The 576,716-nt window shown below is 39.8% G+C and overlaps 3 protein-coding genes across 6 annotated transcripts; 1 reads left to right on the top strand and 2 right to left on the bottom strand.

Annotated features, from left to right (window-relative positions):
* The first annotated feature begins 128,675 nt into the window (after window positions 1-128,675).
* On the top strand, window positions 128,676-204,811 carry slc39a10 (solute carrier family 39 member 10). Of its 3 annotated transcripts, XM_072261646.1 has the most exons (11): window positions 128,676-128,936; window positions 131,457-131,497; window positions 166,709-167,639; window positions 168,605-168,785; window positions 175,211-175,395; window positions 177,666-177,857; window positions 181,172-181,295; window positions 188,912-189,238; window positions 190,617-190,697; window positions 199,038-199,228; window positions 203,714-204,811. In XM_072261646.1, exons 3-11 carry the CDS (start codon window positions 166,725-166,727, stop codon window positions 203,858-203,860), a joined length of 2,343 nt encoding a protein of 780 aa, XP_072117747.1. In that variant the 5' UTR covers window positions 128,676-128,936; window positions 131,457-131,497; window positions 166,709-166,724; the 3' UTR covers window positions 203,861-204,811. The 3 variants fall into 3 exon arrangements, with proteins under 3 accessions (XP_072117747.1, XP_072117746.1, XP_072117748.1); XM_072261645.1 differs by lacking the exon at window positions 131,457-131,497; XM_072261647.1 differs by lacking the exon at window positions 131,457-131,497 and having other exon boundaries at window positions 128,677-128,936; window positions 175,226-175,395.
* dnah7 (dynein, axonemal, heavy chain 7) lies at window positions 192,439-501,508 on the bottom strand. 2 transcript variants are annotated; one of them, XM_072261643.1, is made up of 64 exons: window positions 501,277-501,508; window positions 497,360-497,413; window positions 496,306-496,390; window positions 489,110-489,257; window positions 487,737-487,830; window positions 484,574-484,754; window positions 483,229-483,298; window positions 479,006-479,131; window positions 477,268-477,387; window positions 476,641-476,824; window positions 471,365-471,544; window positions 464,795-465,061; window positions 464,384-464,511; window positions 461,589-461,667; window positions 460,712-460,936; window positions 460,075-460,221; window positions 454,542-455,227; window positions 450,715-450,901; window positions 439,684-439,877; window positions 438,174-438,372; window positions 436,065-436,205; window positions 435,396-435,608; window positions 423,644-423,753; window positions 420,340-420,508; window positions 420,148-420,250; window positions 401,294-401,421; window positions 399,619-399,831; window positions 399,399-399,497; window positions 393,296-393,544; window positions 390,291-390,440; window positions 378,663-378,845; window positions 377,774-377,950; window positions 373,268-373,399; window positions 365,377-365,598; window positions 359,594-359,791; window positions 357,081-357,236; window positions 356,093-356,261; window positions 346,346-346,472; window positions 343,611-343,830; window positions 325,903-326,775; window positions 320,233-320,462; window positions 315,068-315,398; window positions 313,201-313,547; window positions 312,916-313,096; window positions 310,367-310,552; window positions 308,292-308,455; window positions 298,543-298,697; window positions 294,529-294,719; window positions 292,022-292,155; window positions 287,986-288,321; window positions 282,537-282,663; window positions 278,534-278,728; window positions 274,800-274,892; window positions 265,633-265,809; window positions 263,883-264,044; window positions 260,527-260,727; window positions 259,361-259,522; window positions 257,612-257,797; window positions 257,290-257,427; window positions 240,729-240,959; window positions 238,224-238,376; window positions 220,634-220,811; window positions 205,524-205,627; window positions 204,781-205,236 (listed from the first exon to the last, which is right to left on the bottom strand). In XM_072261643.1, the coding sequence occupies exons 1-64, from the start codon at window positions 501,337-501,339 to the stop codon at window positions 205,030-205,032; spliced, it is 12,018 nt and encodes a 4,005-aa protein (XP_072117744.1). In that variant the 5' UTR covers window positions 501,340-501,508; the 3' UTR covers window positions 204,781-205,029. The 2 variants fall into 2 exon arrangements, with proteins under 2 accessions (XP_072117745.1, XP_072117744.1); XM_072261644.1 differs by lacking the exons at window positions 204,781-205,236; window positions 471,365-471,544; window positions 476,641-476,824; ... (7 more) ...; window positions 497,360-497,413; window positions 501,277-501,508 and adding an exon at window positions 192,439-192,485 and having other exon boundaries at window positions 464,795-464,941.
* A 45,392-nt stretch (window positions 501,509-546,900) lies between these two features.
* Window positions 546,901-576,421, bottom strand: LOC140199479 (serine/threonine-protein kinase 17B-like). The gene is made up of 7 exons (XM_072261641.1): window positions 575,831-576,421; window positions 571,820-572,032; window positions 567,583-567,727; window positions 563,075-563,201; window positions 557,852-557,900; window positions 555,325-555,504; window positions 546,901-548,612 (listed from the first exon to the last, which is right to left on the bottom strand). The coding sequence occupies exons 1-7, from the start codon at window positions 575,959-575,961 to the stop codon at window positions 548,318-548,320; spliced, it is 1,140 nt and encodes a 379-aa protein (XP_072117742.1). The 5' UTR covers window positions 575,962-576,421; the 3' UTR covers window positions 546,901-548,317.
* Between the last annotated feature and the right edge of the window lie 295 nt (window positions 576,422-576,716).

Below are 576,716 nucleotides of genomic sequence, written 5' to 3'. Positions count from 1 at the left end.
ATCAAGACAAAGGATGTTTGTGCTATTGAAAGTAATGTCAGTGTCAGCATCAAGCACTTCCGTATTTGCTGCAGTAGTTCAATGCACAGAATTTTCTCTATAATCTGTCTCAACCACAAGAGCGCCCTCTACTGCATTTTGTCATTTTTGGGGCACCTCACTAAAAGGCTTTGTAAGGCTGTTTAAATTTGTTGGATAGCATTGTACAGGATAGCTAACAGATTTACATGGTTAACATCAAACATATCTCCACTAAATGCATTTCCATCATTTTAATAGTTACACTGTGTATCATCTTAGTGTATGTTTTGTAGGAGAAAGAATAGTGAGGGCTAATAATCAGTAAACAGAGATGTGGAATGAAGTAACAGGGAACTGCAGACAAAGCCTCGAAGAAGAGATTTGGAATGCATAGAAATATAGAAACATAGAAAACCTACAGCACAATACAGGTCCTTTGGCCCACGAAGTTGTGCCGAACATGTCCCTACCTTAGAAATTACTAGGGTCACCCATAGCCCTCTATTTTTCTAAGCTCCATGTGCCTACCCAAAAGTCTCTTAAAAGACCCTATCATATCCGCCTCCACCACCGTTGCTGGCAGCCCATTCCACGCACTCACCACTCCCTGCATAAAAAACTTACCCCTGACATCTCCTCTGTACCTATTGCCCAGCACCTTAAACCTGTGCCCTCTGAATGCAGCAACAACAAGTCTTATGTTTTAGAAACTTCGCTAATTGTGTTTTAACACGCACTCATACTTTAATAAAGAATTCAATTTGTTGTTAGAGTTGTAGATAATCATTTTATTCCGTAATCAGGAACTAGTCTGTTACTTAGGTCTACCTGTAGCCATTACTCGGTTATCAAGATGAAGTTTTACTGCTAATCTCGTCAACTGAGAATGTAAAAGTTGAACCAAGCTCATGGTCAGGTAGATCAGCTTTGCCTGGTCTCCTGGTGCACATCAGTTTTCAATAAATGGGCCATTATTTCAAACACCTGCTCCATGTGATCTTTCAGTTTGCCCAAACTTATCTCAATTGAGGAGGACTTTGAAAGGGGAAGGGAGAGGGGACTGTGTTCTGTGACACCCAGATTCCTATGTGTTACATAGTCTCCTAATGCACAAATGATTCTGCACAATCTTCATGTGGGATCTGCTCTAGGATCCAGGTACAGTGGTTTGTTCTTGCAAAACAGGATCTAATCTAGATCTTGGTAATGTGCATTCCTTGTGTATACTTAAATGCTGGGCTAGTAGAGATAATGTCAACTTGTCTATTACCCAGATAGTACTTCAGTGCTATCACATGTGAGTTCCATTCTCCAGCCTGGCATCGTAAATTAATGCAGTCAAACACAACATTAATGGCACAACACTCCCACTAAACCCACTGCACCACAGACAAACCTTAAAGAGGTCAAATTTTCTTGCTACAGATGCACCTGTCTTTCATACTTAGCTAAAGTCTGAATAGTTCACAGGCTGATGCTCACTCTGACTAGTTGCAAAGGTGATTGATAGTGACTCAAAGCTTGTGGTGAGCTAAATTACTTCTGGACATCGGCAGCCTGAGAAAATGTCCTGTGAGAAGTTGGCATGACCTGGAGAATAATAATAGGTCTAGAAATGATCTTTCCTGAAGATGGAGGCAGAGAAAGAGGAGAACTGAATTGAATTGAATTTATTCAAATCTTACGTCCATCCCACAATGTGAGGGAGTAAAAATCTTTGTGTTATGACTCCAGTGTAATGTACAGACATGTGAATTTATAAGTCTAATGGCTTGTAGAAAGAAGCTGTCCTGTAGCCCATTGGTCCTGGCTTTTATGCTGCGGTACCATTTGCCAGACAGAAGCAGCTGAAGCAGTTTATGGTTGGGGTGACTGGTGTCCCCGGTGATCTTCCAGGCTTCTTTCTGCACCTGCAGCTATGGATGTCCTCAATGGAGGGAAGTTCACATCCACAGATGCGCTGGGCTGAGTACACTCTCTGCAGTACTCAGCAATCAAAGTTGGTGCAGTTCTCATACTAGTTGGTGATACAGACAGTAAGTGGTGCCCCTGTAGAAGATTTAAGGATTTGGGGGATCATGCCAATCTTCTTCAGTCACCTGAGGTGGAAGAGATGATGCTGTACTTTTTTTGCTACATAGCCAGTGTGTACAGTCCAAGTGAGATCTTGGGTGATGTGTATACCGAGGAATTTGAAACTACTCACCCTCTAAAATGCAGTCCCGTTGATGTTGATTGGTGCGAGCCTGAATCCGTTCCTCCTGTATTCCACAATCAGCTCTTTTGTTCTTTGGACATTGAGGGTGAGGTTGTTACCTTGGCACCACTGTGTCAGGGTGTCAGCCTCTCCTCTGTAGGCTGTTTGTCACCGCTAGAACTAAGGCCGATCAATGTCATGTCATTTGCGAATTTGTACAGAAGACTGGAGCTGTGTGTAGCAGTACAGTCATGGGTGTAAAGGGTTGGAGGATCACTGCAGTGTTTATCAGATTTCATTTGGAACAGTAAAGGCATCTCAAGCATTGTTCCTCTCTGCAACTGAGGTAAGAAAACAAACTTTTAGTAAATGGGGTCTCCTGCTAGCATCTTTTCTCCCCTTTCTCCTGCCTTGTGCAACTGTATCCTAGAGTTCCTATCAGATCGCTGACAGGTAGTAAGGATGGGCTCCCTCACCTCTGCCCCTCTGATCCTCAACACAGGTGCAGGCCAGGGTTGTGTCCTGAGTCTCCTCCTCTGTTTGATCTTTGATCAACACTAGATCCCAAGAGACTTTATGCACATTGCTATCAGTTTCATCTGACTTTCAGTGTTGTTTTACTGGGAAAAAGTTGTTCAGCCACATAAGAAGGAACTATTCACTCCCCTTCTTATAAAAAGATGACCAAACTTATTCATCTCAAGCTGGGCCTCATTATTTACCTCTCTAGTTCTATTTATTTCCTTCTTGCTCACTGTTTCCCTCTCTTCATCTTGCCTCCAACTCACAATGCATTGACACAGAATATTAAAGATGGAAAGCTTCCAAGCATGAGTGCACAAGATCTCTATTCTTGTCTGAAAATGTTACCAGTCTCTTACAGCTCTGTGTTTCACATTGTCATGAACGTGAAGCTGAAGAATGGATAACAAAGCCAAGGAGTTCCATAGGGAAGTGAACATGTGAAACTCAGAACTAAGGTCATGTGATAGTGTTCTGAAGGCAGAAGTTTAGGGACAACTATTTCCAGTTAGTTAATGACTTGATCACCTATCAACCTCAAAAGTACAATGTTAGAAACAGTTATTGTCAAAGGGTTGTCAAGAATTAAATATCAGACTGTGACAAGGGACCTTGGCGAGGATGGCTTGGACCCAAATGCTGGAGTAGCCAAAGCAAGGATCGAGACACGGTATCACCCTGGATCGAGAACTGAGCACAAAACAAATGCTAGACAAAATCACTAGTAAGGCTTATGATTAAGCACCAAACTTCAGTTTGGGTGTTCATAAATACTCAATTCTTGGCACCCAAAACAGGATTACCATTTAGTGGGACCGCCCTGAACCCTTAAAGGGGATGCACTAGCTATCCATATCCAGAGAGTTAGAGCATCTAAATCCTGGAAGCTGGCATGGATGGGAGCATCTCATTAACATCAGAACACCAGTCCATAAGACATAGAAGCAGAATTAGACCATTTGGCCTATCAAGCCTGCTCCACCATTCGATCATTTATTATCCCTCTCAACCCCATTCTCCTGCCTTTGCCTCACAACCTTTGATGCTCTTACTATTGACCAATCGACCTCCACTTTAAATATATCCAATGACTTGACCTCCATGGCTGTCTGTGGCAATTATTTCCACAGATGCACCACTCTCTGGCTAAAGAAATTCCTCCTCATCTCTGCCCTAAATGGACATCCTTCTATTCTGAGGCTACGCCCTTGGGTCCTAGATGCTCCCACCACTGGAAGCATCCTCTCCACCTCTACTGAGTCCAGGCTTTTCAGTATTCAACGTGCAAGACAGGTAAGTGTGAGATGAGATTTGCGCGCACAAGGGATAGGTACATGTAGAATGGGTGCTGAGAGTGCTGGAGTCAGGGCACCATGGGACAAGTGTCCAGAGTGGAGGAAACAGATAAGCGTGTAATGAATGTTGAGTATGTAAGAGTCATGTGAATGTGATACGACTGCTGGATGAGCAGGAGAAGAACAAATCTGGGGCGTACAGTATGATGGTGTTCAAGAGTAAAAGGAGTGTGGGATGAGAGTTGAGTGGTTGGAGTACAATCAGTGTGGGATAAACCTTAAAATGAGGATAGGTCAAGTGTTGGATGTACAGGGAGAGGCAAGTGCTTGGTGGGCAGCAGTCAGGAGAGCATGAGGCCAGTGCTAAGAGCTCATGGTACAAATACTGGGTGAGTGCTGGCCATGTTCTGGATGTGCAAGATCATTTACTGGGCATGTAAGGGTGATGTGAATGTGGCTCATGTGCAGGTTAGGTGGACACCACACCAGCGTGGAGTGAGTGTGGTCTGTGGATCAACCAGACAGCAACTGATTGCAGGTTGAATTGGTGATTCATCTCAGAAGTGGGAAACACAGCATGAAAAATCTAAAGTCTAAATTGGGACCACAGTGACTTACTGGTTAAACTTGGAGTTCCAAGAATGATGACAGGGTTGGCAAGGATCCTCTACTGTCATGTCGATTGGTTATAGGAAGATGGGAGGAAGATGTTGTAGTTAAAACTCCCTACATTGCTCCACCTCTGATAATAAATACCAATGGAAGCCAAAACATTCATAGTTGTCATTTAAATATGTCTTTTGAGCCTTGAAAACAACTCCCATTTATTCTTCAACATTAAGGTTCCAGTTTCCTGTTTACTCTTTTGATTGTTTTGGTCAAAATCATCTTTGATTTTAGTTGCTGGCTTCTATATCCTCCAAAAGAACAATTTATAATACTGTATTAACATTAGGAATAGGCTGGTCCTGGACTTATTTCCATCTGGCATAGTTTGCATATTGTTGTTTGATTGTTTGTGGTTTTGTATCGCTATATTTATGCTCTATTCTTGGTTGGTGCAGCTGTAACAAAACCCAATTTCCCTCGGGATCAATAAAGTATGTCTATGTCTATGTCTATGTCTATGTCTATGTCTATAGGAAGAAGAGCAAGTGTAATGGCCTATATGAACTCTCTATGACCATTTATTATCTGTTTCTCTGTTTACTTCTCCACACTCTTGGTTGTTTTGTTAACACTGTAGTACATTCTACTAACTGTACAAGGAATTTTTGTTCCCCTCCAGTCCCATAGTTTTCAGCCAGGAAGGATGATTACCCGCCACATCAACCCATAGATTACATTGTAATTACTTTGCTTTCTTTAACATTGAGCTCTCCTTTCTGCCTGGTGCTGTATTATTAAAGATCAGAGTGAACATTGATTCTGTCCCTGTTCCAAATCTCCTCTCAGAACAAGCTAGATGTAAAATTATTTTTGAGGTGCATCTCGACTTTATCATGCAAATCCTGTCTATTCAATACTGCTCAATTGTAAATACCCTTTTTCCTTCCCCAGTAATTGATTGTCTATTCCATACTTTCCAGTTTTGAAACTCAATCTCCTAAATTCAGATATTAATACGCAAAGCATCAGAAGGGTACATACACAAGGATAGAAAGGATAGCTTGTTTTGATCACAGTGTTATAAACTTTTGTTTGTTAATTGTTAACATTCCCAGTGTAATAATGGAGAAATGTTTGTTGCAGGTGTTTAAAATTCTTTCAGAATTATTCCCAGCTTTGAGATCTATCCTGTAACAGTGCCAAACACAAAATGGTTTAATTGTCTTAAATATTACTTGTTTTGAAGTTATTGCACACTGAAGTATTCTTAATTGAGCCATTCTTTGAAGTGGCCTCATAAAGCCAGAAAATGTGGAAAGAGGAGTATTTGGTGCTGATTAATTACTGGCATAGGGAAGAGGACAGTTGCACATAGAACTGCAATGTTACATGGATAAAAATAGTATGGCAAAAACATGTCTTAAAATGGGTTAAAATAACTAGAATTAGTAGCAAACCATACAAGAAATATCAATATTTGCACCTGATTTTCATATCACAAGATTCTAATCACAGCCAGGCTGCAACAGATGGATGGATAATTTAAAAGTGTGTCAATGTGACCTTTGCTTATTTGGTACTGACAATGGAAGGAAATCAAGTTCAATCATTATTCAACCATGCATAAGTATAGGCAAACAAAGCAGAGTTCCTCCAGGCCAAAGCGCAAAAACGCATTACCAATAGCACACAGCACACTGTGTACTGGCCTCTAGAGGCACGGTTTGCTCTGCATACAGTTTATTTTGTATGAACATCAGTCCCTCTATGTAAGCTGTTTTTCACATCATTTCCTGTGTGGGTAATTTGGAATTTGTTTTAAAGCACATGGTGGAAAGCAGACATCCCACCCTGCAAAAACTCATTTCAGGGAGGTACCACCATCAATTTGGGGGAGACTCCCAGAACATCTGGGAGAGGTGGGATGTCTGCAATAGAGTAGCTCCTTAGCAGCTAGCCAGCTAGTTTAAATAACGTTAGCTATGCTAATGAACGAATAATACCTGTTAAACTCACCTCAACATGTCTTTTACAGTCTTAACCCACCATGGGCAATAGAAAAATCACTGTTGCAAACAGTGCAGCGAGCAACACTGTCATTATTTTTGACCCCTATTAGGCAGATGTACACTTTAGTGTAGTCTGGGGTGAAGTACATTTTATATTTTCTTTTTTTGGAACACTCTGCCATGGTGCTGCCTTGCTCGCTCTCTCTCTCTCGCACTCTCTCGCTCGCCTATTCTCAAAAAAATCAATTTCCGGGCAACAGGGAGCCACTATCAATATGCGGGGATGTCTGGGAAAGACATCTATCATTACTTGCCCTTAAACCTGTGAGCCTTAAATTCTTGTTAATATTGGTAAACATTTAGTAGACGTGTTTGAAGAAAGTATTATGTTAATCATTTATCACTATTAAGATATCATTGTGCCACGAGTTCACCCTAGTCTACACGACATGGTTACGGAATGTGCGTGTGTGTATTCCTTTGGTTGACACTGTGAGAATATAATCAGACACAAAGATTCTGTATTGAATTTAATATGTATTTTACTTAGCATTCTGTGTTTCACAAGTTTATCTCATTAAAAATACTGAAGAAAACTTCCAGCTCAGGTGATTTTTGAGAAGGTGTTTAACTCCCTACCTAGTTTTGTACACATACACAGCGAGGGCAGCAGACATGGCACGTAGCACATAGCACAGATGGCACACATGGTGACGATTTCAGAAAAACAGTTGCAAAGAAAAACAATGAATATAGCCCAAGTGGTATGACTGTAGAATTATGGCAAATTTTCCACGTCCAGCTTGCTCTTCCACCAGAGAGCAGCACCGACAAGAGGGCCAGCCCCCAACCCGTACAAATTCCAGTGCACCCGGCAGAGTCTCTCTCACACCGCCTTAGCGTCTGCTCTCCTGATCGGCTGCCACAGGAAAGCCTATACTTGGGCCGAGTCATTGCCACAACCGAGGCAACACAGCTCCCCCACCATCGGTCTTACCAATAAACCAGTGAACCGGACTTGCCATATTCTATGCTACCAATGTCCAACAGGGCCTTGCAATCATCATAACACCCTTTCTTTGGACTATACACCTTCTTGGCAAAATGGTACACGACAAGTCTAGGCAACGACACAGCAACAATACACAAGAAGTCCTGCTCCATTGTTATCGAGCAACTCACTGATTGGATAGTCCTAAAGTACTTAATGTTTTCGGTATTCATCACTTATGACCATAAAAAGACATAGAAGATAGACAAATACACAAATAGACGCAGAGTGGCTGCTGCATCCGAGTGCAGTGCCATCTTACCAGGAAATGTATAGACAAATGACAGAACTTAAACAAACAGAGAGAAAAGTGAGGCTGGAACTAACGTATTTGAGGAGCATGATTTTTCATCACTTCCTCTGAGCTTTCTCCTGGCTCTGTGCAGGAGGGCACAGTAAGATGGCTGTGTGTTTGATCATCAACAAAGGGTGCTACTGTTCTTTTTAAACATATTTTTATGATCACAAGCTCCTGCTAGACATTGAGAACTTAAAGTACCTCATCAGTGAGTTGCTCGTTGGCAGAGAAACTGGACTTGGTGTGGATCGAGCTGCTGACTGTATCAGAGAGGCTTCGGAGGAGTTGGTGTGCAAAGGAGGCTTGCAATGTAATAGTGAGTGACTGCCTTAGTCACTTTTCTTGTGATCGCAAGACCACTTTGGACATTGTTAATGTGGAATGCTGGAAGTCCAATTCACTGCTTTATTGGCGGACGGCAGGGGGGCAGCGTGACCTCGGTCATAGTGAGCACGAGGCTTCAAGCCTGTTTACAGCCCCCCGGAGAGAGGCGTCTAAGCCTGTGCACTCCACCGGGGGCAGCGTGGTGTGACAGACAGGCTGGAGTCAGTGCTGTCTCTACCAACACCCCACCTCCATCCCCGCCCCCAGTATTCACTTGGCAGAGGACAAGCTGTACTGTGATCGACTGCAGACTTCTGCGGCCTTCGTGAACTCAGGATCTGGACTTTTTTTTTTGGCATGGCTGCATTTTACTGATATCTTACATGTGCTTGCTATCTTATATTTGCTATGTGTGTTTTGTGCTGTGTGTGACTGTTGGTACTGGGTTTTGTACCTTGGCCCTGGAGTAACTCTGACTCATTTGACTGTATTCTTGAGTATTCATGTATGGACCTCAATGACTTGAATTGAATTGAAAGCATTCCAACAGCGCCCACTCAGCTGTTCCTGTTCGAAAGAAAGCTCTAAGCTTATATTAAGCAAATTTATTGGATTAGATTTCTTTCTGTTGCATTCATAATTACTGTATTAGGGACACACCAAGATTGTAAATGTACTTGAATAACTACAAAGGCATTTAACTGGGCAAAATACCTCCATTCAATAGTGTTCAGCGTATCACATTCTTTTCTTTACCAAATACATTGAGGAAATTGGGGCTAAAACTGATCATTGTTGATATCAAATAAAATTATTTATTGATAATCCCTAGTATTTTTAAGGATCAGATCATAAAATTATGACCCTGTAAAGTTATTGTTTAAATGGAGACTATTACACAGTTTGGTTTAACATAGTAGGTTGACCCATAGTCCTGCCATGTGGCTGACACTTAAAACATTCAGGCTGACTCTACTGAAGGTCAAGTGGTGGAATATTATCTCTGTAATTGCAGCTCATATCTTCCAGGAACTGCTGTGATAAGAGATCTGCCCAATATTTTGCCTGGACAAGGGCATAAGAACCAAGCCAAATAGAATTACTGTGTGTAAAAGGAGGTATCAGTAGCAAGTTTGTTTTGGTTATAAAGTAAACCCTGCAATAACAAAGGTATTTTGTTTATATATTTAAATATATTTTATGAGTTTAAGTACACTTGAATAGTAAATATCTCTATCAGAGACATTTATAACTTTCAAGGAATCTTTTACAGCCTTGGTGATTCAGGAACAGTCAAAGGCTGTGTCCTGAACCCTGGGCCTCAGAATATGATACCTGATGCTTACTCACTGCTCAGTGCCTCACAGTAAGGCAGTAACAGCCTCTTAGTTGTGCACTGTCATGACACTGTATTTGTCTCTCCAGATTCGGAAAAGACAGTGTGGGAGGGCAGGGGAAGGAAGTGATGTCTGCATTGCAAAATGGGTCTGGGAAAACCCAGCCCCTTACATTTAGTTGGTGAACTGTAGGCACAGTTTCTACTGTGATATAATGTTATAGTTGCATTAACAGAAACAGCGATCAAACAAGACCATGGAGCGGATTTTTACTATTTTTGTTATTCAGAAGAGAGATATGATGAGACGAGATCAGCTAAAGATAATAGAGTTATAGAATTATAGAGAACAGAGCAACTAGTGCATGTCTTTTAAAGATTGTGTTTATATCCACTTCTACCAGATACCCACCACCCTCTGTGTGAAATACTGACAATCTGCCTTTTGCTTTAGCCTCCACAAGTTTAATAAGATCAAAAGATATACTGTAGGAGCAGAATTAGGCCATCCAACCCATTACGACTGCTCTGCCATTCCATTATGCTTGATTTTTTATCCGTCTCCATCCCATTCTCCTGCCTTTCCCCCATAACCTTTGATGCCCTGACTAATCAAGAATCTGTCAACCTCCACTTTAATAAGACAACTTCTAAGAACTGTGGGAAAAAGACACTGACCATCTATCCTCATGGTTTTAATGAGGATTGTTTAATGTCATTTCCTATACACAAGTGTAAGAAAAACAAAATAATTGTTACTTGGATCTAATACCACAAAAGATAAAGAATACAATAATAATAAAAAGCAGACAATACATATAAATACAAAAGATAGCTTCTATAAAAAAGATTGATTCTTTTTCCATAAAGGGATGCTAAGGTGTCTGACAGGAAATAATAAAGTAGTGGTGGAGTTAGTGGGTGGAGGTGTTGATCTGCCTTACTGCTAGGGGAAAGTAACTGTTTTGAGTCTGGCAGTCCTGGCATGGGTGCTACATAGCCCCCACCCTGATTGGAATGGGAAAACAGTCCATGAGCAGGGTGAGTGGGATCCTTCATGATGTTACTGGTCCTTTTCCGGCACCTTCCTGAATGTATGTCCTTGATGGTGGATAGGCTGGTGCCAGTGATTGGGCAGTTTTGACTACCCGTTGTAGAGCCTTCCTATCCACTGCACTGCAGCTTCTGTATTGAGGAGTGATGCAGCTCATTAAAATGCTCTCTCTCTACTGTGCATCTGTAGAATGACATGGGTATGGAAATCCCTTGCAACCATTTATAACTAAAGGCACAACATTCGATGCCCTCTAGTCTTGTAGTACCTTGTCCGTGGTTAACAAAAGTACCAAAAATATGTGTAAGAATACTAGCAATTTCTTCTCTTGTTTGCCACAGTATCCCATAATTCATTTGGCCAGCTCTTGGAATTCAGCCACCTCTATGTATCTCGACATCCATACTCTTATCTTTATTTTCAGTAAGATGCTGGCATGCTTAGACACAACGGCCTCTCAGGGACCAACCACAGGTGTTTTTTTTTCTGTTAAATGTATTTTTATGATCGTAAAACAATTCTGGACTCTAACAACTTCAGGTACTGCAGGTCTACCAGAGTAACTGGACTGGGTGCAGGCCATGTTGCTGCCTGCTACTCGAAGGCATTGGAGTTGGCCCGCGAAGAGAGTGTGCAGTGTAACCGTGGGGGATTGTCTTGGACATTTCTTGTGCAATCACAAGACCCTGTTGGACATTGATAATGTACGATGCCGCAGGTCTGTTTTCCTTGTTTGTTGACGCGATGGGCAGCAGGAAAGCTGCGTAGCCTTGGTTGTAGTGAGGACTAGGCCACAAGCTGTGGATTTGCTTGCTGCTACAGTCCAGGAGAAGAGGCACCAGAGGTGGCATAGCGTGGCTGGTATCCGTGCTCATTTGGAGGCTGGTCTCTCCTGTCGGTGCCACCCTCCAATGTTCATTCAGTGGAATGACAGGCCGGATTGCCAGGAACTGTGCCATCAATTTGTAGGATATGTCATTCAGGGTCCTGGGCTATATATGTGATTTTTTTGCTTGACTAAGTTTTTTTGCTCACTATTTTGAATGTGCTGTTTATGTCTTGCACCTTGGCCCCAGAACAACCCTATTTCGTTCGTCAGTCTTCATCTATGGTTGAGTGATAATTAAACTTGATTTGATTTGATTTTGATTTTAAGTCAATAAGTCCAAGCTCAGCACTGTACCCTCCCTTGAACACACTAATTTCCATAACCTTTTACACAGTAAATCAGTCAAGAAGTATTCATTTAAGATCTTGTCCACCTCTCAAAGTAGTAGTAGGTAGCCATCGATCCCAGAGGATCATGGGTTTGTGCTTCTGATGGACTGTGTCCTCTCCAGGGCGCAAGCCTGGGCAGGAAGATTTGAAGAACTGGCTGTTGCCCATGCAGCAGGTTTCCCCTCTCCATGTCACTGATGTAGTCCAAGGGAGGGGCAAGCGCCGATATAGTTTGGCACCAGTGTTGTTGCAGAGATTGCCAGAGTGAAACTGTAAACAACATCAAACTGCCTTAGGGACCCCAGCTCCGGATATCTTCCTCGGAGTTTACTCCCAAAGCCTTTCCCATGGGTGGGTATGCAGTAAGACAGCGGAGCTTTAAAATCAGAGTTTTCCTCTCCACAGATAGATGACCATACTGATCTTTAATGTAATCTATTCCCTACCTAATCACCCTTTTATTCTAAGTATACTTCTATAATCACAGAATCTTTTATGATCCTGCCTTGCCTTATCCATCAGAGATATTCTCATATCCTTTCTTTTTCCACTTAATTCCCCTTTTAATGTATGCCTACATCACTTAAACTCTTCAAAATATTTGCTTGATCCTAGCTACCTAAATATGATACATGCTATCTTTTTTTTGCTGATCTGAACCTCAATATCCCTATCAGTTAGGGTTCCCCAACACTGCCAACCATGCCCTTCACTCTAATAAAAATATATTCACCCAGAATTTTCCTGATCTCACTTTTAAAAATCTCCAATTTGTCAGACATCCCTTTGCCTACTAACAGCCTAGACAAAAAGGTTTATATTTACTGAGATTTCAGCGACTGAATTTATTTGGCATGAGCTAACATACAGACTGGGAGCTGCAACATTGCTGAGATTTTTTCAGCAGTGAGAAGGAGACATTGCAAATTCACAAATCTGTCAGCAAATTATAAAGATACAGTTAAAAATAAAGTTGCATGCAGACTGCGAGAACATATTGCATGATCTGTCACAGCAAATCTGTTTGAAGGTTATATAATTAAAACTCATATGAAATGAAAGGGAAAAAAGTGCTGGAAAGTCCTGTGAGAAGTTTGACTTTCACTTTATGATCTTCTCATTTAGAGGTACAGTATCTCGTAAAATAGAGCCACTTTGGGACAGATATTCCCTCAAATAGAGGAAGAGTTGCCAGGATAGGCATGGGCATTACTCAGAGTTGAGCCTGGGAAAACATTACCTAATGACAAAAAACAATTATCCATTACCATCCTTTGCTTCCTGCCACTGTGCCAATACAAATCTTCACTTAATTCCAAAGCTGCTATATTCTTTCCTTCCTATCGGGCATTTTGTCAAATACATTCAAGAAATCTAGATATTTAACTTCTACTGTAGCTGCTACTCTACTTGAGTCAAATAATTCAATCTTGATAGTCAGAAAAAATACATTTTTTGTTTTATAATGGTTTCCCATTGATTCTTAATAAGTATCTATACAATATTTTAGGGTACATTTTACTGTTGCTTGGTAAGTTTTCTTGTGGATTATCTTTTTCATTTCCTTCTTTCCATAATACTTTAGATTATTAAATTATTAATGGAATGTTGATTCCTACACTTGTCATCGGAGTCAAAAATCAACTGCGTTTCATGTAGGCAAGGAGACCAGAGATGTTGGAACCTACAGCAAAAAATAAACTGCTAGAAGAACTCCATATTGTCTTTTTCTTTCTTTCGCTCTCTCTCTCGCTCTCTCTCTCTCTCTCTCACACACACACACACACACACACACACACACACATCCAATGTAAGTACAGTATTCAAAGCTCAGTAACAGGAGAACAAGAAAAATGTTATTGCTGTTCACTAGGGAGGCCATAAAGACAAGTGAGGAACTCCATTCATCTCTTGCTGCCATCAGTGACACCTTTATACAAATAAATCTCATATGCTGATTATTTTTCTGATCAGAGACAGCTGCAATAACAGAGTTGGTGCTCTTTGAGGATACCTGTAGAATACCTCTTCTCAATAAAGGCTGTATTTTGGAATAATGTTTAAGGTTGAAGATACTGTTCATGGAAAGAACAGTATCCCTATCTGATTCTGACATCCACTGGTGTTTCCTCACTTATTTTCGATAAGCTGGTTCAGTCTTGCTAGATCATCCCCTTCCTAAATTAATACATTTTTTTACTGTCCATAAGTTCAGTCTAATGCTACTTCAGGATTTGTGATATTAGATTAGAAATATACATACTTGTATAAAAATACAATGGGATTGAACTCAGTTATGAAGGAATTCACTGCTCATTTTGAATCAATATACTGTAAATGACAAAGTACACGGTTCATGATCAGTTGTATCTTTTACTTATAGATCTTCTGATCTGGACTTTTCTTTCAGCAAATACAACAGGGGTATTCAAAAGGCTCTTAGATAGGCACATGAATCTGCAGAGATTGGAGAGTTATGGACCATGCGTAGAAAGAAGGCATTAGTGTAGTTGTGTGTCATTAACTTAATTAGCCTGGCACAATAACATGAGCTGAAGTGGCTGCTCCTGCGTTGTATGCTCTATGTTCTATGTACATTCTACATTAATCACATTTTTATTCTCCTAACATTCTCATCACCTTCCCACAGACACTGCCATTTATTCACATGTTGGAGACAATTTACAGAGTTTAATTAACCTGCCAAAGTGTACGTCTTTGGGATGTGGGAGGAAACCAGAAAACCAGAGGAAAGATGCATGGTCTCAGGGAGAGTGACAAACTCCTCACAGACAACATATGAGGTCTGGATTGAACCCAGGGTTTCTGGCACTGTGCCACCCTTCTCCATGACTACAGATCACATTACAAAATTTGGGTGATGGCGTGATTATAAAGTTGACGGTGTATGCAGCCAATGAGGCATGAGTGAGAGTCTTATAATGAAGCTGAAAGTGGAGTGAGGCATGGAATATAGAACATTGTAGCTCAGTCTAAACCCTCTGGCCCATGACGTTGTACTGAATTTTTCATCTACTCTAAGATCAATCTAACCCCTGCCTCCCACATAGCCCTCCATTTTCCTTTCATCCATGAGTCTTGAATGTCACCATTTCATCTGCATTTACCACCACCCCTGGCAGCGTGTTTCATGTTCCCACCACTCTCTGTTTAGAAAAACCTACTACCAACATCATTATACTTTCCTGCAATCACCTTAAAATTATGGCCCCTTGTGTTAGCTGTTTCACCCTGGGAAAATGTCTCTGGCTATCCCCTCGATCTATGCCTCTTATCACCTTGTATAAATATTATGGATGAATCCGACTGGTGGAGATGCATGGAGATTGAATGGTGGGGCTGTGCTGTTTTGAGCAGTTGCTGAGGCTGGTGGCGTGGCTAGTGAGACATGGAGTTAGAAAATATGAGCTCTGACTCCAAACACTTATGTCAGAAAGAGATAGAGAATACAAATCTTCAAGTAAAGCTAAAGTTAAGGTAGTTACAGAAAAAAATCAAAAGAATCAACGAAAGGACTCTTTAAATGCACACACCATTTGAAACTATAGTGTACATAATAATAAGTATAGTTTGATAGCAATTACAGAGACTTGCTTGTAGGATGACATCAATTAGGTTCTGAATATTGAGAGTACGTGACATTTAGAAAGGACAGGAAGCATGGAAAAGGAGAAAGATTGGCTCTATATTCACTTTCTTAAGTACACCTGTATAACTGCTCTTCAATGCAAATACCACCCAATCATGTGGCAGCAACTTAATGCATAAAGCATGCAGACATGGTCAAGAGATACACTGTTGTTCAGATCAAATATCAGTATGGGGACAAAATGTGATCTAAGTGATTTTGACCGTGGAATGATTGTTGGTGCCAGATGGGCTGGTTTCAGTATCTTAGGAACTGCTGATGTCTTGGAATTTGCACATACAGCACTTTCTAGAGTTAACAGAGAATGGTGCAAAAAATAAAAAAAAACAATGAGACGCAGTGATGTGGGCGAAAACGTCTCATTAAATGAGAGAGGTCAGAGGAGAATGGCCAGACTGGTTCAAGCTAACAGGAAGGCAACGGTAACTCAAATAACCATGTGTTACAATAGTGTGTGCAGAAGAGCATCTCTGAACACACAAAACATCAACCGTTGAAGCGGATGGGCTACATCAGCAGAAGCCCACAAACGTTATTATTTTCGAGGCCCAGCACGTAAGTGCAATACGAAGAAAGCATGGCAGTGCCTCTACTTCCTTAGGAGTTTGTAGAGATTTGACATGACATCTGAAACTTTGACAAATGTACTAAGATGTGCAGTGGAGAGTATATTGAATGGTTGCATCACAGCCTGGTATGGAAACACCAATGCCCTTGAGGAGAAAATCCTACAAAAAGTAGTGGATACAGCCCAGTCCATCACAGGTAAAGCTCTCCTCACCACTTAGCACATCCATGTTAAGTGCTGTAGCAGCACCGCGGCACTCATTATCAGGGTCCCCACCACCCAGGCCATGCTCTTTAGTCGCTACTGCCATCAGGAAAAAGATATAGGAGCCTCAGAACTCACACTACCTGGTTCAAGGATTTACTGACAACCTATGCTTCTTCTAGCTCTGCTGCAGTATAATAGACCATATCTAGTCAGATGTGCTTCTCTACATTCGCTACCAACTCTATCCCTCGGAATTAACTGACAACTTACCTGGCAAATGTGCCGCTAATTCTGGTAAAGCCACAAGAACTTAACTTAAGGCCTATCCAGAGGGAGCTAAAAAGTAACAAAGCTTTGGGACAGCACAGTGACACAACCAGTAGAACTGCTGCTTCACTAGGTCCAATGACCCAATCCAATCCTGACCTCTCATGCTGTCTTTTTGGAGTTTGCACATTCTCCTTGTGACCACGTAAATTTAGAACATGCTGAACATAGTATACTAAGTAACATAAGGACTTTGGCCCAAATATTGTGCTGACCTTTTAACCTACTCTAAGATAAATCTAACTCTTCCCTCCTACATTGTATCCCACTTTTCAATCATATATATGCATATCTAAGAGTTTCTTAAATGTTCCTACCATTACCCATGGCAACACATTCTATGTACCCGCTTAAACTTTCCTCCAATCACCTTAAAATTTTGCCCCCTCGCATTTGCCATTTCCACCCTTGCAAAAGTCTCTCCACTCAGTCTGTGCCTCTAATCATCTTGTACATCTCTATCAAGTCACCTCTCATCCTCCTTTGCTCCAGAGAGAAAATCCCTAGCTTGCTCAACCAAGCATTAATGTCTCATACAACATATTCCTTAATTCAGACAGCATCCTGGTAAATCTCCACTGCACCCGCTCTAAAGCTTCAACATCCTTCCTATAACGAGGTGACTAGAACTAAACACAATATTCCAAATGTGATTTAATCGGTATTTTATGAGCTGCAACTGCAACTCACGGCTCTGGAACTCAATCCTCTGATTAAAGAACACCAACAACCATACAACCAACAACTCTATCAACTTGCGAAGGGTTCTTCTGGGCGCTCCAGTTTCTTTCCACATGCAGAAGACATATGGGTTGGTAGGTTAATTGTCCACTGTAAATTTCCCCTATGTGCCATTGAGTGGTGGGGCATATAATCTGGGGGAGATGTTGGGAATACAATGATCATAAGACGGAGTAGGGTAACTGCATGTCTGATAGCCAATGTGGGTGAACAGCCTGCTTCTGTGCTGGACAATGCCACAAAAGGTAATGCCTCAAGCAGGCACTAGAGTGCACTGACCTGACCTTAGCCCCCACCGCCATGTTTCGCAACAGTATAATTTTCACAGCCAAGGGATTTTATTTGAACTTTTTCATCATGGGAAGCAGTCTGAGAATTGGCACAGATGTGGCCCACTGTAAATGTCACATCTATCTTATTGGCATGTTAACAAACTCCTTCATTATTTGCACATACTAATCTAAATTGTGTTTATAGATATTTCGTATCAGAAGCAAACTGCAGTTATTAAAGTCAAAAGCAGTGTCATTACTTCAGTTTACAGAGTGCAACTAATCCTTTCTTGCAAACAACCATAACTCTTGATTCATTTCTCTTTTGCCTCACCAAGTATCAGAATACTGAATAGGTTCCCTTAACAGAATGCATTGAAAAATCTGCCGGAACCACACAAATTTTATGGTGTGTTTACATCACAGGCTTGCAAAAATCAAGGTCATCCTGCACTGCTGTTGCAAGCTGTGGGTAAATGAAGTGGTTGTCAATACAACTGTTATTGTATCCATGAAACGGGCATCTGCCATCAGGAAAAGTCTTTGATTATCCTCATATAAAGAGCAAGCCTTATGGGCGTACTCTCTTAGAAACTAGAAGTCACTGCCAGAAGTGCTAAGCAGATTATGCAGCCTGTTTTCCTCCAGAAATCCCTACCTCACAGAGGCCAGACATCAGCCAATTTGATTTTCCCCAGGGATACAGAAAAGTCTATGGGCCATGAAGACATTCTGACTAAGGTATTGAAAATTAAATTAGCTTCATTAGTCAGACGTACATTGAAATGTAGAGTGAAATATGTAATATGCGTCATCAATGTGCTGGGCAGCCTGCATGTGTTACCATGCTTCTGACACCAACATAGCATGGCCTCAACTCAATAAACCTAACCTTATATCTTTGGAATGCGAGCACCCAGAGGAAATCCATGCAGTCACAGGGAGAATGTACAAAGTCCTTACCGACAGCGGCAACAATCAAACCCCAATTAGTGAACTCTGGCATTGTCAAGGGATTGTGCTAACCACTACGTTACTATTTGGACATATAACCAAGCTTTTAAAGTGTAGTCACAACATTGACATATAACCAACGTTGCCCAGGTATGCCCATACACAAGGAGAAAACATTTAGTAATTGCTATCAACCAGAAACCTGACTGAAGGTCCTGAATACCCCAGTTACAAAAGCAAGTGGATGAAAGTGCATTGCATATCCTGTGGCCAATGTCTCACCTCCTGTCTCTCCTCGAAATCACTGCACAAGCCACAGATCAGGAAGCAGTATAATTTCCGTCAAAGCACAGTAAGCTCTGTGTAATTTTAAGAGCTGAATGTAACATCGTTGTACCAATCATCAAGTGCTGACTGCCTCAAACAGCTCTACTCGATAGTTGCTTTGGGGAGAGGCAATTCTAAAGAGCCTCCAGATAGTACCTCCATGGCTTAAAAATCACGAACCACCACTCCATCCAGGTCAAAGCAGTCTGCATAAGGAATACTCTAAAAATTTACTCACTCCACCGCTGAAAGACCGTGATGCCCCTCCAAAATATCCAGCAAAAAGAACAAGGGTAGCAGGAGCACCACCACATTCCAGTTCCCTTCTAAGACTAGACTCTGAAATATATCACCAATCATTTAATGGCACTGGGACAATACTGAAATTCCTTTCCTGAATCACTGTAGAAGTACATAGACTCCAGTAGTTAGGAAGATTCTCACAGTAAAAATAGATAGAGACCAACTATAAAAATTAGTATTAGTGTCAGCAGCATCGTCCACATTGCAAGAAGCAAGTTAAAAATTACCAGCGATATTCATTGGGCAAATTTGCACAAATATATTCCTGCAAACTAGATATTCCATCTTTGATTTTTACCCAACAATATCCAGCTACCACAAGTGAAGCAAAAATTTTTCACTACAGATGACCTGCTCCCATTAAAGAGGCTAGAAATAGGAGAGATGCAACCACTTTGTTGCAGAGTGAGAAAGGAAATAAAATTTATTCAGGTTTTAAATAACCTGGGTTCTTCAGCCATTGACCTGAAACATTAATAGATATTGCCTAGCCTGCTAAGTATTTTTAGGGTTTATTATTCAAAACAGAAGATTTTGAAGAACAGGAAATTTAGGAGGATTACAACGTTTGGGGTTATTACAGAGTTTGATAAAAGCAAGGCTATGGAGGTATTTGAAAATAAGGATGTTGATTCTAAATCTTAACTAGAAACATTAACCCCCAGATCCAGATCCAAGCTATGATCTTATCAAATGAGAACAGGCATAAGTAGGTAAATGGCCTACTCCTATTTCTTATATTCTCCACTTATCATAACATTTCTGCATATAATAAACTAGGCAAAAAGTTTGCCTTTGATCCCCTCTTATTCATTAGCCATTCATTAGCTTTCTGTCAATTTTACTGCTCTCCTTAACATATCTCTTACTCTAGAGGCATCCAGTGGATGCTGACTGGGACTGAATAATCTCTCCTCCATTTCGCTCTCCGCAAATTAACCTTTGCCTTTTTGGCCAATGGGAGGTCTTTTTGACACTAAAGAACCCAAGGCTAACATAGGTTGTTGCGCAGTCAAAATCTAAATAGTTGAGATCCCGAAAGCGCTCTTGTAAAATACCTCATTCATCTTGAAGCTATTGGAGGGGGAAGGGATAAATGGGTGGAGAGCTCCACAAGAAGTGATCATGAATGGACCTCTCTGTGAATGAGACAATAGCGGTAGCAAAAACACGTAAGAGAACAAGGCCAAGGATATGGAAATTCATCTTTATATAGCAGCAGAGATTAAAGCAAGACATGTGTATGATCTGAGATAGAACATTGAGAGCAATAAAAATAATGTAACAGATCTTGTCATCTAATACTAATCTTCCTAAAAGTCAATACAATAATTTAATAGTATAATAAAGTTCCATGCATGTGCCAATTAATGTCTAAATCCCAACTCACTGCTATATTCAGAATGGCAAATATCTTTCTACATTTCACATGGAGTCCAGCAACAAACATGGTTGAAATTGCCAGTTGGAACCTGCATGAGGCAACTGTGAGGAAAGAAATAGACTCTGTTGATTTCAGTGGGATTGTAGGGCTTTGAATTTCAAAATAAAAATTATCAGTGAATTCAGGAACATGATACGAAAGTAGTGGTTCATATTGTAACATGGTCCACGTGTGCTGACAGCATTTTAGCACCACACGCAAGTGCTTTGTATAATCCAGATTGTAATCACCAAGCAACTATTCAATAGAACTACCTCAATGTAATCAACATGCTCTCAACAGGTCAAGCAGCATTTGTGGAGGCAAAGAGATGGTTGACATCTCTTTGAGACCACGCATCAGGACTCTGCTTTCCAGTCCTAACACAATGTTAATTGTTTTGTGAGCAGTTTGGGGCATCTATGACAGGATCTGCTTGCATTAGAGAGGGTCCAGAGGTGATTTATGAAAATGATCCCAGAATGAAAGGTTAACATAAGAGGAGCATTTGATGGCTCAGGGCCTGCAATCATTGGAGTTTTGAAGAATGAGGCTGGATATCATTGAAACCTACCAAAGATAGAAAGGCATAGATTGAGTGGATGTGGAGCGGATACTTCTAATGGTGGGAGAGACTAGGACCAGAGGGTAAAGCCTCAGAATAGAAGGATGACCCATTAGAAGAGAGATGAGGAGGAATTTTTTTAGCCAGAGGGTGGTGAATCTGTGAAATTCATTGCTACAGATAGCTGTGGAGGCCAAGGCACTGGAGATATTTAAAGCGGAAATTGATAGATTCTTGATTAGTAACAGTGCCAAAGGTTATGGGGAGAAGGCAAGGGAATGGGGTTGAGAGAGAAAATAAATCAACCATGATCAAATGACAGAGCAGACTCAAATGATCAACTGGCCTAATTCTGCTCCATCATAGTCATACATCACTACAGCACAGAAACAGGCCCTTTGGCCTATCTAGTTCATGCTGAAAAATTAACATGCCTAGTCCCATTGAACTGCACCTGGACCACAGCCTTCCATACCTCTCCCATACATGTATTTATTCAAGTTTCTCTTAAATGTTGAAATCGAACCTGAATCTACCACTTCTGCTGGTAGCTAATTCCACATTCTCACCATCCTCCTGTGAAGAGGTTCCCCCTCATATTCTCTTTAAACATTTCACCTTTCATCCTTAACCCATAACCTCTGGTTGGTCACACCCAACTTCAGTGGAAAAAGCCTATCTATACCCCTCATGATTTTTTATACCTCTATCAAATCATCCCCCCTATGTTCTAGGGAATGAAGTCATAACCTACTCAACCTTTCCCAACAACTCAGGTCCTCAAGTACCAGCAACATCCACGTAAATTTTCTCTGCATTCTTTCAATCTTATTTATATCTTTCCAGTAGGTAGGTGACCAAAACTGTGCACAATACTCCAAATTAGGCCTCAACAATATATTTTACAAATTCAACATAACATCTCAAATCCTGTGCTCAATACATTGATTTATGAAGGCCAATGTGCCAAAAGCTTTCTTTATGACCCTATCTATTGTGATGCCACTTTCAAAGAATTACTACCAGATCCCACTGTTCTACCACACTTCTCAGTGCCCTACCACTCACCGTCTAAGACTTGCCCTAGTTTGTCTCCCAGAATACAACACCTCTCATTTGTCTGCATTAGATTCCTTCTTCCATTTTTCAGCCCATTTTTCCAGTTGGTCCAGATCTCACTACAAGCTTATACAGTCTTTCTTGCTATCCACTACACCTCCAATCTTGGTGTCACCTGCAAATTTGCTGATCCAGTTTATCACATTATCATCAAATCATTGATATAGATAACAATTAACAATGAACCCAGCACCAATCCCTGTGATACAGCACTGGCCCCAGGCCTCCAGTCAGAGAGGCAACCATCTACTGCTACTGTCTGGCTTCTCCCAAGAAGCCAATGTCTCATCCAATTACTTACCTTATCTTGAACGCCAAGTGACTGAGCCTTCTTGATCAACCTCCTTTGCAGAGCCTTGTCAAAGACCTTGTTAAAGTCCACGTAGACAACATCCACTGTCTTTCATCACCTTTCCTAGTAAGTTCTTTAAAAAACTCTATAAAATTGGTTAGACACAACCTATCATGCACAAAGTGATACAAACTATTCCTAATCAGTCCTGATCTATCAAAATATTTTTATATCCAGACCCTTAGAATACCTTCCAATAATTTTCCCACTATTGGTAGGTTCACCAGCCTATAATTCCCTGGCTTATTCTTAAGAGCCTTTCTTACACAATGTTAGCTATCCTTCAATCCTCTGGCACATCACCCATGGCTAAGGATACAGCCATACAGGGTAACTATCTTTGCTAGGGCCTCTGCAATTACTGCACAATCCTCCCACGGGGTCTGAGGGAATACCTTGTCAGGCCCTGGGGATTTATCCACCCTGGTTTGCATCAAGACAGCAAACACCTCCTCCTCTGAAATCAGTATAGGGTCCATGAACTCAGTGCTGCTTTGCCTCACTGTCATAGGCTCTGTGTTAGTCTCCTGAGTAAATATAGATGCAAAAAATCCATTTAAGATCTCCCCCATCTCTTTCATTTCCACTCATAGTTTACCAATTTTGTCCCTTGCAATTCTTTTTCTCTTCACTTTATCGGCTAGGGTCACCTCATGCCTTCTTTGAGCCCTCCTGATTTCCTTCTTAAGAGTCTTTTTGTATTTCTTTGCTCAATGCCTCATTTGTTCCTATCTGCCTAATTACATTTTTTTCTTCTATCAAAGGACCTTCAAACTGAAATATTAACTTTGTTTCTCTTCCCACCGATTATGCCTGACATGTTGAATACTTCCATCATTTTCTATTTTATGGTGGCACACCATTGTTACATTAGTTAAGATTGACTAGCTCAGCATGACTCAGAGATTAATTGATTTACACTGATGCTGCATGATATGTATATTTAAATCTACAATAGGCTATTTCACCCCGACTGGGATTTTGGCAGCATACTTTCTGAGGTACATCTTCCCTGTTAACTTTCAGATCTGCTGGTATGTTGAGACAAAGAAGGTGCTGTAATATTGCAACTGTTATTTGCGATGGGTAAGGTTTTCACTCTATTATATTCACAGGCTTCAGATCATGTTTAGTGTTGCTACATATATTGAAACTAAAGGGGAAAAAAAGAGCCTTTACAAACATGATGATTACATTATTTAATCCAATGACAATTTGCAATATCTCCCTGAAATAATCTTCCTTCTAAAAAAAATAAGCATTTTTTTGCTGTATAATTACAGAAAAATCCTCTGATCTCATAGCATTCTCCAGAGTGTAAGATGGCTCATTTACTATTTCATGATGAAGACCCACACTTATAGCTAGATAACAGTTTCATAGCAGTAAGGGTTTCTTAATTATAATGTGTCTTCATTCACATGCTGTTGAGGTTAGTAGCCCAGATTTAATTCTAAACATTCCACAGGGGAATGTATGAGACTTTATGCTCTATTGTTATATTGGGAAATATTGGATAAAAGAATTTACTGAAATACATTTATAGATCAACTGACAAAACAACAAATCTCACAACATATGTCAGTGATGATAAATCCGATTCTGATTCTGACATATTATAACCAGAATCACAGAAGGACGCCGAAGTTATATAATGCTTTTGCTTACGGCAATTGCTTACTAGAATCATACCAAAATTAATTGCTTTGCAGACTGCTGTTTATTATAGCCCCTAATCCACATAAATCATGCAGCTTTGCCCTTTACTAGATATTCTAGATGAAATACTGCATTAAGTTGAAACAAAGTTCAGTTTCCCTGAGTCTGTACGGTTTTGATAAAACTCTAAACTGACAAATGTGAATTATGATTTACACCACAGTAATTATTGCACATCATAACCATTTCTTCATGCATAACCAAAATCCTTCTGAAATTAAGTGTGAATCACTAAAAATTGCTATTTATTTAATTTTTCTCTAGATTTCTCCCCATTTTGTAATTGAAAACCTCACGACTCAAAGAAAATAATTGGTGACATCACCTTGTAAGTCTGCATATATTGATATATCAAAAAGACTGCTGTACCCAGCAAGGTTACTTGCTTTTGATTGCTTTCTGAATAAAGGTATGTGGATTTTCCTGTGGACATTTGAACCTAGAAAAAGTTCCAGGAAGTAACAGCAGATGGGCTGACTTGGGTAGACTTAGTCCATTTGATCACCAGGAGTTCAAATTTACTCAACTACACTGGAGTGGCTCTTGGTAAAAGAACAGGGCAGTAGCTACTCAATGGTCCCTTTCTTTCTGCAGTCCTTTCAGCTCTATCTGTGTGCCTAAATATCACAGACATTTTTCTGACCAAATTAACCACGAGAAATGCCATGAAATCACGGTTTATAAACATATTTTCAGGATGTTCACATAACTAGGTCTAGCTAATTACAGTAGTGATTCTGGAATAATTTTAGCATTAACATGAGCTGCTACGTCTCAGATAACAGGGACAACCTTTTGGAGACGAATCACTAATTCATTAGAAGTGATTTATTACATACGATCCACATTTTTCTTTGGAATGTTTCAGCCATTAGACTGTGAATTCCATTAACAGATATGATTATCACTAGGTCTGCATAGGAAACTCTTTAACGGTACAACAAGAGATAGTTTTCTATTTTAAAAGCTAAAACATGTGTGAGGCTTGGTGAAAATAATTATGTTTCCTAACTTTTACTTAACTGACATTTCTTCATTGCTAAGTCTATTTCCCAGAAGAACTAACATATTAAAATATAACATTATTAAATTTTTTTATACTTTTGGTGTTAATGTGACTTAAGTACAGATATGTACAAAGTGAGCTTGATTACCACAGCCAAGAGCATTTTATCATTAATATTACAATGTGCTTTATATGGAAGATGGGACCTTTTAACCAACTCCCAATCCCAACATAAAACATTTTGGGACTATTATAATCATATTAAACCAATGACTGCCTGGAAACCAAAAAATAAAGCCTCTGTACACTGACTGTTATGCTTCAGCTGTGCAGTGCATAGTGGAGCAGAATTGACAATGACAAACACAATAGCAGAGAAATAATATCACTCAACGAATTTCTGATGGGTTCTGAGTGCAGATGTGTAGTGTGGAGGACAACTGCTTATAACTTAACAAGCAGCCATCAAAGTAAGAACAGATATATAATTATGTTATTAATAGGCATTTAAAAGGATGATTAATGGAAGAGGTAATCATGGGAAAGTTAAGAATTGCGCTTATTGCCTTTCTAAATCTCAGCACACAAAAAGGAACTTTAAAAACAACTTTTGCAGTGTAGTTCTGATGCAGTGTCTCGGCCTGAAATGCTGACCCTTCATTTCGCTCTATAGATGCTACCTCACCTGCTGAGTTCCTCCCGCATTTTGTGTGTTTTGCAGCACTGTATAACTATTTGTTGCAATTGTTGGAAAGGCAATCTATTTGCACGTAGTCAGATATCACAATCAGCAACAAAATAAAAATCAAGACCATTTGAACATACGAGGTGTAGAGCAGCTAGCACATCCCATTCACATGGAGTCGTAAAGTAATACGAGCACTTTTGCCCAACTCCTCCATGCTGACCAGAGAGCCCACCTGAATAAGTCCCATTTGCCCTCATTATTCAGCTATTCCCTGTGAACCCAAAACAAGTCCTGGAAGTGAAAACCTAAGCCAGCTAGGTGAACAAAATGGAAAAATCTCTGATGCCTTTCTATAAGTGGTGGAATAGGACTGATGGGAATACTTTGAAAGTTAGCCTAGATGGAATGGGCCAAGTGGCTCCTTCAACGTTGTAAGAAAATATGAGAATATGAGAAGTCAATACTACTAATGACATGCAGATTACTTTGCAAGTAATTTTATATTGTGAACATATAAGTAATGCCACAGCTAAAGCCTCATTCTTGGGATACACAGGCAGGAAAGTCACCATTTAATTTATATCTTGAGCTCAATTAGCTGATGAGCACCACCAATGTGGAACCAACACTGTCTCCTGTAAGAAGATGACACCAGTGAACAATGCACACAATGCGGCATCCTCATGATGTTTTTTGTCTTTGAATGGGTTCCATGGGTTTATTTGCTTCATGGTTGTCTGTGGAGAAGATGAAACTCAGGGTTGTATGCTACAAACATATTTTGATAATAAATGCACTTTGAACCTTTGAATCCCGATGCTTCTGATTGGCCCCTTCTCCAAACTGCTTTATATGTCTAGAGCATATGACATTCATTCCTGAGTCACCCTCATTACATACTGTCATAAACATAACATTATAGTACAGGCCCTTTGGTCCAAATGTTGTGCCAACCTTTTAACCTTTTCTAAGATCAATCTAACCCTTCCCTCCTACATAGACCTCCATTTTCCTTTCATCCATGTGCCTATCCAAAAATATCTTAGATGTTCCTAATGTATCTGTTTCTAACACCATACCTAGCAGGGTGTGACACTGTGTTCGGATATGGCCCACAGTGAGAGACATTGAAGCGGGTTGACAGTTCACAGACTTTAACACGAACAGAGTTAGAGGGAGAAGAAAACAATAAATGTTAAGCCAAACAGGTTCGTTAACTAAAACTCTCAAATGGAAAATGAAGCCAGCACTGCGGCTAAAAGGAATAACTAAATATAAAAGGAATACCACTAGACTTCAGAGTCAGTTGACTCGACAGTTCAATTTTTCAGGCAAGGCTGAAAGCAAGCAGGCAGCAAAACATTGCTGGGCTTTGCTCAAGTCTCGACAAGCACTATGATGAAAAGGATGGAGTTAGGTAGCATCACAATGAAATAATAATTAGCTGACATGTGCATATTCACAGAATAATTAGCTGACATGTGCATATTCACAAGTGCAATTACCGTATCTGATGTGTTGCCAAATCTGTGCTTGTGACAGGGTGTTCCAAGCACCAACCACTCTCTATGTAAAAAAACAACTTCCTCCAATCGCCTTAAAATTATGTCCACTCATATTAGCCATTTCTAGCTTGGGGAAAAGACTCTGGCTGCCCACTTGATCTCTGCCTCTTATCAACTTTTATGTCTCTATCAAGTCCTCCCTTATCCTCCTTCACTCCAAAGAGAAAGCCCTAGCTCGCTCAACCTATCCTCATAAGACATGCGCTCTGGGCTGGGCAGCATCCTGGTAAATCTCCTCTGCACCCCTCTCTAAACCTTCCACACTTTTCCTATAATGAGGTGACCAGAACTGAACGAAATATTCCAAGTGTAGTTTAATCAGGGTTTTATAGAGCTGCAACATTACCTCTTGAATTCAGTACCCTGAAGGCCAACACACCATACAATTTCTTAACAACCCTATTAACTTGTGCTGAAACTTTCAGGGGGTTGACAGATATGAATGCCAAGATCCCTCTGTCCCTACAGAGTGTTAAGATTCCTGCAATTAACCCTGTATTCTGTCTTCAAATTTGACCTTCCAAAGTGAATTACTTCACACCTTTTCAGGTTGTATTCTATCTGCCAATTCTGAGCCCAGCTCTGCATTCAATGTTCAATTGTAACCATCAACAACCTTCCATAGTATCCACAACTCCATCAAACATTCTCTGTCACCAAGGGGACAATACAATCACAGCTAATAAACTTGAAGAGTCTATCTATCCATCACCATTCATCAGTGCTGCCAAACCTCAAGCCCCTGAACCCTAATCCTTTCAAACTGCGGAACACTCCTGCATACACCGAGACAAACTTTATAATTGCTCTAATATCTTGTGCAGTTTATTGTACTCCATAACCATGCATCAGAACTTGCCAAGCCAGCATATATTGGCAGGTTTATATCTGTTTCCACTTGCCAAGTCAAATGTCTGCAGAAAGATCATGCTGAATTTTAACGTGCAGGACTGTGTTGGTCTGAGTTTAGGAGTTGGCGAGGTGATGGTGAAGAGACAGGGTTGGGGTGTTAACAGTCTGCGGTGAAGCTGCCTCCAGTCTAGCAATTACCACATTTAACTGCAGTGCATTAGACTGCAAGTAAGAAACTTCCTCAGGAGAAGTGCCATATAATATGTAATGGAACTTTGTCTGAGGAGTATTTCTTGCAATAATACCATGATTACAGGGTTGTTTGCGGCTTTTGTAATTTACTCAGACCCCTGACTTCCAAGGCTTCCTGAAACTTGCCAGTGAGCACAAGCTGAAAACACAGCTGTGATCATGGCTGGTAAGGAAATATCAGTTAGCAATAAGATACAAGAATATTTATTGCCTGCTTCACAGTACTGACCTTGCTCTGATACCTTTGTTTTGACATTGTTGGAGATTTTCTGCATCTGATCTGACTCTGGGTCTTGGTTCTACCAGAGCACATGGGTGCTGCTAATTCTGATATGTTTTGCCTCAAGTGAGAATTAAAGTGGCAGGCAATTTTAAGCTTAGCGTTGCCCATATTGGCTGAGAGAAAGCGCATTACAAAGAGGACAAAGAGGTCACCCAGTCCATGTTTGGTCTCTCCAGTGCTGGCGGGGGCGGGGGGACACCAAATACAGTACACTAGATCTAAAGAAATGCAAGTGAAGGAGCATTTGGGCCTGGATAGTGGGAAGGGAAATAATACTTGCTAGGACACACCAAGTCTGCAGACAGATGTACTGTTTCCTTTGATATGAATGAAAGGTGTAGCGGGATCTGACGTTCCTAATAATAACAGGGAATAGCCGTTGCAAAAGGTACACATGGAATAATAGTGCATCAAGAGTATCTAGACAAGATTTGGTGCAATTTTTAAAAATTCATTTACAGGGTGTGGGCGTCGCCAGCTAAGCCAGCATTTATTCCCCATCCCTATTTTTAAGAGTCAACCACATTGCTATGGGTCTGGAGTCACGTACAGGCCAGACCAGGTAAGGACGACAGGATTCTTCCCCTAACTGGCGCATCAATCATGAGTTGGAGAGCTCCGAGAGAGGAGGCAGCGCACAGGTTCAGGAGCGAAGTTTAAAAGGGGAAAGCTTTGCGGGAATTCGGCTATAACTTTAACCGGCACAACAATCTTGTGATGGAGAACAGGGAATTTTCAAGCATAAAGGGAAGACTCTGTCTAGCGGAGCAGTCATCGATGGAGTGGTCAGAGGCAGAGTGGTAGGGCATTGGCTCATTCGGGCTTCGGCGAGGTAAGTGGGTGAGTGGACTTCATTTTCTCCTTGCATTTCTTCTGAGGAAATAGCGAGCATGTCTGTGGGGTTAGTTCTTTACTCTGGGTGTCAGATATGGAAATCCTGGGAATCTTCCAGTCTCCCAGGTGGTCACATCTGTGCCAGGTGCACCGAGATGCAGCTTCTGAGAGACCGTGTTAGGGATCTGGAGCTGCAGCTTGATGACCGTCAGCTTATTAGGGAAAGTGAGCAGGAGATAGATAGGAGCTACAAGGAGTTTGTCACCCCGAGGCTGCAGGAGTTAGATAAGTGGGTGACTATCAGGGAAGAGATGGGAAGAGCTCAGATAGTACTATGGCCATCCCCCTCAGTAATCACCATCTCGTTTTGGATGCTGTTGAGGGGGGTGACCTGACAGAGGATGACCACAGCGATTGGGTCTCTGGCACTGAGCCTCGTACCGGGGTGCAGAAGGGAAAGAGGAAGATGAGGAATATGGTAATCATAGGGGATTCCATAGTGAGGGGAACAGAGAGGAGGTTCTGTCAGCTTGATAGAGATACCCACATGGTGTGTTTCCTCCCAGATGCAGATTGTCTCAGATCAGGTGCAGAAATTTCTAAAGGGAGAGGGTGAACAGCCAGAAGTCTTAGTACACATAGGTACCAATGATATAGGTAGAAAAAGGGATGAGGTCCTGAAGAGAGAATTCAAGGAGTTGGGTAGGAAGCTGAAAAGCAGCACCTCCAGGGTAGTAATCTCAGGATTGCTGCCTGTGCCATGTGCTAACAAGCATAAAAATAGCATGATCAAGCATATTAATGCGTGGCTGAGAGACTGGTGTAGGGGCAGGGCTTCGGGTTCCTGGATCATTGGGGCCTCTTCTAGGGGGAGGTACGACCTGTACAAAAAGGACGGGTTACACCTGAACCCTTAGGGAGGGTTTAAACTAATCTGGCAGGGGGATGGGAACTGGAGTGATAGGGCTGAGCAAGAGGAAAACAGAAATAAATCAAAGATAGTGTGCAACAGAAATTATAGAAAGGACAGGCAGGAGATGAGGCACAATCGCAGCCAGTGGGATGAGTCACAGGACAACAAAGGCGTGGTGCAGTTAAAACAGAAAGCAACAAGTACTGGACTGAAAGTGTTGTATTTGAATGCATGCAGCTTAAGAAATAAAATGGATGATCTTGAAATTCAGCTACAGATATGCAAGTATGATGTTGTGGCCATCTCTGAAACTTGGCTAAAGGATGGCTGCCATTGGGAGCTGAATATCCAAGGATATACGGTGTATAGAAAAGATAGGTTAGTAGACAGAGGGGATGGTGTGGACCTGTGTATAAGAAATAATATTAAATCATTAGAAAGGGATGACATAGGATTGGAAGATGTAGTCTCTATGGGTTGAGTTAAGAAATGGCAAGGGTGAAAGGACCCTAATGGCAGTTGTATACAGGCCTCCAAAAAGCAGCCAGGATGTGGATTACAAGTTACAGTGTAGCGATGTGCTACACACAGAGCTAGAAAATAACGACACGCAGTCTGTAAGTCGCACTCGAGACTAGTTTATTCAAACTTCGCAGCACTCGCTTTTAAGCAGTTCCCTTCCAGCCCTCTCCAGGCAGAAATGACGTCAGAGGTGCATTACGAAAGTCTCTCCCCGCGCACAGGCTATTTTGTGAGCCGGTTCGCTTGTGTAGAAAGTGGGTCGCGACAACAGCAGAAGATAGAAAAAGCGTGTCAGAATGGCAATGTCACAATAATCACATTTTAGCATGAAAGTGGATTGGGAAAGCCGGGCCAGTACTGGACTACAAGAGAGAGAATTTGTAGGATGTCTAAGGGATGGTTTTTTAGAACAGCTTGTTGAGTCCACTAGGGTATCGGCTGTGCTAGACTGAGTGATGTGCAATGATCCGGAGGTGCTAAGAGAGCTTAAGGTTAAGGAACAACTGTGACCACAATATGATCGAGTTCAGTTTGAAATTTGAGAAGGAGAAACTAAATTCCAACGTGTCAGTATTTCAGCAGAATAAAGGAAATTACAATGGCATGAGAGGGGAACTGACCAAAGTTGACTGGAAAGAGACACCAGCAGGAAGGACAGCAAAGCAGCAACAGCTGGAGTTTCTACAAAAATTGAGGGAAGTGCAAGACAGATATATTCCAAATAAGAAGAAATTTTCAAGTGGAAGAAGGACACTACTGTGGCAGACAAATGAAGTCAGAGCCAAAGTAAAAGCAAAAGAGAGGTTATACAAGGAAGCCAAAGCTAGTGGGAAGATAGAAGACTGGGAGCTTTTAAAAACTTCCAGAAGGAAACTAAGAAGGTCATAAGGAAGGAAAAGATGAATTATGAAAGGAAATTGGCGACTAATATCAAAGAAGATACTAAAACCTTTTTTAAGTATATAAAGCGTTAAAGAGAGTTGAGAGTAGATATAGGACCAATAGAAAATGACGCTGGAGATATTGTGATGAGAGACGCAGAGATGGCAGAGGAACTGAATGCGTATTTTGCATCAATCTTCACAGTGGAAGATGTCTGCAGTATACCAGACATTTAAGAGTGTCAGAGAAGTGAAATATGTGCATTGTACCGGATGACTGGAAAATTGCAAATATTACTCCACTATTTAAGAAGGGTGGGAAGCAGCAGAAAGGAAACTATAGACCTGTTAGCCTGACATCAGTGGTTAGGAAGTTGTTGGAATTGATTGCTAGGGATGAGATTATGGAGTACCTGGAGGCACATGACAAGATAGGCCAAAGCCAGCACAGTTTACTGAAAGGAAAATCCTGCCTGACTAACCTACTGCAATTTTTTGAGGAACTTACAAGCAGGGTAGACAAAGGAGATGCAGTAAGTGCGGTGTACTTGAATTTTCAGAAGGCCTTTGACAAGGTGCTGCACATGAGGTTTCTTAGCAGGGTAAGAGCCCATGGAATTTCAGGGAAATTACTAGCATGGGTGGAGCATTGGCTGATCAGCCGAAAACAGAGAGTGGAAATAAAGGGATCCTATTATAGCTGGTTGCTTGTTACCAGTAGAGCTCCACAGGAGTCAGTGTTGGGACCACTGCTTTTTATGATGTATGTCAATGATTTGGACGATGTGATTAATAGATTTGTGGCTAAACTTGCCAATGATACAAAGATAGATGGAGGAGCGGGTAGTGTTGAGGAAACAGAGAGTCTACAAAGAGACTTAGATAGTTTAGGGGAATGGGCAAAGAAGAGGCAAATGAAATACAATGTTTGAAAGTGTATGGTCATGCATTTGGTAGAAGAAATAAATGGACAGACAATTATTTAGATGGGAAGAGAATTCAAAATGCAGAGATGCAAAGGGACTTGGGAGTCCTTGTGCAGTATACCCTGAAGGTTAACCACCAGGTTGAGTCAGTAGTGAAGAAGGCGAATGCAATGTTGGCATTCATTTGTAGAGGTATAGAATATAAGAGCAGGGATGTGATGTTGAGGTTATATAAGGCACTCGTGAGACCCCACACTTGGAGTATTGTGTGCAGTTTTGGGCTCCTTATTTTAGAAAGGATATACTGACATTGGAGAGAGTTCAGAGAAGATTCACGAGAATAATTCCAGGAATGAAAGGGTTACCATATGAGGAACGTCTGGCAGCTCTTGGGCTGTATTCCCTGGAGTTCAGGAGAATTGGGGGGGGATCTCATGGAAATATTTTGAATGTTAAAAGTCCTGAACAGATGAGATATGGCAAAGTTATTTCCCATGGTAGGGGAGTCTAGGACGAGTGGGCACGATTTCAGGATTGAAGGACTTAAATTTAGAACAGAGATGCGGAGAAATTACTTTACTCAGAGGGTGGTTAATCTGAGGAGTTTGTTGCCATGAGTGGCTGTGGAGGCCAAGTCATTGGGTGCATTTAAGTCATTTAAGGCATAAAGGCTAATGTCAGATACTGATTCAGATCTATTTATCATGTACAACAAAACATACTGTTAAATGCATCAGTTGCATTAACAACAACAAACCCAAGGTGTCACAATGGTGTGCTGGGAACGGATCCAAATGCGAGACGCAGACACTGAAGCACAAGGAACAGGACTTGACCAGAGTAGGGACGTGACAGGATTCAGACCAGGAGCAGGGACAAGAACACAGAGTAGAGCTTGGACCCCAAGCCAGAGACTGAACAAGGACCAAGAAGCCGGGTCTTGCCTCGGGCTCAGGCCCCAGAACCAGGCATGGACATGACATGACTGCAGGACTGGAGGCTGGGGTCTTGAGGCTTGAGGCTTGGAGATAGGCTTGGGGTCTTGAGGCTTGAGGCTTGGAGACAGGCTTGGGGTCTTGAGACGAGGCTTGGAGACAGGCTTGGGGTCTTGAGGCTTGAGGCTTGGAGACAGGCTTGGGGTCTTGAGTCTTGAGGCTTGGAGACAGGCTTGGGGTCTTGGTCTTGAGGCTTGAGGTTTGGAGACAGGCTGGAGTCTTGGTCTTGAGGCTTGAGGTTTGGAGACAGGCTGGGGTCTTGGTCTTGAGTCTTGAGGCTTGGAGATAGGCTGGGGTCTTGGTCTTGAGACTTGAGGCTTGGAGACAGGCTGGGGTCTTGGAGACGGGCTGGGATCTTGGTCTTGAGGCATCAGCTTGGAGACAGGCTGGGGTCTTGGTCTTTTTTAGATTAGATTAGATTAGATTATGAGGACACGGAGTCCTCTTTTATTGTCATTTAGTAATGCATGCATTAAGAAATGATACAATATTCCTCTGGTGTGATATCGCAAAAACACAGGACAGACCAAGACTGAAAAACTAACAAAACCACATAATTATAACATATAGTTGCAACAGTGCAACAATACCATAATTTGACGAAGAACAGTCCATGGCACAGTAAAAAAAGTTCAAAGTTTCTCTAAAGTCCCACATCTTACGCAGACAGGAGAAGGAAGAAAACTCTCCCTGCCATGCCCGACCACAGTCTGACTCTGAGTTGTCCGAAAACTTCGAGCTCTGATCAGCCCTCCGACACCGAGTACCGAGCACCATCTCTATCCAAGCATTTCAACCTCAGCTTCGGTCACCAGCAGCAGGCAAAGCCAGGGATCTTGGGGCCTACCCTCCAGAGATTCTGGATCGCACAGTAACAACAGCAGCAAACCAGGCATTTCAGAAATTTCTCCAGATGTTCCTCCGCTTCTTGATTCTGTCTTCATCAAATCAGAATTGTCCATGGCCCCTATTTAACAGATATGATATCATTTCACCGGAGAGCTGCGCGCGCTGGGTCGCACTGCCATCTTCTCCTCCGTCTTGAGGCTTGAGCTTGGAGACAGGCTGGGGTCTTGGTCTTGTGGCTTGAGCTTGGAGACAGGCTGGGGTCTTGGTCTTGTGGCTTGAGCTTGGAGACAGGCTGGGGTCTTGGTCTTGAGGCCTGCAGGCTGGGGGCTGGGGTCTTGGGTCTTGGGTCTAGGGTACTTCGAGGCTTGGGTATGGACTCCGAGCCAGAGACTGGGCAAGGACCCAGAACCTGGGACTTGACTCGGGCTCGGACTCCAGAACTAGGTGAGGACAAGACGAGGCTACAGGACTGGACATGGCTTGGGTGTGGAACTCCTGGGTAGGGCGAGACACAAGGACAGGTAAAGGCACATGGACTGAACTCGGATAGGACTGGACTAGATACGGACTGGATGAGGGCCTTCAGGAGCACGGAGCCTTGGACAAGAAGAGACAGGAGCACGGAACACAGAGCTGGGACCCCTCCTTGGGAACAGGACATAGGGCCAGGACTCACACACATAACACAGAGCCGGGACCCCTCCTTGGGAATAGGACGTAGGGCCAGGACTCATACACAGAACACTGAACATGAAGAGACGGATCCCAACACAAGGTGGCAGAAAACGGCCGGACCCATCTAGCGAAGGTGTGGACACAGAGACAGATCCCAACACTAGGTGGCGGCAAACGGCCGGACCTACCTAGCGAAGGCGTGGACACAGAGAGACAATTCCACACAATGAAAGACAGTTCCTTATCTTGACCTAACAAGGCTCTGGTCTTGCTCCGGCAGTAAAACTTCAGTGGTACAGGTAGGGTATACAGGCGGGGTATCCAGGCTAGGTGAGCAGGCAGAGAGTCAGGTGAGGTATCCAGACAGAGAGTCAGGCGAGGAATCCAGGCAGAGAGTCAGGCAAAGGGGGTGGAGGGAAACAAGGAGGGGAACAGAACAGTCCAGCAGGGAATCCCTGGTTTGCAGGGGTATTTATGTCTCAGCCGCAAAACGAGAAACGTGTGTCCACAACAGAAACTGGGGAAAACCAGAAACCCCGCAACAAGGAACCATGGACCAGATCGTGAACCGGAAAACGGACTTCACGGACCAGACTTTGACACAAGGGTGTGCTGGGAGCAGCCCACACATTCTGGAACCAACATAGCACGTCCAGAATGCTCAGCAGAACATCAGAGAACAGAACATACCAAGTGACAAATCAACCGCAGCAAAACAAGTCCCATGTAAATAACAACCCATGCACATACACAGTCCTCTAACCCCAGGATAGGCCATAGTCAGCCTCCAGCCTCCAGTGGACTTGTGGATTTGCAGACAATGGACCATCGACTTCCCCAGCAGATTCGGAGAGATTCGCAGACTCTAAACTTCTGGCCGTCAGGCCTCGATTTCTAGATATTCAATCAACCTTCAGGCTCCAATCTGGACCTGATCAACATTCGGGCTTTGATCTTTGGTATCGACCCAGGATTCACTCATGACGACTGATGAGGAAGGGTGGGAACATAGTACAACCAAAAGTCTTGCAGAATGTGGAAAGTGTGCAGGTTAAATGGTTAAATGAAAGTATGGTGGTTAAATTTTGAATCCAATGCTGTTATATAGATTTAGATGTTTAATCTTGGGTTTTGATGGTTAGATGATCCAAGGTGGACCCAAGAATTCAGTTAAGCAGGTGCTCCAACCCCATGCAGCCAGTCAGTGAATCTACTTCAAAGTGTGTAGGAATCGGGGAGGATGCAGGATGAATACATCACTGCAATACCTGCGAGTTTGCTGAATGCATTTGATAAGTAATATTTGATGTTCAGGTAATTATCAGCTAGTCACACGCAGTTGATGAAGCCCTTTTCTTGGAAACCAATCCCAGGCTACGCATCCCTTGCTCAGCCGTGGTGTTGGAGCAGCACTTGCTCCTGCTGTGGTTGGCAATGCTTGGACTCATCTTCTTCAGGAGGCCAGATACTTTATTCCCAGATCCCTCTGGTCTGTTACATTCCTTGCTGCTCTACTGTTCACTGTGTAAGTCCTAACCTCCTTTGTCTTCCCAACCTGATGGCATGAACTTCTGGTAATTGCACCCCGCCCCCTTTACCAATCCCTCTCTCACCTTATTTCCTTACCTGCCTGTCACTTCCTTCTGGAGCTCCTCCCCCTTCCCTTTCTTCCATGTTCTTCCACACCCTCCTATCAGATACCCTCTTCTCCAAACCCTTATCTCTTTCACCTATCAGCTTCCCAGCTCTTTACTGCATCATTCTCCTTCTCCTGGTTTCACCCATCACCTGCCACCTTGTACTTCTTCCTCCCCACCCCCACCTTCCTGCTCTAACTTCTCATCCTTTTTTCCAGACCTGATAAAGGGTATCAGCCATTCAACCCATTGAGTCTGCTCCATTTCATCATAGCTGAACTATTTTCACTGTCAACCCCATCCACCTGTCTTCTAACCTTAACATAATATGCCCTGACTAATCAAGAACCTATCAAACTTTGCCTTAATTACACCCAATGACCTGGCCTCCACAGTTGCCTGTGGCAATGTATTCTGAAGATTTACCTCTCTCTCTAGCTAAAGATATTCCTCCTCTTCTCCATTGTAAATGGACGTCCTTCTATTCTGAGGCTGTGCCCTTTGATCCTATACTCCCCCACCAAAGGACACATCCTCTCCACATCCACTCTGTCTCGGCAACACACACAAAATTGTGGAGGAACTCAGCAGGCCAGGTAGCATCTATGGAAAACAATAAGCAGTCAACCTTTTGGGCCGAGACCCTTACATCCATTACCTTTCCATAGTTAGGTAACCAGCAGTTCTAGGACAGGTTGAACAGGTTACAATTTCATTCCTAGAGTGTAGGAGAATGAGAGGAGATTTAACAGAGGTACACAAAATCATAAGGTGTATAGATGGGATTAATGCAAGCAGGCTTTTTCCACTGAAGTTGAATGAGACTAGAACTAGAGGTCATAGTTTAAGGGTGAAAGGTGAAATACTTAAGGGTATCCTGAGGGGGATCTTCTTTACTCAGAGGGTGATGCAAGTGTGGAACTAGCTGCCAGCAGAAGTAATGGATGTGGGTTTGATTATAACATTTAAGAGAAGTTTGGATAAGTACATGGATGGGAGGGGTATGGAGGGCTGTGATCCAGATGTGGGTTGATGGGACTAAGGCAGTTTAGCATTGGCTAGATGGACCAAAAGGCTTGTTTCTCTGCTGTAGTCATCTATGATTCGATGCTCCTATGAGAGATCTGAACTCTGAGATGCAAAATTTAATGCAAATGGCTTGAAGTACTTTAGAGAATGAATGATGTTCAAGGATAATTAATATTTCAGGCAATTGATAGTTAAATTGAAATTGAAACCACTGATTACTACTTTAATGTATAAGTGAAATTATCTCTGGCATAAAAATTGAATTAAATTTAGTCAGTCGTCATAACACAATCATCTTGATCATGATGTGGTGGAAACAATTGTCCAATACCAAGGTTCAAGTACTTATTCACTTTCATCATTTTATCTGAAATGTTAAGCTCCAAAGTGATTGCATTCCACTTACTGTCAATATGTTTTTCGCTACAGGGTACACTTATACTACAAATTTTTTTAAAACTGATTCATGTTTCTCATTGATGTTAAAGTTGCTTGTATCCATCCAATATTGAGTCCTACCATAATCCGGAAAGGAGTTCTAAGAAGTACTCTGCAGGGTCCACAGCTCCATTGTTTGGGTTTTATCCTGCATTGTTTGCACAGCCCAGGATACCTTCAAAGAACTTTAAGTTCCTATGGATCAAATGGACATGAGGGAAAAAAACTACCTACTCATGTATTGTTTCAAATGATTATGCCATCCATCCACTGCCTGCTCTGCCCTGAAACATATTGTAGAACTTGTTCCCTTCCTATTTAATATTCAATAGATTTATGGAATTATACTGACCCCAAAGCATGCTCCTCTGCCCCCCACCCCACCCATAATTGTTTGATTTTCAAGCCAATCTGATATGCATGCATGAACAGTAAGTCAAAGAAAAGGGTTTAAGCACCCAAATCCCTTCTGGACTGCCGGCCACAAACAATCTCTAATAAGCCAGGGTTGTGGTTAGGAAGACCAGGAAGACAGGAATGTGGGTAGGGGGTTTGCAGTTTGTAATGAAGGTCATGCTTGATTGCTTAACTGTGGAGACAAAAGAACTTTTCAGGTCACTAATGACAGCAATGTGTCATTTGAAACTCAACTTGTGGCCAGTTGACAAGCTGAAACATAAATGAAATTTGTGAGGCAAAACTCACTGGGTTCTCTTTCACAATCCCTTAAAATCTCATTACTGAAAACAGAATATACTACAGTCTAAAAAATTACGTTGGAGTGTGAATGGCACAAAGATCCCAAAAATCTGATATCCCAGCATCACAAAAGATTTGAGGATGCTGGATAATCAGAGTTTGCCTGTATAAAAATACTTGGTATGCTAGCAATTCACATGAATCCCAAGACATCATTAACTCCTTCAAAGAAATGGACATGACATGACCCATGACACTACAGGTACCAATGAAAGGAAATGAATCTTCTGAGAGAAAACAAATGAGGCTTTCATTCAGAAGATTCTGAACTATTGATCTGAATGAACAATGAACCCTTTTATTGCTTGTTGAATTCAACAATATTTTATATCTTCAGCACATTCCAAAACACTTCAGAGGTAATAAAGTAGTGTTGAACTGCAAACTCTGCTGGGATGCGAAAATGCACAATAAGAGAAAAAAATCTTTTAAATCTCACAATAATCAGTTGCTTTGCTGAGAAAGCAGTCTCTTGACTTCTGAGGAACAGTCAGGATGTATTCAGTGCTAGACTAAAGGAGGCGTATATACATATTTTGCACTACCTCTTCATATCAAAGATTGAAACCAAACTCAGTAAGAATTAGATCTTTGAATTCAATTTTCCATGGATTTACCTCTAATCTAAAAGGAGTTCCTTATCAAGTACTTTTCAGCAGTAAGAGCTTTAAATGGCGAATATGCCTCCAAACAATCAAATATGTCAGCATCCAAGTTCAGCTCAAATATTCAACAGTTAAAATATTAAGGATTCGTAGCTCATCAATTACTGTTGTAAGAGTCTCTTGAGGGAATGTTTTATTTGATTTGATGACTATATTACCTACTTAGCTCTAAGAAATAGTAAAAGATCAGTAAGAAACCATTCCAGAAAATTTCATGTTTTGATTATCCTGAACTTAATTGTAAAGCTTCTAACTGTTCAATATTTGCATTGTTTGTCTAATTATCTGAATGGTGTAACTTTCACTCTGACTTGAATGCATTCACATCCACAAACTGAATGGTCTTCAGGTGCAGTTCTGTGGGCACAGAGAACTTCTCGTGACGTGAGATCTACCTGGCATCCATTCACAGGTCATCTTGGATGTAAACTAATCATCCATATGTAAGAAGCAGACTGAGAAATTTTCTTTAAAAACAAAGACCATGATTGTGAAAGCAAAGGAACTTTTCATGTCATTAGATAATTAAAAAGACAAAAATGTGAGATTTGGAACTAAATTTAAAGGAGTTGGGTTTAGATTTATATTAAAAGAAACTTTTTCTCTCTGCACTGCATCATATTAAAGAAATTATGGATAATTTAAGGTAGAATGAATCCTGTAGATCTTGAGGATCGACTTTTTTATGGATTGAGTTATTTATAATGATATGAATGTATTCAATGTATTTGTCTGTGCACTAGCACTAAAATAGCTTATCAATTAAAACATGATGACATTCACAAACTTCTCGATAAGGTTTATCTAATTTTCTGAAAACCTCACAGTTCCTATGTGCTAATGGTACTAAACTGATACTGAACTAATGATCCAACAGGAAAATAAAATGTGATAAATGCGCCTTTAAATAAATGGACATGCACCAATTTCAGAAAAGATACGATTCACTCAGAACGGGCACCTGCTTTCTGATCAGCTTTAAAATGGTAGTATACATGGCCTCACCAACACTGGGCAAACTAGTAAACTTGGAACTGCTAAAGTATGCTGGTGACAGTACTCTGTAATGAAGGCTGGTTGCTGAAGGTAGATGATTAGTTTAATAGCACAGAACAGAAAAGATACTGGGGAAGATAGGTGGGGAGGGATTTAAGTTAAAGCTGAGACAGCAAGTTCCACAACTTCGATGACATTTCAGAGTGAGAAAGAGAGAAAGATCGCACACGGCTTCTGAAGACAGTCACTCCCTGTCTGAATGGAGAGTGAATGCAAATGAGCTGGGCCCTTTCAGCAGTCAAGCCAGTGAACAGGAGCAAGGTCCTTGCAGTCATTCAAATAGAGACCACTCCTATACATTGATGAGAGGGCCTGTGAACCTCATGCACTAATCTTGCTGGTGCCCCTCGAAAGAGAGTTGTAGCTACCAGAGGATGAAGAGGTGAAGACAAGAAAAGTGGTTAAGCTGCAATCAGCCTGCAGGGGAAGAGCCAACAGCTGCATTTCGAAAGACTGTAGTTCAAATTGCTGGAAAAATCTCTCTGCTTAGCATTTTACAGGTAGCGATTGGGAATGTTTTTTTTATTTCAAAATATACTTTATTCAAAAATAAATATATACAATAAGCCATTCAATAACTTTTCATCCTTTACATACGTTTCCATTATACTCAGTACATATCCGTATTTATAGCCACCCACGTGGCACTCCAGTAGTTCAGCTTAGCATATCATTGTTGAGGGGTATACTCCTCGCCCACCGACCCCTCTCACTCACACGGGTGGAGAAACCTATACTATGGTCCTTCCCCACCGGGCCCTTGCGGTGGCTGCACCGAGTTTCAGTGCGTCCCTCAGCACGTACTCCTGCAGCCGAGAATGTGCCAGTCGGCAGCATTCTCCCACGGACATCTCCATGTGCTGGTAGATCATCAAGTTTCGGGCCGACCAAAGAGCGTCTTTCACCGAGTTGATGATCTGCCAACAGCACTGGATGTTGGTCTCCGTGTGCGTCCCCGGGAACAGCCCGTAGATCAGAGAGTCCTCTGTTACGCAGCTGCTGGGGATAAAACGTGACACTAGCCCGTCCATCCTCCTCCACACTCTCTTTGCGAACTGGCAGTGTGCAAAGAGGTGGGTCACAGACTCCTTCCTCCTCACTGCAGTCCTCCCGTGGGCAGTGGGGTGCGCAGACGACATTCCGGGCGTACAGGAGGGCTCTGACTGGGAGGGCCCCTCTCACCGCCAGCCAGGCGAGGTCTTGGTGCCTGTTGGTGAGATCTGGCAATGAGGCATTTTGCCAGATGAACTGGACAGTCTGCTCAGGGAACCACCCCACTGTGTCCATCACGTCCTTCTCCTGCAGTGCCTGCAGGACACTACGTGCCGACCACTGCCTGATGGCCCTGTGGTCAAAGGTGTTCCCCTGGAAGAACTTTGCTACGTAGGACAGGTATGATTGGGAATGATAGGGTAGATGGAGAGGCACATAAAATAATTGAGGGGGAATTCTGAGGCAGGGCATTTTTGTGCTGCACTATTTGAGTAGATCATCCTTTAGGTTGGCTTTCCTGATACAAATTTATTTTTGTCCAGGAGGGCCAAGGGAAGGGACCATTGAGTGATTTTTGGTTTAGGATATTAACATTTAGCAATTGACTCTGGCTACCAATCTTCATATCTGAAAATGTATTGTGGATTTAATTTGGAGTGCAGCTCTGAGCAATGGGTTCTTAAAAGCTATGAATCCCAGACCAGACAATGCTGATTAAAATTCATTTGCATGTCTGTGGTGGGGATGTGAATCAGAAGGTGTGAAGGTTGTCTGTTATTTCGAAGAAAATATCGTCCATATATTGTAAATATGGAGTTGTACTTTGATGTTTGGCATATAAAATATCAAGCCCCAAGTTGGGCCAGTGAGACCTTTCGAGTGAAAGTGTCTCCATATGATGTGCCTTGTTTTGTTGGATAAAGAAGCTGCTTCATATCTACCAGTAATTTTCTCTGGTGACTTCATTCACGCAACAACAGACCCATCATAAATTTTAGGCAATAAACACTGATAGACCAGTAAAGGTGTGTAATTTCAACTAAAATAGTTCACGTTCTCCAGACAGCAAGCCTACACTTGGAGCTCAGAGATGGAGTGTGCTCTACTGGGATTTCCAGCATTAAACTGCTTCTCCAATCCTGTTCTAATCCTGGTGTCAGATCAGAATCCCTATCCATTTGACTGGGGATTTTTAGCTTAGAAGTTAGGTGGAAAAAGACAAGACGAATTATGTTTACTATTTTTTTACAGAAACCTTCGTCATGTTTAAACATGCATGAATTTTAGAGGCACTTAAAAACTAAAATGCCTTCTGTCTGTCTCAGGAGGCGAAACAGAGCCTCCCGAGGCACAGCCTCAAAGGTATCCCAGCTGAAACCCTATTCACTACCAAGAGCTTTAAAATGTGCCTTTTAGCTGCAGTGTGTCAAATCAATTCACCTAGGCTGGGTGTGTGGGAAAGATGGACAACGGCCTCAGCTGGTTGGCCAAAGACGGCAGAACACACCAAAATCACTTTTCTAAATTGTTAGCTAAGAGTTGCTGCTCTAAGACAGTCCACCACCACACTGCTCAATGATGCAGGCCTGACAACATTTGTAACCAAATTGATGCAGCAAGAATACAACGAAAATGAAACTTATCACGTGGCATTTATACACTCAGTGGCGCTCTTTGTTCATGGCCTTCTGCTGCTGTTGTCCATCCACATCGAGGTTCAACACATCGTGCATTCAGAGACACCCTTCTGCACATTACTGTTGTAATATGTGGATATTTTAGTTACTGTCGCCTCCCTGTCAGCTTGCACCAGTCTAGTCATTCTCCACTGACCTCTCTCATTAACAAGGCATTTTCACCCACAGAACTGCTACTCACTGGATGTTTTTTTTTGATTTTCACACTGTACTCTGTAAACTCTAAAGCAGCCTTTCTCAACCTTTTTACCCTGGAGGAACCCTTGAATTAATTTTCAGGTCTCAGGGAACCCCTGCATAAAAATTACTATATCTCAGCATGTTGTCGATATAATAATAATCATAACATAATTGTCAAAGCTCTTTTGAGTAGAGAATAAATTTTTTGCCAATCTTTTTTGGAAAAAACAGGTAGTTAAGCTTAGCTTGCTTTTCTTGAAATCAATCTCGTTCTTTCTCTTTCATAAATTTTAAAAACATAAGGCAAATGTAATTTCTGTGAAAAAACTGGCTTAAGTCAAACAGGACTTAATTTTTCTAAAGGTATGCTCGGTATATTTGATTTAGATAAAAGCTGTAAATTGATTTTAATTAATGCTATTTACAATATGCAAAGTTATTGACAATGTTGAATGGAACAATAGAACCATAGAAAACTACAGCACAGAAAACAGGCCATTCGGCCCTTCTAGTCTGCGCTGAAACTTTATTCCGCTAGTCCTATTGACCTGCATCCAGTCCATAACTTTCCAGACCTCTCCCATCCATGTACCTATCCAATTTAATCTTAAAACTTAAGAGTGAGCCTGCATTTACCACGTCAGATGGCAGCTGGTTCCACACTCCCACCACTCTCTGAGTGAAGAAGTTCCCCTAAACCTTTCCCCTTTCACCCTAAAGCCATGTCCTCTCGTATTTATCTCTCCTAATCTAAGTGGAAAGAGCCTACTCACATTTACTTTGTCTATACCCCTTATAATTTTGTAAACCTCTATCAAATCCCCCCTCATTCTTCTACGCTCCAAGGAATAAAGTCCTAACCTGTTCAATCTTTCCCTGTAACTCAACTGCTGAAGACCCGGCAACATCCTAGTAAATCTTCTCTGCACTCTTTCAATCTTACTGATATCCTTCCTATAGTTAGGTGACCAGAACTGCACACAATACTCCAAATTTGGCATCACCAATCTCTTATACAATCTCACCATAACATCCCAACTCCTATACTCAATACTTTGATTTATGAATGCCAGGATGCCAAAAGCCTTCTTTACAACCCTGTCTACCTGTGACGCCACTTTCAGGGAATTATGTATCTGAACTCCCAGATCCCTTTGTTCCTCCGCACTCCTCAGTGCCCTACCATTTAGTGTGTATGTCCTACCTTGATTTGTCCTTCCAAAATGCAACATCTCACACTTGTCTGCATTAAATTCCATCTGCCATTTTCTGGCCCATTTTTCCAGTTGGTCCAGATCCCTCTGCAAGCTTGCTATCCACAACGCCTCCAATCTTAGTGTCATCAGCAAACTTGCTGATTCAATTTACCATATTATCATCGAGATCATTAATATAGACAACAAACAACAATGGTTCCAGCACGGATCCCTGAGTCACACCACTAGTCGCAGGCCTCCAGTCCGAGAAGCAATCATCCACTACCACTCTCTGTCTTCTCCCACACAGCCAATTTCAAATCCAGTTTACAACCTAGTGTTGAAACCTTCTGAACTAACCTCCCATGTTGGACCTTGTCAAAGGACTTACTAAAGTCCATGTAGACAATATCCACAGCCTTTCCTCCATCTACTTTCTTGGTAACCTCCTTGGAAAACTCTACAAGATTCATTAAACACGATCTACCGCGCACAAAGTCATGCTGACTATCCTTAATCAGCCCTTGGCTGTCCAAATACTTGTATATCCGATCTCTCAGAACACCTTCCAATAATTTACCTACTACTGATGTCAGGCTCACCGGCCTGTAATTACCTGGTTTATTTTTGGAGCCTTTTTTAAACAACGGAACAACATGAGCTACCCTCCAATTCTCCAGCACCGCACCCGTGGCTAAGGACATTTTAAATATTTCTGCCAGGGCCCCTGCAATCTCTATACTAGTCTCTCTCAAGGTCCGAGGAAATATTATGTCAGGCCCAGGGGATTTATCTACCTTTATTCGCTGTAAGGCAGCAAGCACCTCCTCCTCTTTAATCTCTATATGTTCCATGACACTAATGCTTGTTTCCCTTCCTTCTGTATGCACTATGCTGGTTTCCTTAGTAAATACTGATGCAAAAAAACTGTTTAAGATCTCCCCCATCTCAGGAGGCTCCACACATAGATGACCACTCTGATCTTCTAGGGGACCAATTTTGTCCCTTACTATCTTTCTACTCTTAATATACTTGTAGAAACCCTTCGGGTTTACCTTCGCATTATCTGCCAAAGCAACCACATGTCTTCTTTTTGCCTTCCTGATTTCCCTCTTTAGTATTTTCTTACATTTTCTATACTCTTCAAGTACCTCACTTGTTCTTTGTTGCTTATACCTGCTGTACACCTCTCTCTTTTTCTTAACCAGATCGCCAATATCCCTTGAAAACCAAGGTTCCCTATGCCTGTTAACTTTGCCTTTAATCCTGGCAGGAGCATGTAAACTCTGCGCTCTCAAAATTTCGCCTTTAGTAAAGTTACTAAAAACCATAAGCCAAAGCAACACAGTTGCTCCAAGACAGACCTTTTGTTTCCAGATATGAAGACAAAACATTAAATATATCTTGGCCTTTGCTTGTTTCAGACAGCTCTTTGCAACAGAAGTTTTCTTGAATTTCTCTATCATTTACAAATTTTACAAGTGCTACAACACGACATTTATTGGTGAAACCTGTTGACTCATCAACCTGGATAGAGAAGCTGTTGTTTTTCAGTTTATCACACAAAATCACTTCAGCATCATGTGACATGACATCAATATATTGACTTATCATACTCCTTGAGAGTGAAACTTTTTCAATTTCTTGTACTGCTTCTTCTCCTAGCATTTTACTCACTATAATTTTACATGCTGGCATCATTAGGTTCTCACCAACCATGTGACTTTTCGGGGTAATAAGTTCTGCTACCAAATAACTTGCTTCCTGAACCCTTTTACTGACCGTAACAGAAGTTGTACTCTGTTTTAGATTCCAATAGTCATTTAAAATAATCAGCATTTTTATGTGTCTTATGACTGTGATTAGTAGTTAAATGCCTTTTCAATTTTGCTGGAGTCATTGCTGTATTTGTAAGTTGGTTGCCACAGACTAGGCACAATGGAATAGCACACCTTGGATCACCAGTCCATGTAAAACCCATCGGTAAGTAGCCTTCATTATAAAGACATACTTTTTTATGTCCGTTATTGCACGAATGCAGTAAAGTGACTCAGAAAATCGCACCATCAGACATTGAACCATCAGACATGTCTGTAAAATCCAGGGGTTAATAAAATATTACAAAAAGAACAGTATAATAAATAACTAAATGAGAAAACTGCAAAAAAACACAAAAACTTCACAATGCATTTCACTTCTAACATACACAATCCTCCTTTTTCAATATTTACAACAACAGCAGGCCAGCAGCTGAATCATGGTGCACAAAAATTCCTTTAAAATAAAAATTTCCCTGCAATTTGCTACTACACCGGTAGAGTTTGTTCATTCTCATAAGTCAGTCTGCAGCACATAAGGGAAGGTTGGGGGAGGCAATTTGGCAGGGAGAGGCTGATATCATGGCTCAAGTTGGGTGAGTCAATTCTATGCTCAGAAAAGACACTTCACGCTCCTCACTGGCCTTATTGTCCTCCTTTCCATGCAATGCAGCACTCACCATCAGCCTACCATCCTCCCCTCAGTGAAATACAGCACTCACCTGTTATCAGCCTACCGTCCTCTCCTCCGTGCAATACAACACGCACCATCAGCCTACCTTCCTCCCCTCTGTGAAATACAGCATTCAGCATCAGCCTACCGTCCTCTCCTCCGTGCAATACAACACTCACCATCAGCCTACCTTCCTCCCCTCTGTGAAATACAGCACTCAGCATCAGCCTACCGTCCTCCCCTCCATGCAATACAACACTCACCATCAGCCTACCATCCTCTCCTCCGTGCAATACAGCGCTCACCAATTATCAGCCTACCGTCCTCTCCTCCGTGCAATACAGCACTCAGCAATTACCAACGGCCTCCCCTATCTCACTTCAAAAACTAAGAATGGACTCAACCAAATAAACACGGTCCTACTGTGCACTGCCATACTGGGCTAGGAGTCCTCCAATGAGATTGTTAACGGGGCTGCTCAGTCACTGTTAGCACTAGCATCGCTCAAAAAAACAATGTTTTTTTTTAATCACAATCTCTCACAGAAACTCTAGCAACCTCTCATGGAACACAAGTTGAAAAACTATGCTCTGGAGACTGTCATGCATGAAAATCTCAGGAGATAAACAGTTTCTGAGATACTTAAACCACCCTGTCTGGCACCAGCAATCAGTCCATGTCTAAAATCACTTAAATCACATTTCTTCCCCATTCTGATATTTGAGCGTAGAAGAATGAAGGGAGATCTGATAGAGTTTTACAAAATTATGAGGGGTAAAGACAGAGTAAATGTGAATAGGCTCTTTCCATTATAGGAAGGATATCAGTAAGATCGAAAGAGTGCAGAGAAGATTTACTAGGATGTTGCCAGGTCTTCAGCAGTTGAGTTACAGGGAAAGATTGAACAGGTTAGGACTTTATTCCTTGGAGCGTAGAAGTATGAGGGGGGATTTGATAGAGGTTTACAAAATTATGAGGGGTATAGACAGAGTAAATGTGAATAGGCTCTTTCCACTTAGATTAGGAGAGATAAATACGAGAGGACATGGCTTTAGGGTGAAAGGGGAAAGGTTTAGGGGAACTTCTTCACTCAGAGAGTGGTGGGAGTGTGGAACGAGCTGCCATCTGACGTGGTAAATGCAGGCTCACCCTTAAGTTTTAAGAACAAATTGGATACATACATAGAAGGGAGAGGTCTGGAAGGTTATAGACTGGATGCAGGTCAATGGGACTAGCGGAATAAAGTTTTGGCACAGACTAGAAGGGCCAAATGGCCTGTTTTCTGTGCTGTAGTGTTCTATGGTTCTACGGTCTGAAAAACAACTGAACCTCTTGACCATGTCGGCATGCTTTAATGCACTGAGTTGCCTCCACATGATTGGCTGATTAGATATTTGCATTAATGAGCAGGTGAACCTGATAAAGTGGCCACTGAGTGTATTAAGCCAATGCTTTTTTTTACCTTGTGTGCTGTTACCTACTTAAGGATAAAAATGATCGTCAAACTGTGTGGTAATAACTCAAGGTGATAGACTAAATAAGCATGAACAAATAGTTGTAATCTAGCAATTTATATCTATTCCCAATGCACTTTATCTACTTTCTTCTCCTCTTTGATCAGAGCTTCCATTTTTCAGTGGCTGCGTTTTTTCTTTGTTTCTACCTTATTTTCCAGTCACTAGTTAGTCATGTTGAACTTGTGAATTATGTGTCTTCATGTTCTTTTCGGCCTGCCACTTTTGTCCCTGTGGAGTATAAAGTGCTGGTATGGGCCAGCTGGCAGATGACAACAAGCTATGATGAACTGTGAGGAGGAGAATAATAGACTTCAAGAAGATACAGACAGGCTAGTGAAATGAGAAGACTGGTGGCAGATGAAGTGTGATGCTTAAAGGACTAAGTGTTACATTTTGATAGGAAGAATGAGAATGTGTAATATAAATCAAAGCACATCGCTCTAAGAAGAGGGTCAGAAAAATCTATGGGTATATATGCATAGTTTGTTATGAAAGTGGCAGAGCGGGTTGAGAAAATTGTTTAAAAAGTATACAGGATTTTAGAACTATAAATAGAAACATGGACTACAAGGGAAGGAAGCACATGCAAGATTTATTAAACAATTATCCACCCTACAAGGCTTCACAGAGAATGAAATTTACTGAAATGATTCCAAGGATGAGGGTCTTTAGGGATTTGGATAAACTGAAGAGCTTGGGGTATTGTCCTTGAAAAGGAAGAGATTGCAAGGGAGCAAATGCAATTATCTAATATCACCAAAGGTATATAGTAGACAGAGTGGGTAAAGGGAAACTGTTCTCATTTGACAAAGCATCAAGATAAGGGGATATAAAATGAAGCAGACTGACAAAAGAGCCAGAAGTAATAAAAAAGAAAACATTCTCTACACAACTACAATGGACTGTCAGAGTTAGAAGTGGAACAAGATTCCATTATACCCTTCAAATGGGAGCCAAACAGGTCTTCAAAAGCCAATAATTTACTGAAGTTAGGAGAGAGGGCAAGGGTGTAGGACTGATGGGTTGAATTTGTATGGAGCAAGTACAGATCAAACAGGTCATATGGTCAATTTCTGTGGCTATAACTATTCTGTAAGTTAGTTATAATTTTTTTAAATTGACACTTTAGTATAACAATGCATTTTGCTTTTGTAATGGGATTAGAAATGTAGAGGTCTGGATTTCTAATCTAGGGACATGAGCTTGAATCCTATATTAGCAACCAGGGAGTTTAATTTTGGTTAATTAAATAAATCTGGAATGAAAAGCTGATGGCTGCATTCATTGTACAAAATCACCTGGTTCACTTATGTCTTCAATGGATAAAAGTCTGCACCTCTAACCTGGAAGTTAGAAATCTATCTGTCTAAACTGGAAGGAAAATGCTTACAAAAAATGCTCTCACTTGATGGCCAAACAATGCACTTGATTCAAACTCAAAGCAGTAATGCCAACATCATTTGAATTATTGAATGAATCTAAACACCTGTCTATCTGAAATGAAATAAATGAAAACGCAGATGAAGAATATTCACTTCTTTCTTTCCCAGGTTTTGAGGTAAATTTTGGAAGGTATGACTTTGGTCGCTGGATGCCATAACCTGGTTTTGCAAAGAGAGTGCAATGTTTTCTGTAACACTGCATTAACCTTATGAAAGAGAATGGCAATGACATTTAGAAAGCTTCACAATCTACAAAGTCACCAAGGAAGAGAAGCTACCAGAAATATGAAAATGGAGGAATTAATTCGGAGCAAGAAGGCTGCAAGTGAACGGCTGATTTTCGGAGCCAAGGCAGTTTTTACCACTCGGGGTAAAAGAGAGGCAAGACTGCGCAGGCGCATGACATCAGCCAGTAAACTGCGAAAGGTTTAAAAAGAAGACTGCCATATCCAGCTGGCAGTGTTCGGAGCGGGCAGCGGAGTGAGAGGCAGCAGAGTGATAGGGCTTTGGCTCAATGGGCTTAGGCGGTAACGGGGCAAGGTAAGGTAGGTTTACCGGTGTTATTTGCGGAAAGGAGGAAGTATGTGCGTGAGGCCAGTTTTCTGTGCTCGGTGTCAGATGTGGGAGGTCATGGAGTCTCCCAGCCTCCCGGACGGCCATATCTGCACCAGGTGTGTCGAGCTGCAGCTCCTAAGGGATCGAGTTAGGGAACTGGAGATGCAGCTCAATGACCTTCGCCTGGTCAGGGAGTGCGAGGAAGTGATAGAAAGGAGTTATAGGCAGGTGGTCACACTGGGGCCACGGGAGACAGACAAGTGGGTCACAGTCAGGAGGGGGAAGGGAAGAGTCAGGTTCTAGAGTGTACCCCTGTGGCTGTACCCCTTGACAATAAGTACTCATGTTTGAGTACGGTTGGGGGAGAACAGCCTACCTGGGGGAAGCAACAGTGGCCGTGCCTCTGACACAGAGTCTGGCCCTGTGGCTCAGAAGGGTAGGGAAAGGAAGAGGAAGGCAGTAGTGATAGGGGACTCTATAGTTAGGGGATCAGACAGGCGATTCTGTGGACGCAGGAAAGAAACTCGGATGGTAGTTTGCCTCCCGGGTGCCAGGGTCCAGGATGTTTCAGATCGCGTCCAAGATATCCTGCAGTGGGAGGGAGAACAGCCAAAGGTCGTGGTATATATTGGTACCAATGACATAGGTAGGAAAAGGGAAGAGGTCCTGAATAAAGAGTACAGGGAGTTAGGAAGGAAGTTGAGAAGCAGGACTGCAAAGGTAGTAATCTCGTGATTACTGCCTGTGCCACACGACAGTGAGAATAGGAATAGAATGAGGTGGAGGATAAATGCGTGGCTGAGGGATTGGAGCAGGGGGGAGGGATTCAGATTTCTGGATCATTGGGACCTCTTTTGGGGCAGGTATGACCTGTATAAAAAGGACGGGTTGCACTTGAATCCTGGGGGACCAATATCCTGGCGGGGAGGCTTGCTAAGATTACGGGGGAGAGTTTAAACTAGAATTGTTGGGGGGTGGGAACCGAACTGAAGAGACTGGGGAAGAGGAGATTAGCTCACAAATAGAGAAAGCATGTAGACAGCGCGAGAGGGAAGATAGACAGGTGATAGAGAAGGGACGCGCTCAGACAGAAAGTTTGAGATGCGTCTATTTTAATGCAAGGAGTGTTGTGAACAAAGTGGATGAGCTTAGAGTGTGGATCAGTACTTGGAGATATGATGTGGTAGCCATTACAGAGAACTGGATGGCTCAGGGACAGGAATGGTTACTTCAAGTGCTGGGTTTTGGATGTTTCAGAAAGGACAGGGAGGGAGGCAAAAGGGGTGGGAGCATGGCACTGTTGATCAAAGATAGTGTCACGGCTGCAGAAAAGTTGGATGCCATGGAGGGATTGTCTACGGAGTCTCTGTGGGTGGAGGTTAGGAACAGGAAGGGGTCAATAACTTTACTGGGTGTTTTTATAGGCCACCCAATAGTAACAGGGATATCGAGGAGCAGATGGGGAAACAGATCCTGGAAAGGTGTAATAATAACAGAGTTGTCGTGATGGGAGATTTTAATTTCCCAAATATCGATTGGTATTTCCCAAGAGCAAGGGGTTTAGATGGGGAGGAGTTTGTTATGTGTGTTCAGGAAGCTTTCTTGACACAATATGTAGATAAGCCTACAAGAGGAGAGGCAGTACTTGATTTGGTATTGGGAAATGAACCTGGTCAGGTGTCAGATCTCTCAGTGGGAGAGCATTTTGGAGATAGTGATTCTAATTCCATCTCCTTTACAATAGCATTGGAGAGAGATAGGAACAGCCAAGTTAGAAAAGATTTAATTGGAGTAAGGGGAATTATGAGGCTATCAGGCAGGAACTTGGAAGTGTAAATTGGAAACAGATGTTCTCAGGGAAAAGTACGGAAGAAATGCAGCAAATGTTCAGGGGATATTTGTGTGGAGTTCTGCATAAGTACATTCCAATCAGACAAGGAAGTTATGGTAGGATACAGGAACCGTGGTGTACAAAGGCTGTAATAAATCTAGTCAAGAAGAAAAGCTTATGAAAGGTTCAGAGAGCTAGGTAATGTTAGAGATCTAGAAGATTATAAGGCTAATAGGAAGGAGCTTAAGAAGGAAATTAGGAGAGCCAGAAGGGGCCATGAGAAGGCCTTGGCGGACAGGATTAAGGAAAACCCCAAGGCATTCTACAAGTATATGAAGAGCAAGAGGATAAGACATGAAAGAACAGGACCTATCAAGTGTAAAAGTGGGAAAGAATGTATGGAACTAGAGGAAATAGCAGAGATACTTAATGAATACTTTACTTCAGTATTCACAATGGAAAAGGACCTTGGTGATTGTAGTGATAACTTGCAGCAGACTGAAAAGCTTGAGCATGTAGATATTAAGAAAAAGGATGTGCTGGAGCTTTTGGAAAGCATCAAGTCGGATAAGTCATCGGGACCGGATGAGATGTACCCCAGGTTACTGTGGGAGGCAAGGGAGGAGATTGCTGAGCCTCTGGCAATGATCTTTGCATCATCAATGGGGACGGGAGAGGTTCTGGAGGATTGGAAAGTTGCAGATGTTGTTCCTTTATTCAAGAAAGGGAATAGAGATAGCCCAGGAAATTATAGACTGTGAGTCTTACCTCAGTGGTTGGTAAATTGATGGAGAAGATCCTGAGAGGCAGGATTTATGAACATTTGGAGAGGTATAATATGATTAACAATAGTCAGCATGGCTTTGTCAAGGGCAGATCGTGCCTTATGAGCCTGATTGAATTTTTTGAGGATGTGACAAAACACGTTGATGAAGGAAGAGCAGTAGATGTAGTGTATATGGATTTCAGCAAGGCATTTGATAAGGTACCCCATGCAAGTCTTATTGAGAAAGTAAGGAGGCATGGGATCCAAGGGGACATTGCTTTGTGGATCCAGAACTGGCTTGCCCACAGAAAGCAAAGAGTGATTGTAGATGGGTCATATTCTGCATGGAGGTCGGTCACCAGTGGAGTGCCTCAGGGATCTGTTCTGGGAGCTTTACTCTTCATGATTTTTATAAATGACCTGGATGAGGAAGTGGAGGGATGGGTTGGTAAGTTTGCGGATGATACAAAGGTTGGGGGTGTTGTGGATAGTGTGGAGGGCTGTCAGAGGTTACAGCAGGACATTGATAGAATGCAAAACTGGGCTGAGAAGCAGCAGGTGGAGTTCAACCCAGATAAGTGTGAAGTGGTTCATTTCGGTAGGTCAAATATGATGGTAGAATATAGTATTAATGGTAAGACTCTTGGCAATGTGGACGACCAGAGGGACCTTGGGGTGCGAATCCATAGGACGCTCAAAGCAGCTGCGCAGGTTGACTCTGTGGTTAAGAAGACATACAGTGTATTGGCCTTCATCAATTGTGGAATTGAATCTAGGAGCCAAGAGGTAATGTTGCAGCTATATAGGACCCTGGTCAGACCCCACTTGGAGTATTGTACTCAGTTCTGATCACCTCACTACAGGAAGGATGTGGAAGCCATGGAAAAGTTGCAGAGGAGATTTACAAGGATGTTGCCTGGATTGAGGAGCATGCCTTATGAGAATAGGTTGAGTGAACTCAGCTTTTTCTCCTTGGAGCGACGGAGGATGAAAGGTGACCTGATAGAGGTGTATAAGATGATGAATGGCATTGATCATGTGGATACTCAGAGGTCTTTTCCCAGGGCTGAAATGGTTGCCACAAGAGGACACAGGTTTAAGGTTCTGGAGAGTAGCTACAGAGGAGATGTCAGGGGTAAGTTTTTTACTCAGAGAGTAGTGAGTGCATGGAATGGGCTGCCGGCAATGGTGGTGGAGGCGGATACGATAGGGTCTTTTAAGAGACTTTTGCATAGGTACATGGAGCTTAGAAAAATAGAGGGCTATAGGTAAGCCTAGTAATTTCTAAGGTAGGGGCATGTTCAACACAACTTTGTGGGCCGAAGGGGCCGTATTGTGCTGTAGGTTTTCTATGTTTCTATGTTTCCATGAAAGTGTATACCTTTATCTCGATCTAACACATTTCTTCTTTAAACATTTAGGGAGAACCTCTTAGTTCAGCAAAACACTCAAATGTTGAGTGAGTAAAAACTATTATTGACAATAAGATACACTGTGAAAATCAAAGCCTTAAGGACTATGCAAACTGACAAACTAGTTTGTTCCCCAATCAGATATTAAAGGCCCTTAATTTGCCAGCATGATTTTATGAGGAATCTAATTACCTAATACATTCCGTCAGGTTTATTCATTAATAGGTTATCATTGAGTTGGTCTCATAGAGAAAAGGAAGAAACTGAACCAAAAATTACTGAGTTCATCTGTGAGAAATAAAAGAAATACTTCATTTGATGGGTGGTGGTAGGGTCAGTGGGATAAGCAAAACTATTTAGCATGGAAATTCATCTACAACAGGATTGGCATTTAAACCAATGGAATGTGGCAAACATGTGCAGAGCATCAGCTTATCTGTCTCAGCATATCTCTGAACTTCAGCACACACAAACGGAAGTGTTTCTGTAGATGCTGGAAATCTTGAAAAACACACACACAATGTGCTGGAGGACCTCAGTATGCAATACAGCATCTATGGAGGGGAATAACAGCCGATGTTTCGGATCAAGACCCTTCATCAGGACTAGCAAAGAAAGAGTCGGATGGGCCAAAGGAGTGAAGAGGCCTGGAGCTGTGTGATCCTAATACCCAGCATTATTGAGGATGAGTGTGTTCTTGAAGGCTCCTCATAACGTTATCTGATTAACTGTCAATCAACATTTACAACTCTATGTGGGAGGAATGCACAATTTCAATGTGACCCATGGGTTGTTCGGGTGGAAAAACGAATTTGAGATACAAGATCAACTATAATCTCAAAAACTAGTAGAGCAAATTCAAAGGGTTGTGAAGCCCATTCAACCTTCTTCTTAAGCCTGTCACCCATACTGGGGCATAGGCCACTGACAGCAGCTTGCCAGAGTCCTCTGTCCTGGGCCAGTCTTTCATCTTACAAGGTGTAGCCTGTCAAAGATTCTTTCTCTCCCAGGGATGAGGTCTTTGGAGCTTCTGTTGGTGTTTTATAGTGCTGTTTTTTTACAGGGTGGGGTTGCTAGCCTCATGCCCAACCCTCCTCCTCTTGCAGATGGGCTTGAGGCCATCCATGGCTGAGTTATTCCTATTTCTAGTCCTTGTCATTAATTTCAGAGCTCCTTCTAACATTTTAGGTTATTATCGGCACAAAGTCAGAATTGCTTGTACCTTCTAAGACCGCAACCTGTTCTCCATAGAATCATAGAATAATGTAAAACAGAAGGAGTTCATTCAGACCATAGTGCTGCGCCAGCTCATTCAAACAGCTAGTTCCAGTTCTTTTCCCACCCACCCCCCACCTCATTCTTTTTTTTTGCTCTAGCATTTGTTAAATTTCCCTTGTAAGGGAATGTTTCTACTATCCTAGCAGGAGGTGTATTTGAAAATCTTAATGTGGTGAAAAGAAATGTTTCCTCCGTATTTTGTTTGCTTCTTTTGACAACCAGCTTGAATCTGTTTATCAACCTTCTGCTATTCAAAACCACCGTTCTTTATTTTCTCTCTCTAAACTTTTGACCTCAGTGAAACTGAACATGTGGCGATGAATACAATCAGCAACCAAAGCTCATACATATTTAACATGAGAAAAGATGGATTTCTCCCATAAAGATGCTCAGATAATTTTCATACCTTGGGAATCAGTTTACGAATTGTATTTTAGCAAATATCCAGAACCATGCAGTGTAGTTATTGAAAACCAGCCAAATGTATGGGTGGGGGTGTTGAAAAGTACTTAAGAATATCAATAATGCATAGAGTTGATGTGCCAAAGATAGCTGTTAACATTTGTTTCATTATATCTATGAACAGACATTTAGCTTTTTATTCATTTTTGTGCAGATTACAGTATTTTTATCAATAATCCACAGGCTTTCTGGTATTACACAATGGGGACAACTGCAATTGCACAGACCATTTTCTCACTGTATGATTTCTAAGCTGAGATGTTTAGTATTTTCCAAGAGAATAGCAACATAAAACTGAAACTGAGAAAATTGGCTTTACAATAGATGTAGTGAGTACCTTATAATAAAAATAGGATATCAAAAATAAACCCATGGCTATGTCCCCTATTAGGTCAGTACAACGTCTACATATTTTATGCAAAGTTTGCCAATTTCAGAAGGTCTCACTTCTGAGAATTTCCCAAATTTAGCTTTCATTATTTCTTCAGGTCAGGTGGCTTACCTTTTGTATTCCCTACTATAGAAGTTACAGAAAGGAGCAAGGTGAAAATTAAAGACAATATCTGCACAAATGTAGAGATACTAAATGCAGACAGTGGCCAGATAAAGGTATGATTGGCAATATTGTGGTAGAGGAACTTTACTGCAGTAACTGGTAAAAGAAGACGACTGCTAAACCTGGTGGACATGAAAGAGAGAGCTTTGTTTATTCTCTAAGAACCTTTCACTAAAATATGGTGGAAAAGACAATTAAATGGTTTCTATCATGACCAACAATCTGCATTCTCATTTATACACCCAGTAAATAACTCGAAAATGCAACCCGCTATCATAAGCAGCAGTAATCCCTTCCTCTGCCCAGCAGATTCTACATTGAAATACCTCCAACAGATAAAGACACAGAGACAGATAAAAGACACACAAGATCATATATATCTTGGGTACTCTGAAAAAAATTTGTGCACTACAGCTTAGCTCAAATATAAAGACTTTGGAAGAACTGAATTAAACAAATGAAGACTAGCAGGTTTTGCACTAAGTACATTGAAAAACATTTTGAATTAACAACAAATGTTCGCTGTAAAGTAGGGAAAGTGGCAGCAAGTTTGTGTTTAGCAGTCAGCAGAGATAATGACTAGAGTGTCAGTGATAATTCAAATAGGAACACTAAAAATAATCGGCAGGCAATGCCACATCTGTCAGGAAAAGAAACAGAGCTTCTGACTCAAAATATTAGCTTTGTTTCTCTCTGTCACTGACATGATCAACATTTACTCATTTTCTGTTTTTACTTTGGATATCTAATCTCTGCAGTTTCTTGCTCTTGAGCTATCAATCATGTTGCTTGACCAACAAATTCTGGCCTTCCAACCACCATAATTTTTTCCACCCTCCTTAATGTGGAATAGTGCAGATTTACCAGAAACTTAGAACCTTGAATTACAGAAAGAAATTGCAAAAATCATTTTTAAAGTTAAAAAAAGATTTGAGTGAAGGTTTAAAGAACCTAAGATATTAGTTGGATAGAGAAATCTAATGAAGCTAAGTGAGGAGTCTGGGACTAGCAGCCATGATTTAAAAATTAAAGTGAAGCTTTTCAAAGAGCAGTTAACTAACAGCTGTTGGCAAGTGTTGGAATAAAGGTGGCTTATTCTGCTCAACTGCCGGTGACTAGTGGTGTTCTGCAGTGGTCTGTAGAGAAACTCCTTCTTTTCATGTTACAGGTCAAAGATCTGGATGACAGACTTGATGGCTTTACAAGTTTGTGGACGGTAGAGGGGCAGGTAGTGTTGAGGAAGCAGGGAGTCTGCAGAAGGACGCAAACAGTTTGGCAGAATGGGCAAAGAAGTTGCAGGTGGAATATAGTGTAGGGAAGTGTATGTTCTTCCACTTTGGTAGAAGGAATAAAGGTGTGCACTATTCTTTAAATGGGCAGAAAATCCAAAAATCAGAGGTGTAATGGGACATGGAAGTACTTTTGCAGGGTCCCCGAGAAGTTAATTTGGAGGTTGAGTTTGTGGTAAGGAAGGCAAATACAATGTTAGCATTGATTTCAAGAGGACTAGAATATAAGAGCAAGGGTGTAATGCTGAGGATTAATAAAGCATTGGTCAGATCACACTTGGAATACTGCGAGCAGTTTATGTGCTCCTTATCTAAGAAAATGGGTTAACTCAAGGGTTGCAGTGGTGGTGAGGCTCTCGAAGGGCCCAAAGCGCTTATTCTGCCGCTTATTCTGCCGCTTATTCTGCACTATTTCAACAGACAGACAGACAGACAGGCAGATAGATAAGTAAGTATGTGCTGGCATTGGAGAGGGTCCGGAGGAGGTTCATGAGAATTATCTGAGGAATGAAAGGGTTAAAGTATAAGGAGTGTTTGATGGCTCTGGGCCTGTACACACTGAAGTTTAGAAGAATGCTGGGGAGCGGGGGTGAGTCTCATTGAAACCTTTCAAATATTGAAAGGCCGAGATAGAGAGGATGTTTCCTATAGTGAGGGAGTTTAGGACCAAAGGGCACAGCCTCAGAATACAAGGACATCTGTTTGGAAGAGAGTGTGGAGGAATTTCTTTAGCCAGAGGGAGGTGATTCTGTGGAATTCATTGCCATGGATGGCTGTGGAGCCCAGAAATTGAATATATTTAAAGTCAAGGTTGATAGATTCTTGATTAGTTATGGTGTCAAAAGCAGACATCCCATCCCACCTCTCCCGGAAGTTCTGGGAGTCTCCCGCATATCGATAGTGACTCCCTGATGCCCAGAAATTATATACAATATCGCGGAAATAGATTTTTTTGAGAGGGAGAGTGAGCATCCTGATTGGTCTCTCTTCGTGCTAAGAGTGGTTCCCAACCACTGGGCCACGAGGAAACGGTATGATTTGGCGATATGAAACGATATGAGTCAGCTGCACCTTTCCTCATTCCCTGTCACGCCCACTTTTGTCTTTTAACGCACGCAAGGTCATCAGTGACCTAAGACGTGCAAAGGAATGGGTCCGGGACCCATTTGTGAATGTCCCTGGTGAATCTTCCATGTCAGCACGGGAAAAAGATCAACTCCTCGAACTTGCAAATGACGGTGGGCTGAAAAGTATGTTTGACTTAACATCTCTGCTGGCATTCTGGATCAAAGACATGGCTGAATATCCTGAGATAGCCACGAAAGCATTGAAAACATTGCTTCCATTTCCAACATATCTCTGAGAAGCAGAGTTTTCTGAAATGAATGCAACGAAAACTAAATTGCGGAATAGACTGGACATAAGGAACCCCCTTCGAGTATCGCTGTCTCCTAACACCCCTCAATAGGACCATATTGTTGCAGGAAAACAAGCCCAGGGCTCCCACTGATTCAGCGATATTGGTATTTTGCAATGATTTTATACGTTCATACGAGGAAAATATGCGCTGTGTGTTTAATATCCAAACGTTACTTACAATGTTATGATGCTATCTGATCTGGGCCGACATTTACATGCCGGGCAGCACCTAATCAATTAGCTTGTTTATTTTGGCTCTTTCCTTAAAGATGTGCTGGGTGCGTTGTGGCCACCACTGTACCGCTGCATTCTTCGTGGCCTGGAGGTTTGGGACCACTGTTATAATTGACTTATCACTACATTCATGCGAGGAAAATATGCGCTGTGTGTTTAATATTAAATTCGTTAGATAAACCCCTTTAGAAATGAAATTGAGTATATTAGCCACTTACAAGTGACTTATAGTTGACTTATCACCTATATTCTGGTCGCGTTTAACACCTTCCCCCCACCCCCTGTCAGCCGGTCCGCAAGAATATTGTCAATATTAAACCAATCCGCGGTGCAAAATAGGTTGGAGACCCCTGATTTAAACTAGCTAGCTAGCTGCCAAGGAGCTACACTATTGACGTCCTGCATGATGAGGCCAAACTCCCTGTAGGCTTGGTTAAAGTTGTAATAGAATAAACATGATATAATATAAGTACATATTTTAATGTCATATTTGCTGCATATACCTAACTTGGTTTACAGATTAGACAAAATCAGTAAACAAAGTATTACATACACCCTTGGAGGTCGATGGGGGGTGGGCGGATATGGGGTTGTGGGGGGCGGGGTTGCTACCTCCCTGAAATGAGTTTTTGTAGGGTGGGATGTCTGCAAAAGTTATGGGGAGAAGGCAGGAGAATAGGGTTGAGAGGGATAATAAATCAGCTATAATGAAATGGTGGTGCAGACATGATGTGTCGTGGCCTAATTTTTCTCCTATGTCTTATGGTGTGTGGTCATAGATCAACCATGATCATGTTGAACCAATAACTGGGATCTAGGAACTAAACTACCTGCTCCTGTTTCTGTGTTCCTTTTCCTGTGCTTTTATGTTTATAGAACATAGAACATACTGTAGAACAGTACAGTACAGGTTCTTCAGCCCATGTTAAACCCACCTATATAAACCTACTCAATCTAACCCTTCCCTCCTACTCAGCCCATAACCTTTCATTTTTCTTATATTTATGTGCCTATCTAAGAGTCTTTTAAATACCCATTTTGTATCAGGTTCTACTACCATCTCCAGCAGTATGTTTCAGGTACCTAACATTCTCTATGTAAATCAACCTACCTCTGATATCTCCTCTAAACTTTCCTCCACTCATCTTGAATAGATCTCCTCTGGTACTGAGCACTACTGCCCTGGAGAAAGAGGTGCAGTAATCTTAAATTCCTGTAATCTTACAGTAACAAAGCAGTTTAATGATTACAGAGGCGTCCTTCTGAAATGTAAAGATATAGTCATAAATATTTTGAGCATAGTCAAAAAGTTCATAATTCAGTGTGTCCACGTACATAGGAAAAGCAGGCTGATGACTGTACTGATATTCCACATTGTCCCATAAGCAGATCTCCCATGTTATAGAATAGTACAGCACATTACAGGCCCTTCAGCCCACAATGTTGTGCCGACCCTCAAATCCTGCCTCCCATGTTACCCCATTTATTAATAAAAGAATATTTGTCTTGAAGGTTCCATGCTTATGGTCCAATGAGCCTACAACTACCCTTCATCATCCAGTAACACAGATCGTCTAAGAGGAGCATAGATATGGTGAGATCAGCAACCAAGACTAGAAGTGGAAAAAAGAAGTAGAAGGGAGAGAGAAGACACAAGACAGTAGGACACATGTAATAGTGGGACCATTGTGGCCAGGACAGTAATAAAAGAAACCGAAACAAAAGGCAGATAGAGAGACAGTAAGTGAAGAATCAATGACCTATCTAGACCTGTGGGGCTAAGAGGTAGCAGGAGCAGAAGGGGTGAGAAGTAAACCTTAGAATGATATTACGGGCAATTAGTTCATGAGTAGCACCTATTTTCTCTTTATCATTAACAGTTAGGAAAATATAGAAATTATGTTATTAAATAAATAACTGCCTAAACTAAGTATTCAATAAAATCCAAAAAATATTCTGCACCTGTTGGAAATAGAGTCATAGAGTCATAGATAAGAACTGCACAGAAACAGGCCCTTCAGCCCATCTAGAACATGCCCAACTATTTAAACTTCCTAGTTCCATTGATTTGCACCTGGACCATAGCCCTCCATACCCCTGCCATCCATATACTTATCCAAACTTCTCTTAAGAGTTGAAGTCAGGCTCACATGTATCACTTGCGCTGGCAACTCATTCCACATTCTCACTACCCTCTAAGAGAAGAAGGTTCCCCTCATGTTCTCCTTAAACTTTTCACCTTTCACCCTTAACGCATTACCTCCAGTTCTACTCCCACCCAACCTAGGAGGAGAAAACTTGCTTGCTTTTATGCTATATGTACTCTTCATAATTTTGTATACCTCTACAAATCTCCCCTCAGTCTTCTATGTTCCAAGGAATAAAGTCCTAACCTATTCAAACTTTCCTTATAACTCAGGTCCTCCAGACCCAGCAACATCCTTGTAAACTTTCTCTGTACTCTTTCAACTTTATTTACAACTCTCCTGTAGGTAGGTGACCAAAATTGCATAAAATACTCCAAATTAGGCCTTACTAACATCTTATACAACTTTAACATAACATCTCATCTTCTATACTCAATACTTTGATTTATGAAGGCCAATGTACCAAAAGCTTTCTTTATGACACTATCTACCTGTGACAGCACTTTCAATGAACCATGGACCTGTATTCCTAGATCCCTTTGTTCTACTGCACTCCTCAGAGCACTACCGTTTACTGTGTAAGACCTACCTTGGTTGGCCTACTGAAGTGCAACACCTCATGCTTGTCTGCATTAAATTCTATCTGCCATGTTTTCAGCCCATTTTTCCAGTTGGTACAGATTCCACTGCAAGCTTTGATAGTCTTCCTCACTGTCCACTACACCCCCAATCTTGGTGTTATCCGCAAATTTGCTGATCCAGTTAACCATATTATCATTGAGATAATTGATATAGATGACATACAACAACAGACCCAGCAACAATCCCAGTGGCACTCCACTAGTTACAGGCCTCCAATCAGAGTGGCAACCATCTCCTACCACTCTTTTGCTTCACCCACAAAGCCAATGTCGAATCTAATTTACTACTTCATCTTGAATGGCAGGTGACTGAACCGTCTTGACCAACCTCTCATATGAGACCTTGTCAAGTGCCTTGGTAAAGTCCGTGTAGACAACATCACTGCCTTGTCTTCCTCAACTTTCCTGGTAACTTCCTCGAAAAACTCCGTAAAATTGGTAAAACATGGCCTAACATGCATAAAGCTATGCTGACTATCCCTAATCAGCCCATGTTTATCCAAATACTCATATTCCAGGTCTCTTAGAATACCTTCCAATAGCTTTCCCACTACTGATGTCTGGCTCACCAGAGTAACACATACAAAATGCTGGAGTAACTCAGCAGGTCAGGAGGCATCTATGGAGAGAAATAAAGAGCCAACATTTCAGGCCTTGACCCTTCATCAGCACTGGAAATGAAGGGAGAAGAAGGCAAAATAAGACAGTGGGTGAGTGAGGAAGGAGTATAAGCTAGAAGTTGATAGGTGAAACTGGATGAGGGGTGATAGGTAGGTGGGTGGTAGAAGTGGGGTGAAGTGAGTAACTGGAAGGTGATAGATGGCAAAGGTAAAGGGCTGAAGAAGAAGAAATCTTCATCCCTTTACCTTTTAAGGAATAATGCAAAAAATAATGAGATGAATAGAAACCTTAACTGATTAAAACTAGATTAGATGTTGCCAAAACCGCAGGTTTCCGAATATGGGAGTTGCTGTGAATCAGTGAGACATTAAGTCGCTGCAACTTCAGGGATAACCATTATGCCAAAAATTGAGCCTGATTTGTAGACATCAGTCTGCATTAGAGAATGAAAGAGTTATCCAGACACCTTAATCCAATCATAAGGCTAAATAGTGATTCATTTGGTTGAATGTTAAGACATTTCTCTGATCAGAACTTAGTATTCTCTTTTGTAGTTTGAAAAATACATGGTCAATATTTTCCATTGGCAAAACCAATCAGATCAGTCAACTGCAGCATATATTTTTTTGCAGCTTCACCAATACCTCTATATCTCTTTTTAGGATAAGGAGATCAGAATTGTATGCAATACTTCAAGAGTGGTCCAGCCATGTTTCAATCCAAATTTAATATAACTTCATTGGTCTCCAATTCTACCCCTCAGTGGGGGGTGTGCAGGAGGTACTATATTTATAAGGCACATCTAGAGATTAAGAGATATTTAGCCGCTGTATGCTCCCTACCAAATCACCTCACATACATCTGTAACATAATACCTCATATTTATCTAAAATGAAATTCATGTCATGGTCCGGTCCATGAAGTCCGCATTCTGGTTCACGGTCCAGTCCATCGTTCCTTATTCCAGGTTTTCCAGTTTTCCCTTGTCCTGTTGTGTGCCTTAATTGAGGCACATGATTCCCATTTTGGGCTGGCTACATAAACAGCTCCTGGGTTCATCTTCAGTTGCTGGACTGTTCCCTTCCCTTCCCCTTCCTTCTGTAGCCCTCGCCTGCTACCTTTGCCTGAAGCCTCGCCTGCTACCTCGCTTGTGTCCACGCCTCCGCTAAGTAGGTCTGGCCATTTGCCGCTACCTTGTGTTCGGTACTGTCTCTGTGTCCACTACTTCGCTAGGTAGGTCTGGACATTTGCCGCTACCTTGAGTTGGGAACTGTCTCTGTGTCCACGCCTTTGCTAGGTAGGTCTGGCCGTTTGCTGCTACCTTGTGTTGAAAACCGTCTCTTTGTGCCCTCGTTTCCAGTGGATAGGTCCAGCCATTTGCCTCTACCTTGAGTGGAGATCTGTCTCTCAGTGTTCTGTATATGAGTCCTGGCCCTACGTCCTGCTCCCTAGGAGGGGTCCTGACTCTGTGTAGAACCCTGGCCTCAAGTCCTGTTCCCAAGGAGGGGTCCTGGCTCCGTGTTCCATGTTCCCGTTCTCGCTCAACCAAGGCTCTGCGTTCCTGTTCTCCCCCGACCAAGGCTCTGCGTTCCTGTTCTCCCCTGACTAAGTCAAGGCTTCGTGTTCTCGTCCTGTCCATGTGCCTCGCCCAGCCCAGGAGTACCTCACCCAACCTGGTGCTGGGGTTTCCTCATCCCAGAGTTAACTCCTACAACCATTATGGAGGAGGTTCCAGAAACTAAGATTGTTTCACAGCCTAGCAGAGTGACACCTCCCCGCCTCACCTTGTCAAGAAAGACATTATCCCATAAGGGTAAGAAATCCAACAAAGCGATTAGATCTCTAGGCCTAAATGGCACAATTTAAAATTTACTATACTGTGGATGGGAAGAATATTGTGTATTTAATACTTCAGTAATATTACAACTATATTGTTTGATTAAGCATTCTTTGTTCCTTACGTAAAAGCAACAAAGTTATATATAAAAGTACATGAATAACATAAGTTATTATGCCACCATGTTATATGTGGATGCCTCTGAGTCCATGATCTTCTAATGTTACAATCTCTTTAATACTGTCTTGAGATTTTGGAGGTCTTCACAATGATGTCATCCAGGTTATACTGAGTGCCTGGGCAGCTTTGCTGCATTTGGTCCATTGCTTTCTGCTAGAATGCAAGTGCAAATGCTACTCCAAAAATAAGCCTATTATAGTGATAAAGCCCCTTGTGAGTGGTTATGGTGAGAAACACTTTGGACCTTGGCTGCTCAGTAAAGGGTGCCAATGGTTTTATGCTGGTGGGAGAGTGGGGGAGGTCATTGCCTTGCTGCTGCTTGCGCATGGGAGGGGTAGCTGGGGGGTGGGCTTTGGAGTTCTAATGTTTAACTGTCATTCATTTTTTGGGGCACTCCTCTGTTTTTGTGGATGTTTGCGAAGAAAAAGAATTTCAGGATGTATATTGTATACATTTCTCTGACGTTAAATGTACCAATTGAATCTCCTTCCATCTCCATCTGTAGGTAGGCCTCGGCTAAGTCCATTTTGCTGAAGTGTTTCCCTCCAGAAAGGTTTGCAAAGATATCTTCTATAATGGACAGAGGGTGCGGATATACATTCAGTACTGGGTTGATATTGACCTTAAAATCATATTCTGACAAACCCATCCTTCTTGGTTATTGGGACCATTGGTGTTGCCCATGGGCTCCACTCAAACTTGGAAAGAATTTCTTCAGCCTCCATGCGATCTAGCTCACTGGCTACCTTTTCATGAATGGTATAAGGAACTGGACAGTCTTTGTAAAATTTGGGTGTAGCATTTTCATTTAACACTATTTTACCCTTGATATAATTGAGTTTTCCAATACCATCCTTGAGCACTGTGTGGCACCATCCAGTACCTTTCTTAATCCACTTTCATTTGACTCTATTAAATGGGATGTGGCATGCAATTGGAGGATAGATCTACAATCGAGTTGTAGTTTATTCAGCCACTCACGTCCCCACAATGCTGGGTGTCCTGTTTTTACCATATTTAAGCCTTATGTGGCTTGTTGGTTGTTGTATTTCACTATTACAAATGTCATTCCCACAGGAGTTACCTTTCCTCCAGTGTAAGTTCTTAGTTGGGTATCTGCAGGCTTCAGTATCTTTGAAATGCTGATCATTCATTTTGTGGAATGACTGAAACAATCAACCCAATGTCCAATACCATTTTAATTAATTTGCTGTTCACTTCTGTTGCAAGCCATATTGCTTGTCTCTTGTTAGTTTTCACATTGTAATTCTCAAGGCTACTTTGTCCTGTGTCACTCTCATCACTATCAGACTTTTCCATCAATATCATGCACAGCAGTGCTTTTTTTGAAACTGCAACTTGACTTTTTATCTCTTTCTCTTCCCTGTGCAAACAATGTATTTTTGTCTGTCCAACATGCACTTTATATATGTCCTACTTTGTTGCATTTTCTGCAAGTTTTATCTTTAAACCTGTATTGGTCTGGTGTATGTGAGCCCCTGCCACAATGGTAACACAATTTGTTCAGCCAGGCCAGTTCCTGTTCAGAAGTTGCAATTTTGTTCACGCTCACTTTCATTGCTGCCTGCAACTCAGTTGAATCTCTGGCTGCTGTTTCCATTGAAACAGCAATTTCAACTGCTTTTTTAAATGTGAGGTGTGCTTTAGTTAGGAGCCATTCATGAACTACTTCTTCTATTCAGCTACATAAGCTGAAATCAGCTTCCATTTGATTCTACTTATGAAACCTCAAGCATTCTACAATCAAAAGTGGTTTTGGTTCTAAGTGTTCCTGCATTAAGCTTGCAGTTCAGCAAAACTCATTTCAGCTGGCTTAGTTGGAGTAATTAAACTTCTATGCAAACTGTAATTTTCCACCCATTGCACTCAGCAACTGAAACTTGTCTTTCATTGACTATTTCATTTGCTTCAAGATACTGCTCAATTCATTCAGTGTACATCATCCAGTTATCTGTTGTGCAACCAAACATGTTTATCGTTCTGATGTAGCCAGCCATTTCTGCTTTTTTGAAATTATTATTATCACCTGGTACTTACTGCTTATGAACCTGTGGCAATACTCATTGCCTGTTAATTTTGTCCATTTTCTGTCTTTTTTAAACTTCAACATCTCTCTTGCCTTCCAAAGAAAAACATGCTGCATTTTAACAGGTAGGTAATCATCATGGGTTTGTTTTAAAACATCCTGGACACCACTGTTAAGTTTTGCAACTCCAGAAACTAATCAAAAGAAAAACATAGGAGCCAGAATACTTTTCTACTTAGTTTTTCTTTTCTTTTTTTTAGTGAGGCACACACATGTGACATGGCAGCATACTGATGTATGCCATTGACATACATCTTTCATATAACCCATAATAAATTATGTAAACAAACAAAACATGCTTAATCAAACAATATATTAAAAATATTATTCAAATATTTCTGAAATATTAAATACACCACAGTGCTGACCTTTTAAACTACTCTAAGATCATTCTAATCCTGCTCTTGCAAATTGTTGATGTTCCTTTTCCTGAGCCTTTCCAGCATTCATATCTGTACTCTGTCTGTCTGAATATCAACTCTGCCTGTTTCCCAATTCTGGATTTTGGATTTCTCTGGAGGTTTTGATCTCTGTCTGAATTTTGACACCGAGTTTCTGCACCTCAGGATTAGTTACTCAGTGCACAGTACTGGGTCTGCGATTGGATCCCTGCTCCAGCGCCCTGATAGTACAATCTGGCCAGAATGGATCCAGCAGACCCCAGTCGCCTGAGATCTGCCCTGGAACAACGGGGAGTGATGCTGGGGAGACACCAGAACCAGCTGGACTCCATGTTCAGGGCAGTGGAGTTGCTTTCTGCCAATGTAGCTGATCTTGTGGCCCAGACTCAGTCACTCCAGCTGTCCCAGAGTGCCCATCAACATTCTATGACTGCATCTTCTGCCCTGCCCTCCGTGTCCTCACATGCTCCACCCATCCAAGAGCCCCGTCTGCCTCCTCCAGAAAAGTACTCAGGTGAACCCGGTACCTGCCACTCTTTTCTTTCCCAGTGCACCCTAATTGCAACCAACAACATTTCCGACTGATCGAGCTAAGGTAGCCTACGTCATCACCCAACTGTCCAGTCGCGCGAGAGAATGGGAAACAGCTGTTTGGGAGGCAGGCTCCTCTTTCTGCAGTAGTTTTCAGTTATTTTCTGAGGAGATGAGAAAAGTGTTTGATCGCTCCAAACATGGGAGACAGGCTGCCTGTGAAATGCTGCACATGCACCATGGGTGCAGATCTGTGTCGGATTACGCCATAGAGTTTAGGACCCTAGCTAGCTCCGGCAGCTGGAACTCGGAGGCACAGTACAACATCTTCCTGAATGGCCTCTCCGAAGACAACAAAGATGAGCTGGTCAGCAAGGACCTTCCTGCCACCTTTGAAGCCCTGGTGGATTTGGCCATCCGTATTGATGTTCACCTTCAGCAGTGCTGCAGAGGGAGGGGTTCCAGAGAGTCCCTGGGGGCACAGGTTCAGTTCCAAGCTCCCCATCAGTCTACATTGCCCTGCTATTTGCCCCCGTCTACAATTCCCGAGGCTATGCATGTTGACTGTACCTGCCTGACGCCGACTGAAAGACAAAGGAGAATCAGCATCCGTTCTTGTCTATACAGTGGCCACCCAGGCCATTTCATCTCTACCTGCCTACTAAAAGCAAAGCACTCACCAGTAGGACAAGGAGTACTGGTGAGCATGACCCCTGTCCTGCCCTCCTCAACACCACTCACTCTCATATCTGCTTCTCTGGAGTGGGGCATCCAACGGCGAGCAGTCTCTGCCTTGGTCGATTCTGGTGCGGAGAGATGTTTTATCGATTCCGGCTTGGCTGCCCAGTGGGGACTATCCACGTCTGCTCTCCCATCACCATTAATGGCCAATGCCTTGACCAGTCAGAGACTGACTAACATCACCCATGTCACGGCCCCGGTGAGTCTCAGTTTATCCGGCAACCATCATGAAAAGTTAACCCTTTATATTATTGACTCTCCTCAAGCTCCCATTGTCCTGGACCATCCCTGGTTAGTTAAACACTACCCCACATTGATTACTTCATTCGCAAGATTGTAGACTGGAGCCCATTCTGTCACTCCCACTGCCTCCACCATGCTCCGATCCCCTTGTCTCCAAGTCCAGACTACATGGACCTCAAGGCTGTGTTCAGCAAGTCCCGGGCCACTTCCCTGCTGCCTCATTGTCCATATGATTGCGCCACTGACCTCTTGCATGGCACATCTCGCCCAAGGGGCCTGTATTCCCTGTCCATACCTGAGACAGAAGCCATAAATAAGTGCATTCAAGAGTCTCTGGCTGCAGATATCATCCGACCATATTCCTTCTCTGCTGGTGCCAATTTTTCCTTTGGTGAAAAGAAGGGTGGCTCTTTGCGTCCATGCATTGATTACTGGGGACTAAATGAAGTCACTTTTAAAAACTGTTACCTTCTTCAGCTCATGACCTCGGCATTTGAACTACTACAAGGAGCCTCAGTTTTCACCTAGCTTGATCACCATAACGCCTACCATCTTGTCTGAATCCATTTGTTTTTGTGTATTTCGACGACATTTTGATTTTTTTTCTGAGTCCCTCGCTGAACACACAGGTCACGTCCACAGAGTTCGCCAGCACCTTCTGGAGAACCAGCTCTTTGTGAAGGCTGAGAAATGTGAGCTTCATCGCAATACAGTATCCTTCCTGGGGTATGTAATTTCAGGCGGTTCCATTTAGAAGAACCAACAGAAGGTCAAAGTGGTGGTCGAATTGCCCCAACCCTCGATTCGTCAGGAGTTGCAACGCTTCTTGGGCTTTGCTAACTTCTATCACCGCTTCATCAGAAATTACAGTACACTGGCTGCACCACTCACTCCTCTTACCTCATCTGCTGTCAGATTCTCCTGGTCCCCTGCTGCTGAAAAAGCATTCTCTGACCTGAAGGAACGTTTTACCTCTGCCTCCATCCTGATTCAACCCAACACCGACCGACAGTTCATTGTGGAGGTGGATACATCTGACATTGGTGTAGGAGCTGCTCTCTCAGCACTCGGCCAAGGATGAGCCCTGCGCTGCCTTCTCTCACCGCCTCACTCCCACGGAGCAGAATTGCGATGTCGGAAACCAGGAGCTGCTGGCTGTGAAGCTAGCTCTGGAGGAGTGGAGGCATTGGCTGGAGGGAGTCAAGGTGCCATTTTTAGTTTGGACTGATCACATGAATCTGGAATATATCAGTACTGCCGAGCTTGTTGGTCCCTGTTTTTCTCAAGATTCAATTTTACTCTGTCCTTCCGCCTTGGTTCCAAGAATGGAAAACCTGATGCCCTCTCCCGAAGATTTCCTTCCTCTGAGACCCCTGAGGTACCCGATGTCATCCTCCCTGCTGTCTCATGGATGCAGCCAAATGAGACATTGAAGCAATGGTGCAAGCTGTTCAACAGAGCAAGGCAGCCCCTAGTCAATGCCCCACTAACCATGTTTATGTTCCCAGCTCTGTCTGCTCACAGGTATTGCAGTGGGCTCATTATTCCCGGTTATCCTGTCACCCTGGAACCAAGCGTACTCAGGCCTTCACCAGTCAGTGGTTCTGGTGGCCCTCCATGGGATGTCTGCTCCAGCGCCCTGACATATAAGCTATGACAACCTTCTACACTATCCAGACTACCAACCTTTGTGTCATTTACAAATTTATTAACACACACATCAACTTCCTCATCCAAAACATTTATAAAAATCACAAAGAGTAGGTGTCCCAGAACAGATGCCTGTGGAGCCACACTGGTTAACAACCTCCAGGAAGAACATGCTCCATCTTCTATACCCACTTCCTTCTGTGAGCAAGCTAATTCTAAATCCAAGCAACCTAGTTTCCTAGGATCCCATGCCTCCTGGCTTTTTGTATGAGCCTATCATGGTGAACTTTGTCAGAATCCATATACAGCACATCCGCTGCTTTAGCTTCATGAATTTGTTTCATCACTTCCTACAAGATTTCAATCTGGCTTGCAAGGCACAACCTACCCCTCACAAAGCCATGTTGATTTAGCTTAATCACACTATACTTCTCCAAATGCTCGTAAATCTTGTCTCTAAGAATCCTCTACAAGAGTTTGTCAACCACTGAAGTATGACTCTCTGGTCTGAAATCCTGGGATTATCCCTATTATTTTTCTTGAACAAAGGAATAACATTTGAAACCCTGCAGTCATCTGGTAAGACTCTGTGGCCACCAAAGGCATAGTAATCTTTCCCTTGCTTCCCATAATAACCTGTGGTATATCCTGTCTGGCCCTGGAGATATCTATCCTAATGTTTTTCAAAATGTCCAGCACATCTTCTTTCTTAACATCAATGTGCTCCAGCATATTAACCTGTTCAATGCTGTCTTCACATTCATCAAGGTCCCTCTGTCTGGTGAATACCAAAGCAAATTATTCATTAAGAACCTCCCCTACCTCTTCCTTTGGACAATGGGAAGGTGGAGATTTGGATACTAATCAGGTTAGCACAGATCTTTTCAAATGGAAGAATAAGGTCAAAGGGCTGTGGAAAGTTAGGGCAAACCTACCTACACCGCTGAATGCAATCAATAACTGATGAAAAACTGATTCTACAAGGGCTCTGAATTCCAACTGACAGAACTCACCATGCTACTTCTCTCCTGAACTTGTGACTATCACAGCATTACAACAGAAAGCAAATACAACCAATAATATCACGGGTATATTTAATATAATATTAAATATGCATATATTATGCATACAACTTGTATACCAAGGAGTCACTCCTGCCTTCATGGACCTGGTTTAGGACCAGGTTTGTGAACGTGCTTTAGGAACCTCACATCCTGTTTGCTGATAGGAGTAGCGGTGCCTGTGCCTCGAGAAAGCAATCAAATCATATCATATATTTGATATTTTGTTATGATATAGAAGGAGTTCATTCAGCTCCCTGGATCAATGAGGCTCTCAGAACATTCCTAACAATCTCATTCCCCTATCCCCACCTTTTTGCCTGCAATTGATTCTTGCTCTTTTCTCATTGCTACATCAGGCAGGAGGTATAGGAGCATTAGGTCCCACACCACCAGATTCAGGTACAGTTATTACGCTACAACCATCAGGCTCCCGAATTGCATGGATAACTTCACTTACCTCTACTATGATCTGATTTCACAATCTACACATGCAATTTCCTGAACACTTTACTACTCAGTAATAGTAATTTTTTTATTTACACTATTTGTCTTGTTTTGCACATTGGTTGTTTTGCGCTTGGTTTATGTATATTTTTCATAAATTCTATTGTGATTCTTCATTTTCCTGTAAATGCCTGTAAGAAAATTAATCTCAATGTAGTATATAGTAACATATATCTATTTTGATAATAAATTTTACTTTGACCTTGAACTTCCTGAACACTTACCCAGACTAGAGGTAATTTACAGTAGCCAGTTAACCAAACAGCACCTTTTTGGGATACAAGAGGAAACTGAGCATCTGGAAGAAATCCACATGGTTGCAAGGAGAACGGGCAAACTCCACACAGGTTTCATTACAGGTCATGATCAAACCCAGATGGCAAGACCTATGCGGCAACAGAACCAAATGCTGTTTCATAGTGCTGCCCCATATTTGTCATTAAAGGACAGCAGAAAGTTGATTCTGGAATGACTGTTAAAGACTCTGGAAAGAAAACCGTCTGAACTCCTTCCCTTTGAACAATGTGGCAACCTTCACAGAGTGGAGTCCAATGCAAAATGCCCACAAAATAGCAGTGATACACTGCTACAATTGATGATGGAACTAAAGCAATAGCCAGAGTTTTCATTCACTGCCAGAATTCTTGATTTAATGGATATAAATAAGCACAACATATGGAAGTCAAGAAATTATTTTTAACAATATTTTGCACTCATAAGTGCCTTGCTTACTCAATAGCAAGCTATCCAAATTATATTACTCTGAAATAGTCTTTTAAAAATAGATCATAATTATTCTGGATGAGAATTGAAATTCAAGATTATTAAAACCATTTTAAATGAAATGTTGAATTGTTAGCTTTTGATTTACAGTATGTTAATTTAAGTGCCTGATCACATTAACCAGAAGTGAGATGGTAGTTCAGTTTAGTCATTGATTATGAATCTGTACATCAATTTATAAAATGATGCTACAGTTCATATTTTAATCATATTCTTTTTAAATGGTTGCATTTATTTTCTTCGTTAACCCCTTCTGATTCAATATATTACTTCCTAATGGGAAGGCAATCAGGAAATCTGTTGTCAATTCTTTGCTAATACCACTGATTGCTGGTTCCATAAGTACATCAGTAGAAAGTCCTTAAAATCTGGAGAAGCATTTGGGTATGAGATACTCAATTTTATTTTACGAGGAATAAGGAATTGTTGATTAATGAGGGGGGAGGGGGGAGGGGAACGTCAACTCAGACCATGAGAGGCCTGCGTTGGGCATTTTCATGCCTTACAAGGTGCAGATTGGAAGTCTGTGTGCGGCGCTACTCCTCGCATAGACACTAGAGCAATGTGGGATTAAGTGCCTTGCTCAAGGACACAAACGTGCTGCCACAGCTGAGGCTCGAACTAGCAACCTTCAGATCACTAGACGAACACCTTAACCACTTGGCCACGTGTAATCATACATTTTAAAAAATCTATGTATACTTTTTTTTGACAAAGTTTGCTGCTGTTCAATATTCTCAGAGGAATGAAATACAGTAGAAACATAGAAACAAGAAAACATAGAGGGTGCCAAACATGTACCTACTTTTGAAATTACCTAGAGTTACCCGTAGCCCTCTATTTTTCTAAGCTACCTGTACCTATCCAGGAGTCTCTTAAAAGGCCCTATTGTATCCACCTCCACCACAGTCGCCAGCAGCTCATTCCATGCACTCACCACTCTCTGCATAAGAAAAGCTTACCCCTGACGTCCCTCTGTAACTACTTCCAAGCACCTTAAAATTATGCCCTCTCATGTTAGCCATTTCAGCACTGGGAAAAAGCCTCTGACTATCAATGACTCTCATCATCTTATACACCTTCATCAGGTCACCTCTCATCTTCTGTCGCTGCAAGGAGAAAAGGGCAAGTTCACTCAACCTATTCTCATAAGGCATGCTCTCCAATCCAGGCAGCATCCTTGTAAATCTCCTCTGCACCCTTTCTATAATTTTCACATCCTTCTTGTAGTGAGGTGACCAGAACTGAGCACAGTACTCCAAGTGGGGTCTGGCCAGGGTCCTATATAGCTGTAACATTACCTCTCGGCTCTTGAACTCAATTCCACGGTTGATGAAGGCCAATGTACTGTATGCCTTCTTAACCACACAGTCATCTTGCGCAGCAGCATTGAGTGTCCTATGAACATGGACCCCAAGATCCCTCTGACCCTCCACACTGCAAAGAGTCTTACCATTAATACTTTATTCTGCCATCATATTTGACCTACCAAAATGAACCACCTCACACTTATCTGGGATGAACTCCATCTGCCACTTCTCAGCCCAGTTTTGCATCCTATCGATGTCCCGCTGTAACCTCTGACAGCCCTCCACACTATCCACAACACCACCAACCTTTGTGTCATCAGCAAATTTACAAACCCATCCCTCCACTTCCTCATCCAGGTCACTTATAAAAATCACAAAGAAAAGAACAGATCCCTGAGGCACACCAATTTCCATGCAGAATATGACCCACCTACAACCACTCTTTGCCTTTTGTGGGCAAGCCAGTTCTGGATCCAGAAACCAATGTCCCTTGCCTCCTTACTTTCTCAATAAGCCTTGTACGGAGTACCTTATCAAATGCCTTGCTGAAATCCATATACACTACATGTACTGGTCTACCTTAATCACTGTGTTTAGTCACATCCTCAAAAAATTAAATCAGGCTTGTAAGGCACAACTTGCCTTTTACAAAGCCATGCTGACTATTTCTAATTATATTACGCCTCTCCAAATGTTCACAAATCCTGCCCCTCAGGATCTTCTCCATCAACTTACCAACCACTGAAGTAAGACTCACTGGTCTATAATTTCCTGGGCTATTTTTACTCTCTTTCTTGAATAAGGGAACAATATCTGCAACCCTCCAATCCTCAGGAACCTCTCCCATCATCATTGATAATGCAAAGATCATTGCCAGAGGCTCAGCAATCTCCTCTCTCGCCTCCCACAGTATCCTGGGGTATATCTTGTCCAGTCCCGGTGACTTATCCAACTTGATGCTTTCTAAAAACCCCAGCATATCCTCTTTCTTAATGTCTATATGCTAAAGCTTTTCAGGTGCTTTTCTGTAGTGAATACTGAAGCAAAGTATTCATTAAGTACCTCCGCTATCTCCTCCAGTTCCATACACACATTTGCACTGTCACACTTGATTGATCCTATTCTCTCATGTCTTATCCTCTTGCTCTTCACATACTTGTAGAATGCCTTGGGGTTTTCCTTAATCCTGCTCGCCACGGCCTTCTCATGGCCCCTTCTGGCTCTCCTAATTTCATTCTTAAGCTCCTTCCTGCTAGCCTTATAATTTTCTAGATCTCTATCATTAGCTAGTTTTTTGAACCTTCCATCAGTTTTTCTTTTCTTCTTGACTAGACTTTCAACAGTCTTTGTACATCATGGTTCCTGTACCCAACTATCCTTTCCCTGTCTCATTGGAACATACATACACAGAACACCACGCAAATATTCCCTGAACATTTGCCACATTTCTGCCATGCATTTCCCTGAGAACATCTGTTCCCAATAAATGCTTCCAAGTTCCTGCCAGATAGTTTCATATCTCCCCTTGCTCCAGTTAATCACTTTCCTAACTTTGTCTGTTCATTATCCCTCTCCAATACTATGGTAAAGGAGATAAAATTATGATCACTATCTCCAAAATGCTCTCCCACTGAGAGACCTGACACCTGACCAGGTTCATTTCCCAATACCAGATCAAGTACGGCCTCTCCTCTTGTAGGCTTACCTACATATTGTGTTAGGAAACCTTCCTAAACACGCCTAACAAACACCACCCCATCTAAACCCCTTGCTCTAGGGAGATGCCAATTAATATCGGGGAAATTAAAGTCTCCCACCACAACACCCCTGTTATTATTGCATCTTTCCAGAATCTGTCTCCCTATCTGCTCCTCAATGTCCCTGTTACTATTGGGTGGTCTATAAAAAACACCCACTAGAGTTATTGACCCCTTCTGTTCCTAACTTCCACCCACAGAGACTCAATAGACAATCCTTCCCTGACTTCCTCCTTTTCTGCAGCCGTGACACTATCTCTGATCAGCAGTGCCACGCTCCCACCTCTTTTGCCTCCCTCCCTGTCCTTTCTGAAACGTCCAAAATCTGGCACTCTAAGTAGCCATTCCTGCCTCCGAGCCATCCAAGTCTCTGTAATGACAATATCATAGCTCCAAGTACTGATCCACGCTCTAAGCTCATCTGCTTTGATCATGATACTCCAGCAAATTCAAGGAGTTGCAATCCTAAGTACTTGCATAATCATTTTGGATAGCAAATAAAATATAAACTGTCTTAAGTTCCCTTGACTCAAATTCAAAGTGCATGAAGAGGGAACTTTGATTAGAAGGATTTAAATATCTAATAATCTAAAGATACTGTGCATAGTGAAAGAAAATGTTTGTATGTGTCGTGAATCCCTCAGTAATGAAACAACCTAATACTACCCCCAGAGCCCATAAGGTACCTAATCATAATTTTCCTCACTGGAAGTTGGGGAGTTTTATTTTCAACTCTGTATTTGAGGTACATTGAAGAGATTTTCTCTCAAGTGGGTTGTTTCAAAATCAGGCTTATTGGCCTAAATTTAAAATTACAGTATATCCATCATCACCTTGCTGAAAAAAGAAAGCGGTAATGCGGAGCATCATAAAAAATGCATGTGTTCTTTGCATAGCTCAGTAACAAAACAGCCTAAAAATCTGATATTTTTCATGTAAGGATATGCACTGTACTCACAGTTTTTCTAAAACTCCTATCGGAGATCCTCCATTGCTCAACGGGGCCCTACTTTTAATTTTTTCAGCTAGTTCTGAATAAAACTATTAAACTTAACTCACAAGAGACTGCAGGTGCTGGAATCTGGAGTAAGAAGTGAACAGCTGGAGGAACTCAGATGGTCAGACAGTATCTGTAGTGAGAAATAGACAGTCAACAGTTCAGGTTGTGACCTTTCACATGGTTGATTATTATTATCATTATTAGTGGTAGTATTAGTATTAATAGTCGTAGTAGCAGTCACACTCGAGGTGGCGGTAGTAGTAGTAGCAATAGTGTACAGTGTTAGTAATACCAGTATTTGTAGCAGCTATATCCAGTGCTGTTCAGGTTATTATGCTGGCAAAAGTGATGTTTTCATTTATTTCAATGCAAGACACCTTAGTCATAGTCATACTTCATTGATCCCGGGGGAAATTGGTTTTCGTTACAGTTGCACCATAAATAATAAATAGTAATAAAACCATAAATACTTAAATAGTAATATGTAAATTATGCCAGGAAAATAAGTCCAGGACCAGCCTAATGGCTCAGAGTGTCTGACCCTCCAAGGGAGGAGTTGTAAAGTTTGATGGCCACAGGCAGGAATGACTTTCTATGACGCTCTGTGTGGCATCTCGGTGGAATGAGTCTCTGGCTGAATGTACTCCTGTGCCCAACCAGTACATTATGTAGTGGATGGGAGACATTGTCCAAGATGGCATGCAACTTGGACAGCATCCTCTTTTCAGACACCGCCATCAGAGAGTCCAGTTCCATCCCCACAACATCACTGGCCTTGCGAATGAGTTTGTTGATTCTGTTGGTGTCTGCTACCCTCAGCCTGCTGCCCCAGCACACAACAGCAAACATGATCGCACTGGCCACCACAGACTCGTAGAACATCCTCAGCATCGTCCAGCAGATGTTAAAGGACCTCAGTCTCCTCAGGAAATAAGGACGGCTCTGACCCTTCTTGTAGACAGCCTCTGTGTTCTTTGACCAGTCCAGTTTATTGTCAATTCGTATCCTCAGGTATTTGTAATCCTCCACCATGTCCACACTGACGCCCTGGATGGAAACAGGGGTCACCAGTACCTTAGCTCTCCTCAGGTCTACCACCAGCTCCTTAGTCTTTTTCACATTAAGCTGCAGATAATTCTACTCACACCATGTGACAAAGTTTCCTACCATAGCCCTGTACTCAGCCTCATCTCCCTTGCTGATGCATCCAACTATGGCAGAGTCATCCGAAAACTTCTGAAGATGACAAGACTCTGTGCAGTAGTTGAAGTCCGAGGTGTAAATGGTGAAGAGAAAGGGAGACAAGACAGTCCCCTGTGGAGCCCCAGTGATGTTGATCACTCTGTCGGACACACAGTGTTGCAAGCACACGTACTGTGGTCTGCCAGTCAGGTAATCAAGAATCCATGACACCAGGAAAGCATCCACCTGCATCGCTGTCAGCTTCTCCCCCAGCAGAGCAGAGCAGATGGTGTTGAACACACTAGAGAAGTCAAAAAATATGACCCTTACAGTGCTCGCTGGCTTGTCCAGGAGGGCGTAGACACGGTTCAGCAGGTAGACGATGCCATCCTCAACTCTTAGTCGGGGCTGGTAGGCGAACTGGAGGGGATCTAAGTGTGGCCTGACCATAGGCCGGAGCAGCTCCAGAACAAGTCTCTCCAGGGTCTTCATGATGTGGGAGGTCAATGCCACCGGTCTGTAGTCATTGAGGCCGCTGGGGCATGGCATCTTCAGCACAGATACAAGGCAGGACGTCTTCCACTGCACAGGAACCCTCCGGAGCCTCAGGCTCAGGTTGAAGACATGGCGGAGTACTTCACGTAGCTGAGGGGCACAGGCTTTGAGCACGCTGATACTGAAACCATCCGGTCCTGCAGCCTTGCTTGGGTTGAGACGTTTCAGCTGTCTCTCACCTGTTCAGCTGTGAAGCCCACCATGGTGGTTTCGTGTGGGGAAGGGGTATAGTCATGAGAGCAGGGTGGGGGACTGTGAGGAGGGGTAGGAGGGGAGAGTGGAATATGTGTTGGTTGGGGGCCGACAACAGATGACTCATGTGGGGGATGGGCAGGGGCCACAATGTCAAATCTGTTAAAGAACAGGTTAAGTTCGTTGGCCCTGTCCACACCTTAAAAATTAAATAAAATCTATTTTAAATATATAAGCATTAACGAATACAGGTTTCCCCTGCCATCTGAAGGTAGAGCATTCCTATGAAACGGTTCGTAGGCCGAAGTGTCGTAAAGTGAAGAAGCAATTACCATTTATTTATATGGGAAAATTTTGTGAGCGTTCGCAGACCCAAAAATAACCTACCAAATCATGCCAAATAACACATAAAACCTAAAATAACAGTAACACATAGTAAAAGCAGGAATGATATGATAAATACACAGCCTATATAAAGTAGAAATACTTTTCCACAATCATTACTGAACTGTTCTCCGTAGCGGAAATCTCACGCAAGCGCCGTCGGCAGAAAATCTCACGCAAGCGCTGTTGGCAAAAACACAGCGCAAGCGCTCTCCGGTAACCTTTAAGCTATGAAGCTGCCAAATCATACCAAATAACACGTAAAAATACACAGCCGATATAAAGTAGAAATAATGTATGTATAGTGTAGTATCACTTACCGGAATCGGGATGGCACAGAGCACACGGATGATGGTGTGTTAGACTGAGTCGTCGCAGGCTGGGTGGTGCAGTGGCCCCACCCTTCGGGCCACCAACCGATACATTGCCGCAAAGCACGCAGGGGTCCAGCAGTAGCCGGGACGCATCCAGCACATCTTTAAGAAAAAAGCCGAAATAAACATGTTAATTAATCACGTGTGGGGCGGCACCTAATAATTAGCATCTTTATTTCGGCTTTTTTCTTAAAGATGTGCTGTGTGCCTCCCGGCTACTGCTGCATTCTCCGCGAATCAGTACAGTATCTGTCCACGGCCTGAGTGTTGGGGTGGTAGGACACTGGGGTGTCATCTCATCGTCGATCAGGGCAGGCAGCTCATCTTCTCCTATGACAGCCCGCCCCAATGTTGAAAGTCGAGGTTCATCGTCTGCTGTAGCTGATGTGGAAGGCTTGCTTGACTGCTGAGCCTCGTGCATTTTTCTATCATACAGTTCTTTGTAAGGACTCAAAGAATCTTGCAAATATCTCCTAAGTCTACGTACCCTTTCAAAATTAAAGTCATACTTTATCATTACTCATTTGGTTTCGATTGTTATCCTCTCCTCTTCCAATTGCATCAACTCTTCATCTATCAGTTCTTGGTCATGGGATGACCAAAACCTCTTCAACATCATCTTCATCAGCTTCCACAAGCCAAACTCACATTGTCCTTGCTTCGTTCACCACGATCAAAACGCTTAATTGTGTCTAGTTTTACGCTAAGTGTAACACCCTTACGAGCTCTTTCAGGCTTTTCCGACACCATAGAACTCACCTTGCAAATGACTGCTCACAGGCTTGTGTTAAAGCAATGCTGACGAGAACACCGTTCCGAATCCAGGAGGCGGGCGCTGCTTTTTATCGCGCACTGAATTTTTTTCGTAACACTTAAAACACCTTCTGAAAGTGAAAACAGGGTACTAATGTAGGTCTTTTGTAACAGTGAGGTTTCGTAAAGCGAACGTTCGAAAAGCGGGGGATACCTGTAATATATTTCATGAATAATATATATGAAGACTTATGTTAAGTAGCAATAGTGTCTAGTATTTGTAATACCAGTATTAGTAGCCACTATACCCATTGTTGCTCAGGTTATCATGCTGGCAAACATGATGTTAGCATTTATTTCATTTAAATATATAAGCATTTAATGAATAATATACTTCATGAATGATACATATGAAGACGTGTTGAGTCTTCATGTAAATTGACTTAAGATACCAATAAAAATATACAAAAATTACATTTATTATGGTTCTCTTTAAATATGTGCCTATGCAAAAAGTATAAATTTTCTTAATTTCAATGTTGAAGTGCGTCTGAAAGCACTATACTTCTTGATTTTGAATCTAGCATAGGCACGTATAGATTATTTTTCACTCCAACTGAGGAGCAACCAATATATAGCCGACCTTAGCATTTTCAGATTGACGCCAACAAATTTTAGTGTTTGCCCTTGGACCTTGTAAATGCTTAAAGCAAAACTAAGTAGAACAGGGAACCAAAGTCACTTGAATCATTGAAAAGTTAGATCAAATGGAATAATTGGTATCTGGGACTCTGTACCTCCCTCTACAATTGAATCCTTGATTTCCTAACCAGAAGATCACAGTCTGTGCGGATTGGTGATAACATATCCTCCTCGCCGACGATCAACACTGGCACACCTCAGGGGTGTGTGCTTAGCCCACTGCTCTACTCCCTATATACACATGACTGTGTGGCTAGGCACAGCTCAAATACCATTTATAAATTTGCTGACAATAAAACCATTGTTGGTAGAATCTCAGGTGGTGACGAAAGGGCGTACAGGAGTGAGATATGCCAACTAGTAGAGTAGTGCCGCAGCAACAACCTAGCACTCAACGTCAGTAAGACAAGAGAGCTTATTGTGGACTTCAGGAAGGGTAAGATGAAGGAACACATACCAATCCTCATAGAGGGTTCAAACGTGGAGAGAGTGAGCCATTTCAAGTCCTGGGTGTCAAGATCTTTGAGGATCTAACCTGGTCCCAACATATCGATGTAGTTATAAAGAAAGCAAGACAGCAGCTATACTTCATTAGGAGTTTGAGTAGATTTGGCATGTCAACAAATACACTCAAAAACTTATATAGATGCACCATGGAGAGCATTCTGACAGGCTGCATCACTGTCTGGTATGGGGGGGGCGGTCTACTGCACAGGACTGAAAGAAGCTGCAGAGGGTTGTAAAACTAGTCAGCTCCATCTTGTGTACTAGCCTGCAAAGTACCCAGGACATCTTCAGGGAGCGATGTCTCAGAAAGGCAGTGTCTATTATGAAGGACCTCCAGCACCCAGGGCATGCCCTTTTCTCACTGTTACCATCAGGTAGGAGGTACAGAAGCCTGAAGGTACACAATCAGCGATTCAGGAACAGATTCTTCCCCTCTGCCATCCAATTCCTAAATAGGCATTGACTCCTTGGACACTACTTTTTTTTAGTATAAAGTATTTCAGATTTTTGCATATTTTTTAATATATGTATACTGTAATTGATTTATTTATTATTATTATTTTCATTTTTTTCTTTTATACTATGTATTGCATTGAACTACTGCTGTGAAGTTAACAAATTTCATGTCACATGCCAGTGATAATAAACCTGATTCCGATTCTGAAAGATGAATCATTTTCAGCAGCAGCATTAACAGTTGTTATTTAGTGGTAATTTTTGAATTGAAAATCTTGGGCCATTGCATAGTATTGGTGAATGCAAAATCCTGAGCATCATGATTGGAGCTCCCTTCTTTTAGTTCAAGGTTATGTGAAGGCACACCAGGTGGTGATGTTTGGTCTGAACAACAATTGAACCATTTTGCCATGTCTGAACGCTTTTATGCTTTGAGCTGTGACCATATGATTGGCTAATTAGATTTGCATTAACAAGCAAGTGTACAGTTATCCCTAATAAAGTGGCCACTAAATATTTATGTCACAATATACTACCCTGAGATTCACTTTCTTGCAGGCATTCATAGTAGGACAAAGAAATGCAATAGAATCAATGAAAAACTACACATAAACAGACTGACAACCATGGAAAAATAAGATAATATGCAAAAATTTTAAAAGATAAATAGATAGATAGTTAGACAGATAGCTAAATAAATAGATAAATACTGACAACATGAATTGTAGGGTCCTTTTAAGAAAGAAGTTAAATGTGATTCCTCCTTGGTATATAGTAAAATAAAATAGAAGTCTGTCAGACAAAAGGGTGATAGCTTGGAGTGGGATTGTTTTGAGAAGGTACAAGAGAAAGTAAGATTCACTGCAATGTTTTGAGAATGTTAAGGGAGTACAAGTCTATAGCCATAACAGTGTAAGATGGTGAAAAACAAGACTTTCACAGGAAGGCAAGGTGTTAGAGGATGTTAAGTACTACTTTGATTTCTGTACTGCTACTACTTACTGCTATAGAAATTTGTTTTTCCTTTTTTATTGAATTTTGCTAGTTCTAATAAAATGTTTTCTTGTGGCTTTGAACATGTGTGTCATCTCCTGTAGTTTGTGAATATATATGTGAATACCCTGAGCTGAACCAGGAAATGAATCTTAAAATAATTTTCATTTACATTCCTTGAAAGTTATGGAATCAGTTCACTGTTGAGGTCAGTGAAGTTATCCATGCTGGTTCGGGAGTCTGATGGTTAAAGGATAATAATTGTTCCTGAACCTGGTGTTGTTTGCTCCTAAGGCTCCTGTACCACCTCCCCAATTGCAGCAGCAAGAAGAGGGTATGGCAGAAGAGGTGGGTTCCTTGATGATGGATGCCGCTTTCTCCACCATTGTCAAAATTGAATGCAATTTAAAAGCTGAATGTGCCCTCTTACAACCCACAACAACCCCCAACAACCCCCCCCCCCGTCAAAAGTATTGAAACAATGCCTGATTATGTCACAGCCAGGGCAATCATGTTTTAGCTATGAACTCCAGCCAAAGGTAGATTAATAAGGAATGTTTTTTCTCTTTCACCAGAGGCATCCAAAGAAATGATTTCTAGGTCATTTTTAGCCTCTGAAATAGCATCTAAGGCATTTCCTTGTTAGCTTAGTAAACTTCTCTTGGAACCTCTCTCATATATATTCATGTAACTAGTTCAAAGCATAGTTGGTCTCCTACAGAAATTCAGTGCACAAATTTTCAGTATCTCTTGTGGCTCATGGAGACCAAAAGTATTTTAGTCAGGTCCACCCAAATATTTAATGGCTCAAAATCAGATCAGAAAAAAATCATCAATTTTCAATGGAGAAAATTAAATTAGATGCCCTTTGTGCTATGGATGGTCTTCTTTGGAAGTTTTAAAAATACTATGAGTGTGGTTTATAGTCTTATGCTAAACCTAACTGAAGTGCAAATTTCAGATATCTAATAACTTCATTCCTAAGTTATTAGTGGGACACATGGACATGCCATTTCATTATATATCTTTAGATTAGGTACTCCTTTCTGTATCTACAGTGTACCTCAATCTCTAAGACCTGCTAACCTGACAACCTGTTGCATTCTGCATTGAGACGGAGCCATAACGCAAAGATTTTTACTCCCTCACGTTGTGGGATGGATGTAAGACTTAAATAAAATACAAAATTCTAATTCAAACTCAATTCATCTGATGCATTTTATCTTTCTCTGGTTTCTGAGATCAGGTGCAGTTCAGTTGGAATGATAGATCATTCTGATTTCTAACACAGCTACACAGGAAAGAAGACACAGGTTCTGGTGAGCCCGTTCTCTCCTCCCTCCACCCAGGACATCGTGAATTGTGTGGTCCCTCTGCTTACTTTGTACAGCAATGTACTACAGGACATGTGAATAGGAAGAAACTGTTCACACCTCTTATAATTAATACAGACCATAAAACCGTAGTAGGTTGTCTCTTCGTTGGGAATCCTAGTTTGGAAAATAAACTTTTTTGAGCACTGCATCAAATAGTGTGGTAGAATCAACATTATCTATTAGTCGCCATGACATATAGCATATTTAGTCACAGAAAACAGACCTCATCCACTCTACATAAATCATCATATAACAATGTTATTTTTTGACAACCCGTTCAGTGTGCTTCTACTTTCATAAATTCCAGACGTGTGCTTCAGACTTATTGTAGCACAGTCAAGTTGCACCACATTTGTTAATCTTTCTTATACGTAACATTTCTATTTTCAAGATCTCATAAACCCTCAATTTGGGATCTGCTAGTTTATAAGCAATGAATGATTAGATTCAGCAATTCAAGTATATTGGATCCGGAAGCACAAAGTGGAATCATTGTTGGTCCCATCCAGAATGTGCATATGTTGCACAGCCTAGCATTCACTGGGATGGAGGCTGGAACAAAAGGTGCCCCAGATCCTGCAAAAAAATAGAGTTTCTGGAAATGTACCAGTAAATTGTATCTCAGCAACCAGCCCAGCTCACTATAAAAGATGTTTGTAAAGACTTCAATTTGCAACAAAGTGCGAAATCTATTCAAGAGCAATGAAAAGGAAGCTGAGAACAAGAGAACATTATTTGGCTCATTAAACTGTTTCTTCCACAGATGAAGTAATTTCAAATGATTTCCCCAAATGAACAGACTGTCTAATCATTAAAAGCAATGATGAAAACAAAAGAATATTCATTCTTCACATTTATATTATATGCTCCTCATCTGTTGCTCTCCCCCGCCCAAAAGCAGAACACAAATGGTCATCAATAACCATCCTTATGAACTTCAAACTAAATCCAACCAGCAGTGCTTTCTGCATTTTCTTGAACATGTTAAGTGATTTGACAACATGGGTGTATTTGTTCCAGAAATCATTTTCATATTGGAAGCCAGAAGTTAATTTTACATAAAGGAAGACAATGCTAAGTTTTAAACTTATTTGCTATTTTAATAATATTCTCTGCTTTACATTGGAAGTTTGAAATTGGAAATTGGCAGTCTTCCCCAATACATTTCATTGGACTTTCATTGCATAACTCAAAAATTAATTAATTGAATAGGAGTTACATAATTTAAAATAAATTAACTGAATGATGTGTACATAATTTTGTCTGCATATCTAAAAAATTGTTCAACCATAGGTTGGCAATTGTAGTACACCTATGTTCCCACTTCAAGCAAATTTTCACCTTTAGCTTAAGAAGAAGTAAAGTAGAAATTAGGCATTTTTTCATGATGAGGTAACTATTTATCAACTGATTTTGCCATAAAGCATTAAGAAAGGAAATAGCTCATCTAGCTGTGCAAAAGAAATATCATACTAAGGATAGGAATCAAGTATGAATAGCAAATAGTTTATGGATTTCTTAAGTTTTCATGAAAAAGCTTTAAGTCCACCAACAATTTACCTAAAATCTGTCACCACTGACAAATGATAATTTTCTTATATTAAATGCATGAAAATATATGTGTTTTCTGAAATAATTTCAGATTATCACCTTCAGACCTTTCAGGTTCTCTTAATAATAGCAACTACACTCACTTCTGCCACAACTCTCTTGTATTTCTGGCGTCCTTCACAGTGAAGACTGATGCAAACTACTTACGTCAGTTCATTCACAATTGCCTCATCTTCCCTTTAAAATGTTTCCCCTTCATCTTTCGAATTATGCCCAAAAGCTCTTGCCTTTGTTGCTCTATCATCCTCCCTGCTATGGTACCCTTCCAATCAACTTTGACCAGATCCCCTCTCATCCCTCTGAAGTTATCCTTACTCAACTGCATTACCAATAGATCCTATTTCACCTTCTCCCTCTCAAGATGCAGGGTGACTGTATCATATGGAGTGGCACAGTAGCGTAGAGGTTAGCATAACACTATTGCAGTGCCAGCAACCCAGGTTTAATTCCACTGTTCTCTGTAAAATGTTTGTGCATTCTCCCAGAGATCTCATGGGTTTCCTCTGAATGCTCTGAATCCCTTCCACATTCCAAAGAGGTACAGATTAGTATGTAGATTGGTCACATGGATGCAATTGAACAGTATGGGCTCATTGGACCAGAGGGGCCTGTTATTGTGGTGTATCACTAAATAAAAATTTAAGAAAGAATAAATATTATGCACACTGTCTCCTAAGGGTTCATTTACCTTAAGCCTCCGAATCAAATTTGGCACATTGCACAACACCAGATCCAGAAATACCTTTTGCCTCGTGGCTGGAGTACAAGCTGCTCTGAAAAAGCCATTTCATAGACATTGTGCAAATTTCTTCTCGAGGAAACAAAAACACATGAACAAATACACAACCTCTGATTTTATTGAACTAGCTGGTCTGTCATTACTGAATAAATTTTCTACCGCAATATATTAATTGCTGAAAATATTGCTATATGAATAAAGCAGCAGGTTACTACAACTAATGAAAGTTTCCTACTGCTGCTACACAGAAAGGTCTCTCTTCAATTACATAGTTTGCTCATAAAATCTCCACTTCTACTGGAGAAGGTAAGACTTCAACTCAGATTTAACCTCAAAATAAGAAGAGTCTGGGATATGAAGTTAACACCTCAGAACAGAGTTGATTCTCTATGATACAAATAGCACTTGTTCATAGTAACAGTGATGACACTTTTGAAATTGCTGCACACCTAACTTGGTGTTGAAAGGGATTCACTGGTCTTGAGTGCCATATATTCTAAAATGGCAAATACCTTCCTAATCCATTACAAAAACAGAAGAGAGGTTACTGCTGGCTTCATGATCTAAAAATAAGTGTGCATTTGTAGTGTGGTAATGACACAGTATGGTATTAATCAGATAAATATAAATGACTTCCATGGAACCTTGAGTGAATGAAATGCCGCAACCAATTAATATTGAAGTCTGCTTTACATGATTTCTTAAATTTGGCAAATACTATTGCAATAAGATAACAGCATGTTGTGTGCATGCCAGCAAAATTTGTTATTTTGCTCTTACAAATGAAAACTTGAATAACAAAAAGATACAGGAAAAGTTTGAAAGACAGAAGCACAGATATGTAACAAAACCAAAAACTAATCTTTCTTTTAGCCAATATGTATTTCATTCATCTGGTGCAAATGATTTGGGAAGTCATGTAGATGTTTTGTGTAATTTATGTCCTGGGATGAAAGTACTGCGGTTCAGCTCTGGAAGTCTTTTATTATTCTGAATTTTTGCTCATTTTTCACTGTCTAGGGAAGTGATAGATAACTGTGTTGAAAAACACAATACCATGGAGCACCATCTGCTGAAAAGTATTTATAGAATTGTTTGCTTCAGAATCAATGTAATCTACATTTTCAGATTAGTTCTAATTTGCATGCTTCATTAATATCTTTCCATAACACACTAACAAGTGAATCCTTAAGTTATATGAAAGTGGACCATGCTGAGCCTGAAGTTATATCATTATTTTCTGTGCAAGTGCTTGACATACATTTTAGAAAGAGGACATTGGGTTGTGTATGGGAATGCATATTTAATAATTGAATCCCTAGTGCGTCACACATGACAAATGTCCCTCTATGTACCACCAAGACATATATCATTCATAATTAAGGTATAAATGAGAGTTTAATTAATAAATAATTGTGCACATGGTGCACTCTGTCAGACAGTGACATTGCAACATAGTCTCATTTTTCTACCATCTACTCAGGCCTTCTTTGGCAAATTCAGTACAATTTTTATTTTCAGCTTGAAATTTGCAGCCATTAGAGTAAAGGCAGATCTCATACATTATGTCTTTCTGGTCACCTCACTATAGGAAGGATGTGGAAGCATTGGAAAGGGTACAGAGGAGATTTTCCAGGATACTGCCTGGTTTAGAGAGTATGCATTATGATCAGAGATTAAGGGAGCTGGGGCTTTACTCTTTGGAGAGAAGGAGGATGAAAGGAGACATGATAGAGGTGTACAAGATAATAAGAGGAATAGATAGAGTGGATAGCCGGCACCTTTTGCCCAGGGCACCACTGCTCAATACAAGAGGTAATGGCTTTAAGGTAAGGGGTGGGAAGTTCAAGGGGGATATTAGAAGAAGGTTTTTTACTCAGAGAGTGGTTGGTGTGTGGAATGCACCGCCTGAGTCAGTGGTGGAGGCAGATACACTAGTGAAGTTTAAGAGACTACTAGACAGGTATATGGAGGAATTTAAGGTGGGGGGTTATATGGGAGGCAGGGTTTGAGGGTCGGCACAATGTTGTGGGCTGAAGGGCCTGTAATGTGCTGTACTGTTCTATTACAGCCATTTCTTCCAAGACCTTGGCAGTTTGAATGGTTTTGGCATGGACTAGATGGGCCAAAGGGCCTGTTTCTGTGCTGTACTTCTCTATGACTCTAAGTAAACTGTGTTGCTACCACACTTTTGGTGAAACAGAAACAACCCTAATGAATTTCCAATTCCAGGTCTTTTTATCATTTGTAAGTAATGAAACCTACTCGCACTAACTAAAGACAGTAGACTATAACACATAGGAGTAAAATTAAGCCATCTGACCCAGCGAGTCTGCTCCATCATTTGATGATGGCTGATTTATTATCCCTCTCAAACCCATTCCGCTGCTTTCTCCCTATAAACTGTAACACTATAACTAACCAAGAACCTATCAACCTCTATTTTAAATAAACTCAGTGACTTGGCAACCACAGCCACCTGTGGCAATGAATTCTACAGATTTACTACCCTGTTTGTTTCTCCTCATCTCTGTTCTAAAGGGGCATCCTTGTATTCTGAGGCTGAGACCTTTGATCTTAGAGTCTCCCACTATTGGAAACATCCTCTCCACATCAACTTTTTCTAGGGCTTTTGGTATTTGATAGGTTAAATGGAGAGGGGAGGAGAGCAGAAGATGGTGGAGCGCCACAGCGCACAGCAGCCACTCCAGTGACGAATATCTGTTATCTGCCAAGTAGGGTGCCGTGCACAATTCTGATTTGATGGAGGCAGATGTAAGAGCACAGAGGAACATCTGGTGAAACTTCTGAAATGCCTGTTTCACTGCTGTTGCCACTGTGTGATCCAGAATCTCTGGAGGGGAAGGCCCCGAGTCCTTGGCTTAGCTTGTTGTTCGGCGGCCGGGGCGGGGTCGAAGCGCTCGGCAGAGATGGTGCTCGGTGCTCGGTGTCGGAGGGCTGATCAGAGGCTTGAAGTTTTCGGATGGACTCAGAGTTGGCTGTGGTTGGGTGCTTCCAGGGTGCTGCATCAGCAAGTTTGTGGCGCTGGAGGTTTATGGCAGGGAGAGTTTCTCCTTTCTACCATCTGTATGAGATGATGGGCTATTGGGACTTTGAGACTTTTTTTTACCGTGCCTATGCTCTGCTTTTTATCAAATTACAGTATTGCTTTGCACTGTTGTAACTATATGTTATAATTATGTGTTTTTTGTCAGTTTTAGTCTTGGTCTGTCCTGTGTTTCTGTGATATCATACTGGAGGAACATTGTATCATTTCTTAATGCATGCATTTCTAAATGACAATAAACAAGGACTGAGTGTCCTCATAATCTAATCTAAAATGAGACTACCCCCCTCCCGCATTCTTCTAAACTCTAGTGAGTACAGGCCCAGAGCTATCAAACACACCTCATACTGTAACCGTTTCTTTGTAGGGATCATTCTCATGAACCTTCTCTGGACCTTCTCCAATGTCAGCACATCTTTTCTTAAATAAGAGGCCCAAAACCCCTCAGAATACTCCAAATGTGGTCTGACTAATGCCTTATAAAGCCTCACCTTTACAACCTTATTTTTATATTCTAGTTCTCTCAAAATGAATGCTAATATTGCATTTGCCTTCTTTACTACTGACTCAACCTGCAAATTAACCTTTAGGTAACCCTGCATGAGGACTCCCTAACTACAATATCTTAATGATATAATAAATAAATAAATAATTTGATTATTATTTAATTCCGGAATATTTTGCTGCTGCATTCATCCCAAATTACTGCAGAAAATCTAATTCAAATCTTCATTGATTCAAGACTTTCTCCTGTTCTACCCTTAATAAATTGCAGAGCTTCCCATGCAATTGTATACACTTACCATCTCAATTGTTGCTGAAGTTCCAATGAAAAGTAAGTCTTTGTAACTCCAAAACATAAAACTAATCAAAAGGAAAATGTAGGAGACCAGGAAAAATGCACAATTTGATGTAGTGCCATACTGACGTGTGCCATTCACGTACTTCATATATATAACACATAATGAATTATGTAAACAACAAAGACTGCTTAATCAAACAATGTATTTACAATATTACTTAAATATTAAATACACAACAGTCCCTGCTTAGTTATAAACTCCATCTGAATATAGAATGCATCTATATAGTCATGCACAGCATCCACTGCATAGAAAATTTTAAATTGCCCATGGAGCCCTGAATATTTAATTGCTGTCGAGGATTTCTTACTCTTGTGGGATAATGTTTTTCTTGACAGTGGGGGGACTGGGGGGGGGGGTCACTGTGCTTGGCAAGTGAGGCTTTATACTGTAAAACAATCTCAGGTTCTAGGGCCTCTGTGGTGGTTGTAGGAGTTGACTCTGAGACTTCAGGAAGTGGTTCTGACAGCTCTAGGCCCCTTTCTTCTGGACATATTGGCATCCCAAACAGTGCATGGCAAGCTACTCAATCTGCCAATCTATTGCAGAAAGTTTTGCAAAGATATTCTTTATCCTGGGTAGAGGGTATTGATCTCCTTTCAGTACTAAGTTGATTGTGACCTTAAAATACCCACAAATCCTTACAAACCAATTCTTCTTGGCTACTGGGACCACTGGCCTCACCTATGGACTCCAATCAACCTTGGAAATAATCTCTTCAACGACCATGCCATCTGTCTCACTAGCTACTTTATCGCGAATGGTATAAGATACTGAATGGGCTTTGTAAAACATGGCATTTTCTTTAACACTATTTTACCCTTGGTATGTTTGAATTTTCCAATGCTAAGCTGGAACACTGCTGTGGCATCATCCAGTACCTTTATTAATTCATTCTAATTTGACTCTATTGCATGAGTTGTGGCTAGATTGATCTCCAATCTATTTATAGTTGTCCCAGCCAGTCATGGCCACAATGTTGGCACTCTTGTTTTAACCCCAATGTAGCTTTTTGGTTGTAGTATTTCACTTTCACAAATGTCATTCCCACAGGAGTACATTTTTTTCCAATATAAGTTCTTAGTTGGATATCTGCAGGCTTCAGTTTGGTGTCTTTGAAATGTGATTTAAACTCATTTTGTGGAATGACTGAAACAGCCGAACCTGGATCCAATTCCAATTCCATCTTAGTTAATTTGCTATTCACCTCTGGTGTTAGCCATATTGTTCGTCTAATGTTAGTTTTCACATTGTAACTCTCTAGTCTAGGGTATCTAGTCCTGCTTTGTTCACAACATTATCAGATTTTTATCAACAGCATGCAGATTAGTGCTCTTTTTGAAACTGCAACATGGCTTATTTTCTTCCCTGTCCATTTATTTTTGTCCGCCCAAGATGCTCTTTGTACGTGTCTTCCTTTGTTGAATTTTCTGCAATTTTTGGCTTTAAACATATATTGGTCAGGCATATGTGAGCCCTGTCACAATGGTAACACAATTTGTTCAGCCTGTCTGGTTTCTGTTTAAAAGTTGCAATTTTGTTCATGCTCACTTTCATTCCTGACTGCAACTCAATAGCATCTCAGGCTGCTGTTTCCATTGATACAACAATTTCAACTACTCTTTTCAATGTGAGTTGTGCTTCAGTTAGGAGCCATTGTTGGATGTTTTCTTGTAAGATTCCACAAAGTAAACAATCTCTCAGTGCATCATTAAGACCATCACAGAACTGACTCTGCTCCAATAATTTCTTCAATTCAGCCACATAAGCTGAAATAGACTCCCCTTCATTTTGATTCCACTTATGAAACCGAAAGTGTTCTGCAATCAATAATGGTTTTACTTCTACATGTTCCTGCATTACATTCACAATATTAGCACAATTCATTTTGGCTGGTTTGGTTGAAGCTGTTAAACTTCTAAGTAAATTTTATACACTTCCACCTACTGTATTACACTCAGCAAAACTGGCTTTCACTTTGCATTGGCTATTTCATTTACTTCAAAATACTGTTCAATTTGTTCAGTATACATCATCCAGTTACCTGTTGTGTAATTGAACATGTCTGTCTTTCTGATGTAGCCAGGCATTTCTACTTTTTTTATATTTATGATTATCATCACCAAGTACTCACTATTTATGAACCCCTGAAGTTGATCCATTTTCTTTTTTTTTTAACTCAACCATCTCTCTCCTTTTTCAAGGAAGCCACAAGCTGCAGTTTTTTTAAAAACTCAAATATCTTGCTGCACTTCAACAGATAGGTAGTTGTCTCAGGTTCATTTTAAAGCTTACTCATTGCCACTGTTACTCCAAAACATAAAACTAATTGAAAGAAAAACACTGGAGACTGGGATAAAGATGTTCTCTTTGTTCTGATTTTAATGAGACAAGCCCTTTTTATTTTATATTATTTTATTGAGATACAGTGCAAAGTAGGCCCTTCTGGCCCTTCAAGCCATGCCACTCAGCAACCTCTGATTTAACTGTACCCTAATCATGGGTCAATTTACAATGACCAATTAACCAATCAACCGGAACATCTTTGGACTGTGGGAGGAAACCGAAGCACCTAGAGGAAACCCTTGCAGTCACAGGGAGAACCTACAAACTCCTTACAGGCAGCGGTGAGATGATGATGTAATGGCATAATGATGTATGCTATTCACATACTTTATACATATAACCTGTAATGATTTATGTAAAAAACATGAAATGGTTAAACAAACAACATATTAACAATATTACTCAAATATTACTGATATATTAGATACACAACAAAAGTCACACCTTTTAAATCCAATATCTGAGCTCTGGCTATTCAGTCCTGTTTATATTTCATCCTGGAGACTGACTCCTCAAACTTATCCAAACAGGAGGATAACAGGAAATGCTTGAAATCACATGGCTCGGAGTCTAATTACCGACTGAGGTTAGGCAGCAGCTGTTGAGTATGTCAGCTAGGATCGAATAAAATGAAAGATGAGATCAGAATTTAATAGATCTTTTAGACCCCTGAGGCCTTCCTTATTAGTTAGTCTCTTTAGGAAAAGTGAATAAAATAAAAATTCAAAATAATCCATCTGGGTTTCTTCTGGGCTTTATCTACCTCCCTGCTGGGTTAATCTTGCTGGAAATTCATTGCTATTTCCTGTCAAAACCTGAGTTAAGATTGCAATTGGAGCCCACCAATGTAACTGGAACCTGTGTAAAAGGATTTGCCAGATTTAGGAAGCTGCCTATTCAACTGAGCAAGGTAAAATTGGAAACTGCTTGGTCTCGGCATCTCCATGCATTACATCCAACCTGGGCAATATTAATTGCTCACATGCTCCTCCTCTACCAGATACATAGGGATAAAATTGTTCCTCCTGCCTTTAGATGTTATTACCAATTGTTTGCTTCCACAATTTAACATTGAGCTCCAATTTTGCATACAACCAGTGGAATGGAAGCACTTTGGGAAAAAAAATCATATTATTAATGACATATTTCTGAATAAATTTCCATTCATGGTAAAATCTGATACAATCAAGTTGAGTTTATCATGTGCGTATGTACTGTGATTTATCACAGGCACATAGGCATTGATAACACACTGAACATAAGTTATACATAAATTGTACAAGACTGTGAAGAGAGAGAGAGAGAGAGAGAGAGACTATGCAAAATAAGAACTTAGCATAAGAAAAAGACACTGTCAGAGATATACCCATTGTAGTACAAAAATACAAGAATCTGTTGGTTATAGGAAAACAGCTGTTTCTGAAGCTGGTAACATGGGACTTCAGGATTCAATGCCTTCTGCCTAATGACAGCAGTGAGAAGAGGGCATGACCTAGATGATGGAGAATCTTGATGATAGATGTTGCCTTCTTGAGGTGTTGCTTCAGTAGATGCTGTCAATGGTGGGAGGGCTATACCTGTGATGCATTGTGATGCACACGTGTTCACTACTCTCTGCAGCCTCTTGAATTCTTGTGTATTGCATTTGCTGTACCACGCCATTTTGCAACCAGACAGTATATTTTCAAGAGTGCATCTGTATTTGTTATAGTATTTGGTGACATATCAGATCTTCTTAAGCTTCAGGAAAATATACGTGATGACACACCTTTCTTCAAGATTCCATCCATGTACTCGTTCCAGAACAGGTCAACCAAGATGTTAAGGCGCAGGAATTTGAAGCAGCTTATCCTCTCTACCCCTGATCTACCAATGAAAACTGGCATATGATCACCGATTTGCTCCCTTCCTCTTTCAGAAGTCAGTGATTAGTTCTTTGGTTTTGTGGTTTTATCAACATTAAGCGTGAGGTTGTTATTGCAGTGCCATTTAACCAGATATTCTGTCTAAGGAAGCGAAGCGAAGGTGTTCATGAGGTGGAGGCAGGAGGGTCGAGTGTTGTTGCATTTACAAATGATGTAATCAGTTAAACTGGTTACAGACCTGCTAGGCAAAAACTTTTTGCTTACTCCTCTTCCCTAGGCTTCTGGTTTTGCTCTTTAGGAGCATTCTGATGCCAAAAGCTGTTCCATCATAAGCACTACACAAAGACCCACAGAATTATAGAACACGAGCTACAGAAGGAAAACTTCAACCAAAAAAATTCACTTGATGGACAGTGCTTTGAGAATGCACTGGTGCTGGAGTCTTTCTGAAGCATGTTTAGATGGCTAAGGTTAAGAAAGGACACAGGCTGGAGTATTTTGCTCCAAATGGCAATGTAGATGTCATAATCTTTCATGAGGGCGACTTCTTCGAGCTCATCTGTAAAACAGCTTAAATTTCCTTTTTTTTTCTTTTCAAGGTGGCTGGGGTTCTGTCGGAGTCCATGATCTGCAGCTGCAAACTGCAGTTCTTTGTAGGTTTCCCCATTTCCGGAGTTCACCGACCATCTGTTTTTGATATCTCCAGGAGTCACCAAGAAGATGGCACCTTTGGGTGCAACATCCCTGTGGACTCAATTCCATGCTGGTGTCGCAGGAGAAAGGAACATCGAGACTGTGGGTGCAGCTGTCAGAGGCCTCCGCACTCGAGTGATGCTCTCTTTATCTTGCTCTTGATGGTGAGAGTGGGAGTTTGCTGCTCATTCTTAAGTCAGAGAAATTCATAATAAAAAGTGATACCGCAGACTAGCATCGTAACAACGAGCTGTTCGTCTCCTCTCTTGCTGTGGAAGGGGCAACACTTCTCTGCCCCTTGTTAGTGAGAGAGCGAGCCTGTGACATGTCTAATTGTTGGGTGAGCAATGGTCCTTGTTGGACTCCAGACCATGGTCTCTCTTTGGGGGCTTGCTATTACTTGCTTGGTGGGTGGTAGGTGCTGATGCTTCCTTCTGGAACAAGTAGGGGAGGGGGAAGGGGAGGGTGTTGCTTTGCTGCTGCTTGTGCATGGGAGGGGGAGATGGGGCTTTAGTGATCTAACTTTTTCTCTCATTTATTCTTTAGGGTTTTCTTCTGTTTCATGGATGTCTGCAAAGTGTAAGAATTTCAGGTTGTATACTGTATACATACTCTAATATTGAATGGAACCATTGAACTTTGCCCTCACTGATACGTCTGCTAGCACAATTCATTTTAAAGTGTGTTCATGCTTGACAATCATGTTTCTAGGCCTCTGAATCTCCACCTGCTTGTACATACAGTATATGTAAAACTTTACATCAATATACCCAAAGTTTTATCAATATCATGATCCATAGAAACTAATAGCTCTGTGGTTCAATACTTTTTTGCTGGAAAAGTTATTTAGTATAATAACTGAAGAATGTATCTGTAAAAGCCACTGTAAATAAGTGGCAATAAAAAAATTCAACTTGATTGATAGCTAACAACATACACAAAATGCTGGAGGAACTCAGCAGGCCAGGCAGCATCTACGGAAAAAAACAGTCCAAGTTTCGGACCAAAACCCTTCAGTGGGACTAGAGAAAAAATTCTGAGGAGTAGATTTGAATGGTGGGATGAGGGGAGAGAGAAACACCAGGTGATAGGTGATATTTGGAGGGTAAGGGATGAAGCTAAGAGCTAGGAAGTTGATTGATGAAAGAGACAGAAGGCCATGGGAGAAAGAAAAAAGGGAGGTGAGGGGCACCAGAGGGAGGTAATGGGCAGGCAAGGAGATAACATGAGAGAGGGACAAGGGGATGGGAAATGGTGAAGGGGGTGGGGGGGAGCATTACTGGAAGTTTGACATTCATACCATCAGGTTAGAGGCTACCCAAAAAGAATATAAGGTGTTGTTCCCCCAGCCTAAGTGTGGCCTGATCCCAACAGTGGAGGACATATCAGAATGGGGATGGGAAGTAGAATTAAAATGGGTGGCCATTGGGATATCCTGCTTGTTCTGGTGGATGGAGCGTAGATGTTCAGCAAAGCAGTCTCCCAACCTACGTCGGGTCTCACCGATATATAAGCCTACCGTACATTGATTGATACCTACCTTATATTGACTTAATTTGTATCTCACTACATGAGAACTAATGTATGTGGCAGAAATCCGCACACCACATTTCCACGTATTAGGATGTTCTAATATGATAACTTACGATTGTCAGACTGAACCATTTATTATTACACAATAACATCCATTGTTGTCTTTTCAACAATTTGGAGAGGAGTGAGAATTTCCTGAAAGTATGTAGATTAAATTATTATTAAGCTATTCAACAAATAGCTGAATATACAGTAATTTTGCCTTAAGTCACATCTTCACGGTGTCAAAATGGTTGTTGCTATGCGTCCAGTGTGGTAGTATAGTGAGTAGCGTTTGTCGCTCTCACTTTCAGCTTCCACCACTGGCTAGCAGTCTTGAGAAAAGGAGAAATGAATGTGTAAGTCTCTAGCCTCTCCAAGCAAGCCTCGCTGGTGACAAACAGAAACCTATCTTCTTTCAGACTCAGACTGAACTACAGAGGACGGAGAGGAAGTCTGGCCGCTGCATGCATAGCACGCAGGCCCACAGGTGTGTGGACACACCCTGGTGCTTGTGAACCAGATCCACAGCTATGGGTAAATAACGTCAGGAGAGAGGAAGGCAACAGGAGTAAACCCAGACAGCAAATCCGGAGTAGAGACCCTAAGGCGGTTGGGTGTCATTGAATATCCTTCTGGCAACTAAGCTGGTGCCAAATGTATTGCTTTATAAGCTTTATAAGGTCTTTTAAGAGACTCCTGGACAGTTACAAGGAGCTTAGAAAAATAGAGGGCTATGGGTAAAGCCTAGGTAGTTCTAAGGTAGGGACATGTTTGACACAGCTTTGTGGGCTGAAGGGCCTGTATTGTGCTGTATATTTTCTATGTTTCTATGTTTACTTTGGACTACACTGGTGAGGCCAAGAGGGGGAATCTTGATGACTGGGCATCTCAGGATCTCTGTACCTTCCGCTCAGTCTTGTGATGATGATCATCATCACCCATTGTTCTTCAAGACAGATGGATGCTAACTACCACATTTTCATAATCATTAGAAGCTTGACCGGCTTTGCAAAACTCTAAGTGACAGAAAACAGAAACACATTGGCTGTAATAAGTCTTGGATGTCATAGGTCAATGATGAAAGGTGAAATGTTTAAGAGGAACATGAGGGGGAACTTTAAGTCACTCAGTGGGTGGTGAGTGTGGAATGAACTGTCAGTAGAAGAGGTGGATGCCAGTTCAATTTCAACATTTAAGAGAAATACGGATAGCTACATGGATAGGAGGGTATGGAGGGCTGCTGTATGGGTTCAGGTCAAAGGACCAAGGCAGAATAATAGTTTAACATGGACTAGATGGGCTGAAAGGCCTTTTTCTGAGTTGTAGTGCTCTATGACTCTATGAACATAATGACAGCAAATAGACATGATTCTTCCTATAGGCATCCGTTAGTCTCGTGAGACCATGGATTTGCACCTTGGAAGGTTTCCAGGACGTAGGCCTGGGCAAGGTTGTATGAAAGACCGGCAGTTGCTCACGCTGCACGTCTCCCCTCCCCACGCCACCGATGTTGTCCAAGGGAAGGGCACTAAGGCCGATACAGCTTGGCACCAGTGTCGTCGCAGAGCAATGTGTGGTTAAGTGCTTTGCTCAAGAACACAACACGTTACCTCAGCTGAGGCTCGAACTAGTGACCTTCAGTTCACTAGACCGACGCCTTAACCACTTGGCCACGCACCAACACGCGTCTTCCACTTCACTTTAATTCAACATTCTTATTTTTAATTATTATAACTTAATATTATTTATTCTTACTTCCCTTCTAATATTATGTATCTGTGAACTTACAATGTTCCTGTGACATTGTAATTTCCTTTGGGATCAATAAAATATCTATTGATCTATCATTGATCTATCATTCAAAAAGGACTCACAAAGAACATTTAGATTGTACATTCTTTTGTTTAAATGAAATTCACTTAACAGTCTGTGGTTTTAAAGCAAAAGAAAATCATACTGTCATGAATATGAATACAGGTTTTTAGGCACTGAGCTATAGTCAGATATTTCCTTTAGGATAATTACTCCTTCTTAAAATTTTCTACTTATCTTTTATTCCTTTGATCTGAATGAGTCATATTCCACCCTCTTTTTAAGCAAGCAAGCTGTTCCCAACCTTCTGCTTTGTTTGTGTTGTACTTTAGAGGAGGCATAGGAAAATAGCCAAGTGAATCATCCTCCAGCTTTGCTTCACTTCCTGCTGTTCAACAGGTCTTGCAAGCATTGTTAAAAAAAGGATATAACTATGGAGACATTGTATTGCAATACAGGTACACTATAACACCAATCAATTTGTGTGGCTCATTCTGTTAAAAAAAAGATCTCAAGAGTCTTGTACAAAATAATTATTACAAAACAATACAGGAGGTCCCTAATAGGTGGCCACTGAGTGTATTTCGGTATATCTGTGGTCTTCTGCTGCTATAGCCTATCAACTTCAAGGCTCAACATGTGAATTCAGAGATGCTTTTCAGCAACCCACTGTTGTTACACAGTTACCTGAGTTACTGCCACCTTCCTGTCAGCTTCAACCAGTTGGGAATTCACCTCTGACCTCTCTCATTAACAAGTTGTTTTCACCCATGGAACTGCCACTCACTGGATGTGTTCTTGTTGGTTTTTTGCATCATTCTCTGTAAACTCTAGACTGTTGTCTATGTAAATCCCAGGAGACCAGCAGTTTCTGGGATATTCAAACTACCCTTCCAGCACAAACAATCATTCCACAGTCAAAGTCACTTAGTTCACATTTCTTCCCCATTCTGTTGTTTGGTTTGAACAACAACTGAATCTCTTAAACATGCCTGCATGCTTTTATGCATTGAGTTGCTGCCACATGATTGGCTGATTATATACTTAAATTAATGAGCAGGTCTACAAGGAGAATACAGAAGAGAAAGGCAAGTTTATCCAGATTTCCTTTTTATATATTTAAAAAATAGACTTTAATCATGATGAAAAGTACAAACATTGCAAAAATCCTTTACATTAGTGATTAGTACATTCAGTACCCTAAACCTTGAAGAGAAAAAGGAATAAACATAGCGCCATTCCCACTTGTGTGGTTCCCTGAGGTGATGCACCCTTTGACTGCTTGAGGGGCTTCACCAACCCGGCTCCTGTGTGCGGTAGCAGAAGCAGCCTATACTGTGGTCCTTCCTCACAGTGCCCTGGCTTTGGCTCACCAAGCTTCACAGCATCCCTCAGCAGGTACACCTGCAGCCTGAACTGAGCCAATCAGCAGCATCTCCTACAGACATCTCACTGTGCTGGAAGACCAACAAACTTTGTGCAGACCAAACGGTATTTTTCACTGAGTTGATGGTCTTCCAGCAGTACTTGAAGTCTGTTTCGGCATGTGCACCTGGAAACAGCCCATAGATCAGAGTTTCTGTTATACAGCTGCTGGAGGTGAACTGGGATATGGAACCCTGCAATCATCTCCAGACTCTCTTAGCAAATGCACAGTCTGCAAAGTAACCCCAAGAGAGTATCACACCTCATGGTCAAGTTCTTCCCAGTTATTGACAGAGAACATAATTTCTACTGTGCTAGGACCCCAGTTGTTTACAATATAGATTAATGACTTAGACGAGGGAATTAAATGCAGCATCTCCAAGTTTGCGGATGACACGAAGCTGGGCGGTAGTGTTAGCTGTGAGGAGGATGCTAAGAGGATGCAGGGTGACTTGGATAGGTTAGGTCAGTGGGCAAATTCATGGCAGATGCAATTTAATGTGGATCAGTGTGAGGTTATCCACTTTGGTGGCAAGAACAGGAAAACAGATTATTATCTGAATGGTTAATGGCCGATTAGGAAAAGGGGAGCTGCAACGAGACCTAGGTGTCATTGTACACCAGTCATTGAAAGGGGGCATGCAGGTACAGCAGGTGGTGAAAAAGGCGAATGGTATGCTGGCATTCATAACAAGGGATTTGAGTACAGGAGCAGGGAGGTACTACTGCAGTTGTATAAGGCCTTGGTGAGACCACACCTGGAGTATTGTGTGCACTTTTGGTCCCCTAATCTGAGGAAAGACATTCATGCCATGGAGGGAGTAAAAAGAACGTTCACCAGATTGATTCCTGGGATGGCAGGACTTTCATATGATGAAAGACTGGATCGACTAGGGTTACACTCACTGGAATTTGGAAGATTGAGGCGGGTCTTATTGAAAAGTATAAAATTCTAAAGGGATTGGACAGGCTAGATGCAGGAAGATTGTTCCCGATGTTGGGGAAGTCCAGAACGAGGGGTCACAGTTTAAGGATAAAGAGGAAGCCTTTTAGGACTGAGATGAGGAAAAACTTCTTCACACAAAGAGTGGTGAATCTGTGGAATTCTCTTCCACAGGAAACAGTTGAGGCCAGTTCATTGGCTATATTTAAGAGGGAGTTAGATATGGCCCTTGTGGCTAAAGGGATCAGGGGGTATGGAGAGAAGGCAGGTACAGGGTTCTGAGTTGAATGATCAGCTATGATCATACTGAATGGCAGTGCAGGCTCGAAGGGCCGAAAGGCCTACTCCTGCACCTATTTTCTATGTTTCTACAAACCCAGTTTTTGTTTGACCTTCCCAGCATGTTGCAGCCATTTTTTTTTTACATGATTCAGCCCCTTTGAACCAGATCCCAGTGGTTAATTGCTTCAGATAGCTGTCAGTGAAGGGGGCACTGGATCAGCTAGGCCAGTTACCAAAAAGCATGGCCTCATTCCTCCTGTGGATGACTCTGGCCCCGGATCCCAACTCGCATTGGTGACAGACTCTGATCAATCTGCAAACTTACTGTGGATTCAACCAGAAGATGATGACATTGTCCATTTACAGGGTGGTGTTAACTTGTGTGTCTCCACTTCCTGGCAACATCACCCCTCTTATGCTCTCCACTTTCTTCCTTTTCCAAAGTAAAAGAATCAAGTATAATTCCAGTACCTGCAACACAAATATACTCATCTCTTCCTGGTCACTGACTGTCATAGCATTTACTTGGCACAATCCAAAAGTAAAAGCCTTCACTAAGTGCATGTTGTAAACAAAATGAATAAATGATATAATGCAATGCAATGTACAAAATTAATCACCCTTGTACGTGCCCATAGTAATACTATTCCACATGCATTTGTCTTCCCCAATGCCCAGCTCTTACATTGGCAGTTATTGGTGCCTTCAGAGGTGTCAGATGTCAACAGCTGGAGGTTAATATTGAGTAACTGTAGGCTCAGAGGCCATATTGACAAAATGCACCACCCTAGCATGTGTGAGAACAGTCCACATTGGCTGTCTGATAGGCTACACCCAGTAGAATGTCAGGGAGAAAAAAATACCTAAATACTGAAAGATAAGGCCATGCTCTTTGAAACTGATGTGACTACTGGGGCAATGCATCATCAAATCTTTCTAACAACAGTCTAGAGATTCTTGGTCTGCTGTGACACTTTGCAATCTAAAAAGTGAAGGCAGAAATCTCAGCTTTTGCTTCTTCACTTGGGTGAATTCTGCACGTGTTGTTTGACCTTGTCTTTAGATGCTAATATCAGGTTTGGCTCCAAAACTGGTCCCCTCTTCCATGCTGGAAAGGCACCAGCAGGTTCACAAAGTTTGTGTGGCACTCTTTCATGTTCCTTAATGCTAAATGCAAGTCCTTTAATGAATCAGTCACTTGGTACACTCAGCAGATAGTGAGCAGGGGAAGCTAGAGATCCAGGGGTTACAGCACTTTCTACGTCCAAAGAGACTGTTGGTTGAGAGTGGCTTGTGAAATTTAAGAATAATAATATCATCATCTTTAAAGGTTTCAATTCGCCAGTACCCATTAGATCTAGTGGCTTTTAGATGCCATTTATTCTTATTTTTCTCTTATTATTTTAGGAATGTTATTTCCCAAAGTCCGTTTCATTCACCAATTATGTTAGAGAAGAAACTGAAGGTAGAAATTACATTTGCTGCCAGTAGAAGATGTCAGAAAAAAGCATGTAATCTAGAATAGTGCTTAGTTGTAGGAGCAAGGTGAAGCCTTATGGTATAAGTCATTACTGATGAAGATTCATGGGAAGTGAATGTAATGTGGTTTGCTGAACAGCATCTGAAGTTGGGATAGACATAGACATAGACATAGACATACTTTAATGATCCCGAGGGAAATTGAGTTTCATTACAGCTGCACCAACCAAGAATAGAGCATAAATATAGAAATACAAAACCACAAACAATCAAACAACAATATGCAAACTATGCCAGATGGAAATAAGTCCAGGACCAGTCTATTGGCTCAGGGTGTCTGACCCTCCACAGGAGGAGCTGCAAAGTTCGATGGCCACAGGCAGGAACAACCTCCCATGACGCCCAGTGTTGATTCTTTGTAAAATATGGCCGGAGTCCAGCAGCAAAAAGTTCAATATCCAGGCTACAAACACATTCCTCGATCGCAATATGACCAGGATTGCACCATCCGTTGTTAACCAGAACAGCAAGCCCCCAACTCCTTTACGCTTTCCACTCTCAGTGCACTTCCGGTCAGCCTGAACGGTCTGGAAGCCCTCCATGGAAAAGTTTTGGTCGGGTATGTCCATGTGCAGTCCAAGTGGAGAACTCCTCTTCTCCATAAGTCTCTGTTGTCTCGACCCGGTCCTCTTCCTCACCTTTTTGATCCCCCTCTGCATCCTCTGTGTGTTTTCCTCCAGATTTCAGCCGGGGTGTCCGCCACTCTGTTCACTAAACCGACCGGCATAAGTGCAATCAGCTGGTCCCTGGAATAAACAATGTGACCATACTGCTGCCTCGCTAATGAAACATGTCCAAATGTGACTAGTTCCAGCGCTAAAAACCCAAATAAAACTCTCTCCACCACGTTAGAGATGTTGGTTGATACCAAACGGCAATGGTAGATGCAAACATTGTGTTTGACCATTCAGGAGGTTGTTGAACTTATGACTGCATCCACCACTTCCAGGTCTGCAAGACTGAACACCTAGCATTAACTTCCAGAGCTACTCAGTGCCTGATAGAGATAATTCTGGGGGTGTGGTGTGGGAAAGGCAGAGAAAGCATCTTTGTCCTCAGTGGATAATGGGTTTATAATCTAATTTTGAACCCCTTCCACAAAAGCCTGTAGTCCAGGTTCTGAAAACCCTGCGATCCATACTCAATTATGTTATGCTATTCATAGAACATAAAGTTGTGCCAACCTACACCACATCAATCTAACCCTTCCGTCCTACACAGCCCTTAACTCATTTGTCTTACACCCATGTGCCTATATAAGAGTCTCTTAAATGCCTCTGTTGTATCATTCTCTACTATCACCCCCCAGCAATGTTTTTTGTTGAAAAAAACTACCACTGACATATCCCTAAACTTTTCTCCACTCACCTTAAATGGATGTCCTCTGACACTGGCCACAGCCATCCTAGAAAAAACTACTCTAACCATCTCTCAGAAAATAAGAAAATTGAAGGTCCAAGTATTTTAAAATCTGAAGTTCATAATGCAATAAATAAGATGAAGAAAGGAAAGGCAGCAGGTCCTGATGAATTAGTAATAGAAGAAATTATCGCCCTTAAAGATTATGGAATTGAAAAACTTACTGATTTAATCAATGACATTTATGAGACTGGAATAATACCAGAAGAGATGAAAAAAATCAGTATTTATCACTCTTGCTAAGAAACCTGGAGCAATAGAATGTGAATTACATAGGACCATAAGTTTAGTGAGTCATATCACTAAGATATTTCTAAGAATTTTGATGACAAGAGCTAAATGTAAGATACAAGCTGAAGTAGGTAAAGAACAATGTGGTTTTGTGAAAGACAATGGTACAAGAAACGCAATATTGATGTTAAGGATACTATCAGAATGAGCTATTCAAGTGCAAAAAGATTTGTTTGTTTGTTTTATCAACCATACAAAAGTATTTGATAAAGTGAAGCACAATAAGTTTTTTTAAATATTACAGGAAACTCTAGATCTAGATTCGAAAGACCTCTGCCTAATCAGAAATCTGTACTGGGAACAAACTGCCGCTGTAAGAGTAGATGGAGAAGTGAGTCAGTTTATGAAAATCAAGAGAGGCATTAGACAAGGGTGTGTTTTTCCCCTGATTTGTTTAATGTGTACAGTGAAATAATATTACAAAAAATAAGAGACATCTTGGGAATCAAAGTTGGCGGTGAAAATTTCAGATATGTGGATGACACTGTGTTAATTGCAAGTACGGTGGAAGAACTACAAAACTTAATTTAAATAGTTGTTGAAGAAAGTGCAAAAATGGGTCATCAATTGCAAAAAGACAGAATGTACGGTGATATCCAAAAAGAAGGAGAACCCTATCTGCAGATTGAAAATAAACGGGAAAGATATAAAACAAATACAGAACTTTTGCTATTTAGGAAGCTGAGTGACATCAGATGGCAGGTGCGACATGGACATCAAAAGAAGAATAGGGATGGCAAAAGACACCTTTATGAGAATGAAGAGTATATTGACCAACACTAAACTAGGCATGACAACCTGCCTCAGAGTACTGAAATGTTAAGTTTATCCAGTCATGTTATCTGGCTCAGAATGTTGGACAATATCTAGTAACATGAGGAAACGAATTGAAGTAGCAGAGATATGGTTTTTGAGGAGGATGCAAAGAATATCATGGATGAAACGAATATCTAATGAAGACATCATGAACAGAGCAAGCACAAAAAGAGAAATAATGTATGAGATCATGAAAAGGCAATGTAATTTCATTGGACATGTGATTAGGAAAGGGAAGTTAGAATGCCCAGTAATCATGGGAAAGATTGAAGGGAAGAAAGTAAGAGGAAAGCAAAGGCAAATGATGATGGAGACAGCAGCCAGAGAACTGGAAATGAACACCAATGAATTGATCCACTTGGCCCGAAACAGGAGTGTGTGGGCCATGGCAGTCAAATCTCAAATTGGGCAAGGCACCTGATGATGATGATGAACTATCTCTCCCATAATATTATACCCCTCTATCAAGTCATCTCTCATTTTCCATAACTCCAAAGAGAAATATCCTTGCTTGCTCAACCTTTCCTTGTAAGACATAGATTCCAATCCAAAGACATAGAATCCTGGTAAATCTCCTCTGTAACCTCTCCAAAGCTTTCACATCTTTCCTATCTTGAGGTGACCAGAACTGAATACAATACCCTCCATAGATACGGCTTGACCTGCTAAGTTCCTCTAGCATTTTGTATGTGTTACCCTGGAATTTGAACATCTCCAGAATCTCGTGTTTTCGGAGCTGAATATTAATATTGATGAAACAAATTGGTCAAGACTGTGTCTTGACAGTATGACAAATACAATAAACGTTCGACTTAGATTAGTACAATATAATTTTTTACACCAATTATATATTACACCGCAAAAACTAAATAGATTAAATTCAAACTTATCTGATCGATGCTTTCGGTGTAATCAAGAAATTGGTACTTTCTTACATTCTACTTGGTCTTGTTCCAAAATTCAACCTTTTTGGATAAATTTAAGAGTTTTATTGGAACAAATTACTGGAACTCATCTTCCACATAACCCTATATTATTTCTATTAGGTGATATTGAAGGGATAAAACCGAAACTTAAACTGAATAAATATCAGAAAGAATTTATAAAAATTGCATTGGCAGTAGCCAAGAAGGCTATAGCAGTTACTTGGAAATCGGATTCGTATTTAAGTATGAATCGTTGGAATAATGAAATTTCTTGTTGTATTCCACTCGAAAAAGTTACTTATAATTTAAGAGATAAATATGATACATTTTTGAATATTTGGCGCCCATATATACAAAAGATAGGATGGCATATTTAGTTGCTCCGATGATAAAGATGTCCGTCCTTTGGGGAAAGTAATAAATAAATATACTAAATTTATTTTGAATCCCATAGAGCACATGGAAACCTTCCAATATCCAGGCAGTTCTTCTTTCTTCTTTTTTTTTCAGGTAGGGGTATATATCGGGGGGAAGGGTTAAGGGGAGGGGGGAGGGTAGATATTATGATTCTATGTAATCACTTCAAAAACTCAACAAAAATTATATTTTAAAAAATACTCTAAGTGTAGTCTAACCAGTGTTTTATAGAGCTGCAACATTACTTTGTGGTCTTGAACCCAATCCCCTTACCAATTAAGGACAGCATACTATATATCTTTGTAACCATCCTATCAACACGCAGCAATTTTGAGAGATCTATGGATCTGAGTCCCAGATCCTTCTGTTTTTCCACACTGCTAAGAATCCTGACATTAGACTTGTAGTTTGATCTTCCAAAGTGTATCACTACACAACTTACCGGATTGAACTCATTCTGCCACTTCTCCGCTCAACTCTGCATTCTTTGTATCCTGTTGTAACCTACAACAACTGTCTACATTATCCACACCACCACCAACCTTCATGTCATCTGCAAGTTCACCAACCCACATTTCCACTCCCTCAACCAAGTCATCCAAAAAAAATGACAAAGAGCAGAGGTCCCAGAACAGATTCTTGCAGAACACTACTAGTCACCAACCTCTAGGCAGAATACACTCCATCTACCACCCTCTATCTTCTGTGAGCAAGTGAATTCCAAATCCACATAGCCAAGTTTCCATGGATCCCATGTCCCATGGTTTCCTGGATGAGCCTGCCATGAGAAACCTTGTCAAAAGATACGAGACATTCCTTAGTGTTCTTAGCTCCTGTGCAACAGCCAACACCCATTCCAACCACACTATGTTTCCAGTTCAGATATGTGGGCTGGCTTTAGGCAGAGCAGGTAAAACCAATCCTGTTGGACTCCAGCTGATGCACACAGCCCCAATTAATTGCATTATTAGGATTGGCCACACTGCAAAATCATTGAAATAAAAGGCAAAACATAAGTTAGTTTTTGCCTGTATTGTAATCAAACTGTTTAAATTATTTCCGTTAAGCAATCTGCACACTGGCTTTCAGAAACCTTCAGTATCAATAATATCAAGCATTTAAACAATTACTGTACTACAAAAAAAGTTTTTGTCCAAAAGACCATGATTTACACGTGTTTCGTTATACACTGAACACCCAATCTTAGCCATATCTTTATAGCTTGATATTGGGGATATAAAAGAGAAGGAAATCAGACCACGAGCAGTAAATAGCTATTTGCAAAATTTCATAGTGGCTGGCATAAATCTAGACATTGTTCAGGCCTCCTGCCAGGCCTGTCACAGAAAATAATAAAAGGTTTGGAAGAGTAAATGTATCAAACGCTACAATAGACAACATAAAAATATGACAAAACATTTAAACTGCAGTTAAATTAGCAAATAATTGTTTCAGTAAGTTATGCAACCTTCATTCATTCACTTTTTTGAAGCCTACAAAACACAAGCAGGATCATGACTTTGTTAAAATATCAAAGAACGTCCTATGAAAATATTATAGTGCCTAATTTCACAAACAGCAGCACCTAATTATGCTTAAACAGTTATTACCTGAAGTTGCATAACCTAGCCAGAGTACGTTTTCCAATTCAAATCAATTACTTAGAGCGGTACTTTTACTATTGTTTTCAGCGTCACCAGAGGTAAAAATTGTATTGTTTGCTGTTCTAAATCCAATCAATATCCATTTATATGAGTACCATTAATACTCTGAAATTGGAGGGTAGTGGTACGACACATGCTCTGAACAATACACATGCTAATCACAGTATGTATTAATGCTGAGAGCTGTTACGTGTTTGAAATAAGAGAAAAATTCCATAATAGTCTAATAGTGTACAATAGCAACCTCCTGTTGTCCAGTGCAAAGAAGTTACTTTAATGAAAAAATTGATACAACCATTTTAATTCCTATCCCTGTTCCTTTTCCAACTTGTCAGCCCATGTCCCCGTCCTCTTCCTCGATGAGGCCAATCAGAATGAAAGGCCAACACCTCATATTCTGTTACGATAGCCTCCAATATGATGGCATGAACAGTGATTTGTCCATTTTTTTCTTTTCCATTCCCCCTTCCCTCTTCTTCTATTCCCAAATCTGGCCTCTTACCTCTTCTGCTTCCCTGCCTATCACCACCCTGGTGCCTCGCCTTCTTCCCTTTCTCCCACGGTTCAGTCTCCTCTTCTATCAGATTCCTTCTTCCCCGGCCCTTTATCTTTCCACCCAACTGACTTCACTTATCACCTTCTAGTTTGTCCTCCTTTCCTTCTCCCCACTTTTTATTCTGGCATTTTCACCCTTCCTTTCCAGTCCTGATGAAGGGTCTCGACCCGAAACATCAACTGTTTATTCATTTCCATTGATGCAGTCTGACCTGCTGAGTTTCTCCAGCATTTTGTGTGTGCTGCCCTGGATTTTCAGATTCTGTAGAATTTCTTCTGTATACAATTGTCTGGCCATTGGATTCCTATCAGCGACTTCCCAGTTTGCATTGCACGTTATAAAAAGGCTCTTAGAATCACACATCAATACAAAAGTTGTTTCCACCACCATACTAAAGGAATAATTAAACAAAGTAAATAAACAACATTTAGCAAAGTGTCTTTTAGTCTTCTGTCTTTCCTCAAAATTTTGTTGGTATTGCACAATCTCACATATATTAAGAACCTTTTCTGTTTATCTTCCCTAATGTTTTAGATGTGTCTGTTTCAATTTACAAAATATTTGCTTTACCAATTCATTATTGAATTCTGCTTCCTTCAATTTATATTCTCTGCTTTCCTAAAGAAATAAAAAGAGAAAGCACCGGGGTTATGGGGTGATAATATAATAGAAATAATGCAAATTAACAGAAAAGTATATAAAAAGGAACTAGGAGCATGTAACAGCAATATACACTATGCAGGTTATTTAAAACAAGAAGAAACAGGAGCTTTCAAATAACAATGAAATTTGTACTTTAAGCTGTAAGTAATAAACAATAATTTATTGTTCTGTAATGAAAGAGCTATGGATGGTGATGAAATCAAGTGCAGAGTAAGGTCTAGAATAAACTCGAAATAAACAAGATGACACAAATGAAATACAAAGACAAAATTAGGAAGTGGTACTAGAAATGGAACTCCTACGAATGAGCACTGAGTGCTCAACACAAGGCCTTTAAGTACAGACTTTCCATGAACGAATACGCAAATATTGATTGGCATCTGAGTCTTAAATGGAGATCAGCAGCTAACCATACTCCAGGGAATTGGAGTACTGAAACTTTGACGCCTGCTGTTGTACAGTCAGGATCATGGTAAGTTCTTGTTTTTATTAGCATAAATTACAATCTTGAAATTGCAGTGTGACAGTTTGATACCATGCCACAAGTTAGCATTTAAAGAAAGGATTTGAAGTTTATTTCTCACACAGTGGTCTATACTAATGTTTGTCTTGCTACCATTGATCTGCAACTAGTCTAACAACATAGCTAGTCAGAAGTTATTATTGGCTGAAGTTGGAATCCTAATTCCTGAAAACCATTTTGCTGAGCAAGTGTTATCTGGTACAATGAGTGAATTTGTGGGATTGGGTGGAACTTTGGGGATGAAAAAATATAAACAAATGAAAATTTGATCACTGTGAGGAATCATAAAGATGAAATTTCTTCAATGTAAATTGTGTCACGTAAAGTGCAAAAGTTTGTTATTTCCTTTGGTGGTTCTATGTCATCAGATTATTGGAACCAGCTGGTGTTACTGCTAAAACATCCACTTACAGTATATCCTGTCTTGGTAGTCTCCAACCTTGACATCATCAACATTGACTTCTCCAATTTCTGATAACCACTCTCCTCTGTTCCTCTACCTCCACACCCTCCCTTGTTTTCTCTTAATCCTCTCATCTCTTCACCCCTTCTCTTTTCACTTCCTTACAGCTGTGACCTGCCAATTATTCATGCATCTCTCTCAATCCCCACCTCCTCCCCTTTATTCCATGATCTGTTGTCCCCTCCTACCAGATTCCATCATATTCACCCCTTTGCCTTTTACACCTATCACTTCTTAGCTGTTCATACTCCCTCCTCACCGAACTATCTACTTTTGCCCTTTCACCTGGATTCACCTATCAACTTTCCACTTTTGTATCATTCCATTCCCAAATCCTTTCATTCTGGCTTCTGCCTTCTTTCTTTCCAGTCCTGATGAAAGATGTCAGCCTGAAACATTCACTGTTCAGTTCCTTCCACAGGTACTGCTTGACCTGCTGAGTTCCTCCAGCATCTTGTGTTTGTTCTGAGAAAAAATAAATGGTTCTTTAAAATTAGACAAGCACAGAACAATCTATTTACCAATTTATAAGGGAGTTAACATGCTTTTCATAATATAACACAAAGGGAAGGATGCCTAATGAACTCTCAAGCTTTCTGTACCATCTAGAGGCCACAGCTATTCCTAAATCTCAAATCTACTTTTCTTATTAATCACAGTTCCTTGATTCCTGAAGTGACCAAAAATCTATCAATCTCAGATTTGAATATACTAATGTATAATTTGTTTAGAAATTAATTCCTTCATGGATCTGTTTCAAGAAGGCCAAATGATGCCTTTTGATAAATTAGTAATTAAATATTCTCTCTCATACTCACATTTCTTGCAATATCTTCAGGTCAGACATTTCTTACAAGAATATTTAAGTAATTTTCCATATATACAGGATTCTGACCTGTTAGATACTATTTTAAAAATGAACCCTTTAGTGAAAGGTTTTATTGGGAAAATTTATAATTTACTGTTACAACAGCACAATTACCCTTCACTTAAGATTAACCAAGATTCAGAAAGAGAGCTTAACATGCCCTTGATAACAGAGGATTGGTTGCGAATTTTGAAGTTGGTTAACTCTTCTTCAATCTGTGCCAGTCACTCTATAATTCAATTTAAAATTGTACATTGTTACTATTTGACAAAGGAGAAACTGTTTAAACTAAAATGTTTCCTAATGTTGATAGACGGTGTGATAGATGTAAAACCGAGACAGCTACATTGACACATATGTTTTGGCCATGTTCTGTATTGAAAGATTTCTGGAAATCTATTTTCTCAACAATTTCTAAAGCTTTAAAAATTAATTTACAACCTAATAAATTGAGTTTTGTTCAGTATAATCCCTCAATATATTCATGGTATTTCTATATCAGACCAACATTTAATTGCATTTGTTACATTATTGGCCAGAAGGACTATTTTATTGAAATGGAAAGATGCCTCTGCTCCCACTTTGATACAATGGTTCTCTCAGGTGATGCTATGTCTTAGTTTGGAGAAAATCAGAAGTTGAACTTTTGATCCTCAATTTGACTTTGACAAAAGGAAGGGTTCATTTGCCCGCTACTATCACCTGATTTGAGTTAATTAAGATGGTTTCCTTCTGATTCTTGTTTAAATGGATTTGAGTTGGCGGATTGATGTTCTTCTTTTATGGAAGCTTGTATGGCGTATAGCTCCAGGGTTGTGCTCCCAATGGGTTTTTTTTGTTTGTTTGTTTTAGTTAGTAGGAGCTCTTTTTTTCCTTAAAAATATTCTTAACACTTTTATTATTATTATCAATATATTGTTTAGCTTTGTTAATCAGTTATTTGGTAATTTAATTCTTCATTGTACATATTGACTTGATTACCTTAATGTTTTTTTTTGTTGATCTTTAATAAAATGAAATTAATTCACAGACTCTAGAGGAGTGGGATTTTTCTAGCCTCTTCCATAATCTTGGTTGTGTACCCGACTGGCGGCGTAGTGGCATCAGCGTCGGACTTCGGGACAAAAGGTCCCGAGTTCAAATCCAGCCAGATCCCCTGCACACTTCCCATCCGTGCCGGGGTACAAGCTGGTGATCTCTTTGGAAACTCACCTGGCAGAATGCAATGGCAAACCACTGCTGTAACTTGCTTCGTACGTGGTTCCCCACTACGTCAGAGGCGTGGAGGGAAATCATCTGCTAACTGGAGAAACTCCGGATGCAACGTACCTTTCCTTTTTTACAGGCTGAGTACTCCAAATGTTTCTGTGTGAATAGGTTGGAATTTATTTTCCGGTTACATTCTTTGATAAAACACTGCATCAAGCAGTGGACATACAGAAAGAGCCACAGGTCAGATTGTCAGTTTGTGGAACAGTAGATATTTTTTTAAGTCCTGAAAATTTTGAAAAATGAGGCTTCCTATTTAACATCTGATTTCTCTGATTTTGCTTGTGGTCTATAAATGCTAAGACAGCCTTCTTCATGCATAGTTGGACCTCTATGATAAACTGAGACATGATGATAGGGAAGCTTTCTCTTACTCCAAAAACAATTACATTCATGAGCTGTTTTATCTTGCATGGAAACCACAACAAACCTCAGTGAATGCAATGGACATCCCTTTGTTGCCTTCCTTTTTACTTCCAGAAACAAATGTAAGTAAAAATATTTGAAGTGTAAATGATCATCCAATCTATCATGACAATGGAAGATGAACTTTGATTATGATTCAACCTGTCTCTGTGTGCAATTATAAGCAATTTTATTATCAAGGTCAATGTGGCAATGCAACTCCAAGCATAAAAGAATGAGAACAGAAATAGTAAAGTATGTTACTTTTTTAATAGTGATGTTCACTTGTGCTAAAGTAAAAAGGCTTCCTTATTCATGTACTGAATTAACCGAAGTCTTGACCAACTGGTAATTCAGTGACTGGTTTATTCAATAACTTTAACAAGCAAACGTTAAAGCTTGGACATTCAAATTTCATCCATTAGGTACCTTTAGCCTATGTTTTTGCACAAATGCTGAAAGTAAAGCTCTAATTTCTTTTTCCACCAGTCTAAGAAATCCAGCATTACTACAAGAGTGTGAGTTTTTTTCATCTCTAATATCCTGGTAAGAGTGATAACTTAGTGCCAATGTGTTCCAGAGCCAAATTACTTGGAATGATTTTTATATCTAGTATTCTGAATATTCTGAGAAAGGAAATATCTGACTTGGATGAAGCCCAAGTTCTATAAATTAAAATAATATATGCCACATTGTCAATAAAGGCTGTTTAATTTAAGCATTAACATACTTCAGGCAAATAGACAAGGTTAAGTGCTTTGTTACATTTTATTCTGCATGAGTCGCTTAACAGAATATTATTAATGCTTCACATGGTTGAGCATTGCTTGTCACACCATTGTATGATAATCCATATATTAATATGTGTGGTTGGGTAGCACAGTAGCAGTTAGCATAACAACTTACAGCACAAATGACCTGCGTTCAATTTGATACAGCTGTCTGTAAGGAGTTTATACATTCTCCCCATGACCACGTTGTTGTCTGGGTGCTCAGGTTTCTCCCATGTTCCAAAGACATATGGATTGGTAGGCTGTGAGCAAGTTATTCGGCATGGTAAACATGACGGCGCTTGCAGGCTGCCCCCAGCACATCAACGGACTGTATTGGTTGCTGACAAAAATGATGCATTTCATTGTATGTTTCAATATTTTTATGTACCTGTGACAAATAAAGTTAATCTTTATCTTCAAATAATCAGTCTTTCCAGGAAACACATGTGCTCCTGTAGAAAGGATTTGCTGAAGATCAAACAGCAACACATTATAATTGATGAAAAGCAAAGTGACGCTTCTGCATTTGGCATATTATGACAAATCTGGACTAAAGAAATCGTGTTATATCCGCGCCCAGCCCATGCATCATTGCCGTTTGCTACTGTAGTACAGTTTTATGATTCCTATGCTCTAATCACACAATGATGCAATTGCTGTTGTGTAAAAATCTTTTCAAATTAGGCAAAGAAACCAACCAAGCTCCTTGACTATTTGACAAGTATACACTCTGATAAAGCAAACAAGAATTTGGCTTATTTTCAGTCACTTTGTGATAACTTTCAGAAACAGTAAACACTTCAAAATATGTTTGCCAGCACTTCTCAATAAAACAGTGATGGTTTGCATGCTCATGCCAACATCTCATTGCTCATTGCTAAATCTGGAAAGCCCCACACAACTGGAGAAATACTGATTCTGCCAGCTGTAAGAGAAATTCTGAGTATGATTTTGCATAAGCCATCAGACCAAATAATTAAAATGATTCATCTCAACAACTGTGTTCAAAGACGAAAAGATGAAATGTCTGAGAATATGGAAGACACATTGTGCAACAAACGTAGGATAACAGAATTCACTCTGCAGTTGGATGAGTCAACTTTGCCAGGAAATGAATCTTTGTTTCTTGGTTGTGCTCGTTTCATAAAAGCTAAAAGTGTGATTCAAGAGTTGTTATTTGCAAGGCAACTAGAAACAGATACGAAGGGGGTGTCAATATTTCGGGTTGTTGAGAAATTTTTCAAAGAGAAGGATATTCTGTTCACCAACATTCCTGCTTGTACAACAGATGGGGCACCACCAATGATAGGATGCCACTGTGGTGTTACTACTTTCTTGAAAAAAGCCATACCTACCATTTACCATTCACTGTCAACATCTTGTCACAAAAGAACTATGATAAGCTGCACAAATCACTAAATATTATTATCACAATGGTAAATAAAATCAAGTGCCATGCTGTCAATTCTCAACTATTTCAAGAGCTTTGTATTGAGAATGACAAACAGTTTAAGCGCTTGCTGTTGCATACAGAAGTCTGATGGCTTTCAAAAGAAAACTGCTGAGACACTTTTATGTGCTTTTTGAAACTGTGATAAAACTCAAGAATATTAGGCATGATATTGCTTATTCAGAATTATTCATAAAGTTTAATGAAACTGATCAATTGCAAGGAAATTACGTGAATATTATCAAAGCCAAATCAGTCTTCTCCATATTTCTGTCCAAGTTAATCCTATTTAAGTGCAACATTGGCTGACACGACCTTTTCCACCTTCCAAGCCTCTCTGATTTGGAAGAGAAAGAAATACCAGATGATGATAAACTATGCCCACTTGCATGATTTGCATAATGACATGTCTGAGAGATTTCAGGATCTTCTCTCAATCCAAATTCCAAATTGGGTAATAAATCCATTCCTAAACACTTGTAACGAGGATAGAGGAAGAACTGATCTTGCTACAAAATGACTTTGAGCCGAAGTCGAGGTTCAAAAAATTGTGTCAAGACTTTTGATTGAAAGAAATCTCTGAATGTTTCCCTGCACTGTGGAAAAAAGGTCAAGATGTTCTTTATTGTCTTTCCAACATCATATTTAATAGAACACAGTTTCAGTACCATTGCCCAAATTCTATCAAGGCAACGAAACAGACTGCAAATTACTGAACGTGGGGATCTGAGACTTCTCTTGAGTGGCAATCAGCCTGATGTTGAGGAACTGATATCAATGCACCAAACACATCCATCTCATTGTAAGGTGATAAAGCAATGAAGTAATGAATAGTTGCACTACTGATCTAAAATCAATGATAAAAATTGTTTCTACTGTAATTAAAGAAATCATTTTAATTGCAACTTTAAATAGATTTGAATATTTTTTGCAATTATTTGCCACTGCTTTGAATTTGTCGTCCCTATTTTCTTTCACTGCGGCTAGCAAGGGAGAGAGAATGCTGGGGATGTGGGAGCCAAGGAGGCATTAATCGAGAAAAGATTGGGAACCACTGTTATGGTGGGTGATTAACTGGGACTCCCTTAGTGCCTGAGGCTTTGATGGGGCAGAATTTATTAGGTGCATCCAGGAGCTTTTCTTGAAACATTATGTATATAGTCCAACCAGGAAATGGCCATACTAGATCTTGCATTGGGAAAAGAGCCTGGCTATGTGATCAGAGATTCAGTAGGAGAGCATTTTGAGAACAGTAACTATAACTCCTTAAGTTTTCAGACAGTTAGAGATAACGATAAGAGAAAACTTTGGAATAAAGTTCTAAATTAGTGATAGACTAAATATAACAGTATTAGGCAGAAGATGAAAAGAGTAGATTGAGAGTAGCTGTTATAGGGGCAATTATCTAAGGAGCCTAGAGGAAGTGGATGAGGTACCAAATTAAGACTTGTGCATCAGTATTCACCAAGAAGAATATAGAGAATACTGAAATCAGGGAAAGGTATATTGTGTGTAGTTCTGATTACTGGAAAGATGTGAAGACTTTGGAGTGGGTGCATAAAAGGTTCAATAGAATATCGCCTGGATTAGACAATATGAGCTGTAAGGTGTTAAACAAATTTGGATTGTTTTATCTGGAGTGTTAGGAGCTAAGGAGAACCTTGATTAGAGCATATAAAATTTTAAAGGGCATAGATAGGTTAGATAGTCAGAGTGTTTGTTCCAGCAAAAATGTCAGTTACGAAAAGGGCATAGCTTTAAGATGAGAAGGAGAAGGTTAAAGGAGAGATACTGCGACAAATTTTGTCTGAAGTCGTATGTGTCTGGAATGCATTGCCATGGGAGATGGTGGAAGCAGATACAATACCAACATTTCAGAGTATTCAATCAGGCAGATTTAGACCATCTATTGGCAAATGGGATTAGTTTAAATTTGTATTATGGTTGGCACTCCTATTGTGGGCCAAAGGGCCTGTTTCGTGCTGTACTATTCTATGTTCTATCCTTAAGAAATGCTAATTGGTTACAGTAAATTACCCTACGTAGGTGGGTGACAGGAAAATGAGTGATAAGTCTAAGGATAGGTGAGAGAATAGCTGGTGTATAGCTCAAAACTGAAAGCCATGATGGATATGATGGCCAAGTAGCCTCTTTGAACAATGTATGGAAGTACTAAAACATAATGTAAATATAAAATGTGATGCTGCAACTGGCTATTCATGGATTCATTTAGTTGTTGGATTTTCCAATTTTTGGAAAATTCTACCAAAGTCACATTCTTGACTCTACTGTGAGAAACAGACTTAAATATTTAGATAGCACTTCCTAACCTTTCTAGAACACTCGCACCTTTCTATCTGGTGCTATGCAAATAGTACTAGGCATGTACAGTATGTCTGCTACTACTTGTAATATCCAATGACAAACCATCTAGTGGGCAATGTTCCCTCTAATTTTTAGTAGTCAATGTGCGCAAAAATCTTATGTTGTGCAATTTTTTTTCCTGTGACAAAAATATGTGCGCACTGAATGCAAACATGGGACAGTTTATGTAGGTTTACAAAATATTTGAGATAAAACTGCACAGAATAACAACAAAATAACATACATATTTAAGTCACTCACACAAAAAAATGCTGGTGAACACAGCAGGCCAGGCAGCATCTATAGGAAGAGGTACAGTCGACATTTCGGGCCGAGACCCTTCGTCAGGACTAACTGAAAGAAGAGATAGTAAGAAATTTGAAAGTGGGAGGGGGAGGGGGAGATCCAAAATGATAGGAGAAGACAGGAGGGGGAGGGATGGAGCTAAGAGCTGGAAAGTTGATTAGCAAAAGGGACACGAGGCTGGAGAAGAGAGAGGATCATGGGACAGGAGGCCTACAGAGAAAGAAAGGAGGAGGGGGGAAGCCCAGAGGATGGGCAAGGAGTTATAGTGAGAGGGACAGAGGGAGAAAACAGAGAGAAAAAAAGGGGAAAGATAAAGATCAAAATAAATAAATAAATAAAGGATGGGGTACGAAGGGGAGGGAGGGGCATTAATGGAAGTTAGAGAAGTCAATGTTCATGCCATCAAGTTGGAGATATTTAATTTTTATCATATTTAAGTCACTCAGTTAATTTTTCTCTCTCCTGTCTTTGGCATTTACCCATTCTTTGTAAACTCTATCTCGACTAATAGAACTTCTATCCCATTGATAGCTTTTGATTCTCATTAACATATCCAAATGGCATTCACCTAAACGGTTTCTCAGCTTGTTTTTGAGTTGATTCATTAGGCTAAAACCTCATTCACAGTCTGCACTAGACGCAAGAAAGGTTCCCTCAATATCCATCAACTGTGCAAGGTCGCAAAACTGTTCATTGTGAAGTACAAATGCCACCACTTGAGTGAAGTTTGAAATCGGTTTGGATTTAATTTTTTCTTGCATGGAAAATTTGAAATCATTAAACTGTCTATTACAATATTTTCAGGTAGAAAATCATGATGTTTTAGACATAAGGCATTAACTTGTTCATCGCCAAATGTGAAGTCACAATCTGCAATTGCGGAGAAATCAAAAGCTGACCATTCTTGTACCTCAACTTTGATCTCCTCTGGGTTTGATCGTTTTCGCTCTCGCTCATCTGCACTCAACCGTAACATGCGTAGCACTCCTGTAACGGGTAATGATGGGTTCTGTTGCCTGAGTTTTTGTACACCATCCAAGTGCGATTTACTTGCCAAATGACGCCTCAAAAGGTTTCCAATTATCATCCCATTTCTTTCAACTAGCAAATCCTCCAGCAACTTTTGCATCACGATGATGCAAAACAGATAACTCCAGTTTCCCAATCATACATAAATATTTCTCGTAGCTGAACGCTCATGACCTCATGTGCTTTTGGTATAACAGTTTCTACTATTTTGTTAAGCCATTCAACTTTAAACAAATTTGCAGTTCTTTTGCACTTCATGCCCTTCGCTTCTTTTGAATTAGACATAGTGAATCAATATTTCTCCAATAAAAACTTGGGCTATGTCTACAATACGCCGGATAATTTTGAAAACGCCGGTTTCGAGTAAAAACAATAGGCGTCCACACACGTTTTTCAAAATATCTCTGTCCACATTAGACGGATATTTGGGCGAATCTCCTCCTACTGGGCATGCGCAGGACACACAGAAAACCAGCAAAGAGGAAACGGTATACTTGGTGCGCATTTGTCCAGTTACAGAGTAGAAAAACTTAAAAGGAATTGCTCCTGGCTTTCGCGCAGGAGGACTTAAAACTAAAAAAAAACAAATACTGGAGCATATGGAGGCAACGACAGGGAGTTCACGGACAGTATGACCTGGCTGACGACGGAAATTGAAAAGCTGACTAACTCTGTTGCATTAATAAAGCACCTTGTTAAATGTATAAAAATCCTCAAAAGCTGAATCAGTTTAAGTTGCAGACAGTGAACGAACCATTGGGAATAAATCAGCCAGGTTTCTCTGAAAATCTCAAAACAAATAGCCTAAATTCAGCACATCCTATTACTCATCTTCTCTATCCACTGCATACTTACACCATTGCTTAATCCAGCATTTGATAGCTTGTATAATTTTATCCATTCAAAGACAGTAGCCACAATACCACTCTCTTAACTTCCTCCCACCTCTGTCTTAAATGTGCTTCTCCTTTTTCTAAAACTATGCCTTCTAATTCTAAATTCAAAGTTCAAAGCAAGTTTACTATCGAAGTACACGTCATCATATACAACCTTGACTTGCATTTTCTTGCAGGCATTCACTAAATATAAACACAATCGAATCAATGAAAAGCTACAAAGATGGACGAAAAAAATCAACATGTAAAAGATAACTATTTGAGTAAATATAAAAATAAAAACAAAATCATAAGAAGATGATAAATAAGTACTAAATAATATTGAGAACAGAAGCTGTAAGAGTCCTTGAAAGTGAGTCCATAGGTTGTGGAATCAATTTAGTGTTGGTGTAAGTAAAATTATTTACTCTGGTTCAGGAGCCTGATGATCGAGAGGTAATAACTGTTCTTGAACCTGGCGGTATGGGGACTAAGGCTCCTGCACCTCTTTCTCAATGGCAGCAGTGAGAAGAGAGTATGGTCCTTGGTGGGGGTCCTTGGTAATGGATGCTGCTTTTCAGCAAGAGACTCCTCATAGATGTAATCAATGGTGGGGAGGGCTTTACCTGTAATGGATTGGGCCATACCCACTACTTTTTGTAGGATTGTCTGTTCAAGGGCATTGGTGTTTCCATACCAGGCTGTGATGCAACTAGTCAATATACTCTCCACTGTGCTTCTATAGAAGTTTGTCAAAGTTTTCAATGTCATGCTGTATCTTTGCAAACTTCTAAGAAAATAGAGGCACTGGTGTACCTTCTTTGCAATAGCACTTAACTGCTGATCCCAGGACAGATCTTTTGAAATGATAATGCTGAGGAATTTAAAGTTACTGACCCTCTCCACCTTTGATCCCCTGATGAGACTGGCTCATGGACCTCCTGCTTCTTCCCTTATAAGTGTCCTGAATGAGCTCAAACCACCAACGTTTTGGTTAACATGCTGACCAATTAAGGCACAAAGACAACCTGCTATGAGTTCCATCAGAGCTCATAGTTTTCAATATTATCAGCAGTTATTTTTCTAAACTTGTATATAGGCCCAATGAGAATCAACTAAACTGCAGTCAAAGCCACAATCAATCTCAATTAATTTCAGCAGCATGAGACCCAGATGATTTTACCTCTGATGCCTCATCTGTATAATCAGTTGACCATCTGAAACCACATGGAAATAGCAGACATCAAAACTGGGACTAAAACGTAGTGGAACCAGTCACCATTTTTTAAAAAAAAATCTAGTGCAAGATAGCTTCAATGCCAAATACTTCCCAAATGTTCAAACTATTTCATCATGGCTTCCACCTAGCCAGCCTTCAACTTCATCCGCCACAGAAGTGAACAACATCACCACCCTCTGTCAATCTGGTATATGCATCATCCTTACCTCCTCTACTGTTTGTGCCATGTCCAGTATCTCACTATGTGCAATGAGAGTACCAGAGCTGTAAAATCAAGGGTTGTTCTCTTTATCATTACTATCTTCAGTATGGTCCTCCCAACTCGGTCAGATGGTTGTTCTTGATTATGTAAAATGAATGTACACTGTACATAGATATAGGAGAGAAATAAAGATGTGTGCTTATATAACTTGCAGCTGGTGAATCAGAATTGTGGACTGATGCGGAGGCACTGTATGATGTAAGAAGTATGATTAGTTATAACGATTGTCGATTTTGATTATTTCAGCTGCTGGCTGTAGCTTTAGCAACTCTCAACTAATAATAGCCAAAACTGACTCTTTCTTGGCTTTGGGACATGTAGGCACATCTGTGTCTCTGTGGTTAGTTCTTGCTGATCCCTGTAGTTCACTACGACAGAATGCATGAAAGATGGAAGTGACTCAGGGCATTACACTTGGATGATCTGGCTGTAACCTTTGAAAAGCTGCAACATATTTAGATATGATGTGCAGATATGAGTAATGCAATGGGAGAAGTCTATGAACTTGTGGTGAATTTATCATTGTCTGAGGCTGGCTGTACAGTTAATAGTGCTGGCCAGAAAGAACAGCAGTCTACAAATCAGTGGAATTGGATGAATCAGGGACAGTAGAAACCAACTGTCCTTGTTCTTGCCATGTGCTTGAAGGTGATGGAGATGGCCATTTTGTGTGATTTTGTCCTTGGAGTTCCCCCTCCCCACCACTTTTTGAACTCTGAACTGATACTTGCTCTGGGATAACTTAATCAGAGCAACTGAATATGGACACGAGGATTTTCAGCTAACAACCCTGCTAAACCTGAAACCATTCTCAGACAAGTAGCTATATATTATATAAAGTGGCAGGCTTGCAGGAGAAGCAATCTGTAATCTTGTTAGACTCATGTCTGGGTCACTTAGTTTAAGTGGTTTGAACCAGTCAGAGTTGAAGGAACAAAGGCACAAAGCTGAGGGCAGACACCATAGAACTATGTTGGTTGTAGGCTTGGACCACAGCCAGTAAAACCCTGCCTCAGCTCTCATTAGAAACTAATATTTATATTGCTCATTTAATCATATAGTAAAATGAACAAAGAAGTTTCCCAGGAATATCACCAAACCTTTAAAGACAAGGCAGGATGATTCTTGCTTTCCCAATGGAGGTTGGATTATAGCAGTATTTTAAGAATAGAAAAGGTGTTAGAACTAGTGAGGTTTAGGGAAGGAATTCCAGTGCATAAAACCTCTGCCAAAGATGTACACAGCTGTCAAGGGTTAAGATCACAATCAAAAATATCTAATAGGCCTGAAATCAAAGAGAATTGTTGGACTGGAAAGCATTACAGACATAGGAAGAGAAATGAAACTACAGATGAAAATGAAATTTTAAACTTCTGTAATTGCTTAAGTGAAAGCAAATACAAGTCAGCTTTTCTACCAATGACTGAATGTCCTTAATTACATAGGAAATTTCGACATTTCAGTTCATGGCATCATCAACTGCCAGGATGAGACCACACTCAAGTTGGAGAAGCAAAACCTTGTATTCCATCTGAGTAGCCTCCAACCTGATGGCATGACAATCAATTTCTTAAACTTCCAGTAATACCACCCCCAATCCTTCCTAATTTCCGCTTCCCTCTCTTACCTTATCTCTTTACCTGCCAATCACCTCCCTCTGATGCTCCTCCCCCTTTCCTTCTTCCATGGTCTTCTGTCCTCTCCTTTCTCCACCCCTTTATCTTTCACCAATCAACTTCCCAGCTTTTTACTTCACCCCCTCCCCAGTTTCACCTACCATCTGCCACCTTGTACTACTTTCTTCCATCCCCCACCCCCCCAACCTTCTTAGTATGACTTCTCCCCTTCCTTTCCAGTCCTGAAGAAGGGTTTTGGCCTGAAACATCAACTGCTTACTCTTTTCCATTAACGCTGCCTGACCTGCTGAGTTCCTCCAAGATTTTGTGTGTATTGCCTTATATAGAAGGTTGTTGGGTTTGCAGATTTTTCAAATGGAAGTTTAAGTGAAGTTTAATAGACAGCAGTTATTCCCCACCTAAACTCTCTTTTCCCCTCCAATTAATTTTCCTTTCTGGAACTATCACTGGAAGAAATTCCTTCCTCAATTCACTTGCAATGTGCACTTCTAGAATCTGTATTCCCTTTGATCCCAACCCTCATACTTCATAAAATTTCGCAACCTCCCCAAAGCTGCACATTAATCCAATGGCCACAGCTGGATGCCACAGAACACATGAGATAAACAATCCTTTATGAAGCAAAGTGGGTTATGAGTGGTGGTAAGACTTCAGGAGGTGGAATCTAAAGCCCTCACATTTGTACTGTTTCTAAATGTCTTTGAAATTCAGACAATTAAAAATGTAAGTAGATTCAAAAAATTACTTAAAATATAAAGATAACAAATTCAGTTAAAAATTAAACTACAGATCAATTTAAATGAGAAAAATACAAAGTAAACAACTAGATAGTACTTTTATGACGAACAATGACCCTGTTCAACTTCCCCTGCAGCATCAAAATACAAGAAATATGCAATGGAAATTGCTTTCAAAGAAACATGACTCACATCAGAGTTCAATCCAGCTTCAAGCCTCTCGCTGCCTGTGACTGAACCAGGTAGATTGCACATTTGACAGGAAAATTAGTTTTGGACCCTGCTTTCTTAATAATGTTTTCTATCGTCTTGGAAAAGAATATTTGCTGTAACCTCACACACAATTATGTCTTTGCTAAGTTTTGACTTTACTCAATATAAGTCGAGGGATAGAGTTTAAGAGTCGCGATGTAATGATGCAGCTCTATAAAACTCTGGTTAGGCCACACTTGAAGTACTGTGTCCAGTTCTGGTCGCCTCACTATAGGAAGGATGTGGAAGCATTGGAAAGGGTGCAGAGGAGATTTACCAGAATGCTGCCTGGTTTAGATAGTATGCATTATGATCAGAGATTAAAGGAGCTAGGGCTTTACTCTTTGGAGAGAAGGAGGATGGGAGGAGACATGATAGAGGTGTACAAGATAATGCGAGGAATAGATAGAGTGGATAGCCAGTGTCTCTTCCCCAGGGCACCACTGCTCAATACAAGAGGACATGGCTTTAAGGTAAGGGGTGGGAAGTTCAAGGGGGATATTAGAGGAAGGTTTTTTTACTCAGAGAGTGGTCGGTGTGTGGAATGCACTGCTTGAGTCACTGGTGAAGGCAGATACACTAGTGAAGTTTAAGAGACTACTAGACAGGTATATGGAGGAATTTAAGGTGGGGGCTTATATGGGAGGCAGGATTTGAGGGTCAGCACAAAATTGTGGGCCGAAGGGCCTGTACTGTGCTGTACTATTCTATGTTCTATAAACTATAACTGAGTTAGCACAGTTCCTTTGTTTTTAAGAGTATTAGTTCTGAATTCATAACCCATTCAAGAATTCACCACAAAAATTTATTACAAATGCTATCTTTTAAGTTTACATGTTAAACGGTTCTCTCTAGTGGAAATAAAATATCCCATTATGTTTCACTAACAGACAATGTGAAGGAGAATCCTAAGAACTTCTACCTATATGTTAAGAGCAAGAGGATTGCAAGGCACAAGATTGGTCCTCTGTAAGATCAGAATGGTAATCCATACATGGAGCCAAAAGAAATGCAAATCTTAAATGAAGTTTTTACATCCGTAGTTACTCAAGAGACGGACGCAGTCTATAGAAGTGAGGCAAAGCAGCAACAAGGTCTTGGACCCTACACAGCAGTGGGCCCGGAGGTTGGAGACCACTGCTATACAGATTTCAGAGGAGGTGTTTGCTGTCTTGAAGCAAATCAGGATGGACAAATGCCCAGGGCCACACAAGGTATTCCCTCAGACCCTGTGGGAGCCAGGTCCTGAAATTTACAAGGGCCCTAGAAGAGATACTTAAAAACATCCTTAGCGGCAGGTGATGTCTCAAGAGTACTGGAGGACACTGCTGTTTAAGATAAGCTCTAAGAATACAGCAGGAAATTATAAACCAGTGAGTCTGATATCAGTAGTAGGAAAGTTATTAGAAGTTATTCTAAGAGACCAGATATGATATTGGATATACATGGATTGATTTAAGAATAGTCTGCATGGCTTTGTGCAAAATAGGTCATGTCTAATCAACCTTAGTTTTTTTGAGGATGTTACCAAGAAAGTTTGGCAAGTCAGTGGATGCTGTCTAGATGGACTTCAGCAAGACATTTGACAAGGTCTCGCATGGGAGGTTGGTCAAGAAGGATCAGTCCTTTGGCATTCAAGATGAGGTAGTAAATTGGATTAGACATTATCTTTGCGGGAAAAACCAGTGTGGTAGTAGATAATTGCCCCTCTGACTGGAGGCCTGTGACTAATGGTGTGCCGCAGGGAAGAGTGCTGGGTCCATTGTTGTTTGTCATCTATATCAACGATCTCTATGCTAATATGGTTAAATGGATCGGCAGATTTACGGATGACACCAAGATCAGGGGTGCAGCGGACAGCAAAGAGGACTATCAAAACTTACAGCAAGACCTAGACCAGCTGGAAAATTGGCAAGATGGAATTTAATGTGAGGTGTTGTGCTTTGGGAGGACCAACCAAGGTAGATCTTAGACAGTGAGCAATATTGCAGTGAGGAGTGTGGTAGAACAAAGGAATCTGGGAACTCAAGTCCATAATTCACTGAAAGTGGTGTCACAGGTAGCGAGGATCTTAAGAAAGCTCTTGGCATATTGGCCTTCATATTGAGTAATAAGTACAGGAATTGGGATGTTATGTTACTGTTGTACAAGACATTGGCCAGGATGCATTTGCAATAATATCTTCAGTTTTGTTCACCCTGCTATCGGGAAAATGCCTTTAAGCTGGAAAGAGTACAAATGAGAAATGTAATACAGATGTGTAGAAAATCAGTAAGAGAATTGATAGAGTGGACATCTATCTTTTTCCCCAGTTGGGAAATTACGAACTAGAGGGTATAGGGTGAAGGTAAGAAAGATTTCAAGAAGAACCCGAAGAGCAACCTTTTTCATCTAGAATGTAGTCAGTATTGGTATGAGCTGCCAGAGTATGTGGTTGAGGCAAGTACACTGCATTTAAAAGGTACTTTTGACAAGTACATGGCTAGGAAAGGTTTAGAGAGAAATGGGCTAAAAAGCAAGCAAATGGGACTGAGATGGAAATCATGATCATGATCAGCATGTGCCAGTTTCTGGGCTGTATGACTCTTTTGAATCTAACAAATTTTTTGGCACAGTTAACTTGTTGGTAAACTGCTGGTTCTGACAAATAGTCCAGGAAACTATTTATTGTTTATAAATTCTATTGTTTTTCTTTAATTTCCTGTAATTGTCTGCAATAAAATGCATCTCAAGATAGTATACAGTGACACATTTGTATTTTGAGGACCTGAAACATTTGATTTTTCTCTTTCCCTTGATAACTATCCAACTTACTGAATGTTTCCAGCACTTTTGCATTAACATTTCCAGCATCTCTATTTTTTTTTCTATTTTCAACTATTAGTTGGGCTTTCGGGAGAAGGTTTGGTGATATTTCCCAGTGCCTTGAGTTACCTGTTGTCCAGGTACCCGCTGGCCCGGTCCTGATCCGGCCTCCAGGACGGCCTTGCACCAGCCGGAGGCCGCAGAACATTCTAGACCGTTTCCGGTCTGCGCGGCCACCATTTCTGCACGCCGAACTCGTCAAACATTCGTCTGCCTTATCGGGACCCGCGCAAAGCGGGTGACCACGGCAGGATCGGAGAGGGGGAAAGCGCATGCCACGGTACCGTGCGGATACCAGTAATCGGGGCCATCAGCAATTATTTTTAAACAGTAAAAAGATGGCGGGCGCACCAGGCCCGCACCCCCGCAGATGGCGCGGTGAGGCTGCGCGCGCAGCCTAAAGGCGGTGCGGCCCTGCCTGGCCGGACGGGCCCGCCTCGTGCTCCTTGTGTTGGTACCGAGCGGAGAGGATGCACACGGCACTCGAGTGAGGTATTTAAACACCCATTTGTTTTGCTTCGCACAACCGAGCTATTGGGCGCCGTGGTTGTGCTAGGACTCTCTCGCCTTGCGGCTCTGGCCGGCAGCTGTCCGCCGTTCGTTTGTGGGGATTGATTCGTGTTATTTTTTTACGGGGGGGGGAAAGAAGTTCGCGTGTGTACAAAGGACAGGAAGGAGAGAAAGCGAGGGGTGAAAAAGGTCTTGTGATGGGTCTTGCTCAGCTTAAATTTAATGCAGCATAATGATTGATGTGCCGTTAGGAGTGCTTTCAAACCTCCCTTTACAAAAAATAATAATTTAAGCGTGCTAATTTACCGGCTGATGCCGCAAATCGGGAGGATGGTCATTCTGCCCGCGTTAGATAAGTGGTGGTCCTTGGTTGGGCAGTCAGTGAATTGGGGGAGGGGGTGTCTGATTTATTTTCTTGTTAAGACTGATGCCACTTTGGGTGCTGCCTCTCCGTCACCCTCTCCTCTCAACCTTCAGATCAGAAATTTGGTGTGCTGCGTGTGGGGATGAATTTTGTTTCTCCTTTTCGTTGCAAATTTCTATCCGCAGTTGGCGCATTTTTAGTATTACTCCGAACACGACGAGTCTTCATTTTTTTTTCCCAATCGGGTTTTTCTTTCCACCCCCTATTATGGATAATTAACATTAAAATATTTTAATCTTTGTTAAACCGCAAATTGGGGAAAATGACGTGCAATCCGTTGTATTATAGTTGTTGAAATGCCACCTTGAAACAGCAAGGAGAGCTTCACTAGATTGCTTCTGAAAATGTAATGTCATTGTTTCTGAATTGATAACTTGCGCAATTTGTTACATCGTTTTTATTTTATTTCAATTATTGAGTATTTTTACATTAAAGGCTTATGGTGTACTGTATGTTTATGTAACAGTTGCACGTTAAAATCCTAATCGCTGTTCTCAACTGCAGCTTAAATTTTCATATTATTCCGTAATGATTTCTCTTTTGCAGGTTGAAAACCGTTTCCATGTGGGTACTTTAAATTGAAATCTTTAAGGGTTGGCCTCGTTTTACTGTGGCAGAAGCTTATTAAAAGCTGAATTTGTCATACATTCATTAACTAAGAAATAATAGAAACCAATATAAAAATAATTGTTTATGTGACCATGGGTCAGGGTTTTAATTTTATTTGATGAAGCTTCTTGATGTAGTTGAGCAAGCATTTTTGAAATTATTACCCCTGTACCAATTTTTAATTGCCTATTTTATTTTACTTTAGTATAATGAATATAAACAATTGATCTGAAGGGCCTCAGTACAACCTATCTAAGAAGTATGAGTAAAATAAATCATAACCTTCATAATGCTTAGACAGTGGTTGTAGTGTTGGAGTATAATGACTCTGAATTTGTATTCTGGGCACTGCTGAGCATAACCAATAGTGCCATCTGGCTAGTACTGACCTGTCTGAATACCAGTATTTGTATTCATCATTGGAAGCTAACTGACTATTTGAAAAATAAATAAGAAAATGTAAATAATTCAGCTCCTTGTAAATTCTTGGGCTGCATTGTACCAGCATTTGCATCTGAGTTTTGATCTCGCAAACAAGTGCATGAAGTCAGATAAAAATGGTCTGCATTTGAATTTTAGCAATGGGCATCTTTATATCCTGTGACTCAACCTGCCAGGGTTAGTACAAGGATCCAACAAGTATTCACTGACCCAGTTGATGAAATCTGCTGCATGAAACTTAAAATTTAACAGATCTGTTTCTTATTAATGTTGCACATAAGCTTCTTCCCCACTCTGCTAAATCCACCATCACTACTTCTAATCCTACCAGAATTCTTGTTTCTTTATCACTCTACTTAATCAGCTTTGTCTTAAATATATCAATGCAATTCATCTTTATTACTCAAACACAAGGAAATCTGCAAATGCTGGAATTTCAAGCAACACATAAAAGTTGCTGGTGAGCGCAGCAGGCCAGACAGCATCTCTAGGAAGGGGTACAGTAAACATTTTGGGCTGAGATCCTTCATCAGGACTAACTGAACGAAGAGCTAATAAGAGATTTGAAAGTGGGAGGGGGAGATCTGAAATGATAGGAGGGTGAGGAATGGAGCTAAGAGCTGGACAGTTGATTAGCAAAAGGGATATGAGAGGATCATGGGACAGGAGGCCTAGGGAGAAAGAAAAGGGGGAGGGGGAGGAAAAACCCAGAGGAGGGGCAAAGGGTATAGTGAGAGGGACAGGGAGAAAAAGGAGAGAGAAAAAGAATGTGTATATATAACAGATGGTGTACATTGGGGAGATGAGGCATTAGCGGAAGTTTGAGAAGTCAATGTTCATGCCATCAGGTTGGACGCTACCCAGATAGAATATAAGGTGTTGTTCCTCCAACCTGTAGCTCTTCTTTCAGTTAATCCTGACGAAGGGTCAGCAACTTTTGTTGCTTCATCTTTAATACTGCTAGTTTATTGGTTCATAAGCTTTTGAATTAACTGAATTAGTAACTTTTGTATGTCTCCTAATTTCAGATGCCTTCCAAATGAAAGCCTTTCTATCTGCCGTTTCAAATGTTAGTATCCATGCCACCATCCTTAATAAAATTAAATTTTTAGTTTTGTAGTAAATAATTTCAGCAGTCAGTTATCTGACTGATATATTGCTATTTATAAAATTTGAAGGTAGCCAAAGCTTATTGTCTATTCAGTATACTACAGTATTTTACAGAATTGTTACTTCTCTATTTCAAAATCAGTTATAAATGTGGCAAATGTTCCAAACATTTGTTGTATTGATGGCAATTTATTAATTTGGATTTATTGCAAATTGTGCTGAAACAAAAAACTTGAAATATATGACCAATGTATATGATTTGCTCTGATGGGGAATTAACTAAGATTATCCCATTTTAGAGCTTGTAAATGATGATTCGGCCCATGACCAAGATTGAGTATTCACAGCATACACTGAGTGAACAAATGGCTTTCACAAGTCTTATCATGGAAAGGATTTGTGTCATGTGCATGCAACATGTGCTTCAAGATTGTTAGTGTTACTGTAAACTGCACCTCCCAATCAGATTGGTTTGCAAAGCACTATTCCAACACACAATGTGGTTGCCATAGTACCAGCTTGCAAGTTTGCATTCATTAATGATAATTAAGTTTGTGGCTGAAATTCTAAATTGGGATCTTGTTTTTTTTTTGGGGGGGGGACAATTTGCAAACAAATCTACACTTAAGTAATTGTGGAAAAGACCAATTTGTTTAAAATTGTAAACAAGATTCTACAGATGCTGGAAACAGTTTAAAATAAGGCAATGTATGTGTATGTTCTTTTGTATCCAAAGATTAAATACGGGTACCATCTTCAAGTGACACAAGATGATCTGCACTTCCAGATATAATACAGTTCTTACTTTGAATTTGGTCATTATGCCCTTCTATCATCATTATCAATTCCTGTGTCCACACTTGTACTTAAAATATTGTGTGCATCTGTCACTGTATAATTGCACTCCCATCTCTTGCAGCACTCTTGAAGATGATAATGTTCAATGGTAATGTGACCATGAGAGATTACAGATGAAATTTTTTTTTTGCAATTACATACTTGTATCTAGTGGAGCCACACCCAAAATCTGGGTATAATTTAATGGTAGTATTGCTTTATTGGGAATTCTTTACCTTTTTATAGTAAGAATTTTTAGATTATTTATAGATTGCAGATGTTATTGCAGGTTTGTCTGTTATGAAATTTGAGCAAGTCATTTAAAACCAAAAATGGATTCACAATTTAGAACTAATGGCACTGCCAGTTTATCATGGGTTAGTTTAGCTGGGCTATCCAAGAAGGGCCCAGCTTCAGTGATTTTGCTGATGCCCCTTTTATTCTGTAGCATTGTCTTGGGTTAGAGTAAGGGTTTTCTGTTGCTATGTAGTGACCCTGCATCCATTTTCTACTTCAATTGCAGACAAAACTATGCTTGACTTCATTTCTTCCATGATGTCAACTATCCTCAGGATGGATTTTTTTTTCAGAACAAGTGGTAGTAATGTTTCTTTAAACCAAAGACTTTATTGTTATTTGCACCACCCCTAAGTGACTTTGCTGTGTTAGGTTTTAAGCTTTTTCTAATCTATTTCAATTACTTTTTTTTAGAATCCACAATTGGAAATTGATATGTATATACATCAATCACAACAGGATACTTATTTTTCATTTGCATGGTTATATTATTTAGCAACGGTTTTAATGGAATGAAACAATGAGGGATGTACCCACTTCTGACAAGATTTAAATGCCTCATTATATCAGACTACTGGCTGTATCTGTATGTTGAAATTCTCAGCATATCCGCTTTTTTTTAAAAAAAAATTTAAGTTTTGTGTAGATTTCAAAAAAAAAATTACTGTTCAATGTCTGCTCCAATTACTTCAAGGTTGTGTTCTCGTCATCCAGTATTAGTTACTACTACAGGCATTGAATTCATACCTGCAAATCTATTGCTATGCTCAACCCATTATTATTGCTCCATTAAAAACATCTTCAAATTCCATCTTCTAACTGTGTTGGGTAATTCTATTCTATACATGCATTAAATCTTGTATTAGTAGTTAACATTGCGAAATGTTCTAATCATTTATCACATTACTGAATGTGTACATTGACTTTTTTTTGCAAATAGGCTAGCACATATCCAACTTTAAAATTACATTCACGTCAAAAAGTACATCAGCAATATAAAACTTTGTTTCATTTTGATTTGTCTGTAAAGGTTGGGTCATTCTGCACAATGCCATGAGTGATTATTTGAATTTTGTAATTCACTATAAAAATGTTTTCTCCCACATTAAAAATGTTAAACATACAAAAACTAATTCAGTAAATTTTACCAACTAGAAAATGTGATTTCAAGGCGCATAAAATATTAGGAGGAAAATCTTGGTCAGGATAGTTTTATGGAGTTTGATATCTGTTAAGACAGGCTTGCATTTAGAGAGCAAATCCCAAAACCTGATAGCCGCATAACTGAACACATGGACACCATTGGCAAGATAAAGGAAATTTGGGGATTGTGGAGAAGTGCCAAGATCCTTTGTAGGGTTGTTAAGACATTTTGGAAATAGAATCCCACTAATAAGAGTTATACAGATTGTAAAATAAGATTTCAAAAGATTACTGCCTTGAATAGGATTAGCTAGCATTATGGGAATAGAAGTGATTGTGGTAAGGATGGGAGCTGTGACTATGCCTTCCTGTAGACTAAGGCTTCTATCTGGCATCCTTTTTACCTATTGGATAATTAGAGAGATGACTGACAGCTATTCCTGTAGTTTTGGCATTTGTTTTGACTAGGTGTAGTTCATGTGCATTTGCATCATGCTTATGTTATGTCAATTTATGTGTTGATTTGTAAGTAATACGTATATCACATATATATCTGTCTGGGTAGTCTCCAACCTGATGGCATGAACATTGACTTTCAAACTTCTGCTAATGCCCCACCTCCCCTTTGTACCCCATCTGTTATTTATGTATATATACATTCTCTCTCTGTCTATACCCCTTGCCCATCTTCTGGGTTTCTTTCTCTCCCCCCCCCCCCCTTATTTTCTCCCTGGGCCTCCTGTCCCATGATCCTCTCATATCCCTTTTGCCAATCAACTGTCCAGCTTTTGGCTCCACCCCTCCCCCTCCTGTCTTCTCTTATTATTTTCGGATCTCCCCCTCCCACTTTCAAATCTCTTACAAGCTCTTCCTTCAGTTAGTCCTGATGAAGGGTCTCAGCCCGAAAGGTCAATTGTACCTCTTCCTAGAGATGCTGCCTGGCCTGCTGCGTTCACCAGCAGCTTTGATGTGTTTTGCTTGAATTTCCAGCATCTGCAGAATTCCTCGTGTTCACATTTCTTGTGCTTTTTGCACCTGAACATTACTAATTTATCTCTTTTTTTAATCTTTTGTTACTTTCATGTACAGTATGAGTGTTGAACAGAATAATAGTGGAGATTATGCTGCAAGGAAGGCCACAGCAGGGGTATTGCCTTCAGTTTTGGACAATGCGCTACAGGAACAATATGGGATGATGCAAAAATGTTGAGGCTTATTACAGTGGTAAATTGTAGCTCTGAACTAATCTACCTACAGATTTCTTTGGAATAATAGAAACAAAAGTTTTGTAGAGAGGCATAAAACAAAGCGGGGTTGTTAACTTAAATATCCTGTCCCTTAATTTTATTTTGTTTGGGAAAAGTTGGGAGCATATTTGTCAAATAGGTTTTTGAAGTCTTTCCTGGAGCTGTAGGGGAAGTAGAAACCACATTTTGAAGAGCGTCTGAATAAATTGTTAAATTATGGAATCTAAAAGGCCAAAGAAAAGAGCAAGAGCTATAGGAAGTGAAAGTAATCTAATGGAAATAGTATAGACTGATTAGTTGAATGGGGTCTACTTTGCTTAAAATTTGTGATGGTTTCTTACTTGCATTGTGCAGTTTTTTATTTTAGCCTGCATTCCCAGAATTTGTCATGATCTAGTCTAGCTGGGTTTGCTGCCTGTGAGCCCTGCATCCAGCTCAGGTTATTTTTGCTGGTACTTTGGGCCTGATGGTAAGTGCAATTGTGAGTTGTGGAAGCCAGCAGCAAATTTTGGCGATGGCATAGCTTTGCTTTCTGTCAAAGCTGTTAAGGTTATTTTTATAATGGTTAAATGCCTTTTTTTAAAAAAAAAATTGAACTAATTAAAAATGTTTGGAGGGGGGGATTAGTGGCAATTTTCCATTGTATTGTTGGGGATGTGTAGAAAACTTGCTTCCTCACAGAGTCCAAGGCTTCAGTTTTATCTTGTGCAACTTCTTGTCTGACTAGTTTCACCAGTTGAAACAGTCATACTGGCATGATCGAGTAGTCAATTTGTGCTCGGCAGTCCTGGGCGTGACAATTAACTTATTCTGCTGCATTGTTTCTGCATCAGCAAGTGCTGGCTTTTTGTTATGTTCTGTTTGGTTACCTTTGTATTTAAAGAAACATCATTAAAAAATATCCAAAGAGCTTGAAGGGAAAAATAGCAGATATGTAATGTAGTGGCCACTTGAAGAACAAACCAAAACTGCTGAGAGGGAAGTACAGGTTTTCCCCTGCTAGCCGAAGGTAGAGCGTTCTTGTGAAACCGTTCGTAAACTGAAATGGTGTAAAGCGAAGAAGCAATTACCATTAATTTATATGGGGAAAATTTTTGAGCGTTCCCAGACCTAAAAAAAAATCCTACCAAATAGCACATCAAACCTAAAATAACACTAATATATAGTAAAAGCAGGAATGATGTGATAATTACACAGCCTATATAAAGTAGAAATAATGTATGTATAGTGTAGTTTCACTTAACAGAATTGGGAAGATTTAGCCAAAACCGATTTGTAGAGAGATTTGTACATGCATGTCGCCACCCCTGCCCGCCCAAGGCTTCATGGTCATGGTAGTCTTTCTCGGGGTAAGCATAAGTTTAAAGCATGCGTCTTTTATCGTAAAAGCAAAGTGACGTAAAGCGGAGGACACCTGTAACACTTCTAAGTAACTGAGTTTCAGATTGATTATTACGGAAATGGCAAAGACAAATGTATGGTGATTTAAAAACCATCGAAACTAGTGTAACAATAGCAAAATAAGCAGCATAAGCGAAGTTAGCATTAATGGAATTAGCAGCCAACAAAGAGATTGATTCCCTAACTAACTCCCCTCTGCACTAAACTAACAGCACAAAGGCTTAATATGTTAATGTACTAATTCACTTCTACCACACCCCAGCCCACCTGACAAATTACTGTAGCCATAATAAAGCACAACACAAAATACCATTGATAGAAACATGGCTCCTACATCCCAACCCCTAATTATTACACTATAATTACAACTACTTACTACAAAAACAGGAGACATGAAATCTTCAAGGATAAATATGAGTTATGAGGATGTCCTCTTCCTTCTGCAAGCCAAGTCATGTAGCAGTCACCTAGGCCAGAGGTTACCAGCGCTTAGCCTAGTACAGAGTGATCTGTCATGTCAGTAAGTCAAATCAAAATCATGAACTCAAACTTCCAATGTAAGTGAAGCTTCTAATTCTGTAGCTCCTGAAACCTTGGCCTCCTGTAAGATAGATCTTGGTTAGCAGCTTGTCCAGGCAGTTGGTCTTGATGCGCACCTATTGCACAAATCCTCTTCTGTTTGGAAACACGAGTGATTCTTCGCCTGATCCATGAGTTGCAAGGCAATATGTCATCAACTATAAATACAATGTCTCCTCAGAGGAAATTGTACTTTATACCTCACCAATTCTGGCTTTCCTGTAACTGGTAAGTACTCCTAAATCTACCATTTCCAAATTAAGTTTGATGTGTATTAGTCCTGCTATCTATGACGACCATAAATGTCAGCCTCCACTTCCCGAAGGACTTTGTGGAAGCCCTATTCATTAAGATTCTGTGCCTTCATGGTGGAATTGAATACCTTTTGCACAGACCTAATCAATTTCGTCCATGTTCCCTCACAATGTGAGCCTGGGTGTGGGGGTAAAAATCCACTTAATTCCTTTCTGAAGAAGGATGGTTCCACTTCTCAATGGCTTCTTTTAACTCACCCTCAGCTCTCAACAAAGTGTGTTGCTTTATCGGAGTGCAATTCACTAACCTGTCCCTGTCTTGCTATGACTTGATGTGAACAGCTCGTATACAAATAAATGTGACCCCATACCTTGTCACTGTACTCCTTCTGTTCTTCACCTCAAAAGGTCCAAAGTAGTCCATTTGTAAAGAGGTTTATTTGGGGTTACCATGTCCAGAGGTAGATCTGCCATGTGCTGGCATCCTAGATCTGTGCAACTGTTGACCAACAATATACTTGGGCAGGATTCTTACAGCTGTACTCACACTGGGAACCCATTATTTTTGATGCAACTTCAACAACGTTTGATTACGGCCACCATGTTCCCCTTCGTGCTCTGAGATTGGGAGATCCTTTGCCAGTAACAGACATGGCTGCCCTACTAAACTGTTCACTAACTCCCAAGACACCATCTTCAAGTACTAACTTGAGCTTGAAAATAAGGCTGTTCCTTTCCACACTTTTTCCCCTTTGCAAACTTGAGAATTTTTCTGGAAATCTTTGGCAAAAGCTAGTGATCTCCTTTTCAGCTCCTCCACTGAGATACAACCTTGGCTGATCTGACCTTTGGCCTTTTCAATCTCCCCAAAGAACACCCTTGTTCTTATCCCAAGTCAGACTGAGCAAGAGTCCTGTTCAATTGCTTCTTCTTCTGATTAAGAAATGAGCAGGTTCTTATATCTAAGAATCCAGGGCGCTGACTTTCTCAAACAAGTCCAAGATGAGAAGTGATGGATTATATGTGTTACTGCATCTACCTTCTCTTGAGTTTCTGATAATCTAGCAGGAGTACCCAGAACAATCAGAATTTACAGGCCATTCACTTTCAGGCTGAAGAAGATACTGAGGCCTTGACATCCATGTTTCATTCTTGATATACTTAAGTACAGAAGTGCTACCAGCCCAAAAACTGAGTCATGAAGCTGCATGTGCAATTGCTTCCCCCACAATGTGTCTATATGGTTTGCCACTGTTGCACCAGTGAGCTCCGTACAAGCTATGGAAACTGACTTTAATGGAGCTACCCTAGATTTTCTCATAATACGAGCACTGTGCACCCGAGAGCACATGTTGTGCAACAAAAGGCAGGTCACTGCTTCATAGTCCTCTTTGCTTTCTCTGTAAAGTGGTATAACTGTGCAGTAATAACTTCTCTGCTTCTCTGAAATCCAGGGGCTTCAAACATTTAATGACCTTGAAGTCTTCCAACTGACAGTTCTTCCAGCCAAGCTCTTGCATAGATCTTGTAGGATGCCCCTTCTGATGAGTGGTCTACCTTGGATCATGGTCTTAACGTGAAAGTATCATACTGAATGCACCATTGCACACCCAGTACTCTCTTAAAATCTGTTACGAGCCTTGTGGCCTATCAGGCCGGTGCTTATGCTGGTTTCCGTGGCGTGAAGCGACTGAGAGTACGAGACTCTCCCCCCCCCCACCGGATAGGATGCCAGTCTATCGCGAGGTTAACCCCCAGCATTTTTGCCGGTACCCATTCTCAGCTGGGTAAACTTGCTCAAGGACACATATGCTGCCTCAGCCGAAGCTCGAACCCACGACCTTCAGGTCGCTAGTCCAATGCCCTAACCACTTGGCCACGTGCCATACTGTATTGTCTTCACCAAATATATATCTTGATCCAAATCCTTCATGTCTCTCGCTCTTTGCTCCTCTGGTAGCACAGCTAGCACACTGTTGCTTATCCACTTTTGAGTTGAAAGCTGCCTTTACCAAAAATGGATTTAAAGTCATGATAGACACCACTTCTTCATCAGAAGACACAGACACAAGGCAATCCTCCGACAACAGAAGAATGCAAAACCTTATCCATTGTCTTGCAGCTGAGCTGTTCTTCATTATGATCTTTTGGGCATTTCCTAAGGGCAAAGTTGGGACAGCTCAATGAGTTGCTTCAGAGCAATGTACCACCATTCTAAGGTCCACCATAGCTTGGCTGAGGTCACCAGAGAAATCTCTGCAAAACTGTATCTTCTGCTGGTACTTTACCCTTATGAAATATTGGTTCAATATCTGCCATGGTCACTACTGGTTCTTTTCTGAATCTGGTTATGACTCCGAACAGTGAGCTATTAAGATCTGGGCCCTATAAGAGCTAAGCATTAAGTGACATCCCTTGTGAAAAGTTGCTGCACAGTCAAACACAACGGGAAATTTCCCTTCTCTGAGGTGGTAAACACCAGGAAGTGGAATATGCCTGACTTTCCCATCATTTCATTCTAGATCCTCTGCTGGCACTCTTGACGTGACCTTTGAAGATGACAACCTTCATGAAAGCTGTGTAGACGTGAAATGACGAACCCTCTTCCTTAGATTTGGAGTACACTGTTCTGCAATCTTTCTGTTATTTGACTTGTTAACCTCCTTTATAAAGTGGCCATCCACCAGCTTTATAGAATTTGTAACCGGCTCAATATTATGGTCTTTTCTTGACAAATCAGGTTGTTTACCCTGACTGCATTCAGAACTCTACCTGAACCGTTGCTGCCAAAGCTCATCCAAGTTCAAAACTGAGATCCTGTTAACTGCCAGCTCAGGCACCTTTGTCTCCTAGGTCCATTATTAACACTGCGAATTATTTGCAACAGCTCCAATGCTTTAGGTACGTTCGTCCCTATCAACGGCTCATTTTCCAATTCAGTCTCTAGCAAATGGACATGTTTCAGCTCAGACTATCCTTGGAGGTCCCTCTGGTGTGGAATGTTCCTTCCATGGACAGACATACTGGTGTATAAATGTTAGGCAGTTCACAATAGTTTCCCCATCTACAGTTGAAGTCAGAAGTTTACATACACCTTAGAAAATACATTTAAACTCAGTTTTTCACAATTCCTGACAATTAATCCTAAAAAATTTCCCTGTCTTAGGTCAGTTAGGATCACTACTTTATTTTAAGAATGTGAAATGTCAGAATAATAGTAGAGAGGATGTTTTATTTCAGCTTTTATTTTGTTCATCACTTTCCCAGTGGGTCAGAAGTTTACATACACTTTGTTAGTATTTGGTAGCATTGCCTTTAATTTGTTTAACTTGGGTCAAATGTTTTGGGTAGCCTTCTACAAGCTTCTCACAGTTAAGTAGCTGGAATTTTGTTCCATTCCTCCAGACAGAACTGGTGTAACTGAGTCAGGTTTATAGGCCTCCTTGCTCGCACACATTTTTTCAGTTCTGCCCACAAATTTTCTATCGGATTGAGGTCAGGGCTTTGTGATGGCCACTCCAATACCTTGACTTTGTTGTCGTTAAGCAATTTTGCCACAACTTTGGAGGCATGCTTGGGTTCATTGTCCATTTGGAAGACCCATTTGTGATGGAGCTTTAACTTCCTGGCTGATGTCTTGAGATGTTGCTTCAATATATCCACATGATTTTCCTTCCTCATGATGCCATCTATTTTGTGAAGTGCACCAGTCCCTCCTGCAGCAAAGCACCCCCACAACATGATGCTGCCACCCCCATGCTTCACGGTTGGAATGCTGTTCTTCGGCTTGCAAGCCTCACTCTTTTGCCTCCAAACATAACGATGGTCATTATGGCCAAACAGTTCAATTTTTGTTTAATCAGACCAGAGGACATTTCTCCAAAAGGTAAGATCTTTGTCCCCATGTGCACTTGCAAACTGTAGTCTGGCTTCATTATGGCAGTTTTGGAGCAGTGGCTTCTTCCTTGCTGAGCAGCCTTTCAGGTTATGTCGATATAGGACTCGTTTTACTGTGGATATAGATACTTGTCTACCTGTTTCCTCCAGCATCTTCACAAGGTCCTTTGCTGTTGTTCTGGGATTGTTTTGCACTTTTCGTGCCAAAGTACGTTCATCTCTAGGAGACAGAATGCGTCTCCTTCCTGAGCGGTATGACGGCTGCGTTGTCCTATGGTGTTTATACTTGTGTACTATTGTTTGTACAGATGAGCGTGGTACCTTCAGGCATTCGGAAATTGTTTCCAAGGATGAACCAGCCTTGACATCATTTTCTGACCTCAATCCGATAGAAGATTTGTGGGCAGAACTGAAAAAGCATGTGTGAGCAAGGAGGCCTACAAACCTGACTCAGTTCCACCAGTTCTGTCTGGAGGAATGGAATAAAATTCCTGTGAGAAGCTTGTGGAAGGCTACCCAAAATGTTTGACCCAAGTTAAACAATTTAAAGGCAATGCTACCAGATGCTAACAAAAGTGTATGTAAACTTCTGACCCACTGGGAAAGTGATGAAAGAAACAAGAGCTAAAATAAATCATCCTCTCTACTATTGTTCTGACATTTCACATTCTTAAAATAAAGTAGTGATCCTAGCTGACCTAAGACAGGGAATGTTTTCTAGGATTAAATGTCAGGAATTGTGAAAAACTGAGTTTAAATGCATTTGGCTAAGGTGTATATAGGTGTCCTCCTCTTTTTGAACGTTCACCTTACGAAACCTCGCTGTTACGAAAGACCTACATTAGTTACCTGTTTTCGCTAACAGAGGTGCTTTCACTGTTATGATAAAAGGAAGCGCGTGCCCCGAGCAGCCAAGCTGCTCCCCCGGAACTGCATTCTAGTCGGCATTGCTTAAACACGTGCCTGGGAGCATCTGTGCTTTATGCCGATTTATTTTGAGCATCCGTTTGCAAGATGAGTTCTAATGTATCGGAAAAGCCTAAAAGAGCTCAACTCGTAAAGGTGTTACACTTAGCATAAAACTAGACATAATTAAGCGTTTGGATCGTGGTGAGCGAAGTAAGGACAAAGTGGGTTTGGCTTGTGGAAGTTAACGAGGATGATGTTGAAGAGGCTTTGGCATCCCAAGACCAAGAACTGATAGAAGAATAGCTGATGCAATTGGAAGATGAAAGGATAACAATCGAAACCGAATGCAGTAGCGAACGGACCAAAAGTGAAGTCTTCCAGAAACTGAACGTGAAGCAACTGCGTGAGATTTTCGCTATAATGATTGCAGAAAAGTACGACTTTAATTTTGAAAGGATACGTAAGTTTAGGGCATATTTGCAGGATGGTTTGAGTGCTTACGAAGAACTGTATGATAGAAAAATGCGCGAGACTAAGCAGTCAAGCATACTGTCTTTTTTCAAGCCTTCCACATCAGCCACAGCAGATGATGAACCTTGACCTTTGACATCGAGGCAGGCAGACATAGAAGAAGATGACCTGCCTGCCCTGATGGAAACAGACAACGATGAGATGACACCCCAGTGTCCCACCACCCCAACCTCCTGGCCGCCGATGGATACCGATCCGCAAAGAATGCAGAGGTGCAGTGGTGGCCGGGGCGCACCCAGCACATCTTTTAAGAAAAAGAGCCAAAATAAACAAGCTAATTAATTACATGCCGGGTGGCACCTAATTAATTAGCTTGTTTATTTCGGCTTTTTTCTTAAAGATGTGCTGGGTGTGTCCCGGCCACCGCGGAACCACTGCATTGCCCCAACCGCCGACGACTCAGTCTAACACCTCATCAGTGTGCTCAGTGCTGCCTTCCCGGTTCCGGTTAAGTTATACTACACTGTACATACATTATTTCTACTCTATATAGGCTGTGTGTTTTTGTGTGTTATTTGGTATGATTTGGCAGCTTCATAGCTTAAAGGTTACTGGAGAGAGTGTTTCTGCCAAGAGTGCTTGTGTGAGATTTTCACTACGGTGGACAGTGCGGCGATGATTATAGAAAAGTATTTCTACTTTATATAGGCTGTGTATTTATCATATCATTCCTGCTGTTAATATATGTTACTGTTACTTTAGGGTTTGTGTGTTATTTGGCGTGATTTGGTAGTTTAATTTTTGGGTCTGCGAACGCTCACAAATTTTTCCCATATAAATAAATGGTAATTGCTTCTTCACTTTCCGACATTCTGGCTTACAAACCGTTTCATAGGAATGCTCTACCTTCGGATGGCGGGGGAAACCTGTATAAACTTCTGACTTCAACTGTAAGTCAGCCATTTCCAATCCTGAAGCAATGTAGAGCCATATACGACCTTCTCTTGACCCATGATGCTTAAGAAAATGTGTCCTTTTTCCTATGAGGCTGAGCTTGTTCATTAGGCTCACTGCGTGACTACTGTACTCCCTTGATCTAGGAAAGCGTACATAACCACTGTTTGTTGCCCTTCTTAGACCACTTGTACTGGAAATTTGTGAAGTTTACAATCATGATTATCAGACCCTGTAAGGCCATTAGATACCATGGCACTACTCACTGCTGGTCTGATTCTTTCATGCCTTGTTTTGATTCTATGCCATTTCCATTAGTGTGAATATGAAGTATGCTGGGATGCATAAAACCACATGCAATCTATGCTAATGTGTTCTGTATGCAAACAGCCAAAGCAGATACCATTTTCCTTTAGTAATGCAATCTTCTTATTATGAGCCCTTTTCTCCAGCTGAGGGCACAAATCCAGTGTCTTTTCATGCTCGCAGAACAGACAAACCCCTTTGGCTGATGAGACCATTTCCCTTCAATTAGCCTTAGAATGAAGTTGTGACTTAGTTTTTGTTCACATCTTTGCTCACTGCCAGTGATAGAGCATCCCATATATTCCCAAACACTGGGTCTGTAGCAATCTTTATTTGCCATGCAATTAAATGAACAAATGTCAGTGAAATTATTCTTACAATTGTGCCTTTTTTTTGCAGTTCATGAACCACCATTTTCCATTTATCTTTGAGATTATAAGGCAGGTTCTTTATGATAATTGACATATTGGCAGGTATGTCTAGCTCACACATCTACTATACTTCGTCCATGATATTGCAGCAGTCTTGAAAAGCTTCCTTGTATTCATATTTGATAAGTACTCAATAAAGAGCTTTTAGCATATAGGCTGATACAATTTTCTGTTCATTACTAAAATGTTCCTGTAGTACAGCATTAGCTTTGACATATCCTTTCTTATGGTCGACATGCTGGCAAGTTCTGACAAGTTTTTTAGGGCGACCCCTAGTATACTGTCAAGGAAATAGTCACTATGGATGTCAGTCTTGCTTTCAACAGTATTTTCAAAGGCCTTCATGAATGCAGGAAACTGCAATGGATCGCTATTCAAGATTTGAATCTCTCTTTAAGGCAAATATGAAATGTGTTGTTGCAGTGCCAATATGGTTGTTATTTCATTTTGGATCCTTATAATATCTGTAATACTGTTTTGACCTCTATCATTTGTGAATGTCCCCATGAGCAATTTGAGCTCTTGGATATGACTTGGGTTCAGAATGCCTCATTAGTGCAGGCTGAGAGTAACCACCCTGAATTATCTCTTGGGTGGTTTGTTCCTGTATCACATACACTTGAGCAACAAATGCTGATATTGAGTGTTTTGGGGGTTTTATTTTGTGCCTTTGCAATATAAGAATTCACACCATAGGACTGTCCTACTTTTGTCAGTCTTTACGGTGGAGGACATATTTAACATGCCAAAGAGAGCTGTTATGGATGAGAAGGGAGGGGAGGACCTCAATACGATAGCCATCACTAAAGAGGTAGTGCTGAGCAAACTTGTGGGCCTGAATATAGATTAAGTCCCCTGGTCCAGATGGAATGCGTCCTAGGGTACTGAAAGAAATGGCAGAAGTTATAGTAGAGGCTTTGGTGATGATTTATCAAAATTCTCGGGACTCTGGGCAAGTCCAGGCGAATTAGAAGATGGCAAATGTCATGCCACAGTTCAAAGGATAGAAACATAGAAAACGTACAGCACAATAAGGCCCTTTGGCCCACAAAGCTGTGCCAAACATGTCCCTACCTTAGAATTACCTAGGCTTTACCCATAGCCTTCTATTCTGCTAAGCTCCATGTAGTCATCCAGATGTCTCTTAAAAGACGCTATCGTTTCCACCTCCATCACCACCGCCCATTCCACGCACTCACCACTCTCTGTGTAATAATTTTAAAAACGTACCCTTTACATCCCCTCTGTACCTACTTCCAGGCACCTTAAAACTATGCCCTCTCGTGCTAACTATTTCAGCCCTGAGGAAAAGCCTCTGACTATCCACAGGATCGATGTCTCTCATTACCTTGTACACCTCTATCAAGTCACCTCTCAACCTCTGTCGCTCCAAGGAGAAAAGGTCGAGTTCACTCAACCTATTCTCAGAAGGCATGCTCCCCAATCCAGGCAACATCCTTGTAAATCTCCTCTGCACCCTTTCTATGGTTTCCACATCCTTCCTATAGTGAGGCGACCAGAACTGAGCACAGTACTCCAAGTGGGGTCTGACCAGGATCCTATATAGCTGCAACATTACAAACTCAATCCCACGATTGATGAAGGCCAATGCACCATATGCCTTCTTAACCACAGATTCAACCTGTGTAGCAGCTTTGAGTGTCCTATGGACTCTGATCCCAAGATCCCTCTGATCCTCCACACTGCCGAGAGTCTTACCATTAATACTATATTCTGCCATCATATTTGACCTACCAAAATGAACCACCTCACACTTATCTGGGTTGAACTCCATCTGCCACTTCTCAGCCCAGTTTTGCATCCTATCAATGTCCTGTTGTAACCTCTGACAGCCCTGCACACTATCCACAACACACCCAGAACAGATCCCTGAGGCACACCACTGGTCACCAGCCTCCATGCAGAATATGACCTATTTGCAACCACTCTTTGCCTTCTGTGGGCAAGCCAGTTCTGGATCCACAAAGCAATGCCCCCTTGAATCCCGTGCCTGCTTACTTTCTCAATAAGTCTTGCATGGGGTACAGTATCAAATGCCTTGCTAAAATCCATATAAACTACATCTACGGCTCTACCTTCATCAATGTGCTTAGTCATATCCTCAAAAAATTCAATCAGGCTCATAAGGCACGACCTGCCTTTAACAAAGCCATGCTGACTATTCCTAATCATATTATGCCTCTCCAAATATTCATAAATCCTGCCTCTCAGGATCTTCTCCATCAACTTACCAACCATTAAAGTAAGACTCACTGGCCTATAATTTCCTGGGCTATCCCTACTCCCTTTCTTGAATAAGGGAACAACATCCGCAACCCTCCAATCCTCTAGAACCTCTCCCGTCCTCATTGATGATGCAAGGATAATTGCCAGGGGCTCAGCAATCTCCTCCCTCACTTCCCACAGTAGCCTGGGGTACATCCCATCTTGTCCCGGTGACTTATCCAACTTGACGCTTTCCAAAAGCTCTAGCACATCCTCTTAATATCTACATTCTCAAACTTTTCAGTCCACTACAAGTTATCCCTACAATCACCAGGATCCTTTTCCGTAGTGAATACTGAAGCAAAGTATTCATTAAGTACCTCTGCTATTTCCTCCGTTTCCATACACACTTTTCCATTGTCAAACTTGATTGGTCCCATTCTCTCTTATCTTATCCTCTTGCTCTTCACATACAGTCCTGCTTATCCACGAGGGGTTGGTTCCAGGACCCCTCACGGATACCAAAAAACGTAGATTCTCAAGTCCTTTATTCAACCTGTCTCAATGCAATGGACCTGAGGACCCAGGGGAACTCCAGACCTTATTTAACTTGTCTCAGTGCGGTGGGCATTAGGACCCGGCAGCGGAGCTCTGAATCCACAATGTTTCTGTTCACGAAAATAATCACGATCACGATTGAAAATAAAGTGGAAATAAAGTGATCAGAAAGAGGTGAAATGCCATCGGTCATTGGAAAAGCGTTAGGCTACAGTCGGTCAACGATCGGAACAATTTTGAAGGATAAAATGAGAAAGGCCCTGCCCGATTAAAACTACAGTTATTACTAAGCAACGCAGTGGTTTAATTATTGGATTTTGGGGTTTTGGGTTTTTGATCCTCCACATCAACCTGGCACAGATGGAGAGCACGCTCGGGAGCGGTCTGTCACTGGTTCAAACTTGGGAACTTCCGTTCCCGAGCCCAGCGCTGAAACATATTTTATATGCATAGAAAGGTAAAATATATGCTATATACTAACACAAACGTTTGACTAACTGACGCTAAATAATACCGGATATACCTGTTCTGACTTACTTAGTAAGAGAACTTCAGGGTTTTTTTCCGATCCCGATCCATGATAACCTACGCACATCCTCCTGTATACTTTAAGTCATCTCTGGATTACTTATAATACCTAATACAATGTAAATGCTATGTAAAATAGTTGTTATACTGCATTGCTTAGGGAATAATGACAAGGAAAAAAAGTTTGTACATGCTCGAACAGCAAGTGCAGGAAGAGCACTTCCGGGTTTTCTCGATTCGTGGTTGGTTGAATTCGTGCATGCGGAACTCGAGGATAAGGAGGCTCGACTGTACTTATAGAATACCTCGGGGTTTTCCTTAATCCTGTCTGCCAAGGCCTTCTCATGGTCCCTTCTGGCTCTCCTAATTTCATTCTTAAAGCTCCTTCCTGCTAGCCTTATAATCTTCTAGATTCATATCATCACCTAGTTTTTTGAACCTTTCGTACGCTCTTTTCTAATTGACTAGATTTATGACAGCCTTTTTGCACCATGGATCTTTTCCATGTCTCATTGGAACGTACCTACTCACAACCCCATGCAAATATCCCCTGAACATTTGCCACATTTCTTCCGTACGTTTCACTGATAACATGTTTCCAATTTATACTTTCAAGTTCCTGCCTGATAGCCTCATAGTTCCACTTACTCCAATTAAACATTTCCCTAACTTGTCTGTTTCTATCCCTCTCCAATACTATGGTAAAGGAGGTAGAGTTGTGATCACTATCTCCAGAATGCTCTGCCACTGAGAGTCCTGACACCTGACCAGGTTCATTTCCCAATACCAGATGAAGTTCAGCCTCTCCTCTAGTAGGCTTATCTACATATTGTGTCAAGAAGCCTTTTGGAACACACCTAAGAAACTCCACCCCATCTAAACTCCTCACTCTAGGGAGATGCCAATCAGTATTTGGGAAATTAAAATCTTCCCCCACAACAACCCTATGAACTCCTTTCCAGAATCTGTCTCCCTATCTGCTCCTCGATGTCTCTGTTACTATTGGGTGGTCTATAAAAAACACTTAGTAGAGTTATTGACCCCTTCCTATTCCTAACTTCCACCCACGGAGACTCCGTAAACAACCCCTCCATGACTTCCTCCTTTGCTGCAGCCTGATCAACAGTGCCACGCCCCCACCTCTTTTTCCTCCCTGTCTATCCTTTCTGAAACATCTGAAACCTGACACTTGAAGTAGCTAACAACAGGAATTCTGCAGATGCTGGAAATTCAAGCAACACACATCAAAGTTGCTGGTGAACGCAGCAGGCCAGGCAGCATCTGTAGGAAGAGGTGCAGTCGATGTTTCAGGCCGAGACCCTTCGTCAGGACTAACTGAAGGAACAGTGAGTAAGGGATTTGAAAGTTGGAGGGGGAGGGGGAGTCCAACATATTACTCTCCGTAACTTCCGCCACCTCCAACGGGATCCCACCACTAAGCACATCTTTCCCTCCCTCCCTCTCTCTGCATTCCGCAGGGATCGCTCCCTACGCAACTCCCTTGTCCATTCGTTCCCCCCCCCATCCCTTTCCACTGATCTCCCTCCTGGCACTTATCCGTGTAAGCGGAACAAGTGCTACACATGCCCTTACACTTCCTCCCTTACCACCATTCAGGGCCCCAAACAGTCCTTCCAGGTGAGGCAACACTTCACCTGTGAGTCGGCTGGGGTGATATACTGCGTCCGGTGCTCCCGATGTGGCCTTGTATATATTGGCGAGACCCGACGCAGACTGCGAAACCGCTTTGCTGAACATCTACGCTCTGTCCGCCAGGGAAAGCAGGATCTCCCAGTGGCCACTTAATTCCACATCCCATTCCCATTCTGACATGTCTATCCACAGCCTCCTCTACTGTAAAGATGAAGCCACACTCAGGTTGGAGGAACAACACCTTATATTCCGTCTGGGTAGCCTCCAACCTGATGGCATGAACATCGACTTCTCTAACTTCCGCTAAGGCCCCACCTCCCCCTCGTACCCCATCTGTTACTTATTTTTATGCACACATTCTTTCTCTCACTCTCCTTTTTCTCCCTCTGTCCCTCTGAATATACCTCTTGCCCATCCTCTGGGTCCCCCCCCCCCTTGTCTTTCTTCCCGGACCTCCTGTCCCATGATCCTTTCGTATCCCCTTTTGCCTATCACCTGTCCAGTTCTTGGCTCCATCCCTCCCCCTCCTGTCTTTTCCTATCATTTTGGATCTCCCCCTCCCCCTCCAACTTTCTCTTACTCCCTTACTCACTCTTCCTTCAGTTAGTCCTGACGAAGGGTCTCGGCCTGAAATGTCGACTGCACCTCTTCCTACAGATGCTGCCTGGCCTGCTGCGTTCACCAGCAACTTTGATGTGTGTTACTTGAAGTAGCTATTTCAGTCAGTTTCTCATGTGTTTCTGTGATATCATTCTGGAGAAACATTGTATCATTTCTTAATGCATGCATTACTAAATGACAATAAAAGAGGACTGCATATCCTCATAATCTAAAAAAAATCTTCCCACTAGGATATTGGTCCCCCTTGGATTCAAGTGCAACCCGTCCTTTTTGTACAGGTCACACCTGCCCCAAAAGAGGTCCGAATGATTCAGAAATCTGAATCCCTGCCCCCTGCTCCAATCCCTCAGCCATGCATTTATCCTCCATCTCATTCTATTCCTATACTCACTGTCACATGGCACAGGCAGTAATCCGGAGATTACTGCCTTTGAGGTCCTGCTTCTCAACTTCTTGCCTAACTCCCTGTAGTCTTTTTTCAGGACCTCCTCCCTTTTCCTACCTATGTCGTTGGTACCAATATGTGCCACGACCTCTGGCTGTTCTCCTTCCCACTTCACGATATCGTGGACGCAACCAGAAACATCCCGGACCCTGGCACCTGGGAGGCAAACTACCATCTGCATTTCTTTCCTGCATCCACAGGATCACCTATTTGACCCCCTAACTATAGAGTCCCCTATCACTGCTGCTATACTCTTCCTTTCCCTACCCATCTGAGCCACAGGGCCTGTCTGTGTGCCAGGGGCGCGACCACTGTTGCTTCCCCCAGGTAGGCCATCCCCCGCACCCCCTCCCCCCCCCCAACAGTACCCAAGCAGGAATACTTATTGTTAAGAGGGGACAGCCACTGGGGTATTGTCTAGTACCTCCTTCTTGCCCTTCCCTCTCCTGACTGTTAACCACTTCTCTGTCTCCTGTGGTCCCAGGGTGACTACCTGCCTATAGCTCCTCTCTATCACCTCCTCACTCTCCCTGACCAGATGAAGGTCATCGAGCTGCAGCTCCAGTTCCCTAACGCGGTCTCTAAGGAGCTGCAGCTCAATGCACCTAGTGCAGATGTGGTTGTCTGGGAGGCCGGGAGTCTCTAGGACTTCCTACATCTGACACTGAGCACAGAAAACTGGCCTCACACACATACGCTCTGTCTTTATTTTAAACAGCTAACCTACCTCGCCATGACCCTTTATCGCTAAAGCCTTCCTACTCTCTCGCCCACTCTGTAAATCTGTCTTCCTTTTAAACTCTTCATGCTGTCTTCACTGGCCGACCTCCACATGTTTGCTCAGTCGTGCCCCGTTCAAACTGCCGAAGGATGTAGGCAAAAGGTAACTATAGGTCAGTTAGTTTAACATCTGTAATTGGGAAAATGCTTGAAGCTATCGTTAAAGAGGAAATAACGAGGAATTTGGAAAGAAATGGATCCATCAGACAGATGCAGCATGGACTCAGCAAAGGCAGATCCTGTTTGACAAATGTACTGAGGAGTGCAGAGGAACAAAGAGGTCTGGGAGTTCAGATACATAATTCCCTGAAAGTGGCATCACAGGTAGACAGGGTTATAAAGAAGGTTTTTGGCATCCTGGTATTCAGAAATTAAAGTATTGAGTATAGGAGTTGGGATGTTATGGGGAGGTTGTATAAGACATTGGTGAGGCCAAATTTGGAGTATTGTGTACAGTTCTGGCCACCTAACTATAGAAAGGATATCAGTAAGATTGAAAGAGTGCGGAGAAGATTTACTAGGATGTTGCCAGGTCTTCAGGAGTTGAGTTACAGGGAAAGATTGAACAGGTTAGGACTTTATTCCTTGGAGCGTAGAAGAATGAGGGGAGAATTGGTAGAAGTTTACAAAATTATGAGGGGTATAGACAGAGTAAATGTGAATTGGCTCTTTGCACTTATATTAGGAGAGATAAATACAAGAGGACCTGGCTTTAGGGTGAAAGGGGAAAAGTTTAGGAGGAACTTCTTTACTCAAAGAGTGGTGGGAGTGTGGAACAAACTGCCATCTGACATGGTAAATGTGGGCTCACTCTTAAGTTTTAAGAATAAATTGGATAGGTACATGGATGGGAGAGGTCTGGAGGGATATGGACTGGATGCAGTTCAATGGGACTAGCAGAGTAATGTTTTGGCACAGATTAGAAGGGCCGAATGGCCTGTTTTCTGTGCTGTAGTGTTCTGTGGTTCTATGTAACAAGCATAGTGGATAGAGGGGAACAGTTGAACGTTGTTTACTTGGATTTCCAGAAAGCGTTCGATAAGATGCCACATAAAAGGCTTTTCCATAAGATAAGAATGCATAGCGTTGCAGGTGATGTATTAGCATGGATAGAAGATTGGTTAACTAATAGAAAGCAGAGTGTTGGGATACATGGGTGTTACTCTGGTTGGCAATCAGTGGTGAGCAGTGTGCCACAGGGGTCATTGCTGGGCCTGCAACTGTTTACAATATACATTAAGAACCTCGAAAAGGGGCTAAGTGTAGTGTATATATGTTTGCTGATGATACTAAATTGAGTGAAAAATAAAATTGTGCAGAAGATACAGAGAGCCTGCAGAGAGATATAGATTGGGTAAGCGAGTGGGCAAGAGTCTAGCAAATGGAGTACAATGTTGGTAAATGCGAGGTCATCCACTTTGGAAGGAAGAATAAAAGAGTAGACTTAATTAGATGGTAAAAAGTTGCAGCGTGCTGCTGTGCAGAGGGACTTGAGAGTGCCTGTGCATGAATCACAAAAGGTTGGTTTGCAGGTGTAGCTGACCATCAAGAAGGCAAATGGAATGTTGGCCTTCATTGCTAGAGGGATTGACTTTAAGAACAGGGAGGTTATACTGCAACTGTACAAGTTGCACCTGGAGAACCGTGTGCATTTCTGGTCTCCTTCCTTGAGGAAGGGTATATGGGCTTTGGAGGCAGTGCAGAGGAGGTTCACCAGGTTGATTCCAGAGATGGGGGGGGGTTAGACTATGAGAAGAGATTGAGTTGCCTGGACTGTACTTGCTGGAATTCAGAAGAATAAGGGGAGATGTTATAGAAGCATATGCAATTATGAAAGGGATAGATAAGATAGAGGCAGGAAAGTTGTTTCCTTTGGCAGGTAAGACTAGAATGAGGGGACATAGCCTGAAGATTCAGGGGAGCAGATTTAGGACAGAGATGAGGAGGAACTGCTTTTTCTAGAGAGTGGAATTCTCTGCCCAAGGAAGCAGTGGAGGCTACCTCAGTAAATATATTTAAGACAAGCTTGGATAGATTTTTGCATAGTTGGGGAATTAAGGGTTATGGGGAAAAGGCAAGTAGGTGGAGATTAGTCTATGGCCAGATCAGCCATGATCTTATTGAATGACGAAGCAGGCTTGATGGGCCAGATGGCCTACTCCTGCTTCTACTTCTTATGTTCTTATGTCCCGCTGGAACACTTTTAGTATTCTCCACACTTGAAGACCTCAGTGCATTAACTTTGGCCACCTGTGCAGAAATTTCTTCCTGCAACTTAAGCTACTCTTTCCTTTCCTGTAGCTGTTCCTCTTGCTCTTCCAGCATATGTTTGTGCTTCAATAATTGTCGATGTGCTAAATCAGCCTCTGTTTTAATGCGTGCAGAGTAGGGTAGTAGATGCAAAAGATTTTCTTCCTGCAGCGGAGCTTTGAGTACTGACATTTGACACACTGTCATTTGGTTTCACATCAACTTGTGGGTCATCTGCTATATGTGCAGTCAAAACATGCCTTGGAATTTGAGAAACATCGGCTGTTAGAAGGTGAGACATGTATTCACTTATTGTAGCAACATGACCTTCAACGTATCTGGGTTAACCATTCCTCCCGTTTGCCCTTGGAAGTATGAGATCAGTATTTAATGTTGCTTAGCAACAGCTTCACAGATTAGTCAAATCCCAGATTGCACTTGTAAGGCATGTTGCTTATTTTTCATAAGATCCTTAGTTGATGGTATTAAACTTTTAATTTTGTTCATATTTGTTTTATATCCCTTTTGAAGACTGTAAATTCTACTCACCAAAGCTTTGGCAGTCAGCTTAATTTTACTTTTGCCTGCCCCCACTTCAGCTCCACGCTTCAATTCATTTGTTCTTTCTCCTTATTGCACAACTCGCATTTAACTCTTGTTCAGCCACCACACATTTGCAAAACGCAGCAGCAATGTTCTGTTCAATAAAAGTTGGCAACAAACTGTTGGTGTATCCACAGCACTAAACCAGACCAAATAAACATCATTCAAATGTCAGCAACCAGAAGGTTATTTCAGCACTTCAGTAAAATAAAGGGGCAAACACCATGCTGTCAAGCAACTGTCCCCAATGGGCAGGTGGCGCTGACCACTCAAAATGGAGTTTAAACCACAAATTTACAGTATGAATCAACAAAAGGTCGCAGATAATCCTACCGCATTTGTGGTTATAATTTTATCAACAGGCAATCCTTTGCTGTAAACTGGTGCTCATTTGCTATAACTTTTTTTTGTTGACAAAAATGTAGTGGCTACCTTACAAACCAAAACTGCTGAGGGACTGAGTGAGGGAATTATCACTGTATGATGCACTTCCAAATAACTTGAGTTCCAAATTGGAAAAGAAGTACATTCAACTCATTCTTGCAAAACCAGCAAAGACAAACGATCTTGTTGCAAAAAATACTAACAATACTAGTATAATGATAGAGAAACAGGTGATGAACATTAACAGAATTAGCAGTCAACACAAAAATATCGATTCCCTGGCTCGCCCTCTCTGAACCTAAGCTAACACAAAGAATAAATACTTCACTATACTAATTCCCTTCTACCAAGTCCCAACCCGCATGACAAATTACTGTGACCCATAATAAAAATATGCAACACAAAATACAATACAGACAGGCAGAAAATCGATACATGGCTCCTTTTGGCAGTAGGGTATCAGAAGAAAATAGAAAATATGTTAAAGGAGCTTGGATTCGTGCAAATGCAAGGTTATGTTAGAAAATAATTGCTGCCTTTTGCATTAGATTAGTTACAACTAATGCAATAAAGTTTCAACTCCGGTGGAACACCACTAGTCACCAGAGTCTGTGTTGGGACCGCTTGTTTTTACGTTGTATGTTAATGACTTGGATGACGGAATTGATGGCTTTGTGGCAACGTTTGCAGAAGATACGAAGATAGGTGGAGGGGCGGGTAGTTTTGAGAAAGTAGAGAGGCCACAAAAGGACTTGGATTTGGAGAATGGGCAAAGTAATAGCACATGGAATACAGTATTGGGAAGTGTATGATCATGAACTTTGGTAGAAGAACTAAAAGGGTAGACTATTTTCTAAAAGTGAAGTGCAAAGGGACTTGGGAGTCCATGTGCAGGATTCACTAAAGATTAATTTGCAGTTTGAGTCGGTGAGGAAGGAAATGTGATGTTCATTCATTTTAAGAGGACTAGAATATGAAAGCAAGGATGTAATGTGTTGTGGCTTTATAAGGTACTGGTGAGGCCTCACTTGGAGTATTATGAGTAGTTTTGTAACAATTTCTCTATTGCAGTGTGATTGCAGTTTGGAAACAAGACGAAGGGTCTCGGCCTGAAACGTTGACTGCACCTCTTCCTAGAGATGCTGCCTGGCCTGCTGCGTTCACCAGCAACCTTTATGTGTGTGGCTAATGCACCATTTGGCTTAATTACTTTACCTGCATGTTTTTGTTTCGTGCACAAGAGCACCTGTACTCCACTCATTTGCCATGCCTCTCCATTAAAGTAATCTATATTTTGATTCCTCCTACCAAAGTGCTTGGCCTATCATTTCTCTACATTAAACTTCATGTGCCAGGTTCTCCATAACCTGTTGCAGATTTTGTATTTCCTCATTACTTCCTAACTACGTTCATGCCTTTGGGCAACTTTAAGGTTCCTATACAATTTTGTATAATAGTGATCTTTTGATGTGATGTAGCCATGTAAACCCTTTGGACAACTACACTAACCATAGGGTTACCATGAGTCAACGATGACTTGACGGCACTCAACAATAACAACACCACCACCATTATAAACAGATTGGAAGATAGGAATGGTCCTTCTTGTTAAGGCCATTAACATGGATGTCAGCACAATATAAATTGTAAAATAACCTGACTTACAGTACCTAAACTTGTCCTTGTGATGCTGGCAGTGCTGTGGCAAAGGAGTGGTATCACTTGAAGACATTTTGGCTTTTATTGAATTGCAACAAAATTTATGATTGGAAGTCAAATAATAGCTGTGTAAATATTTTCTGATTTTTTTCTTTGGTCTCAAAATAGAATTCAAATTATTGATAATGCAATGCATATTTGAAGCCGTTCCCCCAAGTTGATTGCTTTTTCTGTTTAATGATACGGGTAGATTTTAGCTGCTATGTGCCAGTCGCCTGGAACTTCCAGTGTGTCTAAGTCACATTTTTCTTCATTAACATTTCATAAATATAGGTTGTACGAAATATATTAATGCTGGCAGTTACCAGGTTGCATTGCCAATGAGAAATGTCCATTCTCTATAGGAGCCTACGTAGTTTTGTTCTGTATATACTTTCTATAATTCTTTCATTTTATTGAATATTTACCCTCACGTGAACAGTCATTAAATAATACTATAGAACATTTTTATTATTACTTTGGGGAAAAATATGCTTTGAATGTGCAAGGACAAATTTATGTAAAATCAGATTTCTGTTAACCAGGTCATCTGTAATCCATAAAGATCTGTATGCATAAATGTTAAGGGCCGCATATAGTTAATATGGAATGAATGGTTCCTCTGTGATGCAGAAGAATGACAGAGTTTAATGGGCAAAGATTGGGGGTGATGAATGCAGCATTAAGTTTTCCAGGACCTAGATTTTGTTTTAATGTATTTTGTTTATGCTCTTTGGCTTTACTGAAACAGTATCTTAATCGGTCTAGAATTTCTTCAGATACTTCTGAGGTGCCACTTTCTACCCAGTAAATGTGCTCTTAGCTTCAGCAGGCCTCTGGCTCAAAATTCCTCAGTGAAGCCTGAATGGTCTTTCCATGAATAGCACAAGACTATTCTTTCTAGAAAAAAATTCAAAGAGAAGTTGCAACTTACAGGCTGAAACAGCTCTCAAAGCGGTAAAACATTTGCTAGCTTGAATGTGAATGCCTCTGACTTCCTCAAATGTTCAAAAATTATTATATATTAAAAATACTAGTTGAAATTTAAAACCAAACATTTGACACATTTTGACTTGATATACATTTAAATCATTATCTGTAACATGTTTCTCTCCATTGGAAACTGTTGACATAACTGGAGTTGATTTCTCTGCATTAGGCTTCAGCAGTGTTAATGAAATGTCAAACAAAAACTGCAGATGAAAGTGTGACAACCAAAACTGAAGATGCTGGAAATACTGCACAGTTTAGACAGCATCCATGGGAAAATAAGCATTGTTAATATTTCAGGTTGAAGACTTTTTGTCAAAGTAGTGTTAAGTCTAGGCTGATGGACACTAGCAGTACAAGACTCAAATCAAATTGGAGGCAAAAGGTTGCCAGTAGAGAAAAAATCTAGCCAGTATGAAAATGGGACTAGCTTGCACAGGAAACTTGATTGGCATAGAGCAGCTAGGTCAGAGGACCCATTTCCACACTGTAGGATTCTGACTCTAATCTTTCAGGGCGCAAGATTTTATTTCCTGAAGTTAGATGGGATGTCTTTCTGAAATGGGTCCTTAGGTCAGGCTACATGTGTGAACCAGAGTATCTGGGTCACACAATGAAGGATGAATATGAGCTAAATTTTGTCTAATCATAGCCTGGCAGAGTTCCAAATTACACTATATTGTTGATCATAACCAGAAGGTAACAATCGTTCGTATTGATTCAATATACTATATATACTTACGTCACTAGAAAGGCACTGAGGACTTCAGCATTTCTTTTTCCCACCTTTGTCCCATTCTCCTGTATTCACAACAAACCGTATTTTGCTGCCGCTTAAAGACACAAGTCTAAATTAAAAGACGGCCCCAGAATTTGTTGCTTAACAGGTTTTTTCACCTGGTGAAAAGCCTTTTAACCATCTGCAAGGTACAAATAAATGGCAGAGAGATTAGGATGCATGCTTTCAGATCTAGGGATAAGACAGCTTTCAGGTCAGCAAGAGCTGTGCTTTCCCACGTCATCAGGAAAGCAAAATGATATTATTTACAAGAACATGCAGCCATTTCTGTGACACCAGAGACATGGGGCACATGTGGCAGGGCATTCAGATAGTAACAGACTACATGTCCATCCTGCATGTCAACAGTGACGCTTCTCTTCCTGATAGGCTAAATATCATTTACACTCAGGTTGATGCACAGGATAATGTGCTGGTGAAGAAGACACCCCTTCACCCTAAGAAGCAGGTACTTTGTGTGGCTGCAGCTAATATGAGGAAGAGCCCAGCCAGGGTCAATGCACATAAAGCTGTGAAGCCTGAAAACAGACATGGATGGGTACTGAGGGACTGTGCAGCCCAGTTAACTTAGGTTCTAACAGAAATCTTCAACATCCTTCCTGGAACAGTTCACTGTCTCCTCAGGGTTCAAGGCAGCCACCATCATCCTGGTGCCCATGAGGGCGACAGTATCCTGCCTCAACGACTACTGTCCAGGGAGACTAGCTTCAACAATAATGAAGTGTTTTACATGACTGGTTATGGGTTGCATTAAATCCCATCTTCCTGCTATATTGTATCCTTTCCAGTTCACCTATCCCTCAGATCAGTCCACTGATGATGCCATAGCCTCTGTACTCCAGTCCGTCCTATCCAACCTGGAAAATGCAGCGGCACAGTAGTGCAGTGGTTAGCACAATGCTTTACATTACCAGCAACCTGGGTCTGTTTCCCGTCGCTGTCCATACGGAGCTTGTTCTGTGCCTGTGTGTGTTTCCTTCGGGTGTTCAGGTTTCCTCCCATAGTCCAAAGACGTAGGTTAAATGGTCATTCTAAATTGTCCAGTGATTAGGGGGTTGCTGTGAGGCATGGCTCAAAGGGGCTAAAAGGCCTATTCCATGCTGTATCTCAATAAATAAAATTGGTCCCTCATTTGCCAGGATGCTATTTAACTTCAGCTCAGTGTTTAATATGATCATCCCTCTGAAGGTGGTAAATAAACTATCCTCGTTAGGTCTGAACACCTCCCTGTAACTGAATCTTAGATTTCTCAACAGAAAAGCCACAGTCAGTCTGTGTTGGTAGAAACATCTCTAGTTCCATCACACTGAGCACTGGCGTTCCACAGGCCTGAGTGCTTAGCCCACTGTTATTCACACTACTGAGGCACGACTGCACGACTAGATCCAGTTCAAATCGAACCAAGTTCACTGATGTAACAACAGTGGTTGGCCTCATCAACAACATAACACGGATCTGGGCCGTACCCTCCAAATATCCGGACCTGCATCTCGGTTTTTTTGTACTACCTTACTTTCCATTTTTCTAATTTTTCTATTTATGATTTGTAATTTACAATTTTAATATTTACTATCGATTTGTAATCTAGGGAGTGGGAAGCTCAGAATCAAATATCGCTATGATGATTATACGTTCTAGTATCAATTGTTTGGCAACAATAAAGTATAAAGTATAATATGATGTGACCACACCTGGAGTCTCAACAAGGACAAGATCAAAGAGGTGATTGTGGACTTTAGGAAGATGGCACGCTGACCACTCCTCACTACATATACATTGCTCCTTCATAGAGAGTTAGGAACATCAAGCTTCTGGGAGTGCACTTTATGGATGATCTCACCTGGTTCTTTAACACCACCGCCTCTGGTTAAGAAAGCACAGCAACGACTCTACTTCCTGAGAACATTGAAGGGAGTGAGGCTTCCCCCACCCCCTCTTTTAAACCAATTTTTACAGCTGCTTCACTATCTGGTATGGGAATTCAAGGCATTTAGTTAAACGTCACTCCAAAGGATTGAGAGAATCATCAAGGTCTCTCTTCCACCCGTTATAGAGACATTTTTCAGGAATGCTGTGTATACATGGCCCTTAGCATTATCAGTGATCCTTCCTATCTGGCCAACAATCTTTGACACACCCCCCCCCCCCCCATCATGAGTCAGGACGTACCTAGCATTCGGACAAGAACTGTTAGGATGGAAAACAACTTAACAACTTCTTCCCCCAGGCCATAAAACTGCTGAACTCCCTGCCACCACCAATTGCGTCTCATAAAGCACCAGTAACGTTATACTGTTTATTTTTTAAACTTGTATCATATATATACGTTATTTGTTGTAATATTATTGTACGTTATGAGTGTGAGTTATAAGTACGGTGCTTTGCACTTTGGTCTGGATGAAGGGTCTCGGCCCGAAACGTCAGCCTATAGCATCTTCCTATAGATGCTGCCTGGCCTGCTGCATTCACCAGCATTTTTATGTGTGTTGCTTGTATTTCCAGCATCTGCAGATTTCCTCGGTTCTGGTGGAATGTTTTGTTTGGCAGTGTACATGTGCACGTTGATTTGACAATAAACTGAACCTGAACTTGAAAATTTTTGCTGGGGTACTCTGTATTTGCTTTGATAACTGCATTTCCAACTTGAGTTGTTTGCCACTGTTGAACAAAGTTAACTCACTTGATTGGAATCCCTGTCCACCACCATAAACAATAATTACCTAGGCTACAGGTGTAAAAGGGCTGTGGTGTGTATACACTGCCAGCGTACATACCTCATGCACTCCAGCGGGAGCTGCCAAACTTCTATTACAAATAAAGACAGGGACAGAAGGAGCCAACCAGTTCAGAATCCCCTTCCAAGTCATGCATTATCCTGAGTTGGAAATATCCCTCCCCTACAGCACAAGAATGCATTGATTTTCAAGCATGAATAAATGAGAAAAAAATCTTCCTGTCTCAATATTGTTTGCACAGCTGGGTGTGACTGCACTGGTTATGTTCCATTTTTATCCATCCAGATGTAACCATGGAATGATAATCAGTGGCTGCATTTTTCACGTCCCTGCCAGTGTCTTGGAGTGTTTCAAAAAATGGTTGCCCTTTTCTTAGTTAACACTGACATAATGGTTTCATGGCCATTGGCCTTAAACGAGAAGCCAGTTTCCACATGTAGGTTGACAACATGAAGCTTTATGTTAGCCACTGTTTCTGATTCCTCCTCTCTGCTCCATTAATCATTTTTGGAGAGCAGCAATATTCTCCTTTGTAATTTTGGGAAGACAAATGCCCTAATCTTCAGTCTCCTTCATAAATTCTGTTGCCTGATCACTCATGCCATTCCTCTGCCCGGCAGTTGTCTGGAACTGAACCGGATTGTCATGTAGATATCGTAGTGTAGTCCTTGGTTAAAACTGTATTTCTACTGCTATGCTGATAGGTGTTTTATTTTAGCAGTTTTCTGCATATGCAGTGTGTCTTATACTAAGCTTCATAGATCAGTGTTTCGGTTTCAGTAGAAGATAAGGAGCCATTTCCAACACTTAGGAATGTTGTGTCAGCCAGTCAGGTTTGTCTTGGTACATGTTGTAACTTTCTCCCCAATGGGACAACTAGAGAGAGCTGGGTGGGATCAGATTTCTGAAGGAGAGTGGTCTGGTTTGGGGTCTTTTGTTAGGAGCTGTGGAGAAGAGCACGAGGGAAGATGTTCGAAGAGTAGACTCTATTAATAAGAAGTGCTTTGTGTAGATGCATGGCTCAGAGGAGGAAGAGCCAATATTCCTGAGTCAGCCAGTTATTTCGAAATAGTCTTCAAGGGAAGTTGAAACTTCGGCTGGTGTCCTTCATGCAGTGCATGGGTTCGGCATGAGTAATCAAAGCAAAATATCCTAACCACTTCAGAAGCGAGCTCCAGTGTTTATGTGCACATTTAGATGGCTTTAACTGTAATGGGCCCTTTTTCTGTTAACTGCTGTTAAAGTTGAAATATTTTTAAATGTAATTCCACTTTAATTTTATGCTGGTGTAAGGTCTGTTATTTCCTGGCGAGCAATAACTTTACATGGGCACATTTACACAGCATTCACCACAATTTCCATTCCCTTATTGGAACATTCTAACTTTACTGTTTGATTGAACCCTGTGTTGCTTATTGAAGGTGACCTTTTCACCGTTACCTATGCAATGCTGAGTCATGTAGCTGTTAGCCAAAATTGGCTAACAAGCTGAATTTGTTATGAGCCGCGGTGAGAGGGTTACAGTAGCATGAGCTGAGGAGGGATTCCTACTTCCATTTCAGACACATTATTCAATTCTGCTTTCAAATTAACTAGTACTCAAATTTCACCCATATCTTTGTTATGTCCTGAGTTTTCCAATGTGCTCCTTGGTTTACTTACTTCCCTCTAATTTCATTAAATTTGAAGTCATACAATGATTTCTACTCCTACCCCCATCTCGACTATATTCTGTTCACTCTTTGCCTCTAATGCCTTGATTTTAAATTATTTTCACTCTCCCCATGGCTTTGCCACTCCATGTTTCTGATCATTCTGATCAGGCTTATTCAGAAAGTTAGAAGGCATGGGATCCAGGGAAGTTTGGCCAGGTGGATTCAGAATTGGCTTTCCTGCAGAAGGCAGAGGGTGGTGGTGGAGGGAGTACATTCAGATTGGAGGATTGTGACTAGTGGTGTCCCACAAGGATCTGTTCTGGGACCTCTACTTTTCGTGATTTTTATTAACGACCTGGATGTAGGGGTAGAAGGGTGGGTTGGCAAGTTTGCAGGCGAGACAAAGGTTGGTGGTGTTGTAGATAGTGTAGAGGATTGTCAAAGATTGCAGAGAGACATTGATAGGATGCAGAAGTGGGCTGAGAAGTGGCAGTTGGAGTTCAACCCGGAGAAGTGTGAGGTGATACACTTTGGAAGGACAAACTCCAAGGCAGAGTACAAAGTAAATGGCAGGATACTTGGTAGTGTGGAGGAGCAGAGGGATCTGGGGGTACATGTCCACAGATCCCTGAAAGTTGCCTCACAGGTGGATAGGGTAGTTAAGAAAGCTTATGGGATGTTAGCTTTCATAAGTCGAGGGATAGAGTTTAAGAGTCACGATGTAATGATGCAGCTCTATAAAGCTCTGGTTAGGCCACACTTGGAGTACTGTGTCCAGTTCTGGTCACCTCACTATAGGAAGGATGTGGAAGCATTGGATAGGGTACAGAGGAGATTTACCAGGATGCTGCCTGGTTTAGAAAGTATGCATTATGATCAGAGATTAAGGGAGCTAGGGCTTTACTCTTTGGAGAGAAGGAGGATGAGAGGAGACATGATAGAGGTGTACGAGATAATAAGAGGAATAGATAGAGTGGATAGCCAGCGCCTCTTCCCCAGGGCACCACTGCTCAATACAAGAGGACATGGCTTTAAGGTAAAGTTCAAGGGGGATATTAGAGGAAGGTTTTTTACTCAGAGAGTGGTTGGTGGGTGGAATGCACTGCCTGAGTCAGTGGTGGAGGCAGATACACTAGTGAAGTTTAAGAGACTACTAGACAGGTATATGGAGGAATCTAAGGTGGGGGCTTATATGGGAGGCAGGGTTTGAGGGTCGGCACAACATTGTGGGCCGAAGGGCCTGTACTGTGCTGTACTATTCTATGTTCTATGTATGCGTGTCGAATTTTCTTCAGTCACATAAGTGAGTTAATCCTACTCCACAAACCCACATCTTGTTAGTTCCTGGATTTCATAAATTCACAATTCCTCCACCTGGTAAAGACCATAAGATCTAATATTCCACTCCGAAACTGCTCTAACATTTCTAAAAATGAGATGTTTCCTGATACATACTACCTATACCTAAAGTTTTAGTAATAGAACTCTTTAGTGCAGGGTAGGAATCCATGGCATAAGAAAGGTTGGGAACCTCTGTTTTAGTGGCTTGTCAGCATTGGTTTTTTTCTAATGGTTCCTGTGAAGTTTCTCAAAATATATTTCTGTGTTAAAGACACTATATCAATAAAAGTATTTTACTTGTTGATAAATAAAATGTGTATTTTATGAAGCAATATGGTGAAAATCTGACAATACTCATCGGGTTTTGATGGCTTGAAATTGTTTTTCTTTCTAAAAATGCTGTCTCACTATCTGCATATTTACATTTCTGTTTTTATTTGATCAGAAGTTGCTAGGTACAGACCAATATATTGTGGAAACTATTCATTGCTGAGTCAGATATCAGTGTGGATTCTCTTGACTGTAACATTTGGCCAGGTTGTGTGTATTCTGAATTGAATACAGTAGTGGATACTCAACATCATTGGCAGTAAGGATTGGTAACACTGTCTTCTCCCACTGATCATTAATGCAAGGTGTACCTCAAAGCTGCATGCTTAGCACCCTGCTCTACACTCTATACAAATAAGCACAACACCAATGCCATTTCAGATTCACTGACAGCAGTACAGTGGATGAATCACAGTTAGAGATGAATCAATTTACCCAGATCAAGATGGGGCACCTGGTTGAGTGGTACAGTAGCGACAAGCTTTCAATCAATGTCAACAAAACTAAGTGTTATTTGTGGACTCCGGGAAAGGGAAGGAGGTGAAAATTCGCCAGTCTACTTTGGGGATTAGCAGTGGATGAAGTCAGCAGCTGTAAATTCTTAGGCCCAGCATATAGATGCAATCATAAGGAAAGTATGCCAGTGTCATTACTTTCTTCAGAGATTGAAGAGATTCAGCTTGTGACTGAACACTTTAAAGTATTCTGACTGAATCTGGGTACGGTACAGTTTGAAAGCACAGGAATGTAAGAAGCTGCAGAGAGTAGTGCACTCTGCCCAGTACATCATGGGTACATCCTTCTTCACCATTGGTAATATCTGTAGGAGGTGTAGCTACAAGAAGGCAAAACGTATCATTAAAGATCCTCATCCTCTGTTTATGCTGTCATCTTACCTTTGGCAGGAACTACAGAAATCTGAAATCCGAATCAGAACCAGGTTTATTATCACCGGCATGTGTCGTGAAATTTGTTAACTTAGCAGCAGCAGTTCAATGCAATACATAATAGGGAAAAGAAAAATTAATAAATAAATCATTTACAGTATATATATATTGAATAAATTAAAAATCGTGCAAAAAACAAATAATATATATTAAAGTGAGGTAGTGTTCAAGGGGTCAATGTCCATTTAGGAATCCGATGGCAGAGGAGAATAAGCTGTTCTGAGTGTGTGCCTTCAGGCTTCTATACCTCCTACCTGATGGTAACAGTGAGAAAAGGACATGCCCTGGGTGCTGGAGGTCCTTAATAATGGGCGCTGCCTTTCTGAGACACTGCTCCTTGAAGAAGTCCTGGGTACTTGTTGGCTAGTACTCAAGATGGAGCCGAGTAAATTGCAGCTTCTGCAGCTTCTTTTGGTCCTGTGCAGTAGCTGCACCCCCCCCCTATACCATACAGTGATGCAGCCTGTCAGACGGCTCTCCACGGTACATCCATTATTTGTTGATGTACCAAATCTCTTCAAACTCCTAATGAAGTATAGTCGCTGCCTTGCCTTCTACCAGGTCCAAGGACCATTCAGTTCTTGAATCAACTGGAAAAACTAATCACTACAGTGTAGCATGAATATGATCACTTCGCACTAAAATTTACTTTTTTGTTCTAATTTTGTTCTTGTTTGTAAAGATTCTGTATATTATATGTTTTTCTTAAGAATACTGCTTGTTTGATGCTATGTGTTTGTAAGAGTTTCATTGCAGCTGTGCTTATATGTAGATGGGCATATGACAAAAAACTTGAGTCGACTTGAATTCCCTCCTGTCTTCATATTTTTCCTGAGGCTAAACTTGTATTTTGCAAACCTACAGCTCCAAGTGATATAAAACAGTGATTATGAGCTTTTCTCACACAGAAGGGCAGCCTACTTACAGACTTCTACTTTGCAGATTCCCTTGGGCTGACAATTAAAGGAGCTGAAGAGTGTTAAACAATCAGTGGCATTTAAAATGGTTCAAATAGAATCAAATAATTTTCTTTTTTTTAACAATTCCATATTTTTGTTTTTATTTTATAGTAAAATAAAGGAATAGAAACCAGTTAATGATACTTAAGATTTATAGTCGCTGTCAGCAGCTGTTCAGATGAAAGAAGTGGCTAGGTAGTCTGCCAGCCATGGCTGGGAAAAAGCTGAACAACAATTTTGTCAGCTCAATATAATTTTTGCTTGGCTGCGGCCTCTGTGCTGAATCTAGAAGCACAGTCAGAGGCTAGTTGTGCCAATGTCTGACTTCCACACTGTATAGTCATAGTCATACTTTATTGATCCCGGGGGAAATTGGTTTTCGTTACAGTTGCACCATAACTAATAAATAGTAATAGAACCATAAATAGTTAAATAGTAATATGTAATTTATGCCAGTAAATTATGAAATAAGTCCAGGACCAGCCTCTTGGCTCAGGCCCTGAAGTAATCTGCTTTCTACTGAGCAACCATTAAAATGTAAGTATGATTTGGGATATTTTTAAATGCAACCGAAGTGGCCCTGAGCTGCAGTATGGAAATATTGAGTTACAGCACTGGAAGTCTGTTCCAATGACTTGTTGACACAGTGAACAATAGATCTATTAGACCTTCATAGTTGAGTCTCTCTGGGAGAACTAGTTCAGTGTGTCTACATAAATATTTATCATTCCGAAATTTATCTTTTTCTGACTCAAAAAGTGAAACTATACCACAGTACCATTGTTAAATAAAGTATGTTTGTATAAAAGTATTTTGTTTGGCAGAAGTCTTATGAAACAATATTTTGTAAGAATTATTGCATCTTTTGTGAAATAATTATATTTGTACATGGCACAGTTTTGTTTTGCGGTATTTTTCTGAAATTGCTTTCTTTTATTTCAGATACAGCATTGCCACCATGAAGGTACATCTACATACAAAATTTTGCTTAATTTGCCTACTCACTTTTCTCTTTCACCATTGCAACCATTGCCATGATGACCATGACCATGAGCGTAATCATGATCATAACACCAACCATGTTCCTGAGGGGAACCATTTACATAACCACAGTGACTATCAGATATCTGAGGAGCCATATCTTCAAAATAATCCCAGCAAGAGGCCTGTGCATAGTGCAGTAAATAGACAAATATATTACATTCACAAACTATTCAGTCGTTATGGTGAGAATGGTAAATTGACTTTTGATGGTTTTGAGAAACTCTTAGCAAATTTAGGTCTTGGGGAAGTTAAAGTTGTTGAACTTGACCATGAGCATAATGACCATGATCATGTGTCACATTTAGACCTTGTAGAGATGCTAGAACATAAACATGAGCACTCTCACTCAGACTTCAATCACACAGCACATGAACAATCTGTACCAGTCACCAAAGTGAACAGTAAGCATTGCAAAAACTCTAACAGTAATAATATACATAGCACCACTCCCTCTCCCATTCCTCACCATCAGCCCCACCATCATCACCATAATCATCATCGAGGCTCTGGCCATTTTGGAGGCTCACAGATCCACAAGGAAGGAGAACAGTTCACTGACCCATCAGACCCTAACACACCACAACACCAAGCTAAAAAAAGATCAAAGAAACGTAAAAAACATAAAAGTGTAGGGAAGCAATCAGATATAGCATGGACTGCACCTCCTAGTGAATCCTTGAGTATTATGTCCAAGAATGAAGAGAGTACCGATGAACATTTTCATGTTCCTAATGAAGAAGTGGCATCTCAACACAGAAGAAGAAAAGATTTGAGTTCCTCAAATTTGAAGCATGAACATCATGACCAACTTAATTTTGCACATGAAGAGGTAAGATTGGTCGAATCAAATTATATAGAGAGTAACTTTTTTTTTAAAAACCTTTCTTCCATGAATAATGCCTAGATGAATTTAGAATGATTCACCTGTCTTTTGTAGACTCTTTATGGCTAGTTGCTTAAGGTTAATTGGTGATCTTACTGACTTTCATCATACATGATGTAAAATTCAGCTTTGCCTTAAATTGAACCATCTGAAAAATACTAAATAAGCTAGTAAAATAGAGGAAATGTAGAACCCTCAATACTTAAGTGCTTTTTTTATAATTTGACCAAGACAGTGTGCATTTGGGTGGTTATTCGTGATAATGTTTGCAAATAAGGCCTTTGCTCAAATTTCAGATAGATCCAAGTTAACACTGGAAACCGATGTCAGCCAGAATTTAATTAGTCTTCATCTAGTTTTAAAAGTAAAATATTGAGTGCTGTTGACTGGACATGTACCAGATTAGATGTCTAAAGAAAGAGCAACAGAACATTAAAGTGTTATCCGGTGGGTCTGATTTGGCGTCCACAGCTTCTCATTAAGTTGCAAATTAAAATGTAAGTGCAACCATATCAGATAAAAAGTTCCAGCAGATTCCGGCTTATTTTGGCTTTGGACAGAGCAGGCGGAAAGTTCATTAGAACAAAATATTGGAGGGGCAGGGGAGATGTCTACATTCCATGCATGCAGATCCCCAGTGAGTAATTGGTTTATTATTGTCACCTGCACTGAGATACGGTGGGAAAACTTTGGTTTGCATGCCATACATACAGACCATTTCAAAACATAAGTACATTGAGGTACAACGGGAAAAGTAATAACAGAATACAGAATCTAGTGTTTTAACAAAAATGACTTGGGCCATTAAATCAATTATTTCATAGAGAAAGTCTATCTGATGAAAGAAACATCTTGTTGTTGTGTTATCTTCATATATTTAATGGGCAATCTTCATACATTTATTCTTTTAGTGCTTGAATGTCTCCCAACTGCTGCGAAGCTATGGTCTTAGCACAAATTCTGGGATTTCTACAGAAGACTTTATATACCTATGCCCTGCTTTGCTGTACCAAATAGATAGCAGGGTTTGCATCCATCATCCTGAGGAGTTGAGGATGGAACTAGCAGATGACCAAGATTCCCTACTGGCAGGTGAGCCATAAAAATGTTTTCACTCTTTATCTTATACTTGCAAACTCTCAAGCTTCCAAGCATTTTTAATATGTGCATTCAATCATTTTTGTATTTTGAGAAACCCACTAAATACTATCAAAAGCTGATTCAAGTGGTCGGAAAGAAATTTAGTATCTTTCATGATTCTGCCCCCATCATGCCAAGTTTCCTAAGCAGTATAGAATACAAAATGAATGTTCATTTTAACTCTAGATACTGCAAGAGATCTGAAAGTAAGAGAACTAAAATTTAAAATTTCAACCCATCAAGGTGATAAAAATATGGGTAATATGTGGGCGTCGGTTAATTATGACTAATCGGGCCAGTACATTTTGGCTCAATTAAATGGCTGCCCCAATTAGCCAAAGTTTCATGGAAACAGTTATATAGGTATAGAAAAGACAAACAACCATTTAACTGAGTAACAAATTATGTATTTTTTTGAAACATAGAATAAATTAGAACATTGCCAGTACTACTACTGTACTATAAAATTGTTTATTAGTTCCTTATAGTCACCAACGGAAGAACTTATCTGGTGTACATTGCGTGTTCTTTTGATTGACTAAGTGAACAAAATCAGCACATGCACCTAATGCAGATATTGAACTGCCTTCATACAGTACTATGGATGATTGCATCCTTCAAATCTTCACATTCATTGTAACACTCAAGATGATTGTTGATACTTTCAAAATTGTCATAGTTCCTAACTTGTTGAAGCATTGAAGTCATTTCATTTTCACTACTGGCTATTTCTGGCATATCCACGTCTGAATGATTGAAACCACAGTGAGCAAAGCTATTAATCATCTTACTGTTTATTTCTCATCAACTATCAATGACAAAAATCACTGTATTTTGAACATGAACACGTGCAACCGACACAAAATGGTTTGCTCTAAGCACGGTGTAGTGTCTAGTGACCATACTAGTGTGTGACGCTAGTTAGAAACTGTTCAGCATTTCTTTCCCCAATTAAGAGGCACGTTGTCCCACATAAACTAAGGGAATGCTGGCTATTTTCTCAGTTAGTTTTTGTTTTCTTAGAATTGTCCTAAATAAGGCCACTGCCCTGATTAAGCAATGGTCCAATTAACTGGAATCCACTGTGTTTGTGTTCCTGATGTAAGTGATTCTGTGGTCTTTGCAAAGCTGGTACTACATTGATTGTAACCACTTCTACAGCTCCACTCCTATTGTGCCTTCAAGTGATTCTGTGGATTTTTCTCCCTTCACATCTTCCTTAACTCTTTCTAAGAATCTAAACTTGCCTATTCGACTGATTTATGAATCAGCTGTTCTAATGTTTCCTTCTTTAGGTTGGAACAGATTTTTGGCCAGATTTTGTCCTTGTGAAGAGCCTTGACATTTTACTCTGTCAAAGTGTCTTTATAAACTTAGATGTTATTCATGTCACAAAAGGTTGACAATGTGAAATAATTTGATAGCAATAAATGTAAGAAATTAAGAATTAATTAATATTCAATTAAGAAAATGGAAGGGGTGTATAGGCAACTATAGTTATATGGACCTCTGGTACTATCCTGAAGAACTTACTGAGTGGTTGCTTAAAGATGGTATTTAAATTGTTTGAACTTAGGTCGGTATTTTCCTTATTTTATTGCATTGTAAGGCATTTTAGTCTCGTTGCTCACTGCTGCTCTCACTTTACTCACCATTTTACATCGTCAGTTTATGCAGTGCATATTAACTTATCAAATTTGATGTGTGTCATTGTTTGAAAAAGAAGATTGTTGTACATACAAAAATCACTAATTTGAATTCAAGAGATGCATCAGCAAATGACGGTCAAAAGATGAATGCTGTCCTGAAATAATGCCGTAGCAAGAGATCAAATTGTTTTTAGCACAAGGTCAAAGAAATTGAATATTCTTGATGCTTGAAGTATTAATTATATTCAAAATGACCTGTCAGAAAATATAAGCAACACACATCAAAGTTGCTGGTGAACGCAGCAGGCCAGGCAGCGTCTGTAGGAAGAGGTGCAGTCGACGTTTCAGGCCGAGACCCTTCGTCAGGTTGCTTGAATTTCCAGCATCTGCAGAATTCCCGTTGTCAGAAAATATATCTTATTTTACTGATATGAAATTAAAAGAAGTTAAAATTGGTATATGCCAGATATTTCACTAATAACCATGTGAAAGTGTATTAAGAAAATGTGTTTTAGAATGCACTGGACGGTGAAGTATTTGGAACATCAATCTAGAGTGTGCTTTATAATCAACTCCTTGTGGTGTACAAACGTTGCAGTGCTGCCACAGTCCTGCTCACCCAACCTGGAACATCTCACGATCAGATGTCACCCATTTTATCTGTCGCAGGAGATTTCAGCGATCATCTCGGTAACGGTGAACATTCCACCTCAGGACAGTGTCAAATGGGTTCTAGACGAACTAGGCGAAGTAATAAACAAGCATGAAACAGCACATTCTGGTGCCTTCTCTGTTATGTTGGGGGATTTTAACTAGGCCAACCTGAAAATGTCTCTAAATAATACCAACAAATCACTTGTAGTACCAGGGGGAAAAAACACACTGGACCACTGTTACACTACCATCAAGAGCACTTATCGTGCCATCCATTTCCACTTTGGAAATTCTCATCACCAGGGTGTACTTCTACTCCCTGAGTGTAGGCGGAGACTGAAGACTGCAGCACCAGTAGTGGGGACCAAGAAGGTATGGACAAAGGAGGTGGAGGAGCTCTTAGAAGGCTGCTTTGAATCAGTGGATTGGATTGTATTCAGGGATTCATCTTCGAGCCTGAATGAGTATGCCACAGCTGTTCCTGTCTTTATTAAAACCTTTGTGGATGAGTGTGTGCCTACAAGAACATACTGTACATACCCAAATCAAAAACCATGGATGAACCAGGAGGTTTGTAGTCTGCTGAGGGCTACATCTATGGCATTCAAGTCTGGAGACCCAGGACTAAACAAGAAGACCAGGTATGGAAGGCTAATTCAAGAGCAAAGGAACAATTCTGAATGAGGTTGGAGTCAGAATTGGATGCATGTCAACTCTGGCAGAGTTTCCAGGCCATTACTTCCTAAAAAGTGAAACGTAACATCATGAATAGCAGTGATGCTTCACTACCAGGTGAGCTCAACACCTTTTATGCACACTTTGAAAGGGAGAATAAACTAGAGCTATGAGGATCCTTGCAGCACCTGGTGACCCTGTGATCTCTGTCACTGCGGCCGATGTCTGACTGTCCTTCAAGAGAGTGAATCCTCGCAAGGTAACTAGGCCCCGACGGAGTACATGGTGGGACTTTGAAAACTGTGCCAACCAACTGGCAGTGTGTTTAAAGACATTTTCAATCTCTCATTGTGACAATCGAAAGTTACCAACCGCTTCAAAAGGGCAACAATCATACCCCCGCCTAGGAAGAGCGGCTTGAGCTGCTTTAATGACTATTGTCCATATCTACGATGATGAAGTGCTTTGAGAGGTTGGTTATAGCTAGACTCCTGTCTCAGCAAGGACCTGAATCCACTGCAAAGTTGTTGCTGCGACACCATCACTCAACTGGCTGATACATCTCGCTCCTCTACGCTCTCTCTAGTCACCGTCTGAAATTCTGCCAACAATAGTTGTGTTGTTAGCAAATTTATGGGTGGCATTTGAGGTGCTCGCCACAGCCATAAGTGTAGAGAAAGTGGAGCAATGGGCTAAGCACACATCCCTGAGGAGTAAAAATCTTTACATTACGTCTCCGCCTAAATGTGCAATGTGCAATCATAGTAATTTATACTAAATAGAACAGTCAATGCAACATAGAAATACATTTAAGTCAATCTGATGGCTTGGTGGAAGAAGCTGTCCTGGGGCCTGTTGGTCCTGGCTTTTATGCTGTGGTACTGTTTCCCAGATGGTAGCAGCTGGAATAGATTGTGGTTGGAGTGACTCGGGTCCCCAATGATCCTTTGGGCCATTTTTTTACACCTGTCTTTGTAAATGTCCTGAATCATGGAAAGTTCACAACAACAGATTCTGTTAAACACTGAACTGTAGTCAATAAGCAGCATCCTGTTATAGGTATTTGTATTGTTCAGGTGATCCACGGCTGCATGAAGAGCCAATGAGATCGCATCCGCCATACCCCTATTATGGCGATAGAACTGAGTGTGTAAAGTCAGTAAATAAGTCAGTTAAGAACTGATTGTGAACTTCAGAAAGGGTAAGACAAGGGAACACACACTAGTCCTCATAGAGGGATCAGAAGTGGAAAGAACGAGCAGTTCAGTTTCCTGGGTGTCAATATCTCTGATCTATCCTGTGCCCAACATATTAATACAGCTACAAAGAAGGCACGGGCAGTGGCTATGTTTCATTTGGAGTTTCAAAGGTACATTTAATGTCAGAAAAATGTATATGATATACATCCTGAAGTGGTTTCTTCGCAACCATCCACGAAAACAGAGGAGTGCCCCCAAAGAATGAATGACAGTTAAATGTTGAACCTCAAGGTCACCCCCCCCAGTTCCCCTCCCTCCCACGCATAAGCGGCAGCAAGCAACAAATCCCCCTTCCCCCCCCCCCCCCCACCGGCAAAAAAAACCATTGGTACCCGTCACCGAGCATTCAAGCATGAGCAAAGCAACAGCAAAGACACAGACTTGCAGTTAACGTAAAGACTACTTGTTCACCCGGTATTCGACATACCACAGGCTCCCTCTCTCCCCCTAAAAAGAGAAAAAGAGGTGTCTCCATTTCACAGCGAGGGGGGAGACATAACAAACAACTCGCTGGTTTGTGATGTTCAAAGTCCGTTGCGTCACTTTTTCCGAGCCCTATGCCCAAAGATCTTGGGTCTCTGGACACACAGCCTGTGATCTTCTGTCTCCAACGACACATCAATCTGTCCGGGCACCGACTACCGGTTTTCCCACCCCCCCACCATCTCCAGAGCCACAAAAACTTGGTCCTATGAAGGCGAGCAAAGCTCTTAGGCTAAGTCCTTGGTGTGCCAAACAACAGCCATTCATAAAACCCCGAGAGCGGGTCCTATTCCTGCAAATAACCATGTGAGGAGGTTTGGTGTGTCACCAAAGACGCTCGCAAATTTTTGCAGATATACTGTGAAAAGCATTCTAAATGGCTGCCTCACAATCTGGTAATGGGGGTGGGGGGTGTTGTTACTGCACAGGATTGAAATAAGCTGCAGAGACTTGGAAACGTAATCAGCTCCATCATGGGCACTAGCCTTCATAGTATCCAGGACATCTTCAAGGATCAATGCCTCAAAAAGGCAGCATCTATCATTAAGGACTCCCATCGCCCAGATCAAGTCCTGTTCTGATTGCCACCATCAGGATAGGGGTACAGGAGCCTGAAGGCACACACTCAACAATTCAGGAACAGCTTCTTCCCCTCCGCCATCCGATTTCTAAATGGACATTGCACCTGTGAACAGTATCTCACTACTATTTTTATTTTTGTACTACTTATTTAAGTATTTTATTCAGATAGGTATTTACTGTAACTCACAATTTTGTCTATTATCATGTATTGCATTGTGCTGCTGTCATAAAGACAAATTTCATGACATAAACCTGATTCAGATTCAGGGGTGAGTTGACGTGAGTTGGCAATTAGCACATGACGAACTTTGAGCTCTATAACGACCTACTGATGCTCACCACTAAAATCGAGGCGAGAAGACTGGAACTAGTGGGGCACTGTCCCACCCCGAGCTACCTGCCAGCCTAGTCATCATATGGGAGCCCAAGCATGGGAGGATGAACCCTGGGCACCTCCCAAGACTATGGTCAACACAATCCTAGAAGACAGCGGCACGGCTAAAGTAGATGAACTGAACACACTGATGAGGGAGAGGGAGAAGTGGAGAGTCATCGTGCCCGACACCGGCCCCCTAGGCCTGAGTCGACGTAGTAGTAGTATTAGTGATTCAGGGGTCATTCTATAAATCTGCTCTCAAAACAGACCCAAAAGGCTAGTTAATGCGCAAGATCACTGATATTTTCTGATTGTCACTCCAATTTACCCGTTGTATATGTAACCCTGGTTGCATTCTTATTTTGCTGAACACCGTGGATACTCCAGGAATGCCATTAAAATGTTTTTGTTTGAGTTATTGTTGGATATTTCTACACATTCTCTCTTTTGTGGCATGATCAGGTTCCAGAGGGAACAAAGGTTTGGGAACTAAAGAATGGAGCAAGATATTTTAGGGCTTTTATTGCACTTGATAGTTTTAAAAATTTCATTCACGTATCAAGAGCTTCAAAACTTGAGTGAAAGCTATAGAGGTTGACACTCAATTTCATTATATATCATGAGTATACCTTTTGTCAACTGTTAAATTAATTTTATTTTGATGTGTTAGTGGTAACCTGATATATTCTTCTGAATCAGTTGTTTCTTACACAGTTTGGATCTGCGGACTCGTATCAATCACCATTATAAGCTTGTTGTCGGTGCTGGGTGTTGTCCTTGTACCAATCATCAATCAAGTATGTTTCAAGTATCTTCTAACATTCCTGGTGGCTCTGGCAGTGGGGACACTCAGTGGTGATGCATTGCTGCATCTAATGCCTCATGTGAGTAAAGATTGAACAGGCAGTTCTGTTAAAAAATTTTTTTGTTTTTAGAGGAGGAAATGTGTGAGATTTTATTCTCTAATTTCAGCTTTGTTAGCTATCCTTGTACCATACCTGTAAGAAGAAAAGAATAAAACAGGGTCTTTTTTTCTTTTGAGATTACCTCTCTAAGCTGTGTAGGCACACCTGTGATTTTTGAGTTCTCAGGGTTTTTCTGAAAGATGCAACATTTTAGTATTGAGATTTGGACGTGTTTTAGATTTAACTTAACCTGATTTCCTCTGCATAGCTCAGATGAATTTGTTAGCCTTTGCTTTTGGAAAAAGCATTTATGTACGTGGTATCAGAGACCCAGACACCTGAGACATTAACGCTTGAGTCATGAGTTTGGATCCATCGTGGCAATGTGTTTACTACCCATATGTAATATAAAGTTTTACACTAGTAATGGTGATTTTAGATTATTGTTGAACCTTATTTGTTTTCACTACCATTTTCATAAAAAGAAATTAACCAGTAATGAGGATCAGAGGGATCCGAGTCCATAGGATGCTCAAAGCAGCTGCGCAGGTTGACTCTGTGGTTAAGAAGGCATACGGTGTATTGGCCTTCATCAATCGTGGAATTGAATTTAGGAACCGAGAGGTAATGTTGCAGCTATATAGGACCCTGGTCAGACCCCACTTGGAGTACTGTCCTCAGTTCTGGTCGCCTCACTACAGGAAAAACGTGGAAACCATAGAAAGGGTGCAGAGGAGATTTACAAGGATGTTACCTGCATTGGGGAGCATGCCTTATGGGAATGGGTTGAGTGAACTTAGCTTTTTCTACTTGGAACGACAGAGGATGAGAGCTGACCTGATAGAGGTGTATAAGATGATGACAGGCATTGATCGTGTGGATAGTCAGAGGCTTTTTCCCACGGCTGAAATGGCTGCCACAAGAGGGCACAGGTTTAAGGTGCTTGGGAGTAGGTACAGAGGAAATGTCGGGGTAAGCTTTTTACGCAGAGAGTGGTGAGTGCGTAGAATGGGCTGCCGGCATCGGTGGTGGAGGCGGATACAATAGGGTCTTTTAAGAGATTTTTGGATAGGTACATGGAGCTTAGAAAAATAGAGGGCTATGGGTAACCCTTGTAATTTCTAAGGCAAGGACATGTTCAGTACAACTTTGTGGGCCGAAGGGCCTGTATTGTGCTGTAGGTTTTCTATCTTTCTATGTAATATTATCTGGACTGGCCTTTGTGATTTCAGACTCACAGTTGTACAATTGATCAGTTTTTTAAGTTCCTGGGTAACAGATAAAGCAACGTCAAACCTTATTTTTTTTTTTGAAATTGAAATGGCACCCACCACTTGCTCAGGCAGCTAAATCCACACTGTAGTTTCCAGGATCATTCCTGTTTCCGAACATTTTCTCCACATTTGAGCTGAAAGTTAAATCTATCTACTTGGCACTAAAACGTGGAGTGCGGGCTTCTGGCCCTTCTGTCACACCATCTCAGCAATCCTCAACAGCCCCGATTAATCCTAACCTAATCATGGGACAATTTAAAATGACCAATGAACCCACCCGGTACGTCTTTGGACTGTGGGAGGAAACCGGAGAACCTGGGGAAAACCCATGCTTTCCATGGGGAAGACAGACAGAGACTCCTTACAGATGACGCTGGAATTGAACCCTGAGCTCCGACACCCCAAGCTGTAATAGCAACACGCTAACCACTACATTACCATGGCAACCATTAATTTATCCCACTAATTGGTGAACAATGATGTCTGCAGACTCCCCCAACTCCCTGGAGATTGCCCCACCACTGAAATGAGTCTGGAGTCGTTGAAACTCCTCCGGGTCGCATCCAGAATGGGGTCAGTGGGCAGATCAGTTCTGTAACCCAACTCCAGGAAGTTGGCACTTCTCCACCGGACTCCATGATGATACAGGACCGTAAAGTGGTCTGAGTGACTGTGGGGAGACCTCTCAGGGAGATGGGGTTACTTCCTTATTGGGATGGGGTTACTTACTTACTTCCAATTGTCTCCCCAAATGTGATTTTCTGTTTTGAATTTAAAACCATTTTAATATTACCAACTGGAAGCTTGGGAGATATTCCCTTTGTTACTTTTATAGACCATTTTTAACAATTCTGTTGTCTTATGTTTCATACTATAACAAAATAAAATTTTCTTGATTATTATTGATGTTTATGTTGGAGAGTGAGAATTAAAAAGATTTTGATTTATCATTATTTATCTTTTTTCCAAAAACAGTCACAAGGTAAACATGATCATAGTCACCATGACCACGATCATAATCATACTCATGGAAATCATGAAAGTTCTGAAGATTTCCTTATAATTTATAATGGATTGTGGAAAGGACTTACAGCTCTGGGTGGTATCTACCTTCTTTTCATCATTGAACATTGCATTGGACTCTTCAGACATCGTAGAGCCAGAATGGTAAACTCCAAATATATACATTGTTGCCAGTAATTCAATGTTCTCTCCTGTGATTAATTTCTAGACTTATTTGAAATGACAAGACAACTCTTACCTTGTGACCTTGACCATATTTAACTGCAGTTAGTTTACAAACCAAATTTGTGCAACTACATTAAATTTCTCAAGCTAATTGAACTCTATTTACTTGAGTGTGTTATTTTCTATTATGCATAATGAGGTGTGAGCAATTCAGCACAGATGTTTCTGTCCAAAATGAAGAAACCACTTTTTGCAATTGACATTGATACAAAATTGGTTGAGTTTCATTTTTAGCAGTTTTTAAAATTGGAATTTGAAGTGATGTAGATGATACTGAGTTTCAGTTTTAGATGTTAATCCTTGAGCTTTTATTAAGAAGTGTTATGTTACATGAAATTCAGTTTTTAAGAATCATGTGAGTTATAAATTTGTATCCTCTAATGCAGCAATTGGTTAAAATTTGGATGGAACAATTTTACATTGCATCAAAATTTTCCATTCACAACATTACCCAAGATGTTAACAGGTCTCAGTAAACAAAGTTGATACCCAGCCACAGAGAAAATATTAAGGCCAACAACAAAATGCATGGTTATAAAATAGCAGGTGTAACAAAGCTTCTTAAAAGAGAGTGAGATAGAGAGGTAAAGGTACAGCATTTAAAATCCCATTCTGCTGGAGCCTAGATGAGAGGCATCCATTAATATGAGGGTTATAGAGGGTGAGTAGGTTATGAAAAAGCGGACTGGCCGTGCCCATAAAGTGACTGAAAGTATGATTAAGACCTGGAGACAATGTAGATCAGCAAGCACAGGTGTTATAGGGTAGTGCAAGCAAAGAGACAAGTGTGCAGAGTTTTTAATGATCTGTCACCACCAGAAGAATGCATTTGATCCATAAATATTGGCAGTGGCTTCTGCAATTTTCTCAGGTTCCATTAGTACTTAGCAGATACTGAGGGCACTTGAGAAATTCCAGAAGCCATTTAATATGATAAAGACAACAATCAAAAACATCCAGGTTTTCCTGTCGTGTAGCATGCATGACATTCTACTGTGAAACAGAGATAGCTGAACCAAATTTAAATTTTACAACTGTGCAAAACTTTCCCAGTGAAGGGTACTTACACCAATGTGACTGGATAATTAATGTAAACAAGTCAGTGGCATGGTAGCACAATGATGTAGCTTGGAAGTAACCATGGTTCAGTCATGACCAACAATGCTTCTGTGTGGAGCTTGCACGTTCTCTTTATGACTGTAAACGCAGTAGAAAGAGGTGAAATTTGGTATGTTAATAGTGTAAGGAAATTAATGCAAATATAGAGATAATAAAGTGGGATTAGGGTGGGATTGATATAAATGGATATTTGATGCACCATTGATGGGCCTGCTTTTATGATTTTATGGGCCTGACTTTCTCAGAATCTGTTTCGTATTTGTGCACAGTAAGGATAGCAGAAAGCTATTTTTTCCAAAGTCTGTCTTGCCTGGAAGAGAGGAGAAAAATCAGCCACATTTTCATGTTCCCTTCATCATTCATTGGCTCTTGCTGAAAAATTAAGTAAATATTTTGGCTAACTTGAGGATAGGATATCAGGCTCTGCACTGGAGTTTCCTGTGGTTAATAATCACCTCAGAGTTGAGGAACGCTCATTGGTCATAATGCCAGAGAATCTTGGACTACGGGAATGTGCACTTTTGACTCCAGTTGATGGAACACCAAGCAATAGCTGTATGGAAATTGCTGTATCTTAAATAGTCAAGCTTATTTTTAACTTGGAAGTAAAAAGAGAAAGGTGGGGGAGAGCATAGGAATGAATTAGGTAAGATAGAACATTAACGGCAAGGTAGTAAGTAGAATAATAGAAGAAGGGCTTAATGGAGCAGCTAACCATTCTATTAAAATGAATTAAATTGCCTGAACAGTGAGGCAGACAGTGTGTGTAAAATAGCAGAGGAGCTGGAGGCAGTTGAACATTGGCATACACTAGCACAAGGAAAGGAGGAGGTAGAGTAATGTTACTTATTAGTGATAATATGAAGGGATGCAGCAATAAGGAAGACAGAATAGACTCCATTTGGATCAATATAAAAGGTAATGGAGTTATTATCTTTAATTGACACAATCTGCAAGCCATCTAATACTGGGAGGAAAATGGAGAAAGAAATATCCAGATAAACCAGAAAAAAATGACCAAAAATTGCAAAGTATGATTGGAAATTTCCAGCTATCCTGATACTAATTGAAGAGAAGAAGGAAATAAAGAAATGGAATTTCTACATTGTATACAGGACACCTAGCCCAATATATGAAAAAAGGCAACAAGGGTGGCCGTGGCTATTAAATCCAATAATAATGAAAGAGCTAGAACAAATGGAAGTGGAAGTTGAGTAAAACTGGAACTATTGTGACTGTAATATAAGTACTCCTTTAAATGATGAAGATATAAAGCTGATAAAAGCTTGCATTCATACAGAAGTTATATTTGAGAAATTAAGAATGAAACTTTCAAAGATAATGGAGGGAAAAACAGTGATGTAGAAGAGCAGGAGTGCAGCAAAAAAGTATGTTAAAGACAAACAGGAGTAAGGAGAGTCAGTAAGTGCAGAACTAGCAGAACCAGCTGAGGTATACATGGTAAAACAGGATAGAAAGAGTCTAGGATACATAAACATAATAATTAAGAGGACAGAAAAGGACCAGAAAATTAAATTGTCAAGGAGCATAAAACAAAGAAGTAAAATATTTTGCAGATGCAATAAGAAGAAACCAAAATGAGGGATAAGTCATTAAAGAATAGATGGTCCAATACAACAGGAATAAATTGGGAAGGAGATCAAAGAAAATTTTAAACATTTTTCTTTGATATTTATCAGGAAAATAATGCATATAATATTGGGATGATGAGATGAGTAACAAAATTGGTGGATATAAAATAGAACAGATAAAAGCTAATGAAGCTCTTGAGGATAAAATACCTGATCCTATTGGAGTGCATTTGAGCATTTTAGAGAAATCTGGGGAAGTTATAGTAGAGGCAGTACTACAAAAGCTTGATAATTGTTTACCAAAGGCCATTGAGGATTGGTGAGTAGTGGCCTGAATCTGCATTGCACAACCAGTGCAGCACTCTGAATTACTGAGTAATTCAGTCCCTTGTAAAGCAGAGGATTCTCACAAGTAGACAGAAGTCTGAAAGTCTCTTCAGCATTAGTTTAATAGACGATTGGACTTTGAATTTTTGATTACAATGTCTTACTGCAAATGCTTTTCTAAATTTTAATTTTCAGGGTAAAAAGAAGTGGCATAAGCAGAAAATTCTCAGTGGCGAGGCTGCTGTTGGACGAAAATTGTCAGACCACAAATTAAACCGAAGGTCAGAAAGTGAATGGCTTGACCTTAAAACCATGTCAGGTAGGAAATTTTCTCAATAGAGCAAAGCTAATGCCTTATAAAGCCTCAGCATTACATCCTTGCTTTTGTATTCCAGTCATCTTGAAATAAGTACTAACATTTCATTTGCCTTCCTAACCCCCTTACCACTAAATCAACCTACAAGTTGATCTTTAGGGAATCCTGCATGAGTTCTTCCAAGTCTCTTTGCAATTATGATTTTTGAATTTTCACCCCATTTACAAAATAGTCTACACCTTCAATCTGTCCTCCTGCAGACTTTCTGCTTCTTCAGCACTACCTGCCCTTCCACCTATCTTTGTATCGTCCATAAACAGTGCACATGCCATCAATTCCTTCATTCAAATCTTTGAAATACAAAGTGAAACAAAGTGGTCCCAACATTGATCCCTGTGGCATGCCGCTAGTCACCAGCAACCAACCAGAAAATGCCTCCCTTTATTACGTCTTTGCCTCCTGCCAATCAGCCAGTCTTTCTCTGTTCTAGTAGATTTCCCATAACACCATGAGCACTTATTTTGTTATTCAATCTCATGTGCAGAACCTTGTCAAAATCTTTCTGAAAATTCTAAATAAATAACATCCACTGATTCTACTTTGTCTATCTTGCTTGTTATTTCCTTAATGAATTCCAACAGATTTGTCAGGAAAGATCTCCTCTTTAGAAACCATGCTGACTTTGGCCTATTCTATTATGTGCCTTCAAATACCCTGAAACCTCATCCTTAATAATAGAATTCAACAGCTTGCCAACCACTGAAGTCAAGCTAATTGGCCTATAATTTCCTTTCTTCTGCCTCCCTCCCTTCTTAAAGAGTAGAGTGACATGCAGTTTCCCAGTCCTCAGGAACTATTCCAGAATCTTGTGATTCTTGAAAGATCACTATTAATGCCTCCACCATCTCTTCAGCCACCTCTTTCAGAACCCTGGGGTGTAGTCCACCTGGTCCAGGTGTCTTAACTACCGTCAGACTTTTCAGCATCCCAAGCACCTTCTCCTTAGTAATAGCAATGACACTCACTTTTGCCCCCTGACACTCTTGCATTTTCTGGCATTCTGCTAGTGTCTTCCACAGTGAAGAATGACATAAAATACTTACTAAGTTCATCTGCCATTTCTTAGTTCCCCCATTACTACCTCTCCAGCATCATTTTCCAGTGATCCGATATCCACTCTCGTCTCTCTTTTACTCCTTATATATCTGAAAAATCTATTTGTATCCTCTTTTTATATTATTGGTTAGCTTACCTTTATAATTCATCTTTTCTCTTGTGGATTTTTTTAGGTGTCCTCTGGTGGTTTTTAAAAAGTTTTCGATCCTCTACCTTCCCACTAATATTCGCTATATTTTATGCCCTCTCCTTTGCTCTTATGCCGTCTTTGACTTCCCTTGTCAGCCACGATTGCTTCATCCTCCCTTTAGAATAGTACTTCATCTTTGGGATGTATCTTTCCTGTGCCTTCTGAATATCCCCCAGAAACACCAGCCATTGCTGTTCTGCTATCATCCCTGCTAGTGTCTGCTTCCAGTCAACTCTGGCCAGCTCCTCTCTCAGTCCTCTGTAAATCCCTTTACTCCACTGTAACACTGATACATCCGATTTTAGCTTCTTCTGAAACTGCAGGATGAACTCTTAACATATTATAATCATTGCCTCCTAAGGGTTTCTTTAAAGGTTCCAATTCAAATCTATGTCAATATCGAACACCCAATCCAGAATTATCATTACCCTAGAAGGGTCAACCATAAGCTGTTCTAAAAAGCCATCTCTTAGGCATTCTATAAATTCCCTCTCTTAGGATCCAGCACCAACTGGATTTTCCCAATCCACCTTCATATTGAAATCACCCATGACTAGAATCAGAATCGGATTTATTATCACCGGCATGTGTCGTGAAATTTGTTAACTTACCAGCAGCAGTTCAATGCAATACATAATATAGAAAGGGGGGGGGGGGGGAAGAGAGTATAAATAAATAAATTACAGCATATGTATATTGAATAGATTAAAAATCATGCAAAAACAGGAATTTAAAAGGTGAGGTAGTTTTCAATGTCCATTTAAGAATCTGAGGAAGGAAACTGTTCCTGAATCGCTGAGTGTGTGCCTTCAGGCTTCTGTACCTCCTACCTGATGGTAACAGTGAGAAAAGGGTGTGCCCTAGTGTTGAGGATTCTTAATAATGGACATTGCCTTTCTGAGACACCGCTCCTTGAAGATGTCCTGGGTACTTTGTAGGCAAATACCCAAGATGGAGCCGACTAACTTTGTGACCCTCTGCTGCTTCTTTCAGTCCCGTGTAGTAGGCCCCCCCACCCCCAAGCCCATACCACCACACCAGACAGTGATGCAACCTGTCAGAGTGCTCTCCATGGTACATCTGTAGAAGTTTTTCAGTGTGTCTGTTGACATACTAAATCTCTTCAGACTCGTAATGAAGTTTAGTCGCTGTCTTGCCTTCTTTATAGCTGCATCGATATGTTGTGACCAAGTTAGAGATCGAGATCTTGACACCCAGGAACTTGCAACTGCCTACTCTCTCCTTCTGATCCCTCTATGAGGATTGGTATATGTTCCTTCATCTTACCCTTCCTGAAATCCACAATCACTTCTTTCATCTTACTGACGTTACTGTTATAACATTGCCCTACTGACATGCCATTTCTCCCTCCCGTTGTAAGTTGTAGCCCACATCCTGGATGCTTTACCCTTGTGGTTTAACTATACCACCAGGATTCTACATCTTCTGATCCTGTCACCTATTTCTAAGGATTTGATTTCATTTTTACCAATTGAGCCGCCCCACCCCTCTGTCTACGTGCTCGTCCACAAAGGAATTTTGTGATTAGTATTCAACTCTAGCACAAACTTGCATTTCCTTACTGCTGGGTTCCTCAGCATGTGTAATAGTTTCCGCTAGGACGTGGTGTAAAGCTGAGTTCTATGTGGTGATTTTGCTCCACTGCTATTATTTACTTCAACTAAAGTTCAGAGACCCTTGACAGTTTACTGTTCATTGTTGTCACAGCAGAACTTTCAGTTCTGTAAGTATCAGCAAATCCAGGAAAAAAGGACTTAGGTGGACTATTTTGGTGTACGGTTATCAACCTGAAACAGTAACTCTTTTTCCCTCCTTCACTTGGATACTGGCTGATCTGAGTATCTCCAGAATTTTTAGTATTTAGGGTTGTACAACTGGTAGGTCTCACTCAGATAATAGGAACATATGTATATGATTAACAGAAAATGTCATAGTAATTGATTGTTCAATGTCCAAATCTGCAGATGCTGGAAATCAGTGTAATACACACCAAATGCTGGAGTTCTGATGATGAGTCTCAGCCCGAAATGTCACTCTTTTCCATAGATGCTGCTTGACCTACTGAATTCCTCCTGCATTTTGCGTTTATTAATCCAACCACAAACAAGAAAAAATCAGCAGATGCTGGAGGTCCAAGCAACACACACAAAATGCTGGAGCATTTATGGAAAAGAATAAACAGTCGACGTTTCGCCCCGAGACCCTTCATCACAATTCAGATGCTTTGTACACCACCAGAGCATGTAATCTGATGGGAGATGTGAAAGCTCAAGCAATTAGAGAGAAGAAACTATAAACTAATTCATAGAAATCATAGGCCTCTCCTCCATAAATTTTAAACAATTAAAAGCTCTAGCTCCGCTCTTTATGTCAAAACAGAACTTCCCGGAAGCCAAACATTTTTAATGTTTATTTCCGATTCTCTTCAGACATGTCGGTCCGTGGCCCCCTCTTGTACCAAAATGAGGGCACGCACAGGAGAAAGACCTTATATTTCGTCCAGGTAGCCTCTAACCTGATGGCATGAATATTGATTTCTCCTTCTGATTTAAAAAAAATCTCTCCCCCTTCCATCTTCTATTCCCTATTCTGGCCTTGTACCTCTTCTCATCTGCCTATCACCTCCCCGAGTCTCATCCTCCTTCCTTTTCTCCTGTGCTCAACTCTCCTCTCTTATCAGATTCCTCCATCTCCAGTCCTTTATCTTTCTTACCTACCTGGCTTCACCTGTCACCTAGCTATCCTCCTTCACCTTCACCCAGCTTCTTTTTCTGGTGTCCCCCCCCCCCCCCCACTTTCCAGTTTCAAGGAAGGGTCTCAGCCTGAATCATTGATTGTTTATTGTTTTCCATAAATGCTGCCTGACCTGCTGAGTTCCTCCAGCAATTTTTTGTGTGTTGCATTGAATTCCCCCTACATTTTTTTTACAGCTGTGCAAACCAATCATTTCTCTAAGCAGTAAATTTTTACACGGTCTGAAAATTGATGGCACTTTAAATATATCTTTCTAGAAATATACATCCTATGAGTATTTAGAATGAAAATTGAAAAATCACTTACTTTTGATTATATTTATTAATTGAAGGTATGAAATACAGTACAACAGAGAAAATCTTTCATGTTTTGTAAACTTTTTCTTGCCTGTCTTTATTGCAAATCCATTGTCAGTCAACACTGTCCAGATTAATTTCACATCCACATGAAAGATACCTCTTAATCCTTATTAGATCATCCAAATTAATTCATACTTATAGTTTGTTTCTGGATTTACAAATGATTGAATTCATAAGACTGTATCCACGTTCGCAGTCAGCACTAGAAGTCTGAAATGTTCGAAAGATAGGGTCTCAGCCCGAAACATCAGTTGTACTCGTTTCCATAGATGCTGCCTGGCCTGCTGAGTTCCTCCAACATTTTGTTTATGTTGTCAACAAGAATTGATAGTTTTACAAATTCTTTGTTTCTAAGCACATAGTTCAACATATCAGTGAATTGAACCAGTTTTAACTTTCTCAAAAACAACTAATTTGAAATTGTAGTATTGCTGTGATATTTTTGATGTAACACTTTTGTCATAGTTCATAATAGTAGCTGAGTACTTCTTTGTTGACACTCAGAGGGTCAGCGGTTTATTAACAATGAGCTACTGCTTTCCATTCTGTGTTTATTGTTACAATTTGTAAGTGTTGTAACTTGAAACACTGATAATGTAAATATGTTGAAGCCTTAAAATGTTTCAAAGTAAAGTATGCTTATTATTTAGAAAATTTATGGATTATATTTATTAACATAATTAATTCAGGATATTTCACAATTTTATTAACATAGATTTCAAAATTATATTAAAATATGGAAGAAAATTTCAGGTGTGCGGCAACAAAGGCTATGTACACAGGAGCATTTCAGTTACTGCTTGCCCAATCACCTGTGGAGCTTAGAGAGAACAATGCTGGCACATTACGTGATTCATCCTTTTAGGGAAAGGTGCATCTAATATCTTCACTTGATAGTGTTTTCCCTGGTTCAATATCACAAAACTAGAACTGAACAGGGTATTCCAGCTGAGCCTTAATCAAGACCTTGAACAGGGACAGGTTGTTAATGCTTTATTGTAAATTGTCCTGTAATCATATTCTCAGTAAGGTAGTATGTTAAATTATTCCAGTTTCTTTCTTTCACCATCACATTTAGTTCTGTTCCTTATTTGGGTGCAAGTACACAATATTGATTTGCTTCAGCTCTTTATGTACATGTTCCGAAGTCTGTTTGACCAGGTGTTAGCCTAATCTTAAGCCTGCTTGCAAAATTCAAGACTTTAGTTTTAGCCTTTATTATATGCTTAATTACTCTCATAAACTAGTATATCACCCCATCCACCCTAATGTAGTTATTAAAAATGATTAAAAATAATGGCACTGGTATCAAGTCAAGCAAGCTACGACTGATGAACGTTTCACAAAAAAAGACAAATTAATTGTTTGCAGTTTTCTGCCAGTGGCCATTCCCCCAATTCTGAATCCAGCACATTAGCAAACTGAGTTCCACAAGACTGATTTGTGGTGAAGCCCCATCACATATTTTATTAAAAGCTTTCCAGGAATCCAGGTAGGCAATGACTGCCTATATCTAATGTGACTGCTTCAAACAAACATAAAAATCAATCAAATTTCTAAGAACACAATCAGAATTAAGGAGCAGAATGATGAATGATTCAAAGTCCTAACAATCTGCGTCTTAGCTGCTTATAAATGTGTTGCTGGCTGTTGCAGAAAAATATAAATCAATCCTTTTGACTTCTTTTGCAGGTAGCCTTTCTCTACAATCTCCCCTTTTCCACAGTCATTCAGAATCTCTTAATGAGTTATCAATAAGTTTCTAAATAATAATCTAGTCCATTAGAAATGTTGCAGTCAAATTCTACGCCTTTCTCCTGCTTCTGAGGAAGATTTTATCTGGCAATGCTGAAACCCTGCTGAAGAATTCCCTTAACACATTTCTGCATTCATTTCCATTCCATGGAAACCCCACTCCCAAATTGGCTGCATTTTTCCAAGTATAATGGTTTGTTATTTAGTGTTCCAATCTCTTCTAAATTTCTCTTCTCCTGTATCGGCAAGATTCCCTTTGTTTTACCCATACCTCCCCAAGCTGCTGCTGAAATCTTCATGGGATGTCGCCGCAAAACGTTGACTGTTCATTTCCACCCATAGATGCTGCCTGACCTGTTGAGTTCCTCCAGCATTTTGTGGATGTTTCCTTTCTTTTCCAGTTCTGCGGAAGCGTGCTAGACCTGAAATATTAACTGTTTCTTCTTTCACAGATGTTGCATAACCTGCTTAGGTTTTTCCAGCATTTTTTTTTTGGTTTTATTGGCCTCTTCCTTAGCCATTTTTACTCTTCTTCATCCTTTCAGTCTCCTCTTATAGAATTTTACAATGCTCAAACAGGCCCTTTAGCCTGCCAGGTCCGTGACAACCATCATACTAATACTGATTTCATACCAATTTGCAAGAAAAATGAAACCTGTGGTCTTACCTTGTTGGAGGTGTCCTTTCTGAAACGATCCGTAATTTTGGTTCCTCTGATAGGAATGCATAATTTACCACTGTCTTCCAAACCCCACGCACATTTGTGGGGAGGTATATTATCCCGCTCTCTCTTTCTCTCTAGCTATATTTCCAGGGCTTTGTTTCACTATTCACACCCTCCCATTCCTTTATCCATGTCTACCCCCTCTTGACAAACTATACTGTTGCTAAAACAAAATATCACAGATTAGTGGACATCTGAAGCAAGGTACTTAGCACATGCGGCCGAATCTGTGGAGAAAGGAAAATCATTTCAGATCAAACGTTTTACACTAAAGTTTTAAATGTGTTTTCTCTGGAAGTTTGCTCTGCTCTTTTTATGTATCTGTTTCTTGAAGCTGTAATTGCTTTGGTCCTTCTTGTGCTCTCATCTTCTCCTTTTTTTGCTGAAGCATCATATCTCGAGTCAGTGCTAGGAGCAGTGAATTCTCTGCCTCCCAAGCTTTTGTATTGGAGAAATGAAAGTTCAGCTCTAAAGAAAATACTGAGTTACCTTGTTAACATCATGTTGAATATTGGTTACACAAACAAATGAGGAAAACATTTGACAGTGTTTAGTTTTTCAGGGTACTTATGTAGATTCAAAATATTTGAAACACTGAACTAAATTTCACTTGGAAGGAGTTTGCATGAAATAATTATTTTTCAGTTTAAGTTGAAACAAATGCAAGTTTGAATTGACAATAGTAATTCCTGGTTTTCAGGAACAGACCAACAGGATGGTTTCAGTGAGCAGCACGATGTAACCCAGCTCACTGATCTTGATGGCACTCTGAGGTCCCCGTCGAAGGCATCTGTTACTCCTGACCTGAAGTCTGTTTACATCCATGATTCGCACAGTGAAATTGATAGTTTCACTCCAAATCATGAAAGTAACATGATGTCTGGAAAGCATCATTCAGATTCTACACATCATTCTCATGGTCACTGCCATTCTAATAAAGAGATGCAAGATGCCGGCATAGCGAATATTGCTTGGATGGTTATCATGGGAGATGGCATGCATAACTTCAGTGATGGACTTGCAATAGGTAAGGAGAAAATACCAGCTTCTGTTTCCCAAAATCATTGTTTCTGCAGGGTCCTAAAGTAATTCGCCGTAAACAAAATCTGGTGGTAATACTGGAAAGAGTATCAATTACATTATAGTAATATACAAAATTTCCTGATACTTTGAAACTTAAACAAGTCTTTTATTATTTTAAGGATTGGCTGTATTTGTCACACGTACATAGAAACATACAATGCAATGCATCATCAACAACCAACACAGTCTGAGGATTTGCAGGAGGCAGTACATAAGTGTTGCCCTGCTGCTGGTGCCAAAATAATATGTCCACAACTTATTAACCCGTATATCTTTGAAATGTGGGAGGAAAACAAAACACCCGAAGGAAACCCGTGCAGTTACGTGAAAAATGTACATACTCCTTACAGATAGTGGTGGAACTGAACCCATGTCACTGGCTCTGTAATAGCATTATGCTAACTGCTACACTACCATGCTACCCTATCAAAACTTGATAGTGTTTCAGAATTGAATTATACTTAGAAAGAATTTTGTTTACTATGTTCAGTATAGGATTCTGCTTCTGTCACTGTACAAGGGGATGGACATTATGATCTGCAAGTATCAGCAACCTTCCCCCCCCCTCCCCCCACCATCCATGCATCATAGGCTTGATCTTGTGCTATTCAGAATTGAAGTTCTTACCTGGCTGTGTTTGGAGTTCTCCAGTGATAGCATAAAAATTTGATTGTTCGCAATTTGGATAATTTAGGTAACTTGATTTAAGTTGTACATTAATTCCCAGAGCGATTAGATTTAACATTTTCTCCAAAATTCTAATGTGGTCAATTTAAGATAACTTTTTAGAAAACTATTGAATTTTAAAATATTTGTGGTAGATATTCTGTGAATAAACTAAAAATGACCACATTGAAATACAACCATTGCAGTCTTTATACTCCAATATTGAGAATTCATGGATTAGACTAACAGCATTGCATTTTTAAAATTGGGTTTGCACTAGTGAGGCAAAGATGGTGTGGATGTTCTTCATACTTGCAATTAAAATGTTAACTAAGAGCTGTTGCACATTCTGAATAATCACCTGCATTCTGACAGTAATCTTAAAACTCATCAATAAATACAGCAGTTGCTTTCAACTGTGCTACAGATTTTACATTAAAATGAAATAAAAAGATAATTTTGCATTGTGCTGTTCACAACATCCAGGTTCCCTTCAGTGCATTGCACCTGTTAAAAAATGTAACGTTAATGACATTAAAGGTTTGGGTGTTCAATATAAATTTTGTAAATATCATTCTTCTATTGATTCCAAATAATAAATGCATGATTGCATAACTTATCGATATGATTAAACAGAGCCTTTTCCTTCCCTGTAGGTGCTGCCTTCAGTGCTTCCATCACAGGGGGACTGAGTACTTCCATCGCTGTGTTTTGTCATGAGCTTCCTCACGAGCTGGGTATTCTGCTTTACTCTTGTTAGAAAAAATTGTCCTGCAGTGTCACTGATTTTGAAATGGGAGGAGAAAATGTTTTTAATAAATTTTGCTAATATCAATAATATGAGCAGAAAGAGCAAAAATGTCAAATTCAAAGGAATTAAAAGCTCAGTGTTTGTGTATATATATATATATATAATATATATAATTTATTTTTGGACATGTATAAAATGTGTTGATTATAAATTATGATGCTGTGATTGAGAATCTATAGCGGTATAATGAGAGAGTATGATTAATTCCACCAGCAAAGAGAAAACTTAAGATGAAATGAAACCGAGTTTTGATAATGGGTAATGATGGTTGCTCTAGTAGGAAAGGAGTAAGAAGTGACAACTTGCATTTGAATTGAATTGACTTTGTTACTTACATCCTTCAAATACATGAGGAGTAAAAATCTTTATGTTACGTCTCTACGTAATGTGCAATTTATAAATAATTTATAATAAATAGTATGTGCAATAGGATAGTCAATATAACATAGAAATACAGTTGTCTCAGCATGAGTTAAGCAGTCTGATGGCCTGGTTGAAGAAGTTGTCCCGGAGCCTGTTGGTCCTGGCTTTTATGCTGTGGTACCATTTCCTGGATGGAAGCAGCTGGGACAATTTGTGCTTGAGGTGACTCAGATCCCCAGTGATCCTTTGGGCCCTTTTTAAACACCTGTCTTTGTAAATGTCCTGAACAGTGGAAAGTTCACATCTACAGATGCGCTGGGTTGTCTGCACCACTCTGCAGAGTCCTGCAATTGAGCGAAGTACAGTTCCCATACCAGGCAGTAATGCAGCTAGTCAGATGCTCTCAACAGTTCCCCTGTAGAAAGTTCTTAGGATTTGGGGGCCCACGCCAAACTTCTTCAACCGTCTGAGGTGAAAGAGACGCTACCAGCGATCTGACAGGAAGTCCAGGGTCCAGCTACACAAGGAAGGGTGCTGAGGTCTCTGAGCTTTTTGTTGAGCCTGGAGAGAATTATGGTGTTGAATGCTGAACTGTGCTCCATGAGCAGCATTCTCACATAAGCATCCTTTTCCAGATGTGTAAGGACGGTGTGTAGAGCTGTGGCTATTGCATCATCTGTCAATCAGTTGTGTTGGTAGGCAAATTGTAGGGGTCCAGTGTGGGTGGTAGCATGCTTCAGGTGTAGTCCTTGACCAGCCTGTGGATGTATTTGCTTATTATTGAAGTGAGTGCGACAGGACAGCAGTCGTTTAGACATGTTACCATGATCTTTTTTGGTACAGGGACAATGGTGGATGTTTTGAAGCAGGAGGGCACTCTACACTGGGAGAGGGAGAGATTAAAAATGTCTGTAAACACACCTGCCAGTTGTGCCAAGTACCTACCCTGGGATGCTGTCCAGTCCCGCGGCCTTGCAACTGTCGAATCATTGGAAGCACCTGCGTACTTTGGCCTCAGAGATGACAAAGCTGCAGGTCGCATCAGCTGTAGGTCTCCTCGGGGGCTCAGTGTTGGTAACATCGAATCGAGTGTAAAAAAGATTTAGCTCATCTGGGAGACAAGCAGCGATGTTGGGAACTCCACTGTGTTTAGCTTTGAAGTCTGCGATGGTGTGCAGGTCTTGCCATAAGCTGCGTGTCTTGTTGGCGGAAAGTTGTGTCTGGATCTTCTCCCTGTCTTGTTGTTTCGCTGCCATGATGACTGTGCAGGTCGTAGCTGCATTTCTTGAGTTCCTGCTGATTACCGGCACCGTAAGCTCTGTATCGCACCGTCACATTATTCACATAGTGTCTGAGGATAGAGCATAGTAAAAAAAAATCTTGTAATGTGGGAGTTTTTTGCCTTGAATAAGAAGCTGTGGAAGAGTTGGAAAGCATTTTGATTAAATCAAAGGGGTCAGTGTTGAGATAGTGGATATAATCTCTAGTTGTACTAACAACAAGTAGGCATGAATGAAATAAGTAAATTGGTTTTTTGTGATGTACCTGTACAAGTTGCAGTACTGTAGGGAGTTTGTTATGAGATATGAGTTTCTCAAATCTGTAAGATAGGAACTGAATTTAGGAAATTTTGCCATTTTTAAGCATGTGCTACTTTAAGAATCTACCCCCAAAAGTATTCAAACTAGCTTGCTGTCTTTTCTAAACCCAGTTGCACATCACCCACCTTCCATTTGGCTCATCATAGGTGAAAACTGCCTTTGTGGCTTTTGGTGAGCCAGTTGCAGGTTAGTAGCCTTGTTTGGAGTCTTTTCATCTACAAATGTGCAGAAACATGTAAGGATAGATTTCTTAATAATATTTTGAATTGAATTGTCATCTTAATGTAGAAGAGATGTTGCCTTCCTGGTAGTTCAGGTGTTTAAAGATGTTCCTTATGTTTGAAAGAAATCAAAAGGAATTATTACCTTTATTTGTCACAAGTACGTCAAAACATACATTGAAGTGCATTATTTGTGTGTCAGTGACCAACACAGTCCAAGGACCAGCAACTTTTATGTGTGTTGCTTGAATTTCCAGCATCTGCAGAATTCCTGTTGTTTGCAGCCCAAGGATTTGCTAGCTCACAAGTGTTGTCACGCTTCTAGTGCCAATGTGGCAACCACACAATTCATTAGTCCTAACCTGTACCTCTTTAAAATATGGGGCAAAACTGGAGTATCCACAGGAAGGTACAAACACCTTACAGAGAGTGGTAGGAACTGAACCCAGATCAGTGATTGCTGGCACTATAAAGCATCATGCTAACCGTTACGCTACTGTGACTCTCTGAGTCATCCCTACCATACATAATAACCATGATAAGACCGCATGGCTTTTACAGGAAAGATTCTGCCATGGACTGAAGATTCGCTGACTGTCAGTAAACAAAGAATTGGAATATAGGGGGCCTTGTGATGTTCTGCAAGGATTAGTGTTGGATCTACTACTTTTCATGTTACAGGTTTCCCCCGCTATCCGAAGGTAGAGCATTCCTATGAACCTTTCGTAAGCCGAAATGATGTAATGCGAAGAAGCAATTACCATTAATTTATACGGGAAAAAATTTTGAGCGTTCCCAGACCCAAAAAAATACCAAATAGCACATAAAGCCTAAAATAACATTAACATATAGTAAAAGCAGGAATGATATGATAAATACACGGCCTATATAAAGTAGAAATAATGTATGTACAGTGTAGTTTCACTTATCAGAATTGGGAAGATTTAGCCAAAACTGATTTGTAGAAAAAAAAAATTGGCACCTACACACATGCACACACACCTGCCTGCGCAAGGCTTCACGGCCATGGTAGTCTTTCTTGGGGTAAACATAAGTTTAAAGCAGGCGCCTTTTTTCGTAAAAGCGAAAATCCTCTTCGTATTTCTTTCGGTTAGCAAAAACAGGTACTAATATAGGTCTTTCGTAAAAGCAAAGTGGCGTAAAGCGAACTTTCGTAAAGCGGGGGATACCTGTATATGGATCACAGAATTGATGGCTTTGTGGCCATGTTTGTTAGATGATACAAAGATAGGTGCAGGATCAAGTAGTGTTGAGGAAGCATTGAGTCTACCAAAGGACTTGGACAGATTAGGAGAATGGACACAGATATGACAATGGGAAGTGTATGGTCATACTTTGGTAGAAGGAATAAAGATATAGACTATTTTATAAACATTGGCACAAATTCAGAATTCGAAGGTGCACAGGGACTTAAGAGTCGTAGCACAGGATTCCATAAAGATAAACTTGCAGGTTGAGTCAGTAGTATGGAAGGCATATGCAACATTAACACACATTTTGAAAGGACTAGAGTGTAAAAACAAAGATATAATGCTGGATCTTTATAAGGCATTAGTTAGACCACATTTGAAGCAATCTGAGCAGTTTTGTGCCTTATATCTAAAAAAGAATGTGCTGGCATTTGTAGTGGCCAGAGAAGGTTTACAAGAGTGATCCCTGGAATGAAAAGGTTAACATGTGAGGAGTGTTTGATGGCTCTGTGCTTATACTTGATGGAGTTTAGAAGAATTGGGGGAGGGTGGGGCAAGTCTCATTGAAACTTAAATAGAGTGGATATGGAGAGGATGTTTCCAATAATGGGAGTCTTGGACCTCAGAATAGAAGGACATTCTTTTAGACAGAGATATAGAGGAATATCTTTAGCCAGAGTGTGGTGAATCTATGAAATTCATTGCCACAGAAGGCTGTGGAAGCCAAGTCATTGGGTATATTTAAAGCAGAGGTTGATGGAGTTTTATTAGTAATAGCATCAACGGTTACAGGAAGAAGGCTGGAGAATGGGGTTGAGGGAGAAAAATAAACCAGCCATGATCAAATGGTGGGACAGCTTCAATGGTCCGAATGTCCTAATTATGCTCCTATACCTTTTGATCTTACGGTCACACACTTGATCAGACATGAGTTAATTTTATTCTTCATTTAAGAGCCAAGCCAGTTTTATTATGGTTCGTAGGTAGTTTGTTATTTTATGGATTCTATTTCCAGAGCAAAATTTCTTCACAAATGTTCTGAACATGAGCTAATCATATGCATTGAATTCCCATCTTGCATCTGCAGTTTTTAAGTATTTAGTAGTTTTCTATGGTATTATATTTCCATGATCCCAGCATCACTACGAGCAAGGGATTGGCACATTGCTGTATGTTCTTCACTGCTTGCACCTGGTCTGAATAGCTTTCTGAATGTTTGCACCTGGCATTCAGCAAGTCCACATTCAAAATTTGAAATGGCACAGAGCCAAATCTCCTACAACCTTTCCAAACCAGTGGCTTCCTATTTTGTTTAACTGAGCTTCACATGCTTGTTTATTGATGTATCTCACCATTTACCACACTAGTATGTTCAACTTATCTAACTTTGAAGAAAATTGTATTGATCTACCCACCTTTGGTTCTCATTGTCTAGCTCTTCTATATTGGGTACATGTGTATATTGTACATGTCACATATATTGTTTCAACCTGTTGGTAACCTGTCAGCCCTCACTAAGTTCCTTTTGGAAAACCGTATCATTCATCCACCACCCCCCACCCCCCCCCCCAGCTTCTTTCCAATTTAAATCATACTGAATTGATGCTGAGTGCTTGATTTGCAGGTATCATGAACTCCATTTATCTTGAAAATGTTACACATTCCATTTCTGTACCTGATCAGCAGCCATTGAAGAGCTAGGTTTCCATCCTTCATAAATCTCGACCCTGAACCTTCTTTTGGGATTTGAAACCGGACCAGGAAGAATACTGTGCCCTCCCACAGTTAATGCCATTGGGATTTTCACTGAATCTTTACAAACTAACAGCTTTACTTAAAGTGTTAATGAGTGAAGACACCACTGTCCATTTAGCATTTTCTCTTGTTCTTCATAGAACTCCAAGACTGTGTAAGATTTTGTTATGGTTTGTAACTTCAAAACGAGAGCCAGGAATGCGAGTCTAAATTTGTTTTTACTTTAAGCGAGGTGCGCGCAAATGACACAGTGGCACAACAACGTATGCCAATCATGCACTTCATACATACAACCATCACAAATCATTTAAACAATAAAGAATGTTTAATCAAACAATATATTTATAATATTGCTAAAATATTACTGGTAGATTAAATACACAACAGATTTAAGCCGCAAATAGCTGGTTGCTGGTAACGCTGTCAACTAAGGGAAGCTGATGTTGCTTAGAGTAGTTTTCAAGATGCTAACAACACTAAAAAAGTTAAAGGATAATTCTGCTGTCAGCACTTCCCTAGAAACTAAATTCTTTGATTTAAGTGCTTGTATATTCCCTTTCTGTAGTTTGGTGTTTGTCTCAGCAAAATACAGTTTTATGCACTTTAATTTCCTGCAGTTTCAGTAATGGAATTGTTTGGTATGACCACAGATTGAGCCTAACATTTGTGTAACCCTTGTTTTTATATTTGGCCTAGACTCAGGCCTTTTCTCAGAGTTGTCAGCATTTTACATGCCCTGTCAGCTTTTATTTTTTATTTATGGTTAGCAAGTATACAATTATAAAAACGCAGAATATTTCAATACTATTTCAGTTGCTGTGTTAGTAGCAACTTAGTTGGAACAAATTAATTTTTATTGTATCTGCTCAAAACAATTATTAGTAAAACCAATAATCTATTGCTGCCCTCAAAAATAGTTTTATCTTTTCTTGGATTCTTTTTTTTCCTTTTTCCAGCTATGTTGTTGGAAATAACACAAGGGAATCTGTAGTTCAGGTGCTGAGTTCATTTTTGTTTCCAATTGGCAGTGCATGTAAAAAAAACTTCCACACTACAAATGTGATATTATACTGCAATTGTCTGCTTCTTGATTTTTTAAAGTTTATGTCATTACCTAAGTTTTCTCTTGGTTGGTGAAGTAGTAAAATTAAAGCAGCTATAATATTTCTATCATCTTTGGAGAAAACTGAAATGTCTATCATTAATAAAAAATCGAGTGCAAGAGGTTTCTTTCTTTAAAGCTAGCTTCTTTCTTCTGTCACTCTAAAGGACAACTGGAACAGAAGTATGAAATTCTTTCACTCCAAGATATAATATGAAGCCTCCATTTCTTGACACATCAAAATAAACTTTGTGTGGATAGAATCACATTATTTCTTTAAAAGCAGAGATTTTGCTGTTAAAATGTCAGTAGTATTGGGAATCTGAAAAATTAGGCATGAGGATAAGTACAGATGCTACAGTGAAAGAGTAATAGAGAGATTTGGTTTGCTCTGACAGGTCTTCTGAGAAGCAAATTATTAATAATTTTATCATACTAAAATGCCTTGTTGGCTGTGAGATAAGCAATATATTGATCCAAAAATATTTTGGTAGCCATATAAATAATTAGCACCTGTGCTCTTTCCTGGGCTTCAGAGCTGTTGCTAAATGTATCTGATATTTGACTCTGTAGAATTTCTGAATGTTAATTTGGTGTTTAGTTTGTGTTGCTGAAATTAATACATTAGAGTTGTATTATAATCCAACCACAATGACAGTTTGAGACAAAATAAATGCTGGATTTGCTTAATACAATTGAAGTTACCCTAAACCCACCTGTTGTTATGTGATAAAGGCAACAGCATACTGTGATCTACAGCCATGTTAGATAAGACCATGAGATAGGAGAAGAATTAGGCCATTTGGCCTATCATTGCTGATCCATTTTCCCTCTCAACCCAATTCTCCTGTCTTCTCCCCATAAGCTTTCATGCCTTGACTAATCAAGAATCTATCGATCTCCCCCTCAAAGACCCCCGATCACCTGGCCTCCAAAGCTGCCTGTGGCAATGAACTCCACAAATTCGCCACCATCAGGCTAAAGAAATTCTTTCTCATCTTCATTCTAAATGGACGTCCTTCTATTCTAAGACTATGCCCTCTAGTTCTAGACTCCCTCTCTGGATGGGAGGGAAACAGCCTCTCCACAATCACTCTATCTGGGCTTTTTAACATTCAAAAAGTTTCAGTGAGCCTTCATCACCACACCCCACCCCCATTCTTTTAAATTTCAGTGACTGGCTCAAAGCCATGAAACAGTCCTCATACGATATCCCTTTCATTTTGGAACCATTCTCGTGAACTTCCTCTGAATCCTCTCCAATGTCAGCACATTTTGGATAAGAACCCCAAAACTGCTCACAATACTCCCAAGTGCTTTACAATGTCTCAGCATTACATCCTTGCTTTTATATTCTAGTCCTTTCTGAACGAATGCTAGCACTGCATTTGCCTTCCTCACTGACCCAACCTGCAAGTTAGCTTTTAGAGAATCCTAAATCCTTAATCCTTAAGTCCCTTTGCACTTAAGATTTTTGACTTTTCTGCCTATTTAGAAAATTGTCTATACTTCTGTTCCTTCTATTAAAGTGCATGTTAGTACACTTCCTGGCACTGTAATCCATCTGCCACTTCTTTGCCCATTCTCCTAATCTGCCACTCCACCTATCCTCATATCGTCCACATACTTGGCCACAAAGCATGAAAGGAAGTGGTCCCAATACCGACCAGAAAAGGCTATCTTTTTTCCCACTCTTTTTTTCCTGCCAGTCAGCCAATCTTCTACCTATCTTTTCTGTAATACTATGGGTTCTTGTCTTGTTAAGCAGCTCATGTGCGGCACCTTGTCAGATGCCCTTGGAAAATCCAAATGAACAACATCCACTTACGCTCCTTGGCTATCCTGCTGTTATTTCCTCAAAGCATTCCAACAGATTTGACAGGCAGGATTTCCCCTTAAGAAAACACTTAGATTTTTAAAATTTAAACATCTGATCCAAATGAAATAGAAAAAAATCAATTTAAAAAAGTAGGATCTTACAGTTTTGTAATTTTTGTATTTTTTTTTCTCCAGGTGATTTTGCTGTTTTAATTAATGCGGGGATGTCTGTGAAACAAGCTATCGTTTACAACCTCATGTCAGCTCTACTTGCGTATGTTGGTGTAGTAATAGGTATAGCTGTGGGACAGTATACCCATAATTTAACCCAGTGGATCTTTGCCATCACGGCAGGCATGTTTCTATATGTGGCATTGGTAGATATGGTAAGTACTATTGGACAATATACTCTGCATCATTGTGCCATAAGGTATGCACTTAAGTAATTAAATTGAACCTAATTTTAACAGTTAGTATAAATTATTGCCAAACCTTTTACTAAATCAGCATACATAAAACATTCTTTAAAATGAATAATGTTATATTTATTTGATAAAAATCTCACTAGAAACTGTGATTGCAATACCTAAACTTATCAATAAATTGTGTTTTATTAGCAGTTTATGTAAATTGTTCTGTCAGTATAAATTAGTTGTAAACATTAAGAATTCACATTCCAATTTGCTCCAGGTCCAAGTTGTGGGTAATGAAGAATGAACAGTTTTGGTTCTTGCACTGAATCTTGTCACTTCTTTGTTGGATTACTTCTGTTTTTTTTAATTGTTTAAAATGCTCGACTTGTTTTCTTTAGTTCCTGTTTTTTCCTTTTCATGTTGAACTTAACAAGTAGCTTAGCAGTTATTTCAGTTGCTAATTTTAAAACCCATTGGAAAATTAAGAGTGCAATTAAAATTTTCCAAATGCTTTCATTCAATTGAGATTTCCATTCTTTCTCTACTGTTCACCAACCTCTCTCATTATATGCATGCTGATTTTGCTGAATTAAAAAAAAGATTACTCTAGGGGAAGTGGATTTTAATGATCTTTAAAAATCTATTTCATCAAATTTAAGTTGAACTTAAATGAAAGTTCTCCGAGTCATAAAATGCAGGCATAAGCTTTTTTGCTGTGCACTTTTTAAATATTGTTGTTTTTTCTAAATACTGAATTATTAAGGTCCCCCCCCCCCCTGCACTGAGAGTTTGGGACAAAGAAGTGAGGTTGAAAGGCCGAGCCCAGTATTTCCCTTGCTTTTGCAATACTGATGCCATTATAATCTAGTTCCTTTCATATAAAACAAAAGCTTCAAAAAATCCTTCAGTTGGGAAAACAAAATCAATAGTTATTTGAAGAGGTCTTAAACTTCACTGCTCATTAAATAAGACGAGTTTGAATATTTGAGGAACACTATGCAATAATCATTCTTTTTTACATTTATTGGCTTCTAGTTATTGTATATTAATAGTAGTCCATGCTTTCATATTATAGAAGATATTGCAATTAGACTTTGTAACTTTGTTTTTGAAACATTTTAATTCCATTTTCTGATTTATTCTTCAGTTAGCAAAATGTTTAATGGGAAAATGTTAGCTTAACTATCTTACTTCTAGTTTTGAGAACTGTAAAGTACAATCAAGGACAAGAAATTTCAGTCCCCTCTGTACCATATTCAAAGTATGTTACTTTAAGTGTCATTCAATTCAAGTCAAACTCTAGGTTCAAAGGAATTTGATCCTCTGATCTGTTGCTAAACCTAGTCCCAGTTGCTTGCACTAGTCACACCTCCACAGGAAGCTTGCTCAAAGAATGGAGTTGTTGCTGGCTTCCTGCTTTGCCAGTAGTGGCCCTCTGGCAAGTCCTGAGTTGAGGATAAGGGGGATCAAGATGGGTTCTGGGGCAATATGTGGGGTGATTATTTCTGTAGTGATCCATATTGTGGCCACTGAGAATAGTCAAGTAAGATGGCTCTTGTACTTTAGAGTCAGTAAGTTGTTGCAATATAGAATTTGTTACACAATGAATCAATAAATATTGTTTATCGAGTACTGATCAGCTACCTCCTTTGCAGAAGTTTGCCCATTTAGATTGGAGAAACTGTTGAACAATTTCAGTTCTTCCATACTGATATAAAATTATTGACAAAGATCAGGTGTGCTGCAGTTAATTCTAAAGGATTGTTTGTGGATATTGTGGATATAGCACTAATGGTGAAGAAAGTAACCAAGCTGCAATTTGCCTTCAGGCAGCGATAATTCATTGTTTTGCATTAGGCATGAAGACCTACTGAATGTACTTTTGTCAAAATGTCTTTAGTAGTATTGAAGACTCCCTGATATTTGTAGGGAAACTGAATTATAAATACAGGATGCAGAATAAGCACCAACACTGAACTAGCCTTGATCTGTCAAAGCTCTCAGTGGAATATTAATTGTAAGAATTTAGAGAGGATATATTATTAACTTCACTGAAGTGTAATGCAATGCTGCCTATGCTATGCCACTTACAGTATATTGTCTTATTCCCGCTTGGAGGCTGAAAGATTTCAGTTTGTCTCTATTAATATTGAGCAGCTGTTCTGGCCTCTTGAGCTAATGGAGAAAAATTGCATTGTTTGAAACCAGGACCAGGAATGAAGAATCTTCTTAATCTTAATCCCTAAAAGGTTCTGTATGATCCACTGTCAGTACAAACCCCATCTGCAATGAAGTAGATTAAGCTATTTAAAATGTAGTTTCATCCATAGAGTTGACAGAAGCAGTTTCCTGCCTTGGGAATCCTGGGCAGCTGCATGCCTTCATCAAGCACCTGTAAAACTTTCACTGCAATAAAACTGAGTATTTCACATACAAAGCATCCAAAACAAAATTGACGAACTGCACTGCACTTTAATTAGATTGGAACATTATCAGTTCTGTCCTTGTCAACCTCCTCGCATTTTATTTCCAAATTGAAAGTAATACATGGAGAGCATCTTGTTTAAGGATCTCATCTAAGTCTGCCTTTCAGGCATTTTGCTGATTTTGCTCCTTTCTATTGAGATGCTGTACACTTATCATTGTTTTTTAGCAAATGAAGTTTGTGGCATCTGTGTAAAATTCTTTAATTGCACATTTTATGATTGCAGTATACTAATGGAAAAATGTTGGTTGAAATTAAATGTGTGAAGAATTTAACATGTTGATGTACTCGAGGATCCACTCTTCCAAGTGAAGATCCTGGTGTACAGACAGTAAAAGAAAATTAGTCAAAATGTTAGATATACTAAAAATTAAAAGAAGGAAGTACTCAATTGGCTGTATATAAAGTAGCTAAATCACAAGGTTCACATTGGTTTGCACTCTGCATTGTTAAGGGAACAGGAAGTAATTCTAAAAGTGCAGGCTTAATCTTAGGTGTATTGATGATGCCAGAGAAGTGAAGAATTCCAATGGTGAATCATTGTTCAAAAAGGGAGGCTACCACAGTCTATTTGCAGAAACAATAATCCAGGACAGAGATGAGAAAATCTGCAGATGCTGGAAATCCAAGCAACACACACAAAATGCTGAAGGAACTCGGCAGGCCAGGCGGCATCCATGGATAAGAGTAAATAGTCGGCATTTCAGGCCAAGAGCTGCATCAGGACTGGAAAAAAAGGTAAGTTAGAGCAGGAGGTGGGTGGAGGGAGAAAGCTGCTCCCTTTCCCCCACCTTCTTGCTCTAACTTCACATTTTTTTGTTCTAGTCCTGATGAAGGATCTCAGCCTGAAAAATCGACTGTTTACTCTTTTCCATGGATGCTGCCTGGCCTTCTGATCTCTGCCAGCATTTTGTGTGAATCCAAGACAGAATTAAGATAGTTGGAGTATCAATTATTGGAAGCTAGCGCAGATTTGTGAAAGGCAAATATCCCGTTTGGCCAACAGTGACAACTGTTATTTTTTTCCCTTTAATGAGAGTAGTTTGACTGATGAGAATAGACTTCCAAAAGGTATCCAGTTAAAATGTTAGTAAAGTTTAACTCTATAGAATAAAGCCAGTGGCTTCATGAGTGAGAAATTAACTTGGCTCCAAGAATGTGATTGTATAAATAGTTGTTTTTCAAGGTGCTAGGTATTAGGGGCAGTAGTACTGCTGATGGATCAGTGCTAGGGCCATAAACTTTTATGATCATGACCTGGATGCAAAGAGGAAGTTACAGCATTTACACAACTGAGTATACACGTGTCCGGAATGAGCAGAATGTGTCAGATTAAATTGAACACATGAAAGTGCTGCTTGACATGTTTCGATAAGATGTATTGGGTAGACAATGTGAAGTATACAGTTTTTTTAAAATATGCATTGTGTTGTAAATGAGAGCACTCTGTGTCTATGTACATAAATGTTTGAAAGTAGTAGGACAAGTTGAGAAATGGATTAAAGGTGACAAGAACCTGGACTTCATTTAGAGTTCTGCAGTACAAAAGCAAGAAACAGGTAATGAAACACTGGCTACATTACAATTTGAATGTTCTGGTGTTAAAATTTTTATCAAATATATTTCATAGCTTATGAGGGAAGGCTGAAGAATTTGGGTATGTTGAGAGGGATATAATAGTTCAAAAATGCATTCAGATAGAATGTACAAAGGCAAATTGTTCCCTTTGGTGGAAAAGATGAGAGCTAAAGGACATGGACACAAGGTGACTGGAAAGAGAACCAAAGGTGAAATGTCTTCTCTAATTGTCTAAACCAAGAATACTATTTCTTCAGAGTTATGTACTTCCATGATGAATAGGCATTTGTATCATTTGGATTGGGAAAAATTTATAATAGCAGGATGGATGTATTAATTGAAATTTTTGCTTTCAAAATAAGTCCTAATTTTTTCTTCACTTCTCCCTTGTTCAGTTACCAGAAATGCTACATCGTCCAACAGATAATCGTAGCCAGGCTAACATTGGACACTTTGTTCTACAGAATGCTGGGATGCTCTGTGGGTTTGCCATCATGCTGCTAATTGCCATTTTTGAGGATCAAATTGTAATCCACTTGTAACAATTAACAGTTTTGATGAGAACTATTGTATGGTCCTGTTTGCCTTGTATGTAACAATTGAGTGGTACATGTACTTTTCAGAGCAAATTGTGATATTTGTTAGCACAATAGATTAATTTCCACAACAGCTGCTGTTTGTCAGTTGGTTTGATGCAAGATTGCCTCCATGGTTCAGTATGAAAATTTAAATAATCAACATTTTAAATATCTATGGAGAAGATAAAATCAATGCTTAAGTATTTAGTACAATTAGATCAGGAAAAGTGATATGTGTAACAGCTATTTGGAGAACTTCCTCTCGCATGCCTTGTATTGGGTGTTTGTTTATAGGTGGCAGTACCAACTGTAATGCCATCTAGATTCATGGTGCTGTTTCATGAGAACTCATTATCAGTGTTGCACATAATACAAATTCTGGTTTAGGTTTGAAAACGATGTACATTATTGCCTAATTGCCGATGGTGTCAAATGGATTCAATTTTAACATTCCTCCTTCCATTGTAATACCTCAGAACCATGTTTACTTGTCCTAAGTAATCAGCTCGATTGCTTGCTATTTGTATTAGTTTGAAGTTAATTTTTGTACGCCCACTTTAGCCTGTCACTGTGTGACATTTCCTTTTGTCACTGTATAAATCAATGTATAATCGATCATATGTGATCAAGTGCAGCTGGCCAAAATACGATAAATGTAAGTTGTGGAACCTGTGATTCTTGTGAATATTGATAATTCATCATAAAAGCCAAAGATTATGGAACCTGACCAATTAATTTGAAGTTTGTGGAAAAGTTCAGTGTTAAGGTACCATAGACTTTGTGTTTGTTACAAGTGAAATCAAAAAGCATTTTGCTTATCAGTCAACAAAAGTTTTGATGTTCCAAGCTTGTATTATACTAATATGGACAAACAAAACTGGTTATTTGAAGTTTTACTTAATAAACTCCTGACAATGCACACCACTGTTTTATTGTATTGTTGCACATACAATTATAAAGGAGAATTCAAACAAAAACATACCAAAAATAATTAGAAAGATCTACAGTGAAAAATAAAACCAATTGTTATATTTTTAAAATTACCCTAACTCCGCAGGTGCCAAATACAAAATGACATTTGTAACATCCGTACACATTTTCAGTGGATAATTACAATGCAGGTAAGAACATTATTAAGAACTAAGTTGACAGAGCAGAGCAACTCCACGGCCAATCCAGTGTTCAGAAGGCTGATCAGTGGGGATTCGCATTGCAATCACAAAGTTTGTGGAATGTCCAGTTGTGGACAGTGTACCCCTTCTTTCACTGGTCTTGTAAACTGGACAGATGTAAACTGGGTGTGGTGCAATTTCAGACTTCTTACAAGGCTTCAGCCACATCTGTCAAAGGAAAACGGAACATACTACAAATACTGGCTATAGGTCAACATGTTGCAAGAAGTGAAGGAGGGTAGGCATAGGTGTCAGCCCTTACAGGTAACCAGTCCTACCTCCAAGGCACCAACCCCTCTCTTTCCCTGCTCTTCCTCTTGGCCTGCTGCATAACTCCCCCCTCTACTCTCATCTCCAATTACCCAATCCTTTCCTTTTTCCCCATCCTGTGTCTCTTTAACCCGATTTCTCCCCTACACCATTCCTTTCCAATCCTCTTTCTGCAATAAGCTTACCACAGGCATCGTGTCATAGAGGATTTTGGGATAGGATTCTGCCAGTTTTTTCTTATTCCTGTCCCAGCGTGCTCCATCTAGAAAGAGGCCTCTTACGTAGACACCTATGGATAAAACAGTTCATTTTAATTTGCTGAACAAATGTTCAAAACTTTATTTTAGACTATAATAAACAGGCCCTTTGGTTTTGTGCTCAACCTAACTAGATTAACTTCATTCCCGTTCTGTTTTCCATATCTAAGCCCTTAATCTTTATTCCTTCCTTCCACTTATCTTTACCTCTGAAGACTCCTCTTCCATCATCTTGTTTCCTTTCATTTCTCTATGTCTACTGACTACTTTGAGTAGTCTTTGATCTTGGGGGCAGTGCGATAGCACAGTAGTGAGCACAATGCTTTACAATACCAGTAACCTGCATTCAATTTGTGCTGCCTGCAAGGAGCTTTTCCATGACCATGTGGCTTTCCTCCCACAGCCCAAAGGTGTTCCAGTTAGTAGGTTAATTGGCCATTGTAAATTGTCCTGTGATTAGACTAGAATTAAATCGGGGGATTGTTGGGCAGTGTGGCTTGAAAGGCCTATTCCGTGCTGTATGTCAGCCAATCAAGATAAATGTTCCTAATCTCCTGCTGCTGTTCCATACTTCATTTCCTATTGTGAATCTAGTTTCCTTCTGGGTTCATAAACTTTGCCTCCTCTATGCTAACATTGATAATTTCCTTCCCATTGATTCCTGCTCTCAGTTACCTCCAGAATGTTTCAGCAGATGTAAGCAAAGCCACCTATCAACATTTTGTGGATGACTAAATTGGCATAGGCTGATTGGCAAAGACCATCAAAACATGGAGGCACCTTCACAAACTCCCACAACCTTTGATGACCCAGTATCTGAGCCGGATCTATATCGGAACCTGATGTGAGAGCATCCTTTATGAATGCATTCAGCCCTAAATGGGGTACATGGTCGAGTAGTAAAGAATTGTGCAGACCTGATGAAGGGTCTTGTCCTGAAAAGTGAACTATTTAGTCTTTTCCACAGATGCTGCCTGGCCTGCTGAGTTCCTTCAGCATTTTGTGTACGTTGCTTGGATTTCCAGCATCTGCAGATTTTCTCTTGTTTGTGGAAATGGCTGGAGTGTTCACTAAAATCTTTTAACATCTTACTTCCTCTGTTTGAGGTACTCACCTGCTACAAGCAGGCTTCAATTATACCAGTGCCTAAGAAGAACGTAACCTGTCTCAAAGACTATTGTCCAGTAACATTTATATCCACAATGATGAAGTGTTTTGAGAGATTGGTAATGAAATATCAACTTATTCCTGAGAAGCGACTTGGATCCACTCCAATTTGCCTACCAGAGCCACAGGTCCACAGTAGATGCCATCTCATTGGCTCTTCACACAATCCTGGTACATATGGACAACAAAGATGACATCATGCCTCAGAACTAATCAGTAAGCTGCAAGACCTTGGCCTCAATATGTCCTTGTACAATTGAATTCTGGATTTCCTCACTTGTAGACCACAGTCCATTCAGATTGGCAAAAACATCTCCACAATCTCCATCAGCACAGGCGCACCACATGTCTGTGTGCTTAGCCCCCTGCTCTACCTATGTATGGCTAAACACAGCTCCAACATCATATTCATGTTTGCTGATGACACCACTGTTGTGGGCCGTTTCAAAGGTGGTGATGAATCAGCATACAGGATGGAGACTGAAAATTGGCAACAACCTCTCGCTCAATGTCAGCAAGACAGGAGAGACTATATGGACTTTAGGAGAGGAAAACCAAAGGTCCACGTGCCAATCCTCATCAGAGGATCAGAAGTAGAGAGGGTGAGCAACTTTAAATTCCTGGATGTTAATAATACAAAGGACCTATTCTGGGCCCAGCATGTAAATGCAATTGTAAATGGCAGTCTCCTCTACTTCCTGAGGAGACTGCAGAGATTTGGCATGTCATCAAAAACTTTGACAAATTTCTTTTGATGTCTGATGGAGAGCGTATTGACTGGCCACATCATGACCTGATATGGAAAATACCAATGCCTTTGAATGGAAAATTCTACAATAGTACGTTTGTAGATTTGACCCAGTATATCACAGGTAAAGCCCTCCCAATTATTGAGCACATCTACACGAAACACTGGCATAGGAAAGGAGCTTCCATCAAGAGATTCTCAGCACCCAGGCTGTGCTCTTTTTTTGTTGCTGTCATCAGGTAAAAGGTACAAGTGTCTCAGGATTCACAGCACCAGTTCAAGGACAGTTACTACCCCTCAACCATCAGGCTCTTGAACAAAACTACTCACTTGCCCAAGCATTGAGATGACCCTACAACCAATAATTTCACTTTAAGGACTTACCTTGGTATTTCATGCTCTCATTATTTATTGCTATTTATATTTGTATTTGCACAATTTGTGGTCTTCTGGTTGATCTTTCATTGTTACAGTTCTATAGATTCACTGAGTATGCAGAAAAGTGAATCTCAGGGTTATATGTGATTACATATATGTACTCTGATAATAAAATTTATTTTGAACTTTGAATATCAGGATGCTCTTTATTGACTACAACTCAGCATTCAATATTATCATCTCATCAAAACTAATCAATAAACTTCAAGAACTTGGCCTCAATACCTCCTTGTGCAACCGCATCCTCAATTTCCTCACTTGCAGACTCCAACTGGTTCTGATTGGCAACAATATTTCCTCTGTAATCTCAATCACTACAGGTGCTTATCCCCTGCTCTTCTCACTTTATACTTCTAACTGTGAGACCAAGCACAGTTCCAATGCTATATTGAAAATCTGGTTGAGTGGTGCCACAAACTACAACCTCTCATTCAATGTCAGCAAGAGCATGGGGCTGATTATTGACTTGAAGAGGAAGAAACCAGAGATCCATGAGCCAGCTCTCATCAGCTGATCAGAGGTGGAGAGTGTCAGCAGCTTCAAATTCCTCTGGTTTAGTGTTTTTTTTAAAGAGAGGATCTTTCCTGGGTCCAGCATGTAAGTGATGTTATGAAGAAGGCATGTCAGCACCTCTACTCTCTTAGAAGATTGTGAAGATTCATCTAAAACTTTAACAAACTTCTATAGATGTGTGGTGAAGAGTATATTGACTGGTTGCATCACAGCCTGGTATGGAAACACACTCTTGAACATATAAGCCTACAAAAAATAGTAGATACAGCCAAGTCCATCATGGGTAAAGCCCTCCCCACCACTGGTACAGCTACGCATAGTATTGACACAAGAAAGAAGCATTCATTATCCAGGACCCCCACCATCCAGATCATGCTGTATTCTCACCCCTGTCATAAAAAAGTTGTTACAGGAGGCTTAGACAATAGACAATAGGTGCAGTAGTAGGCCATTCGGCCCTTCGAGCCAGCACCGCTATGCACTGTGATCATGGCTGATCATCCATTATCAGTATCCTCTATAGAACCCGCACCACCAAGTTAAAGAGCAGTCATTACCCCTAAACCACCAGGCTTTAGTACCAGAGGTGATTACTTTACTCAACTTCATTCGCCCCATCACTAAACTGTTCTCACAACCTATGGACTCACTTTCAAGGACTCTTCATCTCATATTCACAATATTTATTGTTTATTTATTTATGATTTTTTTTTCTTTTAGTATTTGCATAGTTTATTGGCTTTTGCACATTGATTGTTCATCTGTCCCACTGGGGGTAGTCTTTCATCGTTTCTAATGTGTTTCTTGTATTTACTGTAAATGCCCACAAGAAAATGAATCTCTGGATTGTATATGGTGACATACGTGTACTTTGAAATTTGATATTTGTGAATGTTTTACAGTTTAATGAGAGTCCTGATCAATGAATGTATCCAGCCTGGCAATAAAAAGGGTTTATGCCATGCGGATCAACTTTACATTCCCTTTAAAAAATGCCTAGTTTCTCAAGTTCTTTACAAAATATTAATCTAAACAATATACACTTTAAAAAGTGATTACAGTAAATTAGTCAAGTCGTCATTCCTTGTGGTGTAAATGCTGCATGCCATTTATATCCAAGTCGTAATGTTGGTTGTAGATATTTTGTTATTTGAGATTTGGTGATGCAGTTAAGAATTTTCCTTGATACTCTTTCTGAGAGTTCAGTGATAAGGGGTTCCTATCGTTATCTCTTCTGTGGCTTTTCTTCTTCCTCTCCTTCCTGCCATTCATGTGACCACAAGCTTATGCTAAATGCAGCCAACTGCAGTAAAGTGGTTTACTGCTTTCTGTGCAGGAGTGTGGTTCGAGGCTAGCTCAAGCAGCATGAAGATCAAGTTGTCTCCATAAGCGGACATGTAGAGGGAGGCTGCCATGGCTAGGAAGTCATTAAATCACAAGGGCCAAATAGCCTAATACTTTTTCTTTGTTCCTATGTACAAATGACCTGATTAAAGATTAACAATTACATGGAAACTTATAATTCCAAATATTTAACACTTAATTATATACTTTTCTTGAAATATGGAAAGCTGAAAACACTATGATTCACAGGAACATATTTGGTACATGGAATTAAGGACTCATTGATACTACAGAATTCCATTCCTTCACAAGGTGACATAACTCAAACTAATCAGGATTTACTACAAAGACAGTTTGGCCCATTGCATTTTTCCAGCTCTCTGCTTACACTATCCCATTCCGTTAGTTATATATATCATATATCCAAGTTCAGGAATTATTCAAATAGATTTTCAAATTTTATAGTATTTTTTATGGCCTGCCACAAAATAATAAATTTCCCAACATTTGCCAGTGATAAATCTGATTCTGATTGAGGATTGAGAAGACCAAATGTTATAACATTGATTGTGAGAGGTCAATATTGCTGATCGTAAACACAAAATAATCTGCAGATGCTGGGGTCAAAGCAACACTCACAACACACTGGAGGAACTCAGCAGGTCGGGCAGCATCTGTGGAAAAGATCAGTCGACGTTTCTGGCCGGAACCCTTCATCAGAACATTGCTGATACCTTCAGAAGATCCTGTAGCCCAGATCAAGTTTAGCTGTCAGTTCAAATGAGAACTGCTAGCCACACAGAGTCTGTGTTTCAGCTCATTTTGAACTACCAGGCACGTAGTATATTCAAGTCAGTGTATCTGACCTCCCACTCCTTCACTAGACCCTCTCTTGACTCTATCAGCAGAATGCTAATAGGGTGACCAGAAGGGCCTAATTTGCTTCACAACATTTATTTCAAAGAGGTAGTCAAGATGTAGGGAAAGCAGATTGTTTATTTATTACACTTCATTTTAAAGATTTTAATTATAATTTTGGTAAAGGTGACGTCCATCATGAAGGACCCCCATCACCCAGGTCATGCCTTGTTCTCATTGCTACCATCAGGAAGGAGGTACAGAAGCGCGAAGGCACACACTCAACAGTTCAGGAACAGCTTCTTCCCCTCTGACATCCGATTTCTGAATGGACATTGAATCCATGAACACTACCTCACTACCTTTTTATTTCTTTTTTTTGGACTACTTATTTAACTGAACTATTTAATATTTATAAGCGGTGTTGAGCTGAATCATCTGCAGCTCAACATTAGTAAGATAAAGGAGATGGTGCTGGACTTTAGGAAGACCAAGCCTGTACTACTCCCTGTTACTATTGATGGTGAGGACGTGAATGTGGTGAGGACCTACAAGTACACTGTACTTGGGATTGCACCTGGATGACAGAGTTGAGTGGAACACCAACACGGGGTGTATGTATAAGAAGAGCCAGAGTCGCCTCTACTTCCTGAGGAGACTGAGATCCTTTGGAGTTGTGACAAAAGAGGGTTACAAAAGTACACATAGACTAAGATGTTAACGGTCCTGTGCTATCACCAGTGGGATCATCAGTTGATCTGCCACCTGTCTTCAGGAGAGAGATAAGTAAGACAATGGAGCAGCATTTGGAAATGTTAATGAAGAGACGAGAGAGATTAGCGGAAAGAGACACCGGTCTGAGTATTGTCAAGACTGGTTGCTTTGAACCTGTACTGTTTGAAGTCTGATGGACAGGTGATACCCCAACAGGGGGATAAAAAGGGACAGGTTCGCTAAGGCAACAGACACCAGGCAACACGACACCACGAGGTAACGAGACCCTGGAAGCGGTGTGCCCCCACAAGTGGGTGGGAGTTTTGGAGGTCTGGTCGCGGGACCAGCCATAGATGCACAGGGTGGAAAGATACGGTCGGGCGGGACCTGGTGTGTGTGTCTGCCCTTGCCTGGGTGCCGGGTTCACCGCAGAAGAATGATCGTATCTGGAACGGAGGGGTCACAGTCAGTGACCTCAGAAGACGTTACAAAGGGCTCGCCCAAAAGCTAACTGCGAGGAATATCGAAGGTCTGTGTGGAATTCAATTTGCATATTCATTCTCTCTCTCTCTCCCCAATGGCACGACGGCGATTACTGCGAACTGAACTAAACTGAACTCTGTCACTTGTGATTGATCATTTTACCCCTAGACTGCGATAAAGCTTGATTGATCCTATTATCCTAGTTCTGTGTACATGTGTGTTTTATCATCGCTAACCTGTTGCATTTATATCCTTACTATTGGAGTACTGTATTGCTTATTTCTTTAATAAAACTTTCTTAGTTCCAGTAATCCAGATTCCAACTAAGTGGTCCATTTCTGCTGGCTTGGCAACCCAGTTACGGGGTATGTAACATAAGTGGGGTTCTCGTCCGCGATTTTGAACACTAAATTTGGGACGGGGTAAATTGATTTGGTTAAAATTCCCAAAAGAAAGAAAAGGCAATCAGCAGAAATGGATATTGTGGAATTTCTAAAGGCGCCGACCTTGGAGGCATTAGAGGATGCTAGGTACGCGGAATTGGCAGCTGTGGCCAAACAGTTGAATCTTGTTAAGGGGAAGTCGACTATGAGGAGAGAGGAGATACACAGAGCTATCATAGAGCATTATGTGTCTAAAGGTGTGTTTCCCCAAGGGGCACTGGAGATGATGTCTATTGGAAAAACCTGGTGAAGATGCAGTACAGGTGCAGGTTGAAAAATTGAGACTCGAGCACGAGTTCCGGGTACGGCAGCTAGAACACAAAGAGAAACAGTTAGAACGAGAGGAGAGAGAGAGACAGTTAGAACGGCAAGAGAGAGAGAGGCAGTTGGAGTGAAAAGAGAAACAGAGGGAAAGGGAATTCAAGCTGGAGAGGTTAAAGATGAGGGCAGAGCAGGGGCCCATGCCGAACCAAGGTGGAGGGTTCAGGGCGACCCAGGAGGTTAGGCTGGTTCCCCCATTTGACAATACCGATGTGGATCGATACTTTCTCCACTTCGAAAAAGTTGCTGCAAGTCAGGACTGGCCGAGGGATAAGTGGGCTGTTTTGCTTCAGAGTGTACTTAAAGGAAAAGCCCAACAAGCTTACTCGGCTTTGTCCGCGGAAGATGCCCAGAGGTATGAGGTGGTGAAAGAGGCCATCCTCAGGGTTTATGAGTTGGTCCCGGAGGCATACCGGCAGAGGTTCCGGAATGCGAGGAAGCAGTGGGACCGCACATACTTAGAGTTTGCCCGTGAGATGCAGACATATTGTGAGCGTTGGTGCACCTCGAAGGGGGTAAATGGGGAATATGACAGACTGCTACAGCTGATCCTGATTGAGCAGTTTAAAGGTTGTGTCCCTGACGGTATGAGACCCTACCTAGATGAGAAAGAGGCAGACACTTTAGCCGCAACTGCTAAGTTAGCGGATGAGTACGCGTTGACACATAAAACGAAGTTTGCCCCGAGTAAAGGCTACCAGAAAGGTAGTCAGGACGGCGGGGAGAGTCCGCCAGAAAAGTCAGAAAGTAAGCTGGGGACTAGTGAGAAGGATAAGGTAGACCGGGAGCAGTTTGGTAGGAAGTCTCCTGGGGTCGTATGTTATAATTGTGGGAAAGCCGGACACTTTGCGTCCAGGTGCTTTGCCCCAAAGAAGGAGACGGGAAAAGGAAAAACGGCGATTCCGACTGGCTGTATTGAGCTGGTAAGCCAACCGCTAGGAGAGACGAGGTCTGCCAAAGTTCAGGAAGGGCGCGAGAGGTTTATCTCGGCCGGAGTGGTGTTGGTGAAGGAGGGGTTAAACCCAGTTCCAGTATGGATCTGGAGAGACACGGGAGCGTGTCAGTCATTGATATTAAAGGGTGTGTTAGACTTTACTTCAGAGACCGGGACTGGGAAAGTCAGGGTCGTAAAAGGCATTGGGAAAGGGACTGAGGCAGTACCCTTGCACCAGATACACCTAAAAAGCGACTTGGTCTCTGGACTGGTCACGATTGGGGTGAGGCCTGAACTACCGATGAAAGGTGTGGAAGTCTTACTCGGTAATGACCTCGCCGGCAGAAATGTGTTCTCAGCAGTAAAACTGACAGGCCAGCCTGCCAGCATTGAGGCCCTGCCCATGGACTCACAGGTTCATCCCGTTTGCGCAGCGACTCGGCGTGTGTCCAGAAAGACTGCCGAAGTAAATTTAGCTGAGACGTTTCTACCAGCCTTGTACCAGGGGGAGGTAGAAAGTGAAAAGAAGGAGTGTAGTGAAACAGGAGGAAGTGAGGGAGCTGAGGCAGACTTAGCATTAGCCAGGAAGGAATTTGTACAGGCGCAGGAGCGAGACGAGGAGCTGATGGTCTCGGCGGAGACAGCTCTCTCTGAAGCAGCATTAAAAAGGGAGCCAGTAGGCTATTGTGTGGAGGAGGGAGTGCTAAGGAAGAAAGGGAGACCAAGTACCGCAGATGAGGAATGGGGGATGGTGCCAAAAATTTATGGGGATGAGATTCTTAACCTGGCCCACAAGGTACCCCTCAGTGGACATTTCGGGGGGAGAGAAACAGTCGGCGGAATCATGAAAGAGTTTTACTGGCTGCACAGGAGGAAGGATGTTATTGACTATTGCAGACGTGAGTTAACACAGTTAGAGGCTATTAACATGTTAAAAGCTCACCACGATCAGAAAACAGATCTAGCTGAGGATATCATGAAAATTAATGAGGCTAGGGTGCCATCGGATAAGGGGAGGACCCATTTTGAAAAGATAAGTATGGTGCCAACCAGATGGGAGATGTCTATCATGTTGACCAACTTTGCTGATGAGTTCTCTCCCTTAATCCCCGAACAACGCGACCCACTAAGGGAGCTAATTAAACGGCACGGACACATAGGTCCAGACGTCCTGAGGTGATGCAAAGAGCTGGGACATGGGGCTGTTGTCACATCAGGTCACCCTAGTGATCAACACCCCTATAGAATGATTAATTCAGTGACAAACGGGCTAAAGAACACTACATTGGCGATGTAGTAGTCTGGAGTGACATGTGGGAAAAACACATTGTGGCACTATTTAAACAGCTGTCTGAAGCCAGCCTGACAGTGAACCTCGCAAAAAGTGAGTTCGGCTGCGCGAAGGTCACTTATATGGGATTTGTGGTAAGACAGGGGCAGCTGGCTCTGATGCAAGCTAAGGCGCGGGCTATCACTGAAGTCGCCACCCCGACAGACAAGAGAGCCCTGAGAAGGTTCTTGGAGATGGTGGGGTACTATCGGAAGTTTTGCAGAGAAAAAAAACAACTTTGCAGATAGTACCCACCCTCTTACTAAGCCCTTGCCAAAGAATGCTAAACTGGTATGGGACGACCCTTGTTATCTGTGTCCGGGGCGGAAACCACTGAGAAGTTACACTGATCACAATTCATTAGTGTTTTCGGCCACTATGAAGTTTGCTAAGTTGGAGCCTGGTTTTAGAGGATTATTAAAATAACACATATAAAAGGAACAGAAAATGTGATTGTGACTGTCTGCCAAGGTGTTGACAACTTAAAATTCTCTGTATTAGCCAAATAGCTGATGAAGATGTATATTTGTGTGTATCTAATAATGTATTCATGCTTATAATTTTTACCCCAGTAAAAATCCTTAAAGGGGAGGGATGTGACAAAAGAGGGTTACAAAAGTATACATAGACTAAGATGTTAACTGTCCTGTGCTATCACCAGTGGGATCATCAGTTGATCTGCCACCTGTCTTCAGGAGAGAGATAAGTAAGACAATGGAGCAGCATTTGGAAATGTTAATGAAGAGACGAGAGAGATTAGCGGAAAGAGACACCAGTCTGAGTATTGTCAAGACTGGTTGCTTTGAACCTGAGCTGTTTGAAGTCTGATGGACAGGCGATACCCCAACAGGGGAATAAAAAGGGACAGGTTCGCTAAGGCAACAGACACCATGCAACACGACACCACGAGGTAACGAGACCCTGGAAGCGGTATGCCCCCACAAGTGGGTGAAAGTTTTGGAGGTCTGGTCGCGGGACCAGCCATAGATGCACAGCGTGGAAAGATACAGTCGGGCGGGAACCTGGTGTGTGTATCCGCCCTTGCCTGGGTGCTGGGTTCACCGCAGAAGAACGATCGTATCTGGAACGGAGGGGTCACAGTCGGTGACCTCAGAAGATGTTATAAAGGGCTCGCCCGAAAGCTAACTGCGAGGAATATCGAAGGTCTGGGTGGAATTCGATTTGCATATTCATTCTCTCTCCCTCTCCCCAACGGCACGACGGCGATTACTGCGAACTGAACTAAATTGAACTCTGTCACTTGTGATTGATCATTTTACCCCTAGACTGCGATAGAGCTTGATTGATCCTATTATCCTAGTTCTGTGTACATGTGTGTTTATTCATTGCTAACCTGTTGTATTTATATCCTTACTATTAGAGTACTGTATTGCTTATTTCTTTAATAAAACTTTCTTAGTTCCAGTAATCCAGACTCCAACTAAGTGGTCCATTTCTGCTGGTTTGGCAACCCAGTTACGGGGTACGTAACAGAGTATGCAGGCTTCTCCTTCACATGCTCTACTAGTCTGTTGTCGCCAGTACAATTTTTTCTGAGCTGGTGTGCTGGGGCAATGGCATCAACACGAGGGATGCCAACAGGCTCATTAAACTGATCAGAAAGACTGGTTTTGTTATAGGAGTCAAACTGGACACACTGGAGGCAGTGGTAGAACAAAGGACCCTATGGAAAATCTTGGACAATGTTTCTCACCCTTTGCATGCCACCTTGGCTGAATAGAGGAGCACTTTCAATAATAGACTAAGACAACTGTGCTGCTCCAAAGAGTGCTATATGAGGTCGTTCTTGCCCTTGGCCATTAGACTCTATAAATAGAGTCAACTCATAGCCAGGGAAGTGACGACCCTCTTCTGTTAGACTGTTTTTAACCTTTGCATATCACAGCTCTGCTTAAGCTCTGTTTTCCATGCCCTATACAATACTACCATCATTTCTTACCTGGACAGTGTGAATGTGCATCCATTCCTGTATAATATTGCAGTAATTCTTGCAATATCGTCATATCAGCATGAACTTGGAAATCTTGTAAGCTTAGACTTGTAAATCTTGTACATCTTATTTTTAAGGTAACTTTTTTATTCTTTCTTACATCTATTCTAATATTAATATATCTGTGTTCTTGGAATGCTACTGTGACACTGTAATTTGCTTTGGGATCAATAAGGTGCAACCAGATGATCACTGAATATCATTTTTTTATTGTTAAGGTGCACTTAAGTATTCACTTTGGTCATGCTAAAATAGCTGCCTGTGCCTTTAAGAGGGATGTCATTGTGCACTCGTGGAGTAGGAAGAAGAATTGCCATATTCTAGAGAGAATAACATTCCAGTGCTTTTCCTAGGTTTGGTGAGGAAAGATTTTTGCAAGTAATTTGATCAGCGCTGGAACAGTGTGGTTGTGCGAATTTCCTTATCGACCTACTGGCGTGAGCAAGGAGAACACATTTCAGGGTCTAGCCTATATGTGTTTGCAAGTTAATCACGTGTGTGCCAAAGTGAGTATATCTCTTAGTTGAGATGAGACGTATTTATTTATATTTTTGATATTATGTATAAGGTACAGGGCTGGTGGGATTCAAATGTTGTTTGTATTTTTTTTTAAGAATGGCAACTACCATATTGGTTTTGTATATTTTGTTTTTTAGTTATTTTCATACTGCATAAGTAACAAGGGTGTAGTCTGAAATTAAGCTCAGATTGTAACAGCGGGAACTGTTTTTTGTAATTCATTTCATCGTTTTTATTTTGTTACCCTCTTTCTGCATTAAAACATCTAAAACAGAAAAAAGGATTAAAGACCCAAAGAAATATTTGTTGTCCTGCATGTGTATTCTTCCCCAGGTTACAAAAAACAAAGTATATATCTATATAACATAACATTCTCAATTGGGTTTGAAAGGTTAAATGTGAAACAAATATTCAGTTTGGGTAAGAACTAGATGGGTCTCAGATCAAATTGTAGTGGTTTTTATTCTGTACTTCTGAGCAAATTTGCCCTCCCAGATTTATTTATCGATATACACACACACACACACACACACACAGCTGAAGTCAGCTTAGCCAAACACATTTAAACTCAGTTTTTCACAATTCCTGACATTTAATCCTAGAAAACATTCCCTGCTTAGGTCAGTTAGGATCACTGTTTTAAGAATGTGAAATGTCAGAATAATAGTAGAGAGGATGATTTATTTCAGCTTTTATTTCTTTCATCACTTTCCCTGTGGGTCAGAAGTTTACATACACTTTGTTAGTATTTGAAGCATTGCCTTTAAATTGTTTAACTTGGGTCAAACATTTTGGGTTGCCTTCCACAAGCTTCTCACAGGAACTTTGTTCCATTCCTCCAGACAGAACTGGTGTAACTGAGTCAGGTTTGTAGGCCTCCTTGCTCGCACACGCTTTTTCAGTTCTGCCCACAAATTTTCTATCAGATTGAGGTCAGGACTTTGTGATGGCCACTCCAATACCTTGACTTTGTTGGCCTTAAGCAATTTTGCCACAACTTTGGAGGCATGCTTGGGCTCATTGTCCATTTGGAAGACCCATTTGTGATGGAGCTTTAACTTCCTGGCTGATGTCTTGAGATGTTGCTTCAATATATCCACATAATTTTCCTTCCTCATGATGCCATCTATTTTGTGAAGTGCACCAGTCCCTCCTGCAACAAAGCACCCCCACAACATGATGCTGCCACCCCCATGCTTCACGGTTGGAATGCTGTTCTTCGGCTTGCAAGCCTCACCCTTTTTCCTCCAACATAATGATGGTCATTATGGCCAAACAGTTCAATTTTTGTTTCATCAGACCAGAGGACGTTTCTCCAAAAAGTAAGATCTTTGTCCCCATGTGCACTTGCGAACTGCAGTCTGGCTTTTTTATGGCGGTTTTGGAGCAGTGGCTTCTTCCTTGCTGAGCAGCCTTTCAGGTTATGTCGATATAGGACTCATTTTACTGTGGATATAGATACTTGTCTACCTGTTTCCTCCAGCATCTTCACAAGGTCCTTTGCTGTTGTTCTGGGATTGTTTTGCACTTTTCACGCCAAAGTACGTTCGTCCCTAGGAGACAGAATACGTCTCCTTTCTGAACAGTATGATGACTGCGTGGTCCCATGGTTTTTATACTTGCATACTATTGTTTGTACAGATGAACGTGGTACCTTTAGGCATTTGGAAATTGCTCCCAAGGATGAACCAGACTGGACATCATTTTTTGACCTCAATCCGATTGAAAATTTGTGGGCAGAACTGAAAAAGCATGTGCGAGCAAGGAGGCCAACAAACCTGACTCAGTTCCACCAGTTCTGTCTGGAGGAATGGAACAAAATTCCTGTGAGAAGCTTGTGGAAGGCTACCCAAAATGTTTGACCCAAGTTAAACAATTTAAAGGCAATGCTGCCAAATACTAACAAAGTGTATGTAAACTTCTGACCCACTGGGAAAGTGATGAAAGAAATAAAAGCTGAAATAAATCATTCTCTCTACTATTATTCTGACATTTCACATTCTTAAAATAAAGTAAGGATCCTAACAGACCTAAGACAGGGAATTTTTTTCTAAGATTAAATGTCAGGAATTGTGAAAAACTGAGTTTAAATGTATTTGGCTAAGGTGTATGTAACTTTCTGACTTCAACTCTGTGTGTGTGTGTGTGTGTGTGTGTGTGTATATATGTATGTGTGTGTATATATATATATATATATATATTATAATAGTAAGATTATGCTTTTTGATCATTGCTATTAAGATTTCAAATCCAGTTGTGTTGTGCTGCAAACTTTTACATTTCTGAACAGGAGATCAGTAGAGGTGCTACATGCTATATTCACCATTTCATCTGACCACTCAGTACTCGAATGCTGTAGTTATTTTACCCAGTACTTAGAATTTTCTATTAGTGTTTTGGCCCTTTTCATCTAATATATAGAATAGGAGATATGCTACTTCTCTTACCTGTAGTTATCCTAATATTGGCCTTTGTCGACCATTCTTCAGCTGAGAGTAAGGTAGACATCCTATTCTTACATAAGCATCTTATTGCTGTCCACTTACAGCAGGTTACAGGCACTTTTTAGTGAAATTATCAGGAAATGATTTAAGTCTAATAACCCCCACCCCTCAATAGCATGAAACAAGTTGGAATACAAGTACTCCTCTCCAGACATTACACTCTGGGGAATGAATAGAATTCACTGTCAAGACAGGGCAATGCACATCTAATTCTTACCTCCCTTTTATTGCTAGAGAATCAATTTCCAGCCACTGCCTTCAATTTAGAGTTAAATAAAAATAGAGCTCTTTAGCGTTCAAGAAAGTTTAAAAAAAGTAATTTAAAAGAATATTAACAATCTTGTGATGACAGCATAGCAGTTACTTCACAAAGAATTTTAACAGGTGAATAACTTGAAAATTGTTCCTACAGTGAATGCATCTGCACAACCAGCAGGCAAGGGTCCCAATTGTAAAACTGCATTCATAAATTGTCTCCACTCTTTCTGCTATGACATCCAAGACTGTTGTCATAGAAATCACAAGATTAAAATCAGAGCATCAACAATAAAGTTAATGTACTCTGTACATTCACACAGATTTTGGGAACAAAATTAACAAAATGCAACTGTTCAATTTTGAATAGAGCTCATGTGTAACACAACTTAGTAACATAACATTTTGGTCAATTCCTTGTGTAGACTTGATCAAAGTACCTTATGTTTCTCTTACCATCTTCTGGTGGATGCATATATGCTTTGTCTTTTAGTACTTCATAGTCAAATGTGAGCAGGTCAATGGGAATGGTATATTTTCTGGCATAGTTCTGCTGTCCGCCTGTCAAAAAAGCTTGAGTGAAGAAAAAACCTGACAACCAGAAGACAGGAGGAGGTCCAACTTCAAACCAGTCCTGGTATATAGAGCATAAAAAACAAAATAATCAAAAGGAGAACATATATTTCAGCAATTTCAATAATGTAGTAATTGAATTTGTGCTTTCACTCAAGTGCATCCAATATAGTTGTTATTTTTAATCTACCAATGAGACAGTCCCCAAGTCTGGATCCCTCACAAAGACAGATAACTACCGCGGTATCAGTTTGGCCTGCATCTCAGCAAAGTTATACAATCGGATGATCTTGAACAGGATTCGCACCGCCGTTGACCCTAAGCTAAGATTCAATCAGAATGGTTTTCGGCAGAAGCGCACAACAGTAATGCAAATACCTGCTCCCTGTAGGGTCATCAAGGAAGTCAAGAAGAACAACCTACCAGCCGTGCTTACTTGATATCGATTTTCGCAAAGCTTTTGACTCCATTCACTGAGGTAAAATGCTGAAGATCCTGAAAGCTTACGGAGTGCCAGACCATCTACTGAGAGCAATAGAGTCCAGCAATACCAAAACCATGGTGAAAATTGTATCACCAGATGGAGAAACAGCAGTATTCGAGCTCCTAGCTGGTGTGCTGCAAGGAGACACTCTGGCACCCTACATCTTTATAATCGTCCTTGATTACGCTCTACGTCAAGCTACCAAAGATCATGACAAGCTCGGTTTTACCATAAAACCAGGGTGAACCGAAAGGGTCAGACCAGTTACACTCACAGATCTTGATTTTGCAGATGACATACTCCTGCTCTCTGACCAGGTGGAGGAAGCACAGCAGCTACTGACAAAAGTGGAAATAGAATGCAATAAAGTTGGACTTCACCTAAACGCTAAAAAGACAGAGTATATGGTGTTTAACTGTGACGAAGGTACTCTCAAGACCGTAGGGAATGATACCATTAAGAAAGTCTTTGACTACAAGTACCTCGGGTCAAGAATGATGAGTTCGGAAAAGGACATAAAGATACAGAAGGCGCTGGCATGGAGGGCTATGAACGACATGAAGGAAATCTGGAAGTCAAACCTGACCAGAGGGCTTAAAAAGAGGATTTTCATAGCAGTCATAGAGTCCATTCTCACGTACAGATGCGAGACGTGGACACTCACCAAGAGGATGCAAAAGTGTCTGGATGGTTGCTATACACGAATGCTCCGGATGGCTCTTGACGTGAGTTGGCAACAGCACATGACGAACGTCGAGCTCTATAACAACCTACCGATGCTCACCACTAAAATCGAGGCAAGAAGGCTGCAACTAGCGGGGCACTGACTGCGCCACCCCGAGTTACCTGCCAGCCTAGACATCATATGGGAGCCCAAGCACAGGAGAATGAACCCTGGGCACCCTCCCAAGACTATGGTCAACACGCTCCTAGAAGACAGCAGCGCGGCTAATGTAGATGAACTGAGCACACTGATGAGGGAGAGGGAGAAGTGGAGAATTCGTCATCGTGCCCGACGCCGGCCCCCTAGGCCTGAGTCGACGTAGTATTAGTAGTAGTAATGAGACATAGAATGTATCTACAATCATTCTACTGTTTAGCTGCCCAAAGTAATTGGGCTGTGTCATTAAAGTGATTCCCTGTCCCCAGGAAGCAAGTCCACATCTTGTGTTTGGAAAATGTGTAAACAGCAACAGGAAACCAATAAACAAATGGAAGGGTTTTAAAACAAAAGGAGCCAAAAGAATTGACAGTCTTGTTTCTTGGCTCTGACACCTTCAGGAACAGAGGGCTCCAAACAAACAGCCTATCATTTAGAATTAGAATTGAATTCAATATCACTGATTTAAATGGCATTAAATTTCTTGTTTTGCAGCAGCGGTACAATGAAAAGACATCAAATTACTGTAAATTACATAAATAAACAGCACAAGAAACGAATTAAGGGAAATCAGGTTTATGGGTTTGGTAAGCGAGGACAGAAGAGACTCACAAACATCCTCCTGCAGGATGTGGAAAAGCAGGGACACCTCCAGTGTCCCCAAGGACTACACCTACGAGAAGCGCATCCAGTTACAGCTTCTAACCCTCCACGTTAAGGAGTTGGAACCAGAACTGGATGAAATCCGGATCATTCAGGAGGCCAAGAGGGTGATAGATAGGACATATAGAGAGGTAGTTACACCCAAGGTGCAGGACACAGGATGACAATCAGGAAGGGGAAAGGGGTTAAACAGCCAATGCAGAATACCCTTGTGGGCATCCACCTCAACTACAGATATACCATTTTGGATTCTGATAGGGGAGGGGATGACCAGACAGAGGAAAGTCACAGCAGTCAGATCTCAGAAGGGAAGGGGGAGAAGAGGTGAGCTGTGCTGATAGGGGATTTATTAGTTAGGGTAACAGAAAGAGGGTTCTTTGGATGAGAATGAGATTGTCGGATGGAAAGCCTCCCGGGTGCCAGGGTCCAGGACATCTCAGATCAAGCCCTCAGCATTCTTAAATGGGAGCATGAGCAGGCAGAAGTATCAATGACATAGGAAAGAAGAATGATGAGGTTCTGCAAAGTGAGTTCAGGAAGTTAGGCACTGAGGCAGGATCTTCAAGGTTCTGATCTCAGGATTGCTACCTGTGCCGTGCTTCCAGTACAGATAGACAAGAGGTTGTGGAGTCAGATGTTGTTAAGACCTCAGACGAAGTCAGGAATCAAAAGGCTGAGCCTGGTGCTTCTGAGCTGTGTGTATTCCAGTGCAAGTAGTATTGTAGGAAATGCAGAAGAGGTCGGCATGGATCAACACATGGAATTATGTTATTATAGCCATTCATGAGACTTGGTTACAGGAGGGACAGGACTCAATATTCCAGGTTTCCATTTTCTTAAGAAGTGACAGAGTGGGAGAAATTAAAAGGAGGGGGTGACGTTACTAGTCAGGGAAAATGTCATAGCAGCACTCCGTCAGGACAGACTGGAGAACTCTTCTAGTGAGGTGTTATGGATGGAACTGAGGAATAAAACAGGTATGACCATGTTAATGGGGCTATATTATAGACCATTCAGCGGTCCACGGGATTTAGAGGAACAAAATTATAGGGATTGCAGACTGTTGCAAGGAACACAAGATTATTATAGCAGTTGATTTCAACTTCCCACATAATAACTGGGATTCCCATACTGATAGAGTTTGTCAAGTGTGTTTAGGAACATTTCCTTAATCAGTACAGTTGAAGTCCCAGAGAGTGTGTGATACCTGATCTCCTATTAGGGAATGAGACAGGGAAGGTGACAGAAATTTGTGTAGGGGAACACTTTGCCCCTAGTGATCATAATGCCATTAGTTTCAAAGTAAATATGGAAAAAATAGGTCTGGTCCATGGGTTGAAATTCTAAATGGGAAAGAGGACAATTTGGATGGTATCAAAAAGGAACTGGCAAGTGTGGTTTAGAACAGGTGGTTTTCTGGCAAAGTTGTACTTGGTAAGAGAATAAAGCTTAAATGTGCCTATAACAGGTTTAGGAAATCTTAGTTTTCAAGAGATTTTGAGGCCCTGGTTAAGAAATAAAAAGGAGGTGCCTAGCAGGTATAGACAGGTAAGAACAAATGAAGCACTTAGAGAATATAAGGAATGCAAGAGAACACTTGAGAAAGAAATCAGGGGCTAAAAGAAGGCATAAGGTTGCCCTAGCAGACAAGATGAAAAAGAATCTTAAGGGATTTGACAGAAGTTAAGAGCAAAAGGATTGCAAGGGACAATATTGGTGCTTTGGAAGATCAGAATGGTAATCATTGCATGGACCAAAAGAAATGGGTGAGAACTTAATGGATATTTTGCATCTGTATATACTCAGGAGATAGACACTGAGTCTATAGAAGTGAGGCAAAGCAGCCATGGGTTACAGAGGAGAAGGTGTTTGCTGTTGCTGTCTTGAGGAAAATTAGGGTGGATAAATCTCGAGGGTCTACAAGGTGTTCCCTTAGACCCTGTGGGGTTAAGTGCAGAAATTGAATGGGCCCTAACAAAGAAATTTAAATCATCCTTAGCAAAAGGTGATGTACCAGAGGATTGGAAGACAGCCAATATTGTTCTGCTATTTAAGAAAGGCTCTAAAAATAAACCAGGAAATTGTATGCCAGTGAGCCTGACATCAGTAGAGGAAAAATTATTGGGAAATATTCTATGGGACTATACATGTGAGTATTTGGATAGATGTGGACTGATTAGGGATAGTCAGCATGACTTTGTGTGAGGTAGGTGGTGTCTAAACAATCTTATAGTAAGAGTCTTTCAAGGAAGTTACCAGGAAAGTTGATGAAGGCAAGGCACTGTCTGTTGGCTACATGGACTTTGACAAGGTTCCTCATAGGAAGTTGGTCAAGAAGGTTCACTCAAACGGCATTCAAGATGAGGTAGTAAATTGAATTAGACATTGTCAGAGCAGCCAGAGAGTGATAGTAGATGGTTGCCTCTCTGACTGGAGGCCTGTGACTAGTGGTGTGCCACAGGGATCAGTGCTGAGTCTGCTGTTGTTTGTCATCTATATCAATGATCTGGATGATAATGTGGTTAACCTGATCAGCAAGCTTGCGGATGACACCAAGATTGGGGATATGGTGACAGCAAGGGACACTATTAAAGCTTGCAGCAGAATCTGGACCAGCTGGAAAAATGGGCTGAAAAATGGAAGATGGAATTTGATGCAGACAGGTGCGTGGTGTTGCACCAACTAGGGTAGGTCTTGCACAGTGAACAGCAGGGCACTGAGGAGAGCATTAGAACAAAGGGATCTGAAGTACAGGTCAATCATTTATTGCAAGTAGCGGCACAGGTAGATAGGGATGTAAAGAAAACTTTTGGTATATTAGTCTTCGTAAATCAAAGTACTGAGTACAGGAGATGGGATGTTATGTTGAAGTTGTATAAGACATTGGAGTATTGTATGCAGTTTTGGTTACCTTTCTACAGGAAAGATGTAAATAAGGTTGAAAGAGTACAGCGAATGTTTACAAGGATGTTGTCTGGTTTGGAGGACCCAAGCTATAAGGAAAGATTGAATAGGTTAGGACTTTATTCCTTGAAATGTAGAAGACTGACGGGAGACTTTACAGGGGTATACAAAATTATGAGGGGTATAGACAGGATAAATTCAAGCAGGCTTTTTCCACTGAAGCTGGGTGGTAAGGGGCCTATTAGCGGCATCAATAGAGCCCTATGAAGAAGAGGTGTTTATCGCAGGTTAGTGGCGATTATTTAAAAAGAGAGCTTCGAGGGTCTTTGTTCATTACACGGGGCCTATCAGAGGCATCAACAGAGTTCTATGAACTAAATAAAAGTACAGAAGGGATAAGCGGAGCAGCCATTGTCGGGAGTAGGCCAGTGGTATGAGTAGAAGCGACAGGCTTTGGCTCAAAGGTGCTTCAGCTCAGAAGAGACATCAGCTCTGTGTAAAGTGTCTGTTTAGGTTTCCTTTTTATCTTTTTTTTTCCCTTTCTTACTGTATGTACCACTTAAATGGCTGTGGTGTGCTCTTCATGCTGGATGTTGGAGAACTGGGAGACCCAGAGTCTCCCGGGGAAGTACATTTGTGTGAAATGCATCCGCTGCAGCTCCTTGGAGACCGTGTTAGGGATCTGGAACAGCAACTGCATGACCTTCGGCTTGTACAGGGAAGTGAGGAGATAATTGATCAAATTTACAGGGAAGTAGTCACCCCGAAGTTGCAGGAGGCGAGTAGCTGGGTGACCATCAGGAGAAATGGAAATAGGCAGTTAGAGCAGAGCACCTCTGTGGCCACTCCTGTCAGAAACAAGTATTCCGCTTTGGATAGTTTTGTGGAGGATGAGCTCCTGAGAGAATGCCATTTTGACCGGATTACAGGCACTGAGCATGGGTCTGTGGTGCAGAAGGGAAAGAGAGAGAAGAGGGGAATGGTAGTGATAGGGGACTCCATAGTGAGGGAAACAGACAGGAGATTCTGTGGACGTGAACGGGACACCTGGGTGGTATGTTGCCTCCCAGGTGCCAGGGTCAGGGATGTCTCAGGTCACGTCCACAACATTTTGGAGAGGGAGGGGGAGCAACCAGATGTCTTGGTACATACTGGTACCATTGACATAGGAAGGACAAGCAATGAGGTCCTGAAGAGAGAATTTAGAGAGCTAGGTAGAAAGCTGAGAAGCAGGACTTCCCATGCCGTAATTTCTGGCTTGCGGCCTGTGCCAAGTGCCAGTGAGGGTAGAAACAGGATGATTTGGCAGATAAATGTGTGGCGGTGAAGCTGGTACAGGGGGCAGGGCTTCAGGTTCTTGGATCATTGGGATCTCTTCTGGGGGAGGTATGACCTGTTCAAAAGTGATGGGTTACATCTTAACCCAAGGGGCACCAATATTATTACGGGCAGATTTGTTAGAGTTGTTGGGGAGGGTTTAAACTAATTTGGCAGGGAGGTGGGAACCTGAGTGAAGGGACTCAGGATAGGACAAATGGTAAAAAAGTAAAGGTAGCATGCAGTCAGACTGTCAGGAAGGGCAGACAGGTGATGGGACTTAGTTGCAGCCAAAAGGCTGAGTATCAAAACATTGGGGATGCCAAATCAGGAAGGATAGCAAATACGGTACTCAAGGTATTGTATCTAAATGCACGTAGTATAAGAAATAAGGTGGATGATCTTGTTGCACTATTACAGACCGGCAGGTATGATGTTGAGGCCATCACTGAATCATGGCTGAAGGATGGTTGTAGTTGGGAGCTGAACGTCCAAGGTTACATGTTATATCAGAGGGATAGGAAGGTAGGCAAAGAAGGTGGTGTGGCTCTACTGGTAAAGAACGGCATCAAATCAGTAGAAAAATGTGACATAGGATCGGAAGATGTTGAATCCTTGTGGGTTGAGTTAAGAAACTGCAAGGGTAAAAGGATGTTGATGGCAATTATATACAGACCTCCCAACAGTGGCTGGGAGGTGGAACACAGGTAGCAACAGGAAATAGAAAAGACGAGTCAAAAGGGCAATGTTATGCTTGTCATGGGAGATTTTAACATGCTGGTCGATTGGTCAAATCAGGTTGGTAATGGATCTTAAGAGAGTGGGTTTGTTGAATGCCTAAGAGATGGCTTTTTAGAGCAGTTTGTCATTGAGCCTACTAGGGGATCAGCTATACTGGATTAGGTGTTATGTAATGAACCAGAGGTGATTGGGGAGCTTAAGGTAAAAGAAATCTTAGGAACCAGTATGATTGAGTTCAACTTGAAATTTGATAGGGAGAAAGCAAAGTCTGACACAGCAGTATTTCAGTGAAGTAAGGGAAATTACAGTGGTATGAGAGAGGAGTTGGCCAAAGTAAATTGGAAGGAGCTGCTGGCATGGATGTCAGCAGAGCAGCAATGGCATGTGTTTCTGGGAAAAATGAGGAAGGTGCAGGACATGTGTATTCCAAAAATGAAGAAATACTCAAGTGGTAAAATAGTAGAGCCATGGCTGACAAGGGAAGTCAAAACTATTGTAAAAGCAAAAGAAAGAGCATACAACAAAGCAAAAATTAATGGGAAGATAGAGGAATGGGAAGTTTTTAAAAACCTACAGAGAACAAGTAAAAAAAAATTTAGAACGGAAAAGAGGAAATATGAAAGCAAGCTAGCAAATAATATCAAAGTGGATAGTGAAAGTTTTTTCAAGTATGTTAAAAATAAAAGAGAAATGAGAGTGGACATAGGACCAGTAGAAAATGAGGCAAGAGAAATAATAATGGGGGACAAGGAGATAGCTGATGAACTAAATGAAGTATTTTGCGTCAGTCTTCACTGTGGAAGGCTCTAGCAGTATGCCTGATGTTGTAGCGTGTGAAGGAACAGAAGTGGGTGCAGTTTCTGTTACAAAAGAGAAGGTGCTCAAAAAGCTAAAAGACCTAAACGTATACAAGTCACCCAGACCAGATGAACTGCACCCTAGAGTTCTGAAAGAGTAGCATTAGAGATTATGGTGGCATTAGAAATAATCTTTCAAAAAAATCATTGGACTCTGGCACAGTGCCAGAGGACTGGAAAATTGCAAACGTCACTCCACTCTTTAAGAAAGGGGGAAGGCAGCAGAAAGGAAATTATAGACCAGTTAGCCTGACCTCAGTGATTGGGAAGATGTTAGAGTCAAATGTTAAGGATGATGTGATGGAGTACTTGGTGTTACAGGACAAGATAGTACAAAGTCAGCATGGTTTCCTTCAGGGAAAATCCTGCCTGACAAACCTGTTGGAATTCTTTGAGGAGATTACAAGTAGGATAGATAAAGGGGAAACAGTGGATGTTGTATATTTGGACTTTCAGAAGGCATTTGACAAGGTGCCACACATGAGGCTGCTTACCAAGTTAAGAGCCCATGGTATTACAGGAAAGTTACTAACATGGTTAAAGCATTGGCTGATTGATAGGAAGCAATGAGTGGGAATAAAAGCAACACACATCAAAGTTGCTGGTGAATGCAGCAGGCCAGGCAGCATCTCTAGGAAGAGGTACAGTTGACGAAGGGTCTCGGGCCGAAACGTCGACTGTACCTCTTCCTAGAGATGCTGCCTGGCCTGCTGCGTTCACCAGCAACTTTGATGTGTGTTGCTTGAATTTCCAGCATCTGCAGAATTCCTTGTGTTTACGTAGTGGGAATAAAAGGATCCCTTTCTGGTTGGCTGCCAGTGACTAGTGGTGTTCCGCAGGGGTCAGTGTTGGGTCCGATTCTCGTTATGCTGTATATGAATGATTTAGAGATGGAATAGATGGCTTTGTTGCCAAGTTTGCAGATGATATGAAGACTGGTGGAGGGGCAGGTAGCGTAGAGGAAACAGGAAGGCTGCAAAAGACAGATTAGGAGAATGGGCAAGAAAGTGGCAAATTAAATACAATGTTGGTAAATGCATGGTCATGCTCTTCGGTAGTAGAAATAAATGTGTGGACTATTTTTTAAAACGGGAAAAAATCCAAAAATCTGGGATGCAAGGGGACTTGGGAGTCCTTGTGCAGAACACCCTAAAGGTTAACTTGCAGGTTGAGTTGGTGATGAGGAAGGCAAATGCCATGCTAGCATTCATTTCAAGAGCAAGAATGTGATGCTGAGGCTTTATAAGGCACCTGCGAGGCCTCACCTTGAGTATTGTGAACAGTTCTGGGCCCTTATCTTAGAAAAGATGTGCCAGCCTTGGAGAGGGTCCAGAGGAGGTTCACAAGGAGGGTTCCAGGAATAAAAAGGCTATCATACTAGGAACATTTGATGGCTCTGGGTCTGCACTCACTAGAATTTAGAAGGATGAGGGGGGGATTTCATTGAAACCTTTCAAATGTTGAAAGGCCTAGACAGAGTGGATGTGGAAAGGATGCTTCCTATGGTAGGAGAGTCTAGGACAAGAGGGCACAGCCTCAGGATAGAGTGGTGCCCTTTCAAAACTGAGATGCAGAGAAATTTCTTTAGCCAAAGAGTGGTGAATTTGTGGAATCTGTTGTTACATGCAGCTGTGGAGGCCAGGTTGTTGGGTGTACTTAAGGCAGTGATTGATAAATTCTTGATTGGACATGGCATCAAAGGTTACGGGGAGAAGGCCGAGAACTGGGATTGAGGAGGAGAGAGAAAAAAATGGATCAACCATGATTGAATGGCGGAGCAGACTCTATGGGTCAGATGGCCTAATTCTGCTCCTATGTTTTACAGACTACAATGAGAGGTCATACGTTAAGGATGAAAGATGAAAGGTTTAAGGGGTACATGAAGGGAAACTTCTTCACTCAGAGAGTCGTGAGAGTGTGGAACAAGATGCCAACATTAAGTGGTGCAAGTAAGCTTGATTTCAATGTTTAAGCGAAGTCTGGATAGGTACATGGATGGTAGGGGAATGGAGGGGATTGACTGGGTGCAGATCAATGGGAGTAGGCAGTTTAAGTGGTCCAGGGTGGACTATATGGGTTTAAATGGTCCAGGGTGGACCATATGGGTTTAAATGGTCCAGGGTGGACTATATGGGCCAAAGAGCCTGTTTCTGTGTGGTTCTTTTCTATGACTCAATAACACTAAGTAAGCTCTTTTTTACAAGACAAGACAGACATTAAACATTCAGTAAACTCTTATTTTACAGATACTTATCTAAGCTGAACATCTGAAGGAGCAGGACAGAACAAACAATTGAAACCCCTTTTACTGGGCGTCTTTGGAAATACTGCTCGTTAGCCCGTCACTAACAGCCACAGGACTCCACACCAAGAAACCCACCTTCCTCAGCCTTCGTACGTCTAGGGGGTATGTGACTTTGGTCCTGCCAAACCCAAGAGGTTGGGATGTCTCACCCACCCAAACCCCAGTTTATGCAAATGCTGTGTGACTTACTGTTCTCCCCCGCCCCACCGCAATCGCCTGTCGGCAAGAAAAAACAGATCGTACACTGCATACAATTATAAAGAAAGTATATTTATGAATGTTAACCTAACCAAAGAGTTATTAAAGAAAAGTAAGAAAAATACAAAAAAGACCCATTATAGTTAAACAGGCAAACATACACAGAAGTTGGAGCTCATCTTAAAATTGTCTGTAAATCATGCACTGGACCCTCAGCCTACATGAAAGCACACATCACCTTCTGAATGTCGCTTGAAATCCAGCTCGAACAAACGGGCTCTCCCACAGGAGTACTGGTCCTTCCTCCTTGAAACCAGTCATCTGCACAAAGCACCTTGTACAACAGGGATGACATCCTCAGCCATTTTCACTCTTGTCTTCTCCCAGCTCCTGCCAAGAAAGACCCCACCCACACCAGTGTCCCTCACAAAACTTCTCCACCCAGCATTCTCTAGAACCTCCTCCCAATTCTACCATCCTGATTGGCTGACACCACATTCCTAAATTGAATAATAAAGCTCCCTGTGTCAGCTCAAACCCAAACAGGCTGACAGCAAAACAGGTTGACAGCAGAACAGACTGCTGTTACAGAATTGCTGAAATAGAATACCTACAACAGCACAGCAGTAAAAACCTTAACTTGGGCATGACACAATAAGCATACACATTGCCACAAAGACTTATTTAAAGTGTGCGCTCAGGCCTTCTGCACTGCAGCACACACTCCTAATGTCTAACGTATCCTCGGCACCCTCGCCTAACTGGTCCACTACAAATCAAGAGGAAAAGAGATGGTTACCGCATGCCCCTCCCACTAGTTTCTGTTTAGCTGACGACATCACACCCTACTGGCACTGTGACACCATCAACTAAACAGAAGCTAGGTGGGATTGCAATGCTCTTTACATAAACCAGTCCCCTCCTTCCACAGGGGAGTGGCTTTCGATGAGCAGTTAAGACACTTACTGCAACAAGAATATCGAGGTGATGTTCATGGATTCAGGGACCATTCAGAAATCTGATGGTAGGGGGGAAGAAGCTCTTTCTGAATCACTGAGTGTTGAGTCACCAGACTTCTGTACTTCCTCCCCTACTGGTAGCAATGAGGAGAGGGAATATGCTGGATACTGAGGGTGATGGATTGCACTTTCTTGAAGCACCATCTCTAAGGAGTCCTCAAAGATGGGGAGGGTTGTGCCCTTGAGGGAAGCAACCAAGTATACAACATTCTGAAGCCCCTTGTGATCCTGTGCATGGAGCTTCTATAACGATGCTGTAATGCAGCCAGTCAGAATTTTGTAGGTGTCTTTGGTGACATACCAATCTTTTCAAAACCTTAACAAAATCGAGCTGATGAAATGCCTTCCTTGTAACAGCATCAGTATGTTCAGCCTAGAATAATTCCTCTGGGAGGTTGACACCCAGAAACTTGAAGCTGCTCATCCTTTTCACTGCTGAACCGTCAATAAGGACTGGTGTGCGTTATCCTGATTTCCCATTCCTGAAGTCTGCAATCAGTTCCTTGCTCTTGCTGACGTTAAGTGCAAGGCTGTTGCTGCGATACCACCCAAACTGCCAATCTCACTCCTGTACACTGTCTCGTTGCTATTTGAGAATCCAGCAACAACAGTGGTGTCATTAGCAGATTCATAGGTGATGCTTGAGCTGTGGTTTGACACCAGAAACACCAGTGAATATTATAATAGAGTACAACATACATGTTCAGTTTGTGCAGATAATAAATCTTAAATTCAAGTGACATTGCAAATGATTTAAGTTTCTCTTTGGCACCTATGCAGAAAACTTGGGTTTTGAATTTGACACCTACTCAATCTCTGTTGTAATTAACAGATGAGCAATCCAGAGTTTGTAGCTTTCTGTTGGTGTCCCAATTTAAAATATGCCCCAAGCAGTTGATGTAAATTGCCCAGCACTCCATCCTGAGGAATTGCCATGTAAAAGATACATACCAAGTACATCAAGTTCAATCTCTGACCAGTACACTCTGTATAAGAAAGAACCTTAAATCACCCTATTACTGGGAGAAACAGTAATACATTATTTACGAGTTGAGATGCAGCGCCTGGAAAGAGATGATTAAGGGTGCCAAAGTGATGCACATGCCAAGAATAACTAGATTAAATATAAACAAACAAGGTAACAATCAAACCTGCACTTCTTTAGTGTTACTGCTAACCAGATTTCACAACAGCTCAAAACTGAGAAGCACTCACACAGAAGAAACACCATCACTGCATTCAGCTATTTGAAAAGTATCCACCAAAAGACATTTATTTAGGAGGAAGTGATAATCAGTGGAGGTCCACTGAGATGGCAGTAAGAAAAGACAATGAATATATGGTGATATTAGGTAATATTTAGGAGATTTTGCAAAGCAATGGCTCATTGGACCTATTTAACTCTTGCTTCATAAGGAAACAAATGCCATCGGCATAGAGAAAGGTCAGAGATATAGCTCTGTCAATCCAGAGAATGATTCTTCATTACCAAAGATCTACAGACTGCTCTTACTCCTTATCACCATGTACTGCAACAAACTTCACCCTTCTGACAAGGCCATTCCCAGGGAGGCCAACTATTAATCTCACACAGCACATATAAAAGTGATAGCCTAAGAAGTTGCTCACTGGTGCAGATGCCACCAAATTATCTGCTGTAAATGACTTTGCACACAGTGCTGCCCCCCTATACACAAGCTGTAAAGTTTAACCGATGCATTACATATTATAATAGGCCTTAGCCAGGCTATTCAAAGCTCCTTAGAGAACAAAGAGTTCTAACAAACAGGAACGTAGATAGCCCTCCCAAAATGACAGATTATCAGAAGGCATGGAAATTGCTGCAATTGTGGTCAATATTTAAACAAATAGTTAGCCACTCCGTTTCCCTTTAGCTGAAAAGCTCCGCAACAGTGCGCAACATGAATTTTGAGGGCACCAAGATGATTTTGGAGAGATCACTGTGTGAAATGTTAAGCTCATGTCTAAACCTAGACCTCGAAAAATCCAAATATTTGTCCTCTTATCTGAGAAACAGGGTCAAAGAATGACATACAAAAGTCATTTGGGTATGCCAAAGGCTTGAATGACAAAAAGGCAGTCAGGATCCGTTAAAAATAAAAAAGAACTTAAAAAAGTAAAATTATTATTCTTTTTAAAAGCTCAAAGGTGCAAGCACTTTTAAGAACATTAAAAATAATTAAGAACTTCTGAAGTAATTTAATTGAATCAAATCTTAAAGCTCTACTTACCTTTGTCTATTCAGCCAATCTCTCATATTCATTTTAATGATTTTTCTGCACTTAGCTAAGCAGATAGATGTCCCAGTCAGAAATGGAAATATGCAGAAGCTGGTCTTTTGCTAGTAAACACAAAGGTATAGTGCATCTCTTCCATGGCTGGCGCTGTGACTAAGCAGAAAACTGCACTACAAACTGCAATGAGAATATCTCAGTTGTGGATTTATCTGCTAGCAGATCCAGGAAGGTCTCCTACCTTGCTGACATAAATCTAAATAATACTTGCAGAGTATGCAAGCCATACTAGTTCTCTGCCTTACATACTACTTGCATAGTACTCCATAATGTCAAGTAACTGGAGGCAATGGTCAAGATTCAGGCATGCATTATTTATTCGAAGCACATCAACCAGTGCATCATCAGCTCTCACTGAGAAACTACTCTTTGTCTTCTACATCACTGGAATTAGTTAAAGTGGCATCTTACAAAAAGAATGCGATGAAGCAGGAGAGAAGGTTATTGAACAGAACAAATAGGGAATTACTGCAAGTATCTGACCAAGATTATAAACGGCAAATGAAATATTCTGAACAGCCCAAGAAGGGTTCTGTAAAGGCCACTATCTTAATAAATCAGGGACCTCTGTGCACCCAGTACTGTGTATGGCAGGAGTGGCAAACTATGGATCAATTTCTGAAATGCTTTGCAACTTCACGCTCCATACGATTTAGCAACACTGATACCAGAAACTGTGGCATGCACAGGATATTAGAAACACAACCAGAAAGACTGCAATGGAGACTTAGTTTAAAAAAAATACCTTAATAACTAAAATACTTCAAGAGGATCTGAATCAAGACTGAGGAAGCATATAAATTACTGTTTTGTTTTTGGACTGTGTACAAAGCCTAAATATTGCAGTTATCGCTAAATCAATAAATTCAAGGAAGAATGGTTTGTAATTGATGCTCCTGCGCCAATACTAATATGCAGATGTTTCACTGCACTAGAATAATACATTTCTATTCTGGAACACCTGTATCTTCTCTACATTAAATTCTGTCTGTTGCTTATTTTTGGTGTATCTCACCCAGATCAGCTTAGTAAAACTGAAGGACAACTAAAATCAAAAATGGAGTGTGCTGTTAGAACCACAATGTATTAAAATATAATCTTTCATGTGCTAAATATCATCTCTTTATTCAAATCTGACTTCAAATGTCTGAGGCATTTTTACATGCTCATAAATCCCTTATTTAGCTTTATCCAAATCATAAAACACTCCCTGAGAAAATAACTAAGATGGTGGCCAAAAAGAGAATAATTGCATCTAAGGATCTCAGAAAATATTTTCAACAAATGATAATTACTTAATCATCTATTTAACAATTCATAACGACAATTTTAAAACTCAACATCATCTTTCATTTATTCCCTTCAACTAAGCCTTGAAGGGCATCATCATTTGCTTAATTTGGTTTCAGTTATCCAGCTTTCTAGGGAGTATCAAGTATTTCTGGTTTCTCTCCCACTTCTAAGAAAACTTAAACCAAACCCTCCTATAATACACCACTTGGAAATTTTCTGATTTATTTTAAAGTTCCAGTATTAGTAATTACAAAAACACACCTTGGAGATCAGACAATAAAGGACATGTACCTTTATAGGCTAGCTTCAGCATTGCCAAGTAATTGCATTTCACAAACATAATTGAGTTCTGTCTTTCAAGAAATCAAAAGTCCTTCATGGTGTTACACTAATGTCAACTGTTTAATAGTACACACTGATATATTTGTATTTTTATTAGAAAAGTACTAGCTGTGTTTGTTTTTATCAAGGTTAGTCAATCAAGTGACTCTAATGCAAATAAATAAAGCACCAGTTCTTCTTTTGTTAACAGGAAACCATGAACTGGATGACCTGATTTCAATTGTCAGCAGAAGAATGTGGAAATAAGGTCACTAAGAAACAAATATGATAAGGCAAAGTCAACATGGTTTTATGAAAGGGAAATTGTGTTTGACAATTCTATAAGTGTTCATTGAGAAGGTAACAAAGTAGATCAAAAGGAATTAGTGGAATATCTTGATTTTTAAAAAAAATTTGATAATCACAATCTAAGGTAAAACGCCAATAGAATAAAGAATAAAGTGTTATAGTTACATAGAAAATGCAGTCCAGGTAGATCACAAGGTGCAACGATGCCGCCAAGTTATGATGTCTGTCAATATTGTACTTCAAATTTAATTGTATTTTTAGGTTCGTTGTGATGGTTTTGAGGACAATGCTGGTTTAAATTTAAGGACAGGAACGAGGGAGAGTTAAAGGTCGGGCAGTGATGGAGGTGCTGAATAATGTGCTAGTGACAGTGAAGCCACTGGCTTGCTTTGTAACATACTGTTGCAGCTCTACCCAACCAAAAAGAGGAGAACATTGAATGTAATTTCTGAATTGTGCCTTCAAGCCAATGGAGGAGTTTTTTGAGAGCAGTCTGGAGGTGATCCACTCCAGGCAGAATATCTAGATTCTGACCTTCACTAATAAGCAAATGTGTCTATGTTATACAGGAGAGCTTCTGGATATTGGATCCACCGTTAGGTTTAGACCAGCAGTTCCCAAGCGTTTTTATGCCATGGACCTCTACCACTGACCGAGGGGTCCATGAACCCCAGGTTGCGAACTCCTGATTTACAGGGAAATAAGGCAAACATGAGCAGGTGAGACCAACTTAGTTGGGAATCTTGGTTGGTATAGTCCAGTTGGGCCAAAAGGCCTGTTTCCAAGTTGTATGACTCAATATACTGATGATCAATGATTCTGTAAATACCAATGCCACTGAATATCAGGAAGACATTAAACCTCATCTTATTTGTGATGGTCACTATCTGCCATTCATGTTACATAAGTTGGCAGGTGATAGTTGAGATCAGATGAACTTGTACTCCTTCCCCCCCCCCCCCTTCATTTTCCAGTTTTTGTCCCCTTCCATTCCAGTCTTGAAGAAGGACCTGAACTTCAAGTGTTGAGTGTTTATTTACTTCCATAGATGCTGCATAACTGCTGAGTTCCTGCAGCATTTTGTGTGTGTCTCAGGATTTCCAGCATCTGCAGAATCTCTTGTGTTTATGATAGCTGGACCTAGGATGCCTGTATTTTACATTCATAGATAAGTGAACAAAAATTAGTATGCTTTTACAATTTATCTTAAAGTACCACAGAAATATTCAAGCTAATGATCGGATTTTTTTTTATTGAAAAAAAGAAAGCAGTCCCACTAAAATCTTGGTGAGATAGACAGAAGCTTCAGGTTGTGAACTAATTTGATGTTTTAGTATTATTTAGGTGCTGGCTAGTATTTGGCAGTGTGTTTGAAATGATGTAAAATCAAATTAAGATGGATTAAAGATTATTTTTACATCAACATTTAAAACAAGATATTTGTGGTTTTTAATTCCATTTTCTGCATGAATTTCATTTACTTATTTTGGTTGAGCTAAGTTTTGATAATATTTTCATTAGGTCAATAGTTCTATCATTTTACAGACCTTATTGGTATGCGTGCTTAAGTTCATGATGCACCATCTGTCTAATGTAAATTAAATTGAAATGTGTTAACTTGACTCACATGGTTGTGTTGTGAGAACAGCCTGAAATGTATATTATATGCACTGCTGAGCAGATTACTGTGCACAACAGATGCATAAATGAATTGATAGTATTGTTACAGCTAAATTTAAGACAATAAAAGCTAATTTTTTATTATAATGTTAATTTTCAACGATTAGTATCACAAGGGATTGTGTGATGAATGGCAGGTTACTAAAATACAAGCCATTGAAGAGTAGAAAACTCTGAATGTACTCACCTCTAAGAATCTCAGTCTGTCTAAGAAGTCACGCATGTAGCTACCAAGTGGCTTGAGACTAGGATATGATTTATTCATCCACATCGCTGGATTTTTTCCTGTCAGCATACTCTTCACCACCTCTTCCAATTCAGCTGACATCACCACGAGTCCCTAAATAACAGCAGAATATAACATGCCAAATTAACAAGATTTTGCACAGGTGTCTAACAAAGGAGAAAACACCACTTCTTAAAAGTAAACAACAGGAATTCTGCAGATGCTGGAAATTCAAGCAACACACAAAGTTGCTGGTGAACGCAGCAGGCCAGGCAGCATCTCTAGGAAGAGGTACAGTCGACGAAGGGTCATGGCCTGAAAGGTCGACTGTACCTCTTCCTAGAGATGCTGCCTGGCCTGCTGCATTCACCAGCAACTTTGATGTGTGTTACTTCTTAAAAGTATCTGTCTGTAGATGTCATTCATTGTAAATAGTAAAAATAAACAAATAAGACATATGACTTCTGAAGTGCATTTCACCACTGAATTAGATTAAGGTTAAACTGTAGCTTAGCTCCATTTATTCACCTTCTTGCCCTTTGCATTATGGCCTCACTGTCAGTCTCAGAGTTGAGTTACTCCAGATATTACCAAATAAACATAACATTAAAAACATTCTCATGGTTATTAAAACATCGTTTTTAACATTGAAAGCTATATTGGTTAAATCTACATTGGTAACAAATAACTGAAATTATTGCATGAGTTTTATGTCGTCTATAGCAATACAAGTTGGGCAAAGAAAATGCCACTGTAGGCAACCAAACTATGTACAATGTTTTATGCTTGGTTTCTTTGGAAATGGGATCCCTTACAAATGTATCTTAGCCAATATTTTGAGGAATAAAAGAAGCATACAAATTCTGGGTGAAGAGCAGAAAAGGACCATTTAATTATTGCCCAGGAAAGACAGGAGATATTGGGGCCATGAAAGGTGCATCCGAGGATTGATCTTCAAGCAGTGCAAATGGAAGAAATTTGTGAGAAGGAGGCAATTCCAGAGGGCTATCTCAACATAAACAATGAGAGTAGGAGAAGCAGATGCCAGCCCAATATAGCAAACAGTAACATTAGGATTGATGTCATGATGCTTTTCATGCTCAGATTCATTAATATCCAGAAAGAGCTCTTGGGCACAGTCATTTTTAAACACAGTAAATTTGTATAGAAAGGTTAAAAATGTAATTTTGCATAGAAAGGTTAAAAAATGTAATTTTGTATAAAAACACTTGTATAATATTGACAGTATGGTGGACCAAATGATGCACATAATCTGGCAATTTGGTTAAAAGCATTAGAAAACATCAAATGCATTTGTAGAAAGAAGTCTTTGCTATATTGCAAGTTATCATTTCCAAGATTCACCATTTTTTTCACTTCTCTGTGAATTGTTCTGATTACACTAGCTCTTTGAATAAACATTGTCACACTCCTCTGATTTGATAGAAAGCTACAGATCAAACAATGTGCATTTGAAAAACTAGAATACTGTAAGTTGAATTGTAATTGTATATAAACTTACTAGACATAAAAAGTCACAACATTTCTTATGAGACAAAAGACATTTAACTTCTAAGGATAGTATAATTTCAATGTGAAACTATATTTTGTGTTTGATTGTTTTCCTCTTGGTTTATTTCAGCATTGTTATCTTGAGAGCTGTCTTAAACACTCTTGTGTTTGACAAAAAGGTACTGTGATTCATTTCAACACAGTACTCCTTTTGGAACTCAAGAGGGTAGACAACTTAAATTGTCTCAAAGATGACAAATAAACATTTACAAATCTATGTTTTTGTTTAAAATATGCAATATGTGAAATATTAGGGATAAAATAACCTTATACTCAGAGTGCCTAACTCCTAAATATTGAATGAAAAACATCATTTTATGCTCTGATATCAGAATGTGTTTTTTAATTAGCTTTTAATTCAGACTGATTTTATCATCAACTACCACTTTATTCATGAGCTAACAGCTCACATTGTTTCCAAGTGTCTCTGATGATTAGAGTCATTTGGAAACCTGGAGGAAATATTAAAAATAATGCAACAAATAGAGTATTATAAAATTATAACATTAAAAATATGAAAATGCTATTAATTTATTTTAAACATCAATTAAAATTTAAAAGCACATTGATGTAAGATAAATCAACAAAAAAAAACTAACCTCAGCTTTAGTTTTACCCATTGTGCATTATTGTAACCCTTTGCTTTATCTAACAGTATACACTTATATTTGCATTCTTTAACCCATTCAAATTTATCTTGAGGACAGATTCAAAAAGAAAACATGTCAATACTACCATTCATTTGTTTTTGAAAACTAACCCATTTCAGTTAGTAAAATTTAATATATTGAAAAACAGAGACACAATGTTTGCATGATGCAAGCCAATTTGAGTTCTAGCATTGTCAGTCCATTGGGTTATGAACTCTGAAAATTAGTGTTTATGAAGTCTAACCTTAATAGCCTTCTGTATGTTGATGCAGGATTCTCTAATTGTTCTGAGTAATATGTTAAAACGACCCATCTCTTGCACCAGTACAGTGTTCATGCTTTGGTTGTATGTCGTTGGGTATTTCCTCATAGCTGCCTCAAAGTCAAAGTCTGCAGGCAGCCTACTAAGGATATCCGTTGAAACCTCAAAAACAACCTCATCGGTTGACTTTCCAGCTGTGCCAGTGGTTCGAGACTGTAAAAATAAACAAATTTAGGGCCATCAAATATGTCTTCACCTTTAAATGATCCAAGGTGTAATAATCAGTAACTCTGGAAAGCTTAACAAATCTTTCAACTGTAGTAAAAAAGAACTGAATAAAATCAAGTCATGAGAGCAACATTTCTGATTGGCTCTATGTATTTTTAATGGACTTAAAAATACGGAGCTCTATTAAAAACTTTTTTCCAATGTAACTATTCTCTTAGAAATCTATAATGGGTATACACTCAGTGGCCTCTTTATTTGGTACCTCCTGCACCTAATAAAATGACCACTGAGTGTATGTTCACAGTCTCCTGCTGCTGTAACCCATCCACTTCAAGGTTCAATGGGGTATGGATTCAAAGATGCTCTTCTGCACACCACTGTTGTAAAGCATGGTTACTTGAGTTACTATCACCTTCCTATCAGCTTGAACCAATCTGGACATTCTCCTCTGATCTCATTCATTAACAAGGCATTGTTGCCCACAGGAATGCTGCTCACTGGATTTTTTTTTCTGTTGTTTGCACCATTCTCTGTAAACTCTAGAGACTGTTGTGCGTGAAAATCCCAGGAGATCAGCAATTCCTGAGATACTCAAACCACCTCACCTGGCATCAACAATCAATGTTACTTAGATCACATGTCTTTCCCATTCTTACCCTTGGTGTGATCAACAACTGAACCTCTTGACCATGTCTGCATGCTTTTATGCATTTAATTGCTGCCACATGATAAGTTGATTAGATATTTGCATTAATGAACAGGTGTACAAGTACCTAATAAAGTGGCCACCAAGTGTAGATGGAAGAGTTTAACATATGGTTTTAAAACAGAAAATAGCTTTTATAATATGCTTCATCTGAAGGTATTTCATCTGCAGCCACATATAATTCCAAAAGTCATGTTTAGGGGCATCTTTTCAGTCTTCAAACATTGCTTTTAGAATAAATTAATTTCTACCAATAATTTATATTTTTGTATCTTACTGCTATATAAATGTTTTTCTGTTTACCTTATTGGCTGTCACCATACAGTTTTTAGCACCTGCATCAGTTTGATAAATTTACAATGATTGAGCAATTGTTGTGGACCACAAGAATTGGGCCATTTGGTCCACTGATTGTAAATCATGTATGATAAATAACCTTCTCAATTCCATTCTCCTGCATTCTCTCTATAACCTTTGATACCCTTACTAATCAAGAACCTATCTTAAACTTTATTCTCCACAGATTTGCTCAACTTGCTGAATATTTCCAGCATTTTCTGTTTTGGATCAAAATAGCCTCTTTATAAATAAAAATCTACTGATTACCGTATGCGAAATACCTATCCTTTTTTAAAGATATTAATCAGAAAGTTACTTGTCTTCTGATAGTGATATCGCAAAAGCAGAAGTTCAGTTATGATCTTCTAAAAACCAATTTGATTTAAGATATGCTCTAATCTGTTTTGAAATATTCATAGAAAATTTTACTCCACCTTATGCCTGTCAAATTTGCAAAGCCAACTGTCCAAATTAGGCAACTCACACAAAAAATGCTGGTGAACACTGCAGGTCAGGCAGCATCTATAGGAAGAGGTACAGTCGACATTTCGGGCCGAGACCCTTCGTCAGGGCTAACTGACGAACCCCTCCCACTTTCAAATCCGCCGACTGTACCTCTTCCTATAGATGCTGCCTGGCCTGCTGCGTTCCACCAGCAATTTTTGTGTGTGTTGCTTGAATTTCTAGCATCTGCAGATTTCCTCATGTTTGCGTGTCCAAATTAGGCACTGGATATTTACATCAACTGAAAGTAAATGTCAATGTCTATATTATTTGTTAGCTATAATTTCTGAGGATACACAAGTTTTCAAAGTACAAAACCTGTTTCTTCCAATATTCCAATATAATTGCAACTGCCACAAAGGCAATTGCATACAAAGCATGAAAGCATGTATGTATCCATTACTTAAGGCCATGCCTCAGAAAGGCAGTATCCATCAATAAGGATGCCCATCACGAGGACATGCCCTCTTCACATTGCTACCATGAAGGAGAAGATATCAGAGCCTGAAGACATACAATCAATGTTCTCGGAATAGCTTCTTCTTCTGTTCCAGCATCAGATTTATAAACGAACCATGTAGGCTACCTCACTTTTTTGTGCTTTATTGCACAACTTCTTTAATTTTAATTATATATATTTCTTATTGTAATTTATAACTTTGTATTATGTACTGGACTGTTCTGCTGCCATAAAACAAAAAATTTCACAACATACTGTATGCCAGTGATATTAAACCTGATTCTGATTCTATTTTTAAAAATAGGTACATCAATTAATTTAACATTATTTGTATATGATATATTAAAACTTTTTAATATATATATTTCAGAGATAAAACATGGCATCATTTTCCTGCTATTTTTTGTTTCTTTTGCTCCTGTCTGCCATGAATAACTGAAATATTTCTTGTGCAGATAAATCACACTTTAATAGAGCAACAATAACATCAACCTACGCTACAGCAGTAGCACTGTGGAATTATTTTTCAGAATAGATAACAATAAAGAACGCTATTACACCAATCAATCATCATTCAGTTAGAGCAAATAATTCATTACATCAACTGTAAGCTGAACTCACCAACACAAAGTACTTCCATTTATTGTCAAGTGGACAATTGCGAACTATGATGTAGCCTGATTCAGAAATCCATTACTCAAATCAGATTTCATTTTTCTGAATGAAATATATGACTATTTGAAAATAAACTGTGTTTATATAATTTATGTTTTCTCAAGGTGCTGCTGTAAGGTTTATACTGCACCTGTGCATACATGTTTTTATGCATATGACAATAAACTTTGCAGAAATGTAACAAATCCATTTATTATCATGAATTAGAAGAATACTTTGGACTTTAATAAAATTTATGCAAGTATTTCCAAATAATAACTAAAGAGCACATTTCAAGTTCACACTGAAACAGTAACTTGTGCAATATTTACAGATCACAACCCATAAAGTATCATGACCTACGATTTCCCCATGGATGGCACACCATCCACACATGCTGCTGATGTATCCCATTTCCCTAAACTTATTTTCTAATCTAAAGGGCCTTTCATGTGATCCAAATGATCCTGGAACTCAACAATAAAACTCTGAGAGGAAGCACTGCTTTATGAAACATTATCAGACCACAGAGGAAGGGAAGGAAAACCCCAATCATAAAACCATTTGACAGATAGCAAAGCCCCATCCCTAGCCTTGCTGACTTTTAAAATTGTCAAGCATTTTGCAAAATTTATTAACATTTAAAAACTTATTATAAGTATAAATAACAACAGAATACTACAATTTTAAAGAAATTTTAGAAATTAAATAAAATCAACATAGTTAAATTATTTAAAATATTGTGATATGTAGATTTTTTAAAGTCTTCCTCACAGACAAACTAGTATTAAGGAAATTAATTGTCTCACAGATCTTTTACCAGATCTATTCTTGTGCAAAATCTTGAAGATATCCCAGTACAATTATTAAGGCTTTGCTATCGAACTACATGCCAAGACCACCAGTGGAGAACAACATCTAATCACCAGCAGCTTATCGGGAAATTTTAGAACTTCTGCATTGCATTAATCATCCAAAAGTTATCAGCAGTTATGCTGAGAAATGCTGCTTCTTCAATGTAGAACTACTAGCAAAATCCTACAAAATTTGAGCCAATAAAAATTAATTTACAATTAAAATTGAATTGTTTAACTACCAGTGAAGCAATTGCCTAAAACTGATCCCTTATTCAAAGCTCAAGATTAATGATAAGATAGTGAAGTGAATCGAATCCTTTCTCATGATTTTAGAAACAACATTTAGTTTAAGGCTTCAGTGCAGAATTAATTGTCAGAGATGCCATTTCACAGATGTAGTATTAATCCTGCTTGGCCTCTAATGCAAACATAAGACCACAAGATATAGGAACAGAATTAGGCTATTCAGCCCATTTCAATGGTGCTCCATCATTCCATCATGGCTGATTTATTATCCCTCTCAACTCTATTCTCCTGCTTTAAATATATCCAATGACTTGGCCTCCACAGATGTATCTAGCAATGAATTCCACAGGTTCACCACCCTCTAGTTAACAAGATTCCTCTTCATCTCTATTCTAAAGGGATATCCTTCTGTTCTGAGGCTGTGCCCACTGATGCTTCACCACTATAGGAAACATCTTTTCCATGGCCACTCTATCTAGGACTTTCAATATTCGACAGGTTTTAATGATATCACCCTTCATTCTTCTAACGTCTAGTGAGTATGGGTGCAGAGCCATCAAACGTTCCTCACGTTAACCCTTTCATTCCTAGTATCATTCTCATGAACATCCTCTGGACCCTCTCCAATGGCAGCACACCCTTTCTTAAACAAAGGGCCTAAAACTACTCACAATACTCCAAGTGTTCTCTGACCAATGTCTTATAAAGCCTCAGCTTTACATCCTTGCTTTTATATTCTAGTTCTCTCAAAATGAATGCTAATATCACATTTGCCCTCCTCACCACTGACTCAACCTGCGAATTAACCTTTAGAGAATCTTGCACAAGGACTCCCAAGTCCCTTTGCACTTTCAAATTCTAAATTTTCTCCCCATTCAGAAAATAGTCCATGACTTTATTCCTTCCACCAAACTACATGACCATACACTTCCCTACACTATGCTCAATCTGCTACTTCTTGGTCTATTCTCCTAACCTGTCCAAGTCCTTCTTAAAACTCCTTGTTTCCTCAACATTACCTAACCCTATCTTTGTATCATCTGCAAACTTAACCACCAAGCTTTCAACTCTGTCACCAAAGTCATTGACATATAACATGAAAAGAAGTGGTCCCAGCTCCGACCCCTGCGAAACCATTAGTCCCCAGCAGCCAACCAGAGAAGATTATCAAAGATCATAAGAGATTAAATAGAAATTATTACTGAAACCAACTATGTAGACCCTCTACATCAACAGTAGTTCTGAGTCCATTAAACTGATGGTATGCTATTTTGCTTGTAAAACTATTTAAGGTGTCTGTTCTGGAGCCTCAAGAACACACTCAATGCTTTATAAACAGCTTCTTCACCTTTGCCATCAGATTTATAAACAGTCCATGAAAACTATCTTGCTCTTCCTCTTTTGCATGATTTATTTATTGTACATAGTAATTTTTTTATGTCTTGTACTGTACTGCCACAAAACAACACATTTCACAACTTATGTTTGTGATAATAGACAATATCCTGATTCTGATAGTGAATTTTTATGTTTAAAACATTCCTGTCCTCCATTTCAATCTCCTAAATCACTAGAAAGTGTTTTCTTCACATGATCATTTAATCACCTTCAACTGATATGTGGGAATGACGAGGTGATAGACGGGAGCTACAGGGAGGTAGTCACCCCTTACATGCAGGAGACAGGGAACTGGGTGACTGTCAGGAGAAAGAGGGGAAGTGCACAGACAGTGTAGAGTACACCCCTTGATAATAAGTATATAACTTTAGATACTATTGAGGGTGACGACCTACCAAGGGGAGCCACAGTGACCGGGTCTCTGGCACTGAGTCTGGTGGTGTGGCTCAGAAGAGCAGAGGGGTGAAGAGGATGGCGGTGTTGATAGGAGATTCCTTAGTTAGAGGAATAGAGACGAGGTTCTGTGAGTGCAAGAGAGACTCCCAGATGGTATGTTAGCTCCCTGGTGCCAGGATCAGGAATGTCTCGGATCGTATCTACTGCATTCTCAGGGGTGAGTGTGAGCAGCCAGAAGTCTTGGTACGTAATGGCACCAATGACATAGGTAGACAAGGTGAGGAGGTCCTGAAGAGAGATTTTTTAGGGAGCTAGGTGGAAAGCTGAGAAACAGGACCTCCAGGGTAGTAATCTCTGGATTGCTGCCTGTACCACGTGCTAGTGAGGGCAAGAATAAGATGACTTGGCAGGTGAATAAGTGGCAGAGGAACTGGCACAGGAGGCAGGGGTTCAGATTTATGGATCATTGGGATCTCTTCTGGAGAAGGTACAACCTCTACAAAAAGGATGGGTTACACCCGAACAAAGGGGTCAAATATGCTTGCAGGCAGGTTTGCCGCGTTCTTCAGGTAGGTGTAAACTAATTTGGAATGGGGATTGGAACTTCTGTGATAGTCCTGAAGATGAGGTGGCTGGTTTACAAACAGAGGCGATGTATAGTGAAACTCCCAGCAAGGAGAGACTGATGATAGGGCAAGTTTGCAGTCAACAGGATGAATTGAAACATAAAAGGCAGATAAAATCGAAAAAGGTGAACACATGACTAAAGGTGTTATACTTGAATACACACAGTATATAGAATAAGGTCAATGAACTTGTAGCACAGTTACAGATTGACAAGTATGATGTTGTAGGCATCAATGAACATTGGCCAATAGAAGATTATAGCTGGGAACTTAATGTCCAAGGATACACATTTTATTGAAAGGGCTTTCAAGAAGGCAGAGAGTGTGGTGTGGTTTTGTTGGTAAAAAATGAAATTAAAATCATAAGAAAGAGGTGACATAAGGTGGGAAAGTGTGGAATCATTGTGTGTAGAGCTAAGGAACTGCAAGGGTAAAAATACCCTGTTGGGAGTTATATACAGAACCCCAAACAGTAGTAAGGATGTACTCTATAAGTTACAATGGGAGATAGAAAATGCATGCCAAAAGGGCTATGTTACAATAGTCATGGGGGATTTCAATATGCAGGTAGATAGGGAAAATCAGGTTGGTGTCAGATGCCAAGAGGAGGAATTTCTAGAATGCTTACGAGATGGCTTTTTAGAGCAGGTCATGATTGAGCCCACCAGGGTGAGAGCAATTATAGATTGGGTGTTGTGTAATGAATTGGAATTGATTGGAGAGCTTAAGGTAAAAGTAGCCTTAGCAGCAAGTGATCATAATATGATTGAATTCACCCTGAAATTTGAGAAGGAGAAGCTAAAGTCAGATGTATTAGTATTACAGTGGAGTAAAGGAAATTACAGAGGCATGAGAGAGGAGTTGGCCACAATTGATTGGAAAAGAACACTGGCAGGGATTGACAGCAGGGCAACAATGGTTGTAATTTCTGGAATCAATTCATAAGGCCCAGGATATATACATCCCAAAGAGGAAGGAGTATTTTAAAGGCAAGATGACTTAACCATGGCTAACAAGAGAAGTCAAAGCCAACATAAAAGCCAAAGAGAGAGCATATAATAGAGCAACAACAGGGAGAAGTTAGGGGATTGGAAAGCTTTAAAACACCAACAACAGGCAACTAAAAAAGTCATTAAGGTAAAGATGCAATACAAAAGTAAGAAAGCCAATAAAATTAAAGAGGATCACAAAAGTATCTTCAGATACACTAAGTGTAAAAGAGCGGCAAGAATGGATATTGGACCATTGAAAAACAACTCTGGAGAGGTAGTAATGGAAGACAAGGAAATGGCAGATGAACTGACTAAGTATTTTGCATCAGTCTTCACTGTCAAGACACTAGCAGTATGGTGGAAGTTCCAGGTGTCAGGGGTCATGAAGTGTGTGAAGTTACTATTACTAGAGAGAAGGTTCTTGGGAAACTGGAAGGTCTGAAGTTAGATAAGTCACCTGGACCAGATGGTGTACACCCCATGGTTCTGAAAGAGGTGGCTGAGGAGATTGTGGAGGCATTAGTAATGATCTTTCAAGAATCACTAGATTCTGGAACAGTTACTGAATACCGGAAAATTGAAAATGTCAATCCACCCTTCAAGAAAGGAGAGAGACATAAGAAAGGAAATTATAGGCCAGTGAGTCTGACCTCAGTGGTTGGGAAGATGTTGGGGTCATTTGTTGAAAAATGTGGTTTTGGGGTATGTGGAGGCACATGATAAAATAGGCATGGCTTCCTCAAAAAGGAAAATCTTGTCTGACAAATCCATTGGATTTCTTTGAAGAAATAACAAGCAGGATAGACAAAGGACAATAGGTTAATATTGTGTGCTTGGATTTTCAGAAGGCCTTTGACAAGGTGCCACACATGAGGCTGCTTAACAAGCTATGAGCCTACGGTATTACAGGAAAGATTCTAGTATGGATAAAACAGTGGCTAATTGGCAGGAGACAAAGAGTGGGAATAAAGGGAGCCTTTTCTAGTTGGCTGCAGGTGATTAGTGGTGCTCTACAGTGTTCTGCGATGGAACCAATTCATTTTACATTGTATGCCAATGGTTTGGATGATGGAATTGATGACTTTGTTGCGAAGTTTGCAGATGATACAAAGAGAGGTGGAGAGACAGGTATTCTGAGGAAATAGGGAGATTAGTGAAGGATTTAGACAGATTAGAAGAATGGGCAAAGAAGTGGCAGATGGAATACAGAGTTAGGAAGTGTATGGTAATGCACTTTGGCAGAAGAAATGAAAGGGATGACTATTTTCGAAATGGGGAGAAAATACAAAAATCTGTGGTGCAAAGTAATTCAGGAGTCCTTGTGCAGGATCCCTTAAAGGTTAATTTGTAGGTTGAGTCAGTGGTGAGAAAGGCAAATGTGATGTTAGCATTCTTTCAAGAGGAATAGAATAAAAAAGTAAGGATGTAATGTTGAGAATTTATAAAGCACTGGTGAGGCCTCACTTACAGGATTGTGTGCAGCTTTGAGTCCCTTATCTTGGAAAGAATATGCTGAAACTGGAAAGGGTTCAAAGGAGGTTCATGAAAATTATACCAGGATTAAACTTCGGAGGCTCGAAGGTTCAAAGTTTTCAGACGGATGGACTTAGTGTTGGCTGTGGACACATGCTTCCAATGCATCGGCAGTTGTCGGTGCCTGGAGGTTTATGGCAGGGAGTTTCTCCCTTTTGCCGCCTGCCATTGGAGACTATCGGGTGTTGATCAGGACTTTGAGACTTTTTTTTACTGTGCCCATGGTCTACTCTTCATCAAATTATGGTATTGCTTTGCACTGTTGTAACTATGTGTTATAATTATGTGGTTCTGTCAGTGTTAGTCTTTGATTTGTCCTGTTTTTCTGTGATAGCACTCTGGAGGAACATTGTATCATTTCTTAATGCATGCATGCATTTCTAAATGACAATAAACGAGGACTGAGTGTCCTCATAATCTAATCTAATCTAAACAATTTGTCATATGAAGAGCATTTGATGGCTCTGGGCCTGTATACACTGTAATTTAAAAGAATGAGGGGTGATCTAATTGAAACCTGTTGAATGGTGAAAGGCCATGATTAGAATGGATGTGAAAAGGATGTTTCTTATGGTGGGAGTGTCTAAGACCAGAGGACAAAGCCTCAAAATAGAGGCTGAGGAAGAATGCTGGGAGGATTTTCTTTAGCCCAAGAGTGGTGAATCTGTGGAATTAGCTGTGGCAGCTGTGGAGGACAAGTCTTCATATGTATTTAAGGCAGAGGTTGATTGATTCATGATTGGTCAAGGCATGAATGGATATGGGTGGGGGGAGGCAGGAGGTTGGGGGAAATGCAGAAAATTAGGGCTGTGAGAAAAATGGATCATCTATGACTGGATGGGCCAAATGGCCTGATTCTGTTCCTATATCTTATGGTCTTATGATCTTCTTATCATTGACCAGAAATTCAAGTGTGAATTTGGGTATCTAGTGATGAATGACTCATTTCCTCATATCCAAACTATAAATTTTTTTTAAAGTCAGCTATAAACCAAAAGCCAGGAGTGTGATGAGATTTTCTTCATTTGCTCGGTTGTTGGCAACTCCAGCAACTTTCCAGAGACTTCACACCCTCCAGGATAAAGTTGTGCGCTTCCTTAGTATTCCGTCAATCATCCCAAAGGTTTATTCCCTCCCAACAGCAGTGCAATGAAACAGTAACTTTTATTATGTTTGCCTCACAACAATGTATTAAAAACTGCGATCTAGGTGTTTTTTTTTAAACAGTGTGTGACCTAATATCAGACTCATTCTTCTTCTCCCTAAACTTTTCTTCTCCTTCACCTGACATATGTGATCCTGGAACTGAGTGATAAGGCTCTGATCGATGGCAAGGTTTTGCTCCAATATGTACCATGAATAAATACAACTCAAATAGTCACCTAGATTTCTCCAACAGGGCCATACAAAACCCATTAAATTTAACACCAAGAAGACGGGCCATAGGCACATGAGATTAGTACCATTTGTGAGTTTCCTTTTAAGTCACACTTTATATTGGCTTGGAAGCATGTCATGATTCAGTCATAGTCACAGTCATACTTTATTGATCCCGGGGGAAATTGGTTTTTGTTACAGTTGCACCATAAATAATAAATAGTAATAGAACCATAAATAGTTAAATAGTAATATGTAAATTATGCCAGTAAATTATGAAATAAGTCCAGGACCAGCCTATTTGCTCAGGGTGTCTGACCCTCCAAGGGAGGAGTTGTAAAGTTTGATAGCCACAGGCAGGAATGACTTCCTATGACGCTCAGTGTTGCATCTCGGTGGAATGAGTCTCTGGCTGAATGTACTCCTGGGCCCACCCAGTACATTATGTAGTGGATGGGAGACATTGTCCAAGATGGCATGCAACTTGGACAGCATCCTCTTTTCAGACACCACCGTCAGAGAGTCCAGTTCCATCCCCACAACAACACTGGCCTTGCGAATGAGTTTGTTAATTCTGTTGGTGTCTGCTACCCTCAGCCTGCTGCCCCAGCACACAACAGCAAACATGATAGCACTGGCCACCACAGACTCGTAGAACATCCTCAGCATCGTCCGGCAGATGTTAAAAGACCTCAGTCTCCTTAGGAAGTAGAGACGGCTCTGACCCTCCTTGTAGACAGCCTCTGTGTTCTTTGACCAGTCCAGTTTATTGTCAATTCGTATCCCCAATTATTTGTAATCCTCCACCATGTCCACACTGACCCCCTGGATGGAAACAGGGGTCACCAGTACCTTAGCTCTCCTCAGGTGTACCACCAGCTCCTTAGTCTTTTTCACATTAAGCTGCAGATAATTCTGCTCACACCATGTGACAAAGTTTCCTACCATAGCCCTATACCCAACATTGTTGGGTTGACATCCTTGATCTTCCTCTGCCACAGAATCATGTGAGTACAGCTCACCACCATCTTCTTGGCACTAATTACAGTTGGATTGCAAATGCTGGAGATGGCTAGTTCCCCCCCACCAAAAAAAAATAAATTCAATAAAATTAGAATTAATAGAATAATACTTAACATAGAACATAGAAATCTACAGCACATTACAGGCCCTTTGGTCCACAATGTTGTGCTGACCATGGAACCTATTTTAGAAACTGCCAGGAATTTCCATATCACATAGCCCTCTATTTTTCTACATTCTATGTACCTATCCAAGAGTCCTTTAAAATACCCTATTGTATCCACCTCTACTACCATTGCTGGCAGTGCATGTATGCACCGCCCACTCTGTGTGTGAAGAACTTACCTCTGTCATTCCACCCCCCTCGTCATACCTATTTCCAAGCACTTTAAGACTATGCCCCTTGTGTTAGCCATTTCAGTCCTGGGGAAAAGCCTCTGGCCATCCACACGATTAATGGATAAAAATGTAGCGTGGTGGATTAGTGAGTTTGCAGATGACACAAAGATTGATGGAGTTGTCAATTTGCTGTAAAAAGATACAGCAGAATTTAGATCAGTGACAAATATTGACAGATAAATTGAAAAAAATGAGTCTATTCTGAGCAGATGTGACGTGTTGCACTTTGTGAAATCAAATACAAGGGGGAAATATATGGATAGTGGCAGGACCCTTAACAGTACTGATGAACAGAGGAATCTAGTGGTGCCAGCCCACTACTCCCTGAAAGTGCTCACCCACATACGTTGAAAAAGAAGGCATACTGCATGAGAGCCTTCATAGGTCTAGGCATCGAGTACAACAGTCTGGAAGTCATGCTGCTGGAATATAGAAGTTTGGTTAGGCCACACTTGTAGTGAGTATTGTGTGCACTTCTGGTTGGCCCATTACAAGAAAGGATGTGGAGGCTTTGGAAAGGTTGCAGAAAAGGTTTACCACGATGCTTGCTGTATTAGAGGGTATAAGAAAAGTTTCCATACAGTTGGGTAGTTTTCTCTGGAGTTTCAGAGACTGTGGGGAGATCTGAAAGAAGTTCATAAAATTACCAGATAAATAGATTGGTAGACAATTAAAATACAGGGGGAAAGTTTAAAGAGGTAGTGGTGGAAGCAGAAATGATAGTGTCGCTTAAAGGGTTGTTATATAGATACACGAATTATGCAGGCATTGGAGGAATATGGATCAGAAGAAACTTAGTTTACCTTGACATCAGGATTGGCACAAACATTGCAGGCTACTGTAAATAGCTAGCAACTATTCCCATTCAAGTTTTATCCTCAAAGCTGCCTCCATCTGAGTATCATGATTCACCAAATATTGAGGTGATGTTGATCAAGGTGAGTACAAAATTTAATTTAAATTTGGCATAAAAGTATATGTTTTGAAGTTTTAACCTTTTGTCAGCCATGTATTGGAAAATCAGAGTTAATAAGCTCACAAATTTCCTGCTGCTTTGCTTCAAAACACAAGATATAGTATATTGCTGATAGTGAGAAATCAGAAAACATACTCTATATTGTAACTTATGCCCAAAAATTAAAGAATGAATGATTGAGACTTATGTTTCAATGTCTTTAAATAACTTTAAAAAAAACTCTTCATTCCATTTTGGTATCTGTTGAAGAATAAATATTAGCCAAAATGGCATGAATAGCTGCTCTGCTAAGCAAGGAAATGAAGATGTGCCAATAATTTCTTTAGGTTCATTTGAGAGAACTGATGAGATTTCTGGTTCACCATCTTGCTCAAAAGATGATACGTGTGACAATCAAGCACTCCCCCATTATTACACTGACTATTATGCTCAAGCTAGATCCTGACCCCCAACGTTTTGACTCACAGCATTAAAATAAATTGGCATTTAACTTTAAATTTAGCCTAAGCTGGATGCGCTGCAGAAACAGTACTGAGAAGCAGCAACTGGATAGAAATGACCGATTAGCTTAACATATTTAATTCTGAATCAGATCTGCTCAATTGCAATATGAAATTGCCAGCAACAAGGATACTCATAAAATACAAATAGATATATTTGGAGCTCATATAAAAGCTATATATTAAAGTACCATAGATGAATATGGTACTTTGATACGTAGCTTGAAGAGAAGGGGAGTGGCCCTGATAAAGCCTGCTGAGACCTGTAACATAAGTAAATTATTTTACTATTTTCTTCTTAATGGCATAGAGAGACCAGAATATCTTCAGATCCACCTTTCAGGGCAATATGCAGGACATAAAAATTTCCACCGTTTAAAGATGCCTTTGTTAAGAATGATTGTGTATGATAGTTTTGTTCTGAATAATTATTAAGTTACAATTTACCAAATTTACCACTGTTTACCCTTCCTAAACCCTTACCCTTACTAAGGAGATGACACAAAATTTTACCACCATTTCTTGCTAATTGGCCAAACGCATCTGGTCATCAATTGGTATACGGTATGCCAGGGAACCTCAAATATTAAACGCTCCACTCTGTTCCTGAACGGAGGCTGTTTGCTTATCACATTCATCAAGTTTGCTTTCCTGCCAGTCCAAGAGTCTTCTCTAAACTTGTTCTGCCTGTTTTTCACTTTTTTGGCAATCTTTCAATCTATTCTTATTCCAAGTGCCTGACTAGATATCTAGGATCTCTTATATATCAGCACAGCATTGAATTTCTGAAGGTCCTTGCCAAATTTACTATAGTTTCTTGTTTATGTTTGATACTTGTTTGAACAACTTAAATGGCAAGTTGTACTTAAATTTTTAGAAGTCTTTTTGATTTGAACTACAGTTGGTAATTTCAATCCTGCCTAGCAGGAAAATCTATGGGAATGGTATAAGTACCAGTTTTAAAGGACACCTAATTTAACTTAACAATACAAACCAAACCAGATATAAAACAGATCAGTGACCTTCGGACCTACTACAAAGCAAGTAATTAAAAGAGACACAAAATAATCTGCAGATGCTGGGGTCAAAGCAACACTCACAACACGCTGGAGGAACTCAGCAGGTCGGGCAGCATCCGTGGAAACGATCAGTCAATATTTCAGGCCAGAACCCTTCCTCAGGACTGAAGATGGAAGGGGCAGAGGCCCTATAAAGAAGGTGGGGGGAGGGTGGGAAGGAGAAGGCCACCCTCCCCCCACCTTCTTTATAGGGCCTCTGTCCCTTCCATCTTCAGTCTGATGAAGGGTTCCTGTCCAAAATGTTGACTGATCGTTTCCACGGATGCTGCCCGACCTGCTGAGTTCCTCCAGCGTGTGGTGAGTGTTTAATTAAAAAAGACACTAGACTGGAGCACACCTGCTGCTCCAGAAATACCATTCACAGTCCATATAGCTCCTTGTTTATCTAAGCAGAATACAAACAGCCTTTATCATTGAACCTTCACACCCAAGACTCTGGCAACGTCTGACCAGTACACACAAAATGCTGGAGGAACTCAGTAGGTCAGGCAATAATTATGGAGGGAAATAGGCAGTCAATGCTTCAAGACTGGAAAAGAAGCAACAGAAGCCAAAATAAGGTGGTGGGTGAGAGGGAACAGCACAAGTTGACAGGTGATAGGTGAGATCAAGTCCTCCACCACTGTATGTGTTCATCTATCTTTCCAACATTACAGAATCTTAAGTTGAACAGTAACCAAGACTTGCACACAAGGTCTTCCCTTGCAACACCTGTGACAGAAGGCAAATATGATGGGGGGGGGGAACATTGCCCATGGAAAAAGCTGTCATTGATATTAAATTTCCTATACCTCTGATATTTCTAAATATTCAGAGATATTAAGAACCATCAAAATTAATGTAAATATTAAAGTATATAGAATACAAATTAGTTAAATACATAAAATACTTTAGTAATTAAAACATTCAAACAGCAAAATCATTTATTTTAGAAAACTTATTTTACCCTTCCCTTTGAACTCAAAACTGTCCAGAAAAAGCCATTGAAATGAATAGGTTCTTGACACTAGGGAGTCCAGCAGAAAGGCAGTCTCACAGATTCAGTATCTCTCCCCAAACCTTAAGTGTTGAACATTCCAGAATTTACTTCAGACTGAAAGGCTGAAGCCTGGTTGTTCCTTTTGGACTAGCCTTGCACAACCAGCACAACTCATGCCATAATTAACTTGTACATTCCATTAGTGGACATATTATTTTCTAACAGATGACTGATAAGTATTGCACCTGTATGTATGTATGTAATCAGACCTGTCTCTCCCATTACCTGGAATACTCCACATGTGCACAGCTTGACTGCTCAAAATAAATTTCACAAAAATAGAAGTTTAAGTTCTAATATATTTATGATTGTGACAATAGATAGAAAGATATATTAGTAACACTATACGCAATGTATGATAGTTCACAGCAAGTTGTAATTTTATCTGTAATATGAGTGAAAAGCATCCATTATTTGAGCTAAATGGCAAAGCTCTCTGTTGCACCCAACTTTAGGAGCAGGTTGTTCAGTATTCTTTTTGATAGTTTCCACAACACCGAATATTTAACATAAGTTATCAATGCCTAAATCAAAAGAAAATTTCATGGAAGTTACAGTGTAGAATTATCTTTAAAACAAGACAATATATTTTATTGCAATTTTGTTAAAACTCCTTAGAAAAAAGGTAAAATGACTTGATTATGTTAAGCATTCTGCCAAGCAATTTTGCAACTATATAAGAAGGAGGATGAAGAAACCAGAAAAAAATTGGGTATCAAGACCTTACTGAAATGGAATCACCATACTGTACATTAATAGCAGATCCACACAGCTCGAGTGGTTATGTTGGGCCCACCCAACTATTAGCAGAAAGCCATGTCCACAGGTAATGCCAAAATAGTGAAAGGGAAAGGTGATCTAGGCAATAAGCTACCAACCTGATTTTGGTGAAATTGTCATCCATTAACACCAATTTAGTCAGGTCAATATCAATCCCTGCTTTCCTTTAAATCATGATCATTTCTTCTGTCTTTTGTTTGACATTTCACCAGTGTTGCAAAAGGACTACTTTCATATTATGGATAATAGATAAGGCATTAGAAAGGACAGTTCTCGTATGCTTTGTTCATGCATTTTAACATAATCTAGCATATACATAATATCACCCAGATGGTCCTTTATAAGACCAATAAAGCAGATTCCAATACTCAGTTCAATGCTTTAAATAGTGTTCCTCATTTTATTCAAACTACAGAAAGCATCTGAAATACCTGAGTAAGTAGGATGCTGTTGAACAGAGTTTGGGTCTCAGATTGATCTTTCGTGATATCTGCATTGGTGTGCATTCCGAATATTTCTGGTGTCGGGTTCAAAGGAAGGCTCTTAGTGTATTCAATGTAGCTGATGTACTGTAAGGAGGTCAACAGGTTTATTAGATGACTATATTTCAGTACAACTTTCATTTTTGTTTACTACCATAATTTAAATAATTATTCTTCTAAAAAACTTTCTAACGGAAGTATAAAAAAGGAGTATTTTAATCTAAAGTGATTTCATAATATTATACCCACTAACAATAAGAATTTTCTTTACCTCTCCTTCTACAGGTGGATAATAAATACCACTTGAATCAAATGTGTATTTTGGGTTTGATGTAATTTCTTTGTTGTAGAATTTATTAAGGATTGAGCGCAGCGTGCGCCGGTCCCAGTCATCTGTCACTCTGCCGCCATAGTTGCATTCACCAGTCATGTATCGTAAAGCATCAAGGGGGATTTCCTGAGTAAATGAACACCTGCAATTAAGTCAACTGCAAGAAATCTGATTATAACAAACCAATATGAGGTTACTTATAACACCTTTCATTTTCAATTTTTTTCTGTTCATTCTTAAGTTGTACTGTAGATCATAATTGATTTTAAATATCGATGGATTATGTAACAGGGCACTCCGTGAGAACTTACAATTTACTTATCCTATGTATTTTGTATCACTGATGAGCTTGGACAATGTACGAGGCTATTATCTGAATTGCCACAAAGCTGATGTCAGCTTATAAGCTTTGAGAGAGGATTCAAGTAATTACAAAAATCTGGCTTTACAACAATTCAGTTTTGTATCAGTTTTAACCAAAAGAAAAAAGGGGAATTATTTCAAAATAAAGTCAATATTTAGTTCAAGTTCACATTTAATTGTCATTCAAGCATATGTGAATATCCATGAATACAGCCAAAAAACAAAACAGTGTTACTCCAGGGCTAAGATGCAAAACACAGTATCAACAGTCCATACACAGCACGAGGCACATATAGCACGTATCGTCTAAGATAGCAAGCACATATAAGATATCTGCAAAATACACACAAAAAAATCTATAGTCCAAGATCCTAAGTCCATGAATGTTGCAACAGTCTGCAGTTGAACACAATTTGGCTTGTCTTCTGCCGAGCGAACACTAGGAAGCAGCACCAAATCCAGCTTGGATGCCATGCCACACTTGGAGTGCACCGACTGCGGTGCCTCTACTGTGCGGCTGTAAACAGGCAACACCGTGGCTTGAGGCCTTGTCCTTGCTAAGACCAAGGCCACACAGCTTCCCCCCCCCGCCCAACCGCTAACATACCAGTGAATCAGACTTGCAGCATTCCACATGAACAATGTCCAACAGGGTCTTGTGATCACAAGTGACCAAGATGATCACTCACTGTTCAGACTGCACACTGCCTTCACGGAGGCAGTAGCACGATCTGCACCAAGTCCAGCTCCTTCAGTTCCTCCACCAATGAGCAGCTTGCTGATGGGGTAGACCTGCAGTTCTTTAAGGACTTAATGACCAGCAGGGTCTTGCGATCATAAAAAATATATTTAAAAAAAGACAACAACACCTTGGCTGGTCTTGTAGAAGCCACTGTATATTCGTGGTTTACTGTTTGTTACAATGAATTCAATTCTCATCAGTTCTTATAGAATGGTTCAGTTGTACATTGGATGTACTGTCAATAAATGAAAATATGGGAGAATTGAGACCTTGATAGTTAATTTATTGGAATAAATGTTAAGATCTAATTCTTTGAATTCACCTTGGACTATAAAGCTGAAAATTTGATCAGCACCTTTCAACAAGCAATGAAATGTAGCATTGTGTCAGCAGTTTGCCACTTTATCAAGCTGAAGTAAGGCAATGAGGATGTTTTGAACGTAGCCTAGAAGCTTGCTGACTGGAATGAGGCAATACTAGGGACTGCAAAATTTGAAGAAAATTACACATGCCCTTTGGAAGAGTAGAGTGTCGCTGATAAAAGGGAGAATGGAGATGCATCTGCTGAGGCAGGAAGCCCTCACCTCATATTGGTCAAGAAACATGTGAAGCTGTTGTACGCTAATTCGCAAGTCAGTTTCATTGAACTCATATGGAATATTCCATCCTAGTGGTCCAAATTTTCGTCTTTCCTGAACCAGTGCATGGAAGAAGCATAGACCATAGAGAAGCTTTTTAAATTCAGCCTGTTGGAAAAAAAACAACACATCTATTCCAGTCATCATGTACATTCCATCAACACTAATGTGTCTTATGTGTTATACTTATTTTGAATTAATTTTAAAACAAAAATATTGTGGATAGTATGCAGTTTCTTTCGGTGCCAACAAACTTAAATACAACTGGAATCTATAGATAGTATTTCTTTTGCTCTTATGCTAAATTTTATTAAATTTGCTCATGTTAAAAAAAACCTGAAAACAAAGAGTCTGTTCTCAGATTTTGCCCTACATTTGCATTCAACCTGTAATAAATTTTGTTACCTTTAGTTCCAAACAATATATACAAAAAATATATTATTATGCATTACAATAATTCATCAATTTTCCTCAATTAATTCTTAAAATCCTAATCCATATATACTGTGGAATTACAAAGTTTGTAAATGCATCTTTCTTGAAAACATTTCTGCAATATCCATAAAGCATTTATATTATGTCTGTTTTTTGGGAATTTTATACTGCAAAGGATATCTCATATAAAAAAAGGAAAACATTGTTTTCCAATGTCACCTATATAACTAATGATCAGAACAATAAACATCATAAATGGACTATGGAATTTCACCATTTTTGTCAAAAGAAAATTCTGAAGATTTAATCATATTGTAACACATTACATAATTACATCAGTCAACAGGTGAGAAACCTGCTAGTCCTGGTGCCTCCATAAATAGTAGTAAATTGACTTTGACAATACATTGCACCAAAGATTGCTTTGACCACTCATGTGTAAAACTATTTCAAACAGTTTCAGATATTTCTCTCCAGAAGGTTAATCTTAAATTAAAATAAATAGAGGATACATAATATTATATAAACACCATGCTCTTAAAAACGTTATTTTGTCTAAAGTTAATTTCTAATCCTCAAATTATGATAAGGGAAAGTGTAATGGCCCATTTGTCTTTGCATTATGTACTCAAACAGATTTGCTCATTCTTAAATGACGTGGTTAAAATTGCACTAACCGGCTTTGTGCAGCTGCCAAAGAACTCTGGATCAGAAATAGGATCCATAAGGTACGATCGGATAATATTGGGTCGAAGTCCCTTTGGGGCTTCGTTGGTCATTTTTACTCCATTCTGCAGAACAGAAACTGGGAAATTTGAAGAAGGATAGCTGGTCAGCCACAGTCTAAAATCAGGATGTGTAGTCTCTGGATTCAGTTCCTGAAATAAAATGAAACATGGAACAATATTAATTCTCAGAAGAAAAGAACAAAAGGACTCAGCTTAAATAGAAACACTACAGCTGAGAATATAGGATATGTTTTTTCATTTTAAACATTGGCTAACTTGTTAACCATCCAGTGATGGCATATTCACTTACCATAAGACTTACATAGCTGTATGCCCTTTGAAGGATGCATGCAATTTCATTTTATTGATCCATTTACCAACATGTTAACAGCAGCCAGTTAAAATGCAATTTGCACCACTTACCAGAAACAAAGGGATTCCACCCAAGAAATTGCTCACTATTGTTTATGCTTAAATGAATGTACTTAAATAAAGAATGGCAAGGTTCATTCCTGGACTTTAAGGGCATGAGATATTTTTTTAAAAAACCAAGACAGAGGCAACAATTTATGTTCTCTGCTCAAAGTCTCCATGAAAAAAATCTCAACATCTCAAATGGCTCTTGGAAATCTCAGGTCTATGACCATTCAAAGTAGAGAGGAAGCATTCCAGAAGGTATCAGGAACTTGGAGGTCATGCATAGTGAGCACAGAGAGGCCATGCATCAGTAGTGGAAGGAGCAGATCAACTACCAGACTCGGCTCTATTGGCCACCACCTGTCCATCTGTGGAAAAACCTGTGGTTATCATATTGGCCTTGTTAGTTACCTCAGAAGTAAATTACCCTTAATAACACAAGGCTAATCACTAAGATGTAAGTAAAGGCCAAAAATGAGATACATTAGCAGGACAACACACATCAAAGTTGCTGGTGAATGCAGCAGGCCAGGCAGCATCTCTAGGAAGAGGTACAGTCGACGTTTCAGGCCGAGACCCTTCATCAGGACCCTTCCTCGTGTTTACATTAGCAGGACCGAGCATTCTGTAAAGAACTTATTTAAAATAGTGTTTGAGTGTGGCCTAAACAAAAAGAAACAACTTTCTAATCAAAATATTTCCTGGAGGAAATTTCCCAGTGTCCAACCATTTTAATTTCTATTCCTATTCCCATTCCAACATGTCGATCCATGGCCTCCTCTTTTGCATGATGAGGCCACTCTAAGGGTGGAGGAGTATCACCTCATATTCCATCTAGGTAGCCTCCAACCTGATGGCATGAACGTCAATTTCTCCTTCTGGTAAACCCACCCCCTTTCCCTCTCCTTCTATTCCCCACTCTGGCCTCTTACCTCTTCTCACCTGCTTATCACCGCCCCCTGGTTCCCATCCTTCTTCCTTTTCTCCCCAATGGTCCACTCTCCTCTCCTATCAGATTCCTTCTTCTCCAGCCCTTTACCTTTCCCATCCACCTATCTTCACCTAACACCTTCTAGCCAGTCTTTCTTCCCCTCTCCCCATATTTTTATTCTAGTGTCTTCCCCCTTCTTTTCCCATCCTGAGAAAGGATCTTTCTTGGCTCAAAACATAAACTGTTTGTTCATTTCCATAAATGGCAACTGACCTGCTCTGTTCCTCCAGAATTTTGTGTGTGTTGCTCTGGATTACCAGCATCTGCACAGTCTCATGTGTTTACGTCTACTTATTTACCTGGCTTACTGAACTGGAGGACAAAATTATATAATTCACACAAACTTTATGCAAAGTTCGACACTTTGAATAACAAATGTGATTTCAATTTTCAAAAATAATGGTGATCTGAAATAAGCTCATTGCTGGCTGTTGGAGTGTGAAAACTTTCCATCTGTTAATAATTGCTGAATTCATTAACAATCCTTACCAGCTGCATAAAAAGGAAGACCAACAAATAAATATTGTTTTCTTTTCTTAGTCCTTGTTAATCATCTGCAAGAGGTTAATTCAGAATATCTTGACAATACTCAGGCCACATTCTGTTTTGATAAAAGATCATCAGCCCAAAGCATTAAATTTAACTTTCTCTCCATCAACACATTTGACCAGCTAAGTATTTCCAAGATTCTCTGATTTTATTAAAACATTTCTACATTTACAATATTTTGCTTTTACACCAATCCAAATAACGAGCCATGTTTAAATAACCAGAAGCAATAGATTCAAACAAAGTATAAGATAGTAATGGTTTAATTTTAAGTTCCCTGGTACAATTTCTATGATGTTACAATTAAATTGTTCATTTATATTCTTGAAATTAAAAAAATGTCACTTTTCATATTTTCATTAATGACTCTAAATTAGATATGGCGAAGTTATTTCCCATGGTAGGGGAGTCTAGGACAACAGGGCATGACTTCAGGATTGAAGGACGTCCATTTAGAACAGAGATGCGGAGAAATTACCTTAGTCAGAGGGTGATAAATCTGTGGAGTTTGTTGCCACGAGCAGCTATGGAGGCAAAGTCATTGGGTGCATTTAAGGCAGAGATAGATAGATTCTTGATTAGCCAGGGCATCAAAGGGTATGGGGAGAAGGCAGGGAAATGGGGATGACTGGAAGAATTGGATCAGCCCATGATTGAATGGCGAAGGAGACTTGAAGGTCTGAATGGCCTACTTCTGCTCCTATATCTTATGGTATTATGGTCTAAATTATGAGAGATGGAGAGCTTTTGATACTCCTCTACATGGCTGTGATCTTTGTAGCATTTGGTATACACAGACAGTCATACATGATCAGTCTTTGGTTAGGTAGGTGTGAGATATAGTAAAGCAAATAATTCTGACGAGCCTGCACATCAGCTTAACAACGAAGAGTGTAATGGGCATGAAAACAGTTCTATCTAAATAAAATTAGGTCATATGTTGCAGTGGGCAAAATTTTTACAACTCCTGCACCACCAAGAAGTTTCAGAGTAAAGGCCTTTAAGAACTGATCCCTAGAGCTGACTACAGTAAAGTGGGTACTAGACATGTTCCCAACTGGTCTTTCCTGCATTGCAGAAACATGGCTTATGGACAACTTGAGAAATCGATGGCATAAATGGAGGAAGGGAAGAAATGCAGGAACTACGTCTGGGTCTGAATTACATCATCCCTTATTTTCCTACCTTGATGGGACTCTCAGTGTGTTTCCAATAAATATTCTTTTAAAACTGATATCCATAGGAAAATCAACTTTAAGTAAAAATGGGACACAGCAGGAAAACAAAATCCCTGCATTGTCCTCCTGTTATTTGCAATGTAGATAATAAAGTGAACAGAAATTCATACCGCACAAACTCTTTCTAATGTTGGCATCCATGATGTTGCTAAATGACAGTTTTGTAACACTACCCAAGAACCTTGCTTCACTGCCATCTCAATCATATTCATGGCTATTGGTCCTTGACCCTGTCCAAGGGACAAAGAGCTCAATTTGGATCCGCCAAAGCCCTGTAGAGACATTATATATTAGTTGATAATTGTAAAGTGATGTTTTCATTTAATATTGATTCAAACAATACAACTGAAGATATGTAGAATAAAGAGAAAGTTCACTTCTCAATGCAATGAAGATCTATTTAATTTAAAAGAAAAAAAATAGATACTATAATAACTATTCATTTTACCAAGTTTTTAATATTAACTCTCTTACCTAAACCTACAAGTGTTTAGTGAGGGTAATAATAAATGACATCACTATTTTCAGTGTAGGAATATGCATGCTTAGACCTATATTGCCATTATTGGTTTGGTTATAATCCTAAACTCCAAATATATTACAATCTAGCCTTGACAACAGGAGTAACTTATCAACTGCTTATCATTGCACCAAGCCTATTCACTTGCATCTCGAAGGAAAATACAGAAAGCAGAGTGATATGGAAAAATGGTGGGAATTTAATATGATATTCCAGAGAGGAAAGTAATACAGTGGATTCTGATTAAGAGGGACACATCAAGCCCAGTCCATTTCAGCCCAATTAAGCAGCTACCCCAATTAGCTAAAGTTTGATGAAAGTAGTTTAAAAAGTCTAAAAAAGACAAACTACCATTTAACTGAGTAATAAATTATATATTTAAATGAAATACAGAACGAATTAGAACATTATCAATACTACTACAGTACTATCAAACTGTCCATTAATTCCTAATGGTTATCAATAGAGGAATTCATCCAGTGTATGCTGCTGTGTTGTTTTGATTGATTGTAAATGAACAAAATCAGTGCAGACACCTTGTTCAAATAATGGACTGCATTCAAAATAATGCTTTCAATGATTACATTCGCCAAATCTTCATTTACACTGTAACATTCAAGATGACTGTCGATATCTTCAAATTCTTGGTAGTTTCTAACTTGTTTAAGTAGTGAAATCATTTCATTTTCATTCATGGCCGATTCTGGCATCTACAAGACTCAATTCCTGAAACCACAATGAGCAAAACAGTTCTGAACTCTCTTACTGCTTACTTCTCATCAAATATCAGTGAGAAAAATCACTGTTTTTTGAACACAAAAGTATGCAACTGGCTCTATTTAAAATTGCTTGTTCTAAGCATGGTTTAGTGTCTAACAGCCACACAAGTGTACACAACCTATGCTGGTTAGAAACTGTTTAGCAACAGTCTCCTGTCCCAATTAAGCAGCATAGTGTCCCAAAGAGAATCCTGGCCACTTTCTCAGTTAGCTTTCATTCTTTAAGAGTGGCCCTAAAAATGCGCCTGTCCCAATTAACCAATGGCCCATTTAATTGGAATCCACTGTATACCAAAACAAAGTTTAGAATTAAACCATTGTGCCCAGAGTTCACTAATTAAACAAGGTGCTTTTCCAAGAATTAAACAACACTTAACATATACCATAGTCATCCCAGGTACCAAGAATACACATCCATTTGATTTAATCAGTTCTATGGTGTTTTCTCATTATTTTTAGCAAATAGAATTCTACAAAGTTATCATTTTGGAAACTTGTAAATTTCATCTGTGGTACAATTTGACTTAAATGCATCAAAACAGTTAATACATTTGGACATACCTGATCTTCAGCAAATTTGAGAAGAGCAGCCATTGGGTCAGCACCAGGTGACAAGATAAATATAAGTGGAGCAGTCGAATTGCTGTCACCAAAAGCACTGCCCAAATCAAATGGAGGGGGTTCAATGAATTGTCGACCAAGAACATCAGTTACATATTCTTGAGCCATTGGAATAAACTGAAGAAAAAGAAAACCTTTGCTTAATAGTTTCATAAAAGACTACAAATGAATAACAATTAGAAAATAACAAGCCACAAATCGTTGCGTTGTTCTTTTCAGAAAATTCTTTTGAATGGAAACCTCTCTTGGAATATTAAATGCTGCAAAACTCCTGAGAATTAAGGCTTATATAAGGGTTGATTGTATTATAGCTGTGCAAATGAGTCATGCAAAAATAGAAATTGAAAAGTAATGAGGTACTGTTCCTGGGTTGATGTCCATTCAGAAATCGGATAGCAGAAGGGAAGAAGCTGCTCCTGGATTGTTGAGTGCATGCTTTCAGGCGGTTGAACCTCTTTCCTAATGGTAGCAATGAAAACAGGGCATGGCTTGGGTCCTTCATGATGGATGCCAACTCGTTGAGACATCGCTCCTTGAAGATATCCTGGATACTTTGGAGGCTGGTGCCCATGATGGAGGGAGTAATTTTACAAGTCTCTGCAGCTTATTTTGATCCCGTGCAGTAGACACACGCCCCATACCAGATGTTGATGCAGCCAGTTGGAATGCTCTCTACAGTACAACTGTAAAAATTTGTGACTGTGTTTGGTGACATACCAAATCTTCTCAAACTCCTAATGAAGTATAGCTGCTGTCATGCCTTGTTTATAGCTGCATCGATATGTTGGGCTCAGGCTAGACCCTAAGAGATATTGACACTGAGGAGCTTGAAATTGCTCACTCTCTCCACTTCTGATCCCTCTCTGAGGACTGGTGAGTGTTCCACTGTCTTACCCTTCCTTAAGTCCACAATCAGTTCTTTGGTCTGACTGACGTTGACAGCAAGGTTGTTGCTGTGACACCACTCAACTAGCTGGTATATCTTGCTCCTGTATATTCTCACATCACCATCTGAAATTCTGCCAACAATAGTTGCGTTGTTAGCAAATTTATAGGTGGAATTTGAGCTATGCCTAACCACATAGTCATGAGTGTAGAGAGAGTAGAGCTTGGGCTAAGCACACATCCCTGAGGTGCGCCAGTGTTGATTGTCCACTTGCAGAGGGAGGTACAGAGCTTTTTGATCAGAACTGCAGGAATGATTGCATTAAATACTAAGCTGCAAATAAACAGTATCCTGTCACAGATATTCATATTGCCCAGGTGATCAAGGCTTCATAAAGAGCCAATGAGATCACATCCGCTGTAGACATATTGTGGGTCCAGTTCCTTGCTGAGACAGGGGTTAATTTTAGCCATAACCAGCATTTCAAAGCACTTCATCATTGTTGCCCTTCAGAAGCAGGTGGGAACATCCAACTGCAGCAATGAGAGATTGAAAATTTCTTTGAATGCCCCCACCAGTTGGTTGGCACAGCGTCTCAGAGCCCTACCAGGTACTCCATTGGGGCCCATTTCCTTGTGAGGGTTCACACTCTTGAAAGACATGCTGACATCAGCCTCCGAGACAGAGATCACAGGGTCACCAGGTGCTATAGGGATCCTCATATGTGTAGTTTTATTCTCCCTTTCAAAGTGCACATAAAAGGCATTGAGCACCTCTGGGAGTGAAGCCTCATCGCCATTCATGATGTTAGGTTTCGCTTTGTAGGAAGTAATGGCCTACAAACCCTGCCAGAGTTGATGCGCATTCAATTCTGCCTCCAACCTTGTTCAGAGTTATTCCTTTGCTTTTGAAATAGCCTTCCGCAAGTCATACCTGGTTTTCTTGTATGTATAGTCCTGGGTCTCCAGACATGAATGCCACAGATCTAGCCTTCAGCAGACTATGAACCTCCCAGTTCATCCATGGCTTTTGATTTGGGTATCTACAGTATGATCTCATAGGCACCCACTCATCCACACAGGTTTTAATGAAATTGGTGACAGCTGTAGTGTGCTCATTCAGATTCAAAGATGAATCTCTGAATACAGTCCAGTGCACCGATTCAAAGCAGTCCTGTAAGCACTTCTGTGCCTCCATTGTCCATACTTTCTTGGTCCTCACTACTGGTGTTGCAGTCTTTAGTCTCCGCCTATCCTCAAAAGCAGATGTCATAAAGTTTGCACAGATAAAGGTGTAATATTCCAAATTTCCTAGAGATTATATGAAGAAAAGCCAGCAGTTGCACATGGAACTCTGGACTTGCTTCACAAAAATCGACAACCTGCAAAATGTAAGTTAGCTTTATTCAAACCTTTAACTACAAAAACAAATTACAGGCATTGACAACTTACTCATTATAACTGATGTGAGGTAATCAGTTTTGGATTTCATTGTTTTGTAACTCCAAAACATAGTCATAGTCATACTTAATTAATCCCAGGGGAAGTTGGTTTTCGTTACAGTTGCTCATAAAGCTAATTGAAAGAAAAAGACAGAACTGGGGGTAACCTGTGTAATCTTCATTTTTACTTTAGTGAGGCGAGCACTTATGACATTGTGGTGTAATGATGTATGCCATTCATGTACTTTTACATATAACCAGTTATGAATTATGTAAGCAAAGGATGCTCATCAATATTTATAATATTACTGAAATATTAAATACATAACACTCCTCCCTGCTTAGCTATAAACTCCAACTCAATACAGAATACATCTCATGTTATACATACACACACACACATATACAGTGACTATAAAAAGTATTTACCACCAACCGTCCCCCCCACCCCTGCCCTTGGTAATTTTCATATTCTGTTGTTTTACAACAGTGAACCACAGTGGATATAATTTGGCTTATTTGTGACACAGATCAACAGAAAAAGACTCTTTCATGTCAAAGTGAAAACAGATCTCTACAGGGTGATCTAAATTAATTACAAATATAAACACAAAATAAATAATTGCATAAGTATTCCTCCCCCTTTAATATGACACACCAAATCATCACGGGTGCAGCCAATTGGTTTTAGAAGTCACATAATTAGTTAAATGGAGATCACCTGTGCGCAGTCAAGGTATTTCAACTGATTGCAGTAAAAATACACAGGTCTCTGGAAGGTCCAACTGCTGGTGGGTCAGAATCCTGGCAAAAACTACACCATAAAGACAAAAGAACACTCCAAGCGACTCCGCAAAAAGGTTATTGAAAAGCACAAGTCAGGAGATGGATACAACAAAATTTCCAAGTCACTGAATATCCCTTGGAGTGCAGTTAAATCAATCATCAAGAAATGGAAAGAATATGGCACAGCTGTAAATTTGCCTAGAGCAGGCCATCCTCAAAAACTGAGTGACTAGTGGACTAGAATGGGACCAGTGAGGGAGGACACCAGGAGACCGATGACATCTCTGGAGGAGTTATAAGTGTCAGTTGCTGAGATGGGAGAGACCGTGCATACAACAACTGTTAGCCAGGTGCTTCACCAGTCACAGCTTTATGGGAGAGTGGTAAAGAGAAAGACAATGTTGAAAAAACTCTCATGAAATCTCAGCTAGAGTTTGCCAGGAGAAATGTGGGAGACTCTGAAATCAGCTGGAAGGAGGTTCTTTGGTCTGATGAAACCAAAATTGAGCTTTTTGGTCATCAGACTAAATGATATAGTCATCAAAAACATATCATCCTTATCGTTTTGACTTTTGACACAAAAGAGTCACTTTCTGTTGATCAATGTCAAAAAAGCCAAATTAAATCCACTGTGATTTAACGTTGTAGAACTATAAAACATGAAAACTTATGACGATGAATATTTTTTATAAGCACTGTACATACAAGTACACAAATACATACACAAGCATACTCAACTGATCAATTCATCATCTCCATAATGTAGGAGAGTGGTCCAGTTCTGTCCCTAATCTTTCCAAATACCCACTTTTGATCACCTCTGTAGTCCTTCACCAGGACTGCTTCTCCAGGAGTGAAACATCAATCTTCCTTGTTTGAAGTGCCCTCAATTTGTCTCAGCTGTTTATCCTGCATACTCCTTCTGCAACTGGGTTTGAGGAGATCCAAGCATGAGCACAAGGGATGATCCAGGAACAGTATATCTGCTGAGTTGTTGGTTATGGAGCGTGTTGCATTGTAATATACAAGGAGGAAATTGGCGAGCTTCTTATTCAGTGTCAGTGTAGTGTGTTTGCTAACTCTGGACAAATCTTTCTGACAAGCCATTTGTAGCTGGGTGGTATGATGCTGATGTAATATGCCTTATTCCATTCATTTTTAGGAATGACTGAAAGCGTTCTGCAACAAACTGAGGTCCATTGTCACTGATTAGGTGTTCTAGAACACCAGTCCTTGAGAAGATGGTTCTCAATACATCAACCGAGCGCAAGTTTGTAGTGGAGGCTATTGAGAATATTTAGAACATAGAAATCTACAGCACATTACACATCCTTCAGCCCACAATGTTGTGCCAACCATGAAACCTACTGAAGAAACTGCCTAGAATTTCCCTAGCGCATAGCTCTCTATTTTTCTAAGCTCCGTGTACGTATCTAAGAACCTCTTAAAAGAGCCTATTGTATATGCATTCCCTCTGTACCTACTTCCAAGCACCTTAAAACTATGCCCCCTCATGTTAGCCATTTCAGCCCTAGGAAAAAGCCTCTGACTATCCACACAATCAATACCTCACATCATCTTATACACCTCTATCAAATCACCTCTCATCCTCTGTCACTCTAAGGAGAAAAGGCTAAGTTCACTCAACCTATTTTCATAAGGCATACTCTCCAATCCAGGCAACATCCTTGTAAAATTCCTCTGCACACTTTCTATAGTATCCATATCCTTCCTGTAGTGAGGTGACCGGAAATGAACACAGTACTCCAAGTGGGGTCTAACCAAGTCTTATATAGCTGTAACATTATCCCACAGCTCTTGAACTCAATCCCACAGTTGAAGGCTAACACATCATATACCTTTTTAACAACACTGTCAAATGCGCAGCAGCTTTGAGTGTCCAATGGACACGGATCCCAAGATCTCTCTAATCCTCCACACTGCCATTATCATTAATGTTATATTCTGCCTTCAAACTTGACCTTCTAAAATGAAACACTTCACACTTATCTGGGTTGAACTCCATCTACCACTTCTCAGCCCAGTTCTGCATCCTATCGATGTCAAGCTGTAACCTCTGACACCCCTCCAGACTATCCACAACACTCCCAACCTTGGTGTCATCAGTAAACTTACAAACTCATCCTTCTACTTCTTCATCCAGGTTATTTATAAAAATCACGAAGAACAGGGGTACCAGAATAGATTCCTGTGGAACACCACTGGTCACCAACCTCTGTGCAGAATATGAACCATCTACAACCACTCTTTGCCTTTTGTAGCCAAGTCAATTCTGGATCCACAAAAAGCAAGGTGTCCTTGGATCCCATGCCTCCTTACCTTCTGAAGGAGTCTTGCATGGGGAATCTTCAAATGCCTTACAGAAATCCACATACACTACATGCATTGCTCTACCTTTATCAACATATTTTGTTATGTCCTCAGTGACTTCTGATCAATTTGTAGCTGCATCCACTACTGCCAGAAATCTTGCATCCATGATGGTCCAGCAAAATCTACATGAATCCTCTGCCAGGGCAATGCAGAGATGGAGAGGTGCTGCTCTTGGCATCCAGAACAGTGTATGGCAAGCTGCTTGATCTGCTGATGTATCCCAGGCCACCAGCCAAAGCTCTGAGCCCATGCTTTCATTTTGGCTACACTTAGATGACTGGCATGTAACTCCTCTAACAATTTAGCTCTCAGCTTGGATGGTACAACAACTCTAAATGCCCACACAAGGCAACCCCTACAAAGGGCAAGTTCACCCCAGTGCTGGAAAAAAGGGGAACTGGAATTTCTGCTGCATATTCCAGCCATTTTGGATGGCCATGTAAACCTGGGGCAGTGTGGGTCTGTTCTAGATTCCCTTTGGATCATCCCTGCCGTGATAGGAAGACTTCCAATTTGCATTAGGGAGAATACATCGAGAGGAGTGTCCCCTTTTGTAAATTTATTTCCTTTTCCGGGGGGAAACGGGACAATGCATCAGCAGTTCCCCAATCAGTTGTCCTCTTGAATTTGATCTTGTAATTGTGTCCTCCAGGAAACAGAGCCCGTCCCCACATTTGTGCTGCTGCTGCTTAAAACACTCTTCTGCGGATTGAAAATGGACACTAGTGACTGATGATCGGTAACGAGAGTAAATTCTCTCCTATATAGGTACTGGTTGAAATGTAAACCAGAAAATGTAAACCCTAAACTATACTCTGTCAATCTGTGCTTAACTTCTCTCTCCAGCAGTAAGGGAACGTATGCATAATATATGACATGACTGCACCCATAAGATGAGGCATCACAGGCAAATTTCACTGGACGACATGGATTATAATGTGTGTACACAATATTATTCAAATATTACTGAAATATTCAATACACAACCGATTTATTCTGTCAAGCTTTCTCTGAATCCCTATTGAGGGTCCAGCTTTTTGAATGTTGGTCCTAGGTTCAAGTAAGCAATTAAATCCTGTTTCCAGGATCCATTTCACTGATATTCCTTTTTTTCTCCAATGAGGATAAAACATCAATAGTTGAATCCAGTTCATCCATTTTGTTTACTTCTGTCCCATGAAGCCAGGCCATTGTTACTACAATTCCATCTCCGTTTTCCACTTGGACACTTGTGCGATATCCTAATCATTATAATGAGTTACAGAGGAGCATGGGACTGATTATTCCTGATAATTCATACAAAGACATTTGTCCCCTCATGGGTCTAATGGTAAAGTCTAATCACATAGCTATTTCACTGTCTTGACTTGGGCCTCAGTGTGTCTCTTATTCGCATAGTAAGAGCCATCACTTCTCACTGCACTTGAGGCCTTGGATTCCATTAGAGATGTGTCTTAGAGTGAACCAATTGTTTCTAACATTACAACCAGTTGGCCAGTCCAACATATTAGCTCTCCATGATTGTGAACTTTAGGAAGGTGCAGATGAACCATTCCCCTCTGCGCATACATACTTCCTCCACAGAGAGTGTTAAGTGCACCAAATTCCTGGGTATTCACATCATGGACGACCTCACCTAGTATCGTAGGTAGCTGTCGATCCCAGGGAATCATGGGTTTGCAACTCTAGTGGACTGTGTCCTCTCCAGGGTACAAGCCTGGGTGGGAAGATTTGAAGAACCAGCTGTTGTCCATGCAGCAGGTTTCCCCTCTCCACATCACTGATGTAGTCCAAGGGAGGGGCAAACACCGATACAGCTTGGCACCAGTGTCATCATAGAGGTTGCCAGAGTGAAGTTGTAAACAACATCGAACTGCCTTAGGGACTCCAGCTCCAGATTTCTTCCCTGGGGTTACTTCCAAAGCCTTTCTCATGGGTGGGTATGGCCACAAGGCAGCAGAGGTTTAAAATCAGAGTTTTCCTTCTCCTAGGCAGGCTGCCGTCCGAGGCTGACAAGCTCCACCTGCCCGAAGCAAATGGCTTTGAGGCGCCAGTGGTCTGCCTTTGTCCCTTCTCTTGTCAGTAGAAACAGTTCCACCGGGCCTAGTAGCTAAGCCACACGTGAAGGCCAAGAGATGAACTTGGTTGTCAGAGGCTGTCAGAGTCGCATGCCATCTGAAGCACTTTACAGGTAGTGGGAGCTTATCTCCACTACCACCCCGGCTATGGCAACCATAGGAACCAAGTCCCTCACTTGGTCCCTCAATATCACCTTCCTGAATAAGGAGGTAGTGTAGCCCTTCTATTTCCTGAGGAGATGGAGGCAAGCAAGGCTCCCCCACCATCTTATCTAAATTGTACAGGAGCACCATTGAGAGCATCCTAACAAGCTGCACCTCCATGTAGTATGGGAGCAGCAAAGTATCAGACCAAAAGTCCATACAAAGGACTGTGAGAATGGCCAAGAGGATCATAGGAGTCTCCCCTTCATCCACTGGGGACATTTATCAGGAGCGCTGCATACGCAGGGCCCTTAGTATTATCAAGGATCCCACCCACCCATCCTGCATCCTCTTTGACCTTCTACCATCAGGCAGGAGACTCTGATGCATAAAGATAAGAACAGTCAGGATGGGAAACAGCTTCTTCCCTCAGGCCATTAGGCTTCTGAACTCCTCGCCGCATCACATTCAAAGTATCACGAGATTCTTTGTGCTGTACCCTATAGTATTTAATTTATGCACTTTACTTTGTTTATCAATGTAAAATTCATTTGTAGATTTAATTCTTACTTTCCTAAGCTATTGTGTGATATGCAGTATGCACCTTATGTGAACAAGTGTGCTTTATACTCTGATGCGGAGAAATGTCATCTCGTTTGGCAGCATACATGTACAAAGTTAAATGACAATAAACTTGATTTGACTTTGGTCTTACTAAAGCAAGCAAGCTTCGTATTTATTCGCTGCTACTTAGAGAATGATATATTAGCGTATTAACCTTTACTCCAGTCTAGTTCATCTTGTGATCAATCAATGACCTAGAGATTCACTATTTCAATTAAGTTTTTATCAGTTTCCTGGCTTATATAGCATTTGACGGCCTGGACCTGGTCGAATATTGAAAAGCCTAGATAGAATGGATGTAAAGAAGATGTTTCCAGTCGTGGGGGAGTTTAGAACCAGAGGGCACAGCTTCAGAACAGGAGGATGTTTCTTTAGAGAGGAGATGAAGAGGAAGTTGTTTAGCCGGAGGGTGGGGAATCTGTGGAATTCAATGCCACAGATGACTGTTGTGGCCAAGTCATTGGGTATATTTAAAGTGGAAGTTGATAGGTTCATGATTACTAAGGGTGTCAAAGGCTACAGAGAGAAGGCAGGGGAATGGGGTTGAAAGACGTAAAAAAAATATCAATAATCATTCTTGCATGGAGCTGCTCCCAAACATTGGTTCAAAGCAGTAACACTCTTTATTTTTCTGTTTTAAGACAGCTGTATTTTAACTCTTTTGCTACCACATATCCCTACAGATTTTAGACACTATTTCAATAAATTACGACCGCACGTACTGTAACTAAATTATAGGGATTGAAATTCAAACCTTGTCAGGCCTCAAACAACGAATTACAAGCATCCTTTGAAAATTTCCTAGTTTATCTTCCCATTGACCAGGAAATATCTCATGTTGTGGCTCCTGAAAAACAGGATGTAAATTTGAAATGAAAAGTAGCAAGCATTGGAAACTCAACTGATTCAGCAAAATCTGAGGAAAGAAAAACAGAGTTAACATTTCAAGTTAAAAACCTTTCTTCAGAACTGGTATGGTAGTTTTTATTTAGAGATGTGGGAAAGGATAGTCAGGATAAAGGAAATATTTTTTATAGTTCAAGGTCAAATTGCCCAGGTGTACAAAGTGTTTACAGAGCCAATGGATAGTCCTTTGAATGAAAGTGAGGGAGGAAGCAAATGGGCAGGTGTAGTATTTTGGTCATTAAGGATAAGTGCCGGAAGGGAGATTAGTGACGAGGGAATTATGGAGAGAGTGATCTCTGTGGAAAGCAGAGAGAAAGGTAAGGTAAAGATGTTTTTGGTGGTAGGATATATTTGGAGATGGTGGATGTTATAGAGAATGATGTGTTGGATACAGAGGCTCATGGACAAGAGGAAGTCTATACACAGAAATTGCTGGAGGGAACTCAGCAGGTCGGACAGCATCTATGGAAATGAATAAACAGTTAATGTTTCAGGCCAAAACCTTTCCTCAGAATTGAAAAGGAAGGGGAAAGCTGCCAGAATAAAAAGGTGGGGGGAGGGGAAGAGGACTAGCTAGAAGGTGATAGGTGAAGGCAAGGGTAAAGGGCTGGAGAAGAAGGGCTCTGATAGGAGAGGAGAATGGACCCAGGTGGAGGTGACAGGCAGCAGGTAGAAAAGAAGTAAGAGGTTAGACTGGGGAATAGAAGAAGAGAGATGGAGGAGGGAGAAAAACTATCGGAAGGATAAATCTGTATTCATGCCATCAGGTTAGAGGCTACCTAGACGGAATATGAGGTATTGCTCCTTCACCCTGACAGTGGTGTCAGTGTGGCAAAAGAGAAGGCTGTGGAACGACATGTTGGAACAGGAATCAGAATTAAAATGGTTGGCCACTGGAAATTCATGCTTCTTGGAGCCTCTCTCTCTCCCTAAGATGATCCCTCATGAATTCTTGAAATCTATTTATCATACAGCTGGGACATATTCTCACTGCTTGTATTCAGAACACTATTTCCAGAATCTCAGTATGTATTTACTGCACTACTCAAAAGGTTAGTTAGTTAATGTTGCAAAGGAGGTGCAGCATTAACTACGTAGACCATCAGGCACTGCTTGAAGATTAGGTATTTAAGTGTTGGAATGAAGATACCCAACGTTTTCATGCTGGAATGATTGGCCTCCAAACTCCTTGCATAAGCTTTTTGCAGGTCAGCGGCAGTCTTCTTGAATTTCAGATATTTTCAGGTAACCCAGTGAATTTCACAAGCCACTTAACTGTAAGATTCCTGCCCTGGTTGATGGAGATTGTGGTTGAATATGTGATGAGTGTATTCCACATGAAGCAGTGCATGAGCCTCCTGTGCAAATTTAAACTGGTGTTAGTTTCTAAACTGGATAGTTGTTGTTACAACACAATGTTTTGAAATACTGCATTGTTTTCAAAAGAGGGTCCCTGCTAGGTGAAGCTTCTGGCCACTTCCTGCTTCTTTTCATTATAGTACTTAGCACATCCTAAATATCCTTCCAACTCAGTGGAGAGTTGAAGTTCATATAACTCCTGCGGGAGAAGCGACTTGGATCCACTTCAATTTGCCTAATGGAACAACAAGTCCACAACAGATGCCATCTCATTGGCTCTTCACTCAACCCTCGAACATCTGGACAGTAAAGGTGTATACATCAGATGCTCCTTATCAACTACAGCTTAACATTCAATACCATCATCCCTTCAAAACTAATCAATAAACTTCAAGACCTAGGCCTCAAAACCTCCTTTTGAAATTTGAACCTCGATTTCCAATCAGTTTGGATTGGCAACATCTCCTCCACAAACTCTATCAGCACAGATGGACAGCAAGGCTGTGTGCTTTGCCCCCATTCTACTCACTTTACACTTATATGACTATGTGTCTAAGTACAGTTCCAATGTCATATTCAAGCTTGCTGATGACACCACTGTCGTTGGCCAAATCAAAGGTGGTGACAAATCAGTATATAGGAGGGAGATTGAAAATCTGGCTGAGTGGTGCCACAACAACAACCTCTCACTCAATGTCAGCAAGAACAAGGAGCTGATTATTGGCTTCAAGAGGAAATCATAGGTTCATGAGCCAGTCTCCATCAAAGGATCAGAGGTGGATCAGGGGTAAATTTCTGGGCGTTACTTTTTTGGAGAACCTGCTTGGGCACAGCATGTAAGTACAATTACATAAAAAGCACGGCGGTGCCTCTACTTCCTTTGGAGTGTGCGACGATTTGGCATGACATCTAAAACTTCGACGAACTTCTAAAGATGTATAGTAGAGAGTATATTGACTGGCTGTATCACAGCTTGGTATGGAAATACCAATGCCCTTGAATGGAAACACCTACAAAAAATACTGGATACTGCCCAGTATATCACAGGTAAAGCCCTCTGCACCATTGAGCATATCTACATGAAGCGCTGTCGTAGGAAAACAGCACCACACCACACAGGACACACTCTCTTATCATTGCTGTCATCCCGAAGGTACAGGAGTCTCAGGATCCACACCACCAGTTCAGGAACAGTTATCAGGCTCTTGAACCAAAGGAGTAACTTCACTTAACTTCACTTGGCCAATCACTGAAACGTTCCCACAACCTATGGACTCACTTTCAAGGACTCTTCATCTCATATTCTGAATACTCATGTTCTCAATTGCTTATTTATCATTATTATTACTTCTTCCTTTTTATATTTGCACAGTTTGTTGTCTTTTGCACACGGCTTCAATGGCCAAGTTGGTGCAGTCGTTCATTCATTCTATTATGGTTATTATTCTATTATGGGTTTATTGAGTATGCCCTGCAAGAAAATGAATCTCAGAGTTTTATATGGTAATATATATGTAATTTGGTAATAAATTTTCTTTGAACTTTGATATAAATACTAACTGACTCATTGAGCCCATCTAGTACCGCCCACATTTGTGGCTGGAATGCCCCTTTCAAGCTTAAATTCACTAGATGAAACAATTCGTACAGAATTGTAAATAAAAACCAGGGGCTTTTTGTCACTGATGATTAACCCATGTACAATATTGCTAAGTACTTGATAAACCCAATGATAGGCAGCAGAGCTACAAACTTATCACCTGTAAGTTCTAGGAAAACTAAAATTCTGCTGAGAAGAAATGCTGTTTACAAAAAACAATAGCCTTTTGAATCGGCTTCAAAGTGAAATATTTAGTCAAAATAGATAAACCGGAGGAACTGGATTAACAATAAATTTAATTTGGTAATTTAAAAATTAAACATAGCAACGTGTGTCATGATGATCATTTTTTGAAAACAACTACGTTAGTTAAAATTTGGTAACAAGTTTTATATTAAAGATCTTCTGGAAATGAGCTACACAACACAATACTGAGCTGCTATTTCTGCAAATCACTGCCACAGTTACCTACGTATATAAACTCCATAGTTTGTCAAATACCAATCATTTCAGTATGCATGAAAAATCTCCAATACCATTCATATGATCATTAATGCAGGTTGATATTAACCTTGATAATAGACATAGTAATTTTACATAATATTACAATTTTCCCAACCTACCATGCTGTCATACACAGCCTTCCATCCATCTGACAAAACCACAAACTCCCTCTGAATGCCTGAGAACTCTGCAATTTCATCAAGTCGGCAGAACTCATCCCAAGATGTTTTAGGAAGCCAGTCTAATGGGTTCTCGTAGGGATTATCCAAGCCAATTCCACCTGTCAGCAAAAAGGTCCACTCCTGCTCTTCAATCTGAAGATAAAGTAAGTATTATTAGATGTCTATGCAATGTCCCTGTAATCTTATTGATGTACCAGAAATTATTTATCAAAGAATAAATAAAACTTCACTTCATACTTCAGTGCAAACACTTTAACAAGATGACAGAAAATGTAGTCAGCTAACTGTGAAATGTTAGCATTTATAAGCAAATAAACACTTCCTTGGTAAAAAAAAAATGCTGATTAGATGAAATATAATGTAATTTTTCCCCTACTTAGTTTTGCACCATAAGGTCTACTGGACACAAAGTGTGCCCGAAGATAAATGAGGCAATAATATGAGGCATAATGATTACCAGAACTTTCTAGTTCTCGATCAGTATTGCTCATGATATACTAACAGTAGTGGTGATAGTCTTGATCTACCTCTCATCTACACTCAAGGTGCAATTTGCAGTGGCCAATTATTCTACCATCCCCTAGTGATCTTAGGATGTGGGAGGAAACTAGAAAAGTCCATTTGAAGCTCACAGTCACAAGGAGAGTACACAAACTCCACATACCCTGGAGGACAGGATTGAAACTTGGGTCACTGGAGATGTGAGGCAGTAGGTGGAATGACTACTACTGTGCTGCCCAGTGACCTTGGGCAATGATCAGCCTTCAGTACTTGCACGAGTGGCCTCAATTCATATACAGTAAATCACTAATGTATTTAACCAAAATTGGTAAAGGAATGGAGACTGGAAGGTAGAAGCAAAAAAGAGGAATAGATGTACAAAGACACATAATGCTGAGTTATTCCAGCATTTGTGTGTGTTGCTTGGATTTTCAGCATCTGCAGATTTTCTCTTGTTTTAGATGCATAAAGAAGTGATTGTGTCAACTCGAATGGAAAGTAGAACAACATTATCTGGAAGCATACTAAGTGAATCTACATGAAAGACAAGGACAAGCTTGTATGTGTACGTGTGTTAAATAACAGATATAAATCGTAAATGGGGTGGTGATAGCTGAAAAATAATTTTAAAGAAGATAGAATAGGTCAATTAACATTTCCAAATAGGCCATGTTCAGCAAAGAAAGAAGAGAAGGAAAAAGGTAGGACAGAAGCATGTTTAAGAAAAATATTACTGTGTCAGGATCAAGCACAGAATCTATTTGGTTTAAGTTAAGACACAAGGACAATGCAAGAAGCAAAAGGAGTAGAAACATAGCAATAGAGCAAGTCTGCATGGAAATAATGGGCAAGAGATGCAGAGTTTAATTTCTCTAGTACTAGGATAACGTTAGGTTAAGGGGCTGAAAAATGAGAACAATTTCTGAACATGTTCAGGAGAACTTCTTTGAACAGGATTTTTTTTTTGTCAAACGAGGAAGAAAATATTGATGGATCTGGTTTGGTAAAATAAGGTGTTCTAAGTGAACCAAATATCAATGACAGCAGAGTTGGGGAACAGTGACTACCATGTCACAAGATCCAGCCTGTGAATGAAGAGCAACAAGGAGCAATGGACAATGGACGAAAAGGCACACTTCTGTGCTGTATTCAATCTAAGACTATAGTTTTAGGCAGTGTACATTTCTTAGATGGGAATAGATAAAAGAACCAAAACTATTGTTCACTGATTGTCAAAGGAGATAGAAAATATAATGCAATAGGAAACTAAAGGAGTGGGATATGATCCATATCACAGTAATAATTCATGTGAGAACCAGGCTAAAAAAATAATCTAAGATGACAAGTGAATAAAATAATATGGGCAAAGGGAGGATGAGGGAATAGAGTGTCAGCTAACATTAGAGGGAACACAAAGTCTCCCAAAAGCAGGTAAATCATACATAAGATAGTAGCAGAAGGGGAGAGGCTAATTTGGAAAAATTATCCAAGCAGAAAGCATGACTGTAAATATCAATGAATAGATCAATGTTTATGAAAATCACAGCAGAGAGAGAGATGGTGACAACAATGGGAGGATAAAAGGTGGTGAGAAATAGATACTAGAAAGGCTAGCTTTGCTTCAGGTAAATGTCCAGATAGGATGCAAATTATACGGTTGAGGCAAACATAGTCTCAGTTCTTCAGGAATAATATGAATGTGCCAGATATATGTGATGGAAAATTTTAAAAAACGTTACATCTTTGTTTGAAAGGACATGCTCACTAGATAAGTTATATAGATTAATCTCAATATTGGGGAAAATTTCATAGACACTCGTGAAGGCTGAGTTAATAAAGAGAACCCAACAAATACTTGTTAATGGTGAATTGAGTTTGCGTAAGGGAAATAAAAGCAAAGAGCCTTGGTAATTTGTTGTTTTTCAATCTGGTCAGGATGTAGAACTATTGCTTTTATTGATAGCACTGATGACTTAGATAAGTTGGTGCATAATAAACCCATATTTCGGGTATAATAATCAATGTCTAATTTGAAAAACTTAAGTCATCTTTAGCAGTATGTCTATCTGGGTGGCTTTGTTGCCTTTACTTGCATAAACTGGGGAATGAAGGAATCTGTGTAGGTGTGGAGGGAGACAGAGTTCCCACAACATGTTGAACTGCCATCTCTAATCATAAAGGTTACAGCACAGAGGCACCATTTCAGCCATCAAGTTGGTAGTGATGCTTTGCAGAGCACTTCAGCTAGTTTCACTCCTCCACACTTTCTTCAAGATCTGGTTTATTAAGTCTGGGAAACTACTTTTCTTTATACATTTACTTTTTCAACCTGCCTTGCTACTTTAAATGAGTTTCTATCTTTTGTCGTGTAATCTTTCCTCCTTTCTATCCTGTCTCAGATTTTCTCACTCTTGCCTTCACTTGCCTCTTTCAATTCATCTTAAAACACAATTATCCTCAGTTTTGCCAGTTCTGATTAAGAATCATTGACCAAAAGGTTAACTCTTTTCTTCTGACCTGACTTGCTGACTTGTGTATTTCCAGTATACTTCCTTTAATTTGAGGTTTCCAGTTTCTGATATATTTTGCTTCTGTAATTGGAAGTGAGACTGACTGGTTTGTTCTTGGGGAGGGCGAGCTAACCTCAATGGATTGAACGGCCTCCTTCCATGATGTGATGTTTCCTGACGGGTAGTAATGCAAGAAAGTCATACGAGTTTGGTATTTGTGTGAGAGTACAATTTGGTGAATTTGTCGTGGCTGGTTTAGGCCAGTTTACCACATTAAGGCACAAGAAATAGATGGTGAGACCATAAAGCGCTTCTGCCCCTTGGGTTATTTTTCCAATTAGCACTCTTTTCCTTGACCTAAACCCGTATGACTTGATTCCATTAATAGCTAAGCATTTACTGTTCTTGTTTTGAATATTGCAGAAATCTGAGGTAAAAATTCCAAGGAAATATAAATGAATGAGGAAATACAAACACGAAGATATTTTATCATAAGACCACTGTGCATTATTTGAATGCAAACTTCCTGTGGAGTAACCAGTCCAGCTCTACTTTATGGTTGCATTGAAAAATTCCAGCAATGAAGGTCCTTATGGCTTTAGCTGGAGCCTCTCCAAAGCTCTGGTACTTTAAATAAGAATGTGATCACCCTTTAAAGCAAATTTTATTTATTATTTTAAATTTGTACAAAATTTGGTTTCTGCTGGGATTTTAAATGACAGTCATGAATTTCCATGTCTTTTCCAAATGCAATGCCACAAAGTTTAGAATGAAACCCCTCTACAAGAACTGAAAATAACGTGCACTTCGATAGCATTAAGAATAATTAACAATGTCATAAAGAAATGAGAAACTTGACAGAAAAAATATCATTTTCTCTAAGATAATTCTCATGCGTAACAGACTACTAAAAATATTAAAGGACCGACCAGACCATCATGCTTTAATAGGTTTATAGCCAAGCAAAGTGAAAAGAGCAGCTTGTCCTTTTCAAAGAGCGATCGACACACATTCACGTACAATGAGTATGTGAAATATTTCCTGAGTATCTGCAACCTGCAATGTTGAAAAAGACAAATTAAATATTGAAGTGTGTGCATTTAAAAATTCAATTACAACCCACTTAGGCTCCTGTGATTCTCGCAGGCTTTATGGTCAATTACTCATGACAAATCAACAGTTTCATTAAGTATGTACGTCAGTTCATGTAGAAAGCAAGTTCCAAAGATGCTGAAATTTTCCTAATTGATTTTATATTGGAGCCAATACTAGCACTATATAACTAGATAAGCAATCTTTACAAATGTATAAAGCAATATGCCACTCCACCATCTTCACTAATACGTTTTTAATGATCAAGAGTAAATAATGATTCATTGGTTCACATGGCATTCCTTCCCTTGCAATATTCAGTTGTCATTTTGGAGAAAATGTTCTTTCACTTAGAGAAATTACACTGCCAACTAGTTGTTTTATTACATAAAAAGACAGGATTTAAAACAGCAGCCAGTTTGTGGATGTCAGCTTCTAACATGTAATTATGCTTTTAAACATTATTGCATTGACAGTTAAAAGAAACAATTTTATAAATTTCATTCACCCAATAAAAAAATTGTCAAAGTGCAATAAATAGATTGCATCTAAACATATTTTTTTTAACATTGCTGCAAAGTAGTTGATCCATGGTGACATTATTATGGCTAACTTTGGTGTTGTCTTCAAAATACACAAATCATGCTACAGAGGTCAATAAATAGATGCTGGTGCCTTTCATACTTCTGGATACTAAAATATCCCCAGTACTCTCCTGGCTCAGATCAGCCAACACAGTACAGACCATGAATTAAAGTCTCATCTTATTTTGTTCTTTTGATAGCTGCACAACATATATAACATTTATAATAAGTATTCTGTTTTTCTCTATTAGATGATGTGTAGATACAGTTAATTAGTCATTTACACAAAATACACATTACTCCAAATGTTATGTGATAAAGAAATAGTTATGATCAGCTGAAGAAACAACTGTTGGTTTTAATACACAAGAATTGTCTTGAGCTACTAGATCAAATCTTAAAGCAAAGCAACAGTGATCAAATATAAAAGACAGCAAATGAAAGAATGGAAGTTAATTCTAAGTTATCCATTTGGAAATAGAGAAAGCAGAACTCCTTTAGCACCACTGTCAACCCAGAAAGCCCACGGCATTTGTCAAAGCTGGAGACCAACCATAGCCTCAGCCCAGATCGCCAGGTTTGCTCACCAAAGCATCTAACTTGGCAACTAAAAGTGTATCTTGGCAAGCAATTAAAGTTCCCTGACGATGTTACATCATCATCACTGAGACCTGATATGGTCATTCTGTCAGAAACCTTGAAGCAGGTGGTCATGGTAGAATTAACAGTGCTTTGGGAAGATCGGATTGAGGAGGTGTTCAAGTGTAAGAAAGGCAAACACCAGGATCTGTTAGAGAAGTACCAGAAACAGGGGTGGACGGCACATTATGAGCCTGTACAGGTGGGGTGTAGAGGTTTTGCTGGTTGCTCACTCTGTTGAATCTACTCTCTCCTTGCATTGCAGGTCTGCAAACAGAAGAGCCATCAGGACCAGATGGCTATGGATCAAGAGGTGTAACCCGTGGACCAGTGTTGCTGGGACACAAGCCGGGGCCTGATCAACCCTGGTTGGGTCACCTGGATGAAGGTGTCTGATGTTGAAAAACCCAAAAAACCCGATGAACCCATCACTGACAATGTGTACCAGCACATCCTCGGATGTATCTCTGCATCTGGAAATAGAGCAAGCCGTACAATTTAATCAAATATTGGAAGAGATTAAGTTCAGGGTCTGTGATTGTTGTCCATTGAAAATGGTGTGAAAGAAAACTAAAATGCCATAAAAGTAGCCTTTTAGAAAGCCTATAAACACTCAGAAAAGGTATGCAAAATTGGACTTCCTGTTATACACCTAGCATTTGAGAAAAGAGACTTCACCATTAGAATGAAAGATAGAATTTAATTTCTATAACTCAGTTTCAAAACAATATAATTTTCATAAATAATTTGAGGCATGCAGAAGACAAGATTTATTGCTTACAGGGAAAGTAGACTACACCTACATCAAATATCTGTTAAAGATCATTTATAAAGCCCATTTCACAGTATCAATTTGTCTCAAGGTTTTCCTTAGCCAAGAAGCAACTTAGAGCTGTGATGGTGGTTGTAACACAGGAAACCAAAGCAGTCTGCACCACAAAAATAAAATAATCAGAAAACCTCCTTTTGCAAAGTTGCTGGTAATATCTAAATCAGGTAAATATTGGCCAAAACAATGTAAGAACTCCATAGCTCTCCTTTCACTAATACAAAAAAAGGATCTCAGTTTAATATCACATCCAAAAAGGCAGCAGCTTTGACTGTTCAACACTCCAATGAAATGTATTTTTCAATCACTCACTCATGTCGCTGGAGTGCATGTTGAGTACTCAACATTCTGGCACAAGATATAAATGATCCAAAGTTAAGAATTAATGGAAACAAAGAAACATAGAAATAACAAATCTTCAAACCCTAAACAACTTAAAAATGCTCAAAATGAAAATACTTCAGGATTTATGTATTTTTCTCAGAGTAGAGAAAGAAATGAGTAAATTATGTTGTAAAGCACTGGCAACCATTACAAGGAAGTCAAGATAGAATTAATTAAAACAAAATGCAAGTGAGCCAAATAATGGCTAATGGCGTTGAGAACAGACAGGGCATTGGAAAGAAAAGAAAGCCAATTTCAAGAATCCTGCTGAAATACACTCATTGGCCTCTTTATTAAGTACTTCCTAATAAAGTGGCTACTGAATGTATGTTCATGGTCTTCTGCTTCTGTAGCCCATCCACTTCAAAGTTTGATGTGTTGCACATTCACTATTGATCTTCTGCACAGCACTATTGTAACACATGGTTATTAGAGATACTGTCACCTTCCTATCAGCTTGAAATAGTCTGGCCATTCTCCTCCGATCTCTCTCATTAGCAAGGTGAATTGCCACTCACTGGATTTTTTTTTGTTTTCCATACCATTCTCTATGAACTCTAGAGATAGTTGTGTATGAAAGTCCCAGGAGATCAGCATTTTCTGAGCTACTCAAACTATCCCATATGGCACCAACAATTATTCCACGGTCAAGGCACTTAGATCATGTTTCTTCCCCATTCTCATGTTTGATCTAAACAACAATTTCTGCATGCTTTTATGCATTGAGTTGCTGCCACATGAATAGCTGACTAAATATTTGCATTAACAAGCAGGTGTACAGGTGTACCTAATAAAGTCGCCACTGAGCATAGGAGTAAGCTTAACAATCAATGACCAAGATTGCGCTCGTCTAATCAGGAGTTCCAGAAAAATACATAAATTTTCACTATTGTGTTGATGCATCTAGGCCCACGCTCTATTCTGATATCATCACTGGCTTCAGTGTGAAATTTGTTGTGCTGTACATAGGGGTGATTTATACCTCACATCTAGCCTGTTAGATTTACAAGTCATTAGTGATATATCTCCTCAGGATGGAAGAAAATTATGCAAGCACGAAAAAAAAGGATAGTAGGATAGTTTTTTTTAAAACTTAAAGGCTTCAACAGATGCCCTTTTAGAAGGACTCCAAGTGCAATAGCACTGGTACCAATTTTCTGACAGAAGTAAAACATACAAAACATGTTGAAATAAAAACAGAACATGTTGTAAATACTCAGCAGGATGGAAAGTATCTATGCAGAAAGGAATAGAACAAATGTTTCAGACCTGGAGACAAGTGTGAAGTGGTTCATTTTGATAGGTATAAGCTGAAGACAGAATATAAATGGTAAGACTCTTGGAAGTGTGGAGGATCTGAGAGAACTTGCGGTCCATGTCGATAGGACACTCAAACCTGCTGCACAGGTTGACACTGTTGTTACGAAGGCATATGGTGTGCTGACATTCATCAACCATGGGATTGAGTTCAAGAGCCATGAGGTAATGTTATGGCTATACAAGACCTTGGTCAGACCCTACTTGGAGTACTGTGTTCAGTTCTGGTCACCTCACTACAGGAAGGATGTCCAGAGGGGATATACAAGGATGTTGCCTGGATTGGAGGGCATACCTTATGAGAACAGGTTGAGTGTACTTGGCCTTTTCTTCTTGGAGAGATGGAGGATGAGAGGTGACCTGATAGAGGTGTATAAGATGATGAGGGGCATTGATCGTGTGGATAGCCAGAGGCCTTTTCCCAGGACTGAAATGGCTAACATGAGGGACATCGTTTTAAGGTGCTTGGAAAAAGGTACTGAGGGGATGTCAGGGGTAAGTTTTTCACACAGAGAGTGGTGGGTGCGTGGAATGCACTGCCGGTGGCAGTGGTGGAAATGGATACAACAGGGTATTTTAAGAGCCTCTTAGATAGGTACATGGAGCTAAGAAAAATAGAGGGCTATGCAGTAGTGAGATTCTAGGCAGTCTCTAGAGTAGGTTACATGGTTGGCACAACATTGTGGGCCAAAGGGCCTGTAGTGTGCTGTAAATTTCTACGTTCACTCCATTCCCTTCCATACAACATATTAAAGGGTAGACTAACTTTTCCTCATTCTGATGAAAGGTTTACAACCTGAACTGATAACATTATTACTTACTTCACAGATGCTACCTGACCTGCTGAGCATTTCCAACACCATACTTTTATTTCAGATTTTCTGCATCTGCAGTTTCTTGTCTTTTAAACAGACCACACCTCTGGGATGCAGACAGGGTAAAGAGAAACTCAGGTGTCATTACCTTCAGACAAGAGCTTCAGTCAATTATGCCAACAGTACAAGCCTAGCAAAAAGACCACTTGACTCAAGCCAGAGATGACTACCTATGATCCTGTATTATCCAGTCAAGGAGAAGTTGATTGGATCTTCTGTTTGTGTTCAATTCATTAAAGGTAATTAGGATCAGATAATGCATAAGAATATTCTTCAACCCTGTGAAATAGGTCATGTAAGCTCAGAATGCACTCCCAGGAATGACGGCTTCAATAGAATCCGCACTTAAAGGAGCAAATATGCATACAGAAATGCATTGCTGCCCACGTTCATGTGCTGAGAACTCAGCACAAAACCCTGCACTCTCCCACAACTATGCCTGAAATGTAAATCAAACTAGTGCCACAAAGTAGTGCACTCACAGCAGTGAATCATCCCACAGATCAGTGTGGTGAGGTTGCCTTTGAGTGTTCGTATACACTGCCCAATCGAAATTTCCATTACTGTGTCGCATTATCACTTCTCCATCCTTGTAAATATTGAATCATTTTCCATTTTCTGACTGAACAATACAAAATTAAACTAAGGGTTACCTTACCTTTCTGATAAGTCATCAGATTTTTCTGAATTTTCAATTGCCATGATAAACAGGTTGATAAACCAATTAAGGGAATACTGGTACATGGGCTCTATATTGCCAAGATCACCAATTGAGAAAAACAGGATTGAAGAATGTATTGCAATTGGTCTATAGCCCATTCGTGTAGCATCAATCTTCTTTTCTGTCTCCTCAGCTACAGTTTGTTTCTGAGTTATTTCATTAGCAAGTTCTTTTGATGAAGATAAAACCTTTATGGCAGTTTCATCTTCTAAAATATTTCCTTCTGAGGTTGAGAGAATTTCCAGAATTTTATCTTCAATTTCTTTTAGCAACCTAAAATGTTAAAACACTTTGATTTATTATATGTGTATTTATTGCACAATTACTTCTTCATTCAAAAGGAACAGGAAAGTTACTGCAGACAACATATATTAATCTGCAAAAAATATATTAATCTGCAAATATATTAGTGTGTATTTACCATTGAACATCTTTATGACCTAATAATATATTCTTGTAAGTCACAATTAACACAATTACCCCTATTTAAAAGGCTCAGTAATTCAGGTATTAAAGATTTTAATGACAGCTTCTCATTTTATTGATTTGATGGAAAATATCATCTAGATGGGATGATCAAGGTATACCACACATAAAAGATCACATACCCACAATGGAGGATACCCAATTTTCCTTCTAATTTTCAAATCAGAATATTCATAAGACTATAAGATATAGGAGCAGAATTAGACCATTTGGCCTACCGAGTCTTCTCCACCATTTCATGGTCCAATTTTCCTCTCAGCCCCAGTCTCCTGCCTTCTCTCTGTATCCCTTAATGCCCTGACCAATCAAGAATCTACCAAGATATCCTTAAATAGAGTTTGCACTACAAAATAAAAACAGAAAATGCTGCTTGTATGATTCAAATGTGCCTTTGTGTATTTAAATGATGAGGAAAATAAAAGACAAAAACCGGATGCTTCTGCCCTTACGTTGCAGAGAACTTTGGTTTCATTTTCTCTGATTTCTTGCATGTTTTGCATATAACATATGAGTGCCCTTCTCCCAGAAAATTCCATTTGTAATTTCTGAAGCTCTTCCAGCTCAAACGGGTTCTAATATATTATAAGGTCTCTGATCACACGAATGAAAAAAGCAGGTTTCGAATAGGAAAGAGGCTAAATGGGACAGATCTGAAAAACAGACACAGAACCATGGTTCACAACTAAGCAATACACACAAAATGCCGGAGGAACTCAGCAGGCCAGGCAGCATCTATGGAAAAGAGTACAGTCAACATTTTGGGCCAAAACCCCGACTATACTCTTTTCCATAGATGCTGCCTGGCCTGCTGAGTTCCTCCAGCATTTTGTGTGTGTGTTGCTCGGATTTCCAGCATCTGCAGATTTTCTCATGTTTGTGGTTCACAACTAAGCCTGGCTCAGTGTATGCAATGCAGGCAATACATCAATTTTGATTTATTTATCAGGGCACAACCTGCAACGTAGTTTATCAAAGTAGTGCACATCAGTTTAGTTGATGATAATAATCACATAAACCTAGTATACAACTTTTTAAGGGGGACGTGCATTGTAATTACAGAAGATGCTGGCAAAAGTTCTGCAAGCTAAAATGAATGATATTCAAGAATCACTAAGCACAAGCAACTATATGCGATATCATTTTTCAAACAATGCATTGAAAAAAAGCTGCAGCTGTCCAAAAGCAGATTTTTCACAGGAGCTAAGAGGCCTTTGAGATAAATGCTCAGCAGGCCGTCAGAGGAGACCATAGCCATAGTCAATGACAATAAAACTAATCATGCCGAGTCTTGTTTCTGGAATGTAGAAAATAAATTTGGAAATTAATAGCAGTAAATACTAACCAGTTCTCTATGTCTGATAGGTTATACCTTTGCGTTTCAATAGGTTGCTAACTACATTTGTTAGAGCAATTCTTCAGAATGTGCTGCAAAATGACACTTAAAAAAGATGACTGAGCAACACGGACTTGTAAAATGAAAATCATGATTAAACTTTTACCATAGTGTAGATAACAGGATACCAGAGGATATAATGAGATATTCAAGAAGGTTCCACACAGGTGGTAATTACACAAAACTAGGTATCATATATTTGTAGAAATTGGGCACTGATTAGTAAACATTGTTGTTAATATAGCAGATACCTGGAAACACCACCACTTGGAAACCCCCGTCCAAGTCGCTCACCATCCTGACTTGGAAACATATCGCCATTCCTTCGTTGTCGCTCGGTCAAAAGCATGGAATTTCCTCCCTAACAGCACTGTGGGTGCACCTGCAGCTCAGGGACTGCAGCAGGTTATGAAGGCTGCTCATCACCACCTTCTTAAAGGCAACTAGGGCTGGCCAATAAATGCTGGTGACACTCACATCCCATAAAAGAATTTTAAAAATTATGGACATCTATACTAGCTTAACTGTGAACCCAACCAAAACACCATACCTGATGGACAGCATCTCATTTCCATGATGTGGGGACCCCAGTGGAAGATCAGACTTTTGATACATGTTTAGAATTTTGCCATCATAACATATCAGAGTTCAAAGAGGCTTACAGGATTCCTCATGCAGTGAGGTTCTGCAGCAGAAAACCAGACATCTTGAGATCCACTAAACTGAGTAATCCAGAGATTTCAGGTGTAGTAGTAGTTCAGCCAGCAGATTCATTCCTCCTGCACATCATTGGCCTGCTCTTTCATTTTTACGTGACAATATAGCATTTATTGTATGTAGGTCACACATGCATAGATTGTGGACCAGAGTCAGAAGTGGATAGCATTTATCATTCTTTTGCTTCCTTTTCAATTTTCCTGGTGGTTCAGATACAAATGGAGGAACAGTCTTCGTTCTAAGGCATTGTGCCTGCTAAAAAGAGACTAGACTATCCCATAAGTCACATTGTATATGGTCCCATTGCAACTAACAATGAAGGAATGAAATCCTTTTCTATTGCTGTGCATCTCTAGTTGATAACTGGTAAATGGAAAGCTATGTGTATTGTACTCAATAGCACAATGCACCCTAACAAAAAGTGCAATCCTCTCTAAAGGGTACATTCTCTCTGTTTGCTTCACCCTGGCACAAGAAAGCAAAATGTAGATCATTCACTTCGAATAGATATCCTCAATTTCCATTTTACAATAGTGTATGGGAAGTAGCACAATGTTTAAAACATTGAACCTGAACAGTTCTGTTTAAGATTTCAAGTACCTATTACTAACAAGAAGCAAAAAGCAAGAGAGTGGGATTTCTAGCACAGCTGACTATTCTTTTTATTGATTATGAGTCATGCTCTCCAATGTGAAAATAGGATAGCATAACATTCTTGTCAATCAAGTTGCCCATATATGATAACTGATCGACCAACTAGCAAATACAGATCAGCTGATGATTTAATGGCTTCCCTCTAATTAAGGAATACATAGCAAAAAGAAGAAATGTGAAAGAAAATATGATTGTTAACAAGTGCTAGATGGTGTCAAACTTATTAAGAACATTGGATGGAAGTAATATTTATTGTGATACATTGTACTTGCACTGGTCTGGAAAGATTATTGAATTCCTTCCATATGTCTGATTGCTATTGGGATTGCAGTACAGGGTTGATGGATGTGAAAATGAATGCCATGATATTTCCATCTGCTTTTCACTTATATTAATACATTTCTATATTGATAGTGATTTAGTAGCATAAGTTGGCCCGTTTTTCCAAAAACGTTTACTGCTTTTATGGTTATATTGGACCGAGTGCAGGTCGGTGGGAGTAGGTGAGAGTAGGAGTTCGGCACAGACTAGAAGGGCCAAGATGTCCTGTTTCCGTGCTGTAATTGTTATATGGTTGTTATATGGTTTACTTTTAATTGCATTGATTTTCTTGTGAAGGCCTCTAAATATAATACATTATTTCTGCCTAGTTCAGTTGAAAATTAGAAAAAGTGTAAGCATTAAAGAAAAGTGTACATTAGTAATAGAGATGTTTATCTTTACCTTTTGTTTTCTGCACTTTGTAAAATTAAAGCCTGCTTCTCATCTTCCAAGTCTGGCCTTTCTCTTGCCACTACAATACCCAGAAGTTGGTCTTGCATCCCCTCAGAAGTAATCATGAAGTTTAGCAGTGTCACCTGCAGTTAAGGGAAGATATGAAAAATTTAAGGATTAGTAGCAATTCATTAAAGTCATTTTTAAAGATAAATACAATATTTATAAGTTATTTCATATCACCGTATGTGTGACAATCATTTTATTACTGACTTAGTTGAGCTCACTTCTCATTATAGCTGTTTAAACATTCAATTATGGCTAAATTGTCATCATGTAGAATTAGAGAATAATTGTCATTAGGCATCCAATTAAACTTAAAAAGTGAACCACTTTATTGACTCCATTGAACCATCAACTAATCTCAGAATGCTGAAAAAAATTGTTTCATTAACGTTTAAAAAGGGAGTGGGTTTGATAGATTTCAGAAGTTTTATAATAAAAAGATTCCAAGATGCTCTAAAACTGTCAAATTTTTGGAAGGGTGGCTTATATATTTGTGATATCATTGCAACATAGAAGTTCCAACATTCTAATTTAATAGTTTAATATTTTCTTAAAGTCAAAGTGCAAAGGAAGGTTATCAAAATCAGAATGCATGACCCTAATATTCATTTTCTTGCAGACATTCACAATAGAATGACGGTACAATAGAATCAATGAAAAACTGCTCACAAAAGCTGATGTATGAACAATGTGCAAATACAAAAATAGAGAATAAATAAATGAATGAATGAATAAATAAATGAATAGACAGATAGATAAATGAATGAATGAACAATGCTGAGAACATAATCTGCAGAGTCCCAGAGTCCCTGAAAGTGAATACTGCATGGGTTATTGAATCAGTTCAGAGTTGAGGTGAGTGATATTGTCCACACTGGTTCTGGTGCCTGATGGTTGAAGGGTAATAATGGTTCCTGAACCTGTTGGTATGGGACTAGTTCAGGGATTATTTTACTGGTAGTATTTTCAATGTGACGAAACTGCTATGTTTGACTTTATTTTGCCTTGGATCCATAATTGTAAAATGAAGTGACTGCAATACAGAGCTAGTTAAATATATAATCAGTCATCATTAGACAAAATGTTTTTCTAATTAAGTCAAGAGAAGTGCGTCAGAGGAAAAATTAGAATAAGACATGCAGATATAATTATATTGACTGTTTAGTCATAATAGTAACATACTTATGTATTAATGCTATCTATATTTTAAATACAAAAAATGAAATACATTGGTAGGTATAGAAATTGAAATGGTTGGAATCCTAGTATTTCTCTGCATTTTTGGCTGAGGGAAATGGGTATCATGTAACTCCCAACAGTACCTTAGATGGGAGGGCTATAATTTCAACATAACAAATTACATTGGCAATTTTTATCAGAATTGTAGATTTCAGAATTAATAATCAATAAGGATAGCATGCAGCTGTGATAATTTTATATCATTATCTACAAAACTTTAGGTTATGGTAATATGATGGTGACATTCCCAGATAATTAATATAGAGGCCTGGATTCACAATCAAAAGATATAGTTGAACTGCACTTGGCAGCTGGGAATTTAAATTTAGTTGATTAGATAACAATAGACTATAGACAATAGGCGCAAGAGTAGGCCATTCGGCCCTTCGAGCCAGCACCGCCATTCACTGTGATCATGGCTGATCATCCACAATTAGTATCCAGTTCCTGCCTTATCCCCATAACCTTTGATTCTGCTATCTTTAAGAGCTCTATCCATCTCTTTCTTGAAAGCATCCAGAGAGTTGGCTTCCATAGCCCTCTGGGGCAGAGCATTCCATACATCCACCACTCTCTGGGTGAAAAAGTTTTTCCTCAACTCTATTCTAAATGTCCTACCCCTTATTCTTAAACTGTGGCCTGTGGTTCTGGACTCACCCATCAGCGGAAACATGCTTCCTGCCTCCAGCGTGTCCAATACCTTAATAATTTTATATGTTTCAATAAGATCCCCTCTCAGCCTTCTAAATTCCAGAGTATACAAGCCCAGTCGCTCCAATCTTTCGACATATGACAGTCCCACCATCCCAGGAATTAACCTTGTGAACCTACACTGCACTCCCTCAATAGCAAGAATGTCCTTCCTCAAACTTGGAGACCAAAACTGCACACAGTACTCCAGGTGTGGTCATAACATTGTAATAAAAGGTTATTGTCAGTAATGGTGACCACAATACTGGCAAACTGTTGCAAAAACCCATGTCACATTCCTTCAAGACAGGAATCTGCCACTCTTGCTCAGACTGATCTCAATGTGATTCATGGCCCATAGCAATAAGGTGACTTTCAGCTGCTTATAAATTGCTCATCAACCTTAATTAAATTAGGAATAGGGAGTAATTGCTCACCTTACTAGCGATGTTTACATTCCACATATTAGTAACTTAAAAAAATCAAAAACCAAGATAAATAATTCTGATAAAATTTCAGACCTTGACAGATGTTTCTGGGAGGTAATGGGGATTTCTCAATTTAGTTGTGATGTAGAAGCGAAAATCTGGGGCATATTCAATTGTCGAGTCACCTAGTCGAATGCATATGGATCCACCTTGCTTGAATGTTTGTTTAAGTAGCAAAGGTTCCAAGATGGGATCCAGCTCCTCACCAACATTTTCCAACAAAACTGGAAAATCAAATGGTTAAAATAATTTTTATGAATGTCATGACTATTGACCACAAAGACAGTATCTACTTGCACTGTGAATTTAAATTAGCAAGTTAATCAAAGATAATTATCCTAAGACATGTAATAACTTCATATTAGTTGCTGTTTACACCTTGAATTCTGAGGGATAACATCAAAATATTGAACTTTATCTTTCTCATAACCTTCACAGAATTAGTTCGCAGTACATTCCTAGTTGGAAAAGTTAAAAAACTGATGCTTTCACAATTTAGCTAGTCACTATTATTTACTCACAACACGCTGGAGGAACTCAGCAGGTCAGGCAGCATCCGTGGAAAAGATCGGTCGATGTTTTGGGCCGGAACCCTTCGTCAGGACTGTAGAAGAAAGGGGCAGAGGCCCTATAAAGAAGGTGGGGGGAGGGTGGGAAGGAGAAGGCTGGTAGGTTCCAGGTGAAAAATCAGTAAGGGGAAAGATAAAGGGGTGGGGGGGGAGGCAGGGAGGTGATAGGCAGGAAAGGTGAAGAAAGAATACGGGAAAACACAATGGGTAGTAGAAGGAGGCGGGACCAAGAGGGAGGTGGTAGCAGCTGGGGAGGGGGCAGAGTGACATAGGGATAGGGGAAGGGAGGGGGAGGGAATTACCAGAAGTTGGAGAATTCTATGTTCATACCAAGGGGCTGGAGACTACCTAGACGGTATATGCGGTGTTGCTCGTCCAACCTGAGTTTAGCCTCATCATGACAGTAGAGGAGGCCATGTATGGACATATCTGAATGGGAGTGGGAAGCAGAGTTGAAGTGGGTGGCTACTGGGAGATCCTGTCTGTTTTGGCGGACGGAGCAGAGGTGCTCGACGAAGCGGTCCCCCAATCTGCGTCGGGTTTCACCGATGTAGAGGAGACCGTACCGGGAGCACCGGATGCAATAGATGACCCCAACAGACTCACAAGTGAAGTGTTGCCTCACTTGGAAGGACTGTTTGGGGCCCTGAATGGTGACAAGAGGGGAGGTGTAGGGACTGGTGTAGCACTTGCACTTACAGGGATAAGTGCCAGGTGGGAGATCCGTGGGGAGGGACGTGTGGACCAGGGAGTCGCAGAGGGACCGATGCCTGCGGAAAGCAGAGAGGGGTGGAGAGGGAAAGATGTACTTAGTGGTGGGGTCCGGTTGAAGGTGGCGGAAGTTGCGGAGGATAATGTGCTGGATCCGGAGGCTGGTGGGGTGGTAGGTGAGGACAAGGGGAACTCTGTCCCTGTTGTGGTGGTGGGAGGATGGGGTGAGAGCCGAAGTGCGGGAAATGGAGGAGATGCGGGTGAGGGCATCATTGATGACAGCAGAAGGGAAACAACGATCCTTAAAGAAAGAGGACATTTGAGATGTCCTGGAACGGAAAACCTCATCCTCGGAGCAGATGCGGCAGAGACGGAGGAACTGGGAATAGGGAATGGCATTTTTGCACGTGGCGGGGTGGGAAGAGGTATAGTTGAGGTAGTTATGAGAGTCAGTTGGCTTGTAGAAGATGTTGGTGGACAGTATGTCTCCAGAGATGGAGACCAAGAGATTGAGAAAGGGGAGAGAAGTGTCCGAGATAGACCCAGTGAATTTGAGGGCTGGGTGGAAGTTAGAAGTAAAGTCGATGAAATTGACGAGCTCAGCATGGGTGCAGGAAGCAGCACCGATATAGTCGTCAATGTACCGTAGGAAAAGTTGGGGAGCAGTACCAGAATATGTTTGGAGCACAGACTGTTCCACATAACCAACGAAGAGGCAGGCATAGCTCGGGCCCATGCGAGTTCCCATAGCTACACCCTTAGTCTGAAGAAAGTGGGAAGAGCCAAAAGAGAAGTTATTGAGTGTGAGAACCAGTTCTGCCAACCGGAGGAGGGTAGTGGTGCTGGGGAACTGGTGAGGTCTATTATCCAGAAAGTAGCGGAGGGCTTTGAGGCCTTCTTAATGGGGAATGGAGGTGTATAGGGATTGGACATCCATAGTGAAAATGAAGCAGTTGGGACCGGGGAACTGGAAGTTATTGAAGAGGTGGAGGGTATGGGATGTATCCTGGATGTAGGTGGGGAGGGACTGAACTATGGGTGAGAAAATGGAGTCCAGGTAGGCGGATACAAGTTCGGTGGGACAGGAGCAGGCAGAAACTATGGGTCTATCGGAACAGTCAGGCTTGTGGATCTTGGGAGGAGGTAAAACTGAGTGGTACGGGGTGTGGGAATTATGAGTTTAGTGGTTGAGGATGGAAGGTCTCCGGAGTTGATAAGGATGGTGATGGTACGGGAGACAATGGTTTGATGTTTTTTGGTGTGGTCTTGTTCCAGGGGTAAGTAAGAGGTGGTGTCAGAGAGCTGCAGTTTGGCATCAGTGAGGTAGAGGTCCGTCCGCCAGACTACTACAGCACCACCTTTGTCAGCGGGTTTGATGGTGAGGTTGGGATTAGTGCGGAGAGAGTGAAGGGCAGTGCGTTCAGAGGGAGTGAGGTTGGAACAGGAGAGAGGAGTGGTGAAGCACATCTTTCCCTCTCCGCTTTCCGCAGGGATCAGTCCCTCTCCGACTCCCTGGTCCACATGTCCCTCCCCACGGATCTCCCACCTGGCACATCCCTGTAAGCGCAAGTGCTACACCTGTCCCTACACCTCCTCTCTTGCCACCATTCAGGGCCCCAAACAGTCCTTCCAAGTGAGGCAACACTTCACTTGTGATTCTGTTGGGGTCATCTCTTGCATCCGGTGCTCCCGGTGCCGCCTCCTCTACATCGGTGAAACCCGATGCAGATTGGGGGACCGCTCCGTCCGCCAAAACAGACAGGATCTCCCAGTAGCCACCCACTTCAACCCTGCTTCCCACTCCCATTCAGATATGTCCATACATGGCCTCCTCTACTGCCATGTTGAGGCTAAACTCAAGTTGGAGGAGCAACACCTCATATACCGTCTAGGTAGTCTCCAGCCCCTTGGTATGAACATGGAATTCTCCAACGTCTGCTAATTCCCTCCCCCTCCCTTCCCCTATCCCTATGTCACTCTACCCCCTCCCCCAGCTCCCTATCACCTCCCTCATGGTTCCGCCTCCTTCTACTACCCATTGTGTTTTCCACTATTCTTTCTTCACCTTTCCTGCCTATCACCTCCCTGCCTCCCCTCCCCCACCCCTTTATCTTTCCCCTTACTGGTTTTTCACCTGGAACCTACCAGCCTTCTCCTTCCCACCCACCCCCCACCTTCTTTATAGGGCCTCTGCCCCTTCCCTCTACAGTCCTGACGAAAGGTTCCGGCCCAAAACGTCGACCGATCTTTTCCATGGATGCTGCCCGACCTACTGAGTTCCTCCAGCATGTTGTGAATGTTGCTTTGACCCCAGCATCTGCAGATTATTTTGTGTTTATGATTCACTATTATTTACAATTCCCATATGAGTACAATGACAACATTGACTAATGGGACTCCCAAATTCCCCAAACATTATTTCCTTTAAAATGCTACCCAAAAGATTTACTGTTACTGTTCTCTTGCACCAGCTGAGAACAGTAAACAATTCATCCTTGCTTCACTAATATTTGTCTTTAAATTACAATCCTTAAAAATGAAAATCAGCTGATATATAAAAATAATCAGTATTCTAATCTATTTGCTCATCATAGCACAATATTGCAGATTGGGTTTATTCAGTATATGTTATCTGACATAATAACCAGGGGAAAATATATGGTTCTGCAGTTTATCTCTCTAATCATGACTGGTAAATACTAGATTTCTTTATGGTAAATTGTGCCTCCTTAAGGCACAGTTTACAAACTACATATTTGTGCCTTACCAGGTGTGCCAAACTGAATGCAGTTTTCTAAAGTTCTTACAAAGTCAGCATCGGTGAGCTTAATTACATGAAGACTGTTAGCTTTTTCCATATTTTTTACCCACTTATTTGCCTGCCCTCGAGGATCTATCATCAGCGGCCACCTTCGAGAATTACTGCAAGTTAAAAACATTCATTCAACATTACTGATGCAAACATTACTATGATTTTATATTACATTTGAATAAAAGTGGCAAAGATATAAACACAATATTTAGTTAACAATAATCATGCCAAGATAGTTTTATTTTTATTATATAGCAGTTTAACTGTGTAGAGCAAATTCCACTCTAACATATTTTTTTTCAGAGAACTGTTGTCATTTTATTGTGTAGAGTTATAGTGTTATACAACATGGAAACAGGCCGTCTGACCTAACTTATCCATGCTGACTGAATGCCTACACAAGTGTATCCTGTTTGCCCCAAACCCCTTTAAATATTCCCCCTATTATACTAAACATCACCTCTCTGATTTTTGACATTCCTGTCCCGGGAAAAAGATTCTACTTATGCCCATCAAAATTTTTAAGACTTCTATAAAGATACTTCACAGCCTCCTTTGCTCTCTTCACCATTGTTTCCACCTCCGTTGCTACTTTCAGGGAATTATACACCTTATATTCCTAGGTTACTTTGTTCAACTACACTCCCTATAGATCCCATGTAGTAGAACAAAATGAAAAAATAAGCATTCTAGGATTTAAAAAATTCAGAGACAGGTTTCACAATTGCTTTCAGGTATTGTCATCACTATTTGAATGAATGTGTGCTTCACATAGCAAACTCAAAGTCAAATGTATGGTCATATGTACAAATACATGCATGCTCTGGTGCAATGAAAAGCATCACAAGCACAATGCATCATATAATCAGTATTCACAAGGAAAACATGAAGAGACGCAAGATAATGTTGCAGCTCTATAAAACTCTTGCTCAGTTCTGGTCGCTTTCTTATAGGAAGGATGTGGAAGCATTAGAGAGGGTGTTGAGAAGAGTCACCAGGATGCTGGCTGGATTAGAGAGCATGACTTATACAGAAAGGTTGAGTGAGCTAAGGCTTTAATCTTTGGAGTGAAGGAGGATGAAAAGTGACTTAACAGTGATGTATAAGATGATAAGAGACATAGATAGAGTATGCAGCCAGTACATTCATCCACTGTGTAACTATGGACAATACGAGACGGCATACTTTTTAAGATGATTGGAGGAAAGTACCGGGGGGGGTGGTGTACTGTCAGAGTAGGTTTTCTTTTTACACAGAAAGTGGTAAGTGTTTGGAATGCACTGCCAAAGGTGGTGGTAGAGCCAGATACATTAGGGACATTTAAGAAACGCTTAGATAGACGTTTTTCTTTCATCCATACAGAACACAATGAGGGAGGGAAAGGTTAGATTGATCTTAGAGTAGCTTAATAGGTTGGCACAACATCACGAGCCAATGGCCTGAACTGTGATGTACTGCTCTATGTTCTGAACATAAATTATAAATAATTGTTACAAGAAAATGTAACTGAAACAAAATAAAATCGTTTTAGTGCAAGGTGGTCAAAGTGTTCATGCCAGTTGGTTCAGAAAGCAAATGATTTAAGGGAAATAGATGTCCTTTAACCTGGTAATGTGGGATTTCAGGTTTCTGTACCTTCTACCTAATAGCGGCTGTGAAAATATGACATGGCTCAGATGGTGGCAATCTTTGGTGATGGATATTGCCTTCTCGAGGCAGCACCTCTTGAAGATATTAGAAGTGATGGGGAGGGATGTGTCAGTGATGTGTTAGGTAGTAATTCTGCTGGTGTGCTTGCCTTATGATTACATCAAAGTACTGGGCCCAGGACAGGTTGTCCAATACGTTAATGCCCAGGAAATTAAAACAGCTCACTCTCTCCACCACTCCAAACGTAGACTGTGGATATCCTCTCTGCTTCCCCTTCATGGAGTCAACAATTAGCTCTTCACTTTTTCTAAGAGTTTGAGCACAGGTAAGTGAAATGTTGCTCATTATGCTGCAGTCACTAGCCCTCTGGACCTTCATAAGCTAACAATATAATGGACATCTTTGTCACTAGATTAAGACAAAACATTTATCAGTATCCATTGCTTCCTTCCTTTCCCTTATTCCACTAAACAATTTTTCTCCTGGGAATATGAGCAGGCTGCCCTATACCTAATTTTACATCTTTCTCTAGTCTTTCCAATCTTCCTTCACCAAAGTGAGTCCATGCAGGAATAGCATAGAAACCCATTGTAAACAGCAAGTAATGACCTGCCATGACTTCAGGCTCATCTTGCACTTGTGGCACCATTTGAGAGTCCCACACTGACTTCGTCTGTCATGTCAGAAACCACAGTAACGAACTGGTAGCAAGTCATCATTAACCCTGAGAAACAAGCTTAAACAAGAATCTACTAAACCCTGTTGCCATCCAACTATTAATTGTGTAATTCCCCGTACTGGCCCCACACTAAGTTACACTGTTAATAGCTGCATCTCATCAGTACTCCCTGAGGCATTCAATTTTCTCCATTATGGACACGCTGACAGGATTCAACTCAATCACTCCGTACTCCCAATCTTACACCGTGCCTTCAATCCCATTTTCTACTGAGTTTTCCTGCTTTTCCATGAACTTCCCTGCCACTTCAGACATTACCAAAGTTACAAATTACAGTCTAAGTTACCGTGGCAAATGTCAACACTCCCTCTGTGGTTATAGGTATCTGAGCACAAATGTGAAGGAATCACCAGGCCAATGGCATATCTGGTTGAATGCTAAAAACCCATGCTGACAAATGGCTGGAATGATCAAGGACACCTTCAAACCCTTACTTCTGACATTTGATGTTTCCACCAGTTTCAACATGGCAACAATTGCACCAAGCCTGGTTGTACTTGCACCTATCACAATGAAGTGTGTCAAGAATCTGGTTATGACTTGAAGCAACTACTTCTGTAAAGACTTGGACCCACTCAATTCACCTATTACAGAATAGGTCTATATGATACTTTCTCACTGGCTCTCCACTCTGCTCTGGACCACCTGGGCAATGAGGTCATGTACATCAGACCACTGTTCATTGACTACAGCTCAGTTTTCAACACCATCATCTGCTGAAAATGTATCATTAAACTCCAAAACCTGGATCTCTATAATTTCCTCTGCATTTGGATCCCTGACTTCCTCACTTAAAGACTACAATCAGTGCAGATCAGAAGCACCACCACCTCATCACTAACCATCAACACAGGTGATGTACAGAAGTTCAAAGTTCAAAGAAAATTTATTATGAAAACATGTATTATATCACCATATACTACCCCTAGATTTATTTTCTTACAGGCAGTCACAGTACAACAAAGAGCTATAATAAAATCAATGAAAAACTACACACAAAGGCTGACAAACAATCAACGTTCAAAAGAATACAGAGTGTGCAAATACAAAAAGAATAGATAAATAAATAAATAAATAATACTGAGACATGAGTTGCAGTCTCCTTGAAAATGAGTCCATAGATTGTGGAATCAGTTCAGTGCAGAGGTGAGTGAAGATATCCACGCTGGTTCAGGAGCCTGACGGATGAAGGGTAATAACTGTTCCTGAACCTGGTGGTGTTGGACCTAAGGCTCCTGTAACTCCTTCCCAATGACAGTAGCAAGAAGTGAGCATGCCATGAATGTTGTGGTTCCTTGACGATGGAAGCTACTTTCTTGTGGCAGCATTCCTTGTAGATAGGCTCAATTCTTTTCCTATGAACTGGGCTCTATTCACCACTTTATGTGCATTTTTCCATTCTTGTGCATTCGTATTTCTATACCATGCTATGATGCAACCAGTCAGGGTACTCTGCACTGTGCATCTATAGAAACATAGAAAACCTACAGCACAATACAGGACCTTCAGCCTACAAAGTTGTGCCGAACATGTCCCTATCTTAGAAATTACTAGGGTTATCCATAGCTCTCTATTTTTCAAAGCTCCGTGTACCTATCCAAAAGTCTCTAAAAAGACCCTATTGTATCCGTCTACACCACCGTTGCCGGCAGCCCATTCCACACACTCACCACTCTCTGCATAAAAAACTTACCCCTGACATCTCCTCTGTACCTACTCCCCAGCACCTTAAACCTGTACCCTTTTGTGGCAGCCATTTCAGCCCTGGGAAAAAGCCTCTGACTATCCACATGATCAATGCCTCTCATCATCTTATACACTTCTATCAGATCACCTCTCATCCTCCGTCACACCAAGGAGAAAAGGCCGAGTTCACTCAACCTGTTTTCATAAGGCATGCTCCCCAATCCAGGCCATGTCCTTGTAAATCTCCTCTGCACCCTTTCTATGGTTTCCACATTTTTCCTGTAGTGAGGCGACCAGAACTGAGCACAGTACTCCAAGTGGGGTCTGACCAGGGTCCTATATAGCTGCAACATTACCTCTCATTTTTTTGTTTTTTTTCTATCTTCTTTTTTCTTTCTGCCTGGAAGGTTGGGAGGGAGACACATAGCAACAACATGGTGAAGTTTAAAGAGATTCCCCAAGGAACAATGGGAGTTGAGAAGATAAATAATGTTTTAGATTGGAGTAACTTTGTTAAGAATAATGACTAATTTATTGAATTTTTTGAGTTTTAATGTTAACGGGCTTAATGGACCAGTGAAAAGAAAAAGAATCCTAACACATATTAAAAAAATGAAGATAGATTTAGCTTTTTTACAGGAAACGCACCTGACGGAAACAGAACATCAGAAACTAAAGAGAGATTGGGTGGGTAGTGTTGTTGCGGCTTCATTTAATTCAAAAGCGAGGGGAGTAGCAATTTTGATCAATAAAACGTTACCAATTAGAATACAAAATGTAATAAATGATTCTGCGAGGAGATATGTGATTATACATTGTCAACTTTTTTCTGAACTATGGACTTTTCTGAATATTTATGCACCAAACGAAAATGATGCAAAATTCATACAAGAAGCTTATCTGAATTTGGCGGATGCGCATGAAAAAATATTAATTGGAGGAGATTTTAATTTTTGCTTAGACCCAGTCTTAGATAGATCAACCAAGGCTGTTATAAAATCGAGGGTAGTAAATTTAACTTTATCATTGATGAAGGATTTAAATCTGATTGATATATGGAGAAGAATCAATCCTAAAGAAAGAGACTATTCGTTCTACTCCCATAGACATAAAATTTTTTCAAGGATAGATTTGTTTCTATTATCAATGCATATTCAACACAGAGTGAAAAATATGGAATATAAAGCAAGAATATTATCAGATCATTCCCCTTTATTAATGACAATAATAATGGCTGATAAGGAAGAAGTGGCTTATAGATGGAGATTTAATTCAACATTATTAAAACGTCAAGATTTTTGTGATTTTATGAAAAAACAGATTCAATTTTTTTTGGATACAAATTTTCATTCAGTGGATGATAAATTTATATTATGGGATGCGATGAAAGCATATCTTAGGGGCCAGATAATAAGTTATACGTCTAAAATTAAGAAAGAATATATGGCAGAACTAGATCAATTGGAAAAAGAGATTACAAAATTAGACAAAGAATCTCAAAGATATATGTCAGAAGAAAAATGAAAACAACTTGTCAATAAGAAGTTACAATATAATACACTTCAGACATATAGAACGGAAAAAGCAATTATAAGAACTAAACAAAGGTATTATGAGTTAGGTGAGAGAGCACATAAAACTCTTGCCTGGCAGTTGAAAACAGAACAAGCTTCCAAAACAATAAATGCAATTAGAACAAGGGCAAATAAAATATCTTATAAACCTCTTGAAATAAATGAAACCTTTAAAAATTTCTATTCTGAATTATATCAATCAGAATCACAAAATGATGTTAACGAGATAGAAAGGTTTTTATCACAAGTTTCTCTTCCAAAATTGAATTTGGAAGAACAGAAGGGATTAGATATGCCTTTTACATTAAAGAAGTTGAAGAAGCTTTAGGATCACTCCAAAGTAATAAATCTCCAGGAGAAGATGGTTTTCCACCTGAATTTTATAAAAAATTTAAAGATTTATTATTTCCTCTTTTTATGGAACTAATACGTCAAGCAGAAAAAATACATAAACTTCCAGAATCTTTTTCAACAGCAATTGTAATAGCATTGCCAAAAAAAAGACAGAGATCCTATGAAACCAGCATCATACAGGCCTATTTCTTTATTGAATACGGATTATAAAATAATAGCAAAAATGTTATCGAATAGATTATCTAAATATTTACCAAAATTAATACACATGGATCAAACAGGATTTATTAAAAATAGACAATTGGCAGATAATGTAACCCGGCTACTCAGTATAATTCATTTGGCACAAAAAAGGGATGAGAATAGTATAGTAGTAGCTTTGGATGCAGAAAAAGCATTTGATAGATTAGAATGGGATTTTTTATTTAAAGTACTAGAAAAATATGGGTTAGGAACATCTTTTATAAATTGGATTAAAACTTTAAATTCTAACCCTAAAGCTAAAGTAGTGACAAACTCTCAAATTTCAACACCATTCCAGTTAAAAAGGTCAACTAGACAAGGTTGTCCATTATCACCTGCTTTATTTGTATTGGCAATAGAGCCATTAGCAGAACTAATTAGAATTGATCCAGATATTATGGGTTTTAGAGTTAATCAGCAGGAATATAAAATTAATCTTTTTGCCGATGATGTTTTGATCTATTTAACAAACCCACAACATTCGTTACATAAATTATCTTCTAGATTGGATGAATATGGGAAGGTATCAGGTTACAAAATAAATTGGGATAAAAGTGAAATTTTACCTCTTACTAAAGGAGACTATAGTCAATGTCGATTAGTAACCCAATTTAGATGGCCGGTAAATGGTATAAAGTACTTAGGTATAAGACTTGATAATGATGTAAAGAATTTATATAAATTTAATTATTTACCACTATTGAAAAAAATTCAAGAAGATCTTGACAAATGGATGATATTACCAATAACATTAGTAGGTAGAGTCAATGTTGTAAAAATGAATATATTTCCTAGATTACAGTATTTGTTTCAAACATTACCAATACAATTGCCACAGAAATTTTTTCAAGAGTTAAATAAATGTGTGAGAAAATTTCTTTGGAAAGGTAAAATGTCAAGAATATCATTGGAAAAATTGACATGTAAATTTGGGTTAGGAGGGTTACAACTTCCAAACTTTAAAAACTATTATAAAGTAAATCAACTTAGATTTATTGCATCTTTCTTCGATGATCAAAAACCAGCATGGATTAAAATAGAACTAGACAAGATAGGAGAAAATAGACCTGAAGATTTTATATATAAATGGGAATCTAAATTGATACGGGAAAAGAAAGAATCTCCTATATTAACACATTTGATTGATCTATGGAATAAGATAAATGTTGATAATGAAACACAGAAATCTTTATTAGCAAGGAGGCCTTTGTTCCAAAACAGACTTATTCCTTTTACAATGGACAATCAACTTTTATATAATTGGTACCAAAAAGGGATTAAATTTATAGGAGATTGTTTTGAACTGTCATTTGAACAATTAAAGGATAAATATAAAATATCTAATAATACTTTCTTTTGTTACTTTCAATTAAGGGCTTACTTAAAAGGTAAGCTGGGTCAAACAATGTTTTTGCCAAAATCTAATGAAATTGAAATTTTAATACAAAAAGGGAAAATTAAAAAATTTATTTCTTGTATGTATAATTTGATTCAAGAACAGACAATTAACCAAGGAACCCATAAGTCAAAGCAAAAATGGGAAACAGATCTGAATATTAATATTGATGAAACAAATTGGTCAAGACTTTGTCTTGACAGTATGACAAATACAATAAATGTTCGACTTAGATTAGTACAATATAATTTTTTACACCAATTATATACTACACCGCAAAAAATAAATAGATTAAATTCAAATCTACCTGATAAATGTTTTCGGTGTAATCAAGAAATTGGTACTTTTTTACATTCTACTTGGTCTTGTTTTAAAATTCAACCCTTTTGGATAAATTTAAGAATCTTATTGGAACAAATTACTGGAACTCAACTTCCACATAACCCTGTATTATTTCTATTAGGTGATATTGAAGGGATAAAACCGAAACTTAAAGTGAATAAGTATCAGAAAGAATTTATAAAAATTGCATTGGCAGTAGCTAAGAAGACTACAGCAGTTACTTGGAAATCTGATTCGTATTTAAGTATGGATCGTTGGAATAATGAAATGGCTAGTTCTACTCCACTCGAAAAAATTACTTATAATTTAAGAGACAAATATGTAACATTTTTGAATATTTGGCGCCCTTATTTACAAAAGATAGGATGGCATATTTAAGTGCTCCGATAAAGACTTTGGTCACTTGGGGAAAGTAACGAATAATTATACCAAATTTATTTTGAATCCCATGGAGCACGTGGAAACCTTCCAATACCCAGGCGGTTCTTTTCTTCCTTTCTTTCTTTTTTCTTTCTTTCTTTCTAGGTAGGACTATATATGGGGAGGGTAGATTCTATTTTTTCATGTATTCCTTTTGAAAATTCAATAAAAATTATATTACAAAAAAACATTACCTCTCAGCTCCTAAATGCAATTCCACGATTGATGAAGGCCAATACACCGTATGCCTTCTTAACCACAGAGACAACCTGCGCAGTTGCTTTGAGCGTCCTATGGACTTGGACCCCAAGATCCCTCTGATCCTCCACACTGCCAAGAGTCTTACCATATTCTACCATCATATTTGACCTACAAAATGAACCACTTCACACTTATCTGGGTTGAAGTCCATCTGCCACTTCTCGGCCCAGATTTACATCCTGCAAATGTCCTACCGTAACCTCTGACAGCCCTCCATACTATCCACAACACCCCCAACCTTGTGTCATCAGCAAATTTACTAACCCATCCCTCCACTTCCTATCCAGGTCATTTATAAAAATCACAAAGAGTAGGGGTCCCAGAACAGATCTCTGAGGCACAGCACTGGTCACTGACTTCCACGTAGAATATGACCAGTCTACAACCACTCTTTGCCTTCTGTGGGCAAGCCAGTTCTGGATCCACAAAGCAATGTCCCCTTGGATTCCATGCCTCCTTACTTTCTCAATAAGCCTTGCATGGGATATCTTATCAAATGCCTTGCTGAAATCCAGAAACACTACATCTACTGCTCTTCCTTCATCAATGTGTTTAGTCACGTCCTCAAAAAATTCAGTCAGGCTTGTAAGGCACGACCTGTCTTTGACAAAGCCATGCTGACTATTCCTAATCATATTATGCTTTGACAAGCTTCTACAGATTAACAATAAATAGCATTCTGGCAGCCTGTATTACAGCCTTGTATGGAATTGCAAAGCACAGCAATGCAAGAGGCTATTGAGAACAGCTGATTCAGCCAAATGCATCAAGGTAAATATCTTCCCACTATTAGGGACATCTGCAAAAGGTGATGTCACAGGAAGGCATCAACCATCATCAGGGACCCCCGGCATCCTATGCTGCTGCTGCATAGAACTAATTTGCATTGTGTTTATATTCTGTGTATGTTTGCCTATGACAATTAACTTGTTTGATCTCGATGGCCAGTTTGAAATCCAAATTCTAGAATCTATCAACCACATTAATAAAATTCCTTGGTTAATGATAGAAAATGTTAATATTGATCATAAATACTCACGATATGATAATAGCATTATCAATGGAAAAGTTATCAGAAGGTAATCCAGCAATATTCCAGGCTCGAATTTTTACAGGGTCGCCCAGATTTGTGGTCAGAGACAAATCATCGGAACATGGAATGAGCATTTTTTTGCACTTCTCAACCCATTTTTCTGCTTGCCGCTACAAAATAATAGGCACATTGATTAAAGTAGCTAAGGACTTTGTGCAGACAAGTAGTAATGATGTAATAGTTTGTCTGTACATTAGATAATGAAAAATAGATTGGAAATAAAATCTGTTTTTCTTTAAAGTAAACTAAATTACTGAAATTGTCTGATTGTCTGATAAATACATTTATTTTACAAGCAACAACAGAGATTCTTTTATAGCACATCTATGATTCAAAATAATGGAGAGTGTTTCACCTCGTGCTACCAGTTCCCATGAAAGAAACAGGACATAGTCTCCAAATTTGAACTAACTATTGTAAGATAAGTAGCTGTACAGAATGTTCCAAAATTAGTAACCATAACACATTTATAAAAGCCACTAAAATACTTTATAATGCATTGTAAACTGTTTAGTGAAATGAAGGGATTATCAATGAAAGAGCCAACTGAGAAGCCAGTGTGAATAAATGTATACGTATTTCAGATGATCTTATCATGTTACAGTCAGACTATTACAACTGGATTGTTAAATAAGGTGTTCTATAGAAATTTGTTTACCTATGGTTGTGGTCAGATCTGTAAAAGACCTAGTTTTAAAAAAAAGTATACAATTTTCATATTTCTAACACCAGGCCCATAAACAAAGCTGGAAGGACAATAATTGATCTGTTTCTACTCTGTGTTCAAAGCCAGCCTACAACGATTAAAACTGAAGCACTTAAAATTTAAAAAATGTACCCACATCAGCATTATTTAAATAATCAGAACCAGAATCAAGTTTAATATCACCGGCATATGTCTGCAATTAGCTCCTTGGTCTTACTGACACTGAGTGCAAGGTTGTTGCTGCTACACCACTCAACTACCTGGTATACTTCACTCCTTATGCCCTTTCGTCATCATCTGAAATTCTGCCAACAATGGCTGTATCATCAGCAAATTTATCAATGGCATTTGAGCTATGCCTAGCCATAAGGTCATGGGTGTAGAGAGAGCAGAGCAGTGGGCTAGGCACACACCCCTGTGGTGCGCTAATGTTGATTGTCAGTGATGTGGAGCTATTACTTCCTACCAGCACAGATTGTAGTCGAGGATCCAGTTGCAGAGGACAGTACAGAGACCTAGGTCTGTAATAGATCTTTACTTAACAGATTATTCAGCTAGCCCAATGTGTCTCTGTTACATACAGATTTTAGGTTCAAGTGTCACATTTTCCCAAATATTATAATAGGCTAAAATGGTTCCTGCTGTGTATGACATCCTGTTCCTTAAGTATTATTAGTGAACTAATGATGCATAGCTATACATTTTAGCAGGAATAAGTAATTAACTCTAGATCATTAGGGATGATTTGGTAATTGTTCTCTGATAAAAGCATTGTAACAGGTTTCTGAATTCTGGCACATAGGTACATCTCTGTGTCACTACATGAACAACTAAATCGTCGTCACGGCTATCCCTCGAGCTTGAGGATGATGGTCTTTGTTCTATTGATCTACTTATGGGCTCTCAAGTGGCTTATGAGTCCAATCTTGGCTTTGAAAGTTCTTCCGCATTCAGGACAGGTAGTTCCAGATGGCAGATTGGGTTTTGGTTGTTGCTGCTTCTCTTTCCATTTTCTTCTAATTCTGCACATCTGTTGGCTTCGAAAGTTGCCAACATCTAAATACATAATGTTAACTCTTTGGCAAATCTTTTCATGAAATTCTCTACCTTACATTAAAACCAATACTGAAAAAAACACTAATATTCAAATTGAAACATGTTTTAAATGTTGAATTTTATAATTGTTGAATCAATTAGACATAACAAAATCTTATATAAAATACAAGGAGGTATAAGAAGTATATATTGCACTGAAAGATTGGTGGAAGCTTCCAGGTTTGAGCAAATTGAAATTTATTCCTTTATTTTAGATTACCTGTCTATAGATCGATGTAAAGGCCCCAAGATATGCCACAATTCCTGAAGAAATCAGGATATCACCAGTCAGATTAGTGTATTGTTGTCCTAGATTTTTGGCTGTCTGATTCCAACGTGTTTTCTCACCACCAAGTCCACCAATGAGCTGATCAGCACGGTGCAGTTTTTTACTGCACAAATCAACCTAGAAGGTAAGGTACAGTACCATTATTGTCACAAGTCAGCAAAAGTTGATAATGGTCACCTGTTAATCTATCAGTCCTAACAGAGTAACTTAATGATGTTCTCTTCTGCAACAAAAATATCATTTACAAAATGTTTTTGAATTAGAAGTGTCAATGAAATAAAAATCACTGAACTCTGCAAATTGAGAGAGAAAAGCCAAATCTGATGCAACAGTAATAAGGCTGAGTAAAGGTAACTACAGAGGTGTGGGGAGAAGCTGACCAGAGTTGATTGGAGGGGGCCCCTAGCAGGGAAGATGGTCGATCAGCAATGCCAGAATCTTATAGGAGTAATTTGAGGGATAGAGAAGGAGTTTATCCCCAAGAAGAAGTAGCTCACCAAAAGAGAACAAGCAGACCATAGTTGTCAAGGCAAGACAAGGACATCATAAAAGCAAAAGAGAAGGAATACAATATAGCACAGATTATTGGGAAGTCAGAGGATTGGGAAGCCTTTATGAACCAACTGAGAACAACTAAAAGAAGCTATATGGAAGATGAAATATGGGGAAACCAGCCAATAGCATACAAGAAAATTGCAGTAGTTTTTTTGTAGAGAGTCTAGAGTGGACATTAGACCGCTTAAAATGATTCTAGGGAAGTAGTAATGGGGAAGGTAAATAACCACTTTGTGTTAGCCTTCGTAAAGGAACATGTCATAAATTCAAAAGAGTCAGCAGGAAGTCGTGAGTGTATTGGCCACACCTAAGGAGTAGATACTGGTGGAAGCTTTTAAGGTAGATAAATCACCTGGACCAGATGGCCCATACCCAAGAGTTCTAAACTGAAAAAAAAGACTGCAGAGGCATTAACAGTGATCTTTCAAGATTACTGGACTCAGGGAGAGTATCAGAGGACTGAAAAATTGCAAATATGACACACCAGTATAAGAAGGAAGAGAGGCAAAAGACAGAACATTACAGGCCAGTTAGCCTGACCTCGGTGGCTGGTAAGATTTTACACTCCATTGTTGGAGATGAAATTTTGGGATACTGGGAAGAATGTGAAAAAGAAATAGGCAAAGTCAGCACTAATAGAATTATTGAAGAGGTAACAAGAAGAGCTTGGACAGGTTGGGAGAGTAGGCAAAGAGGTTGCAGATGGAATATGGTCAGGTAAGTGTGGGGTTAGGCACTTTGGTATAAAGAATTTTGTGTATTTTCAGAATCCAAAAGTCAGATGTGCCAAGAGATTTAGGAATGCTAGTTCAGGATTTCCACGAGGGTGGTGGGGTGAGAGGGGGTGATGGAGGGAGGGTGTGGGGGGAGGATGGAGGGTGGGGGGGAGGATGGAGGGAGGGGGGGTAGGATGGAGGGAGGGGGAGAGGATGGAGGGAGGGGGAGAGGATGGAGGGAGGGGGAGAGGATGGAGGGGTGAGGATGGAGGGGGATGGAAGATGGGGGCTAATGGAAGGGGGATGGAGGGAGGGGGTAATGGGGAGAGGGGTAATGGGGAGAGGAGTATGGGGAGAGGGGTGTATTGGAGAATGGGGTACTGGAGGGGGGGTTAATGGAGAGCAGAGGTTAATGGAGAGCGGGGTAATAGAGAGAGGGGAGGGGAGGGAAATGGAGAGATGGGGTGGAATACGGCAGGGGGTGGGCGGGGAGGTGAGGCAGATGTGGGAGGGGGTAGGCGGGTGGGAGGGGCGTGGAGGGAGAGGGCAGTGGAGAGAAGCCCATGGAGGGGAGAGGGTCGTGGAGGGGAGAGGGCCATGGAGGGGAAAGACATCTTATAGAGAAAGCAGAATGTGGTGAGGATGGGAAAATGTAGCAGGTGATGGGTACATTTTGCAGTTTGTGGAGGAAAAGTTATAGACCATACTTAATCCGATGTTGTGTTGAATGAAGGGACAAAGACAAAAAAAAAAGACATGAAAATTGGAGGCTCAAAAGAAAAAAAGTCCAAAAAATGGGTAGATTAATGGAACTTTAAATGTAGGAGATTTAAGATGAGAAGACAAACATATTTATAATGATGGTCTGGGGCTATGGAATGCAATAGGTAGAGTAAATTAACCTGAAACAATAAACATTTAAGGATAGGTTAGAGGTGGATTTGATATGAGAACTAAATAGGAAATGCTGAAATAAAAACAATTCATTCAAATAATCTGTTTCTGTGATGTTTTTCAGTGTAATTCTATCTAATGCATTTCAGGCACTACGCAAGGAACCGAAGTCCTACTTTTTTCCTTGAATCATTTGAATATGGTGTCACACTTAGTTTGATGGATAATATCTTCCATGCAACGTATGTATGCCATACACTTACTTATTGATACATTTTTTTCCTATAAATGTAATATTTTCTGATGTAATATTACCTGATTTTCCAGATCTGTTTTCTTTTGTTTATTTGTTTCCAATTGTTCCTGCAATTTTTCAAGCTTGTCTTGCACTTCTTTAAGTGCAGCTTGCTTTTTTCTTAGCCCATCCATTGCTATTTTCAATTCACCTTCAGCCAAAGCTAGCTTTGCTTTCTTGGGAGCCACAACTTTAGCTACTCTGATTAAAATGGAGAAAAAGAATCCATCTCATACAAATGTAAAACTGAAGCTGGTGAATTCAAGAAGATTTCAATGTTTTATAATCCAATTATATGGACTCACTTATCATAAGAGTCAATTGCAATGACCCATTTGCAAAGACCCTCGGCTGCAGTGGATGCATTACGAATCTTTTCTGGAACAAATTCTGGATTAGTTATGTATTTATTCCGAATGACATTTATGTATGCTGGAGGAATATTGTCCTTGTCGTATTCATGGAGAGATTGCAAAAGCTTCATGTCACCTAGTACCTTTTTGGCTGGGCCCCAGAAATCTTCAATCTTTTTACCTGACCCAGTAGGATCTGGAATTCTGTCTGGCTTTATTCCTTTCAAAATACAAACTGCCTCCATAACCAATTTTACACCAGCTGGTGGGCTCTTCATAGATTTCATCACAGTAATATCCTAAAAATAAAAGGAAAATTCATTGTGCTATCACAATAGCTTAAATACTCAAATACAGATAATCAGTGTGTACTCACTTTGACTCAGTGTTCTTTTACCTGTGATCTGGGAAATGTCATTTCTGCTTCATATATAATCATACATTATTTTCCTAGTTGCTCGAGCAACTAGGATTGATTCAATAGACTAAAGGAGTTCATTCTGTGGCACAAGGTGCTATGATTCCATGTGACTGCATGATCTGCATCATCTACCTCAACAATAAGAAGCAACAGTTTATATAACCAGTTGTGTGATATGCATTACACTTTTTCCATGTCTTAACAAAGGTGAACTGATGAGCAGCCTAGCAAGACAAGGCTAATTGTAAGCCAAGTTGTTCTACATGAAATATATACTATAACTTACCAGAAGGCAACTTTAAGTGAAGTGTTACTGATTTACAATTTATTACCTCATATATAATAATAAATTACACTGGACTTAACCATAGAGACAAAATTGGCTTCTGACTGCATTTCTTTTGTGATACTGTCAGGGAGCATTTTGGAGTTAAGTGAATATGGCAGATAATAATTCAAACAAGAACTAAGTTTCAGTTCTGTAAATGTAAATAACTTCGGGAAGCTTGGAAACAGCCTTCAGCTTTTTTTTGTAAAACTGCAAACAGTAAACTGAAGTTAAAAACACAGGCTGTTCCACAGTCTAAGAGATGCACATGCAAGAGCCAAACGTTAAGTCAAAGGTAATTGTATTGATTGCATTACAATAAAGCAGGCAACGTGGCTAAATTATTTGCTCCACTGTGTTTTGAGTTCAAGCTGGCAGACCAGATGGATGTTGTCAAACATCGTCAGAGGTATAGGCAAGCAATACTTTTTGTGTATTTATCATATTTGTGTACTCAGAGACAAACCTGACAACATTAATTTTGAGTGTTTCATCTCTGTTGTCAAATGGTTTTATTTATTTAATTTGTTTAATTAGTTTCTCCCAAATGTGTTTGGACCTTCAGAGGTGTCTTATCAATTATATTGTACTTCCACTATGTATCTCAAAGGAACCATTTATCAACCCAAAGTATTAAAGTAAATAATGTTATTTCAACTATTGAAATTGTATTGAATCATATGTAGTTTGATGTTATGGGTATAAAATGTGATGTATCTTTGGGTTTGTGGGCTTCTGCCAGAGTGTCTCCATGAGAATGCCTGCTTACTGTGATGAATAAAGACTTCTATATCCACAGCTCCAAAGTCTCTCTGGTAACTTAAATCACAGTCACAACAACACTTCCTTATTCCATCTGCTTCAGCCCACACATGGATGACTAATACCCAAGTTAAAGTTTAAGTTTGAGATGTGGGATGTTTAATACCATAATATAAATTAGCTCAGAAATATCAAGCACAAGATAGTGACTCTAAATTTTGAAAATATACACTTGCTCTGAATCTAGAAATTTATAATTTTTTTTTCTACAAGTGTTCCAGAAAATTACTGCCAAATTCTTTCCTTACCTGTGTAGTAAGAGTATCCAGGGCAGCAAGTGCAGCCTCCAAAACTGGTAATGCTTTTGCCAGATCAGCATCACATTCATCTTTAATTGCCTTTGCTGCCATGGCTTGATCATTTGCAATGATTTCATCAGCTTTTACAATTTCCTCTGTTCTTGAGACCTCAATGGATTCTTTTTCAATGACTATCATCATGTCATCCACTGCTGCACTGGCAACTATCAGTTCCGGCTGCAGGGCTGCCAATTCCGACTGCATGGAGGCAACCTGAGAAGCAGCTGAGTTTAGTTTCTCTAGACCAACTTCATATCTTCTCTTCATCTTCAGCACATCACTAAAGACAAAATATTCAAAACATTATGCATGACTTTTACATTGATTGCTTTGCTGATGAGAAAATTCCAATGAGCATCTAGACACACTGGCTTTCTAGGTACTCATCACAATAGAGAAAACAGATGTGATCATCTCTAGGTTGGAACACAAAATGAAAATTGGTGGAGACACTAGAAACCACAGATGCTGGAATCTGGAGCAACAAACAATCTGCTGGAGGAACCCAGTGGGCCAAGCATCATCTGTTGGGGGTAAAACCTGTTGACATTTTGGGTCAAATCTCTGCAGCAGCTGTAAAAATTGGTACATTGGTGACAGCAAGATGGATAGTCAGGCAGCAGGATGAAAGCAATCAGTTGACAAATGGTTTATTATGCCAAGATACAGTGAAAAACTTGTTTCAAACAGATCATTTCTGAACATAAGTACATTGAGATTGTAGAAGGGGAAGAACTACAACAAAATACAGAATAAATTGTTACAGTTACAGAGAAAGCACAGTACAGGTAGATAATAAGGCATAAAGGCCATAACATAGTAAATTGTTAGTTTAAGAGTTCATCTTTTTATACACCAGGTCTGCTCAGTAGCGCCACAACAGTAAGAGAAAAGCTGTCCTTAAGAATGGTATTACATGTCTTCAAGTATTTGTATCTTCTGCCCAATGGAAGGGAGAAGGAGAGAGAATGCCCAGGGTGGGTGAGGCCTTAAAATATGCTGGCTGTTTTCCCAAGGCAGTGGGAAATGCAGACAGTCCATGGAGGGAAGGCTAGTTTCTGTGATAACTGTGATTTGTCCATAACTCTCTGCATTAAGATGGGTAGTATGATGGCAGATAGAATTTAATTGCCATAAGTGAAAGGTAAGCCAGAGGGAAGATTCATATAGGCCAGACAATTAATGGTAGGTCGGTCCCCAAAAAGTACTGAATAGCAGAGGGACCAGGGTCTACGTTTCCAAAAATTCCTGAAGGTGGCAGCATGGTCAAGAAGGCTTATGGGATATTTGCCTAGTGGTATAATGTTGTAGAATGTTAGTTAAATGTGCTGTGTACAGTTTTGACTTCACACAGAAGGGCATGATTGCTCTGGAGAGAGTAGAGAGCAGAATCAACAGGATGTTGCCTGGGTTGATGCATTTCAATTATGAGGAAATACAGGAAAGACTGTCTTTGTTTATCTTGGAGACTTCAGATAAACATTTACAAAATTATGAGCAGCATGGATAGGGCAGATGGTAGGTAATTTTCCTTCAAAGCTGAGTTATCTAAAACTAGAGCGCAGAGGTTTTGAGGGATAGAGGTTTGGAGGGGATTTTTTCCCAGATAGTGATTGGAGTCTAGAATGCACTGTCTGAGTGGGTGATGAAGACTCATATTCTCACAACACTTAAGAAATATCTAGTTCAGCACTTCCAACCTCCAAAGGTATAGAATGATATGGAGAAAGACGGTTAATGGTATTAATAAAGATGAGTACCAGATGGCCAGCATAGACACAATGGGCTGATGGACATATTTCTGTGTTGTATGACTCTGACTCTGACACAAAAGTACTCTGTTCCTGTACATTTGATTGATATAAAGCATCCTGTGCCCATTTGCATCTTTGCCATTTCATCTCTTCCTAATGTGGAACCCTTAATGTTAACATTCAGCAGCATCTTTGATCACAATTTCAGAACGAGCAATTTGTGAGATTCATCTCACCTTCAATAAACACATTCTCCAGGTCCATTAGATTAAAAAAAAATGCTTTAAATAAGCAGAAGTTTAAACCAAAGCAATTGAGATCATCTTAAAGGTGAGTAACAATTCTTTTTAGTTTATAATACCAGCTCATCAACTGTTCCTGTCATGATTGCTGAGCGGGTCAATGATGTGGCATTTGAGGTAACATAGTATCTGATTTAGTCACAGGATTATTATAATATTTAAATAGCGGCTATTAATAAGAAAAATCTTCCTCAAAATGCCAAACTCATAACATACACTGTTAATAAATACCTGACAATTCAAGGGAAGGAGAGTTACTCTGGAAATTGTAAATCTCTTCACATCTCTGCCTGACCTAATCTGGTATTTTTAATTAACTTGCTGGATTTGCAAGATACTGCATAAAGACAGAACTTAATAGTTATGTACAGTTTGAATATTATGATAGTGTTTTAAATATTTTAAATACTTGTTACATATATTATGAAAAGAAACAATTTAAACTGTTCAAACTGTTTTAAGTATCAAATCATTAAGATTTGAACATTTTAAAACCACTGATCATTAAATTATTATTTTCCCTTTATATCTTTGTTCATTTTATGTTTCTCCAATTCTTAGCTGCCTTGATTTTCACTCTGAAGTTAGTTTGATGCTAATTCACCACTACACTTCTGTTTCTTTCATAATGTTCACACATTATCGGCTGATTAAATACAGTTCAGACAAACTGTCCTCTTATGCCACGGATACCCTATTGTCCTTGTTACACTATTACTGGCTTTATTTATACTGACAAAAAGGAATGTAATTCTTGCTCTGCCCAAGACTGGAAGAACTTGGAATGAATTATGAACACTTTCCAGTCTATCACATTCTCCCCTCTGTTGACTTTGTCTACACTTCCTGCTGCTTCAGGAAAGCAGCCAACATAATCAAAGAGTTTTTCCACCCGGGAGAGGTGCTGCAGCAAGAATTTGGCACATTTTTCTTTTAATGATCCCTGTGATTATTGCTGGGTATGACTACAGACAACTGTCGAATAGCTGTAAAACAATCAAATTCTGAATTCTCTTTGTCCTTTTGAAAAAAAAGTATAAGTGTTAAAGGATTTACCAGATTTGGTCCCTTTTCTGTGCAACATATTATAAACAAAAAAAAATAGTCAAAGGCACCCAATGGTACAGAGCACCTCTCAGTATCTATCCTACAAAAACACTCAGAGCAGGGTAGACACCCCTCAGTAAGTAAAGCTCCATTCTAACACACTTTGCTCATCCAAAGAATAGATACAGTGCAACTATTTTGCATAGACTCGAAGGCAACTAATTGAGGAATGGAGGCTGGAGCTGTAAACAGTTCTCCACGGTTGGTCTCGTCAGACTCCTGTACAACTATAGCAGAGCTTCTTTATTCTTGTATTCCCACCATCTTATGATAAGACCAAAATAACATTTGTCATCCCAATTGCCTGTTAACTTTCAGTATTGCTTGTGCAAAAGTCCATAAGAATATGGGCAAAACAATGCCTGTTTTTGTGTAGAACATGTCTAACGTTCCTTGTATCAACCCTGCTTGGGCCTCTTCCTTCAACTCAGTACATCAACAGCTTCATGAACTCAAATATGTCATCAATTTTTCTAAAATTTCCCCTTCTGAATCTCTCTTTTTCCATTTCACGGGATTAGCAAGTGACAAGCATCCATTACCCACCCACAGGCTACCATGCCTATCTTTACCATACTTCCTTTCACTTCGTCTCCTTAATTAACTCCATTCCACTTACTGAGTTTCTCTGTCTCAGGCATATCTGCTTCAGAGCTGCCTCTGAAATGTCTGCCTTCTTCCCCTTCACCATAGTTGAAAGAGTCCTTGACTGTGTTCAACTCTTTCTGACATCAAACCTCTTCTCTTTATACCTAACAGATTATCCTTCAGAATTTCTGCCACCTTTAATGAGATACATCTTACCAGACACATTTTCTCTTCCCTCCCTTCCCAACATTAATTAACCATACAGCCACAGTATTGTCATGAATGGCATCAAAAGTACATTCTACTTGTAAGTAAGAAACATGATGATATGGGGGTGGGGGAAGGGAGAGAGAGGGGGAGGGAGGGGAGGGGAGGAGAGGGGGAGGGAGGGGAGGAGAGGGGGAGGAGAGAGGGGGCAGAGGGGGAGAGGAGGAGAGGAGGAGAGGGTAGAGGGGAAGGGTGAGGAGGGAGGGGGAATGGTGAATGGTGGAGGGGGTGAAAGAAACTGTCTGCCATTTGTAAAAATAAACATACATACAAATATCAGACTTTTGAATTTAATACTATTATGGGAGCTGGCCCAGATGGTCAAAATGTCCAATTAAACAAGTACTCTTAACCCAATGATAGCCTAGAACTTGTATTCTCTGTTTCCATTTTCTTCAGTTCAATTGTAAATTGTCACTGTGTAATACTGATAGTTTTTCCATCCACTAGCATGACCCGCCCTAAAGACCATTTCCTACATTTATACCTTTTACAGCATTTACTTGTTCTTCTGTGTTATCTCTCTCTAACTGCCCCTTCCTGCATTAACCTATAGCCATATGTATACATTAAGTGCAGGTCATTTGGGCAACTGTGGCCTCAACCTATTTCATAGATATTTGTTTCGCCTTAATTCTGGTGAAAGGACCTTGACCTGAAATATCATCCGTTTCACTTTTGCTAATGTCACCTGACCTGCTGAGTAATTTTGTATTTAATCCTTCTGAATTAGGGTTAAAAGAACTGGAGTCTTGGCATTTAAAAAATACTTTGTTTGTCAAAATCAGGGGACAGATCAGAGAAAACATTCCCTACATTTTCACAAACCTGTAACACTAGATACAGGTTTGATAATCTGTGAAATATGTAACCAAAAGGATAACCAGTCTCCTTATCTTCCCATCTAATCTGGATTTACTGATTTCCCTATGGAACAATTATTCTACAAATGTAAAAACTCTTTCTATATTTTGAGGAATCTGTTACAAAACCACGCATCTCAACATAGTTTTTATAACCAGTTTATCAAGCACCAGTTATGAACATGATTTCCAACTCCTTAATTAAAAAAAAAATCCCTTTAATTTGTGCTTACGTTCGTTTTGTTTCAAGAAGGGCTTGAAATGTGGAGATCAATTCCAGGTAGGAAGTGGGAGTCACATAGTTGTACCGCTGAAGCTCCATATGGAATGTTTCAGACAATTCAATCGTTGAGGTATGAAAGCTTTTGCACATTTCAATGCAGCACACACGTATCTTCTCTGACATTTCAATGTCTCCCAGTGAGCGTTTTGCCACAGCCTCCAGAGCATCTTCTGGCCAAGACTAAATGAAATAAAGTGGTAGCAAGTAAATAGGTAACCCAAAATCCCAAATGATGAAAGCAATTGTTGTCATTAAATCAAACTGTTAATTTAAAAAATACTCTGCACATTGCTAGCAACTAATTGTGAAATAACAGTCATAAATGATTTTTCATTCTGCAAAATGGTGGAGAGCACATTGGCAGAACTTCACAGCTCCGGGGTTTGATCTTCAATGCTGTCTGTGTGATATTTACATGTCTTTTTGAACTCCCTCTAGGTATCTGGTTTCCTTCTGAATTCTAAAGAAGTTTGGTTATTCAGTTAATTGGCCACTATAAATTTCCTTTTGTGTAGTGTAGCAGGTAGAAATGATAAGAATGACGTGGTAGAGAAAATTAGTAGGAATATGGGATTGTTCTGAGGTCTTCTTCTATGTTGCAAGAAAATACAGAAATAACAAATGAAGATTAAAATAGCCTAGAAAGCTATTGGTATCTTAACTATCGTAAAATTAGTACCCACATGTTAGTGAATGTACACACACATCTCCATGAAATTAGTCCTCTGCCATTCTGTTGGCTTAGACTTACTTTAGTCCATAACTTGTGCTATTAAAAGATAGCAAAGATCTTTCACCAATACAATTAAACATGTTATATCCAATATATTTGATTAAGATTGATGAAGGGCCTAAATAAGGTCTGAACCAATCAGCCTGAGACACAACTTCATTAACCACTATTGTATCCGTGAAATTTAAATTCAGTTAATTAAATCTGAAATCAAGTTTTCTAAAAGAGCTAGTTTCAAAGATTGTGACCCAGAAACTACCTGATTGTTGAAAAATCAATATATTTCCCTTTCAATATTATTAAAGGGAAGCAATCTGCCATACTTACTTAACTGTGCCAGTCTATACATGTCTCTACACATACAACAGTGTGGTTAACCGTGGCTGTAGGCCATTTGGTTGAAATATGACTACCGGTGATCCATGTGTTACACCAGCACATGGAGATGTCCGTGGGAGAATGCTGCCGACTGGCACATTCTCGGCTGCAGGAGTACGTGCTGAGGGACGCACTGAAACTTGGTGCAGCCACCGCAAGGGCCCGGTGGGGAAGGACCACAGTATAGGTTTCTCCACCCGTGGGAGTGGGAGGGGTCGGTGGGCGGGGAGTATACCCCTCAACAATGATATGCTAAGCTGAACTACTGGAGTGCCACGTGGGTGGCTATAAATACGGATATGTACTGAGTATAATGGAAATGTATGTAAAGGATGAAAAGTTATTGAATGGTTTATTGTATATATTTATTTTTGAATAAAGTATATTTTGAAATTAAAAAAAAATGTGTTACAACAGGTCAAGTTATGAAAATTCACCCTTTCAGAACTCACAAGTCACTACCAAAAATATCTCAGATGCAGAAAAAAAATGTCAATTTAAATTCTATTTTCAGTTTGCATTCTCAATGTAGGCATAGATGATGCAATTTTGTACTACAGGAAATAGCGAAATGGATTGTTTATTGGAAATGCAAACCAACACCCCTAATGTAGGATTTGCTTGAAAAAAAAGATAACAATATGCATGGCATCAATCCAAACACCAAACTTGGACATTGTAAAATTTCTAAATGGAGAGAAAATACAAAAAAAAATGAAGTGCAAAGGGACTTGGGAGTCCTTGTATAGCATTCCCTAAAGGTTAATTTGCAAGTTGAGTCTGTGGTGAGGAAGGCAAATGTAATGTGAGCATTCATTTCAAGAGGACTAAAATATAAAAGCAAGGATATAATGTTGAGACTTTATAAAGCACTGGTAAGGCCTCACTTGGAGTATTGTGAGTAGCTGAGGGCCCCTCATCTTAGAAAGGATGTGCTGAATCTGAGAGGGTTCACAAAAATGATTCCAGGATTAAATGATGGTTTCAAAAGTGTTTGATGGCTCTGCACCAGTACTCACTAGAATTCAAAAGAATAAGGGGTGACCTCATTGAAACCTATCGTATGCTGAAAGGCCTTGATAGAGTATATATGGAGAGGATGTTTCTTATGGTGGGAAAGTGGAAGATCAGAGGACAAAGCCTCAGAATAGAGGGGTGTCCTTTTAGAATGGAGATGAGGAGGAATTTCTTTAGCCAGACAGTGGTGAATCTGTGGAATTCTTTGTAACAGGTAGCTGTAGAGGCCAAATCTTCATAAATATTTAGGGCAGAGGTTGATAGGCTCTTGATTGGTCAGGGCATGATGGGATATGGGGAGAAGGCAGGAGATTGGAGCTGAGAGGAAAATTAGATCAGCCATGATGAAATGGTGGAGCAGACTTGATGGGCCAAATGGTCTAATTTTGCTCCTATACCTTGTGGTCTTATTACTCCACAATATTACCTAAAGGTTTAGTAGCTGGCTTGCCTTCATAACTCTTCCAGTTTGGTTGATTCAGGGCTCAGCTTAAGTTTCCATTATTACTTTACTTCTTTTGCTGCTTAATTGCAGGTATCGTTGATTTGACATTCTAATTTTGGAATTTCAGGTAGAATGGAAGACAATGAATGAGGAGGAGGAGGCCATTGCATAGAACACCAAGTCCCCAGCAAGACTCCAAAGGTTATCTGGGACAAGGAAAGCTACATACTCAAATGGTTTCATAAGTACTTATTCTGACTGAACTGCACTGAGGATCAGAGCCTCAAATTATTCAGAGTTTCTATGGCTTTAGTGTTATTAGGTCAAGCCAGGGCTTTTAAATCAAATTTTAGTTTTGAATTAGAAGCTCTCAACCTTTAATTGATTTAATTACACTTCAGTGCTATTAAATCAAATTTCTACAACAGGCCTCAGTAGATACAAGCCAAGTGGACATATTTAAAGTGGCTTTATCTGAGGACTGCTTAAGTAATGTTCACTATTTAAAATACTGACCAGCTTCATAATATGTACACGAAATGTATTCAGTAATTGCGTGTACGTAATGAAGGGCAGGTCACCCCTGATGAACCCAATTGAATCATTATGAAAAAATATGATTAACATGGTAAACAGGAAAAGTTTCTATAAATACTATTTACTGTACATGCGCTTTCAAAAGACAAAGAGAATGCTATCTAAAGATGAAACTTAAAGAATCGAAGGTAAGTAATTGATCTGGTAGGAAACCATCTGAATGGCAACTGACAGAAAGCAGGAGGAAGGTGCAGGCACTCTAAAGTTCAAAGTTCAAAGAAAACTTTATTATCAGAGTACATGCATATCACCACATACAACAATGAGGTTCTTTTTCTGCGGGCATACTCAGCAAATCTATAGAACAGTGACTGTAAACAGGATCAATGGACAATAAACTGCAAATTTCACAAATGGCAGTATTTTCACAAATTGTTGACAACTTCAATACTGCAGTGGTATGCCACAAATACTAATTCAAAGTTCAAAGTAAATTTATTATCAAAGTACATATATGTCACCATATACAATGCTGAGATGTGTTTACTTGTGGGCATACATAGTAAATCCAAGAAGCACAAGACGCAATGAAAGGTCACAGCCAACAAGGTGGACAAACAACCAATCTACAAAGGACAACAAACTGTGCAAATACAAATAAATAAATAAATGAACAAACAAATAAGCAATAAATATTGAGAACGTGAGATGAAAAGTCCTTGAAAATGCATCCCTAGGTTGTGGGAACAGTTCAGTGATAAGGCAAGTGAAGTTCAGTGAAGTTATTCCCTCTGGTCCAAGAGCATGATGGTTGAGGTGTAATAACTGTTCCTGAACCTAACGGTGTGGGGCTTGAGGCTCCTGTACCTTCTTCCTGATGGCAGCAGTGAGGAGAGAGCATTGCCTAGGTTGTGGGGGTCCTTGATGATGGATGCTGCATTTCTACGACTGTGCTTTGAGTCGCTAATGGCATTAAGTAAGCAGCATCTTAAACAGTGCTGATGCATACAAAAAATTACAAATTGATATTAGTGGACAATGGAGTGGGAAAACCTATTGCTAGTGTGGTGGGTTGTCATAGTTTGTAGTAGACATTGCTAGAATGCAGAGTTAGGCTGAGAAGTAGCAGGTTGAATTCAATTCAGTGTGAAATCGATTAAGTGTGAAATGATTCACTTCAGAAGGTCGAATTTGAAGGCAGAATACAGAGTTAATGACAGGATTCTTTGTAGTGTAGAGGAACAGAGGGGTCCATGTCCATCGATCCCTCAAAGTTGCTGTGCAAGTTGGTAGGGTTGTTAAGGAAGCATATGGTGTGTTGCTTTCATTAGTCCAGGGACTGAATTCAAGAGCTACAAGGATAATATTGCAGCTCTATAAAATTCTGTTTGAACTACACTTGGAATATTGTATTCACTCTGAGTTGCCTCATTTCAGGAAGGACGTGGAAGGGTGCAGAAGAGATTTACCAGCATGCTACCTGGACTAGAGACCATGTCTGATGAGGATTGGTTGAGTGAGTCAGGATTTTCTCTTTGGAGCAAAGGAGATTAAGATTGATAGAAATGTACAAGATGATAAGAGATGTAGTTTGAGTGGATACCCAGAGACATTTTCTCAGGGCCGAAATGGCCAATACCAGTGGGCATAATTTTAAGGTGATTGGTGAAGAGAATGGAGTGGGGGGGGCTTTGTCAGAGGAATCTATTTTTTTAAATATAGAGAGCAGTGGGTGCATGGAATGCCCTGCCAGGGGTAGTGGTAGAGGCAGAAACTTTAGGGGCATTTAAGAAACTTAAGGATGATAGAAAAGTGGACGGCCATGTAGGAGGGAAGGGTTAAATTGATCTTACAGTAGGTTAAAAGTTTGGCACAACTTCTTGGACTAAAGGGCCCATAGTGTGCTGTAATGTTCTCTGTTCGAGTTGACTGCAATAAGCCCAAACTAGATTGCACATGGAATATTCAAAAGCAAAATGCTGCTTTTCCTGGAAATCTGAAATAATAACAGGAATTATTGGAAAATATAGATCAAGCAGAATTTACGGAAAGATAAACAGGGTTTATATCAAAGACCTATCATCACACCTGGAGGACCATATTTATTTTCTGACATGACACCTTTGGAATGCAGACTGATCTTGGAAGAGTACACTAGGAATTTACTAGAATAACACAAGATAATGCAGCAATTTGAGACAAAACTTTTAGGGTGAAGTTAGGAAAAAAAATCTTTAAGATAGGTGTACAAAAAGTTTGAAACCATCTTCAGCAAAAGGTTAATAGATAATTTTACAAATTTTTAGTTTTACAACTAAGATCGATAGTCTTAGTTAACTGAAAGTATTAAGATACAGGGCAGAGACTGGTTTAGGAAATTAGGTGACATAGCAGAGACTGGTTTTTAGGAAATTAGGTGACATATCACTTATGATTTCTTTGAACAAACAAACTTTAGGACTACATTGTCTACTATCCATCATTTGTCAAAACAACATGTGAGCACTTACCTGAAACCAATTTATGGTACAACAATTGACAAGCGCAGGGAACTTCCTCAGCCTGTTGCGGAAAGCATCTCCAATTGGGCTCATTGCTAAAACCACATGTAACTGATTACGACAGCGCTCAATAAACATGTTGAAAAGTGCCAATGGACTCCCATCAGTCTGTTTTGATTTATCTCTTTGACGATCAATTAGACGCATGCGTTCACAAACCTCCTGCTTCTCATCTACTGCAAAGAGATTTGGCACTTCTCCTGCATTCAATAAATTGTTGATGTCTTCTAGAAATGACTCTTGTTTAATCTGAGTGTCAGTAAATAAAAAGACACCTTGCATTTCACCTTCTGTAGCCTTACGGAATATTTGTTTTAAATCTTCACGCCATTCATAAGAACCATAACTCTTGGAAATTTCCACTTGAAACAGTATATAGTCAGCCATATGTGCTGCAAGCCGGGTTAGTGACTGACGGCCACTGCCTCCAACACCCACTAAAAGAGCATGACTATGTGGCTGCTTTAGAATACGGGAAATTCGACAGACATGCTCGATTGCAAATCTGAATATAACCAGATTCATTGGCTTTTTACTTATATTATTAAATTCATCCAAATGAGCCTCAACCACTTTCCTTAAACTGGTGAAATCAAGGACTTCCCTATATCCCGTGTCTTCACCTTTTGGGTCACTGAAATCACAAAACATGAGACTGCGAAGTTCATCTTCCATCACTTTGCCATCACCATTAAAGTCCAGGTGTTTGAACAGCTCAACAAAGTTCTCCTTCAGCTGGCTTCCCATTACGGATTGGAGACATTCAACAAGCCAAGCTCGATCTCCATCATCCACCAAGCGATCATAATAGACTCGTAAAATCTGCATTTGGTTACAAAATAATTGCAATTAATCTTAATTAAAGAAAGGAAAAATATTTTCATTTAAGTAGCTGCTTTTGCACTTCACAGACCATCCAAATCAAATTAAAAGAAACGTATCTCATAATCCATAATGAGATACCATAATCTATATCTCATGCTTGGCATATCCTTCATTCTACCATCTTTCACATTACAATCAAGCCAGGAAATAATCATAGGTTCAAAAAGGAGTGCTGAAAGGCTTGTGGAAGCAGCTCCAGGCAAACTGAAAAATATAGACCAACCTAGTTAAGCTGCAAACAGAAATACAAGTGTGTAAAATGATATGAATATTTTAGAATAGATAAGTTAATTATCTATTTCTATATAATTTCACGATTATACGTTATACTTTATTGTCGCCAAACAATTGGTACTAGAATGTACAATCATCACAGTGATATTTGATTCTGCGCTTCACACTCCCTGGATTATAAATATTAAAAATAGTTAAAATGAGTAAATATTAAGAATTTAAATTATAAATCATAAATAGAAAATAGAAAAATGAGAAGTAAGATAGTGCAAAAAAACCGAGAGGCAGGTCCGGATATTAGGAGGGTACGGCCCAGATCCGGGTCAGGATTCGTTCAGCAGTCTTATCACAGCTCTGCAGTGATGGCACACCTAGCTGTGAATGATGATGGACAACTCAACACCTTAGGACACGTGGTAATTCAAAGATCTTCCCTTTTGTCAACAATGGTGAAGCCCGGGGTCACATGATGTCATGCCATTGATCGGGCGCTTCCCTGAATAACTCCTACAAAAACTTCTTTACAACCTGTTTATTAGACTCTCATATAACTTTAATAAAAGCAATGGTTAAAAGGAAAAATCGTGGAAATCCTACTGGCACTATTGCTGCCGGCCTTGCACCCCTGGGAGCGTCTGGAGTTGAGGGACACAGGAGCAATCGTGATGAGGCCTGCTCGTCGGATGGTTCCTCTGAGCCTGCAGAAGGTCCGAGGACTGCGGCAACGCAATGCGGTGACGGATTGGGTAGCGACCTCGCGGCCACGATTCATGAGTTGGTCGATGCAGTCCGGACTTTAACTGGTAGGATGGACAAATTCAAGAGTCATTTAGACCTTATCATGCAAGAATCTAAGGAAATGAAGCAGACTTTGGAATCTTTAAATTTGCAAAACCAGGATTTAGAAAGTAATACGAAGGATGTTGTGAATAGATTACAGAGCATGGAAAAAGAAGAAGATTCCTGGAGGACTGAGAAAGTAAAAATAAGTTCCGGAACCTGGGCCTCAGGACTCAGATCTGTAGGTGGATCTTCAACTTCCTCACAGACAGGACCCAGGCTGTAAAAATAGGGGACAAGCTCTCCAATACAATCACTCTGAGCACTGGTGCCCCACAAGGCTGTGTACTCAGCCCCCTCCTATACTCACTGTACACCCATGATTGTGTAGCCAAGTTTCCATCAAACTCAATATATAAGTTTGCTCAACTAACACACATCAAAGTTGCTGGTGAACGCAGCAGGCCAGGCAGCATCTCTAGGAAGAGATACAGTCGACGTTTCAGGCTGAGACCCTTCGTCAGGAAGTTTGCTGATGACACCACAATTGTAGGCCATATCTCAGGTAATGATGAGTTTGAGTACAGAGAGGAAATTAAGAAACTGGTGGCATGGTGCGAAGACAATAACCTATCCCTCAACGTCAGCAAGATGAAGGAATTGGTTGTTGACTTCAGAAGGAGTAGCAGACCGCACAACCCCATTTACATCGGTGATGCGCAAGTGGAACAGGTCAAAAGCTTTAAGTTCCTCGGGTCAATATCACAAGTGATCTGACTTGGTCCAACCAAGCAGAGTTCACTGCCAAGAAGGCTCACCAGCACCTTTACTTCCTGAGAAAGCTAAAGAAATTTGGCCTGTCCCCTAAAACCCTCACTAATTTTTATAGATGCACCGTAGAAAGCATTCTTCTAGGGTGCATCACAACCTGGTATGGAAGTTGTCCTGTCCAAGAGCGGGAGATGCTGCAGAAGATCGTGAACACAGCCCAGCACATCACACAAACTAATTTTCGGTCCTTGGACTCACTTTACACCGCATGCTGTCGGAGCAGTGCTGCCAGAATAATGAAGAACACGACCCATCCAGCCAACATACTTTTCGTCCCTCTTCCCTCCGGGAGAAGGCTCAGGAGCTTGAAGACTCATACGGCCAGATTTAGGAACAGCTTCTTTCCAACTGTGATAAGACTGCTGAACCGATCCTGACCCGGATCTGGGCCATACCCTCCAAATATCCGGAGCTGCCTCTCGTTTTTTTTTTGCACTACCTTACTTTCCCTTTTCTATTTTCTAATTATGATTTATAATTTAAATTTTTAATATTTACTATCGATTTGTACTCCAGGGAATGCGAAGCGCAGAATCAAATATCGCTGTGATGATTGCATGTTCTAGTATCAATTGTTTGGCGATAATAAAGTATAAAGTATAATGGATAAACTGGACTCCCTTGAAAACAATAGCAGGAGAAATAATATCAAAATAGTGGGTTTAAAAGAGGGATTGGAAGGAAGAGACGCAGTAACTTTCTTTCAAGAATGGATCCCCAAAGTTCTGGGGAAAAAGCATTTTGACAAAGAATTAATTATAGAAAGAGCCCACAGGACTTTAACCCCCCCCCCCCCGATCACCTCCAGAGCAAAGGCCATGCTCTATACTTATACGCTTTTTGAAGCACCAAGATAAACAGAAAGTATTACAAGCTGCAGCAATAGAGGTCAGAGAGAGAAATGGCCTACTAGAGTTTGAAGGGGGAAAGATATTCTTCTTTCCGGATATTAGTGTGGACTTGTTAAGAAAAAGGAAAGACTTTGACTTAACAAGGAGGTTATTAAAGAATAAAGGTCTTCAATATTCTTTATTTTATCCAGCAAAGCTGAGAATTACTCTGTTGGATGGAGGGAGGAAATTTTTTTTACTAACCCCCAGGAGGCGATAAACTTTATTCAAAAAAATCTGAGACATCATGATTCAGAATATTCTTCTGGAACAAGAGGCCTAGAAAGATGTATCTTGGACAAAATATGTGAGAAAATTATTTGATTTTCTTTATTAATATAGATTAATTTTAACAACATTATAATCTTGAACTTTGAATCTATATGATTATGGACGAAGACTATTATGATTTAAAATATTGATTATAGATGGTCTTTTTGGATTATACTACTTAGGAACGATATAGTTCATCTAATTTTGTGATAACTGGTATGAATAGTTTTGATTATATAGATGCCATCTTTTGATATGTTTAATTTTTGGTATGCTGGATATGTATTAAGTTGCAATATTTAGGGTTATATTTAGTAAGTTTCTTTGAATTCTATTCTTTATTTGGATATATTGCTATACTAATGATATTCAATATTATAGATTCTGTCAGATATTTAGTAATAACGGGTGTGGAATATATTTTATTTTTATAGATATTTAATTAAGGAATATTGGGGGAGTGGATAATTTTTTCGTCTCTTTTTTTTAAAAAAGAGATTAATTATGTTATATGTTAAAGAATGTCCACCTTTAGTGCGATGTTTATTGGACCCCACAGTAAGCGGGGTTAAGGCGCTGTGGACTTGGAGCGCCAGTTGGGAGGGTTTTTCTCCCTTTCTTTTCCTTTTTTTAAATTCTTTTCTTTTATTTTCTTTCCTCTTTGGTTTCCTTTCTATTTTCTATACTCTATGGCACTAAATATCTCAAAGTCACTCAAAGAAGTGGGATTAATTTATACTTCTTTTTGTGGGCAGGATTTATCAACCAATAAAATCTGATAACTATGAATAGAGCAATTAAATTTTTAAATCTTAATGTTAATGGGATAAATGGACCGATAAAAAGGAAAAAGGTCCTGGCATATCTTTAAAAACATCCTATTGCTATTACCTTTCTTCAATAAGCTCATCTTACAGTGACATAACATAACAAATTAAAGAGAGGATGGGTTGGTCAAGTAATAGCATCCTCCTTTAATTCTAAAGCCAGAGTGGCAGTATTGATAGGGAAGAATTTGCCAGTGAGGGTGAAGGGTGCTATCATCGATCCGGCCAGGAGATTTGTTATGGTCAATTGTCAAATAAATTCAGAATCCTGGACACTTTTGAATTTATATGCCCCAATTATGACGACGAGAAATTTATCCAAAATATTTTTTTGAAAGTTGTTCAAGGATATGAAAATATCTCAATTGGAGGGGATTTCAATTTTTGACTGGATCCAATTTTAGATAGATCAGTTAGAAATGTCGTGAAGGTCAGGGCAGCAAAAACCACCCAGGCCTTCATGCAGGACTTGAATATAATAACCATATAACAATTACAGCATGGAAACAGGCCATCTCAGCCCTTCCAGTCCGTGCCGAAATTGACCATAACAAATCTCCCGGCCGGATCTTTGATAGTTCCCTCCACCTTCACTGGCAAATTCATCGCTATCAATACTGCTAATCCTGATAACTTTGTGGACAGAGGGGGGAGTTAGGGACCAGGTTAGGGTTTACTGATTAGGGACAGAGATATATAGATGCTTGGACATGGCAGCATCCAAGGGAAAGCGACTACTCTTTCTATTCAAAACAATACGATTCCTACTCTAGAATTGACTTATTTCTAATATCAGCTAAATTAGAAAGTAGGATCATTCAAACAGAATGTGCCACTAGACTACAATCAGACCATTCACCTTTAATTTTATCAATTGAAATGCCTGATAAACAAAAAACATTATATAGATGGCATTTTAATCCTTTGCTGTTGAAAAGACCAGAGTTTTGCAGTTTTATTAGAGCTCAAATAGAATTGTTCTGTGAGACGAACTGACCCTCTACTGCCAATAATTTCGTATTATGGGGCACATTAAAAGCATGCTAAGAGGGCAGGTAATTGGATATGTTAAGGGTATAAAAAATAAATATGTAACAGAATTAAATGAATTGGAGAAAGAAATAACACAATTAGAAAAAGATTGTCAGAATTTAACACCAGAGGAAAATTGTAAAAAATTAATAAATAAAAAGTTAGAGTATAACACAAAACAAACCTATAGAATAGAAAAAATGATACTAAAATCAAAATAACAATATTATGAATTAGGAAAGAGAACCCATAAAGTATTATCTTGGCAATTGAGGGTGGAAGAAACCTCTAGAACAATAAATGTGATTCAAACAGGGGAAGGTAAGGTTTCATATAAGCCAAAAGCAATAAATGATACCTTTAAGCAGTTCTATTCAGAACTATATAAATCAGAATCAGTGGGTGACACACTGAAAATTTCTTGTCTAATTTACAACTTCCCAAATTGAGCTAACAAGATCAGGAAGAATTGAATGCCCCTTTTCCTAGGGATGAAATGGAAAGAGCCCTAGGCTTATTATAGGCTAATTAATCACCGGTAGATGATGGTTTTCTCCCTGAATTTTATACAGAATTTAAGGGTCAATTAATGCCCCTTTTTATGAGGGTTGTGACTCAGGCTGAGGAGACCCATACTCTACCGGAATCCTTTTCAACAGCAATTATTACGTTAATTCTTAAGAAGGATAAGGATCCGCTAAAACCAGCATCTTATAGGCCTATCTCACTTTTAAATGCAGACTATAAAATTATAGCAAAGGCATTGGTTAATAGGTTAGCTCGATAGCTGCCAAAATTGATTAAATTCAATCAAACAGGATTTATTAAAAATAGACAATTATCTGATAATATTGGCAGACTGTTGACTATATTATATTTAGCTAGGACAAAGGTGGGACCTGACTGTTGCAGTGGCTTTACATGCTGAAAAGGCCTTTGATAGACTTGAATGGGATTTTTTATTTAAAACAATGAAAAAAATTGGTCTAGGCCAAATATTTATAAATTGGATAAAAGCATTTACCATCAGTCCAAGGCCAAAATAATTATGAACGGGAAGATTTCACCAGTTTTCTCTCTACATAGATCTAGCAGACAAGGTTGCCCACTATTGCCATCTCTATTTGTTCTGGCAATAAAGCCATTGGCTGAGGCTGTTAGATGGGATCCAGACATAAGGGGGTTTAAAGTGGCCCAGGAAGAATATAAAATTAACTTATTTGCTGATGACATTTTAGTATATTTGGCTGACCCAGCCGGCTCTTTGGTAAGACTTAGGACCTTGCTGGACAATTATGGTATAGTCTCGGGATATAAAAAATTGGAATAAAAGTGAAATTTTACCATTAGGAAGACGAGACTATGCCCAATATCAATATGGCACTCAGTTTAGATGGGTTAAATTCAACATGAAATATCTGGGGATTAAGTTTGATAGTAATTTGGATGACCTTTATAAACTTAATTATCTCTTCTTGCCGCGGAATGTCGAGGAGGACCTACGTAGGTGGATAAACCTTCCCATCACACTGGTGGCCAGGGTAAACAGTATAAAAATGAAGATAATGCCAAGACCTCAGTATTTTTTTCAGTCTTTACCTATCTCATTATCCAATAATTTTTTTAAAGATTCTCAATGGACATATTCGTCTATTTTTATGGTCAGGTAAAATATCTAGAATCTCCATGGAAAAATTGACCCGGGACTATAAATTGGGTGTGTTAAAATTACCAGACTTTAAAAAATATTATTTAGCTGCACAAGCACGTTTTATTGCTTTTTTTTTGATGAGACAACTATTCCTTCTTGGGTTACAATTGGCTCACATATGGTAGGAGAAGACATGACAGAAGAATTTATATATAAATGGGACTCCAAATTAATTAAAAAGAAAACAAACAATCCTCTACTGAGACATGTAATTTATATCTGGGGAAAAAAATTAAACAATTTATGGGTCTAAAAAAAGGAATATCCTCAAAGACGCCTCTACTTCAGTACAGATTAATACCCATGACTCTGGGTAATAAATTTCTAGTCACCTGGTATCAACACGGTATCAGGTGCATTGAAGATTGTTATAATCAGCAGAAGCAATTTATATCTTTTAAGGGACTTAAAAATAAATATAATTTATCTAATAACACATTCTTCTGCTATCTCCAATTACGATCTCTTTTGAGGGACTATTCGGCTCCATCACTGGTCCTACCAAGGTACTCAGACATGGAGATTCTAACTCAAAAGGGGAATACAACTAAATTTATTTCTAATATGTATTCTTTATTCCAGGACCAATGCCCAAAGCTTGGTATATACAGATCCAGGGAGAGGTGGGAGTCGGACTTGGGCATTGTAATTGATCATCAATGTTGGTCACATCTACGTTTGGATAGTGTTACCACTCTTATCAACTCTAGATACAGAATGATACATCTTAATTTTTTACATCAGTTGTATCTCACACCTGAAAAAATATATAAAAATAAACCAGAAATTTCTGACAAATGTTTCAGGTGTGGCATAGATGTTGGTACCTTTTTGCATTCCACCTGGCTATGCACGAAACCGAGATCTTTTTGGATAGATCTGGGGGAGGTACTGGGAAAGATTCTGGGGATGGATTTCCCAACAAGAATTGTTTCTTCTGGGGAACATAGCAGTTTTGAAAGTTAACCTCCCCAGGAATAAATCCAAATTTATTAAAATTGCATTGTCAGTGGCCAGGAAATGCATAGCAGTAACATGGAAATCTGATTCCCTCGTACATATTGATCATTGGAATAAAGAAATGCTAAGTTGTATATGGCTTGAGAAGATTACTTATACTCTTAGGAATGGATACATTATGTTCATTGAGATTTGGCAACCATATTTGGTTTACTTAAATGCCCAGATTGTTTAATTTATTCATTTTAATTTTTTAAAATTAATATATCCCTTATTATAAGCTAGTTTCTTTAATTTGTATTTTAAACTGACTCTGAGAGCTGTATGCCTACTCTTCTTTTTCTTTTTTTTTCTCTTTTCTTTTTTCTTCTCTCCTTTCTTTCCTCTGTCTTTTATTTTTATCCTCCTTCCTTTTTTTCAAATGCGGGGAGATGGTGTTTCGGATAGGTGTTCTTTTTTTTGTCTCGGACTTATTAATGTATTTGAATTAATTTTTTTCAATATGTATTAACTGCTGTGTTAATTGAGTCCTTATATTTCTTCTTTAAAAATTAAATAAAATATATTAAAAAAATGGTGAAGCCCGGCTAAAGACAAGCCTGTAGCATTCACAACCATGTGCAGCCAGTGTGCATGATCTATTATCACTTCCACTAAGATACTTAGAAACCATAGAAACACTATAGCACAGAAACAGGCCTTTTGGCCCTTCTTGGCTGTGCTGAACCATTTTCTGCCTAGTCCCACTGACCTGCACATGGACCATATCCCTCCATATAGCTCCCATCCATGTATCTGTCCAAGTTATTCTTAAATATTAAAAAAGAACCCGCATTTACCACCTCGTCTGGCAGTTCATTCCATTCTCCCACCACTCTCTGTGTGAAGAAGCCCCCACTAATGTTCCCTTTAAACTTTTCCCCCCTCACCCTTAACCCATGTCCTGTTTTTTTTCTCCCCTTGCCTCAGTGGAAAAAGCCTGCTTGCATTCACTCTATCTATACCTATCATAATTTTATATACCTCTATCAAATCTCCTCTCATTCTTCTACGCTCCAGGGAATAAAGTCCTAACCTATTCAATCTTTCTCTGTAACTGAGTTTCTCAAGTCCCGGCAACATCCTTGTAAACCTTCTCTGCACTCTTTCAACCTTATTTATATCCTTCCTGTAAATTGGTGACCAAAACTGAACACAATACTCCAGATTCGGCCTCACCAATGCCTTATACAACCTCATCATAACATTCCAGCTTTTATACTCAATACTTTGATTAATAAAGGCCAATGTACCAAAAGCTCTCTTTACAACCCTATCTACTTGCGACGCCACTTTTAGGGAATTTTGTATCTGTACTCCCAGATCCCTCTGTTCTACTGCACTCCTCAATGCCTTACCATTAACCCTGTATGTTCTACCTTGGTTTGTCCTTCCAACGTGCAATACCTCACACCTGTCTGTAATAAACTCCATCTGCCATTTTTCAGCCCATTTTTCCAGCTGGTCCAAGTCCCTCTGCAGGCTTTGAAAACCTTCCTCACTGTCTACTACACCTCCAATCTTCGTATCATCAGCAAATTTGCTGATCCATTTTACCACATTATCATCCAGATCATTGATATAGATGACAAATAACAATGGACCCAGCACTGATCCCTGTGGCACACCACTAGTCACAGGCCTCCACTCGGAGAAGCAATTCTCTACTACCACTCTTTGGCTTCTTCCATCGAGCTAATGTCTAATCCAATTTACCACCTCTCCATGTATACCTAGCGACTGAATTTTCCTAACTAACCTCCCATGCGGGACCTTGTCAAAGGCCTTACTGAAGTCCATGCAGACAATATCCACTGCCTTCCCTTCATCCACTTTCCTGGTAACCTCCTCGAAAAAATCCAGTAGATTGGTCAAACATGACCTACCACGCACAAAGCCATGTTGACTCTCCCTAATAAGTCCCTGTCTATCCAAATGCTTATAGATTCTGTCTCTTAGTACTCCCTCCAATAACTTACCTACTACCGACATTAAACTTACCGGTCTATAATTTCCCAGATTATTTTTCGATCCTGTTTTAAACAATGGAACAACATGAGCCACTTTCCAATCCTCCGGCACCTCACCTGTAGACAGCGACATTTTAAATATTTCTGCCAGGGCCCCTGCAATTTCAACACTAGTCTCCTTCAAGGTCCGAGGGAACACCCTGTCAGGTCCCGGGGATTTATCCACTTTAATTTTCCTCAAGACAGCAAGCACCTCCCCCTTTTCAATCTGTACAGTTTCCATGATCTCACTACTTGTTTCCCTTAATTCCATAGACTTCATGCCAGTTTCCTTAGTAAATAAAGACGCAAAAGACCTATTTAAGATCTCCCCCATTTCCTTTGGTTCCGCACATAGCCGACCACTCTGATCTTCAAGAGGACCAATTTTATCCCTTACAATCCTTTTGCTCTTAATATACCTGTAAAAGCTCTTTGGATTATCCTTCACTTTGACGGCCAAGGCAACCTCATGTCTTCTTTTAGCCCTCCTGATTTCTTTCTCAAGTATTTTCTTGCACTTCTTGTACTCCTCAAGCACCTTATTTACTCCCTGTTTCCTGTACATGTCATACAACTCTCTCTTCTTCTTTATCAGAGTTGCAATATCCCTTGAGAACCAAGGTTCCTTATTCCTATTCACTTTGCCTTTAATCCTGACGGGAACATACAAACTCTGCACTCTCCAAATTTCTCCTTTGAAGGCTTCCCACCTACCGATCATATCTTTGCCAAAGAACAACCTGTCCCAATCCACGCTTTTTAGATCCTTTCTCATTTCTTCAAATTTGGCCTCCTTCCAGTTCAGAACCTCAACCCTAGGACCAGATCTATCCTTGTCCATGATCAAGTTGAAACTAATGGTGTTATGATCACTAGAACCAAAGTGCTCCCCTACACAGACTTCCGTCACTTGTCCTAACTCGTTTCCTAACAGGAGATCCAATATTGCATCCCCTCTAGTTGGTTCCTCTATATATGGATTTAGAAAACTTTCCTGAACACATTTTACAAACTCTAAACCATCTAGACCCCTAACAGTATGGGAGTCCCAATCAATATATGGAAAATTAAATTCCCCTACCACCACAGCGTTATGTTTCCTGCAGTTGCCTGCTATCTCTCTGCAAGTTTGCTCTTCCAATCCTCATTACAATACAATCCCACGAATGTGGCCATACCTTTCCTGTTTCTCAGCTCCACCCATAAGGACTCAGTAGACAAGCCCTCTAATCTGTCCTGCCTGAGCACTGCTGTAATATTTTCCCTAACAAGCAATGCTACTCTCCCACCTTTCATTCCTCTGCCTCGATCACATCTGAAACATTGGAACCCTGGAATATTAAGCTGCCAGTCCTGCCCCTCCTGTAGCCAAGTTTCACTTATTGCTATAACGTCATAATTCCACGTGTCAATCCACGCCCTCAACTCATCCGCCTTCCTCGCAATACTCCTAGTATTGAAATATATACACCTCAGAAGATTTTTACCACCACTCACAACCTTTCTATTAGCGAATTTGCTTGAACTTTTAACATCATTTATTTTCACCCCAGCCACACTGTCAGCTCTGGCACTCTGGTTCCCATCCCCAAACTTCACCAACACTAAATGCAAATGTCAGCCAATTAAATTCACTCTTTTAGGTAACAAGAATGGTGAGCTGAAACTACAACTTTGCATTCATCATTAGCAAGACCAAAGAATTGATAATGGACTTCAGGAAGGGAAAGTTGGGAGAACACATACCAGTTCTCATTAAGGGGTCTGCAGGGAAAAGGGTGAGCAGCTTCACATTCTTGAGTGTCAACATCTCAGGGGGTCTATCCTGTGTCTAACTCACTGATGCAATCATAAAAACTTAGGTCTGGAGGACCTGAGTTTTCAGGAAAGACTGAATAGGTTAGGACGTTATTCCTTGGAACATAGAAGATTGAGAGGAGAGGTATAGATAGGGTAAATACAAGCAGGTTTTTTTCCACTGAGGATTTGTGGAACTACAGCTGGAGTTCATGGGTTAAGGGTGAAAGGTGAAAAGTTTAAGGGGAACATGAGGGGAAACCTCTTCATTCAGAGGGTCATGAGAGTGTGGAACGAGCTGTCAGCACTAGTGGTGCATGCAAACTCAATTTCAATGTTTAGGAGAAGTTAGGATAGATACATGAATGGTAAGCGTATGGAGGGCTATGGACCTGGTGCAGGTCAATGGGAGAAGGCAGTTTAAATGGTTTGGAACATAAGGGCCTGTTTCTATGCTGTAATTTTCTATGCCTATGGCTCAAAAGCATGCCAACATGCTCTGCTTCGTTAAGAATTAGAGGGGATTCAGAAAGTTGCTATAGATATATATTCTGACTGGCTACACCACAGCCTGGCATGGAGACTCCAATGCACAAGTTTACAAGAGGCTGCAGAGTGTTTTAGACTCAGTTATCATTTAAGACCCTCACTATCTGAGCCATCTTTTAACTACCAACAGAGAGGAAGTAAAGGAGCCTAAACATCCATACTCAAGTGATTCAGAAACAGCCTTTTTACCTCCTCCATCAGATCTTGAGCAATCCATGAACACTGCCTCTTTATTCCTTTTTTGCACTTTATTTTTGTAATTTATAATTTTATTTCTTTGTACTGTACTGCAAACAACAAATTTCACATCTAATTTTGATGCATATTATTTTTCAAAAAACTTCAATTTGTAAAATATGATTTTCTTTCACAAACTATATTGATTTTACCTTGAATTTTGTTGGTGCCTTGCTATAATGTCTCTAATAATACCAAATAAAATGTCAGCCTTTTCAGCCCAAGAAAGCTGGAGTTTCATGAACTGGCCTGAATCCCTAACACCATCTCAAACCATATTTCTTGTTCTCTGTTCTCTTTTCTTGTTCTCTCTCTCTCAACTTCCACTAGCATTACGTTTATTTCAACCGAGAAAGGTCGGTGACACTGGAAAGACAGGTGACCTCCAGGAAAGACTGGCACAAGCACACAAGACTAGCAACCCTGTGTGCAGCACTTGCAAGAGGGCACCATACAAGCTACGGGTGAACTAAATACGAAATACCCCAGGAGCCTCCTTGTGGGTGCAGTGGGAGGATGAGAGACTCCATAGGACGGACATAATAGCAATGACCAAGACTGGAAATATGATAATGAGACGGCTCAAGCAAACAACACTGACCAGGGAGGCATTCATTGCAAAGTGCCATTGCAGCAAAATCCAGTCTGCAAAAACAAAGGCCTCAAGTTACACCAAAGCAAGTCCAGCTGTGGAATGAAGGCAACTCAAGTGCAACATACAGACAACAATGTTTCCTCCTGGATAGGTACATGGAGCTTAGAAAAATAGAGGGCTATAGGTAAGCCTAGGTAGTTCTAAGGTAAGGACATGTTTGGCACAGCTTTGTGGGCCAAAGGGCCTGTATTGTGCTGTAGGTTTTCTATGTTTCTATGTTTCTAACATCCAGTAAGATGATGGAGAACTCCAGCCAGAGAGCACCCCACAGAGCTGAAGATCTCTCCACACCTGAGCTGCCCCAGTGCCAAAGAAGAGACCAAGTGAGTGCCCCCTGTGACAGCCTAATCCATTCATCAAGGAAAGATGGCCTAGGTCATCAGACAATGTATCATGGAAGCAGTTCAGTCATGATCTGGATGCATCTTGAAAGCTACATTGGCAGGACCAAGTCTACAGGAAAATCGACTCCCTCACAGCCATTGTGTTCAACTTTGCAAAAGAATGATTCGGCCCAATAGAGAAGAAAGAGGATCTTAAACCATCATGACAACCAAACAGGAGGGAAAGGGAGATTCGCCACCTAAGAAACGAGATAAAGACCCTGAACAAACAATTCAAATACAGTTCACCTGACAAAAATGGCGTCAAAGATCTAACCAAAAGATTTGGACCAAAGGCTCTATTCCAACAAGCTGGGAAATGGCTGAAGGATGCTTTGTTCCCAAGGAAGAAGATTCCTCCACAATCACCCAGCTTAGGACAATCTCCTTCCTTAGCACAGAGTGCAAAATATTCTTCTCAGTGCTTGCGAGAAGACTGGCTTCTTACTTAATGGAGAAACAGTATACTAACACATCCATCCAGAATCCCAGGTTTTTCTGGGCGCTTTGAACACACCTCAATAATCAGTCAATTGATCTGCGAGGCCAGGCAGAAGAAAGGCAACTTAACACTCATCTGGTTAGCCCTAGTCAACACCTACGGATAAATTCCACACTTCCTCATCTATATTGGCCTGGAACATTACCATAACTTGCCAGTAACACAAGACATGATCACCAGCTACTTAGGAGGATTTAAGCTATGCTTCACTTCATCCCACTTCACAACCAGCTGGCAAGACCTCTGAAAAGGGATTCCAACCAGCTGTGCAATCTCCCCCATCTTGTTTGTCATGGGTATGAACCTCCTTATGTTAACAGTAGCAGACATAACCCAAAGCCCAGTGTTGGAACCTAGCATCCAACAACTTGAAATACAGGGGTTCATGGATGATATCACAGTAACTACTGTAACCCATGTCCAAGCAAGAGGGTATTGGAAACCCTGGACAATATAGCTACCTGTGCTAGAATGATCTTCAACGGCAGGAAGTCCAGATGTATGGTGTTGAAAAAGGGCAAGGTTACTAGCAAGTTCAGTCTTCAAGTACAGGGAGAAGTCATTCCATCCATAGAGGACAATCCAGTAAAGTGTCTTGGAAAGTGGATTATTGCAGCAGTGATGGACAGCGCCAACATCACCAACCCTGTAAAGCAGACTGAAAAGTGGCTGAAGATCGACAAAACCAAACTCCCTGGTAAACTTAAAGCTTGGCTCTACCAACAGGGTCTTCTACCAAGACTGCTCTGGCTTTTCACGGTGTACGAGTTCCCAATGACCACTGTGGAAGGCATCGGGAGGGAAAGTCAACAAGCACCTGCAGAGGTGGCTGGGGATCCCCCCTCCCCACATTTTTCTTCAGTGGGGCTCTACATAAGATCAGACCAGCTACAGCTTCCATTGTCATTGGTAGCAGAGGAGCTTAAGGCGGCAAAGTGTAGAGTTGCGTTAACTCTGAGAGGCTCCGATGACAAGGTAATAAACCAAGCAGGAGTCACAACAAGACCGAGATAAAAGTGAGCCACCAACTCGGCCACAGACCAGGCAGTGAGCCCCTGCAATTGACAGACATCATTAGCATCCCATGCCTGGGCCAGCAAGGACTCAGCTCTGCACACTTCCAACGATGGGGGAGTGCAAGTGTAAGGGATGGGATAGGCGTGACATAGTCGAGGCATAGGTATGGAACTGCAAGGATCAAAGGAGGGTTTCGAAGGCAGTGGAGTTGGGGTCACAGGGTGTCTGGACAAAATGGGATCTTCCCAAGCACAAGATCACTTGGGCAGAGCTTTGGAGACTGGAGCCCTTCCATAGTTCTTTCCTCCTACAGTCCATGTATGACATTGTCCCTACACCATCATAGCTGCACACATGGACTCAGAGAGGACCCTAACTGTAAGCTTTGTGGTCAGCAGGGTTCAATGCACCCTACCGTCAGGATGCAAAACAGCTTTAACACAAGGACAACATAGATGACACCACAACAGGTCCTGCCATTCCTTGCTGACACACTGGAGCAGGAGAGGTGTAAAAAGAGACTAGCTGGCAGAGAGGCAAACAGAGCAGTCATTTAATCAAAGAGGCCTAAATCCAGTCTGCTGCAAACTGTCAAATCATGGGAGATAGGGGTCGATGTGAGGAGGAAGCTGCAGTTCACAGAGGTAGTGCAAATTACACTTCAACCAGACATTGTACTGTGGTCCACCAAAGACGAGGAGATCATCCTGATGGAGCTCACAGTACCCTGGGAGGAAGAATGCAAGGAGGCTCACGAGAGGAAGGCTCTGAAGTACCAGTCCTTAGTCCAGGAGTGCAGGGACAAAAGATGGCAGACGTGGCTATTCCCCGTGGAGATCGGCTATAGAGGGTTCCTGATAAGGTCGGCATGGAGGTTGCTGTCTATGCTGGGCCTTGATGAAAAGAGTAAGAACCAAGCAGCATGCAAGATGGGGGAGGAAGCTTCTTGCTGGATATGGAGCAAGCAAGAGGAGTTGAGCTGGAAGTCAAGAGCAGATGGGCAGTGACTTGGCCACTACTGCTGATCTGCCCACCAGACAGTGCAGTGGTTAGCGGTCAAAACAATGGTGTAGAAAGGTTGGGCACCACCTGACGATATCTGCTCCTGACTAAAGGCTACAGTTACCTCATCAGGTAACTGAAGAGAGCACCCGGTGTATGACGCAAGCAAGTGTATAATTTAAGTTAAGTTTATGCTAATTTATGTTTGTAATGCACTGTGATGCAGCAGCTGCAAAAAGCCAATTTTCATACTATTTAAACCATGTGTATGTATGCCTATGACAATAAATTTGAACTTGAGCAAAAAGTGGTATAACTCATGCTACAGTTGCAAAAGTGAATGGGCCCTAAAGGAGCAGATAAAAAAGGTCTTGGCCCAATACATCAACTGTACATTTTTCCATAGATGCTGCCTGGCCTGCTGAGTTCCTCTAGCACTTTGTGTATGTTGCTCAGATTTCCAGCATCTGCAGATTCTCTCGTTTGGAATTCTTTAAAAAATTCCTAAATGGTCTAATGTTCAAAAGATTAAAATGACAAATTATATTGCCATTATGTCAAAGGGCAACCTAATTGACATAATTAACTTCATAGAATTTAATATGGTAGGTGTAACCCATTTCTTCCAATGAAAGACATAAAATAAAAGGTCATAGCAACTTTAAATCTTGTCACTCAGGTGGTATTTCTTCACTTCTTCACACAGAGTGTGAATTACTCTTCTTTTCCAAAAGTTTTTGTAGGTATGTCAATTAAAAATTTCAAAACCAAGACAGATCATTGTTAGATAGGTAATGGTACTTGGGAACAATTTTAAGTAGAATTGAGATATATTCAATGAGGATTTTGTAAATAAATGATACTGATTTGAGTGGCTGACTGGCTTACCATATTGAAACAATAAATTATTTCCGGAAGCAAACATATTTTCAATTTTCATATTTATCAGCATAACTTTCATTTGACCAGCAAGGCCACTAACTTTACTGAAATTTAATCAACAATATTCAGAACTTGTTCTATTTAAAAAAAAGAATTCACCTCATGAACCCAAAGGCGCTTAATTGCAGCTGGAGATCCTGCTGTCTGAGGACTGGAAAGGCACACCCCTTGAATAACACGGGAGAAATCCCGCAGATTAAAGAGATAGTGAGACTTGGCTGGAGTTGGCAGGAGATTCTTCATTGCTTCTTTGTAAACGTACAAAGTGGCACGAATGACCTGCTTAGTCAGAGTTTCAAATTCAGGTGGGAAAGTAAACCTAATAAAGACAGATGCAAAATAGGTATATAATTAAACTGCTGTTATTGACCAGCTCCTCTTCAATATTATAATTCCAAGCAACTCATTTCCAAACTCCTAGATATGGAACCCAATACCTCCTTTTATAAGTGGATCCTTGGATTCCTGAGCAACAGACTGCAATCAGTAAAGACAGGCAGCTATACTTCTGTCACAATTATTTTAAACACGGGTGCTCTATAAGGCTGCATCCTTAGACCCTATTTTACTTATTATACATTCATTTTACTCATTACACTGGACAACAAAGACTTTGCTTCCTGAATAGCTTTAGGTGTATCTTATGAATCTTGGGCTACTGATCATGAAAATCACCATGAAATTTCCCTATCACGCACCATTTTTTAAATCAATTATGTTTATTATTTTAATTCATAATTCAAGTCAATTAAACTGTTGCCTACAATGTAAGATGGAGAGTTTCCTATCTTGTCCAGGCATGCTTGGGCGGCGTGGCTGCTGCATGGCAGGACAGGTTTTAGTAATAATTATTGGGTTCAGGACTGTAAGAATGGAATTTGCTATCACCAGGCACAAATATTTCTATGAAGGATTTTGATATTTGAAACAGATGCTTCCCAGAATAACTGATGCCAAGATTAAGGTAAAACAAACAGGTCATCAATGACAGGCAATTTGAAGAATTTCTAGTGGGACCAGAGAAAATCACATGGAAGGCTTTCAAGGAAGTGTTGAAATTTTTCTCGACATCTACAGAGCACCAATCTACATGCAGCTGGTTGAAAGCATGCTTCAAGCATATAAAACCATGAAATGCAACATGCCACTAAAGATTCATTTTCTGCATTCCCACTTAGACTTCTTCCCTGCAAATCTTGGCGCTGTTAGTGACGAGCATGGTGAAAGGTTTCACCAGGACATTGTGGTCATGGAGAAAAGATACCAGGGCAACTGAAATCCATCAATGCTGGCGAATTATTGTTGGACACTTAAGCGAGAAGCCTCAGACACTGAGTACAAATGCAAATCATTAACAAAATATTTTTAACTTAGTTGAACTATTGCAAAGCATCAGCACCATTATGCAATTAAACACATTATATTCAATAAAAGTTAACTTGTTGTTTCTTCAAATTCCTACGTGATACAAGTGGTCTGAAATTATATTTGTGTTCATCTTCAAGCAGTCTATCATAAACAAAGCAAAATTCTGAGGAAGCAACTCTTTTGAAAAAATTTGTTGTCCACTGTTATGTAACTCCTGATCTAATTCCCTCTACAAGTTTGCGGATGATATCACTGAAGTGGCCGACATCCCAAATACCAATAAGTCAGAGTTACAGAGAGGACATAAGGAGTCTAATGACATGACAGCAGGAATGAGAGCAGTGCACATGATCTTGTATATATCAATGGTTCTGATTGAGAGCTTTAAATTGCTGGAAGTGAACATCACGAATAGCCTGTCCTGGCCCAACCAAGTTGATGCCATGGGCAAGAAAGCTCCCCAGCACTTCAACTTCCTCAGGAGGCTAAAGAAATTTGGTATGTCAGCTTTGACCCTAACAAATTTTTAATCACAGCCCCATAGAAAGTATCCTATCTGGTTGCATCATGGCTTGGTATGAAAATAGTTCTGCCTGTGACCACGAGGAATACACAGTTATGGACAAATCACATCACGGAAACCAGCTTCCCCACAACGTAATTTGTCTACATTTTCTACAGCCTTGGTAAAGCAGCCAGCATAATCAAGACCCCCCACCTACCCTGGACATTCTCCCTTCTGCCCCTTTCTATCAAGCAGAAGATACAAAAGTCTGAAAGTTCATACTACCGGGTTCAAGGACAGCTTCTATCCTGCCATTATAAGACTAATAAACAGCTCATAATAGTAGGATAAGATGGACTCTTGATCTCCAATTTATCTCATTAGGACCATGCACTGCATTTTCTCTGTAACTGTGTCACTTTATTCTGCACTCTGTTATTGTTTTACCTTGCACAACCTCAATGCACTGTTGTAATGTTCAGTCTGTATGCAAGACAAGCATTTCACAGCACCTCGGTATATGTGAGAATAATTAGCCAACTTACTAGTTTATTTACTAATTATTAGATATAATTAACATATACCTTAAAAATTTCAAAGAATAACTTTTTCCATGGAAGAACATATTAGAAATATGTGGAATGATTGTCATATTATTTTCTTGGCCTTCACAGACATCTGGGGCACTGAATTCCATAGATTCTCCACCTTCTCACTGAAGAAATTCCTCCTCATCTCTAAAGAGAAGTCCTTCTACTCTGAGGCTATGCCCTCTGGTCTTAAACTCTCCTACAATTGAGATATCCTCTACATGTTTACTCTGTTCAGGCCTTTCAACAGTCAGGAGGCTCCAATGCGATCTCCTATCTACATTCTATGTAGATTAAGATAGTTATTTAAAAGTGATTGAAATATTGGGCAGTTCATTTCAGGATTTAAGCCTTAAAATAGCATAATATACCTTATATGAAACTGCCAGTTAAGGATCCGAGAGAAAATGACATACATAGTCTTGTCATCAAACTCATTAATAGTCACGGTGTTAAAGTGCCTCATGAATCGTGGTGTAATTGGGTTTCGACCACCACCTAAGAAGAGAATCATTTAATTAATACCACTGAACAATTCATACTAAAATAAAAAAGGTGATAACTTAGACTACTTTTCTGGGATTTTGATGAATGCCCCTTTTCACTTGATACGATGTTTTCCAGAAGATGACTTTCTTATCCACAAACAGACATGGTTTGACAGTTCAGAATCAGAATCCGGTTTATTATCACCAGCGTGTGACGTGAAATTTGTTAACTGCAGCAGCAGTTCAATGCAATACATAATTTAGCAGAGAGAGAGAGAAAAAAATAATAATAATGAATGAAATAAAACATAATAAATAAATCAATTACATATATTGAATAGATTTTTTAAAACATGCAAAAACAGAAATACTGTATATTAAAAAATGTGAGGGAGTGTCCAAACCTTCAATGTCCATTTAGGAATCAGATGGCAGAGGGGAAGAAGCTGTTCCTGAATCGCTGAATGTGTGCCTTCAGGCTTCTGTATCTCCTTCCTGATGGTAACAGTGAGAAAAGGGAATGCCCTGGGTGCTGGAGGTCCTTAATAATGGACGCTGCCTTTCCAAGACACCGCTCCCTAAAGATGTCCTGGGTACTTTGTAGGCTAGTGCCCAAGATGGAGCTGACTAGATTTACAACCTTTTGCAGCTTCTTTTGGTCCTGTGCAGTAGCCCCTCCATACCAGACAGTGATGCAGTCTGCCAGAATGCTCTCCATGGTACAACTATAGAACTTTTTGAGTGCATTAGTTGACATGCCAAATCTCTTCAAACTCCTCATAAAGTATAGCCGCTGTTTTGTCTTCTTTATGACTACATCGATATGTTGGGACCAAGTTAGATCCTCAGAGATCTTGACAGCCAGGAACTTGAAGCTGCTCACTCTCTCCACTTCTGATCCCTCTCTGAGGATTGGTGTATGCTCCTTCGACTTACCCTTCCTAAAGTCCATAATCAGCTCTTTCATCTTACTGATGTTGAGTGCCAGTTCTGTGCAAACCTGGCGAACTAATGGTTTGTGGAATGGAAGCAAGCCCAACTGTAACACAAAAGGGTGACAAGAGGATCGCAGCATATGGGCTCTCTTACACTTGGATTTTGTTCAGGATAAATGTGTGCTGTTGGTACTACGATCTTATTAAGCCAACTGCAGAGCACCACTCATCATCCAGATACTGTACGTTAATCCATCTGTCTTCTTTACATTACAATCAGTCCAGGTACCTTTGACGTTCATTTTCCCCTTAAGTGCAGGAGTAAGCCTCTCCCTCACAATCACCAACAAAAAATGCTTCCCAGACATCATGAAATATCAAAGCATTAGGTTAAATATAGTCAAGGGAGGTCGGTAGCTACCAACTTCTAATCATTATGTGATGAACTGGTAATTCACCATTTTGGTTATTATTTGAAAGAGGTGCTCAGGGTAACAAGGCCACAGAATGGATGGATGACTCTAAAATTCATCACCTAGAGAGATTCAGCAGCACCAGAACTAACTGAGCAGAACAAATACTAACCTGCAGAACATAGTTGCCATACTAGACTTGATGCTCTGTGAGTGGAAAATAGAAAGTTCCCCCTTGCTCAAAAAATGTAGACATAAATGAGCCCAATGATGATAAAGTCGTAAAAACAATAAATTACAGTCACCTAGACAAATGTAGATTAATTAGAAAATGGTATCATTGATTTGTTTAAAATAACCTTGTTAAACTTACTTTATAAAGAACTTTTAAGAAATAGTGGGTTAATGTAGTTTATATGAATCTGTGAAAGTCTGATTAAATGACAAAATAAGTCTGTCATTAAGACTGAAGACCACAGAATGAAGAGATGCAACAAAAATTAGTCAGTAACAAAAGAGAGTAAATAACATCTCTTTTGACCAGTAGTGAGATGTACAATGAAATTCCTCAGAGGCTGGTAAAGGTTGTGTACCCCTTATCTGAAAATCTAAAATGTGGAAACCTCTGAAATACTAATTTTTTTGAGCACTGATATGACTTCACAAATGGAAAATTCCACAATGCACTGGGAAGATTCCCGTGTGATACATAGGTCTCTGCACACCACAGACAGTCCTCAGAAATGACCTCACACATGTAATGAACAGAAGTTAATGAAAAATAGAAAAATGCTGCATAAAAATAAAGATCTCAATCGTGTATTGAAAGAATGTATCCATCAGTGTTTTGAGTGAACTATGCTGCTTAACAGTCTGCTGATCACGAAAGTAGCAAAGATCAATTATGACAAACTGAAAATTGAAGGTAATTGTAAATATTCAGCAAGCTGGTTGCAGCAGTTTAAGAAAAAGCACAGCATTAAACTTGCAAATATTTGTGCTGATAATGCATTTGCTGATCATGAACCAGCAGAGAAGCTCATTGATGAGTTTGTGAAGATTGTTGCTGATGAACAAGTCTACAGTGCTGATTGTTTTTAAACTTTATATAAAACCACTAAAAACAGCACAATACAAATATTTTAATCAAAATGCTGTAATCTTTTAATCAAAACACAGGTGGAGACTGAAAGCCCACCTTTGTTATTTGTTGTTCAGCAGCTGATTCAGGTATTCTCCCAAGGCTGATGTGCTGTTTTTGTTACCTTGTACACATTATATAGTCATTATATCAGTGGTATGTAATAATTTTTACTGTAAGTACATGTGTATGTTGAACAAGTGTAAGACAAAGACTGCTTATCAGAAGCATACAGTCAGAAATGATGGCAATTCTAAGCTATATCTCATTATATATTTCAAAATTGCAAAAAAATCCGAAATCCGAAATCCGAAACACTTCTGGTTCCAAGCATTTCGGATAAGGAGTACTCAACCTGTACTATGGATCTGTTTTTTCTTAATGAACATTAATAACTTGGAACCAGATGTACAGGGCATAACTTCTATACTGCACATGACTTAAAACCCGGCGGAATCATGAACTTCATAATAATAGACAGGTCAGTGGAATGGACAAATAGGTGATAGAGTTAAGTGTTATCATTTGGTAGGAAGAATGGAGAAGAATAATATAAACCAGAGAATCAATTCTGAAGGGGATAGAAAGACAGAAGGATCTGATGACATATGTGCAATGCTCAGTGAAAGATACAGGGAAAATAGAGAAATGGTTATAAAAGTATCTAGGATCCATGAATGATAATACAGGTAAATTGGTTTACATGCACAGAGATACAGCGAAAAACCTATTTTGCAAACTGACTATACAGAAAACTTCATAATAATAGTGCATCGAGTTAATACAAGGGAAAACAATAACAGAATGAAGAATATGTGTTACCATTACAGAGAAGGTTTAATTCAGCCAGACAATAACATGTAAAATGCCATAGTGAGGTAGGGTCCATCTTATTGTTCTTGGGGACTACTCAATAGTGTTACAGCAGGAAAGGAGCGGTCCTTGAGTCTGGAGGTACATGCTTTCAGCCTGTTGTATCTCCTACCTAATGGGAGGGGGAGAGGAGAGGGTGGGTGAGGTCTCTGAATATGTTGGCTGCTTTACCAGAATGGCAAGGAGTGTAGACAGACTCCATGGAAGCGGAGGTTAGTTTCCAAGAATGCTGGCCATGTCCACAACTCTAACCATGATGCATCCTGATAGGATGGTGCATGAATAAAATATGGTGAGAGTCAAAGGGGACATGCCAAATTTCTCTAACCTCCTGAGGAAGCAGAACCACTGTTAAGCTTTCCTGACATTGCCAACTACATGGTTGAATCCGAACGGGCAATTGTTGATGTTCACTCCTAGGAACGTGGAAGCTTTCAACCCTCTCAACCTCCACACCTTTGGTGTAAACAGGAGTGTGTGAAAAAGGGCTTTGACAAGCGGCCAATCCAGTCATCGGATGTTCTGAGAGGAGGGGACTTCAATTAGGTCCAGCCCGAGTACAAAAGGTAGCAGCCAGTTGCTACAGCAACAAAGAGCTTTGACCAGCGACCAACCTGCATTTGGGATTGATTAGCAAAAGCAAATTAAAGGAATGAAGGGGCAAGCGCAGCGGCCATTGTCTGAATAGACAGAGTCAAAGTGGTGATCTTGAAGCTTAAGCTCTTCAAGGCTACTGCGAAGAGAGTCTTCAGTCAGAGAAAGCAAAGGAAAGAAACCCACAAAGTATTTTTCCCCTTCCTTTCTTTATATCTGCTCATGTAGGACAGTAGAGATGACAGGCAGGATAGTGGAATGCTCCTCTTGTGGGATGTGGAAGGCAGGGAGATCTCCAGTGTCCCTGATGACTACAACTGCAAGAAGTGCATCCAGCTGCAGCTTCTAATATTCTGCATTAAGGAGTTGGTGCTGGAACTGGATGAGGTCCAGATCATTCAGGAAGCTGACTGGGTGAGAGATAGGATATATAGAGAGGTATTTACATTGAAGGTGCAGGACACAGAAACTGGGTGACAGTCAAAAGGGGAAAGGGGTTAAGGAGCCAGTGTAGAATACCCCTGTGGCCATCCCCTGAACAACAGGTATATCGCTTTGGATACTATCTGGGGGGGGGGGGGGGGGGTGTTGGCCTAACAGAGGAAAGTCACAGTCATGGGTTTCTGGCACTGAGTTTGCCTCTGTGACTCAGAAGGGAAGGAGGAAGAAGAGGCATGCTCTGGTGACAGGGGATTCGTTAGGGGAATAGACAGGAGGTTTTGTGGGCGAGAACGAGATTCCCAGATGGTATGATGCCTCCCAGGTGTCAGGACCCAGGACATCTTGGATTGAGCCCTCAGCATTCTTCAGTGGGAGGGTAACAGCCAAAAGTCGTGGTCCACGTAGGTGGGAATTCTGTACAGACCCCCCCTCCCCACAAACAGTAGTAAGGATGTGGCCTACAAATTACAACAGGAGATAAAAAAATGCATGACGAAAGGGCAATATTACAATAGCCATGACGGAATTCAATATGCAGTTAGATTTAGAAAATCAGGTTGGTGCTGGATTACAGGAGAGTGCATTTCTAGAGTGCCTACAAGATGCCTTTTTAGAGCAGCTCGTGGTTGAGTCCACTAGGGGATCAGCTATTCTGGATTGGGTGCTATGCAATGAACCAGAATTGATTAGTGACCTTAAGGTAAAAGAGCCCTTCAGGGCAAGTGATCATATGATCGAATTTGTCCTGAAATTTGAGAAGGAGAAGCTAAAGTCAGATGCACCAGTATTACAGTGGAGTAAAGGGAATTACAGAGCCATGAGAGACGAGTTGGCCGGAAATGATTGGAAAAGAACACTGACAGGAATAATGTTAGAGCAGCAATGGCTGGAATTTCTGGAAGCAATTCAGAAGACTCAGGATATATACATCCCAAAGAGGAAGGAGTATTCTAAAGGCATGATGACAGTACCGTGGCCTACAAGAGAAGTCAAAGCCAACATAAACGCCAAAGAGAGGGCGTTATAATAGAGCAAAAATGAGTGAGAAGTTAAAGGATTGGGAAGCTTTTAAAAATGAAAAGAAGGCAACTAAAAAAGTCATTAAGAAGGTAAAGATGAAACACGAAAGTAAACTAGCCAATAATGTTAAAGAAGATAGCAAAAGTTTATTCAGATATATAAAGTGTAAACGAGAGGCAAAAGTGGATAACAGACCACTGGAAGATTATGCTGGAGAGGTAGTAATGGGGGACAATGAAATGGTGAACTAACTGACTAAGTATGTTGCATCATTCTTCACTGTGGAAGACATTAGCAGTACGAAGGAAGTTCCAGGTGTCAGGAGGAATGAAGTGTGTGAAGTTACCATAACTAGAGAGAAGGATCTTGGGAAACTGAAAGGGCTGAAGGTAGATAATTCATCTGGACCAGGTGGTGTGTACCCCAGGGTTCTGAAAGAGGTGGCTGAAGGGCTTGTGGAGGCATTAGTAATAATCTTTCAAGAATCATTAAATTCCGGAACGGTTCAGGAAGACTGAAAAATTGCAAATGACACTCCACTCTTCAAAAAGGGTCAGAGGCAGAAGAAAGGAAATTAAAGGCCAGCTAGTCTGACCTCAGTGGTTGGGACGATGTTGGGGTCAATTATTAAGGATGAGGTCTCAGGGTACTTGGAGGCACATGATAAAGTAGCCCATAGTCAGCAAGGTTTCCTCAAGGGAAAATCTTGCCTGACAAATCCGTTGGAATTCTTTGAAGAAATACCCAAGCTGAATAGACAAAGGAGAATCGGTTGATGTTGTGTACTTGGATTTTCAGAAGGCTTTTGGTAAGGTGCCACACTTACTTAACTGCTTAATAAGTTGTGAGCCCATTGCATTACAGGAAAGATTCTAGCATAGATAAAGCAGTGGCTGATTGGCAGGAGGCAAAGAGTGGGAATAAAGGAAGCCTTTTCTGACTGGCTGCCAGTGACTAATGATGTTCCACAGGGGTCTGTGTTGGGACCAATTCCTTTTAGATTATATGACAACGATTTGGACGATGGAATTAATGGCTTTGATGCAAAGTTTGGAGACACTATGAAGATGGGTGGAGGGCAGGTAGTTTTGAGGAAGTAGAGAAGCTTCAGAAGGACTTAGACGGAAAAGGAGAATGGGCAAAGAAATGGCAGATGGAATACAGAGTTGGGAAGTGCATGGTCATATACTTAGGTAGAAGAAATGAAAGGGTTGACCATTTTCTAAATGAAGAGAAAATACAAAAAACCTAGATGGGAAGGGACTTGGAAGTCTTCGTGCAGGATTCCCTGAAGGATAATTTGCAGGTTGAGTCTGTGATGAGGAAGGAAAATGAAATTCATTTCAGGAGGACTTGAATATAAAAGTAAGTTTGAGACTTTATAATGCAATGGTGAGGCCTCACTTGGGTTATTGTGAGCAGTTTTGGGCCACTTATCTTAGAAAGGGTGCGCTAAAACTGAAGAGGGTTCAAAGGAGGTTCATGGAAATTATTCAAGGATTGAATGGCTTGTTATATAAAGAGCAATTGATGGCTCTGGGCCTGTATTCATGAGAATTCAGAAGAATGAGGGGTGACCTAATTGAAACCAGTCCAGTGGTGAAAGGTCTTCATAGAGTGGATGTGGAAAGGATGTTGGGAGTGTCTAAGACCAGGAGTCGCAGCCTCGGAGATGAGGAGGAATTTCTTTAGCTAGAGAGTGGTGATTCTGTGGAATTCTTTGTTACAGGTAGCTGTGGAGGCCAAGTGTTTATGTATATTTAAGGCAGAGGTTGATAGATTCTTGATTGGTCAGGGCATGACGGCACATGGGGAGAAGGCAGAAAATTGGAGCTGAGAGAAAAATTGGATCAGCCATGATGAAATGGCAGAGAAGACTTGATGGGCCAAATAGCCTAATTTTCCTGCTATATTTTATGGTCTTAACTGCCCCCTTTCCTGAAGTCAATGTCTAGCTCTTTTGTTGTGTTGACATTGAGCGAAGCTTGCTGTCATGACACCCTGTCACTAGACTCTATCTCCTTCATGTACTCCGACTGATCATTATTTGAGATTTGGCCTACTACGGTGAAATCATCTGCAAACGTGTAGATGGAATTAGGGCAGAAGCTAGCCACTCATTCATGAGTGTACAGACAGTAGAGTTGGGGACTGATTTCACAGCCATATGGAGCACCAGTGTTGGGAAGAATTATGGTGGAGGTGTTGCTGCCCTTGCTTACTGACAAACGCCATTTAAATTAAAATGACTGACAAACTGAGAAATGACAATCTAAAATAATTCATGGGATGAGTAACTTTTGCAGGAGAAGTTGGTGTTGCTCTGCTTGAATCTGAAGAATTTTGTCAGGGTATTTAAGATCGTGAAGACATTGACAAATATTCTTCTTATAGGCAAAAGTGGCAAAAAGTAAAGGCCATTGTCTGAATCTTATTGGTAGAAGAACCAGCAGTGCTGTAAAGAAACACTATTTTGTGCAACATTTGGTTAGGATCTGCAATGCATTGCTAGTGGCCGGAGTGGAGACATGTCCAAGCTGCATGAACCTGGTAAGTATTCAAAAGGAGCAAAATTGCAAGAATACAGAGAAAGGGCAAGGTGTGGGATTAACTTAATTGCTCTCCAAACTTTTCATGCTGTGATCATTCTGGGATTCTGTGGTGAATTAACTAATATACAAGATGATTTCATTTAAATTTATCCTCAGAGGCCAACCAGTTAAAGTATCAGTATATAACAAGATGCAGTTGAAGGGATAATTGAAGGTACAGGTAGGTACCACCACACACCCTATCTTCAAAGTGAATACATCTTATTTTGTGATGTATGGATTAAGTACATGGCTATCAGGCATAGGAACACATCATTATCTATATGTTTCCTATCCAGACAATACATCATAATAGTTCAGGCATACATGATACAGAACAATCTATGTCTTAAAACTGTATGGGAATATATTTACAAGGTGAATTCCTGAACTTCAATACAAAAACAAACCATTTCCTCAAGGGTAATACAGTACCATCAATTTGCCTCCTTGCCACATATTTTCATATTCTGTATGTATGAAAATTTTTAAAAACTACATTTCACTTTGAGCAAGACCAGAATTCGAGCAAATTGTCTATGCAGAAGATATGATTTGCAACCTTGGACTTTCCAGTTTTGGATCACTGCTGCAAAAATGATTCCTCTATAGTTGGTAATGTCACCCAATAATTAATCCAGATTTTTCAAATTGAACCAATAATATTCTTCTCACTAATTTCCATAAGACCACAAGACATAGGAGCAGAATTAGGCAATTCAGCACATCAGGCCTTAGCACCATTGATCATAGCTAATTTATTGTTCCCTCTTAACCTCATTCACCTGCCTTTTCCCCATAACCTTTGACATCCACAAAATCAAGAACCCATCAGCCTCCACCTTAAATGTTACCTGATGACTTGACCTCCACAGCCACCTGTGATGATGAATTCCACAGATTCACTCCCTTTGGCTAAAGAGATTCCTCCTCATCTTTGTTATATAAGGACACCATTCATTTCAAGGCTGTGCCCTCTGGTCCTGGACTCTCCCACTATTGGAAACATCCTCTTCTCATACCCCTTTTAGAATGCTTCTTCTACTTTAGGATGAACCGATCCTGAATCTTCCGAATGACCCTCAAAAATTCTATTGTTATCCCTGCCACAGACTCCTTCCAATCTACTTTGGTCAGCTCCACCCTCTTGCCTCTGTAGTTCACGTTACTCAGCTGTAACACTGATACATCTGATTCTAGCTTCTTCCTTTCAAACGCTTGCGAATTCTATTACATTATCATCACTACCTCCAAAGGATTCCTTTATTTTAGGTTCCCTGATCAAATCTAGTTTCAGTTAAAACAATAGCTAATACAAATGGACATATTTGTTAGGTGATTGGAGGAAAGTATGAGGGGGAATATCGAAAGTAGGCTTTTTTTTTTTTACACGTAGAGTGCCAAATGAATGGAATGGACTACTGTGGGTGGTAGTAGAGGCAGATACATTAGAGACATTTAAGAGATTCTTAGACATGTGGATTAAAAAAAAATGGAGGGCTTTGTGGGAAAGAAGAGTTGGTTTGACCTTGGAGTATGTTAAAACGTCAGCACAACATCATAGGCCAAGAAACCTGTACTGTTCAATACCACTGGAACACCTAAATCCTAACGTAACTCACCGGGTGGTCCCATTGCACATATAATTTGCATGTCCACAAGTTTAATCATACTGCAGTCCTTTAAATCATACCAGTTCCAATGATCTAACCACTGACGGAGAAGTTCAACTGGTGGCTGAGCACCATAGACTTCTCGCTGTGGCATGTTCACATCATCCACAAATACAACCTGAAATAAGAAGTCAAAGTATAGAATTACCATGAAAAGCAACTTGTAAAAACTTTCACAAAGAACATCCATCATGTAGTAGCTTATTTTGATGAGCAAATGGAAGCAATTTGAACTAAACCCCAATCACTAAATGCCACTGGATAGCCTATGCATATATAAGAAATTATAGACAGTTTTCTGTACACATGTCATGCTTAAGACCAGTGACTGATGGAACTCTTTCAATTTTCTAACACAAATAAGTTAATCAAAAACAGTAGTGCTGGGCACAGTGGCAGGCTGTGCTGAGAGTGTGAAATCATCCTGCTTCATTACTTAAAAGCCTCATGAGTAACAATAATCCTGAATTTATTTCTAAAAAGCAAAGGCAAATTTTTTTTTGCTTTCATTTTTGGTGTTCCCTCATAATCACTTATCCATGCTTTCAATCCCTAGCTCCAGCAACAATGGAGCTCTGAGATACAGTACATACTTAGTCACAATTCATAGGTAATCGACCTCAAAGCAGCCCCGGTAAGTAGCTCAGTGCATCAGTTGTAAAGATTTACTACACTGAGTGAACAAACTTCTTTTCATCACTGCCCAGAACAGCCAACCCCTTATGTTAAGACATGACTCCTTATTCCATATACTGCAGTCAGAGAAACAAGCATAAAACTTTAACAGCAACTATTTCTATATATCTGTTTTTGATTTTAGCATGGTATTTTGAGTGCGATAAAAATACCTGCAAAAGGACTTTATAAATTCAAAAATTCTGCAATTTACTACTGTTGCTTGATAATTGGTAAATGTGATAATATTTTAATGCAGTACCATTTTTTTGCCTAGAGGGGGACCAAAAACTCCTTTTCTTCTTTTGTCCAGTTTAGACATGATAATATTCTGAGTCTGAGCCGCAGTAGTTTGAGCTGAAAAGTTAATCAGCAATGGTGTGTAAATATCTTTGTTCAGATGATGTAACAGGAAATCCTGAAAAAATTACAAACCATTAATTAATTTAATGATTTTAGCTTGAGGGCATAATTAACAGTTCAAATGCTTTGCCGAATGTATTTTATTGCCATTTTCTTTTGATTCTTCAGATGTTAATGTGCTTCAATTTTGATTGATAATGACAAGCAAATATTGTTAGCATGTCTTGTAAAACTTAATAATGTATGCATTATGGCAGCAGTGCAGAGTTAAGGTAATTTGATGAAGGTGTTCAAAAACATTAAGCATCTTGACAGCATACATAAGGAGAAGTTTATCCATTGAGAGATGAACCAAAACAAGAGGACAAAGAATGGCAAAACAAGTAGTGAGGAGATGAAGATTCATTTTTAAACACAACTAATTAATACAATTTGAAACTTTCAGCATGAATACAGGAAAGCAGTTCCAATAATTTTCAAAAGGCAATAAAAGTAAGCATCTGAGAGGTGTGGGAAAACTGCAGATGTGTGAAGGAAGAGCTGGAGAGTGTGACTAGTCAGATGACAATTCCTAAGAGTTGATACAGGTTCAAATGGGTCAAAAGACCCCCATCTCTAGTCTGTAAAATTCTGTTATTTTATGAATTCAAAATACATACAGCAATAGAAATGGCCCAGTTATATACTATGGCATTACTGTTGTTGACTATGCACTGCTATTTGAGATAGTATTTTTAGATCTGCTGTTAAAATATATTTTTAAAACTGTTAAATATTATATGGAAAAGATTTGAGTAACTAGTTTCAACACATTTACTACTTAACCCTGTACAGTTTCCTCCGTATTTGAAGCCGGTATCTGCCCTAACTGCCAGCAGCGATTACTCTGTGTTCCCAGGATCGCCTATAACTATAACCATTGTTGTTACACACATAAAAGTTGCTGGTGAACGCAGCAGGCCAGGCAGCATCTCTAGGAAGAAGTGCAGTCGACGTTTCAGGCCGAGACCCTTCGTCAGGACTAACTGAAGGAAGAGTGAGTAAGGGATTTGAAAGTTGGAGGGGGAGGGGGAGATCCAAAATGATAGGAGAAGACAGGAGGGGGAGGGATGGAGCCAAGAGCTGGACAGGTGACAGGCAAAAGGGATACGAGAGGATCATGGGACAGGAGGTCTGGGAAGAAAGACAAGGGAGGGAGGGACCCAGAGGATGGGCAAGGGGTATATTCAGAGGGACAGAGGGAGAAAAAGGAGAGTGAGAGAAAGAATGTGTGTATAAAAATAAGTAACAGATGGGGTACGAGGGGGAGGTGGGGCATTAGCGGAAGTTAGAGAAGTCGATGTTCGTGCCATCAGGTTGGAGGCTACCCAGACGGAATATAAAGTGTTGTTCCTCCAACTGAGTGTGGCTTCATCTTTACAGTAGAGGAGGCCATGGATAGACATGTCAGAATGGGAATGGGATGTGGAATTAAAATGTGTGGCCACTGGGAGATCCTGCTTTCTCTGGCAGACAGAGCATAGGTGTTCAGCAAAGCGGTCTCCCAGTCTGCGTCGGGTCTCGCCAATATATACAAGGCCACATCGGGAGCACCGGACGCAGTATATCACCCCAGCCGACTCACAGGTGAAGTGTTGCCTCATCTGGAAGGACTGTTTGGGGCCCTGAATGGTGGTAAGGGAGGAAGTGTAAGGGCATGTGTAGCACTTGTTCCGCTTACACGGATAAGTGCCAGGAGGGGATCAGTGGGGAGGGATGGGGGGGACGAATGGACAAGGGAGTTGCGTAGGGAGCGATCCCTGCGGAATGCGGGGGGGGCGGGGAGGGAAAGATGTGCTTAGTGGTGGGATCCCATTGGAGGTGGTGGAAGTTACGGAGAATAATATGTTGGACCCAGAGGCTGGTGGGGTGGTAGGTGAGGACCAGGGGAACCCTATTCCTAGTGGGGTGGCGGGAGGATGGAGTGAGAGTAGATGTACGTGAAATGGGGGAGATGCGTTTAAGAGCAGAGTTGATAGTGGAGGAAGGGAAGCCCCTTTCTTTAAAAAAGGAAGACATCTCCCTCGTCCTAGAATGAAAAGCCTCATCCTGAGAGCAGATGCGGCGGAGACGGAGGAATTGCGACCATTTTTGTTATTTTATGTTCATCCAAAACAAATTAGTTCTGTGAGCATTTACAATTCTTTGCTAATGGCTTAATTGCCCCCGGTGCTGTGTTTCTCCTCTCCTGTCCAATGAAGCAATTGAAGCTTAATTTCCTTTAAAACATGACTATGACCTAATAATAACCTTTTCTAACAGAAATGAATTTCATGCTTTTATCTTAAGGTTATTAGTAACAGTTCAAAATAATGTATTAAGTGCTTCAACTGATTAACTTTCCTTTTAATATATGAACTATAATGAACTTACAATGATATAGATGCTTTTCCCTGTTCCAGTTGGACCCACAAATATTGAAGGCTTCTGATTTGTTGTCAAAAGTTTCATCAGTTTCATGTAACGAACTGTATCCTTGGTTGGTACTATAATTTCATTGAATTGTACATCCTTTGGAATGGGGGGAACAGAATTCAATGATTCTGCCCATGGTTCCCATCTCCCTGATCCCTAAAAATGAAAATTAAACAAAACTAAATTAAGTGCATTCAATATGTAATTAACCAATAAAAGAACACACATCGGATGCAAATGACCTTATCCCCCCACACACCCCTACCACAAAGTCAAAGTAATGGGATACTATGGTTTTGTAATTCTACGTAAAACTTCAAAAAAATCTACTTCACCAGTGGAAGCACAGCTGAATGGTTCTCCCATTTGCCCTAAGATCCAAAGTTTAGAACATGATTTATAACTTGGAGGCTCATCCTTGTAATCCCAACAGTAGCAAGAATAAGTGGAGCAAAATAAGACTAGGGTTAAGATGAGCCTCAGGAACTGCTGAAAGAAAAATATGTTTAAAAATACTCCTAAGGGAGAACATTTTAAAGACAATGTGTCTATTCCAACCTTGCCTGGTGCTGTTAAAGGTTTTTACTTGGTCCTTTAAGAAAAGTCCTATTTTCTGTCAGTTAATGAAACATCCCTTGAGCCTAATGGGATTAAAGCAATGAATACCCCAAGGTAATACACAAGATTTTTCAGTCAAACTTCATGTAGAAGTCAAAGTTAAATAAGAAAGAAACCATGGCAGAAAGAGACTGCAGAACTAAAATTGCTTTCCAATTAGAAGAACCAGGCACTCAGATCCAAATCTTCTCAATATTGTGAATTTCACACCTTACTCACATCAGCGGACTCAACCAGGGCAATTGAATGAGGTACCTGCAAGCCCACCCTCTCCCCCCACCGCATTATCAGTTGCAATTACCTTTATGTAGTTATGCCATTACCTGCCAAGGGGGAAGTTCCTAAAAGGTCTGACTCCCTTCCCAGTGATCAGTGTAGCAAAGAAGCATCATTTGCAAAGTTATCATACCATTCCAGTCAGGAACACTATGAGTCCCATTTTAATGCACACACCATAAAATTGTTCAAGCCACACATTGCTTTTAATATATTTTAGGGCAATTTCACTATACTTTTTCTGGGGTTGACATTGCTATGTTCCATGCACAAAAGGAGGTTGAAATCCAATTTCCAGGCCCACCTCCTTCTGCATTCAAGTTCAAGTACTGATAATTAGACAAATCTTATCTCAGTAAAGTCTTTCTTTTTGGCTTATGTAAAGCCTTCTCTAACATTTCTAATTCACTCCAAAGTACAACTTTATGTTGCATTTACCTACCTTGACAACCATGACAACCGAAGTAAAACCTTCCTCCTAGTGACCATCACGTACTGCTGGATAACTACCTACAAACTGTCACTAGCTACAGAATATCAGTTCCTCAGTAACTGGCAATATTAGAAAAGACCTCACGTATTTTAATAATCTATCAAAAATGTAATAACTTAACTCAATAATTTCTCCCTCACACATCCTCTTGACCCCAACCCAAAATCTCAATTAAGTTTCCTTTGTTTAATCTTCTGCCTAACCAGCATTTATATTTATTGGATTACTTTCTCTCATTTCCACAATCCAGCCTTCACCCCTCTCCCCACATCTTCCCATGCAAACATAGGAAATGGACCAGCTCCCATTTAAGCACTTTACACACGATTATTTAATCACCTTTAGATTCCTTAAGGTTGTCACAGCCAGGAGAGGTAGTAGGGATAAGCTCCCACTACCTATTAAATGCTCCCAATAGCATCCATCTCAAAATAGGCTCTGACAACCAAGTCCTTCATGTGTGGCCTAGCGGAACCATTTCTACTAACAGGAGAAGAGGTAACGAGTCGCTCCAGGCATTTAGGGCTCAACAGCCATGGTAGGCTGCTCATCTAGGAGAAGGAAAACTCTGATCTCAAACCTCCACTGCCTTGCAACTGTACCCACTCACAGGAAGGCTTTGGGAATAAGCTGTGGAAAAACCCAGAGCTGGAGTCTCTCAGGCAGTCTTACTTTGAGTTCTACGCTGATTGGCAACTCCTACAACACCAGTGGTGCCAAACTTTATTGGTCTTTGTTGCATGGGCAACAGCTTGTTCTCAATATTGTATTGCCCTGGCTTGCATATATCAGCTAGGGTGCAACATCCATGGTCAACTTCAGTCAACGGAGGGCCTCAGTAGGTTATCCTCCAGAGTTTCAAACATTTTCTACAGGTGAAATAGTATAATGCAGATACTAAGCACACTGTGATCTCTTCTCTACTGAATATCTCCAATATAAACCAGATGATGAATTTGATGACTATCTGCATTTAGTCATTAGAAGTCCTCCAAGATTTTGATCATCTATCTCCATCCCACTTCAATTTCAATCTCATTTATGTTATTCTGATTAATAGTCCCAGCATTCTGTTTATATTCATGTGCTCCTATTTTTTTGTTTCTATTACCATCCTTTTTCATATTAATAACCACCATATATAATTTAATCTCCTCTGTTTTGCTCCCCTATTACAGGCTTCAAATTCTCAGAATAAAGGCTTTAAAACTCAAAAGAGAATGATATTATTTTCAGTCAGAGGTGGTGAATTCATGGAATTTATGCCAAAGAGAGCTGTGGTGGCCACGTCACTAGATATATTTAAGACAGAGATTGATACGTTCTTGATTAGTCTGGGAGTTAAGGGTTACGAAGAGAAGGCAGGAAAATAGGGTTGAAAAAACACTAGCCATGATTAATTGGCAGAGAAACTGTATGAGCCAAATAGCCTGATTGGGTTCCCATATCTTATGAACCAAAAGTCCTTTGATTTGGCAACTTCTCTCAACAACAATCACTGCATCTTAAAACTTCTTTGATCAACAACTCTTTCTAGAACTGATAATCTGAAATGTTAATGCTTTTTCTCTCACCAGGGGTGTAACAGGACTTCTTGATTATTTTCATCTTTTTCTCCTTTCTTCAAGCAGTTCCCAGCATATTCTCAGTACATTCATACCATCTAACTCACCTTAAATGCATCCTTTTATAGGTCTCTTATACCAATTGGCAATATTTTAAAACCGTAGAATGGAGTGCAGACCAAAAATAATAATTAATTGATATTGGTAACCAATACCAAAAATAATAGTTCATTGTGGGCATGTAGGCTGCAATGCACTAAAATTAATGTAAATTACAGACTGCATAGGTATCTTCTCCAGTAATAAGACACAAGAGGCTGCAGATGTTGTAATCAGGAGCGAAAAACAAACTGCTGGAAGGACTCAGTGGGTTAGGCAGCAACTGTGGAAGCCACGTTCTGGCCCTCTACTTGCGAATTGGATGTTGCCTATCTGGACTTTAGCAAGGCTTTAACAAGGTCGCATTTGGTAGCCTGTACTGGAAGGTTTGGTCCCATAGAATTCAGGGACAGCTAGTTAGGTGGATTCAAATTTGGCTCAGAAGTAGGAAGTAGAGAGTAGTGAAGATTAATTCTTGTAAAGGAGGCTGGTGACCAGTGGTGTGCATCAGAGGTCATTGTTGGACCTTTGTTATGTGTCATTTTATATCAATAATTTGAAATCAAATGCACGGCTTGATTTGTAAGTTTGTGGATGACATGAAATTAGGAGGTGTAGTTTATAGTGAAGGTGATTATCATAGATAACAGGGGATCTTGATCAGTTAGGGAAATGGGCCAAGGAGTGGCAAACAGATTTCAATGCAGCTAAGTGCGAGTTCGTGCATTTTGGAAGGTCAAGCCAACAAAGGACTTACAGTATATTATGAATGGTAATAGAATAGGGAGTGTAATAGAACAGAGGGACCTAGAAGTAAGCACATATTTCATTGAAAGTAGCATCACAGGTAGACATGATGGTGAAAAAGGCATTTAGCATGTTGGCCTTCATTAGTCAAGGCACTGAGTATTAGAGTTGGAATATTCTTCTCCTGCTCCTGTTGTACAAGACAACAGTGAGGCCACATTTGGAATATTGTACTCAGTTTTGGCCAGGTGCCGTCGGAAAAAATGTCATTGAGTTGTTAAGAGTGCAGAGAAGATATACAAGAATATTGCCAGGACCACAGGGCTTGAATTGTAGGGTGAGATTGGCCAAGCTAGATCTTTATTCCTTGGAGCAAAGAATGCATGCTTGGAATTGCAAAATGAAAATAGCCTTTTCACCCGGGTAGGGGAGTCCAAATTTAGGGACACAAATTTAGAGTGAAAGTGAAAGATTAAAAAGGGACCTGAGGGACATACACAGAGGATGGTGAGTACATGAAACGAGCTGCCAAAGGAAATAGTTGAGGCAGGTATGATAGTACCATTTAAGAAGCACTTTGATGGGGACATGGACAGGTGGAACTTAGAAGGATATGGGCCAAAAGCCTGAAATTGGGTTTAGTGCAGTGGGCACTCTGATCAGCATCAACTTTTTGGCCCAACGGGCTTGCACCCATCCTGTATTGCTCTATGACTCTGATAGTGCCCCAATCCTACAGTGCACACTTCTGCCTCTTAACCAAGATCCATAAAGAGGACTCTTCAGGTAGGCCTATTGCTTCTATCTGCCCCTGCTCCACTGCACTTACCTCCTCATACCTCGACTCTATCCTGTCTCCCTTTCCACCTACATTTGGACACCTTGTAGCATCTGTGTACAAAATGGTGGAAGGTGGACTTCCTCCAGCAGTTTTCTTTTTTTGGCTCTCAATTTCTATTCTTAGATAGTTCATTTTTCCCCACAAATTCCTGCATTATTTAGTAAAATTATAAAGTTATTGTGATTTTAATCACAATATCTGCTTTATTATCTAACAGAGCGAACAATAATTTGTATAATGTACAAAGCCAATTTGGTGAGAAAGATTAGAGACTGTTAAAAGAGTGGAGTAAATGAAAACTAGGGTAATCACCCCTAAAAGCAAGACAACTTAATTTGTCTGGATACATACAGCTATTGGGGAATAGTTAAAAATTAATTGTGTGTGTGAAGTTTATTGTTGTCACTTGCAATACCATAATCATCAAGTTTGATTGAAGGAGAATAGCCCAATCATCCCCAGTTTAGCTGACTACAGTATTGCCATTACATACAGCTTCATTATTAAGTTATTGATACATAGATGCTTTCTCCTTCCAATCTACATATTTTTCAATCATTGGTCATTACGTGATTGAAGATAAGAAGTTAGAAATTTATCTGCACACTTATTTCTCTCAAATTACATAATAGATTATTATTGTAGAAAGGAAGTAATTATACTGTACATTTCCAGTTGGAAATGCACTGTTCACCATTATAGTTAAAGGCACCAGGCAAAGATGACAGCTGCACTAAAGAAAACCAGTCCCAGGGATCACCTAGAATACAGATGGTAAGCATTTTTACTGGGTCCAGTACAAACAGGTGTGATTCTATGACTCTGCATTGAAGAACCTCCCTAACACTCTTTGCATTGACCAACCCCCACCCTATTACCGCAACTTCCAGTCTGTAATCCCACCTCATTTATTACAGCTGCTCCCAGAAAGTGAACAAAGCAATGGCTAGGGACACATTATCTCTTCACTCCCCTGACTTCCAGAAGCATTTTGGCATAACAAGAATGAAAAGGCAAGGAAAGTGTGGAAAATGAGGAGGTCCCATTTGTAAATGTTAGTGAATGTGATTTTACTTTTAATTTGCAACCTGTCTATACATACCTCTTTAATGAACATATAGTCATAAATAGTTCCCTCGCTGGGAATTGGAACAGTGGGAAGTTTTGCTGGAGAATCAACCTGGATAAATAAATTGAATAGCGTTCTTGTGTCTTCAGTAAGAGGTCCATCAGTTATCTCGCGTACAAGTTTATCAAACTTCAATCGATCTTCCTCCATGGAGGTAGCACCAATGGACCAAATTAATGAAAATAGGAAAATTCCCTATAAGCATAAAAACAACAGTGAAAAGAAGAAACTAGCATGTGACACTCACTTTGATATCATTCGCATGAAATTAATTTTCATGAACAACTATCCCAGTAGAAAAGAAGCCAGCCTTCACAAAGTAGCTGAGGCCTGTAATCAGTATCCCATGATCCCGAACTTACATATATTCATTAATGTTTCATTACCTTCACAATGACAAATCCAGTGAAGTCTTTTGTGTGTATTTTTCACATAAGACCTGTTTGTTGCATTACACAAAATATCTTGCACTTTGTCTACTGGGGACGGTCGTAGAGCAAGAAAAGGCATTGATTTCAGGCACATAGGTGATTTAATGATCTTTTAATGATCTTCCTGAAGTATAGGATAATTTTGAGGTCACATTAAATTTCAGTTTGTGAAATTAATGATGGTTTCTAATTCTGTGTTAATCTGATATTATTGTTTTTCACTTAATAATTTTTTGGGGGGCATTAATAGAGCAAATACAATGGAAGTGTTTATCCTGCTACCTTATGAATTAAGACAGGACAAGTAATGTATTAAGTAAACCAGAAATGGTAACAGGTAACAGGTCCTTCACTCAACTGTAAAGCACAGTGGTTCTTAGTGTCAAATGACTATTTGGAACAAAGGACTGAGATAATGAACTGAAATTGTATAGAGCCTGCAAAAATCTAACAACATGCAAGATCACCAAAGGGTGACACAATAATTATGAATCTTTGAATTATAATACATTTTTAACTTTTAAGTAGACAAATGATGCATTTAAAGAGACTGTTTAGCATATTACTATGTACTTTGCAATTAAGCAAAAGCAGTCAAATTACAGAAAATTTATGCCATTTTTAGGCATATGAAATTAAAATTTTGTAAATGTACAATAGGAGAATCTAGCTCTGACACCTGGACTGCTGATTCAAGAAACCGCTGTTTTTCCTTCATTATATTCTTCCTTGAGTTTTTACAGCAGTTGGCATCCACACTGTTGCATTACTGCCATCTTCAGGATTTATTGTCCCTCATTGTCCATTCACTTTAAAGCCGTCTTTCCAGTCCCGTCGCCCTTAAAAAACTAAACACCCATTTCCTCCCCGATCACTCTCCCCACATTCCAATAAACCTTTAACACTGTTCTCTACCAGTCCGATTTTGCGTAATTGTCGTAACATTTGTTGTCCTTCCTGTGCAAATTTCCTGCATGAAATAAGGATATGCTATACTGTTTCAGTCTCCTGACATAGGTCGCAAAAACCTGTTGGATGTTTATTTATGATGGCCAGAGTACCATTAAGGTTGCTGTGCCCAATTCTCAGTCTACTTATAATTACTTGCTCCTTCCACTTTACTCCCCTACTTCTTCCTATATCTACAATGTTCTGAATTGAATGTAAATGTCTTCCTTTTATTGCTCTATCCCAATGCTGCTGCCACTGTTGATTTATCCTTCTCCACACTATGCTCTTCCCCTCTGATTTTGATAGTTTAATATTGACCTCTATAGATCCTTTTTTGACTGCTGCTTTTGCCAGCTTATCTGCTGTCTCATTTCCCATAATACCTGAATGTGCTGGAACCCACATGAATGCGATATTTTCGCCTTGTCGAGCCAGTCTTGAATTTGCAAACAAGATTTCATAAAGCAGATCCTGCTGACCTCTACCTGTACCCACCTTAATGCTTGCAAGGGCCAATACAGAATCGCTACATATCACAATATTATTACAATCAACCTGCTCACTCCATTCTAGTGCTAACAATATGGCAAACATTTCAACTGCATATACACTCAAGCAATCAGGTGTTCTCTTGCTAGTTTCCACTTGATAACTTGGCACAATTGCGGACCCTATTGCACCTGTTTCTGAATCCTTTGATCCATCTGTAAAAATCTGTATGTCTTTATACTTACATTCCCTATAACTATGATATTCACTGAGTATATCAGTTGTCTTATTACTGTGTTTAATCTTAAGCAATTCCAAACCTACAAAGGGATTTTCTAATACCCAGGAATGTCTGACAGGCCACACCACACTTGGACAAAACTCTTTATCGTATACACCCATATCTTTTGCTGTTTGCTCTCCTGTCCAGCCAAAACTTTCTTTTTGCATCCTCTCATTCTCCCAGCATGTCTGCAACACCCTTTTTGTAGGATGGCTATCACCATGCCCCCTCAAGTTAATCCAGTAATTGGCCTCCAGCTGTTTACGCCGCAGCCCCAATGGCATTTCATTTGCTTCAACTTGGAGTGCACACACTGGGGAAGTTCTAACCACTCCCAAGCACACCCTTAGAGCCCGAGCTTGCATGATATTCCAGTTCTGCTAGCATAGATTTTGCTGCTGACCCATATACAATACTTCCATAGTCTAATCTTGATCTCATTAATGCTACATAAATATACTCCAGTGATGCAAAATCAGCACCCCATTCCAATCCAGCAAGACACCTCATGACAATTATCACATTTTTATATTTAGTAACTACATATCTAATATGTTATCTCCATGTTAATCTCAAGTCAAAGTGCACTCCCAAAAACCGAAAACTTTCAACTCTCTCCAGGTTACTTCCATACAGATTCAAATTAAGTCCCCTGAGCTTTTTCCTTGTAAAGAACATGGCTTTTGTCTTCTCCACTGAAAATTTATCACCCCATTTTGTCCCACACTCTTCAACTTGATTAATTCCATCTTGCATTTTTGTAACTATATGTTCAATATTTCTCCCTCTTTTCCACAAAGCCTCGTCATCTGCAAACAATGACTTCCCTACCTCTGTTGGAATATTTACAAATATATCATTTATCAAAATGGAGAATAAAGTTGGACTCACTACACTCCCGAGGCGTCCCGTTTTCTACAACATACTGGTTTGATAGCTCTGATCCTATCGTCACCTGAATAATTCTCCCATTTAGAAAGTTCTTAACCCAATTGAACATCGCCCCCCACCCCGATTCCCATTAAATGTAGCTTGACTAGGAGCCCCTCTTTCCATAATATATAAGCTTTCTCAACATCAAAAAAAAACTGCAACCACTATCTCTTTATTTACTTGAACTTTTCTTATTTCGTCCTCTAGACACAGCACTGGATCCATAGTATTCCTTCCTTTCCTGAACCCGCTTTGATACATAGCCACCATACCTCTACTTTCCAAGAAGTACACTAACCTCTCATTTATCATACGTTCCATAAGTTTACGTACATGTGACGTCAAGGCCTGTAGTTTCCTGGCCTGCTGGCACCTTTTCCAGGTTTCCTTATTGGAATAATTATTGCCTCTTTCCAGCTCCCTGGTATTCTCCCTTCATCCCAGACTTTGTTATACAGAAGCAGTAGTTTCTCCAAACTTCCTTCACTCAAGTGTTTTATCATCCTATAACATATTTCATCTTTACCTGGTGCAGTCTTTCCTGTTTTATCTAGTGCCTTTCTCCCATGCTGAAAGGGACACCTTGCACACCATCAAGTTTAGTTTTCCTACATAAAGCCTCCATATTTTCAGCTTTTGTTCTCTCTCTACCCCTTCTTCCCTTCTCAGACAAATTATCGGAACTATGTACCATAACAAAAGTGTTTGCCAACAACTCTGCCTTTTCCTTATTTGTTACTGCAGTCACATTTCCATCAACCAGAACTGGGTACCTCCACTCTCTCCTGTCCCCTCCCATCCTTTTCATCATCCCCCACACCTCTCCTACTTGAGTTGTGTTTCCAATTGAATCACAATACTTTCTCCAGTGCGTCCTTTTAGCATTGTCCTCCTTACTACTGCCTGAAATTGTTTGTACTGAATCATATGTTGGAAGTTATGAGTTCTTTTAACCAGTTTAAATGCCTTATTTCTATTTCTCACTGCTTCCTTACAATTATCATTCCACCATGGTATTATTCTCTTCTTTGTTATTCCTTTACTTTCAGGAATGGGTTCTAATGCAGCTGATATTATACCTTGTTTTAATATGCTGTCGAGTGTTTTTATGTCCATTCCATCACTGACCTGACTTAGATATCTATCACATTTTTCCGGAAATTTCTCTCAATTGGCTTTCTCAAGGATCCATTTCCCACCTGTATTCTCTGTGACCAATGAGGCAGAAATGTTTATCTTGCACCAGATTGGGTAATGATCACTCCCTACAGTTCCTTCTTGGTACACTAACCAATCACACACTGATGCAATGGAGTTTGATACTAATGTAAGATCAAGCACAGATTCTTTACTTGTATTAACATCAATTCTAGTACTACTGCCATCATTTAGGCACACTAAATACTTCTCATCTAGCAACTCCTCTATTACCCGATCATTGATGTCTGTTCTGTCAGTCCCCCATAATACATTATGTCCATTAAAATCACCACACCAAACAACATTACTACTATTCTGCCCTTCTATCTCCTCAAGCTTGTTTAACTCTAGTCTTTTGCATGGATTATAATAACTCACAATCACCAACTCTTTCCTTTCAGCCCACACCTTTACTACCACATACTCTTGTTCACTTCCTATACCTAGTATTCTATAAGGAATACCTTGCTTTACATAAGTTGCACATCTTCCTCCTCCCCCCATCTCCTATCTCGCCTTACTGCCACATAACCATATAAAACAAAATCCAAATTAGGTTTTAACCAGGTCTCCTGGATACACACAGTATCTGGCTTTTCTCTCCTACTAGCTATAAACTGCTTGAAATCTTGTCCATTAGCAATCAGGCTTCTTGCATTCCATTGAAGTAAAATTATTAGTAATATCAACCCACACATACTGTCTCTTGACTTGACTGTACCCTGAGTTCATTGTTTACTTCTTCCCATTTTAATCCTATTATAACCAAATGGTGCTCTGCAGCTTTCACAATAATCTGAATCCTTTCAGTTTTAGATTTGATCTCATAAGTTGCGTTTACCACTCCTGCTATAAAGGTCACCAATTTCTTCTTCTCTATCCATGCATTCTTCTTATCTTGCCTTTCTTTAGCCGTCGCTTGCTCCTTGCTACATCCTCCCTCATTCATTTTCTTCTGTCCTGCCAACTTGACTGCCTCAGCATATGACTGCTTCACCCTTATCTGCTGCACCTCCACCTCTTTTTCCAACACTTCACATCCCCAGTACAATACACTATGGTTACCTCCACAATTACAGCACTTTGGTCTCACTTCCTCTCCACATTTTCCGTATTCATGTTCCCCACCACACCTTGCACATCTACTCTTTCCTTTGCACAGTTTGGCCACATGCCCAGACTCCTGGCAATTGAAACACCTCATAGGTTTTAATATATATTTCTTAGAAATCCAAAATAAAACTCCTTTGGAGGCACCTTATCCTCAAACTCTACCAGAACGGTTTCAGTCTCCCTTTTCTCTGCTCCCCTTGTCATTCTTTTCACACTCTTCACTGAACCATTCCTCACCCTCAAGTTCTCCACGAGCTCCTTCATATTAACACTGACGGGAACCCCGGATATCACCCCTTTGCAACCATTGACCCTTTGTGCTCCAACTCTTACAACCGTGGACACTTTGCCTTTCCCAACATTAGTCACCTTCATTGCCTTCTCCATCTCCATCCTATCAGCAGGTTTCCATTTCCTAAAATTCTCACATGATTCACTTCCCCTACTTGCCCTCTGATGATTTTTGTTAGCTTAAGCAGATTGATTTTCTTTACTCCGCCTTCCCCCTCAAATCTTACCACTACATTTAGCAATTTTACCCTCAGGCCCTTCTCCTCAACTTCTCTTCCCTCACGTTCTGATCCACCTACACTAGACCCACCTCCTTTCTTTCACTTTCGACCCTTCACCTTCCTGTCCTTAGTCCCTCTCCCCACTCAGACTCCGTGCTGTTGCTGTGACCATCAGCCTCCCTCCCTGCCATCCTATTCGAGCTTGCAAGGGACCATGTACGAATATCATTCTGGACCTATACAGGCCGTCGGTCAATATTCCCACAGAATGTCCCCCACAACACCCAGCAGTTCCAGTACCCTAGTCTCTCCACTGTCTGTTGCTCTGTCACTCACTCACTCACTCCTCCCAGCCGATTCAAAAAACTGCTGTTTTTCGTTCATTATATTCTTGGGGGCCACTTTATTTGATTCACCTGTATGCCTGCTCATTAATGCAAATATCTAATCAGCCAATCATGCTGCAGCAAGTCAAAGCATAAAAGCATGCACACCTGGTCAAGCTGTTCAGTAATTGTTCAAACCAAACATCAGAATGGGGAAGAAATGTGATCTAAGTGACTTTGACTGTGGAATGACTGTTGGTGCCAGACTTGATGGGTTGAGTACCTTAGAGGTTGCTATATTTCCTGGCATTTTCATGCATAACAGACTCTAAAATTTACAAAGAAAAGATGCCAAAAAAAAACATCAAATGAGCAGCAGTTCTGTGGGCAAAACTACTACTCACTCAATGGTCAGAGAGGTCAAAGAAGAATGGCGAGGCTGGTTCAAGCTGACAGGAAGACAATAGTAACTCAAATAACCACATGCTATGCAGAACAGCATCTCTGAACGCACAACACGTCAAACCCTGAAGTAGATAGGTTACAGCAACAGAAGAACAAGAACATACACTCAGTGGCCACTTTATTAGGTACAGGAGTTACCTAATAAAGTGGCACTGAGTGCATCAGTGAAATATAGACTAACATCAGGGTAAGAAAGTAGTTCAAATATATTGAATACCTTAAAATTAACTATTACTGATAAATTAAATGCCTGAAACATAACTTTACATAAAAAGAAAGCAAACTAAATAAAATAAATGTGCATATTTCTCTGTTATTTTTCTTATGTATTTTTTATTATATTACATTAAATCCCTGTAGAAATTGCAGGGTAAACTTCAAAGAGCTGCAGACAAGACAGGCAGTATTGTAGAAAAGTACTATATACTACTCACTTATTGCAATGATTTGCCAAAATTGGAAGACTTAAAAAACACTTAAGTTATGTATATGGAGCATTTTAACAGGGTAAACTATTTTAAACCAATACACATCCGTTAGTGCAGCACACATGTACTGATTCGGTACAGTTATATGATTGCTTTGGTCTGCTGCAGCATCTATTGCAGGATAAGCTTGTCTGGGTGGCTAGGCAGCCAGCAATTCTAGGAGTGGCTGGGAGGGAGATCAGAAAGCCAAAATGAAAGGCAAAGACCTTTGGACCCTACAGGCTTGACACTGTGAAATGTAATTCTTTCACTAAAGTGCTTTTTAGTCAAGCTGTATTCTTACCCTTTTCTACTTGTCTTATCCTTATTCTAACATTTACAGCACTTCTGACAGTCAGCTTGCCCAAATCACAGTCTCAGGACTTTAGTTAGGAACAGGAGAATAATGGGAGTGGAGTTGCCCAGGAATTCACAAATCTGTAAAGGAAAACTATCAGGATTAATCCAGAAGCTAAGAATGGGAAGAAGTTAGTGAGGTCAAACTGGGGAGGCACCACAGCATGACTAACAGTGAAAGCCTGCAATGGTAGGGTAGGAATTTACATTTGCAATTTTCCATTACAGTATTTGGTGAACTTTTCTGCAAACATCTACATAAATACATCCCCAAATCTTTCCATAAATTATACTTCAGAAAGATGCAATATTTATTCACATCAATATTAGCCCCCACCTCAAGCCATGAGCAAATATCCCGTTCATTCATTTGTTTGATTTTGGCTGCATCTGTAAATTCTTCCATCAGACAGTCCATTAGGTTCATTAGTGAACGTACTAATCCTATGTCAGCAGTAGGAGCTAGCTCCTATATGATGGAATGAAAAATTTAAAACATTGTTACTCATATTAGCACTTGTATTGCACAATTTAAAATTACACAATTTAATTCATCTACCTTACTATGAATGCTTCATGACTTAAAGCTTGTCTTTTTGCTATTTTTATTTACCTTTTTTTGTAGGCTATTTGCCCTTGTTTGCCCTAGCTTCTGCTTTTGCGCTCTTTCAGTTCTGCCCTTGAATTTCTACCCTGCTTAGGTTCCCATTAGCTCTGAAATTCTAGCTTAATTCCTCCCCAAGAGCAATCATCCTCAAAAAAATGTCAGTCCCAGTCCATTGAAATTGCAAATCAGTAAGGAAATCACAAGTTTTAGGGAAAAGACAGGGAAAGGGATGGGAGCATCAAATTATCTCTGATCATATTAAATTGTGAAAAAGGCTTGAAGGGCTGAATAGAAAGCAATTAAAGTTGCAGATGCTACAACTGAAACAAAAAACAGAAATACTGGAAGAACTCAGCTGTCAAACAGATTCTGTATAAAGATAAACCAGTTAACTTTCAAGACCCTTCATTAGAACTGAGAAAGAAACAAAGCACACTGCTCTAAGTAACTGTGAAGGTGGATAGGGCAGTGGGTAGAACAAAGGGAATATCTTTAATAGATTGAAATTATGTTCAATTATTGAATAGATAGTTAATATCCTGAATGGCCCATTCCCCGTTTCTATAGTCTCAGGGAGCCTGCTGGGTGAAATGGGCTGTCTACTGAAAAATGATTGATTAATCCCAGTGTGCAACCTCCATACTGAGCAACTTCAATACTATCAAAATCATGTATTTACAGAAAATTGAAGCAATGATGAAAACTGCACTTCCTTTCTTTTGACTGTTCTGAATCAGTGCTGAGCAGAGTACGTCTCTAGATTTATGATGGTACACCACGAGGTCACAACCCCCATACCACGCAGCAAAACACTTCAAGCCAGTCAATCGAAAGGATAAGTTTCAAATAATATCTTAAAGTAGGAAGAGGGATAGAGAAGTGGAGAGTTTCAGAATCAGAATCAATGGTACATGTTGCGAAATTTGTTGTTTTGTGGCAGCAGTACATTTCAATGCATAATAATTTTTACAATATAAATTACAATTAGAAAGATATATATATATATATATAATATTAAATTAAGTAAGTATTGCAATAAGAGAGCAAAAAAAAGGATAGTGAGGTAGTGTTCATAGGCTCATACTCCATTCAAAAATCTGATGTAGGAGGGGAAGTAGCTATTTTTGAAACATTGAGTGTGTGTCTTTATGCTCCTGTACACCCTTCCTTGATGCTACCAATGAGAAGAGGGCACATCCTGAGTGATGGGGTTCCTTAATGATAGCTGGATCATTCATTTTGAAGGTGTCCTCGATCCTGGGGGGGGGGGGGGGGGGGGGGAGGGGGCTAGTGCTCATGTTGGACCTGGCTGAGTTTGCACCTTTCTGCAGCTTTTTTTGATCCATTCAGAGATGGTGACACCCAGGAACTTAAAACTGTTCACCTTTTCCACTGCTGGTCCCTCAACTTCCCCTTCCTGAAGTCCACAATCAATTCCTTGGTCTTACCGACATTGTTATTGTGAACCACTCAACCAGATAATCTATCTCACTCCTGTATGCCTCCTTGTCACCTTCTGAAATTCTGCCAAGAATAGTTGTGTCATCGGCAAAATTATAGATGGTATTTGAGCTGCGCCTAGCAACACAGTTGTGGGTGTGGAGAGACATCCTTGAGATGCATCAGTGAGGAGGACATGTTATTTCCAATCCTCACCAACGGTGACTTCCTGGTGAGGAAGTCAAGGGTCCAGTTGCAGAGAGAGGTACAGAGGTCCAGGTTTTGAAGCTTGTTGATTGGAAATGAGGGTATGATTGTGTTTAAAGCTGGGCTGTAATCAGTAAACAGCAGCCTAATATTAGGTATTGCTATTGATTATGTGATCCAAAGCCGTGTGAAGAGCCAGTGAGATTGTATCTGCTGTAGACCTGTTGAGGCAATAGACAAATCGCAGTAGGTACAGGTCCTTGCTTAGGCAGGAGTTAATTCTGGCCTCAAAGCATTTCATCACAGTAGATATGAGTGCAGCTGGGTGATAGTCATTGAGGAAGCTCAGCCTGCTCTTCTTGGGCACTGGTATGATCAGTGAAGCAGACGGGAACCTCCGACTGCAGAGTGAGAGATTGAGGATATCCTTGAACGCTCCTGCAAGTCAGTTGACACAGGTTTACAATGCCCTACCAGGTACACCATCTGGGTTTGACACCTTGTAAAGGTCAACTTCTTGAAAGATGTTCTGATGTCAGCCTCCAAAACAGATCACAGAATTGCCAGATGCTGCAGGGATTCGCACAGGCGTAGTTTTAGTCTTCCATTCGAAGTATGCATAAAAGGCATTCAGCTCATTTGGGAGTGAGGCATCATGGCCATTCCATAAGACTATAAGATACAGGAGCAGAATTAGGCTATTTGACCCAGCTGAGACTGCTCCACTATTTCATCATGGCTGATCCATTTTCCCTCTCAGCCCCAATCTCCTGCCTTCTCCCTGGAATCCCTTCATGCCCTGACTAATCAAGAATCTATCAACCTCTGCCTTAAAATCTACCTAATGACATGGCCTCCACAGTGGTCTATGGCAATAAATTCCACAGATTCACCACTCTGGCTAAAGAAATTCCTCCTCATCTCCATTTTAAAAAGACACCCCTCTATTCTGAGGATGTGCTCCCTTGGTCTTAGACTCCCCCACCACAGAATACAACCTCTCCACCTCCATTCTACTGAGGCCATTCATGATGTTACATTTCACCTTGTAAGCCATAAAGGCCTGCAAGCCCTGTCAGAGCTGACATGCATCTGATTCCATCTCTAACTTCAATCAGAATTGTTTTATTGCTCTTAAAACAGCCTTCTGTAGGTCGCACTTGGACTCCTTGTATGATTTTGGATCATTGATCTTGAATGCACAGATCTGACCCTCATCAGTCTACAAATTTCCTGGTTCATCCACTGCTTTTAGTTTGGGTATACCTGGTATGTTCTCAAAGGCCCACACTCATTCACATAGTCTCAGTGAAGTCGCTGACATCTGTGGCATATTCATTCAAATTCTAAGACAAGTCCCTGAATAGTGTCCAGTCCACCAACTCGAAGCAGTTCTGTAAGCGGTCCTCTGCCTCTCTTGACTTTAATGTACTTTCTTGATCCTCATCTCTAGTGCTGCAGTCTTTAGCCTCTGCTCACATTCCGGCAGTAGGAGTACAGCCAGGTGATCACAGTTTCCAAAGCATGGGCATGAGATGGCACAATAAGCGTTCTTGATGGTGGTATAACCGTGGTCAAGTGTTGGCTGCTCTGGTTGCAAAGGTGATATGTTGACTGTAGCTGTTCAGAGACTTCTTCAAGCTGGCCTGGTGGAAACCTCCCACAATGATAGGGAAGGAATCCAGGTGTACTGTTTCGTGACTGCTGATTATGGCGCTCAGCTCCTCCAATGCGTGCCTGACATTGACCTGAGGTGGAATACATACTGCTACCAGGATGATGGCAGAAAACTCCCTTGGCAAATAAAATGGGCAAAATTTGACCACTAGATGTTCTGGGTTGGGTGAACAGGACTGAGACAGAATTGCCACATCTGTGCACCATGATGAGTTAATCATAAAGCATACTCCACTCCCTCTACCTTTATAAGACTGAGCTGTCTTGTCTTTGTGAAGAATGATGAAGCCACTAGGCTGCAGTGCTGTGTCCAAAGTGGCAGAAGTAGGCCATGTTTCCATAAAGCGATGCAGTGTCTGATGTCCCTCTGTACTGCAACCTTGCTCTGAGATCATGAATTTTATTTTCCAGAGACTGTACATTCACCAGCAGGATAGTCAGGAGTGGGGGTCTAAAGTCTCTGAGATTTAGCAGAAGCACTCCAGAGCTTGGAGCCTTGGTAGCTGAAAACACAGCTGCTAATGCAGACTGATTAAGTCTTGGAATTATAATAGAATGGCGTATCCACCTGAGATTGTCCTGCATACAGTATCAGTGCACACACCCCTCATACTAAAGTCTCTAGATGCACTTCAAACTCATTGTTTGTTAACTTGGTTATATCAAGCATAATCAATTTGCAGCTACTCCAGTTTATAAGCTTCCTTGAAGTTTGGTTGAAATCTTGTTTGTGCTACATTTACTGCAGCTTTCCACGTTAACTCCACTGGTACATTTTGTTTAATCTTTCACAAATTCCTGTGGAAACTTTGCCTAGTTGTCATAGGTCAGGCATAACTATTTATAAAGTAGATACACAAATTGAAGATGGCGAAATTTGCGCTGGATAGTGATTATTAATTAGCTTGTTACCTTAGCTGCTTTTCGAATAAATTGGAGACAAACTGGCACCATTCTGTCAAACAATCCTTCAATTAATTCCTTGTGCATGGGCCTAACACCAGTGGGCATTTTATTCATCCAAGATACCATTATTGGCTTCCACCCCATCATAAGAGGTTCCATGTAAACCATGCCACATCTTGAAACCTGCAATTTAACATGAAGAAATTTTATTTTAAAAATATATAGAATGCAATCTAGCACTTAATCGCAGTACATATCCAGAAATATTCTCAAACTACTATCATCCCTTTGTCTATGTTGGTCAGAAACGCACAGAAAGGTATCCTGAACTTCACTTCAAACAAAGTCAGTGAACTAGGAAAGGCACAGAGGAAAATCCTTACTATAATTTTGTCATTCATGTAAAGAAATTATTACAAAAGAATAGTTAAAATTTATTTCAAAAATATGCAAAATGAGTTATTTGGTCATTAGCACTAAATAGGAGTGATAGCAATAATGACCCTATGATTGTAAGGTTCTAACAGTGGCCAATGCTCATGTGCCTATTTAATGTTAGTGAACAAAGATAACATTTTCCACCAAGTATTTTTAGCCTCTAAATATTTCTACCTTCTATCAATAGCAATGAAACTGAAGTGATAATCCTGATAATGTGTTATGCTAAAGGTGAATTCCATATCTGGGTCGATGAAGGAAGGTACCCACAAGATTTGAAGGCTAGGAAATAGCTTCCTGCAAACTGCATTTTTTAATATGTAAATTTAACTTATTGAGTAGAATGTACTAAACACAAGTCCCAAGCATTCCAGTACTGGAAGGTACACTTTCTTAAAGCACGAGATTATGGAATCCGATTTATAGTTCCATTTAAATCTGATCTATGATTACTTACAGTGGCAGGTGAAGCAACCTCCAGATCCATTGGTTCAAACAGAAGGCTCATCTGGGGAGACATCTGAATAATTTCTCCACTCATCAGGCATAATTTCTTGTTATCATCCAACACAGTGTTCATATTCTCAATCCAGACTGCATCAACTGGTCCATCAAAGATTAACCATTTTCTATCGGGGGTCTATCGAACAAGTCATATTTTACGTAAGAAACTTAAATAAACTATTTAACTACAGCTGCTTTGAGAAAGTGCTGCAGGGCATTCTGAATGAAGATGAACAGGCATGGATGATAGTCCATATTCATTACCAACGATACAAATAGAAAGAGGAATCAGGTACTGACTGCAGTTTAGAGAACTAAGAAATGGGTTAAAAAGGAGGGCTCCGAAGGTACTATCTCCGAATTTCTATCAATGCCATATGTTATTGAGTACAGAAATAGAAATCATGACATGACTGATGTATAGAAATTATGTAGGAGGGAAGGCTTTATATTTCTGAGCAACTGAGGCCATTTCTGGTGCAAAAGGGAACTCTACAGGCAATACAGGTTCTACCTCCACCATTATCCATCCGCTTGTCTCCTTGTCCTTCCCTCATGTTATCTCCTTTCCCACCCATCGTCTCCCTCTGGTGCTTATCCCACCCCCCACCCCCCTTTTTTCCTTTCTCCCATGGCCTTCTGTCTCTTTCACCAATCAACTTCCTAGCTCTTTGCTTCATCCCTCCCCCTCCAAATTTCACCTATCGCCTGGTGTTTCTCTCTCCCCTCCCCCCACTTTCAAATCTGTTTCTCAGCTTTTTTTCTCCAGTCCTGCTGAAGGGTTTTGGCCCAAAACGTGAACTGTGCTTTTTTCCATAGATGGTGCCTGGCCTGCTGAGTTCCTCCAGCATTTGTGTCTGTTGCTTGGATTTCCAGCATCTGCAGATTTTCTCTTGTTATAGGTTCTACCTCAATGTGTGCATGACCTTGGGAAGTGGGAGAGGGGATGAAATTCTGAGGATAGAATCATAAGCAGGAAAACTAAGATTGAAATAGATATTAAGGTTCAGAGGGTAGAACACTTTGGAGGGGGAAAGATGGCAGTGAGAAAGGGCAGCAATAAGAGTATTGCAAACAAACTATATCAGAAAGGGCTCACAAGCAATTACAAAAATTGCAATGTAACTGCAACTCTTCAAAACAGAAAACAATGATAAGATAAAATTAAAGGTTCTTTACATGAGTGAAAACAGCATTCATAACAAAACATAAAAGTCTGCTACACAAATAGGAATATGTTTCAATGGCTATTATAGAAACTTAGTTGCAAGATAACCAAAGCTGGAAACAAGACACTCACAAGCTTTTGAAGTTTCCAAAGGACAAACATAAAGGGAAAGGAGGTGGGAGAACTCTGTTAATAATGGTTGATATCACTGTGTTAATTAGGAATGATATTGTTTCAGAAGTTCAAGATTCAGAAACAGTTTGACCATAAGACAGAAGCAGATTTAGGTTATTCGGCCCTTAGACTCTGCTCTGCCATTCTATCATGGCTGATTTATTATCCCTCTCAACACCACTTACCTGCCTCCTCCCCATAACCGTTGATGCCCTGACTAATCAAGAACCTATCAAGTTCCACTTCAAATATACCCACTGATTTGGCCTCCACAGCGGTCGAGGTAATGATTTTCACAGATTCACCACCCTTTGGAAGAAGAAATTCCACCTCGTCTCTGTTCCAAGTTCTTGTATTCTGAGGCTGTGCTCTCTGGTCCTAGACTCTCCCACTATGTGAAACATCCTCTCCATGTCCACGCTGTCTAGGTCCTTCAATACTCAATAGGTTTCAATAAGATTTCCCCCACCCGTTCTTCCAAATTCCAGCAAGTTCAGGCCCAATACCATCAAACACTCCTCATATATTAATTGCTTCATTACCAGGATCATTCTCAGGAACATCTTCTGGACACTCTTCAATGGCAGCACACCTTTTCTTTAAAATGAGGGGTCCAAAACTGTTCACAGTACTCCAAGTGTGGTCTAATTCGGGGGTCCCCAACCTTTTGCGCACCACGGACCGGTTTAATTTTGACAATATTCTTGTGGACCTCGCGTGTGTTCAAGTTCAACAGTGGGCACGACAGGGAATGAGGAAAGGTGCAGCTGACTCATATCGGTTCATATCGCCAGATCATATCGTTTCCTCGCAGCCTGGTGCCGGTCCACTGCCCAGTGGTTGGGGACCACCAGCCTAACTGATACCTTATAAAGTTTCAGCATTACATCCTTGCTTTTATATACTAGTACCTTCGAAATGAATGCTAACATTGCATTTGTCTTGCTCACCATCAACTCAATCTGCAAATTAACATTAAGGGAATCCCACACAAGGACTCCCAAGTCCCTTTGCACCTCTGATTTCTGAGTTTGCTCCCCATTTATAAAATCGTCTCCAACCTATTCCTTCTACCAATGTGCATAACCATAAATTACCCAACACTATATTCAATCTGTCATTTCTCTGCTTTTTCTTCTAATCCATCTCCTTCTGCAGAATCCCTGCTTCCTCAACACTACCATCCACCATAGCCTATTTTTGTATCATCTGCAAAACTTGGAGAAAAGAAATAATAACAGTAAAAGGAGTAGTGGGGGTGACAAATATGTCAGTTAATAGTGACTACACAAGAAGATAATAACCCTATGCAACTTTAATCATGATGTAGTTGAACAAATTAAATAAACAAAGGTAATTTTAAGATATGGGATGTTTCAAAGCAGAATATCGAGGAAACAACCAGAAAGCAAGCTATTTTAGATCTTGTATTATCTAACAATACAGGGATAATTAATGATGTAACAGTAAAGGATTGTCCAGGAAAGAGTACCTTTTAGCATAATTGGTACTCTTATGGCAGAATTTCAGACATAATTATGGCAGAATTTCAGACATAATTAGAGAATAAGAAATTTGTGACGGACTAAAGAAGTTAATAATGGTATCAAATTGAAAACAAAATCATTCAATGTTTCAAAAACAACAGAGGATTGGAAATACTTCTAGAAAACAGAAAAGAATGAGAAACAAACTAAAGACGATGAGAGTAAACTAGAAAAAGCATATAAACAGTAAAAGTTTCTTCAGGTACTTAAAAAGGACTTGTTAAAGTAAATATTGGTCCTCCAGAGGATGTGACTGGTGAAGGGGTAATGGGAAACAGAGAAACAACTGAGATTCTAAATAATGTTTTTAGATTGCTCTTGAAAGTAAAAGACACTGAAAACATCCCAATAATAAAAAGTGTTCAAGGACCATTGGATGGGAGGAATTTATAATAATCTCCATCTTTGAGAGAAAGTACTACTCAAACTAATGGGGTTAAAATGCCAACAAAACCCTAGACCAGATGGCCTTCAAACCAGGATTTCAAAGGAAGTGACTAAAATTCCCAGGATACTGGAAAATTGGAAAAGACAAAACCACTATTCAAGGAAAGAACACAGAAAGCAGAAAACCATTGGCCAGGACACAATAAACCTCCAAAGGAATGAAAATGGGTTTAATTAATGGGCAAGAAGTCGGCAGATGGAAAAATGTGAGGTTATCCATTTTGCAGGAAGAGTGAAAATGTAAATCATTATTCAAATTAAAAGGAGTGAAACAACAAAATAACTTGGTACAAAAGGATCTGTCGTTTACTCCATCCATACAGAATCATTGGGCAGCATGGCTCAAAGGGTTAGAACAGCCTATTCTGCATTGTATCTCAATAGGTAGAGAGGTTAATAATAATAGATAAATAAATACATGCATAATATAGAGCACACACAGCAACTTGACTTCAACAAGTCTCCATTAATAAATTCCACAGGTTCATCACATTCTGCATGAAGGTAACTCTGCTCATCCCATTGCTAAATCTCCTGTCCTGTAACCTGAGGTTCATTCTAAACAATTCTGGTGAAAGTCAATTAGATCACCTTTCATTCTTCTGAGCTCTTCTCAGCACAAACCTAACCAGCCTAATGCTTTCTCAGATGGCAGAAGCAACGACACAATAATCTGTGCTGCATTTATTCTCCACAATACTCCAGGTATAATTTCATCAAGGCCCAGCGTAACTGCAACAAGATATCCTTGTTCTTTAACTCAAATCTTCTTTTAATTGCCCTTTGCCTTAAATGCTAGCAGCACCTAGAAGTTTACTTTCAATAAGAACTTTGTGTAACTTTATGCATCAACCTTTACTAATTTAACACAATTGAAATAACATATTGTCGATGTCTTTCCAAGTAGATAACTTCCATCCACATTATATTGCATCTGCCTTGCCTTGCTTTCTAATTCAATTTGTTTGAGTCACCTTAAAATCTCTGCAAGCTCAATTTCTGATCACATCTGATTTAGTGCTGATAACAAATTTTTAAAGTATTGCATTCTATTCCCTCATCTAGATATTTTATATATATTGTGAATAGTTGAGGCTCAAGCATTGATCCATGTGGTACCAAACTAGTTATTAACTGCCACCAAAAAAAAATTCCTACTACTTGCTTTCCGCTTGTTAACCAACTTTCAATCCAATTCAACCCATTCCAATATATTACACCAATATCATGATCTTTCATTTTACATACTGACCTTTTATATAGGACTTTATCAAGCACCAAATACACCATACTACACATTTTTCCTCACTCAGTCTACTAGTGGCAGCCTCAAACAGCACCAACAGATCTGACAGGTTCTACTGCCCTTTCAGAAATCCATGTTGACTTTGTCTCATCCCATATTTCGGTCATTTCATTCTTTATAATTGATTTGAGTACATTTCTCACTATTGACATTAAACTAATCAATCTGCAGTTTCTTATTTTCTCTCTTGCCCATATTTTAAATGGTGGTGCATATTTGCCATCCTCCAAATGACAGGTAATTTTTAATGATCTATAGACATCTGGAAAATGACAACCAATGCATCCAATATTTCCCAGCACCCTCCTTTCATACTCAGGGATGCAAATTATCAGGCTTTGGTAATTTTTTTTAGCTTTAAATATCTTTAACTATACAAGCACTATTTTCTTACCAACACTATTTCCTTTAGTTCCTTAACTTCATTAGATTGTTGGCTCCCTAAGGCTACGTCCACATTAGTCCGGATAAATCCATAACTGAAACTTTTTCTCTTCGTTTTGACCCTCCATTCACATTGAAACGGTGTTTTCCTCCCCCGAAAATGGAGCTTTTCAGAAACGCTCTCCAGAGTGAATAAATCTGAAAACGCCTAATATCCGGCATAGTGTGTATGGGGTAACTGGCTATTTTTAAAACCGCTGTCATGACATGTCAGAACAAATGGTGGTGGCAGCGCAGCATTTCATTGTTTTCTTGAACGCAACCTTCAACACCACAACAATATCTGACAATAGATGTGTAACAGCCTAATGTAACATTGTATGGAAATATAAGATAACACTGATGCAGACATGTTTTATACATTTAGCAAGGTGCTTTATTAATGTATTGCTTGTGCAAACGTTCAATACATGCAATTGTCACTTTTGCCCAGTAACTTGTTTTTTTGCACATGTTAAATATAGCAAAATAATACACAAAGCCATGGCAAAAGTAAAGGCAAACAAATGAGGTAACAGCAAATTTCACTTTTGCCCAGTAACAAGCCTTATTGCATTTAGTTGTAGCTGTCGTCCCTTTCATCAGTATGGCTGTAGGAAATGTTTCTGGACAAACGCGCACCAAGTCTTTTGTTTGGCAATTTCCTTTTCTGTGTGTCCTGCGCATGCCCAGTAGGAGGAGATTCACCCAAATACCCATTTTAATGTGGACAGAGATTAAGAATCAAGAAAAATAGTCCTCAGTGAGGCTTTTTCGGTGAGACAGAACCAAAATGTCCACTTAATTGCTCTGCCTATTATAAGTTCTCCTGTTTTTGACATACACTTGACTTCACTAATCTTTTTCTAATTTCAGATTTGTATAAGAGTTTACATTTATGTTCCCTGCAAGTTTATTCTCATATTGTATTTCTACTGGCATTATCAACTTCTTTGTTCTTTTTGACTGACATCTGAACTATTTCCAATGATCTAGTTTGCTATTTTGTCTTGTAATCTAATTACTTATCTTTGGATGTTTAATTCTGTCCTTCATTTTTGTTAGCAATGTTTTCAATGGATTTCATTCTGCATTTTCATGCCAGGCAGTTGTCATATATTCAAACAAAGTCTGCCCTTCAGTGGTTATTATGTAACGGTACACAAGACAGCCAAGAGTATAGAAATACAAATACCAGAATATTTTTACTTGAAATATTCAGAGGGATAGGATATGGGTTGAAACTGGTAAAGGGCTAATTTCAGACATCAAACAACTTTTCTTCACGTAGAGAGCAATCAACAAATAGGGATCTTGAGTTGGACACTGGGCAGGCAAACATTTGAGAAATAACTACCAGTAAGTTAGAACACACTGTAGAACAGTACAGCACAATATCGGCCATTCAGTCCACAGTTGTGCTAACCTTCTAACCTACTCTAAGATGAATCTAACACTTCCCTCCCACGTAGCCCTTGATTTTTCCTTCATCCAATAGGCATCCGCTAGCCTTGTGAGACCATGGATCTGCGCCTTGAAATGTTTTCCAGGGCGCAGGCCTGGACAAGGTTGTATGGAAGTCCGGCAGTTGCCCGTGCTGCAAGTCTCCCCTCTCCATGCCACCGATGTTGTCCAAGGGAAGGACATTAGGACCCATACAGCTTGACACCGGTGTCATCGCAGAGCAATATGTGGTTAATTGCCTTGCTCAAGGACACAACACGCTGCCTCAGCTGAGGCTCGAACTAGTGACCGACACCTTAACCACTTGGCTATGTACTGAAATAAAAGTCTCTTAAATGTCCCTAACCATTACTCTACCACCATCCCTGGCAGTGCTTTCCAGACTCTCACCACTATGTAAAACAAAACACAGCTCTGACAACCATCCCCATACATTCCTTCAGTCACCTAAAAATTATGTCCCCTAAACTATTTTGAGAAATGCTGCTCTTGTAAAGCTTGCTAAGTCTGTATAAGTTTACATATTTATCTGTGTAACAGGATGACTCATGTAATGTAAATTCTCCACCAGGAGCACTACAGGTTGGTCATTTCATTTGGAATAGATGGACTGAGTGGTTATCATCAGCTACAGGTAAATTTTATAACTGTGTTTCTGCTGTGTACATACATCTATTGATGCTTCTGGACACACCTTCAGTGATGTTCCTGGAATCATCGTGTGTTTCGGGTCTTTCAACGTCATACAACTTCCTCCGAGTGACCCAGCCGGGGCTGATCAGACCCCAGCTTGTGTCCAGATGGCTAGCTACTTATGACTCCATAGCTCCCCCCTTTTGAGTCACAGCCATCTTGAGGCCCTCTCTGCCGCATCAGTGGTACTGCGGATAGCTCTCCTCTTCCTCTCTCCCTTGATGCCCAAAATGCTGAATGCTCTAACTAAAGAGCGGGCTACGAATCCCCTACAACCAACCTCCACTGGAAGACACCTCGCTCTCCATCCAGCCTGCTGACAGTTGCTGACCAGTCCTGCGTACTTGGAGAGCTTCCTTTCAAAGGCCTCTTCCCATGGGACTGTCAGCTCCAGCAGCACCACTTGCTTAGTAGACTCAGACACCAGGACAATGTCTAGTCGCAGGGTGGTAGCTGCGATATGGTTGGGGGAACTTCAGCTGCCCTTCGAGATCCACCAACAGCTGCCAGTCCCTTGCAGAGGTCAGAATGCCTGCAGATGTTCTTTTGGCAGGTATCAGCTACTCCCCAGCTCTGACAAAGGCAATGGTCTGCTTGGAGGGTCGGGACTGCTTCGCCCACTCAACTCCTGCGCTGACGGCTTCAGGGATGGTCTTCAGGTCCTGATCATGCCTCCACCTGTACCGTCCCTCACCAAGTGCCCTTGCACAGCCGCTGAGGATGTGCTCCAGGGTTCCTCACTTGGAGCACAGTGGGCACGCAGATGACTCTGCCTTGCCCCATGTGTGCAGGTTTGATGGGCTTGGAAGCACATCGTACACTGCCTGGATGACAAATTGGATGCGGTGTGGTTCGGCTTTCCAAAGATCAGCCCAATGAAGAACAAACATTATGTGATTCATTGACGATGTCAAATAGTTTTTGTGGAATATCAATGATCAGTCTCACTGCCGTTTTCAATAATATAGTTTGACATATTTTCCAGTGAAATATATGTCTACAAGTGATTTCAATAACAAGGATACTTTCAGTCTAGGTCAGATGGTTGTAGGTTTGTCTTACTTCAAAAACTTTCATGGCCAGACTGAGAAATTATACTGCTAATTTTGTGTGTTCGTTTTTTGTTTTGTTTTGAATGAGCTGGTTTATCTGAGGCTCCAGCTGTGTTCTCAAATGGATGTAAATTGTATTATTATTCTATTGAAAGAACTGCAGAAAAATCACATCAGTACCTGTCTCATATTTATTTCTCAACTTACGTTTCTCAAATACCTAATCTAATCATTAACATTTTGCTGTTCCAGGTATTGGACCAGTCTTTCTCAAATTTCTTGCCCTGGAGGAACCCTTGAAATAATTTTCAGGTCTCAGGAAACCCCTGCATAAAAATTATTATATCTACAGCTCACAGGATGTTAGTGTTATCAGTCAGTTGTAGATATAATAATCCAAAAATAATTGTCAGTGCTCTTTTGAGTAGAGAATGAATTTTTGGCCAACCTTTCTTGAAAAAAAACAGATAGTTAAGCTTAGCTTACCTTTCTTGAAATTAGTCTCTTTCTTTCTTTTTTATAAATTTTAGAAACTCATAAAGCAAACATAATATATTTCTCAATTCTGGGTTAAACCTGAGATAAACACACACAGATTTCAACTTCAACTGAAATGAGCAATTTCTATCCTTACTCTTGATGGTTGTTAAACAAGAAAAAGCTTACACATGTATATAAGAATTTGAAAGCTTCAACAAAATGTTCATTGCTTTCTGATGAATGGCAGGATACTCTTCTTTCATAGGAATCCAGAACTTGTCCAGGGGCAGGTCAGTAAATCTCATCTTGATTGCATGATCAGAAAGCAGGCACAAAGTTCTTCCTCTTCTCTCAAAGTCAAGTTCTCAGGTTGAGCAGAAGCTTCAGGCGACGTCCACACTACGCCGGATAATTTTGAAAGCAAAGCTTTTTCTCTTTGTTTTGACCCTCCGTCCACACTGAACCGGTTCTTTCATCCCCTGAAAACGGAGATTTTCGAAAACACTCTCCGGAGGGTGTAAGTTTGAAAACGATTGTTTCATGTTGTAGTGTGTACGGGTTATACGGAGAGGTTTTAAAACGTTGTCAGAACAACACCACAACAACAATGTTTTTTTCTGCTTCTGCTTGGTGCTGCGCAAACATTGCTGAACGGCCGTTCTTGGTTCTTGATCCTCCAAAATATTCCGCATGGAATTTAAACTGGGGGTGGTTTTCAAGCTGGTCCCCTCGGTTTCTCTGTTTGCATCTTCTGTTCTTCTGCCTGTACCCTCCGGTCTCCCAGTCTGCGGTGTCGTACCATCGATCTCCTGTACCCCGGGGTCTCCAAGCCGGCACTGTGGCTGACTGACCATCGCTGTTATAACGCGCAGTCGGTGTGAACAACGTGAGAGTTAAATTGTAAAGTGTGCTTTTTTGACTAGATCCCCTAAATTGATTTGATTGAGTCTATCTTTAAAAGTATTAATGTCTGAAATACTGTGCAGGTCTGGCGGCAGAAGATTCCACTCACTTGTTGATCTTGGGTAGAGGACGGCTTCATGTGTGTGTTGTTTACTTTATTGTCTACGTTAACAGTTTGTTTGGAATTAAACATCCCTACTGCTTTGCTGACTTTGTAATCGTTTGTAACTCACAGAAACAGCTCGACCTCATTGTCTGTCTAAATGGAGAAGTCCGGTCTGATTTTTCCAGCGGAGATTTGCTTTGTATTCCTCGAAGATGTTGTTGAAAACTTTCTTTCACTGTTGTTCTTGGTACTCTAGTTTTATTCTATGGAAATAGCACAACCCCGCCGTGGAAATGTGAATATTATACCGTTTCCTCTTAGCTTGTTTTCTGTAGATGTGTCTGCGTATGCCCAGTAGAAGTAGATTCACCCAAATATCCGTTTTGGTGTGGACAAAGATATCTTGAAAAACGCGTAGTGTGGACGCTTGTCGTTTTTACTCGAAACCGGCGTTTTCAAAATTATCCGGCGTAGTGTGGACGTAGCCTCAGAGGAAGGGTCCCTCACCCAGTCATACACTTGTGTTGAAAGAGAGAAAAGATACTCTTCAATTTTCTTCTGCAGTTCTTCCAGGTGGTTTTTAATAAGACTCAAGATTTTCTGATATCCTTCTCAAGCCAAGCAGCAGTGGAAACATTTCAAGGTTTCCTTTCATAACATGGTTTTTCCAAAAATTCAGTTTCCTTTACATTCAAGAATCTTGTCACCTGAAGTCAAAACTAGTTCTCCAGGGCCTTGCAGAGACTTGGTCAACTGGTTCACAAGATTAAAAATGTCTCTTAAGTAGGTTAGTTTCTGCAGCCATTCTTGATCTTCAAAGCACTTGCCAATATCTGGTCTAGTATTTTCTGGAAAGTACACCTTTCAGCTCAAACACCCTGTTGAGAACTCTTCCTCTTTTTGTGTCCATTGATGTAGTAATGCAGTAAAATGACCAGAAAATTGTAGTTCTTCCTCATTAATCTTATCAGAATTGTCTGCAGGCCTAGGCCTAGAATCCCCCTCTTCCATCTCACACCTCCTCCTCAAAAATCACCACACTGGGCCATCTTTAGAATGAAAATTTTCCTCCAGTTTTCTACTACATTGGTAGCTTGTTCCATAAGTTAATTGGTGGTGCATAAAGGGAAGCTAGGGGAGATAGTTCAGAAGGGAGAGGCTGACGTCACAACCCAAGTTGAGCGAGTCCATTCAAGGCTTAGAAAACGGACTTCATGCTTCTCATTAGCCTACCATCCTCCCCTCCGTGCAATACAGCACTCACCAATTATCAACAGCCTCCCCTATCTTACATGAAAAAGTGAAAATGATCTCAGTAAACACGATCCTAATATGCACTGCAACACTGAGCTGAGAAACCCCTAACGAGATTGCTAACGGGGCTGCTCGGTCAATGCTCAACCACTGCGAACGCCAGCACTGCACATTGCGTGAAATTCAAAAAACACTTTTTTTTAAATTGCGATCTCTCACAGAACACTTAGCGACCTCCCATGGAACCCTAGGATTCTGTGGAACCCCGGTTGAAAAACTCTGTACTAGGCAATGTGCAAATTGCTATTCCACTTTCTTCATGATAACAATGGATGCATTTAAAAAAATAAATCATTGGCTGCACAGTGCTTGGGGTGTTCCATGAGTTGTTAAAGGAAACTAGAGAAATACAAGTTATATTTTGCTCTTCTATATAAAAAAACTAATGCGCACAAGCCAAATACTTCTAATCTTTTGTTCAAGGAATTTTATGTGTTTCTCCATGTCATAGTATGTGTAATATTTTTGTATAGCTGAAAATTAACGTAATTCACAAATACTTACAGAAGAAACTGCAAAGGCTCTGTAGCTAACAGCCAGTATTCCATCTGACCATTCATGCGAGACTTTATCAAATTGGCCATACAGTTGACCCATAGTAATGGCTTTAGGATTAATCACCGTAATCTGAACTTTGTTTTCCTCCATTAGCCCCTAGGCAAAAGATAATTAACACATTTTGTGGAATATTTGATAGAAATAATTATAAAAAGCAGCATTTCTAAATGAATAATTAATTGTGTGCTAGTTTAAAAAAGTATAAAATGGCTTGACTGGATATGCAGTGCATTACCAAGACATTAATGAAAGAAAATGTAACCACACATAAAAAAACATCAAGCCCCTGTTTCTCACGTCTTAGCTCTTGGCCCATGGACTAAGGCATATCAAGTATTCTTCTAGGTATTTTTTAAAATGATAATGATTTCCGCCTGTCCCTCCCCTTCAAGCAATAAGTCCCAAAACACAAGCACCCCGATGAAAATGTTTTTTCCCATCTTTCATAATTAACTTCCTTTGAATTCAAGCCCCTTAATTAGTGACCTCTCTGATCAGGCCTCTCATCACTTTGTCCACAAGTCTAATCTTTACATATATTTGAATTAATCAATCCTTGGCCTTCTTTGTTCCAAATAAAGCAAAATTAACCCTCTCTCATTAAGAATAATATTGTCCCTCATAGTAACTTCCCAAATATCACCATTTGTATCCTCTCTTCAAAGCCATGCTTCCCAAAATGTAACAACTGGAAATATACACTGCAGTGTAACAAATAAACCTGTATTTACTATGAGGTCCCTGCTGTTAGATTGTGCACCTCAGCAATAAAGGGAAGCTTTCGGTATGCTTCCTTAACCATTTAACTAAGTACTTCAAGAATATGTTAAAATGCTTTACAACCTACCTCACTCTCTCATCACCTGCTGAAACAGTATCTGATCACTTACTGAATATTTCTTTGCCATATCTGCCTTTTCTAAATGTATCACACTTTTCTGAATTGAATTCTATTTGCCACATCTGCCTCAGCCCAATTGATAACTTCCTACAGCTTTCTTCTTCTGTAATAACCATATGGACAATTTTAGTACCGCTGTCTCCAATATTTATGGCCATGTCATTAATATGTTCCATTAATAGGAAGGGATCTAGCAACAAGCCCTATAAAACCTCAGTGCAAATAGCCTCCTTGTCACTAAATACTTGTTGATCATTACCTTTATCATTTTGCCACTGAGCTGATTTTGATGACTTTGCCACTTTCCTTTAATTCTATTTTATTTTATTTTTCTGAGCATTCTTCTATGTGAGATCTCATCAAGTGTTTTCCTAAAGTTCACAGCAACAAGATCAACTGCGCTGCCTTTATTGATCATTATATTAACTCCACTCAAAATTCAAATGCATCAGGCATTACTTTGATTTACCCACCACTAATGTTGGGGTACCTAGCTTATAAATACTTAGTTAATGCATTTTTTCTTACACTGAATCCTTCCAGTCCATAGCACCATATTCACAGCCAAAGATGATTGGAAATGATGGTCTCAGTCTGTTCTTTCTTTGTTTCTCGTAACAGCCCAGAATTCACTTCATCCTTTTACTTAGGATGTCAAATTAACGAATACAGCAATCAATGTTTTCCTTGGTCTGAATTACAATGTATTGTTCCTCTATTTTAAGAAGTTGGTAAGGTTTGCATTATACCATCCCATTTGCTTGATGCTAATAGTCTTAACAAAATATTATGAGTCTGCTCCATCAATCATCAAGGTCATAGCTATATCCCTATATTTCTTGATTCTCTTATTATCCAGGTATGTATTTATTTCTGTTCCAAATAAACTCAGTAAGTAATCCTCCACAGCCCTTTGGGACAGAATTTCAAAGATTCCCCACCATCTAATCAGTCCAAGATGACATATCCCTTACTCTGAGATTCTGAGAACCTAAGACTTGGTTCTAGATTCCTCCCTGATTCTATGCTACCAAGCTCCATAGGAATTTTGTAAGTCACAATGGGATAACCCTTCAGTCTTCATAACTCTAGAGAATATAGGCATAGTCTGCACAATTTCTCCTCATATGGAAAACTCATCATCTCAGGAATCAGACTAGTCAATCATTACAGTTTTTTTCTCTATGACAACTTTTTTTTTGATGATAGATAAGGAGAACAAAACTGAATGTTTCAGATCTCACTAAGGTCCTATATAACTGCAGTAAGAACTCCCAAATCTCATAGTAAAGTCCCTTTCTAATAAAAGCCAAAATACAATTTAAGCTTCTAAATGGTAGTTACTATAAATGTTATATTTCAGTGACATGCGCACAAGGACATCTAAGTTCCACTGAACCTCAACAATTCCTGGTCATTATTATAAAAATACTTTGCTTTCATATTTTGTTTACTAAGGCGCATAACCTCACCTTATTCCAACTTCAATCCATCTGCCACTTACTCACCCATGCACTTTGTTTGCCTATAATTTTTTGAAGTCTCTTTAAATACTCCTTACTACTCTCAATTCCACCTAATTTTAATAGATTCATTTGTCCACACTTAAACTTCTAAGTTAATGCATACTGTCATTCTAATTTCTTTTTATGTGTTATAAAATGTCAAATATGTAATATAAGATAATTGATAGATATGTTGGACAGATAAAAGCCTAGAAATTCATCCTTGTCCATTATACCTAGACATGTTATGGTGCAAATTATGCTCTCTCTGAAATTAATTATACCAATGAAATTAATCTCCAAAGTAAAGCACAATATGCTGGCACATCTAAAAGCACACTTAACATTTCTGACTAGGGATGTATTTCTAGTCAAAATGTCACTTCTTAATAATGTCTTTTTATTTACAATGTACAAGTTTATTTATGGAACTGAAAAGTTAAATTGACCATTGGTCTGCCCAAGGATTCCAATTTATACCCAGAACAGTCTGATGGTAAAATAATTGAAGATGCACCAGATGATGATTTTGTTTTTATCTCTACCTTCTCACGAATATCGTGTAAAGCAGCTGCCAGAACCCTGTATGCTGATGTTTTTCCACCAAATGGTTCTCCAACAATCATAAAGCCATGACGCACAATCATCATTTCATAGATTTGTAAGATCTTCTGTGAGAAGAAGTCAGTCATTTGCAGATTCATGCGTTCACAATTCTCTTTGATTGCTTCCAGCAAGATACGATAGTCAGGTTTTGGCAATTTTATTCCAGGAAACAAATCTGAAGTGATTCCCTGATAAGATTAAAAAAATGCTGAAGGTGTTTATTACTCAAGGAACAGCCAAAGCATCAAAATATGTAGTACAATGACAAACTATTAATCTTTATTATGAGTGAATGTTAAGGCTTCTATAGTTTTAAAGATAATTTTAATTGACTTCAAAATGGGATGAAATATGATTTAGTCCAAATCGTTGCTTCAAACATGCCGACAGGAGACCAATAGTCAACAGTGTAAATTGCTTTCATAAGTTCAGTTCCCAGGGTGCATGATATTGGCAATTTTATTCAGGAGGAACAACACCACTATAATACTTTCATTCATTCAAAGACAGCTGCAACACATAAAATACACAGGGATATAAATGCACGCAGCATAAGGAATAAGGTGGATGATCTTGTCATACAGCTACAGATTGGCAGGTATGATATCGTGGCCAACACTGAGACGTGGCTAAAGGATGCATGTCTCTGAGAGCTGAACGTCCAAGGATACACAGTGTATTAGAAGGATAGGAAGGTAGGCAGAGGGGGAGGCGTGGCTTTATCGGTAAGAAATGATATTAAATCATTAGAAAGAGGTGACATAGGATCAGAAGGTGCAGAATCTTTATGGGTTGAGCTAAGAAATCGCAGGGGTAAAAGGACCCTGATGGCAGTTATTTATAGGCCTCCAAACAGCTGCAGTGATGTGGACTACAAATTACAACAGGAAATAGAAAAGGCTTGTCACAAGGGCAGTGCTATGACAATTGTGGGGGATTTTAACATGCGAGTGGATTGGGAAAATCAGGTCCGCACTGGATCTCAAGAGAGAGAATTTGTAGAATGTCTGCCAGATGGCTTTTTAGGACAGCTTGTTGTTGAGCCCACTAGGGGATCAGCTGTACTGGATTGGGTATTGTGTAATGAACCGGAGGTGATTAGAGAGATTGAGGTGAAGGAACCTTTAGGAGACAGTGATCATAACATGACCGAGTTCACTGTGAAATTTGAAAAAGAGAAGCTGAAATCTGATGTATCAGTATTTCAGTGAAGTAAAGGAAATTATAGTGGCATGAGAGAGGAACTGGCCAAAGTTGACTGGAAAGGGACACTGGCAGGAAGGACGGCAGAGCAGCAGTGACTGGAGTTTATGTGAGAAGTGAGGAAGGTGCAAGACAGGTATATTCCAAAAAAGAAGAAATTTTCGAATGGAAAAAGGATGCAACCGTGGTTGACAAGAAAAGTCAAAGCCAAAGTTAAAGCAAAGGAGAGGGCATACAAGAAAGCAAAAATTAGTGGGAAGACAGAGGATTGGGAAGTTTTTAAAAGCTTACAAAAGGAAACTAAGAAGGTCATTAAGAGGGAAAAGATTAACTATGAAAGGAAGCTAGCAAATAATATCAAAGAGGATACTAAAGGCTTTTTCAAGTATATAAAAAGACGGGTGAGAGTAGATACAGGACCGATAGAAAATGATGCTGGAGAAATTGTAATAGGAGATAAGGAGATGGCAGAGGAACTGAACGAGTATTTTGCATCAGTCTTCCTGAGGAAGACATCAGCAGTATACCGGACACTCAAGGGTGGCAGGGAAGAGAAGTGTGCGCGGTCACAATTCTGACAGAGAAAGTACTCAGGAAGCTGAATAGTCTAAAGGTAGATAAACCTCCTGGACCAGATGGAATGCACCCTCGTGTTGTGAAGGAAATAGCTGTGGAGATTGTGGAGGCATTAGCGATGATCTTTCAAAAGTCAATAGATTCCGGCATGGTTCCGGAGGACTGGAAGATTGAAAATGTCACTTCGCTATTTAAGAAGGGGGCAAGGAAGCAAAAAGGAAATTATAGACCTGTTAGCTTGACATCGGTGGTTGGGAAGTTGTTGGAGTCGATTGTCAAGGATGAGGTTACAGAGTACCTGGAGGCATATGACAAGATAGGCAGAACTCAGCATGGATTCGTTAAAGGAAAATCCTGCCTGACAAACCTATTACAACTTTTTGAGGAAATTACAAGTAGGCTGGACAAGGGAGATGCAGTGGATGTTGTATATTTGGATTTTCAGAAGGCCTTTGACAAGGCGCCACACATGAGGCTACTTAACAAGATAAGAGTCCATGGAATTACGGGAAAGTTACAAACATGGATACAGCATTGGCTGATTGGCAGGAAACAGAGAGTGGGAATAAAGGGATCCTATTCTGTTTGGCTGCCGGTTACCAGTGGTGTTCCACAGGCATCCGTGTTGGGGTCGCTTCTTTTGATATTGTACATCAACAATTTGGATTATGGAATAGATGGCTTTGTGGCTAAGTTTGTTGATGATACGAAGACAGGTGGAGGGGCTGGTAGTGCTGAGGAAACAGACAGTCTGCGGAGAGACTTGCATAGATTGGAAGAGTGGGCAAAGAAGTGACAAATGAAATACAACGTTGGAAAGTGTATGGTTATGCACTTTGGCAGAAGAAATAAACGGGCAGACTATTATTTAAATGGGGAAGGAATTCAAAGTTCTGAGATGCAACGGGACTTGGGAGTCCTCGTACAGGATACCCTTAAGGTTAACCTCCAGGTTGAGTTGGTGGTGAGGAAGGCGAATGCAATGTTGGCATTCATTTCTAGAGGAATAGAGTATAGGAGCAGGGATGTGATGTTGAGACTCTATAAGGCGCTGGTGAGACCTCACTTGGAGTACTGTGGGCAGTTTTGGTCTCCTTATTTAAGAAAGGATGTGCTGATGTTGGAGAAGGTACAGAGAAGATTCACTAGAATGATTCCAGGAATGAGAGGGTTAACATATGAGGAACATTTGTCCACTCTTGGACTGTATTCTTTGGAGTTTAGAAGAATGAGGGGAGACCTCATAGAAACATTTCGAATGTTGAAAGGCATGGACAGAGTGGATGTGGCAAAGTTGTTTCCCATGATGGGGAAGTCTAGTACGAGAGGGCATGACTTAAGGATTGAAGGGCGCCCATTCAGAACAGAGATGCGAAGAAATTTTTTTAGCCAGAGGGTGGTGAATCTATGGAATTTGTTGCCACGGGCGGCAGTGGAGGCCAAGTCATTGGATGTATTTAAGGCAGAGATTGATAGGTACCTGAGTAGCCAGGGCATCAAAGGTTATGGTGAGAAGGCAGGTGAGTGGGACTAAATGGGAGATTGGATCAGCTCATGATAAAATGGTGGAGCAGACTTGATGGGCCAAATGGCCGACTTCTGCTCCTTTGTCTTATGGTCTTATGGTCTAAATGTGTAGATTCAACTAACATTTAGATAGTGCCCTTCATGGAAGAAGTTTTCATTTAAAAAGAAACCTTGGTGGTCATTAAACACCAAGTCAAAATCTTAGACACAGGTACTAAAAATAAGAAATAGTTTAAAGGTCAAAATAGTTCAAAGGTAGTTAGAAGCTCAGAAGGATAACATGTGGGATGACTTACAAAAAGACTTAACCTTCGATATAAGTTGTCAGCAAACAAGTAATACTCCAGAAGAGCATGACTAGATAAGGATGAGTATTTGTGTGCATTTATTATAAAATGCATATTTTAGTAAATATGAATAACAGTGCATGAAAGCAGAGCATTCAGCGCACAAGGTTTGTAAAGAATGGATGTGTACAAGCTGGCAAGAAAAGCATCAGAACTACTGAACCCTGAGTGAGAATGTGAGACAGGGTTAGCAGAAGAACAATGACAATCAACAATTAGTTGCTGAAAATAGAAGTTCAAAGGAGGATATAATATGGTCATAGATTACAGTTAAGTTGAAGACGTAAAAGGTATCAGTGAGTAGTTATTATTATATAACTGACCAGAGTGATGAGCGATATGACCAGGCAAAAAAGAGACCTACATCTATTGATGCTTCTGGACACATCTTCAGTGATGTTCCAGAAGCATCAATAGATGAATGTACACAGTGGGGATATGACCAGGCAAAAAAGAGACCAGAAAACCATGAATAAATAGATGTTGTATGGAAACTGGAAAAGCAAGTTTTGAAAAAAGGCCAAAGTTCAAAGTAAATGTATTATCAAAGTCAATAAATGTCACAATACACTACACTGAGATTCATTTTCTTGAGGGCATACACAGTAAATCCAAGAAACACAATACGGCACTCAATAGGATAGACAAACAACCCAATGTGCAAATGGCAACAAACTCTGCAAACACAAAAGAGAAAAAATAATAATAATAATAAATAAGCAATAAGTATTGAGAGCATGAGGTGAAGAGTCCTTAAACGTCAGTCCATAGGTTGTGGGAACAGTTCAGTGATAAGGTGAGTGAAATTCAATGAAGTTATTCCCTCTGGTTCAAGTGCCCTATAGTTGAGGGGTAATATCTGTTATTGAACCTGGTGGTACTGAAACCATGTAATGAACCATGTATGCAAAGAAAACTGAGTCAGCTTGTAAACAAGTGAACAAGATGGAAAAAACAGTAAATTTGGAGTATGAAGCTTGCTAATAATAATAAGATAATGTTGATTTAGATAAAGGTAAGTTACAAAAAAGTTCTAGTGGTAGACAGGCAACTAAACAGAGTAGAATTTAAGAAGGTAACAGTGGTAGAAGAGAAATAAAATTATGATTCACGCAGAAGATCACACAATGGATAGCATGCAACTGATAAATAGGAGGGGAACTAAGAAAGCAGCCTACAAATATTCCAGAGGTGACAGAATAAAGATAGGGACATAAATAGTTTGTTGGGAGGTAATTGCAGGTGAGCAAGGGCGGGCATTTGAGGAGGTAAGGTGTGCACCGTTAGGGTTAGCTGAAGAAAAATGATGAACAACAATTAGTTGCTAAAAATAGAAGTTCAAAGGAGGATATGACATGGTCATAGAGTGCAGTTAAGTTGAAGACACAAAAGGCATCAGTGAGCAGTTGTTGTTATTTAACTGACCAGAGTGGTGAGTGATATGACCAGGCAAAACAGAGAACAGAAAACCATGAATAAGGACTGATGATATGAGGGGCCAAAAGACTTCCTTACATACTGAAATAAAATACTTAAAATTGCATTTTGTTCTTGGAATCAGAGGTTTTTCATAGTTGGGTGCCAGAGCTACAAAAACACATCTTGCACCAACAAAACAGACTCAAATCCTATTTACAGTTTATTGAGAGAAAGAAATATTTGATTTCCATTAAAATCTTAGAGTATGTACTCAGTAAAGTTAATTAACCACAAGTAAGTGGTCTTTTGAAGAAGAATGTTCCCTAAATACAGGTAGTAGATGGCAAATAAACAGAAACAGAGTTAACATCAGCAGAGGGGAAAAGGAGTTCAATCCTTGCTCATTCTTCAGAACTAAAGAACTGCTGCAAATAAAACACTTGTCATTTCCGAAAAAATTTACAGAAAGGTTTACTTTTTTTAAAATTTGTAACTGAAAGTATAAACCTTAAGTACATGTCAAATAATTCAAATAGATTTCAATTAAATACCTCTGAGAATATGCAATATCATGATACAGATTTTTTAAATAATCTTTTTTCCAACATAATTTCTTTTTAGTTTTTCACCACACTTCAATAACCTTATTTCCTGTAAAAATTGAATACTGTATTCATCTTTGTATCACAATAACATCCCCAAAATACCCTGTAGTATAATCAGCTGAACTGTACACAATTCTTCAGAGGCATTCAAACTAATGACCCACATGAGCTCACGAGTTTTCCAGGTAATATGTTCGAATCACTTTTAAACATGCACTAGTTTATTACAGATTGAATGCACTGTAAATAATGAATTGATGAATTAATTGTAATTATATTTTGATAAGCTATTAAACAGTGTTAATTTTACTGTAATGGAACTCAAAATTAAAAAAAAATATGCAGAGAAGGTAAGGTGATTTTACCTCAAAGAGTGGCAAATCATGAGACAAGAATTTGGGGAGGTTAACATCAATAATTGATCGTAGGAGTAAAATCTCTTCATTTTCCGTTGGGTACTTAAGCTAAAAGGAACAAAAAAATACTATCATTCATTTATCTTCAAATCACATTTCATTATATGTGTAGCACAATCAACTTCCATTAGAAAAAAAGTCATTTTAGGCTGACTATGCATCATATTACCTTAATATTTCCTGCAGCAGTTAAGACGGATTTCACTGCACGCATACCGTAATCATAATGATGCTGTGATGATAATTGCTCTGAACAAAGTCGATAGGTGGCTACAATTTTAACCGATAGTGGTCGAGCGTTGACAAAACCACAAGAGTAAAGTACAATCTCTGCAATCATGGCATAGTCTGGTACCATCATAGCCACTGTTCTAAAGAGAGCCTACAATATCACAATAACAAAAAAACAGATATATTAAAAATAAACTTATGTTCACAGTTTTAACACCAGGAAAGATTCCCAAGGATGTTGGCTCAACTTCTGACTCCAGGTTACAATAATAATATGCAACCAAAACAAGCAGGAAGTGAACAGAAAGCATTTTATTTCTGTGAGCTAAAATTACTTGAGTAGTTCTATGGAAATTCTAACATTAGGAAGACCTAAATCCTCCTGGTGAGGTCTAGAAATGTCTTCTTTGTTCTCCCCAAAAACAGAGAAAAAAAAATATATACCTGTAAAACTGCACAGTTCTTGCAGCTCAGGTAAGACTAAATTCACAGCTGGCACCCTTCGGCATAATTGAATTTCAATTAGCACATGTAAATACATGTCCCATTAACTGCTAATAAGAACTGCTTCCCTTTACTTGAGGGGGCAGGTTAAAACAAATCATTGAATCTGGCTAAGAACTCACGTTCAATTTAGATAAAAAATGAGCCCAATATATAAAAGTAAAAATCTTGTTTGTTATTATTTATCAACTGAATTTTATTTAAATATTCTATTCTTTAACAGCAAAACATCATTTTTCTCAAAACTTAATTGAATTGGATGGCCTGCAGTTTCAACCTCTTTTGTGCACATCTCGCATAACCTATCATGTCCCAGAACACATCCTCCACGGCCAAGAAAGCTCACCAATACCTCTACTTTTTGAGAAAGCTGAAGAGAACTGGAGTATGAACATCCATACAGATTGGCAATGGAGAGCATCCTAACATGCTGCATCATTTGGGGTATGGAAGTAACATTGTGGCAGACAGGAGGGCTCCACAATGGGTAGTTAAAACTGCCCAACACATCATTAGCACCAGCCTAACCACCATCAAGGACATAAATAACAGAAAGGTGCCAAAAAAAAGCCCAGAAATATCATGAAGGGTCTCATCCACCCTGCTCATGAACTGCTTGTCTCATTCCCATCACAGGAGAGGCTACACAGCATCCATGCCAAGACCAACAGACTCAATAACAATTACTTCCCCCTAGTTATCAGGCTGATCAACACATCCACCCATTAACCTCGCTACACTCCCCACCACCACTACTTTTCATTTCCTGTCGGGGTCACCTCATATATACCTGTACCTAGTGTATCTTTATATACATACAATCACTCTATGTATATACGTTAATTATTTGTATTTATATTTATCGTGTTCTTTATGCTTATTGTGCTGCATATAACATTTCATTCTCCTTTACACTTATGTACTGAGAATGACTATAAACGATCTTGAATTTTGAAGCCCATCTCAATTCTTTATCTATGTATCTAATTGCAGCTAAGTACTTTAATTATTATGGATGACCAATTGATGCTTAAGTATTAATCATGTGACAAACAATAACATTCATAAATTGTCATGATTCATATATTGCAAGGAATCAGGAATATTACCTTAAGGTTGTCTGGTAACTCTGAACGACCAGCATAACCTGGATTCATAGTGATGAAGACAGCACAGGTTGGGTTAAGTTCCAGTTCAGTTCCTTCAAACACCAGTGTAGTTGAACCAGCTCCAATCCCTGTAGCAAAGCAACAGAAAAATCAGTGTATAAACAAAACAAGTAATGATTGTATCGTGTGTGTGTGTGTGTGTGTGTGTGTGTGTGTGTGTGTATGTTTGTGTCTGTCTGTCCGTCCTGTCTGTGCGTCTGTGTATGTGTACGTGTGTCTTTATGAAATTGCCTCTTTGTGATCATAAATATTAAATTAATGTACATTTAATTTGATTGCCCAAAAATGAGTGTTAAAATAGCGATGAAACTTACTGTGAACAGACACCACAGGAATTTCAAACCAGGCAAAGGAGCACAATTAAACACAACACTAACAAGATGCAGTTCACTATCTGATGTTGCTCCACTATCACCTATGTAGAATACAGTATCGTGCTGTATGGTTTCTCATTGAAATATATTAAACTAGTGAAGCTTTCCATTAAGCTGCATGACCTTCCCTTTTTGCACAGCAAGTATTGTGATTATACGACAGAGGTCATGATATATTTTTTAAATTAAATAATCTTTTAAAACCATAATAAGTGTTCCTTAATGCCTGTCTGCCTTATTGTCAAACTCTTTAAGACTTAAAATTAGCAATCATAAGTGCAAGTTCTCATTTCCAGATTTTATTCATTACATGAGATCTAAATAAAAAATTCTTACTTTCTTCTCTCATAACTCATTTTTTCCTTTTTGTGTTTCTCTCTTTCTGTACCTGCTTTGACCTCAAAGTCATCCATTCCAAATCATACACCATTTTTTTTACTTATTCATTTATGAGATGTGGGCATCATCAGGTAAGTCAGCAGTTATTGCCCATCCCTGGTTGCCCTTGAGAATGTGGTACTGAGCTGCCTTCTTGAACCGTTACAGTCCCTGAGGTGTTAGTACACCCACAGTGCTGTTAGAGAGAGGAATTCCATGATTTTGACCCAGCAACAATGAAGGAATGGCGACATGTTTCCAAGTCAGGATGGTGATCAACTTGGAGGGGGATTTCCAGGTCATGGTGTTCCAAGGTATCTGCTGTTTTCGTCCTTCTAGATGGTAGTGGTCATGGGTCTAGAAGGTGCTGCCTTAGGAACTTTGGTGTGTTGTTGCAGTGCATCTTGCATATATTACACACCACTACAATTGTTTGTTGATGGTGAACAGAGTGGACGCTTGTGGAAGGGGTACCAATCAAGTGGGCTGCCTTGTACTGAATGGTGTCAAGTTTCTTGAGTGTTGATGGATCTGCACTCATCCAGGTGAGTGGAGAGTATTCCATTACACTCCTGACCTGAGCCTTGTAGATGGTGGACAGGCTTTAGGGAGTCAGGAGGTGAGTTACACACCATAGGATTCCTAGCCTTTGACCTGCTCTGGTAGCCATGGTGTTTATATGGCTAGACCAGTTCAGTTTCTTGTCAGTGATAACCCTCAGGATGTTAATAGTAGGGGATTCAGTGATAGCGATGCCACTGAATGTCAAGGGACAACGGTTAGAGTCTCTCTTGTTGGAGATGGTCATTGCCTGGCACTTCCATGACTCGAATGTTATTTGCCACATGTCAGCCCAAGCCTGGATATTGTTCAGGTCCTGCTGTATTTGGGTATGAACTGTTTCACTACCTGAGGAGGCACAAGTGGTGCAAAAAATCTCTACTTCTGACCTTATGATGGAAGGAAGATCATTGATGAAGCAGCTGAAGATGGTTGGACCTAGGACAGTTCCCTGAGGAACTCCTGCAGTGATGTTGTGAGGATGAGATGATTAATCTCCAACCACTGCAAGCATCTTTCTTTGTGTCAGGTATGATTCCAACCAGCAGAGGGTTTTCTCCCCAAATCCCATTGACTCCATTTTAGCTAGGGCACTTTGATGCCATACTCAGTCAAATGCTGCCTTGATGTCAAGGGCTAACATTCTCACCTCACCTTTGATATTTAACTTTTTGGTCCATATTTGGACCAAGGAGGTGATGAGGTCAGGAGCTGAGTGGCCTTGACAGAACCCAAACTCAGCATCCATATGCAGGTTATTGCCAAGTAAGTGCTGCATGATAACACTGTTGAAGACCCCTTCCATTACTTTGCTGTTGATTGGGCGATAATTGGCTGGGTTGGACTAGTCCTGTTCCTTGTGAGCTATTCTGAGCTATTGCAAAGTTTGGTTCAGAATTTCTCAGCCTGCTTGTATGACAAAATACATACCCACTAGCCTTATACATTCAGATCCCCGATGGGCTGTCAAAGGGACCATGATATTTTCATCCTACACTTCGAACAACTTATAACAAAAATTCAATGAAATTATGAGTGATAAATAGGCATGAGTAACAGACAAGCCTACCTAATAGTGAAAATGTTTCTTTAGCTGCCATGCAGATTTTGGGCAAACAAAATATTCCATATAATATCTTCCTTAAAGCACAGTGTGTTACTATAACCCAGTGGTTCCCAAACTGGGCGATATCACCCCCAGGGGGTGATAGAGGGCTATAAAGATAAAGAGGTGGTTGGGGAATGCTTGGTAGCAAGGGGGGCAGCCCAGGGATTACAAGATTAATTTAGGAAATAAATTACTTACTATAAGCATTTGATCCTTAGTGCCTCATAATTGATAACAATGATCACTTAATCGCATCACCTCATTTCTCGCTAACCCACCGTTCTTTTAGGCTCTGATTGAAGTGCATTATAGTTGTTAAAAAGCAATGTGACACTTCTGTATTTGGCAGATCATGAGAAATCTGGACTGAAGAAATCATGTTATTTCTAGGTCCAGCTAGTGCATTATTGACACTCACTATTGTAGTAGTGTTAGCTAGTATGAATCTCATACTCTAATCATGCAGTGATGCGTTTCTTGTGAATTACAGGATGGCATTCAATGGGGTAAAGTTCAGAATCTGTCCAATCAAATGGTCTTAACCACAATTCTCTAGCCCATGGCCCAATCGAGATACGTTGCCCCACCTTATGTACCTTCAGGCAGAAAGTCAGGTTTTTCCTGAGTTCTGATGATGTCATAACTTTTCCCTTCTATTGATTGCAGCGTCCGAGGTTGGACTTAAGCAATAGGTGACCGACTGTAGTAGTTAAACCATAATAAAAATGGCAGAAGCAGACCAAAGGAAAAAGAGGTGTGGACTGTACAGTGTGGAGTATCTAAAATATGGATTTATACCAGCTCCAGGCAAACAACAGCACCAATGTGTCTGTTGCGTGAAAAAGTTTTTTTTTCCAAATGAAGTAATGAAACCGTCCAGGGTCCTTTAATATTTGAAAAGAATACAGTCCGATAAAGCAAACAAGAACTTGGCTTACTGCTTTGTGAAATCTTTCAAAAATGGAAAACACTTCAAACACGTCTGCCAGCAATTCACAACAAAGCAGTGATAGTTTGCATGCTTTATACAACATTTCATTTATCTGGAAAGCCCCGTACAACTGGGGAAGAACTGATTCTGCCAGCAGTAAAGGAGGTTTTGTGTATGGTTTTGCATAAGTCACGAGACCAAATAATTAAAGTAATTCTGCTCAGGGACAACTCTGTTTAAAGACAAACAGATGAAATGTCTGAGAATTTGAAAGACATATTGTGCAACATACTTAGGAAAACAGATGAGTCAACTTTGCCAGGTAACAAATCTTTGTTTCCTGGTTAGGTTTGCTTCATAAAAGATGAAGACATGGTTCAAGTGTTGTTACTTGGGCAAGGTAAGTACCTGATAAGTTTCTTTTTCTTCATCTCCTTCATTCTTCATTCCTCATCTGTTAGAGCAGTTAGTGCAGTAAGAACGGCTCCAGGGGCTATGTTTTTGTTCTGTGTGTGAGTTGTGGGAATTCTGAGAGACCTGCAGCCTCCCAGATACCCACACTTGCACCAGACACACCAAGCTGAAACTCCTCAGAGAACACGTTAAGGAAATGGAGCTGCAACTGGATAATCTTCAGCTCATAGGAGAGACTGAAGAAGTGATAGATAGGAGCCAAGTGAAGGTGGCCACCCTAGGCTGCAGGAGGCAGGTAACTGGGTAACTTTCAGGGAGGGGAAATGTGCAGCCAGTGCCATTCCCCTCAACAATAAATATACCACCTTGGATACTGATGAGGGGGACATCCTATCGGGGGAGCCACAGTGACCGGGTCTCTGGCACTGAGTTTGATGCCAGGGTTCAAAAGCGATGTTAAGGGGACTGAAGTAGTGATAGGACATTCCATAGTTAGAGGAATAGAAATAAGATTCTGTAGACATGATCAAGAACCCGGATGGTATGTTACCTCCCAGGTGCCAGAGTAGAGATGCCTCCGATCAGGTCCATTCTAAAGGGGGAGCGTGAGCAGCTAGAATTCTTGGTACATATTGGCACCAATGACATAGGTAGGAAAGGTGAGGAGGTCCTGAAGAGAGATTTTAGGGAGCTAAGTAGAAAGCTGAATAGCAGCATCCCCAGGGTATTCATCTCTGGATTGTTGCCTGTGCCATATGCCAGTGAGTTTAAGATGAGGATGATTTGGCAGATGAATGTGTGGCTGAGGAACTGGTGCAGAGGGCAGGGGTTCAAATTTCTCGATCACTGGGATCTTTTCTGGGGAAGGCACAACCTCTACAAAAGGGATGGGTTACATCTGAACTCAAGGAGGACCAATATCTTTGCGAGCAGGTTTGCTCGAGCTGTTCGGGAGGGTTGAAACTAATTTTGCCAGAGTGATAGGGCTGAGGATGGGGTAAATAGTTTTCAAACAGAGGCAGTGTGTAGTGAGACTGCTAGCAAGGAGAGGCTGATGAAAGGGCAAAATTGCAGCCAATGGGATGAGTTGTAATATAAAAAGAGGACAAAAGCAAAAAGGGTGATGGATACAGGACTGAATGTGTTATATCTGAATGCACACAGTATACAGAATAAGGTAGACAAACTTGTAGCACAGTTACAGATTGGCATGTATAATATTTTGGGCATCAATGAATCATGGCTGAAAAAAGATTACATCTGGGAGCCCAATGTCCAAGGATACACCTTGTATCAAAAGGACAGGCAGGTAGGCAGAGGGAGTGGGGTGGCTCTGTTGGTTAAAAAATGAAATCAAATCATTAAAAAGAGGTGACATAGGATTGGAAGGTGTAAAATCATTGTGGGTAGAGCTAAGAATCTGCAAGGGTAAAAGTTATGGGGGATTTCAATTTGCAAGTATATGGGGAAAATCAGGTTGGTACTGGATCCCAAGGGTGGGAATTTGTAGAATGCCTACAAAATGGCTTTTTAGATCATCTCATGGTAGACCCCACTAGGGGATCAGCTATTCTGGATTGAGTGCTGGATGCAATGAACCAGAAGTGATAAAAGAGATTAAGGAAAGGGGACCCTTAGGGGACAGTGATCATAATATGATAGCATTCACCCTGCAACTTGAGAAGGAGAGGCTAAAATCAGATATATCAGTATTAAAGTGAAGTAAAGGGAATTACAGAGGCATGAGAGAGAAGCTGAACAAATTTAACTGGAAGGAAACACTAGCAGAGATGATGACAGAGCAGAAATGGCTGGAGTTTCTTGCAGCAATTCAAAAAGTGCATGATAGATCCCAAGGAAGATGTATTCTAAAGGCAGGATGATACACCCATGGATGACAAGAGAAGTCAAAGCCAACATAAAAGCCGGGGGGTGAGGGTTGCATATAATAGAGCAAATATTAGTGGGAAGTTAGAGGATTGGGAAACTCTTAAAAACCAATAGAATGCAACTAAAAGTCATAAAGAAGGAAAAGATGGAATACAAAAATAAGCCACCCAATAGTATTAAAGAGGATACCAAAAGTTTCCTCACATATATAAAGTGTGAAAGGGAGGTGAAAGTAGATATCACACCTCTGGAAATTGATGCTGGTAATGGGGGATCAAGGAAATGGTGGATGAACTGAATAAGTATTTTCCATCAGTTTTCACCGTGGAAGACACTATCTGTATGCCAAAATTTTAAGAGTGTCAGCAGGCAGAAGTGAGTGAAGTTGCCATTACTAGGGAAAAGGCGCTTGGGAAACTGAATGGCATAAGGGTAGGTAAGTCACCTGGACCAGATGATCTTACACCACAGGATTATGAAAGAGGTTGCTGTAGAGATTGTGGAGTAGTAATCTTTCAAAAAAAAAATCGATGGATTCTGGCATGGTTCTAGAGGACTAGAAAACTGCAAATGTCACTCCACTCTTCAAGAAGGGAGAAGGCAGAAGAAAGGAAATTATAAACCAGTTAGTCAGACCTCAGTGGTTAGGAAGATGTTGGAATCAATCGTTAAATACGTGGTTTCAGGGTACTTGGGGGCACATGATAAAAAAGGCCTAAGTCAGCATGGTTTCCTTAAGGGAACATCTTGCCTGACATATCTGTTGGAACTCCTCGAAGAAATAACAAGCCGGCTAGACAAAGTAGAATCAGTTGATTTTGTATATAGGTTTCCCCCGCCAAACAAAGGTAGAGCATTCCTATGAAATGGTTCATAAGCCGAAATTTCGTAAAGCGAAGAAGCAATTACCATTTATTTATATGGGAAAATTTAGTGAGCGTTCGCATACCCAAACATAACCTATCAAATCATGCCAAATAACACATAAAACTTAAAATAACAGTAACATATAGTAAAAGCAGTAATGATATGATAAATACACAGCCTATATAAGATCGAAATACTTTTCCACAATCATCGCCGGCACTGTTCTCCATAGCGAAAATCTCACGCAAGCGCTCTTGGCAGAAACACTCTCCAGTAACCTTTAAGCTATGAAGCTGCCAAATTATACCAAATAACACGTAAGAATACACAGCTGATATAAAGTAGAAATAATGTATGTACAGTGTAGTATCACTTACCGGAATCGGGACAGCGCCGAGCACACTGATGATGGTGTGTTAGACTGAGTTGTCACAGGTTGGACTGGTGCAGTGGCCCCCACCTTCCGAGCAGCGATTGATACATTGCTGTGAAGCATGCAGAGGTCCAGTGGTAGCCGGGACGCACCCAGCACACATTTAAGAAAAAAGCTGAAATAAAAATGCTAATTAATTAGGTGCCACCCGACACATAATTGTCGGCCCAGATCAGAGATGATTGCTGATTGCACCTAATTAATTAGCATGTTTATTTTGGCTTTTTTCTCAAAGATGTGTGCCTCCCCGCTACCGCTGCATTCTCAGTGAATCAGTGTCTGGCCGTGGCCTGGGTGTTGGGGTGGTAGGACACTGGGGTGTCATCTCATTGTCGTCTGTTTCCATTAGAGCAGGCAGCTCATCTTCTCCTATGACTGCCTGCCTCGATGTCGAAAGTCGAGGTTCATCATCTGCGGTGGCTGATGTGGAAGGCTTGCTTGACTGCTGAGCCTCGCACATTTTTCTATCATACAGTTCTTTGTAAGCACTCAAACCATCCTTCAAATATCCCCTAAACCTACGTACCCTTTCAAAATTAAAGTTGTACTTTATCATTGCAGCGAAAATCTCACGCAGTTGCTTCACATTCATTTCGCTAATGAATTCAGTTTCGATTGTTATCCTTTCCTCTTCCAATTGCATCAGCTCTTCATCTATCAGTTCTTGGTCATAGGATGCCAAAATCTCTTCAACATCATCTTCGTCAGCTTCCACAAGCCAAACTCACGTTGTCCTTACTTCGTTCACCACAATCAAAACGCTTAATCATGTCTAGTTTTACGTTAAGTGTAACACCCTTACAAGCTCTTTTAGGCTTTTCCGATACCTTAGAACTCATCTTGCTAACGGCTGCTCAATTTCATAACAGTGAGGTTTCATAAAGCAAATGTTAGAAAAGTGGGGGACACCTGTACTTGGATTTTCAGAAGGGCTTTGACAAGGTGCCACATTTGAGGCTATTTAACAAGTTAAGAGCCCATGGTATCATCAGAATGGATAGGCAAAGATTGGGAATGAAGAGAGCGTTTTCTGATTGACTGTTGGTGACAAGTGGTGTTCCAAAGGTTCTGTGTTGGGACCGCTTCTGTTTATGTTATATGTCAATGATTTGGTTGACAGAATTGATGGCTTTGTGGCCAAGTTTGCAGACAATACAAGGATAGGTGAAGGAGCTACAGAAGGATTTAAGACTGATTCACTGAATGGGCAAACAAGTGGCAGATAGAAGACAGTGCCAGGAAGTGTGTGGTCATGTACTTTGGTAGGAGAAATAAAAGTGTAGACTACTTTCTATATGGTGAGAAAATTCAATAATCTAAGGTGAAAAGGGACTTGGGATTCCTCGTGCAGGATTCCCTAAAGGTTAATTTGCAGGTTGAGTGGGTGCAAGGAAGGCAAATGCGATGTTAGCATTCATTTGAAGAGGACTAGAATATCAAAGCAAGGATGGAATATTTAGACTTTTTTAAGCACTGGTGAGGCCTCATTTGAAGTATTGTGAGCATCTTGGACCCCAATCTAAGAAATGATGTGCTGATATTGAAGAGGGTTCAAAGGAGGTTCACAAAAATGATTCCGGGATTGAAAGGCTCATCATGTGAGGAGAATTTCCTGGCTCTTAGGCCTGTGGTCATTGGAATTCAGAAGAATGAGAGGGAGGCTCATTGAAACCTATCGCATGTTGAAAGGCCTTGATAGAGTAGATTTGGAAAGGATGATTCCTATGGTGGGGGAGTCCAAGACCAGGGGCCTCAGAACAGAGGGGTCCATTTAGAATGGAGATAAGGTGAATCTGTGGAATTTATTGCCACAGGCGGCTGTGGAAGTCAAGTCATTTGGTATATCCAAGGCAAATGTTGACAGATTCTTGATTAGGTAGAGCATGAAGGGATACAAGGAAGAGGCACAAGACTGGGGTTGAGGGAGATGGATTAGCCATGATGATATGGCGGAGCAGACTCGATAGGCCAAATGCCTGAAATTTGGAAATTTACTCCTATAAATGTCCTACTCCTATATCTTATTGTCTTATTTGCAATGGGACTAGAAACAGATATAAAGGGGGAGCAATTTTTCAAAGAGAACAGCATCTTGCTCACCAACATTCTTGCTTGTCCGATATACAGTACACCATCAATGACAGGACACCACTTTCTTGAAAGTTATTATTTGCTTGAAAAAAAAGCTATACCTAACATATTTACCATTCAGTGTGTAATTCATAGAACATACGAGGGTGATTGATAAGTTCGTGACCCAAGGTAGGAGCAGTCAATTTTAGAAAACCAAGCACATTTATTTTACAAAATATTCCCCTCCTACACGTACACACTTAGTCCACATCATGGAGCATACGGATCCCTTCTTTGTAGAAGTGGTCCACTGCAGGGATGATTGATAAGTTAGTGGCCTAAGGTAGAAGGAGATGAATTACTAACTTCAAACTTTCTGCATAATCACTCAAAGAGTTGAACTGCACATGCATGTAATAAGAGTGTCTTGGACCTCCAGGTGGTCCACAGCAGGAGTGATTGATAAGTTCGTGGCCTAAGGTAGAAGGAGATGAGTTATACAGCTCTCATTACATGCACATGGAGTTCAACTCTGAGTGAAAATGCAGAAAGTTTGAAGTTAATATCTCATCTCCTTCTACCTTAAGCCACAAACTTATCAATCACCCCTGCTGTGGACCACTTCTGGAGGTCCAAGATGCCAACTCCTACAAAAAAGGGATCCGCATGCTCCACGACCACTGGACTAAGTGTGTAAATGTAGGAAAAATAAATGTGCTAGGCTTTCTACAATTGACTCCTTCTACCTCAGGCCGCGAACTTATCAATCACCCCTCGTAGAACAGTTCAGCACAGGAACAGGTTACTCAGCCCACAATGCTGTGCCAAACTAATCAAATACACCCAAAGACTACTCCCTCCTACCTAAACCATGTCCATATCCTTCCGTCCTCCTTCGATCCATGTGCATATCCAAATGTCTCTTAAAACCCTCCAATGTATTTGCCTCTACCACCAAACCAGGATGCGCATTCCAGGCACCTACCACTCTCTAAATAAAAAACTTACCCCTCACATCCCATTTGAAACCTGCCTCCTCTCACCCTCAATGCATACCCTCTGGTATTAGACATTTCAGCCCTGCGAAACACATACTCTCTGTTGCTCATAATCTTATAAACCTCTATCAGATGTCCCCTCAGCCTCCAGCACTCCAGAGAAAACAACCAGTTTATCCAGCCTCTCTTGATAGCACATGCCCTCTAAACCAAGCAGTACACTGGTAAACCTCTTCTGCACCTCTCCAAAGCCTCAGCATCCTTCCTATCGTGGGGCAACGAGAACTGTACACAATACTCTAGTTGTGGCTTAACCACTGTTTTATAAAGCTGCAACATAACTTCTCCACTTTTGAACTCAAAGTCTTGACTAATAAAAGCATGCATTCCATAAGCCTCTGAACCACCTTTTATCAACCTTTGTAGCCACTTTCAAGGGGTTATGAACTTGGATCCCAAGATCTCTCTGCTCAGCAACAGCATTAAAAATCTTGCCCTTAACAGTGTACCTCCTTGCATTTGCCCTACCTAGGTGTAACAATTCACATTTATCTGGGTCAAATTCCATCTGCCATTTCTCTGCCCATTTCTGCAATGGATCTATATTGGACTGTATTCTTCACCAGTCTTCTACACTATCCACAACTTCACCAATCTTGGTATCATCTGCAAACTTACTAACCCATCCATCTACATTTTCATCCAGGTCATTTCTATACATCACAAACAGCAGAGGTCCCGCACAAATCCCAGCAGAACACCACTAATTACAGATCTCCAGCTTGAATAAGTCCATTCAACCTCTAACCTCTGTCTTTTATGCACAAGCCAGTTCTGAATCCAAACAGCCAATTTGCTGCGGATCCCAGGCATCTTAATCTTCTGGATGAGCCTCCCATGAGGGACTTTGTCAAACGCCTTACTAAAATCATGTAGACAACATCCTCTACCCTACTCTCAATTTCTCTCGTCACCTTGTCAAAAATCTTAATCAAGTTGGTAAAGCACAACCTGCCACACACAAAGTCATGCTGGCTCTCCTTAATTTGGCCATGGGCTGCTAAATGCTCATAGATCCTATCCTTAAGAATTTTCTCCACCAATTTCCCTACAACTGACATGAGACTCACAGGTCTATAGTTCCCAGGATTTTCCCTTGTTCTCTTCTTAAATAAAAGTACCAGCATTAGCCACTTGGCTGTCCTCCGGTATCTCGCCTGTGGCTAGAGAAGAGAAAAAAGCTATTAGTCAAGGGCACAGTAATTTCATCACTTACCTACTTCAATAGTCTGGGGTAAATCCCATCAGGCCCTGGGGACTTATCCACCTTAATACTCATGAGGAGGCTCAACATTTCCACCTCCTTGACCTCTAAACATCCTAAGATATTTATACAGTCAGCACTGATCTCCTGGTCCTCCATATCCTTTTCCTTGGTAAATACTGAAGTACTCATTAAGTATCTCACTCATATTCTGGGCATTCAAGCAAATATTCCCCTCTTTGTTCTTGAATGGTCCCACTTTCCCCCTAGTTATCCTCTTTCTCTTGATGTACATATAAAATGCCTTGGGATTCACCTTAATCCTACTTATCAAAGGCTTTTTATGGTTCTTCCTGGCCTTCCTAATTCCCTTTTTTAGTTCTTTTCTGGCTTCTTTATAATCCTCATGTCCTAACTTCTGAAGCTTTACATACTTCCCCTTTTTTTTCTTGACTATATTCATCACCTCAAGGTTCTTGAATCTTTCCATCCCTGTCCTACCTTCTAACAGGCACATACTATTCCTGTGCTATGTTCAGTTGATCCTTAAACACCCTCCACTTGTCTGATGTGGACTTGCCAGAGAAAAAATGTTTCCAATTAATGTTTCTTACTTCCTGCCTAATGCCCTCATAATTTGTCCGACTGCAATTTTCTCTCACAAGGATCATACCTATCCTTATCTATCACTATCCTGAAAAGTTAAGTAGTTAAGTAGTTGTTCGTCCACTTGAAGGTCAGTCACCTGGCCTGGCTCATTACCCAACAGGTAAAATATGGCCCCTCCTCTTGTTGGACCGTCCACATGGTCATTTAAGAAACCCTCACAGACAACATCTTGTCACAAAAAAACCTAAATGATCGGCAGCACAAGTCATTAAATATTGTTATCACAGAGGTAAATAAAATCAAGTCCCATGCTCTTAAGTCTCGACCATTTTGAGCATTTTGTATTGAGAATGATGAAGAGTTGGAATACTTGTTGTTGCACACAGAAGTCAAGCATCTCTCAGAAGGAAGCTGAATGGGATACTTCTATGGGCTTTTTGAAATTGGGATAAAATTATTCGAAGACTCAAGTGCTTCATTCAGTAAATCCACTCATAAATAATAGGAATGGCATTGCTAATTTGTCAGAGTTATTTGCAAAGTTTCATGAAATCAATCTTCATTTGTAAAGAAATGATGTGAATCTTATCAAAGTCAAATCAGTCCAGTCATCTCCACATTTCTTTCCAAATTAACCCTATTTAAATGCAAAATTGCTCATCATGACATTTTCCAATTTCCCAGCCTCTCTGTGTTAAAAGAGGAAGAAAGAATACCAGATGATAATCTCAAGACTACTGTGCCTACCTGGGTAAGCTGCAGAAAGATGTCTCAGAGAGATTTCAGGATCTTCTCTCAATCCAAATTCCACATTGGGTAATATGTAAATCTATTCCAGAACACTTGTACTGAGGAATTAACAGCAAAGGTGGAGGAAGAATTGATTTCACTACAAAATGAATTTGAACTGAAGCTGAGGTTCAAGAAATCATATCAAGCCTTCTGGTTGCAGAAAGAAACCTCTGAATGCTATCCTGGACTGTGGAAAAAGGTCCAGATGCTGGGGATGTGGTCTGGGAGCTGGTGGGAAGGGGCAAACACAAAAAAAGTTTGGGAATCACTGGTATAACCCAATGTGGGATTGCTAACAACCCTCAAATTCCTTCATAAAGCTCTTCAGTGTTGTACAGTATTCACATTTCATTCAGAAGGTGTAAATGAAACTGTACTTCAGGAAGTGAACCATCCATCCTTCCACTCCTTGACAACCTTTCCAACTAGCCCATGGGAAGAGAGCAATCAAATTACTATGCCTAGCAAGGTGGCCTAAACATAACTGTAAGCATTTTCCACCTGCATGGCAGTAATCATGGTGAGTGTACTTGTCTGATTTCAGATTAGTAGGAACCCAAATCCAGAGCTAACTTATCTGTTGCAAGGAAACAAACTATCATCAAGTACCCTAGCAGGCACAGCTGATGATAGAAATGGTAAGCTTTAAATCTACCCCATTCCCCTTTAAGACCTGTTAAAATATTGGACTTTAGAAACACTGTAGCGAAGTAATAATCAAGACTGTTCTTTACGCAGGCACCTTATGTAATGCTATTGCCATTTCAATAACCATCAAACAGTTGACTGAATGCTTCCATTGCAACCTGATTTCCATGGCACAGACATCTTAAGTTTATGGCTATTGTTGAGTGTCTGCGAGTGAGAGACTTTCAGGCATCTGCAGTCAAAAGTAGGAAGTCTTGAACTCACCCAACAGTAATTGATACCATCATTTCAATAGGATTTGCTGTGAGATGGATGGAGGTCCATCTTGTCATAGGTTCACAGAGTCATAGTCATAGAAAAGTACAGCACAGAAGCAGGCCGTTCAGCCCATCTAGTCTGTGCCAACTCATTTAAACTGCCTACTCTTATTAACCTGCACAGGGACCATAAACCGCCATACCCCTACTATCCACGTACCTATCCAAACTTCTCTTAAATGTTGAAATCGAGCTTGCATACCCCACTTGAGCTAGCAGCTCATTCCACACTCTGACGAGCCTTTGAATGAAGAAGTTTCACCTCATGTTCCCCTTAAACTTATTTTTCCACCTTTCATCCTTAACCCATGACCTCCAGTTGTAGTTCCACCCAATCTCAGTGGAAAAAGCCTGCTTGCATTTATCCTATCTATACACCTCATAATTCTGTATACATCTATCAAATCTTCTCTCTATCTTCTACGTTCCAAGGAATAAAGTCCTAAACTATTCAATCTTTCCATATAACTCAGGTCCTCCAGTCTCAGCAACATCCTTGTAAATTTTCTCTGTACTCTTTCATTCTTATTTACATCATTGCTGTAGGTGGGTGGCCAAAACTAGATACAATACTCCAAATTAGGCCTCACCAATGGCTTATATAACTTCAACATAACATCCCATCTCCTGCACTCAGTACTTTGATTTATGAAGGCCAAAATGTTATAAGTTTTCTTTACGACCCTATCAACCTGTGACACCACCTTCAATGAATTATGGACCTGTATTCCCAGATTCTTTGTTCTACTGCACTCCTCAGCACCCTACCATTCACTACCTAATATGCTACCTCACCTTGAATGCCAAGTGATTGAACATTCTTGACCAACTTCCCATGCAGGACCTTGTCAAATGCCTTGCTAAAGTCCATGCAGACGTCTACTGCCTTGGCTTCATCAACTTTCCTGATAACTTTTATGTTAGTTAGGGGAACTGACGGGTGATTCTGTGGACAAGAAAGAGATTCCCAAATGGTATGTTCCCTCCCAGGTGCAAGGGCCCAGGACATCTCAGGTTGACTCCCCTGAATCCTTAATTGGGAGTGTGAATAGCCAGAGGTTGTGGTCCACGTAGGTACTAATGACATGGGTAGGAGGAGTGACAAGGTTCTGCATGGGGTGTTCTGGGAGTTAGATGCTACCCTCAGGATTGCTACTCATGCCACATGCAAATGAGGCCAGAACTAGGAAGATTATACAGTTTAGTATGTGGCATAGGAGTTGATGTAGGAGGGAGGGCATAAGATTTCTGGATTATTGGACTCTCTTCCAGGGAAGGTAGGACTTGTACAGAAGGGACAGTTTGCACCTGAACTGGAGAGGGATTAACATCCTAGCGGGAAGATTTGTTAATGCTGCATGGTGTGGATCAAACTAGAGTTGCAAGGGGATGAAAACCAGAGTTCCAATGCGGATCGTGGAGAGAGATGTTGGTACAACAAAGTTTTAGGCAAAGTTAGGAATCAGAAGGTTGATCATAGTGTGACTAGTGTCCTGAGCCGTGAATATTTCAATGCGAGAAGTATTATAGGAAAGGCGGATGATAGTGCTGAAGATGAGGAAGCTGGTTTACAAACAGAGGCAATGTGTAGAAAAGAGAGTCTGTTGATAGGGCAAAATTGCAGTCAACAGGGTGAGTTGCAACACAAAAGGCAGGCAAAATCGAAAAGGGTGAATACAGGACTGAAGGTGTTATACAGTATTTGAATGTGGGCAGTATACAAAATAAGGTAGATGAACTTGTCGCACAATCATGGATTGGCATGCGTGATGTTCTGAGCATCACTGAGTCATGGCTGAAAGAAGATTATAGCTGGGAAGTTAATGTCCAAGGATACACATTGTATCAAAAGGACAGGCAGGAAGGCAAAAGGGGCAACATTGTTCTGCAATAACTTTCCCACGGCTGAGGTCAGGCTCACCGGTCTATAATTTCCTGGTTTATTTTTAGAGCCTTTCTTAAGCCTGATTTATACTTGTGCGTGCGGGCTACACCGTAGCCTACACCATAGGCCTGATTTATACTTCTGCGTAGCCCTACGCTGTAGCGAGCATGTGTTATTGTGTCTGCGTCGCTCTGTAATTCACCGCCAAAACACTAGTTTACGGTGTGGTTTCTATGCCACTGTTGAGTTTCTTCGTGAGAGACATGGACGAGGAAATGTATTTCAAATATTTTCGGATGTCGGCAGGTAGATTTGACAATTTGGTTCATCGTCTCCAACCATTTATTTCGCATCAGTGTACAGACATGGCGGAGAAAAGCAACTGGAGATGCGTAGGATGAAGTGCGATGCTACCAAGCAGACCAATCACAGTTGTTGCGGTCTGCGTAGCTGCAACGTGCAAGTTACTTTTTTGGGGAGGTGCACATCACCCAACAGCGTAGGGTACACAGTACCTACGGCGTACATTTCACGCAAAAGTATAAATCAGGCTTTGAGCAGCGGACCAACATTGGCTATCTGGCACGTCAGCTGTCGTAAGGATGTTTTAACTATTTCTGTTAGGGCTTCGGCAATTTTTGCAGCTGCCTCCCACAGGACCACTTTGTCAGGCCCTGGTTTATCCACCCTAATTTACATAGAAACATAGAAAACATAGAAAATAGGTGCAGGAGTAGGCCATTCGGCCCTTCGAGCCTGCACCGCCATTTATTATGATCATGGCTGATCATCCAACTCAGAACACCGCGCCAGCCTTCCCTCCATACCCCCTGACCCCCGTAGCCACAAGGGCCTCAAGACAGCAAACACCTCCTCCTCTGTAATCTGTATAAAGTCCATGAAGTTGGTGCTGTTTTGCCTTACCATTATAGACCTTGTGTCCGCCTCCTGAGTAGATACAGATGCAAAAATCCATTTAAGATCACCCCCATCTCTTTTGACTCCTCGCGTGAATTACTATTCTGATCTTCCAGAGGACCAATGTTGTCTCTTGCAATCATTTTGCTATTAACATATTTGCAGAATCTCTTAGGATTCTCCATCACCTTGTCTGCTAAGACAACCTCATGCTTTCTTTTAGCCCTCCTGATTTCTTTCTTAAGCGTTCTCTTGCATTTCTTATACTCCATAAGCATGTTTGTTTCTACCTGCCTATACCTATGCACCTCCTTTTTTTTTTCTTAACCAGGGCCTCAATATCTCTCAAAAAAACAAAATTCCCTACCCCTGTTATCTTTACCTTTTATTCCGACTGGCACATGCAAGCTTTGTACTCTCAAAATTTCACTTTTGAAGGCTTCCCACCTACTGAGTACATCCTTGCCAGAAAATAGCCTGTCCCAATCAACACTTGCCAGATACTTTCTGATACCAGCAAAATTGTCCTTTCTCCAAATTAGAATCTCAACCCATGGACCAGAGCTATTTTTTTTTTTGCATATTTACTGAGATTTCCAGGCATTCCCCAGTTTAACAATCAGCTCTTGGATTGTGCATCCATTTAAACCCAACAAAACATCCACATTAATATTAACAGTACTTTAGGACTGCAGGGAACAAAGAATAGAGGCTAATTTCATTCTTATATAATTAATTGTACTCTTATAGATTTTTAAAATTAGTTTCAAAATACTTTTCTTTTTAATAATCTTTGAAATGTGACAACTTAAATATCTGGCAACGCAATTGGGGCAATTTCAAGAGGAAGGTTTCTCCAGTGTTCTGACTCTATTCAGACCTAGATGCAGAAGTCAGTGACTCTTCAGGCTACCTGGATAGATACTCCCCTTCTGAATAATCTGGCCATGACGTGAAAGTGGAATATGGCCCCATATCAACAAGATCTAACAAATTAAATAGAAAACAAATATCTATTTAAAGTCATTCCCAATTCTACTCACGATTGGTAGCACACCATCTGTACAGTACTTATATCCGCAGGTGTATAATTTACATAGCAAAGTTAGTAAATTTTAATCATCATGCTTTATGTGTCTTCATGAAAATGAAATTTCTCAAGTAAAAACCTATCAGAGAAATTTGAATACAGTCATGCAAATAGCATAGATACTCAGTTGATGTTGTATAAATGGGTCCCTGCTGTCACTTCATGAGTAGCTCTCTCAGTTTCATGCCTGAAAGTCCAACTGTCAGTCCAAAAGTATTTACACATTGTTACATTATTGTTTGTGAACTTACTGCACACATGAAAAAGGAACTAGTGTTTTCCAGGTGTATACAACAAATAAACTCTTCACAGGCTTTCAGCCAGGTACAGGTATCAATGTTAACAAACGTTTCAATGACAAATTCTTCCATTGAGTTTGTCATTGAAACGTCGGTTAAAATTGATACCTGTACACATTGATTACCGCTTTCCTACATTGTTGAAATGCATCATTACCCATCTAGCAGGCTGGGATGTCAAATACAGCAATACATAAATGCAAATCCTTTTGCAGCACTTTATCCATAAAGCATAAAATAAAAAATATATAAAATAGAAATGAGTCTCTCTAACAAGATAGATAAAATTAAAGAGGCAAAGAGTACACAGCTAGATACTAAAAGGTTTAGCCAGTCAAATTTTGATGCTGCAAAGCATTTAAAAGATAAAAGAGGATTCACAGAAGCCAGAAATTAAAGTGCCTGGAAGCCATCACAAATTCCCCATAAAATGTTATACTTTTCTTAATAAGATTTCTGCCAATTTTCCATCAAAATTATGGACAAACACAACAATTCACATTCAACCTTCAGCTAGCCAGCTCTTCAGTCAAGTTACACTAAACTGAGGAATGGAGAGGACATTACTTTTTTTACAACTTGCTATTTTTCCCTGTACCTTATATCACACATCAGTACTGTTAACACTTTTTACATATTCAGTTGACAGTAACATCTGTCATTTAGGAAGTCATCTTTATGAGGATAAAGTAAATAATAAAATTGGGAACAGAAGTGAATGCAGAATTAATTTTCTATTTCATCAACCAGATACGTTTTTGTATAAAATACATGAAAATTGAAGATCAGAAACCTTTCTACTCACTAAAGGGAGAAGGGATACCACAAATCATGCTAATATATCAGTAAAGCAAATGTCCATTGACAAAAATGATAGCAGTTTAATGTGCCAATTTTGAAGGATTTACTAATAATGAATACGCGAAGAATGCCAAATTAACATACCTCTTTGGATCGTTAGAATTTGCTGGGCAACAACAGAAAGCACTTCCAGGTCAATTCTGTTGAATTCATCAAAGCATGCCCAAGCACCACAGGACAGCAATCCCTGAAATCATAATCAAGTTTGCAATTAAAAATACAATGAACTTTCCACATTGAATATTAGGAATTTGTAAAAATTTGTATTACGCACACCTTGAAAAATTTTCCAAGAGCAATATAGTCCAATCCATCTGAGCAGTTGAAAACCACACACTGCTTGGCTACAGCTTTTGCCAGATCTTTAGTTGTCTCAGTCTTACCAGTGCCAGCTGGTCCCTCTGGTGCCCCTCCAAGATGTAGATTTAATGCACCAAACAACGTTCTGTTCATTTATTCAAGATCGACAAAGATAGATGACAGAGTTTACAATTACAGAGATAGTAATAGTTTTGATTTTGTTATATATAAAAATAAAATTTCTGCATAGTATCTATCATCTTAACTTGTAAAATTTCAGAGCCACAGATGAATAGATATATTTTCTACGGCTCATTTTTCTGTTCAGATATAATGTTTTTTTTACTAATTCTGACTCAAATATACACACATACATTACTCATTGTACATTCTGTCCACAAGATAATGAATACTTAAAGGTATCTGAAATTAACTGGAAAATAGTAATTTGCTGAAATTACTTGTAAGGTAAAACACAGAATAAACAGTTTTTCAGTATATTAAGGAATAATGATGCACATTGGGTCAGATGAAAAAGTAATTTACATGTATACTCATCATAAAAAAAGACTCCAAGGGACTAATGTTGAAATTTACAGCATACCAAAATAAGATTTAAACTTAATATATTAAAAGACAAAACAGACTCACACAGATGCAGTGGTAATCTGGAAAATGGGTTTTCTATCAGGTGGAACGCAGTAATTATACTCTGAATTGAACAGGGTTGAGGGCAGCAGAAAAGCAGAAGGACTCAAGGCTACATTTATCATACGTTACAGGAAACTCAAGTCTGTATCATTTTCCGTTTTAAAAATTTAGTTGTAATTTTAAGTTTTAATGTAAGGTACAGAAAATAAAAGAACACAAAAATAGCTACAAATCTAAACAAAACCTTTATGAATACTATGTTCACAAATCAGAAAGGATGTTGAGACTTTAAAAGAGATTTGAGGTGAATTCACTAGATTGCATCAAGCCTTGATAAATATGAAAGTATTAAATATAGAGGTTCTTTCAGCAGCACATCAACCATCATTTTATAAGCATATAAAATGCTTATAATTATGGAAGAATGTCATAATATGGTTTGAAGAAGTTTGATTACAGTGATTAAGTATAGAACATGAACAAAATTAAATCCAAAAAAATAGGAAAATCTGTTTTACACAGATGTAAAATTAGACAACTGATTTGCATTGATTTGAGCTGAGACAGAAACTATATCAACATTCAAGGTTGAAAGGGTGAGTAGATAAAAGAGTAGGAGATAAAGGGATTCACCAAGAGGGAAGTTGAAATGTTGGCTTGCTATCAGAATAAATGCCAACAAAATTGTTCCAAAAATGTCAGTTGCCATGTTGAAATTTATAGAAATATAATTCTGTCCCTGCAAGTATGCAATCCATCTTTTCAAAGAGCATGCATGAACATTAAAAAAATTAGAACAAACTGTGTGGCATTTGGACAACATAATGTGTTTTCCATTTCCTCACTGGCTAATCTAAATGTCTGTAATTTGTTATATAAAATGTTTGAAATAGCCGCAACGAAAAGTACACAATCTTGCATTTACCTTACATCTCTGATTCAAGTCAAACATACTTTACAGAAGTGTAATCAGGAAAAAACTCAAAACATATCAAGGGGGAGTCCGAAAACTTGCTCAGAATGGGGGGGGGGGGAGGGAAGAAAAATAGAGGGATTTATCGCAGGAATTCTGGACGTGACAGCCTAGTCCATGATAAGATAACGAAACAGGTTGATTCAAATTATTACAGTGAATTCAATGTATCTCAAAAAGCAAAGGGGCAGTGGATGAATGGGACATGACGTAAAAACATGAAATGATATGAGCTTGGATCAGGCTGTTTACGTAGCCTTAAGTTTTTTTTACCCCCCTAAAAGGGCCAGAAAATCATTGAAGTAATTTTGTCCAATGGTAACAAATGTGATAATAAACATTTTAATAAACTACAAGCAGAGACAGGGATGGAGATAGACGGTGTTTTGGAAATGGAAAGTCGGCAGTTTTGATGATGAAAGGGATGCTCAGTTCAAGATCAAACCAGATAGCAGCGAGTTTCTGTTTCAGTTAATCAGTTTAGTTCATTCAACTTATTATGTCATTGATCATTAGCATCTTTGTTTAAATATGCACTGGGCTACATACCTACTAAGTATTCAAGTGTTTATTTGAAAATTGGTCTATTACTCAATATGTTAATCTCTTTTAACAAAATACAAAAATTTCTCTGTAACTTTTAATTTTTTGAAAAACAAATGTTTGGAAATCTAAAATTTGCTCTTTTCTACTGACACACTAATGCAGAAGACAAAAAACAGCTAAAACAAGATATTCTTTGTACACTGTGAAGGAAATGAATCAACTGGAGAAATAAGTCTAAAAAGCAAACTCTAAACCAAAGGTTACTAATACTCTGTCCTAACTTTAATGCAGTGAGGGGTTTTTGTTTTTTGTTAGTCCCAGTTCATAATCAGGAGGCATCCCAGTCTGGATAACTCAGAATCCAATCATGAAGACGTGTTCTAATCCTGCATGCTTCTATTATTGGGACTGATGATTCCAAATGGAATGCGAATCTATGAAACCCTCTACACTACAACTAAATAACAGTTCTTTGGATCATGCAGCTATCTCGCCTGTCCAAATATTACTTCAGTAGCAAAGGTGCATGATGTGAGTTTTAGACCATCAGTTTTTTGATTCAAGCCCATTATCATTTCATTTCTTGTTCATATCATTGCTTGTTCTTACATCATGTCGAATTCATCCACCACCCCTTTGCTAGTTGAGATTTTGCTAGATTTTTAGACGGTCTAGTTGAGAACAGTAATTAAGAATATTTCATTAACTAATTCATGAATTAGTCAGAAACAATTAGTCTTGTGACTTCATTCCTTTTGGATATTTCTGATAATCTATTTTTCAGATTCCATTCAGTTTTAGAAATACAGAACTTGCTTCACCTTTCTATAGTTTGTGGCCTCCAAGCAAGCTTTATCTTATGATTCTATCCCTCAATCAAAAGGAAAGAAAGAAAAAAAAGCCACTTACTTGATATTTTCACTCATTACTAATACATGGCTAAATATTCTGTTGACAAAAATGAAATTGTTGTACATTCTTATTTATACAATATTACTTAATGGACTGTATTCCCTATTTCCCTGATATAGCTCATTTGGCAATAAACACACTTTGTAATTCTGAATTCTCTTTATATTCTTATTTAGTTATTGCATGCACAAAACTCACCTGTAGCATCTGTCTGTGAGTGGAGTGATAACAAGTCTGGGGGTGTTTCCAAGATATTCATAGCCATAGGGTAAACCTGCATTGATCATTTTTGTCTGAAGTTCATTTTCCTATGAAAATAAGACCATATAGGAGCTGCAAAAAACTATTATATTTGTGAAGGAACTAATAACAGAACATTGTTGGCACATCTCAATTAGCATCAAATTTTATTTACCAACAATAACAACAAATTGTATTTATATAGATAATAAAATGTCCTAAGAAACTTCATGGAAACATTAACAGAAAAAAATTAATACCCAGATGCAATCCAAGCATGGATTTGCACCTGAAGTATGGAACACTAGATGAAAATGGAGATGGGCAGTAGGGAACAGTGATCTATATAAGGTATTGCCTAGATATACAGCTAAGGGGGCATACATTCAAAATAATGCTCTAACTATCAATATGTAAGAAAAAAAAGAATAACCCAAATAAGTTCCTCACACCTACAATAAAATGTTGGTTAATTCTATGCATTGTCTTCATTTCCACCCAGTGCCATTTGCCTCAATTCTCTTAATGTTCAAAAATCTGTTAACACCAACCCTGATTCTGAAGACTGAAAACCATCCAAGTTATGAATTGTCTCACCATACAGTCACAGAACACTGTAGCACAGAAACAGACCCTTTAGCCCATCTAGCCAGTGCTAAACTATTAATCTACCTAATCCTATTGATCTGCATTTGGGCTATAGCCTTCCATACTACTCCCATTCATGTAGCTATACTCAGTTAGGTACACTTGGCTGCTCATTAATTCAAATATCTAATCAGCCAATTATGTGACAGCAACTCAAAGCACAAAAGCATACAGACATGGTTAAGAGGTGCAATTGTTCAGCCCAACTATCAGAATGGGGAAGAAACGTGATCAAAGTGATTTTGATTGTGGAATGATTATTGGTGCCAGATGGGGTGATTTAAGTAAAAGATGCCTTGTTCACCAGGATGTTGTACATCAACTTCAGCTCGATCAGAGGATAGTGGGTAAACTGTTCTCGTTGCGACTCAACACCCCTCTCTATATCTAAATCTTGGACTTAGTAATGGGAAGATCCTAGTCAATCTCAGTTGGCAGCAATATCTCAAGCTCCATCATGCTGAACACTGGTGTCCCCTCAGGGTTGTGTGCTCAGTCTGCAAATGCCCTGCCAAATTCAGCTCAAGTCACGTCCCAGGTTTGCTGATGATACTACAAACCCCATTTCCAGAAAAGTTGGGATATTTTCCAAAATGCAATAAAAACAAAAATCTGTGATATGTTAATTCACATGAACCATTATTCAACTGACAAAAGTACAAAGAAAAGATTTTCAATAGTTTTACTGACCAACTTAATTGTATTTTGTAAACATACACAAATTTACAATTTGATGGCTGAAACACACTCAACAAAAGTTGGGACAGAGTTAAAATAAGATTGAAAAGTGCACAGAATATTCAAGTATCAGTTCAAAAGAAACATTTCTCAATGCAAGATTGCAGAGAATTTAGGTCTTTCAACATCTACAGTACATAATATTGTGAAAAGATTCAGAGAATTCAGAGACATCCCAGTGCGTAAAGGGCAAGGTTGGAAACCACTGTTGAATGCGCGTGATCTTCGAGCCCTCAGGCGGCACTGCCTAAGAAACCGTCATGCTACTGTGACAATTATAGCCACCTGGGCTCGGGAGTACTTCAGAAAACCATCGTCACTCAACACAGTCCATCGCTGCATCCAGAAATGCAACGTGAAACTGTATTATGCAAGGAGGAAGCCATACTCTATACAGAAACGTCGGCGAGTTCTCTGGGCCCGAGCTCATCTCAGATGGACCGAAAGACTGTGGAACCGTGTGCTGTGGTCAGATGAGTCCACATTTCAGCTAGTTTTCGGAAAAAACGGGCGTCGAGTTCTCCATGCCAAAGTTGAAAACGACCATCCAGATTGTTATCAGCGAAAGGTGCAAAAGCCAGCATCTGTGATGGTATGGCGGTGCATCAGTGCCCATGGCATAGGTGAGTTGCATGCATGTGAAGTTACCATTGACTCTGAGGCATATATTAGGATTTTAGAGAGACATATGTTGCCATTAAGGCAACGTCCCTTCCTGGGAAGTCCATGCTTATTTCAGCAGGACAATGCCAGACCACATTCTGCACGGGCTACAACAGCGTGGCTTTGTTGACACAGAGTGCGTGTGCTTGACTGGCCTGCTGCCAGTCCAGATCTATCTCCTATTGAAAATGTGTGGCGCATCATGAGGAGGAGAATCAGACAACGGAGACCACGGACTGTTGAGCAGCTGAAGTCTTATATCAAGCAAGAATGGACAAAATTCCCAATTGCAAATCTACTACAATTAGTATCCTCAGTTCCAAAACAATTAAAAAGTGTTATTAAAAGGAAAGGTGATGTAACACAATGGTAAACATGCCTCTGTCCCAACTTTTGTTGAGTGTGTTGCAGCCATCAAATTCTAAATTTGTGTATGTTTACAAAATGCAATTAAGTTGGTCAGTAAAACTATTGAAAATCTTTTCTTTGTACTTTTGTCAGTTAAATAAAGGTTCACGTGAATTAACATATCACAGATTTTTGTTTTTTATTGCATTTTGGAAAATATCCCAACTTTTCTGGAAATGGGGTTTGTACAATGGTTGGTCTCATCAAAATGATGATTCGGCATACAGGGAGGAAGTAGAGAGGCTTGTCAAATGGTGCAAGAACAACAACCTGAGTCTCAACAGGGATAAGACAAAAGAGATGATCTTGGACTTCAGGAAGGCAGAAGTCAACCACTCACATTGCTCATCAATGCTCTACTGTGGAGAAAGTGAAGAGCACAAGATTCTTAGTGAGCACATAATGGATGATCTAACCTGGACCCACAACACCTCCTCACTAGTCAAGAAGGCACAGCAGCATCAACATGTTTTGAGGAGGTTGAGGTGTGCAAGTCTCCCCAACCCCATTCAAAAAACTTAAAACAGGAGTACCATCAAGAGTGTCTTGTCTGGCTACATCATTGTGTGGTAAGGAATTTGCAAGGCATCAGAGTGTAAAACCCTACAGAGGACAGTAAAGACCCATTGCTAGGGTTCACTGCCACCCATTCCACAATGTCTTTGACCCACTACCATCTGGATGGAAACATCAGGAATACGACTGCCATACTAGCTTCTTCCCTCAGGCTCCGAGACTAATCGATACCCCGCCACCACCAAAGTCTCGTCTCCAGGACAGTGAACTGTTTACCATCAATAAATCAGTTTTATTACCAGAGGAAACAGCACACTGGACCACTGTTACACCACCAACAAGAATGCCTACTGTGCTATTCCACACCCACACCTCGGGAACTCTGATCACCTGGCTGTACTTCTACTCCCTGAGCATAGGCTGAGACTGCAGACTGCAGCACCAGTAGTGAGGACCAAGAAGGTATAGACAAGGGAAGCACAGGAGTGCTTAGGGAACTGCTTTGAATTGGTGGACTGGACTGTATTCAGGGATTCATCTTTGAATCTGGATGAGCATGCTGCATCAGCTGCTGACTTCATTAAAACCTCTGTGGATGAGTGTGTGCCTATGAAAACTTGCTGTACATTCCCAAGTCAAAAGCAGTGGATGAACCAGGAGGTTCATTTGCTGCTGAGGGCTAGAACTGTGGCATTTAAGTTTGGTGACCCAGGTCTGTACAAGAAAACCAGGTGTGACTTGCAGAGGGCTATTTGAAGGGCAAAGAGACAATTCTGAGCGAGGTCGGAGGCGACATCGGATGTACGGCAACTCTGGCAGGGTTTGCAGGACATTACTTCCTACAAAGTAAAACCTAATAGCATGAATGGCAGCAATGCTTCACTAGCAGATGAACTCAACGCCTTCTATGCCTACTTTGAAAGGGAGAACATAACTACAGCTGTGAAGATCCATGCTGTACCTGGTGACCCTGTGATCTCAGAGGCCAATGTCAGGCTGTCTTTCAGGACGGTGAACCCTTGCAAGGCAGCAGGCTCCGACTGAATATCTGGTAAGGCTCCGGAAACCAGTGCCAACCAATTGGTGGGAGTATTCAAGGACATTTTCAACCTCTCACTGCTACTGTTAGAAGTTCCCACCTGCTTCAAAAAGGCAACAATTATACCAGTGCCTAAGAAGAATAATGTGAGCTGCCTTAACAACCATCACCAAGTAGTACTCACATCTACGGTGATGAAACGCTTTGAGAGCTTGGTCATGGCAAGAATCAACTTCTGCCTCAGCGAGGACCTGGACCCTCTGCAATTTGCCTATGTCCACAATAGGTCTACAGCAGATGCAATCTCAATGGCTCTTCACGTGGCTTAGATCACCTGGACAATACAAACTCCTATACCAGGAAACCATTTGTTGACTATAGCTCAGCATTTAACATGATCATTCCCACAGTCCTGATCAATAAGCCACAGAACCTGGGCCTGTGTGCCTCCCTCTGCAATTGGATCCTTAACTTCCTAACCAGAAGACCATAATCTGTGCGGTTTGATGATAATATCTCCTCCTCGCCGATGATCAACCTTGGCATACCTCAGGGGTGTGTGCTTAGCCCACTGCTCTACACTCTATATACCCATAACTGTGTGGCTAGGCATAGCTTAAATGCTATCTATAAATCTGTTGATGATACAGCCATTGTTGGCAGAATCTCAAATGGAGATGAGGGCATACAGGAGCGAGATACACCAGCTAGTAGAGTGCTGTTGCAGCAACAACCTTGCGAGTCAATGTCAGGAAGACGAAAGAGCTGATTGTGGACTTCAGGAGGGGCACTACTGGGGAACACGAACCAATCCTCAGAAGGATCAGAAGTGGAGAGAGTGAGCAGTCTCAAGTTCCTGGGTGTCAAGATCTCTGAGGATCTAACCTCGCCCCAACACATCAATGCAGCTATAAAGAAGGCAAGACAGAGGCTGTGTTTCAACAGGGGTTTGAAGGGATTTGGTTTATCACCTAAGTTACTTGAAAACTTCTATCGATGTACTGTGGAGAGCATTCTGACAGACTGCATCACTGTCTGGTATGGGGGCTGATGCTACTGCACTGCAAGGAAAGCAGCTGCTGAAAGTTATTAAATTAGTCAGCTCCATCTTGGGTATCAGCCTCCATAGCATTCAAGACATCTTCAAGATCAGAAAGACGACATCCATTATTAGGGACCCCCCCCCCACCCCCCCACACCCAGACATGCCCTCTTCTCATTGTTAGAGTCAGGAAGGAGGCACAGAAGCCTGAATACACACACTTAGTGATTCAGAAACAGCTTCTTCCCTCTGCCATTCGATTCCTGAATGAACATTGAACCCATGAACACTACCTTATTTTTTAAAAAATATATATTTCTGCCTTGTACTATTTTAATCTAACTATTACATATACACCCACAGTGCTGTTAGGGAGAGAATTCCATGATTTTGACCCAGCGACGATGAAGGAATGGTGGTATGTTTCCAAGTCAGGATGGTGAGTGACTTGGATGGGGATTTCCAAGTGGTGGTTGGTGTTCCCAGGTATCTGCTGTCTTGTAGATAGTACACACTGCTGCAACTGTTCGATGGTGAAGGGAGTGGATGCTTGTGGAAGGGTACTGGATGGTGTCAAGCTTCTTGAGTGTTGATGGAGCTGCACTCATCCAGGCAAAGGGCAAGCATTCCATTACACTCCTGACCCTTGTAGGTAGTGGATGAGGAGTCAGGAGGTGAGTTACATGCCGCAGGATTCCTAGCCTTTGAACTGCTCTGGTAGCCATGGTATTTATATGGCCAAACCAGCTTAGTTTCCTGTCAATGGTAACCCCCTGTCATAAGGGTGTGGCTGGGAATAGACCCAAGTGCAAGACACAGACACTGAAGCACTAGGGACAGGACTAGGATACAGGGCAATGGCAAGGACATGGACAGGAAAACCAGGAACCTGGAACAGGACTGGACAAGAGAGCTAGGAGCCCAGGCTTGGACTCCGAGCCAGAGACTGGACAAGGACCCAGTACCTGGGTCTTGCCTCTGGTTCGGACCCCAGAACTAGGCAAGGACGAGGCTTGGCAGGCAGGCAGGACGAGGCTGGAATCTTCAGGCTTGAGGCTTGAGGCTAGAGGCTAGAGACTTGGCCTGGCTTGGCAAGAGGCTAGAGGCTGGAGTCTTCAGGCTTGGGGCTAGGCAGGAGGCTGGAGTCCCCAGGCCCGGGGCTAGGCAGGAGGCCGGAGCCTCCAGGCTCAAGGCCAGGCAGGAGGCTGGAGTCTTTAGGCTCGAGGCTAGGCAAGAGACGAGGCGAGGCTTGGCAGCAGGCTGGAAACTTGAGGCGAGGCTGGAAGCTGGAGGCTTGAGGCTTGAGACTTGAGGCGAGGCTGGAGGCTGGAGGCAGGCTCCTCCTGGGCAGGGCACGGATCACCTGGGCAGGGCGCGGATCACCACCCGACAGAGGCAAGGGACAGGAGGGGACAGAACCAACCCCAGGTAACAGCAAGACGGCCTGGCTTACCTGGGCAGAGGCAAGGGACAGGGAAGGAGAGAACCAACCCCAGGTAATGGCAAGACGGCCTGGCTTACCTGGGCGGAGGCAAGGGAGAGGAAGGGAGCTAGGTACAGGGTGGCTCCAGAACAAGACTGCAGGCAAGACGAAGCGAGAGTTATCAGCAAGACAAGGCAAGGCTTCTGGCAAAGCAAAGCGAGACGAGAGTTACCGGCAAGACAAGGCAGGGCTTCAGGCGAGGAAACAAAAGGCAGAGGAAAGGATACAAGGAGTAAGGACAAGAACAATCCAGAAGCCATGCCTGGGTCTCTGAAGGTATTTATGCAGCCAGCCCCAATTAGCTGCCTCAATTAGCTCAACAAGAATAGAAACAGGGTAGATAGGAAAACCTGGAGCAAGGGTCAATGGACCGGACCGTGAACCGGAATACTGACTTTACGGACCGGACTATGACACCCCCGGGATGTTGATAGTAGGGGATTCAGTGATAGTGTTGCCACTGAATGTCAAGGGACATGGTTAGAGCCTCTTTTGTTGAGATGGTCATTTCCTGGCGCTTGCGTGGCTTGAATGTTACTTGTCAGCCCAAGCCTGGATATCGTCCAGGTCCTGCTGCATTTGGGTATGAACTGCTTCATTATCTGAGGAGTCACGAATGATGCAGAACATTGTTTAGTCATCTGTGAACGTCCCCACTTCTGACCTTATGATGAAAGGAAAGTCATTGATGAAGCAGCTGAAGATGGTTGGCCCAAGGACATTTCCCTGACGATGTTCTGAGGATAAGATGATTGACCTCCAACCACCACAACCATCTTCCTTTGTGTCAGGTATGATTCCAACCAATGGAGGGTTTTCCCCCCAATTCCCAATGACTCCATTTTACCTCAGGCACCTCGATGCTATACTCGGTCAAATGCTGCCATGATGTCGAGGGCTATCACTCTCACCTCACCTCTGGTATTTAGCTCTTTGGTCCATGTTTACTGCAATTGATTTACTTTTTTTCTATATTATTATGTATTGCATTGTACTGCTGCTGCTGCTAAGGTAACAAATTTTATGACACATGCTGGTGATAATAAACCAGATTCTGATCCTTACTGTACTGTTCACTGTTTACCTGTGCTGCACTTAACTAAATGCATTTGAATTACATCTATTAATATTTTAGTTTATGTGCTCTGTGTTAATATGTTGTGTAGGTACACTGTGGTCCAACGGAACATTGTTTCATTTGGTTGTATACATGAACAGCCAGAAGACAACAAACTTGAACTCAGAAACTCCAGATCTCCTGGGCTTTTCTTGCACAACAACAGTCTCTAGAGATTACAAACAATGGTGGGAAAACAAAACATCTAGTGAATGGCAGTTCTGTGGATGAAAATGCTTTGTTAATGCAAGCGGTCAGAGGAGAATGGTCAGACTGGTTCAGGCTGACAGGAAGGTGACAATAACACAAATAATGATGCGTTACAACGATGGTGTGCAGAAGACCATATATGAGTGCATAACACTGCAAACCTTGAAGTGGATGTGCTACAGCAACTGAAGACTACTAACATACATTCACTTTAATAGGTATAGGAGAGACCAGGTAAAGTGGCCACAGAGTGTATCCACAATTAATTCCCTAGTCTTACTGATGCTGAGCGCAAGCCCGTTGTAATGACACATTCAACCAGACGATCTGTCTCACTCCTGTATGCATCAGTGCTGATCATCAACCAGGAGGAGATGTTACTTCTGATCCGCACTGATTATGGTCTCCCAATGTAAAAGTCAAGGACCCAGCTGCAGAGGCACAGATTTTTGGAACTGTTTGATTAGTACTGAGGGAATGATGGTGTTGAACGCTGAGCTGTGATCAACAAACAGCACCTACTGTAGGTATTGCTCTTGCCCAGGTGATCCAAGTCAAGTAGAGAGCTAGTGAGATTGAATCCACTCTAGACACACTGTGATGATAGGCAAAGTGCAGCAGGTCCAGGTCCTTGCTTAGGCAGGAGTTGATTCTGGCCATGACCAACCTCTCAAAGCAGTTTACTTCATCACAAATAGATATGAGTGCAACTGGGCGAAGCATTGAGTCAGCTCACCCTGCTCTTCTTAGGCAAAAATATGGTTGTTGCCCTTCTAAAGGGGGTGGGAACCTCTGACTGCAGCATTGAGAGACTGAAGATATCCCTCCTTGAGGCACATCCAAAGCTTTACCATTGCCTGAAACCTCCACTGACTTCTTGTTCCTTTCTCAACCCTAACAGAATTGCAACTAATTCACCACCAATTCATTACCTGAGTAATCACCCCAATCCACCCTAATAAGACCATAAGATATAGCAGCAGAAGTAGGCCATTTGGCCCATCGAGTCTGTTCTGCCATTCAGTCATGGGCTGATCCAATTCTTCCAATCATTCCCACTCCCTTGCTTTCTCCGCATACCCTTTGATGCCCTGGCTAATCAAGAACCTATCTATCTCTGCCTTAAATGCACCCAATGACTTGGCCTCCACAGCTGCTCATAGCAACAACTTCCACAGACTTACCACCCTCTGACTAAAGTAATTTCTCCGCACCTCTGTTCTAAAAGGACAATCCTGAAGTCGTGCGCTCTTGTCCTAGACTCCCCTACCACAGGAAATAACTGCCATATCTAATCTGTTCAGGCCTTTTAACATCCGGAATGTTTCAATGAGATCCCCTCTCATTCTCCTGAACTTCAGGGAAGATAGCAAAGAGCTGCCAGACGTTCCTCATACAGTAATCCTTTCATTCCTGCAATCATTCTCTAATCTATCATTCTACCTCCTCCATCAAACTTACTCACTACCTTTGCACCCATCTTACTTTATGGATCTCGTGCATGACTTAGTTTTACAGTGTTAGACCTTTGAACAAAGTATTCAATGAAGTAGGGAATGATTACATTACAGGGGGAGGCTACTTACTCCATTGATTCTATACATTGTTCTATACATGCAATTCAGCAGATCCCACCCCGCATGATTTCTCCAAAGATTTACATATTCCTTGCTTTCATATCCTTACCCAGCTTTTTATCATTTATGGCATTAAAAAAGTTGAAGAAAATCAATTGGTCACAGTCAGTTATGTATATTTCATTCTTTGCATTGCTAATACTTCAATGCTCAGCCTGATTGATCAAGGAGATACGGGGTTGCTTGTCCTGTGAAGCTGGTTTTCAGAAGTCCTATTTCAAACTCTGCAGGAGCTGTTTTGCTATCTTAGAAAACTGCTACATAATATAGGTAAAAGCCAAGATAAAATGGGGGTGTCTCTATCTATAGATAACTTTAGATTCTCTCCTCCAGCAAATTGTAGATAGATAATCATCATGTCTTTCCCCATTGAAAACAGAATTTGACAATGCAAAGCATGAAATATTTTTGTCCTTCCTTGAAGATATTATTTACTGCTTATTTATGTATTTATTTGTAGAAGAAATGTAAATAAAGCAGTGGTTCCCAACCACCAGGCCACAGACCAGTACCGGGCCGAAAGGAAATTATATGATTTGACGATATGAAACAATATAAGTCAGCTGCACCTTTCCTCATTCCCTGTCACGCACTGTTGAACTTGAACACCACCACGCCCCCCAACCCAGTCAGCCAGTCCGCAAGAATATCGTCAATATTAAACTGGTCCACGGTACGCAAAAGGTTGGGGACCCCTGAAATAAAGTATTGAAACTGTTACAAATTTTCCTATAGAAACCTACTAAAAATTCCTTTGGAGTTCCCATTTATAGTTTTGGTGGGAATCAGTATATATGCCCAACCCTGGCAACGTATGCTTAATCAAACCTTAGTGTCAAGGTAATGTAACAAATTGGTTGATGTACCTAGCAGATTCTGATGTTTTTTCTATTTACAATTAATTCAAGCAATTTGATCCCTATTTACAATTAATTTGATCCCTTTTAGAACCAAATATTTCTCATTTTTTAAATCCATATTTTAAATTGCAAAAATACTAAACAGGAGTAAGTGTAGGCCATTCCAACAATCATATCTTTGTAATGGCTGTCAGATCATATTTGAAAGATAATATAGTATACGTGCATTTGTGCAGGTACAGGAACCCGAAGTCTCACATTCAGTGATTCAGGAGCAACTTGCTCCCCATTGTCATCAGATTTCTGAATGGTCCATGAAACCCAAGAACACTACCCTGTATTCCTTTTTTACTGTACTACTTATTGTTATTTATAGTAACTTTTTATGCTTGCACTGTACTGCCACCACAAAACAATAAATTTTATGGCACAGTTTCAAGGCAGTGATAATAAATAGGATTCTGATTCTGTTGATACGAATGCTACATATATTCAGGAACAGAACATTTAGTCTTGTACATTTATTCATTTCTTTTTACCTCATTTATTCTTCCCTTGTGCTTTTCATCTCTTCCCACAATCTATAATTTCCTGTATTGAAACCTTTCTCTCTTGCTTCTACTTTGATGTACCTCATCTTTACAATTTAAATCCCTTACCCAACTCTTTATTTCAAAATCCTCGCTACTTCCCAAGTTATGTGGCCCAATAGAACATTGTCTCAGCACTGTTTAAGGAGAGACAGCCCCTTCTATCTACATACATACAGCTCCTAGTCTCGACCGTTCTTGTGCCAGTGCTTCATGAAAATCCATTCATCATTTGTTATGCCAGTCTTCAATAGTGAAATCAGAATATTCAGTTCCAAAATTTCAAAAACTTCAAGGCAGCAAAGCTCTTTCCGAAAATCTTTTGCATTATTTCTACATATATAACAAACCAACTTTTTACCTAAACTAGAAATTTTTTTTTAGCCACAGACATAACATAATTTATACACCATTAGGTGTATTAAGAACAGTTACTACCCCTCAACCATCAGGCTCTTGAACAAAAAGGGATAACTACACTCATTTAAGGACTCTTATCTTGTTATTTCATGCTCGTTATTTAATGCTATTTATTTATATCTGCATTTGCAGTTTGCTGTTCATTGATCCTGTTTACAGTTAATGTTCTATAGATTTGCTAAGTATGGCTGCAGAAAAAGAATGTGGTGTCATGTATGTACTCTGATAATAAATTTTACTTTCTACTTTGATGAGGGGACTAATATTATAAATTAATCTAAATAAAAATGCTCTGTTGGATATTTTAACCAACACAGAGCATTATAAGTATTCACTCACCTCCCAATAGTACCTCAGCTGGCTCAACCATTCAAAATCATTTTCATTATTGATTTTTTTCTTTACCAGAACTGCCAAGACATCTCTGGCATGTACATCCAACACAACTAAAGCACCAAGAGTAGTACGATTCTGCTTGGATAGTTTTCCCCGGACCAAGGTCACAATATCATCAATTTGCTTATTATTCTGATCCAGATAAATCTCAAGAGCCTTTGAAGCAAATGTGATAGATTATTTAACTGTATGTAGTCAGTCATACTGAATCCACTAGATCTTGAAATTTTTTCTATGAATCAGCAAAATTTCTAATTATACCTTTTTAACATTGCCCATCTTTTCATTTAAAAACATGTTATTTTTTATATTGAAAATATTTTAAGAAATTAAACAAATTGGCTAAAGAGCATAACAAAGACACAATGATTATAATTATAAAAACTAATTCATTTTACATTGCTGCAAGTTTTCTACTGGGGTTAACAGAACTAAATTATATGAATTATTTGCAAATTTATTCTACTATAAGTTAAACAAGTTAAACAAGTTAAAAAGTGACATTTAAAAAATCTATATTTCTGACTCTTTACTTAAAAATGGAATACATATGGATTTGTAAATGCAAATTTTGTATAAAGTCATTCTGTTTAAAAAAATTATTGCACTTACCTGTTGGCCTGCTTTAATAGAATGTTGAACCTCTTGTGTCCAAAACAACTGTGAGACGCACAGTACTGTCTGACCAGGCCAGTTTCTCACCCAATCCACGCGTGGAGTATTTGGATAAGCTTCGATCGCTTGACCAATAACCTTGGTATTAGCCATAAAGCAAAAGCTGTAAGATCTACTTTTACAAGTTTAAAATTCATTAATGGACTTATCATGAGCTTAATTCAGAGCAGAATTTGTACATAACGATTTAGGGATGAGAGTTTATGTCTTTCTGAAAATGTCAACACCAGTTGATATGGTGGTAAAGAAAACATACTGCACACTTGTCTACACTGATCAAAGTGTTGAGTAAGTATGATGGGAGGTTTATTGCAGGTGTATAGAACATCGGTTATACCATGGTTGCCCTTTCTTGTACTGATCAGTGGATTACAGGAAGGGTGTGAAGGTTTTGGAGAGGGTACAGAAGAGGTTCACCAAGATGTTGCCAGGAGAGTAAAGTATTCGGAATAAGAGGAGGTTGGACAAACCAGGATTGTTTTCTCTGGAGTGTCAAAGGCTGAGGGGCAACTTGATAGAAGTATAGATGATTATGCAAGACACAGGTTAGGTTAGATAGAGCTTTTGCTCAGTAATTAAATTAACAGTTGTTCAAGATAATGAGAAATTCTATGGCTAAATTAGTACATTCTTCTTAATCTTGTATTAACTGTAAAGCAATCCAATTTAACAAAATTATGAAGGGTTTATCCAGGTAATTTGCAAGACCTTATTACCTTTATTTTAGAGACATAAAATGACCTTCCAGCAGAAATGGTAGAGGCAGGTTGGATATTGTCATTTAAGGTAAAATTGGATAGCTATATGGACAGGAAAGGAATGGAGGGTTATGGGCTGTGTGCAGGTCGGTGGGACTAGGTGACAGTAAGCGTTCGGCACGGACTAGAAAGGCCGAGATGGCCTGTTTCCGCGCTGTAATTGTTATATGGTTATATGATTGCATTGAGGGCCAAAATTTAGACCAAACATTCTAAATTGCTGAATCATTTCCCACACAAAGTTGAGTTTAAACTTCTTTTAAGCCCATGGAGAATACGAGGTTACAAGCATGCAAGTTGGGGTGGAGAAATAAGAATGTTCTGAGAGCCAGTATTTACTTTATATCCTCAGTTAAAAAAAATTAAAATATAAAATATGAAGCCAATAAATAAAAGGAGCACAAGTATTAGCAGTCAATAATTTCCTGTTTCCTATCACATTTTTCACTATCAGTCACAAAGGATTACTTTAGCAGCTCCCCAGATACAGTCATTTCCTACCAAACATTTTAGCAATGGCTTCGTCCCCTCCACAATCAGGTTTCTAAACAGTCCATGAACACTACCTCTCTAATGCACAGCCCCTCAGCTTGACCTGATAAAGTGACTAAAACCATAGTCTCACCGAGCTGGAGGGGGTTTTATCTTGCTTTGTAGGACATTTGGCCAATCAGTACAAAGTCAGTATACAAAACATACCTCTATTGCTTTTTCCCTGTTTTCTATTCTTCACACATCCCATCAATCCCATTCTTAACCCCGCTCCTCTGCTACCCAGATGCTGCTATTAAACCACAAGCGATAGCGTACATAACAATATTTAGCTTAATCAAGCTAAGTGAAATAAAACAGTCTCAGCAAGAAGCAAGGTGAAAACTAGTGAGCTAACTAGCTACAAGTGCATGCACCTTCATTTGGCCCAATGGAATTGTCTCTGATAGGTGTTGCTAGAAGGTTAGATTTTGAATGCAATTACAGGATTTCACATTATGTTTTACTAAGGTAGGACCTCCAGTGTAACACATTTATGAAACAAAAACCCCAATCCCCAGCACTGATTTCCGATGGCTGGATAATAAAACTCAGTAAAAACGATGGAGACAGTTTGGTAATTAAACTGCACCATCTGCCTTGGGATGAACATGGAGTATGATATATTACTTATTCCGAGCACATTTACCACACATATAAATAAAATGCCATTTTAATTATTTTTTGTTCATCAAGTTGCAGAATAAAAATATTGCCAATATATTTGATATCTAATCATAAAATAGCAATAAATTACCTTGTGAATGGATCTTGTCATGGCTGACTCAAGTTCTAGAAGCCATTTTTCCACTTGACCTCTAGCTTTTGCTGTAGAAATTACGTCAACAAGTTCCACCACTTCATCTTCACTGCTCTTCATGTGTGTTATTTCCAAGATATCAGTAAACTGAACTTTTGCAATACCCTCAAAGCACTTCTTCAAATGAGGCTGTACTCTGTAAAAGTGCAAAGTTTTACAACTTCAACAATATCCTTTCAAATACATAAGACCATAAGATATAGGAGCAGAAGCAGGCCATTCCGCCCATCGAGTCTACTCTGCCATTCAATCATGGGCTGATCCAATTCTTCCAGTCATCCCCACTCCCGGCCTTCTTCCTTTGATGCCCTGGCTACCATACATACATTCCATAATTTCATTTACTTTTTTTTGAGATAATTAAGCAGCATCTTTTTTATAACCTCAATGGAACAGTTGAGCCAATGCATTTATGAACTGCAAGTTCATAAAGCTCACCCCCAATACCATTTTTCTGGGAGAAATCTGATCTACTAAGTCTTCATTTTAATAGGCAAAATTTCCAAGGCAGAAGTGTGATGGTGATAATCCTAGATGGTGTGATGGCAGAATAAAATAGGCTACTTTGTTCATAGTTTAAGTGAGACTTGGTTCTTAGAATTTGCAAAAGGGTGTTAATGTATGCTTGAGGCTGACTCATGTATCTTAGTGGCTTGGCCTGAGACAGCCAATAGTTAGGGTTCGTAAGTAATCAAAGTGGTAAATAACAGCTGAATCTGGAGCCTAAAGGAGTCAAGTACATCTCTGCCACTCATCCCATTCACCAAGCTCCAAAATACACCAAGTTGGGTTATAATATTTCTTTCATTCCCATCAGCTCCCTAATCTCTGCTACTCCCAATCTCCCAACCTCTTCTCAATTGTCCACCTCCATTGTCTTCTCTGAATCACAAAACTTCTGATCCGATTACCAAATTCCTGATCAACAAAGCACAAGAAAACTGATTCAGTTGTGTAGGCAAAGGAGACTGCAGATACTGAGACCCAGAGGCACAATCTGCTGGAAGAAATCATCAAGTAAAGCAGCACTACAAAGTTTGTGTATACTGTTAGTATATAAGAATGATGCAAGTCACCATGATGTTGCTCAACCCAATATGTTCCTTCAGTTGATTGTTTAATTCCATTATAGACCCAAATCCAGTTCCTTTTTTTTCGTATGAACAGTGGTTTAATATTGTACAATTCTTTGCCATAAAACTCCATTATATTAATCTATGTGTTTATATCATACACTTCTTTAAAAAAAAAGTACAATACAATTTGTTTTTCATCAGTTCACCAGCAATTCTTAACCAGCAATCTCAATCCCATAAACAGCTTCCATTTAAAAGACCTTGATAGGAATGTTGAACTTATTTCAGTGCTTATACACAAGTTACTTTCAAAAACTCATAGCAGCACCACACAAAGTATTAGACAGACTGTATACCAAGTTAAATCATACCTGGTAGGATCTTTGGTTTCCGAAAGGATCTCCAGCAACTCATCATTAGATAAGAAGAAAAATCGCGGGAAAAAAAGGCGCTTCTTTTCCAAGTAGTTATTGAGTCCTTTTAGAATCAACTCCAGCAGGCCGTTTGATTTTTTCAGTTTTTCTAACATTTTATCTATGGATACCACTGCCAGAACATGTGTATCCTGAAGAGACAACATTTTACTTATTATAGCTGCTTTCTCAATATACACAAATGGTATTTTGTGTTGCATTCATTGCTTAAGGTTTTTCAGCCACAGCAACAGGAATTGCCCTTAGAATATAGTACCCTTTCAACAGTTAGGCAGTGATCATTGCCTTCAACTAAATTTACAGCCATTGTTCTACAGGCAATTTCAGCTTTAGTCAATGAAAGATGTTTGATTTTGGACCATCAAGTTACTATCCACACTGATATGAGACAAGATATTGAGAAACTTCACTCCAGGCATACCAGAATTATGTTCTTGAAGATCACATACAGAAACTTTGTTTAGTGTCATTATATAGACCGCAACATAGAAGAATTAACTTCACTGTGCATCAACAGTAGTAGAAATTACAGGTGATACATATCTAGTCTTCGAAACAGCCAGTGAGTTTATTGTATATGGTTTATTTCACAAGTTTTAACTTTTGCTTTTGAGAAAATTTGGTATTCACTCAACCCACCATGCTACCCATGTTAAACATGGCAGCTGAAAGGGCAGCAAGGGTAGTTAACAACTTAAAACTGCAAATCTTTTAAGGCTGAATGAATCTTACATCAAGTAGCATTCCCACAAAGAATGTGTGCTGGCATTTATTTCTGGGTGACACTCAAAAATTAATGACATCAAATGAGAGTCTGCAAGTCTAGAACCACTCCACTATATTTCTGTCATAGTGGGGGGCAGCGCTGAGAGTGGACCCAAATGCAAGACACAGATCCTGAGTACCAGGAACTGGACTAGAGTAGGGACAGGACTGGATGTAGACTAGGAGATGGGACAAAAACACAGACTTGGGCTAGGACTTGACTAGGAAAGTGGGATGTGGACGAAGAACTAGGAACTTGGAACCTGGACAAGGTCTCCAAGCCAGAGACTGGACAAGGACCCGAAACCTGGGTCTTGACTCGGGCTCGGACCCTGGATCTAGGCGAGGACATGATGTGGCTACAAGACTGGACGTGGCTTGGGTTCCTCGAGGTGAGGACATGATGAGGCGTGGGTTCCTTGAGGCGAGGACACGACGAGGCTTGGGTTCCTTGAGGCGAGGACATGACAAGGCTTGGGTTCAGACGCTGAGCCAGAGACTGGACGCGGACCCAGAACCTGGGTCTTGACTTGGGTTCGGACTTCGGAACTAGGCGAAGATATGATGTGGTCTTGGGAAACAGGAACCTCTGAACACAAAGCTGGAAGCCTTGACTTGGTCGAAGGAGAGACAGGAATGCGGAGCCTTGGTCGAAGGAGAGACAGGAATGCAGGGACATGGAACACAGAGCCGGGACCCCTCCTTGGGAACATGATGGAGGGCCGGGACTCATACACAGAATGCTGAACACGACGAGACAGTTCCCAACACTAGGTAGCGGCAAACGACCGGACCTACCTAATGAAGGCATGGACACAGAGAGACAGTTCCCAACACTTGGTAGCGGCAAACAGCCGGACCTACCTAGCAAAGGCGTGGACACAGAGAGACAGTTCCCAACACTAGGTAGCGGCAAACGGCCAGACCTACCTAGCGAAGGCGTGGAAACAGAGACAGTTCAAAACAACGATAGACAGTTCCTTATCTTGCTCCGGCAGTTGAACTTGACAGCGGGGCTGGGGTAGGGGTGAGGTGAGGCGAGGCGAGGCAAGGCAAGGCTTCAGGTAGGGCTCCGGGAGGAAGGTGAAGGGAAGGGAAGAGAACAGTCCAGCAAATAATAATAATAATAATTACCTTTTTAATGTTGGATAGAATAAGGTTTTAATAAACTTATGTTTTGATTGTTTATATATCTTGTTTTTTGATATTTTCTACTACTTTTTTGAGGTTTCTCTCTATATATATTTTTTGAAATTATTAAATTTATGTTTTATGTTTTGGATTTCTGATCTAAGATTTTCTTTGTCTGTTTTGTCTTGGTAGGAATATAATAACCTTGTATGATTGGAGTTTTGCCAGCTGAATTTTTTTGGGAGTGTTGTCTTTAGGGTTTAGTATGCCGACTGTCTTTTGGCCAGCCTTTTGGCTAGCCTTTTGGCTTTGGGAGGGGGAGGGGGATGGGGGTCTCTTTTTTCTTTTTTCTCTGTAAGCTGGGTTGGGCTACCATCCAAATTTTCTGTTTGAGTACCTTATTTTATGGTTCATTCTCTGGTTTTAATAATTTATGGTCAGATTATTATTATTATTATTCTTTTGCTAGTTTAGACACATCTAGGCGTATTACTGCCCTCAGCACAGTGTGTAATTAATTATAATTCTGCTTGCAAATGCTTTATGTGCTCATTAAATAGCAATGCCGCAGATTGTTTTCCTTCTCAAATTTTGTCACGTGGTTTCCAAATAATTGCATTGCCACAAATTACATTAATTTCATTTGAATCATTTGTAAAACTAAAAGCTTCTTGCTTGAGAATATTCATTATCGAATGTTTAACATTTAGAGTTGGTGTTTTCCAAGTCTATCTGCTATTTCCAAGTTTTCCTTTTTTTGAATCAAAGCCTGTAGTTGTTTATTGAGATCTTGAAATTCTTCCTCAGCTGTTTCCATGTTTTCATTTTATAATCGGAATGTAGATAATCTTGTGACTATGACTTTGTGCAAGAATTAGTTCATGACAAACACAGCATTTTGAAAAAGAGCAGTAATCAGTTAAAAAGGTATTGGAGAATTAACAACATAGTGCACTGTTCTCCAGCAGAAACTGCACCATTTTAAAAGCACTAGAGATCTAAGGACTTACTTAAACTAAGGAGAATAAAGAAACTTTGTCGATCCTGGAAGCGGACTTAGAAGACACGAGTAAGCGCTGCAAAAAATTATCATTATCTAAGGAAAAATGAACAAAGATTACCAGCCTGGAAAGCAGAAACAGAAGGAACAATCTACGTATTCTGGGTCTTGAAGAATCAATTGAAGGTGCCCACCTCACGGAGTTCTTTGCAAGCTTTTTGAAGCAGCTCTCCCTGATTTATTGCCGCCTGTGCCTAAGTTGGACTGCGCTCATCAGTCGCTGGCCCCCAAACCAAAGTCAGGAGAGTGACCTAGGTCGGTTATTTTATGCTTTCATGAATTTCATACCAAGGAGCTTTTAATCCGTCATACCCGTCCAACAGGAATGATCGATTACAACGGGAAGATGATCTGATTCATGGAAGATTATACACCAAAGGTTATGGCTGAACATGCTAAGTACAAAGAGGTCATGTCACTGCTTTATAATAAAAGGTTTAAGCCCTCCCTTCGCTCCCCTGCATGTCTTAGAATCGTTCTGAAAAATGGTGTGCAAAAATGGCTGGGATCGGTTGAACACGCACAGAAGTTTTTGAAAGCAGAAGATTAATTGTGTTATATCTCTTACAAGAACAATTACCTTTTTAATGTTGGATAGAATAAGGTTTTAATAAACTTATGTTTTGATTGTTTATATATCTTGTTTTTTGATATTTTCTACTACTTTTTTGAGGTTTCTCTCTATATATATTTTTTGAAATTATTAAATTTATGTTTTATGTTTTGGATTTCTGATCTAAGATTTTCTTTGTCTGTTTTGTCTTGGTAGGAATATAATAACCTTGTATGATTGGAGTTTTGCCAGCTGAATTTTTTTGGGAGTGTTGTCTTTAGGGTTTAGTATGCCGACTGTCTTTTGGCCAGCCTTTTGGCTAGCCTTTTGGCTTTGGGAGGGGGAGGGGGATGGGGGTCTCTTTTTTCTTTTTTCTCTGTAAGCTGGGTTGGGCTACCATCCAAATTTTCTGTTTGAGTACCTTATTTTATGGTTCATTCTCTGGTTTTAATAATTTATGGTCAGATCTTTTGACTCTTCTGTTAATCAGTATTTAAAATAGATCAAAATATTAATTTACTTAGTTTTAATGTGAAAGGGTTAAATTATTGTGTGAAAAGGAGTAAGATTTTTGCTTATATTAAAAAGTTAAGGCCCCCATTATTTTTCTACAAGAAGCGCATGTACATAGTTGTGACAACGCACGCCTTTTTAATCGGTGGAGGGGTCTAAAATTTCATTCTTCATTCAGAGAAAATCTCGAGAGGCCTCAATTTTTATAGACAATACAATTTCTTTTGTTCAACACGAAGTTGTCTCTGAGCCTAAAGGGCGATTTGTCATAGTGTCAGGGAAACTAGATAATAAATTGATTGTATTTGCTAATATGGATGACCCAGGATTTTTTGAGCGTTTTTTTTTCATTCCTGCCAGATTTGAGTCTTTATTTTTTAGTGATGGGAGGAGATTTTAATTGTTGTCTAGACCCAGTATTAGATCGTTCTTCTCTTAAATTAGCCACACCTAATAAATCAGCTTTATTTATTCAATCCTTTCTAACAAAATGTGATATTGTTCACATCTACCATTTTTTTCACCCAGCAGATAGGGAGTATTCATTCTTTTCTCATGTCCATCATTCCTATACCAGGATTGATTAACTTGTTATTGATAGTCAAATGATTCCATTAGTTTGATCCATTGAATATAAAGAAATAGCTGTATCCAACCATTCTTCTGTATTTCTATCTTTAAACCTTCCTGGTTTCACTCATATGAACAGATCCTGGTGTTTTAACTTAACTTTGTTATCTGACTTCCTAAAATTTCTGGAGAATCAACTTGCTCTTTTTTTTGAAGAAAATGCGTTGGAAGAGACTTCTAGTCTTATCATTTGGGATGCTCTTAAGGCATATGTTAGAGGTCAAATTATCTCCTATACTGCATATATTAAGAAAAAAGCTAATAATGAGAGAACTGATTTAGTTAATCAGTTAAAACAATTAGACCAGAAATACACTTTGGTATCAGACCCTGAACTATACAAAAGACGTATTGAAGATAAAACTAAATATGATCTTCTTATAACATATCCAATTGAAAGCTAACTTGTAAAAGATAGAAGCCGATGCTATATACATGGGGAAGAAACTGGTAACCTATTGGCTAATCAATTGAAGACCTTTCTAGCTAAACGGCAAATTAAAGAATTTCGCAAAATCAATGGTGATATGACAGCTGACCATTTTCAAATAAGTGACACTTATAGAGAATTTTATTCTAAACTGTATAGTTCTGATTTTGTTAAAGATAATACTGCAATGAACAATTAATCGAAAGCGGTTGGATCAACCTATTTCTCAGGAGGAAATCACTGAGGCTATATGTTCATTGCATTCTGGGATATATCCAGGACCTGACGGATTCCCTGGAGAATTTTATAAGGCTTTTTCTTCATTGCTTATACCTTATTTATGTTCTACCCTTACTGATTCCTTCAAGGTGGGTAGGTTGCCACAGTCTTTTGATGAAGCTTCCATTTCACTTATTCTTAAAAAGAATAAGAATCCCACTGAATGCTCTTCATATAGACCAATCTCTTTACTCAATGTTGATGCTAAGATCCTATCTAAAGTTTTGGCCCATAGACTCGAAAATATTATACCTTCTATAATAACTGATCATCAGACAGGATTTATTAAACATTAATATTCCTATTTTAATATGGGGAGACTGTTAAATGTTATGCATTCTCCATCCAAAGAAATATCGGAATGAGTGATTTCTCTGGATGTGGAGAAGGATCGGAATGTGTGATTTCTCTGGATGTGGAGAAGGCTTTTGACCGAGTTGAATAGAATTACCTATTTAAAACCTTAGAAAAATTTAATTTTGGGCCCAATTTTATTCATTGGATTAAATTACTTTACTTATCTCCCTCTGCTCAGGTCCTTACTAACTCTCAGAATTCTAAACCAATTAAACTCCAACATGGAACCAGACAAGAATGTCCGTCGAGCCCTTTGCTTTTTGATTTGGTATTAGAACCTTTAGCAATTGCCCTTCGAGAGTCTAAAGATATCAACGGTATCTTAAGGAAAGGTACTATTCATAAAGTCTTGCTTTATGCTGATGGACTATTGCTTTTTATATCTAATGTTACAACTTCTTTACCCTCTATGTTTCTTTTACTGACTAATTTTAGTCAGTTTTTGGGATATAAATTGAATTTATGTAAGAGTAAATTGTTTCCTTTAAACAATTTGATACCAACCGATATTAGCCTTGCTTTTAAAATTGTAAGAAAACAATTTACGTATTTCGGTATAACAATCACTAAGAATTATAAACATTTATTCAAAGAAAATTTTCTAACGTTAATGAATTATGTGAAATAGACACTTTCTAATTGATCGCCTCTCTCTTTATCATTGATTTTTTGATTCTTTAGATTCGATTCTTTCTTCCTATATATGGAAGAACAGAAAACCCCGATTAAATAAAGCCCACCTTCAAAAAATTAAAAAGAATGGAGGCCTTGCTCTACACAATTTTGGGTTATATTATTGGGCAATTAACATATGAAATCTTACATTCTGGTTATATTATATTAATCGTGAGGATTGTCCAATATGGGTCTTTTTGGAAGCCAACTCTGTTACGAAATTTTCTATTATTTCTCTTCTTGGATCCTCTCTTCCTTTATCTTTAAACAAATTAACTTACAGTTTGGTGGTTAAACACACTTTGAGGACCTGGCTACAGTTTAGAAAACATTTCAGTTTATTGAGATTTTCCCTTTCTAGTCCTATTTTTTCTAATTTTTTAAAACCATCTACGACCGATCTGTTTTTTAGAGAATGGGATAGATTGGGTATTAAATGATTTCAGGATCTGTTTGTTGGAGAGTTTCTTTCTTCTTTTGAGCAGCTCTCAGCTCTCAGTATCAAATACCCACATTTTCGATATCTACAGATTGGAAATTTTTTAAGATCTAAACTACATATATTTCCTACCAGCCCAGATAAAAACATAAAAGATGTAATTTTTATTTTGAAACCTTTTGATAATGGCTCAATATCTTTCTTTATGGTCTGTAGTTGGGACTGAGAATGGCTCCTTTCGACAAATTTAAAAAAGATTGGGGAAAGGATTTACAGACTTCATTATCTGATGAGACCTGGAGGGCTTTTTCCAAAATGGTTAATTCTTCGTCATTATGTGCTTGTCATTCCCTCCTACAACTTAAAGTGGTACATAGGGCTCATATGTCTAAAGACAAGCTCTGTCGTTTTTTTGCAGCTATATCTCCTTATTGTGACAGATGTAATAATGGAGAGACTTCATTAATTCATAAGTTTTGGTCATGTTCGAGCCTTGAAAAATATTGGAAAGATGTATTCCAAACTTTTTCTGTACTTTTTAAAAGTTAATTTTAAGCTCAATCCTTTGACTGCCTTATTTGGTATTGTTGAGGAAAGAACTATAATTTTGAAGCCTTCCCATTTGCAGGTACTGGGTTTTATTTCTCTTATAGCTAGGAGGGTGACCTTGCTTAAATGGAAGGAGGTTGCTCCCCACACACACACACACACACACACACATGTTCAATAGTTATGCGATGCTATGTCACGTTTAAATTTAGAGAAGATTCATTGTTTGATTTCTGATTCTAACCATGATTTTCAAATGCTATGGGGACCCTTTGTGAACTATTTAAAAAATCTTTGAATTGTTATTGTTATTAAAATATAGATCTGGGCCATTATTATAAAACACTCTATGGTAAAGTACTCTTTTATTTTCCTCTTGTTTTTTTTTACCGACCAGCTTTGTCTTGGTAATGGGTGTAGATTTTTTTTATAATATAATTAACCATATTATTGTATTTAATAATTCAATTTATTTTATTTGATTGATCATGAATATGGGATACCGTAATTGTATCCGAGTGATTTATATATAGTGCATTTTGTGCTATTTTATTTTGATTTATAATAAGTATCCTTATGAATTCTGTATTTGTGTACAGTATATGAAATTTAATAAAAATATTGGAAAAGAAGATGTTTGAACATTTCAGTTCATACACAGAATGAATGAAAATTATATTTTGAACAATAGAGGAAAATTGATGGCAAGTGTGTCTGCCCAAAACAAAGCTTCACAGGAACACAACAAAGCCATCTTCTAACAGAAATGGCATATATCCTTAATTTGCAAGTCTGAAATCAAGTTAGTCAACCAAAATTATCCCTGTAATGTTATTTCTTCATTGAAGAAAAGTTTTCAAGCTGATGATTCATCAAAAGAAATTAAAGATGAAGCTCAGTTAAACAATAGGGAATTGGGCTGAACAGTACTTACATTGCCTAGAGCAATAATGAAAAGCACAGCAATGTATGGAGTTGGATTGATACAATACAGAATTGGCCCATGCCAAGATTCCTGTCACCACCCCATTTACTTGTGATGCCACTTTCAAGGAACCATATACTTGTGCAATCCTAGGACCCTCTGTTCTACAACACTCCTCAAGGCCCTAGCATTCACTGAGGAAGTCCTACTCTCATTTGTCTTCCCAAATCATAACACTTCGCACTAATCCAAATTAAAATCAATTTACCATTTCTCAGTCCACTTACTCAGCTGATCAAGATTTCCGTTATGAAACCTGGTAACCATTTTTTTTCTGTTTACAGAACCATCTAATTTGATGTTATCTGCAAACTTACTAACCATGCCTTGTACATTCTATTCCAAATCATTGATATAAATGACAAATATTAATGGGCCTAACATGGATCCCACTAGCAGCGAGGCCCCAGTCCAAAAAACAACCTTCCACCATCACCCTCTGTATTCTACTATCAGGTCAACTGTGTATCTCCCTGCATTCTATACAATCTAAATTTCCATAGCAGCTCACAATGCAAAAGGCTATCAAAGGCCTCAGTGAAGTCCACTACATCTAACACTCTGACCTTATTGACTTACAGTACTTGGTTAATTCTTCAAAAAACTCATTAAAATCAGGAGGCACAGTCTCCCACACAAACAGCCATGCTGACTATCTCCAATCAATTCCTGCATTTCCAAATGCCCGTACGCTAACATCTAGACAAATGTACAATTAAACGGTATTGAATTTACTTAACACGGGCACTGACATTTCAGCAGATCCCTCAGTACTGTGTAAGAATAAATATTTATTTAGACATACAGTCAATAAAAGGCCCTTCTGGCCCAATGAACCCACACAGCCCAATTACATCCATGTAATTGTGTCTTTGATGTGGGAGGAAACTGAAGCCTCCAGAGAAAGCAGACACAGTCATGATGAGAACGCACAAACTCCTTACAAATAATGATGGAATTGAACTCAGGTCACTGGAACTGTAATAGCATTACAATAATTGCTACATTACCATACCATAGCGCAGTTAGAATAGAGTGGGGCCCGATTCAGGGCAAGCCTGAGGACTGAACAATAATTTTTGTAGTAAAACCTAATGTAGCTAACCATATGATTATTAAAGTAACCATGAACTAAAGAGTTGATAAAAATTGGTAGCTAATTCCTGCTTGACATAATTTATGTAGTTCAGAGACAGCAAAGTTTTTAGCAAGCTAGATGTGTCATAAACATTCAGTTGGAAGTGAATAAGAAGCAACTTTGGACGTGTAATGGAAAATGTGTACAGTAAGTAACCTATAGACATGAAGTCTTCACAAAGGCATTTTATGTTACCATGAATTAGGTTTTAAACAGAATAAGCTGCTATTTATATAATCACAATGATATACTAATAGATATTCAAATCTTTGAATGTTATAAGAAATGATCAGGTAGACTCACAAACACAATACTGATTCAAAAGAAACAAGAAAGATATTGATTACATTGGGCTAAAAGTAGATATACTGTAAATCAATTGTAATCAGCCAAAAGAAAAGTAGAAGCAATTATGAAGGCAGGGAAATCTGAAAACATTGAAGAATTAATAGTCTTCAAATTTGCACATTACTATTTAAGCACTTTATGAAAATATTAAGCCTATAATTATTTCCTCAGAATCAAATAGTACAACTAAATACTGGAGAGAATGGTCAGAATAACTTACGAAATAGGTTTATCAAGTTTAATTATGAGACATTGATTAGCAAACTTTTTGTTAAAACTCAAAACAGCACCATATTTCATAATAGTCCTGGGTACTAGGGTACTTAGAACACAGCTGGGTTTATCATAGTTAAATCTTGAATGGAGAGTGGAAGAGATACAATTAAGACAGAATTGAAATTATGACTCAAGCTATAGAGGGAAACAATTTGAAAGACTCATTGGAATTTGTGCGTAAATACTTCCTGGCGATGTTGACATTTGGAAATAAAATGTTGGAATGATAGTTGAAGTTTGCTAACAATGAGATATTTTGTGGAAAAAAAAATCATAAATCCTGTAGGAGGGAAAAAGGAATATCTTGAAATTATGCAATTATTAATGTTCTTCAGTTGATCCTGTGGAAACTACTGAAGAGAAAATACAGTGTCCTTCTGAATTGATTCATGATTCATTTTTCTCAGGTCAAGAAGTAGATACAAAGTGAGTAACACAATTTCCTTCAAAGTACTGTAACTCAGAAAACCTGTGAACAGATTAAATGTGTAAATATTGTGCATACATTAATCTATCCTTTATTTGCAAAGAAGGAAAGTAGCTTAATTTGAGTAAATGTATGAAGTATGTATGTAACGCAGTACAGTTAAAATGTGGAACAAGCTAATTGGAAATAACTTGGCACCTCTCTCTCTGCTCCTCTGCCTACATTGCAGTATTCAAATTAGGATAATAAATGTGTGCATACAGAGATTTTGCCATTAATTACTTTAAAACAAACATTAGGATAGGTCACATGATGTCCAACAATAAATATAGGTTGTGTCTTCAATTCAGCTGCAGTTAATTATTATTTTCTTGGCTGCTGATAATAATAATAGCATTAAAATATTAATTTACCATTAAAACTTGTTTCATAAGTTCTTTCCAGGTCTTATCTACAGTAGTAAATCGTCTTCCCTCTTCGGGCATCTGGGCCATGATGTCAGGGGAACTGAAAATTGGTTCCAGGTAAAGCCAAGTTGCTTGCACTTTTAAACATTCATCCATTATCTCCTGCAGCAGCAACAGTGTACTTTCCCATGATCTGTGTTATACAAACAGAGGTATCAACATCCAATTTTTTTGGTTATGTCATTTTCCACTTACAGAGTTATTTTTCCAGATTCATGATATTTGCACGAATATAGAACCTCCCTTCAAAGCAGACTCAACTTCATGCCTTGATAAATTATCAGCTGCCATTGCCTAAAAATGCAACTGGGAATGGAAAATATAATTACTAACCCAGCGATACACCACATTGGTGCTACAATGCAGACAACCACTATGCTTTAAGGCCTGTATCCACCCATATAAATTTATATGTATGTTGGTATACCGACATGGGAGAAAATAATATCTAAAGAAGTACGTGTACACTTACTGGTTGGCAATCATGAAGAAAAAGCATAGCACTATTTTACATTCAGCTTTATGGAACTAAAACCCTATGAGACTATCAAATAGTTCAACTCTTTAAGGCTTCACTGATTGCAAAATTCTCCAAGATCCTCAGACTTCTGACCATTCCGAGCACTTCTGACACCATGACCAAGGCCACCAGATGTTCTGATCCTTCAGGCAATGATCCATTCCAATCACGTTTTCTGTCTTTTTCATCCCTAATCAATATTGCATGAAGATTTTACAGAAATCTCACCTTCTCCAGGTCCTGATCCTCAGTGAAGGTCCCTTTTCCAGATCCAGATCACTGAAACTCCCCACCTTCCTCTAAGATATGATCCTCAGCAAAGATTCTTTCTGGTCCCCAAACTCAGATCCTATCAACGATGAAGATTCATTCCATTCCATATTCATTGAAGATGCATGTTTCATCATTCCAGGAATTATCCTTTCAACATTCCACATCCACCTGATTAAGCTTTAATCAATGGTGAACATCCACTACATGTTCCTCTATACTTGTGTAGAAAGAATCCCCTTCCTTCTTTCATTCTTCATATTGGACAACCATTATTTTTGGTTATGTCACTTTACAATTGAAGTCATATCTCTCCTGCTTCGTAATTTTTTTTTGCATATCCAGAGCCCCATTCCACTGAAGCTAAGCTCTGATCAGGAGTGAGGGGTACTTCATGTCTCCAACACAGGCCCTGATTATTGTTGAAGATTTTACCTTTCCATCCTACAAGCCTCATTCATTGTTTATCCACATTTTTCTCTCTATGCCCCTTTTATTGAAATTCTACCCATTTCCCTCTATTCCAGGCTCTAATCAACGGTGAATATCCAAACCGAATGCCTTGATAATTATTGAAGAACTTCCCACGGAATCCCCCACTTTCCAACCCGAATCATTCCAATTCCAGGTGACTGCCATTCACAAAGGACTCTCCTTACAGCACTCCACCCCATCAATAATCATCCCAAGACCTTGATCTTGGGCAATTAGCCAGTAGTCCTCTAGCCCCAACTCAACTCTACCAGCATTGCTTCAGTACTGAAGAGCACATTCTCTATTTTAGGAAACCCTACAGACCTTCAATAATACTCAAGGTCTTGGCTATGGACATTACTGAATTATGCAATGGCCATTAGCATCCCACTGTAATATCCATCACAAACACCTGCTTGCACTAAAATGTTCAAGTCCAGAAGTCAAAGCAAAACAAAATAATCAATTCCAACATTTTAAACAGAAGTAACGTTGGGAATGGAAAGAGATGTTTCAGTGATACTTGTAGTACTAACAAACTGGGCTGCTTAGACATATTTCGGACCTTTCCTATACACAACCTTTTCGTTTGAAAATGCTGTAACTGAAGACCACAAGTGAAGCACCCTTTCTGGTCTTAACAAATATCACTTACAAAAGATGCAGAGTTAACCAACAACTTTTTGTAAAACTATAATAACCAACAAATTTTGAGATATACTGACAGAAAGAATCCAAAACTACTTTAATGTATTAATTAAAATATGGTATTTTGATTGGAATACCATACATGATATGGTACATGACTTCAAAACAAATGCATTTGGCATTTTGCTGAAAATAGTAACCAAAGCAAGTTTTCTGAACACATTTATAACATTACTTGGTGGGAAAAAAAGACTTTCATAGCCTTTCAATGTCCAAAACCACCTTGCACTCAATGAAATACTTTTGCAGTGTTGACATTATTGCTCTGCATGAAACACACCATACAAGTTACAAATAGAAGTCTCCCAAAGTTGAAATATGTACTACCTAAATATAATTGGTGTAATACTGGAACTTACAGTATTTCACACCTCCAATAGAACAGCAGTCTATCGGTACATCAGCTTGAATTTTGCACTGAAGTAACCAGCGCTGTCCTTCACTCTCTCTCCACAAGTAAATTAGAGAGTATTTATATTTCATAAGAAACTGCTGCGAATGCAGTTGTTTTGTAACAGCTGAAGAACTAAAGAAATACTATGTAGGTGGTTTGACTTGATAGTTATTTCACACAAAAATTGTTAATGTGAAGAATGATACTACTATTAATTCTACTTCAGCACTCTATCAAATGATAAGATTCTGACTGGTCTCCTTTACTCTTTGTATACTCATGACTGTGATGCCACCCACAGCTCCAATCTGCTAATTAAATTTATTGATGACACTACATTGACTGGCCTAATCTCAAATAATAACGAGGCAACTACCGAGAAGTCATCACCCTGACACAGTGGTATCAAGAAAATAAACTCTTCCTCAATGTCACAAAAACAAAAGAGCTAGTTGTGGACTACAGGAGGAATAGAGACAAGCTAATTCCTATTGACATCAATAGATCTGGGGTTGAGAGGGTGAACAGCTTTATGTTCCTCAGCATAAACATCACCTAGGATCTCACGTGGTCGGTACATACCAACAGTCCCTCTTTCACCTCAGACGGTTGTAGAAGTTTGGTATGGACCCCCAAATCCTAAAACCTTTCCACAGGGGCACAATTGAGAGCATCCTGATTGACTGCATCAATGCCTGGTATGGGAACTGTACTTCCCTCAATCACAGGACTCTGCAGAGAGTGGTGTGGACAGCCCAGCATATCTGCAGATGTGAACTTCCCACTATTCAGGACATTTACAAAGACAGGTGTGTCACCCCAACCACAACTGTTCCAGCTGCTACCATCTGGAAAACGTTACCACAGCATAAAGGCCAGGACCAATAAGCTCCGGGACAGTTTCTTCCACAGGCCATCAGACCAATTAATTCATGCTGATTCAATTGTATTTCTATGTTATATTGACTGTCCTGTTACACATACTATTTATTACAAATCACTATAAATTGAGATTGCACATTTAGATGGAGACATAAAGTAAAAATATTTACTCCTCATGTATATGAAGGATGTAAGTAATAAAGTCAATTCAATTCTTATACATCAACCGTATGATGTTACAGCTAAAGAAAAAGTGTTAGTGGTAACTATGTTAAGCAGAATGCTTGTCATATTTTCGTTAGTAGATGTTGCCATAGTCAATTTAAAAAACCTCCTTCCAGAAATTGATTTCTCAATTGTATGGTTTAATTTATTTACAAACACCGATAAATTAAGAAATGTTATCTCACCTTATTACTTACATAAAATTTGCTCAAAATTGTTAAGCATTTTGCAAAAATCTATTGCACTGAAACTTGAAACTGTCTTTAAAAACACCGTGAAAATAACTGAGAACAAAAGTACCTGATCTCTTTTTCAAATGGCTGTATATAAGGAGATCCACGCATCGTCTGGGTCTTAACAATGTGATCATCTAGCAACATCTGGATATCATCAACAGCTGAAAGTATGTATGTTCCTGTTTCTCGGTATGGAAGGAGAGTAAATTCCATTGTGTCCCACTCACTTATCATCTTTTTCATGGCTTTTTCCAGTGAATATTCTTTGGCAGCAGCCTCACTTATGCCCTCAAACTGAGCTAAGAAAGGTTCAAGATTCATTGTGAGAAGTTTGGTAACTGTTGTGTCTGGAGCAGGCTTTAGCGGGAAGCCTGTAATTTCAGATAAGGCATCCCAATGTCGATCACGCAAACCAGGGTTGCAAAGGACTTGAACTAGGGGAATATGTTCCTTAAATTCCTCAACCTTTTTCCTAACAGCATGGGCAATTTTTAATGCATTTGGTGAGTCTGTGAAAGTCCGTTCCAGCTTGTATAGACCACGCCAGTAGTTTCCTGCATCTGTTTCTACCTCATCTGGGTTGACCTCTGTAAATGGTCCTTCCATCCAACTATTATATTTGTTATTGAACTCTACAATGATTTCATACAACCTTAAATATGGTTGAAGGATATCGCTGGTATGTTTACGCTGAGGATACTGAGATTCAGGCCATCCAAATGCTTGTTCTTCTGCATTAATCTGATCAATCTGGCACAACAAAAAAAATTATAGAATTTAATTACATCGTAACATGACCATAGATGTATATGTTGATTGGATTGAAATACATCAAATATCACTCAATGAGAAACATGGCTATCAAGAAACTGGAATAGGCCCCACAAGCCTACAAGATTCCATCCTGACTCCTTGACTTTGGTAAGACTATTTTTATACTTCAAACCTCCTACAATTAAGACTAACATACCACCTGGCCATCTAATGTCTTACTGTATCAGTACTAATTTCTAAGTTTCATGAACCAATGCAGCAAGGTCTCTCAGCATGTCAACATTTTCAAGTTTTCCACTGTTTAAAAACACCCTGCTTTCCTACTATTCCTACCAAATTAAATAACCACATATTTTAATGCTCTACTCCACTAGTTATGTTCCTTTTAATGTGTTTTTTTAAAGAACTAGCTAGATCTTTCCCATACTTTCCACTCCCTCTTTACAGTTCACTTCCAAAACTAGCTTTGTATGATCATTAAACCAATACCCGACATTCTTCTTTTGTGTCCAAGTTCCTGACCTGTACAGTTTCTGGCACTCTAGGTGTTTCTAACTGAAATTCAGGAACTGTTTGGGAGAAACTATTCTTTCCTCCATTACCAGAATACTTTGAGCTTTACAGAACACAAACACTTATTCGCTCTTTTTTTTCCCGATGATTCTTCAAGATGTATTAAGAAGAAGCTTCTGGTCACCTTCCATGTGCTTCAATGGGTGCAGCCAAACACTGGGTGCTGAATTTTTATATGGTAGGCTGGATGGCAATAAATAGGATGCTTCGTGCTCTGTGATTTTAAACTGCTTTAGTTTTGTTGGAGCTGTACACAACCTCATTTATGTTAACTAGAGACTGGAATGTTTTTTGAACTGTGAGGAGCTGGGTCATCCATTTTAATAAGAACATAAGAATTGGAAGCAGAAGGAAGCTCTTTGGTTCTTTTAGCCTGCTCTATAATTTTTAAAGATCATGGCTGGTCTTCTGCCTCCATTCCATTTTCCTATACTGTTCCCAAATCCCTTAATTCCTTTAATATCCAGAAATCTATCCATTTCTATTTTGAATGAAATCAAAGACTGAACCACCTAGCTCTCCAGGTTTAAAACTCCAAAGATTTTCCACCTTTTGGATGAAGAGCTTTCTCCTCATTTCAATCCTTAATGCCTGATCTCTTATGCTGAGACCTGTCATCCAGGGAAATTATCTTGACTTCATCCACCAATCAATGCCTGCTAAGAATTTTTAAAGTTTCAGTGAGAGTGTCTTTCATTCTTCTAGACGCTAGAAAATGCAGCACTGGTTACTCAATCGCTCATCAAATGACAAATCTAATATTACAAGAACCATTCTAGCGAATCTTTGCTGAACATCTACAACATATACATCCTCTGGGCCTGCATTCACTGGAATTCAGAAGAATGAGGGATGACCTGACTGAAAACCATTGAATGTTGAAAGGCCTCGATAGAGTGGATATGAAGAGGATGTTTCCCATGGTGAGAGAGTTTCCAACTTTTTTTATGCCATGGACCAATACCAGTAAGCAAGGAGCCTGTGGACCCCCAGCTGGGAACCCCTGGTCTAGGACCAGAGGACACAGCCTCAGAATAAAGGGGCATCCTTTTAGAATGAGGATGAAGAGAAATTTCTTTAGTCAGAGAGTGGCGAATCTGAGGAAGTCCTTGCCACAGATGGCTGTGGAGGCCAGTCATAGGGTATATTTAAGGCAGAGGTTGATAGATTCTTGATTAGTCAAGGCATAAAGGGATACAGCGGAGAAGGTAGGATCTTGGGGCTGAGAGGAAAAATGGATCAGCCATGATGAAATGGCAGAGAAGACTTGAAAGGTCAAATGACGTAATTCTGCTCCTATATCTTATGATTTTATGGCCTTTTTATAAAAATCACCAAGACCAAAACTCTGCACAATACTCCAGATGCTGTTTCACCAAGGCCCTTACATAAATGTAGTAAGATTCAAATCCTCTTGTTAAAAACATCAACATACTATTTGCATTTATAAATGCTTGCTCCACCCACAATGTTAGCTTTTTGTGACTTGCTTTCAGCAATACTCAGGTCATAGAGTATACAACACTGGCTCCTTGAGCTACCTAATCCATTCTGACCAAGCAAGTCCCACCCTGTTTTTTGCCCACATCCCTCTAAAACTCTTCTATGGACCTATAACTTGTCTTTTAAATGTTGAACCTGCCTCAACCACTTCACTGGCAACTCTTTGCATATCATAATACTATCCCCATATCTACCAAATATTGAATGGCCCAGACAGAGTGGATATGGAGAGGATGTTGCCAATAGTAGGAGGGTCTGGGTCCAGCAGACACAGCCTCAGAAATGAAGGATGTCCTTTCAGAACAGCCTTGAGGAGGAATTTCTTTAGCCAGAGGGTGCTGAATTTGTGGAATTCATTGCCACACATTTGACATATTTAAAGCAGAGGTTAATAAGTTCTTGGTTAGTAAGGGTATCAAAGGTTATGGGGATAAAGCAAGAGAATAGAGTTGAGAGGGAAAATAAATCAGTCATGGCAGAGCAGAATTGATGGGTCGAATTTGGCTCCTTTATCTTGTGGTCATAAATGCACAACCCTCCTTTGAATGATTTAAAAGGCTCCCTCTCATCTTAAACTGGTGCCCCTCTCCTACTTAGATTCCCTTCTCTGGGAATAGAGTGTGCATTCACCCTATCTATGGCCTCATTATTACATACACCTCTATAATGTCTAAAAAGGTCTTTCCTCAGTCTCCTATGCTTCCATGAATAAATTTCCAGCCTGCTCTACCTCTTCATTTAATTCAGGCCTTCTAGTCCTGATTACATTCTCATAAATCTAATTTACACTTTTTACAGCTTAATTACATCTTTCCTATACCAGGGTAACCAAAACTATACACATCAGCTTCAACCTCACCAACAACTTGTACAACACTTCTACCCTGAGAAAGAGACTCTAGCCATCTACCCTATCTATGCTTCTCAAAAGTATGCAGTATGAACTCCAGTCAGGTCTCCCCTTAGTCTCTAGCGCTCCAGAGAAAGCAATCCAAGTTTGCCCTGCCTCTCCTTACAGCTAATACACTCCTATCCAGGTGAATTCCCAGTGAGTTTCTTCCATGCATTCTCCAAAGCCTCAATGTCCTTCATGTACTGTGGTGACTAAATTTGTAGATATTACTCCAAAAGAAATATAATTAAATTTTTATGCAGCTGGACATGACTTCCCAACTCTTCTATGGAACACCTAAATTGACATCAGCAAGCATGTTGTATGCCTTTACTAACAACCTATATACTTATGTTGTCACTTCCAGAGAGCAATGGATTTCTCTCCAAGACCCAAAGATTGAAGGGCCCTGCTATTCACTACATAATATCCTCTTGTAGCTGATTTCCTAACATTCCCTCTGCTATTTTCATTTCAATCTCCACATTTCCCAAAGTTTGCTTTTGTATACAGTAAAGTGGACAATTTCACATTTTTCAGCATTGTATTCTATCTGCTATATTCTTATCCACTCACTCTGCAAGGAAAGTTACACATTTCCCAACCCTTTCACTCTAGGAAGTCTCTTCTCTACAACTCATTCATACCATCATATTGAAATATTCAGTCCAGCAGTTTCCGTAATCTTTCAGATGTCAGCAACAATATCCTTCCCAATTTCTATAAATGCACTGCAGCGTATTAATGAAGCTTACATTAAAATAGCCAAAATATCAAAATGTTACCCAGAGTATATTTTTCAGTTGGGCTTTACATCTTATCGAAAGGTCATATACTGTATTTTTCAAGGCATTTGCATTTTAAATGCAAATATTTTAACTCTGTATTCTATAGGATAGCACCTTGAGCACCAGAGTACCTCAATTTAACTCAAGCTTAACAATAACTGATACAAGACCATAAGACATAGGAGCAGAATTGGCCATTTGGCTCATCGAGTCTGCTCTGCCATCTAATCATGGCTGATCCTTTCTTTCTCCTCCTCAGCCCCACCCCAGCCTTCTCCCCATAACCTTTGATGCCATGTCCAATCAAGAACCTATCAAGCTCTGCCTTAAATACACCCAATGACCTGGCTTCCACAGCTGCCTGTGGTAACAGATTCCACAAATTCACCACCCTCTGGCTAAAGAAATTTCTCCACATCTCTGTTTTAAATGGACATCTCTCCATCCTGAGGCTGTGCCCCCTTGTCCTAGACTCTCCCACCATGGGAAATACCCATTCTGTCTACTCAGTCTAGGCCTTTCAACATTCAAAAGGTTTCAATGAGATCCCCTCTCGTCCTTCTAAATTCCAGCGAGTACAGACCCAGCGCCATCAAATGCTCCTTGTATGATAACCCTTTCATTCTTTGATCCATCTTTGTGAACCTACTCTGAACCTCCAACGTCAGCACGTCTTCTCTTAGCCCAAAACTGTTCACAGTACTCACGGTGAGGCCTCACCAGTGCTCTATAAAGGCTCAGCATCACATCCCTGCTCTTGCATTCTAAACCTTTTGAAATGACTGCTAACATTGCATTTGCCTTCCTCACCTCCAACTCAACCTGCAAGTTAACCTTTAGGGTGTTCTGCACAAGGACTCCTAAGTCCCTTTGCACCTCAGAATTTTGGATTTTCTCCTCATTTACAAAATAGTCTGGACATTTACTTCTTCTACCAAAGTGCATGACCATGTATTTTCCAACATTGTATTTCATTTGCCACTTTCTTGCTCATTCTCCTAACTTCCAGTACTTTCTTTATGGTTTTTATACCAATGTGATATTATAGTAACTATATGACTCAGTACCTTCTCTAAGGCTTGATTCAGCTTTGCATTTAATGTTTGAGCCTTTCTTAAGTAGCGACCAACATCTGACAATTCTGAAAAACTGGCAAATTCTTCTGCTTGCTTGGCATAGGTTTCAATTTCTTCCTGAAATCTCTCAATACGAAGCTGAAAATTAAATAAATTGCAAGAATCAGGTAAATTGGATAAAACAACAGGTGTAATTATAATTTACCAATAATAATCCACTGAACTCAAAAGCCAAAGTAAGCCCAAGGGTAGAGAACAGTGCATGTCTCTCCCACAGCCAGATTCTTATCCTGAACCTGGTTCTGCTGTGATTCTTTCTTCTACATTGCTGTAGGCAATAAAGGGTTTTGCCAAATTTTCTGCTCTAAAACTGCTGGATTATTCAATGGAGAGGACTGTTCCCTCACTGCTGTCCATGAAATCCAAGCTACCATATCATTCCAAAGTACTAAAGTTATCAGAATGTGATTGCAATGCATAATTTAGTGTACATTTATATTACAGATCTAAATTGAATATAAAGTTTTGCTGTGATGTTAGATTAAGTCCTGACTCTAGATTAAAGCTACATGTGCATTACAAGTTTGTTAAAAGATTTTAAACAAGAAAATCATAATTAATATCTCACCTTGAGTCCTTGTTGATACAGTTCTTCTTTTTCCGAAACCATCCTTTTGTGCTCCTCAAAAATCTCTGTCATTCGTCCACTCCACTGAAATGTTCGATTGTTTAATCGTATGTCACTTGGGGAAAGTGTAACATAGTCGACAAGAAAACCCAGACGATTTTTTGCTTCAGTTAGCTTCAGCTCAAGTTCAGCCATGTCTTTCACTTCAACTTTTTGCACGTAAGCCTAGCATAAAATCCATTGATTAATACAAGTATAGACAATCAGAGCACCAAATTAAAACAACATTTTAGTACTTGATTTTTGTTGTCAATAGTGGCCTCCAGGTCGTTATCTGTAAGAAACAAAGTCATGGCATTATGTTGAACATAAATTAAAATATCTTGTTGGAGACAACTGCCCAGCCTTTTTGTGGTGTAATTGTTCCTTTCCAGTTGTTTAAAAATTATTGTTCGTTGTTTACATTTTAAACAAGATCTACTGCAATACTGCACTGAAATACCATGGATTTAAACCATTTGCTTTCTAGGAATGCTACTTGTTTTACATGCCATATCGATAAGGTCTAGATCCTTTTATACAGATCGATTATGTCAAAGTTTTGAGGGATTGCATCCAGGTAGGAACTTATTTAAAAATAAAAATACAAAAGATTAAGATGTTCAACATAATTAAAAGCTTAATTGTAATGTAAAGGGCATTTTATGTAGAATTACAGGTTGCTGAGGGTACTGTCAATTATAGTATAATCTGACAATTTAATAAAAGTAGTCCACTATGCTTTGGCATTTATTATTTTCTTTCACAGTTATATGTTAATTTATACACATAATTCTTATGCATACTTAATCCTTCAAAGTAAAACAGAAAAAAAGACCTTCAGTTCCATTAGGGCTTCTGTGTTTGGAGGTGTTGTTAAGGCTTTCTCTGCTATTTTCTCAAATTCGAGACATAGCCTATAAAAAAAAGTACAATTAATTAACTATTCAACTGTCAGAGAACAGTACAGAGAAGTGTGGTGGAGAAACTATTCAATGGAGTAGAAAGATAGTATCAAAGATATCTATGTACAAGAATAAATAGTCAGGACATGTGAATTGATAATGTTGGGAGGTTAGTCATGAGGTTTTAATGAACACATTGCATTATATGAAATTATACACATGTAGCAGCAAATATGGTTAACATATCTGTGAAGTACATGAAGATAGAGGATCACTATGAAGCTGTAATGATTAACCAAAATTGGAAGTGCCAGGTGTTGATCACATTAGCAATCCATTAGAGGTTAAACTAACTTCCAGAGATGGTTGGGAGTATAGATAAATATTGTAGGCAGGTCTATCAAGCTGAGATACACTGTTTGCTAACACAATGCTTTAAGTGCCTGTGGAAGTGATCATCTCTCAAGCTAACTGATGGTGTTTGCAGATGCAATGTTCTAGGTGCCTTTCCAGGTGAGGTGAGGGCAAGTTGTGATCATTTGTCAGAGAAAACAATTTACTGCAAGCTTGTACAGGATGTGGGGTTAATTGGTGACAAATAAATCATGAGTGGAATCAAAAAGTGCAAAAGCAAATTGGGAAAATTGGGAGCAACCCATAAGATTTTACACTGGAGAAGCAGCACTTCTGCAACTCCATATTCAGTTAAAAATATTACTAAAACTTAAGTTGTTGGTTCTTTTGAGAACTACCTATTCAGTTAAATAATTGCCTAATTTTCTAGAGTAACGAAGTGCAGCAGCTGCTGTCTCCAACTAAGTAACCAGAAGTACGGTTCTCAGTTTGACTTTGTATCATTATGAAAGTATGATATACTTTCATTTTCACAGGTAAAATCTAACATCCTCAATTCTCAAGATTTTGTTTAAAAGTTGTTTTATATACTGTGTATAATCCCCATGAGCCACCTTCTTGAACTACTGCAAGGTCTGGGGCACATGAAGGGCCAAGTACTTACACTGGAGGTTTAGAGACTATTTTGTTCCCAAGTTTATAGCCCATAATGCTACAGAGCACATACAAACAACTAACAGGAGATAATATGTCAGATCATGCTTTAGGTTATAAGCCAATAGGAGTTCCAGGACATGAGAAGAGTAATGCAAGGGTTGGGTTGTCAAATACAAGAGCACCACATGGAATTGTTGAATATGATAGCATAAAGGTGCTTAGAAGCATGGATTTAAGCATTTTCAAGGGGAATCCTTGGGTGTACGTGGCAAGAGATCTTTAGAGTAGCTCATCTAATGAGGACAGAAGAAGGGAGTTTGTTTATAGATTTCCCAGCAGAACTATATAAAATGAATATTATTTTAAAATAAGTTATTTAAAATAACCTATCAATGATGGCCCTCACCTCCCAGAATTTCACTGGCCACTAACATTTTCCGTCTAAAAATGAACCTTTTGCCTCATTTGAACATTTCCAATGAATATCAAATCAATTTAAGGATCAGGGAAAGGTCAGAAATGAATATCATGAGAAAAAAAGGCAGACTCAACAGGCTGACTGGCCCAGTTCTGCTCCTGTCTTCTATAGCTTTTATTCGGCATTCTGTATTTTTTCTTTGTACTGTCTTGTTGCACTGAGTAATAATTTAATCTATATGAACAGTAATGCAAAAACAAGCTTTTCATGATACATGTGATAGTAATAAACCTATTCCAATTCCAAGATTAGGGTAGATAGCTCGAAGAGCAATAGGTTTGATGATACAGGATGAAATTGCTTCAATGTCAAGTTTTGACAATACTTGCAAGCAGAAAGTGAAGATTTTATGAGTAGAAAGGTTTAAAGAGTACAATGGAAGTAGTTAATGTAGTTGTTACAACTTTGTACAATGAATATGTGGGTGCCAATACAGAGCCCGTTTTGCAATCTTAAAGAACATCCTATTTCTTTTTTTTTCATGAAATTTCCAGTAATTTCAAATCTTTATGACCACACAACTCAAATAGAATCTTCTTCTACGCCAGCTCAGGTAGTCTTCACAACAGCAGATCAGATTCTTCCCATCTGTATTATCAGAGCATTACAAAAAATGAAACCTTTCTTTCTCACACCATTCCTTTAGCAACTTGTTTATCTAACTCACTTGCCTGTTTTATCTCAATTTGCACATTCCTTCATGATAGTCAAGAGCTTAAAATTTTAAAGAATCATTTGCTCCTAAACCCTGGTACTCCTGCTACAGGATTTAACAGGAGCAAAAAACAGTGCTGTGGAGTTTTAATAGCCTAAAGGAGGAAAACTGAATAGATTAGCAGAGATTAATGATCTTCAACACTCCCTCTAATTTGTAATGACCAGCATGCACAATAATCTTGTGCTGTGCAATTTTTTGTCCAGTGACACCATGTGCACACTGAATAATTTCTTCAATAAAAACAGTATAAATAAGCCAGTTCTAAAATCTGCAGACAAATCATCGCAAACTCCATATTGTTGACACCATTCACATCAGAAACCGGAAAAGGAAATATGATTATGTATGATCATAAGATATACTTAACATGCCAATGAGGTAGAGGATAACAATCGTTTGTGTGGAGTTTAAATTCCTTTGTGCACTAGTAGCAAAAAACGTGTGCGTGCACACGCCACCAATTGTGGGTGAGCTTAAAAAGTTTTGAAACTTTCATCAATATAGATTGGAGAAATACTAACGCTTTATTTGCATCCGAATGATACTTGCTTATCCTAGTCAGAAGTTTCTCAAACAATGCTTCTGCTCGTCTGACAAGAGCCCTTATGAGTTCATCACAGTGCACCTCAAACATTCCCAGGCGAACAACCTGAACCAAAAATTGAGACAATTTCATAAAATAATATAAACCACAAATGATATACAACTGTGCCAGCAATAAGTTATTTTACTGTATGATCAGCAAGAATCTGTATTTCATACAGCAATATTAAGACAGATAAATGATACATACAATATCTATCAAATCCAGATGACAGAAAGCTTTCAGAAATGATTAATGGATCTAATTGCTACAAATAAGGTATGCTTAAATATAATTTCTACATTATAAAACAATTATATAATTCATCTTTTGAACTGCTAGTATGTACCTTTCGAGAGTTGTACTGAATTTCTTCTTTCAGTTTCTGATACTTAATTATTTCCTGTGCTGTCTCTTCAAATGTATGTTCTTCATTTAGAAATTGTTCCACATCTAAGTCAGCTTGCCTACTTATCAGCATGGTATACTTATCATATAGTTTTGTATGTTCTTGGGGCCCCAAACTTTCTTTGGCAACAACCTCTATAACTTTCCTTTTGTGTTCCTCTAAGATTTCATCTAAGATTATTGGTCTTAGGGTGCTCTTAACGTTAGTCTGTAACAAAAGAGAAAAAAGTAAATGAATTACTTTCAAGTACACAAGAAGAATTCTTTGAAAAGTTTACTTTCTCAGCAGGGAATATTAATGTGCAGGGAATGTAAGAATATGATCATATGCAGGCAGGAGGGACTAGTCTAATTTGGCACAGTCATCATGGGCCAAAGGGCCTGTACATGCTGTACTCCTCCATGTTCTAATGAGCTCAGCAGAATGGTAGGGATGTGAAGCATATGGCGGGACAATGAAGATATCATGACTGGCTAAAGAATTCTCAAACCATAATGAATTATGTCAGTAGAACAAGGTCTGCCCATACAATGGCTTTTTCATTCAAACATTTTTCTGCACAAATGTCTCTCCAGATCTCATTCCATCAGCTGTTCATTAGATCAACCCCTGTGTTAATGAACAAGATATGAAGCAAAGGTGTTGATGACAAAAGACAGTCATACAGATTGTCTGGGGGTTAGCAATCATTCTTCTCAAACTCAAAGGCCACAGATAAGGTTCATAGCACCCATGTAATGAGGTAAGCCTTTCTAGAATAACACAACTTGGCACTATTAAGCACTAAAGTACAAAGATGATCGTACATCTTGTATGCCCTGATCATCTGACCAGACTATCATAGCTAAATAGATGAGACTTAGAGCAGTCAAAACATAAGCAACATTTCACAATTACAAAAAATCATCATTTATTAAGACTAAAAGGTTCTCCAAGCCCAATATTGAATTTGCAAGATTGACCAAAGAAAGTTCCTTTCAAAGGCTTGGTAATGACCACACTTTCCTCTGGAAAATGCATGTCTCAGAGCCACAGATTACATCTGCCATCAAAATAGCTGTCTCTAGAAAACTTCCTTGATTTTACTCTTGGCTTGAGGTTCTGATCCACAAGGCTAAGATTCTCCCTGAAATTCTCAGTTAGCACTTTCATCAGTGCGCATGTGCAGAGAAAGGAAAATAGTGCCTTTCGCATTTCAATTCTGAGCAGATTCCCTTACACTGCTTAAGTCAGGAAACACCTCTCTTCATTGTCTTTAAACATAATTAACAGACCATCATGTCAAAACAGTTCTTGGTATCTCCTCACTGAACGAACCTCTCCCTTGCACACCAGCACACCACCATCTATATCCTGAAGGAGCAGATTCAATAGGACTGACCACAGAATTAACATACCTACAGGAGAAGTTCAGAGGCTGGGTACTTCACAGGAAGTAACTGGAGGATATCTGTTGACATGTAAAAGGCAAATGGAATACTGTCTATTTACTCGGATGAATGCAGCTCAGGAAGCTTCACACCATTCTGAACAGAGTAGCCCATTACATCGGTGCTCATTATTCCTCAACATTAATTCCCTCCACCACCAGCACAGAGTGACTACAATATATACCATCTACAAAATTACTAAGTTGCTCACTAAGGCAATAGCCTGCAACCTCCGTCACAAAGGCAAACAAAATCTATCACTTTCAAACTCCCCTCCAAGCCATATGTCATCCTAACAGAGAAACGAATCACTGTTTTTTTTTCATTTTTTTTTACTGGATCTAAGTAATGAAACTTTCCACTCTTCAACACTGTGGGAATATCTGATTCAGAAGAACCACAACATTTCATAGTGATGGCTCACTGTGCCCTTCATAAGAGTAATTACACATGGACAATAAATCCTGGACTTATTACCAACATCTAGATCTCAAAAACAAATAATACATGAAAAAGTGGTGACAAAAACATGTCTTTATTTATACTTGTGATGGATATTCACTGTCCAGGGCCAGGGGGCCATTTTGCCAACCTCAACTTTCTAACACAGCAGCGGACATTTCTAGAGATCAGAGAGCTGCTTTTGAGTTAAACTCCTGTCTCCTTTGCCATAGAGTGATCACAATTCTATCACCTTTACCATAGCATTGGAGAGGGATAGGAACAGACAAGTTAGGAAAGCGTTTAATTGGAGTAAGGGAGGGAAACGTTTGGAAGAAATGTGGCAAATGTTCAGGGGATATTTTGTGTGGAGTTCTGCAGAGGTACGTTCCAAAGAAACAGGGAAAGGAGGGTAGGGTACAGGAACCGCGGTATACAAAGGCTGTTGTAAATCTAGTCAAGAAGAAAAGAAGAGCTTACGAAATGTTCAAAAAACTAGGTAATGATACAGATCTAGAAGGTTATAAGGCTAGCAGAAGGAGCTTAAGGAAGAAATTAGGAGAGCCAGAACGGGCCATGAGAAGGCCTTGGCGGACAAGATTAAGGAAAACCCCAAGGCATTCTACAAGTATGTGAAGAGCAAGAGGATAAGACAGGAGAGAATAGGACCAATCAAGTGTGACAGTGGAACAGTGTGTATGGAACCAGAGGAGATAGCAGAGGTATTTAATGACTACTTTGCTTCAGTATTCACTACGGAAAAGGATCTTGGTGATTGTAGGTTTTGACTTACAGCGGACTGAAAAGCTTAGGCATGTAGATATTAAGGAAGAGATTGTGCTGGAGCTTTTGGAAAGCATCAAGTTGGATAAGTGACTGGGACTGGACGAGATGTACCCCAGGCTACTGTGGGAGGTGAGGGAGGAGATTTCTGAGCCTATGGCAATGATCTTTGCATCATCAATGGGGACAAGAAAGGTTCCAGAGGATTGGAGGGTTGTGGATATCGTTCCCTTGTTCAAGAAAGGGCATAAAGATAGCCCAGGAAATTATAGACCAGTAAGTCTTACTTCAGTAGTTGGTAAGTTGATGGAGAAGATCCTGAGAGGCAGGATTTATGAACATTTGGAGAGGCATAATATGATTAGAAATAGTCAGCATGGCTTTGTGAAAGGCAGGTTGTGCCTTATGAGCCTGATTGAATTTTTTGAGGATGTGACTAAACACATTGATGAAGGTAGAGCAGTAGATGTAGTGTATATGGATTTCAGCAAGGCATTCGATAAGGTACCCCATACAAGGCCTATTGAGAAAGTAAGGAGGCATGGGATTCAAGGGGACATTGCTTTGTGGATCCAGAACTGGCTTGCCCACAGAAGGCAAAGAGTGGTTGTAGATGGGTCATATTCTGCATGGAAATGGTGAACAGTGGTGTGCCTCAGGGATCTGTTCTTTTCTTTGTGATTTTTATAAGTGACCTGGATGAGGAAGTGGAGGGATGGGTTAGTAAATTTGCTGATGACACAAAGGTTGGGGGTGTTGTGGATAGTGTGGAGGGCTATCAGAGGTTACAGCGGGGCATTGATAGGATGCAAAACTGGGTTGAGAAGTGGCAGATGGAGTTCAACCCAGATAAGTGTGAGGTGGTTCATTTTGGTAGGTCAAATATGATGGCAGAATAGAGTATTAATGGTAAGATTCTTGGCAGTGTGGAGGATCAGAGGGATCTTGGGATCAGAGTCCATAGGATACTCAAAGCTGCTGCGCAGGTTGACTCTGTGGTTAAGAAGGCATATGGTGCATTGGCCTTCATCAATTGTGGGATTGACTTTAAGAGCCAAGAGGTAATGTTGCAGCTATATAAGACCCTGGTCAGACCCCACTTGAAGTATTTTGCTCAGTTCTGGTTGCCTCACTACCGGAAGGATGTGGAAACCATATGAAGGGTGCAGAGGAGATTTACAAGGATGTTGCCGGGATTGGGGAATATGCCTTATGAAAACAGGTTGAGTGAACTCGGCCTTTTCTCCTTGGAGCAATGGAGGATGAGAGGTGACCTGATTGGGCTGTACAAGATGATGAGAGCCAATGATCGTGTGGATAGTCAGAGGCTTTTTCCCAGGGCTGAAATAGCTAGCACGAGAGGGCACAGTTTTAAGGTGCTTCGAAGTAGGTACAGAGGAGATGTTAGGGGTAAGTTTTATTACGCTGAGAGTGGTGACAGCATGGAATGGGCAGCCAGCGATGGTGGGGGAGGCGGAAACAATAGGGTCTTTTAAGAGACTCCTGGATAGGTACATGGAGCTTAGAAAAATAGAGGGCTATGGGTAACCTTAGGCAATTTCTAAGGTGAGGTCATGATCGGCACAGCATTGTGCGCCAAAAGGCCTCTATTGTGCTGTAGGTTTTCTACGTTTCTAATTAATATTCCTTGATCAGCTTCCTGTTGTAAACAAGAACCAGCCTTCAGTTCTTAATGTAAGAATCTGAAGTTAAAAGGATAGCTTTGCAAACAAGCAGCAGTGCTTACAGAACACAGACTGCTGGCCCACAGCACTGGGCTGGCTGCTCAAGAGATGTAATACCAGAGAACACTTGCTAAGTTATTTAGCTCAAGGAAATTTGCAGACCAGATTGATTATTATCTGTTAGCACATCAAATTGTTGATCTATCAATAGCTGGAAGATTTATGTACTCAGAGGGTCAGCCTTTGGGATTTCTGCCACCAGAAGCTTTTAGACCGTACATGTGAAGTCACCAAGTGACAGAAAAATACTATAAATATTCGAGAACAGTCAAGCTTGCTAGAAATGGTCAAGGGATGGCAGGAAGCACGACAAAAAAAAAGTTGACTAGAATCCATTCCTCTATCTTTGATTTCTGTGACAGACAACCTGTTTGTCTGCAACTCATCAGTATGTCCCTTTAGCTTATAAGAATTATACTTGTTTTGAAAATAGTTTGTGTTTTAGAAGTAGTTTGTAATTTGGAAATCTTTTATAGAATAAAACCTCTGAGTTTTAAATATGTTTTAAGAATTTTATCTAAATTTCTCACTACAAATAAATGAACTGTGTTTAAACAACTTTGTTAGTTGGAAATATCTCCTCCTTGGTAGGGAGAGGGGACCTACCACTCAAATAGTAGGTATGGGCAGCTAAACTCGCTATGGAGGATAAACAGAGAAGTAATTTATCCTTTGTAGAGTAGGTGGTTACAGTATAACCTCACTTTCATGAGGGTACCCATAGCTGTCAATATGGTATAGAGCTTAAGATCTTCGTCTGAGTTCAGAACATCTAGCTGAGCAAACTCAATACCATTACATACTGAAGAGTTCCAATAATGCAAACTGTATCTTTTTGATTAATGATATACAATAATAGAATAACAAACATTATTTGAAAAAGCTGTCTGTTAAATTGCATAATCTTGTTTTGACATAACTGCAAATTTACAAATACATGTCCAATCATCTTTTGAAAGTTCAAAAGAATTTGCTTTCTCCAGCCTTCAGAGATAGTGTTCCTGATCATGAGAAATACTTGAATAATTTATTTTTTCCCAATTATTTAAAATGTATAATTTTTGGCTACTGACCTCCCTTGCACTAACAACTTCTCTCAAATTCTGAATAGCTCTCCCATCTCTCTTCTCATAGTCATAGTCATAGTCATACTTTATTAATCCCGGGGGAAATTGGTTTTTGTTAACATGCTCTAGCATATTGGGAAAATCTAAACCTCTCCAATCTTTGCAACTTGCATTGGCATCAAGAAATCTTAAATATACAGCCCCAGGTCTCTATAAATATATTGCCTTTTCATCGTGTTTCTCCCAAAGGAGATCATTTCACAAACCATATTAAATTCTATCTACCATTTCAAAATCTACCTTTATTCACATGAATTCTAAAGCTACCTTCCTACTGTTTCATATGGTGGAAAGTTCAGCAGCAACCTTGAAAACTGTACCCCCTAACTCCAGGTCATATCAAAGTCACTTCAATTTTAAGGGCTTGAACAGTTTGGCCTTTTGCAAAAAAAAACATTCCATACCTGCTTGGATTTCCTTATTCCAGCAATAAAACTCTTTGCCGGCCATAACTTTTTTATCATTTACATTTCATTTTCAAAATGTAGCCCAATTACATCAAAACACATCTGTATATAGCCACATGTGAAGCATTGTAAAGTGACCCAAAGACAGTGAAAGGTACAGATAAGTTGGACAACAAAGTGAAACAAGGCCCAAAATGAGTATAAATGAAGAAAATGATGTTTTTCCCTGAGAAATTAGTAAAGGAAAACCTGAAATTGTTGCAAATACCTAGAGTGCCAAAATCACCAATCTACTGTGAATTGTACCACATGGAATTTTTTTAAGCAATGTTTATACTTATACATCGTTTTGGTTGTCAGTTCTCAATTTGGAATAAAACAAATACTCAATTAAACTATTTGTAATTTCTCAATAAAACATAAGGAAATGGAAATCATTTTTGAAATTCTGAAGAAAGATTTTATTCCATTATAATTGTGAAAGAATTCACATCCCATGAATGAAATAAGTAATGGATGTAAATTCTATATTACTTTCAAGGTAAATATTCTACAATTTAATATGAAACCTGCTTACCCATTCAGTGTACAGTTTTGTCTCAACTCTTGGCACTAAATTCATTGTTTTGAGCATGACATCATAAACGCTCAAGAACAGTAGTTCAAAATCCTTGAACTCTGGTTCAAATTGGATAGCATTATTTTTTAGGATTAGATGCATAATAAAGCCCGGATGTTCATAAACACGAATAGAATCCTAAGTAGAAAATATAAATACAATTTACAAAAATTAATCCATATCCATTATTTCAATTCTATGTAGATATATTATGGCAAATCAAAACTGATTGAATAATAAACATAAATACAAAGATTTATAGATGAGGAATGTACTAAGAAATTTTACAGAAAACAATATGTGACATTGTTCTTATAAATTATTAAGGATTATGTTATGTAACATTAAAGTTCCTTTCTCATTCTACAACCATTTTTATACTTGTGAGTACATAGTAGTAATATAGGGATGCATCTATTTTTCAATAACTCATGCAGGCATGCATCATTACTCCATTGCATTTCCGAATTCTGTCTAATTACTTATAATATCACATTATACAAGATGGCCATCTTACAATTTTCTGAATGCAACAAGATTCAAAGTTCAAAGTAAATTTATTATCTAAGTACATGTATGTCACCCTATACTGTACAACACCAAGATTCATTTTCTTGTGGGCAGACACTGTAAATTAAAGAAACAACAGAATCAATGAAAAGATCATACACAACAAGATGGACAAATAACCAATATACAAAGGACAACAAACTATGCAAATATGAAAGGAAATATAATAATAATAATAATAAAATAATCAATAAATATTGAGAACATGAGATGAAGAATTCTTGAAAGTGAGTCCATACATTGTGGAAACTGTTCAGTGATGGGGCAAGTGAAGTTGAACGAAGTTATTCCCTCCAGTTCAATGCCTGATGGTTGAAGGGGAATAACTTCCTGAAGTCATTCCTGCCTGTGGTCATCAAACTTTACAACTCCTCCCTTGGAGGGTCAGACACCCTGAGCCGATAGGCTTGTCCTGGACTTATTTCATAATTTACTGGCATAATTTATATGTTACTATTTAACTATTTATGGTTCTATTACTATTTATTATTTATGTTGCAACTGTGACGAAAACCAATTTCCCCCAGGATCAATAAAGTATGACTATGACTATGACTATGAACCTGGTGACGTGGGTCCTGAGCCTCCTATACCTTCTTCCTTATGGCAGCAGTTAGAAGAGAGCATGGATAGGTGGTGGAAGTCTATGATGATGGATGCTACTTTCTTGCGAAAGCATGCCATGTGGATGTGCTCAATGGTGGGGAGGGCTTCACCCATGATGGACTGGGCCATATCCACTACTTTTTTGTAGGATTTTCCATTCAAGTGCATTGGTGTTTCTATGCCAGGCCATGATGCAACCAGTCAATAAACTCTCCACCATACATCTATAGATGTTTGTCAAAGTTTTAGATGTCATGCCAATCTTTGCAAAATTCTAAGGAAGTAGACATTCTGTTGTGCTTTCATCATAATTGTACTTATGTACCAGTTCCAGAACAGGTCCTCTGAAATGATAACATCAATTTAAAGTTGCTGACCCTCTCCACCTCTGATTCCCCTATTGAGGACTGGCTCATGGACATTTGGCTTCCTCCTGAAGTTCCTTGGTATTGCTGACATTGAGTGAGAGGTTGCTGTTGTGGCACCAATGAGCCAGATTTTCAATCTCCCTCCTATATGCTGATTCACCACCACCTTTGATTCAGCCAATGACCGTGGTGTCATCAGCAAACTTAAATATGGCATTGAAAATGTTTTCAGCCTCACATTCATACTAGAATTATTAAAGTGACTAGAGCAGGGGTCTCAGTAGATTGTGGAGTTTGCGGAAGAGGTGTTGTTGCCAGTCTGAATTGACTGTGGTCTGCAAGTGAGGGGATCGAGAATCCAATTGCACAAACAAGTATTTAGGCCAAGGTCTTGAAGCTTATTAATTAGTCTTAAGGGGATGATAGTGGTCAATGCCAAGCTGTACTCAATAAAGAGCATCCTTTTGTATGCATATTTGATGTCCAGGTGCTCCAGGGTTAAGAGAAGAGCCAATGAAATGGTATCTGCTGTGCACCTGTTGTGCTGGTAGGCAAATTGGAGTGGATCCAAGTTGCTTCTCAGGCAGGAAGTTGATATGTTTCTTCACCAACCTCTCAAAACACTTCATCACAATGAATGTAAGTACTACTGGATGATAGTCAATGAGGTAAGTTACCATGTTCTTCTTTGGCAACAGTATAATTGAAGCCTGCTTGAAACAGTTAGGTATCTCAGACTGCCAAAGCGAGAGGTTAAGAATCTCAGTGAGCACTCCAGCCAGTTAATCAACACAGGTCCTTAGTATTTAGCTAGATAACCCATCTGTACCGGATGCTTTCCATGGGTTCACACTCCTGAAAGATGCTGACACATCAACCTCAGATACTGAAATCATAAGGTCATTGGGGGCTTTGAGAATTTGTGAAGCTTCCCCCATATTTTGAAAGTCAAAGTCAGTATAGAAGTCATTGAGCTCAAAAGAGCAAAGCCATATTGTTACCTTTACATCTGGTTTCACTTTGTAAGCGGTAATAGTATTCAAGCCCTGTCACAGCTGTCAAGCATCATTCATTGCTTTAAGTTTGGTCTGGAATTGCCACTTCACACATGATGGCCTTCCAGAGATCATACCTGGACTCTTGTATCTTATTTGGTCATCAGACCCGAATGCCACTGATCTGGCCTTCAACAGATTGCAGATCTCATGGTTCATCCAGGGCCTCTGGTTGCAGAAGACCCTGAATGATTTTGTGGGGACACACTCATCCACCCATTTTAAAGTTTATGACGAGCATGGTGTGTGTATTAACTCAGATCCTCCAACGAGTCATTGAACAAGGTCCTGGCCATTGACTTGAGGTGATCCTGTTGCTGCACCTCTGCCTCCTTTGTTGTCATCATCTCTGGAGCCTTATTCTTTAGCCTCTACCTGTATGCAGGTAGGAGGAGGACAGCCAGGGCATGCAGTCTAGGCATGGAAAAATAGGCATTACTAATTGTAGTTTAGCAGTAGTCAAGTGCATTGGGACCCCTGGTGCTGTAGATTATATGCTGATGATAATTGAGCAGAGATTTCTTCAAGCAAGCCTGTTTGAAATCTCAGACTATGATTTGAAATGCATCTGGGTGGACTGTTTCTTGTTTGGTGACGGCAGCATTAAATATTTTGAATACCTGATTACAATCGGCTTTTGGCAGTATGCAAACGGAGGTCAGGAACCTGGAAGAGAATTCTCTTGGCAAGTAGTACTGTCAGCACTTAATCATTAGATAGGTAAAGTCTGGGTAACAGGAGTTCAACAAGACCAAGCCCACTACATCCAAACACCAGAGACTTCACCATGAAAAACAGACCCCCATCTTTTGCCTTCTCTGAATCAGCAGTTCAGTCCAACCTGTGTATCGAGAAGCCCTAAAGTCTGATCACCGAATCCAGCATGTTTGAAGTGAGCCATAACTCTATGAAACAGAACACAGCAATTCCTCATTTTCAGGCTGCAGATTACAGTGCGTGTAATTCAGAAGTATATTAAAAAATTTTGTAAGCTGCTAGCAACAAGTCAACACATCGCTGTGGTTCTCTGGTGCTATCTTGGTCCCTCTGTAAAAGTCCATCTGTATTCTGGTTATTTAACAGGAACAAATTAGTTGAAACCCAAAAAACGTGTAGTACAGCTGCCTCTTGTTGAATTTTGTAATCACCTTATAAATGTATTTCTCACTGAAACTTTCTGTTTTGTGCACCATTGAAGTTTACTCGGGTACAGAATTGGAGTCTGATTCAAGCCCAACTTGGTGCTTGTTTATATTTTCCCATGCTAGGCCTAATATGTCAATACACTATTTTCTAGCATAAGATTCCAATCCAAACTAAGATATAATGGCTTGGTCACAGTACACACTTGATTGGACACAGGCCCAACACACAGCATCGGGTAACCAGGATCTAAGAGAGTGGAAGGGAACTTTACATCGCCAAACTCATTGGAACTATTCCGCTTGCTGTGGGGAAAACAAAACACATAATTTTTGTAGAATGTCTTACTAGGAAAAAATGAATTTATTTTAAAATTATAAAATATGACCTGCAATATCTTTCTTATGTTTAAATTTTAACAGCTCCATTCGGCTGGCTGATGGCGCAATGACATCAACGCCAGACTCTGGAACGGAGGTTCCTGGGTTCAAATCCAGTCAGGGCCACTCCCGAGTACGCTTTCCATCGTGCTGGGTTGAGTGTCGCAATCACAACTGACCTCGTAAAATAAAGGGAAAAAATACTGCAAAATAGCTGTGTGAGGAGTGGCCCGCCACACAGTCTCTCTCTCTCGCTCTGCACCTTGTAAAGGTATGAAAAAGACATCGTCCTGCCAACATCGCGCGCGCGCACGCACATGCCAGAAAAAATTTAACAGCTCCAAAATATGTACAAAAATTAGCTAAGTATACATGATATATGGTAGATTATTCTGATAAAAGTTTTATACATCTAAATTCTATTTTTCAACCAAAATCATCAATAAATGTACCACTCATACATATAACTACTGTATGTACTGTGGAGAGCATTCTAATGGGTTGCATCACCATCTGATATGAAGGGGTCACTGCACAGGATTGGGAAAAGCTGCAGAAAGTTGTGAACTCAGCCAGCTCTATCATGGGCACTAGCCTCTCCAGCGTCGAGGACATCTTCAAAAAGACGGCATCCATCATTACCGACCTCCATCACCCAGGACATGCCCCCTTCTCATTGCTACCTTCAAGGAGGTGGTTCTGGAGCCTGAAGAAACACACTCAACATTTCAGGAACAGCTTCTTTTCCTTCTGCCATCAGATTTTTGAGTGGACAATGAACCCATGTACACTACCTCACTATTTTTTGCTCTCTTTTTGAACTACTTATTAATTTTTTATTTATATTTCTTATTGCAATTTGTAGCTTTTTTCCATTAGGTACTGCAATGTACTGCTGCCACAAAGTACGAAATTTCACGACATATGCCAGTGATAACTGAGTCTGATTTGGAACTATCAGCCATTAACATTAATCGTAATCAGGTTTGTTTCAATTTTTCAGATTGTAATTACAAAGCATCCATTAAGGTCTATATAAACTGCACCATATAAAGCATGTTAGTGTTCTGGAGTGTAATTAGCAGCACACTGTATGTAGCAGATACACATACCGGCCGTTGCACAATTAAATCAGTATAGTCCTGAATGGAATTTAACGTTAAACTTTGCAGTTGTGATGTCATCAGAGTCGCAGCACAATTAAAAAAAGACTGTAGCTTGGCACTGTCAGTACCACTGGGAACCTGTCTCCGCTTATTTCCCAGGTAATAAATATTTTGAACTTCAGGAAACCATCTAAAAGACATTACAAGAAAAAGGTTTAAAAATTGACTAAGAAAACCTCTAAAATTTACCACAATTTTTTTCCATTTGTAGCTCAATTTATTGGAATGTTTTCTAGTACTCATTGATGACACATCCTTAAAATATTGTAATTATGTAATATTTTATCAGATAAATAAAACAACAATATTTCAAAAATAAAACAATGTAGATACTAGAGGTTTAAAGTTAATAGAAAATGCAGGAAATAATCAGAAGATCAAGCAGCAAGTAGAGAGGGAGAAACAGAATTAATGTTTCAGATCAACGATTTGCAGCAAAATAGAAAATAAATGTATTTCTAGGGCAAATATTAGGTATAAACGTCTCCAGTACTACTTGACGTAAGTATTCTTTTGTTTTTAATTTTAAGTACTTTACACCTAAGCATTGGTATTATTTTAAGTTGGTCATACTTTTTAAGGAGTTGCTCTTTTGCTGATTCAATGTGCCTCATAAATAAGACCTGGAATGTAGTTAGCTCCATTGATTCCTTACGATTACGAAATTCTTCGGCATCAATGAACCTTAAATCTCTGCAAAAAAGGAAGAGTTGTTTTCTATTAAAATGCACTATTTCACTACATTTCAAAAGCAAAGTAAATACCCTAAAGTTTCAAGCTGAATGCTAAATTTCTTATTGCTAAGCTACAGAGCATTTTGCTATAGATCCAAATTGTAACACTAGAGAACATGTAATTATAATCCATAATACAAACATAAAATGCTGGAAACATTTTTCAGGTCAGTTGGCATTTGTGGTAAGAGAAACAGTTGATATTTCATGTCATGGGCCCTTCAGTAAAGGTACAGTTTCATAAAGGCATTATTTTTGTTAACCTCTGAAATGACTTGGTCATAACTTTGAAAGTGTAGAAGACAAATTAGTATAATAATAAAATTGATCAATTCACAGACTGATAAGTAACAGGTATGTACACGTTAAGTGAGGAGAAATCTGCATAGTGACAGGGGATTGCAATTTTAAAAAATCTCTTTTTTATTTGGCAATGTATGCTACATTTGTTCACAAAAATGGTATGGCTGTCCCACTCTTCTGGTTAAAAGATAAAAAATGAACCCAACTCTCCCAAAAACATACTGTATATTCTTGGGTAATATACTCCACACATAGTTCCAAAATCAGTCTCTCTGTGAAACAACATATAATTAGATATTCTGAACAAAGTTGCTCATGCAGACAAGCCTTCGAAGTATTATCCAGTAGCTACCCAGAATTAAAATAATTGATTTATTTACTTCTTGACTGGAATATACAAACATATATTGTTTAAAATATCTATTACTTATCTATACTTATCATAAATCTCATCATCCAGCTTACTGCGTACAGAATGTGAAATAAACCTTTGAAAATCAGGAAAACAATCAGAACTTAAAAATGCTAGCTTATAACAAGCTCATGATCAAATTTTAATTGCCAGGCCTTAACAGATTAATACTGTGCTGTATCCACTTAATATATGATTCTGCCGTGATAAAATACCAGTTCTCTGCAGAACCACTAAAATTCAATTGTGACATTATTCCATGGATTATGCATTTTTCTGTTAAATCTTGATTTCATCAACTTCATTATTCTTCATTGTTCCATCACAAATATCTCACTCTTCCATTCTACATCAAATGACAATGTCAAATTTGTTTTTTAACATATTGAATGGATGTTTATATCTCTCAGTGCATTACTTTGATTACTGTGACAAATGAAATCAAACTGAATCTTTCTCAAATCAAAAGTGAATTATGTTTGATTATTCAATTACCAACCGTATGATGAAAAATTATAACTATATTATATTGATGGTGTTTATCATTTCAATGAGTTAGCACCTTTCTTAAAACTGTATTAAACATAAATATAAAAGAAATAAAATGGATGAGTGCTGAGATCTTCCCTCCAGCACTTGGATTTGCAAGTAGGAATATAGAAGTCTAAGCAAACATAGGAATGGATTTTGCATACTGCATACCCAGCACTTAGTGGTGAGATTACCCACTTTCTTCTTTCATTTTTAAAGAACAAGCAATCTAAAACAGGGTTAAAAAAAAATAACAATAACCAAGAAACAATGCTGACTTTAGCTAGAGTATAATTAGAGCGGTTGTAGATGGCTAAACACAAGAACTCACTTAAAAGAACATTGCCAGAGATCCAAGACAGCCAACATGGTGGGATTTATTGAATTTAGGTTTGCCTTGATGAATTTTTGTGCCGACAAAAATGACTTATTCCATGGTTTTGGTACTATTTCCAACCTTAAATGCAAGAGACATAGATTATGACATATTTTGTTCAGGATTAGATTGCAAATTTTCATAGATACTAATCATAAAATCATTAAATCATGCAAGGACTCATTGAATATCACAGGTTAAAACTTGCAGGCATCAAAGCATTATTTTTTGGACAAGGGACTGAGATTTTCAGGATGGCCCATCATAAAATAAAATATTTCAAATAGTCAATGAATTATAAATTCATCAGAAAGCTGTTTAATTAACTTCTATTATCAAATCTTACATTTGTAAGGTGCATGAATGAGATAATATTTCTAGAAATTGAAATTCACAGCTAAGTATAAAGCAACATTGCCCAGTGCTTTAAACAAGACTCAAAGAATTTTGGTGTAAAAAAGACTGGCTGAACAGACTTTTGAGAATGATTTTAAGAAAGTAAGTCCAAAACTAATGCTACATCAGATTAGAAACTGCTTATAAAGGAGAATTAAAAAAGTTATATTAATGTGTCAGTTAGATTTTCAATAATGTGTTGTAAGAATAAATGTTTTCCTAATTGCTTTTGTGAAAATTATTGGGTAGATTTGATAGATTAATGGTCCTAACAGTTGAAATATTACTTGATGTTATACAAGCATGTGAAAACATGTCTCAGCAACAGAGAATCACAGATTCATAGAAAAGTGCAGCACAGAAAAAGGCCATTCAGCCCATCTAGTCCTTGCTGAACCATTCAAAACTGCCTACTCCGGTTGACCTGCACAGGGACCATAGCCCCCCATACCCCTACCATCCATGTACCTATCCAAACTTCTCTTAGACGTTGAAATCTAGTTCGCATGCACCACTTGTGCTAGCAGCTTGCTCCACAGTCTCACAACCCTCTGAGTGAAGATGTTTCCCATCATAGTCCCCTCAAACTTTTCACATTTCACCCACATCTTCTACGTTCCAAGGAATAAAGTCCTAACCTATTCAATCTTTCCACGTAACCAAGGTTCTTCAGACTCGGCAACATCCTTGTAAATTTTCTCTGCACTCTTTCAACCTTATTTAAATCTTTCCTGTAGGTAGGTGATGAAAACTGTATGCAATACTCCAAATTGTAGGCCTCACTAACATCCATCTCTTGTACACAAGTGCAGCATATAAAAAGGCCATTCAGCCCATCTAGTCCTTGCTGAACCACTTAAAACTGCCTACTCCTGTCGACCCACACAGGGACCATAGCCCTCCATACCCCTACCATCCATGTACCTATCCAAACTGCATACAATACTCCAAATTGTAGGCCTCACCAATATTTTATACAACTTCAACATAACATCCATCTCTTGTACTCAATACTTAGATTTATGAAGGCAAATGCATCAAAAGCTTTCTTTATGACCCTATCTACCTGTGACGCCACTTTCAGTAAAATATTGACCTGTATTCCCAGATCCCTTTGTTCTACTGCCCTACCATTCACTGTGTAAGACCGACCCTGCTTAGTCCTACCAAAGTGTAACAACTTGCAGTTGTCTACATTAAATTCCATCTGTCATTTTTCAGCCCATTTTTCCAGCTGGTCCAGATCCCGCTGCAAATTGTGATAGCCTTCCTCGGTGTCCACTACATGCCCAAATTTGTGTCATCTGCAAATTTGCTGATCCGGTAAACCACATTATCATCCAGGTCATTGATACAGATGACAAACGCCAGAGGAACCAGCACCAATGCCTGCAGCACTCCACTAGTCACAGGCCTCCACTCAGAAAGGCAACCACTCTCTGGCTTCTCCCACAGAGCCAATGTCTAATCAATTTACTACATCTTAAAGTGAGAGCGACTGAACATTCTTGACCAGAATGCTTTGCAAAAGTCCATGTAGACAACATCCACTGCCTTATCTTCAGCAACATTCCTGGTAACTTCCTTGAAAAACTCTAAGATTGGTTGGGCATGACCTACCACATACAAAGCCATGCTGACTATCCTTAATCAGTCCACGTCTATCTAAATACTTATATATCCAGACCCTTAATATTCTGGAAACCAAAAGTATTGAGCTGCCAGTACTGCCACTCCGACAATCAAGTCTTACTAATGGCAAAAATATAATAATTCCATTTGCCTACCCTATGATACTTCTTGCATTGAAATATATGCATCTCACAATGCTAGTCGCATCATGTTCAACCTCTTACATATTTCTTTAGCAGCAGAACAACATTGATTATCCTCCAATCCTCTGGTACCTCACCTGACACCAAGGATGATTTCAATATCTCTACTAGGGCCCACCAATTTCTGCACTTGCCTGCCACAGGGTCCAAGGGAATACTTTGTCAGGCCGTGAGGATTTACCCACCCTAATTTGCCTCAGGACAGCAAACACCTCCTCTGTAATCTGGATAGGGTCCATGAAGTTGATGCCACTTTGCCTCACTTTTACAGACTCTGCATCTGTTTCCTTAGTAAATACAGATGCAAAAACTTCATTTATGATCTCCTCCATCCAGATGACCATTCTGATCTTCCAGAGAACCAATTTTGTCCCTTGCAATCTTTTTTCTCTTAACATATCTGTAAAATCCCTTAGGATTCTCCTTCACAATGTCTGCTAAGGCAACCTCATACCTTCTTTTAGCATTCCTGATTTCTTTCTTAAGTGTTCTTTTGCATTTCTTATACTCCATAAGCACCTCACTTGTTCCTACCTGTCTATACCTGCTTTGCACCATTTTTTTTTTAAGCAGGGCCTGAATATCTCTTGAAACCAAGGTTTGCCTATATACCTTTTATTCTGACAGTCACATACAAGCTTTGTATTCTCAAAATATCACTTTTGAAGACCTTCTACTTTCCAAGTACACTTTTGCCAGAAAACAGCCTGTCCAACTCCTCACTTGACAGATCCTTTCTGATACCATCAAAATTGGCCCTTCTCCAATTTAGAATCTCATCCCATGGACCAGACCAATCTTTTTGCACATTTACTTTGAAACTAATGGCATTATGTTCATTAGATACAAAGATTTCCCCTACACAAACTTCTGTCACGTGCAACCAAGTCTTACTAATGGCTGCAACATCATAATTACATGTTGATCCATGCCCTGAGCTCATCCGCCTTTCCTATGATAGTTCTTGCATTGAAATATACACAGCTCACAACAGTCACACCACATTCAACCTTTTGATTCCTGATTTTGTCTGAAGTCTTAACACCTGCCTCCACAACCTCTGCACTAACTGTTCTGGCATTTTGATACCCATTCCCCTGCAACTCCAGTTTAAACCCCATTGTGCAACACTGGCAAATCTTTAACTAGCACTTAATTCCCTGAACTTCCTTTGCAGAACCTCATCACTCTTCCTACCTATGTCATTGGTTCTGACATAGACCACGACTTCTGGCCACTCAGCCTCCTAATAAAGAACACTGAGGACTCAATCCAAGATGTCCTGGACCCTGGCACCTGGAAGGCAACATACCATCCGGGAATCTCATTCTCACCCACTAACAAATCCCCTAACACCACAGTTGACCTATTCTCCCCCCTTCCATTCTGAGCTGAATAGATTAGAATATTATAGAACATAGAATAACAATTTCCCCAAGTAATCTTCAATCCAGCAAGCTATAAAGTCTTAAGATCTGTATCAACTTATTTTGATCATAAGTTAAGGTAGAATTAATGAACCTTTGCACCCTTAAGTAAGATCACAGTTCACAGAGTTGGATGGTAGAATTATGGTACACAAAGAATATGTTTTGCATGAAGAAGTCATACAAGAGATCTAACCTCTCCCTCATTTTCATTCAGCACAACTTACACGGCAGAAAACATGAAGGAAGAGAATTATAGTTGTTTTGTGGTTAAACATAGACTTGATACTATTATTCTAGCATGCACCATTCACAAACACCATTCACAGGTGCAAGAGACCAAATATCTCTGATACAATATTATTTGATAAACCACACATTTCCTATGATCACAAGATATATAGTGAGCATAAGGAGTACTTAACATGCAAAAAGCACCACTGTTGTGCGACAAAAATTCTTTCTTTGTTCTCCTATATTTCATATTTTCAATAACATCACTTCATAGCATCCTTCTTACTCTGCACGATGACTAGGGAGTTCTTTCTTTTCTTCCTCTTTCTCTCTGGGGTCTCTTAAAACAAAGTCCACTGAAAGTATGAAGAAATATACATTCATAAATGCAAATATTCCAAGTCCTATTCAAATATTGGCACAATCACATGGTCAGCCTCTATACATTGTATGGTTACATATTCTTGCAGTGTTTCTAACCACTTCCAGAAGTCAGAAAATATTCTCAAATAGTACACAATTGCTGAAATGTACACCATCTGTTAGAAAGCACAGAAAATGGGGTTCAAATCTTCACACACACTACATGTACTAAGAAATTAAATATAGGTTAATTTTCAGACAATAATAATCATATTCAAGTTCCAAGTTTGTTAATTTTATACTAAGGCTTTCCAGATTTGTAATCACAAATCAACCCATGCAAAGTATGTTTCCCTTAGCTATTTTCAAAAATAAACTGGCATTTTTTCTCATAACTTACTTCAAGATAGATAGATCTGACCAGCTTGACCTTAATTTCTTACCAATCTTTATTGAAAGTACAATACATACTTTCCTTGAATCTGCAGTACAGAGAGAAACTGTGGGCTCATCAGCTTGTTTTTGAAAGAATATTAATTCTTATTTCCCCTCAAAATATATTAAAATCAATTATTTGCAACATATCAGATAACTATTTTCAGATACGTTACAAGTAATTATTCATGCACTTGGTTATAAATTTAATCAAAAATAAATTAACTCAGTCTCTTTGTCTTCTCAATTACAATCCTCTTTAACTAGCTGTACCTAACACCTCTGATGTATAGATGTTGCCTGACCTGCTGAGTTCTGCCAGTATTTTGTGTGTATTAATCTGGATTTCCAGCATCTGCAGGATCTCTTGTGTTTATGGTGGGGAATCATTGCTTTGTTGACATCGAATGTATAATAAGTGCATAGTTTTGTCGTTTCCCTTGACTGCGGTATCTAGAATGAAGTGTCAGGGTCTAAAGGGATAACCCATTCAGGACAGAAGAGATTTCTTTAACCAGAGGGTATTGAGCACTTGGAATGTTTTACCCATGAACAGTGGCAATTCCATTGCTGAGCATATTCAAAGGAGCTAAAACTCTATAGATCATTGAGGGAGTGAATAATTATTGCGGAGGAGGTAGAGAAGGAAACTGGCACTGAGGTAAACATAAATATGAGAAACTGAGGTAAACAGTCTGACATGATCTTTTTGATTGGTAAATCAGGCACAAGGGCTGAATGACCTATTGCTGTTTCTATTTATCTTCTTATGGTCATAGGCTAAATACAGAATCTGGTATATTAGTAAATATACACTACTCAAGGACATTTACCTATTGCCTTCTTTACACTTAGAAGATAATCTTCTTTCATCTCATCTGAAAGCGATTCAATAACTTCAGTGTATGTTTTGAGACGTAATGGCACCAAGGACAAAACAACGTCCAACCAACTGTCTTCCAAAGGAGCTACATGTTCAGTGTCTATTCCATGGTTAATGTAGTAGTAATACCTCTGTAAAATTTAAAAAAATGAAAAGGTTAACAAATAAAGTAATAAAGTTATTTCTTACAAGAATATTAATGTGGTTGAAGCCATTGACATTTAGAGCAGTACTGTGATTCTACAGAAAATGCGGCTATGTCACAGCCCCAGTGTTTGAATCCAAGGTTGACTTCTGGTGCTGTGTATGTGGAGTGTGCACATTCATGTGATCATGTGTGTTTTTAACCAAGTGCTCTGCTTTCCTCCCATATTCCAATGTGAACCTGAAACATCAGCTCTGTTTTCTCTCCTACAGATGCAGCCTGACCTACTGAGTATTTCCAGCATTTTCTGTTTTTATTATAGTTAGGAAGTATTATATTTCTATTATTCTATTTATATCCCATTAGTGATAGAAGGATGAAGCCACCTTTTCTGTGGAGCTCTCCAGTTCTGAAAACAACAAACTCACTTGCAGGAGACCCCTTCAACATTCATAGGTTAAACAGCAGTGATAATAAGTTTTTCATATATTCTATTTTGAATCAACTATTCCACTATTTTAATCTGCTACTATACCATCATCTGGTGATCTTGAATAATTTAATATTAATCTCCCAATTGTTATTAAAAAATAGAGTAGCATTTCAGTCATGCTAAAGAAGATCAAGACATTCTTTCAAACAATATCAGGGTAAGACCTTCAATTTAAATAAATATTGGTATAAAAACTCAAATGATTTATGTGAATTAATTCAACACTTAATTTAAATGTAACTTTACATCTTGGAAAGCAACAATTAAAATTTATCGTTCAATATAATTTTTCATTATTTTGGTTAAAAGACCAATAATAGATTATCTATTTTAAAAGACCTTTTATGGTTGGTAATTTCTTTTTCCTTCTTAATTTCCCCTTTGTCTAAACTTATGATGGACAATTGTCTTAACTAGACAATAGCAATTTTCTATTCTAGCAATCAAAAAGAATGCATTACGTGTGACATTTTGGTTATTCAGAAAGATGCAATTACCTGATATATGTATTTGGTCAAAGTTTTAGTTTAACACAAATAAATTAACTGTAAAGACCAGTTTAATTGCCAGTTGAATTCTGAATTTGCACACTGAAGCCACCATGATTGCAATGCTTCCTAAAAATGTATGCTGATCAAATTCAGGGTCTCTAAACTGCTGCTGCAACTGCCATTGAAGCTGAGATACTCTAAGGAACATTTGAAAAGGCCATAAAAAAAATACTGGTGCAGATCTGCTGGGAGGCAGCTCATCAGCATAGTCCAGGGCCACTCCTGCATGGGTGGCTGGCTGAATTGATAGAACTGCAATGAATGGGGGTGAAGGGGTGGACAAGGGTTGTTGAGTTAAAAACTAACAGCCTACGTCCACTTAAGAACAATTAAAACCAGGCTGAGTCTGAATCCAAAAGCAGAGAAATCACAGACCTATGTTGCTTAGACAAACACAGTGCAAGTATCCCACAGCAAATAATCCCACAGAAGGATGCAGGTTGTAGTACATTCTTCCATGCAGTGGTTCTGCGATAGGTATTCACTTCCTGGCTTATGTTGGCTTATGTTGGCTAAACTTGGCTTTCTAAGCACTGCAGCTGCAGCTATAAGATCACAAACAAAATGTAAGTAAACTTCCAACCTACAATTGATTTAGTTTCTGGGCTTAAAATTTAAATGGAAAGCAATAATCAGTCTGAAGTTAAAAGGAAGTAGCGTCTTTGAAGCAGCTTTTCAGACAAGCTCTGTGTGAAGCCTCAGGCTTGCTGGCTCATACCATGAGACTAACCACTGAAGAGTAGAATATAAGACAATGGGTTGTTTAATTTCAAACAGACAAGTTGACTTTTATGTTGCTTTGCTCAAGGAAGCTTGCAGAGCAGGTGGATAATATCATTCAGCATATCAATAACTGATATGTTTATAATTAAGAATTTTATGTACTCAAGGAATTTAGCTTTACAGCATTAATTATGAACTGTGAACATAAAGCTAAGAACTGTATCTCCAAGGTGCTTTTAAACCATTTGTATAAAGAGAATATCTGAGTAATATTATACACGTTTGAAGTCACCCAAGTGGAGAAAAAGGGTATAGATGTAGAGAGCAGTTCAGGCTTATTAGCAATGGGCAAGAAGCATCAATCATGAAAGAAGCATGGGTTGAACTAAAATCCATTCCTCTAGCTTCCATGTCTGCGACAAACAACTTGTTTGTTTGCAACTTGCAGGTATGCCTTTTGAGTTTGTAGGAATTGTACCTGTACTTTGGAAATCATTTGTCCTTTAAGAAATACTTTGTGTTTTGGAAATGGTTTATGTTTTAGAAAAGATTTGTAATTTGTAAGTGTTGAAGATAAAAATCCTCTGAGTTTTAAACATGTTTCAAGAGTATTGTTTGGATTTAAGTGTGTGTATCACTGAAAATAAATAAACAGTGTTTTAAACTACCTTATTAGCCAAAAGTAAGTTCTCCCTGGTAATAAGGAGTGGCGCCCACCACTTGAATAGTGTCTATTGGCAGCTAAATTCGCCGTGAAGAATAAATGGGGAAGTGAACTAGTCTTTTAAGATTGGGTAGTTACAGTATAATCTCCCTTTAGTACAAGTACTCATGGCTATTTATAACCAATTGGGCTTAAGGTCTTCATTTGAGTTAAGAACTTAGCCATCAGCAAACCCAACACCATCACAGTTCAGCCCCAGTAGCCAAGAACTTACAATGCAAGCTCAACACTGACTTCCAAAAGTTTACTTTACATGATTGATGCAATTGTAAAATGGGGTAGAGGTATAACTCTATCCTTCGCATGGAAACCCTGAAGTCAAAAGGGCCTTCCTCAAAATAAGATGATCAACTTAAAGGGCAAGGGTGTGTGGCAAAAACAAGCCTCAAAGGACATGCAAAAAACTGCATTCTGAACTGCTCTCAGAAACATTTAAGAAATATCATTTTTTTTTAATTGCAAGCATTATTTTCTCACAAGAATGTCTTTCTCTGCTGCAGAAGGATGTCCAGCTGTTGAAGGTTCTGTTTCATCCAAAGGAGGAGGCTGTCTAGCTGCACATTCTTGCTGCCTATTATTTAAAATAGTCAAAGGCAAATTAAACTATTGGAAGTAAATGTAGGAAATCTTGGCATGTAAATATAGGTCAAGAACAATTTTATCTGTCTTGAAAATGCATCGTTTTAAAAATTTAGTGAAATAGCATACGTAGTTGTTATGAAGGCTGTGGTGTGTTGGCCTTCATCAACCATGGGATTGAGTTCAAAGGCCATGAGGTAATGTTGCATCTACATAAGACTTTAATTAGACCCCATTTGGAGTACTGTATTCAGTTCTGGTCACCCCATTACAGGAAGGATGTGGATGCTATAGAGAGAGTGCATTGGAGATTTACAAGGATATTGCCTGGATTGGAGAGCATGCCTTATAAGAATAGATTGAGTGAACTTGGCCTTTTCTCCATGGAGCGATGGAGGATGAGAAGTGATTTGATAGAGGTGTATAAGATGATGAGAGGTATTGAACATGTGGATAGCCATAGGCTTTTTCCCAGGGCTGGAATGTCTAACACAAGGGGGGATAGTTTTAAGGTGCTTGGAAGCAGGTACAGAGGATGTCAGAGGTAAGTTTTTTCACAGAGAGTGGTGGCTGCGTAGAATGCACTGCCAGCGAAGGTGGTACAGGCGGACACGTTAGGGTCTTTTAAGAGACTCTTTGATAGGTTCATGGAGCTTAGAAAAATGGAGGACTATGTGGTAAGGTAATTCTAGGCAGTTTCTAGAGTAGGTTACATGGTCGGCACAACATTGTGGGCCGAAGAGCCTGTAATGTGCTGTAGATTTCTATGTTCTATACGTACGTTATAACATTGTACAATATCCTAAAGCCAGTTATACAAATGGAATTAAGATCATAATCAAAATGTTTCATTGGTTTTGATCCTCCCACAATGCAGTTAATGTATAGCAATCCCCAGCTATCTGTAATACACAATGCAACCTGTGCATATTACTGTTCAAAACGTCAGATACAAGTCGGCAGTTCTAACTGCACAAGCATACAGCAATTTGACCTCCAAGGATAACGCGAAATCTGAGAGTTGGTATAATTTTTGTGGCACTCTGTATGTTTCTCATCCTGCAGTTTCCAAGAATCTACCATTAACTTCTTAAGAATTTTGTTTCAATGAGATCACCTCTAAGCTCAAGCGAATATAAACATATTACAATTAATTCTTTCCCCCACACAACTCCTACATTAATGAAATCTATCTGATCAACATTCATTGTATTCAAACCACATTTTACAATAAAATTAATTATGACAAGATGACAAGAACATTCACCTACATAATAATATTAACTAGAGCACTTCTAAATTGCTCACGGTCCTTTTTTGGCTGGGAAGCTCCATCATGGATTGACCAATTTGTGCTGCTAACAGAAGCTCCTGATTCCCAAGCTTTGTTTCGTTTGCGTTTTTGGGGTAGAGAAACCCCTGTAAACAAGAAGTTAATATTTGAGTGCACAAAAACAACTTGTAATGATTCACTCTGTACAGGGAGCAAGATTAAAGATGTATTCTCTTCATTAAACTTGATCTTACGTAACCAAAGGTTAATATTATGAATACAAAATACAAAAAATATTCTAATTGCAGGAAGTACTGAGCAAACATAGCCCAGACTGAAAGGTCCAGTTAAATTAACCAACCACATTTCATCACTCAAGACAAATGATACATAACTGAATGCAGCAGAAGGCAAGTAAAGGAGTGCAGGCATCTCTGCATATCCCAACACCCTTTGCAGAGGCTGCAGTGTCCAGACTGAAATCTTACATCCATTACGAATTATTTTAAGAAATTTCTTGGATACAATTTGTTCTAGCTTTCCTCACATGATCAAATTGCATTACACAAGGCTCTACACAAGACGCTGTCAGAGTCATACAATGGGCACTTCAGCCCACTATATCCACACCAACCTTCTTGCCTAACTTCACTAATCCCTTTTACCCTTATTAGAGACATATCTTTTCATGCCTTGCCTATTCAAGTGCAGGCTTAAATGTCTCTTAAAAATACTGATTATATTTGATTTTACCACCTCCTTTGGTTGATATTTTGAACATACTGCCACTCTCCATATAAACATTCCCCCTCATAGCTATTTTTAAAAATACTTCCTCTCACCTTAAATCTATGCCATCATTTTGATTCCTTGCTATGAGAAAAAGATTTTGCCTATCCACCCTATCTATGACTCTTAAAATTGTAAATATCTCTAGCAGGTTATCCTTCAGCCTTCTTCATCCCAAGGAAAACAAGCCTTTCCAATTTCTCCTGATGAATAGATTCTCCAAACCAGGCAACATCCTGAATCCCCTCTAATCTACCCAATCAATTACATTTTTGCTGTAATATGGCAACAGGAACGGCACAAACACTAAGTGCAATCTCCTGTCTTCTTGGGCAGTCCCTCGGGAAGAAAGACTTTCCTTCCTGTTTTGCAGTGTCTGAGGAGGCGAAAATGGGAATCAGAGGCTCCTCCACAGCAGAGTCAGGAGGAACCTAACAGGCTTGTTAAGGAGGCAAGCTCGGAACAGTATTTATGCTGAACCTCCATGTGCCCCCAGTGCATTAGGCCCAATGCCACCAGGCACAGGAACCGTTATTACTCTACAACCACAAGACCTCCAAACCAGCGTGGATAACTTCAGCCACCTGTACTGATTCTATGGCTGACTCGACTCACTCTCAAGGATTCCTTACAAGTCTTGTTTTCAGTGTTTTTTTAAAATATCATTTGCAGTCTGTCTCCTTTCGCACATTGGTTGTTTGTCAAGTTTATATATAGATTTTCGTGAAATTCTACTGTATTTATTTCCCTGCAAATGCCTGTGAGAAAATGAAGCTCAAGGTAGTATATGGTAACACATACAGTAAATACTTTGATAATAAATTTACTTAATAGATTACAAAACACTCCACTTTGAGGAGCTAAAGCCCAAAGATTCCTAGAATCAATGGGAACAACAGGAATTCTGCAGATGCTGGAAATTCAAGCAACACACATACAAGTTGCTGGTGAACGCAGCAGGCCAGGCAGCATCTCTAGGAAGAAGTGCAGTCGACGTTTCAGGCCGAGACCCTTCGTCAGGACTAACTGAAGGAAGAGTGAGGTAGGGATTTGAAAGTTGGAGGGGGAGGGGGGAGATCCAAAATGATAGGAAAAGACAGGAGGGGGAGGGATGGAGCCAAGAGCTGGACAGGTGATAGGCAAAGGGGATACGAGAGGATCATGGGACAGGAGGTCCAGGAAGAAAGACGAGGGGGGGGACCCAGAGGATGGGCAAGGGGTATATTCAGAGGGACAGAGGGAGAAAAAGGAGAGTGAGAGAAAGAATGTGTGTATAAAAATAAGTAACAGATGGGGTACGAGGGGGAGGTGGGGCATTAGCGGAAGTTAGAGAAGTCAATGTTCATGCCATCAGGTTGGAGGCTACCTAGATGGAATATAAGGTGTTGTTCCTCCAACCTGAGTGTGGCTTCATCTTTACAGTAGAGGAGGCCGTGGATAGACATGTCAGAATGGGAATGGGATGTGGAATTAAAATGTGTGGCCACTGGGAGATCCTGCTTTCTCTGGCGGACAGAGCGTAGGTGTTCAGCAAAGCGGTCTCCCAGTCTGCGTCGGGTCTCGCCAATATATAAAAGGCCACAACGGGAGCACCGGACGCAGTATGTCACCCCAGCCGACTCACAGGTGAAGTGTTGCCTCACCTGGAAGGACTGTTTGGGGCCCTGAATGGTGGTAAGGGAGAAAGTGTAGGGGCATGTGTAGCACTTGTTCCGCTTACACGGATAAGTGCCAGGAGGGAGATCAGTGGGGAGGGATGGGGGGGACGAATGGACAAGGGAGTTGCGTAGGGAGCGATCCCTGCGGAATGCAGAGAGGGGGGGAGGGAAAGATGTGTTTAGTGGTGGGATCCTGTTGGAGGTGGCGGAAGTTACAGAGAATAATATGTTGGACCCGGAGGCTGGTGGGGTGGTAGGTGAGGACCAGGGGAACCCTATTCCTAGTGGGGTGGCGGGAGGATGGAGTGAGAGCAGATGTACGTGAAATGGGGGAGATGCGTTTAAGAGCAGAGTTGATAGTGGAGGAAAGGAAGCCCCTTTCTTTAAAAAAGGAAGACATCTCCCTCGTCCTAGAATGAAAAGCCTCATCCTGAGAGCAGATGCGGCGGAGACGGAGGAATTGCGAGAAGGGGATGACGTTTTTGCAAGAGACAGGGTGGGAAGAGGAATAGTCCAGAATCAATGGGGATATTGTTCAAAGTAAAAAGTACATAAATAATCACCATATACAACCCAGAGGTTCATTTTCTTACGGGCATACTCAACAAATCATAATACAATCAATGAAAGAGCACTCCAACTTGGGCTTTCAACTAATGTGCAAAAGACAACAAACTGTGCAAATACAAAAAGGAAGAAATAATAATAATTAATAAATAAGTAAGCAATAAATATTGAGAACATGAGATGAAGAGTCCTTGACAGTGAGTCCATAGGTGTGGAAACATTTCAATGATGGGGCAACTGAAGTTGAGTGAAGTTATCCCCTTTGGTTCAAGAGCCTGCTGGTTGAGGAGTAATAACTGTTCCTGCACCTGGTAGTGTGAGTCCTGAGGCTCCTTGCACAACTTTAAACAAAAAAAAAAAAAAAAAAAAAAAAAAAGAGGCTTTGAGCATATACTTGAATCATTTCCATTGACTAACTGGTAATCTTTTTCACGTTTCACCTCAGAACAGTGTTTTTGTTTCAAAAATTAGGTATCAGGCGTGGAAATGACATGGTCTATTCAGTTAGGGCTCCAATAGTGGAATGTTGGTTCACTCATCCTCTAGGGCATTTGGAAGATTTAGCAGACACATGGTGGGTGCTATCTTTCCAGTGCCTTGAGTTGCCCGCCATAGGTAGACCTAACAATCTGAAGCAAATTAGAAGATAGGGATTACTACTGTTCATTAGGCAATGAGTTTTGAGGCAGATTTAATGGCTTAGACTTTAAACATCCTTTAATACATGTAACTAAAAGGTCTAATAGGCCCCTGAAAGCAGTGGTGCGCTCATTGACTGGCATTTCATGAGATAGGAAAAGCAGTCCATATTTTCCAGGATTTTGCTGTAAACCTATATAGTCAGAGGACAGTATCGTACAATAGAGCAGGTTGGTGGAGAACCTTTACCTTGTGGATATTGACTGCAAGCCCACTGTGTTGTATGTTTCAGTGATCAATGATAGCATGTACCTTAACCCTTGAGCACAAGCATCTTTGACAAATTGCTATCCAATTAGGAAAATTGGGATTACCTTTGTTTTGGAATACAATGTTGTAGGTTGAACAGTTTCTACTAATTCTGAGGATTAGCTCTACTTCAGTGAGATGTTTGCTTGAGATGAGGTGCAAAAATAAGGTAATAAAACTGAAAAAGTGTCAGGGTAATGTCACAATTCACTTTCATAATATATTACACAGAAAATTATAAAATTTCCAGTGAACATGGAAGGGTAGCACAGGAACCAGGGATTTTCGACTTTCAAGGGAGCGTGGGGATCAGCACCCAGTGAACCAGACAGCAACACTGCAATTTCTGAATACTCAAGTAGTGAATTGTTTTTGTGTAGTCATTGATGCTGCTCCCTGCAGTTCTCTCCAAGTTGTTGTGTAGCAAAAATTATGACCACCACACCTCTGGAAAGGCAAAATACATACCACTGTTCGGAAAGCAACAGACACAATCTCAACCTTGGCCAGCAGGTGATTTTCTTTCTCAGCGATACACAGGAGGTTACGTGGATGACTTGCATATCTCATTGATGAGTATGGACGATAACCCTATTCAGCAAAATCCTGGCCAATACGTCTCCTTATTCTGATTTATCTGATTTACAACTCATGTTCTCCTAATCTTTCTGACTGAAATACTAAAGCAAAATAACCAGGTGATAGTTCTCTCATTTTGTGTTTGTTGCTAGGATTTTAAACTTTCTATCCCTTTAGATGGTATTGGGTTTGCTGACTGTGGTTCTAATCTCAAACTAAGGCCTTTAATCCCTATATGATATACTGTAGATAGCCATGGGTACCCTCACTAAAGGGAGATTATACTGTATATACCCAACCTGAAAAGGTTAGATTACTTCCCTGTTATCCTCCATGGTGAATTTAGTTGTGAATATCCACTATTTGAGCAGTAGATTCCCCCTCCCTAACAAAGAGGAGATATATGCAGCTAACAAAATAGTTTAAACATAGTTCATTTATTTTTAGTGATACATGTTTAAATCCAAACAATATTCTTAAAACACATCTAAAACTCACAGAGGATTTCTATCTTACAAAAGACTTGTAAAATACAAACCATTTCTAGAACGCAAATAATTTCCAAAGCACAGGTTCAATTCCTATAAGCTAAAATGACATACCGATAAGTTACCCTCAAAAACTGAAAGCAGAGGAATGGATTCTGGTTCACCCAGTGATTCTGTCATTCTTCTTGATGTTCCTTAACCATTCCTAAAAAGCCTGGACTGCTTGATAGACTTATGCTGTTTCTCTGTCACTTGGGTGACTTCACACATGTGATTGTTTTTCAGATACCTTTTAACACAAGTGGTCTAAAAGCTTCTGGAGACAGAGTTTCCAGGTACCCACAATCAATGCCGGGAAGCTGACTCAAGTACACAAATCTTCCAGCTACTAACAGAACAGCCACTTGCTATGCTAAGTGATAGTATCAATCTGGCCTGCAAGCTTTCTTGAACTAAATAATTTAGCCAACATTGTCGAGTTTGATACAAGCCAATTAACATGGCCCATTGTCTTATACTTTTCCATTTACATTAGATTAGAATAGAATAGTACAGCACATTACAGGCCCTTCAGCCCACAATGTTGTGCTGACCCTCAGACCCTGCCTCCCATATAACCCTCCACCTTAAATTCCTCTATATACCTATTAAGAACTGAAGGCAGCCTCATGGAGATTTAACTTCCTCAAAAACAACACGCAAGATCTTCAGAAGCTCGCAGCTGCTCTTTGAAAGCTGGTTTTGGCAAAAAAAAAAGAAAAAGTCCTGACCAAGGACAGTAAGTATCCATCACACCTTAAGGTTATTATCATCACTTGACTTTTTTAATGTGTGCCTTTATGATAAGTTTTTAAAACATTGTTCCTTAACAAGTTAATTTCATGGAAACCTATATCTTCCTAATCATTAGATTTCTTTCCTATTTTCTTTATATTCCCCTTTCTCTCTCTTATGGATACGGTGTCCCTCTTATTAATTTCCCTTTCAATGTGCTTCCTCATCTGTGGTGTCTCATTAATGTTTATTCCTTTTTTAAACTAGTGTTTTTTTCTTTGAATTCTATTAAACAACATTTTAAATATATGCATGCTGCCATTTCTCAATACTGTTGTTAGTATTGCCACACTATTACCAAGGTATTTGTCATATTTATGCCATTTTCAATTGTTTACTTGAATTTATTACAAAACTATTGCTTTAATATATTCCATAATTAATGATCATTTCTTTGATGCATTTTTCATTTCAGGATCTAGGGAAAGAGAAAAAAATCACAGAGCTTGCATTGCGATTTAAGTAGGAATTTTGTACACATTGCAGGAACTCCATTTCCATACATCCTTTATTCAATTGTACACAACCATTCATAATAAATATTATTCGCTGTTTTACACCCATATTTACAAATAAGGTTGCATGTTGTTCCTCCTTTTCATAATATTAATGTAACCTTGCTTAGTTATTATCCCTTACTGATATTGAACCTGTTTATTAAGTCAGCACCATTTAGAGTATTTTAACTCTCACTATGATATTGTATCTTATGGAGCTACTTTACTCCTCCTTTTCCATTGTTTACATTTAATTAAGTTATGCCTTATAATCTATAACTCTCAGTATTATTCTTTTGGTCACCACGCCTTAGAAAATCTGACGACACATGGACCCTTACGCCATATTATTGTCTTCATTTCCCTGTTTAATTATGAACACAATTTGCATTGTTTGTGAAGTTTGACTCATTTTCAATAATTGTTCCCCCAGTTTAATTCTAACCACCGTTTTCCATTCCTATAACTTCATCTATTCATTGACTCAATTAGACCTCCCTATGTTTAGTTTCTCCTATGTTCTCCTTTTCTTATAAATGTAAGCTCATTGCGTTTCTATTTTAGAACTAGTTCCTGTTTTTTATTCTCCATCTGCTTCAGCAACAGACACAGTCCTGCTCAAGTAGAGGCTCCTGAATTGTTGCATCTCTTTCCCTTTCCTATATTAATGCAGTGACTCTGAAAGTGAAGGGGTTATCTCTTAATTATAAACTGTGAAAATATCAAAACTGATCCAATCTTTTACTATCCACAAAAAAGTGGAGAAATCTGCCATAATTGAAAATATTTCTATAATGGATTATAAGCATTTTGTGCCTGAGGATTCAAACTTACTTAGTGAGTCACATTGTTCATCCTCATCTTCTGCCTGTAGAAAGAAAGAGGGCGAGGCGGATTGCCACAATGGCTTGGACCGGCTCTGAAAAGTTGTACAGACAAATACACAGTCACATTACTTTGGAAAATATCTGTTCAAAAATAAATATATTGTTCTTTGATTATTTTAAAAAACTTACTGGGCACATTTAAGCAGTTAATAAAATCCCTTAATAAAATTTCTAGTCTACTGATAAACCCTTTGCATTGAAACACTAAACAAACACTATACCACTATATATACTGCATTATGTAATCTACAATTAATACTTCATTTCAAATTATTCCTAGAATTTAAATTATTTATTTGTTCACAAGGATATGTATATAGTAACTGATTTTTAAACTGTTAATCTACCAATTGTTATTCTATTAACCAAACAACAACTATTTCTTGTAAAAACAGAATAGGTCAGATCCCGCAGGGAAAAAAGACAAGACAAAATAAGCCATAAAATGGCCGTAAATCTAGAACCCTAAGATTGAATGACTTCCCTGGCTGCCTACTTCATGACAGAAGCATTTTGCCTTCAATTTCAGCATTATTTTAACAGTTTGGTGGATTTTCATATTAATTACTCATTAAATATGTTAGAGAAAATGTGAATTCACACTTCCTGCAAGTGATGGTGAAATTATTCCCTCCCCCAGCTAAATCATCCAATACAATATTTAATTAATGTCCCAAGAAAGAAGATGCCCTGCTTCAGCAAAATTTGGCCAATTAACATGAAAATACATCACAGCTATTTTCTAAAATATTCCAGTGCATTCCTCCCAACTGAAATCACCCCAGTTTTATTTTTAAACCTTGGTGATAATTTTGCTTCACTTTCCTCTGCTGTTTTAAAGCAGAAAACAAACAAATCCGTGCTTATACTGTCTCAGTGCTCCTGGTAATTTACATAGGACAACAATCACACTAAATAACTGAATGCAAATTGATAAATTGTCATAATAATCCACATCCAGAATCCATCTTGATTTAAACTTTAATCTTCTGGTAACATACCGCTGGTAACTGGGGTAAAAATGTTATTTCGCTCCTTGGTAGCTTTCCTTTATTCTGTGTTTGCAAAAAGAGAGAAAAAAATTAATGGTGAAATTATTATATATCATATAGAAGGACAAAATTGTGGCATTGTAGGAGTATAATATGTATTGCAGCAACCGTATTAAGATAATGTCAAAACAGTCTGACTCAATGTGAATTTAAGGATTGATTCCAAATAACTTTGATCTGCCCTGGGAAGTAATATCCAGTTTCTGTGGACCCCAACCCTGAGGCTTCTTCTAATAAACAAGATTTAACTAGAGTTTGGCAAACTGAGATAATATGCATTCTAAGAAGAAAGCCTTCCATAATTTGCTAGCAATTTCCACACAAAAAGAGAAAGAGATGGAATAAAGACATTAACACTGATTTCATATTTTCACATAAGATATTGTTAGAGATGAATCCTATAAGTCATCTGAACCTGATGAACTAGATTCTGGTATTCCAAAAGCAGGTAAAGACATTAAGTATTTCATGCACTACCTTTGAGAAATTGCTTACTTTTAAATGGAACCTGTGATACAAGATGGTAACATAACCCTGCTATTCAAAGAAAGACAGCATGAGAAAACAATGAACATAGTTTGCCCAGATGAAGGACCTTGACCCAGAATTTTGACTGTCCGTTTCCCTCTATAGATACTGTTCAGTTTGCTGATTCCTTCCAGTATCTTATTTCTTTTTTCACTATAGTTTTAATAACTAGGATGAGGAGATTGTCTACTCAATTGTTCCTAACAGGACAAAGCTTTCAATCCTTAGTTTTGAAAATACTGGAAGCTTTATATTACATAAAATTCTTGTGAGGCTTGATTGTAGATGTTGGGAAGCTACTCCATATCTCAGAATAAGGAGATGACCCAATGACAACTGATTTGAGAAGTAGAAATTCTTCACTTTTGGGTTGTGAACCTATGAAATTTTCTGCCTCATAAGGTTGCCATGCTACAATTACTGTGTACATCAAATAATAGCAATAAATATTTGGATCAATAAAGGATTGAGGAATGGGAAATTATAGGAAGATAAGAGTTGAATGCAAGATCAGCATGATCTTATTTAATAACTGAGTAATTCAGAGGACTGAATGGCTTCCTGCTTCTGCTTCCTTGTGTTTTGAACTGAATGCAGCACATTGTGCTCTTTCTAAAACCACTGCTTGATCCACACACATCTGCTCCAAATAGCCTCCAAAATCAGATTCCTCCTGCAAATAGCACTGCCACTTTTCTAATCAAAGTTACTTTTCCTACAGAGCAATTTTCTCCATCCAAGTTGACCATCAACCATTTAATCTCATACACCTTGGAAGCATAGAAAACAGGAGCAAGAATAGGCCTTTCAACCCTTTAATCTTTTTCCATCTTCTTGCCTATCTCCGTCACCCACCTTTCTACAGGGTCATTGGCAGCAGCCAGCCTTCAAGCTTTTTCTCCAGCAAACTGAGGCACCAAAAAAGACTAAATAATAATTGCCCCATGCCCAGTGTGCACCAGCAGACGACCGCAATCCTTCGATTAGACTCATAAACACAAAATAATCTGCAGATGCTGGGGTCAAAGCAACACTCACAACATGCTGGAGGAACTCAGCAGGTCCAGCAGCATCCGTGGAAACGATCAGTCAACGTTTCGGGCTGGAACACTTTGTCGGGACGACGGAGTCCTGACAAAGGGTTCCAGCCCAAAACGTCGACTGATCGTTTCCACGGATGCTGCCCGACCTGCTGAGTTCCTCCAGTATGTTGTGAGTGTTGCTTTGATTAGACTCCCAAGCCAAGATAGTTCTTAACATAATGGTCAAATACATATTGCATAAATGGAGTGTTTGTTGGCAAGTCAGTTGCAAGAATGAATTTGAATTTAATTAAATTGACTTTTATTTCTTACATCCTTCACATACATGAGGAGTAAAAATCTTTACATTACGTCTCCGTCTAAATGTGCAATGTATAGTAATTTGTAATTAATAGTATGTACAACAGGTCAGTCAATAAAGCATAGAAATATAATTGTATCAGGGTGAATTAATCAGCCAGATGGCCTGGTAAAAGAAGTTGTCACAGAGCCTGTTGTCCCAAAGCCAACAGGCTTTAATGCTGTGGTACCATTTCCCGGATGGTAACAGCTGGAACACTTTGTGGTTGGGGTGACTCGGGTCCCCAATGATCCTTTGGGCCCTTTTTAGCATCTGTCTCTGTAAATGTCCTGAGTAGTGGGAAGTTTACATCGACAGATGTGCTAGGCTGTCCACACCACTCTCTGCAGAGTACCATACCAGGCAGTGATGCAGCCAGTCAGGATGTTCTCAATTGTGCCCCTGTACAAAGTCCTTAGGATTTGGGAACCCATGCCAAACTTGAGGTGAAGAGGCACTGTTGTGCTTTTTTCACCACACAGCCGGTATGTACAGACCACATGAGATCCTCAGTGATGTGTATGCCGAGGAACTTAAAGCTGGTCACCCTCTCAACCCCAGATCCATTGATGTCAATAGGGGTTAGCCTGTCTCCATTCCTCCTGTAGTCCACAACCAGCCCCTTTGTTTTTGCAACATTGAGGGAGAGATTGTTTTCTTGACACCACTGTGTCAAGGCAATGACTTCTTCTCTGCTTAAGAGTGTTTATTAAAGTTATTTTTCAGATTTATTTCATTGGTAAATTGCAGCAAAAGCTACCATTTTGCAAAAAAAAGGTAAAATTAACAAGAGGTAATTTCTGAATTAGCAAAATAAAAATCAGCCATCATCCTTACATGAAAAAATAATTAATTCAAAAACAAAGTAGTAAAATTTAGTGGCCACATAAAATTCGGAAGTGTATCAATTTCCTTGGATATAATTACAACAGATAAAGATTTTCATCTCAGTATGCCCAACAAAGCACTTCTGAAAAACATTGCAGTTATGTTTTAATGCATGAAATATGGCTGCATCTTTGCAAACAGGTTCCAACAAAATCCAAAGCGAATTATGACCTCAAACAAGAGAAAATCTGTAGATGCTGGAAATCCGAGCAACTCATGCAAAATGCTTGAGAAACTCAGCAAGCCAGGCAGTATCTATGGGAAAAAATGTAGTATACGTTTCGGGCGAAACCCTTCGGCAGGACACGGGTTATTTTTTTTAAGTGAGGAATTAAATTTGACAGGAGATAACTACTTGTGGTTCTCCTAAAAGTGCAACGGAAGCTTTCATGGCTTCTCAACTTAACATCCCACCCCAAAGATGACGCTTCCATCAATGCAGAACCTTTTCATTTATCCATCCAAGCACACACATGCAACCTTAGCCCTGTGAACGCCCATCAATTCATGCAGAAAGCAAGCAACAGTAACCAAGCAAAATGTTTACAATATTCCAAAGTTGCTTATTACAGTTTTAGGAAAAGAAATGCAATTTTCTATCAGTTTTGAATGCTAAATTGAGAGTGATCTGCGTGTTCTGAGTTATACTAAATAATAATGGGGATTAAATTCAACATTTTGATTGGGTCTCATTGCTCATTCTTGCTATGCGGATCATTTTCAAATGCTATTAAAAAATAACCACAAAACACTTAGTAAAATTTCCTGAACATCTCAAAGAACTTCTCCCAACAATTTAAGATCTTTTCAATTGCTGGAATGGAGGCGGGACCTTTGTCAACTTGCAGTGATAACGACCAGAAAATATGCAGCCTAAAACTTCCTTCGTTTATTCAAAATCGTGTCACTTCCATCCGATAGAGTGAGTCTGCAGAGCGAAAATCGGACACCTGCAACAGACTCGGGCTACAGGCGGAGTCCCAAAACTGACTGCTGACAGAAGAGACACCCTTCCATCCAACCATGTAAGGTGGTAATGCCACATTTCAAATGTCTGCAGGTATTACCTTCCTCACTGCCTCTGGGTCCGGGCTGTCCTTGAGGCACTGGCACAGGAAGGAATCTTCCATCCTCGATTAACACTTCAAAATTTCTTGGCAAGGTGGCTTTGCGGAGCAACGGCACCCCATTCGGCGCTCGGAACTACGAGATACTGCACGGCAATTAACTTTATTTCATTTTGGGGTTTCAACTTCGCCAGTCGGGGAACTCAGCCAACCCTCGCTCCGTCATGGGGCCGCGCACAGCACTGTTTGAAAATGGCTCCGCGGTTTCCAAGGTAACGATTACCAACAAAATCTCTTGAGAAACAAGAGGCAACTTGCTGCCGTATTCCAGCCGGTCCTCGTCGCTTTTCACCGTCTCAGGCGGGACCACGTGGATTTTGTTCACTTAACTCTGGAAAGATAGTTCGTTTGTCGCGGTTATTTTGTCCTTTTCTCCAGTGCCGTTTTTGGACAGTATGAGAAATTATGCGTGGTGGGTTTCTTTTAGGTGCTCTACAGTAGGCAGGAAGTTTCAAACTCAAAATTCCACGCAGTTCTCACATCCTACCTCTTCTTCCCCAGTCCATTTCCAGCTAGGCGACCCTGGGAAGAAGATTTCCTTGTAAAAATCAAAAGCTTTATATTTGTGAATTTATAATCGTTTAGAAACCATATGTATATACAGACACACACACACACACACACACACACGATTCTGGTTAATTGGGCCATCAGTTAATCAGGGCAGCTGCTTATTAAAGAACTAAATCTAAACTGAGAAAATAGCTGGAATTCCCTTCATTTATTTGGGACACCCTGCTGTATAATAGGGGCAGGAGACTTGGCCAACAGTTTCTAACTAGCGTCAGGAGCGTGCACCTTCCTGGCTGTTAGATGCTCCTCAGTGTTTAGTTTTTAAATAGTGTTAGTTGTGTTCAAAGATTTTTGTCACTGGTAATTGGTGAGAAATAAGCAGCAAGACAACTCAGAACGGTGTAGTGTTTTGCTCAGCACAGTTTCAAGTGCTCAGTCTTACGGCCAGGAATGAAAATGAAACGATTTGACTGCTTCAACAAGTTATGAATTACAAAGAATTCGAAGGTATCAACAATAATCTTGAATGTTACAATGAAAATGAAGATTTGGAGGATGCACTCACATTGTATGAAGGCAGTCTATTATCTGCACTAGTTGCGCTGATTTTGTTCATCAAAAGAACACGGCAGATGAATTGCTCAAATGTGAGAAATTCTGCAGATGCTGGAAATGATGAATTGCAGCATCATTAACTATTAGGAACTAATACACAGTTTTGTATTACTGAAGAGGTATTTATAGTGTTCTGATGTGTTCTGTATTTCATTTAAATACATAAATTGTTACTCAGTTAAACTGCTGTTTGTCATTTTTAATATCTTTTAACTAATTCCATGATACTTCATCTAACTGGGGAGCCATTTAATTGGGCCAAAATGTATTGGTCTTGATGTGTCCCGATTAACGTATCCACTATATATAAGAAATAAATGTTAAAACCCTTCCCACCTAAAATGATAACCCTGTTTCTCTTTCCATCGATGCGGCCTGATCTGAGCATAACCAGCAAGTTATGCTTTATATTTAAGATTTTCGGCTTCTGCAGTTTGTGATAAATTTTAAAATGCAAAATGCAGAATTTTGCTCAAAATGGCCTCAGTGGTGACTCTGCCTTTTACAGTTGTAACATGTATAAAACTGGTAGTGTTCTTTCTCATTGCTCCATGAAAATGATAGAAGCTTCTGAAGTACAAATAACACAAGGAGCACAGATTAATGATCTAGTTCCTTTAGCATTCTCTGTGGCATTCCTTTCTCCAGAAAATAGACAGCAGGCTTACTAAAACAGGCAAAGTACCAGAGAACTGGAGAATAGAAAATGTTGCACTTTGTTCAAGGGAAATGGGGATAATCCAGGTCAGCAAGTCTCAGATCAGTGATGAGGAAGATATTGAAGAGGCATTGCTCCTCCAACCTGTATCTAGTTTTAAACATGGTAGTAAAGGAGGACATGGACAGATATGTCAGCTCAGGAATGGGAAGTGGAAATAAAATGGCTGGCCACTGGAAGATCTGACTGTTGTGGCAGAAGGAGCAAGATACTCAACAAAGCAGTTACCAATCTATGTCACACCTCACTGACGTATAAGGTACCCTGAGAACACCAGATACAATGAATGGCACTGATGGATTTATATGTAACGTGCTACGTCACGGGGAAAGACTGCTTAGAGCATTAAATGGTGGTGAGGGAGAAGGTGTAGGCACAGATGTAGCACTTAAGTGGCTAGAGGGTGATCAGTGGGAAGGCCCTACATAACTGCAACATTACCTCTCGGCTCTTAAACTCAATCCCACCTGTCCACAAAGCAATGTCCCCCTGGATCCCATGCCGCCTTACTTTTTTAATAAGCCGTGCATGGGGTACCTTATCAAATGCCTTGCTAAACTCCATATACACTACATCTACGGCTCTACCTTTATCAATGCGCTTAGTCACATCCTCAAAAAATTCAATCTGGCTCGTAAGGCATGACCTGCCTTTGACAAAGCCATGTTGACTATTCCTAATCATATTATGCCTCTCCCATATATAATATAATATATAATCATATTACGCCAATGTTCATAAATCCTGCCTCTCAGGATCTTCTCCATCAATTTACCAACCACTGAAGTAAGGCTCACAGGCCTATAATTTCCTGGGCTATCCCTACTCCCTTTCTTGAATAAGGGAACAACATCCACAACCCTCCAATCCTCTCCTGTCCTCATTGATGATGCAAAGATCATTGCCAGAGGCTCAGCAATCTCCACCCTCACTTCCCACAGTAGCCTGGGGTACATCCAGTCCAGTCCCGGTGACTTATCCAACTTGATGCTTTCCAAAAGCTCCAGCACATCTCCTTCCTAGTATCTACATTCTCAAGCTTTTCAGTCTGCTGCAAGTCATCTGTACAATCGTCAAGATCCTTTTCTGTAGTGAATACTGAAGCAAAGTATTCATTAAGTACCTCCGCTATTTCCTCTGGTTCCGTATACACTTTTCCACTGTCACACTTGATTGGTCCTATTCTCTCACGTCTTATCCTCTTGCTCTTCACATACTTTAGAATGCCTTGGGGTTTTCCTTAATCCTCTGTGCTAGGCCTTCTCATGGCCCCTTCTGGCTCTCCTAATTTCATTCTTAAGCTCCTTCCTGCTAGCCTTATAATCTTCTAGATTCATATCATTACCTAGTTTTTTGAACCTTTCGTAAGCTCTTCTTTTCTTCTTGACTAGATTTACAACAACCTTTGTGCACCACGGATCTTGTACCCTACCATCCTTTCCATGTCTTATTGGAACGTACCTACTCAGAACCCCATGCAAATATCCCCTGAACATTTGCCACATTTCTTTGGTACGTTTCCCTGAGAACATCTGTTTCCAGTTTATGCTTCCAAGTTCCTGCCTGATAACCTCATAGTTCCCCTTACTCCAATTAAACATTTCCCTAACTTGTTTGTTCCTATCCCTCTCCAATGCTATAGAAAAGGAGATAGAATTGTGATCACAGTAAAGGAGATAGAAGTGTGATAGAATTATCGGGAGAGCACAGTCAGTACAGATTGGTAATAACCCCACTCCATGCTGACTGTCAATACAAATGAACGTTAAGGATGCACGTGTGCTTTGCCTACTGTTCTACTCTCTCTACATTCATGACTCTGTGGCTAGGCATAGCTCACATAGATAAATTTGCAGATAGCCCCATTGTTGTTGGTAAGATCTCAGATGGTGACAAGGAGGTGAATAGGGCAGAGACAGATTCCCTATTGAGTGGTGTCACAACAACAACAACCTGACACTCAGTGTTAACAAGAGCAAAGAATTGACTGTAGACTTCAGGAAGGAGAAGTCAGGGGAACACATACCAATCTTCATTGAGGGGTCAGCAGTGGAAAGGGTGAGCAGCTTTTCTTTCCTGGCTCTCAATGTCTTGCGGGATCCATCCTGGGTCTAACACAATGATGCAATCACGAAGAAGGTATAGCAACAGTTCTACTTTGTTTGGGGTTTGAGGAGATTTGGTATGTCCCTGAAAGCTCTTGCAAATTTTTATGGATGTACAGTGGAGAACGTTCTGACTGGTTGCATAACAGACTGGTATGGAGGCTCCAATGTACAAGTTGGCAAGAGGCTGCAGAGGGTTATGGACTCAGTCATCTCCACCATGGGCACACCCCTCCTCAGTATCAAGGACTTCTTCAAGAGCTGTGCCTCAAGAAAGCGGCATCCATCACTACTGATCCTCACCATCTGAAACGTGCCCTCTGCTTGTTACTACCGTCAGTGAGGAGGTATAGTAGCCTGAAGACCCACATTCACTGAATTGGAAAGAGCTTCTTCCCCTTTACCACTAGATTTCTGAACAGTCCGTGAACCCATGAACATTGGTAAGAGTCTGGCCTGAACATCAACTGTTTATTTCCCTCCGTAGATGTTGTCCGACCTGCTAAGTTCCTTCTGCAGTTTGTGTTTCCTGCTTGTTATTGTTTTTTTTGTACTGTTAATTTTGTAATTTATGGTAATTTTGTCTTTCCACAGTACTACTTTAACAAAGCAACAAATTTCATGTCATAAAAGACAGTGACAATAAACTCTGATATACTGATTGACTGGACAATTTTTCTTATGGATTAAATTAAAACTAAGGAAAGAGAAATCACTTACAATGTTGTCAGTGCCTGAAAAACAATAGAGTTGTCAAGTTCATAGGTAACAAAGATGAGGATTGGAGAAGTGATTAAATAAAGCTTAGTGCAAGCAGAGATCGTGGCTTTTCGGATAAAAAAAAATAATAAATGATTGAGATAGGTGTATAGAGAAGGTTAGAAGATGGTATTTTCTTTCAATTGCTGTAGCAACATGTTGGCAACGACACAATGAAAATATTTGTGCTGGTTACCTGCTGCTATAAGGAAGGTAAGTGAGAACAAGGTTAATTGCAGGCAAAGAGGATTTTTTTTCTCTGGCAAAGCATACTTAGGTCATAGAAAGTATGGCTTGGCACTTTAGTCAAATTAATTTCTTCTTATTGATTCCATGCTGGCTAGCCAAAGTATACAAATTTGACTCTATCAATATATACAGTACCTGAATGTTTGGTAAACCAAGTATGTTTTCACTTGGGTGTCTCTATTTTACTAATTTCAAGATTGAGGAACCCTATTGCTTAACCATTAAATATATTTTAATGCTCTTCTCCACTTAAAATATTCATGATGTTCCATTGGAGATAGCATTGTAGAATTTTCCATGGGAATAGAATATTAGTTGTTAGAATTTCACTGTCATATGTATCACATTCTGTAATGTCTCTGTTTCATATTGATGCTTGTTTGATTTGAATAGAAAGTTCCTCTGACTAAAACTAATACACTTGGTCCCAAGGACTCCACAAATTCACCATCCGCTGGATAGAGAAATTACTCCTCGTCTCTGTTCTAAAGGGAAGTCCCTCTATTTTGAGGCTGTGCCTTTGGTTCTAGACTCTCTCGCTATTGGAAACATCCTCTCTCTGTCCACTCTATCAAGACCTTTCAGTATTTAGAAACATAGAAACGTAGAAAACCTGCAGCACAATACAGGCCCTTCGGGCTACAAAGTTGTGCCGAACATGTTCTTACCTTATAAATTAGCTAGGGTTACACATAGCCCTCTATTTTCTGAGATCCATGTACCTGTCCAGGAGTCTCTTAAAAGACCCTATCGTATCAGCCTCCACCACTGTCACTGGCAGCCCATTCCATGCACTCACAACTTTCTGCGTAAAAAACTTACCCCTGACATCTCTTCTGTACCTGCTTCCAAGCACCTTAAAACTGTGCCCTCTCATGCAAGCCATTTCAGCCCTGGGAAAAAGCCTCTGACTATCCACACGATCAATGCCTCTCATCATCTTATACACCTCTATCAGGTCACCTCTCATCCTCCGTCACTCCAAGGAGAAAAGGACGAGTTCACTCAACCTATTCTCATAACGCATGCTCCCCAATCCAGGCAACATCCTTGTAAACCTCCTCTCACCCTTCCTATGGTTTCCACATCCTTCCTGTAGTGAGGCGACTAGAACTGAGCACAGTACTCCAAGTGGCGTCAGACCAGGGTCCTATATAGCTGCAACATTACCTCCCGGCTCCTAAACTCAATCCCATGATTGATGAAGAACAATGCACCATACGCCTTCTTATCCACAGAGTCAACCTGCGCAGCATCCTTGAGTGTCCTATGGACTTGGACCCCAAGATCCCTCTGATCCTCCACACTGCCAAGAGTCTTACCATTAATACTATATTCTGTCATCATATTTGACCTACCAAAATGAACTACCTCACACTTATCTGGTTTGAACTCTATCTGCCACTTCTCAGCCCGGTTTTGCATCCTATTAATGTCCCACTGTAAATTCTGACAGCCCTCCATACTATCCACAACACCTCCAATCTTTGTGTCATCAGCAAATTTACTAACCCATCCCTCCACTTCCTCATCCAGGTCATTTATAAAAATCACAAGGAGTAAGTGTTCCAGAACAGATCCCTGAGGCACACCACTGTTCACCAATCTCCATGCAGAATATGACCCGTCTACAACCACTCTCTGCCTTCTATGGGCAAGCCAGTTCTGGATCCACCAAGAAATGTCCCCTTGGATCCCATGCCTCCTTACTTTCTCAATAAGCCTTGCATGGGGCACCTTGTCAAATGTCTTGCTGAAATCCATATACACTACATCTACTGCTCTTCCTTCATCAATGTGTTTAGTCACATCCCCAGAAAATTCAATCAGGCTCACAAGGCATGACCTGCCTTTCACAAAGTCATGCTGACTATTCCTAATCATATTATGCCTCTCTAAATATTCATAAACCCTGCCTCTCAGGATCTTCTCCATCAACTTACCAACCACTGAAGTAAGAATTTGATAGGTTTCAATGAAATCTCCCCTTCATTCTTCTGAGCTTCAGTGAGTATAGACACAGAGCCACCAAACACTCCTTGTATGTTAACTTTTTCATTCCTGTGATCTTTCTTGTGAACTTTCTCTGGACCCTCTGCAATGCTAGAACATCCTTTCTTAGATATGGAGCACAAAACTGCTCACAATAGTCCAAATATGATCTGATCAATGCCTTATTAAGTCTCACCTTGTTTATTAAAACATCTGTTCTTGTTTTCACATCGGTCCATGGCCTTACTGTCCTTCAGGTAGTGACTCTGTGGAATTCATTGTTGCAGACGGCTGTGGAGGCCAAGTCATTGGGAGGTTTATAGGTTCTTTGTAAGTAAGAGTGTCAAAGGTTACAAGGAGAAGGCAGGAGAATGGGGTTGAGACCATAAGACATGGGAGCAGAATTAGGCCATCCAGCATCAAATTTGTTCTGCCATTCCATCAAGACTGATTTATGATTCCTCTCAACCCTTTCCTCCTGCCTTTTCCCCATAAGCTTAGACACCCTGACTAATCAAGAACCTATCAACCTCCACTTTAAACGTACCCAATGACTTGGCCTCCACAGCCATCTATGGCAACGAATTCCACAGGTACGTGACCATCTGGCAGGTTGAGAGGGATAATAAATCAGTAATGATCAAATGATGGAGTGAACTGATGGGCTGAAAGACCCAATTTTGCTCCTCCGTCTTATTGTTTTCATGCTGTAATCTCGAGTTTTAGATTTGTCTGTAACCCCAATTTTAATTCACCTTTAGCAACACGGTTTCCGTTGTTAAGCACCGAGGCTCAGATTCTCTTCCTAAACCTCATCACCTTTTAGGTCACTTTCTTTCTGCTGTTGAAATGCTTCTGAAATCTACATGGCCTATTCTTTCCTTGTGCAGTTTGGTAACAAATTACATTTGAGGAAACCCTTGTGAAGTGACTTGGAACATTATAATGTGTTAAAAACATCTCTAGCTACAAGTTTTTCTTTAGTAGAAATTGCAGAATCTAGAAATTTTACTAATTTGTATATGACCTTCAATAGACAGTGCTCTTAAAATAAATTACTTAAGGCTATTCCAAAACAGATTTATTTCTTTCCTCTTAAATTTTTGTTGAGAGGGATGGGAGAAGAATTAGGTCCTTCTAAACCAATACAAATATTTCAGTTGACTCTCAGTCCCTTGGAGCTTGGACTCCCACAGAATTCCCTTTCACATAATTCTATAACGGTGATTCGTTCGGCATAGGAACCACATGATTTTAGATTTGTTCGTAATGGCTGCACGGTGAAATACCACAAGAAAACCAAACCTACCTCTGCAATTAGTGTCATTTGGTTCAACTGCCAAGCAGCTATTCTCACCAGTACATTTCCAGGGTGCCAAAACACTCCAGAGACTTGACAACAAATCTCTAAGCTGGCTTTCCAAGACAAAGCGGAGGGAGTACTGTGGTGTCTGAGATGCCATTGAGATCAGACAGTAAATCGAGGACATCTGCTCTCTCACTTGGCCATAAAGGCTCCTGCAGCACTATATTTGTCCTTCAATAATTTTCACTAAAACAGATTAAAACAGTATTCAAAAATGTTATGCAGGTTTGCTGTGAACAAGTTGAATGCCACCTTTCCTCTATAGCCACATGACTGCTTTTCAGAAATAGTTTATTGGCTATAAAATACCTTGGCCATTTCTGAAGTCATGAAAACATCTTAGAAATGCAGGTCTTCCTTTCTTTCTCTTTTTGCAGCCTACCAAAGTTAGTCTGAAGCTTGCTAGCTGAAAATTGGATTCCCATGAAACTATAAATGCAGCAATTTCAAGGAATAAGCAAGCAGGCTTTGAGTCATCTTCACTAAGCAGTGAAAAGGAAAATACCCTGCTGAACTACAACTGATAAACTTTGAGTATTGCCTCAGTTTTTAAAGTTCTCATCCAGCAGAACCATGACGTTGGTTTCATCCACATTCATTGCAACACATTCAAGATTGCTTAAAGACAAGAACATATGCAGATGCTGGAAGTCCAAGCAACACACACAAAATGCAGGAGAAGCTCAGCAGGCCAGGCAGCATCTATGCAGAAGAGTAAACAGTCACCATTTCGGTCCAAGACCCTTCAACAGGACCCGCTGAAGGGTCTCAGCCCAAAATGTTTACTCTTTTCCATAGATGCTGCCCGGCCTGCTGAGGGTCTCGGCCCAAAACATCGACAGTTTACTCTTTTCCATAGACATTGCCTGGCTTGCTGAGTTCCACCAGCATTTTATGTGTGTTGCCAAGATTGTTTAATGTCATTTCTAGTCCACAAGCGTAGAAGAGAACAAAATAATTGTTACTCCAGATCCAATAGAGCACAAAAACAAAAAGATAAAAATTACAATAAATATAAATGTATAAGATAGCTTATATAGATGGATTGATTATATGCACATAAAGTAACATATGGTGATGCTGAGAAGAAGAGACAGAGTAGTGGTGGTGGGCTGGGTTAATGGGTAACTGTTTTTGAGTCTGGTGGTCCTGGTGTGGATGCTATGTAACTTCCTTCCTAATGGGAGTGGGACAAATAGTCCATGAGCAGGGTGGGTGGACCTTTTATGAATTTACTGTCCTTTTCCTGGCACCTTTCTGTATACATGTCTTTGATGGTGGGTAGGTTGATGCCAGTGATACGTTGGGCAGTTTTAACTACCCGTTTAGGAGATGTCCTGTCTACAGCAGTGCAGTTTCCACACCATGCAGTGATGCGGCATGTTTGGATGCTCTCTGCTGCACATCTGTAGTGGGTTGCAAATACTGATGTGCATGTAAGTGGCAGATATGGAGAGGTGTGTGCACCCTGAGTTCTATATGTGGACTGATACCAGGCTGGACAGCTATCAAGCTGGCATTGATTTATCTATTTATCAACATTGATGACTATTTATCCTTTCTGAAGATATTTACATACAAAACAGTAAAAACTGTGTTGTAGATTTATAACAGTGAACTGACCAGTAAAGCAAGCTCATTTTCATTGATAGAAACCAATTCCACATTGCAACTATGTAAATGAGGTGGTATAATTTGGATGTGAAGTTTAATTTTGCAGACTATAACAAATAACCTTTCACACTATTTCAGTTTAAAATCCTTTACAGAGTAATTCTAACTGGTCAGGGAAATTTTTAAGAAGTTCACAATTTAAAATTTATTTTATTATTTTTGATGTAAATGATCTTCTGGGTCGTTATTACAGCAAAATATAATACACAGGGGCATCACGGTAGCATAGTGGTTAGCACAACGCTTTACAGTATCAGGGACCCAGGTTCAATTCCTGCCACTGCCTGTAAGGAGTTTATACGTTCTCCCCATAACTACATGGGTCTCCTCCAGGTGCTCCAGTTTCCACCCACTGTCCAAAGACGTACTGGTTGATAGTTTAATTGGTCATTGTAAATTACCCCAAGATTAGGCACAGATGAAATTGGGAGATGGCTGGGCGGCGAGGCCCAAAGGGAGGGAAGGGCCTATTCCACACTGTACCTCAATAAATAAATAAATAGAGAAATAGATATTCATATACTAGTGAAGGCAAACTTGACTATTGAGATCTCCATTTACCCTGCATAAGCACGAACATAGTTAACAATGCAGTTATGCTTTATGGATCAATGCAGCATTGAATAAATTCATTTGTAGCAATTAGACCAATTGTTGATATGTTTTGATTAGTAGATGTTGCTTCAATTAGCAAATAACTTGTTTCTGATTGTATATTACACAAACACATGGAGTAGAGATTGTGATTCCAATAATTGACATTGTGAATGAATGCATTCCTGAAAGTTTCATTGTATGACCACGTGTCTCTTGACTCCTCCCAAAAAGTCAAATAGATTCCAACCCCAAACTCCCTGTGTCCCACAATTCCAGCAGTTCAATAGCTTATGTTTTTCTAGATTGATCTTTAATTCCTGGACATTCCAGATAAATCTGGAGATTTTGTCACAGGGATATAGGTGAAATCAGTGAATGAATCACTTTGGCAAGGATTGGCAAGTGTTTCTTTTTTATGTAATTAGAAAGTGGTATGTGACACAGAGACTAAATGTGATTCAAGGAACAAAACACAGAACATGACCAGTCTTTCAAAGTGTATCAGGCCTTAAAATTATTTCTATGTATTTGAAATTCTTCTTGTTGCATTCCAATGGAGATATTATCTCATTGAATAGGGCCAGTTAAACCCTTAAATAATTCAGGATTATCACATGTAATATAGATTCTTATTCATTTATTTAGTGTCAATAAAGCAGGCTATGAAGTGCAATGCAACCCTAAATTCAGATAGGAGGACAATAATATTTTTATAGCACCTTCTACACAGCAAGCATCTCATGGTGCTTCATAGAAGAACTACCAATCATAAGAACATAACATAAGTGCATAAGAAATAGGAGCAGAAGTAGGCCATCCGGCTCATCGAGCCTACCCCACCATTCAATAAGATCATGGCTGATCTGTCCATAAACTCAGCTCCATCTACCTGCCTTTTCCCCATAACCCTTACTTCCCCTACCGTGTAAAAACCTATCTAACTGTACCTTAAATATATTTAGTGAACAAGCCTCAACTGCTTTCCTGGGCAGAGAATTCCACAGATTCACCACTCTCTGGGAAAAACAGTTTCTCCTCATCTCCATCCTAAACTTTCTCCTCTGAATCTTGAGGCAATGTCCCCTAGTTCTAGTCTCACCTACAAATGGAAACAACTTTCCTACTTCTATCTTATCTAACCCTTTCAACATTTTGTATGTTTCTATAAGATCCCCTCTCATTTTTCTGAATTCCAGAGAGTATAATCCCAGGTGACTCAATCTCTCCTCATAGGTTAACCCCTTCATCTCTGGAATCAACCTGGTGAATCTCCTCTGCACTGCCTCCAAAGCCAGTATACTCTTCCTCAAGTATGGAGACCAGAACGGCAAACAGTACTCCAGGTGCGGCCTCACCAGTACCCTGTATAGTTGCAGCATGACCTCCCTGCTCTTAAATTCAATCCCTCTAGCAATGAAGGCCAACAATCCATTTATCTTCTTTTTTTTGTAATTTATTTTTATTGAAGTTCATCATCAAACAAAACTTTCCATAAGATGTATTTCAGATACTGTACATATATATCATATAGTCATATTTGTCACAAATCTCCACATAATATTTATCTGAGGTATACACTTAATAGAAAGGAGAGGAAAGAAAGAACAATCAAAAGAAGAAAACTATGTACAAAGTAGGGAGAGATTTTTTTTTACAACATATTCATTGACTTGTGAGAATAAAATTAGGCCTATGAGGTGTTATGTAGTTAAACCATTTTTCCCAGTATAAATCAAATTGTTCCAATTTATGATTAACAGATCCTGTTATCTTCTCCATTTTGTAAATGTCCATTGTAATTTCCATTCATACATTTAAAGTTGGGCTCTCCTGTGATAATCATTTCCTGGTAAGGGTCTATTTACCAGCCACCAGCAGTATATTCATTCAATATTTATCTCTTTTCAACCATTCTTGAGGTATATACCCAAAATATATGGTCTTACTTTCTAAGGGTATTTCATATTTAAAGACGTCTTGTAGGGCATTGTATATCCCACTCCAATAGTCTGTGATAACGGGGCATTCCCAGAAAATATGATAATGGTTTGCATTTTGATTTCCATAATTTCTGCAGCAAACAGGGAGGTTACTATCATAATGGGATTTCTGAGAGGGTGTAATAAAATATCTTATCAAGTTTTTCCACCTGAACTCCCTCCATTTCTGTGAACTGGTACACTTCCATTGATAGCTCCATATTATTGTCCATTCTTCCTCAGATATTATTATCTCTCCTTCCTTCTCCCGTTTTGTTTTAATGTATGAAGTCGAATGTGTTTTAAGATTTGACAAACCCTTATACACGCCTGAAATTATTCTACTACCATTGTCTGAATTATATGCTTTTCTAAATAGCTCTATCAAACATGTACTTGCCTTGGTTACATTTTTAACCGTCCTATTAACACACTGTCGCATCTATAAATATCGATAAAAGTCTTGTTTTTCTAATGTGTTTCCCTTTGAGCATTTCAAAACTGAACAGTGTTCCTTCTTTCATTATATTACAAATAGCTGTTATTCCTTTAGCTGTCCAGTCCTTAAATCTAGCATCCAGTTTGTTCGGCGCAAAATCTGAGTCATATGCACACTATTTAAGAATTGCAATGTCTCCCTCTAGTTTATATTCTTTTATAATAGTTTTCCATATTTTAAGAGTCCATTTCACCCATGGGTTATCAATAGTATTTATGTAACTTTGTAGGTTGCTATCAGCCAAAATTGCCTGTATGGGGATGGAAAGTATCCTCTCCTCAATGTTTTTCCATTGAGCGTCATATGATAGATTGCACCAGCATATCACAGCTCTCAATTGTGCTGCAAAATAGTAATCTCTAAGAGAAGGTAGGCCCCATTCCCCCCCCCCACCCCTTTACCTTGGCTAATTGCAAAGTTTTGAGATGAAATTTAGGTCTTTTACCTTGCCATATATATCTTGTTCCATTCATTGAATTGATTTTCGTTAATCTCTTTTGGTAGGGTCTGAAAGAGATATAGTAGTCTGGGCAGTATATTCATTTTAATAGATTCAATCCTTGAACTGAGACCAAGAAAAGGAATTAGGTTCCATCTTGTTATATCTTCCTTAATTTTTTATATATAGGCTAATAATTGCATTCTGATAATTTTGCCAAATCTTTTGGCATAGTGATGCCCAAATATTTGACAGACTCTGTTTGCCATGCCCAGGGATATCTATTTTCAATTTCTCTTGGTGGGCCATAGTTATATGAAAGTAGTTGGGTTTTATCTATGTTGATCTTGTATCCTGATAATTGGCCATATTGTTCAAAGGATTGCATCAATTTAGGTAAAGAGTATTTTGGTTGCCCTAGATAGATCAAAATGTCATCCTCGTAACAGGCCAATTTATGATCTGTCCCTTTAATGGTAATTCCCCTGATACCTTTATTTTGTCTGATGTATTGAGCTATTGGTTCCAGTTATAATGTGAAGAGTAGCAGTGACCATGCACAACCCTGTCTCGTGCCCCTTTCTAGGGTAAAACTATTAGATAAATATCCATTGATTTTAATCCTAGTAGTAGGATTGTCGTATAGTGCCTGTATAGTTTTAATAATTGTGTCATGTAGACCAAATCTATATAAAACTCTGTGAAGAAAATTCCAATTAACCGAATAAAATGCCTTTTCAGCATCCACGCTTATCACTATTGCTTTAATTTCATTTTTTTTATATGATCCATGATATGAAGTGTCCTTCATATATTGTCTTGTGTTTGGCATTGTTGTCTAAAACCTGTCTGATCATTAGGTATCAGTGTGGGTAGAAACTCTCCTAATCATTTGGCCATAATGGAAGTAAATATTCTATAATCCACATTAAGAACAGATATTGGTCTAAATGACCCACGTTCCATTTTATCCTTGCTTTCTTTCAGTATAGCTGAGATTATTGCCTCCTTCCAGCCGGGTGGCATTTGTGCCTTTCTTAGTTCCAGTTCAGTGTAGGGAGTAAACCAGGAATTAACTCACTTCTAAATTCTTTATACCGCTCTGCCGTATATCCATCTGATCCTGGTGACTTGCTTAACTTAAGGCTACTAGTTGCAGTTTTTAGTTCAGCTTCAGTTATGTCAGCAGTCATCGTTCTATTTTGTTCTTTGCTTATAGTGGGTAACTCTAAAGAATTCAGGAAGGTGTCAATTTGAGTTATGCTTCCCCCTGGAGCTTTGGAATATAGAGTTTTGTAAAACATTTCAAAAGCTTCTTGAATTTCACTTAGCTTATTTTTTATTACTTTTGTTCTTGTATCCTTAATTCTATGAATTGCACTTTCTGCTATGTTATTTTTCAGTTTCCACGCCAGTATTTTCATAGATTCAGATCCACTTTCATAGTGTCTTCGTTTCAGAAACATTAAATTTTTTCTAATTTCTTGTGTAGCCAAACTATTCATTTCATTCCTAATTTTTTTAATTTCCTCTAGTGTATCCTGTGCCAAACTCAATTTGTGTTTTTTTCTAGTTCCTTCAGCTTATTTTGTAATTCCTTTAATGTTTTATTCCTTATTTTTTCCTTATATGAAGATATCACTATAATTTTCCCTCTTAAGACAGCCTTCATAGTATCCCATAGAATGGGAGGTGAAACCTCTCCATTATCATTGAATTCTAAGTAAAGACCAATTTCTTTTTTAATTTGTTCCTTAAAATAGGGATGATTGAGTAGACTTAATTTAGTTTCCAAATAGTATTCTTTGGTTGTAGGTCAAAATCAATGGATAAGTATATAGGTGCATGGTCGCTTACATCTGTTGTCCCAATTCCACAGGTGTTTATGGTGTCTTTATCTTTTCCGAATGTTATGAATAGTCTAGGGGTCCCCACCCTATTTTGCACTGCGGGCTGGTTTAATATTGACAATATTCTTGCAGACCGGCCGATCGGGGGGTGGGGGGCTAGTGTTGCCAATGGAGAAGAGCAGCATCAAATACATTGTTTACCCCAAGAAAGACTACAATGACCATGAAGCCTTGTGCAGGCACCTGTGTGCATGCGTGAACGTGCCGATTTTTTTCCCCACAAATCACTTTTGGCAATTCTGTTCGGGGAGGGGGTGGTGTTAATCACGACCAGAATATAGGTGATAAATGGCTAATACACTCAATTTCATTTCTAAAAGGGTTTATCTAACGAATTTAATATTAAACACACAGCATATATTTTCCTCGCATGAATATAGTGATAAGTCAATTATCAGGTGAGGAGAGGGGAGCTTGAAGTAAGTGTTGAACAATCTTCCAGTAGAAGTGGTAGAGGCAGGTTCGATATTATCATTTAAAGAAAAAATTGGATAGGTATATGGACAGGAAAGGAATGGAGGGTTTTGGGCTGAGTGCAGGTCGGCGGGACAAGGTGAGAGTAGCGTTCAGCACGGACTAGAAGGGCAGAGATGGCCTGTTTCTGTGCTGTAATTGTTATATGGCTCTATAAGTCACTTATAAGTCAATAGCGTCATAACATTTTAAGTAACGTTTGGATATTAAACACACAGCACATATTTTCCACGTATCAATATATAAAATCATTGCAACACACCAATATCGCCCTGGGCTTGTTTCCCTGCAACATCGAGGGGTGATGGGAGACAGCGATACTTGAAGGGGGTTCCTTATGTCCAGTCTATTCCGCAATTTAGTTTTTGTTGCATTCATTGCAGAGAAATGTTGGAAATGGAAGCAATGTTTGCAGTGTTTTTGTGGCTATCTCAGGATATTGAGCCTTGACTTTGATCCAGAATGCCGGCAGAGATGTTATCTCAAACATACTTTTCAGTCCACCATCATTTGCAAGCTGGAGGAGTTGATCTCCTTCCCGCACTGACATGGATGACGCGTGGGTAATGACCTCATGTGCGTTCAAGCTCAAAAGTGGACGTGACAAGGAATGAGGAAAGGTGCAGCTGACTCATATCGCCAAATCATATCATTTCCTCGTGGCCCGGTGGTTGGGGACCGCGGAAATAGTCTATTCTTGTATATATGGAATGGGGGGCAGAATATGAGTGTAATCCCTTCTGTCGGGGAAAAGATCTCTCCATATATCAATTAGACCAACATCCTCAAAAAGAGTGTTAACTTTCATATGTAAGGACTTTGTTTCATAAGTTTTTCTATTGGAAGTGTCTAACTTTGGTTGTAATTGCAAATGTAAGTCTCCCCCACATATCAAGAGACTTTCTGTATCCATTACCACAATATTAGTAATTTTCTGGAAGAAACTAATATCACTTCCTGGGGGTGCATATATATTCAATAAAATAACTGGATTTCCATCTATATTTCCCCTTACCAGAATATATCTGATCTCCCATTTCGAATATTTTTCAAAATTTAGCTTGCTTGAGATGAGAATAGCAACTCCTCTTCTATGTCCTGATTTACATGAGGAGAAAAACAAATTAGTGAAGCCCATTCTCTTTAATTTTCTATGCTCATTATCACTTAAGTGAGTTTCCTGTAAATATACTACGTGGGCTTGTTCTTTTTTCATTTTTGATAGAATTTTACTTCATTTGATTGGATTTAACAGCCCATTGATATTAAAAGAAATGAATTTTACTTTGTGCTTAGCCATGTGTAATTATCTGTTAATATATCATTGAAATTTGCATAATATAACTTAATTGATCTGCTCCCTGAACAAAGAAACGCGAATAATAAAAAAAAAGGTAACAAAGGTGTGATTCCAAGGCTGGGGTCTCTAGATCACCCTGGGTTGAGCTAGAGGAAACATCTAGCTGTGGGGGATAGCCCCTCCTACCTGTGAGTTGAGGGCCCCCGCAGCAGTACCCATAAATGTGAGTAAAAAAATCTATGTCCATTACACAGAAATGATTTCCCTGTGTATTCCTCCCAAAATTCTCATTAGATATATTCTCATTTAGATGGGGAAAAAGGAGTGAATGAATGAATAAAAAAAATTGAGTAATACAAAACCCACATTATACTACGTATTTCTTGAGATAGGTATATCACCGTCTACTTTTGCTTCCATTTAGTTTATCAGCAATTTTAAAGTTAGCCAAACCTTATGGTTCTTCTGGAGGGGGTGAGGGCTGTCTTCGGAGAACCCACAGTCTCTTTCTAATATCTTTCTTTCATCCTCCTCCCGTCCCCTGCTTTCTTGGTTCTCTTACTATTTCCCCAGCAGATCGGGATAACTGCTCAGCCAGACTTTCCCTGGATTTGACCACGCTAACAGGCAGTCCTCTGTTGTTCATGTCTGTAGTCGCCCCTTCCACTGTCTGATATAGCTTTATCTCTCCTTTGTAAAATACTCTCAGTTTAGCAGGGTACGGGGTTTGAAATTTAATCTTTTCTTGTTTTAATATTCGTTTCACTTCGGAATAGTCCTTCCATTTCTGCAGCACCGCCAGGGGGTAATCATGATCGAAATATATTAACTTCCCGTTCCAAAACACCCCCTTCTTACCCCAGGCCCTTTGCAGAATCTCTGCCTTGCTCTTGAAATGAAGGAATTTAAGTACTATTGAGCACGGCTTATTTTCTCTGTCTCCAGGAGGCCTCAGGATGAGTGCACAATGCGCCCCCTCAGTTTCAATCTCCATAGTCAGGGGAATCTCCAGCGCTTCCCGCAGCAACCTTTCTACAAACTCCGTCATCGACAATCCCTCCGCTCCTTCAGGAACATTATAAATCCTGTATTTTTCCGTCACGATCTTCCCTCCTGGTCAAGCAATTTACTTTCCTGTTGATTTAATATTTTTATCCTCTTACTTAGTATCCGTTCGACGTTTTTCACGTGATCTTCCACCTTCTCAACTCGAGTCTTTGCTACCGCTATTTTCTGATCGACATTGGCGAGCTCTGACTTGATATCATTGAGTTGCTGTTTTATACCTTTTTGAACTTCCCTTATCTCTTCCAAAATCCTTATCATATTTGCCGCTTCGCCTGAACGAGGCTCAGCGTCAGCTTCGCCACCACGGGCACGTATAGGAAAGCCACTCGTTGCACCTCTCTCTTCCATAGGCTCCGCAGTGATGCTTTTTTATTTCCATTATTTTTCCCCATTCTTGCCCCCCTTATCAATTCAGATATTTTCGAAAGATCTTATATTTGATGGATTAAAGGGGCAAAATACGCAGTTTTCCGGAGGAGCTGTTGATTTAAGCTGCCATTCAGAATGATGACGTCACTGGAACCGCTCCGTTTGCCTTTTTAATAACCTGTTGTACCTGCAAGCCAACTTTTTGCAATTCATGCGCAAGCACTCCCAAGTCCCTCTGCACAACAGCATGTTGCAATCTTTCACTATTTAAATAATAATCTGCTCTTCTATTATTCCTTACAAAGTGGATGATCTCACATTTACCAACGTTGTATTCCATCTGCCAAACCTCGGCCCACTCACTTAACCTATCTACATCCCTCTGCAGACTCTCCACATCCTCTGTACAATTTGCTTTTCCACGCAGTTTAGTGTCATCAGCAAATTTTGCTCTGCAACACTCAGTCCCCTCTTCCAAATCATCAATGTAAATGGTAAACAGCTGCGGGCCCAACACCGACCCCTGCGGCACCCCACTCACCACTGACTGCCAACTGGAGAAACACCCATTTATACCAACTCTCTGCCTTCTATTGGTTAACCAATCCACTATCCATGCCAATACACTTCCTCCGACTCCATTCATCCGTATCGTACTTATAAGTCTCTTGTGTGGCACCTTATCAAACGCATTCTGGAAATCCAAGTATACAACATCCACCTGTTCCCCTCTATCCACTGCATTCATTATGTCCTCAAAGAACTCCAGTAAGTTTGTCAAACAGGACCTGCCCTTTCTGAATCCATGCTGCGTCTGTCTAATAGACCCACTCCTTTCTAAATGTTTTGCTATGTCTTCCTTAATGACAGCTTCAAGCATTTTCCGGACTACAGATGTTAAGCTAACTGGCCTATAGTTGCCCGTCTTTTGCCTACGTCCTTTTTTAAAAAGTGGCGTGACATTTGCTGTCTTCCAATCCGCCCGGACCTGCCCAGAGTCTGGAGAGTTTTGATAAATGATTACCGACGCGTCTACTATAACCTCCGCCAATTCCCTCAGCACCCTGGGATGCATCCCATCGGGACCAGGGGACTTACCTATCTCCGGGCCCTCTAGTTTGCTTATCACTATCTCTTTAGTGACAGTGATTTTATCGAGGTCCTCACCTCCCATTTTGTCCATAACATCATTCTTTGGCATATTAGACGTGTCCTCCACCGTGAAGACCGACACAAAATAGTCATTCAATGCCTCAGCCATTTCCTTATCACCCAATATCAATTTTCCCTTCTAGTCTTCCAAGGGACCTACATTTAGCCACCCTCTTCCACTGTATATATTTATAAAAACTTCTGCTATCTGTTTTTGTATTTTGTGCTAATTTACTTTCATACTCTATCTTCCCTTTCTTTATTTCTCGTTCTCGTTTCATCTGTAACTGATAAACATGCAGAGAGATTATCGACCAGATAACCAAAAGCTGGGTCAAAGAGGAAGATTTAACAGAGCACTTTACAGAAGGAAAGAGGCAGCGAGGTTTGGGGAATGAATTGCAGAACTTATGGCCTTGGGAGCTGAAGCCATGGCTGCCAGTGAAGCCTTTAACCCCAGAGAAGACTGCAATTCCAGAACTGAAGGTGAGCAAGTATTTATTTTAAAGAGTTCTAGTACTAGGAGAGATTATAGAGGGGAAAAATGATAAAATCATTAAAGACTTTAAAGCTAGGATAAAAGGTTTAAAGTTAGGACTGTTTTAAATTGATTATTCTCTTAGATACTGTTGTTGGAAACCCAGGATAAATGTTATTTATGTAAATATTACAAAAACCTGTTAAAATAGAAAGAATTTTGTTTCCTTTGCCCTTCTCTTTCCATGTAACGACTGCAAACAAAGGCTGAATACTTTTCCAGGTAAGACCGTTCTTCCAGAAATACTGGAGAGATGTAATTATAAGGCAAAGCAGACAATGTCTGTATATGAAAAACTGAAGATTTGCATATTTTGTGCAAATAGATCCAAAATTTAAAGTCAGATGACAATTCAGTGGTAGGAGAAGAGAGGGGTGTATGGGGTGTCAGGGAGGGGTAGCACCTCTGGTGGGGGAATGTGTCGCGTCCTTCTCAGGGTGGTTTGTCCACCTTTGGTCCCCACTTGGAACTCAGCTCTCCCCGTAGCAATTTGCATGTGACAGCGGCCACACCCTGGGCAATGGCTTCGACAAGCCAGCTAAACCAGCTGAGGGTAGCCGGCGGGTCTCAAACCCTCGATGAGATAGGGAGTTGCCTATCCCAGCATGAGAAGACAGTCTCCAGCCGATTGAGCGGACAAGACCAATGGAAGGTCCAATGGTCAAGAAGGCAGTCTCTGCAAGTGTCGTGGAACGTCTAGAGCAGGACAAGACACAGAAGGCATCCTGGTCATCCCCTGCGCCTAGTCCCATCTCCAGCCGTCTCGACTCTTGTCTTGCCACTGGATCCAGATGGGAATTAGGAAGACAGAGTGAGGCTGACGCTGCGCAACTCTCCCTCACTTAAATCCAAATCAAGTGCTAGTCTCGACACCATCATAAGCCGGCTGGTGGCGCAGTGATATCAGTGTTGGACTCCGGGAGCAAAGGTTCCCGAGTTCGAATCCGGTCGGGCCGCTCCTGGGCACACTTTCCATCCGTGCCGGGTTGAGCGTCGAGCTAGCAACTCGACCTCGTAAAAAAGTACTAATGGTGTTGAGGTCTTCATCGATGACAATGGACGAACCTTATTAGGCGAAGAGAGAGAGAGTGCAATTGCTGTAAATTGGGGAGAACAATTGCACTACTAAATTAATGCATTATAAATTTAGATTTATTTTCAACCCATGTAGTGAGTTAACTTCATTTCCCACCTAGCCAACAATAAGATAGCTGTTCTAATTAACTGAAAACAGTTCCTCTGACTCAATTTGAGAGAAAAAAAATCCCTCACTTTATCTTTTTCCTGAGACTGCTTTTACTTAAGTAAAGTTCTCCAAGGATCAAACACCCTGTGGTATCTCAATTCAATCTTAAATGTAGAATTACTTTGACCATTCAACTATCTCACCCCACAAGTTCAATAGCTTGGATATCTTTTTGACACATTGACACCAGCTGACTTGAATAAAGTTAATCGACTTTACACAGACATAAGAAATAAATTCAATTGAGGCTATATGACTAATAATACAACTGTACAAAACAAACACATTTACAGCAAAGTTAAGAAGTAACAGTCAATTTTTATCATTGATAATCTACTTTACCTTTTTCAAAACCAAACAAGTCTGTCATCTCACTCAGTGGAAGTTCCAGCAATTTTACACAACTAAACCATTTCACACTGATTCACTTCAGTACAGTAGCAAAACTCAGCCACAATTCTGTCGTTTCAGATTTTTATGCATAACCTAAACAAGTTCCACTTTTCATTTACTCAGTTTTGAACCTATTTCTTTGGAGCCATAGAATTTTCTGAAATGGTAACTATTTGATTCAATAAAGGGCTGTAAATTGATTGCTGGATTAGTGATAATGCTACTTAATTGAAATACTAAATTGAATTGAATTGAATTGAACTGACTTGACTTTATTTCTTACATCCTTCACATACATGAGGAGTAAAAATCTTTACATTACATTTCCATCTAAATGTGCAACGTGCAACCATAGTAATTTATAATAATTTATAATAAATGGAACAGTCAATAGCGTACACTCAAGTCAGTGTGATTTCTTCAGTCTGATGACCTGGTGGAAGAAGCTGTCCTAGAGCCTGTTGTCCTGGTTTTTATGCTGCAGTACTGCTTCTCGGATGGTAGCAGCTGGAATAGATTGTGGTTGGGATGGCTTGGGTCCCCAATGATCCTCCAGGCCCTTTTTACACACCTGTCCTTGTAAATGTCCTGAATCACAGGAAGTTCACAACTACAGATGCGCTGGGCTGTCCGCACCACTCTCTGCAGAGTCCTGCGATTAAGGGAGGTATAGTTCCCATACCAAACAGTGATGCAGCCAGTCAGGATGCTCTCAATTGTGCCTCTATAGAAAGTTCTTAGGATTTGGGGGCCCATACCAAGCCTCTTCAACCGTCTGAGGTGAAAGAGGCACTGTTGTGCTTTTTTTCACCACATAGCTGGTGTGTACAGACCACGTGAGGTCCTTGGTGATGTGGATGCTGAGGAACTTGAAGCTGTTTATCCTCTCAACCCCAGATCCATTGTTGTCAGTAGGGGTTAGCCGATCTCCATTCCTCCTGTAATCCACAACCAGCTCCTTTGTTTTTGCGACATTGAGGGAGAGGTTGTTTTCTTGACACCACTGTGTCAGAGAGATGATTTCTTTCCTGTAGCCCACCTCATTATTGTTTGAGATAAGGCCAATCAAAGGAGTAGGAGCTGACTTGGTGGCGACACAGTCATGGGTATACAGGAAGTAAAGGAGAGAACTCAGTACAGAGTAAAGGATTATGCAAATTTTAAGGTCTTTTTTGCTAAATGAGAATCCCTAAAACAATTTACTAGGTTAAAGGTTGTTTGTGACTTCAACAGAACTTTGATTAAGGAAATGAACTATTAATTGATTTTATGTTGTTGCCCTTGAATTTAAGTTGTTGACAATTACAGTGCCTTGTAAAAGTATTCAGTACCCAACCCTTTGTTCACATAAATGGGTATTACAACTGGGGATTTTGATCAATTTAATTGAGAATTTTTATTTGAAAATCACATGCTTCTTTTTTTTCACAGTAGAGCCCAATAAAATTATAAAGCATGGAAAACTAAAAATTCAAAATCTGAAATGTCAACAGGTCAAAATCATTTATTACCCTTTGCTCAGTGCTTAGTTGAACTGCCTCTCACAGCTATTACAGCCAGTAGTGTTTATGGATAAGTTTATTATCTTTGCACAATGTGATAGAGCAAGTCTGCCTATTCCTCCTTGTAAAATTGCTCAATCTGTGCCAGGTTAGTTGGGGAGCAGCAATCTTGAGGTCTTGTCAGAGATGTTCAATGGGGCTGAGGTCAGAACTCTGACTGGGCCAGTTAGGGACAGATTTTCTACTGAGAGATCAACATCCTTCCGGTTTAAGCTTTCTGGAAGAGGCTAGCAGGTTTTGATCCAGGATCTCTCTGTATTTAACAGCATTCATCTTCCCATCAATGCTGACCAGATTTTCAGACCCTGCTGCTGAAAAGCATCCTCACAACATTGTGCTACTTCTGCCATACTTTACAGAAGGGATGGTGGTACCTGACTAATGCACGGTATTAGATTAAAGCCACACTTACCGCTGAGTGTTGAGGCTAAAAGGTTCCACTTTAGACTCATCTGACCACAACACCTTATTCCACATCTTTACAGTATATTCTAAGTGACTAAGTGACACTTTGCAAAGTCTTTACAGGCATGGATATGCTATTTTTTTTTAGCCAGGACTACTTCTTTGCTTCTCTTCTGTATGTACACAAGAGGCTGTGGAGCCATGAACTTCTTGTCCAGTTGCAGACATTGAATTCTGAAGCTCATTCAGAGTGACTGCTGGCATCTCAGCAGCCTCTCTTACAAGTGCCATTCTTCTCTGGCAACTATGTTTAGAGGGGCGACCTGATCTAGGAAGTTTGGCAGTGGTTTCATTTTTTTTTTTCACTTTTTAATTACAAAGGGGATGAACTTTGGTTTTTAATTTTTAGTAAATTGTTGACATGTTTTGGAATTTTTGTTTTGATTTGACATGATGCATGACGTTTTTTAGATAGGCGAAAAAATCCTACTTTAATATATTTTCTATTTAGAAGATGAGACAGTAAAATGCGAAAGTAGTTGTGGGCTAAATACTTTTTCAAGGCACTGTAATTGTTTTTGCCTGCATTTAGTCTTAAAGACTGCCAACCAACAGTTATTTGAAGGTATAAAATTGGGTGAGGCTCTGCTCTGCAAGGGTAAAAGGACCCTGATGGCAGTTATATATAGACCTCCAAACAGTAGCTGGGATGTGGACTAAGATTACAATGGGAAATAGAAAAGGTGTACCAAAAGGGCAATGTTCTGATAGCCCTGGTGCAGGTAGATTGGGAAAATCAGGTTGGTAATGGATCTCATCAGAGTGAATTTGTTGAATGCCTGTGAGATAGCTTTTCAGAGCAGTGCGTTGTTGAGCCTACTAGGGGATCAGCTATACTGGATTGGGTATTATGTAATGAACTGAATGTGATTAGGGAGCTTAAAGTAAAGGAAACCTTAGGGGGCAGTGATCACAATATGATTGCTTCCAATTTGAAATTTGGTAGGGAGAATGTAAAGGATGATGTAGCAGTATTTCAGCGGAGTAAAGGAAATTTCAGTGACATGAGAAAGGAATTGGCCAAAGTAAATTTGAAGGAGATGCTGACAGGTATGACAGCAGAGCATCAATGGCCTGAGTTTCTGGGAAAAATGTTTCTGGGAAAAATGAGGATAGTACAGACTAGACATAATCCAAAAATGAAGAAATATTCAAATGGCAAAATGCTACAACCATGGCTGATAAAAGAAGTCAAAGCTAATCTAAAGGCAAAAGAGAGGGCATACAACAAAGCAAAAATTAGTGGGAAGGTAGTGGATTGAGAAGCTTTTAAAAACCTACAGAAAGCACCTAAAAGAATCATTAGAGGAGAAAAGATGAAATATGAAAGCAAGGTAGCAAACAATATCAAGGTGGATAGAAAACATTTTTTCAAGTATATAAAAAATAAAAGAGAGATGAGAGTGGATATAGAACTGCTAGAAAATGGGGCCAGAGAAATAATAAAGGGGGACAAGGAGATGGCAGATGAACTAAAAGCATCAAACTTCACTGTGGACCACACTAGCAGTGTGCCAGATGTTGAAAGGTGTGAGGGAAGAGAAGTGAATGTAGTGGCTATTACAAAGGAGAAGGTACTCAGAAAATTAAAAGGCCTAAAGGGGCATAAGTCATCCAGACTATACGAACTGCAATCTAGTACTGAAAGAGGTAGCAGTAGAGATTGTGGTGGATCATTGGATTCTGGCAAGGTGCCAAAGGATTGGAAAATTGCAAATGTCACTCCACTCTTTAGGAAAGGAGGAAGGCAGCAGAAATGAGATTTTAGACCTGTTAGCCTGACCTCAGTGGTTGGGAAGATGTTAGAGTCAATTGTTAAGGAGCACTTGGTGACACAGAACAAGATAGGACAAAGTCAGCATAGTTTCCTTAAGTGAAAATCTTGCTGTTGGAATTCTTTGAGGAGATTATAAATCGGATAGATAAAAGAGATGCAGTGGAGGTTGTATATTTGGATTTTCAGAAGGCCTTTGACAAGGTGCCACCAAGTTAAGAGCCCATGGTATTACAGAAATGTTACTGGCAAAGTTAGAGCATTGGCTGATTGGTAGGAGGCAGCAAATGGGAATTAAAGGATCCTCCTCTGGTTGGCTGCCAGTGACTAGTGGTGTTCCACAGGGGTCGGTGTTGGGACCGCTTCTTTTTATGCTGTATATCAATAATTTAGATGATGGAATAGATGGATTTGTTGCCAGGTTTGCAGATGATACGAAGGTTGGTAGAGGGGCAGTAAATGTTAAGGAAACAGGAAGGCTGCAGGACTTAGACAGATTAGGAGAATGAGCAAGAAAGTTGCAAATGAAATACAATGTTGGAAAATGCATGGTCATGCACTTTGGTAGAAGAAATAAATGTGAAGTCTATTTTCTAAATGGGGAGAAAATCGAAAAATTTGAGATGCAAGGGGACTTGGGAGTCCTTGTACAGAACACCCTGAAGGTTAACTTGAAGGTTGATTGGTGGTGAGAAAAGCAAATGCAAAGTAAGCATTTATTTCAAGAGGTCTAGAATACGAGAGCAAGGATGTGGTGCTTAGGCTTCATAAGGCACTAGTAAGGCCTCACCTTGAGTATTGTGAACTGGTTTGGGCTCCTTATCTAAGAAAAGATGTGCTGGCCTTGGAGAGGAGGTTCCCAAGGATGATTCCAGGAATGAAAGGGTTATCTTATGAGGAACGTTTGATGACTCTGGGTCTGTACTCACTGAAATTTTTGAAGGATGAGGAGGGAATCTCATTGAAACCTTTCAAATGTTGAAAGGGTTAGACAGAGTAGATATAGAAAGGATGTTTCCCATGGTGGGGGAGTGTAGGGCAAGAGGGCACAGCGTCAGGATGGAAGGGTATCCATATAAAACAGAGATGTGGAGAAATTTCTTTAGCCAGATGGTGGTGAATTTGTGGAATTTGATACTACAGGCAGCTGTGGAGGCCAGGATGTTGGGTGTATTTATGGCGGAGATTGATAGGTTCTTGATTGGCCACAGCATCAAAGGTTACAGGGAGAAAGGTAGGGAGTGGGGCTGAGGTGGAGAGAAAAGGATCAGCCATGATTAAAAGGTGGAACAACCTCAAAAGGCCAAATGGCCTCATCCTGCTCCTATGTCCTATGGTCAGTAATAGGCTGAATCTGCAGGAATAAAAAATAGATTGGAATCTGGCTACAAATGGGGAAAAGTGATGCAACTGCAATTGTTCAATGTTGGATTTGTGTGGCCATGAGTATATGTGAAACTGTGTGCAATCTGGGGATGGAACTAAATGAACTCATTTCATAGAAACTGGTTACTCTGATCCTGGTGTAGAAATGGTTAAGTCAGCATACAAAATATGAATATTCAGGAAAAAGTCTTTACCACTATTTAATGTAATTATGTAGACATATAATGTATGTTTCATTGTTAACATTTTTGGGTATGATATTACAGTCATAGATTTCTAATAACATAATGCAACAACAACATAATCTTATATCTCAGTTGCAAATACTACTGCTGATCAATTTAAATATGAAAATGAGATTCAACATATTGAGCATAAACATTCAATGTTAAAGTCAATTCAACATTTTGCTGGATGATTACAAAAAGCAAAAAGTTAAGAGCAAATCTCAAGGCCCAATAGAGTATGTGAAGACCTAATGTTTGTACAAGTATTGAAAAAACAAAGCAATATCAGTCAAAAGAGTAAAACGAGTCATGTATTTAGAGATTGACAACAGACCACTAAAACAAACTGTTCAAATGGGAAGAGAAAAGGAGTTAACATTTCAATCAAAGACTCTAATAGAATGGTTTTTATGACCTAAAATATTAGTTTGTTTCTCTACCAAAAAGGTAGCTGATCTGTGAATATTTACAGAATTTTCTGTTTTTATATTAGATTTCCAGAACTTGCAAGTATATTTTGTAATTTCAAAAACGTTCCAGTGCCCAGGCATCAGCACAAACAAGATTATAGAAGAATGAGCAATGTATTAGAGGTCAGATACACCATGACAAACCGAATAGTGACATCAATGGATTTCTTTCTTGGCCTCCTTTGGTTGGGGTGGACCATGGATGTTGCATCCCAGATGTCAAAGCCAGTATGCAAGCCAGGCCAGTACAAAATGCACAGCAAGCTGTTGTCCATACAGCAGGTCTCCCCTCTCTACACAGCTGATGAATCGAAAAGAGCAGCAGAGATTGATGTAGGTGTAGGCCAGCAGGACTGGACCTAGGTGTGGAGGAATGGCAGACTCTGTCACAGTGAGTGCTGGCAACAACTCAGCCCAGGCGCAGACAAACGGCAGACTCCCCGTGAAGAGAAGAAAACTGGAGGTTATACATGGGAATGCCAACAGAGCAAGGGAGGCATAGCCAAGTGGCACCATGAGACAAATCATTCTCCACAAGCACAAGGACTCTGCTAAAAGAGCTAAACGAGAGTCCTCTTTAATAATAGCATGCAGGAAACCCATGCCCGTATAACGGTTCAAATGGTTCAATTTAATATCAGAAAATGTATACAGTATACAACCTGAAATCCTTACTTTGCACAGATATCCATGAAACAAAAATAATCTACAGGAATGAATGACAGAAACATCAGGACCCCGAAGCACCCCTCCCCCTCCCACACACAAGCAGCAACAGAAGCATCGCCCCTCCCCCTCCTCCCCCCCCACTTGCCCCAGCAAAAACACCCCCCACCATGTAAGCAAGACTGAAAGTCCCCAAAGAGACCTTGATCTAGAGTTCATCAAAAACTATGGTCCATAACCCAATGCTTAGGTATCTCAAGCAGGCTCTCTCTCACCAGCGAGGGAGAGGAAGACTGCTCCTGCAACAACATGAGTGGGAAACCAGCAGCTCGCCGTTCCGATGTTACAATCCTCCTCATCGCTTCTCCAAGATCCCCAACTCGAGGACCGACAGGCTCTCACTCACCATCAAAAGAGAGAGAATCGCTTAAGTACAGAGGCCTTCCTGCGACAGCAGCGCCCACCGCCTGCTGATTCGATGTTTCAGTCTCCCGCGACACTTCAGTTGGCAACACTGGTGAGGAACCGGGTCATCTATGGGGCTGCACATCTTCCAGGCCGCAACTTAAGATATGAAAATGCCAGGTACAAAAACCCACCACTCACAAAGAACCATAGTTTGAGGGGTAGCTGTAGATCACGGACTCTGACAGAATCCCAGCTACCTTGAAAAGAAAAGAAAGACATGAGATAAGAAGAATTAGCTCCCCCCTCCTCTTCTTCTGGTCCCTACTCTTACCTCTTTTCACCTACCTATCACCTCCCCCTGTGTCCCTTCCTCCTTCCCTTTCCCCAAGGTTCACTCTCCTCTCCTATCAGATTCCTTCCTCTCTAGCCCTTTATCTTTCCAACTCACCTATCACCTTCTAACTATCCTCCTTCCCCTCCCCCCATCTTTTTATTCTAGCGTCTTCCCCCTTCCTTTTCAGTCCTGAAGAAGGATCTCGGCCCAAAACATCGACTTCATTTCCATAGATGCTGCCTGACCTGCTGAGATACTCCAGTGTGTTCTTTGGATTTACAGCATCTGCAGACTTTCTCGTGGTTAGAGTTCTCCTTCTATTCTGCCAACAATGGAGGATGAACCCTATCTGCCTGGAGCAACTGGTTTTAAGGCGCCAGTAACTGGTCTTTGCCTCTTCTGCTGTCAGTAGAAATGATTCCACCAGGCTTAGTAGCTAAGCCACATGTAAAGGTCAGGAGTTGGACTTCGTTGTCAGTGGCTATTTGAGACACACACCGTTGGGAGCATTCAATAGGTAGAGGGATCTTATCCTCTCTACCCCCTCCCAGCTATGACAACCTTAAAATACCATCAGTTGATTAATATTATCACCAAAGATAAGTTCTCCCATACAACCTTCCTACCAATGCATAGCTACCAATGACAAAATTATTGAGAGATAAAGGGCTGGGACCCTGAACAAATAGGCTAATAATATGCTGTCCTTTATTTATACTGATAAAATGTAAAAGTGAATATGATCATTACAGCTGTTTAGATGACATTTGAAATAGAATGTACTCTAGAAAGGATTACTTTTGGCCTTGGAAAGAAATTCAATTGAAATACACAACATTTCCTCAGTGGTTCATAGTTTATATAGGCTTACTGTATATTCCCTGGAATTTAGAAATTGGGATGATTTTGATTGGAATTGATTGGGTATATTGATCAATTTACTCTGCTCTTCAGAGTATTTGGGGGTAAGTGGCAGGCAATAAAAATCAAAACCAGGAAAGAAAGAAGAAAATACCATTACCATGCAGAGTGGTCGTAGTAGTCAGTACCACATAAAACACTAGATACCGACTCAGGTAAAAATTTTAGAAATGAAATTAATTAATTTTTGTTAGATGTTATTTATTGGGACAAAGGGTGGAAGTGAAAGTGTGGCAGTATTTTCTGTGTAGCAATCATAACCCTGCAAGGTCAAGGTCATCATGGAAAGCAATGGAGATCATCGGGAGTTAAGGTACTGAACTGGGGAAAAACCAATTTCAATAACATAAGATAGGACCTGGAAAAAAAACTTGGGGCACATGGTTGCAGGTAGAACACCATTCAATATGAATCTTTTAAAAGTGAAATAATAAAAGTTCAGAGCCAACATGTTCCCATAAGGCTACAGGTCAAGATTAGGAATCTTTGGAAAATGAGAGCTTTGATGAAGCTAAAAAGCAAAGCATAAAAGGGGAGAGATCCTTGAGAAGTACAGAGTATGCTGGAGAGTACTTAAAAAAATTAGGAAAGTGAAGAGGGGCTAAGAAATAGCTCTGGCAGACAAGGAAGATCCCAAGACATTAATATCAAAATATTTGGAGCAACAAGGTAAGCAATGAAACAGTAGGTCCCCTTGGGACCAAAGGAACAATTTGTGTGCGGAGGCAGGAGATGTCAGTGATATTTTAAATGATTACATCTCATCTGTATTCACTAAAAAGAGAGACATAGTAGGTGGATAATTCAGGGAGAGGTACAGTAATATTCTGGAGCATATTAGCCTGAAGGAGGAGGAGTGTCAAATGTCTTGGAGCACACAAGGGTGGATAAATTCTCAAAGCCATGATATCTGGCTTTGATATCCACCTTTATAGCAGATGAGATCTATCCCTGGCTGCTATGGGAATTAAGGGAGGAGACTAGAAACCATAGAAACCATAGAAAAACTACAGCACAGAATCAGGCCTTTTGGCCCTTCTTGGCTGTGCCGAACCATTTTCTGCCTAGTCCTACAGACCTGCACACGGACCATATCTCTCCATACACCTCCCATCCATGTATCTGTCCAATTTATTCTTAAATGTTAAAAAAGAACCCGCATTTACCACCTTGCCTGGCAGCTCATTCCACACTTCCACCACTCTCTGTGTGAAGAAGCCCCTCCTCAATGTTCCCTTTAAACTTTCCCCCCTCACCCTTAACCCATGTCCTCTGGTTTTTTTCTCCCCTTGCCTCAGTGGAAAAAGCCTGCTTGCATTCACTCTATCTATACCCATCATAATTTTATATACCTCTATCAAATCTCCCCTCATTCTTTTACGCTCCAGTGAATAAAGTCCTAACCTATTCAACCTTTCTCTGTAACTGAGTTTGTCAAGTCCCGGCAACATCCTTGTAAACCTTCTCTGCACTCTTTCAACCTTATTAATACCCTTCCTGTAATTTGGTGACCAAAACTGAACACAATACTCGAGATTCCGCCTCACCAATGCCTTATACAACCTCATCATAACATTCCAACTCTTATACTCAATACTTTGATTAATAAAGGCCAATGTACCAAAAGCTCTCTTTACGACCCTATCTACCTGTGACGCCACTTTTAGGGAATTTTGTATCTGTATTCCCAGATCCCTCTGTTCTACTGCACTCCTCAGTGCCTTACCATTTACCCTCTATGTTCTACCTTGATTTGTCCTTCCAAAGTGCAATACCTCACACTTGTCTGTATTAAACTCCATTTGCCATTTTTCAGCCCATTTTTCCAGCTGGTCCAAGTCCCTCTGCAAACTTTGAAAACCTTCCTCACTGTCTACTACACCTCCAATCTCTGTATCATCAGCAAATTTGCTGATCCAATTTACCACATTATCATCCAGATCATTGATATAGATGACAAATAACAATGTACCCAGCACTGATCCCTGTGGCACACCACTAGTCACAGGCTTCCACTCTGAGAAGCAATTCTCTACTACCACTCTTTGGCTTCTTCCATTGAGCCAATGTCTAATCCAATTTACCACCTCTCCGTGTATACCTAGCAACTGAATTTTCTTAACTAACCTCCCATGCGGGACCTTGTCAAAGGCCTTACTGAAGTCCATGTAGACAACATCCACTGCCTTCTCTGCGCTACTGAGACTGCTGGAGATATTTGCATTTTTGTTAGCCATAGGCAAGGCACGAGATGAATGAAGAATAACAAATGTGATTCCTTTCATTAGGAAGAGCATCAGGGATAAAACAATTGTCAGAAGAGGGACATTATTGAAAAAAATTCTAAGAGCAGGATTTATTTACTCTTCAAAAGGCAGGGGTTGATTTGGAAATGTGGGTATTTCTTCATGAAAGGTCCTGTCTTTTTTATTTTAAAGAGATAACTCGGTATATACGACCATAAGGTATAGGAGCAGAATTAGGCCATTTGGTCCATTGAGTTTGCTAGGCTATTTCATCATGGCTAATCCAATTTTCCTCTCAGTCCCAGTCTCCTGTCTTCTCCCCTTATCCCGTCATGCCCTGACCAATTAAGAATCTATCAACATCTGCCTTAAATATACATAAAGACTTGGCCTCCATAGCTGCCTGTGGTAAAGAATTCCACAGTTTCGCCACTCTCTGGCTAAAGAAATTCCTTCTCATCTCTGTTCTAAAAGGACGCTCCTCTATTCTGAGGCTGTGTCCTCTGGTTTTAGACTCTCCCACCATAGGAAACATCCTCTCCACATACACTCTATCAAGGCCTTTCACCATTCGATAGGTTTCAATGAGATCACCCCTCATTCTTCTGAATTCCAGTGAATACAGGCCCAGAGCCGTCAGATGCTCTTTATATGACAAGCCATGCAATCCTGGAATCATTTTAGTGAATATCCTTTGAACCCTCTCCAGTTTTAGCACATTCTTTCCAAGATAGGGGGCCCCAAACTTGCTCACAATACTCCAAGTGATGCCCCACCAGTATTTTATAAAGTTTCAACATTGCATCCTTGCTTTTATATTCTAGTCCTCTTGAAATGAATGCTAACATGTCTTCCTCACAACAGACGCAACCTGCAAATTAACCTTTAGGGAATCTTGCACAAGGACTCTCAAAGTCTTTTGCATCTCAGGTTTTTTTTTTGTGTTTTCTCTCCATTTAGAAAATAGTCAACCCTTTCATTTCTTCTACCAAAGAGCACATCCATACACTTCTCGCACTGGATTCCACCTGCAACTTCTTTGCCTATTCTCATAATGTGTCTAAGTGCTTCTGTAACCTCTCTATTTCCTCAAAACTACCTGTCCCCCATCTACCTTCATATTGTCTGCAAACTTCACAAGAAAGTCATCAATTCCATCATCAAAATTATTAACATATAACGTAAAAACAATCAGTCACAACACAGACACCTGTGGAACACCACTCGTCACCGGTAGCCAACCAGAAAATGGCTCCCTTTATTCCCACTCTTTGCCTCCTGCCAGTCAGCCACTGCTTTATCCAAGCTAGAATCTTCCCTGTAATGACATGGGCTCTTAAGCAGCCTCATGTGTGGCACCTTGTCAAATGCCTTCTGAAAATCCAAGTACACAATATCAACCGATTCTCCTTTGTCTATCCTGCTTGTTACTTCTTCAAAGAATTCCAACAGATTTGTCAGGCAAGATTTTCCCTTGAGCAAGCCATGCTGACCATGGTCTATTTTATCCTGTGCCTTCAAGTACCCTGAGACCACGTCCTTAATAATTGACTGCAACATCTTCCCAACAACTGAAGTCAGACTAACTGACCTATAGTTTCCTTTCTTCTGCCTCTCCTTCTTCTTGAAGAGTGGAGTTAACATTTGCAATTTTCCAGTCTTCTGGAACCATTCCAGAATCTAGTGATTTTTGGAAGTTCATTACTAATGCCTCCACAATCACTTCAGACACCTCTTTCAGAACTCTAGGGTGTACATCATCTGATCCAGGTGACTTATCTACCTTCAGACCTTTCAGTTTCCCAAAAATCTTCTCTTCAGTTATGTTAACTTCATCCACTTCATGCCCCCTGACACCTGGAACTTCCACCATATTGCTAGTGTCTTCCACAATAACGAGATACAATGCAATATACTTACTCAGTTCATCCACTATTTCATTGTTCCCCCATAACCTCCTCTTCAGTATCATTTTCCAGCAGTCCAATATCTACTCTCACCTCTTTTATATCTTCTGTATCTATAGAAACTTCTGGTATCCCCATTAATTGTCCATTGTCTAGGACATTGTCCTAGTATCTGAGTCTACTAAGCAAGTGGTGCTGCTGGAGCTGACAGTCCATGGGAAGATAGCTTGGAAGAGGCCTTTGAAAGGAAGCTCTCCAAGTACGCAGGACTGGTCAGCAACTGTCAGCAGGCTGGATGGAGAGCGAGGTGTCTCCCAGTGGAGGTTGGTTGTAGGGGATTCGTAGCCCGTTCTTTAGTTTGAGCCTTCAGCATTTTGGGCATCGAGGGAGAGAGGAAGAGGGTAGCCATCCGCAGTACCACTGATGCGGCAGAGAGAGCCTCAAGATAGCTGTGGCTCAAAAGAGGGGAGCCAAGGAGTCATAACTAGCTAGCCATCTGGACACAAGCTGGGGTCTGATCAGCCCTGGCTGGGTCACCTGGAGGAGGTTGCATGATGTTGAAAGACCCGAAACACCCGATGATTCCAGGAACATCACTGAAGATGTGTCCAGAAGCATCAATAGATGTATGTACACAGCTTGGCTAACTTACTTTCATATTCTATCTTTACTTAATTACTTTTTTAGTTGCCTTCTGTTGGTTTTTAAAAGCTTCCCAATCCTCTAACATCCCACTATTTTTTTCTCTATTATATACACTCTCTTTGGCTTTTATGGTGGCTTTGATTTCTCTTGTTACCACAGTTGTGTCATCTTTCCTTTCGAATACTTATTCCTCCTTGGCATGTATATATCCTGTGGCTTGCAAATTGCTTCCAGAAATTCCAGCCACTGCTGCTCTGCTGTCATCCCTGCCAGTGTTCTTTTCGGATCAATTCTGGCCAACTCCTTTCTCATACCTCTGTAATTCCCTTTACTCCACTGTAATACTGGTACATCTGACATGTTGATGAAGGATGGTTATTAGATGTTCACTTGGACTTTAGTAAGGCATTGAACAAGGTACATTGATCCAGAAGTTTGGACCCTATGGGACCAAATGCAAAGTGGTCCAAAATTGGCTTGGTCATTGAAGGCAGAAGAAGGTGGTGGCAGAAGGTTGCCATTTCTAATTGGGAGTATGTGGCTAGTAGTGTTTCACAGAGACCAGTGCTGGTACACTTGGTATTATATACATCAACTTCTTGGATGTGAGTGGAGGATGTATGATTAGAAAATTTTCAGATAGCATAAAAATTTGTGTTGAAGAGATCAAGGATTGTCTTAGAGTGCAGCTTGATATTGATCAGCTGGACTGCAGGGTATAGCAATATATGTTCAAAGTTAGTCCTGTTAAGTGCAAAGTGATGCATTTTGAAGGTAAAATAAGGGTGGCATGTACGCAGTAAATGCAAGGCCCTAAGGAATGTTCATGCACAGAAGGATAAGTCAGCAGATCCCTGCAGGTGACAGCACAGGTAGCTTGAATTTTCATTTCTCCATCTCTAGGTCTTATGGCTTAGTCCAAATTCTCCTGAATCTTAATTTATAAGGTTATCTATTATGCTTATATAGCTGTGCCTCAAAGCAAGCATTTAAGGTCGCCTTTGAAATCCATACACCCAACATAAAAGGATGATGTGTCATTAAAAGGTTATTAAATTTGACATCTAAAACTCTATGTTGCTACAGCTTTGAAATTTCTATCATCAAGTAATTATGCTCATTCTAAAAAGAAGTTCATGATAAACAATGAAACTTCATCTTAATTACACAGTATATATTCTTGAATTATTTTTCATTGACCTTATTGAAATTTGTTATATCTTTGACAGATCTGACAGGAAAAAGGTGGACAAGCACACATGTAAGGTCCCCATTAATTCAGAATTTCAATACACATTTACAATAAACAATTTACAAGAGGACGAAACATATATCCTTCTAAACCTCACCCCTTCATGTATCTATGCAGGTGCTTCTTAAATGAACCTATTGTACTTGTCCATTTACACATTCCTCTTTACACAAGAAGAATGCGTAAATAGAAATGAATAATAAGTAGGCTTCACTCCAGAAGCAACTGCCAGCAAGATGGTATTTATTTAACTTCATACCGCATTAAGAATATAAAATGGGAACATGTTCTTTGGTCCACAATGCTGTGCCAGACTAATTAGCAACTAAATGCCCAACTGAACTAGTCCTTTCTACCTATATAATGTTCATACCCTTACATTTCCTGTACAATCATATGCCTGTCCAAGAGCATCTTGAACACCTCTCTTGTACTTACCTCTACTATCACCCTCCCCACCCTGAGTCCATTGCAGGTATCCACTATTCTTTCCCCCACACATCTCCTTTGAACTTACCCGCCTCACCTTAAATGCATGCCCTTTGGCATTAGTCATTTCAACACTGGGGAATAGATAACAGCTGTCTATCCTATCTATGCCTCTCATAAGCTTAAAAACCTCTATCAGGTTTCCCTTCAGCATCCAATGCTCCAGCAAAAACAATCCAAATTTGTCCAGACTTACTTCATAGCACTTGCCCTCGAATCCAGGTAAACTGCTTCTCTAACCCCTCCAAAACCTCAACGTCCTTCCTATAATGGGGTGACCAGAAATAGATTTGTGGTGCAAATCCATGGAAAATCTTAGAGGAATAGTAAGAGGATATACTCTACTTAAGTTGTCTTTTATATGATACTGAAGACAGCATTCCATTGTCTTAAACTTTATCCAAATGTATATTGATCAATTCCAATTTAACACACCTAATTTTTGAAATATTTTGTAATGAAGGTACTGTTCAGAAATCCAAGGAATTTCAGTCAAGAATGATATTGACTGTCAGTCACAATCGCTGATTAATCTGCGTCACATTAGCTTACACAGGAATGAAGGACACCTGGTGAAAACTGAATCTTCCATATTGAAACAAGGAAAATGGAACATTGGATGTCTCAGGTTGCCACAAAAGCACTTATTATTTGTTGTCAAAGTAGTTTTGTGATAATGAATATGAGGTTTAAAACAAATTGAAATATTCCAGAAGAAATACACATTTTACAAGAGCTGGAAAATGAAGTAACTCACTAGCTTGCCATTTTCTGCAGAAATGTCCAGTTCTGATGCAAGGTCATTGCCATATAATATTAATTCAGTTTTTATTTCTCTGCATGATCTGCCTAATATTCCTAGCATTCTCTTTTATTTCTGTAGCTTCTGTGTTCTACATCTCACAGTTCCAGCAATTCTTTTCTCTATCAACTTTCATTTTGTTTGCATCTCCAGAGATCGGTGTGATTAACAAGCCTTCACCACCTCTCTGAGAGAGCACCATTAGCACTTGTGTTATCTACAGTAGATTCCCTTGATTGCCACCTTATAGATATTAACTCTCTCCACCTCTTGCCTCCTCTGAAATCTCAAACATGCCTGCTTTTTCACTTTGTCCAGCTCCTTGGAATGGAAACGTAATTTCTATTTCTCTCTCCACAGATGCTGCTCAAACTTAAAATTTATTTTCTGCATTTTCTGTTTTATCATTGTTTCAGTATAGGAAGTTTTTTCCTCTTTATCAAAAAAAATGACAGTATAGTCAAAAGGAGAATGGAGATAAGTTAAAACTGGATAGATTCGTACTGCCCCAAAAATCGCTGATTGCTGGTTGCAAGCTTGTGTGTCCAGACAGCTAGGACACAACATCCATGACAGACTGAGGTCTCACTCTCTCACTGGCAATTGGACCACCCTACTTCCTCAGGCATGACCCCAGACACTGGGAACATGGTTGTCAAAGCTGTCAGTGTTATGAATGTTAATGCATTTGCATCCATAAAATTACATAAGTCTATCAAACATAGAAATAATATTGAAAAATTATTTGTAAAGAGCACATACACACCCTAAATACAATTTTTAAAAACCTCCAATACATTTCTCTCAGCAGCCAACTTTTCCCATTCAGTCGAATGGGACTGTTATGGTAGCACAAACTTTAATAAGCTGCTCTGCTGGGGGAGAAGCTGATGGCGATGCAGGTGGATGCTTTCCTGGTGTCATGGATTCTTGATTACCTTACTGGCAGACCACAGTATGTGTGCTTGCAACACTGTGTGTCCGACAGAGTGATCAGCAGCACTGGGGCTCCACAGGGAACTGTCTTGTCTCCCTTTCTCTTCACCATTTACACCTCGGACTTCAACTACTGTACAGAGTCTTGTCATCTTCAGAAGTTTTCTGATGACTCTGCCATAGTTGGATGTATCAGCAAGGGAGATGAGGCTGAGTACAGGGCTACGGTGGGAAACTTTGTCACATGGTGTGACTAGAATTATCTGCAGCTTAATGTGAAAAAGGCTAAGGAGCTGGTGGTGGATTTGAGGAGGGCTAAGGCACCGGTGACCCCTGTTTCCATCCAGGGGGTCAGTGTGGACATGGTGGAGGATTACAAATACCTGGGGATACGAATTGACAATAAATTGGACTGGTCAAAGAACACTGTCTACAAGAAGGGTCAGGGCCGTCTCTATTTCCAGCATCTGTTGGACAATGCTGAGGATGTTCTACAAGTCAGTGGTGGCCAGTGCTATTATGTTTGCTGCTGTGTGCTGGGGCAGCAGGCTGAGGGTAGCAGACACCAACAGAATCAACAAACTCATTCGTAAGGCCAGTGATGTTGTGGGGATGGAACTGGACTCTCTGACGGTGGTGTCTGAAAAGAAGATGCTGTCCAAGTTGCATGCCATCTTGGACAATGCCTCCCATCCACTACATAATGTACTGATTGGGCACAGGAGTACATTCAACCAGAGACTCATTCCACCGAGACGCAACACAGAGCGTCATAGGAAGTCATTCCTGCCTGTGGCCATCAAACTTTACAACTCCTCCCTTGGAGGGTCAGACACCCTGAGCCAATAGGCTGGTCCTGGACTTATTTCCATCTGGCATAATTTACATATTATTATTTAATTATTTATGGTTTTATATTGCTATACATACTCTATTCTCGGTTGGCGCAACTGTAACGAAACCCAATTTCCCTCGGGATCAATAAAGTGTGTCTATCTATCTATCTAATATGTCATTGTCTCTTTGGAGTTCATGTGCAACACAAGTCAGAAAACCCATGAAATTTGGGGACTTTTACTGAGAAACTTATAGCTAACTATTCCATTCAAAGCGTAATAGTATGATGTTGTTGACAGGCACCTTATCAATGAAAAATAGCAGAGCTCAAAGGATAGTTTCTAGTGGAGCTTCAGATATGGAAGTGGTAAAAGTAGCCATTACAGTTGATTCTCTATTAGGTCAGTCACTGTAACTCCAACCTTCGCTCCCATAACTTCATTCAATGTGGAAGAGGCTTCTTCCAGCAGTCCCCTGCCCAGAGGCGTGAAGAGAAGTAACAAGCCGTCTTATGATCCCCGTGAAGTTCTTATTTTGTGACCGCAAGAATGAAAATATTAATAAAACCTCAAAGACTTGTCGACTCAGATTCTCCTCACTGCAGCTGACCAAAAAGTGTTGTGACCAATAATTTTAGAATGGTTACATTAACTCTGTCCTCACATTATTGAAGGCTCTGCTAGTGGAAGTAAATGCTTCACATTCATGTTATAATTTTTTAATAGTGGTGCAATCACTTGAGTCAAGTATAATGTTCTCTGCTGGTGGGTCCTCACATGGCTATAGAGCCGATCCAGTATCCACATACTCTGGTGTCACGTGGGCAAGAATAAGTATTACTTTATATAAAAATTCTTTAAAAATCCTTCATCAATTGGTTATAAACAATGCAAAGACACAATAGAATTTAGCAAATCAGAAACTTCCCCAATGCCTACAGGACACTTTGTAATAAGTCGTAACATGCCGAAGGGTTTATGAGCAGACTGCAGCTTTGGCAGCTGTTTTATGTTACCCTACAAATTTAAACTGAAATTGGTGGTGTTATTTATGACAGTCGCAAATCCAAACACTGCATTTCATTTTCGTTTTTGTTGGTGCTTATGTAAGTTCCAGAGAAATTGTATTATCACCGATGTGACTAGCAGGTTTCTTTTCACACGCTTCAGCCTCATGACAAACTTCCTCATTTCACTTTTAATTGACTGATTGAGAATTATGGTAAAAACTATTTGTTTTCTGAAGTTCTTTTAGACAGCACGAGTTAGCCAGCTCAAAAAGAATACACTAGGCAGAGTTCATGGAATTCCTCATCTGGACACAAGTAGAATTTCGTGAGTTACATGATGAATAACAAAACTGTCTCAGAGATATACATGAGAACAGTTAACTGATGTGTTCCTCTTCCCCCACTTCCCACTCCCAGATCATTCATGTGACCTTTCTGCATTTTTACGTGCTTCAAGTTATCCTTCACTTGTTCCTAAATCACAGATTATCTCTATGCAGGAATCCAGACTGAGCCACATACTCAATGGATGGAGTGGTGGAGTAGCACTTAAAAACATAGGAAACCTACAGCACAATACAGGAGCTTCGGCCCACAAAGATGAGCTGAACATGTCCCTACCTTACACTTAGTCCAGCTGGACTAACAATCTGGAGATGCAAGTTAAAAGTTCACAGTTTTGGGATTCAAATTAAGTTAAAAGTCTGAAACACAAGCAGAAAATAACTGGTCTTAGCAATGATGATCATGAAAACTACCAGGTTGTTGTAAACACTAATGTTCATTGGCTGACTCTTAAATGCCCTCTTAAGTTAATCAGTTGTATCAATACCACCATATTGAAAACAAAGGGGGAATAAAACTGGATGGACCACCAGGCATTGACTCAAACATTGAATTTGGCAAAGTTGCTTCCTGCCAGTCGACCTTGCCAAGTTCTGCTCACAAAATCTGGGGATTGCTGTCTTAATTAAAGGGCTGTACCATTGACTGGCCAAGTAAAAGCTTAACAATGTCATAGTCACAGAATCATACCTTACAGACAATGTAGCAATGCCTCCATTGACATTTCTGGGAATACTTATTCTACTGATAAGACAAATACTCCAGAAATATACGTGGGAAAAAGTAGCCACTGAACTCCTCAATATTGATTCTATAGCTCCAAAGAAACCTCCTTCTGGTTACTACCTCCCATCCTCCCTCAGATGGTGAATGACGGCTTCTCCTTGTTGAGCCACACTTGGGAGAAGTACTAAAGGTATCAAACATGAAGGACTCACTGTATTTTTTTATGCACGGTAGAAATACCAAATGTATTTTGGATCTATTTTGTTGTAACTTGTAGATTTTCTCCTTAAAAACCAGCAGAACTGTATAAAAAGATTAAAGTGCATCAGCTTGCAATCTGATTTTTAAAGTTCTTAGCCAGTTTACTCAGATTCAGATTTTTCTATCAATGTCTTGACCACCATTTGATTTTAAAATCTTTTATCAATTCTCAGACTCACAACATTTGGGTCTTCATGATGTGGCATTGGCCTCCCACATCATGAAGACCCTGGAGAGACTTGTTCTGGAGTTGCTTCGGTCTATGGTCAGGCCACACTTAGATCCCCTCTAATTTGCCTACCAGCCCTGACTAGGAGTTGAGGATGCCATCGTCTACCTGCTGAACCATGTCTACGCCCACCTGGACAAGCCAGCGAGCACTGTGAGGGTCATGTTTTTTTGACTTCTCCAGTGTGTTCAACACCATCCGCCCTGCTCTGCTGGGGGAGAAGCTGACAGCGATGCAGGTGGATGCTTTCCTGGTGTCATGGATTCTTGATTGCCTGACTGGCAGACCACAGTACGTGTGCTTGCAACACTGTGTGTCCGACAGAGTGATCAGCAGCACTGGGGTTCCACAGGGGACTGTCTTGTATCCCTTTCTCTTCACCATTTACACCTCGGACTTCCAACTACCGCACAGAGTCTTGTCACCTTCAGAAGTTTTCTGATGACTCTGCCATAGTTGGATGCATCAGCAGGGTAGATGAGGCTGAGTACAGGGCTACGGTAGGAAACTTTGTTACATGGTGTGAGCAGAATTATCTGCAGCTTAATGTGAAAAAGACTAAGGAACTGGTGGTAGACCTGAGGAGATCTAAAGTACCGGTGACCCTGTTTCCATCCAGGGGGTCAGTGTGGACATGGTGGAGGATTACAAATACCTGGGGATACGAATTGACAATAAACTGGTCAAAGAACACTGAGACTGTGTACAGGAAGGGTCAGAGCTGTCTCTATTTCCTGAGGAGACTGGGGTACTTTAACATCTGTCGGACAATGCTGAGGATGTTCTACGAGTCGGTGGTGGCCAGTGCTATCATGTTTGCTGTTTTGTGCTGGGGCAGCAGGCTGAGGGTAGCAGACACCAACAGAATCAACAAACTCACTCGTAAGGCCAGTGATGTTGTGGAGATGGAACTGGACTCTCTGACCGTGGTGTCTGAAAAGAGGATGCTGTCCAAGTTGCATGCCATCTTGGACAATGTCTCCCATTCACTACATAATGTACTGGTTGGGCACAGGAGTACATTCAGCCAGAGACTCATTCCACCGGGATGCAACACAGAGCGTCATAGGAAGTCATTCCTGCCTGTGGCCATCAAACTTTACAACTCCTCCCTTGGAGGGTCAGACACCCTGAGCCAATAGGCTGGCCCTGGACTTATTTCCTGGCATAATTTACATATTACTATTTATTTATGGTTTTATTACTATTTAATTATTTATGGTGCAACTGTAACAAAAACCAATTTCCCCCGGGATCAATAAAGTATGACTATGACTATTTTGGCAAGACTGTAAGCCTCAGTCTAGTACAGGGGTTCCCAACCTCGGGTCCCCAAACTTCTCGGTTAATGGTAAGGGTCCATGGCATAAAAAAGGTTGGGAACCTTTGTCTAATCCTGTACCTAACTTCAAGAGTAAGAAATTTACATTAGAGACTTTTCATCTATTTAGTCACAATTGTTATCCCATCTAATCCATGTCACATTTATTTATTGTGCAAATTTTTTAAAAAACTGCTCAGCAGTTTTTGAATTTTTGAATGAGTGGTGGAAGAGGTGGATAATGATAAATGTCAGTGATCTGATAAACTGTTGTCTATGAGCCTACAATATGCTGTGCAGTTCATTGAAGGTAAATATAAACAGAAATCAATCGAGTGATTGTAAAGATATCATACAGGCACTATGCAATAAAACTATGCTACACATTATGGCAAAATGACAATTTCCTTTCTTTTAACCAGTTTTTAATCCAAGTATAATGTAATTGTTCAAAACATATTTCCTTTCAGTTGATCAGAAAGCAACTCACCTGGTCCCTCAATTATTAACAATTTCTTTAGAGAAATGAAAATTTAAAAGTTCTTGGCAAATATATTGGGTATAACATTTGCCAGGCCAGCTGGTGGCATAGTGGCATCAGCACTGGACTTTAAGGCAGATTCAAACCCAGCCAGGTCCCAACCTATGCAGCAGCAGTATCTAACCCCATGGTCCATGAGGTCATGAAGAGTTGGACTCGACTCAACAACAACAAATAACATTTGCCAATTCTCATTGTTCTTCCTGCTAAATTTGGCCTAATAGATGGTTCAAAATGTGTGCCCCCACATCTACGTTAGTTTCATATACACCAAGCTTGAGACTTCAAAGCAACATTGATTTCAGTTATAAACACACGAGATGCTGCAGGTGCTGGAAATCCTGAGTAATGCACACAAAATTGCTGGAGAAACTCAGCAAATCAGGCAGCATCTATGGAGGAAATATACAGTCAATCTTTCAAGACAAGACCCTTCGTTAGGATTGGAAAGAAAGGGGACAGAAACCAGAGTAAAAGGGTGGGGGGAGGGGAAGGAGAGCTACAACTCCTCCTTCACCATCGTTCAGGGTCCCAATCAGTCTTTCCAGGTGAGGCAACGCTTCACCTGCAAAACCGTCAGGTCTATCTATTATACCTGGTGTTCCAAGTTTGGCCTCCTCTATCATCAGCGAGACCCAGTGCAGGTTCGGAGAACCACTTCATGGAATACAGTTGTTCCATCCGCCACAGAATGCGGGATCTCCCAATGGGCACCCATTTTAATTTGACATGTTTATCTGCAGTCTCCTCTACTACTACAATGAGGCCAAATTCAGATCGGGAGAGTAACACATCATACTCTGGCTGATTAGTCTACAACCTGATAGCATGTCCATTATTGATTTCTTACCCCCCCCCCCCCCCCCACCACCACCACTAATTCTCGTATTTTCCATTGCTCTTCTGGTCCCCCTTTCATGCCTTTTCTCCTCCACACATGGCCTCACCTTTGGTGCCCTTCCTCCTTCCCTTTCTTCCATGGTCCACCGTCCTCGCCTATCAGATTCCTTCTATTTTCAGCCTTCTACCTCTTCCATCTATAACTTCCCAGCTTCTTAATTCATTCCTGTCTCCCACCCACCCACCTGTCAATTTCTACTCCTTCCCCTCCTCCACCTTCTTATTCTGGTTTCTGCCTCCTTTCTTGCCAGTCCTGATGAAGGATCTCGGCTCAAAACATCGACTGTTTATTCCCCTCCATAGATGCTGTCTGAGCTCTTACAGCATTTTGTTTGTGTTGTGCTTGATTTTAGTCTCCAACTTCTTAAACATCAAATTTAAAATTAGGCATTTGAAAGATAAATCAAATTAATTCTATTTACTTAATTCAAGATTACTTGCCACAAGAATTTAGTAAAAGTTTATAAAGCTAACAGGCTCCTTGGAAATTAAAGACATAATTCATCCACTATTGTGACTTTGATCTTTTTTAAGATATGATCTTTATCTTAAGTGTAAGTTTTAGATTAAAATTTTCCAAGATAAGTGTTGACAACTGAGGTTCTGAAGTACTTGATACTTGATTCTCTAGGCACAAGAACAAAAATAACCATGACATAATTCAAATGAAGGTTTCATTGAACTGAAGTGCTATTTGTTTCACTGTTCAGATATTGCTCACTCTGCTGGGTATTCCAACATTCTTCTACTATATTAAATTATTACACATGGCTGCTATGGAGATTATTGGCTGACTCTTTAATTGCTTTTGGTTTTAAAACCACGATGTAATATAGAAAATTGCTGCAGAAAAACATGAAGTAACACTTCAAAAGGAAAAGAAATGTTATAAACTGGAAATATTTTGCTTGAGAACTGCTGTAAATAAATAAACTGCAAAATGATCCTCAAGAAACTGATTTTATTACAATTTTCAACACTTTAAGAAAATAAATAATTTCCAACCATGGGTATCAATACTTAATCACCAGATTTAATCATCAGATTACACCATATTAAGAAAATATTTTTCCAAGGTTACAGAAATGTCACGGTCGATAATAGTAGCCATTAAAAAAGTCTTCTCCCACTTATTCTGTACCTTAAGCTAGGATTCTGGCTTCCTGAATATTTATATGAAGTTTTGATAGGATATTTAAAAACATAAAACTCTTATCTCTGTAATTAAAATCTCCATTTATAAATATGAAAGTAATAGTCCCAAATAATTTTAATATTTGTTACAGATTACTTAAAATGTCATTCATTACTTCAAAAAAATATTTAATGTCATACATCTCCAGGATAAAACCAAGTAAAAATTGATGTAAATACATGTAAAAAAGGGGTCTAAATATTTTTAACATTTATTCCTCCAGTTTAATCATCATGTGGTAAATCATCACATGCAACAAAAATTAGGATAACAATTTCAAGACTTCCTTTAGAAATAGCTGAGAGTTATTCCAAACAGTTGGATATGGATGCCAGGGATTTTTACCTCTGCATTCAGTCTATGTAATTTCTCTTATACAGTACAGCAGACTGAATCTCCTGAGTGGACAAGTATAAAACCCTGGCCGTGGAACTGGTTAAATAACTTCATAATTTATTTTGCATTTTATGCAAATTTTCATGACCTGTTATAAAAGTCAAATATAATATGTACAGTTTGCAACACCAATTCTATCTACAGAGAATCACTGTAAGTTCGACTCCTTGAAGAACTTAAACTTTAAACCCAAAGCTAATAGCTTCCAACATATTTAAGTTTTTAATCAACCTGTGAAAATACTTAAACATTAAGTTTCTAAATTATGTCTTTAACAATTACTTCTTCTTAGTGCAGATGCTTCTGTAAAATGTTCTGATAACTATTTGTATTTAAGGATTCACTAATATTCACTGGCCCTTGTCATATTTCTCTAATACATGAAATCACCCCTGGTAGTATTGATACCTAAGTACTATATGAACTATTAAAGCACAATGAATTAAGTTAACATTTAACTTCCAAAACATTGCTTTCATTGGTCCTTATCATCCTAAGCATAACAGCAATTTTAGCTTATCTTATTAAAATATTTTTTTTTATAATTTTTGAGCCATTGAGATTAGTGCAAATCAATTACTGCCCCATATAAATGCCTTTTAAAAAAAAAATTGAACATGCTAGCTAGGCAATGGCCATCAAGAGTCACAGATGGAATTCAACATGGAGGCATTTGTACCAACATGTTATATATATCAGAATTACTTTTATAAAGTGTTAAGACCAATGCATAAATGCAAATGTCTTCCCCAAAGTGCCCTAATACCTGCAACTATCTATACACCAGTTTCAGAATACCAATTCTCTGTAATATCATGACAATTTTTGTAAGAATCATCAAACCGGAAACGTTTGGGAACAATGGATGATTCTTCAGAAATATTTTCTTTGTTCAAATGTCTGCCTGACCCAAATGTGGGTGATCGAATGGGATTCTTCTCCTCTGAAGACTTAATGGACTGCATCCCCATCAGTGAAACACATGGTGCAATTTCTGGTATTGGGTTATTCATCATCTCCTCTGTTTGCAGCCAAGGATGAGAAAGACACGCTTCAGCACTTGATCGGTGCCTTCAAGATAAATAGAATGTTGTTATTTATTAATTAGTATCTTTAGTATGTAGAAATTATAAATTCACCTTTTGTAATAACAGATTATAACTAATTGAGTAGCTTTCAGGGTCATATTAAAAATAAACTGTTATACATATACACCTTAGACTAGTTGAAGAGCAATTCCAGGGCAGATTAATTAATTAAACTAGTTAAATAAAGTAATTAGTTATATGAATGATTTTTAAACGCACAACTCTACATTCATTACACAGATTACTTAACCTGTAGTTGGGTACTTTTCCTATTGTTTAAAAAACAAATAATCCACCAAATTCACAAACTGAACTGAAAATAAATATAATTCCTTTAAATTGTCAGAGGTTTAACAAAATGGTAACAATGTAATTTCTTTGAATTGTTTAAATGCATCTCCTCAAGCCAGAACCATTTATTTATCTTGAGCAATAAGTAGATATGGCCAAATAATAGGAGTAACTCTAGGGAAGATGAACTGGATGAATTGGTTTGAAATATTACAGATGACCTTTTAAAGAGAGGAAATCCATCTTCCTTGTTACATCCCCCAAAAGTCATAAAGATAATCCGGCGATAATGGAGGATCCTACTGAAGGCAGAGTAGTCTCAAGGGGCTGAACAGACCATTCCCATTTAATGATCTTACGTTCTTACCCTGCACGTTGTTGAATTTGTCATGATGGCACAAGTGAACGACACCGATGTTCTGTGAGCTGCGGACAATGCTTCTAAATCTATATACTACTGAAACTCTCATGCTCTGTCTGTCTGTTTGTGACCTCCAATTAGTGCAAATGGTGCATTACAGTGGCACTTTTTTTGGCTAAATCGAATTAAAATGCACTAACTTACAGAATGCAGGCAAAGTTCAGGGTTATATATTCGTATAAAATTGCTCATTTGCCAAAATAAACAGGCTCCCTTTTAACCAGAGACCCGATCGGCCATCATGGAAATCGGGACACGACAGCCCGACATGTGTGCACGGCCAGTCTCAGCTGCGGCACCTACCAGAGCAAAAGGGCAGGGCAGCCTTATTTCATGGGGTCACATTCTGCTAATCACCATCATCAGCATGTGCAGGATTAGGACAGATCTAACTGTCACCCATCAATAAGAAATAATTAAATCTTATTGTAATGACATACTTCAAGACACTCATAAAACCCTTTGCTGCAGTCAAAAGACAGCGGTGACTATATCACGTCCACTTAGGAGAGCGCCAACCACATCATCAAGAATAATCAGTATCCTTTGGTGTTACTGCTTCGTATCTTCTATCTAGCATTAGGGTAAAAAAAAATGGTCAGCCTAATTATGCTGCGTGGAAGGGGAAGGGGGACATTATGGACAAGAGATGACGCCAAACTTCGTCGGGAAGCAGCAAGGAGAGGGAGAGAACAAGAATCGGATGACGCCAGGGCCGCATGACTCCAGGATCAAAGGGTCAGGACAAAAAACGATGAGAGAAGATGACACAGAGGAGGAGAGGCATGCACGTCTCCAGGATCAGAGACAAACAACAAACAGCAGAACAGATGAAGAGACGGGGGACTGAAAGGGCTGCATGTCTCCAGAATGACAACGAGAGGCACAAGGGTGGCAGATAAACCAGAAATAATGCCTTCAAAAGTGTCCTTCGTTAAATGAGGAGCAGCTATATTTGCTTTGCTACGCGTTGTTCTTCTTTAATAAACTGAGGTTTTCTACTTCAGTTTCCAAAGCAAAGCAATAGTATTCAGGAAAATTTAATGTTCATTCTGGTCACATCAGACTGCACTACCCTTCTCTCAAAGGATGCCCCAACAGGTCACCCCGTTGTCTTTTAAATATCCCTCTTTCGAATTACTCACTGCAATCTGCAGCATGTAATCTCCCTCGAACCAATGTACTTTTATATCAATTTAATGATCTATAGATCTCATGTTCATCTGACGGTCTCGGCGGACCAGAAGGTATGGCACCTTTAAACCAACAAAGGTTCATTGCCATGGCTGGAAGCGAGGCAGAAAAAGGGGACTTCAAACCAGACTGAAATGCAGAGGGATGAGGCCTCTCTACCCAGCATCTTGTTAGCAAATGTGCAGTCGCCAGAGAACAAAATTGAGGGCCTGAGGGCAAGATTGCCGTATCAGAGGGGAATGAGGGACTGTTGTACTCTATGCCTGAGAGAAACTTAGCGGTCAAACCAATTTACTAAATGGATTGAACTGCTGATTCAGAAAAGGGAAAAGGCAGATGTGTGTGTTTCATGATAAGCTCTCGGCGGTGCTCCGATGAAGTGGTTTTGTCGAACTTATGGTCCCCCAACCTTGAGCACCCAACAGTTAAATACCATCCGTTCTATTTACCCAAGGGGTTCTCCTCCATAATCCTAACCACAATTTACATACCACCAGCAGCCAACCATAATCAAGCACTTGAGATTCTACATGATGCTGTCTCCAAACAAGAAACAGTCCACCACAATGCAATTCAAATCATAGTTGGGGACTTCCACTAGGTTTGTTTGAAGAAAACCCTGGCCAATTACCATCAGCATAAAACATGCAGCACCACAGATCCCAACACACTAGACCACCGCTATACTAAGTTAAAGAACGCCTACCGTTCTACGCCCAGACTGCATTTCAGTAAATTGGATCACTTAGCTATCCTTCTACTACCTGCAGAGAGTCAGAGTCTAAACAGCAAAGCTCCAGAGATTAGGATAACGAAGAGGTGGGCACAGGAGTGGCTATGGAATTTCTTCAAGTCAGAGGACTAGGCTGTGTTCAAGAACTCTTCTGTAGATCTGAATGAATACACCATGGCTGTAACAGATTTTAGTAAAACAGTTGTAGACAAGTGTGGCCCCACAGAATCATTCAGTCTTCATCAATCAGAATCACGAGATCCACAATCTGCTGACAGCCAGACCAGATGCATTCAAGTCTGGTGACCAAGGAAGTTCCAAGAGGTCCAGGTACGATCTCCAGAAGGCTATCTCATGGACAAAGTAGCAATTCCAGACAAATCTAGAATCAATGAAGGATGCTCAACAGTTGTGGCAGGGCTTGAATACCATCACCTGTTATAAAGTTAAATCAGGTGACATAGGCGACAGCAGGGCTTCACTTCCAGATCAGCTGAATGTCTTCCATGCTTGCTTTGATCCTCAAAACATGGAGGAACCATCATAAACTCCCACAGCCCCCAATGATCCTACGATATCACTCTCTGAGGCCAATGTGCAAGCAGCCTTCAGGAGGCCAAACCCACAAAAAGCATCCAGCCCAGATGGGGTACGAAGTACTAAAGACCCAGTGCTAGAATGTTCACCGAGATCTTTAACCTTTCGCTTCAGCAGTCTGAGGTACCCACCTGCTTCAAGCTAGCTTCAATTTACCCAAGAAAAACGTGGTGACCTGCCTCAATGACTCTCATGCAGTAGTTTTGAGAGGCTGGTGATGAAACATATCAACTCCTGCCTAAGAAGCAACTTAGATCTACTTCAATTTGCCTACAAGAGCAACACATCCACAGTAGATGTCATCTCATTGGATTTTCATTCAATCCTGACTCCTCACATCTCAACAGCAAAGATACATACATCACGGTGCTCTTTACCGACTACAGCTCAACATTCAATACCATCATCCCCTCAAAACCAATCAATAACCTCCAAAACCTTGGTCTCAATACCTCCTCATGTAATTGGATCCTCGATTTCCTCACTTGTAGAACCCAGTAAGTTCGGATTGGCAACAACATCTCCTCCACGATCTCCATCAGCACAGGTACACCACAAGGTTGTGTGCTTAGCCCCTGCTCTACTCTGTTTACGCTTATGACTGTGTGGCTAAACACAGCTCCAATGCCATATTCAAGTTTGCTGATGACACCACTGTCGTAGGCTGAATCAAAGGTGGTGATAATCAGCATATAGGAGGGAGATTGAAAATTTGGCTGATGGTGCCATAACAATAACCTCTTCCTCAATATCAGCAAGACCAAGGAGCTTAATATTGACTTCAAGAGAAGAAACCAGAGGTCCATGACCCAGTCCTCAATGGAGAACAGAAACAGAGGGCCAGCTACTTAAAATTGCTGGGTGTTATTATTTCAGAGGGCTTCTCCTGGGCCGAGCACGCAAGTGCAGTTAAGAAGAAAGCATGGAAGTTTCTTTACCTCCAGAGTTTGTGGAGATTCAGCATGATATCTGAATCTTTGACAAACTTCTATAGATATGTAGTGGAGAGGATATTGACTGGCTGCATCACAGCCTGGTATGGAAACACCAATGCCCTCGAATGGAAAATCCTAAAAAAAAAAATAGTGGATATGGCCCAGTCCATCACGAGTAAAGCCCTCACTACCATTGAGCATATCTACATGAAACCCTGTTGTAGGAAAGCAGCATCCATTCATCAGGGACCCCCAACACCCAGGGTATGCCTTCCTCTCGCTGCTGCATCTGGAAGGTGGCACAGGAGCCTTAGGACTCACACCACCAGAATCAGGAACAGATATTAACCCTCAACCATCAGGCTCTTGAAACAAAGGGGATAACTTCACTCAACCTCACTTACCCCATCATTGAACTGTTCCCATAACCAATGGTCTTACTTTCAAGGATTCTTCATCTCATGTTTTTGATATTTATCTATTATTATTATTTCTTTCTTTTTGTATTTGCAGTTTGTTATCTTCTACACTCTGGTTAAATGTCCAAGCTGGGCAGTCTTTCATTGATTTTGTTATGTTTATTATTCTATAGATTAAGTATGCCTGCAAGACCACAAATCTCAGGGTTGTATATGCTGACATACACTTACTTTGAAATTTACTTTAAATTCAGAAATTCTGGCAAACTGAACCATGATAACAGTTCAATAAGAAATGCAAGTGAGAACATCTGGTTGCATGACTGGCAAAATTGCAATGCAAGTATTTAACCTAGCTTAAGTAGGCAAGAGGAATACAACTGAACAACCCATCACTGATCAGTTAGAAATTTACTAGTAATCAAAAGGTATCACTTGCTTAAAAGTATCTTCATGCATAACAAAGGATATATATCTTTTAAGAAGGTCAAAAAGATTTTGACCTTTTACACAGATAGGGATAAAAAAAATTTCACTGCAACCCCACTCCCAAAATGCAAATCAACAATTCCAATTAATGCAGAATTAAATGGAATGAAAAAAAGGGAAATCATTCCTCTATTCCCCACACTGACCTTCTACTTCTTCTCACCTGCCTATTACTTCCCCCTGGATCCCCTCTCCTTACCTTACTCCTATGGTCCACTCTCCTCTACATTCAGATTCTTGCTTCTCCACCCCTTGACCTTTCCTACCCAATTGGCTTCACATATCACCTTCCAGCTAGTATCTTTCCCGTGCCCCACATTTTTATTCTGGCATCTTCCCCCACCTTTCACAGTCCTGAAGAAAGGTCTCAGCCCGAAACGTTGACTGTTTATCTATTTCTGTAGAAGCTTCCTGTCCTGCTGAGTTCCCCCAGCATTTTGTGTATGTTGGTTAGGAAATTCTTAGTCAGGTAAATGTAGACTCCATACTGAGAGTGGACCAGTAACTCTGACCTGAGATTCTGCTTTCAATCCTTTTCCCCCTAGACGCAACCTTTCACTAACTACCATTAACTCTGGAATAGCCTCCATCCACTTCCAAATCTCCAAAATTACCAACACTCATCACATCCAGTGCTGTCTCCACAGGTTTCCTGATCCTTTGAAACTCAAAATTCCATATCTAGATATACACACCTCCCAACACCAATACATTTGTGATGCTCCCAGAAAATCTCAAGTTGTACTTTCATTTCTAAGCAATGTTCTGTCATAAACAATGACTCCCAAAATGTATCCCTACTGTTCCCTCGCTCTTCCTCACTAAAACATATCTTAAACAGTGATTAAATGCTCCCCTGGAGCATTTGACCTCCAAATTTTGCCAGGCACAACCAGAAGATCCTTGCTTTCAACTGCCACCATATAATCTCTATCCCAGATCCATATGATTGAACTCTAGGACCTCTATCCCAGATCCATATGATATACTCTAGGACCAGTATCCACCCCAACTTTCTCTGAAACTCAAGGCATGTAACTCCTCATTATTCCATAGGTTTAGATTATTCCTGTATATGCAGTCCAGCTGTACACTATACATTATTTCTATTAAATCCTAGTATTCACATAATTCAACTATCCTTCTACAGATTTAGCTGAGTATTATCAAAAGAAATTGAGCATAAATACAAAGGGATCCATTATTAGAAGATGTACCTTTCATATAGACACCAAACAGTAAAGCATGAAGTTTTGTTAAAAAACATCGAAAAGCAGAAAAACCTACAGATTTGAGAAAGCTAAAATGCAACAAAATAGTACTAATGCCAAAATACAACATTCTCAGTTTCCTGAAAATCTGTAAATGGCAAAAGATGTCCTAAGTGAAATTTGTTCTCTTCCACAAAAATGTTCTCTCTCACTAATGGTACTGATTGAAATGTAGTTCATGATGGAACATTTAATGTGATTTAATAAATGAAACAAAACAGCAATTCAATGCTAATATTCCTTTATGAAGGTTGTTAAAATGTTTAAATTAACAAGTTAGTTTTGCTAGAGAAAAAGAAACTCCAAAATAATTGACCACTTCCTTTATTCAAACTGCATACTCACTCTGGTTTCTTGACTAGAAGCTGTTGAATAAATTCAATTGCAGTTTTGGAGATGCCTTCAAATGTTTTATCCGAATAATCAACATTAACTTGCGAGATATTAAGGAAAGTTTCTTGTTTATCTTTGCCCTGAAATGGTGACTCCCCTGTCAGCATCATATATACCAACACTCCTATGCTCCTGTAAATCATAAGAGAATGTTCATCAATCAGAATCTACAACCATTTATGGCCCATCTTAATGCAAACTGAAAGTTTATGCATTGTTTAATTTCTGGTATTGACATCTCATTGAAATGCCACAATTACAAGAACTTCAAAATAACTGCTTCCAGTTTTAAAGAGAGTACAGCAAATTTGTTTATTGACCTGTACTATCTTACATTACAATGCTAAATGAGGAAATACATTAATGAACAAATGTTCAATTAAGGTTTTAAAAAATCAGTTCTTCAAATAAATTAACTAGGGGCTATTGTATAGTCATAACTACATACTTGTTGGACATTATGCATCTTAGGGATAATAGCTGGATTTACAGCATTTGCTTCAGACAACTTGCTCACTGTTATTCTGAACATTTATGCAACCTATCAAAGGCTTGATGAATCACTGATTATTATTAACAAAGATTGAAAATGGTCAAAATTCATAAATCCTGCAAGGAAACTAGCAGCATTTTTAGGAAACAAAAATCTTTGGTAGGCTCTCTGTGCACATTTAAAATTAGAGCTATCAGCTTCTTATTAAATAGAACATACACACAAAGCAAGAAACACTAGATTCTGGCATGGTTCCAGAGAAATTGAAAATTGCAAATGTCACCCCATTCTTCAAGAAGGGAGAGGCAGAAGAAAGGAAATTATAGACCAATTAGTCTGACTTGAGTGGTTAGGAGGATGTTGGAGTCAATTGTTAAGGATGTGGTTTCAGGGTACATGGAGGCACATGATAAAATAGGTCATAGTCAGCACCATTTCCTTAAGGGACAATCTTGCCTAACAAATCTGTTGGATTTTATTGAAGAAATAACAAGCAGGATACACAAAGAATCAGTGGATGTTAAGTACTTAGATTTTCAGAAGGCCTTTGATAAGGTGCCACACATGAGGTTGTTTAACAAATTAAGAGACCATGGTATTACAAGAAAGATACCAGCATGGATAAAACATTGGCTGGTTGGCTGACAGTGACTAGTGATGTTCCAGAGAGGTCTGTGTTCAGACCACTTCTTTTTATATAATATGTCAATGACTTGGTTGATGGAATTGATTGCTTTGTGGCCAAGTTTGCAGATGACACAAAGATAGGAGGAGGGGCAGGTGGTTTTGAGGAACTGGAGAAGCTACAGAAGGACTTAGACAGATTAGGACAATGGGCAAAGAAATGACAGATGGAATACAGTGTCAGAAAGTGTATGGTCATGCAATTTGGTAGAAGAAATGAAGGGGTTGACTATTTTCTAAATGGAGAGAAAATTCAAAAATCCAAGATGCCAAGGGACTTGAAAGTCTTTGTGTAGGATTCACTAAAGGTTAATTTGCGGGTTGAGTCTGTAGTGGACTAAAATATAAAAGTAAGGCTTTATAAATCAGTGGTGACGTTTCACTTTGAATATTGTGAGCAGTTTTGGCCTCCCTTTCTAAGAAAGAAATGTGCTGACATTGGAGAGGGTTAAAAGGAGTTTCGCAGAAATTATTCTGGGATTGAATGGATTGTCTTATAAGGAGCATATGATGGCTCTGGGCCTGTAATCACTGTAACTTAGAAGAATGAGACGTGACCTCATTGAAACCTATCGAATTTTGAAAGACTTCGATAGAGTGGATGTGGAGAGGATGCTTCCTATGGTGGGCAAGTCTAAAACTAGAGGACGCAGCCTCAGGATAGCGGGGTGTCCTTTTAGAACAGAGATGAGCAAGAGTTTCTTCAGCCAGAGAGTGGTGAAACTGTGAAAGCCATAGCCACAGGTGGCTGTGGAGGCCAAGACATAGGGGATATTTAAGGCAGAAGTTGGTAGATTCTTCATTAGTCAGGGCATGAAGGGATATAGGGAGAAGGCAGGACACTGGGGCTGAGAAGGAAAATGGATCAGCCATCATGATGAAATGGCTGAGCAGATTTGATGGGCCAAAATGGCCTAATTCTGTTCCTATATCTTATGGTTTTACAGTTATGAGTGAACAATAAAATAAATGAAAGGCAAGATATACTGAATAGTTAAAGAGCAACATTATAGTTAATTCTTGAGAAAATCTGAGTGGTAAACAAATAGCACTCTTAAATTCAAACACTAATGACTTTCAAGTTGTAGCTCCATTCCAGTGTGGAGGCAAAAGTTTAGAAATGGAAGGACTGATGTCAATATTGGACCTTCAAGAGATCACATGAGGTTGGAAATACTGAAATGTCTGCCATTTTTTGGCTTCGACAGCTATAAATGCAGATATTTACCATACATTAAATTTAGCTCACTTCTTTCTTGAATACAAGGCAAACAATTTACCCCTATGTTACTATTAACATACCACATGTCTGTTTCTGTAGAGATTGGTTCATAGTTCAAGATTTCAGGGGCTGCCAAAGAAAAAGAAGATTATGAGCAGGTTATAAAATGATCATTTGAACCTTTTGGAATACAAAGTCAAAGGTCGGAAAAAAATCTTCTCTTTATATAAGCATCCCACCGATAGAAATTTGTTTTAACCCTCCTCTCATTAAGAATAGTTTAATGTCTCAATATACAATGCCTCAAAACATCAGTTCTTCTCTAGCTTTGAGTGCTAGTTGCTGCTGCAAAGTTAAATGGGACTGCACCAAAGAGGAATTTTTGTTTAGACAGCAATGGCTAAGAAAAGTGGTGACCTGCTGGCAAGAGAAGCAGTAAAGGGGTTTATGAAAGCCCCAAGACTCCTACAGTGAACAAGTTTGCTGACATAAATCAGCAAACTGCAAAATTACTGCAGCCCAAGGATTCAGAGCAAAGAAGATTAGCAAAATAAAACCGTCCAACACATCAATGTTAGTTTGTTGCTGGGATAGTTCAAACTGTGTTTGTTTCTATCTTCTCAGCACCACCAGTGACTAGATATTTGAAACAGATACACAAGATTCATTATCTCAGCTTAATTAAGGAAAAACATACTCTCTGAAGGAGGTATTTCCAAATCTAGAGGATATTAATTAGAAAACCAGAACTGCAGAAGTTAGAAATCTAAAGTAAAAACAAAGAGTGTTGGAAATACTCTCTACATCAGATAGCACCTGTAAACAGAAACTGAATCACGTTTCAGGTCAATGACCCTGCATCAGAACACATTCATTTCAACTCTGCAGTATTTTAGTATCTTACCACTAACTTGAGGAAGAGAAAATAGTACTTGTCATTTACATCAAAATCTTTTTTGCAAGAAAGACACCATAAATTCTACGATAGTTTTCACTGCTGAAGATAGAGAATTTAAAAAAGGATTGTATAAAAAAGCAACACAACAAATTTGGTCACAATATCTGAAATATGAACCATACCAGATTATACTTCCTGTGGTGCTTAAGGAGAGCTAATTTGCCCCAAAAATTGCTGGCCAACTTTTATTGATGTGCGATGATTTATATGGAATGACAGTGTAGTACTCACGCTGCAGCAAGACAGATCACAAAGTACTCCAACAGGTGATTAGGACAGCTCAGTGCATCACTAGAACTTAACTACCAAAACTGGAGACAATCTATAACAGTGGTCCCCAACCACCGGGCCGCGAGGAAACGATATGATTTGGCGATATGAGTCAGCTGCACCTTTCCTCATTCCCTGTCATGCCCACTGATGAGCTTGAACACACGCAAGGTCATTACGCACGCATTGTCCATGTCAGCGCGGGAAGAAGATCAACTCCTCGAGCTTGCAAATGACGGCGGGCTGAAAAGTATGTTTGACATAACATCTCTGCCGGCATTCTGGATCAAAGTCAAGGCTAAATATCCTGAGATAGCCACGAAAGCACTGAAAAACGTTGCTCCATTTCCAACATATCTCTGCGAAGCTGGGTTTTCTGCAATGAATGCAACGAAAACTAAATTGCAGAATAGACTGGACATAAGGAACCCCCTTTGAGTATCGCTGTCTCCCATCACCCCTCAATGGGACCATGTTGTTGCAGGGAAACAAGCCCAGGGCTCCCACTGATTCAGCGATATTGGTGTGTTGCAATGATTTTATATGTTCATACGGGGGAAAATATTGTGCTGTGTGTTTAATATCCAAACGTTACTTAAAATGTTATGATGCTATTGACTTATAAGTTACTTATAACTGACTTATCACTATATTCATGTGAGGAAAATATATGCTGTGTTTTTAATATTAAATTCGTTAGATAAACCCTTTTAGAAATGAAATTGAGTGTATTAGCCACTTATAAGTGACGTACAGTTGACTTATCACCTATATTCTGGCTGTGATTAACACCCCCCACCCCCCAGGGTTGCCAACTGTCCTGTATTAAGGCTGATTAGCTGGGACATCCTGTACATTGGGCTAAATTGGTTTGTCCCATACGGGACCGCCCTTGTTCCATATTTCTTCCCGCTGAGGTAGAGCATTCCTATGAAACCTTTCGTGCCGAAATGGAGTAAAGCAAAGAAGCAATTACCATATGGGAAAAATTTTTGAGCGTTCCGAGACCCAAAAAATAACCTACCAAATCATACCAAATAACACATAAACCCTAAAATAACACTAATATATAGTAAAAGCAGGAATGATATGATCAATACACAGCCTATATAAAGTAGAAATAATATATGTACAGTGTAGTTTCACTGAACAGAATCGCCAAAAACGATTTGTAGAAAAAAATCGGCACATACACGTCACAAATGTGCACACGGGTGCCCGCGCAAGGCTTCATGGTCATGGTAGTCAGTCTTTCTCGGGGTAAACACAATGTATTTAACTGCTACTCTTGTCCGTTGGCAACCTTACCCCCCCGGTCCGCAAGAATATTGTGTTGGGGACCCCTGATCTATAACTCTCATTGCCTACAACACACTTGTAACATCATTAAAGACCCAGACCCAGATACTCTCTGTTCAATTTCCTGACATCCAGTAGGAGAAATAGATACAAAACAGCAAGACTGAATAACAGCATCTTCCTGAGGGTCGTTGTGCAACTGAATAATGCTACACCCTGGCTTGCCAATGGCCTTTGAGTGTTATGGACTATTGAAGTCACTTGCTGCATGTGAATATGGGTATTTTTTGTTTAATTATTAAGGTGTACCACATGCATTGGAACATCTATTTTTCACGGATTGGAGTAGTACTGCAATCTTGTCTTGAGCAATGACAATAAAGTTCTATTCTATTTTTCTTTTTTTTTTGGCGTGCATGTGTGTGCGTCTGCCTGTGCACAATGATGTCTTTTTCAGGCCTTTACAAGGTGCGGGGCGAGAGAGACTGTGTGGCGCGCCACTCCTCACACAGACATTTTCGCAGTATTTGTCCCTTTTTTTTTATTTTAAGAGGTCGAGTTGTGATAGAACATAGAAATCTACAGCACATTACAGGCCCTTCGGCCCACAATGTTGTGCCGACCATGCAACCTACTCCTAAAAGCTGCCTAGAATTTCCCAAGTGCATATCCCTCTGTTTTTCTAAGCTCCATGTATCTAAGAGGCTCTTAAAAGACCTTATTATATCCGCTTCCACCACTGCCACTGGCAGTTCATTCTATGCACCCACCACTCTCTGTGTGAAAAACTTACCCCTAACATCCCCTCGGTACCTATTTCTAAGCATCTTAAAACTATGCCCCCTCATGTTAGCTATTTCAGCCCTGGGAAAAAACCTCTGGCTATCAACACGATCAATGCCTCTCATCATCTTATACACATCTACCAGGTCACCTCTCATTCTCCGTCGCTCCAAGGAGAAAAGCCCAAGTTCACTCAACCTACCCTCATTACGCCCTCCAATCCAGGCAACATCCTTGTAAATCTCTTCTACACTCTCTCTACAGAATCCACATCCATCCTGTAGTGAGGTGACCAGAACTGAACACAGTACCCCAAGTGGGGCCTGACCAAGGTCTTTTATAGCTTAAAATTACCTCATGGCTCTTGAACTCAGTCCCACGGCTGATGAATGCCAACACACCATACGCCTTCTTAACAACACTGTAAACCTGCGCAGCAGCTTTGTGTGTCCTATGGACACGGACCCCAAGGTCTCTCAGATCCTCTACACTGCCAAGAGTCTTACCATTAATATTAAAGTTGAGGAAGTCTTTGCTTGTGATGGACTGGACTGTACCCATCACCTCCTGTAGACTTTTCCATTTCTGGGCATTGGTGTTTCCATACCAGGCCGTCATGCAACCAGTTGAGACACATTCCACTATGCATCTATCAAAGCTTGTGAAATCTTGACACCCAACCCGGCATGGATGGAAAACGTACTTGGTAGTGGCCCCGACTGGATTCGAACCCAGGAACTTCTGTTCCGGGATCCGGTGCTGATGTCATTGCACTACCAGCTGGCCCCTATTCCGTTTTTCAATGGTTGGTTAGCAACAAATGTTATTTATCGTATTATACTCAGAAGAGTTTTAAACAATTTCAGTTTACAAAAAGGTAGCATTTTCTAGGTTACTTGTATTTTGACCATATTTGAATATACGCTGTCCAAGTGACCATTCAAAGAATAAGACAGGTTTTCTATAAGAAGCTTTCAATTCTTTGGAAGAAAATGGTCTAGTTATAAGAGCCCCCCCCCCACCCCCGGGGGAATAGGCCCAACTATCTTATACCTCACCACTGATCCATGCCCTTCTTCCATTAACGTCAAAAGCTGAATATTTGCTGACAACTGTAGAGCTAGTTTCTGCCTATAACCTGACAAATGAATACTACATGCAGCAAGACCTTGGCAAAATTCAGACTTGATTTAATAAATGCACCAGAGAATAAACATCTCCAACCAAGATGGAATCTAATTAGCTTCATGTGAATTTAGAAGAAATATTGTTGAATCACTTTCTACCTTCATTTAACCTAGGGATCTGTATTGGTCAGAAATATTTGAATCAGACAGAACCCGGTTATCCTGTGGTGACATCATTCAATTTCTTGAATGTATTTCATCATTGACAAGCATGGGATATACAAATTACACCTTCAACCTCACTTAGGGAGCTTAATATAAATGGTACAAAGATGCTATCTGCATTCACCTGGAAGTTTAAATGATTAGGCCTCTACTACTGACATAATGGCATACAGCCAGAATTTTTCAACAGCAACTCAAGACAGCAGACTCACAAGGGCATTAAGCATATATGGCCAAACCATCTGCAAGATACCTCCCACTCCCTGTCAAATATGCATGCCATTGTATCTTGGGAATATCAATAGTCTTTCATCATGGGTGGGTTAAAATCCTGGAACACCATAAGTAACTTCAGAGTTCCTTCAGAGGGTGGCGCAAAGGCAATCAGGACTAGTCAATGAATAACGTTCCTGCTAGCAATGCCTGCAACCCACAAAAGAATTTTAAAAATGTAATCAAACATGCACTCTTGGAAATAAACTCTTAAGCGCAGCAGGGAGCCATATTCAAAAGAACATGCAGACTGGAAATAGCACTACAACACTTGAATTCAAAGTGGGCACCTGCACACCCCACTAAAAGGAAAAAATTTGTTCAATACATCTGAAAGCGATACACAAAAAAAATTTTAAAAATCTTACCAATGTACTCTGGTGTTCCTGTGATTTCTCTTAATTCACCAACACTTCCAATTCTCCTGGACAAGCCAAAGTCTACTATCTTTATATCACCCAATGGCGATGTGCTAGTTAGCAAGATATTCTGTGGCTATATATAAAAAAAATTAATATTTTACTATTTTGATGCTGTATATTAATTTATGAATGTGTGCCAAATTATAAATCACATATCATAGAGGTTTACTTGTACTATACAACTTGCTTTTTTTATGTGCTGTACCACATGATGTGGACGATCATGGTCTCCATGATCATGTTAGTTCCTGGCATATCTTTCTACATAAGTAGTTTGCCATTGCCTTCTTCTGGGCAGTGTCTTTACTAGAAGGGTGATCCCAGCCATTACCAATACTCCCCAGAGATTTTCTCCCTGGTATCAGTTGTCGCATAACCAGGACTTGTCATATGTACCAGCTGCTCACAAAGCTTCATATGACCCTGATCAGGGGGCTAAGCAAGTACTACACCTTGCCCAAGTGTGACCTGCAAGCTAGCGAAAGGTGGGAGCTATCTTACACCTCCTTTGATAAAGACATATCTCCACCCCACCACCTATATTCTTGTACACATTTGTAAGATTCCCAGTAAAATCTCACAACAAGCAAGTCAGTGATAGTAAATTTGATTCCTATTTAATGATAGATAGAAGAGCTAAATAACATTGCATTAAAAGGTCACATCACCACCATAAAGCTTCTTACTTCACATTCAGAGGTATCATAACTTGAGGCTTGTGAAATCATCCAATTATCCTTAGCTGAAATGCTAGGCCCAAGCATATAAATCAAAACAAGCAAGACAAAAGAAGCTACTTTCTGGACATCTAGTAGCAAGTTCATGAAACTAGCATCCACTTCAATTGTTATGTTTCAATGGCAAACTGCCATCCAGCCCACAGAGTACTTAAAAGAAATTCCATTCAAGTTTTTATACACGGGTCCTTCAAATTTTCTTTCCTTACAATCCATTGTTCAAGTAAGAATCTTCAGTAAACTACCACAGGATCTCATGTTCTTGCATTATAGCATTTTTGATAAAAGATCACTGTTGCAAACACATTTAAAACAGTTTTGAATACAGATGCAAAGAATAGTTATCACCCCAAGAGTGGAGAACAAAAATATCCAGCAAGAAGATTCACAAGGACTGATATTCCTTGCACACCTGGACATTGCCTGAAAATATGTTGATATCCTAATATATACATTGTATTGAAAAATTGTGAAATATTCTCAATTATACAAAGTCATAACTGAGCAATAGCCTTGTTTAAATGGCTTGGTAAAGAATTTCAAAATCCAGGTTAGAAATACATAATTAAACATTTTAGCAGTATATGTCAGAGTAATCTATTTTAGAGGTCCAAGTTACCCATACCCAACAGTTACTTATATTTCATCAGCAACAGTGCACAATGACATATCTCTAAGTTACATGAATGATTCTGATCAGGTTTACCAGTTACGCATTTAGATTTACAATTATTACACTTGCAAATGCAATCCAATAATTACCTCAACAAGGAATACATTTAACCCACGATGCCAAAATAATAGGGCAAAAAAGAATTTAACATTCTTTGTTAATTAGGTAACCTTGCCTAAATAACCAGTTTTTACCTAAATAAATAGAATTTATTAATGCCTCAATACAAAATCCTCTTGATCTTCAGACATTTTATATTACTTACTTACTGTAAGAACCCGGCATCCTCAGAGCTTCGCAGTTGCCAGATCAACAGATTTTATGGACTATTTGGATATCATGCCTACTAATACCCAAATCCACTTTTAACTTTATATATATATACACACACACACACTCAGTGGCCATTTTATTTGGTACATCTGCTCATTAATGCAAATAGCTAATCAGCGAATCATGTGGCAGCAACTCAATGCACAAGACCATGCATGGTCAAGAGGTTCAGCTGTTGTTCCAGATCAAACATCAGAATGGGAAAGAAATGTGACTTCGCCCTTGGAATGATTATCTGTGCCGTTTGGGGTGTCTTCAATATACCAGAAACTGCTGATCTGGGACTTTCACACACACCAGTCTCTAGAGTTTACAGGGAACGGCGCGACAAACAAAAATCATCCAGTGAGCAACAGCACTGTGAGCAAAAACATCTTGTTAATGAGAGTGGTCAGAGGAGAATGACAGCCAGACTGGTTCAAGCTGACAGGAAGGTGACAGTTAGCTCAAATAATCACACGTTACAACAGTGGCGTGCAGAAAAGTATTTCCAAATGTACATGTCGAACTTTGAAGTGAATGGGCTACTGCAGAAGAAAACCACGAGCATACACTCAATGGCCATTTTATTAGATACCTAATAAAGTGACCACTGAACGTATGTTGCACGGTAATACAGGTTGACCATCACAAATCCAAAATAATTGGGACCTGTGTAGTGCCAGATTAGTGATTTTGCCAAGTCACAGGTGGTTAGGTTAGGATTAAATAAAAACCTCTAACCCACTTGATGATCGCCTCACCCTTGGATAATAAAAAAAAAATGACACAACAAGTGAAAGCAATTCTTTCACAAATTCCTCTACCGGTCTGCTAGAGTCAACTTTGCTCAGTAGTCGTTTCATAAATGGAGTGGTATTTAGTCTTCAAAGACCATAATATGTCATTTTCCAGGGGCTGAATTAATGACGCACAGTTAGGCAGCAGGTAGATACCATAAACAATATTCTTTACTAAGAGTTCTGTTTTTGGATGCGCAAAGCAGTTATCTAAAATCAGCATTATCTTAACCATTGTTGTCCAGACTAACAGAGTTGCAGTGAGCTCTTGCTTCCAGAACAAAGTAATGTACAAACTACTTCTATGTAATATCAGTTGCAATCCATCCTTTTTTGCTGGCACAGTAAATTACTGGAAACTGCTTCATATCTTTGAAAGCTCTGGGACGTAAACTTTTGCTGAAGACTAATAATTTACACCTGTGGGTTTCTGCAGCATTAGAGCAACGCAACACAATAACATGATCTTTTGATGCTTTATAACCGGTTGGTAATTCCGCATCCTCTGAGGTCAGTGTTTGTTTTGGAGTACAACACCAAAACAAAGTGGTTTCGTCCACATTGTAGCCTGCTTGGCACTTATATTTTCATCAGAAACTAACTTAGCAAACTCATCCACAAAAACTCAGCAGCTGCTTCTTTGCTGACCGTTTTTCACCACACACTGCACGAAATTTTATGCTATCTTGCTGCTTGAAATGCTGAGGTCACCCTTCACTGTAATCATAATCACAACCTAGTCCTAAGTCTTCATGAAATAATTTCACTTGTTCTTTAACCATGTCTCCTGACAGTTCAGCAAGTTCACTAATGCAGAGTTTAAACCACTTTATGAGAACTTTATCTAGTTGTGAACATCTTCCATCTTCCATTGTTTTCCATCTGCACATCTATATTTTTGGTTCACTGTCAGCAAAGAACAGGGGTAACTTTTCTCTGTTTCTTTATATCATAAACTGTGGAAGAGTCAATGTTATACAAGTCGCATATGCTTTTCACAGATACACAACTATTGAGTTTTTCCAGAACTTCTACCTTATCTTGTACAGATAACAAATGGAGTTTGCATTTTACACTATAAGAAGCACTTCCTTTATTCAATGAAGACATTACTGAGGCTAGATAAGCACAGGATAAAAATAAACGCAGAGTAACACAGAGGAACGACTTGCTGATTTTAAGGACCTTACCAACAGCTGATTCTGCTAATGGCGCCACCAAAACAGTGGTGACGGGTTGGCGCGGGAACAAAGGAAATTTGAAATTAGGCTGGCGGAAATTATGTCCAAACCAGTGGTGGAACCAGATTACTGATTGCCAGATTTGAGGTGGTTGACCTACATATGTTTAAAGGGAGCACAAAATGGACAAGCATTCCAGACCCCGGCTCTGGGTGCAATTCTAACCATGCTTCTGATCCCTGGAGTTCTGGATTCTAACTCCAGCTCTAACAGCCACACACCTGACTCACAGTCTGAATCTGCAGCTCTGACCATACAACCTGCTTCCACCTAGACTTCCTGCTCTAATTCAGACTAACAAGAGAACCAGATGCCACGCATTCAGGATATCTAAACAACTGGATGCCAATTTTTTTTTTAGGAATTTTACTGGTATTCCTCCTACGCTATCATCCTTCTCTGCACAACTAACCTTTATGAAAAACCACTAAAACAAAAGCAAATGTAAACATAACAATAGCAAAATATCAAAAAGTCCCCACTTATTGATAGTGAATATTTTAAGACAGATCCTTCTGACAAGCATAAGTATAATGGAAACAAAATACACAACAATACTTGTACATCTTCAAAGGTCTTGAGGTATTAAACATCTTTTGAAAATGCTTTCACTAGGAAATTGATTGCCAATGCTTTAATCAAAGCACATTTTCCAGAATGAGACCTTGCATCAAAAAATATTACATCCTACCTTTAAGTCTAGATGTACGATGTTGTTCTGGTGTAGAAAAGCTACTCCTTCAAGAATCTGTTGAAGAAGCTTAATTACTTCCTTTTCTGTAGGAGCTTCATCTCGGTCAGCTGCACAAAGATTAAAGATTTCCCCTCCAGCAGCACTGGAAGAGAGAATTATAACAATGTAATTTTTTTTTGGCAAATCAAGACAATTCTGGTCACTGAGGATCATCTCAATGGATATGGTTTACTTATAACAACAAAACAATTCAATTTATTTTTAAGCTTCTCCTTAACCTTTTATAGTGAAAGGTCAGCAACACCAACTTTGTCAATCTTTTAACATAATTTCATCACCTTCACAAGGTCTTATTGTCATTCATTAAGTACGGCACCAAGAAGCGTATAGATTTCTAGCAAATATTACATGTGATTTAAAAAGTTAGCACAACATTTAGAAATTATACTAAGTGCATTCATTTGTGTGATTAAAATAGCTTTGATAAATGTCCTTCGGCCATTTACCTGGAGTTGTGCATGTAACCCCTCATTGCTTCTGCACAGTTTAAAACAGAACAACTTCGTACACGTTGCTTTTCCCCAATGCTTCTAAGATCCAGTATTTCAGAATTCATTGCTTTATCATCAGCTTCTCTTAACCTTTGTAAAAATGCATGTCCTCTTGAAGTTTGACCCTGTATTAATATTCAAGCGTCACGTTGTCTGCTAATTTTGAGATGCCTTCATCTACCCATCTCAGTGTCATTAAAACCGGGGGAAATTTTGGCCTACTTGCATCCGGTCTGAAAAGTAACCAACCATTCACTAGTACTTTTACATAAAATATAGCACAGTACAGGCTCTTTGGCCCATAATGTTGTGTCAACCATTAAACCTACTCCAAGATCAATCTAACCCTTCCTTCTCACATAGCCCTCCATTTTTCTTTCACCCATGTGCCTATCCAAGAGTCTCTCAAATGTTTCTAATATATCTGCCTCTACCACCACCCCTGGCAGTGCATTCCATGCACTTACCAGTCTGAGTTTTTAAAAAATCTACCTCTGACTTTCCTCTGATTACCTTAAAAGTATGCTCTCTCATATTAACCACTGCCGCTCTGGGAAAAAGGCACTGACTGTCCACTCGATCTATGCCACTTATCATCTTCTACATTTCTAAAAAAAAAATCATCCTCTCACATTCTAAAGAGAAAAGCCCTAACTCACTCAACCTTTCCGCATTAGACATATCCCCTAATCCAGGCAGCTTCCTGGAAAATCTCCTCTACACTGTCTCTAAAGCTTCTAAATCCTTCGTATAATGAAGTGACCAGAAGTAAACACAATACTCTAAGTGTGGTCTACCCATAGTTACATAGAGCAGCAACATTAACTTGTAGCTCTTGAACTCAATCTCCTGACTAATGAATGCCAAACATCATATGCGTTCTTATCCATTCTATCAACTTGTGCAGCAATTCTGATGGATCTATGAATGTGGACCCCAAGATCCCTCCACACTGCTAAGAATGCTGTCATCAACCTATATTCTGCCTTCAAGTTTGATCTTTCAAAGTGTATCACTTCACACTTTTTCATATCAAACTCCATCAGTGACTTCTCAGCCCAGCTCTGCATCTTATCAATGTCTCGTAACCTATAAAAAACATCTACACTATCCACAACACCATTAACCTTCGTGTCATCTGCAACGATACTAACCCACCCTCCTACTTCCATACAGATCACTGCAGAACACCACTGGTGACTGACCTCCAGGCAGAATACGCTCCTCTGGCTTATGTGGGAAAGCGAATTTTGAAACCATATGACCAAGTTTCATTGGATCCCATACCTCCATGGAAACTATATAACCAAGTTTCATTGGATCCCATGCCTCCATGGAAACTATATAACCAAGTTTCATTGGATCCCATGCCTCCTGATTATCTGAATGAGGCAACTTATCAAATGCCTTACTAAAATCCATATACACCACATCCACTACTCTATCTTCAACTTGTTTTATCACGTCCTTGAAGAATTTAATCAGGCTCATGAGGCACAACCTGCTGCTCACAATGCCAAACTGACTATCCCCAATCAGACTATGCTTTTTCAAGTATCATAAACCCTAAATCTAAGTATCCTCTCCAACAGTTTGCCAACCATTAAAGTTAGACTCACTGGTCTCTATTTCCCTACTCTCTTTCTTAAACAAAAGAATAACATTTGCCACCCTCCAATCTTATGGTACTATTTCTGTGGCAAGTGAATTTGCAAAAATCATCATCATAAGCACAACAATCGCTTCCCTCACTTCCTGTAGTAACTTGGGGTTTGTCCCATCTGGCATCAGGGACTTATCCATGCTAATATTTTTCAAAAGTTCCAGCACATTTGTTTTCTTATCTTCAAGATGTTTTAGCATATGAGGCTGTTCCATGCTGACTCACACTAGGCAGGTTCCCTTTCATCAGTAAATACTGAAGCAAAGTATTCATTAAGGAACTCCTGTCCAAGGCTATGCTACAATCAGGGAGTTGTGGTCAATCTGTCCAAAATGATCACCCACTATCAGATCTGTCACCCAACCAAATTCATTGGCTAGTACTATACCCACCGTGGCCTCTCCTTTAGTCGGTCTGTCCATATATTGTGTCAGGAATCCTTCCTGGACACACCTAACAAATTCTGCTCCTTCTAAACCTTTTGCACTAAGGAGGTACCAATCAACATGAGGGAAGTTGAAGTCACCCATATAAAACAACTGTTAGTTTTACACCTTTCCAAAGTCTGCCTCCTGATCTGCTCCTCAGTGTCTGTTGCTACTGGGGGATAAATAGCATAATTCCAAGAATTCTTGCTCCTTTCCCATTTCTGACTTCATCCACACTGACTCAGCAGATAATCCCTCCACAACTTTGTCCCTTTCTGCAGTCATGCCAACTGCTCCCACCTCTTTTACCTGTCTTCTTTTTCCTTATGAACCATCTAAACCCTGGAACATCCAGCAGCCATTTCTGCCCTTGTGACAGCCAAGCCTCTAGTGAACACAACTTTGTAGTTCCACATACTGATCCATGCTCTAAGTTCATCCCCTTTGTTCCTGATAGTTCTTGCATTAAAATAAGACACACTTCCTAACTAGTTCCCTATATTCTCTCTGTAGGACCTCATCCTTTTTCCTACCTATGCCTTTGGTACCAATGTGTGCCAAATTACTGGCTACTCATCACCCTCCTACGAATGCTGCGGACCTGATCTGAGATGCCCCTGACTCTAGCACCTAGGAGGCAACATACCATCCAGGAGTTTCTTTCATGTCCATGGAATCTCCTGTCTGATCCTCTAACTATTGAATCCCCTGTCACCACTGCTCTCTTCTTCTTATCCTTTCCCTTCTGAACCACAGAGTCAGACTCAATGTCAGAGAACCGGTCACTGCGGCTTTCCCCTGATAGGTCATCCACACCAACAGTATCCAAAGTGATATATTTCTTATTGTGGAACAGGTGGACCCTGCACTGTCTTGCAAATTCCCTTTCCCTCTCTTGATAAGTCACCCAGCTACCTGCCTCCTGCAGCTTAGTTGTAACTTCTTCTCTATAGCTATCTATCAACTCCTTATTTTCCCCACAAAATGTTGAATCCATTTTGCCACCGTCACATTATTTTCACACACCTTAATTTTGCTGCCCAGTCCATTCCACACTATACAAAAGTCATGATATTACACCTTAACAAGCAGCCAACACAAGCAGGGAAAATTAAATTCAATGGAGAAAAATGAAAAAATTAAGAATGACTATGAAGCAAAATGGTGAATTTAGAAAAAATTTTAATATTAGAGCTCAATTATTTTAGTAGCACAAAGCACAAGGGGTCTTTTAGCTTACTCAAGATTTTTTAAAAATTTATACATTCAAGCATCTTTAAGCCTTTTTGATTTCCATTCAGCATATTGTCCATATGAGCACTACTACTACATCGACTCAGGCCTAGGGTGCCATATGAGCAGGCTCAAAATAACTATCAATAAAAGCCACTCAACCTTTCTCTTTACCACTGACCTGTGTTTCTCTCAGTTCCCTAACACATTGTATTAAATTCCCCATTCCAAATTCTGAAACAGGTTTAAAGTGGGTTGTTTTACATGAACACTGTTAATTTAGCAAATCTAATCGTGATGTGTATAGTTTTATTAACTTTTATACTTGTGTGTTAGCAAAAGACAAGTAGAATACTTACTATTCTAATACGAGGATGATATCATTATTCGTTTCATATACCTCATAGAGGTCTACAACATGTGGATTTGACTTGGCCATTTCAAGTACAGCAATTTCATGAATGATATCAGATCTACAATCCAGGCCACGACGCCTCTTCTTTACAAATTTAGCTGCATATTCTTTCCCAGTTGCTTTCTCTACACATTTTCTCACTACAGCAAATTTGCCTCTGCAAAAACAAAGGGTCACAATTGAATAGGTAAATATGCAATTGTTCTTAAACACCAAGTTGTTATTTTGCATTTTTAAGCTTTATTTATCATACCCAACTCTGAGAAAGAAGTTTGCTTTAAACTGAAGTGAAATCATTGGATTAGAAGCAAATCTCTTTTAAAAAATCGTCAACAGGTGGTAAGGATGAGCCCCTCACCTCTGTCCCACTGACCCTCAAAACAGGTGCCCTCCAGGTTTTGTCCTATGTCCCCTCCTCTACTCCCTTTGCACCCATGACTGTGCTGCCACACACAGCTCCCATCTGATCAAATTTGCAGATGGCACAACATTGACCAGCCTTATTTCTAGCGGTGACGAGACAGCCTACACCCAGACACAGCAGTGCCAAGAAAACAACCTCTCCCTCACTGTCCAGAAAACAAAAGAGCTGATCGTGGATTACAGGAAGAATGGTGACAGGCTCGCCCCTATCAACATCAAAGGGACTGCAGTTGAGAGGGCGAGTAGTTTCAAGTTCCTCGGTATATACATCACCCACAATTTCACCTGGACTGTACACACCGGCTGTGTGGGAAAAAAAAACACAACAGCATCTCTTCCACCTCAGGCAATTGAATAAGTTTGGCATGAGTCTCCAAATCCTCAAGACCTTCTACAGGGGCACCATTGAGAGCATCCTGACTGGCTGTATCACTGCCTCATATGGGAACTGCACGAACCTTGATCGCTGGGCACTACAGAAGGGGGTATGGACAGTCCAGTGCTTCTGTGGATGTGAATTTCCCTCACTAAAGAAGGCATGGAAGATCATCAGGGACACCAGTCACCACAACCATAAACTGTTTCAGCTGCTTCCATCTGGCAAACAGTACTGCAGCATTAAAGCCAGGACCAACAGGAACAGCCTCTTCTACAAGCCATTTGACTTATAAATTCACATGTCTATACATTGTGACAGAGTCATAACACAAAGATTCTTATTCCTTCATGTTGTGGGACAGATGCAAGATTATATAAATTCAAGTACATCACAAAGGAAGTTCAATGTTTGGAAAACTCTATTAAACTGATAGAAAGAGGATTGGCAAAGAAACTCTATCTCAATCACATCATTAGATGAAGGTAAACACGAGGAAATCTGCAGGTGCTGGAATTTCAAGCTACACACACAAAAATTGCTGGTGAACGCAACAGGCCAGGCAGCATCTCTAGGAAGAGGTACAGTCGATGTTTCGAGCCAAGACCCTTCGTCAGGACTAACCGAAAGAAGCACTAGTAAGAGATTTGAAAGTGGGAGGGGGAGGGAAGATCCAAAATGACAGGAGAAGACAGGAGGGGGAGGGATGGAGCCAAGAGCTGGACAGTTGATTGGCAAAAGGGATATGAGAGGATCATGGGACAGGAGGCCTAGGAAGAAAGAAAGGGGGAGGGGGGAAGCCCAGAGGATGGACAAGGGGTATAGTCAGAGGGACAGAGGGAGAAAAAGGAGAGAGAGAAAAAGAATGTGTGTATATAAATAATAAATAAATAACAGATGGGGTATGAGGGGGAGGTGGGGCATTAGCAGAAGTTTGAGAAGTCAATGTTAGATGAAGGTGTTTATTTCAAAGCTCTCTTAAAAGGGTAAGAAATGTCTTTTGTCATATATGTCTATAATTAACATTTCCAGTTCTGCTTCCTCATTTTGAACCAATGTAAATGACTTCTCTTCATCTCTTAACAAGTGGGAAATCTACTTTTACAGAGTTTGGAATTTTAAAACTCAGATATTTAACATCAAGAACTGAAGGTTTAAAATAAAACTTGCTACAAAATAAGTTAAGCTACATTAAGAATGGCGGAATAATAAAAATGAGTTAATATATAATCATATTTATTTTCCAGCACTATCCCATTTGGTTAATCTACTCAATATGAAATTTTACCAAAATTAAAGTGGGAGTGGTCAATATTTAAAAGCAACTAAAATATCCAAAAATCTTTCTCAGACAGTAAAGCTTTAAATTTCTCTTGCCCAACTTTATTGGTATTTGTTTATTATTGTCACATGCACCAAGATGCGGTGTAAAGCTTGTCCTGGACACTGCTTATACAGATCAAATCATCACACAGGGCATTGTGCTGGAATAAAGAAAAACATAAAAGATTAAAAAACTGAAAAAGTACAGAGCACGTAAATAATAAAGTGCAAGATCATAAATGAGACGGGTACATCTTTCAACTTATTTTTATGCTATTGCAAAATGTTTAGATCATCAAATAAGGTAATCATTTAAAATCTGTTCTTGACGTGAAGCTGAACTTCTGAATCAATCACTCTCCATCTAATTTTGCTGCAAACAAGAGGTGACTAGAAGTGTGATACCAACTTTCAAATTGTGAAATATCCCATATCACTTCACGGAATATTTTACAAAACAGGATATCGACTCAAATAAGCAGATAAGTTTACCAGAGTAACTAAAAGTAACAATATGGTTCAGGAGGGGAAATCCACAACTAGTGACAGTGGAATAATTGAGTAACAGAAGTGCAGCTATCTTGGTTATTCGGACATGAGAGATATGGAAGGAGAGATTGTGATAAATGGGACTTGGGGCAAGTGTGAGCAGCAAAGTTTTGAATATTATCTACAGTCATGTGGCCAAATGACTTGCAGTGGAGCAATCAATTCTAGATATAACAAGTGAATAGATGAAGTATTCCAGGATTATTCTGGAACAGTGAAAGAATGTTACCAAATTATAATACAGCCAACTGGCATTGTAAGTGACCCAGCCAACTAAGACTGGTAGATTGAAAGGCCTGCAACATTATATTAAATAGCTGTAGATGCAAAAGCTAAAAGTACCTTGTGAATCAAAAAAACTAAAAAAAAAGTTGTAATAAACAATGAAGAATAAGTAACTGCAAGAACTCCAAAAAGGGGAGGGAACTAAAAAAAAAGTGAACATGATCCCTCAGAAATAGTCAATAACAAGAAACAAGGAAAAAGTCAAAACTTTGATTAAAGAATATATACTACTATCCTTCATAGTGGAAGTCACTGTAGAGAGCAACTAAAAGGTTCAAGAATGTGGTACTAAGTCCTAAAAAATCGAAGGTTCATTAGTTTATAAAAGTCCCAAAAGTGATGGGTCCAGAGAAAACAGATGAGTAAGTTTTCTTCAACTAGTCAAATTTTATTGTTTCAAATAAAAAGCAAGTGCAGCTTAACTTCAACATTCTTGTACTTCAACCAATTAAGGCCAACAAATCAACCATCTTTCCAACACCTTCAAGCAATCTGCACATCAACTGCCAACACATCCAGATCACTGCATGCCAATGTTTACTCCCCACAGGCAACCTTACCTCCTAGTGCTGATGAATCAGAAAACTTAGTTACCTCACACTCCAAAGTCCCCGAATAGTTAATATGAAGAACTAAACTTTCCCGGCATACAGCCGAACACCCAAAGACTAGCAACAGGCTAAATCAATAGAGAATGACACCAGGGGTCTTAAATGCAGTGCCAGATCTTGCATGATCCTCACCAGAAAGACTTCTCAGGGGCGCGTTAATGTGAAAGGCAGTAAATGACTGCCCACTTACCTACATAATTCACGACTCACACCGAGACGACCAAGCCCTGTCTTTGCCAGCAGGCGAGCCAAGCATTCACCACCAAATAATTTCATCGATAAAGCCCCCGAAAAGTACAGGCTCGCAGCGATGGCCACAGACGACAAGATTCGCCAAAACAGCTAGTTTATTTCGTGACACTTGTCCCTACAAAGTAATATCACTTACCTGCCCAGCTCTTTCTGTGTCACCAGGTAGTTGTCGTAGAAGGAGGCGGTGGCGAAAGCGGTCCGGATGTGATCGAACTGGACGGGCCGCTTACCCCCGTCCACTACCCTCTTACACCGATTCTCACACATTTTTGGCCGCTCTAACTTTTCCCTAACCCGGGCTCGAACTTCAAAGTCCGATGTATCTGTGTGTGTGTGTGGGGGGGGGGGGGAGAGAGAAGTTGCCAGCAGCCACCGCCTGTCAAAGCTTCGAAACGACCCTCCTCAACACGCACGGAAGAGCCGGTGCTCTCCGAACCGCTTCTCACGGGCCATCAGCGCTCGAGCTCCTACCGGACGGGGGCAACCCTGCGCGCAGGCGCACCAGCCGCCACTTCCCCTACTCTCAATCCAACGGTTTTCCCCCACCCTGCCTGCGCTGGCCAGGTGCCAGTCAGTCCAGCCGTCCAAAATTCAAAACACGCGTAAAATGCCAGAAACACTCAGCAGGTTGGGCGCTGTCGCAGCCCCTTCGCCAGAACAGCCTCGCTGCCCGCTGCCGAAAGTTTTGTCCCGCTCGTCGGGAGGGAAGAGTGTGGGCCCTTAACACGTGTTCGATGCCATGAGCTGCCGAAGGAAAGATCTGAGTGCTACTGAGAAAATTTCAAATTCAAAATTAAAATCTTGGGCGTGGAAATTGCTGCAGTATGCAGGCTCAGATTCGGGCGACACTGTCAGCGTTGACTGTCCAGAGACATATTCCAGTGATAGTAAACCTGTGTCCTAATTTGAAGACAGCACTTCGATCTAGAAGAATTAGAACTGAGACTAAATTGGCATCGGTGATGAGCCTAAGGCACTGACAATTTTGGTAAAGGCCATCTCTGTGCTGTGGTTTGCTCTGA

This window comes from Mobula birostris, chromosome 6 (genome assembly GCF_030028105.1).
Source record: "Mobula birostris isolate sMobBir1 chromosome 6, sMobBir1.hap1, whole genome shotgun sequence".
Lineage (NCBI taxonomy): Eukaryota > Metazoa > Chordata > Chondrichthyes > Myliobatiformes > Myliobatidae > Mobula > Mobula birostris.
Note: the sequence above shows the minus strand (reverse complement) of the source record. Positions and strands in the feature narration are given on the sequence as shown.

Excerpts from the sequence above, each read along its gene's own strand:
- dnah7 (XM_072261643.1), bottom strand. The coding sequence starts at position 501,339 with ATGGAAGATTCCTTCCTGTGCCAGTGCCTCAAGGACAGCCCGGACCCA. Across the intron at positions 420,251-420,339 it reads CTCTTGGAAAATTTTTCAAG|GGATTGCTGTCCTGTGGTGC; the intron begins GTGTGCGTAATA and ends TTATGATTTCAG. Across the intron at positions 282,664-287,985 it reads TCTGATGACTTATCAGAAAG|GTTGCAGATACTCAGGAAAT; the intron begins GTAAGGTAACCC and ends TCAACATTGCAG.
- LOC140199479 (XM_072261641.1), bottom strand. The coding sequence starts at position 575,961 with ATGTGTGAGAATCGGTGTAAGAGGGTAGTGGACGGGGGTAAGCGGCCC. Across the intron at positions 567,728-571,819 it reads ATCATCCTCGTATTAGAATA|TGCTGCTGGAGGGGAAATCT; the intron begins GTAAGTATTCTA and ends TCTCTCTTCCAG. Across the intron at positions 555,505-557,851 it reads TCTACAGAAACAGACATGTG|GAGCATAGGAGTGTTGGTAT; the intron begins GTATGTTAATAG and ends TATGATTTACAG.
- slc39a10 (XM_072261645.1), top strand. The coding sequence starts at position 166,725 with ATGAAGGTACATCTACATACAAAATTTTGCTTAATTTGCCTACTCACT. Across the intron at positions 181,296-188,911 it reads TGACCTTAAAACCATGTCAG|GAACAGACCAACAGGATGGT; the intron begins GTAGGAAATTTT and ends CCTGGTTTTCAG. Across the intron at positions 199,229-203,713 it reads ATGTGGCATTGGTAGATATG|TTACCAGAAATGCTACATCG; the intron begins GTAAGTACTATT and ends TCCCTTGTTCAG.